The sequence below is a fragment of the Melozone crissalis genome, unplaced genomic scaffold (genome assembly GCF_028551555.1).
Source record: "Melozone crissalis strain CALT ecotype California unplaced genomic scaffold, PUWL_Pcris_2 ptg000195l_1, whole genome shotgun sequence".
NCBI lineage: Eukaryota > Metazoa > Chordata > Aves > Passeriformes > Passerellidae > Melozone > Melozone crissalis.
The window spans coordinates 267,063-821,518 of record NW_026535960.1 but is presented as its reverse complement, the minus strand read 5'-3'; the positions used below and the strand labels follow the sequence as shown (position 1 = coordinate 821,518).

Sequence of the window (554,456 nt, the reverse complement as noted above, 5' to 3'; positions counted from 1 at the left end):
GGGACGGACTGGGAGGGACTGGGATGGGACTGGGAGGGGCTGGGAGAGCCACGAGTTCAGCCATGAGTCCAGCCTGAACTGGGGAGGGACTGGGAGCACTGGGAGGGACTGGGGTGGGAGAGCCACAGGTTCCCCTGTGAGCGCAGCCTGAGCTGAGTGTGGAGCATGGAATGGGGTGGGATCACCTGGACTCACCTGGGGGAGTGGGAGCAGGACGGGCCTGGAGCAGGAGGAACCTTCAAACTCCAAACTCCACCAACCTGGCCTTGGGCACGGCCAGGGGTGGGGCAGCTGCAGCTTCTCTGGGAGTCCTTTCCATCCCTTCCCTCCTCCCAGGGCCAGGAATTGCTGATCCATATCCCCCCATCCTCCATATCCCCCCATTCCCAATCCTGCAAACAGCATTCCCTGTCCCTGGGGGTCACTCTGTGCCTGTGCCCATTCCCCTGGAGCCTCTTCAGGCACTGGAGGCTCCGTCCAACCTGGCCTTGGACACTTCCAGGAGCGAGGAATCCACAGCCTGTCTGGGCAGCGCAGTCCTGGGCCAGCCCCGTTCGTGTGTCCTCCATTCCTGGGCCAGCCCCATTCCTGTGTCCCCCGTTCCTGGGCCAGCCCCATTCCTGTGTCCTCCATTCCTGGGCCAGCCCCATTCGTGTGTCCCCCATTCCTGGGCCAGCCCCATTCCTGTGTCCCCCGTTCCTGGGCCAGCCCCATTCCTGTGTCCCCCATTCCTGGGCCAGCCCCATTCCTGTGTCCCCCGTTCCTGGGCCAGCCCCATTCGTGTGTCCTCCATTCCTGGGCCAGCCCCATTCCTGTGTCCCCTGTTCCTGGGCCAGCCCCATTCCTGTGTCCTCCATTCCTGGGCCAGCCCCATTTGCGTGTCCCCCATTCCTGGGCCAGCCCCATTCCTGTGTCCTCCATTCCTGGGCCAGCCCCATTCATGTGTCCCCTGTTCCTGGGCCAGCCCCATTCGTGTGTCCCCTGTTCCTGGGCCAGCCCCATTCGTGTGTCCCTCACTCCTGGGCCAGCCCCATTCCTGTGTCCCTCACTCCTGGGCCAGCCCCATTCCTGTGTCCCCCATTCCTGGGCCAGCCCCATTCGTGTGTCCTCCATTCCTGGGCCAGCCCCATTTGCGTGTCCCCCATTCCTGGGCCAGCCCCATTCCTGTGTCCTCCATTCCTGGGCCAACCCCATTCGTGTGTCCCCCACTCCTGGGCCAGCCCCATTCGTGTGTCCCTGGTTCCCGTGCCAGCCCCATTCCCATGTCCGTGGTCCCCCTTCCCAGGCCAGCCCCGTTCCCATTCCCATGTCCCTTGTCCCTATTCCCATTCCCGAACCGGCCCCATTCCTGTTCCCATGTTCCACATCCCTGTTCCCATGTCCCCCATCCCTGTTCCTGTGTCCCCGTCCCCATTCCTGTGTCCCCGTCCCCATTCCTGTGTCCCTTATTCCCGTTCTCGTGTCCCACGTCCCTGTTCCCATGTCCCTTGTCCCCCTTCCCATCTCTCATGTCCCTGTTCCCGTGTTCCGGTTCCTGTTTCCCACATCTCTGTTCCCATGTCCTCCATCCTGAGTCCCCCATCCCCATTCCACGTCCCTTGTCCCCGATCCCATGTCCTCCTTCCTCGTTCTGTGTCCCCTGTCCCCATTCCTGTGTCCCCCATCCCATGTTCTTTGTCCCCATTCCAGTGTCCCCCGTCCCTGTTCCGTGTTGCAGGTGGTGAATGCCGTGAACCGCAGCCTCTTCTCAGCCTTGTGTGCAGATTTTGTCCCCATTCCATGTCCCCTGTCCCCATTCCCATGTCCCCTGTCCCCATTCTGTGTCTGTGTCCCCAATCCCATGTCCCTTGTCCCCATTCTGTGTCACAGGGGGTGAATGCTGTGAACTGCAGCCTGTTCTCGGCCGTGCGCGAGGATTTCATCCCTGTTCCCATGTCCCCTGCCCCCAATCCCGTGTCCCCTGTCCCTAATCCCGTGTCCCACATCCCCAGTCTCATGTCCCCTGTCCCCATTCAGTGTCCCCTGTCCCCATTCCAGGTGGTGAGTGCTGTGAACTGCAGCCTGTTCTCAGCCGTGCGCGAGGATTTCATCCCTGTCGCGTGTCCCCTGTCCCCATTCAGTGTCCCTTGTCCCAGTTCTGTGTCACAGGTGGTGAATGCCGTGAACTGCAGCCTGTTCTCGGCCGTGCGCGAGGATTTCATCCCTGTCGCGTGTCCCCTGTCCCCATTCAGTGTCCCTTGTCCCCGTTCTGTGTCACAGGTGGTGAATGCCGTGAACTGCAGCCTGTTCTCGGCCGTGCGCGAGGATTTCAAGGCGCTGAAGCCGCTGCTGTGGGACGCGGTGGATGAGGAGATCTGCCTGGCCGAGTGTGACATCTACAGGTACGGGGGCACCTGGGGCTGGCCCTGCCCCATCCCGGGGGATCCCAGCCCTTCCTGATTCTGAGGGAATCCAGCCCTTCCTGATCTCAAGGGATCCCGGTCCTTCCTGATCCCAGGGGATCTCTCCCATTCCCAAGGGATCCTGGCCCCTCTTGAGGGATTCCAGCCCTCCCCAATCTCCAGAGATTCCAGCCCTGCCTTATTCTGAGGGATCCCAGCCCTTCCTCAGGGATCCCAGCTTTTCCTGAGGGATCCCAGCTCTGCCTGAGGGATCCCAGGGGATCCCAGCCCTTCCTGTGGGATCTTGCTGTTCCTGAGGGATCCTGGCCCTTCCTGAGGGATCTCAACCCTTCCTGTGGGATCCCAGAGGATCCTGGGCCTTCCTGATCCTCAGGGATTTCCGCCCTTCCTGAGGGAGCCCCGCTCTTCCTGTGGGATCCCAGAGGATCCTGGGCCTTCCTGATCCCAAGGGATCCTAGCTCTTCCCAATCTCCAGGGTTCCAAGCCCTGCACGATCGCAGGGATCCTGACCCTTCCTGAGGGATCTCAGCCCTTCCTGATCCCAGGGATCTCAGCCCTGCTGGAGGGATCCAGCCCTGTTCTCAATCCCTGGCCTTTCTCACTTTCCCCAATCCTGTGACATTCCCACTTTCCCAATCCCATGACATTCCCACTTCTCCTGTCCCCATCCCGTGACATTCCCACTTTTCTGGTTCCTGTGACATTCCCACTTTTCCCAATCCCCGCTTTTCCTGTTCCCGTGACATTCCCACTTTTCCCAATCCCATGACATTCCCACTTTTCCCAATCCGTGACATTCCCACTTTTCCCAATTCCATGGCATTCCCACTTTTCCCAATCCCGTGACATTCCCGCTTTTCCCAATCCCGTGGCATTCCCACTTTTCCCGTTCCCCAATCCTGTGACATTCCCACTTTTCCCAATCCCATGCCATTCCCACTTTTCCTGTCCCTACTCCCGTGACATTCCTGCTTTTCCCAATGCCGTGACGTCCCCGCTTTTCCCGTTCCTGTGACATTCCCACTTTTCCGGTTCCCAGCTACAACCCGGACCTGGACTCGGATCCCTTCGGGGAGGACGGCAGCCTCTGGTCCTTCAATTACTTCTTCTACAACAAGAGGCTGAAGAGGATCGTCTTCTTCACCTGCCGCTCCATCAGGTCAGGGCGGCATTCCCGAAATCCCAGGGGCCATTCCCCAGGGGATTCCCTCAAATTCCAGAGAGCATTCCCTGGGGGATTCCCTGAAATTCTGGGGGCCGTTCCCTGGGGGATTCCCTGAAATTCCGGGGGCATTCCCCAGAGGATTCCCCAAATTCTGGAGAGCATTTCCCAGGGGATTCCCCGAAATTCCAGAGGACCTTCCCCAGGTAATTCCTCCAATTCCATGAGGCATTCATTCCCCAGGGGATTCCCTGAATTCCAGAGGGGCATTCCCCTGGGGATTCCCTGAAATTCCAGGGGGCATTCCTGAGGAGATTCCCAGAAATTCTGTGGGGCATTCCTGAGGGGATTCCAGGGGCCCTTCCCAAGGGGGTTCCCAGAATTCCATGGGATGATCCCCAGGGGTTTCTCTGGAATTCCTGGGGTCATTCCTGAGGGAATTCCCTGGAATTCTGAGGGCCATTCCCGGGGAGATTCCAGGGTCCGTTCCCATGGGGATTCCCCACAGTTCCCTGTAGAGGGTTCCCCAGAATTTCAGGAGCCATTGCCAAGGGGGTTCCTGTAATTCCAGAGGGCATTCCCAAGGGGATTTCCCACAGTTCTTTGGTGGATTCCCGAGGGAGTTCCCTGGAATTCCAGGGGTCCTTCCTGAGGGGATTACCCAGAATGTTCCCGGGGGGATTCTCCGAAATTCCAGGAGCAGTTCCCATCGGTATTCCTCAGAATTCCAGGAACTGTTCCCAAGGAGATTCCTCAGAATTCCAGGAGCCATTCCCAAGGGTATTCCTCAGAATTCTGGGGGCCATTCCCAAGGGAGTTCCTGGAATTCCAGGAGCCATTCCCAGGGGGATTCTCTAGAATTCCAGGGGACATTCCAAGGGGCATTCCTGGAATTCCAGGAGCCATTCCCAGGGGGATTCCCCAGAATTCCAGGAGCCATTCCCAAGGGGATTCCTGGAATTCGAGGGATCATTCCCGAGAGGTTCCCTGGAATTCCAGAAGCCATTCGCCAGGGAATTCCCTGAAATTCCAGGGAGCCTTCCCCAGGGCATTCCTGGAATTCCGGGAGGCATTCCCCAGGGGATTCCTGAATTCCGGGGGGCATTCCTGAGGAGATTCCAGGGGGCCCTTCCTGAGGGGATTTCCCAGAATTCCAGGGGTCATTCCCAAGAGGATTTCCAGAATTCCAGGAGATGTTCCCCAGGGGGTTCTGTGGAATTCCTGGGGTCATTCCCGAGGGAATTCCGTGGAATTCTGAGGGTCATTCCCATGGGGATTCCACACAGTTCTCTGTAGAGGGTTCCCCAGAATTCCAGGAGCCATTCCCAAGGGCATTCCTCAGAATTCCAGGAACCGTTCCCAAGGGGATTCCCTGGAATTACAGAGGCCATTCCCAAGGGTGTTCCCCAGAATTCCAGGAGCCATTCCCGAGGGGATTCCCCAGAATTTCAGGGGCCATTGCTGAGAGGATTCCCTGGAATTCTGGCCCTTCCCTCCCACAGTGGCTACGCCTACACCCGGCCGGACACCGGCACCGAGCTGGACATGGACCTGGGCGAGGGGGACACCGAGAAGGGCGACAGTGGCGACCCCGAGGGCGGCGCCATCGAGGAGGACAGGTGGGCGGGGCAGGGCGGGGCAGGGGCGTGGCTGCAGGTGAGGTAGGGCAGGGCAGCAGGCGTGGCCGCAGGTGGGTGGGGCAGGGTGGGGCAGGGGGTGTGGCCACAGGTGGGTGGGGCAGGGGGTGTGGCCCCAGGTGAGGCAGGTGACCCTCCCTTTTCCCTGTGCTCGTTGCAGGCTGCAGGTGATGTGCATGTGAGATTCCCGGCGGGATCCGAGACACCGGGAACGGAACCGGCAACGGGAACGGAACCAGCAATGGGACTGGAAATGGACTGGGAACCAAACCAGCACCAGGAACGGGACTGGGAACGGAACTGGGAACGGAACTGGGACTGGGAATGGGACTGGGAATGGAACCGGGACTGGAAACGGAACCGGGACTGGGAATGGAACCGGGAATGGGCCTGGGACTGGGAACAGAACCAGGAATGGAAGTGGGAACGGAACCAGCACTGAGAATGGAACCAGGACTGGAACCGGGACTGGGAACAGAGCCAGGACCGGAACCGGGACTGGGAATGGAACCGGACCTGGGAATGGAACCAGGGCTGGGAAAGGAACTGGGAACGGAACCAGGAATGGAACCAGCACTGGGAGTGGCACCAGGAAAGAAACCAGGAACGGAACCAGAACCAGGAATGGAACCAGCAGCAGAACTGGCACCAGGAAAGGAACCAGGAACAGAACCAGGAATGGAACCAGAAGCAGGAACGGAACCAGAACCGGCACCGGGAAAGGAACCAGGAACGGAACCAGGACTGGCAACCAGACCAGCATTGGCACCGGGAACGGAGCCAGGAACAGAACCGGGAAAGGACCCGGCCCTGTCCCGGCGCCGCTGGTCCTTCCTGAGCCGTGTCCCCCCTGTCCCGGTGTCACGGTGTCCCCACGTCCCCCCCTGGACACTGGAGCCCCCCAGGAATCCCGGAGCCCCCGAAGCTTCGCTGCACTTTATGGCTCCTGCCCTCGGCTGCACTGATCCCCGTCCCACCTGCCCAGGCTCCTGACGGGCTCCATCCGTCCATGCCAGCCCTGCCCGGGGCAAAACCCCAAATCCCACCCCAGGAACTGCCCCCCTGCCCCCCCTCCCGAGTCCGTGTGTTTCAAGAGTTTGGCTTTGCTCTGTGTCCGCTCCAGCTCTGCTTTTCCTGCTGGGAGCTCACCTGGGTGAGATCCAGGTGAGCCCCGGGCCTGAGGCTGGCCGGGCCCAGCTGCGCCTCCCTGGGATCTGGGATCTGGACTGGTGGATCTGGGGTATGGATTGGGGATCCCATATGCACCTCCCTTGGGATCTGGGTCTGGATCAGGGGGATCTGGATCTGGGATCTGGATTGGGGGGATCTGGATCTGGGTGGGGATCCCACCTGCACCTCTCTGGGGATCTGGAACTGGGGAGGGTCCCACCTGCACCTCCCTTGGGATCTGGGTCTGGATCAGGGGGATCTGGATCTGGAATATGGATTGGGGATCCCACCTGCACCTCCCCCTGGGATCCAAAGCTGGATTCTCACCTGGGCCAGGTGAGCCCCGTGCCTGAGGCTGGTGGGGCCCAGCTGCGCCTCCCTTGGGATCGGGGATCTGGATCTGGGATCTGGACTGGGGATCCCACCTGCACCTCCCTGGGGATCTGGGTCTGGATCAGGGATATCTGGATCTGAGATACGGATCTTGGGATCCCACCTGCGCCTCCCTTGGAATCTGGGTCTGGATCAGGGGGATCTGGATCTGGAATATGGATTGGGGATCCCATCTGCACCTCCCCTGGGACCTGGGATACGGATCAGGGGGTCTCACCTGCACCTCCCTTGTGATCCAGAGCAGGGGGGTCCAACCTGCACCTCCCTTGGGATCTGGATCAGGGGGTCCCACCTGCACCTTCCCTGGCATCTGGATCTGGGGGTCCCACCTGAGTCCTCTGTGGGAAGCGAATTGTGGTGGAATTCTAGGGTAGAGGGGTCCCACCTCCCTTGGGATCTGGGATCTGGATCAGGGGATCCCTCCTGCGCCCTCCATGCGAAACAAATTCCAGTGGAGTTCTAGAATAGGGGGGTCCCATCTCCTTTGGGATCTGGAACATGGAGGGGTCCTACCTGCACCTTCCTTGGGGTCTGGGATCTAGAGTGAGGAGTCCCATCTGCAGCCTCCATGGGAATTGAATTCCAATGGAATTTGGGAACAGGGGAGTTCCATTCTCATCCTGAAGGGTATCTGGATCAGGAGAGTCCCTGACCCCCCCCCCCCCCCCCGACCTCTCCAGGTGCAGATTTCAGGGTCTGATTCTGGCCCTGTTCCCTCTCCAGGTCCAGGGTCCAGCTGGCCACGCACAAGGAGGGGCCACTGAGCCCCCCCAAAGCCCCTCCTGCCCCCCAGTTGGGGGCAGTTCTCTGGGGATCCTGTTGTTGTCACCAGCAGCTCTCCCAGCCCCATGGGAGTCAGTTTGTGCTCCCCCAAATTCCCCGGGGGGATTGTCCCAGTTCCTTCATTCCCCCTAAACTCCCCCTGGAAATTTGGAATTCTACACTTTTGCAGTGTCCTGCCAATAAAAGATTTCTGGGATTTTCCCCAATTCCTGGGGGGTTTCCCTGGGATGTCGCTGTTACCACGAGGAGGGTCCTGGCCCAGAATGGGGTTGGGGACCTCATGGGTTGGGGTCCAAGGGGTGCTTCAGCCCCGCTTTATCCTCTACTTAATTCCTTTATATGTTTTAACATCAGTTTTCTCCTCTTAACACTTTACTTCCCATTTTCACGGAATTCCAGGGTGGTTTGGGTTTGGAGGGACATTAAGAATCATGTTGTTCATCAGCCGATGGGCAGGGCCACCTTCCACTATCCCAGGCTGCTCCAAGCCCTGTCCAACCTGGCCTTGGGCACTCCCAGGCATGGGGCAGCCTCAGCAGGAGGAATTCCCTCCCAAGATCCCGTCCATCCCTGCCCTCTGGCAGTGGGAAGCCGTTCTGCCTTGTGCTGTCACTCCTGGTCCTTGTTTGAAGTCACCAGAACAGGATCAGGTGGGGGAAAATGAGAGTGAAACTCCTGGGTTTGGCTAAATCTGGTTTAATAATTTAACAATTGTAGACCCTTCACCTCCGCTGGAGGAGAATACCAATTCCAGGTTTTTACTCTCACTACTGGATGTGGACATTGGAATTTCAGGCTCTAAAGTGACAACTGAGAGTCAGAGCCCGGGCAGTTCCTGTGGATTTTGGAGAGTAACAGTGGGTGCCAGGGCTGGAGGAGCCAAGGGGGTCTTGCTGGACTTTGTGGGGTGTCATTGAAAGATAAAATGTCTGCCAAGCCTCGCTATAGCGCCTGACACGGTGCAAAGCACCAAGACTCCATCAGAAGGGTGCACAAGAGAGATTCATTACAACAACATACTGCCTTTTCAGTTTTTCTAGATATTTACATTTAATTAGCAGACACATTCACTGCCCATTGGTCATAAGAAAGAAGCAAAGTTCTCAGTGGGTGATCAAGGAGCCGCATCATTGTGTGAGCCAGCTAAAGTCGGTATCTTTGAACTTCCTCTCCTTCATCATGTGGCCATGGTGACAACCTTGGTGTCTTCCTTGAAAGAGACGCGGGGCTTTCCTTATCTTCAGGAAGCCTTTGCTGGCTCACAAGAACAGCGCAGAATGTCTTTCCTACAATCCCCCTTTTTGCATTTGACCCACAAACACAACTGCTAAGGACTTCTGCAGGGCCCTTGCAAAAATCCAAGCAGATGGAGGATCTATTCTTCATTCATTTACAGACAACCAGCTTCTACCAACTCCACAACACACACCCTTACAATCTTAAGGTTCATATACAAACGAAACACATAAAGACAGATCTTCAAATACCGTTACAGACCTCGCAATTTTCGGATGACACATTTGCAGCAGAATGACAGCTTCACCTCTAATCAAATAACTTTCCCCCACACAGAATCAGAGACCAAGTCATCTGCCTACTCACCACTTAGAACCAAGTAGCATCCACTTAACTTTACAACTGGTTGTTGCCATCATAATGGGCAACCAACCTAGTTGCTCAAGGTGTGCAGTTCAGCTACTAATTCAACCCCTCTGCAAAGGCAACACTTCTCCCTTAGGTACATCAAGTTCCCCTATTTTGGGACTGTCTGTACCCTGCAAAAGGAAATGGTACAAGACACACTTCTCAGTACTACCAAGCTCTTTGTAAGAGAATTCAAGGAAAAGAAGCAAAAGTAACACCCACTAACTTAAATTTTGGATTTTCAGTGTAAGCCTATGACTCCCTTTGCTCTGTCCCAAATTACCATCTTTACCACACATTCTTTGAGGGGCCGTGCTTCCATCCACCTAATAACCGATGCAATTACCTACTCATTTTGCTCTCACTGTAGAACCACCCATGCTGTCTTTTTCTGTGTGCTCCCAATAAGGTTTACCACAATGGGCAGAGATCCAACGAGGTCCATTTTCTGTTAAAACACATGCGTATCCTCTTCCCCATGTTCTAATTCTGCTGGGCCAATCCACTTCCCTGTGATTTTATCTTTTACCCATACCTTAATACCTTCCTGAAAGTTTGGTTGTTTTGAATTCAAAGATGAAAAATGGTAGAATGTAGGAGACAATGGTAAGTCATATAAAGGATGCAGAAAGTTTAACACATAAACGACTTTGTCTAATCTCACTTGAGGTGACTCCCTCTGCATTCCCCCTTTTTGTTTTTGTACTTGATGCTTCAACACACCATGAGCACGTTCAATAATTGCTTTGCCTGTCAAAGCATGAGGGATACCAGTAGAATGATCAACACCCCAGGCATGAAAAACACACTTGCAATTTCTTTGAAACATGCCTGGACGTTATCCATGTTTACATGTGATGGAACGCCTAAGATGGAAAAGGTGAGGCAAAAATGACGAATAACATCCCGAGCTGTTTCACCTGCCAGCACTGAGGCAACCATGGCATGAGAAAAGATACCAATTGTAACATGAACGTACTTCAAATGGCCAAGTTCAGGCACCTTTGTAACATCTGTTTGCCAGTCTTGCAAAGGGAGTAAGCCTCTAGGATTAGTGCCGTAATATTGCGGAATATGAGACATATGACAATCAGGGCAAGAAGAAATAATTGCCTTTGCTTCGCTATGTGATAATTTAAATTGCTACCGTAGTGCCTGAGCACCCTGATGAAAAAATTGGTGAGATAGAGCAGCTTGCTGTAACACATTAGGCACAGTGTTTACTGCTGAGGCAGCCACAAGGGAATCCACATAGGCGTTACCTTCAACAAAGAATCTAAGTAGTGATGTATGGCTACGAATATGCATAATAAAATAAGAATGCTTTCGATTAGGAATAGCAGTCCACAATTTCAACAACATAACAAATAATGGTTTCTCCTTCACATTATACAACACAGCTTTGTCCAACTGTCCAACTAAATTAGCAACATAGAATAAGTAACTATATTTACGGAACTAGGAAATAAGGTAAAGGCCAAGAGTACGGCACAAAGTTCAATTAACTGAGGAGACCTTTATTGAATCATTACTTCATGTTCCCAGCAGTCATCCTTCCAGGCTGCAGCAGCTTTTCCAGTTCTTCCTGATCCGTCTGTGAAAACCGTCGCACCTCCACTGGCACAGAAGAGCAAAGTTGTTTCCCCTGAAAGGGAATCTCCTTAGTGAAATTGAAAATAGGATGAGAAGATAAATGATATGCTATTTGACCTGTAAAGGAAGAGAAAGCAGATTGCAGCTCATGATTGTTTTGAAAACACTCAAAATATCATTGTTGTACCGGCATGACAATAGTTACAGGATCACAGCCTAAATCTCATGGCAGCGTCTGTGACCTTTGATAATGATGTCTGCAAAAAGTTCATACAAGCCTGGAGCTGTTTTTCAGGACCTGAAAGACAAAAATATCCAGTCCAAAATATGCAATTTGTCTTCCCATTTATCATTCCATTGACACAACAATCTGCATGATATTTCATCATCTCTCAAAATAAATAATTTCACACCAACAAAAACATCTATCCTGGTAACAAATTTGGATGACAAGGCCAATTCAACTTCTAGAGTCTTTTTTGTTGCAGCGGTCAAATGTCTCTAATCGGTAGAGGAAGTTATCCCTGATAGTAAGTCAAACAAGGGTTGCAGTTGGTGATTGGTTATCCCCTAAGCCAACCTATTGCACCAACCATTTTCTGTACGTCAACAGCGGTTTTAATTTCAATGTCCAATTCTACAGGTTGAGGCACAATTTGTGTTTTGGTGATTATCAACCCCAAATATTTCCAAGGCATCTGTCTTTGAACTTTCTCCGGGGTGATGACCAAAGTAACTAGAGTGTACACATCGTCCAGCAGTTTGAGGGCATTGGGTCTTCACAAGCAGAACATCTGGGTGAGGACTTCATGACTGTTGCCAAAGCAGCCATTTAATGCTCAACTGAACCAACCTTTGAGCGAGCAACTACAATATCAGACAGTGAGGGATCTCCCAGTAAGGAATTAGTAATTCTCCTACAATCATCATTCGCATTTCCCTGTGCTAGCTGTCTGCATAGAATTTACCTCAATTTATCATCTTCTACTTGCTTCTCAAGGGCTGCAGCAACCCTCTGCACAAACTGCAGAGAAGGTTCCTTTACCCCTTGCTGGATGGTAATATACCTCGGTTTAGGAGCTGCCATCTCCATTGTTTTAAGCAAGGAACTCATACCCAGCTGCTGGGCCTGTGCCAGAACCAGGGGATCCCATCTTGCTTGCAAATCCGGGTTAGAGAATGGTCCATTGCCCAGCACGGCATCAACTCCCATAGCGTGATATGGATCGTGGTGAGGTAGCTGCATATTGTCCAATGCTACTCTTTCAACCATGTATTTCCAGGTAGTATGAAACACACCATACTGCGCTGGCTGAAACAGAATTGTGGCAAGGTGAGCAATATCATAAGGTGCAAATACATCAGCATTTAAAACACGAATCACTTGCATCACCTGCGAAGAGTTAACACCATACTGGTCTACTTTGGACTGAAAGTCCTGTACAACCCTCCATGCAAAAACCTGATGTCTGTCTTATTGTCCTGAATTAGGAGCAGCTTTAAAAGGAAAAGCCACACGCCCACCAGAAACAGCAGCCACCTCCATCCTTTTAGGCGGACCTATTTTCTCTAACAAATTCCAATCTCTCACTTCAGCTGCTTTCATTCTCACATGCTCCCAAAATTGCAAAGAGTGTCAAGGAGCCACAGCCACCTGGCAGGGAGGCAGAGTCCAAGAACCAGCAGGCCTGGATCTGCTACGAGGTCTAACAGGAAGAGATTTCTGTGTCTTTTTAGATGTACTTATAACTGGCATTTCATTGTCAGAGCTATCACTAGACATGGCAGGACACAATGTTAAAAATTGCGTTTGTTCAACTAGTTCAGGAGGGTGGAGGGCAGACGGCTCAACTGGGAGTGGAGCGGAGGCAGACGACTCGAAGGAGGGCAGAGGAGGGGCAGACGGCTCAAGGGAAAGTGGGGGGGAGCAGCCGACCCATGGGAGGGTGAGCGAGGAGCAAGCAACCCAGGAAGAGACAGAAGGGCTGATGACCCAGCCTGTTTTTCACTTCACTTCTTCTGTAACTTCAGTTTTGCTAATTGCTGGGCAGGCGTAAGGTACTTCGGTTTAACACTCAGTTCAGCTAACTGCTGAGAAGGCGAAGTATACAAAGGTTTAGCATGGTCTTTTGGAGATAAATACCAAGAAAGAGTCTTACCCTGCCGTTTGATTCTCACGATAGCAAACCCTGAGGGAACCTCCACAGCAGCTGCAGCAGCAGACTCCTCGGGAGGGGATTCATTGACAAGCTCAACCTCATCTTCCTCCAGTTCCTCTCCTTCAGTTTCTTGCTCCAATTCCTGTTCCTCCAATTCCTCCCCTCTATCTTGTTCTGCTTTCCATTCCATCAATGCCTCATACAACGGTCTCCAGGTAGTAGCCAAATTGACAACCATCTTATCCCCCTTAGATATCACTTCCCATAGTCTCTTCCCAACCTTTTTCCATGCCCAGACACTGAAGGCAGGGTCGGCATCAGCTTCAAAGTCCTGTGAGTTACACCATATCAGTAAGATGTGAAGAGCATAATCAGAAGCTTGAACATTCTTCCTTTTCAATAAAGTTTTCCATGTGGACAAAACAGTCTTTTCCTCATTTGATAAATTATTTCTCATTATTTTTCCCAATTGCTCACCTTTAATCAGATGTCTGAATTAGGTCCGGACCTCCGCAGCATCCTTGCTGCCTTCACTCATTTTTTAGGGTACCCTTCAACTTTTTTTTCCCTCTTTTTTCTCTTTCCTTTTTTACAGCCCAGTTGCAATCACTGCGAATGGCCACCAGATGTCGCTACAGAGCGACACACAGCGCAAAGCACCAAGACTCCATCAGAAAGGTGCATAAGAAAGATTTATTCTAGCAACATGTTGCTTTTATAGTTTTCCAAGATATTTGCATTTACTTAACAGACACATTCACTGCCCATTGGTCGTAAGAAAGAAGCAAAGTTCTCAATAGGTGAACAAGGAGCCACGCCATTCTGTGAGCCAGCTAAAGTCTGTACCTTTTTACTTTCCTTCCATCACGTGGTCACAGGGATAGCCTTGGTGCCTTCCTTGAGAGAGATACGGGGCTTTCCTTATCTTCAGGAAGCCTTTGCTGGCTCACAAGAACAGCACAGAATGTCTTTCCTACATAGCCACGATCGTCTGCTGGCTAGACTGGGCTGAGCTGGGCCACACTGTGACACTTGATGAGGTTTCTATTACTCAATTCACAAATGGATCACCTGAGAACTGTTCTTCTCTTTCCACCCTTTCCTCTTAAGCCTCGTATTGGGCCCCAAGAAGTGTCTTCATGTAAGCGACAAATGCCCAGGAAAGCAGGAACCTTCCTGGAGTGGGAAGAGAAGATCCCTCTCTCCAAATCAGTGTAACTCCAAAAATTACGTGGCTTTCAGGCAAAAAGGTAGGAAAAGGGATAACGATTTTTTACTAGAAAAAATTTAAAACCCAGAAGAGAACAAACAACACCACACAAGCAGGCGTTTCCCACCAGCTCAGCACTGGTTTCTGTTCAGGTGGGGTTGGGACCATGGCCAGCTGGGGGCGCTGCAGTGACACACAGCCAGCAGGAGGCACTGTGGTGATGGACTTGTGGCCAGGAGGAGGCCCTGTAGTAACACACCCGTAGCCAGCAGGAGGTGCTGAGGTGAATGACTTGTGACCAGCAGGAGTTGCTATAGTGACACACCCATGGCCAGCAGGGGGCACTGAGGTGACAGATCTGTAGCCAGCAGAGGGCGCTGTGCTGACAGACCCGTGGCCAGCAGGGGGCGCAGTTGAATGACCCGTGGCCAGCAGGGGGCGCAGTTGAATGACCCTTGGCCAGCAGGGGCGCTGCGGTGATGGACTCGTGGCCAGCAGGGGGCACAGTGGTGAATGACCCACGGCCAGCAGGAGGCACTGCAGTGAAGGACCCACAGCCAGCAGGAGGCGCTGAGGTGAACAACTCGTGACCAGCAGGAGGCGCTGTAGTGACACGCTCGCGGTCAGCAGGAGGTGCTGTAGTGATACACCCACAGTCAGCAGGGGGCGTTGTGTTGACAGATCAGGGGCCAGCAGAGGGCACTGTGGTGACAGACTCATGACCAGCAGAGGGTGCTGAGGTGATGGACTCTCAGCCAGCACAGGGTGCTGTGGGGATGGACCCATAGCCAGCAGGGGCCGCTGCAATGATGGACCTGTGGTCAGGAGGAGGCGCTGTGGTGACAGATCCACGGCCAGTGGGGGGCACTGCGGTAACGAATACATGGCCAGCAGGGGGCGCAGTGGTGAATGACCTGTGGCCAGCAGGAGGCGCTGTAGTGACACACTCACAGTCAGCAGGGGGCACTGTGGAGAAAGACCCATGGCCAGCAGGGGACATTCTGGTGGCAGACCTGCTGCCAGCAGGGGATGCTGGGGTGACTCTGCTGAGGGGACAGAATGGGTGTGGCAATCACCATAATGTGTGTGGTGATCCCCACAGTGGGTGTGACGATCCTCACAGTGGGTGTGGTGATCCCCATGGTGGGTGTGGCAATCCCCATAATGGGTGTGACAATCCTCATGGTGGGTGTGGTGATCCCTGTGGTGGGTGTGGCGATTCCCAGGGCTGATGCCAGGAAGGGAGGAAGGAAATTGCTCCTTTTGTGAAGCTCATGGGCAGCGTTTGATGTCAGAATGATGCCTTGGAGTGGCTGCCTAGAACAGAAGCAAGACAAGAGGCAGGAGCATAAAGTGGGTACTTATCAAAGGCCTTCAATAGATACACTCTGGGCTGCCCAAAGCCTCGCAGAGGCTACACCCAAGATGGACAATGGTCACGAGTTTTTCAGACAGATGAAAGTTTTGTCTGTTTGCATATCAGGGGTTAATTCTCCAATCATCACTTCAGGTAATGAGGTCATATTCCCTCAGTTTGCTCCCCCTGCCCTGATTCATTTTTTTTATACTTTCTGGAGCCTGAGGCAGAGGGTGTTCTTGGTTCTCAGGCCTGGAAGGATTGCTTTGTCTGACCAAAACATGAAGTGAGCTTACTAACACTTTACATGGAGTTCAGAGTTATACACTAATGCAGTACAAGATCTGAAAAATACAAAAGCTGAAAGCTTAAGGTATCCAGCACTACCAAACAGTGGGCAGTAGAAGCAGGAAAAGCAGGCAGATTCCATCAGAGTGCCAAATGGCAGTGTACCAAAGGTCCCAGACCAGTAATGTACAACTCCTGCAGTGTGCAACTGCTGTCCTCGGTCCTACAAACAGCAGGAAGGAAACCAGCCCCCACTGCCCAGCCAAGTCTCTGGTGTTGCCCAGGGCTGCAACACCTCTCCTGTCAATCCTACACCACAATTCCCAAATATTCTCCAGCAGGGGAGCTCACCCCCCAGGTGGGACTCCCAAGCACCAAAATGACTTCATGGGAATGCCAGAGCCAGTCAGCCACATTCCTTTGTGTCTTAATAGCTGTCTGTTCATCTATAAATCCATCCCCACACCCCAGCATCTTTCCAACGAAAATTGGAAGAAATTCACTTGAGAAATGTAACCACCAGCAGAGAAAGTACCCGGGGGGACTCAAGGATGACACTTGGGGTTCTGGAACCAGGGCTACAGAAGCTCTGAAGCCAACTTCACCCCAACAGAGGAGTAAATCCTGGTGGCCTGTGACGGAGTCCAAGATGCCTCAGAGGCGACTGGGACAGACACACAACTCCTCCTGGCACCCCGACTACCAGTGCTGGGGTGGATGTTCAAAGGCAAGGTTCCTTCAACCCACCATGCCTTCAACCCCTCCAGTGCTACATGGAGCAAGTGGATTGCTCTTATCACCCAGCGTGCCCGTATAGGTAAACTGAATTGCCCTGGGATTTTGGAGGTAATTACAAATTGGCCCAAAGGTGAGAATTTTCGTGTCACAGATGGAGAACAGGAACCACTGACATGGGCTGAAGAGGCTCCTCCATAAAACCAACTGCCCCCAGAGGAAACACGCTACGCTCTTTTCACTGATGGTTCCTGTCGCATTGTAGGGATGAACCGGAAGTGGAAAGCAGCTGTATGGAGCCCCACACGGCAGGATAAGCTACCAAAGGACGAGGTGGATAAAATCAACTTGCTGAACTCAAAGCTGTTCAACTGGCCCTGGACATTGCTGAGAGAGAGAAGTGGCCAAAACTCTACCTCTACACTGATTCATGGATGGTAGCCAATGCTCTGTGGGGATGGCTGGAGAGGTGGAAACAGGCCAACTGGCAGCATAAGGGAAAACTGATCTGGGCCGCTGATGAGTGGAAAGACATTGCCACTCGGGTGGAGAAGCTACCTGGGAAAGTCTGGCATGTCCCCAAGAGTTGGGCTAATGAGGAACACTGAAACAACAAACAGGTACATCAGGCAGCAAAGATAGGGGTGTCCAAGATAGACTTAGATTGGAAACATAAGGGAGAGTTGTTTCTTGATGGGCCCATGATGCCTCAGGCCATCAGGGCAGGGATGCCACCTATAAGTGGGCACAAGACCGAGGAGTGAATCTAACCATGGACAGTATTGCTCAGGTTATCCATGACTGTGAGACGTGTGCTGTCATCAAGCAGGCCAAGCGAGTGAAGCCCCTGTGGTATGGTGGGTGGTGGTCCAAGTACAAGTATGGGGAGGCCTGGCAGATTGACTACATCACACTGCTCCAGACACGCCAGGGCAAGTGCTACGTGCTGACCATGGTGGAAGCCACCACTGGATGGTTGGAAACCTACCCTGTGTCTCATGCTACTGTCCTGGGCCTGGAAAAGCAAATCCTGTGGAGACATGGAACACCTGAGAGAACTGAGTTGGACAATGTGACCCATTTCAAGAATGGCCTTATCAACACCTGGGCCAGGGAACATGGTATTGAATGGATATATTATATTCCCTATCATGCACCAGCTGCCAGGAAAGTTGAACAGTGCAATGGAGTACTTAAGACTACCTTGAAGGCACTTGGAGGGGGAATTTTTAGAAATTGAAAAATTACCTTAGCAAAAGCCGCCTGGATGGTCAACATCTGAGGGTCCATCAATCGAGCTGATCCTGCCCAGTCTGAACCCTTGCACACAGTGGATGGAGATAAAGTCCCTGTTGTACACATGAAAGGTATTTTAGGAGAGACTGTTTGGATTACTCCCACCTCAGGCAAAGACAAACCCATCTGTGGGATTGTATTTGCTCAAGGACCTGGTTACAATTGGTGGGTAATGCAGAAAGATGGAGAAACCCATTATGTACCACAGGAAAACGTAGTCTTAAGTGAGAACTGTGTGTAAGGTTTCTTTGTGATGCAGATGGAAATAGAATAGGGGTTGGAAATGTCCTGGATTGCCAAGCAAATTGTATTCCATTTGCCATCTATATGGCAGTTGTCTTCTGTTAAGTGGGCAGTTTTCCTTATCTCTTCCACAACTGCGGGGACATCTGCTGATAACAGCTATTGAATGTCACTGCATGACTGATAAGCGCTACAGCATCCCATTGTGAGATGCTCCGCCCAGAGGGAGGAGCCAAGCATTCCTACCCGGATATAATCTGAAGATTCTGGAACACCAGCACTGCTTCTGCACTGGTTTTTCCCAGAGGAACAGCAGCTGCCTCTTCCACTGGATCTTCAGAGAAAAAACTACACCCTTCTACAAGATCCCTGCTCCAAAAGAACCACACCTGACACTCCAGGAGGGCTGCAGCCACAATTCCAATCAGACTGCTACAACTCCCTGACCCACAGGGTCTCAGGTTGTGTTCTGACTGTCAGTGTTAGTTTAGTTTACTGCATTGTTTATTTTATTTTTTTTATTTTCTTCCCTATTAAAGAACGGTTATTTCCTGCTCCCATATTTTTTGCCTGAGAGCCCTTTAATTTCAAATTTATAGCAATTCAGAGAAGGGAGGAGGAGATTTACAATTTCCATTTGAAGAGAGGCTCCTGCCTTCCTTAGCAGATACCTGTCTTTCCGAACCAAAAGTGTAGCTTAGGGAGTTATTCTAGCCAAGGGTTAACACACAGACTATCGTTCTATTTGTCCTTACTTTCTACTTCTCATATATTTTTCTGCTGACAAATCTTATTGCTACTGCTTAGCTCTAACCGCAGTTCTGCTGTCTCTGAGGCCTGCCTCTTGCAGCTTTCCCAAAACCCTCTGATTTTAAGGATTCCCACACCCTCCCACTGCCAAAACCAATAAATCAGTTTTAAATGTCTGCTGTAAAGGTGACATTTTTGGAGTCACAGCCAGCTGCAATTCTTCACCGACACCCATTTGGTCTGTGAGCCATGAAATACACACCCCAGCTGTGCAGGACCAGTCCTTGTGCTGTTCCCAACACTGGCTGACAGACTGAGGGCTCTGTGCTGCTTTAAAGGTGAACTGGGGAGAAATGGAGCCCACAGAATAAAACTTGGCCCCCTTTTTGTCAGGGTGATGGTCACTCTAAGTGAGCACCTGGGAGTGCGACTGGGGGGCACTGGGGGGACGTGGGACCATGGGACCATGGGATTGGGGTTCTGGGGGGTGAGAAATAAGAGAGAGAATCGAAAGTTTCAGTTCTTCTGAAGATACTGGATAGGGCTTAAAGATGAACTAGCAGAAGTCCACAGAAGGATGTAAAAGTGTGGATGCAGCAGGGCAAACATGGCTGGAACCCGTGAAGGAACAGAAAAGGGGAACTCCAGTGAGGGGTTTTTGACAAGTTCTGGACCACAGAAGGGGCAGTGCCTGCCCAAAACGAAAGTTTGAAGGGAGGTTATCTGGCAGATTGGGGCACTCAGTGAAAACAACACTGAGAAACCTCATATTTAGGACTCTCCAACACCATAAAAGAATTTCATAAAGAGGCGGACGCATGTAACTCTTTTCTAGGAAAAGTGAAGATTCTGTACTTGGTAAGGGACACATTTTCATGAATATTTATAATTAGGTTGGATAAATACCCCATGGCAAAGTCCCCTGTGACCTGCAGGACCAGGAGAGATCCACTGTGAGTCTGAGCTGATAAAGAATTCCAGTTTTCTGATACCTGCAGTTCCATCAGGGAGTTCACTCCAGCTGATTTCAGTACTGGGGCTGGAGGGACCCCTGGGGACTCTTGGGGGAGGCACGGGACTGAGGGATTGGGATTGCAAACATGGGGGGACACTGGGGGAGTCACAGGACTGGGATTGGGGTAATGGGGGGCTCTGGGGAAAAAGGAGGGGGGACATGGGATGGTGGGGCTGGGATTGGGGCGATGGGGGGGGCTGAGAGACACTGTGGGGGCAGAGAGTGATGCCTGGATTTGGGTTGATGTCCTGGGGTGACACGAAAGAAATTGGGGACTGGGAGTGGGATTCGGGTCTGGAGATGGGCTGATGGGGACACTGGGGGTCTCGGAGTGACCCCAGGATTTGGATCGGGATCCTGCTGGGGCTGAGAGGACTTGTAGTCATGGGAGTAGGATTGGGCTTCTAGGGGGCAGGAGGACACAGTACTGTGGGATTGGGATTGGGGTCCCAAGGAGCCTGGGCGACTTTGGGGAAGCATAAGTAACCCCAGAATTTGGGATCAGGGACCCCAGACATGCCTAGGGATCTGCTGGCCAGGAGTGCCTCCCTTCCCTGGGCTGACCCCACTTCCCTCCCCAGTCCCTCACTGATGAACCCTTTCTGTGTCTCCCCCATGTCCCCTCTGTGTCCTCCAGTGTCCCACACTGGTCATTGTGGCCTCTCCTCACCATGGCCCTCCTGTCTCATACCCTGGCACTGCTGGCAATGGCCATGGCTACCACGGCTGTTGATGTGATCCCTCTGGACATGGCCCCGGACTCCTTCGATGATCAGTACCAGGGCTGTGGCACTAAAATGATTGCGGAATTGCCGGCCCTCAACAACTCCGAGTTCCAGCAGAATCCTCTTTTTGCCCAGGCCTGGCTTAATGCCACAGCCGAGTGGCGAGGTCAGAAGCCCCGTGTGCCCTCTCTGTCATCTCCAGCCCAGGCCATTGCCCTCATGGCCTACACGATGGATGAGCTGTACAGAGAGTTCAATGCAGCCGTGCGTACAGCCGGGCGCTCCAGCCAGGAATACCGGGACAACTTCCACTTCAAAACACTGCATTTCCTGCTGACCCAGGCCCTGGTGACATTGAGGCAGGCTCAGAACGGGCAGTGTCACAACGTGTACCGGGGGGTGCGCATGTACAGGTTCAAGGCAAAGCCCGGTGACATCGTCCGGTTTGGTCAATTCTCTTCGGCATCACAGAGTGAAAAAACTGCCAAGCGCTTTGGGAGTGCCACGGTGTTTGAGGTGTACACGTGCCACGGTGCAGCAATCTGGAATTTCTCCAAGTATCCTAAGGAGAGGGAGGTGCTGATCCCACCATATGAGACCTTCGAGGTCATCAAAGTCAGCCAGGAAGGAGAAAGGGCAAGGATCCAGCTCCGGTCCAATGGGACCTTCAGCAACTACACCTGCGAGTGGCTGCAAGGTGACACCACAGGTGATCCTGGGGGGATGGGGACACCCACTGTGGCCATGGGGACACCAACAGTGGACAGGGCACACCCATGACAGGGCACAGAGGGTGGGGACACTCACTTAGAGTTTGGGGACAGGGACAGGCCATGCTGGGGACACCAATCCTGAGAACACCCATGTGGGCACGGAGACAGGGCACATGGATGCCCCCCATCCATGTGCCCTGTCTCCATCCCAGATGGAGACCCCCACTTCTGGGAGGGAAAAGGGAAAGGAACACCCATGCCAGGGGACAAGAGGGACAGGGACAGAGACATGGGCTCCCGACCCCGTTTTGACCCTGTTACTCCCCACCAAAGGCAGTGCTGTGGGGATGGGCCCTGTGTGCTGGACGTTGGTGGGCTGGGACCCCTCATGGCACATCCTGAACCTCTGTCACCACCTTTCACCCACCATGGCACCTCCTGACTCCACCTGACCCCTGTCACCCCTAAGCCCACCATTACACCCCTGACCTCCCTGGCCCCTGTAACCCTCCGTGCCTCCCACAACACTCTCTCACCTGTCAACTCATGGTCCCCATCCCTCCTGTCACCTCTAACCCTCCAATATGCATGTCCCCAACTCTCTCACTCCCCACATGGTCCCCTCTGACCCCTCTCTCTGTCCCCCAGGTGGGAGCATCCCCAGTGCCCCCTTCCACCTTGGAGGAGTCCTCCTGGCCACCACAACCTTGGCAGTGGCAACAGGGATCCTCTGAGTCATGAGGCCACCAATGTCACTGAGGTCACTGTGGTCACTGTGGCCACCGTGATCACCAAAACCTCCAGGACCCTCAGAGAAATGAGACCACCAAGGCTACCATGGCCATCACTGCCACTCTGGCCACCTTGGCAACTATTGCCACCATGAGGTCACTGCGGCCATCAGAGGCACTCTGGACAACATGGTCTGTATGACCACCAAGGCCACTGTCAACACCAAGACTCCCTGACCCACCAGAGCCACTCTGACCACTGTGCACATCAGGGCAATTGTGCAAAGCAATCCTATTAAAAATTTCTATCAAAACAACTTCATTGAATAATCCTGTCCAAGCCAGCAAATCGAGACAATTCCTAAACAGGGCTCAATGTCTTTCCCCACACCAACAATCATGGGAATGTCTCTTTCTCTCCGGCTCAAGGAGAATCCCTGGGGAGCATTCCCTTCCCAAGGGAGGATTCTCACACACATTTCCTTCCAAGCAGAATAAGGGAGAGGAATCTCTGTCTCAGAGGGGGCCTCAATGTTCCCAGTGTCAGCTGATGGATGGCCAGGCCAAGCTCCGATGCTTCATCCTCACTTGTCAATTCAGCGTTGGTGATTTGGGCTGGTTTTAGCCCAATTCAGCACCAAAATCAGCAGAAGACCGCTCTCAGTGCAGCCTTGATGGCCACAAATGTGGCATTGTCCCTTGGGCACATTCCAGGCAGATCATCCTGCCACATCCTGCACTTCAGGGGGACCTTAAAGGCTGGGATTTGGGAGGTTCAACAGGGAAAGGGCAGGTCCTGTCCCTGGGGAGGGACAGTTCCCAGTGCCTGTCCTGGATGGTTGGTCTGCTGGAGCAGATCTGGAGAAGGATCTGTGGTGCTGGTGGGTAACCAGTGGAGCTGGCTGTGTGGCCTGGGGCCAGGAGAGACCCAGGGGATGTTGGAAAGAGTGGGGTCAATACGCCAGGGTCCCTCCATCCTAAAACATTGCAGAGCCCCTGGGGCCGGGATGGGGCGGATGGGCGCTCAGCAGCGCCAGCAGCTCGTGCTGCCGCCTGCTGTTGGCTCCCAGAACTGCAGCTGGGGGCAGCGCATGCGCAGTGCTGCTGATTTCCCGCGCTCCCTGCTGCCCTCCGGTGGACAATTCCCAAGCCACAACTCCAGGAGATGAGCGGGTAAAGTTGGAAAATTCCCTGCTTTGAAAGAAAAAAGATTTTCCTGAATGAAACATCAGGGGGTTTTTCCTTCAATAAATGGGTGGTGCTGCCTCTGGTCCCATGTCTCTATTTTATTTTTTATCCTTCTTCATTCTGTTTGTTTTTCTTTTTTTCCTCCCAATGCTTCTTCTGAAGTATTTCCTCAAATCAGGAACTTTGGAACTGGCCCCAAACTAATTGTTCATCCTTTTAAAATTGCACTCAACAGCTCCCTCAGCCCTTCCTGGTTCTCCAAACTCTTCCACTTTTCCATCTCTTCCCTGGACAAGCTCCGGCCCCTCCAGGTCCTTTCTGAGGGTCTGCAGTGAAAAAGGGAAACATATCCCTCTTCAGGAAAAAGGGAGGAATATTTCTCCATCACCTGTTTGAAGATCAAGCTTTGAAAAATAAAGCTTTCAGTGGTCTCTAAAGAAAACTCCAGGAACTGCTTTATTTTAGGAAATGAGGCACTCTGCAGGAAAGGCATTAAAGGAGCTGTAGGGGATGCATCAGGTGAGCCAGCAGCAAATTTTGGTAAACTTTTGATACACCCGGCGATCAAGGATCATGGTTTTATTCATTTCTTATACAGCAAGTGAGCAAGCAAGAATTTATTGCTACACCAGGCAAGGCAGCCAAGGAGCGCTAGGAGGTGGCCATGACATTGCCACTCCCCAACCCCTCTGTCAGGAAGTGCCCAAGTGGCCCCAGGTGCTGGCCAATCTCTGCTGTCCATGCTGTCCTGTGCTGTCCTGGCAGCTCCAGCGCCCTCGTGCTGGTCCTGCTGGCCTGGCATCATTCCCTCACTGGGCACCTCTTGGAGGGGCTTTTCTAGGATGGATACCTTGGTACAGTGACCATGGTGGCCACAGTGGCTGTGGTGGCCACGGTGAACTTGGTCGCCTTGGTAGTCATGGTGTCAATGGTGGTCTCAGTAGTTGCAGTGAACACAGTAGTCACAGTGTGCATGGTGACATCACAGGTCACCGTGGGCACATTGGCCATGCAGATGATTGTGATTCCAATGCCCAGAGTGGCCACAGTGGTTGTAGAGACCAAAGTGGCCACAGAGGCCGAAGTGGCAATAACGGCCACAGTGGTCACTGTGGGAAAAAGGGACCATAGTGGTCATAATGTCCTCCGTAGATTTGGTGGCTTCATTCTCTGGGGGTCCTGGTGGCCTTCGTCCTGGTGGCCTTCCACAGTGGCATCCAAGACCACCGTGACCTTGGTGGCCTTGTGGCTTAGAGGGTTCCAATGGCCACTGCCATGGCCACGGTGGCCAGGTGAACCCCCCAAAGATGGGGGGAGTTCCTGGGGAGGCTCCCACCTGTGGGGACAAAGAGAGGGGTCAGGGGGATCCTGGGGTGGGAGGATCAGGGATGCATCAGGATGGCTGTGGCAGGAGGGACAGAGGTGGTGGGGGGCCCTGAGGATGTGGGGTCAGAGAGGGCCATAACAAGGCCCATTTCACCACTACCCAGCCATGTACCATGTACCTTGTCCCTCCAACCCCAGCACTGGATGTCCCTGTGTCCCTCACCTGGCACTGGGTGTCCCCAACCCCTGTGCCCAAGCAATGCTGTCCCTGACCTTGTCTCCAGCTCTGGGTGTCCTGCCGCCCACCCACAGTGTGTGTCCCTGTCCCCTCTGGGCCATGGGTGTCCCCATCACCGTGTGTCCTTGTCCCCAACCCTCACTGAGGATCCCAATCCCCCCAGGTTGTTCCCAAGATGTCACCTCGCAGCCACTCGCAGTTGTAGTTGCTGGAGTTCCCAGTGGAGCGAAGCACAATGTTCAACAGGGTTCCTTCTGTGTTGACATCAGTGACCTCAAAGGTCTCGAAGGGTGGGATCGGCAGCATCTCATGTTGTGTGATGGAGAATTTCTGGATGACAGAAATTTGTGGATTGAAAAATCTGTGTCAGAAATAGACTTGCAATAAATCTGCATGAGATATTCCACCACAAAGCACCCTGGCGTTAATTTCGGAGAAAGGAATTTCAGCCCCAGAGGTGAGGCCTGGATAGAGTTGTGAAGATTGAGAATTGTCTGCTTATCTAAATGCACACAATAAAGAGGGAGACTGGGTGGGTCGGTGGTGAGAGCTAACTCCCAATAACCAGGTCAGGCTCTCCTCAACTGATGCTGCAATTTGTAATGGAGAGAAGCACCAGCAAAGCTCTAGGGAATCGATGTGATGGGAACTGGTCTGTGGCCTCAGATCCTCAGCGACCTTAGGACAAATCTGTCAGGTCTGTTACAGAGCAATGCTCAATGTGTTTTCAAAAGAACACTTGGAATTCAAAACCATTGCCTCCAGGAATCACTGAAAGTGGAAACACTCCAAATGATAACTGGCAAATGTATTTTCTGAGCTACCACGCCAACATGGGCTCAGGTATCTCCTGGTGTTGGTGGATCCCCTCTTGGAGGTCCAGAACTTCTCGTGCCACACCAACAAGGCCAGGGAAGTCACCCAGACACTCCCCCAAGAGATCATCTCCAGGCTCAAGGTGCCGGCAGGGATGTCATCTGATAGGGGACCCCAATTGGTATCTGGGATAAGGCATCAACTCAGTGAGCAGTTGGAAGTGGGACTGGATGGAACTGAGGGGACATGGGACCATGGGATTGGGTTCCTGGGGGGTGAGCAATAAGAGAGAGAAGAGAAAGTTTCAGATCCCTTAATGGTGCTGGATAGCACTTAAAGAAGAACTAACAGAAAACCAATAAAAGGATGTAAATGTGTGTCCACAGAAGAACAAAGGGGCTGGAACGTGTGGAGAAAGAGATAAAGGGAACTCCAGTGAGGGGTGTTTGGCAAATTCTGTAACACAGAACAAGCAGTGTCTGTCAAAAGTGAAAGCTCAAGCTGAGGTCATCTGGCATACTGAGGCATGCACTGAAAACCACACTGAGAAAACTCATTTTTAGGACTCCCCAGTACCATAAAAGAATTTTCAGAAAGAGGTGGAGCCATGCAAATTATTGCTAGGAAAGGTGAAGTTTCTGTACTAGGTGAGGGACACATTTTAATGAATATTTATAATTAGGATGGATAAATACCCCTTGGCAAAGTCCCCCCTGAAGTGCAGGAGCAGGAGAGATCTGTTGTGTATCTGAGCTGATAAAGAATTCTGGCTTTCTCATACTTGCGATTCCATCAGGGAGTTCACTCCAGCTGATTTTGGTATCAGGGCTGGGGGGACTCCAGGGGGACTCTTGTGGGGGAGGCACGGGACTGAGGGATTGGGATTGCTGACATGGGGGAACACTGGGGAGTCACCGGTCTGGGATTGGGGTCATGGGGGGCTCTGGGGGAAAATGAGGGGGGACGCGGGATGGTGAGAGTTGGACTGGTGTCATGGTGGGGGCTGTCCGACTCTTTGGGGGCAGGGGGTGATGCATGGATTTTGGTTGAGGTCCTGGGATGACAGCAAAGAAATTGGGGACTGGTAGTGGGATTGTGGCCTGGGGCTGGGCTGAGGGGGACACTGAGGGGCGCAAAGGGTGACCCCAGGATTTGGATTGGGATCCTGCTGGGGCTGAGGGGACTTGTAGTCATGGGAGTAGGATTGGGCTTCTGGGGGCCTTGGTATTGTGGGATTGGGATCCCTGGGGCTGGGGCACATTGGGGAGGCATAAGTAACTACGGGGTTGGGGATCAGGGACCCCAGACTTGCCCTGGGGTCTGCTGGCCACGAATGCCTCTCCTTCCCCTGGGCTGCCCCCACTCCCCTGCCCAGTCCCTCTCTGAGGAACCCTCCCTCTGTCTCCTCTGTGTCCCCCAGTGTCCACACTTGCTCGCTGTGGCCTCTCCTCTTCATGGCCCCTCTGGCACAGACCCTGGCACTGCTGGCAATGGCCATGGCTACTGTGGCCGATGAGATGAAGCCCCTGGACATGGCCCTGAACTCCTTCGATGACCAGTACCGGGGCTGTGGCCCTGACATGATTGCTGCATTGCCGGTCCTCAACCGCTCCGAGTCTGAGCAGAACAAGAAGTTTGCTGAGGTCTGGGCAAAGGCTACAGCTGAGTGGCAGAGGCAGGGACCCCCTGAGTCCCCTCTGTCCCCAGACCGGGTCATGGCCACCATGGCCTTCACAATGGATGGCCTCCACAGCGTGTTCAATGATGCCGTGCGCGTGGCCGGGCGTTCCCACCAGGAATACCGGGACAACTTCCACTTCAAAACGCTGCATTTCCTGCTGACGCAGGCCCTGGCAGCAACGAGAGTCAGTCTTCAAGGGCAGTGTTATGACATGGTCCAGCACGTGTGTGGGATCTGGTTCAAAGCACATCATGGTGCTATAGTCCGGTTTGGTCACTTCACGCCAATATGGATGGGAGATGAGCCTGCACAGTGCTCTGGGAAGGAGACGGAGTTCCAGGTGCACACATGCGAGGGCGCGAGTGTCGGCATAAAAATCGTAGATTCCCCAATTCAGTTCATTCGGATCCCACCGTTTGAGACCTTTGAGGTCATCCAAGTCACCCAGATAGGGGACAAGGCAAAAATCCAGCTCCGCTCCACCGGGACGTACAGCAAATACAACTGCGAGTGGCTGCAAGGTGATGGCACAGGGGACAGCCTGGGGTGATGGGGACACTCACTGTGGCCATGGGGACACCCATGATAAGGCACAGGGCACCAGGAAATTCACTGGGGATAGTGCAGGGACACCCAATGTGTGGGGGAAGACAAGGACGCCCTGTGCTGGGGACCCCAAATCTGGGGACACCCACTGTAGGGACAGGAATGCCCATGAGAGGGCACAGGGATGGGGATCCCCACTTCTGGGAGGGAAAATGGACAGGGACACCCGTGTCATGGGACAACAGGGACAGGGAAAGAGATGGGGCTCTGTACCTACCCTGTCCCGCGCCGCCAAAGGCCATGCTGTGGGGATGGGCCCTGTGTGCTGGATATGGGTGGGTCACGGACACTCCCTGGCACTCCCTGAACCCCTGCCTCCCCCTCAAGGCACCTCTGACTCCTCCTGACCCCTGTCACTCCTAAGGCCACCGTGACCCCCAACCCCCCTGGCCTTTGTACCCCCCATGCCCCCCCCCAACACCCTGTCACCTGTCAACTCATGGGCCCCGTCTCTCCTGTAACATCGAAGCCTCCATTATTGCCATCCCTGACCCCTTCACTCGCCTCATGGTCCCCCTGATCCTCATCTTTTTCCCTCAGGTGGGAGTGTCCCCAGTGCCCCCTTCCATGGTGGAGGACTCCTCCTGGCCACCGCAGCCCTGACACTGGCCACTGGAATCCTCTGAGCCATGAGGCCACCGAGGTAACTGTGGTGACTCTGGCAACCAAGATCACTGTTGTCATTGTGGCCACCACGATCACCAAGACCTCCAGGACTCCCAGAGAAACAACACCACCAGGGCTACCAAGGCCACCACTGCCACTAGGGACACCCTGGCAGCTATTGCCACCATGAGGTGACTGGGGCCACCACTGTCACTGTTGCCACTGCAGCAACCACAGCCTCTCTGGCCACGATGGTCACAATCACCATTAAGGCCACTTTGGCCACCATGATCACCAAGACTCCTTGAGCCATGAGGATACCACAGACACTGTGACCACTGTGGCCACCAAAGCCATTGTGCAAACAGTTCTATAAAATAATTCAGTCAAAAGGATTCCATTAATTAAATCTGTAACAGCCAGCCAAAAGTGACAATTCTTAAGCAAGGCTCAATGTCAATCCCCACACCAACACTTGTGGGAACGTCTCTTTCTCCCAGCCTCGAGGAGGATCCTTGAGGAGCATCCCCTTCCCAAGAGAAGAACCTCCCACACATTTCATTCCAAGCAGGAATAGGGGAGAGGAATCTCTGTCTCAGAGGGGACTGGACATTCCCAGGGTCAGCTGATGGATGGCCAGGCCCAGCTCTGGTGATTTACCCTCAGTTGTCAATTCAGAGTTGGTTTTAGCCCAATTCAGCACCAAAATCAGCACAAGATCTCTCTCAGTGCAGCCTCAAAAGCCACAAATGGGGCATTGTCCTTTGGGCACATTTCAGGTAAAGCATCCTGACATATCCTGCACTTCAGGGGGACCCTAATGGCTAGAAATTGTGAGATTCAAGAGGGCTGGGGCAGGTTTGGTCACTGGGGAGGAACAGTCCCCAGTGCCATCCCTGGCTGGGGGCACCTGTTGGAGCAGCTCTGGAGAAGGACCTGGGAGTGCTGGTGGGTGACCAGTGGAGCTGGCTCTGTGGTCTGGGACCAGGAGGGATGCAGGGGGCATTGAGAAGAGCAGAGCCAGGAAGTCAGGGAGTATTCGGGACCCTCTGCCCTGCCCAGGGAGGCACTTCAGGAGTGCTGTGCCCAGCTCTTCACAGTGCCGTGTCCTGTCCTGGGCTGCTCTGGACTCAATCCTGGGCTCAGGGATCAGGCTGCCTGAGCTGGGAGGTTGGGCCAGGGGCCCACTCTGGGTCCTTCCAGCCTCACCCATTCTGGGATTTGGGGATTCTGGCAGTTGTGGTCCACGTATTGTCCACTGGAGAGCAGCAGCAGCCAGAGCGGGCAATCAGCGGCACTGCGCATGCGCTGCTCCCAGCTGCAGTTCCGGGTGCCAACAGCAGGCGGCAGCACGAGCTGCTGGCACTGCCGAGCGCCCACCCCGCCCCATCCCGGCCCCGGGGGCTCTGCAATGGTTTGGGATGGAGTGACCTTACAGCCTGTCCGGTGCCAGCCCTGCCATGGGCAGGGACTTCTTCCCCTGGATTGGGCTGTTCTTGGCACTGCCCAACCTGGCCTTGAACTGTTCCAGGAGTGGGGCAGCCACAGCTTTGTTATAGATGGCTAATATGATGATTGACTCTCAAAATTAAGGGATGAATATTGTGTTTATATTAAGCGAAATTTTGTTGATGTATGGTTATGTTATTTAGTTTGTGGTTTTGACACTCTGTGTTCTCCACATTGCCCCCTTTCCCCCACCTGTATTGTTGTACAGGACAGCTGTGGTTGTCAGGATTGTCAGGGACATATACGTGTGCCCCTTGCATGGGGTGGTTGGGAATGGGGAAAGCCTGTTGCTGCGGGGACGCGTGGCATGGCAACATCTCACCTCCTACCACACTGCAGGAAGGTCTCCACCAATGGACAGCATGGAACAGTTAACTGGCAGACGGTGGGAGGGCCAGGGATTAAGAAGGAAAATGTGTGAATATGTATGACTGCTTATGAATATGTATTTGGCTGATGCAACACCAGGGGTATAAAGGACAGAGCCGACATTTTGTGGATGAGACTCTGACTGCAGCTGAGCATATCGCTTAGGATTCAAGTGGAACATTTGTGCTATCTACCTTTTGAGCAGAAAAATTCACCTTGCCAGAGATTTACTTGCAGAAAGGAGACAGAAGTGCCCTGTAATTTTATTCAGGATCAAAGGAAGAGGCCATGGGAATTTCCCAATGGGGTGTCTCAAGTTGCTGGATGATGCAGCCTCCTTTGTATCCCAATTTCCCAGCCATACCACCCGCTGTCTTTCCCCATTGGTGGAGGTACTTGGAAGGTGCAGAGTTCCCAATCCACCTACTGAATGTCCCCTTTGCTATGCACCATACCCTTCTTTAACACAGACACAACACCATTAAAATGAGAGTCAACTCCACCCTGGGTGGGGAAATTAATATTCATAAGCCTGTTAAATCTTTGTTCTTCTTCTTTAAATTCAGGAATTTGGCAGGGCCTTGTCTGAGCAGCAGTCTGTGTCAATGAAGAATATTTTCTGAAACTGATAGTTTCTCCTGTCACTTCCTTATCTACAAGTTCCAGGCCCTATCTACCACCAGATTCACACAATCTATTTGTAGAGACACATTCCTCTTATTCCTTTCTAGGTTGAATTAATTGGGATGCGGAAATTGAGTTTGCTTGGGTTTAAATCCTGAATATGTGGGAATTCACAGAATTTGGCCAAGAACGAAAAGAAATGAATTTTCAAAGAAGTAAAGGGCAGTTAACGAAATGTTGTGGGTGGGGAGTAGGTAGAATTTTCTTTTTCTCTTCTCTTCCTCTTTTTTCCCTTTTTTCTGCCCAGGGAAAATGGCATTGGTGGCCTTGGTAGCCTTGGTTGCCTCTTTTCTCTGGCGGTCATGGTGGCTTTGGTGATTGTGGAGACCACGGTGACCTTCATTACCTCGTGGCTCAGACAATCCTGGTGGCCACTGCCAGGGCTGTAGTGGCCAGGAGGAACCCTCTGAGGTGGTAGGGGGCCCAGGGGATGCTCCCACCTGGGGGGAAAAAGAGGAGGATGAGTGGTTCATGGAGTTGAACAGGTTGAGGCAGGTCAGAGAGGGGTCAGGGATTTCAGGGGTACAAGGAGGGGCATGAGGGGAGTTCAGGTGGGATGGAATACCATGGGGGTGGGGATCAGGGTAGTCAGGAGGGCCACGGGGGCTGTCTGGGGTTCAGAGGGGGCCATAACATGAGGTGAGTAAAGATGGGTGCCACAGGCAGTGGGAAGGTTGTTGGTGACCAGTGGCTGGTGTGCAGGAGGGAGGTTTGTGGTCAAGGGGCCATGGGGGCTTTAGGGATGATGGGGTGTCAGAGGGGCAGTGGGGTAATACAGGGAGCAAGGGGTTTCAGGGGGACCATGATGGTCTTTGGGGCTGACAGGTGTTGGGGGAGGTAGGGGGTGCCATGAGGGGTGTCAGGGCGGGTGGGAGAGGTTCAGGGGAGGTCAGGATGGTCCTGGCCCACCAATGACCATCTCACAGGGCTGGTCCCCAGAGAGCTGGTCTGCAGAGCGGAGGGACAGAGACAGCAGAGGAGGGCTCCTATCTCTGTCCCTTTCTCTGTCCCTGTATCTGACATTCCCTGGAAGGGGTGTCCATGTCCCCTCCCTGCACCCTGTCATGTGTGTCTCTGTCCCTGTCCCCCATCACCTGTGGGTGTCATTTTCCCCTGTGCTTTTCTCATGGGTGTCCCCATACCCGCAGTGGGTATCCCTGTCTTCCAGGTCTTCCCCATGATGTCACATCGCAGCCACTCGCATTTGTATCTGCTGAAGGTCCCACTGGAGCGGAGCTGGATCAATGCCCTGTCTCCTTCCTGGGTGACACTGGTGACCTCAAAGTCTCGAAGGGTGGGATCAACACCTCCTCCTCCTCACTAGGATTGGAGGAGAATTCTCGGATATCCTTGCCAAAACACGTCTGCACCTGGAACATCGTGTCTGTCCCAAATTGCTGAGCAATCTGTTTATGCAGTGATGTTGACGTGAATTGACCAAACCAGATGGTGTTACCACACCGCCTCGAACAAGACCCTGCGCGTCCCCTGGAACACTTGGTGACATCGTGGTCCCCGAATGTCCCTCAGTGTCACCAGAGCATCAGTCAGCAGGAAATGCAGCGTTTTGAAGTTGAAGTTGTCCCCCTATTCTTGGTGGGAGCGCCTGGCCACATACATGGTGGCGTTGAACTCCTTGTGCACATCCTTCATTGTGTAGGTCATGAGGGCAATGGCCTGGGCTGGGGACAGAGGGGTCACAGGGGGCCCCCGCCTCCACCACTCGGCTGCAGCCTTCACCCACGTCTGGGCAAACAGAGGGTTCTGCTGGAACTCAAAGTGGTTGAGGGCTGGTAACAACTCAGTCATGGTGTGTCGACAGCCTGGGTACTGGTCATCAAAGGAGTTCCAGGCCATGTCCAGGGGGACAACTGAGAAGCCTGTGTTGGCCATGGTCATTGCCGGCAGTGCCAGGGTCCTAACCAGGGAGTCCAGAGAAGGGAGAGGCCACCATGAACAGTGTGAAACACTGGGGGACACTGGGAAAGTGAGGGGACACTGTGGGACACAGGGAACACTGAGGAACACGACAGGACACCAATGGGACAATGAGAGGATGCTGAGGGGACGTGGGGGGACCATGGGACACAGAGAAGATCTATCCATCAGGGGCTGGGGAAGGAGGATGGAGTCAGCTCGAGGAGAGGGAGGGCAGCCTTGGCCAAGCGACGTTTGTACACATCCTGAGAGCCTGATCCCAAATCATGGGGTTACTCCTGGGTGACCCAGTGTCCTCCAGTCTCCCCAGGGGCCCAAATCCCACACCCGCATTCTTGGTGTAATGTCCCCAATGTCCTTTCACACTCTCCAGAACCCCAAACCTAATCTGGGGTCACCCCCTAACATTCCCAGTATCGCTCTTGCCCCACCTCCTTGCCCCAGTCCCACTCCCAGTCTGGTGTTCCCTTTGGAGTTGTTGGAAATGATACACCCCAGGACCGCAAACCAAATGCAGGCATCACCCCCTGCCCCCTGCAGTGTCCCCCAGCTCTCCCATGGAGATGAGCGGGTAAAGAGGGAAAATCCCTGATTTGAAAGAAAAAAAGAGTTTCCTGAGCCAAACATCAGGGTTTTTCATCAAAAAATAGGTGGTGCAGCCTCTGTCCTTTTTTCTCCACTTTAGTTTTCTTCCTTTCTCATTCTGTTTGTTTTTCTTTCTTTCCTCCCAGTGCTTCTTCTGTTGCATTGCCTCAAATCAGGAAAAATTGCCTCAAATCAGGAACAAGCCCCAGACTGACCATTCATCCTTTTAAAATTGTACTGAGCAGCCCCCCACCAGCTCCCTCAGCCCTTCCTCCTGCCCCAGACCCTTCCACAGTTCCATCCCTTCCCTGGACATGCTCCAGTCCCTCCTGGTCATTTCTAAGGGTCTGCAGTGAATGAGGAAAAATGGAGGAACATTTCTCCAGCACGTCTTTGTAGATCGAAGTTTGAAAAGTGAAACTTTGATTTGCCTCTAACAAAAATTCCCGGAAAAGCTTTACTTTAGGAAATGTGGTGATCTCCAGGAGAGGAATTAAAAGAGCTGGACATGACCCCTGAACATGTCCTGGAATCTGATCTCAAATCCTGGAGTCACTCCTGGATGCCCCAATGTCCCCCAAACACCCCAACTCCCAATCCCACCCCCACAGTCCTATAACCCCCTCAATGTGTTTTGTCAGCCTGCCTGCAGGACCCTTACTCAAATCCAGGGGTCACTTCCTGACCCCCCGCAGTAGCCCCAGTGACCCCCAGAATCTCAATTCCACTCCCACCGTTCTGCGTCCCTGCCTACCGGTGTTTCCCAGTGTCTCCATTACCCCAATCCCTTGTACCCCTCCCAGTGACCCATGTCCCCCAGGACCCTGACCCAAGGTTTAGAGTCCCCAATGGGTCCCACTTGTCCCTGTCCCCTGCCCCCCTTACCCGAATCCCACTCTCAGTCCCATGACCTCCCTGGTGACCCCTAGACCCCGATCCAGTCCGACGTGCCCCCCAGGAGTCCCCCAGTACCCCACTGCCACTCCCAAGGTCCTGGGTCTCCCATTGCTGGCCCCCGGACTACACCAGGACCCCTGTCCCTGTCCTGTGACACCCCAGTGCCCCCCCAGACCCCAATCCCACAGTCCCAAGTTCCCCCCCAAGGGTCCCCAGTCCCTGATACTGAAATTGGCTGGAGTGAACTCCCTGATGGAACTGGAGGTATCAGAAAGCCAGAATTCTTGATCAGCTCGGACTCACAGCAGATCTCTCCTGGCCCTGTAGGTCAGGGGGGACTTTGCCATTGGGTATTTATGCATCATAATTATAAATATGCATTAAATTGTGTCCTTTATCTAATACGGAAACCAGCACTTTTCCCGTGAATAATCTGCATGGCTCTGTCTCTTTTAGGAAATAATTTTTATTGTGCTGGAGAGTCCTAAAAAAGAATTTTCTCAATGTGGTTTTCACTGAGTACCCCAATATCCCAGATGACCTTGCCTCAAAATTTCGCTTTGGGCAGGCGCTGCTCCTTCTGTGTTACAGAACTTGCCGAAAACCCTTTACAGCAGTTTCCTTTATCTGTTTCTCCACAGATTACAACCACCTTTGTCCTGCTATGTCCACACTTTTACATCCTTTTATTGTTTTTTGCCTGTTCATCTTTAAATTGTACCAAGCACCATTAAGGGATCTAAAACTTTCTATTCTCTCTCTTATAGCTTACCCTCCAGGACCCCAATCCCACCATCCCATGTCCCCCCAGTTGCCCCCAGTCCCACTCCCCACTGCTCACTGAGTTGCACTCACACCTCAGATACCACTTGGGGTCCCCTTATCAGATGACATCTGCAGAGAATCAGCAATGGGGCATCACACCATGATCAATATGATCAAGTGAAGTCAAATTTATTACAAGAACAAAATGTATTTGTTCTTTGTTCTGCTGTTCACTCACCTCAAGCTACTACATGATTGGTTTAGCCTATCTATGCACATGTCTCAAGCCTTCAGCTGATTGGTTAGTCTTCTTTCTTCATGCGTATCATTGTGGTTTATTGTTTTGCCTTCATGCACTCTGCTGTGGTTTTTTGCTCCGTCTTCTTAGTGTGCCTCACATCCTGGACTTGTTTTTCTCCCGAGTAGGCTCTTCCTGTTTTTGAGCTATCGGGGACAATGTGAAATTCTACTCAGACCCCATAAAGGCTGGCTTGGGCACTGTGTCCATTTTCCCACAAAAATCCCTCAACAGACATCCCTGCAAGCACCTTGAGCCTGAGGATGATCTCTTGGGGCAGTGCCTGGGTGACTGAGTTGAGTGGAGCTGCCCAAAGAAGTGGCTGTACTACAATATGGGGCACACCAGCTTGGGGATTGACAAATCCCTGTGGGAAATAGACTTGCATTAAAACTGCATGAGAGGTTCCTTTGAATTCAAAATCACCACCACCAGGCGTCACTGAAACAGGAAACACTCCTGGGGATAACGGGCAAATGGATTTTCTGAGCTACCACGCCAACATGGACTCAGGTATCTCCTGGTATTGGTGGATCCCCTCTTGAAGGTCCAGAACTTCTCCTGCCACACAGGGAAGTCACCCAGGTACTCCTCCAAGAGATCATCCCCAGGCTCAAGATGCCTGCAGTGATGTCATCTGATAGGGGACCCCAAGTGGTATCTGAGGTGTGACAGCAACTCAGTGAGCCATGGGGAGTGGGACTGGGTGGAACTGGGGGGACATGGGACTGTGGGATTGGGGTCATGGAGCCTGAACAATAAGAGAGAGAACAGAACATTTCAGATCCCTTAAAGGTGATGGATAGGCCTTAAAGAAGAACTAGCAAAAAACCGTAATAGAATGCAAAATGTGTGCACATGAGAGCAAAGAGAAAGAGATAAAGGGAAGTCATGTGAGGGGTTTTTGGCAAGTTCTGTAACACAGAAGGAGCAGCAGTGTCTGCCATATGTGAAAGTTCAAGCTGAGGTCTTCTGCGATATTGGGGCAATCAGTGAAAACCACACTGAGAAAACTCATTTTTAGGACTCTCCAGTACCATAAAAGGATTTCCAGAAAGAGGCCGAAGTATGCAAATTATTTTTCAGAAATGTGAAGTTTCTGTACTAGGTGAGGGACACATTGTAATGAATGTTTGAAATTGTGGTGGATAAAGACCCTGTGGCAAAGTCCCCCGTGACCTGCAGGACCAGGAGAGATCCACTGTGAGTCTGAGCTGATAAAGAATTCCGGCTTTCTGATACCTGCAGTTCCATCAGGGAGTTTGCTCCAGCTGATTTCAGTATTGGGGCTGGAGGGACCCCTGGGGACTCTTGCGGGAGGCACGGGACTGAGGGATTGGGATTGCAGTGCTGGGGGGACACTGGGGGAGTCACAGGTCTGGGATTGGGGTAATGGGTGGCTCTGGGGGAAAATGAGGGGGGACACGGGATGGTGAGAGTGGGATTGGGGTGATGGAGGCTGAGAGACGCTGTGGGGGAAGGGAGTGATGCCTGGATTTGGGTTGATGTCCTGGGGTGACACCGAAGAAATTGGAGACTGGGAGTGGGATTGGGGTCTGGGGATGGGCCGAGGGGGACACTGGGGGGCTCAGGGCGTGGCCCCCAGGATTTGGGTCAGGGACCCCAGACATGCCCAGGGGCCTGCTGGCAAGAAGTGCCTCTCTATTTCCCTGGACTGACCCCACTTCCCTCCCCAATCCCTCACTGAGGAATCCTCCCTGTGTCTCCTCTGTGTCCCCTCTGTGTCCTCCAGTGTTCCACCCTCATCCCTGTGGCTTCTCCACTCTATGGCCCCCCTGGCGCAGACCCTGGCACTGCTGGCAATGACCGTGGCCACCACAGCTGTCAAGGTGGTAACCCTGGACATGGCCCAGGACTCTTTCGATGACCAGTACTGGGAGTGTGGTCCTGTCATGACTGAGGCATTTTCAGCCCTCAACCGTTCCGAATTTGATCAGAACCCTCTCTTTGCCCAGGCCTGGACTAAGGCCAGAGCCAAGTGGCAGAGTCTGGGGTCCCCCGTGTCCCCTCTGTCATCCCCAGCCCAGGCTGTCGCCCTCATGGCCTACACGATGAATGATCTCTACAAGAAGTTCAACACAGCTGTGCGTGTGGCTGGGCGCTCCCGCCAGGAATACCAGGACAAGTTCCACTTCAAAACACTGCATTTCCTGCTGACCCAGGCCCTGAAGACACTGAGGGTCACTCAGGGACCACAGTGTCACAACGTGTACCGAGGGGTGCATGGGGTCAGGTTCAAGGCAGAGCCTGGTGACATCGTCCGATTTGGTCAATTCACGTCGGCGTCACAGAGTGAAGAAGCCTCCCAGCAATTCGGGATGGACACGAGGTTCCAGGTGCACACGTGCTACGGCGCAGAAATCCGGGAATTCTCCAACTATCCTGGTGAGAAGGAAGTGCTGATCCCACCCTTTGAGACCTTCAAGGTCGTCAAAGTTTGCCAGGAAGAGGACAGTGCATGGATCCAGCTCTGGTCCAACGGGACCTTCAGCAAATACAACTGCGAGTGGCTTCAAGGTGACACCACAGGTGATAGCCTGGGGCAATGGGAACACTCACTGTGGCCATGGGGACACCATGATAAGGCACAGGGACAATGACACCCCCTGGGGGTTGGGGGACAGCAACACTCGGTGGGGGGGAGACCCCGTATACACTGCGGACACTCTTGACAGGGCACAGAGGGTGGGGAAAATCACTGAGCATTTGGGAACAGGGACAGCCCATGCTGGGGACACCAAGTTTGGAGACACGAATGTGGGCATGGGGACAGGAATGCCCATGACAGGGAACAGGGATGGGGACTCCCAGTTCTGGGAGGGAACACAGACTGGGATACCCCTGCCATGGGACAACAGGGACAGGGAAAGAGATAAGGACCCCCTGTGCCTACCCAGTCCCACTCTGCCGCATCCCTGTGGGGATGGGCCCTGTGTGCTGGATGTGGGTGGGTCACGGACACTCCCTGGCACTCCCTGAACCTCTGTCCCCCCTATGGCACCTCTGACTCCTCCTGACCCCGGTCACTGCTAAGCCCACCATGACACCCCTGACCTCCCTGGCCTCCGTACCCCGCCATGCCCCCCACAACACCCTGTCACCTGTTAATTCATGGCCCCATCGCACCAGTCACCCCTAACACCCCATTATGTCCGTCCCCATCCCCCTCCCTCCCCACATGGTCCCCCTGACCCTGCTCTCTGTCCCCCAGGTGGAAGCATCCCCAGGGCCCCTTTCCATGTCAGCAGACTCCTCCTGGCCACCACAGCTCTTACAGTGGCAACAGGGATCCTCTGAGCCATGAGGCCACAAAGGTCACTGTGTTCACTGTGGTCACTGTGGCTACCAACGTCACTGTTGTCACTGTGGCTACCACAATCACCAAAGCCACCAGGATGACCAGAGAAACAAGACCACCAAGGCTACCAAGGCCACCATGGCCACCACTGCCACTATGGCCTTGGCCTTGGCAGCTACTGCCACCATGAGGTAACTCCAGCCATCACAGGCACTCTGGACACCATGGTCTGTATGACCATCAAGGCCGCTGTGAACACCAAGACTCCCTGACCCACCAGAGCCACTCTGACCACTGTGCACATCAGGGCCATTGTGCAAAGGAATTCTATTAAAAATTTCTATCAAAACAGCTTCATTAAATAATTCTGTCAAAGCCAGCAAAAAGAGACAATTCTTATGCAGGGCTCAATGTCAGTCCTCACACCAACACTCGTGGGAACACCTCTTTCTCTCAGCCTTGAGGAGGATCCCTGGCAAGCATCCTCTTCCCAAGGGAGGATCATCACATACATTTCATTTCAAGCAGGAACAGGGGAGAGGAATCCCTGTCTGAGAGGGGACTGGACATTCCCAGAGTCAGTTGATAGATGGCCAGGCCCTGCTTTGGTCTTTTAGCCTCAGTTGTCAATTCGGGGTTGGTGATTTGGGCTGGTTTTGGCCCAATTCAGAACCCAAATCAGCAGCAGACCTCTCTCAGTGCAGCCATGATGGCCACAAATGGGGCATTGTCCCTTGGGCACATTCCAGGCAGAGCATCCTGCCACATCCTGCACTTCTGGGGGACCTTAAAGGCTGGGATTTGGGAGGTTCAACAGGGCAAGGGCAGGTTCTGTCCCTGGGGAGGCACAGTCCCCATTGCCAGTCCAGGCTGGAGGGGGCCTGCTGGAGCAGTTCTGGAGAAGGACCTGGGGGTGCTGGTGGGTGACCAGTGGAGCTGGCTGTGTGGCCTGGGGCAAGAAGGGATTCAGGGGGTATCAGGAAGAGCAGGACCAGGAAGTCAGGGAGTGTTCATGCCCCTCTGCCTTGCCCAGGGAGGCACATCAGAAGTGCCATGTCCAACTCTGCCCAGTGCTGTGTCCAGGTCTGGGCTGCTCTGGACCCAATCCTGGTCTCAGGTATGATGCTGCCTGAGCTGGGAGGTTGGGCCAGGTGCCCACTGTGGGTCCTTCCTGCCTGACCCATTCTGGGATTTGGGGATTCTGGCAGTTGCAATTCAGGAATTGTCCACCGGAGGGCAGCAGCGAGCGTGGGAAACCAGCGGAAATCACCTCACCTCACCTTACCTCACCTCACCTCACCTCACCTCACCTCACCTCACCTCACTTCACTTCACTTCACCTCCAGTCAAGTTACAAGAAATTATCCACCAACACATGGCAAAGAAGGTTTGAATGGCAGACTTTGGGAAAGCCAGGTTTGGCTGATGCAACACTGGGGGTATAAAAGATGAAGCCACCATTTTGTGGATGAGCCACTGGCAGTCCCTTTGTTGTGTTGTTGAGGTCTAATAAACCTTTAAAATTTGAAAGTGAGCAGTTATTTCTCACAGTCACCATGGTCTCCACGATCACCATGGCCAGCATGACCCCCAGAAAAATGTGTCCTCCAAGGCCACCGCTGCCATTTTCCCTGGAGGAAAAAAAGGGAAAAAAGGGAGAAGAGTGAATGAAGAGAACAGGAAAACCAAAACTCTTCCCCACACTCTCTCTCCCCGAACATCTCCCTGACTGTCCTAACTTTTCTGGAAATTCATTCATTTGCATTCTTGCCCAAAATCTGAGTTTTCCCACATACTCAGGATTTAATCACAAGCAAATTCTATTTCGGCACCACAATTAATTCAGCTCTGAAAGGAATATGAGAAAAGTGTCATTACAAACAGATTGTGTAAATCTGGTGGTTGGCAGGGCCAAGGACTTGTAGATAAGGAAGTTACCAGAGAAACTATCAGTTTCAGAAAATGTTCTTCATTGACACGGACTGCTGCTCAGCCAAGGTCTTGTTGAATTCCTGAACTTCAGGAAGAACAAAGACTTAACAGGCTTATCAATTTTAGTCTCCCCATCCAGGGTGAAATTAAAGCTCATTTTAATTGTCATGTGTCTGTGTTAAAGAAAGGAGGGGTCTATAGAGAGGGGAACGTGCAGTGGCTGGGTTAGGAAGTCTACTCTTTCCAAATACCTCAGGCAATGGAGAAAGGGAGTAGAAGATATGGCCAGTAAATTGGGATAAAAAGGAGGCTGCATCATCCAGGAACTTGAGACACCCCATGGGGAAATTCCCCATGGCATATTCCTTTGCTCTTGAACAAAATTACAGGACTCTTCTGTCTCCTTTCTGAAAGGAAACCTCTGGCAAGGTGAATATTTCTACTTAAAAGGTAGATAGCAAGATGTTCTACCTGAATCCTAAGCGGTGTGCTTAGCTGCAGCCAGAGTCTCAGCCACAAAATGGCAGTTCTACCTTTTATGCCCCTGGTGTTGCATCAGCCAAATACATATCCATAAGTAGTCATATACATACAAAAAATTTCCTTCTATATCCCTAGCCCCTCCAGGGCCTGGTCTGCCAACTGACTCTCCCTTGCTGTCCATTGGTGGAGACCTTCCTGCAGTTTGATTGGAGGTGAGGTTTTGTCATGCCATGCCTCCAGAGCAACAGGCTTTGCCTTTCCCGACTGCCCCATGCAAGGGGCACAGGTAAACGTCCTCCCTCCACATTTTCCTAACAGCCCTGATAACCAGGGCCATCTGGTGGCAGCATTACAAAGTGGGAAAATGGACTATGGAGGGAACAGAGTGTGTCTGAAAAACAAACCACAATAACATAACTGTAAATTAACAAAATTTCCCTTAATGTATACACAATATTCATCCCTTAATTGTGAGAGCAAATCACCATGTTACCCATCTATACCAAAGTTGTGGCTGCCCCACTCCTGGAAGAGTCAAAGGTCAGACTGCACAGGTTGTAGAGCAACCTGGCCCAGGGCAAGATGTCCCTGCCCATGGAAGGGCTGGCACTGGATGGGCTGTAAGGTTGCTCCATTGCAAACCATTGCAGAGCCCCCGGGGCCGGGATGGAGCGGGGCGGGCGCTCGGTAGCACCAGCAGCTCGTCCTGCCACTTGCTGCTGGACCCTGGTACTGCACAGTGCCACTGATTTTGCCATGCTTGCTGCTGCCCTCCGGTGGACAATTCCCAAACCGCAACTGCCAGAATCCCCAAATCCCAGCATGAGTCAGGCTGGAAGGACCCAGAGTGGGCACCTGGCCCAACCACCCAGCCCAGGCAGCATCCTCCCTGAGACCAGAGTTTTGTCCAGAGCAGCCCAGAACTGGATGGAGCACTGGGCAGAGTTGTACATGGCACACCTGATGTGCCTCCCTGGGCAAGGCAGAGGGACACGAACACTCCCTGACCTCCCGACCCTGCTCTTTCTGGTGCCCCATGGATCCCTCCTGGTCCCAGGACAGTTGGCCAGTTATGCTGGTCACCCACCAGCACCCCCACGTCCTTCTCCAGAGCTGCTCCAGCTGATCATCCCCATCTGGGATTGACACTGGGGACTGTCTCTCCCCAGGGACAGGACCTGCTCTTGCCCTCTTGAACCTCCCAGTTTCCAGCCTTTAAGGTCCCCTTGAAGTGCAGGATATGGCAGGATGCTTTGCCTGGAATCTGGACAAGGGATAATTGGCCCATTTGTGGCCTCGGGACTGCAATGGGAGGGGTCTTGTACTGATATTGGTGTTGAATTTGGTGAAAATCAGCCCAAATCACCACCCTGACGTCACAACTAGGGTGAAGCACCAGAGCTTGGCCTGGCCATCCATTAACTGACCCTGGGAATGTCCAGTTGCATCTCAGACAGAGATCCCTCTCCCCTATTCCTGCTCGGAATGAAATGTATGAGAGGTTCCTTGTCTGGGAAGGGGATGCTCCCCAAGGATTCTCCTCTAGGTTGAGAGAAAGAGACATTCCCACAAGTGTTGTTGTGGTGAGTGACATCGAGCCCTTGCCACTTTTGGCTGGCCGTCACAGATTTATTTAATGGAATTGTTTTGATTGAATTATTTAATAGAATTGCTTTGCACAGTGGCCTTGGTGGCCGCACTGACCAGAGCAGCAATGGTATCCTTGTGGCTGAGGGTGTCTTGGTGATCAGGTGTTCACAGTGGCCTTCGTGGTTACAGTGAGCATGGTGGGCAGAGAGGCTGTGGTGGCCTTAGTAGCTTTGGGGGTCTTATTTCCATAGGATTCTTGGTGATGGTGCTGATAGAGGTGGCCACAGCAATGACAGTGACCTTGGCATCCATGGTGGCCATGGTTGCCACAGTCACCACAGTCACCACAGTGACCTCAGTGGCCTTGCCAGCCTTGTGACTCAGGGGATCCTGAAGGTAACTTCCAGATATGTGGGGTGAGGAGTTCTCTGAGGTGGAAGGAGGCTCTGGGGATGCTCCAGGACATGCTCCTGGGGATGCTTCTGGGGAAGAAAGAGGGGGGTCAGGGGGACCATGAAAGGAGTAAGGAGGTCAGGGACAGTCATAATGGTATGTCAGGGGTGACAAGATAGCTGGGGACCATGAGGCAACAGGTGACGAGGTTTTGGGGGCTGTGGGGTAGGGGGGCCAGGGGTGTAAGAGATTTCATGGTGGGCTTAGCAGTGACAGGGGTTAGGGGGACTCATGGAGTGCCATAGGGGTGGCAGGGGGTGACAGGGCTTCAGGGAATGCTATGGGGCTCCTGGCCCACACATGTACAGCACACAGGGCCCATCCCCACAGCACTGCATTTGGTATGGAGGGACAGGGTCAGTATGGGGATGTCCCTGTCGCTGTCTCTGTCTCTGTCTCTGTCTCTGTCTCTGTCTCTGTCTCTGTCTCTGTCCTTGTCCCTAGCCTTTCCTGGCAGGAATATCCCTGTCCCCTCCCAGCTGAGGGGTTCCCCTCCCAGTGTCCTGTCATGGGTGTTCCTGTCCCCATGCCCACAATGGGTGTTCCTAGACGTGGTGTCCCCATCATGGGGTGTCCCTCACCCCAAACTCTCAGTGTGTGCCCTATAGCTGGCAGTGAGTGTCCCCAAACCCTCTGTCCTGTCATGTGTGCCCCCAGCCAACAGTGGCTGTACCCAAGACTGGGTGTACCTGTCCCCACACAGTCAGTGGGCATTCCCTGCACTGGCTATCCCAGTGTTTCTCTCCAGCTCTGGGTGTCCTTGTCCACCCACACAGTGTGGGTGCCCCTGTACTCCTGTCCCTCATCCCCAGCGAGTGTCATGTTCCTCTGAGCCTTGTCATGGGGGTCGCCATGCCCACAGTGAGTGTCTGCATCCCCCCAGGGTGTCCCCGGTGCTGTCACCTCACAGCAATGCGCAGTTGTATTTGCTGAAGGTCCCGATGGAGCGGAGCCAGATCCATGTCCTCTTCCCATCCCAGATGACTTGGGTGACCTGAAAGGTTTCATATGGCGGGATCAGCACCTCTCGGTTGCTAGGATCATAGGAAAAAGCCTGAATGTCCGCACCATGACACGTGTGGAGCTGGAGAATTGTGTCGGTCCCGTAATGCTGGGCAACTTCTTTGCTCGGTGATGTCGATGTGAATTGACCAAACCGGACCATCTGGCCTTGCTGTGCCTGGAACTGGACATCACGCACACCCCGGTACACCTGGTGACACTGCCCGTTCTGAGCCTGCCTCAGTGTCACCAGAGCCTGGGTAAGCAGGAAATGCAGCATTTTGAAGTGGAAGTTGTTCTGGTATTCCTGGCGGGAGCGTCCGGCCACATGCACTGCCGCGTTGAACTCCTTGTACAGGTACTTCATTGTGTAGGCCATGACAGCAACGGCCTGGGCTGGAGAAGCCAGAGGGGACACATGGGAGCCCCTCTTGCGCCACTCAGCCTCGGCCTTCATCCAGGTCTTGGCAAAGAGAGGATTCTTCTGAAACTCAAATTTGTAGAGTGCTGGCAATGCCTTGGTCATGGCAGGGCCGCAGCCCCGGTACTGGTCATCGAAGGAGTCCCTGGCCATGTCCATGGGCACCACCTTGATGGCCACGGTGGCCACGGTCACTACCAGCAGTGCCAGGATGCGAGCCAGGAGGGCCATGGCGGTGAGAGGCCACTAGGAGTTGGGTGGGACACTGGGGGACAAAGAGGGACACACTGAGGGGACAATAAGAGCACACAGGGTTACATGGGAAGGGTTCTTCTATGAGAGGCTGAGGAAGGAAACTGGGGTAAGCCTAGAGCAGGGCTAGAGGGGGACTGCAGGTCAGAACACCTGTGGATGCATCCTGCAATGCTGATCCCAAATCCTGGGGTCATTCCAGAACTCCACAGTGTCCTTCAGACCTCCAGGATGACAATCCCACTCTCATGGTCCTATATCCCCAACCAGTGGTTTCCCCCTAATGACTGCCAGGATCTTAAACCACATTCAGAGGTAACTCCCTGTTCCCCCAGCAGTGACCTCCTGAATCCCATTTCCGTGACCCTTCCAGTGTCGTTTCTGTGCCAACTAGCCCAATAACCCTACTCCCAGCCCAGTATCCCTTACCCCCTTGTGTTACCCCAGACCCTCTGCAGTTCCCCAGCCCAAACCCTGGGAACAATCCCTGACATCCCCACGGTCCCCTCAGTGCTCCACCAACCCACAGTTCTAATCTCAGTCCTGTGTTTACCCTTCCAGTGTCACCCCAATGCTCCCCTGGAACTCATTCCTGATACCACAACTCTTTAGACCACTTGTGACCCCAGGGCCCTCAGGAACCTCATCCAAATTCCTAAAGCCACTCCCTCACACACCCCAGTGTGCCTCTCAGCCCTCTCCCACACACCAGTCAAGCTCCCAGTCCCATGACACTTTTGGTGTCACCCCAGGACCCCAACCCAAATCTGGGGATCAACCCCTGTCTCCAAAACCTCTGGCTGGAGCCCCCCAAGACCCCACTCTGTGATCCCAGTCATGTGTCCCTCCCTCATGTGTCCCCAGTGTCCCCCATCCCCTGATACCAAAATCGGCTGGAGTGAAATCCCTGATGGAGCTGGAGGTAGCAGAAAGCTGGAATTCTTGATCAGCTCGGACTCACAGCAGATCTCTCCTGGTCCTGCAGCTCAGGGGGGACATTGCCATGGGGTATTTATCCACCAGAACTATAAATATTCATTACAATCAGCTTCTTATCTCATACAGAAACAGCATTTTCTTAAGAAATAATTTGCATGCCTCCACCTTTCTCTGGAAGTTCTTTCATTGTACTGGAAGGCCATAAAAATGGGGTCTCTGGGGGCCATTTTCACTGAGTGCCCCAATATGCCAGATGACCTCACCTGGAATATTTGCTTTGAACAGGTGCTGATCCTCCTGTGTTGCCAAAAAATCCTCACTGCAGTTCCTTCATCTGTTCCACCATGGGCTCCAGCCACGTTCATCCTTCATCCTCCATCCATTTTCATCCTTTTCATGCTTTTGCCAGTCAGTCTTTAAACTCTATCCAGTGCCTTCAGGGAAATTGAAACTTTCTATTTTGTTTCTATCAACTGAGACTTCAGGTGACCTGTGTGGTGCTTTTCCAAACAACTCAATCAGACACGATTGGGCCAGGTCAATGTGGGCTGTAGCAGCAACTGTTCTCCTAATCCAAGAAATCTGGGAAATCCAATTTGGGACAAAACATTGTGGTACATACTCTGCTCACCGTAACTGCAAGAAGATGTGGAACAAGAGGAGGAACTCGATGTGTTACAAAAAGCTCCAGAATTCTCAATGAGAAAAAGAGCAAACATAGGAACTCACTTGCCATCTGCTTTGAGCATTGCTCATGCCCACGGAGCCATTTGGAAAGAAAAAAGTCAAATAACAACACATCGATCTCTGATTAAATATGAAGAACAAATATTGTCACTCCTTGATAACATTCAGCTGCCCAAAGGAGTGGCTGTACTACATTCCAGCGCACACCAGCTTGGGGATTGACAAATATCTGTGGGTAAATAGATTTGCAATAAAGTTATATGAGAGGTTCTGCGACAAAGCATCCTGGTGTTAATTCCTGAGAAAGGAATTTCAGCCCCAGAGGTGAGGCCTGGATAGAGTTTGACAGATTGAAAATTGGCTGCTTATCCAAAAGCCCACAATAAAGAAGGTGGTTGCTCCTAGTCGCCTCCACGTTCATGCTGCATATCCACACTTTTACATCCGTTTCTTGCTTTAGTCAGTCAGTCTTTAAACTCTACCCAGAGCCTTTAGGAGAACTGAAACTTCATTTTCTTTCTCCTCTTTTGCCTCCCCTGTGATGGTGATTGCAGGGGTCTTAGGATGAGGGAAGAGATGAGGATCTGACTCCATGTTTCAGAATGCTTGATTTATTATTTTATTATATATATTCTATTAAAATGATACTAAAAGAATAGATACTAAAAGGATTTCATCAGAAGGCTAGCTAAGAATAGAAAAAGAAGGAATGATAACAAAGGCTTGTGGCTTGGACAGAGAGTCTGAGCCAGCTGACTGTGATTGGCCATTAATTAGAAACAACCACATGAGACCAATCACAGATGCACCTGTTGCATTCCACAGCAGCAGAAAATCATTGTTTACATTTTCACAGAATCACAGAATCACAGAAATTCAAGGCTGGAAGAGACCTATAAGATCATCAAGTCCAACCCATGTTCTAACTATTCAACTAGATCATGGCAGCAAGTGCCACATCCAGTCTTTTTTTGAACTCCTCGAGGGATGATGACTCCACCACCTCACTGGGTAGATGATTCCAGTATCTGACCACTCTTTCTGTAAAATACTTCCTTCTTAATTCTAACTTGCATCTCCCTTGACGCAGCTTGAGACTGTGTCCTCTTGTTCTATCTGTTGTTGCCCGGAGAAAGAGACCGACCCCCAACTCACCACAGCCACCCTTCAGGAAGTTGTAGAGAGTGATGAGGTCGCCCCTTAGTCCCCTTTTCTCCAGGCTAAACAACCCCAGCTCCCTCAGTCGTTCTTCATATGGCTTGCGCTCCAAGCCCCTTACCAGCCTCGTTGCCCTCCTCTGGACACGCTCAAGCAACTCAACATCCCTCCTAAAGTGAGGGGCCCAGAACTGGATGCAATACTCCAGGTGAGGCCTCACCAGTGCCGAGTACAGGGGAGGAATGACCTCCCTGCTCCTGCTGGCCACACCATTCCTGATACTGGCCAGGATGCCATTGGCCTTCTTGGTCACCTGGGCACACTGCTGGCTCATGTTCAACCGACTGTCAACCAGCACCCCCAGGTCCCTTTCCATCTGAGCACTGTCCAGCCACACCGTCCCCAGCTTATATCGGTGCAGGGGGTTATTGTGGCCAAAGTGCAGGACTCGGCACTTGGACTTATTGAAGTTCATCCCGTTTGATTCTGCCCATGCATCCAACCATTCCAAATCTTTCTGCAGAGCCCTACGTCCCTCTAGCAGATCTACACACATTCCCAATTTAGTATCATCAGCAAATTTACTAATAAAAGACTCTAAGCCCTCATCCATGTCGTCAATAAAAATATTGAACAGAACTGGTCCCAACACAGACCCCTGAGGGACACCACTGGTGACTGGTCGCCAGCTGGATGCAGCACCATTCACCACCACTCTCTGGGCCCGGCCATCCAGCCAGTTCTGAATCCAGCAAAGGGTATTCCTGTCCAGACCACGGCCTGCGAGTTTGTCTAGGAGTAAGCTATGGGAGACAGTGTCTGAGGCCTCAGCTTCTCAGGAGAAAAAATTGTAAGGAAAGGATTTTACAGAAAATATCATGGCTACAACCCCCCCTCAACACTCCAATCCTGCTCCCATTCTCCCACTGTCCCACATGCCCCAAGTTCCCCCCAGTCCCTCTCCCAGCTGCTCACTGAGTTGCTGCCACACCTCAATTGGTGTCCCCTATCAAATGACATCCCTCTAGGCAACTTGAGCATGTAGGTGGTCTCTTGGAGGAGTGGTTGGGAAGTCACCTGGGTGACTTCCCCGGCCTTGTTGGTGTGACAGGAGAACTTCTGGACCCCCCAAGAAGGGATTCCCCAACACCAGGAGATACCTGAGCCCATGTTGGCATGGTAGCTCAGAAATTCCATTTGCCAGTTATCATTGCCACCATTTTAATGAAGAGATGGGACTACTCTTGGGCTAAGAAGGATTTATTGCTCAGATAACCATCAGTCTCAGAAGCCATGGGATTTTAGAGGAGCAGACAGTCAGCCATAACACAAAGTAGTCACAAGTTCTTTGTTGAAGACACTATATAACTTTCTAATCCAATGGACCGTTATTTTGCTTTTCTAACCTATCACCGTAACTCACTTCCAATGCACTGCAGATGTTTTTACCCAATTGGCTTCTAACTCATGTGCATGCCTTTACTTCTATTATAACTCATAAACTCTTCACTTACTGTATTCAATCACATTTCTGTACTATAGACCCTTCACCATCTTACACAATACAGTTTCTTACTTACTTAAGGCATATTCTTACTCACAACTTTAGAAACATAAATTTAGGATTTTTCTACCAAATGCCTGTGTACTTTATTCTTATATCAATTCAAGCTCCTGGGGGGCACTGGGGACACTTGAGGGAGGGACATGGGACTGGGATTGCAGACTGGGGCCACGGGGGGCTCCAGCATGACATTGTGGAGACAGGGGTTGATTCCCAGATTTGGGTTGTGGTCCAGGGGTTACTCCAAAAGTGTCACAGGACTGGGAGCTTGACTGGGGTTTAGGAGAGGTCTGAGGAGGAGTCTGGGATGGGTGAGAGAGTGACTTTGGGAATTTGGCTGAGGTTCCTGAAGGCCCTGGGGTCACAAGTGGTCTAAAGAGTTGTGGTAGCAGGAATGAGTTCCTGGGGAGCACTAGGGGGACATCAGAAGGCTGAACACAGGACTGGGATTTGGACTGGAGAGTGGTGGAGCACTGAGGGGACCGTGGGGATGTCAGGGATTGTTCCCAGGGTTTGGGCTGGGGAGCTGCAGAGGGGCTGGGGTGACACTAGGGGGGAAGGGACAAGGGACTGGGACTGTGGTTGTGGGGCTAGTGGGCAAAGGGATAACACTGGGGAGCACACAAAAGTCAGGTCAAGGGGGCGCAGTGTTGAAGTGGGATTGTGTTCATTGGAGACACTGCTGGGCCAGGCTCAGCTCTGCTGATTCACCCTCAGTTGTCAATTTGGGGTTGGGGATTTGAGCTGGTTTTAGCCCAATTCAGAAACAAAATCAGCACAAGACCTCTCTCAATGCTGCCCTGATGGCCACAAATAGGGCATTGTCCCTTGGTCACATCCAGGCAAAGCATTCTACCACATCCTGCACTTCAGGGTACCTTAAAGGCTGGAAACTGGGATGTTCAAGAGGGCAAGGGCAGGTCCTGTCCCTGGGGAGGGACAGTAACCAGTGCCATCCCTGGCTGGTGGCACCTGCTGTAGCAGTACTGGAGATGGACCTGGGAGTGCTGGTGGCTGACTAGTGAAGCTGACTGTGTGGCCTGGGGCCCGGAGGGATCCAGGGGGCATCAGGAAGAGCAGGGCCAGGAGGTCAGGGAGTGATTGTGCCCCTCTGCCCTGCCCAGGGAGGCACTTCAGGAGTGCTGTGTCCAGCTCTGCCCAGTGCCATGTCCTGTTCTGGACTGCTCTGGACTCAATCCTGTGCTCAGGGATGACGCTGCCTGAGCTGGGAGGTTGGGCCAGGTGCCCTCTCTTAGTACGTCCAGCCTGACCCATTCTGGGATTTGGGGATTCTGGCAGTTGTGGTTTGGGAATTTTCCACAGGAGGGCAGCAGCGAGCGGCAGGAAATCAGCAGCCTTGCGCATGTGCTGCCTCCAACTGCAGTTCCGTGTGCCAACAGCAGGCGGCAGCACGAGCTGCTGGTGCTGCCGAGCACGCGCCCCGCCCCATCCTTGCCCCGGGGGCTCTGCAATGGTTTGGGATGGAGCGACCTTAAAGCCCATCTGGTGCCAGCCCTGCCATGGGCAGGGACATCTTCTCTTGAGCTGGGCTGCTCCAGGCCCTGCCCAGCCTGGCCTTCAATGCTTCCAGGAGTGGGACAGCCACAGCTTTGGTATACATGGGTGACATGATGATTTGCTCTCACAATTAAGGGATGAATATTGTTTGTACCTTAAGAGAAGTTTTGTCGATTTATGGGTATGTTATGGTGGTTTGTTTTTCAGACACACTTTGTTCTCCCCATAGTTCCCTTTCCCCCTTCTCTATTGTTCCCACTATAGGGCCCTGGTTGTCCAGGTTGTCAGGGTCATGTGGAGGGAGGGTGTGTACCTGTGCCCCTTGCAAGGGGCAGTTGGGAAAGGGCCAAGCCTGTTGCTGGGGAGGCGTGGCATGACAACACCTCACCTCCAATCCGACTTAAGGAAGGTCTCCACCAATGGACAGCATGGAAGAGGCAACTGGCAGACTCTGGGAGGGGCGAGTGATATAGAAGGAAAATTTTTGTATATGTATCACTGCTTATGAATGTGTATTTGGCTGATGCAACACCAGGGTTATAAAAGCCAGAGCCACCATTTTGTGGATGAGACTCTGGCTGCAGCTAAGCACACTAGTTAGGATTCAAGTGGAACAACAATTTTGCTATCAAACATTTGAGCAGAAAAATTCACCTTGCCAGAGGTTTACTTGCACAAAGGAGACAGAAGTGTCCTGAATTTTTATTCATGAATAAAGGGAGAGGCCATGGGGAATTTTGTCATGAGGTCTCCCAAATGGCTGGACAATGCAGCCTCCTTTTTATCCCAATTTCCTGGCCATATCTCCCACTCCTCTTTCCCATTGGCAGAGGTATTTGGAAGGTTCAGACTTCCCAATCCACCTACTGAATGTCCCTCTACGCACCCTGCCCTTCTGTAAAACATACACGTGAACATTGAATTGAGCTTTAATTCCACCCTGGGTGGGGGAAAAAAATATTCATAAGCCTGTTAAGTCTTTTTTTTTCTTCTCAAAGTTCAGGAATTTGGCAGGACCTTGACTGAGCAGCAGTCCGTGTCAATGAGAATCATTTTCTGAAACTGATAGTTTCTCTGGTAACTTCCTTCTCTACAAGTCCCTGGCCCTATCTACCACCAGCTCCACACAATCTGTTTGTGAAGAAACATTCATCTTATTCCTTTCAGGGTTGAATTAATTGTGGTGCAGAAATAGAGTTTGGTTGTGTTTAAATCCTGAATATGTGGGAAAGCACAGAATTTGGTCAAGAATGCAAATGAATGAATTTCCAAAGAAGTAAAGGGCAGTCAGAGAGATGGGGGAGAAAGGGTGGGGAAGATTTTTGTTTTTCTTCTTCCCTTCCTCTACTCTTTTCCCTTTCTTCCCTTTTCCTCCAGGGAAAATAGCACTGGTGGCCTTGGTGAACACATTTTTCTGGGGGTCATGGTGGCCATGGTGATCATGGAGACCATGGTGATTGTGAGAAACAACTGCTCACTTTAAACTATTAAAGGTTTATTAAATACCAACAAACACAACAAAGGAACTGAATAAAGAAAAAAGGCAGCACTGGCTTCCAGACACTCATCCACAAAATGGCGTCTTCGCCTTTTAGATCCCCAGTGTTGTGTCAGCTAACCCTGGCTCTCCCAAAGTCTGCCATTTAACCCTTCTTCACTGTCATTTGGTGGAGACCTTCTGGCAACTCAACTGGAGGTGAGGTGAGGTGAGGTGAGGTGAGGTGAGGTGAGGTGAGGTGAGGCATGCCAGGCCTCGCCAGCAACAGTCTTTCCCCATTCCCAGCTTCCCCATGCAAGGGGCACAGGTACATGTCTGGCCTCCACATGTCCCTGACAACCCTGACAACCCCGTCATCGGTGGGAACAACACAGAGGGGGGAAAGGGGACAGTGGGGAGAAGAGAGGATGTCCAAACAACAAACTACAATAACATAGCCGTACAACAAGAAAACTTCTCTTAACATACAGACGAGATTCATCTCTTAATTAGAAGAGTCAATCATTATATTGCCAATCTATACCAAAACTATGGCATCCCCACTCCAGAAAGGGTTGAAGGCCAGGCTGGGGGGGCCCTGGAGAAGCCCAGCCCAGGGGAAGATGTCCCTGCCAGTGCCTGGGCCGGCACCAGATGGGCTTTAATGTTGCTCGATCCCAAACCATTGCAGAGCCCACGAGGCCGGGATGGGGCAGGGCAGGCACTGGGCAGCGCCAGCAGCTCGTGCTGCAGCCTGCTGTTGGCACCTGGAATTCCTGCTCTCACTGCTGTCCTCCTGTGGACAATTCCCAAACCACAATTGCCAGAATCCCCAAATCCCAGAATGGGTCAGGCTGGAAGGACCCAGAATGGGCACCTTTCCCAGAATGGCCCAACCTCCCAGCTCAGGTGACATTATCCTTGAGCATGGAATTGGGTCCAGAGCAGGACATAACAAGACATGGCAATGGGCGGAGCTGGACACAGCACTAGATGGAAATGGACACGGCACTGCTGATATGCCTCCCTGGGAAGGGCAGAGGGGCATGGTCACTCCCTCACCTCCTGGTCCTGCTCTTCCTGATGCCCCCTAGATCCCTCCTGGTCCCAGGACACCGAGCCAGCTCCATTGGTCACCCACCAGCACCCCCACGTCCTTCTCCAGAGCTGATCCAGCAGGTCCCCCCTGCCGGGACTGCTGACTGAGGTCTGTCCCTCCCCAGGGACAGGACCTGCCCTTGCCCTCCTGAACTTGCCAATTTTCAGCCTTTAAGGTTCCCCTGAACTGCAAGATGTGGCAGGATGCTCTGCTTGCAATGTGGCCAATGGACAATGCCCCATTTGTGGCCGTCAGGGCAGCATTGAGAGAGGTTTTGTGCTGATTTTGTTTCTGAATTGGGCTAAAACCAGCCAAGATCACCAACCTTGAATTGACAACTGAGGGTGAAGCAGCAGAGCTGGTCTTGGCCGTTCATCACCCGAACTTGGGAATGTCCAGTCCCTACTCAGGCAGGGATTCCTCTCCCATATTCCCCCTTGGAATGAAATGTGTGTGAGGTTCATGCCCTTGGATGGGGATGCTCCCCAAGAGAGAAGGTTGTCTGAAAGATACTTTCCCACAAGTGTTATTCTGGGGAGTGACCTCGAGCCCTGCTTAAGAATTGTGACATTTTGCTGGCTGTGACAGATTTATTGAATAGAATAATTTTGATAGAATTATTTAATAGAATGGCTTTTCACAATGGCCTTGATGGCCATCCTGGCCAGGCTGGCTGTGGTAGCCTTGTGGCTGAGGGACTCTTGATGATCATGGTGGCCATGGTTCCCACAGTGACCACAGTGAATTCGGTGGCCTTGGTGGTCTCGTGGTTCAGAGGATCCTGGTGGCCACTGCCAAGGCTGTGTTGGCCAGGAGGCATCCTCTGAAGTGAAAGGTGGCCATGTGGATGCTCCCACCTGGGAGAAAAAGAAGGACATCAGGGGGAACATGTGAGAAATCAGAGGATCAGGAACAGCCATAGTGGGGTGTTGGGTGTGGCAGGTTATATGGGAGCCCTGAGGTGGCAGGTGACACGGTGTCAAACAGATCATAGGGTTGTTAGGGGCCAGGGTTGTCCAAGGATCATGGTGGGCTTAGGGGTGACAGGGGTCAGGGGCTGCCATGGGGTTGACAGGGGCTGACAGGGGTTCAGAGAGGGAGTACCAGGGAGGATCCTGGCCCCACCTGCATTCAGCACACAGGGCCTGTCTCAACAGCACTGCCTTTGGTGTGGAGGGACGGGATCAGTACAGGGGGGTCCCTGTCTCTGTCCCTGTCCACCCCTGGCAGTGGTGTTCCTGTCCCTGTCTCTCCCCAGATGTGGGGATCTCCATCCCTGTGCCCTGTCATGGGCCTTCTTATCCACATGCCCGCAATCAGTGTCACCAGAATTGGTGTGCCCAGCATGGGGTGTCCTGATCCCCAAACTCTTAGTGAGTGTCCCCACTCCCTGTGCCCTTTCATGGGTGTCCCCTGTCCACAGTTGCTGTCCCCAGCACTGGGTGTCGCTGTGCCCCCACCTACGGTGAGTGTCCACAAGACTAGGTATCCCGGTCCTTGTCCCCAGCTGTGGATGTCCTTGTCCCCCCACTCACAGTGAATGGCCCTGTCCCCCATCCGTAGTGAATGTCATTGTCCCCTGTGCCTTATTATGGGTGTCTCCATCACCCCAGGCTGTCCCTTGTGCCATCACCTCACAGCAATGCGCAGTTGTATTTGCTGTAGGTCCCGGAGGATCGGAGAGTGATCCATGCTCTCTTCCCATTCTGGGTGACTTTGGTGACCTCAAAGGTTTCGTATGGAGGGATCAGCACCTCTCGGTTGCTCAGATAGAAGGAAAAAGCCTGGATGTCCACGCCGTGGCACGTTTGAACCTCAAATATGGTATCTGTTCCATACTTCTGGGCAACCTCTTTGCTCAGTGATGTCGATGTGAATTGACCAAACCGGACCTTCTGACCACGCCGTGCCTGGAACCGGACATCATGCACGCCCCGGAACACCTGGCGACACTGCCCATTCTGAGCCTGCCTCAGTTTCACCAGAGCCTGGGTAAGCAGGAAATGCAGCATTTTGAAGTGGAAGTTGTTCTGGTATTCCTGGAGGGAGTGTCCAGCCGTACGCACGGCTGCGTTGAAATCCTTGTAAATGTCCTTTGTTGAGTAGGCCATGACAGCAACGGCCTGGGCTGGAGATGCCAGAGGGGACACATGGGAGCCCCGCTTGCGCCACTCAGCCTCGGCCTTCACCCAGGTCTTGGCAAAGAGAGGATTCTTCTGAAACTCAAATTTGTAGAGTGCTGGTAATGCCTTGGTCATGGCAGGGCCGCAGCCCCGGTACTGGTCATCGAAGGAGTCCTGGGCCATGTCCATGGGCACCACCTTGATGGCCACGGTGGCCACGGCCATTGCCAGCAGTGCCAGGGTGTGAGCCAGGAGGGCCATGGCGGTGAGAGGCCACTAGGAGTTGGGTGGGACACTGGGGGACAAAGAGGGACACACTGAGGGGACAATAAGAGCACTCAGGGTTACATGGGAAGTGTTCCTCTATGAGGGGCTGAGGAGGGCAAATGGGGTCAGTCTGGAGCAGGGCTAGAGGGGCAGCTCAGGCCAGAAGACCTGAGGACACATCCTGGAATCCTGATCCCAAATTCTGGGGTCATTCCAGAAGTCCACAGTGTCCCTCAGAACCCCAGGACATCAATTCCACTCCCATGGTCCCATGTCCCCAACCACTGGTTTCCCCCTAATGACCCCCAGGAACTTGATCCAAATTCTGAAGTAACTCCCTGTTGCCCCAGTAGTGAATTCCTGAATCCCATTTCTGTGACCCTTCAAGTGTTGTCTCTGTGCCCACTAGCCCCACAACCCCACTCCCAGTCCCATTTCACTTCCCGCCTGGTGTCACTCCAGCTCTCTGCAGTTCCCCAGGTCAAATCCTGGGAACAATCCCTGACATCCCCAGGGTCACCTCAGTGCTTCACCAACTCCCAGTCTGAATCCCAGTCCTGTGTTTGGCCTTCTGATATCCCCCCAATGCTCCCCAGGAACTCATTCCTGCTACCATATCTCTTTAGACCACTTGTGACCCCAGGGCCCTCAGGAACCTCACCCAAATTCCCAAAGCCACCCCCTAACACACCCCAGCATCCCCCTCAGCCCTCTCCTAAACCTCAGTCACACTCCCTGTCTCATGACACTTTTGGTGTCACCCCAGGACCCCAAATCTGGGGATCAACCCTTGTTTCCACAATGTCATGCTGGAGCCCCCCATGGCCCAACTCTGCAACCCCAGTCCTGTGTCCTTCCCTCCTGCCTCCCCAGTGTCCCCCACCACCTGATACCGAAATCAGCCGCAGTGAGATCCCTGATGGAACTGGAAGTAGCAGAAAGCCGGAATTCGTGATCAGCTCGGACTCACAGCAGATCTCTCCTGGTCCTGCAGCTCAGGGGGGACATTGCCATGGGGTATTTATCCACCAGAACTATAAATATTCATTACAATCAGCTTCTTATCTCATACAGAAACAGCATTTTCTTAAGAAATAATTTGCATGCCTCCACCTTTCTCTGGAAGTTCTTTCATTGTACTGGAAGGCCATAAAAATGGGGTCTCTGGGGGCCATTTTCACTGAGTGCTCCAATATGCCAGATGACATCACCTGGAATATTTGCTTTGAACAGGTGCTGATCATTCTGTAACTTCGGCAAGTTACAGGACTTGCCAGAAAAATCCTCACTGGACTTCCCTTTACATATGGGTTTCTCTATGGGCTCCAGCCGTGTTCATCCTTCATCCTCCATCCATTTTCATCCTTTTCATGCTTTTGCCAGTCAGTCTTTAAACTCTATCCAGTGCCTTCAGGGAAACTGAAACTTTCTATTTTGTTTCTATCAACTGAGACTTCAGGTGACCTGTGTGGTGCTTTTCCAAACAACTCAATCAGACACGATTGGCCCAGGTCAATGTGGGCTGTAGCTGCAACTGCTCTCCTCATCCAAGAAATCCGGGAAATCCAATTTGGGACAAAAGTTTGTGGTATACACTCTGCTCATCGTAACTGCAAGAAGATGTGGAACAAGGGGCAGAGCTCGATATGTTACATAGAGCTCCAGAACTCTCAGTGAGAAAAAGAGCAAACATTGGAACTCAGTTGCCATCTGCTTAGAACATTGCTCATGCCCATGGAGCCATTTGGGAAGAAGGAAGTTGTTTATCAGCACACCAATCTCTGATTAAATATAAAGAACAAATATTGATCCTTCTTGATTCCATTCAGCTGCCCAGAGAAGTGGCCGCACTACATTCCAGGGTGCACCAGCTGGGGGGTTGACAAGTATCTGTGGGTAAATAGATTTGTAATAAAGCTGCACAAGAGGTTCTGCGACAAAGCATACTGGTGTTAATTCCTGAGAAAGGAATTTCAGCCCCAGAGGTGAGGCCTGGATAGAGTTGGGCAGATTGAAAATTGGCTGCTTATCTAAAAGCCCAGTATAAAGAGGGTGGTTACTCCACGTCACCTCCACATTTATTCTGCATATCCACACTTTTACATCCTTTTCTTGCTTTTGACAATCAGGCATTAAACTCTACCCAGCACCTTCAGGGGAACTGAAACTTTCTATTCTTTCTGTTATTTCTCACTGCCCCAGCACCCTAATCCTGCACCCACCATCCCACAAGCCCATGGCTGTCTCCTGTGCTGTCACCTCGCAGCAATGGCTCCGTGGGCATGAGCAATGCTCAAAGCAGATAGCAAGTGAGTTCCTATGCTTGTTAATTTTCTCACTTCCAATTCCAGAGCTCTTTGTAACATATCGAGCTCTGCCCCTTGTTCCACATCTTCTTGCAGTTACGATGAGCAGACTGTATACCACAAACTTTTGTCCCAAATTGGATTTCCCAGATTTCTTGGATTAGGAGAACAGTTGCTGCTACAGCCCACATTGACCTGGGCCAATCGTGGCTGATTGAGTTGTCTGGAAAAGCACCACACAGGTCACCTGAAGTCTCAGTTGATAGAAATAAAATAGAAGGTTTCAGTTTCCCCGAAGGCACTGCATAGAGCCTAAAGACTGACTGATAAAAGCATGGAAAGGATGAAAAGGATGAAAATGAAGGATGAACTTGGCTGGAGCCCATGGAAAAACAGGTAAAGGGAACTCCAGTGAGGGGTTTTTGGCAACAAAGAATGATCAGCACCTGTTCAAAGCAAATATTCCAGGTGATGTCATCTGGCATATTGGAGCACTCAGTGAAAATGGCCCCCAGAGACCCCATTTTTATGGCCTTCCAGTACAATGAAAGAACTTCCAGAGAAAGGTGGAGGCATGCAAATTATTTCTGGAGAAAGTGCTGTTTCTGTATGAGATAAGAAGCTGATTGCAATGAATATTTATAATTGTGGTGGATAAATACCCCATGGCAATGTCCCCCCTGAGCTGCAGGACCAGGAGAGATCTGCTGTGAGTCTGAGCTGATCACGAATTCCGGCTTTCTGCTACTTCCAGTTCCATCAGGGATTTCACTTCGGCTGATTTCGGCATCAGGTGGTGGGGGACACTGGGGAGGCAGGAGGGAGGGGCACAGGACTGGGGTTGCAGACTGGGGCCTTGGGGGGCTCCAGCATGACATTGTGGAGACAGGGGTTGATCCCCAGATTTGGGTTGGGGTCCTGGGGTGACACCAAAAGTGTCATGAGACAGGGAGTGTGACTGAGGTTTAGGAGAGGGCTGAGGGGGATGCTGGGGTGTGTTAGGGGGTGGCTTTGGGAATTTGGGTGAGGTTGCTGAGGGGCCTGGGTCACAAATGGTCTAAAGAGTTGTGGTAGCAGGAATGAGTTCCTGGGGAGCATTGGGGGGGCATCAGAAGGCTGAACAAAGCACTGAGATTCGGACTGGAGAGTGGTGGAGCACTGAGGGGACTGTGGGGATGTCAGGGATTGTTCCCAGGGTTTGGGCTGGGGAGCTGCAGAGGGGCTGGGGTGATACTACGGAGGAAGGGACACGGGACTGTGAGTGCGGTTGTCGGGTTTGTGGGCATAGGAATGACACTGGGGGGGGACACAAAATTCAGGTATAGGGGGTGCATTGTTGGAGTGGGACTGGGGTCTTGCAGGGACAATGCTGGGGGAACAGAAAGTTACGCCAGAATTTGGGTCAAGTTCCTGGGGGTCATTAGGAGAACACTAGTTGTAGGGGACATGGGACCTTGGCAGTGAGATTGATGTCCTGGGTTTCTGAGGGATACTGGGGATTCCAGGAATAATCTCAGGATTTGGGATCAGCATTGCAGGATGTGTCCTCAGGTCTTCTGGCCTGAGCTGCCTCTCAACCCTGCTCCAGGTGGACCCCAGTTCCCATCCACAGTCCCTCATAGAGGAACATTTCCCATGTACCCCAGTGCCACCTAAGTGTCTCCTTTGTGTGTCCATCTTTGTCTTCCAGTTTCCCACACTGGTCTTGGTGGACATTTGCTGCCATGGTCCCCCTGGCTCACATCTTGTCAATGCTGGCAATGACTGTGGCCGCCACAGCCATCAAGGTGGTGCCCCTGGACATGGCCCAGGACTCCTTCGATGACCAGTACCGGGGCTGTGGGCCTGCCATGACCAAGGCATTGCCAGCCCTCTACAAATTTGAGTTTCAGAAGAATCCTCTCTTTGCCAAGACCTGGGTGAAGGCCGAGGCTGAGTGGCGCAAGAGGGGCTCCCAAGTGTCCCCTCTGGCGTCTCCAGGCCAGGCCGTTGCTGTCATGGCCTACACAATGAAGGACATTTACAAGGACTTCAATGCAGCCGTACACGTGGCCGGACGCTCCTGCCAGGAATACCGGAACAACTTCCACTTCAAAATGCTGCATTTCCTGCTTACCCAGGCTCTGGTGAAACTGAGGCAGGCTCAGAATGGGCAGTGTCGCCAGGTGTTCCGGGGTGTGCGTGATGTCCGGTTCCAGGCGCGGCAAGGCCAGAGGGTCCGGTTTGGTCAATTCACATCGACGTCTCCACGTAAAGAGATTGCTCTGCACTTTGGGACAGACACGATATTCCAAGTGCAGACGTGCCATGGTGTGGACATCCGGCAGTTCTCCATGTATCCAACAGAGGAAGAGGTGCTGATCCCGCCATTTGAGACCTTTCAGGTCACCAAAGTCATCTGGGATGGGAAGAGGACATGGATCTGGCTCCGCTCCGTCGGGACCTTCAGCAAATACAACTGCGCATTGCTGTGAGGTGACAGCACCGGGGACACCCTGGGGGGATGCGGACACTCACTGTGGGCATGGGGACTCCCATGATAAGGCTCAGAGGAACATGACACTCACTGGGGATGGGGGACAGGAGTACAGGGGCACCCACACTGTGTGGGTGGACAAGGACACCCACAACTGGGGAGAAACACTGGGATACCCAGTGCTGGCGACGCCCACTGACAGTGTGGGGACAGGTACACCCAGTCCTGGGGACAGCCACTGTTGGCTGCGGACACGCATGACAGGACAGAGGGTTTGGGGACACTCACTGCCAGCTATGGGGCACACACTGAGAGTTTGGGGTCAGGGACATCCATGACGGGGACACCAAGTCTGGGAACACCCATTCTGGGCATGGGGAAAGGAACGCCCATGACAGGGCACTGGGAGGGGAACCCCTCAGCTGGGAGGGGACAGGGACAGGGATATTCCTGCCAGGAAAGGCCAGGGACAGAGACAGAGAAAGCGACAGAGACAGAGACAGAGACAGAGACAGAGACAGAGAAATCCCCATACTCACCCTGTCCCTCCATACCAGATGCAGTGCTGTGGGGATGGGCCCTGTGTGCTGTACATGGGTGGGCCAGGAGCCCCATAGCATTCCCTGAAGCCCTGTCACCCCCTGCCACCCCTATGGCACTCCATGAGTCCCCCTAACCCCTGTCACTGCTAAGCCCACCATGAAATCTCTTACACCCCTGGCCCCCCTACCCCACAGCCCCCAAAACCTCGTCACCTGTCGCCTCATGGTCCCCAGCTATCTTGTCACCCCTGACATACCATTATGACTGTCCCTGACCTTACTCCTTCCCTGGTCCCCCTGAGCACCCTCTTTTTTTCCCAGGAGCATCCCCTGGAGCATCCCCAGAGCCCCCTTCCACCTCAGAGATCTCCTCCTCACCCCACATCCCTGGAAGTTGCCACCAGGATCCTCTGAGCCACAAGGCTGGCAAGGCCACTGAGGTCACTGTGGTGACTGTGGTGACTGTGGCAACCATGGCCACCATGGATGCCAAGGTCACTGTCATTGTTGTGGCCACCACAATCAGCAAGGTCACCAAGACTCCCATGGAAATAAGACCCCCAAAGTTACTAAGGCCACCACAGCCACTCTGGCCCCCATGACCACTATAAACCACCAGGGCCACTGTGACCACCACGATCACTATAACCACCACAGCCACTCTGGCCACCATGCTCACTGTAAACACCAAGGACAGTGTGACCACCATGATCACCGAGACTCCCTGAGCCACAAGGATACCACAGCCACTGTGACCACTATGACCACCAAGGCCTTTGTTCAAAGGAATTCTATTAAATAATGCTATCAAAAACAATTCCATTAAATAAATCTGTCACAGCCAGCCAAAAGTGATTATTCTTAAGCAGGACTTGATGTCATTCCCCACAACAACACTCACGAGAATTTCTTTCTCTCAGCCTCAAGGAGGATCCTTGGGGAGCATCCCCTTCCTAAAAGAGGAACCTCAAAGACATTTCATTTCCAGCAAAAATAGGGGAGAGGAATCCCTGTCTGAGAGGGGACTGGACATTCCCCGGGTGAGCTGATGAATGGCCAGGCCCAGCTCTGGTGCTTCAGCATCAGTTGTCAATTCAGAGTTGGTGATTTGGGCTGGTTTTAGCCCAATTCAGCACCAAAATCAGCACCAGACTCCTCCCAATCCAGCCCTGATGGCAACAAATGGGGCATTGATTCTTGGTCACATTCCAGGAAGAGCATGCTACCACATCCTGGAGACCTTAAAGGCTGGAAATTGGAAGGCTGAAGAGGGCAAGGGCAGGTCCTGTCCCTGGGGAGGGACAGTCCCTAGTTCCAGTCCAGGCTGGGGGAGACATACTGGAGCATATCTGGAGAAGGACATGGGGTTGCTGGTGGGTGACCAGTGGAGCTGGCTGTGTGGCCTGGGGCCAAGAGGGATCTAGGGGACATCAGGAGGTGCGGGGCCAGGAGGTCAGGAAGTGATTGTGCCCCTCTGCCCTGCCCAGTGAGGCACATCAGGATCGCTGTGTCCAGCTCTGTCCAGTGCCATGTCCAGTTCTGGGCTGCTCTGGATCCAATCGTGGTCTCAGGGATAATGCTGGCTGAGCTGGGACGTTGGGCCAGGTGCACACTCTGTGTCCTTCGTGTCTCATCCTTTCTGGGATTTGGGGATTCTGGAAGTTGCAGTTCAGGAATTGTCCACCGGAGGACAGCAGTGAGCGTTGGAATTCAGTTGCACTGTGCAGTTCTGGGTGCCAACAGCAGGCGGCAGCATGAGCTGCTGGCGCTGCCAAGGGCCTGCCCTGCTCCGTGCTGGCCCCGGGGGCTCTGCAATAGTTTGGGATGGAGTGACCTTAAAGCCCGTCCAGTGCCAGCCCTGCCATGAGCAGGGACATCTTCCCCTGGGCCAGGCTGCTCCAGGCCCCACACAGCCTGGCCTTGGACATGGCCAGGGATGGGGCAGCTACGGCTTCTCTGGGCAGCCTCTGCCAGGGCATCACCACCATCACTGGGAAGGATTTTATAGCAAAGGTGGGTTGTGAAAAATGACTAGATGAATTGGATTCTTTTTTGGGAGAAATTGTTGTCAATGTCTTCAAAATGGATCTTGATGGCTCCACAAAAATGAAGTTTGTCACTGAACCCTGGTGCTTTGACCAGAAAGTTTCAACTCCAGAACTTGGAGAGAGAAACCCCACAGGGAATATGGCTGTGGAAACTCTGTCCCTTTATTTGAATTGAGTTTCAAGACTATTTTGTGAACACTTAGCTTTTCATAGTGTGGCTTTTCCCCACATGCTGAAGGTGCTGGTTAGAGCCTAAAGTCTGACTGGAAAAAATTATAAAAGGATGTAAAAGTATTTACACAGGACACTTAAAGTGGCTGGAAACAGTGTTCAAAGAGATAAAGGGAAGTCTGGCCCAGGGGAAGATGTCCCTGCCCATGGCAGGGCTGGCACAGGACGGGCTTTAAGGGTTCTCCATCCCAAACCATTGCAGAGCCCCCGGGGCCGAGATGGGGGGCGGGGGGGGGCAGGCACTCAGTAGCGCCAGCAGCTCGTGCTGCCGCCTGCTGTTGGCACCTGGAACTGCAGCTGGGGGCGGTGCATGCACAGTGCTGCTGATTTCCCACACTTGCTGCTGCCCTCCTGTGGACAATTCCTGAACCGCAACTGCCAGAATCCCCAAATCCCAGAATGGGTCAGGCTGGAAGGACCCAGAGTGGGCACCTGGCCCCACCTCCCAGCTCAGGCAGCGTCATTCCTGAGACTGGGATTGGAAATTAGAGCAGCCCATAACAGGACATGGCACTGGGCAGAGCTAGACACGGCACTCCCGATGTGCCTCCCTGGGCAGGGCAGAGGGGCACAATCACTCCCTGACCTCTTGGCCTCACACTTTCCAACACCCCCTGGTTCCCTCCTGGCCCTTATCCACATGGCCAGCTCTACTTGTTGCCCACCAGCACCCCCAGGTCCTTCTCCAGAGCTGCTCCAGCACATCCCCACCAGCCAGGACTGGCTCTGGGGACTGTTTTCCCCCAGGGACAGGACCTGCCCATGCCCTCTAGAACCTCCCAGTTTCCAGTCTTTCAGGTCCCCTGAAGTCCAGGATGTGGCAGGATGCTCTTCCTAGAATGTACCCAAGGGACAGTACTCTATTTTTGTGGCCATTGGGGCAACATTGAGAGGGGTCTTGATCTAATTTTGGTGCTGAATTGGGCTAAAACCAGCCCAAATCATGAACCTCAAATAGACAACTGAGGATGAAGTGCCAGAGCTGGACCTGGCCATCTATCATATGACCCTGGGAGTGTCCAGCCCACTCTCAGACAGAGATTCCTCTCCCCTATTCCTGTTTGGAATGAAATGTATGTGACATTCCTCCCTCGGGAAGGGGTTGTTCCCCAAGGATCTTCCTCGAGGCTGAGAGAAAGAGATGTTTCCATGAGTATTGTCCGGGGAGTGACATCGAGCCCTGCATAAGAATTGTCACTTTTGGCTGGCTGTGACAGACCTTTTTAATGGAATTGTTTTGATAAAAGTATTTATTAAAATGTGTTTGCCCAATGGCTTTAGTATGCACAGCGGTCAGTGTGGCTGTGGAAGCCTTGTATCTCAGGGAGTCTTGGTGATCATGATGGCCATGGCTTCCACAGTCACTACGGTGACCTCAGTGACCTTGGCAGCCTCATGGCTCAGAGGATCCTGGTGTCCACTGCCAGACCTGTGGCAGCTAGGAGGAGTCCTCTGAGGTGGAAAGGGGTGCTGGGGATGCTCCGACCTGAGGGACAAAGAGAGGGATCAGAGGGACCATGTGGGGAGTGAGGGGTTTGGGGATGGCCATAATGGGGAGAGAGGGGTTACAGGAGTGATGGGGACCATGAGATGATGCATTGCAGGATGTTGGTGAAGGCACAGGGGTCTATAGGGAGCCAGGGAGGTCAGGGATTCATGGTGGGCTTAGGGGTTACAGGGGGGAGCCATGGGGGTTCATGACCCACCCTCATCCAGCACACAGGGCCCGTCCTCACAGCACTGCCCAAGGTGGGGAGGGACAGGGTCAGAATGAGGAGATCCCAATCTCTGTCCCTGTCCCTGTTATCCCCTGGCAGGGGTTTCCCTGTTCGTGTTCCCACCCAGAAGTGCGGGCCCCCATCCCTGTGGCCTTTCATGCTTGTTCCTATCTCCATGCCCACAACAGGAGTCCCCAAACTTGCTGTCTCCAGCATGTTCCCCCACACACAGTGGGTGTCTCTGTCCCAGTCCCCATCCCCAGTGAGTGTCATTGTCTTCTGTGCCCTCTCATGGGTGTCCCCATGGCCACAGTGGGTTTCCCATCCCCCCAGGCCGTTCCTTAGTGCTCTCACCTCACACCACACGCAGTTGAATTCGCTGAAGGTCCCGGTGGAGAGGAGCTGGATCTGTGTCTTGTTTCCTTCCTGGGTGATTTGGGTGACATTGAAGGTCTCAAAGGGTGGGATCAGCACCACCTTCTCTTCTGGATGTTCGGTGAAAAACTGGATTTCCACGCCATGGCACGTGTGCAGCTCGAGCACCGTGTCATTGGAGCACTCGCCAGTTGGTTTGCTCAGGGACACCAACATGAATTCACCGAACCGGATGATATCACTATGCTGTGCCTCAAACCAGACCCCACAAACCCTCTGGAAAATGTCAAGACACTGCCCTTTCTGAGCATCCCGCAGCGTTGCCAGGGCATCAGTCAGCAGGAAATGCAGCGTTTTGAAGTGGAAGTTGTCCCGGTATTCCATGTCGGAATGCCCGGCCACACGCACAGCATCATTGAACATGCTGGACAGGCCATCCATTGTGAAGGCCATAATGGCAGTGGCCTGCTCTGGAGACAGAGGGGACTCAGGGGGCCCCCGTCTCTGCCACTCGGCTGCAGCCTTTACCCAAACCTCGGCAAACTTCTCGTTCTGCTCAAACTCGGAGTTGTTGAGGGCTGGCAATGCTGCCTCCATGGCAGGGCCACAGCCCTGGTACTGGTCATCGAAGGAGTATGGGGCCATGTCCAGGGTCACCACCTCGATGGCCGTGGTGGCCATGGCCATTGCCAGCAGTGTCAGTGTCTGAGCCAGGGGGGCCATGTCAGGGAGAGGCCACAGCGAGCTAGTGTGGGCACTGGGGGACACAGAGGGGACGTGGGGGAGACACGGGAAGGGTTCCTCAGAGAGGGACTGGGGAGGGGAGTGGGGTCAGCCCAGGGGGAATGGGGCACTCCTGGCCAGCAGACCCCTGGGCATGTCTGGAGCCCCTGATCCCAAATTCTGTGTTACTTAGGGCTTCCCAAGCTCCCCAGGGATGCCAATTCCAATTGCGCAGTACCTCAGCCCCCAAGAAGCCCAATTCTACTCACATGAATTCAAGTTCCCCCAGGCCCCCCATGGCACTGATCCAAATCCTGGAGTCACACCCTGAGCCCCCCAGTGTCCCTCTCACCCGTCCTGAGACCCCAATCCCACTCCCATTCCCCAGTTCTTTGGTGTCTCCCCAGAGACTCAACCCAAATCCAGGCATCACCCCCAGCCCCAAAAGTGTCTGCTAGCACCCCCATGACCCCAATCCCCTCTCAGCATTCCGTGTTCTCCCCTCACTTACCCCCAGAACATCCCATGACCCCAATACCAGTCCTGTGACTCCCCCAGTATCCCTCAAGCACCAGAATCCCAATCCCTCAGTCCCGTGTCCACCACTAAGTGTCTGCCTGGAGTCCCCCCCTGCCCTCGATACCGAAATCGGCCGGAGTGAACTCCCTGATGGAACTGGAAGAAGAAAGCCAGAATTCTCTGTCAGCTCGGACTCACAGCAGATCTCTCCTGGTCCGCAGATCAGTGAGGACTCAGCTATGGGGCATTTATTCACCATAATCATAAATATTCATTAAAATGTGCCACTTATCTAATACAGAAAATGTACTTTTCCCGTAAATCATTTGCATTGATCTCCCTCCTCCTACAAGTTCTTTTATTGCACTGGAGTGTTGTAAAAATGGGGCTTCTGGGTATCATTTTCACCAAAAACTTTGATATCAAAGGGACTTTCCCTGAAACAATTTCGTTGCACAGGTGCTGTTGGTTCCTGTTACAGAACTTGCCAAAACCCCACTGGAGTTCCCTTTATCTGTTTCTCCTCAGGTTCTATCCATGATTTTCATCCTGTGTGCACACCTCTCCCTCCTTTTATCATTTCTGCCATTTGTCTTCAGGCTCTGTCCAGCACCTTCAAGGGAAGGGAAGATATCCATTCTCTGTTATTTGTCACTTTGTGACAGAAATGCTCCAGTCCTGTCATCATCCATGCTGCCCTCCAGGATCTCCAGGTCTTTTCTGTTCTGAGGAGCCCAGAATGCTAAAGAGCACTGGGCAGAGCTGGACATGGCACTAGGCAGAACTGGACATGGCACTGGGCTGAACCGGACACAGCCCCAAGCCAAGCTGGACATGGCACTGGGCAGAGGTGACACAGACCATAGTAGAGATGGAAATGACTCTGAACAGAGTTGGGCACAGCGCTCCTGATGTGCCTCACTGGGCAGGGAGAGGGACACGATCACTCCCCGACTTTCTGGGCTTGCTCCTCTGAGTGTCCCCCAGATCCCTCCTGGCCCCAGGCCACATGGCCAGCTTCACTGGTCGCCTAGCAGCATCCCCAGGTCATTCCCCAGAGCTGCTCCAGCAGGTCCCCACCAGCCAGTCAGGGCACTGGTGCTAAATAGGGCTAAAACCAGCCCAAGTCACCAACCCTAAATTGACAATTGAAGGTAAATCACCAGGGCTGGGCCTGGCCCTCCATCACCTGGCAATGCCCAGTCCCCTCTCGGATAGAGATTCCTCTCCCCTATTCATACTTGGGATGAAATGTGTGTGAGGTTCCACCTTGGGGAAAGGGATGCTCCCCAACAGTCCTCCTCAAAGGTGGGAGAAAGAGACATTCCCACAAGTGTTTGTATAGGGAGTGACATTGAACCCTGCTTAGGAATTGTCACATTTGGCTCTCTCTGTCAGAATTACTTAATGGAATGGTTTTGGTAGAATTATTTAATTGAGTTGTTTTAATAGAATCATTTAATGGAATTGATTTGACAAAATAATTTAATAGAATGTGAATTGACCAAACCAGACCCCCTGGCCATTCCGTGCCTGGAACCAGACATCGCGCACACCCCAGAACACGGGGCGACACTGCCCATTCTAACTGTGCCTCAGTGTCACCAGAGCCTGGGTCAGAAGGAAATGAAGCATTTGGAAGTGGAAGTTGTTCCAGAATTCCTGATGGGAGCACCGGCTGCACACGGAGCCGCGTTGAAGCCCTTAGAAATGTTGTGAGGGTTCCTCAGGGTGAGAGAGATGGACGAGAGTCTTGCTTCATGATCAGAAGGCTGGATTTATTAATTTATGATATATACTACATTATGACTATACTAAAAGGAATAGAGAGACAAGGTGCAGAAGCTGCTAAGCTAAGAATAGAATAGGAATCTAAAAACAAGGGTCTGTGTCCAGGCAGAAAACAGGATAATCTCTCCTGTGAGTGGTCAGTAAATCCAGACACTCACAGAAGACCAATCACAGACGTACCTGTTACATTCCACAACAGCAGATAATAATTGTTTACATTTTTCTTCTGAGGCCTCAGCTTCCCAGAAAGGACAAATCCTAAAAGAAAGGATTTTTATGAAAAAATGTCTGTGACAAATGTCCTTTGTTGTGTAGGCCATGAGAGCAACGGCTTGGGCTGGAGTTGCCAGAGGGGACAAAGGGGACAGAGGGGAGCCCTGATTTGCCACTCAGCCTTGGCTTTCACCCAAGTCTGGGTGAAGAGAGGATTCACCTGGAACTCAGAGTGATTGAGGGCCAGCAGCCTCAGCAGCTCTGGTACTGGTCATCAGAGGAGACCTGGGCCATGTCCAGGGGCACCACCTTGATGGCTGCAGTGGTCACAGTCATTGTCAGCAGTGCCAGGGTATGAGCCAGGAGGGCCATGGCAAGGAATTTACAGGGAGCATTGTGGGACACTGGGGGACAAAGAGGAGCACACAATAAGGAGACACTGAGGACACATGAGGGTATATAGGAAGGGTTCCTCTGTGAGGGGCTCAGCATGGCCCCGAGCTCCAACTGCAGAAACTTTAGAACAGTGGCCATTTATTCTCATTTCCTAGGAGAGCTTGGACATTATCCTTTTGTTCTCCTATGCAGTGAATCTCTTTTTCAGGGACAGGGTTGCATTTGGTAAGTTATTCTTGATTGTGATCTGTACTCTATATATTTTATCTTGTATTTAGCAGACAACCAGTAACAGTCTTAATAAGATAATAGCCTTACAGGTGGGAACTGCTTTAACATAAGAGTACACAAACTCTTTGCATAAAGATCAGAGAAGGAGAAGATGTGGAAGACCAGACTGCTACAGAAGCTCAACTGTGGAGCATGGCAGACCTTGTGGCCTGGGTACAGTGAAGACTGTGGGAGAGAAAGACTCAAGGCAACAACAGAACTGAAGACATCACTTCTGATCACTCTGAACATCATGTCTGGACACTCCTGACTTTCACGCTCACTGCTCTTGACAGAGAAGTGATAACCAGGATGTAGCTGGTGAAAGAGATAACAAGGGAATTACTCAGGAAAGAAGGATAATTGAGAAGATTGTGTTTTTAAGGGGACTGGGGCAAAGAAGAACAAGTAGAAATTTTCGTATGAACATAGTGAGCTATAAATCCTGGTAAACTGGTGTAATAAATGGCTTTGCTTTGCTGGCATTGCAGAGTCCATGTCTCTCAATCCCCACACATCAACCGCCCAGTCCCAACCCCAAACCTCTGTTTACCCTTCCAGTGTCCCAGTGGTACTCCGCAGCATCTTGTTTCTACTCCCAGACCTTTGTAGCCCACTTGTGACCCCAGGCCACTCAGGAACCTCATCCAAATTCCTAAAGTCACCATTGCCCCCCCCCGCCATCAGCCTTGGCCCTCTCCCAGACCCCAGTCCCACTGTCCCACTTCCAGCCCTGATACCCATTTCATGTCACCCCAGGACCCCAACCCAAATTCAGGGACCAACCCCAGACCCTACAATGTCAGCCTGGAGCCCTCCATGACCACAGTCTACAATCCCAGTCACATGTCCCTCCACAAGTGTCCTATGGAATCCCCCCAGCCACCAATATCAAAACAGGCCAGAGTGAATTCCCTGATTGAACTGGAGGTAGCAGAAAGCCGGAATACTTTATCAGCTCAGACTCACAGCAGGTCTCTCCTGGTGCTGCACATGAGGGGGGACTTTGCCAGCAGAATCTATCCATCCTAATTGTATATATACATCAAAATGCACTTCTTAGCTAACACAAAACCAGCACATTTCCCGTAAATAATTGGCATGGCTCTGCCTCTTTTGGGAAATAATTTTTTTTTGTCCTAGAGGGTCATAGAAATGGGGTATCAGGATGTGGGTTTCACTAAGTGCCCCAATATCTCAGATGACCTTGCCTCAAACTTTCGTTTTGGGCTGGCACTGCTCTTTTTGTGTAACAGATCTTGCCACATACCCCTCATTGCAGTTCCCTTTATCTCTTTCTCCACAGGTTCCAGCAACCTTTGCTCTTCTGTGTGCACACTTTTGCATCCTTTTATTGCTTTTTGCTAGTTCGTTTTAAAGCACTATCCAGCATCTTCAGGGGATATGAAACTTTCTATTCTCTCTCTTATTGCTCAGTCCCCATAACCCCAATCCCACAGTCCCATGTTCCCCCAGTGCCACCCAGTCCCACTCCCCACTTCTTACTGAGTTGCTGCCTTATCTCAGATAACAATTGGGGTCCCCTATCAGATGACTTCCCTGTAGGCACCTTGAGCCTGGGGATGATCTCCTGGTGGAGTGCCTGCATGACTTCCCTGGCCTTGTTGGTGTGGCAGGAGAAGTTCTGGACCCCAAAAAGGGATCCACCAACACCAGGAGATAACCTGAGCCTATGTTGGTGTGGAAGCTCAGTAAATCCATTTGCCAGTTGTAGCCAGGAGTGATTCCACTTCCAGTGATGCCTGGAGGTGATGGTTTTGAATTCAAAGGGTTCTTTTAAAAACATATCAGGCATTGCTCTCTAACAGACCTGAGAATTTTGTCCTAAGGACACTGAGGATCTGAGACCGCAGACCGATCCCCATCACATTGATTCCCAGAGCTTTGCTGGTGCTTTTCTCCTTTATCAATTGCAGCATCAGCTGGGGAGGGCCTGAAACCTGGTTATTAGGAATTACCTTTCACCTACCCATCCAGCCATCCTCTTTACTGTGGGCTTTTAGATAAGCAGCCAATTTTCAATCTGCCCAACTCTATCCAGGCCTCACCTCTGGGGCTGCAATTCCTTTCTCAGGAATTAACACCAGGATGCTTTGTCACAGAACCTACCCTGTAGCTTTAATGCAAGTCTATTTCCCAAAGGGATTTTTCAACCCCCAACCTGGTGTGTCCTGGATTGTTGTACAGCCAATTCTTTGGGCAGCTGGGTGGAATTAAGGAGGGACAATAATTCTTGCTTATATTTAATCGGAGATCCCTGTGCTGTAATTGACTTCTTTCTTTCCATATGTCTCCATGGGCATGAGCAATGCTCAAAGCAGATGGCAAGTGAGTTCCTATGTTTGCCCTTTTCCTCACTGCCAATTCCAGAGCTCTTTGTAACACATTGAGCTCCTCCCCTTGTTCCACACCTCCTTGCAGTTACAGTGACCAGAGTATATACCAGAAACCTTTGTTGCAAATTGGATTTCTTGGCCACTTGGATGAGGAGAACAGTCATTTCTGTGGCCTACATTCATCTGTGCCAATCCTGGCTGATGTCGAGTTGTTTTGAAGAGCACCCCACAGGAGCCCTGAAGGCTCCCTCAAACATGAGGCCCCCGAATGACCTTGATTTGGACTCCTGAGGAAGGACAGGCATTCGGTAACTTAAAGATGCTCCTCAGGTCCGCATCTCCCGTGGGATTTCCTCTCCTTTGAGCTTTTTGTGCACCAATGAAAGCAGCAGTCCCTGTGTGTCCTGATTACCACCCAGCTGCCCAAAAAAGTGGCTGTACAACAATGCAGGGCACACCAGCTTGAGGACTGACAAATCCCTGTGGGAAATAAACTTACAATAAAGCTGCATGAGAGGTTCTGCAACAAAGCATCCCGGTGTTAATTCCTGAGAAAGGAATTGCAGCCCCAGAGGTGAGGCCTGGATAGAGTTGGGCAGATTGAAAATTGGCTGCTTATCTAAAAGCCCACAATAAAGAGGGTGGCTGGGTGAGTGGGTGAGAGGTAACTCCCTATAACCAGGTTTCAGGCCCTCCCCAGCTGATGCTGCAATTGGTAAAGGAGAAAAGCACCAGCAATGCTCTGGGACAGTGATGTGAAGGGCACTGGTCTGCGGCCTCATATCCTCAGTGTCCATAGGAGAAAATTCTCAGGTCTGTTACAGAGCAATGCCTGATATGTCTTCAAAAGAACCCTTTGGATTCAAAACCACCACCTCCAGGCATCACTGAAAGATGAAACACTCCTGGGAATTACTGGCAAATGGCTTTTCTGAGCTACCATGCCAACATGGGCTCGGGTATCTCCTGGTGTTGGTGGATCCCTTTTTGGGGGGTCCAGAAGTACTCCTGCCACACCAACAAGGCCAGGGAAGTCACCCAGGCACTCCCCCAAGAGATCCATACTCAGGCTTAAGGTGCCTACAGGGAAGTCATCTGATAGGGGACCCCAATTGTTATCTGATATAAGGCAGCAATACTGTGAGCAGTGGGGAGTGGGACTGGGGGGAACTGGGGGAACATGCGACTGTGGGATTGGGGTTATGGGGACTGAGCAATAAGAGAGAGAATAGAAAGTTTGAGTTCGCCTGCAGGTGCTGCATAGGGCTTTAAAAAGAATGAGTAAAAACAGTAAAAGGATGTAAAAATGTGTACACAGAGGGGCAAAGGTTGCTGGAACCTGTGGAGGAAGAGATAAAGGGCAATGCAGTGAGGGGTTTTTGGCAAGTTCTGTAACACAGAAAGAGCAGTCACTGCAAAAGCGAAAGTTTGAGAATAGGTCATCTGGCATACTGGGGCACTTAGTGAAACCCACCTCCTATCACCCCATTTTTATGACCCTCCAAGACAATAAAAATTATTTCCCAAAAGAGGCAGAGCCATGCCAATTATTTACGGGAAATGTGCTGGTTTTGTGTTAGCTAAGAAGCCCATTTTGATGAATATTTATAATTAGAATAGATAGATTCTCTTGACAAGGTCCCCCCCTGATGTGGACCAGGAGAGATCTGCGGTGAGTCCGAGCTGATAAAGAATTCAATTTTTCTGCTACCTCCAGTTCCATCAGGGAGTTCTCTCCTGCTGATTTCGATATTGGTGGCTGGGACTACTCCATGGGCATCTAGTGGAGGGACATGTGACTGGGATTGTAGAGTGGGGGCCTGGAGGGCTCCAGGCTGACATTGCAGGGTCAGGGGTTGGTCCCTGAATTTGGGTTGGGGTCCTGGGGTGACATGAAATGGGTAACAGGACTGTGAGCAGGACTGGCATCTGGGAGAGGACCAAGGCGAATGGTTGGGGGCAGATGACGGGGTGGCTTAAGGAATTTGAGTGAGGTTCCTGAGCAACCTGGGGTCACAAGAGGGCTACAAATATCTGGGAGTATAAATGAGATCCTGAGGAGTACAATGGGGACACTGGAAGAATAAAAAAAGGATTGGGATGGAGACTGGGCGGCTGGTGTGTGGGGATTGAGAGACATGGACTCTGCAATGCCAGCAAAGCAAAGCCATTTATTACACCAGTTTACCAGGATTTATAGCTCACTATGTTCATATGAAATTTTCTACTTGGACCCCTTTGCCCCAGTCCCCTTAAAAACACAATATTCTCGCTTATCCTTCTTTCACTAGTAATGTCCTTGTTTTCTGTTTCACCAGCAACATCCCTGTCATCTCTTCTTTACTCAGAGTGGTCAGTGTCAGAGGGTCTGAGTGACCAGAGATGATGTCTTCACTTCTGTTCTTTATTGAATTTTTCTCTCTCATGGTCTTCACTGTACCAGGGCTGCAAGGTCTGCCGTGCTCCCTATTTGAACTTCTGTAGTGGTCTGGGCTTCCACATCTCCCTCTTTTTTGGTTTTTAGTTAATGCATACATGTTAAAGCAGTTCCCATCTGTAAGGCTATTTTCTAATTAAGACTATTACTGGTTATCTGCTAAATACAGGATGAAATATATAGAGTACAGATCACAATTCATAAAAATTTGCCAAAGGCAATCATGGCACTGACAAAGAGATTCACTGCATAGGAGAACAAAAGGATAATGTCCAAGGCTTCCTAGGAAATGAGAAAAATGGCCACTGTTCTAAAGTTCATCTGGTTGGAGCTCGGTGGCCATGCTGAGCCCCTCACAGAGGAACCCTTCCCATGTACCCCCGTGTGTCCTCGGTGTCCCCTCAGTATGTGTACTACTTTGTCCCCGAGTTTCCCACACTGCTCCCAGTAACCTCCCTGCCATGGCTCTCGTGGCTCGCACCCTGGCACTGTTGGCAATGACTGTGACCACTGCAGCTATCAAGGTTGTGCCCCTGGACAGGACCCAGGACTCCTTCAATGACCATTACCGGGGCTGCGGCCCTGCCATTATCGCGGCCTTGCCAGCCCTCAGCCACTTTGAGTTCTAGGTGAATCCTCTCTTCTTCACCCAGAACTGGGTGAAGGCCGAGGCTCATTGGCAAAGTGGGGGTTCCCACTGTCCCCTCTGGCATTCCCAGCCCAGACCGTCGCTCTCACGGCCTACACAACAAAGGACATTTACAAGGACTTCAACGCAGCCATGTGTGCAACTGCATGCTCCTGCCAGGAATACCAGAACAACTTCTGCTTCAAAACACTGCATTTCCTGCTAACTGATGCACTGGTGACACTGAGGCATGCTCAGAAAGGGCAGTGTCACCACGTGTTCTGGGGTGTGCATGATGTCTGGTTCCAGGCACAGTGTGGCCAGAAGGTCCGGTTTAGTCAATTCACATTCTATTAATATATTGTGTCAAATCAAATCTATTAAATGATTCTATCAAGACAACTCCATTAAATAATTCTACCAAAATGATTCCATGAAGTAATTCCAACAGAGCCAGTCAAATGTGACAATTCCTAAGCAGGGCTCATTGTTACTCCCCAGACGAACACTTGTGGGAACGTCTCTTTCTCCCACCATTGAGGAGGACTGTTGGGGAGCATCCCCTTCCCAAGGGAGGAACCTCACACACAAGTATGAATAGGGGAGAGGAATTTCTCTCTGAGAGGGGACTGGGCATTGCCAGGGTTAGGTGATGGATGGCCAGGCCCAGGTCTAATACTTCAGCCTCAGTTGTCAATTTGGGGCTGGGGGTTCAGGCTGGTTTTTAGCTCAAATTAGCACCAGTGCCCTGCCTGGCCTGTGGGGACCTGCTGGAGCAGCTCTGGGGAATGACGTGGGGGTGCTGCTGGGTGACCAATGGAGCTGGCCATGTGGCCTGGGGCCAGGAGTGATTTGGAGGACAATCAGATGAGTGAGGCCAGGAAGTCAGGGAGTGATCGTGTCCCTATCCGGCCCAGTGAGGCACATCAGGAGTGCTGTGCCCAACTCTGTTCAGAGCCATTTCCAGCTGTTCTCAGGGCTGTGTCGACCTCTTCCCAGTGCTATGTCTAGTTCTGTCAAGCTCCATGTCCAGCTCTGCGCAGTGCCATGTCCAGTTCTGCCCGGTGCCGTGTCCAGTTCTGCCCAGTGTCATGTCCAGCTCTGCCCAGTGCTCTTTCCCATTCTGGGCTCCTCAGGACAGGGAAGACCTGGAGGTCCTGGATGGTACCATGTATGCTGACAGGACTGGAGCATTTCTGTCACCAAGTGACAAATACCAGAGAGAATGGATGTCTTCCCTTCCCCTGAAGGTGCTGGACAGAGCCTGAAGACAAACTGGCAGAAATGATAAAACGAGGGGGAGGTGAGCACTCGAGATGAAAATGACAGCTAGAACCCATGGAGAAACAGATACAGGGAACTCCAGTGGGGTTTTGACAAGTTCTGTAACAGGAACCAACAGCACCTGTGCAAAGAAATTGTTCCAGGAACATTGCATTTGGTATCACAGTATTTGGTAAAAAGAGCCCCAGAAGCCTGATTTTTATGACTCTCCAGGACAATAAAAGACCTGTAGGAGGAGGTGGAACAATGCAAACGATTTACAGGAAAAGTACAGTTTCTGTATTAGATAAGTAACACATTTTAATGAATATTTATAATTATGTTGGATAAATACCCCACGGCAAAGTCCCCCCTGATGTGCAGGACCAGGAGAGATCCGCTTTGAGTCTGAGCTGATCAAGAATTCTGGCTTTCTGCTATCTCCATTTCCATCAGGGAGTTCACTCCGGCTGATACTGGTATCACGGTGGGGGGACTCCAGGGGGACTCTTGTGGGGGATCACGGGACTGAGGGATTGGGATTGTAAACATGGGGAGGACACTGGGGGAGTCACAGGACTGGGATTGGGGTAATGGGGGGCTCTGGGAAAAATGAGGGGGGACATGGGATGGTGGGGGTGGGATTGGCGTGATGGGGGAGGACTGGGAGACACTGTGGGGGCAGGGAGCCATGCCTGGATTTGGATTGATGTCCTGGGGAGACACAAAAGAAATTGGGGACTGGGAGTGGGATTGGGGTCTGGAGATGGGCTGAGGGGGACACTGGGTGTCTCGGAGTGACCCCATGATTTCGGTTGAGATCCTGCTGGGGCTGAGAGGACTTGTTGTCATGGGAGTAGGATTGGGCTTCTGGGGGGCCAGGAGGACACAGTACTGTGGGATTGGGATTGGGGTCCCTGGGGGGCTGGGCGACTTTGGGGAGGCATAAGTAACCCCAGAATTTGGGATCAGGGACCCCAGACATGCCCTGGGGTCTGCTGGCCAGGAGTGCCTCCCTTCCCCCTGGGCTGATCCCACTTCCCTCCCCAGTCCCTCACTGATGAACCCTCCCTGTCTCTCCCCCATGTCTCCTCTGTGTCCCCCAGTGTCCCACACTGGTCATTGTGGCCTCTCCTCACCATGGCCCTCCTGTCTCATACCCTGGCACTGCTGGCAATGGCCATGGCTACCACGGCTGTTGATGTGATCCCTCTGGACATGGCCCCGGACTCCTTCGATGATCAGTACCAGGACTGTGGCACTAAAATGATGGCGGAATTGCCGGCCCTCAACCACTCCGAGTTCCAGCAGAATCCTCTTTTTGCCCAGGCCTGGCTTAAAGCCACAGCCGAGTGGCAGAGTCGGGGGTCCCCTATGTCCCCTCTGTCATCTCCAGCCCAGGCTATCGCCCTCATGGCCTACACGATGGATGAGCTGTACACAGAGTTCAACGCAGCCGTGCGTACAGCCGGGCACACCCGCCAGGAATACCGGGACAACTTCCACTTCAAAACTCTGCATTTCCTGCTGACCCAGGCCCTGGTGACATTGAGGCAGGCTCAGAAAGAGCAGTGTCACAACGTGTACCGGGGGGTGCGCAAGTACCAGTTCAAGGCAAAGCCTGGTGACATCGTCCGGTTTGGTCAATTCTCTTCGGCATCACAGAGTGAAGAAATTGCCAATCGCTTTGGGAGTGCCACGGTGTTTGAGGTGTACACGTGCCACGGTGCAGCAATCGGGAGTTTCTCCAAGTTTCCTAACGAGGAGGAGGTGCTGATCCCACCATATGAGACCTTCAAGGTCATCAAAGTCAGCCAAGAAGGAGAACAGGCAAGGATCGAGATCCGCTCCAAGGGGACCTACAGCAACTACACCTGCGAGTGGCTGCAAGGTGACACCACAGTGACAACCTGCGGGGATGGGGACACCCACAGTGGCCATGGGGACATCAACAGTGGACAGGGCACACCCATGAACAGGCACAGAGTGTGGGGACACTCACTCAGAGTTTGGGGACAGAGACAGGCCATACTGGGGACACCAAGCCTGAGGACACCCATGCAGGCATGGAGACATGGCACAGAGATGGAGACCCCCACTTCTGGGAGGGAAAAGGGAAAGGAACACCCATGCCATGGGACAAGGACGGGGACAGAGACATGGGTCCCCGACCCCGTTCCGACCCTGTTACTCCCCACCAAAGGCAGTGCTGTGGGGATGGGCCCTGTGTGCTGGACGTGGGTGGGCTGGGACCCCTCATGGCACATCCTGAACCTGTCACCCGCCATGGCACCTCCTGACTCTACCTGACCCCTGTCACCCCTAAGCCCACCATGACACCCCTGACCTCCATGGCCCCTCTACCCCTCCGTGCCTCCCCCAACATCCTCTCACCTGTCAACTCATGGTCCCCATCTCTCCTGTTTCCCCTAACCCTCCAATATGCATGTCCCCAACTCCCTCCCTCCTCACATGGTCCCCTCTGACCCCTTCTCTGTCCCCCAGGTGGGAGCATCCCCAGCACCCCCTTCCACCTCGGAGGACTCCTCCTGGCCACCACAACCTTGGCAGTGGCAACAGGGATCCTCTGAGCCAGCAGGCCACCAATGTCACTGAATTCACTGTGGTCACTGTGGCCACCACAATCACCAAAACCTCCAGGACCCTCAGAGAAACGAGACCACCAAGGCTACCATGGCCACCACTGCCACTCTGGCCACCTTGGCAGCTATTGCCACCATGAGGTCACTGCGGTCATCAGAGGCACTCTGGACACCATGGTCTGTATGACCACCAAGGCCGCTGTAAACACCAAGACTCCCTGACCCACCACAGCCACTCTGACCACTGTGCACATCAGGGCAATTGTGCAAAGCAATCCTATTAAAAATTTCAATCAAAACAATTTCATTGAATAATCCTGTCAAAGCCAGCAAATTGAGACAATTCCTAAACAGGGCTCAATGTCTTTCCCCACACCAACAATCATGGGAATGTCTCTTTCTCTCCGGCTCAAGGAGAATCCCTGGGGAGCATTCCCTTCCCAAGGGAGGATTCTCACACACATTTCATTCCATGCAGAATAAGGGAGAGGAATCTCTGTCTCAGAGGGGGCCTCAATGTTCCCAGTGTCAGCTGATGGATGGCCAGGCCAAGCTCCGATGCTTCATCCTCAGTTGTCAATTCAGGGTTGGTGATTTGGGCTGGTTTTACCCCAATTCAGCACCAATATCAGCAGAAGACCCCTCTCAGTGCAGTCTTGATGGCCACAAATGTGGCATTGTCCCTTGGGCACATTCCAGGCAGATCATCTTGCCACATCGTGCACTTCAGGGGGACCTTACAGGCTGGGATTTGGGAGGTTCAACAGGGAAAGGGCAGCTCCTGTCCCTGGGGAGGGACAAATCCCCAGTGCCTGTCCTGGGTGGTTGGCCTGCCGGAGCAGATCTGGAGAAGGATCTGTGGTGCTGGTGGGTGACCAGGCGAGCTGGCTTTGTGGCCTGGGGCCAGGAGGGACCTAGGGGATGTTAGAAAGAGTGGGGTCAATACGCCAGGGTTGGTCCATCCTAAAACATTGCAGAGCCCCTGGGGCCGGGATGGGGCGGGGTGGGCGCTCAGCAGGGCCAGCAGCTCGTGCTGCTGCCTGCTGTTGGCAGCCGGAACTGCAGCTGGGAGCGGCGCATGCACAGTGCCACTGATTTCCCACACTCGCTGCTGCCCTCGGGTGGACAATTCCCAAATCACAGCTACAGGAGATGAGGGGGTAAAGAGGGAAAATCCCTGATTTGAAACAAAAAAGGGTTTCCTGAATGAAACATCAGGAGTTTTCATCAATAAATGGGTGGTGCTGCCTCTGTCCCCTTTTCTCCATTTTGTTTTACATCCTTTCTCTTTCTGTTTGTTCTTTCTTTTTTTTCTTCCCAGTGCTTCTTCTGTTGCATTGCCTCAAATCAGGAAATTCTGAACAGGCCCCAGACTGATTGTTCATCCTTTTTTAATTGCACTGAGCAGCCCCCGCCAGCTCCCTCAGCCCTTCCTGGTTCTCCAAACCCTTCTACTTTTCCATCTCTTCCCTGGACATGCTCCAGCCCCTCCAGGTCCTTTCTGAGGGTCTCCAGTGAAAAAGGGAAACATTTCCCTCTTCAGGAAAAAGGGAGGAATATTTCTCCATCACCTGTTTGAAGATCAAGCTTTGAAAAATAAAGCTTTCAGTGGTCTCTAAAGAAAACTCCAGGAACTGCTTTATTTTAGGAAATGAGGCACTCTGCAGGAAGGGCGTTAAAGGAGCTGTAGGGGATACATCAGGTGAGCCAGCAGCAAATTTTGGTAAAGTTTTGATACACCCGGCGAGCAAGGATCAGGGTTTTATTCATTTCTTATGCAGCAAGTGAGCAGGCAGCAATTTATTGCTACACCAGGCAAGGCAGCCAAGGAGTGCTAGGAGGTGGCCGTGACATTGCCACTCCCCAACCCCTCTGTCCGGAAGTGCCCAAGTGGCCCCAGGTGCTGCCCAATCTCTGCTGTCCATGCTGTCCTGTGCTGTCATGGCAGCTCCAGGCCCCTCATGCTGGACATGCTGACCTGGCATCATTCCCTCACTGGGCACCTCTTGGAGGGGCTTTTCCAGGATGGACACCATGGTACAGTGACCATGGTGGCCACAGTGGCTGTGGTGGCCATGGTGACCTTGGTCGCCTTGGTAGCCATGGTGTCAATGGTGGTCTCAGAAGTTGCAGTGAACACAGTAGTCGCAGTGTGCACGGTGACATCATGGGTCACTGTGGGCACAATGACCATGCTGACGATGGTGGTTCCAATGCCCAGAGTGCCCAGAGTGGTCGTAGAGACCAAAGTGGCCACAGTGGCCATAGTAACAATAACGACCACAGTGGTCACAGTGGGAAAAAGGGACCATAGTGGTAATAATGCCCTCCGTAGCTTTGGTGGCTTCATTTTTCTGTGGGTCCTGGTGGCCTTCCACAGTGGCCTCTACAACCACCACAACCTTGGTGGCCTTGTGGCTTAGAGAGTTCCAATGGCCACTGCCATGGCCACGGTAGCAAGGAGAAGCCCCCCAAGATTGGGAGAGTTCCTGGGGAGGCTCCCACCTGTGGGGAGAAAGAGAGGGGTCAGGGGATCCTGGGGTGGGAGGGCCAGGGGGGCATGAGGAGGGCCATGGGGAGAGGGACAGAGGTGGTGGGGGGCCCTGAGGGTGTGTTGTCAGAGGGGGCCATAATGAGGTCCATGTCCCCTGTACCCAGCAATGTACCATGTACCTTGTCCCCCCAACCCCCGCACTGGATGTCCCTGTCCCCCTCACCTGGCACTGGGAGTCCCTATTTCCTGCACCCAAGCAATGCTGTCCCTGACCATGTCTCGACCTCTGGGTGTCTTGTCTCCCAGGCACAGTGTGTGTCCCTGTTCCCTCTGGGCCATGGGTGTCCTCAGCACCATGTCTTCTTGTCCCCAGTCCTCACTGAGTGTCCCCATCCCCCCAGGTTGTTCCCATGATGTCACCTCGCAGTCACTCGCAGTTGTAGTTGCTGAAGTTCCCAGTGGAGCGAAGCGCAATCTGCACCTTCTTCCCTTCCCTGGTGACTTTGGTGACCTCAAAGGTCTCAAAGGCTGGGATCAGCACTTCCTTCTCACTTTGATTGAAGGAGAATTTCTTGATATGCGCTCCGAGACACGTGCGCACCTCGAACGTTGTGTCTGTCCCATAATAATTGGCCACTGTTTTATTCAGTGACGACGAAGTGAATTGACTAAGGCGGACTTTATCACCATATTTCACAATGAACTGTGTCTTTTTCACTCCCCAGGACATGTCCAGACACTTATTATGGCATCTCAGCTTCTGGAGGGCCTGGGTCAGCAGGAAATGCAGCGTTTTGAAGTGGAAGTTGTACCGGTACTCCTGGCAGGAGCATCCAGCCGAACGCACGGCTTCATTGAACTCCCTAAACACGTCATTCATTGTGTAGACCATGAGGGCGATGGCCTGGTCTTTGGTCAGAAAGGATGAATAGGAGCCTCGTTTCTGCCACTCGGCTGTGGCCTTCTCCCAGGCCTGGGAAAACTTCTTGTTCTCCCGGAAGTTGGAGCGCATGAGGGCTGGCAAGGCCGCAGTCATGGCAGGGCCACAGTTCAAGTACTGGTCATCAAAGGAGTTGTGGGCCATGTCCAGGGGCACCATCGTGATGGCCGCAGTGGCCACGGTCATTGCCAGCAGTGCCAGGGTGTGAGCCAGGGGGGCCATGGAGAAGAGAGGCCACAGGGACCAGTGGGGGACACTGTGGGACATAGAGGGAACACAGAGGACAGACGGTGTGACACAGGGAGAACACTGGCGGATACCAGGGGATTCTAAGGGGACACTGATGGGACAGAGGGGATTCTGAGGGACATGGCGGGACATAGGGAGGCTTCCTTGGTGAGGGGCTGGGGAGTGACAGTGGGGTCAGCCTAGGGAGAGTGGGGACTGCCCTGGCCAGAAGACCCCTGGACATGTCCTGGAACCTGATCCCAAATCCTGTGATCATTCCAGGATGTCCCATTGTTCCCTAGACTCTCAATCCAACTCCCAGCTCTGTGACCCCCCTCCCGGTCTTTCCCAGTGCCTCCATTACCCCAATCCCTCTCCCAGTCCCTTGTACCCCTCCCAGTGACCCCATGTCCCCCAAGACCCTGACCTAAGGTTTGGGGTCCCCAATGGGTCCCACTTGTCTCTGTCCCCTCCCCACCTTACCCGAATCCCACTCTCAGTCCCATGACCTCCCTGGTGACCCCTGGACCCTGATCCAGTCCCATGTGCCCCCAAAGAGTCCCCCAGTACCCCACTGCCACTCCCATGGTCCTGGGTCTCCCATTGCTGGCCCCCGGAACACACCAGTACCCCTGTCCCTGTCCTGTGACACCCCAGTGCCCCCCCAGACCCCAATCCCACAGTCCCATGATCCTCCCCAAGGGTGCCCAATCCCTGATACCGAAATTGGCTGGAGTGAACTCCCTGATGGAACTGGAGGTATCAGAAAGCCAGAAATCTTTCTCAGCTCAGACTCACAGCAGATCTCTCCTGGTCCTGCACATCAGGGGGGACTTTGCCATTGGGTATTTATGCATCAGAATTATAAATATGCTATAAATTGTGTCCTTTATCTAATACAGAAACCAGCACTTTTCCCGTGAATAATCTGCATGGCTCTGTCTCTTTTAGGAAATAATTTTTATTGTGCTGGAGAATCCTAAAAAAGAATTTTCTCAATGTGGTTTTCACTGAGTACCCCAATATCCCAGATGACCTTGCCTCAAAATTTTGCTTTGGGCAGGCGCTGCCCCTTCTGTGTTACAGAACTTGCCGAAAACCCTTTACAGCAGATACCACTTGGGGTCCCCGCATCAGATGACATCTGCAGAGAATCAGCAATGGAGCATCACACCATGATCAATATGATCAAGTGAAGTCAAATTTATTACAAGAACAAAATGTATTTGTTCTTTGTTCTGCTGTTCACTCACCTCAAGCTACTCCATGATTGGTTTAGCCTATCTATGCACATGTCTCGAGCCTTCAGCTGATTGGTTAGTCTTCTTTCTTCATGCGTATCATTGTGGTTTATTGTTTTGTCTTCATGCACTCCGCTGTGGTTTTTTTGCTCCGTCTTCTTAGCGCGCCTCACATCCTGGACTTGTTTTTCTCCTGAGTAGGCTCTTCCTGTTTTTGAGCTATCGGGGGCAATGTGAAATTCTACTCAGACCCCATAAAGGCTGGCTTGGGCACAGTGTCCATTTTCCCACAAAAAATCCCTCAACAGACATCCCTGCAAGCACCTTGAGCCTGAGGATGATCTCTTGGGGCAGTGCCTGGGTGACTTGAGCTGAGTGGAGCGGCCCAAAGAAGTGGCTGTGCTACAATATGAGGCACACCAGCTTGGGGATTGACAAATCCCTGTGGGAAATAGACTTGCATTAAAACTGCATGAGAGGTTCCTTTGAATTCAAAATCACCACCACCAGGCATCACTGAAAGAGAAAACACTGCTGGGGATAACGGGCAAATGGATTTTCTGAGCTACCACGCCAACATGGGCTCAGGTATCTCCTGGTGTTGGTGGATCCCCTCTTGGAGGTCCAGAACTTCTCCTGCCACACAGGGAAGTCACCCAGGTACTCCTCCAAGAGATCATCCCCAGGCTCAAGATGCCTGCAGTGATGTCATCTGATAGGGGACCCCAAGTGGTATCTGAGGTGTGACAGCAACTCAGTGTGCCATGGGGAGTGGGACTGGGTGGAACTGGGGGGGACATGGGACTGTGGGATTGGGTTCGTGGGGCCTGAACAATAAGAGAGAGAACAGAAAGTTTCAGATCCCTTAAAGGTGCTGGATAGGCCTTAAAGAAGAACTAGCAAAAAACCGTAATGGAATGCAAAATGTGTGCACATGAGAGCAAAGAGACAGAGATAAAGGGAAGTCATGTGAGGGGTTTTTGGCAAGTTCTGTAACACAGAAGGAGCAGCAGTGTCTGCCATATGTGAAAGTTCAAGCTGAGGTCTTCTGCGATATTGGGGCAATCAGTGAAAACCACACTGAGAAAACTCATTTTTAGGACTCTCCAGTACCATAAATGGATTTCCAGAAAGAGGCCAAAGTATGCAAATTATTTTTCAGAAATGTGAAGTTTCTGTACTAGGTGAGGGACACATTGTAATGAATGTTTGAAATTGTGGTGGATAAAGACCCTGTGGCAAAGTCCCCCGTGACCTGCAGGACCAGGAGAGATCCACTGTGAGTCTGAGCTGATAAAGAATTCCGGCTTTCTGATACCTGCAGTTCCATCAGGGAGTTTGCTCCAGCTGATTTCAGTATTGGGGCTGGAGGGACCCCTGGGGACTCTTGGGGGAGGCACGGGACTGAGGGATTGGGATTGCGGTGCTGGGGGGACACTGGGGGAGTCACAGGTCTGGGATTGGGGTAATGGGTGGCTCTGGGGGAAAATGAGGGGGGACACAGGATGGTGAGAGTGGGATTGGGGTGATGGGGGCTGAGAGACGCTGTGGGGGCAGGGGGTGATGCCTGGATTTGGGTTGATGTCCTGGGGTGACACCGAAGAAATTGGAGACTGGGAGTGGGATTGGGGTCTGGGGATGGGCCGAGGGGGACACTGGGGGGCTCAGGGCGTGACCCCCAGGATTTGGGTCAGGGACCCCAGACATGCCCAGGGGTCTCCTTGCAAGAAATGCCTCTCTATTTCCCTGGGCTGACCCCACTTCCCTCCCCAATCCCTCACTGAGGAACCCTCCCTGTGTCTCCTCTGTGTCCCCTCTGTGTCCTCCAGTGTTCCACCCTCATCCCTGTGGCTTCTCCACTCTATGGCCCCCCTGGCGCAGACCCTGGCACTGCTGGCAATGACCGTGGCCACCACAGCTGTCAAGGTGGTAACCCTGGACATGGCCCAGGACTCTTTCGATGACCAGTACCGGGAGTGTGGTCCTGCCATGACTGAGGCATTGTCAGCCCTCAACCGTTCCGACTTTGATCAGAACCCTCTCTTTGCCCAGGCCTGCCCTAAGGCCAGAGCCAAGTGGCAAGGTCAGAAGTCCCCTGTGTCCTCTCTGTCATCTCCAGCCCAGGCCATTGCCCTCATGGCCTACACGATGGATGAGCTGTACAGAGAGTTCAACGCAGCCCTGCGTACAGCCGGGCGCTCCAGCCAGGAATACCGGGACAACTTCCACTTCAAAACTCTGCATTTCCTGCTGACCCAGGCCCTGGTGATGCTGAGGCAGGCTCAGAAAGAGCAGTGTCACAACGTGTACCGGAGGGTGCGCACGTCCAGGTTCAAGGCAAAGCCTGGTGACATCGTCCGGTTTGGTCAATTCTCTTCGGCATCACAGAGTGAAGAAATTGCCAATCGCTTTGGGAGTGCCACGGTGTTTGAGGTGTACACGTGCCACGGTGCAGCAATCTGGAATTTCTCCACGTATCCTAAGGAGAGGGAGGTGCTGATCCCACCATATGAGACCTTTGTTGTCATCAAAGTCAGCCAGGAAGGAGAAAGGGCAAGGATCCAGCTCCGCTCCAAGGGGACCTACAGCAACTACACCTGCGAGTGGCTGCAAGGTGACACCACAGGTGACAACCTGGGGGGATGGAGACACCCACTGTGGCCATGGGGACACCATGATAAGGCACAGGGACAATGACACTCCCTGGGGGTTGGGGGACAGCAACACTCGGTGGGGGGGAGACCCCGTATACACTGCGGACACTCTTGACAGGGCACAGAGGGTGGGGAAAATCACTGAGCATTTGGGAACAGGGACAGCCCATGCTGGGGACACCAAGTCTGGGGACACAAATGTGGGCATGGGGACAGGAATGCCCATGACAGGGAACAGGGATGGGGACTCCCACTTCTGGGAGGGAACACAGACTGGGACACCCCTGCCATGGGACAACAGGGACAGAGAAAGAGATAAGGACCCCCTGTGCCTACCGAGTTCCCCTCTGCCGCATCCCTGTGGGGATGGGCCCTGTGTGCTGGATGTGGGTGGGTCACGGACACTCCCTGGCACTCCCTGAACCTCTGTCCCCCCTATGGCACCTCTGACTCCTCCTGACCCCTGTCACTGCTAAGCCCACCATGACACCCCTGACCTCCCTGGCCTCCGTACCCCGCCATGCCCCCCACAACACCCTGTCACCTGTTAATTCATGGCCCCATCACACCAGTCACCCCTAACACCCCATTATGTCCGTCCCCATCCCCCTCACTCCCCACATGGTCCCCCTGACCCTGCTCTCTGTCCCCCAGGTGGAAGCATCCCCAGGGCCCCTTTCCATGTCAGCAGACTCCTCCTGGCCACCACAGCTCTTGCAGTGGCAACAGGGATCCTCTGAGCCATGAGGCCACAAAAGTCACTGTCTTCACTGTGGTCACTGTGGCTACCAACGTCACTGTTGTCACTGTGGCCACCACAATCACCAAAGCCACCAGGATGACCAGAGAAACAAGACCACCAAGGCTACCAAGGCCACCATGGCCACCACTGCCACTATGGCCTTGGCCTTGGCAGCTACTGCCACCATGAGGTAACTCCAGCCATCACAGGCACTCTGGACACCATGGTCTGTATGACCACCAAGGCCACTGTGAACTCCAAGACTCCCTGACCCACCAGAGCCACTCTGACCACTGTGCACATCAGGGCCATTGTGCAAAGGAATTCTATTAAAAATTTCTATCCAAACAGTTTCATTAAATAATTCTGTCAAAGCCAGCAAAAAGACACAATTCCTAAACAGGGCTCGATGTCATTCCCCACACCAAGAATCATGGGAATGTCTCTTTGTCTCAGCCTTGAGGAGGATCCCTGGCAAGTATCCTCCTCCCAAGGGAGGATCCTCACATACATTTCATTTCAAGCAGGAACAGGGGAAAGGAATCCCTGTATGAGAGGGGACTGGACATTCCCAGAGTCAGTTGATAGATGGCCAGACCCAGCTCTGGTCTTTTAGCCTCAGTTGTCAATTCAGTGTTGGTGATTTGGGCTGCTTTTAGCCCAATTCAGAACCCAAATGAGCAGCAGACCTCTTTCAGTGCAGCCATGATTGCCACAAATGTCCCTTGGCCACATTCCAGGCAAAGCATCCTGCCACATCCTGCAGTTCATGGGGACCTTAAAGGCTGGAAATTGGGAGGTTCAAGAGGGCAAGGGCAGGTTTTGTCCCTGGGGAGGCACAGTCCCCACTGCCAGTCCAGGCTGGAGGGGGCCTGCTGGAGCAGTTCTGGAGAAGGACATGGGGGTGCTGGTGGGTGACCAGGGGAGCTGGCTGTGTTGCCTGGGACAAGAAGGGATCCAGGGAGTATCAGGAAGACCAGGGCCAGGAAGTCAGGGAGTGATTGTGCCCCTCTGCCTTGCCCAAAGAGGCACATCAGAAGTGCTGTGTCCAACTCTGCCGAGTGCCGTGTCCAGGTCTGGGCTGCTCTGGATCCAATCCTGTGCTCAGGGATGACGCTGCCTGAGCTGAGAGGTTGGGCCAGGTGTCCACTCTGGGTCCTTCCTGCCTGACCCATTCTGGGATTTGGGGATTCTGGCAGTGCGGTTTGGGAATTGTGCACCGTAGGGCAGCAGCGAGCGTGGGAAATCAGCGGCACTGCACATGTGCCACTCCGGGCTGGAGTGACCTTAAAGCTGGTCCAGTGCCAGCCCTGCCATGGGCAGAGACCTCTTCCTCTGGGCCAGGCTGCTCCAGACCCTGCCCAGTCTGGCCTTGAATGCTTCCAGGTGTGGGGCAGCCACAGCTTGGTTATAGATTGGTAATATGATAATTCACTCTCACAATTAAAGGGTGAGTATTGTGTGTAGATTAAGAGAAATTTTGTTGACTTATGTTTATGTGATTGTAGCTTGGTTTTCGGACATTCTTTGCTGTCTCCACTGCCCCCTTTCCCCCCTCTGTATTGTTCATAGCAGATGGCCCTGGTTGTCAGAGTTGTCAGGGATATGTGGGGGCCGGACATGTACCTGTGCCTCTGGTATTGGGCATTTGGGAATGGAGAAAACCTGTTGCTGGGGAGGCGTGGCATGCCTCACGTCCCCTCACCTCACCCTACCTCACCTCACCTCACCTCACCTCACTTCACTTCACCTCCAGTCAAGTTACAAGAAATTATCCACCAACACATGGCAAAGAAAGTTTGAATGGCAGACTTTGGGAAAGCCAGATTTGGCTGATGCGACACTGGGGGTATAAAAGATGAAGCCACCATTTTGTGGATGATTCACTGGCAGTTCCTTTGTTGTGTTGTTGAGGTCTAATAAACCTTTAAAATTTGAAAGTGAGCAGTTATTTCTCACAGTCACCATGGTCTCCATGATCACCATGGCCAGCATGACCCCCAGAAAAATGTGTCCTCCAAGGCCACCGCTGCCATTTTCCCTGGAGGAAAAAAAGAGAAAAAAGGGAGAAGAGTAGAGGAAGAGGAAAACCAAAACTCTTCCCCACACTCTTTCTCCCCCAACATCTCCCTGACTGTCCTAACTTTTCTGGAAATTCATTCATTTGCATTCTTGCCCAAAATCTGAGTTTTCTCACATACTCAGGATTCAATCACAAGCAAATTCTATTTCGGCACCACAATTAATTCAGCTCTGAAAGGAATATGAGAAAAGTGTCATTACAAACAGATTGTGTAAATCTGGTGGTTGGTAGGGCCAAGGACTTGTAGATAAGGAAGTTACCAGAGAAACTATCAGTTTCAGAAAATGTTCTTCATTGACACGGACTGCTGCTCAGCCAAGGTCTTGTTGAATTCCTGAACTTCAGGAAGAACAAAGACTTAACAGGCTTATGAATTTTAGTCTCCCCCCCCAGGGTGAAATTAAAGCTCATTTTAATGGTCATGTGTCTGTGTTAAAGAAAGGAGGGGTCTGTAGAGAGGGGAACGTGCAGTGGCTGGGTTAGGAAGTCTACACCTTCCAAATACCTCAGGCAATGGAGAAAGGGAGTAGAAGATATGGCCAGTAAATTGGGATAAAAAGGGGGCTGCATCGTCCAGGAACTTGAGACACCCCATGGGGAAATTCCCCATGGCATATTCCTTTGCTCTTGAATAAAATTACAGGACTCTTCTGTCTCCTTTCTGAAAGGAAACCTCTGGCAAGGTGAATATTTCTGCTTAAAAGGTAGATAGCAAGATGTTCTACCTGAATCCTAAGCGGTGTGCTTAGCTGCAGCCAGAGTCTCAGCCACAAAATGGCAGTTCTACCTTTTATGCCCCTGGTGTTGCATCAGCCAAATACATATCCATAAGTAGTCATATACATACAAAAAATTTCCTTCTATATCCCTAGCCCCTCCAGGGCCTGGTCTGCCAACTGACTCTCCCTTGCTGTCCATTGGTGGAGACCTTCCTGCAGTCTGATTGGAGGTGAGGTTTTGTCATGCCATGTCTCCCGAGCAACAGGCTTTGCCTTTCCCGACTGCCCCATGCAAGGGGCACAGGTAAACGTCCTCCCTCCACATGTTCCTAACAGCCCTGATAACCAGGGCCATCTGGTGGCAGCATTACAAAGTGGGAAAATGGGACTATGGAGGGAACAGAGTGTGTCTGAAAAACAAACCACAATAACATAACTGTAAATTAACAAAATTTCCCTTAATGTATACACAATATTCATCCCTTAATTGTGAGAGCAAATCACCATGTTACCCATCTATACCAAAGTTGTGGCTGCCCCACTCCTGGAAGAGTCAAAGGTCAGACTGCACAGGTTGTGGAGCAACCTGGCCCAGGGCAAGATATCCCTGCCCATGGAAGGGCTGGCACTGGACGGGCTGTAAGGTTGCTCCATTGCAAACCATTGCAGAGCCCCTGGGGCCGGGATGGGGCGGGCGGGACGCTCGGCAGTGGCAGCAGCTCATGCTGCCACCTGCTGCTGGACCCTGGTACTGCACAGTGCCACTGATTTTGCCATGCTTGCTGCTGCCCTCCGGTGGACAATTCCCAAACCACAACTGCCAGAATCCCCAAATCCCAGCATGAGTCAGGCTGGAAGGACCCAGAGTGGGCACCTGGCCCAGCCACCCAGCCCAGGCGGCATCATCCCTGAGACCAGAGTTTGGTCCAGAGCAGCCCAGAACTGGATGGAGCACTGGGCAGAGTTGTACATGGCACACCTGATGTGCCTCCCTGGGCAAGGCAGAGGGACACGAAGACTCCCAGACCTCCTGGCCCGGCTCTTTCTGGTGCCCCCTGGATCCCTCCTGGTCCCAGGACAGTTGGCCAGTTATGCTGGTCACCCACCAGCACCCCCATGTCCTTCTCCAGAGCTGCTCCAGCTGTTCATCCCCATCTGGGATTGACACTGGGGACTGTCTCTCCCCAGGGACAGGACCTGCTCTTGCCCTCTTGAACCTCCCAGTTTCCAGCCTTTAAGGTCCCCTTGAAGTGCAGGATACGGCAGGATGCTTTGCCTGGAATCTGGAGAAGGGATAATTGGCCCATTTGTGGCCTCGGGACTGCAATGGGAGGGGTCTTGTACTGATATTGGTGCTGAATTTGGTGAAAACCAGCCCAAATCACCACCCTGACGTCACAACTAGGGTGAAGCACCAGAGCTTGGCCTGGCCATCCATTAACTGACCCTGGGAATGTCCAGTCGCATCTCAGACAGAGATCCCTCTCCCCTATTCCTGCTCGGAATGAAATGTATGAGAGGTTCCTCTTTTGGGAAGGGTATGCTCCCCATGGATTCTCCTCCAGGTTGAGAGAAGGAGACATTCCCGCAAGTGTTGTTGTGGTGAGTGACATCGAGCCCTTGCCACTTTTGGCTGGCTTTGACAGATTTATTTAATGGAATTGTTTTGATTGAATTATTTAATAGAATTGCTTTGCACAGTGGCCTTGGTGGCCACACTGACCAGAGCAGCTATGGTATCCTTGTGGCTGAGGGTGTCTTGGTGATCAGGTGGTCACAGTGGCCTTCGTGGTTACAGTGAGCATGGTGGGCAGAGTGGCTGTGGCGGCCTTAGTAGCTTTGGGGGTCTTATTTCCATGGGAGTCTTGGTGGTTTTGCTGATAGAGGTGGCCACAGCAATGACAGTGATCTTGGCATCCATGGTGGCCATGGTTGCCACAGTCACCACAGTCACCACAGTGACCTCGGTGGCCTTGCCAGCCTTGTGGCTCAGGGGATCCTGGAGGTAACTTCCAGATATGTGGGGTGAGGAGGAGTTTTCTGAGGTGGAAGGGGGCTCTGGGGATGCTCCAGGGGATGCTCCCAGGGATGCTTCTGGGGAAGAAAGAGGGGGGTCAGGGGGACCATGAAAGGAGTAAGGAGGTCAGGGACAGTCATAATGGTATGTCAGGGGTGACAAGATAGCTGGGGACCATGAGGGGACAGGTGACGTGGTTTTGGGGGCTGTGGGGTAGGGGGGCCAGGGGTGTAAGAGATTTCATGGTGGGCTTAGCAGTGACAGGGGTTAGGGGGACTCATGGAGTGCCATAGGGGTGGCAGGGGGTGACAGGGCTTCAGGGAATGCTATGGGGCTCCTGGCCCACCCATGTACAGCACACAGAGCCCATCCCCACAGCACTGCATTTGGTATGGAGACACAGGGTCAGTTTGGGGACGTCTCTGTCTCTGTCTCTGTCTCTGTCTCTGTCTCTGTCTCTGTCCTTGTCCCTAGCCTTTCCTGGCAGGAATATCCCTGTCCCTGTCCCCTCCCAGCTGAGGGGTTCCCCTCCCAGTGTCCTGTCATGGGTGTTCCTTTCCCCATGCCCACAATGGGTGTTCCCAGACTTGGTGTCCCCATCATGGGATGTCCCTCACCATAAATTCTCAGTGTGTGCCCCATAGCTGGCAGTGAGTGTCCCCAAACCCTCTGTCCTCTCATGCGTGTCCGCAGCCAACAGTGGCTGTACCCAAGACTGGGTTTACCTGTCCCCACACAGTCAGTGGGCGTTGCCAGCACTGGGTATCCTGTGTTTCTCCCCAGCTGTGGGTGTCCTAGTCCACCCACACAGTGTGGGTGCCCCTGTACTCCTGTCCCCCATCCCCAGTGAGTGTCATGTTCCTCTGAGCCTTGTCATGAGGGTCCCCATGCCCACAGTGAATGTCCGCATGCCCCCAGGGTGTCCCCGGTGCTGTCACCTCACAGCAATGCACAGTTGTATGTGCTGAAGGTCCCGACGGAGCGGAGCCAGATCCATGTCCTCTTCCCATCCCAGATGACTTGGGTGACCTGAAAGGTTTCATATGGCGGGATCAGCACCTCTCGGTTGCTAGGATCATAGGAAAAAGCCTGGATGTCCGCACCATGACACGTGTGCAGCTGGAGAATTGTGTCCGTCCCGTAATGCTGGGCAACTTCTTTGCTCGGTGATGTCGATGTGAATTGACCAAACCGGACCCTCTGGCCTTGCCGCGCCTGGAACTGGACATCACGCACACCCCGGAACACCTGGCGACACTGCCCGTTCTGAGCCTGCCTCAGTGTCAACAGGGCCTGGATCAGCAGGAAATGCAGCATTTTGAAGTGGAAGATGTTCCGGTATTCCTGGCAGGAGCGTCCGGCCACGTGTACGGCTGCATTGAAGTCCTTGTAAATGTCCTTCATTTGTCCTGTAAATGTCATGTGTAGGCCATGACAGCAACGGCCTGGGCTGGAGATGCCAGAGGGGACACATGGGAGCCCCTCTTGCGCCACTCAGCCTCGGCCTTCACCCAGGTCTTGGCAAAGAGAGGATTCTTCTGAAGCTCAAATTTGTAGAGGGCGAGCAATGCCTTGGTCATGGCAGGGCCGCAGCCCCGGTACTGGTCATCGAAGGAGTCCCTGGCCATGTCCAGGGGCAGCACCTTGATGGCTGTGGCGGCCACAGCCAATACCAGCATTGCCAGGGTGTGAGCCAGGGGGACCATGGCCGTGAGAGGCCACTAGGAGTCCGGTGGGACACTAGGGGAAAAAGAGGGACATACTGAGGGGACAATAAGAGCACACGGGGTTACATGGGAAGGGTTCTTCTATGAGAGGCTGAGGGAAACTGGGGTAAGCCTTGAGCATCGCTAGAGGGGGAGCGCAGGTCATAAAACTCTGGATACATCCTGCAATGCTGATCTTAAATCCTGGGGCCATTTCAGAACTCCACAGTGTCCTTCAGATCTCCAGGATGACAACCCCACTCCTATGGTCCCATATCCCCAACCAGTGTTTTCCCCCTAGTGACTGCCAGGATCTTAAACCAAATTCTGAGGTAACTCCCTGTTCCCCCAGCAGTGACCTCCTGAATCCCATTTCTGTGACCCTTCCAGTGTCGTTTCTCTGCCAACTAGCCCAATAACCCTACTCCCAGCCCAGTGTCCCTTACCCCCTAGTGTCACCCCAGACCCTCTGCAGTTCCCCAGCCCAAACCCTGGGAACAATCCCTGACATCCCCACAGTCACCTCAGTGCTCCACCAACCCACAGTTCTAATCTCAGTCCTATGTTTACCCTTCCAGTGTCACCCCAATGCTCCCCAGGAACTCATTCCTGCTCCCATATCTCTTTAGACCACTTGTGACACCAGGGCGCTCATGAAAGTCATCCAAATTCCCAAAGTCACTCCCTCACCCACCCCAGTGTACCTCTCAGCCCTGTCTCAAACCCCATTCAAGCTCCCAGTCCCGTGACACTTTTGGTGTCACCCCAGGACCCCAAATCAAATCTGGGGATCAACCCCTGTCTCCAAAACCTCCTGTTGGAGCCCCCCAAGGCCCCACTCTGTGACCCCAGTCCCGTGTCCCTCCCTCACGTGTCCCCAGTGTCCCCCATCCCCTGATACCAAAATCGGCCGGAGTGAAATCCCTGATGGAGCTGGAGGTATCAGAAAGCTGGAATTCTTGATCAGCTCCGAGTCACAGCAGATCTCTCCTGGTCCTGCAGCTGAGGGGGGACATTGCCATGGGGTATTTATCCACCACAATTATAAATATTCATTACAATCAGCTTCTTATCTCATACAGAAACAGCATTTTCTTCAGAAAGTTGCATGCCTCCACCTTTCTCTGGAAGTTGTTTCATTGTACTGGAAGGCCATAAAAATGGGGTCTCTGGGGGCCATTTTCACTGAGTGCTCCAATATGCCAGATGACCTCACCTGGAATATTTGCTTTGAGCAGGTGCTGATCCTCTGTGTTGCCAAAAAATCCTCACTGCAGTTCCTTTATCTGTTCCACCATGGGCTCCAGCCACGTTCATCCTTCATCCTCCATCCATTTTCATCCTTTTCATGCTTTTATCAGTCAGTCTTTAAACTCTATTCAATGCCTTCAGGGAAACTGAAACCTTCTATTTTATTTCTATCAACTGCGTCTTCAGGTGACCTGTGTGGTGCTTTTCCAAACAACTCAATCAGACAGGATTGGCCCAGGTCAATGTGGGCTGTAGCAGCAACTGCCTTCCTCATCCAAGAAATCTGGGAAATCCAATTTGGGACAAAAGTTTGTCGTACATACTCTGCTCACCGTAACTGCAAGAAGATGTGGAACAAGAGGAGGAACTCAATGTGTTACAAAGAATTCCAGAATTCTCAGTGAGAAAAAGAGCAAACATAGGAATTCACTTGCCATCTGCTTTGAGCATTGCTCATGCCCACGGAGCCATTTGGAAAGAAAAAAGTCAAATAACAGCACATCAATCTTCTATTAAATATGAAGAACAAATATTGTCACTCCTTGATAACACTCAACTGCCCAAAGTAGTGGCCGTACTACAATCCAGCACACACCAGCTTGGGGATTGACAAATATCTGTGGGTAAATAGATTTGCAATAAAGCTGCATGAGAGGTTCTGCAACAAAGCATCCTGGTGTTAATTCCTGAGAAAGGAATTTCAGCCCCAGAGGTGAGGCCTGGATAGAGTTGGGCAGATTGAAAATTGGCTGCTTATCTAAAAGCCCACAATAAAGAAGGTGGTTGCTCCTAGTCGCCTCCACGTTCACGCTACATATCCACACTTTTACATCCGTTTCTTGCTTTAGTCAGTCAGTCTTTAAACTCTACTCAGAGCCTTTAGGAGAACTGAAACTTCGTTTTCTTTCTCCTCTTTTTCCCCCTGTGATGGTGATTGCAGGGGTCTGAGGATGAAGGAAGAGACGAGGATCTGACTCCATGTTTCAGAAATCAGCTTGATTTATTATTTTATAATAATAAAATAATATATTATAATAATAAAATAATATATATATTTTATATATATTCTATTAAAATGGTACTGAAAGAATAGAAGAAAGGATTTCATCAGAAGGCTAGCTAAGAATAAAAAAAGAAGGAATGATAACAAAGGCTTGTGGCTTGGACAGAGAGTCTGATCCAGCTGACTGTGATTGGCCATTAATTAGAAACAACCACATGAGACCAATCACAGATGCACCTGTTGCATTCCACAGCAGCAGAAAATCATTGTTTACATTTTGTTCCTGAGGCCTCAGCTTCTCAGAAGAAAAAATCGTAAGGAAAGGATTTTACAGAAAATAGCATCGTTACAACCCCCCCTCAACACTCCAATCCTGCTCCCATTCTCCCACTGTCCCACATGCCCCAAGTTCCCCCCAGTCCCTCTCCCAGCTGCTCACTGAGTTGCTGCCACACCTCAATTGGTGTCCCCTATCAAATGACATCCCTCTAGGCAACTTGAGCATGTAGGTGATCTCTTGGAGGAGTGGTTGGGAAGTCACCTGGGTGACTTCCCCGGCCTTGTTGGTGTGACAGGAGAACTTCTGGACCCCCCAAGAAGGGATCCCCCAACACCAGGAGATACCTGAACCCATGTTGGCATGGAAGCTCAGAAATTCCTTTTGCCAGTTATCATTGCCACCACTTTTAATGAAGAGATGGAACTGCCATTGGGCTAAGAAAGATTTATTGCTCAGATAACCATCCATCTCAGAGGCCATGGGATTTTAGAGGAGCAGGCAGTCAGCCATAACACAAAATGGTCACAAGTTCTTTGTTGCAAGACACTATATAATTTTCTAATCCAATGGACCGTTATTTTCCTTTTCTAATCTATCGCCGTAACTCACTTCCATTGCACTGCAGATGTTTTTACCCAATGGGCTTCTAACTCACGTGCACACCTTTTCTTCTATTATAACTCATAAGCTCTTCACTTACTGTATTCAACCACAATTCTGTACTATAGACCCTTCACCATCTTACACAATACAGTTTCTTACTTTGGGCATATTCTTACTCACAACTTCAGAAACATAAATTTAGGATTTTTCTACTAAATGCCTGTGTACTTTATTCTTATATCAATTCAAGCTCCTGGGGGGCACTGGGGACACTCGAGGGAGGGACATGGGACTGGGATTACAGACTTGGGCCATGGGGGGCTCCAACATGACATTGTGGAGACAGGGGTTGATCCCCAGATTTGGTTTGGGGTCCTGGGGTGGCACCAAAATTGTCACAGGACTGGGAGCTTTACTGGGGTGTGGGAGAGGGCTGAGGGGGACGCTGGGGTGGGTGAGGGAGTGGCTTTGGGAATTTGGGTGAGGTTCCTGAGGGCCCTGGGGTCACAAGTAGTCTAAAGAGGTGTGGGAGCAGGAATGAGTTCCTGGGGAGCACTGGGGGGACATCAGAAGGCTAAACACAGGACTGGGATTCGGACTGGAGAGTGGTGGAGCACTGAGGGGACCGTGGGGATGTCAGGGATTGTTCCCAGGGTTTGGGCTGGGGAACTGCAGAGGGTTGGGATGACACTAGGGGGGAAGGGACATGGGACTGAGAGTGGGGTTGTGGGGTATGTGGGCATAGGAATGACAGTGGGGGGCACACAAAAGTCAGGTCAAGGGGGCGCAGTGTAGGAGTGGGGTTGTTGTCATTGGCAACACTGCTGGGAGAACAGGGAGTTACCTCAGAATTTGGATGAAGTTCCTGGGGGTCATTAGGGGGAAACCAGTTGTAGGGGACATGGGACCTTGGCAGTGGGATTGTCGTCCTGGGGTTCTGAGGGACACTGGAGATTCCGGGAATAATCCCAGGATTTGGGATCAGCAGTCCAGGTTGTGTCCACAGGTCTTCAGGCCTGAGCTGCCCCTCAGCCCTGCTCGGGACTGACCATCCACGATCCCTCATAGAGGAACACTTCCCATGTAACCCAGTGCCACCTAAGTGTCCCCTCAGTGTGTCCCTCTTTGTCCTCCAGTCGCCCACACTGGTCTTGGTGGCCATTTGCTGCCATGGTCCCCCTGGCTCACATCCTGGCATTGCTGGTATTGGCTGTGTCCGCCACAGCCATCAAGGTGGTGCCCCTGGACATAGCCCAGGACTCCTTTGATGACCAGTACCGGGGATGCAGCCCTGCCATGACCAAGGCATTGCTGGCCCTCTACAAATTTGAGTTTCAGAAGAATCCTCTCTTTGCCAAGACCTGGGTGAAGGCCGAGGCTGAGTGGTGCAAGAGGGGCTCCCATGTGTCCCCTCTGGTATCTCCAGGCCAGGCTGTTGCTGTCATCGCCTACACAATGAAAGACGTTTACAAGGACTTCAATGCAGCCATACACGTGGCTGGACACTCCCGCCAGGAATACCAGAACAACTTCCACTTCAAAATGCTGCATTTCCTACTGACCCAGGCCCTGGTGAAACTGAGGCAGGCTCAGAACGGGCAGTGTCGCCAGGTGTACCGGGGTGTGCGTGATGTCCGGTTCCAGGCGCGGCAAGTCCAGAGCGTTTGTTTTGGTCAATTCACATCAACGACTCTGAGCAAAAAGGTTGCTCTGCACTTTGGGACAGAAACAATTTTTGAGGTGCACACATGCCATGACGTGGACATCCATAAGTTCTCATGTATCCAACAGAGGAAGAGATGCTGATCCCACCATTCGAGACCTTTCAGGTCACCCAAGTCATCTGGGATGGGAAGAGGACATGGATCTGGCTCTGCTCTGCGGGGACCTTCGGCAAATACAACTGCGAGTGGCACTGAGGTGACCACAGGGGACACCCTGGGAGGATGCGGACACTCACTCTGGGCAAAGGGACACCCATGACAAGGCTCAGAGGACCATGACACTAACTGGGGATGGGTGCAGGGGTACAGAGGCACCCACAGTTGGGGACAAAGACAGGGATACCCAATGCTGAGGACACCCACTGACAGTGTGTGGATAGGTACACTCAGTCCTGGGGACAGCCACTCTTGGCTGGGGACTCACATGACAGGACTCATGGGGTTTGGGGACACTCCCTGCTAACTATGGGGGCACACACTGGGAGTTCTGGTTGGGGGACATCCCATGCTGGGGACACCCAGTCTGGGGCACCCATTTTGGCCATGGGGAAAGGAACACCCATGACACAGCACTGGGAGGGGAACCCCTCAGCTGGGAGAGGACAGGGACTGGGACATTCCTGCCAGGAAAGGCTAGGGACAAGGACAGAGACAGGGACAGGGACAGAACAGAGACAGAGACAGGGATGTCCTCGTGCAGACCCTGTCCCTCTCCCCCAAATGCAGTGCTGTGGGGATGGGCCATGTTGGCTGTACATGGGTGGGCTGGGACCCCCATAGCCTTCCCCTAACCCCTGTCACCCGTGGCTACCGCCATGGCACTCCCTGACTCACCCTAACCTCTGTCACCGCTAAGCCCACCATGAAATCTCTTACACCCCTGGCCCCAAACCCCGCACTCCCCCAACACCTTGTCACCTGTCATCTATGGCCCCCATCTATCTTGTCACCCCTAACACACCATTATGACTGTCTCTGACCTCTTGCTCCTTCCATGGTCCCCCTGACCTCCCTCTTTCTTCCCCAGGAGCATCCTCAGGAGCATCCCGAGGGACTACTCCCATGTCAGAGATCTCCTCCTCGCCCCACATCCCTGGAAGTTGCCACCAGGATCCTCTGAGCCACAAGGCGTCCACAGCCACCAAGGTCACTGTGGTCACTGTGGTGACTGTGGCAACCATGGCCACCAGGGAAATGCCAAGGTCACTGTCATTGCTTTGGCCACCTCTATCAGCAAAACCACCAAGACTCCCATGGAAATAAGACCCCCAAAGCTACCAAAGCCATCACAGCCACTCTGTCCCCCATGAGCATTTTAAACCACCAGGGCCACTGTGACCACCCTGGTCACTATAACCACCACAGCCACTCTTACCACCTTGATCACCAAGACTCCCTCAGCCACAAAGTTACAACAGCCACTGTAGCCACTGTGGCCACCAGTACCATTGCACAAAGCAATTCTATTAAACTGTTCTATCAAAACAATTCCATTAAATAAATCTGACAAAGCCAGAAAACAGTGACCATTCTTATGCAGGGCTCAATGGCACTCCCCAGAACATCTCTTTCTCCAAACCTCGAGGAGGATCCTTGGAAAGCATCCCCTTCCTGAGAGAGGATGCTCACCCACATTTCATTTTAAGCGGGAATAGGGGAAAGGAATCTCTATCTGAGAGGGGACTAGATGTTCCCAGGGTCAGATGATGGATGGCCAGGCTCAGCTCTGCTGCTTCACCCTCAGTTGTCAATTTGGGGTTGGTGATTTGGGCTGGTTTTAGCCCAATTCAGCACAAAAATCAGCACGGGACCTCTCTCAATGCTGCCCTGATGGCAACAAACGGGGCATTTTCCCTTGGCCACATTCCGGGCAAAGCATTCTGCCACATCCTGCAGTTCAGGGGAACCTTAAAGCCAGGAAATTGGGATGTTCAAGAGAGAAAGGGCAGATCTTGTCCTTTGGGAGGGACAGTAACCAGTGCCGTTTCTGGCTGGTGGCACATGCTGTAGCAGTACTGGACATGGACCTGGGAGTGCTGGTGGGTGACCAGTAGAGCTGGCTCTGTGGCCTGGGGCCAGGAGGGATCTAGGGGGTATCAGGAAGAGCAGGCCCAGGCAGTAAGGGAGTGATCGTGCACCTCTGTCCCGCCCAGGGAGGCATATCAGGAATTCTGTGTCCAGCTCTGCCCAGTACCGTGTCCTGTTCTGCCCTGCTCTGGACCAAATCCTGGTCATCAGGGATGATGCTGCCTGAGCTGGGGGGTTGGGCCAGGTGCCCATTCTGGGTCCTTCCTGCCTGACCCATGCTGGGATTTGGGGATTCTGGCAGTTGTGGTTTGGGAATTGTCCACCGGAGGGCAGCAGCGAGCGTGGAAATCAGCAGCAGTGCACATGTGCCACCCCCAGCTGCAGTTCCAGGTGCCAACAGCAGGCGGCAGCACAGTCTGCTGGCACTGCCGAGCGCCCGCCCCACCCCATCCTTGCCCCGAGGGCTCTGCAATGGTTTGGGATGGAGCGACATTAAAGCCCGTCCAGTGCCAGCCCTGCCGTGGGCAGGGACATCTTCTCTTGAGCCGGACTGCTCTAGGCCCTGCCCAGCCTGGCCTTCAATGCTTCCAGGAGTGGGACAGCCACGGCTTTGGTATAGTTGGGTAACATGATGATTGGCTCTCACAATTAAGGGATGAATATTGTTTGTACCTTAAGAGAAGTTTTGTCGATTTATGGGTATTTTATGGTGGTTTGATTTTCAGACACACTTTGCTCTCCCCATAGTTCCCTTTCCCCCTTCTCTATTGTTCCCACCATAGGGCTCTGGTTGTCCATGTTGTCAGGGTCATGTGGAGGGAGGGTGTGTATCTGTGCCCCTTGCATGGGGCAGTTGGGAAAGGGCCAAGCCTGTTGCTGGGGAGGCGTGGCATGACAACACCTCACCTCCAATCAGGCTTAAGGAAGGTCTCCACCAATGGACAGCATGGAAGAGGCAACTGGCAGAATCTGGGAGGGGCGAGTGATATAGAAGGAAAATTTTTGTATATGTATCACTACTTATGAATGTGTATTTGGCTGATGCAACACCAGGGGTATAAAAGGCAGAGCCACCATTTTGTGGATGAGACTCTGGCTGCAGCTAAGCACACTAGTTAGGATTCAAGTGGAACAACAATTTTGCTATTGAACATTTGAGCAGAAAAATTCACCTTGCCAGAGGTTTACTTGCACAAAGGAGACAGAAGTGTCCTGAAATTTTATTCATGAATAAAGGGAGAGGCCATGGGGAATTTCGTCATGAGGTCTACCAAATCACTGGAAAATGCAGCCTCCTTTTTATCCCAATTTGCTGGCCATATCTCCCACTCCTCTTTCCCATTGGCAGAGGTATTTGGAAGGTCCAGACTTCCCAATTCACCTACTGAATGTCCCTCTACGCACCCTGCCCTTCTGTAAAACATACACGTGAACATTGAATTGAGCTTCAACTCCACCCTGGGTGGGGAAAAAATATTCATAAGCCTGTTAAGTCTTTTTTCTTCTTCTTGAAGTTCAGGAATTTGGCAGGACCTTGACTGAGCAGCAGTCCGTGCCAATGAGAATCATTTTCTGAAACTGATAGTTTCTCTGGTAACTTCCTTCTCTACAAGTCCCTGGCCCTATCTATCACCAGCTCCACACAGTTTGTTTGTGTAGAAACATTCATCTTATTCCTTTCAGGGTTGAATTCATTGTGGTGCAGAAATAGAGTTTGGTTGTGTTTAAATCCTGAATATGTGGGAAAGCACAGAATTTGGTCAAGAATGCAAATGAATGAATTTCCAAAGAAGTAAAGGGCAGTCAGAGAGATGTTGGGGGAGAGAGGGCGGGGAAGATTTTTGTTTTTCTTCTTCCCTTCCTCTACTCTTTTCCCTTTCTTCCCTTTTCCTCCAGGGAAAATAGCACTGGTGGCCTTGGTGAACACATTTTTCTGGGGGTCATGGTGGCCATGGTGATCATGGAGACCATGGTGATTGTGAGAAACAACCACTCACTTTAAACTAATAAAGGTTTATTAAACACCAACAAACACAACAAAGGAACTGAATAAGGAAAATAGGCAGCACTGGGATCATGGCTGACTTCCAGACACTCATCCACAAAATGGCGTCTTCGCCTTTCATATCCCCAGTGTTGCGTCAGCTAACCCTGGCTCTTCCAAAGTCTGCCATTTAACCCTTCTTCACTGTCCTTTGGTGGAGACCTTCTGGCAACTCAACTGGAGGTGAGGTGAGGTGAGGTGAGGCATGCCATGCCTTGCCAACAACAGTCTTTCCCCATTCCCAACTGCCCCATGCAAGGGGTGCAGGTACATGTCTGGCCTCCACATGTCCCTGACAATCCCGACAACCAGGGCCATTGGTGGGAACAACACAGAGGGGGGAAAGGGGACGGTGGGGAGAACAGAGCATGTCCAAGAAACAAACTACAATAACATAGCCATGCAACAAGAAAACTTCTCTTAACATACAGACGAGATTCATCCCTTAATTAGAAGAGTCAATCATCGTATTGCCAATCTATACCAAAACTATGGCATCCCCACTCCAGGAAGGGTTGAAGGCCAGGCTGGGGGGGCCCTGGAGCAGCCCAGCCCAGGGGAAGATGTCCCTGCCAGTGCCTGGGCCGGCACCAGATGGGCTTTAATGTTGCTCGATCCCAAACCATTGCAGAGCCCACGAGGCCGGGATGGGGCAGGGCAGGCACTGGGCAGCGCCAGCAGCTCGTGCTGCCGCCTGCTGTTGGCACCTGGAACTGCACAGTGTCGCTGAATTCCTGCTCTCGCTGCTGCCCTCCTGTGGACAATTCCCAAACCACAATTGCCAGAATCCCCAAATCCCAGAATGGGTCAGGCTGGAAGGACCCAGAATTGACACCATTCCCAGAATGGCCCAACCTCCCAGCTCAGGTGACATTATCCTTGAGCATGGAATTGGGTCCGGAGCAGGATATAACAAGACATGGCAGTGGGCAGAGCTGGACACAGCACTAGATGGAAATGGACACGGCACTGCTGATATGCCTCCCTGGGAAGGGCAGAGGGGCATGGTCACTCCCTCACCTCCTGGTCCTGCTTTTCCTGATGCCCCCTAGATCCCTCCTGGTCCCAGGACACCGAGCCAGCTCCATTGGTCACCCACCAGCACCCACACATCCTTCTCCAGAGCTGATCCAGCAGGTCCCCCCTGCCGGGACTGCTGACTGAGGTCTGTCCCTCCCCAGGGACAGGACCTGCCCTTGCCCTCCTGAACCTGCCAATTTTCAGCCTTTAAGGTTCCCCTGAACTGCAGGATATGGTGGGATGCTCTGCTTGCAATGTGGCCAATGGACAATGCCCCATTTGTGGCCGTCAGGGCAGCATTGAGGGAGGTTTTGTGCTGATTTTGTTTCTGAATTGGGCTAAAACCAGCCAAAATCACCAACCTTGAATTGACAACTGAGGGTGAAGCAGCAGAGCTGGTCTTGGCCGTTCATCACCTGAACTTGGGAATGTCCAGTCCCTACTCAGGCAGAGATTCCTCTCCCATATTCCCCCTTGGAATGAAATGTGTGTGAGGTTCATGCCCTTGGATGGGGATGCTCCCCAAGAGAGAAGATTGTCCGAAAGATACTTTCCCACAAGTGTTACTCTGGGGAGTGACCTCGAGCCCTGCTTAAGGATTGTGACATTTTGCTGGCTGTGACAGATTTATTGAATAGAATAATTTTGATAGAATTATTTAATAGAATGGCTTTTCACAATGGCCTTGATGGCCATCCTGGCCAGGCTGGCTGTGGTAGCCTTGTGGCTGAGGGAGTCTTGATGATCATGGTGGCCATGGTTCCCACAGTCACCACAGTGAATTCGCTGGCCTTGATGGTCTCGTGGTTCAGAGGATCCTGGTGGCCACTGCTGTTACAGCGCCTGAGTGGGTCGCTGCTGGTGAGAGAGAGACGGTGAATCTTGTTTCTTGATCAGAAGGCTGGATTTATTGATATATGATATAAAATGCATTATAACTGTACTAAATAGAATAAAGAGAGAAGTTGCAGATGCTTGCTAAGCTAAGAATAGAATAGAAAGAATCTAAAACAAAGTTGTGCCCAGGGACTCGGTCCCCTGGCTTGCTCTTGTGATTGGCCCTCAATTATAAACATACAAACATGAGCCAATCAAGGTGTCCCTGTTACATTCCACAGCAGCTGATAACAACTGTTTACATTCATCTTCTGGGGCCTCTGGCCTCCCAGAAAATGCAGAAATCTGAAAGAAAGGATTTCTGTGAAAAATGTCTGCGACATCTCACCTTTCTAAATTGTATAAAATAAAAAAAATGCTGATGTGGAATGAACAGGAAATTTCTTCACCTGTAAAATATACAATACTAACAAATCACTAAAACAATCCTATAATATAAGAAAATGCAAAAAACAATGCAAAAAGAATTCAAGTCCATGCAGCTGAGTTTCAGGAACAGTCCATCAGCTGAAGTTGTTTCTTTTGGACATCTGAGAGTCCTTTTCGGTCCTGAAAACAAACTTGCTGCAAAAGGAATCCTATCAATAGTTATCAAAAAACCATTGACAGTCATAACACAATTTTAAACAGTTTGTGGAATGTCCTTTCTGGCCCTTCAATGCTTCAGAGCTGCTGCCCGCTATTTTCAATCTTTTTTATTTAATTTAAATTTTTTTTTTTTTTTTTTTTTTTTTTTTTTTTTTTGATTGAAGAGCAAAAGAGCAGAAGCCGAGCAGAGCAGTGCCAGAGAAGGAAAGGCCCTGGGGGCCCTGGCCCATGCTGGACCAGAAACCCCAAAACTGGCTCACAAAGGGGGACCAGGGCCTGTCGGATAGACCACAACCCCCAGAAACATCAGGAGGCCAAATGCTGGCCCTGGCCCAGAAACTTTCTCAGCCCAATGGCCCAGGCCAAACCCATGACAGAGGCTCTGCATTCCCGCAGGCCTGAACCCTGCTGCCAGCACAATGGCAGCACGGGTAGTGAGACGCTTCCTTTCCCCAAAACCACTGAGGCATGCCAGCAGTGAGGAAATAGAAGCCTTCCCCAGCAATCCCATCTGGGGTCTGGAGATGTTTGTTTCCCACAGCAAACCAGCTATGGTCTCCTCCAGCTGTGCCATCTTCCCCTGCACTGCATCGGGTTTGTCTCTCATCTGCCCCGTGGCATCACCATCCCCATCCCCTCCGGGCTGGGGATCAGAGGCAGGGCTCTCGGGATGCACCTGCCCCCCCATGCCACTAGGACGCAGGAGAGGCGGCAGCCTCCATGGGACAGCAACCAAAACACCACCCCCCAAACCACCGAGCTTGAAAGCCGGCAGCCGGGCTGCCGCAAGAGTCAGCTGGCGGGCAGCCCCCGCTCCACCGAAGGAGAGACCCCCGGCCGGGGCAGCTGCTGGGGCAGCCGGTCCGGGACGGTCCGGGCTCGAACCAGCCGCCGGTGCCATGGCAGTCTCTGACGCCGACACGGAGGACAGAGCCTCCGACAACGCCAGAGCCGCTGGAGCGGCCAGTCCGAGCGGCGAGGGGGGGGCCGGAACTGGGGAGGGAACCGCGCTGAGAGTGGGATCAGCCGCGGGCTGCTCGGAGGGTCCCGCAGGTTCAGCGCCGTTTTCAGCCCCATCCTGAACAGGAACTGTCTCGCCTTGAGGCGGCGGGGATGCGCGGGAACACGCTGTTGCTGCGTCCCTTGGCTCTGAAAGCGGCGGCAGGCACGGCACAGGCAGCAGCGGAGCCGGGAGAAGCGGCGGAGCATCGCTGTTGCTTAGCAACAGCTCAAGCACAGGAAGTGCTGTCTCTTCTGCCTTCTCCGACGCTGAGCCGGAAGCTGGAGACGCATCCTCGTCGTTGCCTAGCAACAGCTCAGGGGGCGGGGAGGCCGGTGAAACCGCGGGCGGGACAGCCTGGAGAGGCGGAGACGGGATCTCCTGGAGTGACGGCTCTGGCAGGACCGGAGAAACATCAGAGACCGGTGCCGCCCCCATGTCTGAAGGCGGAGTCTGAGAGGCCGGCGCTGGCTTGAGCGGCCACTCCCATCCCCCCGGAGAGAGAGAAGGGGGGGAAGGAGAAAACTCCATCTGAGCATGCTCCGGAGCAAGAGTGAAAAAAACTTCTTCGCCCAGCGAAGTTTCAGCCCCCCCCGCCGCGAAGCAGGGCGGGGGGAAAAGCCCAAAGTCATCACCCACCGGGTCTTCTGCCAAGGAGGGGGGAAACGGTGCCTGGCCATAACAATTAGAAATCCATTGGAAACAAGCTGCTCTGCGTTTCAGAAGTGGGAAAAGCTGTATAAATGCTGGGTAGATAGAAGGCAGGACACGTCCCTGGCTCCAGACGAACTGGAAAATGGAGTCCATGCACTCCCAGACAAAAGCATCTAAAGCGTACAGGACATCAGTAAAGAACCCAAAAAGCTTTGCCCATCTAAAAAATTTATAGAGATCTGTTTCTGACAAAAAGCAACCATCTTCTCTAGACCAATGGTTCCAGAGGGCTATAAGTTTCTCCTCTGAAGGGGAGAATTGAATCTCTTCTGGCAAGGCATGTGTCTGCCATACAAACAGCCACAAGCTACGAAGGGCTGGTTCATCAGGGATAGAAAAGCCCACAGTACCTTTTGAAAGAGTCCAGCTTGCTCTGGCCAGCTCCACAGGTCTGCTGCTCTTTTCCATCATCTTTCCTGAAGGTTTTCCAGAAGAAGGTTCTCTTTGTGGTCAGCCTTGGCTGTGAACTCTGTCCAAATCAGGATCTTGAGTTCTTCAGCTCCTGGCTTGAATCCACTTCTGTGGTCGCTTCAAAGCAACCATCACATGCTACACATACAGGATTTTTACCCAGTGCAGCAATTTTGCTCCTCTGGTCTTATCAAATTAATTTTTGCTCTGACACGAGGGGTCACCAGATGTTACAGCGCCTGAGTGGGTCGCTGCTGGTGAGAGAGAGACGGTGAATCTTGTTTCTTGATCAGAAGGCTGGATTTATTGATATATGATATAAAATGCATTATAACTGTACTAAATAGAATAAAGAGAGAAGTTGCAGATGCTTGCTAAGCTAAGAATAGAATAGAAAGAATCTAAAACAAAGTTGTGCCCAGGGACTCGGTCCCCTGGCTTGCTCTTGTGATTGGCCCTCAATTATAAACATACAAACATGAGCCAATCAAGGTGTCCCTGTTACATTCCACAGCAGCTGATAACAACTGTTTACATTCATCTTCTGGGGCCTCTGGCCTCCCAGAAAATGCAGAAATCTGAAAGAAAGGATTTCTGTGAAAAAATGTCTGCGACACACTGCCAAGGCTGCTTTGGCCAGGAGGTATCCTCTGAAGTGAAAGGTGGCCATGTGGATGCTCCCACCTGGGAGAAAAAGAAGGACATCAGGGGGAACATGTGAGAAATCAGAGGATCAGGAACAGCCATAGTGGGGTGTTGGGTGTGGCAGGTTATATGGGAGCCCTGAGGTGGCAGGTGACACGGTGTCAAACAGATCATAGGGTTGTTAGGGGCCAGGGTTGTCCAAGGATCATGGTGGGCTTAGGGGTGACAGGGGTCAGGGGCTACCATGGGGTTGACAGGGGCTGACAGGGGTTCAGAGAGGGAGTACCAGGGAGGATCCTGGCCCCACCTGCATTCAGCACACAGGGTCTGTCTCAACAGCACTGCCTTTGGTGTGGAGGGACAGGATCAGTACAGGGGAGTCCCTGTCTCTGTCCCTGTCCCTGTTCACCCCTGGCAGTGGTGTTCCTGTCCCTGTCTCCCCCCAGATGTGGGGATCTCCATCCCTGTGCCCTGTCATGGGCCTTCTTATCCACATGCCCGCAATCAGTGTCACCAGATTTGGTGTGCCCAGCATGGGGTGTCCTGATCCCCAAACTCTTAGTGAGTGTCCCCACTCCCTGTGCCCTGTCATGGGTCCCCTGTCCACAGTTGCTGTCCCCAGCACTGGGTGTCACTGTGCCCCCACCTACAGTGAGTGCCCACAAGACTAGGTATCCCGGTCCTTGTCCCCAGCTGTGGATGTCCTTGTCCCCCCACTCACAGTGAATGGCCCTGTCCCCCATCCGTAGTGAATGTCATTGTCCCCTGTGCCTTATTATGGGTGTCTCCATCACCCCAGGCTGTCCCTTGTGCCATCACCTCACAGCAATGCGCAGTTGTATTTGCTGTAGGTCCCGGAGGATCGGAGAGTGATCCATGCTCTCTTCCCATTCTGGGTGACTTTGGTGACCTCAAAGGTTTCGTATGGAGGGATCAGCACCTCACGGTTGCTCAGATAGAAGGAAAAAGCCTGGATGTCCACGCCGTGGCACGTTTGAACCTCAAATATGGTATCTGTTCCATACTTCTGGGCAACCTCTTTGCTCAGTGATGTCGATGTGAATTGACCAAACCGGACCTTCTGACCACGCCGTGCCTGGAAACGGACATCATGCACGCCCCGGAACACCAGGCGACACTGCCCGTTCTGAGCCTGCCTCAGTTTCACCAGAGCCTGGGTCAGCAGGAAATGCAGCATTTTGAAGTGGAAGTTGTTCCGGTATTCCTGGCGGGAGTGTCCAGCCGTACGCACGGCTGTGTTGAAATCCTTGTAAATGTCCTTTGTTGAGTAGGCCATGACAGCAACGGCCTGGGCTGGAGATGCCAGAGGGGACACATGGGAGCCCCTCTTGCGCCACTCAGCCTCGGCCTTCACCCAGGTCTTGGCAAAGAGAGGATTCTTCTGAAACTCAAATTTGTAGAGGGCTGGCAATGCCTTGGTCATGTCAGGGCCGCAGCCCTGGTACTGGTCATCGAAGGAGTCCTGGGCCATGTCCATGGGCACCACCTTGATGGCCACGGTGGCCATGGCCATTGACAGCATTGCCAGGGTGTGAGCCAGGAGGGCCATGGTGGTGAGAGGCCACTAGGAGTCGGGTGGGACACTGGGGGAAAAAGAGGGACACACTGAGGGGACAATAAGAGCACACAGGGTTACATGGGAAATGTTCCTCTATGAGGGGCTGAGGAGGGCAAATGGGGTCAGTCTGGAGCAGGGCTAGAGGGGCAGCTCAGGCCAGAAGACCTGAGGACACATCCTGGAATCCTGATCCCAAATTCTGGGGTCATTCCAGAAGTCCACAGTGTCCCTCAGAACCCCAGGACATCAATCCCACTCCCATGGTCCCATGTCCCCAACCACTGGTTCCCCCTAATGACCCCCAGGAACTTGATCCAAATTCTGAGGTAACTCCCTGTTCTCCCAGTAGTGAACTCCTGAATCCCATTTCTGTGACCCTTCAAGTGTTGTCTCTGTGCCCACTAGCCCCACAACCCCACTCCCAGTCCCATTTCACTTCCCGCCTGGTGTCACTCCAGCTCTCTGCAGTTCCCCAGGTCAAATCCTGGGAACAATCCCTGACATCCCCAGGGTCCCCTCAGTGCTTCACCAACTCCCTGTCTGAATCCCAGTCCTGTGTTTAGCCTTCTGATATCCCCCCAATGCTCCCCAGGAACTCATTCCTGCTACCATATCTCTTTAGACCACTTGTGACCCCAGGGCCCTCAGGAATCTCACCCAAATTCCCAAAGTCACCCCCTCACCCCCGCCCCCAGTATGCCCCTCATCCCTCTGCTGCAACACAGTCAAGCTCCCTGTCCCATGATCCTTTTGATGTCACCCCAGGACCCCAACCCAAATCTGGGGATCAACCCTTGTTTCCACAATGTCATGCTGGAGCTCCCCATGGCCCAGCTCTGCAACCCCAGTCCCGTGTCCCTCCCTCATGCCTCCCCAGTGTCCCCCACCACCTGATACAGAAATCAGCCGGAGTGAAATCCCTGATGGAGCTGGAGGTATCAGAAAGCCGGAATTCTTGATCAGCTCCGAGTCACAGCAGATCTCTCCTGGTCCTGCAGCTCAGGGGGGACATTGCCATGGGGTATTTATCCACCACAATTATAAATATTCATTACAATCAGCTTCTTATCTCATACAGAAACAGCACTTTCTCCAGAAATAATTTGCATGCCTCCACCTTTCTCTGGAAGTTGTTTCATTGTACTGGAAGGCCATAAAAATGGGGTCTCTGGGGGCCATTTTCACTGAGTGCCCCAGTATGCCAGATGACCTCACCTGGAATATTTGCTTTGAACAGGTGCTGCTCATTCTGCAACTTCGGCAAGATACAGGACTTGCCAGAAAAACCTCACTGGAGTTCCCTTTATATATGGGTTTCTCTATGGGCTCCAGTCGTGTTCATCCTTCATCCTCCATCCATTTTCTTACTTTTCATGCTTTTATCAGTCAGTCTTTAAGCTCTATGCAGTGCCTTCAGGGAAACTGAAACCTTCTATTTTATTTCTATCAACTGAGACTTCAGGTGACCTGTGCAGTGCTTTTCCAAACAACTCAATCAGATACGATTGGCCCAGGTCAATGTGGGCTGCAGCAGCAACTGTTCTCCTCATCCAAGAAATCCGGGAAATCCAATTTGGGACAAAAGATTGTGGTATACACTCTGCTCATCGTAACTGCAAGAAGATGTGGAACTAGGGGCAGAGCTCGATATGTTACATAGAGCTCCAGAACTCTCAGTGAGAAAAAGAGCAAACATTGGAGCTCACTTGCCATCTGCTTTGGGCATTGCTCGTGCCCATGGAGCTATATGGGAAGAAAGAAGTCAGTTATCAGCACACCAATCTTTGATTAAATATAAAGAACAAATATTGTTCCTTCTTGATTCCATTCAGCTGCCCAAAGGAGTGGCTGTACTACATTCCAGGGCGCACCAGCTGGGGGGTTGACAAGTATCTGTGGGTAAATAGATTTGTAATAAAGCTGCACAAGAGGTTCTGCAACAAAGCATCCTGGTGTTAATTCCTGGGAAATGAATTTCAGCTCCAGAGGTGAGGCCTGGATAGAGTTGGACAGATTGAAAATTGGCTGCTTATCTAAAAGCCCAGTATAAAAAGGGTGGTTACTCCCCGTCACCTCCACATTTATTCTGCATATCCGTGTGTTTACATCCTTTTCTTGCTTTTGCCAATCAGGCATTAAACTCTACCCAGCACCTTCAGGGGAACTGAAACTTTCTATTCTTTCTCTTATTTCTCACTGCCCCAGCACCTTAATCCTGCACCCACCATCCCACTAGCCCCTGGCCATCCCCTGTGCTGTCACCTCACAGGAATGGCTCCGTGGGCACGAGCAATGCTCTAAGCAGATAGCAAGGGAGTTCCAATGCTTGTTAATATTCTCACTTCCAATTCCAGAGCTCTTTGTACCATATCGAGCTCTGCCCCTTGTTCCACATGTTCTTGCAGTTACAATGAGCAGAGTGTATACCACAAATTTTTGTCCCTGATTGGATTTCCCGGATTTCTTGAATTTTATAGCAAAGGTGGGTTGTGAAAAATGACTAGATTAATTGGATTCTTTTTTGGGAGAAATTGTTGTCAATGTCTTCAAAATGGATCTTGATGGCTCCACAAAAATGAAGTTTGTCACTGAACCCTGGTGCTTTGACCAGAAAATTTCAACTCCAGAACTTGGAGAGATGGAATCATATAATAGATTTGATGTGACAGAATAATTAAACAGAATGTGAATTGACCAAACCGGACCTTCTGGACACACCATGCCTGGAACCGGACATCATGCACACCCCGGAACACTGGGTGACACTGCCCATTCTGAGTGTACCTCAGTGTCACCAGGGTGTCGGTCGCCAGGAAATGCAGCATTTTCAAGTGGAATTTGTTCTGGTATTCCTGGCGGGAGCACCTGGCTTCATGCATGGCGCGTTGAAGTTCTTGTAAATGTCCTTGGTTGTGTAGGCCATGAGAGCGATCGCCTGGGCTGGAGATGCCAGAGGGGACACAGGGGAGCCCCGTTTGTGCCACTCAGTCTCGGCCTTCACCCAAGTCTGGGTGAAGAGAGGATTCACCAGGAACTCAGAGTGGTTGAGGGCCGGAAACGTCATGGTCATAGCAGGGCCACCACGCTTGTACTGGTCATCAAAGGAGTCCTGGGCCATGTCCAGGGGCACCACCTTGATGGCTGCAGTGGTCATTGCCAGCAGTGCCAGGGTGTGAGCCAGGAGGGCCATGGCAGGGAGGATACTGGGAGCAGGGTGGGACCCTGGGGGCAAAGCAGGACACACTGAGGGGGCACAGAGGACACACGGGGGTACATGGGAAGGATTCCTCCATTAGGGGATCAGCATGGCCCCCGAGCACCAACCATAATGCCTTTAGAACGCAGCCATTTATTCTCATTTCCTGGGAGGCTTTTGACATTATCCTTAGTTCTTCTATGCAGTGAGTCTCTTTGTCAGTGACACGATTGCATCTGTTAAGTTTTTATTGATTGTGATCTGTACTCCATGTTTTGATCCTGTATTTAGTGGATAACCAGTAATAGTCTTAATAAGACATTAGCCTTACAGGTGTGAACTGCTTTAATTTTATGTTTTGCATAAAGAAAAAAAAAGAGGGAGATGTGGAAGACCAGACCACTACAGAAGCTGAACTTGGGATTTCTGCAGATCTTGTGGCCCTGGTACAGTGAAAACCATGAGATAGAAAAACTCAAGGTAAGATCAGAAGTGAAGACACCATGTCTGATCACTCTGGCCATCATGTCTGGACACTTCTGACATTCACGCTGACTGCTCTAACCAGAAAAGAGATGACAAGGATGCAGGAGGTTAAAAAGACAACAAGGACATTACTAGTGTAAGAAGGATAATAGAGAAGATTGTGTTTCTAAGGGGACTGGAGCAAAGAGGTCCAAGTGAAAAATTTCAAACAAACATAGTGAGCTATAAATCCTGGTAAGCTGGTGTAATAAATGGGTTTGCTTTGCTGGCATTGCAGAGTCCGTGTATCTCAATCCCCACACACCAGCTGCCCAGTCCCAATCCCAATCCTCTGTTTACCCTTCCAATGTCCCCCTGGTGCTCCCAGGATTTCATTTCTGCTCCCAGACTTTTGTTGCTCTTTTGTGACCCCAGGCCGCTCAGGAATCTCACCCAAATTCCTTAAGCCACTCCCCCACCCTCCACCCCCCTCACCTTAGCCCTCTTCCAGGCCCCAGGACTGTCACCCCAGGACTCCAATCCAAATTCAGGGACCAACCCCTGACCCTGCAATGTCAGCCTGGAGCCCTCCATACCCCCATGCTACAATCCCTGTCCCATGTCCCTCCACAAGTGCCCCCTGGTGTCCCCCCAGCCACTGATATCTAAATCGGCCAGAGTGAACTCCCTGTTGGAATTGGAGGTAGCAGAATTCTTTATCAGCTCAGACTCGCAGCACATCTCTCCTGGTCCTGCGCATCAGGGGGAATTTTGCCACACAGAATCCATCCATCCTAATTATACATATTTGTCAAAATGGGCTTCTTAGCTAATACAAAAGCAGCACATTTCCAGTAAATAATTGGCATGGCCCTGCCTCTTTTGGGAAATAATTTTTATTGTCCTGGAGGATCATAAAAATGGGGTGTTAGGATGTGGGTTTCACTAAGTGCCCCAATATCTCAGATGACCTTGCCTCCAACTTTGGCTTTTGTATTGACTGCTCCTTCTATGTTACAGAACTTGCCAAAACCCCTCACTGGAGTTCTGTTTATCTCTTTCTCCACAGGTTTCAGCAAACTGCTCTTCTGTGTGCACATTTTTACATCCTTTTATTGTTTTTTGTTTGTTCTTCTTAAAGCCCTATACAGCACCTTCAGGAGAATGCAAACTTTCTATTCCCTCTCTTATTGCTCAGCCTCTACGACCGAAATCCCACAGTCCCAAGTTCCCCCAGTTCCCCCCAGTCCCACTCCCCACTGCTCACTAAGTTGCTGCCACATCTCAGATACCACTTGGGGCCCCCTGTCAGATGACATCCTTGTAGGCACCTCGAGCCTGGGGATGCATCGCCTGGGGGAGTGCCTGAGTGACTTCCTAGGCCTTGTTGGTGTGGCAGGACAAGTTCTCGAGCCCCAAAAAAGGGATCCACCAACACCAGGAGATACCTGAGCCCATGTTGGCATCATAGCTCAGAAAATCCATTTGCCAGTAATCCCCAGGAGTGTTTCCACTTCCAATGATGCCTGAAGGTGATGGTTTTGAATTCAAAGAGTTCTTTTGAAAACATATCAGGCATTGCTCTGTAACAGACCTGATGGTTTTGTCCTACAGACACAGAGGATCTGATGCCACAGATCTCTCCCCATGGTATCGATTCCCCAGAGCTTTGCTGGTGCTTTTCTCTTTTACAAATTGCAGCATCAGTTCGGCAGGGCCTGACCTGGTTATTGGAATTTACCTCTCACTTACCCACCCACCCAGCGACCCTGTTTATTATGGGCTTTTAGTTAAGCAGCCAATTATTAATCTGCTCAATCCTATCCAGGCCTCACCTTTGGCAGTGAAATTCCTTTCTCAGGAATTAACACCAGAATGCTTTGTTGCAGAACCTCTCGTGCAGCTTTAAGGCAAGTCTATTACTCAGAGGGATTTGTCAATCCCCAAGCTGGTGTGCACTGGACTGTAGTACTGTCACTTCTTTGGGCAGCTGGGTGGTAGCCAGGACACCCAGGGCCTGCTGCTTTTGTTGGTACACAAAAAGCTCCAAGGAGAGGAAATCACATGAGAGATGTTGACCCTAGGGCCATCTTTGAGTTACCGAATGTGTGTCCTTCATCAGGAGTCCAAATCAAAGGTCATTCTGGGGCCTCCTGTGTGGGAGAGACCTCAGGCCATCTGTGGGGCGCTCTTCAAAACAACTCGACATCAGCCAGGATTGGCAGAGATGAATGTGGGCCACAGCATGACTGTTCTCCTCATCTAAGTGGCCCAGAAATCCAAGCTGGGACAAAGGTTTATAGTATATACTCTGCTTACTGTAACTGCAAGAAGGTGGGGAACAAAGGGAGGAGCTCGATGTGTTACAAAGAGCTCTGGAATTGGCAGTGAGAAAAAAAGCAAACATAGGAACTCACTTGCCATCTGCTTTGAGCATTGCTCATGCCCATGGTGACATATGGGAAGAAAGAAGTCAATTAACAGCACAGGGATCTCCAATTAAATATAAGCAAGAATTATTGTCCCTCCTGGATTTCACCCAGCAGCCCAGAGAAGTGGCTCCGTGTCCCTAGGACAAAATTTTCAGGTCTGTTACAGAGCAATGCCTGATAAGTTTTCCAAAGAATCCTTTGAATTCAAAACCATCACCTCCAGGCATCACTGAAAGAGGAAACACTCCTGGGGATTACTGGCAAAAGGCTTTTCTGAGCTAGAACGCCAGCATGGGATCAGGTGTTTCCTGGTGTTGGTGGATCCTTTCTTGGGGTTCCAGAGCTTCTCCTGCCATACCAACAAGGCCAGGGAAGTCACCCAGGATCTCCCCCATGCTCAAGGTGCCTACAGGGATGTCATCTGTTAGGGGACCTCAACTGGTATCTGAGGTGTGGCAGCAACTCAGTGAACAGTGGGGAGTGGGACTGGGAGGAACTGGAGGGACATGGGATAGTGGGATTGGGGTCGTGGGGAGTTAGCAATAAGAGAGGGAATAGAAAGTTTCAGATCCCTTAAAGGTGCTGGATAGGGGTTAAAGATGATTGAGCAAAAAACCGTAAAAGGATGTAAAAGTGTGTACACAACAGGGCAAAGATGGCTGGAACGTGTGGAGAAAGCAATAAAGGGCACTTCTGTGAGGGGTTTTTGGCAAGTTCTGCAACACAGAAGGGCAGCAGTACCTGCTGAAAGTGAAAGTTCAAGCTGAGGTCATCTGGCATATTGGGGCACTCAGTGAAAACCACACCAAGATCCCCTATTTTTAGGACTCTCCAGGATAATAATAGGACTTCCAGGAGGAGGCAGAGACATGCAAATTTTTTCTAGGAAATTGAAATTTCTGTACTAACTAAGGGACACATTTTAATGAATATGTATAATTATGATGCATAAATACCCTGTGGCAAAGTCCCCCCTGAGCTGCAGGACCAGGAGAGATCCACTGTGAGTCTGAGCTGATAAAGAATTCCAGCTTTCTGATACCTCCAATTCCATCAGGGAGTTCACTCCAGCTGATTTTGGTATTAGGTGCTGGGGGACACTAGGGACACATGGGGCAGGACACAGGGATTGCAGACATGGGGGGACACTGAGGGAATCACAGGGCTGGGATTGGGGTAATGGGTGTTCTGGGGGAAAGTGAGGGGGAAAAGGCTTGGTGGGGGTGGGAGTGGGGCGTGGGGGGACTGGGAGACACTGTGGGGACTGAGGGTGATGCCTGGATTTGGGTTGAGGTCCTGAAGTGACACTGAAGAAATTGTGGAATGAAAGTGGGATTGGGGTCTGGGGATGGGCTGAGGGGGACACTGGGGGACTGAGGGAGTAACCCCAGTTCTTGGGTCAGGGTCCTGGGGGTGTTGGGGGAGCTGTAATCATGGGAGTAGGATTGTGCTTCTGGGTGTGCCATGGTACTGTGGGATTGGGATTGGGGTTCCTGGGGGGCAGGGGGACTTTGGGGAGTGTCACTATTGAGTTTGGTACAACTGCATGCAAGTGGCATTGCACTCCAATTTACAGTGGGATAAAAGCAAGCTTTATTAGAAACTTGACATATTTATAGGCAGGATCATTCACCCAGAACCTGATTGGTTCTTACCAACACCTCTCACACCTCTGGTTAATTAGGAACAACACCTTCTGATAGAATATCTTTCTATAAACGTCACGTACAACATTCCACATGTTCACAAATACCAGGTGCACAGAGTGAGATAAGAATTGTTTGAAGTCCTTCTCTGGGTGTTCTCACAGCTTTCTCCAGGAGGATGCTTGGGCAAGCTGTTTCACTCTCTGACAAAGGTGTCGTATTCACAGGGGAGGCATAAGTAACCACAGGATTCAGGATCAGGGACTCCAGAGATTTCCAGGGGTCTCCTGGCCAGGAGTGCCTCCCTTCCCCTTGGGCTGACCCAAATCCCCTCCCCAGACCCTCACTTAGGAACCCTCTTCATGTCACCTTGGTGTACCCACACTGTCCTCCATTGACTCCTCTGTGTCCCCTCTGGGTCCCCAGTGTCCACACAGGTCTTGGTAGTCTCTCTCCGCCATGGCCCTCCTGACTTGGACCCTGATGCTGCTGGCAATGGCCATGGCCACTGCGGAAGTCAAGGAGGTGCCCCTGGACATGGCCCAAGACTCCTTCGACAACCAGTACCAGGGCTGTGGCCCTGCCATGAATGCAAAGCTGCCACACCTCAATGGCTCTGAGTTCCAGAAGAACCCTGTTTTTGCCCAGGCCTGGTCTAAGGCCACAGCTTAGTGGCAGAGTCGGGGGTCCCCTGTGTCCCCTCTGTCATCCCCCGCCCATGCCATCGCCCTCATGGCCTACACGATGGATGATCTGTACAAGAAGTTCAACCTGGCTGTGCGCACAGCCAGGCGCTCCACCCAGGAATATCGGGACAACTTCCACTTCAAAATGCTGCATTTTCTGCTGACCCAGGCCCTGGTGACACTGAGGGACACCCAGGGACCACAGTGTCACAACGTGTACTGGGGGGTGCATGGGCTCAGGTTCAAGGCAGAGCACGGTGACATCGTCTGGTTCGGTCAATTCACGTCAGCGTCACAGAGTGAAATAACTGCCGAGTACTTTGGGATAGACACATTGTTCCAGGTGTACACATGCCACGGCAATTCTCCAAGTATCCTGGTGAGAAGGAGGTGCTGATCCCACCCTTTGAGACCTTTGAGGTCATCAAAGTCAGCCAGGAAGGGGACAGTGCATGGATCCATCTCTGCTCCACTGGGACCTTCAGCAAATACAACTGCGAGTGGCTGCAAGGTGACACCACAGGGGACAGCCTGGGGCGATGGGGACACCCACTGTGGCCATGGGGACACCATGATAAGGCACAGGGAACAATGAAACTCACTGGGAATGGGGCAGGGAATGGGCACCTGGAAGAGCCAAAATGAGAGATGCGGGACTTTAGGCGGCTCTTCAAAATGCAGTTTATTACATCCATGATGTTACAACAGTCCAGGGTCATGGGTGACAGAGCCTGTGCCTACAGCTGTCAGCTCCAGCTGCAGGCAGGTCTGGAGACCCATTTCTTTTGGTTGGAATGCATTCTATACTTTTCTTTTGGTTACAATGCATTATATACTTTTCTTTGCTGAGCATCTTAATACAGTGGAACCAATCTATACCGAAACTTTTACCTATAGCCTATCATAAGTACTATAATTACCATATTCATGTTACTATTCTCCAATCACTAGAAGTTAGTACATTACAGTTTAAGCTAGAAGATGTTTTTCAGTTTTCTTGCAGTGGAAAGTTTTGTGATCTTTTCTCTACTTGCAACATTGGCAGGCTTGTTTGCCTGTGCTATTTTTCTCTTTGGTAAAAACATCTTCTTGTTTGAGGTGGGTTTATCCTTTGCTCTAAGCCATAAGAACCCCTTCTAACTAACATGCTGTTTGCCTCCTTAGTTATCCAGTAAGACTGGCTCAGCAATTCTTTTCTTCTATATCAAAACTTGTTTCCATCTCTATTCCTTCTTCAGAATCTACATTCAAAATCTTTTTGCTAAGTATCCATATCGGCGAGACTTTCTTGTCAAACTTTCATCCTTCCCAACAGGCACCCAATCTGGGTGTGAGGACAAGGACAACCAATGCTGGGGACAAGGACAGGGAAACCCAGTGCTGGAGACACTCACTGGACGTGGTGAGAAACAAAGTGCTGGGGACACCCACTGTGGCCGTGGGGACACCATGATAAGGCACAGGGGACAATGACACTCCCTGGGGGTGGGGTGACAGCAACACCCAGTGGTGGTGAGACCGTGTATAGACAGGGGACACTCATGACAGGGCACAGAGGGTGGGGAAACTCACTGAGCATTTGGGAACAGGGACAGCCCATGCTGGGGACACCAAGTCTGGGGACACTTGTTGTAGGCATGGGGACAGGAACACTCATGACAGGGCACAGGGATGGAGATCCCCACATCTGGGAGGGGACAGGGACACCCTGGCCAGGGGACAACAGGGACAGGGACACAGACAGGCCCCCACCCTGTTTTGCGGAGAAAAGAAGAAACCTCACAACTTTATAAAAGTTGTAAATCTTGGTATGTTTATTACGGAGCCGGACACATGCAGAGATTGCTCTCCTCAAAAAGGCATGCGTACCTCTGAGAACTTCAGATCTCCTTTTATCCCCCTCTCAAAAACATATGCATACAGTTTCACAATAGGTTCATACATATTCATTTTTATGGGTTTCGTGTGACTTTTACCACTAGTTCCTTTTTATCAGAAAGAATTCCGAGGTCAGGCTGACTTGCCCTTACAGCAGTCCCTGTCTCTCTCTATCATCTTCTGTCTCCTCCCCTTTATCTCTGTCCTTCACTGAAGTAACTTACTGAACTTAGGTCTTGCAGTCTGGCTAAATAACTACGATTTCTAACCACAGACTCAACTCAAAAATGTACATTTCACCTAAATTAAAATGGATTGTATCCTGGAAAACTTTCACTTTGCTTCATTCCCCTCTTTCCTAAAAGGAGGAAGTAAATTCTTTTACTTCATACAAATTCCTATGACAACAAGTGTACTTTAGTGCTTTACCATGTACGTTTGATAATGGATAATCCTGAACTTATTCTAACTAATATTAACAAAATTACAGTAGGATGACACAATTTATTAAAGATTCTATTTGTAGTTGGTGACCACCTAAAGACCACATCCCATCAGTGATGATCTGCATTTTGTTCTATTCTTTGCAGAATTCTAGTTATTTCTTTTGTATCATGTTGGACAGTAATTAAGGTTTTCTTTCCACTTTCTTGGATTTCCTTCAAGATTTCCAGTAGGTCTTGGTGCTTAATTAATTGTTTTACTAATGTAAAGTCCATCCCAATAAGGGTAGGTGATAATCTGTGTTACATTGTGTAATTGGTTTTAACCAGCTGGTGGGATGTCACTGGGGCTGAGTACAAAAAATCGCACCTGATAATCTTAACAAAATTACAAATACAGAAATTAGAATGATTTCTACTATACAAAATAACATCATTGCTATCAATTTTTACAGCAGCACAGGCAGTTCTCAGGCATACACACCTTTTTCCAGTATATACGAGCACAGTTTTCTGGTCAGTGACTGGATGAATTTCAAAGTGACAAATACTCTGTTCAGTGTCTAGACACACATCTTGGGCATTAATAGTATTGCTTTCACAAATGAATCCCATCTGCTCTCTAGTAATGCAGGATTCTAAGTTTACTGTTTGCCACTTTTCATTCATCTTTTGTGCCCACACTCTGTGTTCTGAAGGATAGAGTATTGTTTTTTTCATGGTTTAATCTTAGGGCAATGATGGGATGGATAACATAAACAGTGGCATTACATATGGTAAGCACAAAGGCAGTGGCCACATTAGAAGCAGGATCATAGGTGAAATTCACCATAGTCCACCAGGATTGAAACTTCCTTTCAAAATCAATGGCATTATCCCAAACAATTCTTTGAATTTCAGCTGGAAAATTACCTTCACCCCTTTCCCGTATGATCAGAGCTGCTGTTGTTTGCATCTATAACTGTGCTTGTATACAACTGAAAACTAAAGACACATTATCTTGAACTGTACTAAGTGCTTCTACTATTAACTTGTGGTCTTGGTCCCTGGCCTTTTCATACTTCCTTACTTTGGCAGTACTTTTGAAATCTGTCACTGTCTAGTTCCTAATGCCAATAGAGATGACTGTAAGGGCTGCTTCAATTTTGTTAGGCTACCTGCTGCAGTGGCCAGTTTATTCCCAGGGCAATTCCTTGCGTGGAAAAATAGAAAGAATGGTTTACTTACATTTGGAAGTTTCAAAGCTGGAGAAACATGAGGGCACTCTCTAGCTGGTGAAAGGCCTGTATGGCATCTTTTGTCCACTGGAGATCTCTGTTTCCATCAGCAATAAGAGCACAGAGGGGTCTGACGAGCAGTCCATAATTATAAACCCACAGCTGGCACTACCCTGCCATGCCTAAGAGGGTTCAGAGTTCATTCATTGTCTGAAGTTTCGGGGTTTGGCATACGGCTTCCCTGCCTTAAAGTCTGCTGCTCAGCACTCACTTCTTACCACAGGTAGATTACCTTCTGTTTCAATACCTGTGCCTTTTTCTTTGAGACTCTGCATCCTTGGAGTCCTAGGAAATTCAAAAGGCTTACCGTCAAGGCTTCTCTCGCTTCCCTCGTCCGAGTAGCTACTAGAAGATCGTCCACGTACTGCAACAGCCTCCTTTCCTCTTGTGGAGCTTCCCAGGACTCTGGGTCTTTGCAAGCTGTTCTCCAATTGGAGTGGGGAATTTTGGAGCCTTCAGGCACATGGACTATGTGAGCTTGTGTTTGAATGCAAAAATTTTCTGGCTGACTTCGTGGATAGGGAGGCAAAAGAAGGCATCTCTTAAGCCTAAAACAGTGAACCAGGTAAGCTCAGGTGTTAAACAAGTTAGTAAAGTATATGGATTTGCTACCACAGGGTATAAATTCTGTGTTATTTTATTGACAGCTCTTAATCCAGTACTATCAATTATTGGGCTGATTCCTTCCTTATCTTCCTTTTGAGGGTACTACTCAACTCTCACTGGTTGTGTTCTTTCCTTAAGCTTGATTACCATGGGGGGGCATTTTTCACTCTCCCTGGTACAGCAGAGGCCCATACCCTTGAAAACACTTGAAAACACTTATTTACTTATTTTAATATCTCCTTACTAATGTCTTTCTTAATTTCAGTGGCTGTTAATGTTAAGCCTAACATCTTTATATCATTTGCCTCCTTTCTCATTTGAGAATGTTTAGCAAATTGAGCAAATTGTACAAAAGCTTCTAAGTACACATAGTACACATGTTACTTTAAAGGTTTGCAGAAGTATGCCTTCTCAGACTGGCCAGTTGTTTAATTGTTCCCCACACTACAACATAAACATTCTCCACAGGTACTAAGGCTTTATTTAAAACTGAATATATGGCCCTTGTGACGACTAAAATTCTTCCCTTTTGGGGAGATCATCTTTATCCTTCCTCCCTTACCTTGGGAGGAGTCTTTAACGAATCATATGTACTCATTTTTCTAACTGTAATCGCTTTGCATTTCAGCATGATAATCTTTGCTTGACTTCATACATTGCGATCTTATGCGGTATGCTGAACAACACGTTTGATTTGTTTTCTCTTTGCCTTGTTTTCCTTTTCAAGGGCCAAGACCAGAGGGTGGTCTGATCTCATGGTCTCTTTGCCATTCTGGGTGATTTCTTAAAACAAAAAGACATATCAGCATACAAAAACCCTATCCCATTTATCTTCCCATTTTAAAACAGTATTAACTCCAATGAAGTGTTATAAATCTTTTTATTTTCTGAGCTGCTCTTACTGGCAACCTCTCCAGTGAGCCCCTCCTAAAAGGGGCTAATTTAGGAACCTCTTTGCTCTGGTCAGTTCTCATTACCTCTTTCTCCTTGCCCTATCTTGCTTCCACCCAAACTTCCCTTTACAAAGATTCAGAGTAGTTTCTCGGTCTTCCTCCTACACACACAGAGCTCCAGGTGGCATGTATCAGATGCGATTTCCACACACGAGCCTTAAGATCTTAGGTTCTGAATCAGCTTGATCAGAAACCTTTGATTTACACTCAGGGGCATGTGCCCTGACGCTTATTAGAACAGCAATACCAGCGTTTCTCACAAACACCGCACTGCAATAATACCTGCACATCCAGCTTTTGCCCACAGGGCCTTCCCTTGTTCCCTGGGGAGACAGGGCAGCCAGAGCTGTCCCTGTGCTCAGGGAACAACCACTGTCACCTCACGCAGCGTGCCAGCCTCTTGATGCACCAAAGGCTCTCCAAAATTGCCTGCAAAGGCAGGCTGTTCTGTTTGTTACAGAGAACTTTAAATCCCTACAGCAGGCTGTTCCCAGTCCAGACTTGCTATGGTAAACTAATTAATCTCTTCTATCTAAACTCTGTTTTACAAAATATCAGTCTTTTCTAGTTCTCTTCTTGCACAATCTAATTAAGCACTGTGTCTACTTACACTTGTTTTACTGCCTTGCAAAAAGGCTGTGCTTATCATAGCCGAAACTCTGATATGCCCACAGACACAGACACACATGCACCCCCCCCCCCCCTTATCTCAAATTCACTAGAGCCAAGGCTTGAATTGCTGTGAGGGGGAGAATTCTTGGAATTCCTTTAATTTGCTTTATCGTCCTTTACACAGAAGGACTATGGTATAGTGATTTATGCTAAATCACTATTAATAGTCCTATATTTATAAATATAAATTACTATACCATAGTCCTTCTGTGTAAAATGCTACTCTTGTTGCAAACAAAATCTGAAAATCTCCACAAACACTGCTATACAATCTGAGAATCAAATTGCCACAATGCAGTGGAAGAAAATCACCACACAAAATCACTGGGAAAGGGCATATCTCTCAGAGTGCCCACTCTTCTCAACACAACACAGCATACCATAATTCAGCATTTAGTCACATCAGTTTTTCCTGGACACAATCAAAATAACAGAACACAGTCTAGAGATCAAGTCCAAACATCCAGGGCAAAGGAACTCTCTGAGCTTGTACTCACGGTTAAAATGTACCAAATCTACACAAATCACTACATTTAAACACAATAAATACCGTCACTGACTTTCCTCCACTCGCTTCTCCGCGGGGCACTTCTCTCCCTGCCCCCACAGCCTGCTGCAGCTGGCGCCTCAGGCCTCACTCGACTGCTTCAAACATGGGTAGTACTCATGCCCCCGCACTGTAGAGCACTGTAGATCTACTCTCTTTTATACACCATACACTTATACGCTTGCACGATTACAAACACAGTGCACTGACCACACAATGCATTAACCATAAAGCAACACAGTGTCCGGACACCACACACACACACAAACAAAACACACGCGGGCTCAGCAGTTCTGCCCCATCCGAACAATGTACCCCCAATACACACATACATGGGTTCACCCGATCCACCCCTAGAGTCGCTAGCGGTCTGCCCTATCAGAACAATGAACCCCGTCTCTACTGTAGCTGCTCCATCAGCTGTACCCAGACGTCTCTGAGTGATTTACTCCCTAGCTTTCTTTTCCCCCCCGGGGGCCCTTCAGTACATACCATATCTCCCTCCAAAGCCAGCAGGTCCTTGTCTGTCCTCGCAGGAGGCAAGTCAAGACAAGCGGAGCCCCACCAGGAAAAAAAATCCTAGGGCGCGCCTTGGAGGTCTGTCTATCCCCTCTGCCCCTGTGGGGACAGAGAACTCCCGGCTTGGCTCACCATAATGTTTTGCAGAGAAAAGAAGAAACCTCACAACTTTCTAAAAGTTGTAAAGCTTGGTATGTTTCTTAAGGCGCCAGACACATGCCTTTTTGAGGAGAGCAGTCTCCGCATGTGTCCGGCGCCGTAATAAACATACCAAGCTTTACAACTTATAGAAAGTTGTGAGGTTTCTTCTTTTCTCCACAAAACACCCCTCCCCCTCCAATTTCAACCCTGTCCCCCCTCACCAAAGACAGTGCTGTGGGGACAGGCCCTGAGTGCTGGATGTGGGTAGGCCAGGAACTCCCTATGGAACTCCCTGAATCCCCTTAACCTTTGTCAAACTTAGGACCACCATAACCTCCCTGACCTCCCAGGCCCCTGTGCCCCCTGTGCCACTCCCAATACCCTGTCACCTGTCACCTCATGGCCCTCATCTCTCCTGTCATCCGTAACCCCCCCATTATGGCCGTCCCCAACCCTCTCACTCCCCACACGATCCCCCTGATGTCCGTCTCTCTGTTCCCCAGGTGGGAGTGTCCCCAGGGCCACCTTCCACCTTGGAGGACTCCTCCTGGCCACTACAGCCCTGGCAGTGGCCACTGGGATCTTCTGAGCCACAAGACCACCACAGCCTCCAAGGTCACTGTGGTCACTGTAGCAAGCATGGCCACCATGATCACCTCGGTCACCATCATCACTGTGGCCTCCCCGATCACCAAAAACACCAGGACCCCCAGAGAAACAAGGCCTCCAAGGCTATGAAGGCCACTACAGCCACTCTGGCCAGCATGGTCGCAATAACCACCAAGGTCACTGTGGCCACCATGGTCACCTAGAATCCTTCAGCCACAGACACCGTGGCTCCCCATACTATTTTGCAATGCAATTGTATTAAAAAAAATGAGTCAAAAGAATTCTAAGAAACAAATCTATCAAAACTAGCAAAAAGTGACCATTCTTAAGCAGGGCACGCTGTCACTCCCCACAGCAACACTCATGTCTCTTTCTCTCAACCTTGAGGAAAATCCTGAGGGAGCATCCCCATCCTGAGAGAGGAACCTCACACACATTTCATTCCAAGCAGGAATAGGGGAGAGGAACCCCTGTCAGAGAGGGGATTAGATGTTCCCAGGGTCAGATGATGGACAGCCATGCCCAGCTCTGGCATTCACCCTCAGTTGTCAATTCAGGGTTGGTGATTTGGGGTGGTTTTAGCCCAATTTAGCACCCAAATCAGCACAAAAGCCCTCTAAATGCAGCCCCAATGGCCACAAATGGGGCATTGTCCCTTGGCCACTTTCCTGGAAGAGCATTCTGCCACATTTTTCAGTTCAGGGGGACCTTAAAGGCTGGAAATTGTCAGGTTCAAGAGGGAAGGGCAGGTCCTGTCCCTTTTGGAGGGACAGTCCTCAGTCTCAGTCCAGGCTGGGTGGGACCTGCTGAAGCAGTTCTGTAGAAGAACCTGGGGGTGCTGGTGGACACAGCACTCTTGATGTGCCTCCCTGGGCAGGGCAGAGGGGCACAGGCACTCCCTGCTCTTCTCAATGCCCCCTGGACCCCTCCTGGCCCCAAGCCACACAACCAGCTCCACTGGTCATTCAACAGCACCCTCAGGCTCATTTCCAGAGCTGCTCCAGCAAGTTCCCACAAGCCTGAACCGACCCTGGGGACTGTCCTTCCCAAAGGGACAGGACCAGCCCTTCCCTTTTGAACCTCCCAGCTTCTAGGCTTTAAGGTCCCCTTGTGAAGTTCAGGATGTGGCAGGATGCTCTGCCTGGAATGAGACAAAGGGACAATGGCCCATTTGTTCCCTTCAGGGCAACATTGAGAGGGGTCTTGTGCTGATTTTGTTGCTAAATTGGGCTAAAACCAGCCTGTCACATGCTGTCCTCAAGGACGGGTTTTGTGATAGTTTGTGGCCTTTTCACATGTCTTGGTTTTGTGATGAAGAGGCTTCTTACATCTCAATCTGCCTGTCATGGCGGTTGCAAACGGGTGAGAGGGGTATTCTGTGGGGGACCACCCAAAACTCAGGAAAGGTTCTGCCAGGCTGAGAGGTGGGAACTCTTCCAAGGCTACTGTTGCAAAAAGGGCAAGGTGGCCCCTTCTTCTTTTCATTGGGTTCAGTGCAGCATATAGCAAACACACCTGTGAACAATAGCTTAGCAAGTCAGGAACTTATGCTCAGGTCTCAGAGTTCTCGGCAAGGGACTTTCTGCAACAGGGCCAGAAGTTTCAGGCGAGGGTCTTTTCTTCAGTGGTCCCCAATGACGATTGCGAGGCAGATGAGAGGAACTTTGGACAGAGTCTCACAATGTTTTATTTTAGGAAATGAGGTGCTCTGCAGGAAAGGCGTTAAAGGAGCTGTAGCAGATACACCAGGCGAGCCAGAAACAAATTTTGGTAAATTTTGATAGACCAGGTAAGAAAGGATCAAATTTCTGATTAACATTTGGTGCACCAGGCAAGCAAGGATCAAGTTTCTTATACATTTCTTATATGGCAGATGAACAAGCAGCACTTTACTACTACATCAGGCAAGGCAGCCAAGGAACATTAGCAGGTGGCTGTGACATTGCCACTCTCAAACCCCTCTATGGGGAAGAGCTCAAGTGGCCCCAGGTGATGCCCAGTTGCCTGGGGCTGCTTGGGCACTTCCCCATAGAGGGGTTTGGGAGTGTGCTGTCCTGCACTGTCCTGGCGGCTCCAGCCCCCCTCATGCAGGTCCTGCTGCCCTGGCATTGCTCTCTCACTGGGCAGCTCTAAGAGGGACTTCCCCTGGATGGACGCCTTGTTACAATGACTGTGGTGGCCCCCATGGCTGTGGTGGCCACGGTGACCTTGGTCACCTTGGGAACCACGGTGGCCATGGTGGCCTCAGCAGTTACAGTGACCACAGTAGTCACAGTGGGCCACGGTGATATATATGGGTCTCTGTGAGCCCAATGGCCATGCTGACCATGGTGATTTTAATGCCCAGAGTGGCCAGAGTGGTCATAGAGACCAAAGTGGCCAGAGTGGCTGTAGTGGCAATAACAGCCACAGTGGTCACAGTGGACAAAGGGGCCATAGTGGTCATAATGGCCTCGGTAGTCTTGGTGGCTTCATTTCTCTGGGGATCCTTGTGGCCTTCGTCCTGGTGGCCTTCCACAGTGGCCTCCAGGACCACCGTGACCTTGGTGGCCTCGTGGCTTAGAGAGTTCCAATGGCCACTGCCATGGCCACAGTAGCCAGGAGAACACCCCCAAGGTGGGGGGAGTTCCTGGGGAGGCTCCCACCTGTGGGGACAAAGAGAGGGGTCAGGAGGATCATGGGGCGAGAGAGTCAGGTGGGCATCAGGAGGGCCATGGGGAGAGGGACAGAGGTGGTTGGGGGCCCTGAGGGTGTGGGCTCAGAGGGGACCATATCAAGGTCTATTTCCTCTGTACCCAGCCATGTACCATGTACCTTGTGGCCCCAACCCCTGCACTGGATGTCCCTGTTCCACTCGCTTGGCACTGGTGTCCCCATCCCCTGTGCCCAAACAATGCTGTCCCCAACCTTGTCCCCAGCTCTGGGTGTCCTGCCTCCCAACCACAGTGTGTATCCCTGTCCCCTCTGGGCCATGGGTGTCCCCATCACTGTGCGTCCTTGTCCCCAACCCTCACTGAGTGTCTCCATCCCCCCAGGTTGTTCCCATGATGTCACCTCGCAGCCACTCGCAGTTGTAGTTGCTGGAGTTCCCAGTGGAGCGAAGACCAATGTTCATTGTGCTTCCCTCTGTGTTGACATCAGTGACCTCAAAGGTCTCAAAGGGTGGGATCAGCACCTCACGGTTTCTAGAACTGTAGGAAAAAGCCTGGATGTCCACGCCGTGACATGTGTACACCTCGAACATTGTGTCTGTCCCATAACCCTGGGCCACTGTTTTGTCCAGCGACGATGAAGCGAATTGACCAAAGCGGACTTTATCGCCAGTGTTCACCTTAAACTGGTACATTTTTATTCCCCGGAACACGTTCTGACACTCATTAGGGTGTCTTAGCTTCTGGAGGGCCTGGGTCAGCAGGAAATGCAGCGTTTTGAAGTGGAAGTTGTCCTGGTATTCCTGGCGGGACTTTCCAGCTGTGCGCACAGCTTCATTGAACTCCCTGTACACGTCCTTCATTGTGTAGGCCATGAGGGCGATGGCCTGCTCTTTGGTCAGAGGGGATGAAGAGGAGCCCCGCTTCTGCCACTCAGCCGTGGCCTTTACCCAGACCTGGGAAAACTTCTTGTTCTCCTGGAACTCGGAGCTGTTGAGGGCCGGCAATGCCGCAATCATGGCAGGGCCACAGTTGAGGTACTGGTCATCAAAGGAGTTCTGGGCCATGTCCAGGGGCACCATCGTGATGGCCACAGTGGCCACGGTCATTGCCAGCAGTGCCAGGGTGTGAGCCAGGGGGGCCATGGAGAAGAGAGGCCACAGGGATCAGTGTGAGACACTGTGGGACCTAGAGGGGACACAGAGGACAAACTGCGTGACATAGGGAAGACACTGGGGGACACCAGGGGATGCTGAGGGGACACTAGTTGGACAGAGGGGACTCTGAGGGACACGGCGGGACATGGGGAGGTTTCCTTGGGGTGGAGCTGGGGAGGAAGAGTGAGGTCAGCCCAGGGAGGAGGCAGACGTGGCCAGGAGACCCCTGGAACCTGATCCCAAATCCTGGGGTCACTCCTGGATGCCCCAGCGTCCCCCAGACTCTCAATCCCACTCCCATAATTCTGTGTCTCCCTTCCTGGATTTTCCCAGTGCCTCCATTACCCCAATCCCTCTCCCATTCCCTTGTACCCCTCTCAGTGACCCCATGATCCCCGGGACCCTGAAACAAGGCCTACAGTACCCCAGTGTCCCCCTTGTCCCCATCCCACACCCCAATCCCACTGCCAGTCTCATGATCACCCTGGTGACCCCTGGATGCGGATCCAGTCTTATGTGCCCCAAGTGTGCCCCAGTGTCCCCCAGTACCCAACTACCACTCCCATGGTGCTGTGTTCCCCATCTCTGCTCCAAACCACCCCAGGACCCCAGTTCCTCTACTGTGACACCCCCAGCGCCCCCCCAGACCCCAATCCCACAGTCCCATGTTCCCCCCACAAAGGTCCCCTAGTCCCTGATACCAAAATCAACTGGAGTGAGATCTCTGATGGAAGTGGAGATATCAGAAAGATGGAATTCTTTCTCAGCTCTGACTCACAGCAGCTCTCTCCTGGTCCTGTAGGCTGGGGGGACCTTGCCATGGGGTATTTATCCACCATAATTATAAATATTCATGAAAATGTGTCCCTTATCTAATAGAGAAACCAGCACTTTTCCCGTAAATGATCTGCATGGCTCTGCCTCTTTTAGGAAATAATTTTTATTGTGCTGGGGTGTCATAAAAATGGGGTGTCAGAGTGTGGTTTCCACTGAGTGTCCCAATATGCCAGATGACCTTGCCACAAACTTTCGCTTTTGGCAGGCGCTGCTCCTTCTGCGTTACAGAACTTGACAAAACCCCCTCACTGGAGTTCCCTTTATCTCTTTTTACACGTGTTCCAGCCACCTTTGCCCTGCTGTGTCCGCACTTTTACATCCTATTATTGTTTTTTGCCCATTCATCTTTAAGCTGTACTCAGCACCATTAAGGGATGTGAAACTTTCTATTTTCTTTCTTATTTCTCACCTCCCAGGACCCCAGTCCCACTCCTCAGTGCCTGTTCTTCTCATCCAAGAGGCCAGGAAATCCAATTTGGACAAATGTTTATGGTATATACTCTGCTCTCCATAGAGTCAAGGGGAGGTGGAACAAAGGGAGGAGCTCGCAGTGTTACAGAGAGCACTGGAATTGGCAGTGAGCAAAAGAGGAAATGTAGGAACTTTCTTGCCATCTGCTTTGAGCATTGGTCATGCTCATGGAGGCACAAGGGAAGAAAGCAGTCAATAACATCACAGGGATCTCCAATTAAATATAATCAAGAATTAATGTCCTTCCTTGATTCCTCCCAGCTGTCCAAAGAAGTGGTCGTACTACAGTCCAGGGCACAGCAGCTTGGGGATTGACAAATCCCTGTGGGAAATAGACTTGCATTAAAGCTGCACGAGAAGTTCCGCAACAAAGCATCCTGGTGTTAAATCCTGAGAAAGGAATTTCACTGCCAAAGGTGAGGCCTGGACAGAGTTTGGCAGATTGAAAATTGGCTGCTTATCTAAAAGCCCACAAGAAAGAGGGTGGCTGGGGGGCGGGTGAGGGGTAACTCCCAATAACCAGGTCAGACCCTCCCCAGCTGATGCTGCAATTTGTAAAGGAAAAAACACCAGCAAAGTTCTGGGGAATCAATGTGATGGGAACAGGTCTGCAGCCTCAGATCCTCAGTGTCTGTAGGACAAAATTGTCAGGTCTTTTACAGAGCAATGCAAATATATTTTCAAAAGAACTCTGAATTCAAAACCATCACCTCCAGGCATCACTGAAAGAGGAAACACTCCTGGGGATTACTGGCAAATGGCTTTTCTGAGCTACCACGCCGACATAAGCTCAGGCATCTCCTGGTGTTGGTGGATCCCTTTTTGGGGCTCCAGAACTTCTCCTGCCAAACCAACAAGGCCAGGGGAGTCACCCAGGCATTCCCCCAAGAGATCATCCCCAGGCTCAAGGTGCCTGCAGGGATGTCATCTGATAGGGGACCCCAAGTGGTATCTGAGGAGTGGCAGCAACCTAGTGAGCAGTGGGGAGTGGGACTGGGGAAATTGGCGAACATGGAACAGTGTGATTGGTGTCATAGGGGGTGAGAAATAAGAGAGAGAATAGAAAGTTTGAGTTCTCCTGAAGGTACTGGATAAGACTTAAAGGAGAATGAGCAAAAAACAATAAATATATGTAAAAGTGTGTGCAGATCAGATCAAATGTGGCTGGAACCTGTGGAGAAAGACATAAAGGGCACTCCAGTGAGGGGTTTTAGCAAGCTCTGTAACACAGGAGGAGCATTTTCGCAGCACAAAGCAAAAGTTTGAGACAAGGTCATCTGAGCTATGGGAACACTTAATGAAAATGACCCCAAGAAACCCCATTTTTATGACCCTCCAGGACAATAAAAAATATTTCCCAAAAGAGGCAGAGCCATGCAGATTATTTACTGGAAAATAACTGGTTTTGTATTAGCTAAGGAGCCCATTTTGATGAATACATACGTTTAGGACGAATAGATTCTGTTGCCAAGGTCCCCCCTGATGTCCAGGACCAGGAGAGATCTGCTGTGAGTTCGTGCTGATAAAGAAATCCGTCTTTCTGATACCTGATTTTGGTATTGGGGCTGGGGGCACCCCTGGGCGCTCTTGGTGGGGGGACACGGGACTGAGGGATTAGGATTGCGGACATGGGGGGACACTGGGGGAGTCCCAGGTCTGTGACTGGGTTAATGGGGGGCTCTGGGGGAAAATGAGGGGGGGGGCACGGGAGGGTGAGCGTGGGACTGGGGTCATGGGGAGGCTGGCAGACACTTTGGGGGCAGGGGGTGATGCCTGGATTTGGGTTGAGGTTGGGGGTGACACCAAAGAAACGGGTGACTGGGAGTGGGATTGGGGTCTGGGGGGAGGCCTAGGCAGACACTTGTGGGTTCAGGGGGTGACCCCCGGATTTGGGTCGGGGTCCTGGGGCGTCTGAGGGGACTTGTAGTCATAGGAGTAGGATTGGGTTTCTGGGGGCCATGGTACTGTGGGATTGGGGTCCCTGGGGTCTGGGGGAATATTGGGGAGGCATAAGTAACCCCAGGATTTGGGATCAGGGTACCCATATGTGTCCAGGGGTTGGCTGGCCAGGAGTGCCTCCCTTCCCCCTGACCCCACTCCCCTGCTGACCCCACTCCTCTGCCCAGTCCCTCATTGATGAACCCTCCCTGTGTCTCCCCCATGTCCCCTCTGTGTCCCTCCACATTGGTCCCTGTGGCCTCTCCTCACCATGACCCTCCTGGCCCAGACCCTGGCACTGCAGTTTTTCACCGAACATCCAGAAGAGAAGGTGGTGCTGATCCCACCCTTTGAGACCTTCAATGTCACCCAAATTACCCAGGAAGGAAACAAGACACAGATCCAGCTCTGCTCCACCAGGACCTTTAGCGAATACAACTGCAAGCGGTGTGAGGTGAGAGCACACAGGAACGGCCTGGGGGGATGGGAAACCCACTGTGGCCATGCGACATCCATGACAGGGCACAGGGGACAATGACACTCACTGGGGATGGGGACTGGGACAGAGACACCCACAGTGTGTGAGAAAACAAGGATAGCCCATGCTGGGGACACCCGTTGTGGACACGGGGATAGGAATGCGCATGAAAGGACACAGGGATGGGGGCTCACACTTCTGGGTGGGAACACGGACAGGGACACCCTGCCAGGGGACAACAGGGAGAGGGACAGAGACAGGGACAGCCCCATTCTGACCCTGTCCCTCCCTGCCATGGGCAGTGCTGCACACAGGACGGGCCCTGTGTGCTGGATGAGGATGGGTCAGGAACCCCCATGGCTCCCCCTCACCCCTGTCACCCTTAAGCCCACCATGAACCCCTGACCTCCCTGGCTCCCAAGAGATCACCGTGCCCCCACCAACATCCTGCAATGCATCACCGCATGGCCCCCATCACTCCTGTAACCCTTCACTCCCCATTATGGCCATCCCCAAACTCCTCCCTCCCCACATGGTCCTTCTGATCCCTCTCTTTGTCCCTCAGGTCGGAGCATCCCCAGCACCCCTTTCCACCTCAGAGGACTCCTCCTAGCTGCCACAGCTCTGGCAGTGGACACCAGGATCCTCTGAGCCATGAGGCTGCCAAGGTCACTGAGGTCACCGTAGTCACAGTGGAAGCCATGGCCACCGTGATCACCAAGACTCCCTGAGATACAAGGCTACCACAGCCACACTGACCACTGTGCATACTAAAGCCATTGGGCAAACACATTTTAATAAATAATTCTATCACAACAATTCCATTAAATAAGTCGGTCACAGCCAGCCAAAAGTGACAATTCTTATGCGGAGCTCGATGCCACTCCCCGGTCAACACTCCTGGCAACGTCTCTTTCTCTCAACCTCGACGAGGACCCTTGAAGAGCTTCCCCTTCCCAACAGAGGAATGTCACACACATTTCATTCCAAACAGGAATAGGGGAGAGGAATCTCTGATGGAAAGTGGGATGGACACTCCCAGGGTCAGTTGATAGATGGCCAGGTCCAGCTCTGGCACTTCATCCTCAGTTGTCTATTTGGGAATTGTGATTTGGGCTGGTTTTAGCCCAATTCAGCACCAAAATCAGATCAAGACCCCTCTCAATGTTGCCCCGATGGCGACAAAAATAGAGTACTGTCCCTTGCGCACATTCCAGGCAGAGCATCCTGCCACATCCTGCACTTCAGGGGACATTAAAGACTGGAAACTGGGAGGTTCAAGAGGGAAAGGGCAGGTCCTGTCCCTGGGGGAACAGTCCCCAGAGCCAGTCCCGGCTGGTGGGAACGTGTTGGAGCAGCTCTGGAGAATGACCTGGTGGTGCTGATGGGTGACCTGTGGAGCTGGCTGTGTGGCCTAGGGCCAGGAGGGAACCAGGGGGCATTGGAAATAGTGGGGACAAGAGGTCAGGGAGTGATCATGCCCCTTTGCCCTGCCAAGTGAGGCACATTGGGAGTGATGCGTCCAGATGCACCCAGTGCCATGTCCTGTTCTGGGCTGTGCTGGACCCAATCCAGTCCTCAGGGATGATGCTGCCTGAGCTGGGAGGTTGGGCCAGGTGCCCACTCTGGGTCCTTCCAGCCTGACCCATGCTGGGATTTGGGGATTCCGGCCGTGGTAGCTCAGGAATTGCCCACCGGAGGGCAGCAGCGAGCGCAGGAAATCAGTGGCCCTGCACATGCGCCGCCCCCCAGCTGCAGTTCAAGGTGCCAACAGCAGGCGGCAGCATGAGCTGCTGGCACTGCTGAGTGCCCGCCCCGGCCCTGGGGGCTCTGCAATGGTTTGGGATGGTGCAGCGTCAAAACCCGTCTGGTGCCAGCCCTGCCATGGGCAGGGACATCTTCCCCTGGGCCAGGCTGCTCCAGGCAGTGCCCAACCTGGCCTTGCACACAGCCAGGGATGGGGCAGCCACAGCTTCTCTGGGCAACCTGTGCCAGGGCATCACCACCATCACAGAGAAGGATTTTATAGGAAAGGTGGGTTGTGAAAAATGACTAGGTAGGTTGGGTTCTTTTTTGGGAGAAATTGTTGTCAATGTCTTCAAAATTGATCTTGATGAGTTCATAGACATGAAGTTGGTCACTGAACCCTGATGCTTTGACCAGAAAGTTTGAAATGCAGAACTTTTGGCTAATAAGAGAAATGGGTCCCCACAAATTCTATTCCATATTCCAGATAGCCTGAACTTCTGAACTTTGGGGGGAAATGTCAGCTTCAAGGGGGGTATGGGGTAGGTGATTTGGGAATGCTACACCTTCCTGGTACCTCAGTCAATGGGGAAAGGGAGAAGGCAACTTGTGGCTGGGAATTTGGGATAAAAGGAGTTTGTGCCCTCCGAAACCTGGAGAGAGAAACCGACAGGGTTATGGCTGTCCAAACTCTGTCCTTTATTTAAATCAAATTTCAACACTACTTTTTGAACACTTGGATTTTCATGGTGTGGCTTTTCCCCACATACTGAAGGTCCTGGGTAGAGCTTAAAGTCTGACTGGCAAAAAATGATAAAAGGATGTAAAAGTATTTACACAGGACAATAAAAGTGGCTGGAAGCAGTGGAGAAAGAGATAAAGGGAACTCCAGTGGTGTTTTTGACAAATTCTGAAACACAGAAGGAGTTGCACCTGCCCAAAGCGAAACTTTGAAACAAGGTCATCAGAGATATTGGAGCACTCAGTGAAAATGACTCCCAGAAACCCCAGTTTTATGACCCTCCAGGACAATAAAAATTATTTCGTACAAGAGGCAGAGCCATGCCAATTATTTATGGGAAATGTGCTGGTTTTGTATTAACTAAGAAGCCCATTTGAATGAATATGTATAATTTGCATGCATAGTTTCTGTGTGGCAAAGTGCCCCTGTTGTGCTGCACCAGGAGAGAATATGCCCCCTAGTGGCTCCTCCTGTACTCGTGTAATTCCTGACCCGTCTCTGACCCCCCTCAATGCCTTCACCTCCTTGAAGCACTCATCCCCCTTTTTTTCCTTCCAGGCTGGACCATCCCCAGGGCCCCCTCCCACCTCAGAGGGCTCCTCCTGGCCAGTACAGCCCTGGCAGTGGCCACCAGGATTTTCTGGGACATGAGGCAACAAAGGTCACTGTGGTCTCTATGATCACCAAGGCTACCATGACCCCCAGAGAAAGGAGGCAACCAAGTCAACCAAGGCCACCACTGCCACTTTCCCTGGGGGAAAAACAGAAGAGGAAAAGAAGATAAAAAGAAAATCCTGCCTACTCCCCACCCGCCAATATTTCATTCAATGCCCTTTACTTCTTTGGAGATTCGTTTATTTGCATTCTTGCCCAACTCCTGTGAATTCCCACATATTCAGGACTTAAACCAAACCAAACTCTATTTCTGCATCCCAATTAATTCAACCTAGAAAGGAATAAGAGGAATGTTTCTTTACAAATAGATTGTGTGAATCTGGTGGTGGATAAGGCATGGGACTTGTAGAGAAGGAAATGACTGGAGAAGTTATCAGTTTCAGAAAATGTTCTTCATTGACATGGACTACGGCTCAGACAAGGTCCTGTGAAATTCCTGAATTTCAAGAAGAGGAACAAAAAAATAACAGGCTTATGAATAATGATTTCCCTGCCCAGGGTGAAGTTAAAACTAGTTTTAATGGGCATGTGTTAATGGTACAGAAGTGTGGGATGCATTGCAAGGGGAACATTCAGTAGGTCAATTGGGAAGTCTGCACCTTCCGAATAACTCAGCCAATGGGGAAGGGGAGTGGGAGGTGTGGGTGGGAAATTGGGATAAAAAGGAGGCTGCATTGTCCAGCAACTTGAGACGCCTCATGAGGAAATTCTCCATGTCCTCTTTCTTTTTTCATGAAAAAAATTACTGAGCTCTTCTGTCTCCTTTGTGTAAATAAACCTCTGGAAAGGTGAATTTTTCTGTACGAAAGGTGGAGAGCAAAAATGTTCTACTTGAATCCTAAGCGGTGTGCTTAGCTGTAGCCAGAGTCTCATTCACAAAATGGTGTGTCTGCCTTTTACACCCCTGGTGCTGCATCAGCGAAATACACATTCATAAGTAGTCACACATAGACAAACATTTTCCTTCTGTATCCCTGGCCTCTCCCAAAGTCTGCTGATTTACGCTTCCATGCTGTCTATTGGTAGAGACCTTCCTGCAGTCTGATTGGAGGTGAGGTGTTGCCATGCCATGCCTGCTCAGCAACCCCCTTATTCCTTTCCCAGTTGCTCCGTGCAAGGGGCACAGGTCCACGCCCTCCCTCCACATGTCCCTGACAATCCTGAAAACCAATGCTATAGGGTAGAACATTATGGATGGGGGAAAGGGGACTATGGAGAGAACAGAGAGTGTCCAAACAAAATACTGCAATAACATAACCATACATCAACAAAACTTCTTTAACATACAAAAAATATTCATCCCTTAATTGTGAGAGTCAATCATCATATTGCCCATCTAAAACAAAGTTGTGGCTGCCCCACTTCTGGAAGGGTTCAAGGCCAGGTTGATAACAAAGCTGTGACTGCCCCACTCCTGGAAGGGCCTGGAGCAGCCTGGGCCAGGGGAAGGTGTCCCTGCCCATGGCAGGGCTGGCACCGGATGGGCTTTAAGGACGCTCCATCCCAAACCATGGACTCCCCCCAGGCTCCCCCCAGCCTGGACTGGTACTGGGGACTGTCCTTCCCCACGGACAGAACCTGCTCCTGCCCTCTTGAACTGCCCAGTTTCCAGCTGTTAAGGTCCCCCTAAAGTGCAGGACGTGGCAAGATGCTCTGCCTGGAATGTGGCCAAGGGACAATGCCCCAGTTGTGGCCATCGGGGCTGCACTGAGAGGGGTCTTGATCTAATTTGGGTTCTGAATTGGACTAAAACCAGCCCAAATCCCCAATCCTGAATTGACAAGTGAGGGTGGATCACCAGAACTTGGCCTGGCCACACATCTGCTGACCCTGGGAACATCCAGTCCCCTCTGAGACAGAGATTTCACTCCCCTATTCCTGCTTGCAATGAAATGTGTGTGATGTTCCTCCCTCAGGAACGGGATGCTGACCAAGGATCCTCCTTGAGGCAGAGGAAAAGAGACATTGCATTGAGGTTTGGTGTGGGGAGTGTCATCAAGCCCTGCTTTAGAATTTTCACTTTTGGCTGGCTGTGACAGATTTATTTAATGGAATTGTTTTGCTAAAATTATTTAATGGATTTGATTTAATAGAATTTTTCAAAAAGATTTCTTTCCACAATGGCTTTGGTAGGCACAGTGGTCACAGTCTCTGTGGTAGCCTTGTGGCCCACGGAGTCTTGATGCCCACAGTGACCACAGTGACTTCAGTGACCTTGGTGGTGCTGAGAATGCTGGTGGCCACTACCAGGGCTGTGGTGTCCAGGAGGAGTCCTCAAAATTGGAAGGAAGTCCTGGGGACGGTCCAAACCTGGGGGACAGAGGCATCAGGGGACCATGGGGGCAGTGAGGGGGTCTTGGACAGCCATAATGGATGGTTTGGGGTGACAGGAGAGATGGAGGCCATGAGGTGACAGGGTATCAATGGGAGCACAGGGAGGTACATGGGAGGGATCAGAGAGACCAAGGGGGTCAAGGTGTGCTTAGGAATGACAGGGTTGAGGGGTAGTCAGAGGGTGCCATGGGGGTGACAGGGGTTCAGGGATTGCCAGGGGGGTCTGGCGCACACACATCCAGCACACAGGGACCAGCCTCACAGCACTGTATTTGATGGGGAGGGACAGGGTCGGTACAGGCAGGGCCAAGTCTCTGTCCTTCCCTGGCAGGGGTGTTCCCTTCCCTGTCCCCTCCCAGATGTGGGGATCCCCCCTCCCTGTGCCCTGTCATGGACATTCTTGCTCCCATCCCCACAATTGGTGTCCCCAGACCTGGTCTCCCACCGCTGGATGTCCCTGAACCCAAACTCTCAGTGAGTGTCCCCACAGGTGGCAGGGAGTGTCCTCACCCCCTGTGCCCTATCACGTGGGTACCCCGTCCCCATATTGGGTCTCCACAGCCGTGGGTGTCCTTGTCATGCCTACACACAGTAAATGCCCCTGTCCCTGTCCCCAAACCCCCCCCCCGTGACATATCATGGGTGTCCCCAGGGCCACAGCAGGTGTCCCCATCGCCCCAGACTGTCCCCTGTGCTGTCACCTCAGTGCCACTCGCAGTTGTATTTGCTGAAAGTCCCAGCAGAACGGAGACTGATCCATGTCCTCTTCCCATTCTGGGTGACTTTGGTGACTTCGAAGATCTCAAAGGGTGGGATCAGCACCTCCTCCTCCCCTGGATATATGGAAAACTGCTGGATGTCCACGCCATGGCACGTGTGCACTTCGAAAATTGTGTCTGTCCCAAAGTGCAGAGCAATCTCTTTACATGGAGACGTCGATGTGAATTGACCAAACCGGACACTCTGGCCACGCTGTGCCTTGAAACGAACGTCACGTACACCCCGGAACACATGGTGACACTGCCTGTACTGAGCTTGCCTCAGTGTCACCAGGGCCTGGGTCAGTAGGAAATGCAGCGTTTTGAAGTGGAAGTTGTTCCTGTATTCCTGGCGGGAGCGCCCAGCCGTGAGCACAGCTGCATTGAAGTCCCTGTACACGTGCTGCTCACGTGTAGGCCATGAGAGCCACGGCCTGCCAGTGGGATGTCAGAGGGGACACAGGAGAGCCCTGCCTTCGCCACTCAGCATCTGCATGATACCAGCCCCGGGCAAAGGGAGGATTCTTCTGGGACTCAGAGTTGTAGAGGGACGGCAACTTTGCGTTCATGGCAGGGCCACAGCCCTCATACGGGTCATCGAAGGAGTCCCATGCCATGTCCAGGGGCACCACCTTGATGGCCATGGTGGCCATAGTCACTGCCAGCAGTGCCAAGGTGTGAGTCAGGAGGGCCATGGCAAGGAAGGGCCACCACGAGCAGTGTGGGACATTGGGGGACAAAAAGGGACACATTGAGGGAACACTTAGAAACAAAGTAACACATGGGAAAAGTTTGTCTGTGAGGGGCTGAGGAGGGGAACTGGGGCCAGCCATGGGGTGGAGAGGCAGCTTTCGCTACAAGACCCCTGGAAACATCCTGAGATGCTAAGCCCAGGACTCTGGGGTCATTTCTGGACTCCCATCAGAACACCACTCCTATCCCATGGTCCCATGTCCTCAACATTTAGTGTCCTCCTAGAACCCTAGGAACTTATTTCCAATTCTGGGGTCACTCCCTGTCCACCCAGCAGCGCCTCCCAGGACCCAAATCCCACTCCAAAAATGCCCCCCCTGGACCCCACTGCTTTGACCCCCTCCCAGTGTTGTACCTGTGCCCACTAGCTCCACAACTCTACTCCCAGTCCCTTGTCCTTTCCCCCCCTAGTGCCACCCCAGCCCAAACCCTGGGAACAGTCCCTGACCTCCCCAATTTTCCCTTCAGCGCCCCACCAGCTACTCTGTGCCAACCCAGACCCTGTATTTACCCTTCCATTGTCCCCCCACTGCTCCCCAGGAACTCAAGCCTGGCCACAATTCTCTGCAACTCTCTTGTGACCCCAGACCACTCTGGGATTTCACCCAAATTCCTAAAGCCACTCCCTCACCAGCTCCAGTGTCCCACAGGTCCATCTCCCAGACCCAAAACCTGCTCCCAGTCCCATTACCCATTTCATGTCACTCCAGGTCTCCAAACCAAATCTGGGGGTCATTCCCTACCTCCACAACATCTCCCTGCAGCCCGCTGTAGTCCCACTCCACAATCCCAGGCCCATGTCCCTTGCACAAGTGTCCCCAGTGTCCCCCAGCCCCTGATACCGAAATCGGTCATAGTGATCTCCCTGATGGAAATGGAGGTATCAGAAAGCCAGAATTCTTGATCAGCTCAGACTCACAACAGATCTCTCCTGGTCCTGCAGCTCAGGGGGGACTTTGCATTGGGGTAATTATCTACCACAATTATAAATATTCATTAAAGGGGCTTCTTAGCTAATGCAGTTACATCACTTTCTCTGGAAATAATTTGCATGCTTCTGTCTCTTTCTGGAAGTCCTTTTATGGTACTGGGGGGTGACCCAAAGGTGTTTCTAAGTGTGGTTTTCACTGAGTGCCCCAATATGCCAGATGACCTTTCCTGCAACTTCTGCTTTTTGCAGGCATTGCCCTTCTGTGCTCCAGAACTTGCAAAAGACCCTCACTGGAGTTCCTTTATCTGTTTCTCCATGGATTCATTCACGTTCATCCTGAGTATCCATACTTGTACCTCCTTTTCATGTTTTTGCCCATTCACCAATAAGCTCTCTCCCGCACCATTAAGGGATCTGACACTTTCTTTCTCTCTCTTATTACTCACAGCCCAGATCCCCAGTCCCACTCCCACAGTCCCATGCAAATGTAGGAGGTCACTTGCCATCTACTTTGAGCGTTGCTCATGCCCATGGAGCCCTATGCAAAGAAAAACATCAATTAACAGTAGAGGGATCTCCAATTAAATATAAACAAGAATTATGGTCCCTCCTTGATACTGCCCAGCTGCCCAAAGAAGTGGTCGTACTCCAGTCCGGGGCACACCAGCTTGGGGGTTGAAAAATCCCTGTGGGAAATAGACTTGCATTAAAGCTGCGTGAGAGGTTCTGCAACAAAGCATCCTGGTGTTAATTCCTGAGAAAGGAATTTCACCGCCAGAGGTGAGGCCAGGATAGAGTTGGGCAGATTGAAATTTGGCTGCTTATCTAAAAGCCCACAAGAAAGAGGGTGACTGGGTGGGTGGGTGAGAGGTAACTCCCAACAACCAGGTCAGGCCTTCCCCAACTGATGCTGCAATTTGTAAAGGAGAAAAGTGCCAGCAAATCTCTGGGGAATTGATGCCACGAGGACTGGTCTGCGGCCTCAGATCCTCAGTGTCTGTAGGACAAAATTGTCAGGTCTGTTACAGAGCAATGCCTGATATGTTTTGAAAAGAACTCTTTGAATTCAAAACCATCATCTCCAGGCATCACTGAACGAGGAAACACACCTGGGGATTATTGGCAAATGGCTTTTCTGAGCTACCATGCCAACAAGGGCTCAGATATCTCCTGGTGTTGGTGGATCCCGTCTTGGGCGGTCCAGAACTTCTCCACAAGGCAGGGAATTTACCCAGGCACCCCCTCAAGAGATCATTCCCAGGCTCAAGGTGCCTACAGGGATGTCATCTGATAGGGAGCCCCATTTGGTATCTGAGATGTGATTGCAACTCAGTGAATGGTGGGGACTGGGTGGAACTGGGGGGACATGGGACTGTGGGATTGGGGTCATATGGGTTGAGCAATAAGAGAGAGAATAGAAAGTTTCAGATCCCTTAAAGATGTAGGATTGAGCTTAAAATGAATGGGAAGAAGTGTGGATACGGAGGATGAACATGGATGGAGTCCATGGAGAAACAGATAAAGGAACTCCAGTGAGGGTCTTTTGCAAGTTGACCACAGAAGGAGCAGCGTTTGCAAAAAGCAGAAGTTGCAGGAAAGGTCATCTGGCATATTGGGACAATCAGTGAAAACCACACCCAGAAACACCTCTGGGTGACCCTCCAGTACCATAATAGGACTCCCAGAAAGAGGCAGAAGCATGCAAATTATTTCCCGAGAAAGTGATGCATCCACATTAGATAAGAAGCCCCTTCTAATGAATATTTATAATCGTGGTGGATAAATACCCCATGGCAAAGTCCCGCCTGAGCTGCAGGACCAGGAGAGGTCTGTTGTGAGCCTGAGCTGATCAAGAATTCTGGTTTCTGATATCTCCAGTTCCAACAGGGAGTTCACTCCAGGCCAATTTTTGTATCAGGGGCAGGGGGACAATGGGGTTGTACTTAGGGGGGGAGATGGGACTGGGATTGTGGAGTGGGGCCATGGGGGTTCCAGGGGGATGTTATGGGGGCAGGGAGTGACCTCTGGATTTGGGTAAGAGTACTGGGGTGACACCAACAGGGTCGAGGGACTGGGAGTGGAACTGGGGTCTGGGAGAGGGCAGAGGAGGACAGTGGGGGGTGTGGGACTGGTTTTAGGGATTTAGTTGGAGTTTGTAAATAACCCACTGTCACAAGAGGGTTGCAGAGGATTGGGAGCAGGATTGAGTTCTGGGGGGACACTGGGGGGGGACAATGGAAGGGTAAACACAGGACTGGTATTGTGAGGAGGGGCTGGTGGGGCACTGAGGGGACACTGGGAAGGTCAGGGATTGTCCCCAGGGTTTGGTTTGGGGAAATATAGAGGGACTGGTGTGGAGCTGTGGGGCTTGTGGGCATAAGGATTACATTGGGGGGACACAGCAGTGGGGTCCAGGAGGGACATTGTTGGAGTTGGACTGGGATCATGGGGCACACTGCTGGGGGGTCAGGGAGTGATCCCAGAATTTTAATCATGGTCCTTGGGAGCTTGGAGGCCACTAAGGGTTGAGGTTATGAGACCGTGGGAGTGAGATTATTGTCCTGGGGGTCTGAGGGACACTGGGGAGTCCTGGAATGACCCCAGGTTTTCCAATCAGCATTCCAGGTCTTCTAACCAGAGCTGCCCCCAGTCCCCTGGGCTGACGCCCCTGCCCCCCCACCACTCTCCACTCACTTCACAGAGGGAGTCTTCCTATGTACCCCTATGTGCCCTAACTGTCCCCTCAGTGTGTCCCCTTTTGTCCCCCAGTGTCCCACACCAGTCCCTTGGCTTTTCCTGGAGGCTCCTCCCCACCATGGCCCTCCTGGCTCGCACCCTGGCACTGCTGACAATGACCTTGGCCATCACGGCCATCAAGGTGGTTCCCCTGGACATGGCCAGGGACTCCTTCGATGACCAGTACAGGGGCTGTGGCCCTGCCGTGAAGGCTGTGTTGCCAGTCCTCTACAACTTTGAGTTCCAGGTGAATCCTCTCTTCACCCAAACCTGGGCGAAGGCTGAGGCTGAATGGCGCAAGCGGGGCTTCCATGTGTCCCCTCTGGCGTCCCCAGCCCAGGCCGTTGCTCTCATGGCCTACACGATCAAGGACATTTACAAGGATTTCAACACAGCCGTTCGTGTGGCCGGGCACTCCTGCCAGGAATACCGGAACAACTTCCACTTCAAAACTCTGCATTTCCTGCTGACCAAGGCCCTGGTGACACTGAGGCACGCCCAGAAAGCAAAGTGTCACCACCTGTTCCGGGGTGTGCATGATGTCCGGTTCCAGGCACAGCGTGGCCAGAGGGTCCGGTTTGGTCAATTCACATCAACGTCACTGAGCAAAGAGGTTGCCCAGAAGTATGGTACAGACACCATATTTGAGGTCCACACTTGCCACGGTGTGGACATCCAGGCTTTTTCCTTCTATCTGAGCAACTGAGAGGTGCTGATCCCGCCATACGAAACCTTTAAGGTGACCAAAATCACCCGGAATGGGAAGAAGGCATAGATCAGTCTCCGGTCCACCGGGACCTTCAGCAAAACACAACTGCCCGTGGCTGTGAGCTGATAGCACAGGGGACAGCCTGGGGTGATGGGGACATGCACTGTGGCCTTGGGGACACCCATGATATGATATGATATGATATGATACAGGGGGAATGGTGACACGGTCAACCACTGTGTGTGGGCAGGACAAGGAGACCCACAGTGAGGTACCAGGACAGAGACACCCAGTGCTGGGAGCATCCAACATGGGGACAGGGGACACACGCGATAGGACACAGGGGGTGAGAACACTCCCTGCCACCTGTGGGGACACTTACTGAGATTTTGGTGTCAGGGACATCCAGTGGTGGAAGACCAAGTCTGGGGACACCAATTGTGGGGATGGGAGCAAGAATGTCCATGACAGGGCAGAGGGAGGGGGGACCCCCACCTCTGGGAGGGGACAGGAACACCCTTGCCAGGGGATGACAGAGACTGGGCCCTGCCTATACCGAACCTGTCCTACTCCACCAAAACAGTTTTGTTGGGATGGGCCCCATGTGCTGGACATAGGTGGGCAATGACCCTCCTTGGTTCTCCCTGAACCCCTGTCACCCACTGTCACCCCTCATGGTACCCCCTGACTCCCCCTGACCCCTGTCATCCCTAAGCCCACCATGACCCCACTGACCTACCTAGCCCCTCTACCCTTCATACCACCCCCCACCCAAAACATCCTATCATCTGTTACCTCATGGCCCCCATGTCTCCTGCCACTCCTAACCATCCATTATGGCTGTTCCCAACCCCCTCACTCCTATATGGTCTTCCATAATGCCCCTTTTTTCCCCCAGGTGGCACCATCCACAGGGCCCCTTCCACTACAGAGGACTCCTCTTGGCCGCTACAGCCCTGGCAGGGGCCATCAGCATCCTCTGAGCCATGAGGCCACCAAGGCCACTGAGGTCACTGTGGTCACTGTGGTCGCTGTGGCAACCGTGGCCAACATGATCACCAAGACACCCTCAGCCACAAGGCTACCACAGCCACTGTGACCCCTGTGTCCACCAAAGCCATTGTGCAAAGCAATGCTATTAAATTAGTCTTTCAAAACAATTCCATTAAATAATTTGATCAAAACAATTCCATTACATAAAAGTGACAATTCTTAATCAGGGCTTGATGTCACTCCCCACACCAACACTCATGGGAGTGTCTCTTTCTCTCAAGGTCAAGGAGGATCCTTGGCGAGCATCCCCTTCCCGAGGGAGGAAACTCAGACACATTTCATTGGAAGCAGGAATAGGGGAGAGGAACCCTTGTCAGAGAGGGGATTAGATGTTCCCAGGGTCAGATGATAGATGGACAGGCTCAACTCTGAGGCCTCAGTTGTCAATTTGGAGTTGGTGATTTTGGCTGGCTTTAGCCCAATTCAGCACCAAAATCTGCACCAGACCCCTCTCAGTGCAGCCCTGATGGCCACAAATGGGGCATTGTCCCTAGGGCACATTCCAGGCAAAGCATCTTGCTCCATCCTGCAGTTCAGAGAGAACTTAAAGGCTGGAAATCGGGAGATTCAAGAGTGTAAGGGCAGGTCCTGTCCCTGGGGACAGACAGTCCCCAGTGTTAGTCCCAGATGGGGACAACCTACTGGAGCAGTACTGAAGAAGGACCTGGGAGTGCTGGTGGGTGACCAGGGGAATTGGCTTTGTGTCCAGGGGCCAGGAAGGATCTAGGGAGCATCAGAAGGTGTTGGGCAAGGAGGTCAGGAAGTGATCGTGCCCCTCTGCCCTGCCCAGGTGTTATGGTTTCGGCCCGGCACAGAACCAGTGCCCCCATGAGAATACCCTCTCCCTGGTGTCTGCTGTGAGATGTGACCAGGAATAAGCAAAGCAGGCTGCAGCTTAGAAATAAAGAAAACTTTATTAACTAAACTAAAAGAAAAGAAGAGGGGAAAAAACTATAAGGAAAAAAAAATGAAAACCTTACAAAAGCACCTTCCTCCTCCCCCCTCCCCAAATTTCCCAATGCAATACATTCCCCCAAATCACCAACTCTCAGTCTGGCACCACCCTTTAGAATACTCAATCTTCAGTTAATGAAGAGGATAGGAGTCCTTCTTGCACCATAGGCTTCCCCTGGAAACACACTGAAACCTCGTGTGCTTCCATGCCACTCAGCACCACCTGGAAAGTCCTTTTGCCATCGTGAAATCTTCCTTCCGTGCCCAGTGCTCTCACCACTGTGCATGGACCAGAGCTGCTTTTAAGGTTGTCTTTTAAGGATGCCTTGTCTCACTCCAAAAAAGTCACAGTCTCTGCTTTGGGACATCTGTCCCCCCCTTTTTTTTCCACCGCCTGGGGCCGAGGGGTCCCCACAATGAACCCTCCCGGTTCTGAGGCACTGCCTCCCCCTAAATGCAGTCTCTGTGACACAGGAAAAAAAACCTGGTTCAGTCTATGGCCACACAAGAAAAGTCCAGCCAGAAGGCCACTCCATCATCTCTCTCCCCACTCAGCCAGTCTTCTCCACTTCCCTCGGGCCTAGTCCTTGTTATCTCATCTCTTATCTGTCTTCTTATTCAGCTCCAGGAGGATCAGCATTTTGCAAGGTCCCAATCATGTAAGAAAAGGGTTAAATATTTCAGTCTCTGCCTGTCCCAGCGCTCCGGAACTCCCACGCTGCTGTGCAGGGCACCTTCTCGCCGCACCCCCCCTTTCTCCTCCTTGGCTGGCTGCTATCACATTCTGTCGCTGGCTCTCCCTCTCCCTCTCCTGGGGCGGAGGGGGGGTGGTGTGGCTGCCCAATGTCTATTGGTGCTCTTCCACCCTTCCATCCTCAAGGGCTTCCTCACCCCACCATCTCTGTCCAGCCCCAGGCCTACCACATGGCTGCCCCTCCCCCACCCAGCAGCAGCAGCTGGACGGGGCAGGGAGATCCAACCTCTTTGCCTCAAAGTCCCAAGAGAAAATCCAGGGACAAAGCTCTGGTTTTTAACCCCTGTGTGTTCTCAGAGGTGTGTCCAAACCCCACTGGTCACATCAGGTGCCCATGTCAAAATCTGAGCACCCATTGGTTTGACCACAGCATCCCAGAATTCCTACTTCCTGGTCAAACCAGCACACCAGGGAGGCACATCGGGAGTGCTGTGTCCAGATCTGGGCTGCTTTGGACCCAATCCTGTGCTCAGAGATGATGCTGCCTGAGCTGGGAGGTTGGGCCAGGTGCCCATTCTGGGTCCTTCCAGCCTCACCCATTGTGAAATTTGGTGATTCTGGCAGTTGTGGTTTGGGAATTGTCCACCAGAGAGCAGCAGCGAGCATGGGAAATCAGTGGCGCTGCACATGCGACGCCCCCAGCTGCAGTTCCGGGTGCCAACAGCAAGCGGCAGCACGAGCTGCTGGCGCTGCCGAGCGCCCGCTCAGCCCCATCATGGCCCCGGGGGCTCTGCAATGGTTTGGGATGGAGCAACCTTAAAGCCCGTCCGGTGCCAGCTCTGTTATAGTCAGAGACATCTTCCCCTGGGTTGGGCTGCTCCAGGCAGTGCCCACCCTGGCCTTGAACCCTTCCAGGAGTAGGGGAGGCACAGCTTTGTTATAGATGGATAGCATGATGATTGGCTCTCAAAATTAAGGGATGAATATTGTTTGTACATTCAGAAAAGTTTTGTTTTTTATAGTTACCTTATTGTGGTTTGTTTTTCGGACAACCTCTTTTCTTCCCTGAGTCTCCTTTCCCCCTTCTTTATTGTTGCCACCAGATGGCCCAGGTTATCAGGGATGTCAGGAACATCTGGATGGAGGACGTGTACCTGTGCCCCTTGCATACAGCCGTTGGGTAAGGGCAAAGCCTGTTACTGGGGAGGCAAGACGTGCATCACCTCACATCCAATCAAACTGCAGGAAGGTCTCCACCAATGAACAACAAGGAGGAGTCATCTGTCAGACTTTGAATGGGGCCAGGGATATAGAAGGAAAATATTTGAATATCTATGACTGCTTATGAATGTGCATTTGACTGATGCAACACCAGGGGTATAAAAGGCAGAGCCACCATTTTGTGGATGAGACTCTGGTTGCAGCTAAGCATATCGCTTAGGATTCAAGTGGAACAACATTTTTGCTATTGAACATTAGGTCAGAAACATTCACCTTGCCAGAGGTTTACTTGCATAAAGGAGACAGAAGTGCCATGTAATTTTATTCATGAAAAAAGGAAGAGGCCGTGAGGAATTCCCTCATGAGGTCTCTCAAATTGCTGGATGATGCAGCCTCCATTTTATCCCAATTTCCTGGCCATATCTCCCACTCCCTTTACCCATTGCCTGATGTATTCAGAATGTGCACGCTTCCCAATCCACCTACTGAATGTTCCCCTTGCTATGCACCCAGGCCTTCTGTAATGCAGACACATGACCATTAAAATGAGCTGTAAGCTTCACCCTGGGCAGGGAAATCATTATTCATAAGCCTGTTATTTTTTTGGTCTTCTTCTTGAAATTCAGGAATTTCACAGGACGTTGTCTGAGCCGTAGTCCATGTCAATGAAGAACATTTTCTGAAACTGATAACTTCTCCAGTCATTTCCTTCTCTACAAGTCCCAGGCCTTATCCACCACCAGATTCACACAATCTATTTGTAAAGAAACATTCCTCTTATTCCTTTCTAGGTTGAATTAATTGGGATGCAGAAATAGAGTTTGGTTTGGTTTAAGTCCTGAATATGTGGGAATTCACAGGAGTTGGGCAAGAATGCAAATAAACGAATCTCCAAAGAAGTAAAGGGCATTGAATGAAATATTGGCGGGTGGGGAGTAGGCAGGATTTTCTTTTTATCTTCTTTTCCTCTTCTGTTTTTCCCCCAGGGAAAGTGGCAGTGGTGGCCTTGGTTGACTTGGTTGCCTCCTTTCTCTGGGGGTCATGGTAGCCTTGGTGATCATAGAGACCACAGTGACCTTTGTTGCCTCATGTCCCAGAAAATCCTGGTGGCCACTGCCAGGGCTGTACTGGCCAGGAGGAGCCCTCTGAGGTGGGAGGGGGCCCTGGGGATGGTCCAGCCTGGAAGGAAAAAAAGGGGGATGAGTGCTTCAAGGAGGTGAAGGCATTGAGGGGGGTCAGAGAGCAGTCAGGGATTACAGGGGTACTCGAGGGACCGTGAGGGGCCATGATCTATCCTCATCCTTCACAACAGAGGGGATGTTGCCAAACAGAATCTATCTGTTCTAATTATACATATTCATTCAAATGAGCTTCTTAGCTAATACAAAACCAACATATTTCCCATAAATAATTGGCATGGCTCTGCCTCTTGTACGAAATAATTTTTATTGTCCTGGAGGGTCATAAAACTGGGGTTTCTGGGAGTCATTTTCACTGAGTGCTCCAATATCTCTGATGACCTTGTTTCAAAGTTTCGCTTTGGGCAGGTGCAACTCCTTCTGTGTTTCAGAATTTGTCAAAAACACCACTGGAGTTCCATTTATCTCTTTCTCTCCACTGCTTCCAGCCACTTCTATTTTCCTGTGTAAATACTTTTACATCCTTTTATCATTTTTTCCAGTCAGACTTTAAGCTCTACCCTGCACCTTCAGTATGTGGGGAAAAGCCACACCATGAAAATCCAAGTGTCCACAAAGCAGTTTTGAAACTTGATTTAAATAAAGTGACAGAGTTTCCACAGCCATATCCCTGTGGGGTTTCCCTCTCGAGGTTTTGGAGGGCGTCCTTTTATCCCAAACTCCTGGCTGCAAGTTGCTCTCTCCCTTTCCCCATTGGCTGAGGTACTGGGAAGGTGCAGCCGTCCCAAACTTCATACCCCATATCCCCCTTGAACCTGTAATTTTCTCCCAAAGTTCAGAAGTTCAGGCTATCTGGGATATGGAATAGACTTTGTGGGTAACCATTTCTCTTATTACCCAAAAGTTCAGGGCTTCAAACTTTCTGGTCAAGCCACCAGGGTTCTGTGACCAAATTTATGTCTGTAAAGACATCAGGAGCCATTTTGAAGACACTGACAAAAATTTCTTGTAAAAAGAACCCAAGTCACTCAGTGATTTTTCAAAGACATCACCACTCACCTTTCCTATGAAATCCTTCCCTGTGATGGTGGTGATTCCCGGCACAGGTTGCCCAGAGAAGCTGTGGCTACCCCATCTCTGGCTGCATCCATGGCCAGGCTGAGAGGGGATAGGAGCAGCCTGGATAGGGGAAACTGTCCCTGCCCATGGCAGGGCTGAAACCAGACGGGCTTTAAGGTCGCCCCACCCCAAACCATTGCAGAGCCCCCAGGACCGGGATGGGGCGGGGCGGGTGCTCAGCAGTGCCAGCAGCTCATGCTGCCACCTGCTGTTGGCACCTGGAACTGCAGTGTTGCTGAATTCCCATGCTCGCTGCTGCACTCTGGTGGACAATTCCCAAACTGCAACTGCCAGAATCCCCAAATGCCAGAATGGGTCAGGCTGGAAGGATCGAGAGTGGGCACATGGCCCAGCCTCACAGCTCAGGCAGCATTATCCCTGAGACCGGGATTGGAAACTAGAGCAGACCAGAACAGGACACAGCACTGGACAGAGTTCGACACAGCCCTCCCTGTGTCCCTCATTGTGCTATGCAGAGGGGCACGATCACTCCCTGACCTCCTCACCCTGCTCTTCCCAATGTCACCAACCAGGCCCCCCAGGTCCTTCTCCAGAGCTGCTCCAACAGGTCCACGCCAGCCAGGAGTGGCACCACAGACTTTTCCTCCCCATGGACAGGACCTGCCCTTGCCATCTTGAACTTCCCAGCCTTTAACATCCCCTGAACTGCAGAATATAGCAGGATGCTCTGCCTGGAATGTGGCCAATGGACTATGCCCCATTTGTGGCCATTGGGGCTGCATTGAGAGGGGTCTTGTGCTGGTTTGGGCTCTGAATTGGGCTAAAATCAGCCCAAATCACCAACCCCAAATTGACAACTGAGTGTAAAGCACCAGAGCTGGGACTGGCCATCCATCAGCTAACCCTGGGAATGTGCAGTCCCCTCTCAGACAGAGATTCCTCTCCCCTATTCCTGTTTGGAATGAAATGTGTGTGAGGTTGTTCCCTTGGGAAGGGGAAGCTCCCCAAGGATCCTCCTCAAAGTTGAGAGAAAGAGATGCTCCCACAAGTGTTGTCAGTGGCTGTGGTAGCCTTGTATCTCAGGGAGTCTTCGTGATCAAGGTGACCATGTCTTCCACGATGACCTCAGTGACCTTGGCAGCCTCATGGCTCAGAGCATCCTGGTGGCCACTGCCAGAGCTGTGGCAGCTAGGAGGAGTCCTCTGAGGTGGAAAGGGGTGCTGGGGATGCTCCGACCTGAGGGACAAAGAGAGGGATCAGAGGGATCATGTGGGGAGTGAGGGGTTTGGGGATGGCCATAATGGGGAGAGAGGGGTTACAGGAGTGATGGGGACCATGAGGTGATGCATTGCAGGAGGTCGGTGAGGGCACCCGGGTCTATAGGGAGCCAGGGAGGTCAGGGGTTCATGGTGGGCTTAGGGGTTACAGGGAGGAGCCATGGGGGTTCATGACCCACCCTCATCCAGCGCACAGGGCCCATCCTCACAGCATTACCCAAGGTGGGGAGGGACAGGGTCAGAACGGGGAGATCCAAATATCTGTCCCTGTCCCTGTTATCCCCTGGCAGGGGTGTCCCTGTCCGTGTTCCCATCCAGAAATGCAGGCCCCCATCCCTGTGCCATTTCATGGGTGTTCCTATCCCCATGCCCGCAACGGGAGTCCCCAAACTTGCTGTCTCCAGCATGTTCCCCCACACACAGTGGGTGTCTCTGTCCCAGTCCCCATCCCCAGTGAGTGTCATTGTGCTCTGTGCCCTCTCATGGGTGTCCCCATGGCCACAGTGGGTTTCCCATCCTCCCAGGCCGTTCCTTAGTGCTCTCACCTCACACCACACGCAGTTGAATTCGCTGAAGGTCCCGGTGGAGCAGAGCTGGATCTGTGTCTTGTTTCCTTCCTGGGTGATTTGGGTGACATTGAAGGTCTCAAAGGGTGGGATCAGCACCACCTTCTCTTCTGGATGTTTGGTGAACAACTGGATTTCCATGCCATGGCACGTGTGCAGCTCGAGCACCGTGTCATTGGAGCACTCGCCAGTTGGTTTGCTCAGGGATGCCAACATGAATTCACCGAACCGGATGATATCACCATGCTGTGCCTCAAACCAGACCCCACAAACCCTCTGGAAAATGTCAAGACACTGCCCTTTCTGAGCATCCCGCAGTGTTGCCAGGGCCTGGGTCAGCAGGAAATGCAGCGTTTTGAAGTGGAAGTTGTCCCGGTATTCCATGTCGGAATGCCCGGCCACACGCACAGCATCATTGAACATGCTGGACAGGCCATCCATTGTGAAGGCCATGATGGCAGTGGCCTGCTCTGGAGACAGAGGGGACTCAGGGGGCCCCCGTCTCTGCCACTCGGCTGCAGCCTTTACCCAAACCTCGGCAAACTTCTCATTCTGCTCAAACTCAGAGTTGTTGAGGGCTGGCAATGCTGCCTTCATGGCAGAGCCACAGCCCTGGTACTGGTCATCGAAGGAGTACGGGGCCATGTCCAGGGTCACCACCTTGACAGCCGTGGTGGCCATGGCCATTGCCAGCAGTGTCAGTGTCTGAGCCAGGGGGGCCATGAAGAGGAGAGGCCACAGCGACCAAGTGTGGACACTAGAGGACACAGAGGGGATGTGGGGGAGACACAGGGAGGGTTCATCAGTGAGGGACTGGGGAGGGGAGTGGGGTCAGCCCAGGGGGAAGGGAGGCACTCCTGGCCAGCAGACCCCTGGGCATGTCTGGAGTTGCTGATCCCAAATTCTGTGTTACTTAGGCCTCCCCAAGCTCCCCAGGGATGCCAATTCCAATTGCCCCCAAGAAGCCCCCAAGAAGCCCAATTCTACTCACATGAATTCAAGTTCCCCCAGGCCCCCCATGGCACTGATCCAAATCCTGGAGTCACACTCTGAGCCCCCCAGTGTCCCTCTCACCCGTCCTGAGACCCCAATCCCACTCCCATTCCCCAGTTCCTTTGGTGTCACCTCAGGACCTCAACCCAAATCCAGGCATTACCCTCAGCCCCAAAAGTGTCTGCTAGCACCCTCATGACCCCAATCCCCTCTCATCATCCTGTGTTCTCCCCTCACTTACCCCCAGAACATCCCATGACCCCAATACCAGTCCTGTGACTCCCCCAGCATCCCCCAAGCACCAGAATCCCAATTCCTCAGTCCCGTGTCCACCACTAAGTGTCGGCCTGGAGTCCCCCCCTGCCCTCAATACAGAAATCGGCTGGAGTGAACTCCCTGATGGAACTGGAAGAAGAAAGCCAGAATTCTTTATCAGCTTGGACTCACAGCAGATCTCTCCTGGTCTGCAGATCAGTGAGGACTCAGCTATGGGGTATTTATTCATCATAATCATAAATATTCACTATAATGTGCCACTTATCTAGTACAGAAAATGTACTATTCCCGTAAATCATTTGCATTGATCTCCCTTCTCCTACAACTTCTTTTATTGCACTGGAGTGTTGTAAAAATGGGGCTTCTGGGTATCATTTTCACCAAAAACTTTGATATCAAAGGGACTTTCCCTGAAACAATTTCTTTGAACAGGTGCTGTTGGTTCCTGTTACAGAACTTGCCCAAACCCCACTGGAGTTCCCTTTATCTGTTTCTTCATGGGTTCTAGCCATGATTTTCATCCTGTGTGCACACCTCTCCCTCTTTTTATCATTTCTGCCAGTTTGTCTTCAGGCTCTGTCCAGCACCTTCAGGGGAAGGGAAAATTTCCATTCTCTGTTATTTGTCACTTTGTGACAGAAATGCTCCTGTCCTGTCATCGTCCATGCTGCCCTCCAGGATCTCCAGGTCTTTCCTGTTCTGAGGAACCCAGAATGGGAAAGAGCACTGGGCAGAGCTGGACATGGCACTAGGCAGAACCAGACACAGCCCCAAGCCAAGCTGGACACAGCACAGGGCAGAGGTCTACAAGGCCCAGAGCAGTGATGGAAATGACTCTGAACAGAGTTGGGCACAGCACTCCTGATGTGCCTCACTGGGCAGGGAGAGGAGCCCTAACACTCCCTGACTTCCTGGCCTAGCTCCTCTGTGTGTCCCCCCCAGATCCCTCCTGGCCTCAGGACACACGGCCAGCTTCACTGGTCACCCAACAACAACCCCAGATCATTCCCCAGTGCTGCTCCAGCAGGTCCCCACCAGCCAGGCAGGGTATTGGTGCTAAATTGGGCTAAAACCAGCCTGAATCTCTAACCTCGAATTGACAGCTGAGGGTAAATCACCAGAGATAGGCCTGGCCCTCCATCAGCTGACCCTGGCAATGCCCAGTCACCCCCTCAGACAGAGATTCCTCTCCTCTATTCATACTTGGGATGAAATGTGTGTGAGGTTCCTCCCTCGTGAAGGGAATGTTCCCCAAGTATACTCCTCAAAGTTGAGAGAAAGAGACGTTCCCACAAGTGTTCGCATGGGGAGTGACATGGAACCCTGCTAAGGAATTGTCATATTTGGCTGGCTCTGTCAGAATTACTTCATGGAATAGTTTTGGTAGAATTATTAAATGAAGTTGTTTTGATAGAATCATGTAATAGATTTGATTTGACAGAATAATTTAATAGAATGTGAATTGACTAAACCGGACCCTCTGGCCACACTGTGCCTGGAACCAGACATCATGCACACCCCAGAACACGTGGTGGCACTGCCCATTCTGAGTGTGTCTCAGTGTCACCAGGGCCTGGGTCAGAAGGAAATGCAGCGTTTGGAAGTGGAAGTTGTTCCAGAATTCCTGGCGGGAGCCCTGGCTGCACACACAGCTGCATTGAAGTCCTTAAAAATGTCCTGTTTTGCGTAGGCCATGAGAGCAACAGCCTGGGCTGGGGATTCCAGAGGGGACAAAGGGGACACAGGAGAGCCCTGATTTGACACTCAGCCTCAGCCTTCACCCCGGTCTGGGTGAAGAGAGGATTCACCTGGAACTCAGAGTGGCTGAGGGCCAGCAGCCCCAGCAGCTCTAGTACTGGTCATCAGAGGAGTCCTGGGCCATGTCTAGGGCCACCACCTTGATGGCTGCAGTGGTCACAGTCATTGCCAGCAGTGCCAGGGGGCGAGCCAGGAGAGACATGGCAGGGAGATTTTTGGGAGGAGTGTGTGACACTGGGGGAACAAAGTGGGACACACACTGAGGGGACACTGAGGACACACGGGGGTACATGGGAAGGGTTCCTCTGTGAAGGGCTCAGCATGGCTCCGGAGTTCCAACCATAAGAACTTTACAGCAGTGGACATTTATCCTCATTTCCAAGGAGGCCTTGGATATTATGCTTTTGTTCTCCTATGCGGTAAGTCGCTTTGTCTGGGACAGGGTTGCGTTTGGCAAATTTTTCTTGATTGTGTTCTTTACTCTATATATTTTATCCTGTATTTAGCAGATAAGCAGTGATAGTATTAATAAGATAATAGCCTTAGATGTGGGAACTGTATTAACATCAAGGTACACGAACTCTTTGCATAAAGAACAGAGAAGGGAAAGATGTGGAAGACCAGACCACTAAAGAAGCTCCACTGGGGAGCATGGCAGACCCTGTGGCCCTGGAACAGTAAAAACCATGAGAGAGAAAAACTCAAGGCAAGAACAGAAGTGAAGACATCATGTCTGATCACTCTGACCATCATGTCTGGACACTTCTGACCTCCACGCTGATAGCTCTGGCCAGAGGAGAGATGACAGGGATGTTGCTGGTGAAAGAGATAACAAGGACATTACTAGTGAAAAAAGGATAATTGAGAAGATTGTGTTTCTAGGGGGACTGGGGCAAAGGGGTCCAAGTAGAAATTTTCATACAAATATAGTGAGCTATAAATCCTGGTAAAGTGGTGTAATAAATGGCTTTGCTTTGCAGGCATTGCAGAGTCCGTGTCTCTCAATCCCCATACCCCAGCTGCCCAGTCCCAATCCCAATTTTGTGTTTACCCTTCCAGTGTCCCCCTGGTGCTCCCCATGATCTCATTTCTGCTCCCAGACCTTTGTAGCCCTCTTGTGACACCAGGCCACTCAGGAACCTCGACCAAATTTCCAAAGCCACTCCCTCACACCCCCCCATCTACCTTGGCCCTCTCCCAGTCCCCAGTCCTGCTCCCAGTCCTGTTGCCCATTTCATGTCACCCCAGGACCACAACCCAATTTTGGGGACAACCCCTCACCCTGCAATGTCAGCCTGGAGCCCTCCAGGCCCCCACTCTGCAATCCCAGTCCCATGTCCCTCCACAAGTGTCCCATGGAGTCGCCCCAGCCACCATTATCAAAATCAGCAGGAGTGAACTCCCTGATTGAACTGGAGGCAGCGGAAAGATGGAATTCTTCATCAGCTCGGACTCACAGCACATCTCTCCTGGTGCTGCACATCAGGGGGGACCTTGTCAACAGAATCTATCTATCCTAATTATAAATATTCATCAAAATGCGCTTCGTAGCTAATACAAAACCAGCACGTTTCCCATAAATAATTGGCATGGCTCTGCCTCTTTTGGGAAATAATTTTTATTGTCCTGGAGGGTCATAAAAATGGGGTGTCAGGATGTGGGTTGCACTAAGTGCCCCAATATCTCAGATGACCTTGCCTTAAACTTTCGCTTTTGCAGGCACTGCTCCTTCTACTTTCTCCACAGGCTCCAACAATCTTTCCTCTTCTGTGTGCACATTTTTACATCCTTTTATTGTTTTTTCTCATTCTTCTTTCACCCCCAGAGGTGAGGCCTGCATAGAGTTGGGCAGATTGAAAATTGGCTGCTTATCTAAAAGCCCACTATAAACAGAGTGGCTGGGTGGGTGGGTAGGAGAGAGGTAACTCCCAATAACCGGGTCTGGCCCTCCCCAACTGATGCTGCAATTTGTAAAGGAGAAAAGCAACAGCAAATCTCTGGGGAATCAATGCCTTGGGGATCGGTCTGTGGCCTCAGATCCTCAGTGTCCTTAGGACAAAATTCTCAGGTCTGTTATAGAGCAATGCCTGATATATCTTCTAAAGAACCCTTTGAATTCAAAACCATCACCTCCAGGCATCCCTGGAAGTGGAACCACTCCTGGGGATTACTGGCAAATGGATTTTCTGAACCACCATACCAGACTGGACTCAGGTATCTCCCGGTGTTGGTGGATCCCATTTTTGGGGGTCTAGAACTTCTTCTGCCACACCAACAAGTCCAAGGAAGTCACTCAGGTACTGCCCCAAGAGATTATCCCCAGGCTAATGTGCCTGCAGGGATGTCATCTGATAGGGGACCCCAAGTGCTATCTGAGGAGTGGCAGCAACTCAGTGAGCAGGGGGGAGTGGAACTGAAGGAACTGCTGGAACATGGGACTGTGGGTTTGGGGTCATAGAGGCTGAGCAACAAGAGAGGGAATAGAAAGTTTGAGTTCTCCTGAAGGTGCTGCATACGGCTTTAAGAAGAACAAACAAAAAACAATAAAAGGATGTAAAAATGTGCACACAGAAGAGCAAAGTTTGCAGAAGCCTGTGGAGAAATAGATAAAGGGTACTCCTGTGAGGGTTTTTTTGCTAGTTCTGTAATACAGAAGGAGCAGCACCTGCAAAAGTGAAAGTTTGAGGCAAGGTCATCTGAGATATTGGGGCACTTAGTGCAACCCACATCCTGACACCCCATTTTTATGACCCTCCAGGACAATAAAAATTATTTCCCAAAAGAGGCAGAGCCATGCCAATTATTTATGGGAAACGTGCTGGTTTTGTATTAGCTACGAAGCGCATTTTGATGAATATTTATAATTAGGATAGATAGATTCTGTTGACAAGGTCCCCCCTGATGTGCAGCACCAGGAGAGATGTGCTGTGAGTCCGAGCTGATGAAGAATTCCATCTTTCCGCTGCCTCCAGTTCAATCAGGGAGTTCACTCCTGCTGATTTTGATAATGGTGGCTGGGGCGACTCCATGGGACACTTGTGGAGGGACATGGGACTGGGATTGCAGAGTGGGGGCCTGGAGGGCTCCAGGCTGACATTGCAGGGTGAGGGGTTGTCCCCAAAATTGGGTTGTGGTCCTGGGGTGACATGAAATGGGCAACAGGACTGGGAGCAGGACTGGGGACTGGGAGAGGGCCAAGGTAGATGGGGGGGTGTGAGGGAGTGGCTTTGGAAATTTGGTCGAGGTTCCTGAGTGGCCTGGTGTCACAAGAGGGCTACAAAGGTCTGGGAGCAGAAATGAGATCATGGGGAGCACCAGGGGGACACTGGAAGGGTAAACACAAAATTGGGATTGGGACTGGGCAGCTGGGGTATGGGGATTGAGAGACACGGACTCTGCAATGCCTGCAAAGCAAAGCCATTTATTACACCACTTTACCAGGATTTATAGCTCACTATATTTGTATGAAAATTTCTACTTGGACCCCTTTGCCCCAGTCCCCCTAGAAACACAATCTTCTCAATTATCCTTTTTTCACTAGTAATGTCCTTGTTATCTCTTTCACCAGCAACATCCCTGTCATCTCTCCTCTGGCCAGAGCTATCAGCGTGGAGGTCAGAAGTGTCCAGACATGATGGTCAGAGTGATCAGACATGATGTCTTCACTTCTGTTCTTGCCTTGAGTTTTTCTCTCTCATGGTTTTTACTGTTCCAGGGCCACAGGGTCTGCCATGCTCCCCAGTGGAGCTTCTTTAGTGGTCTGGTTTTCCACATCTTTCCCTTCTCTGTTCTTTATGCAAAGAGTTCATGTACCTTGATGCTAAAGCAGTTCCCATCTGTAAGACTATTCTTTTATTAAGACTATTACTGCTTATCTGCTAAATACAGGATAAAATATATAGAGTATAGAGGACAATCAATAAAAAGTTACCAAATACAATCATGCCACTGACAAAGAGACTCACTGCATAGAAGAACAAAAGGAAAATATCCAAGGCCTCCTTGGAATTGAGAATAAATGGCCTCAGTAATAAAGTCCATTTGATTGGAGCTTGGGGGCCATGCTGAGCCCCTCATGGAGGAACCCTTCCCATGTACCACATGTCGTGATCCATTCCATTGAATAGATAACGTGGTGATTTTTAAGGTGCAAAAATAACCAACAAAGGCACAGGGGATTTGCAGTACAGTAACAAATAATCAAAATGCAGTTTTATTGAAATAACCACAATTGAAATGCGTTGGTGAGGGGAACTGGGGAAGAAAGGGAGAAGATAAGGAAGGAGGGAGGAACGGAGGGCAGGGAGGTTATAGCTACCAAGACGTGATGCCGCTTTTGTCCTTCGGGGTCCAGCCATCAAAGCTCACTGGATCACGTCTGGGGAGATCTCGAAAAACACGGCTAACCAGGGCTCCAATTATATGATTTTTTGTTGGGGGAAGGGGAGCCAAAACTAAGGTCTCCAGGGAGGGGGAAAGAACAGAAAAGGGGTTACACAGAGTCCAAGCCAAGCAACAGGCAAAAACCATTGTTTTCATGGCCCAGTGCTCATAGGTGTGTTTATTCTGGGCAGCTTTTCCCCCCTTCGTGCACACCTCCCCAGAGTTGAGGGGGGTTCAGTCCCAGTCTCTGGAAGAATGTGAGAGGGGGGTTTTCTTGCACGGGGATTTCTTGTCTTGGTTCTTTGATGAAGAGGCTTGCATTTTGCTTGTCTGTCACGATGGTTGAGGGTGGATGAGAGGGGTCTTCTGTGGGCGACCACCCAGAGCTCAAGCCAGGCAGGCCAGGAGGTAGGGAGAGAGTCTGTTGTTCAGAAGGGGCAGAATGCCCCCTTAATGTTCAGCGTGGCATGTTATGCAAATAACCCCTGTGGAAACAAGCTGACAATTGCATGATTTTACCCTCCCCACTGACTCAATAGTTTCAATTTTTCGGTGGTCTTTTCTTCATGACAATTGTGAGGCAAAAATGAAGGATATTTCGGACAGCCTCTCACACACCTGTGTGTCCTCAGTGTATGTCCCACTTTGTCCCCCAGTGCCCCACACTGCTCCCAGTATCCTCCCTGCCATGGCCCTCCTGGCTCACCCCCTGGCAATGACTGTGACCACTGCAGCCAACAAAGTGGTGCCCCTAGACATGGATCAGGACTCCTTCGATTACCAGTGCTGGAGTTGTGGCCATACCATGACCACAGCGTTGCTGGCTCTCAGCCACTTTGTGTGCTGGCTCTGTACTAGCTAAGCAGCCCATTTTAATGAATATGTATAATTAGGATGGATAGATTCTGTTGACAAAGTGCCCCCTAAGTGCAAGACCAGGAGAGATCAACTGTGAGTCCAAGCTGATCAAGAATTCCGGCTTTCTACTACCTCCAGTTCCATCAGGGAGTTCACTCCAGCCAATTTCAATATGGGGGGCTGGGAGGACTCCAGGGGACAGTTGTAGAGGGACATGGGCCCAGGATGGCATATCCCTAGACCATTATGCATATCCATATAGCTCCATAAACTAGTTTCCAGATTCCAGGAACTATTTAACATGGCCCTTCCTTGGGTCTGCCTTTTTTAGAGCATGCCTGCTTCTTGGCTGCAGTTTTGGCTCGTTCTCTTTATTACTTCCAGTCTGCACCTTGGTCCATACTTTCTTCAGACAGCAGATGCTGATAGTTGCCATATCAACAGCAGGGTCCTCATGACATGTTCACTGGATGTTATTCCAACCAAACTGACAGTTCACTCCTAGCTATATCACCTACCACTACTACCATGTCTAAGATTTTCTTAATAGCAGAAATAAAAGCAAAGTTATTTGAACATCTACATGTAGCATTCATCTTAATGTTTTCAAAAAGCCAAGAGATTTGATTTGTCTTCCATTCTCTTTTCCTGTTTTTCTCTTTTCCTCCAGGGATAATGTCAGGGGTGACCATGGCACCTTGGTGACCTCATTTTTCTGGGGGTCATGGTGGCCTTGTTGATAATGGAAACCATAGTGACTGTGAGAAATGACTGCTCACTTAAATTTTTAAAGGTTTATTAAACCTCAACAACACTACAAAAGGACTGCATAAGGAAAATGAACAGCGCTGGGAGTGTGGCCAACTGCCACAAAATGGTGTCTCTGCCTTTTATACTCCTGGGGGGTTGTGTCAGCTAAATACATATTCATAAGCAGTCATGCATATTCAAACACTTTCCTTATAAATCCCTTGCCCCACCCAAAATCTGCCAGTTGACTCTTCCTTGCTGTCCATTGGTGGAGACCTTTCTGCAGTCTGATGGGAAGTGAGGTGTTTTCATGCCCTGCCTCCCCAGCAACAATTTCTCCCATTCCCAGCTACCCTATGCAAGGGGCACAGGTACACACCCTCCCTCCCTTCACATGTCCCTGACATCCCTTAAAAACAATGCTGTCAGGTAGAAACAATATGGGTTGGGGAAAGGGGGCTGTGGGTAGAACAGAGGGTGTCCAATCAACAAATTGCAATGACATAACCATATACCAACAAAACTTCTCTTAACACACAAACACAATATTCATCGCTTAATTGTGAGAGCCAATTATCATGTTACCCTTCTATACCAAACCTGTGGGTACCCCATGCCTGGAATGGTCCAAGGCCAGGTTGTGCAGGGCCATGAACAGCCCAGCCCAGGGGAAGATGTCCCTGCTCATGGCAGGGCTGGCACCGGACGGGCTTTAGGATTGCTCCATCCCAAACCATTGCAAAGTCACCGGGGCACGGATGGGGTAGGGCGGGTGCTCGGCGGCCCCAGCTGCTTGCGCTTCTGCCAGCTGTTGGCATCCGGAGCTGCAGCTGGGGGCGGCGCATGTGCAGTGCTGCTGAATTCCCACGCTCGCTGCCGCCCTCCGGTGGACAAATCCCAAACCACAACTGCCAACATCCCCAAAGTCCAGAATGGGTGGGGCTGGAAGGACCCAGAGTGGGCACCTGGCCCAACCTCCCAGCTCAGGCAGCATCATTCTTGAGCACAGGATTTGGTCCAGAGGAGCCCAGGATTGGACACGGCACTAGGCAGATCTGCATACATCACTCCTGATGTGCCTCCCAGGTCAGGGTAGATGGGCATGATCTCTCCCTGACCTCCTTGCCCTGCTCTTCTTGATGCCCCCTGGATCCCTCCTGACCCCAGGAAAGCTTCACTGGTCACCCCCTAGCACCCCCAGGTCATTTTCCAGAGCTGATCCAGCAGGTCCCCTCTGTCTGGAACTGACACTGGGAGGTGTTGCTCCCCAGGGAAAGGACCTTCCCTTGCCCTCTTGAACCTCCCAATTTCCAGCCTTTAAGGTCCCCTGAAGCACAGGATGGGGCAGGACGCTCTGCCTGGAATGTGCCTAAGGGACTATGCCCCTTTTATGGCCATCAGGGCAACATTGAGAGAGGTCTTGTGCTGATTTTGGCACTGAATAGAGCTAAAACCAGCCCAAATCACCAACCCCAAATTGGCAACTGAGACTGAAGCACCAGAGCTAGGCCTGGCCATCCATCCGCTGACCCTGGGAACATCCAGTCCTCTGTCAGACAGAGATTTCTCTCCTCTATTCTGCTTGGAATAAAATGTGTGTGAGGATCCTCCCTTGGGAAGGGGATGCTCCTTAGGGATCCTACTTGAGGTTGAGAGAAAGAGACGTTCCCAAGATTGCTGGTGTGGGGAGTCCTGTTTAGGAATTGTCTCTCTTTGCTGGCTTTGTCAGAATTATTTAATGGATTTTTTTGAAAGAATTTTTTATTAGAATTGCTTTGCACAATGGCCTTGGTGGCCACAGCTGACACAGTGACCACAGTGACCTTGGTGACCATGATGGCCTCATGGCTCAGAGGATCCTGGTGGACACTGCCAAGGCTGTGGTGGCCACGAGCAGTCCTCTGAGGTGGAAAGGAGCCCTGGGGACACTCTAACCTGGGGGAAAAAGAGGAGAATCAGTGGGGCCATGGGGGTAGTAAGGGGATCAGGGATAGCCATAATGGGAGGTTAAGGGTGACAGGAGAGATGGGGGCATGAGTGTGACAGGTGACAGGGTGTTGGGAGGGACACGGGGGGTACAGGGGCCAGCGAGGTCAGGTGACTCATGGTGGGCTTAGAGGTGACAGGGTCTCAGGGGTATTCAGGGATTGCCATGGGGGGTTACAGAATTTCAGGGAGTGGCAAGGGGAGGTCCTGGCCCACCTATGTTCTGCACACAGGGCCCATTCCCACAGCACTGCCTTTATCAGAGAGGGACAGGGTTGGTACCCTGGGAGGGTCCCTGTCTCTGTCCCTGTTCCTTGTCCCCGGGCACAGGTGTTCCTGTCCCTGTTCCCACGCAGAATCGGGGATCCCCATCCCTGTTCTCTGTCATGTGAGTTCCTGCCCCTGTGCCCGCAATGGGTGTCCCCAGAATTGGTGTCCCCAGAATTGGTGTCCCCAGCCTAGGGTATCCTTGTCCCCCCACACACTGTGGGTGTCCCTGTCTCCCATCCCCAGTCAGTGTCATTGTCCCCTATGATTTATCATGGCTGTCCCCATTCCCCCAGGTTGTCCCCTGCAGTGTCACCTCGCAGCCACTCGGAGTTGTATTTGCTGTAGGTCCCGGTGGACTGGAGCTGGATCTGTGTCTTGTCCCCATTTCGGGTCACTTCGGTGACCTTGAAGGTCTCAAAGGATGGGATCAGCACCACCTTCTCTTTGGGGTGTTCGGTGAAAAACTGGATTTCAATGCCATGGCATGTGTGCACCTCTAGCATTGTCTCATCAGGACACTCGCCAACTGGTTTGCTCAGGAACATTGGCACGAATAGACCGGACCAGACGGTGTCACCACGCTGTGCCTCGAACTGGACGTCACACACCTTCAGGAATGCGTCCCGACACTGCCCTTTCTGAGTGTCCCTCAGCATGGCCAGGGCATTGGTCAGCAGGAAATGCAGCGTTTTGAAGTGGAAGTTGTCCCGGTATTCCTGGCGGGAGCGCCCAGCCGTGCGCACGGCATCATTGAACATGCTGGTCAGGCCATCCATTGTGAAGGCCATGATGGCGGTGGCCTGCTCTTGGGATAGAGGGGACTCAGGGGGCCCAGACTCTGCCACTTGGCTGCAGCCTTTACCCAGACCTCAGCAAACTCCTTGTTCTGCTCAAACTCGGAGCCATTGAGGGCTGGCAGTGCTGCCTTCATGGCAGGGCCACAGCCCTGGTACTGGTCATCAAAGGAGTCTGGGGCCATGTCCAGAGGGTACACATTGACAGCCGTGGTGGCCATGGCCAATGCCAGCAGTGCCAGGGTCTGAGCCAAGGGGGCCATGGCAGGGAGAAGCCACACGGACTGGTGTGGACACTGGAGGACACAGACGGGACATGAGGGAGACATGGGGAGGGTTCATTTAGTGAGGGACTGGGCAAGGGAGTGGGGTCAGCTGGGGAGTGAGTCAGGGGGAAGGGAGACACTCCTGGCCAGCAGACCCCTGCACATGTCTGAGTTCCCTGATCCAAAATCCTGGGGTTACTTATGCCTCCCCAACATCCCCCGACTGCCCAGGGTCCCCAGTCCACAGTACCATCAACCCCAGAAGCCTAATCCTACTCCCATGAATACAAGTCCCCTCAGCCTCTGCAGAATCACGACCCAAATCCTGGGGTCACAATCTGAGCCCCTCAGTGTCCCTCTCGGTTTGTCCCCACACCCCACTCCTACTCCCATTCCCCAGTTCTTTGGTGTCACCCCAGAGACTCAACCCAAATCCAGGCATCACGCTCTGCACCCACAGTGTCTCCCAGCCTCCGCATCACCCCAATCCCACTCTCACCATCCCGTGTCCCCCCTTCATTTTCCCCCAGAGCCTCCCATTACCTCAATCTCATGCCTGTGACTCACCCAGTATCCCCCCATATCCGCAAACCCAATCCCTCAGACCCCCAAAGAGTCCTCCCAGAGTCCCCCCACCACGATACCAAAATCAGCTGGAGTGAACTCCCGGATGGATATGGAGATAGCAGAAAGCCAGAATTCTTTATCAGCTCAGACTTGCAGCAGATCTCTCCTGGTCCTGCACATCAGGGGGGACTTTGCCATGGGGTATTTATCCACCATAATTATAAATATTCATTAAAATGTGTCCCTTATCTAATACAGAAACTGTACTTTTCCTGTAAATCATTTGCATTGATCCACCTCCCCCTACAAGTCTTTTATTGTCCTGGAGAGTCCTAAAAACGGGCCTTCTGGGGCTCAGTTTCACCAAATACCTTGACACCAAAGGGACTGTTCCTGGAACAATTTCTTTGCACGTGTGCTGTTGTTTCCTGTTACAGAACTTGCCCAAACCCCACTGGAGTTCCCTTTATCTGTTTCTCCATGGGTTCTAGCCATGATTTTCATCCTGTGTGCACACCTCTCCATCCTTTTATCATTTCTGCCAGTTTGTCTTCAGGCTCTGTCCAGCACCTTCAGGAGAAGGGAAAATTTCCATTCTCTCTGGTATTTGTCACTTGGTGACAGAAATGCTCCAGTTCTGTCATCATCCATGGTACCATCCAGGATCTCCAGGTCTTTTCTGTCCTGAGGAACCCAGAATGAGAAAGAGCACTGGGCAGAGCTGCAGACAGCACTGGGAAGAACTGGACACAGGGCTGGACAGAGCTGGACACTGGGCAGAGGTGAGCACAGCCCTGAGCACAGCTGGAAATGGCTCTCCACAGAGTTGGGCACAGCACTCCTGATGTGCCTCACTGGGCAGGGAGAGGGACACGATCACTACCTGACTTTCTGGGCTTGCTCCTCTGAGTGTCCCCCAGATCCCTCCTGGCCCCAGGCCACATGGCCAGCTCCATTGGTCACCCAGCAGCACCCCCAGGTCATTCCCCAGAGTTGATCCAGCAGGTCTCCACCAGCCAGGCAGGGCACTGGTGCTAAACTGGGCTAAAACCAGCCCAAATCACCAATCCTGATTTGACAATTGAGGGTAAATCACCAGGGCTGGGCCTGGCTATCCATCGCCTGACCCTGGCAATGCTCAGTCCCCTCTCAGAGAGAAATTCCTCTCCCCAATTCATACTTGGGATGAACTGTGTGTGAGGTTCCTCCCTTAGAAAAGGGATTGCTCCCCAGCAGTCCTCCTCAAAACTGAGGGAAAGAGATGCTCCCACAAGTGTTCGTATGGGGAGTGACATTGAGCCCTGTTAAGGAATTGTCACTTTTGACTGGCTCTGTCAGAATTACTTCATGGAATGGCTTTGGTAGAATTATTTAATGGAGTTGTTTTGATAGAATCATGTAATAGATTTGATTTGACAGAATAATATAATAAAATGTGAATTGACTAAACCAGACCCCCTGGCCATTCCGTGCCTGGAACCAGACATCGCGCACACCCCAGAACACGGGGCGACTGCCCATTCTAAGTGTGTCTCAGTGTCACCAGGGCCTGGGTCAGAAGGAAATGCAGCGTTTGGAAGTGGAAGTTGTTCCAGAATTCCTGGTGGGAGCACCGGCTGCACACAGAGCTGCGTTGAAGCCCTTAGAAATGTTGTGAGGGTTCCTCAGGGTGAGAGAGATGGACAAGAGTCTTGCTTCATGATCAGAAGGCTGGATTTATTAATTTATGATATATACTACATTATGACTACACCAAAAGGAATAGAGAGACAAGGTGCAGAAGCTGCTAAACTAAGAATAAAATAGGAATCTAAAAACAAGGGTCTGTGTCCAGGCAGAAAACAGGATAATCTCTCCTGTGAGTGGTCAGTAAATCCAGACACTCACAGAAGACCAATCACAGATGTACCTGTTACATTCCACAACAGCAGATAATAATTGTTTACACTTTTCTTCTGAGGCCTCAGCTTCCCAGAAAGGACAAATCCTAAAAGAAAGGATTTTTATGAAAAAATGTCTGTGACAAATGTCCTTTGTTGTGTAGGCCATGAGAGCAACGGCCTGGGCTGGAGTTGCCAGAGGGGACAAAGGGGACAGAGGGGAGCCCTGATTTGCCACTCAGCCTTGGCCTTCACCCAGGTCTGGGTGAAGAGAGGATTCACCTGGAACTCAGAGTGATTGAGGGCCAGCAGCCTCAGCAGGTCTGGTACTGGTCATCAGAGGAGACCTGGGCCATGTCCAGGGCCACCACCTTGATGGCTGCAGTGGTCACAGTCATTGTCAGCAGTGCCAGGGTATGAGCCAGGAGGGCCATGGCAAGGAATTTACAGGGAGCATTGTGGGACACTGGGGAACAAAGAGGAGCACACACTAAGGAGACACTGAGGACACATGAGGGTATATAGGAAGGGTTCCTCTGTGAGGGGCTCAGCATGGCCCCGAGCTCCAACTGCAGGAACTTTAGAACAGTGGCCATTTATTCTCATTTCCTAGAAGAGCTTGGACATTATCCTTTTGTTCTCCTATGCAGTGAATCTCTTTGTCAGGGACAGGGTTGCATTTGGTAAGTTTTTCTTGATTGTGATCTGTACTCCATATATTTTATCTTGTATTTAGCAGACAACCAGTAACAGTCTTAATAAGATAATAGCCTTACAGGTGGGAACTGCTTTAACATAAGGGTACACAAACTCTTTGCATAAAGATCAGAGAAGGAGAAGATGTGGAAGACCAGACTGCTACAGAAGCTCAACTGTGGAGCATGGCAGACCTTGTGGCCTGGGTACAGTGAGGACTGTGGGAGGGAAAGACTCAAGGCAACAACAGAACTGAAGACATCACTTCTGATCACTCTGACCATCATGTCTGGACACTCCTGACTTTCACGCTCACTGCTCTTGACAGAGAATAGATAACCAGGATGTAGTTGGTGAAAGAGATAACAAGGGCATTACTAGTGAAAGGATAATTGAGAAGATTGTGTTTTTAAGGGGGCTGGGGCATAGAAGACCAAGTAGAAATTTTCGTATGAACATAGTGAGCTATAAATCCTGGTAAACTGGTGTAATAAATGCCTTTGCTTTGCTGGCATTGCAGAGTCCCTATCTCTCAATCCCCACACATCAACCGCCCAGTCCCAACCCCAAACCTCTGTTTACCCTTGCAGTGTCCCAGTGGTACTCCCCAGCGTCTTGCTTCTGCTCCCAGACCTTTGTAGCCCACTTGTGACCCCAGGCCACTCAGGAACCTCATCCAAATTCCTAAAGTCACCATTGCCCCCCCCCCGCCATCAGCCTTGGCCCTCTCCCAGACCCCAGTCCCACTGTCCCACTTCCAGCCCTGATACCCATTTCATGTCACCCCAGGACCCCAACCCAAATTCAGGGACCAACCCCAGACCCTACAATGTCAGCCTGGAGCCCTCCATGACCACAGTCTACAATCCCAGTCACATGTCCCTCCACAAGTGTCCTATGGAATCCCCCCAGCCACCAATATCAAAATCGGCCATAGTGAATTCCCTGATAGAACTGGAGGTAGCAGAAAGATGGAATTCTTTATCAGCTCGGACTCACAGCAGATCTCTCCTGGTGCTGCACATCAGGGGGGACTTTGCCAGCAGAATCTATCCATCCTAATTGTATATATACATCAAAATGCACTTCTTAGCTAATACAAAAGCAGCACATTTCCCGTAAATAATTGGCATTGCTCTGCCTCTTTTGGGAAATATTTTTTTTTTCTTCCTGGAGGGTCATAAAAATGGGGTGTCAGGATGTGGGTTTCACTAAGTGCCCCAATATCTCAGATGACCTTGCCTCAAACTTTCGTTTTGGGCTGGCACTGCTCTTTTTGTGTAACAGATCTTGCCACATACCCCTCATTGCAGTTCCCTTTATCTCTTTCTCCACAGGTTCCAGCAACCTTTGCTCTTCTGTGTGCACACTTTTACAGCCTTTTATTGTTTTTTGCTAGTTTTTTTGAAAACACTATCCAGCATCTTCAGGGGATCTGAAACTTTCTATTCTCTCTCTTATTGCTCAGTCCCCATAACCCCTATCCCACAGTCCCATGTTCCCCCAGTGCCACCCAGTTCCACTCCCCTCTTCTCACTGAGTTGCTGCCTTATCTCAGATAACAATTGGGGTCCCCTATCAGATGACTTCCCTGTAGGCACCTTGAGCCTGGGGATGATCTCCTGGTGGAGTGCCTGGGTGACTTCCCTGGCCTTGTTGGTGTGGCAGGAGACGTTCTGGACCCCAAAAAGGGATCCACCAACACCAGGAGATACCTGAGCCTATGTTGGTGTGGAAGCTCAGTAAATCCATTTGCCAGTTGTAGCCAGGAGTGATTCCACTTCCAGTGATGCCTAGAGGTGATAGTTTTGAATTCAAAGGGCTCTTTTAAAAATATATCAGGCATTGCTCTCTAACAGACCTGACAATTTTGTCCTAAGGACGCTGAGGATCTGAGGCCGCAGACCGATCCCAATCACATCGATTCCCCAGAGCATTGCTGGTGCTTTTCTCCTTTACAAATTGCAGCATCAGTTGGGGAGGGCCTGAAACCTGGTTATTGGGAGTTATCTCTCACCTACCCACCCAGCCATCCTTATTATGGTGGGCTTTTAGATAAGCAGCCAATTTTCAATCTGCCCAACTCTATCCAGGCCTCACCTCTGGGGCTGCAATTCCTTTCTCAGGAATTAACACCAGGATGCTTTGTCACAGAACCTACCCTGTAGCTTTAACGCAAGTCTATTTCCCACAGGGATTTTTCAACCCCCAACCTGGTGTGTCCTGGATTGTAGTACAGCCAATTCTTTGGGCAGCTGGGTGGAATCAAGGAGGGACAATAATTCTTGCTTATATTTAATTGGAGATCCCTGTGCTGTAATTGACTTCTTTCTTTCCATATGTCTCCATGGGCATGAGCAATGCTCAAAGCAGATGGCAAATGAGTTCTTATGTTTGCCCTTTTCCTCACTGCCAATTCCGGAGCTCTTTGTAACACATTGAGCTCCTCCCCTTGTTCCACACCTCCCTGCAGTTACAGTGACCAGAATATATACCAAAAACCTTTGTCGCAAATTGGATTTCTTGGCCACTTGGATGAGGAGAACAGTCATTGCTGTGGCCTACATTCATCTGTGCCAATCCTGGCTGATGTCGAGTTGTTTTGAAGAGCACCCCACAGGAGCCCTGAAGGCTCCCTCAAACATGAGGCCCCCGAATGACCTTGATTTGGACTCCTGAGGAAGGACAGGCATTCGGTAACTTAAAGATGCTCCTCAGGTCCGCATCTCCCGTGGGATTTCCTCTCCTTTGAGCTTTTTGTGCACCAATGAAAGCAGCAGTCCCTGTGTGTCCTGATTACCACCCAGCTGCCCAAAAAAGTGGCTGTACAACAATGCAGGGCACACCAGCTTGAGGACTGACAAATCCCTGTGGGAAATAAACTTACAATAAAGCTGCATGAGAGGTTATGCAACAAAGCATCCTGGTGTTAATTCCTGAGAAAGGAATTTCACCGCCAGAGGTGAGGCCTGGATAGAGTTGGGCAGATTGAAAATTGGCTGCTTATCTAGAAGCCCACAATAAAGAGGGTGGCTGGGTGAGTGGGTGAGAGGTAACTCCCAATAACCAGGTTTCAGGCCCTCCCCAACTGATGCTGCAATTGGTAAAGGAGAAAAGCACCAGCAATGCTCTGGGACAGTGATGTGAAGGGCACTGGTCTGCGGCCTCATATCCTCAGTGTCCATAGGAGAAAATTCTCAGGTCTGTTACAGAGCAATGCCTGATATGTCTTCAAAAGAACCCTTTGGATTCAAAACCATCACCTCCAGGCATCACTGAAAGATGAAACACTCCTGGGAATTACTGGCAAATGGCTTTTCTGAGCTACCATGCCAACATGGGCTCAGATATCTCCTGGTGTTGGTGGATCCCTTTTTGGGGGGTCCAGAAGTACTCCTGCCACACCAACAAGGCCAGGGAAGTCACCCAGGCACTCCCACAAGAGATCCATACTCAGGCTTAAGGTGCCTACAAGGATGTCATCTGAAAGGGGACCCCAATTGTTATCTGAGATAAGGCAGCAATACTGTGAGCAGTGGGGAGTGGGACTGGGGGGAACTGGGGGAACATGCGACTGTGGGATTGGGGTTATGGGGACTGAGCAATAAGAGAGAGAATAGAAAGTTTGAGTTAGCCTGCAGGTGCTGCATAGGGCTTTAAAAAGAACGAGCAAAAACAGTAAAAGGATGTAAAAATGTGTACACAGAGGGGCAAAGGTTGCTGGAGCCTGTGGAGGAAGAGATAAAGGGCAATGCAGTGAGGGGTTTTTGGCAAGTTCTGTAACACAGAAAGAGCAGTCACTGCAAAAGCGAAAGTTTGAGAATAGGTCATCTGGCATACTGGGGCACTTAGTGAAACCCACCTCCTATCACCCCATTTTTATGACCCTCCAGGACAATAAAAATGATTTCCCAAAAGAAGCAGAGCCATGCCAATTATTTACGGGAAATGTGCTGGTTTTGTGTTAGCTAAGAAGCCCATTTTGATGAATATTTATAATTAGGATAGATAGATTCTCTTGACAAGGTCCCCCCCTGATGTGGACCAGGAGAGATCTGCTGTGAGTCCAAGCTGATAAAGAATTCAATTTTTCTGCTACCTCCAGTTCCATCAGGGAGTTCTCTCCTGCTGATTTCGATATTGGTGGCTGGGACTACTCCATGGGCATCTAGTGGAGGGACATGGGACTGGGATTGTAGAGTGGGGGCCTGGAGGGCTCCAGGCCGACATCGCAGGGTCACGGGTTGGTCCCTGAATTTTTGTTGGGGTCCTGGGGTGACATGAAATGGGTAACAGGACTGTGAGCAGGACTGGCATCTGGGAGAGGACCAAGGCGAATGGTTGGGGGCAGATGACGGGGCAGCTTAAGGAATTTGAGTGAGGTTCCTGAGCAACCTGGGGTCACAAGAGGGCTACAAATGTCTGGGAGTATAAATGAGATCCTGGGGAGTACCAAGGGGACACTGGAAGAATAAAAAAAGGATTGGGATGGAGACTGGGCGGCTGGTGTGTGGGGATTGAGAGACATGGGCTCTGCAATGCCAGCAAAGCAAAGGCATTTATTACACCAGTTTACCAGGATTTATAGCTCACTATGTTCATATGAAATTTTCTACTTGGACCCCTTTGCCCCAGTCCCCTTAAAAACATAATATTCTCGATAATCCTTCTTTCACTAGTAATGTCCTTGTTTTCTGTTTCACCAGCAACATCCCTGTCATCTCTTTTTTACTCAGAGTGGTCAGCATCAGAGGGTCAGAGTGACCAGAGATGATGTCTTCACTTCTTTATTGAATTTTTCTCTCTCATGGTCTTCACTGTACCAGGGCTGCAAGGTCTGCCGTGCTCCCCATTTGAGCTTCTGTAGTGGTCTGGGCTTCCACATCTCCGTCTTTTTTTGTTTTTTATGTAATGCATATATGTTAAAGCAGTTCCCATCTGTAAGGCTATTATCTAATTAAGACTATTACTGGTTATCTGCTAAATACAGGATGAAATACATAGAGTACAGATCACAATCCATAAAATTTGCCAAAGGCAATCATGGCACTGACAAAGAGATTCACTGCATAGGAGAACAAAAGGATAATGTCCAAGGCCTCCTAGGAAATGAGGATAAATGGCCACTGTTCTAAAGTTCATCTGGTTAGAGATCGGTGGCTATGCTGAGCCCCTCACAGAGGAACCCTTCCCATGTAACCCTGTGTGTCCTCGGTGTCCCCTCAGTATGTGTACTACTTTGTCCCCGAGTTTCCCACACTGCTCCCAGTAACCTCCCTGCCATGGCTCTCGTGGCTCGCACCCTGGCACTGTTGGCAATGACTGTGACCACTGCAGCCATCAATGTTGTGCCCCTGGACAGGACCCAGGACTCCTTCAATGACGAGTACCGGGGCTGCGGCCCTGCCATTATCGCGGCCTTGCCAGCCCTCAGCCACTTTGAGTTCTAGGTGAATCCTCTCTTTTTCAACCCAAACCTGGGTGAAGGCCAAGGCTCATTGGCAAAGCAGGGGTTCCCACTGTCCCCTCTGGCATCTCCAGCCCAGACCGTCGCTCTCACGGCCTACACAACAAAGGACATTTACAAGGACTTCAACGCAGCCATGTGTGCGGCTGCATGCTCCTGCCAGGAATACCAGAACAACTTCTGCTTCAAAACACTGCGTTTTCTGCTAACTGATGCACTGGTGACACTGAGGCATGCTCAGAAAGGGCAGTGTCACCACGTGTTCTGGGGTGTGCATGATGTCCAATTCCAGGCACAGTGTGGCCAGAAGGTCTGGTTTAGTCAATTCACATTCTCTTAACATATTGTGTCAAATCAAATCTATTAAATGATTCTATCAAGACAACCCCATTAAATAATTCTACCAAAATTATTCCATGAAGTAATTCCGACAGAACCAGTCAAAAGTGACAATTCCTAAACAGGGCTCATTGTCACTCCCCATACCAACACTTGTGGGAACGTCTCTTTCTCCCACCATTGAGGAGGACTGTTGGGGAGCGTCCCCTTCCCAAGGGAGGAACCTCACACATATTTCATTCCAAGTATGAATAGGGGAGAGGAATTTCTGTCTGAGAGGGGACTGGGCATTGTCAGGGTTAGGTGATGGATGGCCATGCCCAAGTCTAATACTTCAGCCTCAGTTGTCAGTTTGGGGCTGGGGGTTCAGGCTGGTTTTAGCTCAATTTAGCTAAATTGAGCTAAAACCAGCTAAATTTAGCTGGTGGGGACCTGCTGGAGCAGCTCTGGGGAATGACCTGGGGGTGCTGCTGGGTGACCAATGGAGCTGGCCATGTGGCCTGGGGCCAGGAGTGATTTGGAGGACAGTCAGATGAGTGAGGCCAGGAAGTCAGGGAGTGATCATGTCCCTATCCCTGCCCAGTGAGGCACATCAGGACTGCTGTGCCCAATTCTGTCCAGAGCCATTTCCAGCTGTGCTCAGGGCTGTGTCAACCTCTTCCCAGGGCTATGTCTAATTCTGTTCAGCTCCATGTCCAGCTCTGCGCAGTGCCATGTCCAGCTCTGTGCAGTGCCATGTCCAGTTCTGCCCGGTGCCTTGTCCAGTTCTGCCCAGTGCCATGTCCAGTTCTGCTTAGTGTCATGTCCAGCTCTGCCCAGTGCTCTTTCCCATTCTGGGCTCCTCAGAACAGGAAAGACCTGGAGATCCTGGAGGGCAGCATGGATGATGACAGGACTGGAGCATTTCTGTCATCAAGTGACAAATACCAGAGAGAATGGATGTCTTCCCTTCCCCTGAAGGTGCTGGACAGAGCCTGAAGACAAACTGGCAGAAATGATAAAACGAGGGGGAGGTGAGCACACAAGATGAAAATGACAGCTAGAACCCATGGAGAAACAGATACAGGGAACTCCAGTGGGATTTTGGCAAGTTCTGTAACAGGAACCAACAGCACCTGTGCAAAGAAATTGTTCCAGGAACATTGCATTTGGTATCACAGTATTTGGTGAAAAAGAGCCCCAGAAGCCTGATTTTTATGACTCTCCAGGACAATAAAAGACCTGGAGGAGGAGGTGGAACAATGCAAACAATTTACGGGAAAAGTACAGTATCTGTATTAGATAAGTGACACATTTTAATGAATATTTATAATTATGGTGGATAAATACCCCATGGCAAAGTCCCCCCTGATGTGCAGGACCAGGAGAGATCCGCTTTGAGTCTGAGCTGATTAAGAATTCTGGTTTTCTGCTATCTCCATTTCCATCAGGGAGTTCACTCCGGCTGATATTGGTATCACGGTGGGGGGACTCCAGGGGGACTCTTTGGGGGATCACGGGACTGAGGGATTGGGATTGCGGACATGGGTGGACACTGGGGGAGTCACAGGTCTGGGATTAAGGTAATTGGGGGCTCTGGGGGAAAATGAGGGGAGACACGGGATGGTGAGAGTAGATTTGGGTCATGGGAAGTTTGGGAGACACAGTGGGGGCAGAGGGTGATGCCTGGATTTGGGTTGAGGTTCTGGGGCGACACCAATGGAATTGGGGAATGGGAGTGGGATTGGTGCCTGGGAACAGGCTGAGGGGGAAACTGGGGGGCTCAGGGAGTGACCCCAGGATTTGGGTTGGGATTCTGCTGGGGCTGAGGGGACTTGACGTCATGGGAGTAGGATTGTGCTTCTGAGGGCCATGGTACTGTGGGATTGGGGTCCGTGGGGCTGGGGGATCTTGGGGAGGCATAAGTAATCCCAGGATTTGGGATCAGGGAGCTCAGATATGTTCAGGGGTCAACTGGCCAGGAGTATCTCCCTTCCTCCTGACCCCAGTCCCCTGCTGACCCCACTTCCCTCCCCAGTCCCTCTGATGAATCCTCCCCGTGTCTCTCCCATGTCCCCTCTGTGTCCTCCAGTGTCCACATTGGTCCCTGTGGGCTCTCCTTGCAATGGCCCCCCTGGCTCAGACACTGACACTGCTGGCAATGGCCATGGCCACCACGGCTCTCGATGTGTATCGCCTGGACATGGTCCCGGACTCCTTCGATGACCAGTACCGGGGCTGTGGCCCTGCCATGAAGGCGGCATTGCCGGCCCTCAACGGCTCTGAGTTTGAGCAGAACAAGGAGTTTGCTGAGGTTTGGGTGAAGGCTGCAGCCAAGTGGCAGAGTTGGGGGCCCCCTGAGTCCCCTCTGTCCGCAGAGCAGGCCACCGCCATCATGGCCTTCTCAATGACTGATCCCAGAACATTCAATGATGTCCTGCGCGTGGTCGGGCATTCCCGACAGGAATACCGGGACAACTTCCACTTCAAAACACTGCATTTCCTGCTGACTGATGCCCTGGCCACGCTGAGGGATGCTCAGAAAGGGCAGTGTCGGGACGCGTTCCTGAAGGTGTGTGACACCCGGTTCGAGACACAGCCTGGTGAAACCATCCGTTTCGGTCTATTCATGCCGGTGTTCCCGAGCAAACAAATTGGCGAGTGCCCCGGTGAGACAATGCTCGAGCTGCACACATGCCATGGAGTGGAAATCACAGTTTTCAGCGAATATCCGGAACCTGAAATCGTGCTGATCCCACCCTTTGAGACCTTCAAGGTCACCCAATACACTCTGAAAGGGGACAAGACACAGATCCAGCTCCAGTCTACCGGGACCTACAGCAAATACAACTGCGAGTGGCTGCAAGGTAACACCACAGGGGACAATGTGGGGGAATGGGAACAGCCATGATAAGGAACAAGGGACAATGACACTGACTGGGGACACCCACAGTGTGTGGGGGAACAAGGATACCCTGGGCTGGGGACACCAAGTCTGTGGACACCCACTGTGGGCACAGGGACAGGAACACCCATGACAGGGAACAGGGACAGGGACCCCCACTTCCAGGAGGGAACAGGGACAGGAACACCCATGCCAGGGACCAAGAGACAGAGACAGGGGTCTCCCCAGGGTACCAACTCTGTCCCTCTGATAAAGGCAGTGCTGTGGGGAGGGGCCCTGTGTACAAAAAAGGGGTGGGCCAGGACCGCCTCGTGCCACTCTCTGAAACCCTGTAACCCCCTATAACCCCCATGGCAATCCCTGAAGACCCCTCACCCCTGTCACCTCTAAGCCCACCATGACTCCCCTGACCTCTCTGGCCACTGTACCCTCCTGTATCCCCCCCAACTCCCTGTCACCCTGTCACACTCATGCCCCCATCTCTACTGTCATGCTTAACCCCCCATTATGGCTATCCCTGACCCCTTACTACCCCCATGGCCCAACTGATTTCCCTCTTCTTCCCCCAGGTTAGTGTGTCTGCAGAGCTCCTTTCCACCTCGGAGAACTCCTGACCCTCACAGCCTTGGCAGTGGCCACCAGGATCCTCTGAGCCATGAGGCCATCAAGGTCACCAAAGGTCACTGTGGTCACTGCGGCAGCTGTGACCACCATGATCACCAAGACACCCTCAGCCACAAGGCTACCACAGGCACCCTGGCCAGTGTGGTCACCAAGACCATTCTGCAAATAAATTCTAATAAAAAAATCAATCAAAACAATTCTGGTAATTAATTCTGACAAAGCCAGCAAAGAGAGACAATTCCTAAACAGGGCTAAATGTCAGTCCCCACACCAACAATCATGCGAACATCTCTTTCTCTCAGCCTCAAGAAGCATCCCTGGGGAGTATCCCCTTCCCAAGGGAGGAACCTCACACACTTTCATTGCAAGCAGAATAGGGAAGAGGAATCTCTGTCTGACAGGACTGAATGTTCCCAGGGTCAGATGATGGATGGCCAGGCCCAGCTCTGGTCTTTTACCCTCAGTTGTGAATTTGAAGTTGGTGATTTGAGTTGGTTTTAGCCCCATTCAGCACCAAAATCAGCACAAGACCTCTCTCAATTTTGACCTGATGGCCACAAATGGGGCATTGTCCCTTGGCCACATTCTAGGCAGAGCATCCAGCCACATCCTGCAGTTCAGGGGACCTTAAAGGCTGGAAACTGGGAGGTTCAAGAGGGCAAGGGCAGGTCTTGCCCCTGGGAACAGACATCTCTGGCTGGGAAGGATTAGCTGGAGAAGCTGTGGAGATGAACCTGGGAGTGCTGGTGTGTGACCAGTGAAGCTGACTGTGTGGCCTGGGGCCAGCAGGGATCCAGGAGGTATCAGGAAGAGCAGGGCCAGGAAGTCAGGGAGTGTTCATGCCCCTCTGCCCTGCCATGGAGGGCAGATCCGGAATGCCGTATCCAGCTCTCCCCAGTGCCATGTCAAGTTCTGGGCTGCTCTGGACCCAAATCCTGGTCTCAGGTATGATGCTGCCTGAGCTGGGAGGTTTGGCCAGATGCTCACTGTTGGTCCGTCCAGCCTGACCCATTCTGAGATGTGGAGATTCTGGCAGTTGTGGTTTGGGAATTGTCCACCAGAGTGTTGCCCGATTGATAAATGACACAAAACTCGGATAAGTTTTGTGGGTGCTTTATTACTGGCCCAGGGTGCTGGGGGACTCACGTCCCAAAAACCCAAGCCCCCCCGATTTCACATATGGGTGCTTCCCTCTTATACATGCGATTCACAACAAAGTCTCCAAGAAACAGTTCCCTTGTGATACATTCCTTGGTTCACAGGCAAGATCATAAATCTTCTGCTTATCTTATTCTAAGAGCATTGTATGCTGCCTTCAGACAGGTTAGCATTCTTACTCTCCTGCACTAGTTTAATTATTTACTAAATTCCTAAGACTACCTGCTAAGTTACACACAAACCAAACACACACACTATCAACGGCTGCAAAACTGCAAAACTGCTTTTAACAAACCAATTCACACACAACTCATAACTAAACTATAATTACACATTTTGCTAAATTTCATTTCTTTTCCAACATTTCCCCCCTTTTGAGCATCCTTCAGTCCTACTGCAAGGATGCTCAATCAACAGTATTGACAGTAACATCTTCATAACGAGGTGGGGAGTGTTCTTCATTCTGCTGCCCGCAGGTCATCGCCTTCAGCAACCGGAGAGATCGCTTCTTTTCCTTTTCGATCACTCCTAAGAGGCATCTATATACAATCCATATAGTCACTAAAAGTACTAAAAACATTAGTGCATACTGTATAGCAGATGTAATCCAGCCAGACAGGTGAAGCCCCAAAGAATCAAATACTGCTCCTATCCAGTTATGCTGTGCTTCCTTTTCAATTTCCTTGGTTTTTGTTTCCACTTCTGCCAGTTGAGAAATATCTTTCTCAACTTCAAGTGTAACATTTGGAATGTGTACACAGCAATGATCTATTCTCCTACTCAGGTAACCACAAACTCCATGTTCTCTTAACAGTAGCAAATCCAATGCCATTCTGTTTTGTAGGGTCATTCTTGATGTAGCTTGCAATTGCAAATTTAGATCTTTAAATCCCTTCTTAGTAGCTGCTGCCAACTTTTCTGTCTGTCCTAACAAGTTGTTGAGCATTTCCCTATTTCGATATGTCGCTACCGGAGGGAATAATGATTCTAATATCCATCCAAAGTGTACTCCTGAGCCAGGTTCATGCCACTGCTCCTCTAGGGATTCTTCCCTCTTTCTGAGTCCTTTCCTTTGGATCAATCTATTCTGTTTCCAGTATGGACAGAATGTGGGGACCCCTAGGGTGATTTGTGTTACTGATCCATCTAGAGGTAAATGTGTGGTCCACTGTCCATGTCCCAACACCCAGACTAGATTTCCAGGGCTATGCACAGTAGTATATCTGCAATCTATAGGTCCATCCATGGACTCTCGGCTAACCGTGTGATCATACCCCCTACACTTGCATCCCCACTTTAATGCCATTTTCACCGGTACCAATCCAATTCGGTCTTCCGGTGTATCACATGTAAAAACCTCAGTACAATTCCAATCCTCTTTCTCAGGTCTGAACTCTCGGGAAGATGTAGATGTGATGAGGGCCCTATAATGTGACTGATTCTTTACTCCTGACCATTGGATGCACCATTGTACTTCCCCAAGGTAATTATAGTGTTCCAAAACACTAGGTCCCCATAATGTCTTCCAACTATTCCAGGTGTCAAAATTCTGTGTGACATTCTGACAACTCATCTCATTTCGGTGGGATTTCGTTCTTATTCGTACTGTATTGCATGGCTCATCTATTGGGGTTGCAATTAAACACCTCCTGGTATTTTGAATCCAACCATAATGATTGGGTTTCTTTTCACATTCCTGTCTAGTCATAGCCCGAATGGTCATACACAAATCCCTCCATACATCCACTGGTTTGGGAACTGACTGGCAGGACCATTTTGGTTACCGGTATTATTCCCCAGGGAATTGGTTCACCTGCAGCCTGTGGTAATGGTAGGCAAGCTGTTATTTTAGTCACCTTCTGCATGATCCCAAAATCTCTAATTAATCCTACCACTAAGTTTTCCTGCTCAGTATTCCGTTCTATTGTATCATTAGCCTCCCGTCTACCCCTTCTACCGTGTCTCTGTAAGGATAACATCATTCTGTCATGCCTCCACCATGCATTTCCTATTCTACGATTAGTGACATTCAACCACCCACAACCTTTGCCTTCCTTCTCCCACCAACTGGTCCTGTCCTCTATTCTGTCCCAGGTCAGTTCCCTATTTTGCCTCCACCTTTTGACCCATAGGTTCCTTTGATATCTTGATCTTACTAGGAAGGAACAATTTATTCTAAGGGGTGACCCATCCCACATGTCCGCTGCCATTGATACTGGATCAACCTTTATGTTTTCAGCACGATCCCCTGTCCATGGCAAAACCCTCATACTCACTCTTTTGTAATCAAAACTATCCCGTATCTTGACCAAACATGTATATTCTCCCGTATCGTTTGTGGTTACCTTAGTAAGATTCAGTACCGTGTTTCCTTGTTGTTTATCCTGATCCCAACCGACTCCGATCTTGCCTCGGCTTCTTTCAGCCCCCCGTTGCCATACTGCAATAACTTCACCGGCCTCAACTCTCTGGCTGTCAAATATAACACAAGTTAATTGAACATCCATCCCTTCCATGACTGTAACCTTTGTTTCTTCAACCTGTACTAGAGTAGACCCTTGAACGGGTAATAGTCTCATGATCACTAGCAGTAATATAATTAAGAAGGCGGCTTTGCACGGAAGATCATCTGGGTTGGAGACACTATCTGGGTTTCCCATTGGAACGGTGCCTTCTTTACCCTGGTGTAATGGATCCAAGCATCCATTCCCTGGACCTTCACCGCCGTGTAGGTCGTCATCATCACCTGGTGGGGTCCACTCCATGATTCCCGTAGCGGATCCGTGATCCACTTCTTGACGTATACCCGGTCCCCAGGCTGAATGTCGTAGACCGAATTCTCCAGCGTGAACGGTCTATTCCACTGTAAAGTATTTCTTAAAGAATTCAAGATCTTATTAAGTGACATAACATACTCTGCAATTGCCTGGTCCCCACTCACATGTACCTCCCCTTTTAATACAGTTGCATGATATGGTTTGCCATATAGTATCTCATATGGACTTACGCCTACCTTTTCCCTTGGCTTAATTCGAATCCTGAGTAGGGCCAAAGGCAAAGCTTGAGGCCAGTGCAGTTTAGCTTCCTGGCAAATCTTTTTAATTTGTACTTTCAGGGTTTGATTCATCCTTTCCACCTGCCCACTAGACTGAGGTCTCCAGGGGGTATGCAAATTCCATGTTATATCTAACAGTCGTGCTAATTCCTGGACTACCCTGGCTATAAAATGCGGACCCCTATCTGATGACAATCTTAAAGGTACTCCAAATCTTGGTATTATCTCTTTTAACAAGGTTTTTACCACCTCCTTAGCCTGATTAGTTCTACATGGAAAAGCTTCCGGCCACCCTGAGAACATACATACGTACACTAACAAGTATCTGTATCCCTGTGCCCTAGGCAATTCGGAAAAATCAACTTGCCAGTAATCTCCTGGTTGTGGCCCGACTTGCAGCTTTCCCATTTGTATTTGTCTCCTAACTACTGGATTATTTTTCAAACATACTGGGCACATTGCATTAACTCTTTTTGCCATTGTTAACATCTGATTAGAGATTATCTCATTTTTCAAAAATTTTACCAATACTTCTGCCCCCCAATGACATTTGTTATGTTCTGATTCCAAAATAAATTTCATTATGCGAGTAGGTACCACTATTTGTCCCATTGGTGTAACATACCACCCAAGTTGATTCCTCTGTGCCCCTAGCAAGTTTATTAGTTTTCCATCTTCTATTGAATATTTGGGCTCCTGATTCAGGTAAGGGGTAGCTGGATTCATTCTTACCGGTACCAATGCCATTTGAGTCCATATTTCCCGTGCCACTTGCCGTGGTGTAACATCAGCAAATCGGTTTCCTCTGTAAACGTCTCCTTCCGCAGTCTGATGTCCTCTAACATGCATAACTGCAACTGCTTTGGGACTATGTACTGCGTCCAGTAGCTGTAGCACTTCTTCCCGGTGCTTGATGTCGGTTCCCTGTGAATTCAAAAGCCGCCTTTCCTTCCATAACGCCCCATGTACATGAACCACACCAAAGGCATATTTAGAATCTGTCCAGATATTAACCCTTTTGTCCTTGCTCAAATACAGGGCTCTGGTGAGTCCAATCACCTCTGCCTTCTGGGCCGAAGTTCCAGGTAACAAAGCCTTTGCCTCTATTACCTGATCCAATGTTACCACTGCATACCCGGCATAGCGAGTCCCATTCTCGACAAAACTGGATCCATCAGTGTATAGTTCCCATTCAGGGTCTTCCAATGGTTCATCCTTTAAGTCGGGTCTGCTGGCATATACTTGTTCAATTACCTCTACGCAATCGTGCACCAGTCCTCCAGCCTCCTGGTCACTGCGTAAAAACTCTGCTGGATTAACATGATTAGTAGTCTTTATTTCAATATCATCCTGTTCTCTCAGGGTAGCCTGGTATTGCAACATTCGACTGGATGATAACCAGTGACCCCCCTTTTGCTCCAAAACAGCCATGACCATATGGGGAACAAACACTTTCATTTTTGCCCCCAAAGTCAATTTCCGGGCCTCTTGAATAAGAATTATTGTTGCCGCCACAGCTCGTAAACACGAGGGCCACCCGGAACTTACCGAATCCAGTTGTTTAGAGAAGTATCCCACTGGCCTCTTCCAGGATCCCACCTTCTGGGTGAGGACCCCCAATGCCAGTTTTTGCCTCTCATTCACGTACAACTGGAATTCCTTGGTCAGGTCAGGGAGTCCTAGGGCTGGGGCCTCCTTTAGTGCCTGCTTCAATTCCTGGAAGGCCTTCTTTTGCTGTGTTGTCCACTCCAGCCGATGCTGCTTCAAGGCCTCATACAGTGGCTTGGCTAGGAGACCGAAATTCATGATCCACAGTCGACACCATCCCACCATTCCTAGAAAAGATCTCAATTCCTGATGGTTACGAGGCAAAGGAATAGCACATATTGCCTCTATTCGGTTTACTCCCAAACGTCTCTGCCCTTGTGTGATCTCACAACCGAGATAAATAATGCTATTTTTGACCAGTTGAGCTTTTTCCTTAGAAACCCGATACCCTGCTTGGCCCAGCATGTTGAGTAATTTAATTGTTAATTCCACACACATTTCCCTTTCCTTAGTAGCCAGAAAGATGTCGTCCACGTACTGCAGGACTACATACAAGGATGGGGATATTGTTACCTGGGTTATCTTCCATTCCTCCAGCTCCTTGGCCAGTTGATTTCCAAAAATAGTGGGGGACCATTTAAATCCTTGTGGGATTCTGGTCCATGTAAGCTGCTTCTTTCTCCCAGAATCAGGACTCTCCCACTCGAAGGCAAAATATTTCCTACTCTCTACTGCCAGTGGGATGCAGAAGAAGGCATCTTTAAGGTCAATCACTGAGAACCATTTAAACTCCTCCGATACAGATGTTAACAAGGTGTAAGGATTAGCAACAACTGGATGTATGTCTTTCACTATTTCATTAATAGCCCTTAAGTCCTGTACCAAACGGTACTTACCATTAGGTTTCTTTACTGGAAAAATTGGAGTATTATACTCCGATTCACATTCCTGTAATATTCCTTGAGCCAAAAATTGTTTAATTAATGGGGCTACTCCCCTCCTTGCCTCAAGCTTCAAGGGGTATTGCTTTACCCTCACTGGTTGGGCCCCTTCCTTTAGTTCCACCTTTACTGGCTGTGCAGCTTTAGATTTTCCGGGAACCCCTGACTCCCATACCCAGGGTACTACAGCCTGTTCAATTTCTTCTGGAATAGGAGAGGCATTCACTTCCTTGATCACAAAAATGCCTGCTATTTGTTCCTCAGGTATTTCCAATTTCACCCTTCCCCCTTCAAATATTATTTTCACATTAAGTCGGGACAACAGGTCTCTGCCAAGAAGGGGTGTGGGGCAGTTTGGCATATACAAGAATTGGTGATCTAATTCCTTCCCCCCAAACCTAAGATTTAAAGGTTGTAAAAATGGTTGTTCCTCTAGCTTCCCTGTTGCCCCCACCACCTGTACTGTTGTGTCACTCAAAGGTCCCAATAGCCTATTAAGTACAGAATAGGTTGCTCCAGTGTCTACCATAAATTCTTGATCCTTTCCATCTATCTCTAAAACTACCCTAAGATCCTTTTCTAGTCAGCTTTGATTCTGATAGTTTTCCAAAACTAGTGCTTGAGCGACTTCTGCTGGTCCTCCTGTGAATCCTCCCACAGGAGCATTCCCCATTGGACCTGTCCTTAATCCTATGTTTCCCATGCCCATACCTCCTCTAACCGGGCATTCATTTTTCCAGTGTCCTAACTGTCGGCAAAACGCACACTGGTTTGGATCCAACCTCCCCGTGTTAGGTGCAAACCCAAATCCTCCCCGACCTCTTGCCAGCCCCCTTTGTCCGTGATTAGCTCCTCCCCGACCTCGACCCCTAATGGGTCTTCCTCCTACCCCTGTCTGTTGCATTACAGCCAGAATACTAGCTTGTTGTCTTTTTGCAGTTTCTTTTTCCCTGTTGTTGTATACCTTCCACGCTACCTCCAACATTTTATCCAAACTTCGAGTGTCCTCTCCTTCCAACTTTTGTAACTTTTTCCTAATATCCTCTTGTGATTGCCCCATAAACAACAATGCCAATTGAAGTTTTCCTGATTGATCCTCTACATCTAAATTAGTAAACTTCCGAGCCATGTCTTTTAATCGTTCTAAAAAGGCAGATGGTGACTCATTCTTGTCCTGCTTGACCGAATACAGCTTAGACCAGTTCATAGTCTTAGGTATTCCTGTCCTAATTCCTTCCACCAACAATTCCTGATATCGTTTTACAGCCCTTATTCCCCCCATAGAATTTGGGTCCCACCTTGGTTCCTCACTAGGTACCAATTCATCAACTGTCTCATTTAGTTGTCTCAACCGTATCTCCTCACGAGCCTTTTCTCTAGTGGCTTTAATAACCATTTCCTTTTCTGTGGAATCCATTATAGTATCTAATAATACCTGTAAATCATTCCAGTCTGGATTCTGAGTCTTTATTACCATTTTAACCACCCTTGCCACCCTTTCAGGATCCTCCCGATAACTCCCCGCTGATTGCTTCCATATTACCAAATCCCCGGGGGAGAAAGGCACCTTTATAAGTATCCTTTCTCCCTGTGGTCCCACAGCTTCCCTTAACGGCGCAATTAACTGTGGCCCCTTCTGCCCCTTCCTCCCCTTGCGAGTCCGCCCTGCTAACGGAGTTCTTTTAACACTCTCATTCTTTTCACCATCATCACCATCACTATCACTCTCACTAGATCCCGTTTTTATAGCTATATCCGCAGGGGGAGCAGGGGGCACATTAGGAGCAACCGGAGCCCTCGGAAGTGCTATACAGTAAGACAAATCTTCCTCAACTGAAGGATACAAATTACGCTCCTTTCTTTCTTTACATCCCACACACTCCCTTTCATCATTCACTTCTAAAACCAAAATACCGCACTCCTTTTGCCATTCATCTTTCCGGTACAAAACGAAAAACAAATCCAAATATGGTATTTCATCCCATTTCTCATTTCTCCTTAAAAATTGCATCAAAGATTCCATTATCTCCAATTCCAGTGTACCATTCACCGGCCATCCTGCTTGCCCAATCTCATATTCAGGCCAACAATGATTACAATAATCTATCATTTTACTTTTATCCAATTCTTGATAATACCCCTCACTTTTCCACCGTTTACAATATACAACCTAATGGCGTATTTCCAGGTATTTTACCATTGGCTTGCACTAAGGTTTTAAAAGTTTTAAAAGACATCATACTACAGCCTTTAATTCCACCTTTAGTTCCAGTAAACCAATACACCTTAAACCAATATACCTTCTCGCCGTCCTTCCCAAACAAAAACAGGAGGCGAGTTCCGGTCCTGCGTCCTTAGACGTCTTATGGCCGGAGCCTAGGCTTTTTACCAACCACCAAATCCAAATCCAATTATCACCTTTTTCCAATATAAAGCACCTTCGGGCTTACCCTGGCAGTTGTCCAACAGGCGCGGGGTCGGGTACGACCGATGTCTCCCCGAGAAGTGCTCGGTGCCGGCTTGGAGTGGATCGGGACGCGGAACCGCCCCAGCTGCCTTTGGAGTCCTGCCGCGGTCGCCAGAAAAACTGTTGCCCGATTGATAAATGACACAAAACTCGGATAAGTTTTGTGGGTGCTTTATTACTGGCCCGGGGTGCTGGGGGACTCACGTCCCAAAAACCCAAGCCCCCCCGATTTCACATATGGGTGCTTCCCTCTTATACATGCGATTCACAACAAAGTCTCCAAGAAACAGTTCCCTTGTGATACATTCCTTGGTTCACAGGCAAGATCATAAATCTTCTGCTTATCTTATTCTAAGAGCATTGTATGCTGCCTTCAGACAGGTTAGCATTCTTACTCTCCTGCACTAGTTTAATTATTTACTAAATTCCTAAGACTACCTGCTAAGTTACACACAAACCAAACACACACACTATCAACGGCTGCAAAACTGCAAAACTGCTTTTAACAAACCAATTCACACACAACTCATAACTAAACTATAATTACACATTTTGCTAAATTTCATTTCTTTTCCAACAAGAGGGCAGCAGCTAGCACGGGAAATCAGCGGCACTGCGCATGCGCCGCTCCCAGCTGCAGTTCCAGTTGCCAACAGCAGGCAGCAGCACAAGCTGCTGGCTCTGCTGAGCGCCCACCCCATCCCATCCTGGCCCCGAGGGCTCTGCAATGGTTTGGGATGCAGTGACCTTAACGCCCGTCCAGGGCCAGCCCTGCCATGGGCAGGGACATCTTCCCTTGGGCCAGGCTGCTCCAGGTCCTGCCCATCCTGGCCTTGGATACAGCCAGGAATGGGGCAGCCAGAGCTTCTCTGGGCAGCCTGTGCCAGGGCATCACCACCATCACAGGGAAGGATTTTATAGGAAAGATGGGTGGTGATGTCTTTGAAAAACTACTTGGAAGGTTGAGGATTTTTACGAGAAATTGTTGTCAGTGTCTTCAAAATGGGTCTTGATATCTCTACACCAGAACACATGTGGTTTGTCATAGAACCCTGGTGGCTTGACCAGAAAGTTTGAAGTCCTGAACATTCATCTAATAAGAGAAATTGTTCCCCACACAGTCTATTCCATAACCCACAGAGCCTGAATTTCTGAACTTTGGGAGAAAATGCCAGCTTCAAGGGGGATATGGTGTAGGTGGTTTGGGAATGCTGCATCTTCCCAATACCTCAGCTGATGGGAAAAGGGAGAGGGCAACATGCAGCCGGGAGTAGGGGATAAAAGGAGGCTGCGTTCTCCGAATCCTTGAGAGAGAAACCCCACAGGGAATATGGCTGTGGAAACTGTGTCCCTTTATTCCAATCAATTTTCAAGACTACTTTTTGAACACTTGGCTTTTCGTAGTGTGGCTTTTCCCCACATCCTGAAGGTGCTGGGTAGAGCTTAAAATCTGACTGGCAAAAATGAGAAAAGGCTGTAAAAGTATTTACACAGGACAATAAAAGTGGCTGGAAGCAGTGGAGAAAGAGATAAAGGCAATGCAGTGGGGTTTTTGACAAATTCTGAAACTCAGAAGGAGCTGCACCTGCCCAAAGCGAAAGTTTGAGGCAAGGTCATCTGGAGATGTTGGAGCACTCAATGAAATGGCCCCCAGAAACACCATTTTTATGACCCTCCAGGACAATAAAAATTATTTCCCAAAAGAGGCAGAGCCATGCAAATTATTAACAGTAAAATGCTGGTTTTGTATTAGCTAGGGAGCCCATTTGAATGAATATGTATAATTAGGGCTGATAGATTCTATGTGGCAAAGTCCCCTCTGTTGTGCAGCAGCAGGAGAGATCATAGCCGCTCATGGCCCCTCATGGCCCCCTCTGAACCCTTGTAATCCCTGACCCCTCTCTGACCAGCCTCAACCCCCACACCTTCATGAACCACTCACCCCCCTCTTTTTCCTCCCAGGTGGGAGCATCCCCAGGGCCCCCTACCACCTCAGAGGGCTCCTCCTGGCCACTACAGCCCTGGCAGTGGCCACCAGTATTGTCTGAGACTTGAGGTAAGGAAGGTCACTGTGGTCTCCACAATCACCAGAGCCACAGTGATGTCCAGAGAAAAGAGGCAACCAAAGCTACCAAGGCCACCACTGCCATTTTGCCTGGGTGGAATTAAGGAAAAAAAGAGGAAGAGAAGACAAAAAAAAAAATTCCTACCTACTCCCCACCCCCCAACATTTCATTAACTGCCCTTTACTTCTTTGCCAATTCATTAATTTGCATTCTCTCCCAAATCCTGTGAATTCCCATATATTCAGGACTTGAACCAAGCCAGACTCTATTGCTGCTTCCCAATTAATTCAACCTAGAAAGGAATAATAGGAATGTTTCTTTATAAATAGATTGTGTGGATCTGGTGGTGGATATGGCCAGGGACTTGTAGAGAAGGATGTGACCAGGGAAGTTATCAGTTTCAGAAAATGTTCTTCATTGAACTGGCCTGCTGCTCAGACAAGATCCAGCGAATTTCCTGAACTTTGAGAAGAACAGAGACTTAACAGGCCTATGAATTTGAATTTTCCTCCCCAGGGTGAAGCTTACAGCTCATTTTAATGGTCATGTGTCTGTTACAGAAGGGTGGGGTGTGTAGCAAGGGGACATTCAGTAGCTGGATTAGGAAGTCTGCCCCTTCCAAATACCTCTGCCAATGGAGAAAGGGAGAGGGTGATCTGGACAGGAAATTGGGATTAAGAGGGGTCTGCATGGTCCAGCAATTTGAGACATCCCCATGGGGAAAATGCCCACGGCCTCTCCCTTTGATCATTAATAAAATTACAGGGCTCTTCTGTCTCCTTTGTGCAATTAAACCTCTGGCAAGGCAAATTTTTCTGCTCAGAATGTAGATAGCGAAATGTTGTTCCACTTGAATTCTAAGTGGTGTGCTTCGATGCAGCCAGAGTCTCATCCACAAAATGGCGGCTCTGCCTTTTATACCCCTGGTGTTGCATCAGCCAAATACATATCCATAAGTAGTCATACATATACAGAAATATTCCTCCTATATCCCTGGCACCACCCAAAGTCTGCCAGTTTACACTTCCTTGCTGTCCATTGGTAGAGACCTTCCTTAAGTCCGATTGGAGGTGAGGTGTTGTCATGCCACGCCTCCCCAGCAACAGGCTTGGCCCTTTCCCAGCTGCCCCATGCAAGGGGCACAGGTACACACCCTCCCTCCACATATCCCTGAAAACCCTGAAAATCAGTGCTGTAGGGTAGGAACAATATGGGTGGGGGAAGGGGACTATGGAGAGAACAGAGGGTGTCCAAAGAAAATACTTCAATAACATAACCATACATCAAAACTTCTCTTAACATACAAAAATATTCATCCCTTTATTTTGAGAGTCAATCATCATATTGCCCATCTAAAACAAAGCTCTGGCTCCCCGACTCCTTGAAGGGTTCAAGGCCAGGTTGATTACAAAGCTGGGGCTGCCCCACTCCTGGAAGATGTTCCTGCCCATGGCAGGGCTGGCACTGGACGGGCTTTAAGGATGCTCCATCCCAAACCATTGCAGAGCCCCCAGGACCGGGATGGGGCGGGGTGGGTGCTCGGCAGCGCCAGCAGCTCGTGCTGCCGCCTGCTGTTGGCACCCGGAACTGCCCAGTGCCACTGAATTCTCACGCTCTCCCAAACTGCAACTGCCACAATCCCCAAATCCCAGAATGGGTCGGGTCAGAAGGACCCACAGTGGGCACCTGGCCCAACATGCCAGCTCAGGCAGCGTCATCCCTGAGCACAGGATTGGGTCCAGAGCAGCCCAGAACTGGACATGGCACTGGACACAGCTGGACATGGCCTGGACAGAGTTGGACACAGCATTCCTGATGTGCCTGACTGGGCAGGGTAGAGGGGCATGAACACTCCTTCACCTCCTGGGCCTGCACCTTCTGATACCCCCTGGATCCCTCGTGGTCCCAGGACACCCAACCAGTTCCACTGGTCACCCATCAGTATCTCCAGGTATTTCCCCACAGCTGCTCCAGCAGGTCCCCCCCGTCTCGGCCTGACACTGGTAACTGTTCCTCTCCAGGGACAGGACCTGCCCTTGCCCTCTTGAACCTCCCAGTTTCCAGCCTTTAAGATCCCACTAAAGCGCAGGATGTCGCAGGATGCTCTGTCTGGAATGTGGCCAAGGGACAATGCCCCATTTGTGGCCATCGGGGCTGCACTGAGAGAGGTCTTGATCTGATTTGTGTTCTGAATTGGACTAAAACCAGCCCAAATCCTCAATCCTGAATTGACAAGTGAGCGTGGAGCACCAGAGCTGGGCCTGGCCATCCATCATCTGACCCTGGGATCATCCAGTCCCCTCTAAGACAGGAATTTCTCTCCCCTACTCCTGCTTGCAATGAAATGTGTGTGATGTTCCTCCCTCCGGTAGGGGATGCTGACCAAGGATCCTCCTTGAGACAGCGGGAAAGAGATGTTCCCACGAGTGTTGGTGTGGGGAGTGTCATCAATCCTTGCTTTAGAATTTTCACTTTTGGCTGGCTGTGACAGATTTATTTAATGGAATTGTTTTGATCAAATTATTGAATGGAATTGATTTAATAGAATTTTTAAATAGGATTTCTTTGCACAATGGCTTTAGTGGGCACAGTGGTTACAGTTTCTGTGGTAGTCTTGTGGTTCAGGGAGTCTTGATGATCACAGTGACCACAGCTGCCACAGCGACCCTAGTGACTTCAGTGACCTTGGTGGCGCTGAGAATGCTGGTGGCCACTACCAGGGCTGTGGTGGCCAGGATGAGTCCTCCAAGTTGGAAGGAAGTCCTGGGGACGGTCCACACCTGGGGGACAAAGAGAGGCATCAGGGGACCATGGGGGGAGTGAGGGGGTTTGGACAGCCATAATGGATGGTTTGGGGTGACAGGAGAGATGGGGGCATGAGGTGAAAGGGTGTCAATGGGGGGACAGGGAGGTACATGGGAGGGATCAGAGAGACCAAGGGGGTCAAGGTGTGCTTATGGGTGACAGAGGTGAGGGGTAGTCAGAGGGTGCGATGGGGGTGACAGGGGTTCAGGGATTGCCATGGGGGTCCCGATGCACCCAAGTCCAGCACACAGGGCCTATCCTCACAGCACTGTTTTGGCAGAGAGGGACAGGGTCAGTACAGTCGGGGCCCAGTCTCTGTCCTTCCCTGGAAGGGGTGTTCCTGTCCCTGTCCTCTCCCAGATGTGGGGATCCCCCCTCCCTCTGCCCTGTCATGGACATTCTTGCCCCCATGCCCACAATTGGTGTCCCCAGACCTGGTCTCCCAGCACTGGATGTCCCTGAGCTCAAACTCTCAGTGAGTGTTCCCACAGGTGGCAGGGAGTGTCCTCACCCCCTGTGCCCTATCATGTGGGTACCCTGTCCCCATATTGGGTCTCCACAGGCGTGGGTGTCCTTGTCCTGCCTACACACAGTAAATGCCCCTGTCCCTGTCCCCATGCCCCCCCCATGACATATCATGGGTGTCCCCAAGTCCACAGTGAGTGTCCCTATTGCCCCAGACTGTCCCCTGTGCTGTCACCTCAGTGCCACTCACAGTTGTATTTGCTGAAAGTCCCAGCAGAACGGAGACTGATCCATGTCCTCTTCCCATTCCGGGTGACTTTGGTGACTTCGAAGATCTCAAAGGGTGGGATCAGCACCTCCTCCTCCCCTGGATACATGGAAAACTGCTGGATGTCCACGCCATGGCATGTGTGCACTTCGAAAATTGTGTCTGTCCCAAAGTGCAGAGCAATCTCTTTACGTGGAGACGTCGATGTGAATTGACCAAACCGGACACTCAGGCCACGCTGTGCCTTGAAACGAACGTCACGCACGCCCCGGAATACGTGATGACACTGCCCATTCTGAGCCTGCCTCAATGTCTCCAGGGCATCAGTCAGCAGGAAATGCAGCGTTTTGAAGTGGAAGTTGTTCCTGTATTCCTGGCGGGAGCGCCCAGCTGTGCGCACGGCTGCGTTGAAGTCCCTGTACACGTGTTGCGAGGTGTAGGCCATGAGAGCCACGGCCTGCCAGTGGGATGTCAGAGGGGACACAGGAGAGCCCCGCTTGCGCCACTCAGCATCAGCATGATACCAGCCCCAGGCAAAGTGAGGATTCTTCTGGGACTCAGAGTTGTAGAGGGACGGCAATTTTGCATTCATGGCAGGGCCACAGCCTTCATACCGGTCATCAAAGGAGTCCCATGCCATGTCCAGGGGCACCACCTTGATGGCCATGGTGGCCATGGTCACTGCCAACAGTGCCAAGGTATGAGTCAGGAGGGCCATGGCAAGGAAGGGCCACCACGAGCAGTGTGGGACACTGTGGGACAAAAAGGGACCCACTGAGGGAACGCTTAGGGAACAAAGTAACACATGGGAAAAGTTCCTCTATGAGGGGCTGAGGAGGGGAACTGAGGTCAGTTGTAGCATTGAGGGGCAGCTTTGGCTAGAAGACCGCTAGAAACACCCTGGGGTGCTAAGCCCAGGACCCTGGGGTCATTCCTGGACTCCCATCAGAACCCCACTCCCATCCCATGGTCCCATGTCCTCAACACTTAGTGTCCTCCTAGAACCCCAGGAACTTAATTCCAATTCTGAGGTCATTCCCTGTCCCCCCAGCAGTGCCTCCCAGGATCCAAATCCCACTCCAAAAGATGTCCCCCCTGGACCCGACTGCTTTGACCCCCCCCAGTGTCGTCCCTGTGCCCACCAGCCCCACAACCCTACTCCCAGTCCCTTGTCCTTTCCCCCCCTAGTGCCACCCCAGCCCAAACCCTGGGAACAATCCCTGACATCCCCAATTTTCCCTTCAGTGCCCCACCAGCCACCCTGTCCCAATCCAAGTCCTGTATTTACCCTTCCATTGTCCCCCCAGTGCTCCCCAGGAATTCAAGCCTGGTCACAATCCTCTTCAACTCTCTTGTGACCCCAGATCACTCTGGGACTTCACCCAAATTCCTAAAGCCACTCCCTTACCAGCTCCAGTGTCCCCCAGGTCCATCTCCCAGACCCAAAACCCGCTCCCAGTCCCATTACCCATTTCATGTCACTCCAGGTCCCCAACCCAAATCTGGGGGTCACCCCCTGCCCCCACATTGTCCCCTGCAGCCTGCCATGGTCACACTCTGCAATCCCAGTCCCATGTCCCTCCCACAAGTGTCCCCAGTGTCCCGCAGCCTCTCATACCAAAATTGGCCTGAGTGAACTCCCTGATGGAAATGGAGATATCAGAAAGACAGAATTCTTTATCAGCTCAAACTCACAGCAGATCTCTCTTTGCCCTGCAGATCAGGAGGGACTTTGCCATGGGGTATTTATCCACTACAATTATAAATATTCATTAAAAGGGGCTTCTTAACCAATGCAGATACGTCACTTTCACTGGAAATAATTTGCATGGTTGTGCCTCTTTCTGGAAGTCCTTTTATGGTACTGGAGGGTCATCCAAAGGCGTTTCTAAGTGTGGTTTTCACTGAGTGCCCCAATATGCCAGATGACCTTTCCTGCAACTTCTGCTTTTTGCAGGCAATGCCCTTCTGTGCTCCAGAATTTGCAAAAGACCCTCCCTGGAGTTCATTTATGTGTTTCTCCATGGATTCATTCACGTTCATCCTGAGTATCCAAACTTATACCTCCTTTTCATGTTTTTGCCCATTCATCAATAAGCTCTGTCCAGCAATATTGAGGGATCTGCAATTTTCTTTCTCTCTCTTATTACTCACAGCCCAGATCTGCAATCCCACTCCCACAGTCCCATGCAAATGGAGGAACTCACTTGCCATCTACTTTGAGCATTGCTCATGCCCGTGGAGCCATGTGCAAAGAAAAATGTCAATTACAGCACGGAGATCTCCAATTAAATATAAGCAAGAATTATTGTCCCTCCTTGATTCCTCCCAGCTGCCCAAAGAAGTGACCGCACTACAGTCCAGGACACACCAGCTTGGGGATTGACAAATCATTGTGGGAAATAGACTTACAATAAAGCTGCATGAGAGGTTCTGCAACAAAGCTTCCTGGTGTTAATTCCTGAGAAAGGAATTTCACCGCCAGAGGTGAGGCCTGAATAGAGTTGGGTGGATTGACAATTGGCTGCCTATCTAAAAGCCCACAGTAAACAGAGTGGCTGGGTGGTTGAGTGCTAACTCCTCATAACCAGATCAGACCCTCCCCAACTGATGCTGCAATTTGTAACGGAGAAAAGCACCAGCAAAGCTCTGGAGAATTGATGTGATGGGCACTGGTCTGTGGCCTCAGATTCTTAGTGTCCGTAGAACAAAATTGTCAGGTATGTTACAGAGCAATGCCTGATGTGCTTTAAAAAGAACCCTTTGAATTCAAGGCCATCACCTCCAGGCATCACTGAAAGATGAAACACTCCTGGAGGTTGCTGGCAAATGGCTTTTCTGAGCTACCATGCCAACATGGGCTCAGGTATCTCCTGGTATTGCTGCATCCGGTTTTGGGGGCCGAAAACTTCTCCTGCCCCACCAACAAGGCCAGGGAAGTCACCCAGGCACTCCCCCAAGGGATTCATCCCCTGGATCAAGGTTGCCTACAGGGATATCATGTGATATGAGACCCCAATTAGTCTCTGAGGTGTGGCAGCAACCCAGTGACTAGTGGGGTATGGGATTAGGAGACACTGGAGAGTCGTGGGACCATAGGATTTGAGCCCTGTAGGATGAGCAATAAGAGAGAAAATAGAAAGTTGCAGATCCCTTAAAGATGTAGGATTGAGCTTAAGGATGAATGGGCAAAAGCAGGGAAAGGATGTAGAAGTGTGGATACCCAGGATGAACATGGATGGAATCCATGGAGAAACAGATAAAGGAACTCCAGTGAGGCTCTTTTGCAAGTTCTGGAGCACAGAAGGAGCAGCGCCTGCAAAAAGCAGAAGTTGCAGGAAAGGTCATCTGGCATATTGGGGCACTCAGTGAAAACCACACTTAGAAATGCCTTTGGGTCACCCCCAGTACCATAAAAGGGCTTCCAGAAAGAGGCAGAAGCATGCAAATTATTTCCAGAGAAAGTGATGCATCTGCATTGGTTAAGAAGCCCCTTTTAATGAATATTTATGATTGTGGTGGATAAATACCCCATGGCAAAGTCCCCCCTGAGCTGCAGGACCAGGAGAGATCTGCTGTGAGTCCGAGCTGATCAAGAATTCCGGCTTTCTGATACCTCCATTTCCATCAGGGAGTTCACTCCTGACAATTTTGGTATGAGGGGCTGGGGGGACACTGGGGACACTTGTGGGAGGGACATGGGACTGGGATTGCAGAGTGTGACCATGGGGCACTCCAGGGGGATGTTGTGGGGGGCAAGGGATGAACCCTGCACTTGGTTTGGAGTCCTGCATTGACATGAACTGGGTAACAGGACTGGGAGCAGGTTTTGGGGTACACTGGGGGGGTGAGGGCATGGCTTTTGAAATTTGGGTGAAGTCCCAAAAGGGCCCTGGTTCACAAGTGGTCTAAAGAGATGTGGGAACAGGATTAAGCTCCTGGGGAGCTGTGGGGGGAACAATGGAAGGGTAAACATAAGACAGGGTTTGGGATGAGGGGCTGGTGGGGCACTGAGGGGACTCTGAGGATGTAAGGGATTGTTCCCAGGGTTTGGGCTGGAGTGACACTACTGGGGGAACTGATGCAGGACTGGGAATTGGGTTGTGGGGCTGGTGGGCAAAGAACGACACTTGGCACAAAGAAGTGGGATCCAGGGGGGCACTGCTGCAGGGACAGAGAGTTACCACAGAATTTGATATTAGGCTCTAGGAGGACACTAAGGGTTATGGACATGGGCCCAGGGGAGTGGGATTGTTCTCCTGGGGGTCTGAGGGTAGTCCAGGAATGACCCCAGGATTTGGAATCAGCATAGGAGCTTCAAGCCGAAACTGCCCCCCCAGCCCCAAAGCTGCCCTCAGTTCCCCTCCTCAGCCCCTCACAGAGAAATCCTTCCCATGTACCCCTGTGTGCCCTAATTTTCCCCTCAGTGTGTCCCTTTTGTCACCCAGTGTCCCACACTGCTCGTGGTGGCTTCGTTTCACCATGGCCCTCCTGGCTCGCACCCTGGCACTGCTGGCAATGACCATGGCCACCATGGCCATCAAGGTGGTGCCCCTGGACATGGCATGGGACTCCTTCGATGACCGGTATGAAGGCTGTGGCCCTGCCATGAAGACAAAGTTGCTGGACCTCTACAATTTTGAGTACCAGAAGAATCCTCACTTTGCCTGGGGCTGGTATTATGCTGATGCTGAGTGGCGCAAGCGGGGCTCTCCTGTGTCCCCTCTGACATCCCACTGGCAGGCCGTGGCTCTCATGGCCTACACCTCGCAACACGTGTACAGGGACTTCAACGCAGCCGTGCGCACAGCTGGGCGCTCCCGCCAGGAATACAGGAACAACTTCCACTTCAAAACGCTGCATTTCCTGCTGACTGATGCCCTGGAGACATTGAGGCAGGCTCAGAATGGGCAGTGTCATCACGTGTTCCGGGGCGTACGTGACGTTCGTTTCAAGGCACAGCGTGGCCAGAGTGTCCGGTTTGGTCAATTCACATCGACGTCTCCACGTAAAGAGATTGCTCTGCACTTTGGGACAGACACAATTTTCGAAGTGCACACGTGCCATGGCGCGGACATCCAGCAGTTTTCCATGTATCCAGGGGAGGAGGAGGTGCTGATTCCCCCATATGAGACCTTCGAAGTCACCAAAGTCACCCGGGATAGGAAGAGGACATGGATCTGGCTCCAATCCACTGGGGCCTCCAGCACATACAACTGCGAGTGGCAGTCAGGTGACCGCACAGGGGATAGCGCGGGGTGATGGGAACATCCACTGTGGCCCTGGGGTCACCCATGAAAAGGCACAGGGGACAATGACACTCACTGAGTGTGGGGGACAGGGGCACCCACTGTGTGTGTGGGAAAAGGACACCCAGTGCTGGTGACATCAAATTCGGGGGCATCTATTGTGGGCACAAGGGCAAGAACATCCATGACAGGGCACAAAGATGGGGATTCCCACTTCTGGGAGGGGACAGGGACAGGAACACCCCTTCCAGGGGAGGACAGATACTGTGCCCCGACTGTACTGACCCTGTCCCTCTCTGCCAAAACAGTGCTGTTGGGATGGGCCCTGTGTACTGGATATGGGTGGGCCACAACCCCCCACAGCACTCCCTGAACCCCTGTCACACCCTGTCAATCCCCATGGAACCCCCTGACTCCCTCTGATCCCTGTCATCCCTAGGCCCAGCATTATCCCGCATACCTACCTAGCCACTCTATCCCCTGTGCCCCCCACCTACGACATCCTGTCACCTGTCACCTCATGGCCCCCATCTCTCCTGCCACCCCTAACCCCCCATTTTAGCTGTTCCCAGCCACCTCACTCCCCACATGGCCTCCCATTACCCCTTTTTGTCCCTCAGGTGGGAACGTCCCCAGTGCCCCCTTCCAGGGCAATTGGAAGGAGAGAATCAGAAGACTCCTCTTGGCCACCAGAGCCCTGGCAGAGGCCATCAGGATCTGAGCCACGAGGCCACCAAGGTCACCGAGGTCACCGAGGTCACTGTGGCGACCCTGGCTGCCACGATTATCAAGACTCCCTGTAACAAGGCTTCCACAGCCACTGTGACTGCTGTACACACCAAGGTCATTGTGCAAAGCAATTCTAATAAATAATTAAATCATAACAATTCCATTAAATAAATCTGACAAAGCCAGCAAAAAGTGACAATTCCTAAGCAGGGCTCCATGTTGCTCCTCACACAAATATTTGTGGGCACATCTCTTTCTCTCAGTTTTAAGGAGGATCCTTGGGGAGTGCCCCGTTCCCGAGAGAGCAATGTCATTCACATTTCGTTGCAAGCAAAAATATGGGAGAGGAATCCCTGTCTGAGTGAGGATTGGACATTGCCAGAGTCAGCTGATGGATGGCTAGGCCCAGCTCTGGTGCTTCAGCATCAGTTGTTAATTCAGAGTTGGTGATTTGGGCTGGTTTTAGCCCAATTCAGCACCAAAATCAAGACCAGACTGCTCTCAATGCTGTCCCGATGGCCACAAATGGGGCACTGTCTCTTGGGCACATTTCAGGCAGAGCATCCTGCCACATACTGCACTTCAGGGGGACCTTAAAGGCTGGACGTTGGGAGGTTCAAAATGGAAGGGCAGGTCCTGTCCCTGGGGAAGTACAGTCCTCAGTGTCTGTCCAGGCTGGGAGAACCTGCTGGAGCAGCTGTGGAGAAAAATCTGTGGGTGCTGGTGGGTGGATATTGGAGATGGTGTGGCCTGGCACCAGGAGGAATCCAGGGGGCATCGGGAAGGGCAGGCCCAGGGAGTCAGGCAGTGTTTGTGCCCCTCTGCCCTTCCCAATGAGGCACATCAGGAGTGCCATGTCCAACTCTGTCCAGTGTCCAGTTTTAGGCTGCTCTGGACCCAATCCTGGTCTCAGGCATGATGCTGCCTGAGTTGGAAGGTTGGGCCAGGTGCCCACTCTGGGTCCTTCCTGCCTGACCCATTCTGGGATTTGGGGATTGTGGCAGTTGTGGTTCAGTAATTGTCCACAGGAGGGCAGCAGCGAGCGTGGAAAATCAGTAGCACTGTGCATGCGCCGCACCCAGCTGCAGTTCCGGGTGCCAACAGCAGGCGGCAGCACGAGCTGCTGGTGCTGCCGAGCACCCGCCCCGCCCCAACCTGGCCTCGAGGGCTCTGCAATGGTTTGGGATGGAGAGACCTTAAAGCCCGTCTGGTGCCAGCCCTGCCATGGGCAGGGACATCTTTGCCTGGGCCAGGCTGCTCCAGGCAGTGCCCAACCTGGCCTTGAACCCCTCCAGGACTGGGGCAGCCACAGCTTTTTTAACAATAGGTAATGGGATGATTTGGTCTAGCAATCAAGGGATGAATATCGTGTGCATTTTAAGTGAAGTTTTGTTGATTTGTGGTTATGGAATTGTGGTTTGTTGTTTGGACATGCTCTGTTATCCTCATAATCCCCTTTGTCCCTCCATAATGTTGCCCCAGACAACCCTAGTTGTCAGGGTGTCAGGGAGATGTGGAGGGAGGGTGTGTACCTGTGCCTCTTGCTTGGGGCAGTTGGGAAAGGGCCAAGCTTGTTGCTGGGGAGGCGTGGCATGACAACACCTCACCTCCAATCACATGCAGGAAGGTCTCCACCAATGGACAGCAAGGAAGAGTCAATTGGCAGACTTTGGGAGGGGCCAGGGATATATGAGGAAAATGTGTGAATATGTTTGACTGCTTATGAGTATGAATTTGTTGATGCAACATCAGGGGTATAAAAGGCTGAGCCACCATTTTGTGGCAGCTGACCACACTCCCAGTGCTGTCCCTTTTCCCTTATTCAATCCCTTTGTTGTGTTGTGGAGGTCTAATAAACATTTAAAAATTTAAAGTGAGCAGTCGTTTCTCAATTCGCCATGGTCCCCAATATCACCAAGACATCCATGAGCTCCAGAAAAGAGAGATCACCGAGGCACTAAGGCCACCCCTGACATTTTCCCTGGAGGAAAAGAGAAAAAGGGAAAAGAGAATGGGAGACAAATCAAATTTCTTGGTTTTTTGAAAATATTAAGATGAATGCTACATGTATATGTTCAAATAATTTTGCTTTTATTTCTGCTATTAACAAAATCTTAGACATGGTAGTACTGGTAGCTGATACAGGTACGAGTGAACTGTCTGTTTGGTTGGGATAACATCCAGTGCACATGTCATGAGGACCCTGCTGTTGATATGCCAACTTTCCACATCTGCTGTCTGAAGAAAGTATGGACCAAAGGCCAAACTGGAAGTGATAAAGAGAAGCAGTCAAAACCACAGCCAAGAAGCAGGCATGCTCTAAAAAAGGCAGACCCAAGGATGGGCCATGTAAAATAGTTCTTGGAATATGGAAGCTAGTTTATGGAAGTATATGGATATGCATAACAGTCTATGAATAGGCAATCCCAGTCCCATGTCACTCCACAAGTGTCCCCTGGAGTCTCCCCAGCTCCCGATATTGAAATCAGCCGGAGTTTACTCCCTGATGGAACTGGAGGTAGCCGAAACGTGGAATTCTTGATCAGCTCAGAGCAGATCTCTCCTGGTCCTGCACATCAGGGGGAACATTGCCAACAGAATCTATCCATCCTAATGATACATATTCATTAAAATGGGCTGCTTAACTAGTACAGAGCCAGCACTCAAAGTGGCTGAGGGCTGGCAATGTCATGGTCATGGTGTGGCCACAACTCCAGTACTGATCATCAAAAGAGTTCTGAGCCATGTCCAGGGGCACCACCTTGATTGCCAGCAGTGCCAGGGTGTGAGCCAGGAGGGCCATGGTGGGGAAGTTACTGGGAGCAGTGTGGGAAACTCAGGGACAAAGTAGGATCCACTGAGGGGACACTGAGGACAGATGGTAGTACATGGGAAGGGTTCCTCTGTTGAGGGGCTCAGCATGGCCCCCGAGCTCCAGTCATATGAACTTTAGATCAGTGGCCATTTATTCTCATTTCCAAGGAGGACTTGGACATTATCCTATTGTTCTTCTATGCAGTGAGTCTCTGTGTCAGTGACACGATTGCGTTTGGTAAGTTTTTATTGATTGTGATCTGTACTCCATATATTTTATCCTGTATTTAGCACATAACCAGTAAGAGTATTAATAGGATAATAGCCTTACAGATGGGAACTGCTTTAAAATCAAGGTACACGAACTCTTTGCATAAGAAAACAAAAAAAGACGGAGATGGGGGAGATCAGACCACTATAGAAGCTCCACTTGGGAGCTCTGCAGACCTTGTGGCCCTGGTACGGTGAAAACCATGAGAGAGAAAATCTCAAGGCAAGATCAGAAGTGAAGTCATCATGTCTGATCACTCTGACCATCATGTCTGGACAGTTCTGACCTTCACGTTGACTGCTCTAACCAGAGAAGAGATGACAGGGACGTTGCTGGTGAAAGAGATAACAAGGACATTAACAGTGTAAGAAGGATAATCGAGAAGATTATGTTTCTAGGGGGACTGGGGCAAAGGGGTCCAAGTAGAAAATTTTGTAAAAACATAGTGAGCTATAAATCCTGGTAAACTGGTGTATAAATAGCTTTGCTTTGCTGGCGTTGCAGAGTCCATGTCTCTCAATCCCCACACACCAGCCACCCAGTCCCAATCCCAATCCTCTGTTTATCCTTCCAATGTCCCCCTAGTGCTCGCCAGGATCTCATTTGTTCTCCCAGACCATTGTTCTCCCAGACCATAGCCCTCTTGTGACCTCAGGCCGCTCAGGAAAATCACTCAAATTCCTAAAGCCAGTCCCTCAACCCCCCCCCCCCTCCCCCGCCCCCATCAGCCTTGGCCCTCTCTCAGATCACAAAACTGCTCCCAGTCCTCTTACCAATTTCATGTCACCCCAGGACCCCAACCCAAATTCTGGGATCCAGCCCTGACCCTGCAATGTTGGCCTTGAGCCCTCCATGCCCCCACTCTACAATCCCAGTCCCATGTCCTTCCACGTGTCCCCTGAATTCCCCCCAGCCACCAATATTGAAATTGGTTGGACTGAACTCCCTGATGGAACTGGAGGTAGCAGAAAGCCGGAATTCTTTATCAGCTCAGACTCAGAGCAGATCTCTCCTGGTCCTGCACATCAGGGGGGACCTTGTCAACAGAATCTATGTATTCTAATTATACATATTCGTTAAATCGGGCTGCTTAGCTAGTACACACCCAGCACTCCTCCCGTAAGTAATGGGCATGGCTCTGCCTCTACCAGTAAACAATTTTTATTGTCACGGAGAGTCATAAAAATGGGATTTCTGGGTGTAGTTTTCTCTGAGTGCTCCAATATCTCAGATGACCTTGCCTCAAGCTTTTGCTTTTGCAGGCTCTGCTCCTTCTGTGTTGCAGAACTTGCCAAAACCCCCTCACTGCAGTTACCTCATCTGGTTCTCCACAGGTTCCAGCCACCTTTGGCCTGCTGTGTGCTCACTTTTACATCCTTTTATGGTTTTTTGCTCATTCACCTTTAAGCCCAACCCAGCACCTTCGGGAGAACTCAAACTTTCTATTCTTTCTCTTATTACTCACCCCCTATGACCCCAATCACACTGTTCCATGTTCCCCCAGTTCCTCCCAGTCCCACTCCCCACTGCTCACTAGGTTGCTGCCACACCTCAGATACCACTTGGTGTCCCCTATCAGCTGACATCCCTGTAGGCACCTTGAGCCTTGGGATGATCTCTTGGGGCAGTGCCTGCGTGACTTTCCTGGCCTTGTTGGTGTGGCAGGAACTGTTCTGGAGCCCCAAAAATGATCCACCAAAACCAGGAGATACCTGAGCCCATGTTGGCGTGGTGGCTCAGAAATTCCATTTGCCATTTATCATTGGGAGTGTTTCCACTTCCAGTGATGCCCGGAGTTGATGGTTTTGAATTCACAGGGTTCTTTTGAAAACAAATTGGCCATTGCTCATTAACTGATCTGACAGTTTTGTCCTACAGTCACTGAGGATCTGAGGCTTCAGACCAATGCCCATCACATTGATTCCCCAGAGCTTTGCTGGTGCTTTTCTCCTTTACAAATTGCAGCATCAGTTGGGGAGGGCCTGGCCTGGTTATTGGGAGTTACCTCGCACCCACTTACCCAGCCTCCCTCTTTATTGTGGGCTTCTAGATAAGCAGCCATTTTCAACCTGCCCAACTCTATCCAGGCCTCACCTTTGGGGCTGAATTCCTCTCTCAGGAATTAACACCAGGATGCTTTGTTGCAGAACCTCTCATGCAGCTTTATTGTAAGCCTATTTACCCACAGGGATTTGTCAATCCCCAAGCTGGTGTGCCCTGGATTGTAGTACGGCCACTTCTTTGGGCAGCTGGGTGGTATCGAGGAAGGACAATAATTCTTGTTTATATTGAATTGGAGATCCCTGTGCTGTTAATTGACTTCTTTCTCTGCATATGGCTCTATGGGCATGAGCAATGCTCAAAGCAGATGGCAAGTGAGTTCCTACATTTCCTCTTTTTGTCACTGGCAATTCCAGAGGTCTTTGTAACACGGTGAGCTCTTCCCTGTGTTGCACATCCCCTTCAGTCTATGGCGAGTATATACCATAAACTTTTGTCCCACACTGGATTTCTGGACCTCTTGGATGAGGAGAACAGTCTCTGAGGAGTGGGACTGGGCTTCAGGGGGGTGAGCAAGAAGAGAGAGAATACAAAATTTTAGATCCCTTAATGGTGCTGGGTACCGTTTAAAGAGGAATGAGCAAAAAACAATAAAAGGATGTAAAATGTGTACACAGAAGAGCAAAGGTTGCTGGAACCTGTGGAGAAAGAGATAAAGGGAATTGCACTGAGGGGTTTTTTACAAGTTCTGTAACACAGAAGGAGCAGCCTCTGCCCAATGCAAAAGTTCAAGATGAGGTCATCTGGGATGTGGGAAACTCAGTAAAACCCACATTCTGACATCTCATTTTTATGACTCTCCAGGACAATAAAAATTATTTCCTGGTAGAGGCAGAGTCATACAAATTGCTTCTAGGAATAGTGCTGGATTTGTATTGGCTAAGAAGCCCATTTTAATGGGTATCAGTATTTATACTACAATGGATAAATTCCCTGTGGCACAGTCCACCCTTACCTGCAGAACCAGGAGAGATCCACTCTGAGTGCAAGCGGATAAAGAATTCTGGCTTTCTAATACCTCCATCTGCATCAGTGAGTTCACTCCAGCCAATTTTGGTATCAGGGACTGGGAGACTCCAGGCAATACTTGGTTAGGACATGGGATTGGGATTGTGGTGCTGGGGGAACACTGGGGGAGTCACAGGACTGGGATTGTGTCGTGGGCTGCTCTGGGGGTAAGTGAGGGGGGACATGAGATGGTGGGAGTGGGATTGGCGTCATGGGGGGACTTGGAGTCACTGTAGGGGCAGGGGGTGATGTCCAGATTCGGTTGAGGTTCAGGGGTGAGACCAAAGAATTTGGGGACGGGAAGTGGGATTGGGGTGTGGGGACAGACAGAGGAGGACACTGGGGGGCTCAGGGAGTCACCCCAGGATTTGGGTTGGGATTCTGAGGGCACCTGTAGTCATGGAAGTAAGATTTGTCTTCTGGGGGGCCATGATACTGTGGGATTGGGATTGGTGTCCCGGGTGGTTGGGAGATGTTGGAGAGGCATAAGTAACCCCAGGATTTGGGATTAGGGACCATGGACAGGCACAGGGGTCTGCTGGCCAGGAGTGCCTTCCTTCCCTGTGGGCTGGTGCCACTCCCCTGCCCAGTCCCTCATTAAGGAACCCTCCCCATGTCTCCTCTGTGTCCCCTCTTTGTCCCCCAGTGTCCCAGCCTGGTCCCTGCAGCCTCTCCCTACCATGGCCCCCCTGGCTCAGATCCTGGCACTGCTGGCAATGGCCATGGCCACCACAGCTGTCAATGTGATCCCCCTGGACATGGTCCCAGACTCCTTTGATGACCAGTACCAGGGCTGTGGCCCTGCCATGAAGGCGGCATTGCCGGCCCTCAACCGCTCTGAGTTCCAGCAGAACAAGAAGTTTGCCAAGGCTTGGGTAAAGGCTGCAGCTGAGTGGCAGAGTCAGTGGCCCCCTGAATCCCCTCTGTCCCCAGACCAGGCCACTGCCATCATGGCCTTTGCAACATATGATCTGTCCAGTGTGTTCACTGAGGCCGTGCTTGTGGCTGGGCGTTCCAGCCAGGAGTACCGAGAAAACTTCCACTTCAAAACGCTGCATTTCCTGCTGACCGACGCCATGGCCACGCTGAGGGATGCTCAGAACGGGCAGTGTCGGGACGCGTTCCTGAAGGTGTGCGACACCTGGTTCGAGGCACAGCGTGGTGACACCGTCCGGTTTGGTGTATTCATGCCAATGTTCCCGAGCAAGCCAATTGTCGAGTGCACCAATTCCACAATGCTAGAGGTGCACACGTGCCATGGCGTGGAAATCCAGTTGTTCACCAAATGCCAGAACTTAAAATTGTGCTGATCCCACCCTTTGAGACCTTCAATGTCACCCAATACACCCGGTAAGGGGACAAGACACAGATCCAGCTCCACTCCAGCGGGACCTACAGCAAATACAACTGCGAGTGGCTGCGAGGTGACATTGCAGGGGACAGCCTGGGGGAATGGGTATGGCCATGATAAGGCACAGGGGACAATGATACTCACTGGGGATGGGGGACAGTGACTCCCACAGTATGTGGGGGGACAAGGATACCCTGGAGGAGACCAAGTCTGGGGACATCTATTGTAGGCACAGGGACAGGAACACCCATGCCAGGGGACAACAGGAAAAGGGACAGGGACAGAGACAGGGACAGGGACAGGGACAGAGACAGGAACAGGGACCCCCCAGGGTACCAACCCTGTCCCTCTCTGATAAAGGCAGTTCTTTGGGGATGGGCGCTGTGTACAGAACACAGGTGGGCCAGGATGCCCCCATGGCACTCCCTGAAACCCTGTAACCCCCTGTGGCAATCCCTGACTGATCCTGACCCCTGTCACTCCTAAGCCCACCAAGGCCCCCCTGACCTCCCTGGCCTCTGTTCCCCCATCATGCCTCCCCTGACACCCTGTCATCTGTCACCTCATGGCCCCCATCTCTCCTGTAACCCCTAAGCCTCCCTTTCTATCCCTGACCCCTTCAGTCCCCTCATGATCCCCTTACATCTCTCTCTTTGTCCCTCAGATGGGAGTGTCCCCAGTGCCCCCTTCCACGTTGGAGGACTCCTTCTGGCCACCACAGCCCTGGCAGTGGCCACTGGAATCCTCTGAGCCACGAGGACACTGAGGTCACTGTGGTCACTGCAGCAACTATGGCTACCATGACAACCAAGGTCACTGTTGTCACTGTGGCCACCACAATCACCAAGACCACCAGGACCCCCAGAGAAACAAGACCACCAAGGCTACCAAGGCCACCACAGCCACTCTGGCCACCATGAGCACTGTAACCACCAAGGCCACTGTGGCCACCTTGATCACCAAGATTACTTGAGCCACAAAGTTACAACAGCCCATGTAGCCACTGTGGCCACCAGCATCATTGTGCAAAGCTATTCTATTAAATAATTCTATCAAAACAATTCTATTAAGTATACCAGTCAAAACCAGCAAAAAGTGACAATTCTTAAGCAGGGCTCAATGTCACTCACCACACCAACACTCATGGGAATGTCTCCTTCTCTCAAACTAAAGGAGGATCCCTGGTCAGCATCCCCTTCCCGAGAGAGGAACATCACACACATTTCATTGCAAGCAGGAATAGGGGAGAGGAATCTCTGTCTCAGAGGGGACTGGATGTTCCCAGGGTCAGCTGAATCCCAGCTCTGGTACTTCATCCTCAGTTGTCAATTTGGGGTTGGTGATTTGGGCTGGTTTTAACCTCACTCAGCACCAAAAGCAGCACAAGAACCCTCTCAGTACAGCCCCGATGGCCACAAATGGGGCATTGTCCCTTGGCCACATTCCAGTTAAAACATCCTGACACATCCTGCAGTTCAGGGACACCTTAAAGCATGGAAATTGCAAAGTTCAAGAGGGCAAGGGCAGGTCCTGTCCCTGGGGACAGACAGTCCCCGCTTCTAAGTCCAGGCTGAGGTTGATCTGCAGAAGCAGCTCTGGAGAAGGACCAGGGGGTGCTGGTGGGTGATCCGTGGAACTGGCTTTGTGTCCTGGGGCCAGGAGGGATCTAGGGAGCATAAGAAGGGGTGGGACCAGGAGGTCAGGGTGTGTCCGTGCCCCTCTGCCCTTCCCAGTGAGGAACATCAGGAGTGCCGTGTCCAGCTGTGCCCACTGCTCTGTCCAGCTCTGCCCTGTGTCGTGTCCAGTTCTGGGCTGCTCCAGACCTAATCCTGTGCTCGGGTTGATGCTGTCTGAGCTGGAAGGTTGGGCCAGGTGCCCACTCTGGGTCCTTCCAGCCTGACCCATTCTGGGATTTGCAGATTCTGGCAGTTGCATTTCAGGAATTGTCCACCGGAGGGCAGCAGCAAGCATGGGAATTCAGTGGCACTGCGCTTGTGCCGCTCCTGGCTGGAGTGACCTTAAAGCCCATCCAGTGCCAGCCCTGCCATGGACAGAGACCTCTTCCCCTGGGCCAGGCTGCTCCAGGCCCTGCCCAGTCTGGCCATGAACGCTTCCAGGTGTGGGGCAGCCACAGTTTGGTTATAGATTGGTAATATGATAATTGACTCTCACAATTAAAGGGTGAGTATTGTGTGTATATTAAGAGAAATTTTGTTGACTTATGTTTATGTGATTGTAGCTTGGTTTTTGGACACCCTTTGCTCTCTCCACTGTCCCCTGTCTCCCCCTCTGTATTGTTCCCACTGGATGGCCCTGGTTTTCGGGGTGGTCAGGGACGTGTGGGGGCTGGACATGAACCTGTGCCCTAGGCATTGGGCAATTGGGAATGGAGAAAATCTATTCCTGATTAGGTATGGCACGCCTCACCTCACCTCACCTCACCTCCAGTCAAGTTACAAGAAGGTCTGTACCAACGGAGAGTGAATAAAGTTTGAATGGCAACCTTTGGGAGAGCCAGGTTTGGCTGATGCAACACTGGGGATATAAAAGGTGAAGACGCCATTTTGTGGATGAGCCACTGGCAGTCGACCACACCCCCAGTGCTGCCTGGTTTTCCCTATTCAGTCCCTTTATTGTGCTGTTGAGGTCTAATAAACCTTTAAATTTTTAAAGTGAGCAGTTATTTCTCACAGTCACCATGATCTCCATGATCACTATGGCCACCATGACCCCCAGAAAAATGTGGCCACCAAGGCCACCACTGCCATTTTCCCTGGAGGAAAAGGGAAAAAAGGGAAAAGAGTGGAGGAAGAGAAGAGGAAAACCAAAAATCTTCCCCACCCCCTCTCTCCCCCAACATCTCCCTGACTGTCCTTTACTTCTTTGGAAATTCATTCATTTGCATTCTTGACCAAATTCTGTGCTTTTCCACACAGTCAGGATTTAAACCCAGCATAACTCTATTTCTGCACCACAATTTATTCAGCCCTGAAAGGAATAAGAGGAATGTTTCTTTACAAACAGGTTGCGTGGATCTGGTGGTAGATAGGGCCAGGCACTTGTAGATAAGGAAGTGACTGGAGAAACTATCAGTTTCAGAAAATGTTCTTCACTGACATGGACTTCTGCTCAGACAAGGTCCTGCAAAATTACTGAACTTCAAGAAGAAGAAAAAAGACTTAACAGGCTTATGAATTTTTATTTCCACACCCAGGGTGGAGTTAAAGCTCATTTTAATGGTCACGTGTCTGTGTGATAGAAGAGTGGGGTGTGTAGCAAGGGAGATGTTTAGTAGGTAGATTTTGAATCACCTGCACCTGTACCTTCCGAATACCTCCATGAATGGGGAAGCGGAGTGCATGGAAATTGACATAAAAAGGAGGCTGCATTGTCCAGCAACTTGGTACACCCCGTGGGAAAATTGCCCATGGCGTCCGTCCTAGGTTACAATAAAAAGATGTATTCTATTCCCATCCTCAAGAGCTGTTGAAACCAGGAGGGACATTGTTTTTCTTTATCTGCTGTTAATGAGCCCATCAATGTCTTGCCACATGACACAGAGATAACTCCCTCTAGGAGCCATTTCTGTTTCAAGGACACACTGTATGACTCATTAGAATGATAACAGCCCATTGGGAGATGTTCTGCCCAGGAGGGAGGAGCTAAGAATCCCCACTAGGACATAATCTGGGTTTTGGGACAGAGCAGTCAGTCTTTCCAGTGTATTCCCAGAGAAACAGCCATCTTTTCCACTGGATCTTCAGAGGAAGACTACATCCATCTACAGGATAACTACTCCAACAGCACCACATCTGCCGCTCCAAGAGGACTGCAGCCACCAATCAAACTGGGCTGCTACCAACACACTGACAACAGGGTGTCAGGTCGTACTCTTTGTCTGTGGTTTCTATTTTGTATTATTGCATGTATTTTGGTTTTCCTTGTCCCTCTTCCCAATAAATTGTATTTCTGACTTGGAGTCTCTCACTGGTTTTGCTTTCAAACCAAAACAGCCTCTTCCTTTGATCATTAAAAAAATTACAGGGCTCCTCTATCTCCTTTGTGCAAGTAAACCTCTGGCAAGGTGAATTTTTCTGCTCAAAAGGTAAACAGCTAAAATGTTCCACCTGAATCCTAAGCGGTATGCTTAGCTGCACCCATGGTCTCATCCACAAAATAGCGGCTCTGCCTTTTATACCCCTGGTGTTGCATCAACCAAATACATATCCATAAGCAGTCATACTTATTCAAACATTTTTCTTCTAAATCCCTGGTCATTCCCAATGTCTGCCACTTGATTCTTCCTTGCTGTCCATTGGTGGAGACCTTCCTGCAGTGTGGTTGGAGGTGAGATGTTGCCATGCCACTCCTCCGCAGCAATAGCCATTCCCCATTCCCAAGTGCCCCATGCAAGGGGCACAGGTACATGTCTCTGACAATCCTGACAACCACAGCTGTCCTGTAGCAACAATATGGGTAGAGGTAAGGGGGCGATGGGGAGAACACAGGATGACCAAACAACAAACAAAAATAATATAACCATACATCAACAAAACTTCTCTTAACATAAACACAATATTCACCCCTTAATTTTGAGAGCCAATCATCATATTACCCATCTATACCAAAGGTGTGGCTGCCCCACTCCTGGAACAGTTCAAGGCCAGGATGGGCGGTGCTATGAACACCCTGGCCCAGGGGAAGATGTCCCTGCCCATGGCAGGGCTGGCGCCAGATGGGCTTTAAGGTCGCTCCATCCCAAACCATTGCAGAGCCCCCAGGGCTGGGATGGGGCGGTGCGGGCGCCGCTGCTATTGGCACCCGGAACTGCACAATGCCACTGAATTCCCATGCTTGCTGCTGCCCTCCGGTGGACAATTCCCAAACCGCAACTGCCAGAATCTGCAAATCCCAGAATGGGTCAGGCTGGAAGGACCCAGAGTGGGCACCTGGCCCAATCTCCCAGCACAGACAGCATCAACCTTGAGTACAGCACTGGGCCCACAGCAGTCCAGAACTGGACACGGCACTGAGCAGAATTGTACATGGCACTTGACACAGCTGGTCACGGCACTCCTGATGTTCCTGACTTGGAAGGGCAGAGGGGTACGAACATTCCCTCTTCTCCTGGTCTCTCCCCTCCTGATGCCCCCTGGATCCTTCCTGGCCCCAAGACACAAATCTGGTTTCACAGGTCACCCACCAGCACCCCCAGGTCTTTCTCCAGAGCTGCTTCTGCAGGTCAACGCCAACCTGGACTGGAAGCGGGGACTGTCTGTCCCCAGGGACAGGACCTGCCCTTGCCCTCTTGGACCTCACAATTACCAGTCTTTAATGTTCCCCTGAAGTGCAGGATGTGTCAGGATGTTTTACCTGGAATGTGGCCAAGGGACAATGCCCCATTTGTGGCCATTGGAGCAGCACTGAGAGGGGTCTTGTGCTGCTTTTGGTGCTGAGTGGGACAAAAACCAGCCCAAATCACCAACCATAAATTGACAACTGAGGATGAAGCACGAGGGCTGAGCCTGGCCATCCATCATCTGACCCTGGGAATGTCCAGTCCCTTTTCAGCTAGAGATTCCTCTCCCCTGTTCCTGCTTGGAATGAAATGTGTGTGAGGTTCCTCCCTCGGGAAGTGAATGCTCACCAAGCATCCTCCTTGAGTTTGAAAGAAAGAGACATTCCCATGAGTGTTGTGCGGAGTGCCATTGAGCCCTGCTTAAGAATTGTCACTTTTTGCTGGCTTTGACAGATATACTAATTAGAATTTTTTTGATAGAATTATTTAATAGAATAGCTTTGCACAATGATACTGGTGGCCACAGTGGCTACATTGGCTGTTGTAACCTTGTGGCTCAAGTAATCTTGGTGATCAAGGTGGTCGCAGTGGCCTTGGCGATTATAGTGCTCATGGTGGCCAGAGTGGCTGTGGTGCCCGCAGGACCACAGTGACAATGGTGGCTGCAGTTACCTCATGGTGGCAATAGCTGCCATGGTGCCATAGTGGCAGTGGTGGCCTTGGCAGCCTCAGTAGTCTTGTATCTCTGGGGGTCTTGGTTGCTTTGGTGATCATGGTGGCCACAGTGACCACAGTGACCTTTGTGGCCCCCTGGCTCAGAGGATTCCAGTGGCCACTGCCAGAGCCGTGGAGGCCAGCAGGAGTCCTCCAACGTGGAAGGGGGCACTCTGGACACTCCCACCTGAGGGACAAAGATGAGCATCAGGGGGACCATGAGGGGGGTGAAGGAGTCAGATTTGCCTTAATGGAGGCTTGGGATTACAGGAGAGATGGGGCCATGAGGTGACAGGGTGTCAGGGGGGGCATGGGGGGTTACAGAGGACAGGGAGGTCAGGGGTGTCTTGGTGGGCTTAGGAGTGACAGAGGTCAGGAGGAGTCAGGGATTGCCATGGGGGGTTACAGGGTTACAGGGTTTTAGGGAGTGCCATTGGGGATACTGGCCCACCTGTGTTCTGTACAAATCGTCCATCCCCACAGCACTGCCTTTATCAGAGAGGGATAGGGTTGGTACCCTGCGGAGTCCCTGTCTCTCTCCCTGTCCCCTGGCATGGGTGCTCCTGTCCCTGTTCCCTCTCAGATGTGGGGGTCCCTATCCCTATTCCCTGTCATGGGTGTTCCCGTCCCTGTGCCCACGAGTGTGCCCAGACTTGGTCTCCCCCAGGGTATCCTTGTCCCCCCACACACTGTGGGTGTCCCTGTCCCTCATCCCCAGTCAGTGTCATTGTCCCCTGTGCTTTATCATGGCTGTCCCCATTCAGCCAGGCTGTCACCTGTAGTGTCACCTCCTAGCCACTCGCAGTTGTATTTGCTGTAGGTCCCGCTGGAGTGGAGCTGGATCTGTGTCTTGTCCCCTTGATGGGTGTATTGGGTGACCTTGAAGGTCTCAAAGGGTGGGATCAGCACGATTTCAGGTTCCGGATGTTCACTGAAAAGCGTGATTTCCACACCATGACATGTGCGCAGCTCAAGCATTGTCTCACCGGGGCACTCGCCAATTTGTTTGCTCGGGAACACCGGCATGAAATGACCAAACCGGACAGTGTCGCCATGCTGTGCCTCAAACTGGGTGCCACACACCTTCAGGAACGCTTCCCGACACTGCCCTTTCTGAGCATCCCTCAGAGTGGCCAGGGCATCCGTCAGCAGGAAATGCAGTGTTTTGAAGTGGAAGTTGTCCCGGTATTCCTGTGGGGAATGCCCAACCACGCGCACGACATCATTGAATGTTCTGGGGTCAGTCATTGTGAAGGCCATGATGGCGATGGCCTGGTCTGGGGACAGAGGGGACTCAGGGGGCCCCCGACTCTGCCACGTGGCCATAGCCTTTCCCCAAACCTCAACAAACTCCTTGTTCTGCTCGAACTCAGACCAGCTTAGGGTCAGCAATGCTGCCTTCATGGCAGGGCCACAGCCTCGGTACTGGTCATCAAAGGAGTCTGGGGCCATGTCCAGGGGGATCACATCAAGAGCCGTGGTGGCCATGGCCAATGCCAGCAGTGCCAGGGTCTGAGCCAGGGGGGTCATGACAGGGAGAGGCCACAGGGACTGATGTGGACACTGGAGGACACAGAGGAGACACGGGGAGGGTTCATCACTGAGGGACTGGGGAGGGGAGTGGGGTTAGCAGAGGTGTGGGGTCAGGGAGAAGGGAGGCACTCCTGCCCAGCCAACCCCTGGATATGTCCAGGTTCCCTGATCCCAAATCCTGGGATTACTTATGCCTCCCCAACATCCCCCAACCCCAGGGACCCCAATCCCACAGTACCATGCTCCCCAGAAGTCCAATCCTACTCCCATGACTACAAGTCCCCTCAGCCCTGGCAGAATCCCAACCCAAATCCTGGGGTCACTCCCTGAGACCCCAGTGTCCCCCTCGGCCTGTCCCCAGACCCCAATCCCACTTCCATTCCCCAATTTCTTTGGTGTCACCCCAGGACCTCAACCCAAATCCAGGCATCACCCCCTGCCCCCACAGTGTCTCCCAGCCTCCCCAGGACCCCAATACCACTCCCACCATCCCGTGTCCTCCCTCATTTTCCCCCAAAACACTCTGTGACCCCAATCCCAGACCTGAGACTCCCTCAGTGTCCCCCCAGCACCGCTATCCCAATCCCACAGTCCTGTTTCCCCAACCAAGTGTCCCCAGAGGTCCCCCAACCCCTGATACCGAAATCAGCCAGAGTGAACTCCCAGATGGAAATGGAGGTATCAGATAGTCAGAATTCCTTCTCAGCTCAGACTCACAGAAGGTCTCCCCTGGTCCTGCAGGCCACGGGGGAATTTCCCACAGGAAATTTATCCAGCAAAATTATGAATATTCATTAAAATGGGCTGCTTAGGTAATACAAAACCAACACATTTCCTGTAAATAATCAGCATGGCTCTGCCTCCTTTAGGAAACAATTTTTATTGTGCCAGAGAGTCATAAAAATGGGGTTTCAAGGTGTGGTTTTCCCTGAGCACCCCAATATCTCAGATGACCTTGTCTCAGACTTTCGCTTTGGGCTGGCACTGCTCCTTCTCTGTTACAGAACTTGCCAAAAACCCCTCACTCCAGTTCCCTTATCGCTTTCTCCACAGGTTTCAGCAACTTTTGCTCTTCTGTGTACACACTTCTACATACTTTTATGGTTTTTTGCTCATTCATTTTTAAAGCTTATCCAGCACCTTCTGGGAATTGAAACTTTCTATTCTCTCTTTTTATGCTCACCCTCCAGGACCCCAATCCCACGGTCCCATGTTGCCTGGTTTCCCCCCAATCCCACTCCCCACTGCTCACTGCTCACTGAGTTACTGCCACACTTCAAATACAACTTGGGGTCCCCTATGACATCCCAGCAGGCACCTTGATCCTGGGGATCATCTCTTGGGGGAGTGCCTGGGTGACATCTGTGGCATTGTTGGTGTGGCAGGAGAACTTCTAGACCCCCATAAACTTTAGTCCCAAATTGGATTTCCTGGCCTCTTCCATGAGGGGAATAGTTACCTCTACAGCTTACAGGCATCTGTGTCTCTCCTGTCTGATATTGAATTGTTTGTAAAAGCACCGCACAGGTCTCCTGAAGTCTCCCCCACCTTCTGAGCCAAGACTCTGCTGTTGTTGGTGCACAAAAAAGCTCCAAGGGCTTTGTTGAATTCTGGAAATTCCACGGGAGATGTGGACCTCAGGGCCATCTTTGAGTTACTGAATGTGTGTCCTTCCTCAGGAGTCCAAATCAAAGGTCATTCTGGGGCCTCCTGTTTGAGGGAGCCTTCAGGAGACCTGTGGGGTGCTTTTCCAAACAACTCAACATCAGCCAGGATTGGCTCAGATGTCTGTGGGTCATAGCAGTGACTGTTCTCCTCATCCAAGAGGCCCAGAAATCCAATTTGAGACAAAAATTTATAATATATACTCTACTCACCGTAACTGCAAGGAGATGTGGAACAAAAGGAGGAGATCACAGTGTGACAAAGAGCTCTGGAATTGGCAGACATAGAGGAAATGTAGGCACTTACTTGCCCTCTGCTTTGAGCATGGAGCCATTTGGAAAGAAGGAAGTCAATTAACAGAACAGGGATCTCCAATTAAATATAAACATATAATATTCCCTCCTGGCTACCACCCCACTGCCCAAAGAAGTGGCCGTACTACAATCCAGGGTACACCAGCTTGGGGATTGACAAATCCCTGTGGGAAATAGACTTGCATTAAAGCTGCATGAGAGGTTCCACAACAAAGCATCCTGGTGTTAATTCCTGAGACAGGAATTTCAGCCACAGAGGTGAGGCCTGAATAGAGTTGGGCAGATTGAAAATTCACTGCTTATATAAAAGCCCACAACAAAGAGGGTGGCTGGGTGGTTAGGTGGGTGAGAGGTAAATCCCAATAACCAGGTCAGGCCCTCCCCAATTGATGCTGCAATTGGTAAAGGAGAAAAGCACCAGCAAAGCTCTGGGGAATTGATGCCATGGGGATCGGTCTGTGGCCTCAGATCCTCAATGACCATAGGAAAAAATTGTCAGGTCTGTTACAGAGCAATGCCAGATGTGTTTTCAAAAGAACCCTTTGAATTCAAAACCATCACCTCCAGGCATCCCTGGAAGAGGAAACACTCCTGGGGATTACTGGCAAATTTTCTGAGCTACCACGCCCACATGGACTCAGATATCTCCTGGTGTTGGTGAATCCCTTTTTGTGGGGTCCAGAACTACTCCTGCCACAGCAGCAAGGCCCAGGAAGTCATCCAGGCACTCCCCCAAGAGATCATCCCCAGGCTCGAGGTGCCTACAGGGATGTCATCTGATAGGAGGCCCGATTTGGTATCTGAGGTGTGGCAGCAATTTAGTGAGCAGTGGAGAGTGAGACTGGGTGGCACCGGGGAGACATGGGACTGTAGGATTGGGGTCATGGTGGCTGAGCAATTAGAGAGAGAATAGAAAGTTTGAGTAATCCTGAAGGTGCTGGAAAGGACTTTGTTTAGAATGAGCAAAAAATAATAAAAGGCTGTAAAAATGTGCACACAGAAGGGCAAAGGCTGTGGAACCTGTGGAGAAAGAGATAAAGGGCACTCCAGTGAGGGGTTTTTGGCAAGTTCTGTAACACAGAAGGAGCAGTCATTGCAAAAGTGAAAGTTTGAGGCAAGATCATCTGGCATATTGGGGCACTTAGTGAAACCCACATCCTTATACCCCATTTTTATGGCCCTCCAGGACAATAAAAATTATTTCCTAAATGAGGCGGAGCCATGCCCATTATTTATGGGAAATGTGTTGGTTTTGTATTAGCAAAGAAACGCATTTTGATAAATGTGTGTAATTAGGATGGATAGATTCTGTTGACAAGGTCCCCCCTGATGTGCAGGACCAGGAGAGATCTGCTCTGAGTCCGAGCTGATCAAGAATTCCATCTTTCTGCTACCTCCAGTTCCATCAGGGAGTTCACTCTGGCCTCTTTTGATATTGGTGGCTGGGGGGACTCCAGGGGACACTTGTGGAGGGACATGGGACTGGGATTGTAGAGTGGTGGCATGGAGGGCTCCAGGCTGACATTGCAGGGTCAGGGGTTGGTCTCTGAATTTGGGTTGGGGTCCTGGGGTGACATGAAATTGGTAACAGGACTGGGAGCAGGACTGGCATCTGGGAGAGGGTCAAGGTGGATGGGGGTGTTGGGGGGGTTTGAGGGAGTGGCTTAAGGAATTAGGGTGAGTTTCCTGAGCGGCCTGGGGTCACAAGAGGGCTACAAACGTCTGGGACCAGAAATGAGATCATGGGGAGCACCAGGGGGACATTGCAAGGATAAACAGAGGATTGGGATTGGGACTGGGTGGCTGGTGTGTGGGGATTGAGAGACATGGACTCTGCAATGCCAGCAAAGCAAAGGCATTTATTACACCACTTTACCAGGATTTGTAGCTCACTATGTTTTTACGAAATTTTCTACTTGGAACCCTTTGCCCCAGTCCCCCTAGAAACACAATCTTCTCTATTATCCTTCTTACAGTAGTAAAGTCCTTGTTATCTCTTTCACCAGCAACGTCCCTGTCATCTCTTCTCTGGTTAGAGCAGTCAACGTGAAGGTCAGAACTGTCCAGACATGATGGTCAGAATGATCAGACATGACGTCTTCACTTCTGATCTTGCCTTGAGTTTTTCTCTTTCATGGTTTTCACTGTACCAGGGGCACAAGGTCTGCCAAGCTCCCCAGTGGAGCTTCTGTTGTGGTCTGGTCTTATACATCTTCCCCTACTCTGTTTTTTATGCAGAGAGTTTGTGTACCTTGATGTTAAAGCAGTTCCCACCTGTAAGGGTATTATCTTATTAATACTATTACTGGTTATCTGGTAAATACAGGATAAAATATATGGAGTACAGATCACAATCAATAAAAACTTCTCAAATGCAACCCTGTCCCTGACAAAGAGACTCACTGCATAGAAGAACAATAGGATAATGTCCAAGGCCTCCTTGGAAATGAGAATAAATGGCCACTGTTCTAAAGTTCATATGACTGGAGCTCGGGGGCCATGCTGAGCCCTTCACAGAGGAACCCTTCCCATTTACCCCCGTGTGTCCTCTGTGTCCCCTTAGTGTGTGTCCCACTTTGTCCCTGAGTTTCCCACACTGCTCCCAGTCACCTCCCTGCCATGGCCCTCCTGGCTCACACCCTGGCACTGCTGGCAATCAAGGTGGTGCCCCTGGACATGGCTCAGAACTCTTTTGATGACCAGTACTGGAGTTGTGGCCACACCATGACCACGACATTGCCAGCCCTCAGCCACTTTGAGCACTGGCTCTGTACTAGCTAAGCAGCCCATTTTAATGAATATGTATCATTAGGATGGATAGATTCTGTTGGCAATGTCCCCCCTGATGTGCAGAGCCAGGAGAGATCTGCTCTGAGTCTGAGCTGATCAAGAATTCCATGTTTCGGCTACCTCCAGTTCCATCAGGGAGTTCGGTCTGGCTGATTTCAATATCCGCAGCTGGGGAGACTCCAGGGGACACTTGTGGAGGGACATGGGACTGGGATTGCCTATTCATAGACATATACTTCCATAAACTAGCTTACAAATTCCAGGAACTATTTAACATGGCCCATCCTTGGGTTTCCCTTTTTTAGAGCATGCCTGCTTCTTGGCTGTGGTTTTGGCTGCTTCTCTTTGTCACTTCCAGTTTGGACTTTGGTCCATACTTTCTTCAGACAGCAGATACGGAAAGTTGCCATATCAACAGCAAAATCCTCATGACATGTTCACTGGATGTTATCCCAACCAAAGAGACCGTTCACTCATAACTATGTCACCTACCACAACTACCATGTCTAAGATTTTATTAATAGCAGAAATAAAAGCAAAATTATTTGAACATATACATGTAGCATTCATCTTAATATTTTCAAAAAACCAAGAGATTTGATTTGTCTTCCATTCTCTTTTCCTGTTTTTCTCTTTTCCTCCAGGGAAAATGTCAGGGGTGGCCTTAGTGCCTCGGTGATCTCTCTTTTCTGGGGCTCATGGATGTCTTGGTGATATTGGGGACCATGGTGAATTGAGAAAAGACCGCTCATTTTAAATTTTTAAATGTTAATTAGACCTCAACAACACAACAAAGGGACTGAATAAGGAAAAAGACATAGCACTGGGAGTGTGGTCAGCTGCCACAAAATGGTGGCTCAGCCTTTTATACCCCTGGTGTTGCATTAACCAAATTCATGTTCATAAGCAGTCAAACATATTCACACATTTTCCTCATATATTCCTGGCCCCTCCCAAAGTCTGTCAGTTGACTCTTCCTTGCTGTCCATTGGTGGAGACCTTCCTGCGTGTGATTGGATGTGAGATGTTGTCATGCCACGCCTCCCCAGCAACAGGCTTGGCCCTTTCCCAACACTCCCATGCAAGGGGCAGAGGTGCACGCCCTCCCTCCACATGACCCTGGCGACCCTGACAATCAAAGCTGTCTGTTTGCAACAATATGGGAGGTGGGAGGGGATTATGGGGAGAACAGAGAGCGCCCAAACATCAAACTACAATAACATAAGCACAAATCAACAAAACTTCTCCTAACATACACACAATACTCACCCCTTAATTGTGAGAGTCAATCATCACATTACCCATCTAGACCAAAGCTGTGGCTGTCCCATCCCTGGCTGTATCCAAGGCTAGGCTGGGCAGGGCCTGGCGCAGCCTGGCCAAGGGAAAGATTTCCCTGCCCATGGCAGGGCTTGCACCGGACAGGCTTTAAGGTCGCTCCATCCCAAACCATTGCAGAGCCCCCAGGGCCTGGCTGGGGCGGGGCGGGCGCTCAGCAGCGCCAGCAGTTCGTGCTGCCGCCTACTGCTGGCAGCCAGAACGCCACAGTGCTGCTGATTTGCCATGCTCGCTGTTGCCCTCCTGTGGACAATTCCTGAACTGCAACTCCTACAATCCCCAAATCCCAGAATGGGTCAGGCTGGAAGGACCCAGAGTGGGCACCTGGCCCAAACTCCCAGCTCAGGCAGCATCATCCCTTAGCACAGGATGGGAAACCAGAGCAGCCCCTAACTGGACACAGCACTGGGCAGAGTTGGACATGGCATTACTGATGTACCTCCCTGGGCAGGGCAGAGGAGTACAAAACCTGCCTGACTTCCTGACCCAGCTCTTCCTGATCCCCCCTGCATCCCTCCTGGCCCCAAGCCACATGACCAGCTCCAATGGTCACCTACCAGCATCCCCAGGTTCTTCTCCAGAATTGCTCCAGCAGGTTCCTCCAGGCCTGGACTGCCACCGGGGACTGTCACTCCCCAGAGAGAAGATCTGCCCTTGCCCTCTTGAACCTCCCAGTTTCCAGCCTTTTAGGTCTCCCTGAACTGCAGGATGTGGCAGGATGCTCTGCCTGGAATGTGGCCAAGGGTCAATGCTTCATTTGTTGCCATTGGGGCTGCATTGAGAAGGATCTTGTGCTGATTTTGGCGCTGAATTGGGCTAAAATCAGCACAAATCAGCAACCCAAAACTGACAGCTGAGGGTAGACCACCAGACCTAAGCCTGGCCATCCGTCATGCGACCCCGGGAGCATCCAGTCCCCTCCGAGGCAGAGGTTTCTCTCCCCTATTCTGCTTGGAATGTAATGTGTGTGAGGTTCCTCCCTCAGGAAGGGGATTTTCCCAAGGGTCCTCCTCAAGGCTGAGAGAAAGAGATGTTCCCATGAGTGTTGTTGTGGCAAGTGACATTGAGCGCCTCTTAAGAATTGTCAATGTTTGATGGCTTTGACAGATTTATTTTATTGTTATGATTTAATTATTTAATGAAATTGTTTGCACAATGGCCTTGGTGTGCACAGTGGCTACAGTGGCTGTGGCAGCCTTGTGGCTAAGGGAGTCTTGGTGATCATGGTGGCTGTGGTCACTACAGTGACCACAGTGACCTCAGTGATCTTGGCGGCCTAGAGCTCAGAAGATCCCAGTGGCCCATGCCAGGTGTGTGATGGCCAGGAGGAATCCTCGGAGGTGACAAGGTGCTGTGGGGACCCTCCCACCTGGGGAACAAAGAGGGGTAAAATGGGAGATCATATGGGGAGTGAGGGGGTCAGGAATGGCCAAACTGGGGGGTTAAGGGTGGCAGGAGAGATGGGGGCCATGAGGTGACATGTGACAGGATGTCATGGGTGGGGGGGGGCAGGGGTACAAAGGGTAGATAGGTCAGTGGGGTCATGGTGGGCTTGGAGATGACAGGGGTCAGGGGTAGTCAAAGGGTGGAATGGGGGGTGACAGGGGGTGACAGGGGTTTAGGGAGTGCTGTGGGGGATCATTGCCCACCTACATCCATCACATGGGGCCCATCCCAACAAAAGTGTTTTGGTGGAGCAGGACAGGTTCAGTACAAGCGTGGCCCAGATTCTGCCCTCCCCTGGCAGGAGTGTTCCTGTCCCTGTCCCTCCCAGAAGTGTGAATCCCCATCCCTGTGCCCTGTCATGGATGTTCTTGTCCTCGTGCCAATAATGGGGGCCCCAAATTTGATGTCACCAACACTGGGTGTCCTTCTCCCCCAACACACAGTGGGTTGTCCCTCTCCCCCATGCCCAGTGAATGTCATTGTTCCCTGTGCCTTATCATGAGTGTCCCCATGCCCACAGTGGGTGTCTGCATCCCCCCAGGTTGTCCCCTGTGCTGTCACCTCACTGACCTCACAGTTGTATTTGCTGAAGATCCCGGCAGAGCGGAGCCAGATCCATGTCCTCCTCCCATCCCAGATGACTTGGGTGACTGTGAAGGTCTCATATGGTGGGATCAGCACCTCCTCCTCCTCTGGATACATGGAGAACTGACGGATGTTCGCACCATGGCATGTGTGCACTTCGAAAATTGTGTCTGCCCCAAATTCGAGAGCAATCCCTTTGCTCAGTGACGTTGATGTGAACTGACCGAACCGGACCCTCTTGCCTTGCTGTGCCTGAAAATGAATATCACGCACACCCCGGAACACGCGGCGACACTGCCAGTTCTGAGCCTGCCTCAGTGTCGCCAAGGCATCAGTCAGTAGGAAATGCAACATTTTGAAGTGGAAGTGCATCAAGTATTCCTGGCGGGAGTGCCCGCCTGTGCGCACGGCCGTGTTGAACTCCTTGTACACCTCTGGCGATGTGTAGGCCATGAGAGCAATGGCATGCCAGTTGGAAGGCAGAGGGGACACAAGAGAGCCCTGCTTGCGCCACTCAGCTTCAGCACGATACCAGCCCCAGGCAAAGAGATGATTCATCTGGTGCTCAAATCTGTAGAGGTCTGGCAACATTGCGTGCATGGCAGGGTCACAGCCCTCATACCAGTCATCAAACGAGTCCTGAGCCATGTCCAGGGGCACCACCTTGATGCCCATGGTGGCCACAGCCATTGCCAGCAGTGTCAGAGTTTGAGCCAGGAGGGCCATGGTGGGGACGGGCCACCACAAGCAGTGTGGGACACTGGAGGACAAAGAGGGACACACTGAGGGGACACTTAGGGCACAAAGTAACACATGGAAAAAGTTCATCTATGAGGTGCCGAGGAGGGGAACTGGGGTCAGCTGAGAAACAGGGGGTCAGCTTTGGCTAGAAGACCCCTGGAAACATTCTGGAATGCTGCTCACAAATCCTGGAGTCATTCCTGGACTCCCCTCAAGATAGAACCCCACTCCCACTCCCAAAGTCCCATGTCCTCAATCCTTAGTGTCCTTCTAAAACCCCAGGAACTTGATCCAAATTCTGGGGTCACTCCCTGTCCCCCTAGCAGCGCCCCCCAGGACCCCAATCCCACTCTGACAGTGCCCCCCCTGGACCCCATTGCTGTGTCCCCCACACTGTCCTCCCTGTGCTCACCAGACCCACAACCCTATTCTGTGTCCCATATCAGTTCCCTCCTTTGTGTCACTCTAGCCCAAACCCTGGGAACAATCCCCGACATCCCCAGTGTCCCCTCAGTGCCCCACCAGCCCCCCATCCCAAATCCAGTCTTGTGTTTATCCTTTCATTGTCTCCCCCAGTACTCTCCTGGACCTCAATCCTGTTCCCTCAGCTCTTTAGACCTCTTGTGAGCCAGGGCCCTTGCAGGACTTTGCCCAAATTCTGAAAGTCACTCATGCTTTCCCCTCCCCCCCTCCCCCCCAGGGTGTCCCCCAGGTCCCTCTCCCAGATCCACATCCCACTCCAAGTCCCGTTACCCATCTCACGTCACCCCAGTCATTCTTGAACTCCCCTTAGACCCACAGGACAACAATCCCACTGCCATAACCCAATGTCCTCCACCCATAGTGTCCTCCTAGAACCCCAGGAAATTGTATCAAATTCTGGGGTCACTCTCTGTCCTGCCAGCAGTGCTCCCCAGGATCCCAATCCCACTCCAACAATGCCCGCCCTGGACCCCACTGCTCTGTCCTCCTCAGTGTAGTTCATCTGCCCATCAGCCCCACAACCCTACACTCCATCTCGTCTCAGTTCACCCACACTGTCACCCAAGTCCAAACCCTGTGGAAAATCCCTGGCATCCTCAGTGTCCCCTTAGTGTCCCACCAACAGCCCTGTCCCAATCCAAGTCCTGTATTTACCCTTCCATTTTCCCTCCCAGTGCTCCCCAGGAACTCAAGCCTGCTTCCTGTCCTCTGCCACCTTCTTATGACCCCAGGCCACTCTGAGATTTCACCTAAATTCCTAAAGCCCCTCCCTCACTGGCCCCAGTGTCCCCCAGGTCCCTATCCCAGACCCAAAACCTACTCCCATTCCCATTACCCATTTCATGTCACTCCAGGACTCCAAACCAAATCTGGGGTTCACCTCCTATCCCCACAACATCCCCCTGCAGCCCGCCATGGTCCCACTCCACAATCCCAGTCCCATGTCCCTCCCACAAGTATCCCCAGTGTCCCCCCAGCCCCTGATACCAAAATTGGCCTGAGTGAACTCCCTGATGGAAATGGAGATATCAGAAAGCCGGAATTCTTTATCAGCTCGGACTCACAGCAGATTCCTCCTGGTCCTGCAGCTCAGGGGGGACTTTGCCATGGGGTATTTATCCATCCTAATTATAAATATTCATTAGAAGGGGCTTCTTAGCTAATGCAGATACATCACTTTCTCTGGAAATAATTTGCATGCTTCTGCCTCTTTCTGGAAGTCCTTTTATGGTACTGAAGGGTCACCCAAAGGGGTTTATGGGTGTGGTTTTCACTGAGTGCCCCAATATGCCAGATGACCTTTCCTGCAACTTCTGCTTTTTGCAGGCACTGCTCCTTCTTTGGTCCAGTACTTGAAAAAGATCCTCACTGGAGTTTCTTTATCTGTTGCTCCATGGATTCCATCCACGTTCATCCTCGGTATCCACATTTCAACCTCCTTTCAATGCTTTTGCCCATTCATCATTAAGCTCTATCTAGAACTATTAACGGATATAAGTTTCATTCCCTCTCTTATTACTCACAGCCCAGATCCCCAGTCCCATTCTCAAGGTCCCATGCAAATAGTAGGAACTTGCTTGCCATCTGCTTTGAGCATTGCCCATGCCCATGGAGCCATATGCAAGGAAAAATGTCAATTAACAATACAGGGATCTCCAGTTAAATATAAACAAGAATTATTATCCCTCCTTGATACCATCCAGCTGCCCAAAGAAATGGTTGTACTACAATCCAGGGTACACCAGCTTGGGGGTTGAAAAACCTCTGTGGGAAATAGACTTGCATTAAAGCTGCATGAGAGGTTCTGCAACAAAGCATCCTAGTGTTAATTCCTGAGAACGGAATTTCACTGCCAGAGGTGAGGCCTGGATAGAGTTGGGCAGATTGAAAATTGGCTGCTTATCCAAAAGCGCACAATGAAGATGGTGGCTGGTTGTGTAGGTGAGAGGTAACTCCCAATAAGCAGATCAGGCTCTCCCCAGCTGATGCTGCAATTTGTAAAGGAGAAAAGCGCCTGCAAATCTCTGGGGAATCAATGTCATGGGGATCAGTCTGTGGCCTCAGATCCTCAGTGTCTGTAGAAAAAAAATGGTCAGGTCTGTTACAGAGCAATGCCTGATATGGTTTCAAAAGAACCCTTTGAATTCAAAACCATCACCTCCAGGCATCACCAAAAGAGGAAACACTCCTGGGGATAACTGGCAAATGGCTTTTCTGAGCTACCATGCCAAGATGGGCACAGATATCTCCTGGTGTTGGTGGATCCTTTTTTTAGGGTTCACGACTTCTCTTGCCACACCAACAAGGCCAGGGAAGCCACCCACTCACACCTCCAAGAGATCATCCCCAGGCTTAAGATGCCTACAGGGATGTCATCTGATAGGGGGCCTCAAATGGTATCTGAGGTGTGGCAGCAACTCAGTGAGCGGTGGGGACTGGGTGGAACTGGAGGAACATGGGACTGTGGGATTAGGGTAATAGGGCGTGAGCAACAAAAGAATAGAAAGTTTCCTTTAAAGACGTGGCATTGAGCTTAAAATGAATGTGGAAAAGCAATGAAAGGCGGTAGAAGTGTGGATACAGAGGATGAACATGGATGGAATCCATGGAGCAACAGGTAAAGGAACTCCAGTGAGGGTCTTTTGCAAGTTCTTGACCACGGAAGGAGCAGTGCCTGCAAAAAGCAGAAGTTGCAGGAAAGGTCATCTGGCATATTGGGGCACTCAGTGAAAACCACACCCAGAAACCCCTTTGGGTGACCCTCCACTACCATAAAAGGACTTTCCAAAAAGAGGCAGAACCATGCAAATTATTTCCAGAGAAAGTGATGCATCTGCATTAGCTAAGATGGCCCTTCCAAGGAATATTTATAAAAGTGGTGGATAAATACCCTATGGCAAAGTCCCGCCTGATGTTCAGGACCAGGAGAGATCTGCTGTGAGTCCAAGTTGATCAAAAATTCTGGCTTTTTGATACCTCCAGTTCCATCAGGGAGTTCACTCCGGCCAATTTTGGATTCAGGGGCTTTAGGACAATCGGGTTGTATTGAGGGGGGGACATGGGACTGGGATTGCAGGGTGGGGCCATGGAAGTCTCCAGGGGGATGTTGTGGGGGCAGGGAGTGACCTCTGGATTTGGGTTGGGGTACTGGGGTGACACCAACAGGATCAAGGGACTGGGAGTGGAATGGGGTCTGGGAGGGAGCTGAAGAGGACAATGGGTACTGAGGGAGTGGCTTTAGGGATTTAGCTGGGGTTTGTAAATAGCCCACTGTCACAAGTGGGTTGCAGAGGATTGGGAGTAGGATTGAGGACCAGGGGAGCGCTGGGGGGACAATGGAAGGGTAAACACAGGACTGGGATTGGCGCAGTGGGGTGGTGGGGCACTGAGGGGACACTGGGGAGATCAGAGATTGTTCCCAGGATTTGGGCTCGGGAAGTGCAGAGGGGCTGGTGTGACACTAAGGGGGAAGGGACATGGGACTGGGAGTGGGGTTGTGGGGCTAGAGGGCACAGGAATGACACTGATGGGCTCACAGCAGTGGGGTCCAGAGGGGGCTTTCCTGGCCATATCTCCCACTCCCTTTCCCCATTGCCTGAGGCATTCGGAAGACACACTTCCCAATCCATCTAGTGAATGTTCCCCTTGCTACGCACTCCGCTCTTCTGTAACACTGACACATGACCATTAAAATGAGCTTTAACTTCACCCTGGGCAGGGAAATCATTATTCATAAGCCTTTTATTTCTTTGTTCTTCCTCTTGAAATTCAGGAATTTGGCAGGACCTAGTCTGAGCCGTAGTCCATGTCAATGAAGAACATTTTCTGAAACTGGTAACTTCTCCAGTCACTTCCTTCTCTACAAGTCCCAGGCCTTATCAACCACCAGATTCACACAATCTATTTGTAAAGAAACATTCCTCTTATTCCTTTCTAGGTTGAATTAATTAGGATGTGGAAATAGGGTTTGTTGGGTTTAAATCGTGAATATATGGGAATTCACAGGATTTGGGAGAGAATGCAAATTAATGAATAGGCAAAGAAGTATGGGGCAGTTATTGAAATGTTGGGGGGTGGGGAGTTGGTAGGAATTTTTTTTTTTGTCTTCTCTTCCTCTTTTTTTCTTTAATTCCACCCAGGCAAAATGGCAGTGGTGGCCTTGGTAGCTTTGGTTGCCTCTTTTCTCTGGACGTCATTGTGCCTTTGTGATTGTGGAGACCACAGTGACCTTCCTTACCTCAAGTCTCAGACAATACTGGTGGCCACTGCCAGGGCTGTAGTGGCCAGGAGGAGCCCTCTGAGGTGGTAGGGGGCCCTGGGGATGCTCCCACCTGGGAGGAAAAAGAGGGGGATGAGTGGTTCATGAAGGTGAGGGGGTTGAGGAGGGTCAGAGAGGAGTCAGGGATTACACTGGTATGAGGGGGCCATGAGGGGCCATGAAGGACCATGAATTCTCCTGGTGCTGCACAGCAGAGAGGACTTTGCCACACAGAATCTATCTGTTCTAATTATACATATTGATTCAAATGGGCTCCCTAGCTAATACAAAACCAGCATTTTACCGTTAATAATTGGCATGGCTCTGCCTCTTGTAGGAAATAATTTTCATTGTCCTGGAGGGTCATAACAATGGGGTTTCTGGGGGTCATTTCATTGAGTGTTCAAATATATCCAGATGACCTTGCCTCAGACTTTATCTTTGGGCAGGTTCAGCTCCTTATGTGTTTCAGAATTTGTCAAAAACCCCACTGCAATTACTTTTATCTCTTTCTCCACTGCTTCCAGCCACTTTTATTGTCCTGTGTAAATACTTTTACAGCCTTTTATCATTTTTGCCAATCAGATTTTAAGCTCTACCCAGCATCTTAGGTATGTGGAGGAAAGCCACACTATGAAAAGCCAAGTGTTCAAAAAGTAGTCTTGAAACTTGATTGGAATAAAGGGACAGAGTTTCCACAGCCATATTCCCTGTGGAGTTTCTCTCTCAAGGATTCGGAGAACGCAGCTTCCTTTTATCCTGTACTCCCGGCTGCATGTTGCCCTCTCCCTTTTCCCATTGGCTGAGGTACTGGGAAGATGCAGCATTCCCAAACCACCTACACCATATCCCCCTTGAAGCTGTCATTTTCTCCCAAAGTTCAGAAAATCAGGCTGTGTGGGTTATGGAATAGACTGTGTGGGGAACAATTTCTCTTATTAGACGAATGTTCAGGACTTCAAACTTTCTGGTCAAGCCACTAGGGTTCTATGGCCGACCACATGTGTTCTGGTGTAGAGATATCAAGACCCGTTTTGAAGACACTGACAACAATTTCTCCTAAAGATCCCCAACCCTCTGAGTCATTTTTCAAAGACATCACCACCCATCTTTCCTTCAAAATCCTTCCCTGTGAAGGTGATGACGCCCTGGCATAGGTTGCCCAGAGAAGCTGTGGCTGCCCCATCCCTGGCCGTGTCCAAGGCCCGGCTATGCAGGACCTGGAGCTGCCCAGCCCAGGGGAAGATGTCCCTGCTCATGGAAGGGCTGGCAACGGATGAGCTTTAAGGTGGCTCCATCCCAAACCATTGCAGAGACCCCGGGGCTCGGATGGAGCGGGGCGGGCACTCGGCAGCACCAGCAGCTTGTGCTGCTGCCTGCTGTTGGCACCTGGAACTGCAGGTGGGAATGGTGCAAGGGCAGTGCCGCTGATTTCCAGGCGCTCGCTGCTGCCCTCCGGTGGACAATTACTGAACCACAACTGCCAGAATCCCCAAATCCCAGAATGTGTCAGGCTGGGCAGACCCAGAGTGGGCACCTGGCCCAACCTCCCAGCTCAGTCAGCGTCATCCCTGAGCACAGGATTTCGTCCAGAGCAGCCCATAACAGGACACGGCACTGGGCAGAGCTGGACACAGCATTCCTTATGTGCCTCATTGGGCAGGGCAGAGGGGCACAAACACTGCCTGACTCCCTGGGCCGGGCCCTCCTGATGCCCCCTGGATCCCTTTTGACCCCAGGCCACACAGGCAGCTCCATTGGTCACCCACCAGCACCCCCACCTCCTTCTCCACAGCTGCTACAGCAGGTCCCCCCCCAGCCAGAGATGGCACTGGTTACTGTCCCTCCCCAGGGACAGGACCTGCCCTTTCCCTTTTGAACCTCCCAGTTTCCAGCCTTTAAGGTCCCCTGAAGTGCAGGATGTGTCAGGATGCTCTGCCTGGAATGTGGCCAAGGGACAATGCCCCATTTGTGGCCATCAGGGCTGCATTGAGAGTGGTTTGCTGCAGATTTTGTTGCTGAGTGGGGTGAAAACCAGCCCAAATCACCAACCTGGAATTGACAACTGAGGATGAAGCACCAGAGCTTGGCCTGGCTTTCCATCACGTGACCCTGGGAACATTGAGTCCCCTTTCAGACAGAGATTCCTCTCCCCTACTCTGCTTGCAATGAAATGTGTGTGAGGATCCTCCCTTGGAAGGGGATGCTCCCTAGGGATCCACCTTGAGGCTGAAAGACATTTTCCAAGATTGTTGTTGTGGGGAGTAACTCGAGCCCTGTTTAGTAATTGTCTCTTTTTGCTGGCTTTGTCAGAATGATATAATGGAATTGTTTTGACAAAAGTATTTATTAGAATTGCTTTGCACAATGGCCTTGGTGGCCACACTGGACACGGTGGCTGTGGTAGCCTTGTAGCTGAGGGAGTCTTGGTGATCATGGTGGCCACAGCTGCCACAACGACCACAGTGAGCTTGGTGACCTTGATGACCTCATGGCTCATTGTCCTGAAGTGTTGTAAAAATGGGGCTTCTGGGGCTCTTTTTCACCAAATACTGTGATACCAAAGGGACTGTTCCTGGAAAAAATTCTTTGCACGGGTGCTATTTTTTCCTGTTACAGAACTTGCCAAAACTCCACTGGAGTTCCCTTATTCTGTTTCTCCATGGGTTCTAGCTGTGATTTTCATCTTGTGTGCACACCTCTCCCTTGTTTTATCATTTCTGCCAGTTTGTCTTCAGGCTCTGTCCAGCACCTTCAGGGGAAGGGAAGATATCCATTCTCTCTGGTATTTGTCACTTGATGACAGAAATGCTCCAGTCCTGTCATCATCCATGCTGCCAACCAGGATCTCCAGGTCTTTCCTGTTCTGAGGAGCCAAGAATGGGAAAGAGCACTGCGCAGAGCTGGACATGGCACAGGACAGAACTAGAAATAGCCCTGGGAAGAGGTCAACACAGCCATGAGCACAGCTGGAAATGGCTCTGGACAGAGTTGGGCGCAGCACTCCTGATGTGCCTCACTGGGTAGGGATAGGGACACTATCTCTCCCTGACTTCCTGGCCTCACTTATCTGACTGTCCTCTAAATCCCACCTGGCCCCAGGCCACATGGCCAGTTCCATTGGTCACCCAGCAGCACCCCCAGGTCATTGCCCAGAGCTACTCCAGCAGGTCCCCACCAGGCAGGCAGGGCACTGGTGCTAATTTGAGCTAAAAACCAGTCTGAACCCCTAGCCCCAAATTGACAACTGAGGCTGAAGTATTAGACCTGGGACTGGCCATCCATCACCTGACTCTGGCAATGCCCAGTCCCCTCTCAGACAGAAATTCTTCTCCTCTATTCATACTTGGAATGAAATATGTGTGAAGTTCCTCCCTCAGGAAGGGGATGCTCCCCAACAGTCCTCCTCAAAGGTGGGAGAAAGAGACGTTCCCACAAGTGTTGGTATGGGGAGTGACAATGAGTCCTGCTTAGGAATAGTCACTGTCGACTGGCTCTGTAAGAATTACTTCATGGAATCATTTTGGTAGAATTATTTAATGGAGTTGCTTTGATAGAATCATTTAATGGATTCTATTTGACAGAATAATTTAATAGAATGTGAATTGACGAAAATGGAACTTCTGGCCACACTGTGCCTGGAACTGGACATCATGCACACCCCAGAACACGAGGTGACACTGCCCATTCTGAGCATGCCTCAGTGTCACCAGTGACTGGGTCAGCAGTAAATGCAGCATTTTGAAGTGGAAGTTTTTCCGGTATTCCTGGCTGGACCACCCGGCCACAAGCACGGCTGCGTGGAAGTGCTTGTAAATGTCCTTTGTTGTGGACATCATGAGAGCAATGGCCTGGGCTGGGGATGCCAGAGGGGACACAGGGGACACAGGAGAGCCCTGCTTGTGCCATTCAGCCTCAATCTTCACCCAGGTCTGGGTGAAGAGAGGATTCACCTGGAACCCAAAGTGGCTGAGGTCCGGCAATGCTGCGATAATGGCAGGGCCGCAGCCCCGATACTGGTCATTGAAGGAGTCCTGGGCCATGTCCTGGGATTGGGATTGGGTCCCCAGGGGGCTGGGAGATGTTGGAGAGGCATACATAACCCCAGGATTTGGGATCAGGGAACCTGGACATGTCCAGGGGTCTGCTGCCAGGAGTGTGTCCCTTCCCCCTGGGCTGACCCCACTCCCCTGCCCAGTCCCTCATTAAGGAACCCTCCCCATGTCTCCTCTGTGTCCCCTCTGTGTCCTCCAGTGTCCCAGCCTGGTCCCTGCAGCCTCTCCCTACCATGGCCCCCCTGGCTCAGATCCTGGCACTGCTGGCAATGGCCATGGCCACCACGGCTGTCAATGTGATCCCCCTGGACATTGCCCAAGACTCCTTTGATGACCAGTACCAGGGCTGCGGCCCTGCCATGAAGGTGGCATTGCCGGCCCTCAACGGCTCCGAGTTTGAGCAGAACAAGGAGTTTGCTGAGGTTTGGGTAAAGGCTGCAGCCAAGGTGCAGAATCAGGGCCCCCCTGAGTCCCCTCTGTCCCCAGACCAGGCCACTGCCATCATGGCCTTTGCAACATATGATCTGTCCAGCATGTTCACTGAGGTCGTGCTTGTGGCTGGACGTTTCAGTCAGGAGTACTGAGACAACTTCCACTTCAAAACACTGCATTTCCTGCTGACCGACGCCGTGGCCACACTGAGGGATGCTCAGAAAGGGCAGTGTTGGGACGCGTTCCTGAAGGTGTGCGACACCTGGTTCGAGGCACAGCGTGGTGTGTATTTTTTGCAATACACGGGCAAAAGCAAGAAAAGGAGTGAGAAGTGTGGATACCCAGGATGAACGTGGATGGAATTCCTTGAGAAAGAGATAAAGGAACTCCAGTGAGGGTCTTTCACAACTTCTGGACCAAAGAAGGAGCAGTGCCTGCAAAAAGCAGAAGTTGCAGGAAAGGTCATCTGGCATATTGGGGTACCCAGTGAAAACCACACCCAGAAACCCCTTTGGGTGACCACCCTGTACCAAAAAAGGACTTCCAGAAAGAGGCAGAACCATGCAAATTATTTCCAGAGAAAGTGATGTATCTGCATTAGCTAAGAAGCCCCTTCTAATGAATATTTGTAATTGTGGTGGATGAATACCCCTTGTCAAAGTCCCCCCTGAGCTGCAGGACCAGGAGAGTTCTTTAGTGAGTGCAAGCTGAGAAAGAATTCTGGCTTTCTGATACCTGCAATTCCTTCAGGGAGTTCGCTCTGGCTGATTTTGGTATCAGGGGCTGGGGGGTCTCCAGGGGACACTTGGAGGGAGGGAGAGGGGACATTGACATGGGGTCTGGGGCCCTGGGGGGTACTGGGGGGACCCTGGGGGAGAATGCGATGTGGGGTTTGGAATCCTGGCGGAAGCTGGGGGACACTGGGGGACATGGGACTGGGGTTCACAGGGCTCTGGGGTACAGCAGAGGAGAACTGGGGGTGTGACTGGGCCATGGGAGGGCTGGAGGACACTGCAGGGGGAAGGGGGTTATCCCTGAATTTGGGTTGGGGTCCTGGGGTGTATCGTTTCCAACACTCCCAAAAAGGACACCAGACTGGGAATGGGATTGGGGTCTGGGGGTGGACTGAGAGGGACAAATAGGGTGTCAGGGAGTGACCCCAGATTTGGGTTGGGGTCCTGGGGGGGCTGAGGGGACTCCAGGGGAATGGCTCAAAACTCTGGGAGTGGAATTAAGGTCTCTGGGACAACTGGAGGACACTGGAGCATCGAGGAGTGATCCCAGGATTTAGGATCAGGGTCCCAGGACATCTCCAGGGGTCTCCTGGCCAGGGCTGCCCTCGTCCCTGAGCTGACCCCCCTGTCCCTCTCCAGTCCCTCCCCAGGGAAGCCTCCCCAAGTTCCCCCCTGTCCCTCAGCATCCCCTGTGTCCCCCTGTGTCCACCTGTCCTCTGTATTCCCTCTGTGTCCCACAGTGTCTCACATTGCCCCCTGTGTTCTCTCTTCTCCATGGCCCCCTTGGCTCACACCCTGGCACTGCTGGCAATGACCGTGGCCACTGCGGCCATCAAGGTGGTGCCCCTGGACATGGCCCAGAACTCCTTTGATGACCAGTACCTCAACTGTGGCCCTGCCATGACTGAGGCCTTGCCGGCCCTCAATGGCTCTGAGTTCCAGGAGAACAAGGAGTTTTCCCAGGCCTGGGTGAAGGCCAGGGCCGAGTGGCAGAAGCGGGGCTCCTCTTCATCCCCTCTGTCCCCAGCCCAGGCCATCGCCCTCATGGCCTACACGATGGGGGACGTGCACAAGCAGCTCAACCCAGCCATGCGCAAGGCTGGGCGCTCCCGCCAGGAGTACCGGGACAACTTCCACTTCAAAACGCTGCATTTCCTGCTGACCCAGGCCCTCCAGAGACTGAGACGCCCTCACGAGTGTCCAGATGTGTTCCGTGGGGTGGGGACGGTCCAGTTCAATGTGACACCTGGCGATAAAGTCCGCTTTGGTCAATTTGCTTCATCGTTGCTGAACAAAACGGTGGCCCAGGGTTATGGGAACATCACAATGTTTGAGGTGCACACGTGCCACGGTGCCAACATCCAGAAATTTTCCTTCAATCAAAGCGAGAAGGAGGTGCTGATCCCACCCTTCGAGACCTTTGTGGTCACCAAAGTCACCAGGGAAGGGAAGAAGGTGCAGATTGAGCTTTGCTCCACCAGGAACTCCAGCAACTACAACTGCGAGTGGCTGCGAGGTGACATCATGGGAACAACCTGGGAGGATGGGGACACTCAGTGAGGGTTGGGGAGCTGGGACACCCAGTGCTGGGAAAAGGGACAGGTACAGGGACAGGGACAGTCACTGCTGGGCACAGGGGATGTGGACACTCAGTGCCAGGTGAGGGGGACAGGAACATCCACTGCTGGGGATACCCACAGGGGCGGGGAGGACAAGGCCACCCATTGTTGGGCACAGGGGAAAGGGACCGCATTATGGCCCACTCTGACATCCCATACTCTCAGAACCCCCTATTACCCCTGTACCTATCCCCTATGGCCCCCTGATCCCCCTGACCCCTTCACACCATTATCCTCCTGACCCCTCTCTTTGTCCCTACAGGTGGGAGCCTCCATAGGAACTCCCCCCACCTTGGGGGGCTTCTCCTGGATACCGTGGCCATGGCAGTGGCCATTGGAACCCTCTGAGCCACATGGCCAACAAGGTCACTGTGGTCTTGGAAGCCACTGTGGAAGGCCATTAGGACAAAGGCCACCCAGACCCCCAGAGAAATGAGGCCACCAAGGCTACTGAGGACATTAAGACCCCTATGGTCCCTTTGTCCACTGTGATCACTGTGGCTGTTATTGCCACTGTGGCCACCATGGCCACTTGGGCCTCTATGACCACTCTGGCCCCTCTGGGCATTGGAACCACCATGGTCAGCATGGCCACTGTGCCCACAGTGACCCATGATGTCACTGTGCCCACTGTGGCTACTATGGTCACTGTAACTACTGTGGCCACCATGGTCAGTGTAGTTACCAAGGTGACCAAGGTCACCGTGGCCACCACAGCCACTGTGGCCATCATGGTCACTGTAACAAGGTGTCCATCCTGGAAAAGCCCCTCTGAGAGCTGCCCAGTGAGGGAGCAATGCCAGGGCAGCAGGGCCAGTAAGGAGGGAGCTGGAGCAGCCAGGACAGTGCAGGAGAGCAGAGATTGGGCAGTGCCTGGGGCTGCTTGGGCACTTGGCAACAGGGGGGCTTGGGAGCGTCAATGTCACAGCCACCTCCTAAAGCTCCTTGGCTGTTTCACCTGATGTAGCAATAAATTGCTGCTTACTTGCCTGGTATATAAAACATGTACCAAAAACTTGATCATCGCTTGCCTGGTGTGTCAAATGTTTATCAGAAATTTGATCCTTGCTTGCCTGGTGTATCAAAATTTTACGAAAATTTGCTGCTGGCTCGCCTGATGTATCCACTACAGCTCCTTTAACACCTTTCCTGCAGGTAGCCTCATTCCCTAAAATAAAGCAGTTCGTAGAGTTTTTGTAAGAGGCAACTTAAAGCTTTATTTTTCAAATTTTGATCTACAAACAGGTGATGGAAAATTTTCATTCCTTTTTCCTCATTCACTGCAGCCCCTCAGAAAGGACCTGGAGGGGCCGGAGCATATCCAGGGAAGGGATGGACCTGGGGATGGGTCTGGAGAAGCAGGAAGGGCTGAGGGAGCTGGTGGGGGCTGCTCAGTGCAATTAAAAAAGCATGAACGATCAGTTTGGGATCAGTTCCAAAGTTCCTGATTTGTGGTAACACTTCAGAGGAAGCATTGGGAGGAAAAAAAAAAAAACCCCAGAATGAAGAAAGATGAAAAATAAAATGGAGAAATGGGGACAGAGGCAGCACCACCCATTTATTTATGAAAAACACTCATGTTTCACTCAGGAAACTCTTTTTCCTTTCAAATCAGGGATTTTCCCTCTTTACTCGCTCATCTCCTGGAGTTGTGGTTTGGGAATTGTCTACCGAAGGGCAACAGCGAGCGCGGGAAATCAGCGGCACTGCGCATGCACCGCCCCCAGCTGCAGTTCCAGTTGCCAACAGCAGGCAGCAGCACGAGCTGCTGGCGCTGCTGAGCGCCCGCCCCACCCCATCCTGGCCCTGGGGACTCTGCAATGGTTTGGGATGGAGCCACCTTAAAGCCCGTCCGGTGCCAGCCCTGCCATGGGCAGGGACATCTTCCCCTGGGCCAGCCTGCAGCAGGCAGTGCCCAACCCAGCCTGGCCTTGGACACAGCCAGGGATGGGGCAGCCAGAGCTTCTCTGGGCAGCCTGTGCCAGGGCATCACCACCACCACAGGGAAAGATTTTATAGGAAAGATGGGTAATGATGTCTTTGAAAAATGACTCAGAGAGTTGGAGATCTTTAGGAGAATTTGTTGTCAGTGTCTTCATAATGGTTCTTGACATCTCTGCATGAGAAGACATGAAGTTTATCACAGAACCCTTGTGGTTTGACCAGAAAGTTTGAAGTCCTGAACATTCGGGAAATAAAAGAAATGGGTCCCCACACGTCATCAGCTTGTTGCAAAAGTTCCCATACCTTCTTGGTGATTTGCCTCACAGCACTGACTCCTTCTTCACGGCACAGCCAACAAACTCCAGCTCTCTCTTCACCCAGCTAACCCACTCTTTTACAGCACTCATCCTTATTAGACACAGCTGTGGTCTCTTAAGGACACACCCATTCCTAATCTTTGATAATTAGTGCAGCTGCAACTCTTCAGGGGTGAGATTACCTTCTGCACTATCTTTATTTTCTTACATTCTATCCCTCCACACCCAAACAGTCTATTCCGCTCTGTCCGTTTATTTGAATAAAGTCTCAAGACTGCTTTTTGAACACTTGGCTTTTCATAGAGTGGCTTTTCCTCACATGGCGGATAGAGCATAAATTTTGACAGGAACAAATGGTAAAAGAATGTAAAAGTATTTACACAGGACAATAAATGTGGCTCAAAGCAGTGGAGAAAGAGATAAAGGGAACTCAAATGGGGTTTTTGACAAGTTCTGTAACACAGAAGGATCAGCACCTTGTGAAAGTGAAAGTCTGAGGCGAGGTCATGTGAGGTATTGGGGCAGTCAATGACAGCGACATCCTGATCACTTTTTAGAAACTCTCAAAGACAAGAGGAATTCTGAAGAGAGGTGGAGCCATGCAAATTATTTCTTGAGAAAGTGCTATTAGATAAGAAACCCATTTTAATGAATATTTATAATTTTGCTGGAGAAATTCCTTGTGGCAAAGTCCCCTAGAGCTCCAGGACCAGGAGAGATATACCGTGAGTCCCAAGCTGATAAAGAATTACGACTTTCTGACACCTCCAGTTCCACCAAGGAGTTCACTCCGTCTGATTTTGGTATCAGGGCTGGGGGGACTCCAGGGGACACATGGACGAGTGAGAGGGGACCATGGCATCAGGACTGGGAGGAACAGGGGATACTGTAGGGACCCTGGGGGAAAATGTGACGTGGGTTTGGAATCCTGCGGAAGCTGGGGAACATTGGGGGATATGGGAATGGGGTTATCTGAGCTCTGGGGGGCAACAGGAGGGAACTGGGGGTGTGACTGGGGCCATGGGAGGGCTGGTGGACACTGCAGGGGGCAGGGAGTGATCCTGGGATTTGGGTTGGTGTCCTGGGGTGTATCATTTCCAATAACTCAAAAGGGGACACCAGACAGGGAGTGGGATTGGGGTCTGGGGCAAGAGTGCCACTGGGGGTCAGGGAGTGACCCTAGATATGGATTGGGTCTCGGAGGGGCTGAGGGACCCCAGGGGAATGACACAAAACTGTGGAAGAGGGTTTGGGGTCCCTGGGGGGACTGGAGGAGGTTTGGGGTCCCTGGGGGGACTGGAGGACACTGGAGCATCCAAGAGTGACCCCAGGATTTGGGATCAGGGTCCCAGGACATCTCCAGGGGTCTCCTGGAAAAGCCTTCCTCCCCTTCCCAGGTTCCCCCCACTCTCTCTCCCCAGCCCCTCAGCAAGGAAACCTCCCCATATCCCCCTATGTCCCTCAGAGTTCCCTCTGTCCTATCAGTGTCCTCCCAGCATCCCCTGGTGTCCCCCAGTGTCCTCCTTGTGTCACACAGTCTGTCCTCTCTGTCCCCCTGTGTCCCACATTGTCTCACACTGGTCCCTGCGACCTCTCTTCTCCATGGCTCCCCTGGCTCACACCCTGGCACTGCTGGCAATGACCGTGGCCACTGCGGCCATCACGATGGTGCCCCTGGACATGGCCCAGAACTCCTTTGATGACCAGTACCTCAACTGTGGCCCTGCCATGACTGAGGCCTTGCTGGCCCTCAACATTTCCGAGTTCCAGGAGAACAAAGAGTTTTCCCAGGCCTGGGTGAAGGCCAGGGCCGAGTGGCAGAAGCGGGGCTCCTCTTCATCCCCTCTGTCCCCAGCCCAGGCCATCGCCCTCATGGCCTAGAAAATGAAGGATGTGTATAGGGAGTTCAATGAAGCCGTGTGCACAGCTGGACGCTCCTGCCAGGAGTACCGGTACAACTTCCACTTCAAAACACTGCATTTCCTCCTAACCCAGGCCCTCCAGAGGCTGAGATGCCCTAATAAATGTCTGGATGTGTTCCGTGGGGTGAGGACAGTCCAGTTCAATGTGAGACCTGGTGAGAAAGTTCACCTCAGTCAATTCACTTTTTCGTTGCTGGACAAAATGGTGGCCCAGCGTTATGGGACAGACCCAATGTTTGAGGTGCACACGTGCCACAGTGCCGACATCCAGAAATTTTCCTTCAATCAAAGCGAGAAGGAGGTGCTGATCCCGCCCTTCGAGACCTTTGTGGTCACCAAAGTCACCATGGAAGGGAAGAAGGTGCAGATTGAGCTGCGCTCCACTGGGAACTCCAGCAGCTACCACTGTGAGTGGCTGCGAGGTGACATCATGGGAACAACGTGGGAGGATGTGGACACTCAGTGAGGGTTGGGGACAAGGACACACGGTGATGGGGACACCCATGACCCAGTGGGGACAGGGACATACACTGTAGCTGGGAGACAGGACACCCAGAGCTGGGGACAAGGTCAGGGACAGTGTTGTTTGGGCACAGGGGTTGGGGACACCCAGTGCCAGGTGAGGGGGACAGGGATATCCAGTGCTGGGGATGGGGACAAGGTACATAGTACATGGCTGGGTAGTGGCAAAATGGGCCTTGTTATGACCCTCTCTGACCCCACACCCTCAGGGTCCCCCACCACCTCTGTCCCTCCCGCCATGGCCATCCTGATGCCCCCCTGACCCTCCCACCCCATGATCTCCCTGACCCCTCTCTTTGTCCCCACAGGTGGGAGCCTCCCCAGGAACTCCCCCCACCTTGGGGGTCTTCTCCTGGCCACCGTGGCCATGGCAGTGGCCATTGGAATCCTCTAAGCCACGAGGTCAGAAAGGTCACTGTGGTCTTGGGGGCCACTGTGGCCACCATGGTCACAAAGGCCACCAGGACCCCCAGAGAAATGAGGCCACCAAGGCTACAGAGGCCATTATGACCACTATGGTCACTTTGTCCACTGTGACCACTGTGGCAGTTATTGCCACTGTGGCCACCATGGTCACTCTAACAAGGCGTCCATCCAGGGGAAGACTCTCAGAGAGCTGCCCAGCGAGGGATCAATGCCAGGGCAACAGAACCAGCGTGAGGGGGGCTGCCTCTCCTGATGCATCAATAAATTGGTGCTTGCTCATCTGTGTAAGAAATGTATCAAAAACTTGATCCTTGCTTGCCGGTGTATCAAATGTTTATCAGAAACTTGATCCTTGCTTGCCTGGTGTATTAAAATTTTACGAAAATTTGCTGCTGGGTCGCCTGATGTATCTGCTCTGGCTCCTTTTAATCCCTTTCCTGCAGAGAGCCTCATTTCCTAAAATACAGCTGTTCCCAGAGTTTTTGTTAGAGGCAGCTCAAAGCTTTATTTTTCAAATTTTGATCTACGAAGAGGTGCTGGAGAAATGTTCCTCCCTTTTTTCTGAAATGGGAAATGTTTCGCTTTTTCACTGCAGATGCTCAGAATGGACCTGGAGGGTCTGGAGCATGTCCAAGGAAGGAATAGAGCACCAGGAAGGGTCTAGAGCACCAGGAAGGGCTGAGAAAGCTGGTGGGAGCTGCTCAGTGCAATTGAAAAAGGATGAATAATTATTTTGGAGCCTGTTCCAAAGTTTCTGATTTGTGATAACACTTCAGAAGAAGCATTGGGAGGAAACAAATAAAAACAAACTGAATGAAGAGGATGAAAAATAAAATAGAGAAACGGGGACAGAGGTAACACCATCCATTTATTGATGAAAAAAACCTGATGTTTCACTCAGGAAACTTTTTTCTTTCAAATCAGGGGTTTTCCGTTTTCCTTCTTTACTTGCTCATCTCCTGGAACTTGTCGTGCAGTTGTAGTTTGGAAAATATCCACCGGAGGGCAGCAGCAAGCCTGGAAAAATCAGCAACCCTGCTCCACTCCCAGCTGCAGTTCCAGGTGCCAACAGCAGGCGGCAGCACGAGCTGCTGTCACTGCCGAGCGCCCGCCCCGCCCCGTCCTGGCCCCAGGGGCTCTGCAATGGTTTGGGATGGAGGGACCCTGGTGTATTGACCCCACTCTTTCCAACATCCCCAGATCCCTCCTGGCCCCAGGCCACATGGCCGGCTCCACTGGTCACCCACCAGCATCCTCAGGTCCTTCTCCACAGGTGCTCCTGCAGGTCAACCCCAGCCTGGACTGGCACTCGGGACTGTCCCTACCCAGGGGCAGGATCTGCCCTTGCCTTCTTGAACCTCCCAATTTCCAGCCTTTAAGGCCCTCTGAACTGGAGGATGTGACAGGATGCTTCGCCTGGAATGTGGCCAAGGGACGATGCCCCATTTGTGGCCATCAGGGCTGCATTGAGAGAGGTCTGGTGCTGATTTTGGTGCTGAATTGGTCTAAAACCAGCCCAAATCACCAACCCAGAATTGATAACTAAGGCTGAAGCACCAGAGCTGGGCCTGGCCATCCATCAGCTGACTGTGGGAGTGTGCAGTCCCCTCTCAAACAGAGATTCCTCTCCCCTCTTTCTGCTTAAAATGAAATATGTGTGACATTCCTCCCTCGGGAAGGGGATGCTCCCAAAGGATCCTCCTCAAGGCAGAGAGAAAGAGACATTCCCATAAGTGCTGGTGTGGGGACTGACATTGAGGCTTGCCTAGGAATTGTCAGATTTTTGCTTGCTTTATCAGAATTCTTTAATGGCACTGTTTTGATTGAATATTTTAATAGAATTTCTTTGCAAAATGACATTGGTAGCCATGGTGGCTATGGTAGCCTTATGGCTGAGAGATTCTAGATGATCATGGTGTCCACAGTGGCCTTAGTGGTTATAGTGACCATGGAGGCCAGAGTGGCAGTGGTGGCCACAGTGCCACAGTGATAATGACCACAGTGACCTCATGGTGGCAATAGTGGTCAAGGTGGCCATAGTGGCAGTGGGGGCCTTGGCTTGGTGGCCTTGTTTCTCTAGGGGTCATGGTGGTCTTGGTGATCATGGTGGCCACAGTGTTGACAGTGATCTTGGTGATCATGGTGGCCACGGTTGCCGCAGTGACCACAGTGACCTTGGAGCCCATGGTGGTCTCGTGGCTCAGAGGATCCCAGTGGCTGCTGCCAGGGCTGTGGTGGCCAGGAGGAGTCCTCCAAGTTGGAAGGAAGCCCTAGGGATGCTCTCACACATCAAAATTATGATCAATAACTTATCGCCCTCTATCACAAATCCTATTCTGAACCCTAGTTGCTAACGTCCTCATCCTAACCTGAGTGGGCAGCCAACCAGTAAAACACCCATTCATCATTATCGGCCAACAGCCTCATTCACCTACTTCACAATCTTTCTAGTTTTATTCCCCCTTGTGGCCGCCCTAGAAAACAAACTACTCACACTCCAACTAACTCTAACAATTTATAAAAACATTGGTCTTGTAAGCCAAAGATTGAAGAATAAACCCCTTCCTAGAGTAACCCTAATGTTACCCCACTACTTCAGGAAGAAAGGTCTCAAACCTTCATCTCCAACTCCCAAAGCTGGCTTTTTAAGCCAAACTACATCCTGACCCCTCCGCTAAACAGCCCAATTGCCCCTCGAGATAACCCACACACAAGCTCCAGCACCACAAACAAAGTCAACAACAACCCTCACCCCCCAATTAAAAACAACCCCACCCCCTCTGAATAAACAGAGCCGCCTCACTAAAATCCAACCAAATACACAACAGACCCCCATTATTCACCGTCCCTTTGTCCACTAATTGTCCCAACACATCCCCAATAGCAAGCCCCACCACAACAACCAAACTTATCCAAAAACTGAAACCAACAACCCCACAACCAGCCCAAGCTTCAGGATAACAACACTGAATAAACAAACACAACCAACATCCCCCCTCAATAAACCATAACAAGCACCAAAGATACCAAAGAAACCCCCAAATTCACTAATTAACCCCACCCTGCAACAGCCGCTACAACCAACCCTAACACCCCATAATGAGGAGATGGATTAGACACAACCGCCAACCCCCCTAAAACAAACCATGGTGGCCAGAGTGTCTGTGGTGGCCTCAGTGCCACAGTGACAATGGTGGCCACAGTGACCTCATGGTGGCAATAGCTGCCAGAGTGGCAGTGGTGGCCTTGGTAGCCTTGGTGGTCTTGTTTCTCTAGGGGTCATGGTGGTCTTGGTGATCAAGGCGGCCACAGTGATCTTGGAGGCCGTGGTGGTCTCAAGGCTCAGAGGATCACAGTGGCCACTGCCAGGGCTGTGGTAGTCAGGACGAGTCCTCCAAAGTGGAAGGGAGCCCTGGGTGTGCTACCACCTGGGGGACAAAGAGAGGGACATCAGTGGGATCATGGGGGAGTGAGGGGTTGGGGGAGGACCATAATGGGGGATTAGGGGTGACAGGAGAGATGGGGGCATGAGGTGACAGGTGACAGGCTACAGGCACCAGGGAGGTCAGGGGAGTCATGGTGGGCTTAGGGATGACAGGGGTAGGGGAAGTCAGGGGATGCTGTGGCTGGTGACAGGGGGTGTCAGGGTGTTGTGGTGTGTTTTCTTTATCTGTCATGTTCACTGTTTAATTTCTGGTTTTGTAATCTCTCTATATTTTCCTCCCCCTGTCTTTAGAGTGACATAGACTTGTTTTTTCATCATTATTCAGTTCAGTTATGTACCTAGCAAAAACTAACAGTAAGTTTAGGACTGTCTTTTGTGCTTGGGTATGTGTGGCAGCTATCTGGACATCTTCATCCCCTTTGGTGGGGAGGCACAGGATCGGAATGGGGACATCCCTGTCTCTGTTTCTCTCCCTGTTGTCTCCTGGCTGGGGTTTCCCCATTCCCCCTCCTAGATGTGGGAATCCCCATCCTGGTGCCCTGTCATGGGTGTTCCTGTCCCTGTGTCCACAATGGGTGTCCCCAAATTTGGTGTCCCCAGCATGGGGTGTTCCTGTCCTCAAACTCGCAGTGAGTGTCCCCACCCCCTGTGCCCTGTCATGGGTGGCCCCTGTCCACAGCAGAACTCCCCAGCACTGGGTGTCACAGTCCCCCCACCCCCTGTGAGTGTCCCCAGCACTGGGTATTCCGGTCCTTGTTCCCAGCAGTGGGTGCTCCTATTCCCACAAACACAGTGTCCCTGTCCCCCATGCCCAGTGAGTGTCATTGTCCCTGTGCCTTCTCATGGGCCACAGTGGGTGTCCCCATCGCCCCAGGCTGTCACCTGTGGTGTCGCCATTCACCCACTCGCAGTTGTATTTGCTGGTGAGATTTTTGGTACGCAGATGAATCCTCATGCTGTCTACTTCCTGCCAGATTTCAGTGACCTCGAAGGTCTCAAAGGGTGAGATCAGCACCTTCTTCTCATCAGGATACTTGGAGAATTGCTTGATTCCCACCCCATTGCACGTGTGCACCTGGAACACCGTGGCATTCCCAAATATCTTGTCTGTTGTTTCACTCTCTGACTCCGACATGAATTGACCGAAACGGACGATGTCACCGGGCTTTCCCTTGAACTGGTACCCGCTCACTCCCCAGTATATTTTGTGACACTGTGGTCCTCGAATGACCCTCAGTATCGTCCAGGCCTGGGTCAGCAGGAAATGCAGCATTTTGAAGTGGAAGTTGTCCCGGTATTCCTGGCGGGAGCGCCCGGCCACACGCACGGCTGCGTTGAACTCTCTGTAGAGGTCATCCATTGTGAAGGCCATGATGGCGATGGCCTGGGCTGGAGATGACAGAGGGGACAGGGGGGACCCCCGACTCTGCCACTCGGCTGTGGCCTTAGTCCAGGCCTGGGCAAAGAGAGGGTTCTTCTGCAACTCGGAGCTGTTGAGGGCCGACAACTTTGCATTCATGGCAGGGACACAGTCCTTGTACTGGTCATCAAAGGAGTCCCAGGCCATGTCCAGGGTCACCACCTCAACAGCTGTGGTGGCCATGGCCATTGCCAGCAGTGCCAGGGTCTGAGCCAGGACAGCCATAGGGTGGAGATGCCACAGGGACCAGAGTGGCACACTGGAGGACACAGAGGGTACACAGAGGGGACATGAGGAGGGTTCATCAGTGAGGGACTGGGGAGGGAAGTGGGGTCAGCCCCAGGAGAAGGGAGGCATTCCTGGCCAGCAGACCCCTGGACATGTCTGGGGTCCTTGATCCCAATTCCTGGGGTTACTTATGCCTCCCCAATATCCCCCAGACCCAGGAACCCCAATCCCAATCCCACAGTACTGTGTCCTCTTGGCCCCCCAGAAGCCCAATCCTACTCCCATGACTACAAGTCCCCTCAGCCCCAGCAGGATCCTGACCCAAATCCTGGAGTCACTTCCTGAGACCCCCAGTGTCGCCCTCTGCCTTTCCCCAGACCCCAATCCCACTCCCATTTTCCAATTTCTTCAGTGTCACCCCAGAACATCAACCCAAATTCAGGCATCACCCTCTGCCCACACAGTGTCTTCCAGCTCCCCCCATGACCCCAATCCCACCATCCCATGTCCCCCTTCATTTTCTCCCAGAGCCCCCCATTACCCCAATCCCAGACCTGTGACTCCCTCAGTGTCCCCCCATGTGCACTATCCCAATCCCACAGTCCCATGTCCCCCCCAAGTGTTCTCAGGTGTCCCCCCAGCCCCAATACCAAAATCAGCCGGAGTGAACTCCCTGATGGTACTGCAGGTATCAAAAAGCTGGAATTCCTTATCAGCTCAGACTCACAGTGGATCTCTGCTGGTCCTGCAGGTCAAGGGGGATTTTGCCACAGGGTCTTCACCCACCATAATTGCAAATGTTCGTTATAATGTGTCCCTCATCGAATACAGAAACTTCACCTTTCCTAGCAATAATTTGCATGGCTCCACCTCTTTCTTGAATTCCTTTTATGGTGCTGGAGAGTCCTAAAAATGAGTTTTCTCAGTGTGGTTTTCACTGAGTGCACCAGTATGCCAGATGATCTCATCTTGATCTTTAACTTTCGGCAGGCACTGCTGCTCCTTCTGTGTTACAGAATTTGCCAAAAACCCTTCATTGTAGTGCCCTTTATCTCCACATTATAACATTCTCCACATTATAAGATGAGGTTCCTTTGCTCATCTGTGTACACACTTTTACATCCTTTTTTTTTTTTTTTTTTTTTTTGTTGCTACTTCTTCTTTAAGCCCTATGCAGCACTTTCAGGAGAACTGAAACTTTCTTTTCTCTCTCTTATTGCTCAGCCTCCATGACCCAAATCCCACAGTCCCATGTTCCTCCAGTTCTTCCCAGTCCCACTCCCCACCGCTCACTGAGTTGCTGTCACACCTCAGATACCAATTGGGGTTCCCTATCAGAGGACATCCCTGCAGACACCTTGAACTTGGGGATGATTTCTTGGGGCAGTGTCTGGGTGACTTTCCTGGCCTTGTTGTTGTGGCAGGAGAAGTTTTGGACCCCAAAAAAGGGATGCACCAACACCAGGAGATACCTGAGCCCATGTTGGCGTGGTAACTCAGAAAATCCATTTGCCAGTTATGCCCAGGAGTGTTTCCTCTTTCAATGATGCCTGGAGGTGATGGTTTGGAATTCAAAGGAACCTCTCATGCAGTTTTAATGCAAGTCTGTTTCCCACAGGGATTTGTTGATCCCCATGCTGGTGTGCCCTGGATTGTATTACAGCCACTTCTTTGGGCAGCTCAGCTCAGCTCAGTCACCCAGGCAGTGCCCCAAGGGATCATGCCCAGGCTCAAGGTGCCTACAGGGATGCCTGTTGAGGGATTGTTGTGGGAAAATGGACACTGTGCCCAAGCCAGCCTTTATGAGGTCTGAGTAGAATTTCACATTGTCCCCCACAGCTCAAACACAGCAAGAGCCTACTCAGGAGAAAAACAAGTCCAGGATGTGAGGCGCGCTAAGAAGACAGAGCAAAAAAACCACAGCAGAGTGCATGAAGGCAAAACAATAAACCACAGTGAGATGCATGAAGAAAGAAGACTAACCAATCCGCTGAAGGCTTGAGACGCATGCACAGCTAGGCTAAACCAATCATGTATTAGCTTGAAACATGTGAACAGCAAAACAAAGCATAAATACAGTGTGTTCTTGTAATAAATTTGACTTCACTTGATCATATTGATCATGATGTGATGTCCCATTGCTGATCCTCCGCAGATGTCATCTGATAAGGGGACCCCAAGTGGTATCTGAGGTGTGAGTGCAACTCAGTGAGCAGTGGGGAGTGGGACTGGGGGCAACTGGGGGGACATGGGATGGTGGGACTGGGGACCTGGGGGCTGAGCAATAAGAGAGAGAATAGAAAGTTTTACATCCCGTCATGGTGCTGGGTACAGCTTAAAGATGAACGGGCAAAAACCAAAAAAGGATGTAGAAGTGTGGACATAGCAAGGCAAAGGTTGCTGGAACCTGTGGAGAAACAGATAAAAGGAACTCCATTTAGGGTTTTTGGCAAGTTCTGTGACACAGAATGAGCAGCACCTGCCCAAAAGCGAAATTTTGAGGCAAGGTCATCTGTGATATTGGGGCACTCAGAGAAAACCATTTTGAGAAAATTCATTTTTATGACTCTCCAGCACAATAAAAATTCTTTCCTAAAAGAGGCAGAGCCATGCAGATTATTTACAGGAAAAATGCTGGTTTCTGTATTAGATAAAGGACACAATTTCATGTATATTTATAATTATGATGCATAAATACCCAATGACAAATTCCCCCGAGCTGCAGGACCAGGAGAGATCTGCTGTGAGTCTGAGCTGAGAAGGAATTCCATCTTTCTGGTACCTCCAGTTCCATTAGGGAGTTCACTCCGGCCGATTTCGGTATCAGGGACTGGAGACCCTTGTGGGGGAACATGGGACTGAGGGATTGGGGTCTGGGGGGGCATTTGGGGTGTCACAGGACAGGGACTGGGGTCCTGGGGTGGTCCAGGGACCAGCGATGAGAGACACAGGACCATGGGAGTGGCAGTGGGGTACTGGGAGACACTTGGGGGGCACATGGGACTGGATCAGGGTCCAGGGGTCACCAGGGAGGCCATGGGACTGAGCGTGGGATTTGGGTAAGGGGGGGACGGGACAGGGACAAGTGGGACCCACTGGGGACCCCAAACCTTGGGCCAGGGTCCTGGGGGACATGGAGTCACTGGGAGGGGTATAAGGGACTGGGAGAGGGATTGGGGTAATGGAGGCACTGGGAAACACCGGGGAGGGGGACACAGGACTGGGAGTGGAATTGGAAGCTGGAAGTTCGGGGAGTCGCTGGGGTTACTGGGGAGGGGGAGAGGAAGTGACCCCAGGATTTGAGTCAGAGTCCTGCAGGGGGGCTGACAAGACACCTTGAGGGGGGATACAGGACTCTGGGAAAGGGATTGGGAGTCGTCGGGTCTGGGGGACACTGGGGCATCCAGGAGTGACCTCAGAATTTGGGATCAGATTCCAGGACATGTCCAGGGGTCATGTCGAGCTCCTTTAATGCCTCTCCTGCACGGCGCCTAAAATAAAACAGTTCCTGGAGTTTTTGTTAGAGGCAAATCAAGGTTTTATTTCTCAAACTTCAATCTACAAAGAGGTACTGGAGAAATGTTCCTCCCTTTTTCCTCATTCACTGCAGCCCCTCAGTGTTGGGGAAGATGAAACAAGAAAGCCTTATTAATATGATTGCCTGGCAAAAGATTTTGAGAATATGGAAACTATAAGCGAGATTGAAATGAGAGCCAGCTTTGAGATCCCTTAGTTACTGAACTACTGGAAAACAATGGTGTGGCCAGCTGAAGGTGATCCCCTTTTGATGAAACAAGACCCTCTGCTTGCAGGCAGGTCCAAGGGTCCAGCAGACCCTGCCAGCTTGGCAGAAGGGGCCCAAAGAGGAGTTTTTAGGGTTTAAAATGTAGCACAGTATGGTAATATAGTGATTCTTATAGGTTGTATGGAAATGCAAGAGGATTTGTATGTTGTACTAGATTGGTGAGTGACAATCAGAATATTCAACACAGAAGATTATTTCTTGTATTGTAATGGGAACTTTGCTCACTTCTTCTTCTTCTCCTTCCACTTCTTCTTCCTCTTACTTACTTTCCATACTCTTACTCTTGCCTCTTGCCCCTTTTACTCTGTTATGCTTTTACGCTCTTATCCCCTCATCCTCTCTACCCCTCTCTTCTCTCGGGCCTGCTCCGAGCTGCAGCTGGTAGCTTCCAGCAAGGCCCTGCACCCACGCCCTTTGTAATAAACTGCAAGTTCCACGACCTGGCTTCAGAGGTCTCCGTCTGTCCCGACTGTGCTGACCCCCCGTCACTCCTACACCTCAGAAAGGACCTTGAGGGCCTGGAGCATGTCCAGGGAAGGGATGGATGTGTGGAAGAGTCTGGAGCACCAGGAAGGGCTGAGGGAGCTGGCGGGAGCTGCTCAGTGCAATTTAAAAAGGATGAACGATCAGTTCAGGGCCTGTTCCAAAGTTCCTGATTTGAGGTAATACTTCAGAAGAAGCATTGGGAGGAAAAAAAGAAAAACAGAAAGAGAAAGAACAAAAATAAAATGGAGAAAAGGGGAGAGAGGCACCACCCATTTCTTGATGAAAAACCCTGATGTTTCCCTCAGGAAACTCTTTTTCCTTTCAAATCAGGGATTTTCCCTCTTTACCCGCTCATCTCCTGGAGTTGTAGTTCAGGAATTGTCCACAGGAGGGCAGCAGCGAGTGCCGGGAAATCGGTGGCACTGCGCATGCACCGCCCCCAGCTGCAGTTCCAGGTGCCAACAGCAGGCGGCAGCACGAGCTGCTGGCACTGCCGAGCGCCCGCCCCGCCCCATGCCGGCCCCGGGGGCTCTGCAATGGTTTGGGATGGAGCGACCTTAAAGCCCGTCCGGTGCCAGCCCTGCCATGGGCAGGGACTTCTTCCCCTGGGCCAGGCTGCACCAGGCCCCACCCAGCCTGGCCTGGGACATGGCCAGGGATGGGGCAGCCAGAGCTTCTCTGGGCAGCCTGTGCCAGGGCATCACCACTGCCACAGGGATGGATTCCTTCCCAATATCCCATCTAACTCTGCCCTGTGGCACTGGGGAGCCATTCTCCCTTGCCCTGTCCCTCCATGCCCTTGTCCAAAGTCTGTCCCCAGCTCTCCTGGAGCTCCTTTAGCCAGTGGAAGGGGCTTTGGTGTCTTCATGGATCCTTCTCCAGGCTGAACATCCCCAGCTGTCTCCACAGACAGAAGCAGAGGGGCTTCACCCCTTGAAGCACCTCCGTGGCCTCCTCTGAGCTCACTTCAGCAGCTCCACATCTCCTCTGTGCTGCTGCCCAGAGGTGGCAGAGTGATCCGAGTGGGAATCTCTCAAGGGCTCAATGCCTGCCCCACTCCCACCCCAGAACCAACACCCCGCAGGGAGCACCCGAAGGGCTCTTGGACTCTGGACTTGGCCTCTGGCAGCGTCACTGGCCCAGCAGCTGCTCCTGCTCCTGGCTGCAGCCCCAGTTCCTCCCCTGGCACCGTGGGCACGGGGCCAGCCAGGGCAGGAGGCAGCCCTGGGGCCAGTGGGACACAGAGCCAGTCAGGACAGGGGACACCGGAACACGGGGACAGTCAGGACAGCCCCGGGGACAGCAGGACATGGGGCCAGCCAGGGCAGCCCCAGGCCAGTGGGACACAGGGCCAGTCAGGTCAGGGGACACCGGAACACGGGGACAGCGAGGACAGCCCCGGGCCTATGGGACACGGGGACAGTCAGGACAGGAAGCAGCCCTGGGGCCTGTGGGACACAGAGCCAGTCAGGACAGGGAACACCGGAACACGGGGACAGCCAGGGCAGCCCCGGGGCTGTGGGACACAGGGACAGCAAGGACAGCCCCGGGGACAGCAGGACATGGGGACAGCCAGGACAGGAGGCAGCCCTGGGGCCTGTGGGACATGGGGGCAACCAGGGCAGCCCCGGGGACAGCAGGACATGGGGACAGCCAGGGCAGGAGGCACACCCAGGGTTGTGGGACACGGGGACAGCAGGACATGGGGACAGCCAGGGCAGGAGGCACACCCAGGGTTGTGGGACACGGGGACAGCCAGGACAGCCCCGGGGACAGCAGGACACAGGGACAGCCAGGGCAGCCCTGGGGCTGTGGGACAGGGGGACACAGGGACAGGAGGCACATCCAGGGTTATGGGACATGGGGACAGCCCTGGGGATCCTGTGTGTGACACTCACATGGCCTCGGGGGTGGGACAGGGACAGCAGCAGCACGACAGGTGCTGGGGAGGGGCTTCCAGAAATAAACAAACCGCAGGGTGGATCCGGAGGGCAGCAGAGAGGAGAAGCTGCCAGGGCAGCTCTGCTCCGTCAGGGGCGGCCCGGAGCCAGCAAATCAGGCAGGCTCTGCTCTGGAAATCAGGGACAGGGGACAGAGAGGGACAGGGAATGGAGAGGGAGCCCTGGGACAGGGGACAGAGAGGGAGCCCTGGGACAGGGACAGGGGACAGAGAGGGACAGGGGACAGAGAGGGAGACCTGGGACAGGGACAGGGGACAAAGAGGCAGCCCCCAGAAAGGGACAGAGGACAGAGAGGGAGCTGGGGAGCACCGGGAGAGGGACAGGGGACAGAGAGGGAGCCCCGAGAAGGGGACAGGGGACAGAGAGGGACAGGGGACAAAGAGGGAGCCGGGGAGAGGGAAAGAGAACAGAGAGGGACAGGGGACAGAGAGGGACCAGGGAGAAGGACAGGGAATGGAGAGGGACAACAGACAGAGAGGGACGGGACAGAGAGGGATAGGGGACAGGGAGGGAGCTGGGCAGTCCTGGGAGAGGAACAGGGGACAGACAGGCAGCCCTGGGACAGGAAAGGCTTGATCTGGACCCCCAGGAACAGAGGATGTGGAGCCCCAGGAACAGACAGGTGGGAGATGGATCTGGGGTGCTGCACCCCACACACTGCTCTGTGAGCTCAGAAATGCCATCAGTCCCCAACGAGCAGCACCCGTGTGCCAAGCTCCTCCCGAGCTTATCAGGAGCACAGTCTGCTCCCAGGAATTCCTGCTGCATGGATAACAAGCTCCTCCTTTAACAAATGGCCTTGGGAACTTATTTTTCTTGCCTGAACAACAACCCAAGTGGAACATTTTCTGTGTAGAACTTTCAGAGATCTCCCAGCCTGAATCGCAGCCAAGATGGAAAACGGCCATGGCCAAAGTCCACCCTCTCTCCTGTGACCTCCAAACGCTTCCTGGGAGCCTTGGAGCTCTCCTGCCCCTGGGCTGTGCCTGGCATTCCCTGGGAGAGGCCTCACCTTCGCTGTGCTCGGAGCCTGGGCTGCTCTCCCGGCCCTCGGGGCTCAGCCCTGCACAGGAGCAGAGGCACCGACCCTTCCCCGTGCCCTTCCCTGAGCCCTTCCCGAGCTCCCGGGGCACTTCTCACAGGTGTAACCTTGTTCCTGCCCCTATGCATCCCCTGTGCCTTTCCCAAGCTCCCAGGGCATTTCTCACAGGTGTAACCTTGTCCCTGAGCCCTTCCCGAGCTCCCAGGGCATTTCCCACAGTGTACCCCTGTCCCTGTGCCCTTCCCTGAGCTCCCAGGGCATTTCTCACAGGTGTAACCCTGTCCCTGTGCCCTTCCCCGAGCTCCCAGGGCATTTCCCACAGTGTAACCCTGTCCCTGTGCATCCCCCGTGCCCTCCTGTACACGCAGCACCTGCCCCTGCCTGCTGCCTGCTCCTCAGCTCTCTGTTTGGGCTGTGACTTCTGGGATGTTCCCCTGCAATCCTTCACCCTTTAGACCAGGGCTGAGTCAGACCAGGGTGATTTTAGCTTTAGGTTGACCAGTGTTAGATTTTTGTCTCTGTGTGCCTTAACCACTGAGTGAGCTTTGCTCACAAACCTTGTCATGTTTTTGCTTTTATTTAAAACCTCCTTTTGCTGGTGCCACCTTAAAACCCTTAAAAGCTGCTCTTAAAACTCTTAAGCAGGAGAGGCCTGGGAGCAGCAGAGGAAGAGCAGGGAATGTTTCCCGAGGGAGAATGTGCAGACAGAAATATTGGCCAGGGCTGGAGCTGCCAAGGAGAGTGCCAGGACCTGCCAGGATAGACTGGGCATCAAGGAACCATGGAATGGTTGGGTTGGATGGAAAAGCCTCTGAGCCCAGCGGGTCCAGCACTGCTCATGGCACTGCCAAGGCCACCCCAGACCATGTGCCCAAATGCCACATACACACATTGTTAAATCCCCCCAGGGATGGGGACTCCAGCCCTGCCTGGGGCAGCAGTGCCAGGGCTGCACAGCCCCTTCCAGGAAGGAATTTCCCCATTATCCACCCTAAACCTCCCCTCAGCCTCAGGAAAGAGGACCAACCTCACCTGGCTGCCTCCTCTGGTCCTGGTGGGGTTGACCCTGAGCCTTCTTGTCCCCAGGCTGTCCTCAGCCCTGGTGGCACCCGACCCCAGCTGGAACGTGGTGGGGACAGCAGGACACCCTGGGATGGAGCCAGAGCCGTGGGAGATGAACAAGACAATTTATTAACAGCAGGACCAGGATGGGGCCTCGGCCACGCGGGGAGGGCAGGGGGGTCTGGGGGTGCCACAAGAGGGGCTGTGGCACGGGGGTGGGGACAGGCAGGTGGCAATGGGCAGGGCTGGTGGTTTGGGGGGTCTCAGAGTGTCTCCACATGAGGACAGTGGCTCAGAGCAGGAGGGTGCCACAGGCTCAGGGGTCTGGGGACAGACAGGGACAGTGGCTCGAGGGGTTCTGGTGGTACACCCACGTGGGAACGGTGCCTCGGGGATGGCTGGAGGTGCCACAGGAATGTGGCACGGGGGGCCTGGGGTGGGGACAGGCAGGGACAGTGGCCCGGGGGGATCTGCAGTGCTGCTGGCACTGCCCCTGCCTGCGCAGCTGGAGTGGTGACAGGGAGGGGACAGCGTGGTGGGGACAGGACAGGACAGAGGGGGGTCCAAAGTGCTTCCAGTCCGCGTTCAACGCAACGGGGTGGGGTAGGGGAGGAAAATCGTATTCACAGCGGGGAGGAGCAGGGGGCCGGGGGGGCCGTGGCAGCCCCGCACCAGCGAGCCCCCGCAGGGCAGGAACCGCCGGGGAACGCGATGAGAACGGCGACAAAACCGGCTATGGGGAGGGGATCCCGACCGGGGTGGGGCCGCGGCGAGCGGCGGGGCTGGGCGGGGGCGGCGGCTACTCCTTGGCCCGGCCGATGATGGCGAGGATGTAGAGGAAGATGTTGATGATGTCGGTGTAGAGGTTGAGCGCGGCGAAGATGTACTCCTCGGGGCTCAGTGCCAGCTGCTTGTTGCCCAGGATCAGCTGCGTGTCCACCGCCAGGAACTGCGGGATGGGGCACAACAGGTCCCATAAATCCCCCAATCCCAAACCAGCCAGGCACATCCTGCACCCTCCACCCTGCGTGTCCACCATCAGGAACTGTGGGACGGAGCAGTGTCAGGGGAGGGAGGAACCAGCAGGTCCCATAAATCCCCCAATCCCAAACCAGTCAATCACACCCTGCATGTCCACCTCAGTGAACTGTGGGATGGGGTAGTGTGGGGGGCAGGAGGAATCAGCAGGTACCATAAATCCCCCAATCCCAAACCAGCCAGACACCCCAAGCACACCCTGCATGTCCACCACAAGGAACTGCAGGACGGGGCAGTGTCAGGGGAGGGAGGAACCAGCAGGTCCCATAAATCCCTCCCACCCCAAACCAGCCAGGCACACCCTGCACCATCCACCCCAAGGACACCCTGCGTGTCCACCTCCAGGAACAGCAGGATGGGGCAGTGTGGGGGCAGGAGGAACCAGCAGGTCTCACAAATTCCCCAATCCCAAACCAGCCAGACACCCCAAGCACACCCTGTGTGTCCACCACCAGGAACTGCGGGACAGGGCAGTGTCAGGGGTGGGAGGAACCAACGGGTCCCATAAATACCCCAACCCTAAACCAGCCAAGCACACCCTGCACGCTTCACCCTGAGCACACCCTGTGTGTCCACCACCAGGAACTGTGGAACAGAGCACTGTGGGGAGCAAGAGGAACCACCAGGTCCTATAAATCCCTCCCACCACAAACCAGCCAAGCACACCCTGCTTGTCCACCTCCAGGAACTGCAGAATGGGGCAGTGTCAGGGGCAGGAGGAACCAACAGGTCCCATAAATCCCCTAATCCCAAATCAACCAGGCACCCCAAGGCACACCCTGTGTGTCCCTATGGAGCTGGAGCACCCAGGGGTGCTGGTGGCACTGTCCCCCCCGCAGCAGCCGGGGGTCCCAGCCCCCCGACTCACGCAGGTGAAGAGCAGGGCTCCCAGCGAGGCGTAGACGATGTCCACAATGCGGTTCCGGATGAAGATGCAGAGGATGGAGAAGAGCACGAGCACCACCAGGCAGATGATGAGCACGCCCCGGCACGAGGTGAAGTCGTACTTGGTCTGTGGGGAGGGGGATTGGTGGGGTCAGAGCCCGGGTGGAGCCCCCAGAGCCAGCAGGGAGCTCAGAGGGAGGGCTCAGCACCCTGCTCAGATCCCACAGACCCAGCAGGGAGCTGGGGAGGGCTGTACACCCCATCTGGGGTCCAAAGGCCCATGAGAGGAGATCCCACAGCCCCCCAGGAGCCCAGAGGGAGTCACTGGGATGTTGTACCCCCAGTCTGGAGCCCCCCAGGCAGGAGCAGGGGCAGCCCTGGCGCTGACCTGCAGGGAGAAGATGACCACGGTGAAGCAGACGACGACGGTGATGCCGACAGCCATGATGACAGCCTCGGTGTCATAGAAGCTGGCAATCATCCCCACCATGTAGGACAGGCTGACAGTCAGGATGGACTGGCAAGGCAAAGGGGTAACCCATCAGGCCTGTGTGCCCAGCCTGGCACCCACAAACATGCCATGTGCCCCCAACCCAGCACCCTAAATCCTCCATATGCCCCTGGTTCTGCACCCCCAAACCTGCCCTGTCACCCCACCCAGCTCCAAACCTGCCCCAAAACCTCCGTGGCGCAGCACCCCAAATCTGCCCCCTCAGCCTGGCACCTCCAAACCCTCTGTGTGCCCCTGGCTTGGCATCCCCAAACCTTCCATGTGACCCCAAGCCCAGCACCCTTAAACCTTCTGTGTGCCACTGGCTCAGCACCCCCAAACCCACCCCACGGTGGCACCCCCAAACCTTCCGTGGACCCCCAGCCCAGCACCCTTAAACCCTCTGTGTGCTCCTGGCTCGGCACCCCCAAACCTGCCCTGTCACCCCACCAGCTCCAAACCTGCCCCAAAACCTCCGTGGTGCAGCACCCCAGATCTGCCCCCTCAGCCTGGCACCTCCAAACCTGCCGTGTGCTCCCTGGCCTAGCACTCCCAAACCCACCCTACCAAGTGCCCCCACCATGGCACCCCCAAACCTTCCACGTGCCCCCTGACTCAGCGTCTCCCAACCCTTTGTGTGCCCCTGGCTCAGCACCCCTATACCCACCCCCACCATAGCACCCCAAACCTTCCATGGACCTCCAATCCCAGCATCCTTAAACCCTCTGTGTGTTCCTAGATCAGCACCCCCAAACCTGCCCCACCAAGTGCCCCCACTGTGGCACCCCTAAACCTTCCATGGACCCCCCAAACCAGCACCCTTAAACCCTCTGTGTGCCCCTGGCTCAGCATCCCCAAACCCACTATGGCACCCCCAAACCCTCCATGCGCCTCCAGCCCAGCACCCTTAACCCCTGCCATGCCATGCCCCTGGCCCAGGATGCCCCAACTCCCCAGCCCTTGCCATGCCGTGCCCCTAGCCCAGGATGCCCCCACTCCCCACACCCATCCAGCCGTGCCCCCAGCCCACCAGGGACACGAGGTTCCAGGGGTGCTTGCGGCGGAAGTCGCCGCAGCAGCTGAGGACGATGAGGGAGATGAAGAACACGGCGTAGGACACGTAGTACGTCCACACGTTGCGCTGCACGAAGCCCCGCACGCCTTTGACGAAGGTGAAGACGGTCACGAAGGCGAAGGTGACGGTCAGCTGCAGCGTGAGCACCAGGAACACCTGGGGACGGGGGGCAGGGTCACAGGGGGGTCCCCCAATGCCCCGTACCCCGCCCCGAGGCCCCCGTGTCCCACCTTGCGGATGAAGGCCTGCCGGATGCTCTTGTCGTCCCAGTGCGCCGACGGGAAGTCCTGGTTGTCATAGTAGGAGGGGGGCCCGTCCTCGTGGTAGGTGCTGTGCAGGGGGGCTGTGGGGAGGGGGCACACTGCTTGGGAGGGTCCCAGGAGCCATGGGGAGTGTCCCCCAAAGCCAAGTATCACAGCTGGCATGGCTCGGGGCAGTGTCACCCCTCCCGGGGTCACAGCCAGTGCCATTCCCAGTGGGCATGGTCCCCCAGAATGTGTGGGACAGCAGCCAGGAGCCATGGGGAGTGCCCCACAAAGCCAGGTGTCACAGCTGGCATGGCTCTGGGCAGTGTCCCCCCTCCCAGGGTCACAGCCAGTGCTGTCCCCAGTGGGCACAGTTCCCCAGGATCTGTTGGGAAGGAGCCACGGGGAGTGGAGCTCTGTGTCCCCCAAAGCCAACTGTCACAGCTGGCACGGCTCTGGGCATGCCAGCACCATCCCTGGTGGGCATGGTCCCCCAGGACATGTGGGACTGCAGCCAGGAGCCATGGGAAGTGCTCCACAAAGCCAGGTGTCACAGCTGGCACGGCTCAGGGCAGTGTCCCCCCTCCCAGGGTCACAGCCAGTGCCATTCCCGGTGGGCGTGGTCCCACAGGATGTGTGGGGCAGGAGCCATGGGGAGTGGAGCTCTGTGCCCACCAAAGCCAGGTGTCAGAGCTGGCATGGCTCGGGGCAGTGTCCCCCCTCCCAGGGTCACAGGCACTGCCATTCCCCGTGGGCACAGACCTCCAGCTGCCCCCCAGGACATGTGGAGCAGGAGCTATGGGGAGTGGTGCTCTGCGTCCCCCAAAGCCAGGTGTCACAGCTGGCATGGCTCGGGGTAGTGTCCCCTCCCAGGGTCACAGGCACTGCCATCCCCCATGGGCAGAGACCTCCAGCTGCCCCCCAGGACATGTGGGACAGCAGCCAGGAGCTACAGGGAGTGCCCCACAAAGCCATGGGTCACAGCTGGCATGGCTCTGGGCAGTGTCACCCCCATCCCAGGGTCCATCCCCAGTGGGCACAGTCCCCCACATTCTGTGGGACAGCAGCCAGGAGCCACGGGGAGTGGAGCTCTGTGCCCACCAAAGCCAGGTGTCACAGCTGGCACGGCTCTGAGCAGTGTCACCCCTCTCCCAGGGTCACAGCCAGCACCATCCCCAGTGGGCACAGTCCCCCAGTGGGCACAGTCCGTCCCCCCCCCCCCCCAGTCACACAGATGTGTGGGACAGGAGCCACAAGGAGTGGAGCTCTGTGTCCCCCAAAGCCATGTATCACAGCTGGCACGGCTCTGGGCAGTGTCATCCCTCACAGGGTCATAGCCAACACCATCCTCAGTGGGCATGGTCCCCCAGCTGCCCCCCAGGACATGTGGGACAGCAGCCAGGAGCCATAGAGGGGTCCCTGCTGCCCCACTTGAGCCCCCTGATCTGCCAGACCCCCCGCTGTCTGTGCTGCTCCCCCTTCAAGAGAGCCCCCCAGGGATTCCCTCAGTGCCCAAACCCAGGGGCTGCCCCACACACCTGAACCTCCCCCCAGCCTCAGACAGGAGCCCAGGTGTGTCACACACCCCCATGTGACAGCCAGGAGGGTCCCCCAGCCCATTTGCAGCCCTCCACCCCCCTTTTCCCGGTACTTACAGTCCTGGTCTCCGGGGACCATGGGCTGGGGCTGGGCATAGGGCGGCTGCCCATAGGGGCCCTGGGGGTAGGGCCCGGGCGGGGGGTACGGCCCGGGGGGGTACGGCCCGGCGGGGGGGTACGGCCCCGGCGGCGGGTACGGCCCCGGCCCCGGCGTGAAGCCCGGCTGCGGGTAGGGCGTGGGGCCAAACTGGGGCTGGGGGTACGGGGCCACGGGGTACGGGGGCTGTGGGTACGCTGGAGGGGCCGTGGGCGGCTGCTGGCCCCCGAAACCGTCGTTCGTCACCAGGAAACTCTTCTCGTGGGACATGGTGGCGCGCAGGCTGCGGCCGCCTTGGTGCTGTGGGGGGAGACAGGGGGTTAGAGATGGTGGCGTCGTCCTCCATGGCTGTCACCCACGTCCTCATCACCCCTCATAGCTTTCATCCCCCTCGTCTTCATCCCCCCCAGTACAGCCATCAGACCCTCATGGCTGTCCCCCCACAGCTATCACTCTGTCCTCAGTAGCCACACGTGGCCTCCTTCCTCATCACCCCCCCATGGCCATCATCGGCCCCCCATGGCCATCACCCTCCAGTGGCCATCACCTTCCCACTGCTATCACCCCCTTCCTCATCACCCCCAAGGCCATCATCCCCCCATGGCCATCACCTTCCCACAACTGTCACCCCCATCCTCATCACCCCCCCATGGCCATCATCGGCCCCCCATGGCCATCAAACCCCCCATGGCCATCATCCTCCCACTGCTGTCACCCCCATCCTCATCACCCCCACGGCCATCAGCCCCTCATGGCCATCATCAGCCCCCCATGGCCATCACAACCACCCCGGGGGTCCTGACTGGGAGATACCCCAGGATGGGGGTCCCTCACTCAGGGATGCCCCAGGGTGGGGGTCCCTCACTCGGTAATGCTCTGGGATGGGGGTCCCTTGCTCAGGAGATGCTCTGGGATGGGGGTCACTCACTCGGGGGATGCCCATGATGGGGGTCCCTCACTTAGGGGATGCCCCAGGATGGGGGTCCCTCACTCAGGGGATGCCTCGGGATGGGGGTCCCACACTTGGGGGATGCCCGGGATGGAGGTCTCTCCTTCGGGGAATGCCCTGGAATGGGGGTCTCTCCTTCGGGGAATGCCCGGGATGGGGGTCCCTCACTCGGGGATGCACCAGAAAGGGGGTCCCTCACTCAGGGGATGCCCCAGGATGGGAGTCCCACACTCGGGGGATGCCCCAGGATGGGAGTCTCTCACTCGGGAATGGCCAGGATGGAGGTCCATCACTCCGGGGACACCCAGGAGAGGGGTCCACACACGGGAAAGCCCTGGGATGGGGGTCCCTCACTCAGGGGTGCCCCAAAATGGGGGTCCCTTACTTGGGAACGCCCCAGGATGGGGGTCCCTCACTTGGGGGATGCACCATGATGGGGGTCCCTCACTCGGAGAATGCCCCAGGATGGGGGTCCCTCACTCGGGGGATGCACCATGATGGGGGTCCCTCATTCGGAGACACCCGGGATGGGGGTCTCTCACTTAGGGCATGCCCGGGGATGGGGGTCCCTCATTCGGAGACACCCGGGATGGGGGTCTCTCACTTAGGGCATGCCCGGTATGGGGGTCCCTCAGTCGGGAGATGCCCAGGATGGGGGTCCCTCACTCAGGGAATGCTCCGGTATGGGGGTCTCCACTCGAGGGATGCCCGGGATGGGGGTCCCTCACTTGGGGATGCCCAGGATGGGGGTCCTTCACTCGGGGGATGCACTGGGATGGGGGGTCCTCACTCAGGGGATGCCTGGGATGGGCGTTCCTCAGTCGGGGGATGCCCAGGACAGGGGTCCCTCACTCAGGGAATGCTCCGGTATGGGGGTCTCCACTCGAGGGATGCCCCAGGATGGGGGTCTCTCACTCGAGAGATGCCCAGGATGGGGGTCCCTCACTTAGGGCATGCCCGGCATGGGGGTCCCTCAGTCGGGGGATGCCCAGCATGGGGGTCCCTCACTCAGGGAATGCTCCGGTATGGGGGTCCCCACTCGAGGGATGCCCGGGATGGGGGTCCCTCACTCGGGGATGCCCAGGATGGGGGTCCCTCACTCGGGGGATGCACCGGGATGGGGGCTCCTCACTCAGGGGATGCCTGGGATGGGGATCCCGCACTTGGGGATGATCTAGGATGGGGGTCCCTCACTCAGGAATGCTCCTGGGATGGGGGTCCCGCACTCGGGGATGCACCAGGATGGGAGTCCTGCACTCGGGGGATGCCCAGGATGGGGGTCCCTCACTCGCGGGATGCCCCAGGATGGGGGTCCCTCACTCGGGGGATGCCTGATATAGGGGTCCCTCACTCTGGGATTGCCCGGGATGAGGGTCCCTCACTCGGGGATGCCTCGGGATGGGGGTCCCTGCCATGAGGGGGTCCCATCCCGCTCCCTCCGTGCCCGCACAAGATGGCGGCGGTGAGGCCGTTGCCATGGCAACAGCCCCGGGGCTGGGATCGCTGTGCGGGACCGGGTGCGGGTCGGGGGCCGCGGGTCGGAGTGCGGGGCTGAGATCGCCGTGCGGGACCGGTTCCGGCCGCGATTACCGGCAGCGGTGCGGGGGAGCCCCGGCGCTGCTTCACTGCCCCCTTGGGCCGTCACCGCGAGCGGCGGCGTCCTGCCAGGCCCGTGCCCAGGCCGCGGCCCCACCGCATCGAGCCGGGCGGGCTCCACCGCAGCCCCGGGGCCGCCCCCGCTCCCGGAGCCCGGTTACAAAACCGGGCGGTGCGGGAGGGGCGGCTGCGCCCTAGGCGGGGATCGCGCACTCGGCGGTGCGGTACCGGCACCGGTACCCGTGCGGGCTCGCTGCCGGTGCCGCAGCCTGGCAGGCGGCGGTGCCCAAGCGGTTCCGCCGCTGTTCCGGTGCCGCAGCGGCCCCGGCCCGGCCAACGGGCAGCGCCGGCCGGTGGCGCAACCACGGCGGCCGCGTGACGGCCCCGCGCCCCGGGCGGGCGGGCGGCGGGACGGGGGGGGCCCGGCCCTGCGGCGCCGCGGGGGCGGCACCGACACCGACACCGGGCGGGGGGCGCATTTCGGGCCTCGGCATTCCTGGGGTGTGTGGGGCACCGGAGACTCCCTGAACGGGGTCAGGGGCCGCGGCGCGCACCCCACATGGAGGCACGGGGGGCACCCCGAGCAGGGCCATGGGGTGCGGGCGCTGTGGGCTCGCAGGGTGCGGGGGGTGAACGCACCCGGATTGCGGGGATGCGGGGGGGCCGCATCACGGGGTGCGGGGGTGCCCGCAGCACCGCGTGCGGGGGGCGCGGGGGAGCCGGCAGTGCGGCGTGCGGGGGGCGCAGGGATGCCCACAGCCCAGCGGGCGGGCTTGCGGGGGTGCAGGTGCTCCCGCATCACGGGTTGCGGGGGTGCCGCCGCCCCCCCGGTTCTCTCCGAGTCCCGTAAGCCGCTTTGCCCTGACGCTCGGTAAAGCCCCGGCGCGGCCTATTTACGGCAGCAGCGAGCCTAATCCCCGAGCGCTGCCGCGGGGGGAGCGGCCCGGAGACCCCCGCCGTGCCCGCGGCCGCGGGGTCCCGCTCGGCCCCGCTACCCTCGCCCCGCTACCCCCCCCGCCTCGCACCGAACCCGTGCGCTGCGGACTGCGGCAGCGGGAAGCGGCGGAGGGAACCGTGCTCGGGGGCTCCTCCGGAGCCTCCGCACCCTCCGCTCGCCGCCGGTACCCCTCACCCGAGCCCCGGACCCCCCGATCCCCCCGCGCCCCCCGCTCACCGGCCGGGCCGAGCTGCGCGGGGTCCGCTCGCTGCGCGCCGGGCGGGGCGGGGCCTGGACGGGGCGGGACTTTGTAGGGGGCGGGGACTGGGCGGGGCCCGGCCCGCTAATGCAGCGTAGGCCACAGGAGCTGATGAGGGGCTGGGCCTATTTGGGGGCGGGGCCAAGGGGGCCGTGCAGCAGAGCGCCCCCTGCTGGCGGCAGCGCGCACTCGTGGCGGGCGGCCCCGGCCCCGCCGCGTCACGCGTGGGGACGGTCACGCGCCCGCGGTGACGCGCAGGGGATGGACACGTGTCACTCTGTCACCCCTGGGGATGGCCCGTGCACCTATATCATTCTTGTGTACCTCTGTGGGGCTTATTCCGTGTCCCCTTATCACTTCTGGGATCAGTCCCGTGTCCCCCGGTCACCCGTGGGGACGGTCACGCGCCCGCAGTGACACGCGAGGGGCGGCCACGTGTCCCCGTGTCACTCCTGGGGATGGCCCGTACGCCTACGTCATTCTCATGTACTTCTGTGGGGCTTTTCTGGTGTCCCCTTGTCATGTCTGGGGTCAGTTCTGTGTCCCCTGGTCACTCCTGGGGCTTATCTCATGTCCCCTTCTCATATCTGGGGTCAGTTCTGTGCCCCCTGGTCACTCCTGGGGACGGTCACGCGCCTGCGGTGACACGCGAGGGACAGCCACATGTCCCCCTGTCACCCCTGGGGATGGCCCGTGCGCCTATGCCATTCTCGTGTACCTCTATGGGGCTTATTCCGTGTCCCTTTGTTGCATCTGGGGTCAGTTCCGTGTCCCGTGGTCACTCGTGGCGACGGTCACGGGTCCCTCGCTCACACACATGGGACAGCCACATGTCCCCCTGTCACCCCTGGTCACTCAGGATGGCCAGTCACTTGTCCCCCTGTCACCCCTGGGGATGGCCCGTGCGCCTATGTCATTCTTGTGTAACTCTGTGGGGGCTTATTCCGTGTCCCTTTGTTGCATCTGGGGTCAGTTCCGTGTCCCCTGGTCACTCGTGGGGACGGTCACGGATCCCTCGGTCAGGCATGAGGGACAGCCACATGTCCCCCTGTCACCCCTGGGGATGACCCATGCGCCTACGTCATTCTCGTGTACCTCTGTGGGGCTTTTGCCGTGTTACCTTGTCACCTCTGGGGTCAGTTCCGTGTCCTCTGGTCACTCGTGGGGCCGGTCACGCACAAGGGACAGTCACTTGTCCCCCTGTCACCCGTGGTGCTGCTCCCGTGTCCCGCGTGTGGCCGGTCCTGCAGTCCCCGGTCCCCCTCTGCAGGACGGCCCCGCGTCCCCGTGTCCTGCGTGGGGGCTGTCCCGTGTCCCCACCCCGGTCCCGCCCCCCGCCCTTCCCCTTCCCGTTTTGGTCCCGTTTCGGTTTCTGTTCTCGGCCGGGGCGGAGCCTCGCAGCGTCCGGTGCGTGGGGGCCCCTGCCCCGCGGGGTGTGGGGGGACCCTGCCGGGGGGTGTGGGACCTCCATGGGGCTGGGGGGTCCCGGGCGATCGGAGGGTCCCGGTCCGGGATGTGGGGACACCCTTCCGGAGAGTGTGGAACCTCTATGGGGCTGGGGGGATCCGGGGCGATCGGGGGGTCCCGATCCGGTGCGGGGTGGGGGGCTCTGTCGGGAGGTGTGGGACCCCCACGGAGCTGGGGGTTCCGGGGCCATCGGGGGGTCCCGGTCCGGTGCGGGGTGGGGGGGCTCTGCCGGGGGGTGTGGAATCCCCACGGGGCTGGGGAGGTGCGGGGCGATCGAGGGGTCCCGCCCTGGGGCGGGGGTCCCGGGGCTAAAGGGGGGTCCCCCCCGGGGACGCGGGGCCGAGGGGACCCTCGGTCCGGGGAGGGGCACGAACGGGGAGTTTGGGGAGGGGGCTTGGGGTCACGGGGCGTCCCAGAGGGTTGGGGAGGGAGGGGGCGTAAAGGAACCCAGCCCCATACGTGTGTGTGTCCCAGGATGGCCGGAGGGGTGCTGGAGGTGCGGGGGGTGCCCCCCGACGCCCCCGAGGAGCTGCTGGTGCTGTACTTCGAGAGCCGGCGGCGCTCGGGCGGGGGGCCCGTGCAGAGCTGCCAGCGCCTCGGGCCCCTCCTCTTCCTCACCTTCGAAGACCCCCAGGGTAAGCGTGGGCAGGGGGGCGTGTCCCGGTTCAGCTGGGAGCTCTGGGGTGGGATTTGGGGGTCACGGTCCCAAATGGGAGCACTGGGGTGGGATTTGGAGGTCTCAGTTGCAATGGAAGCACTGGGGTGGGATTTGGGGATCTCGGTCCTACTGAGATCGCGGGGATGGGGTGTGTGACCATCCCAGTCGCACTGGGAGCGCTGGGATGGGGTGTGGGGGATCCCAGTCCCAGCTGGGAGCACTGGGATTATGTTTGGAGCTCCCAGCCCCACTGGGAGCACTGGGATAGGGTGTGGGGGACCCAGTCCCTATTAGGAGCACTGGGATAGGGTCAGGGGGTTCCCAGCCCCACTGGGAGCGCTGGGATAGGGTGTGGGGGATCCCAGTCCCAGCTGGGAGCGCTGGGATGGGGTGTGGGGGTTCCCAGTCCCACTGGGATGGGCTGAGGGGTTCCCAGCCCTACTGGGAGCACTGGGTTGGGGTGTGGGGGTTCCCAGCCCCACTGGGAGCACTGGTGAGCGGTGCTGTGCCCCCGGGGGTCGCAGGGTGCTGGGTGAGTCCCCAGTGACCCTGCCTTCCCTCCCCAGATGCACAGAACGTGTTGGCCCACGGCAGCCACAGGCTCGGGGGGGCCGAGCTGGGGGTGCGTCCGGCCCCCCCCTGGGACCCCTCCCACCTGCTACTGCGGGGTCTGGAGCCCGGGACCCCCCCCGAGCACCTGGGGACCCTGCTGGGGGTGTCCCCTGGCACTGTCACCCTGTGCCAGGGCTCGGTGCCCGGCTGGAGCCTGCTGCGCCTGCAGGAGCCTCTGAGCCCCCCAGGTGGGACTGGGGACACTGGGGGGCACCAGGGTGGCATTTTGGGGTGCAGGTTCTGCCGGGTGCCCTGGTGCCAGGGGTGGGAGTATTGGGGGGCTTGAATGCTAATGGGCTGGGGGGTCTGGGGGACACACCAGGGTGGCATTTTGGGGCATGGGTTCTGCTGGGCACCCTGGTACCAGGGATGGGAGTATTGGGGGGCAGGGGGCTGATGGGCTGGGGGGTCTGGCGGTGACACCGGGGTGGTGTTTTGGGGTATGGGATCTGCCAGGTGCCCTGGTGCCGGGGGTGGGAGAGTTGAGTGGGTTGATGATCTTGGGGGGACACCAGGATGGCATTTTGGGACGCGGGTTCTGCCAGGTGCCCAGCCCTGGGCATGACAGCACCATGGGGGCGGTGGCCCGGCCATGGTGGCGGGAGTGGCACAGCCATGGTGGGGGTGGTGACACGGCCATGGTGGGGGCAGTGACATGGCCATGGTGGGGGCAGTAGCCCAGCAATGGTGATGGCAGTGGCAGGGCCATATTGGGGGCGGTGGCACAGCCATGGTGGGGGCAGTGACATGGCCATAGGGGGGGCGGTGGCACGGCCATGGTGGGGGCGATGGCATGGCCATGGTGGGGGCGGTGGCACGGCCACGGTGAGGGCAGTGGCACGGCCATGGTGGGGACGGTGGCAGGGCCATGGTGGGGGCGATGGCATGGCCTTGGTGGGGGCGGTGGCATGGCCACGGTGAGGGCGGTGGCACGGCCATGGTGGGGATGGTGGCAGGGCCATGGTGCAAGTGGTGGCACGGCCGTAGTGGAGGTGGTGGCGCAGCCATGGTGGGAGCAGTGACATGGCCACGGTGGAGGCAGTGACATGGCCATGGGGACGCGGTGGCACAGCCATGCTGGGGGCGATGGCATGGCCAGGGTGGGGGCAGTGGCACGGCCATGGTGGAGGTGGTGACATGGCCATGGGGACACGGTGGCAGGGCCATGGTGGGAGCAGTGGCAGGGCCGTGGTGGGGGCACGGTGTCACGGCCATGGAGACGCGGTGGCACGGCCATGGGGACGCGGTGCCAGCGCTGCCCGTGCCCCAGAGTTGGCATCGGCGGAGCAGCAGGCACGGCGGCGGGGACTGGCATTGCTGCGGGTACCACGGAGCCCCGCAGTGCGGGTGAGGGCACTGGGGACGGCGCTGGGCCGGGACCTGCTCGAGCTCTACTTTGAGAACCGGCGCAGTGGCGGCGGCCATGTCATCGACGTGCGGGTGCTGCCAGGGGGGCACGGGGCCATCGTCACCTTCCAGGAGCCAGCAGGTGAGGGCATGGTGCCAGGGTGCCAGGGCCGATTGCTCAGGGACAGGGTGATCATGGGCGCATGGGAATGGGGTGCCAAGGTGCCTTTGGTGCGGGAACAGGGTGGTGAGGTGGGCACACTGGCACACTGCACAGGAACAGGGTGATAATGGGTGCATGGGAATGAGGTGCCAAGATGGGCACAGTGCCCTCAGTATGGAATGGGATGGTGAGGTTAGCACAGTGCCATTTGCGCAGGATTGGGGTGATCATGGGGGCATGGGAATGGGGTGGTGAGGTGGGCATGGTGCCCTTGGTGTGGGAACAGGGTAGTGAGGTGGGCATGGTGCCATTTGCCCAGGAACAGGCTGATCATGTGTGCATGAGAATGGGGTGCCAAGGTAGGCACGATGCCCTTGGTGTGGAAAGAGATGGTGAGGTGGGCACAGTGCCCTTGGTGCAGGAATGGGGTGCCAAGGTGGGCATGGTGCCATTTGCACAGGAACAGGTGATCATGGGTGCATGCGAATGGGGTGCCAAGGTGGGCACGGTGCCCTTGGTGCGGGACTAGGGTGGTGGGGTGGTCACAGTGCCATTTGCAAAGGAACAGGGTGATCATGGGTGGATGGGAATGGGATGCCAAGGTGGGCACAGTGCCCTTGGTGTGGAGTGGGGTGCCAAGCAGGGCTTGGTGCCATTTGCACAGGATTGGGGTGATCATGGGTGCATGGGAATGGGGTGCCAAGGTGGGCACGGTGCTCTTGGTGGGGGAACAGAGTGGTGAGGTGGGCACGGTGCCATTTGCACAGGAACAGGTTGATCGTGGGAGCATGGGAATGGGGTGCCAAGGTGGACACGATGTCCTCAGTATGTAATGGGGTGGTGAGGTGGGCACAGTGCCATTTGCACAGAGACTAGTGGTCATGGGTGGATGGGAAGGGGGTGCCAAAGTGGGCACAGTGCCATTGGTGTGGAAAGGGGTGGTGAGATGGGCACAGTGCCATTTGCAGAGGAACAGGGTGATCATGGGGACATGGGAAGGGGGTGCCGAGGTGGGCACAGTGCCATTTGTACAGGAACAGGGTGATCATGGGGACATGGGAAGGGGGTGCCAAGGTGGGCATGGTGCCATTTGCAGAGGAACGGGGTGATCACAGGAGCACAGGGAGCCGCTCTGTGCCACCAGCTGCCCATCCTTGTGTCCCCACAGCCGCGGAGCGGGTGCTGCAGAGGCCACACCGGCTGCAGGACACGGTGCTGGAGCTCACCCCCCACTTTCCCTTCCTGGAGCTGCTGGAGGAGAACACGGACGTGCCCCCGGATGCTGTCCCTGCTCCGGACAGAGCCTCTCCTCCTGACACGGAGCCCCTGCTGGTCAGGGAGCCCTTGCTGGACACAGATTGCCCGCCGGACTCAGTGCCAACCTCAGACCCTGCTGTGGCACACACGAACCCCACACCGGACACGGCGCCAGCGCCAGCAGTGCCAACATCACACCCGGGGCCCGGGCAGCCCCCAAACACCTTCCCCAGCAGGGACACGGACAAAGAGGGGCTCAGGGCCATGCCCAGCCAGGCCAAGCCCCCCAGGCCCGTGTCGGTGGTGGTGCCAGAGCCGGTGTCAGCAGTGTCGGTGCAGGACGAGGCGCTGGTGCCAGTGGAGCCGGGAGCCGTGCGCTACCTGCAGCAGCACTACCAGGACGTGCTCAGCAGCGTCCCCGAAGTGTCCCTGCTGCCACTGGAGGGGGGGGACATCTCTGGCTTCCGGGTGAGCTGCAGGCAGGGGTAGAAGTGACAGAGTTCATAGAATGACTAGGTTGGAAGAGACCTTAAAGAGCATCGAGTGCAGGGGTGTGGGCAGGTAAAGGCAGGTGTGGGCAGGTGCAAGCAGGTGTGGGCAGGTACAGGCAGGTGCAGACAGGTGTGGGCAGATGCAGACAGGAGTGGGCAGGTACAGGCAGGTGTGGGCAGGTGCAGAAAGGTGCAGGGAGATGTGGGCAGGTGCAGGCAGCAGTGCAGGGAGGTGCAGGTAGGTGTAGGCAGGATTGTGGGCAGGTATAGGCAGCAATGGAGGGAGATGCGAGTAGGTGTGGACAGGTTCAGACAGGTGTGGGCAGATACAGACAGGTGCAAACATGTCTGGGCAGGTACAGGCAGCAGTGCAGGAAGGTACAGGTAGGTGTGGGCAGGTGCAAGCAGGGGTGTCGGCAGGTACAGACAGGTGTAGGCAGCGGTACTGGCAGGTGCAGGCAGGTGTGAGCAATTGTAGGTAGGGGTGTGGGCAGGTATAGGTAGGTGTGGGCAGGTGCAGGCAGGTGTAGGCAGGGGTGTGAGCACGTGCAAGCAGGTGCAGGCAGCAGAGCAGGGAGGTACAGGTAGGTACAGGCAGATATAGACAGGTGCAGGTAGGTGTGGGCAGATGCAGGCAGGTGTGGGCAGGTGCAGACAGGTGCAGGCAGGTGCAGACAGCAGTGCAGGCAGGTGTGGGCAGGGGTCTCTGCTGCACCCCCACCTCCTCATGCTCACAGCACATCCTCGTGCCAGGGGCTGCCAACCCCGTGGTGCTGCCCACGCTGCCTGCAGGTGAGTGGGGAGCTGGGCAGGCACTGGTGCCCAGGTGCCAACCCTTTGCCCCTCTGCTGACAGGTGAGCGGGGAGCTTGGCCGGTGCCAGGCCATGGCGGATTTCCTGCAGAGCCTGCTGGACTCTGTGGCCTCGCACTCCACCACCCTGCACTTCCCGGGTGTTGCCCGCTTCCTGCGGGACCTGGCTGGGCAGAGCCTCCTGCAGCAGCTGGAGAGCCGCTTCCAGTGCGTCATCCAGCTGGAGGGTGAACCCTGGAGCCCTCCAGATACCCAGGTGCAGCCTCGTGGGGAGGGAGGGGTCTGGCAAGTGGGTGCCATTGTGCTGGTCCCTGCTGTGCCACAGCAGCGTTGGTGATGCCACCCTTTGTCCCCACAGCTGGAGTTGGAGGAACTGCTGCCCCCAAGCAGGGAGCCCCGGCCACGCTCCTGGCACCAGGACCTGCCTGAGGGCCACAATGCCGCTGCTGATGGCGATGGGGATGGTGGTGACCACGGCTTCCATTCCAGTGCAGGTGAGGGGCGAGGGTGACACTTTGGTGCCCGCTCTGTGGGTGCTGCGGTGGGATGAGGAGGCCACAGGTGCTGGTCCTCCCCAGGACATGGTGGTGGGGCCTCATGGCTGACACCCCACTGCTCCCACAGAGGAGATCAAGGAGTTGCTGGCAGCGCTGCGCCCGAGCGACGCCGACAGCCGTGGCAGCCCCGACCCGTGGCCTTACACCCTCCCTGGTGACGAGTGGGACCCCAACGCCGCGTTCATCTGTGCAGCCGGTGGCGATGGTGCCAAGGAGCTGCTGTCAGACACTGGGGTGGAGGAGGAGGAGGAGGAGGTGCAGATGGCCCTGGCCATCCAGTACTCCATGGACCACGCGAGGCACGAGCAGGAGGAGCTGGCGCGCGCCACCGCTCTGTCCCTGAGCTCCTACAGCCGTGAGCAGGAGCAGGAGCAGGCCCAGGAGGATGCCAGGCTGCTGGCCGCACGGGAGGCCTCGCTGGAGGAGGCGCTGCTGGCAGCGGACACGGCACGGGTGACGGTGTTCTGCTCCTCCGAGCGGGACGCCTCAGCGGCAGCGCGGGAGCTGGAGCGGGCGCTGGCGGGGCGGCTGCGGGCGCAGGACGTGGTGAGCGAGCGGCTGCGGGCACTGCCAGCTGCCAGGCGCTGCGCGCTGGTGCTGCTGCGGTGCCGGCACACTGTGCAGCTCAGTCTGCGCGGTGACACCGCCACGCTGCGCGGTTTCGCCGACTACACGGCCCTGGCTGCCCAAGAGCTCGCCTTGCTGCTCCACCGCCTGCCACCGCCGGGGCATGGTGCCACCGCTGCCACTGCTGCCACCGCTGACCCCACTGCCACCGCTGCCACTGCTACCACCGCTGCCACCGCGCACTGGGTGCGCTGGGACCCCTCTGGCACTGCTGTCCCCTATGCCCCCGAGGCAGCGGCGCTGCTGGAGCAGGCCTGGTCGCGTCAGGAGCGCCGGCTGGATCTGGTGCTGGATGGGCGGCCCTTCACCGTGGATTTGGAGCGCATGGAGGAGTTCGACTTCGGCAGCGCCAGCGCCGTGCCCGTCTGCCGCAGCCAGCCCCCGCTGGACAGCGCCTTCTTCCTGCTCGGTGCGTGTGGGTGCCATGGGGCCAGCCGTGCCTCTCGCTGTGCCCACGCTCACCAGGGCTTTATCCGTGTCTGGCAGGGCCAGAGGTGGCTGGGCTGGAGGAGGAGGTGCGGCTGATGGCGCTGGCTGAGGACTCGGAGGAGTTCGCTGACACGGTGCGCCACTTCTGCAGCACTCTGGAGGAGCTGCACAGCCAGATCAGCATCGTGCAGGTGGGGCTGGGCACAGGGGACCCCCAGGGTGTCCCCGTGGCGCAGCAGTGACACGGCGGTGCCCAACAGGTGCAGAAGCTGATTCATCCAGTGCTGTACAAGCAGTACCAGCTGAAGAAGGGCAGCGTGAAGCGGGCCTGTGCCGCCGGCACCGCCGTGGAGCGCGTCCTCTTCCATGGCACCACCAAGGCCTCCAGCTGCGAGATCTGCCTGCACGGCTTCAACCGCAGCTTCTGCGGGAAGAACGGTGAGCACTGGGCGCATGGGGGGGTGACCAGGGATGCCCTTGGTGCGGGCATGAGCACCACGGGGGGCACGGTGCCATCAGCATGGGAACAGGGCACCAAAGGAAGGCATGATGCCATCAGCATGAGAACAGGGCACCAAGGGGGGGCACGCTGCCATCAGCATGGGAACAGGACACCAAGGAGGGACATGCTATCACTGGCATGGGAACAGGGCACCAAGGCAGGGCATGGTGCCATCAGCATGGGAACAGGGCACCAAGGGGGGACATGGTGTCATTGGCATGGGAACAGGGCACCAAGGGGGGCATGGTGTCATTGGCATGGGTACAGGGTGTTCATGTTGGCATGATGCTGACAGCACCATGAGAACAGGGCACTGGGTGCCATTGGCATGGGAATGGGGTGCCAAGGTGGGCATGGTGCCATTGGTGTAGGAGCAGGGTGAAGAGGTGGGCACAGTGCCATTTGCACAAGAACAGGGTGATAATGGGTGCATGGGAAGGGGCTGGTGGCCAAGGTGGTGGTGCCAAGGTGGGCATGGTGCCATTTGCACAGGAACAGGGTGCTCATGGGTACATGGGAATGGGATGCCAAGGTATGCACAGTGCCATTGGTGTAGGAATGGGATGGTGAGGTGGGCACATTTGCACAGGAACAGGGTGATCATGGGTGCATGGGAATAGGGTGCCAAGGTGGGTATGGTACCCTCAGTGTGGAATGGGTGGTGAGATGGGCACAGTGCCATTTGCATAGTAACAGGGTGATCATGGGTGTGTGGGAATGGGGTGCCAAGTTGGGCACGGTGCCCTCAGTGTGGAATGGAGTGGTGAGGTGGGCACAGTGCCCTTGGTGTGGAACGGGGTGGTGGGGTGAGCACAGTTCCATTTGCACAGGAACAAGGTGATCATGAGTGCATGGGAAGGGGGTGCCAAGGTGGGCACGGTGCCATTGGTGTAGGAATGGGATGGTGAAGTGGGCACATTTGCACAGGAACAGGGTGATCACAGGTGCGTGGGAATGGGGTGCCAAGGTGGGCACGGTGCCCTCAGTGTGGAATTGGGTGCCAGTGTGGCCCCGGGGTGCCAATGTGCTCCCGGTGCCGCTGGCACACCCCCCGTGCCCCAGCTGATGCCCGTCCTGCAGCCACGCTCTACGGCCGCGGCGTTTACTTCGCGGTGCGCGCGGCGATCTCGGCGCGGGACCGCTACTCCCCCCCCAGCGCCGACGGGACCAAGTTCATCTTCATGGCCAAGGTGCTGACCGGGGAGTTCACGGCCGGGCGGCGGGGGCTGCGGGCACCCCCTCCGCGCGAGGGCTCCGGGGCGCCCCAGCGCTACCACAGCGTGGTGGATGACCCGCGGCAGCCCGACATCTTCGTCATCTTCAACGACACCCAGGCCTACCCGCAGTACCTCATCACCTGCCGCAGCCGCCACGGGGGCCCCCTCTGAGCCCCCCGGCAGGGGCTCTGCTGCAAGGACCCCTTTTTATCCTCTCAGCATCCCCTGGCACTGGTGCCAAAGTGGGGATTACGGTGTCCGGGGGCTCAAGGCGTGCAGGGATGTTCCTGCCCTGCCCGGGAGCTCACAGTGGGGGGATCCTCACTTGGGGACGCTCCTGGGCACCCTCGTGCCAGGGCAGGAGGTGGGCAGGAGGACTTTGGGTCACCTGTGTGACACCAGTGAAATTTAGAATGAAACTGAAAATAAAATTTGGAAATTTTAATCAATTGGAGTATTTTGCATGGCTGGGATTGAGGGGGGACTGGGAGAGGGGAGGGGAAGTTCCAGACCCAACTGGGAGCATTGGAATAGGGGGAATGTCTCAGTCCCAACTGGGAGCACTGGCATTGGGATGGATGGGGTCCCAGACCCAACTGGGAGCACTGGCATTGGGGTGGATGGGGTCCCAGACCCAACTGGGAGCACTGGCATTGGGGTGGATGGGGTCCCAGACCCAACTGGGGTCACTGGCATTGGGGTGGATGGGGTCCCAGACCCAACTGGGAGCGCTGGGAGTGGGGTCAGGCAGGAACCTGGCTGTGTGTGGGTGCTGTGTCCCCCAGTGAGGTGGCTGTGTGGGGTGGTGGCTCTGGGCCACCAGAGGGCTGAACCTGGCCACTCCTGCACCTCTGCCTGTTTCCTGCACCCTTCTTTCTCCTCACCTGCTCCCTGCCTGCACCTACCTGTATCCTGCTCCCCACCTGCACCTCTGCCTGTTCCCTGCATCCTTCCTGCTCCTCACCTGTTCCCTGCCTGCACCCTACCTGCATCCTGCTCCTCACTTGCTCCCTGCCTCCTCCCTACCTGTATCCTGCTCCCTTCCTGCTCCTCACCTGCTCCCTGCCTGCTCCCTGCTTCCTCCCTCCTCCCTGCCTCTTTCCTACCTGCACCCTGCTCCTCACCTGCACCTCTGCCTGTTCCCTGCACCCTTCCTGCTTCCCACCTGCACCCTGCCCCCTCCCTACCTGCTCCCCACCTTTCTTACCTCCTCTCTACCTGCATCGTGCTCCCTGTTTCCTCCCTGCTCCCCACCTGCTTCCTCCCTGCACCCTACCTGCATCCATCCTGCTCCTCACCCGCTCTCTCCCTGCTCCCTGCCTGTTCCTCTGTCCCCCTGCACCCCAAGCTGTGCTGGGGGGACCCCGGTGCCCACCCTGTGGATGTGGGCAGAGCCCCCGCCGTGGGCAGTGCTGCCAGCACTGCTGCCCACCGGGTGAGACCCTCCAGCAGACAGCAGCAGGGTGAGGCGGGGTGCGCAGTGTGCCCTGTTGCCCGCTGAGATGCCCCGGGTGCGTAAGGGCAGGGCTGGGGGTCTCGGTGACCCCCGCGCCCCTTTGGGGACCCCACACGGGGTGGGCACAAGGGTGACACCAGCGGCACAAGGAAGTGGGCACAAGGGTGGCACCAGCGGCCCCGGCCTCGCGGGCACGGGCAGCTCCCGGGCAGGGTGCGGTGGCACCGCGCCGGCGTGTGCCAGCCCCGCTGACGTGTGCCAGCGCTGGGATCCCGGCGGGCACCGTGCCAGCCGTGCCAGCCCCACGCACGTGGCGCCAGCCCCGCTCCCCGCGGAGCGCCGGCGGGTGGAGGTGAGAGCCCGGAGGGTCGGGGGTGCGAGAGGGGTCCTGGCCGCACGCCCACCCCCTCTGCAGAGTCCGGTGCCCCGCGCCCCGCGGGTGCCCCGGGCGGGGAGTGCCCGGCGCTGCCGGTGCCAAGCGTGCCGGACCTTTGTCCCCTGACGCCGAGGGGCCCGCGGGGCCCAGCGCGGCTGAAAAAGGCCCTTTGTCCGGCTCTGGCCGGGGGATTCGCTCCCTGCGCCCGTGCCGGCACCGGCACATGACCGCGGAAGGAGCGGCTGCGCCAGCACCGGATCCGGACGGACGGAGCGAGCGGCAGCCCCGGTACGGCCGCAGCGGGAGCGGGCGGGGGTCTGAGCCTTGTCCCCCTCACGGCAGGTACCACGGAGGGGACAGAGGGACCGGGACAGGATCCCGACCTCGGCGCTGCCCCGGTGTCGGATCCCGGGGGTCCTCACGCCTCCCCGCTCCGGGGTGCTGGGGGGTCTCTGACCCCGCGGGGTGGGTGCGGTGGTGCTGGGGTTGTCGGGGTCAGTTCGGCACGCGATGGCCCCGATGAGGCTGGGGGTCGGGGGGCTGTGCCACGCCAGCAGCTGGATGTGGCAGGGGGCTCCGGGGCTCTCTGTAGCCCCCGAGGCCCCCCTAGTGCATATGTGTGTGTGTGTTTGTGCACAGGTGTGTTCTCTGTGCACACTGCGGTGCTTGAACCAGGGCGTGACTGCAGCCGCCGGGGCTGGACACACCCGTGTCCACCCGTGTCCACCACACCCAGGTGTGCTCACGCACTGGGGGGCTGCACACACGCCTGCTCTCCGCTCCAGCTCCCTTTCCCGGTACCGGCTCCGGTTCCTGGCACCAGCTCTGGTTCCAGCTCCTGCTCCTGGTTCCAGCTCCAGCCCCTGGTTCCAGCTCCTTTTTCTGCTTCCAGCGCCTTTTTCTGGTACCAGCTCCTGTTCCTGGTTCCAGCTCCAGCTCTCGGCACCAGCTCCGGGACCTGGCAACAGCTCTGGCTCCCAGCACCAGCTCTGGATCAAGGCACCGGTTCCCAGCCCCGGTTCCCAGCGCTGATCCCCGTCCCTAATCCCATCTCCCCACAGAGGATCCGCGGCTCCTCAGCCTCCCCAGCCATCCTGCTGCAGCGCTGGAGGCTGGAGCCGTGCTCTGTTCTCCGGCCAGAAGAGAGGCTGCTGGCCGGCAGGGTGTGAGCACCGTGCCAGGGCCGTGCCAGAACCGTGCCAGGGCCGTGCCAAGGCTCCCGTCTCTGCCCTCCGGCACCGCGCTCCCCTGGGCTCTGAATGCGGCAGCCGGCCGCCGTCAGACGTGCCGCTGATGGGCCAGCGCTGTGCCGGGGATGCGGCCGCGTTGTGCCAGTGCTGGGCCGGTGCTGGGCCGGTGTTGAGCCGGTGCTGGGCCGGTGCTGAGCCGGTGCTGGGCCGGTGCTGGGCCGGTTCTGGGCCGGTGCTGGGCCGGTTCTGGGCCGGTGCTGGGCAGGAGCTGGGCCGGTTCTGGGCCCACAATTGAGCGCCCAGCGGGGCGGGCGGTGCCGAGCGGCTGCGGGACTTCCCTGCGGGAGCGCGGGGCGGGACCGGCTCCGCCGGGAGCGCTGGGCGGGGTTCGCCCTCTCCACACTGGTTGCAGCGGGGAGGGTTAACCCTCTCCGCGGTTGGTGTGTTGGTCACAGCCACCCTCTCCGGACTGGGTGTACTGGTCAGTTAACCCCTGCCTGCCCGGTGTACTGGGAGCGCTGGTCAGGGTTAACCCTCTCCATACTGGATGTACTGGGGAGAGTTAATCCTCTGCGGATTGGGTGTGCAGGGGAGGGTTAACCTGCTCCGTACGGAGTGTACTGGGTGCGCTGGTCACAGTTAACCCGTGCCGTGCTGATGAAACTGGGTGCGCTGGTCACAGTCAACCCGTGCCGTGCTGGCCGCTGTACTGGGTGCGCTGGTCACAGTTAACCCGTGCCGTGCTGATGAAACTGGGTGCGCTGGTCACAGTTAACCCGTGCCGTGCTGGCTGTACTGGGAGCACTGGCCGGAGTTGGCCCCCCATTCTGGCTGTACTGGGAGCACTGGTCGGGGTTAGCCCCTGATTCTGGCTGTACTGGGAGCACTGGTCAGGGTTACCCCCTGGTTCTGGCTGTACTGGGGGCACTGGTCAGGGTTACCCCCTGATTCTGGCTGTACTGGCAGCACTGGTCAGGGTTGGCCCCTGGTTCTGGCTGTACTGGGGGCACTGGTCAGGGTTACCCCCTGGTTCTGGCTGTACTGGGAGCACTGGTGAGAGTTGCCCCCTGGTTCTGGCTGTACTGGGAGCACTGGCCGGTGCTGTCCCCTGGTTCTGGCTGTACTAGGAGCGCTGGTCGGCATTGGCCCCCCATTCTGGCTGTACTGGGAGCGCTGGTCGGCGTTAATCCTTCCCGCGCCGGGTGCCGGGGGTGCCTCCCCCGCGGGGTGCGCGGCTGTGGAGGGTGGGGCGCTGCCATAAGGCGCCCCCCGCTGCCCGCCCCCCGCCCCGCCCCTGCCGCGAAGCCAGAGCCAGAGCCGGAGCCGGTGCCGGTGCGGGCGGAGCCCCCGGGGTCATTTTCCCCCGGAGCCCCCGCGCTACCGGTGCCGGTGCTCCCCGCCGGTGCCGCATCCCCTCCGGAGCCCTCCCGGTGCCGGCGCCGTTCTCCCCCCCGGTCATGCCCCCCCGGCGCGTCTTGGCGGAGATCGTGGCGCTCGGTGAGTCCCCGCGCGTGGGACCCCTCTCGCCCACTCCCCCGTGGGGTCGGGAGCGGCGGGGGTGAGGGGGATTGGAGGATGCTGCGGGGCTGCCGCAGGGCTGGGCGCGGAGGGGGGGCTGCGGCGTGGAGGGTGGTGCGGGAGGGCTGTGCTGGGGGCTCGAGGGGTGTTTGGGTGCTCAGACCCGAGTCTGGGGGCGCGGGGGTCCCTGCGATCCCCCTGCGGTGCGGGGAGGCGGCGCCAGGCCTGGGGCGGAGGGGCTGCTCGGGGGACGTGGGCGATGGAGCCGCTGACTCAGGCTTGGCACCGCGCTGTGCCCCACGCCCGCCCCCGCCTGCTCCCCCTCACTTTGCCCCCTACGCCCGCCCCCCAGCTCTTCCCCACGCCCACCCCACTGCCGGGGGTCCCGGTGATGCCCGTGGGTCTGGGGGTGCCGGTGATGCCGGTGAGTCTGGGGTGCCGGTGATGCCCGTGGGTCTGGGGGTGCCGGTGATGCCCGTGAGTCTGGGGGTGCCGGTGATGCCCGATGGGTCTGGGGGCGCCGGTGATGCCCGTGGGTCTGGGGGTGCCGCTGATGCCCGTGGGTCTGGGGGTGCCGGTGATGCCGAGGGTCTGGGGGTGCCGATGATGTCCGTGGGTCTGAGGGTGCCGCTGATGCCGAGGGTCTGGGGGTGCTGGTGATGCCCTGGGTCTGGCGGTGCTAGGGATGCCGTGGGTCTGGGGGCGCCGGTGATGTCGGTCACTCCGGGGTCCCAGGGCGCCGGGAGGGCCGAGCGCTGTGGTGTCGGTGATGTCGGTGGGTCCCGGTGCTGGGCCCGGTGGTGCCGGGCCCGGTGACTTTCCGGGGTTCGGAGCTTCTGCAAATGGCGCCTGGGCCGCGGCAAACGCCCGGTGCTGCCGGCTCCCCGGGGAACGAGCCCGAGCCGGTGCCGGGGCTGCGGTGGCGCCGGGGCTGCGGTGGGATGGCGGAGGCGCCGGGATCGCGGAGGTGTCGGGATGCTGGGGGCAGGATCACGGAGATGCCGGCGTAGCGGAGGCAGCGGGATGGCGGAGGTGCCGGGATGGCGGGGGCGGGATCACGGAGGTGCCGGGATGATGGAGGCGGGATGGCGGAGGTGCCGGCATGGAGGGGGCAGGATCACGGAGGTGCCGGCATCACGGAGTCATCGCTGCCGGCAGCCTCCGTCCGCTCTCCTGGGAGCGCTCCCAGCACCGAGGGGCTGCAGCCGGCACCGACCCCGCGGGCCGCCCGAACCGCGGCCGAGCCCCGGCCGAACCCCGCAGCCGCTGCGAGACACGGAGCCGGCCTGGCCCGGTGCACCGGTGCGGTCTCGTCTGCCACGCTTTCGGTCCGGCTGCTCCACCCGTGTGCGCCCCGGCTGCGGCGGCACCGCGGGCGAGTTCCCGGTGCCGGACCAGCCATTGCCGCCACTCCCTGGCCATCCCTTCGCCGCGGTGGCCCCGTGGGGACCGTGTCCCTAGCGACAGCGCCGCGCACGGCCCGGCTCGGCACGGACCCCGCTTTCCCGGGGCTGTCCCGAGGCGTTCCAGTGATTCCGCCGGGCGCTGCACCGGGAGCCGCCGGTGCTGCGGTCCCGGTGTCCCTAGCACCGCCTCTCTGCCGCAGGAGCCGGGGTCGGCGGTACCGGGGGTCCCTGAAGCGAGAGAGAAGGAGGTGGCAATGCCGGGGGTCTCTGGTGCTCTGGTACTGGGGGTGTCTGAAGCCAGAGAGGGGGCGGTAGCGATGCCAGGGGTCTCCGGTGACCCGGTGCCAGGGGTCCCTAAAGCGAGAAGGAAGGAGGTGGCAATGCCGGGGGTCTCTGGTGCCCGGTACCGAGGGACCCTGAAGGGAGAGGAGGGGCAGCGGTTGTGCTGGGGGTCTCTGGTGCCCAGCGTCGGGGGTCCCTGAAGCGAGAAGGAAGGAGGTGGCGGTGCCGGGGGTCTCTGATGCCCCGGTACCGGGAGTCCCTGGAGCGAGGGGGGGGGCGGTGGTGGTGCCAGGGGTCTCTGGTGCCCGGTACCGGAGGTCCCCGAAGCCAGAGGGGGAGCGGTAGCGATGCCGGGGGTCCCCGGTGCCCGGTGCTGGGGCTCCCTGCAGCAAGAGAGAGGGCAGTGGTGATGTCGGGGGTCTCTGGTGTCAGGTACCGGGGGTCCCTGAAAGGAGAGGGGAGTGGTGGCGATGCCAGGGATCCCTGGTGCTCTGGTGCCGAGGGTCCCTGAAACGAGAGGGGAGCAGTGGCGGTACCGGGGGTCTCTGGTCCTCTGGTACCGGGGGTCCCTGAAGCGAGGGAGGGCAGTGGCTGTGTGGGGGCCCCTGGTGCCCGGTGCCCGGGGGTCCCTGAAAGGAGAAGAAGGAGGTGGAGGTTCCGAGCGTCCCTGGTGCCCGGTACCGGGGGTCCCTGAAGGGAGAAGGGGGGGTAGTGGTGACGCCGGGGGTCCCTGAAGCGAGAGGGAAAGAGGTGGCTGTGCCGGAGGTCTCTGGTGCTCTGGTAGCAGGGGTCCCTGAAGGGAGAGGGGAGCGGTGGCGATGCCGGGGGTCCCTGGTGCCCGGTGCCGAGGGATCCCGGAGGGGAGAGGGGAGCGGTGGCGATGCCAGGGGTCCCTGGTGCCCGGTGCCCGGGGGTCCCTGAAGCAAGAAGTAAGGAAGTGGCAATGCCCGGGGTCCCTGGTGCCCCGGTACCGGGGGTCCCTGGAGCGAGAGGGGAAGATATGACAGTGCCAGAGGTCCCTGGTGCCCTGGTACCGGGGGTCCCTAGCGTAAGAAGGTGATGGTGCCGGCGGTCCCTAGGGTTTGAAGGCGGTGGTTCCGGTACTGGGGGTCCCTGAAGCGAGAGGGCAGGGGCGATGCCAGGGGTCCCTGGTGCCCAGTGCTGGGGGTCCCCAGCATACGAAGGTGGCCGTCCCGGTACCGGGGCTCCCTAGCGTTCGAAGGCGGGGGTCCCGCTACCAGGGTTCCCTGGTGCCCGGTGCCGGGGGTCCCTAGCATACGAATGCGGTGGTCTCGGTGCCTGGGTGCCCGGTGCCGGGGGTCCGTAGCGTACGAACGCCGTGGTCCCGGTACCGGGGGTCCCTGACGCCGTCCCTCTGTCGCAGGAGCCGGGGTCGGCGGCGATGGCGGAGGAGAGCTCGAGCGGCAGCAGCGGCTCGCCTGGCGCCGGGGACACGCTGCCCTGGAACCTGGGCAAGCACCAGCGCTCCCAGCGCGCCAAGGCGGCCGCGGGCAACGGGACGGTGCTGGACCCCGCCGAGAGAGCCGTCATCCGCATCGCAGGTACGGCCCGGGGGCGGGAGCGCGTCCGGGGGGCCGGGGCGTGTCCAGGGGGTCGGGCCGTGTCGGGGGGGCTTGGAATGAGCCTCTGTGGGGTGGTGGGGGTCGGGACGTGTCCGGGGCTCTGGTACGTGACCCGGTGCTCGGGGGGATGGAGGGGTCGGCGGTGTCTGGAGGCCCGTGGAGCGATGCCGTGGGGGTCCCACGGGGGCCGGGACATGGAGGGGGGACACAGCGCTGGGAGCTGTGCTGAGGTCGGGGCAGTGAAGCCGCGATGGGGGATGCCGTGCCGAGCTGTGCCGTGCTGTGCTGTGCCGAGCCGTCCCCGTACAGCTGCCAGCGCATCCCCATAAAATGCTCAGCGTTTCCCCCCCATAGATCGCTCAGCCCCCGCCGCGGCACAGAGCCCTCCCCCCCGGCTATTTCCGTTCCACCTCCCTGTCCTTCCCCGCCTCCCTCCCTCCCCGCCCCCCCTCACCCCCCCGCGCTGTCCCCGCTCGAGTTTCGGGGCATTAATGTCTATTTTTAGGGATGACGATGCCCCGTCCCATGGGGCCGGTGTGTCTCTCCCCCCCGCCCCTCAGCTCGCCCACGGCCGGGATTGAGCTCCGAGGGGGGGGGTGTTGGGGGTCGCGGTGGGGCCGTGCCCCTCAGGTGGCACTGGGCACGGAGCTTTGAAAATCCCTCGGTTTTTAAAAATCCGGGGGCTGTGATGTCCCTGTCCCCAGCCGGAGGGGACGCGGGGGTCTCTGAGAGGGGCTGAGCATTCACCAGGGGAGGGGGCGCCGGGTCTGCCCCACGAGCGAGGGGAGGGAGGTCGGGGTGCGAATCGAGGGGGTCCCTGAGCTGGCTGTGGGGTGCACCGGGTACCCCCAGCCCATCCTTCACCACCTGTGATCCCAGACCCACACTGTTCCCTAACACCTGCGACCCCAGCCCCACACTGTCCCCTGTCCCTTATCACCTGCCACCCCTGTCCCTTATCACCCACCCCTCGCGCTCCTCTGGGCACCCGTGGATGCCCCACGGACGGGGTCAGCACTATCGGGGTTCGGGCAGTGCCACATCCCCAGCACCGAGTGACCCTTTTGGGGCGCTTGGGGGACTTTCCTTGCCCCGTGCCCCGTGGGGTGCCCTGGCCCGTGGGGTGCCGTGCCCCACGGTGCCGTGTCCGTGGGTCGGTGCCGTGCCCGTGGGTCGGTGCCGTGTACGTGGGCGCCGTTTCCGCGCTGCGGGGCGGTGTCCGGCGGTTCCTTTAAAGGGCTGGGCGGGGGCACGCCCCGTCCCCAGTCCCGTCCCCAGTCCCGTCCCCTGTCCCGTGCCCCTGCCCAGCCGCGGGGTGCGGGGCCGCCGAGCCGCCGGACACGCCGGACACCCCGGGCCCTCCAGACCCCGGCCCCGGACCCCGCCCTCGCCCCCCCAAATCCGCCCCCCGCCGCCATGGCCGCCGCCGGGCCCCCTCCCGAGCCCGAGGAGCAGGACTTCATCCAGGCCTACGAGGACGTGCGGGAGCGCTACAAGGGTACGGGACCCCCGCCCCAGTCGGGCCGGCCGGGGGGCGCCGTGGGGCGCCGGCCGCGGGGGGGGGGCCCGGGGCAGCGCGGCCGCTCATTCCCATAATTGGGCACGGCGGGCACCGCCAGCCCCGGCACGGCCGGGGGGGCCGGCCCGGGGGAGCTGGGGGACACGGCCCGGCAGCGCCGACCCCGCGGGGACCCCCCCGGTCACTGCCCTCGGGGGGCTGGGGGGGCTCGGGGGGCTGGGGGGGCTCTGCCCGCGACCCCCGGAGCGACCGGAGGGGTCGGGGGCGGCGTGGTGGGGCGGGGGTGTCCCTCCGAGTGTCCTGGGGACAGAGGGGCTGCCGGGGGGCTGGGGGGGCGCGGAGGGGGCACTCAGGGTGGTCGGGGTGCGGTGGAGCGCCGGTGATCAGTGGTGGCTCTGGTGGCATCGGTGACATCGGTGGCATCGGTGGCATCGGTGGCATCGGTGGCATCGGTGGCATCTCGGGGTGCGAGCCCCGCGCCGTGAGGTGGCTCCGGCCCCGGCCGTGCCCCCGGTGCCTGGCGGTGGCCGAGGGCGCCCCGGTGTCGCGGCGTGGGGCGGCAGCGGCCGCGGCCATGCCCTTACATGGGAGCGGTGCTGCGTGCGGGGGGAGCCCCCCCGGGCCGAGCCGGGGGTCCCAGCTGTCCCCGCTGCGGGGTCCCGGCCGTCGGGGAGTCTGGCTGCTCCCCCAGAGGGGCACCGCGATGTTGGGGTGCTGGGAACGGCCTGCAGTCCCTGCCTGTGTCACCAACAGCTGTGGCACTGTCCCGTGTCCCCCGGCTGAGGGACCCTGGGGCACTTGGTGCTGTTAGGAGCGGCTCGGCGCGTCTGAGCCTGGCAGATCTCAGCACGGCCCGGGTGCCACCGGCAGGGGTGGCACAGGGTCTGGCAGCTGCTGGCAGGGGTTTACTGTCACCATGCAGTCCCACCTCCCTGGGCAGGTGTTCACTGTCACCGTGCTGTCCCATAGTGCCAGGTGCTGGCAGGTGTTCACTGTCACCGTGATGTGCCACCTCTCCAGGTGCTGGCAGGTGTTCATTGTCACTGTGCTGTCCCATCTCTCCAGGTGCTGGCAGGTGTTCATTGTCACCGTGCTGTGCCACCTCTCCAGGTGCTGGCAGGTGTTCATTGTCACTGTGCTGTCCCATCTCTCCAGGTGCTGGCAGGTGTTCATTGTCGCTGTGCTGTCCCATCTCTCCAGGTGCTGGCAGGTGTTCATTGTCACCGTGCTGTGCCACCTCTCCAGGTGCTGGCAGGTGTTCATTGTCACTGTGCTGTCCCATCTCTCCAGGTGCTGGCAGGTGTTCATTGTCGCTGTGCTGTGCCACCTCTCCAGGTGCTGGCAGGTGTTCATTGTCACCGTCCTGTGCCACCTCACTGGGTGCTGGCAGGTTCAGTGCTGTAGGTCCTGGGCCAGGTGTTTGCTGTCACTGTGTCACCTCACCTTGCCAGGTGCTGGTGCGTTTGGTGTCACTGTGTGACCCCACCTTGCTTGGTGCCAGGGTTTGGTGCTGTTGGACACGAGCTGTGCTCGGTGTCACTCCTCAGAGAGTGCCAGAGGGTTTGGCGTCACCACACAGATGGTTTGGTGTCACTACACAGTGCCACCTCACTAGGAACCAGCAGGGCACCTAGATTGGGGGTCCCTGTGCCCCCTTGCCAGGTGCTGGTGGGTTTGGTGTCACTGTCTGACCCCACCTTGCTTGGTGCTGGGGTTTGGTGCTGTTGGACACAAACTGGGCTCGGTGTCCCCATGCAGTCACTCCTCAGAGAGTGCCAGAGGGTTTGGTGTCACTGCACAGTCCCACCTCACTGGGTGCCAGCAGGGGACCGAGATTGGGGGTCCCTGTCCCACCTTGCCAGCTGCTGGTAGGTTTGGTGTCACTGTGTGACCCCACCTTGCTTGGTGCCAGCAGGGCACCTAGATTGGGGGTCCCTGTCCCACCTTGCCAGCTGCTGGCAGGTTTGGCGTCACTGTGTGACCCCACCTTGCTTGGTGCTGGGCTTTTGGACACGGACTGGGCTTGGTGTCACCATGCAGTCACTCCTCAGAGAGTGGCAGAGGGTTTGGTGTCACCGTGTGACCCCACGTTGCTTGGTGCCAGGGTTTGGTGCTGTTGGACACAGACTGTGCTCGATGTCACTCCTCAGAGAGTGCCAGAGGGTTTGGTGTCCCTGCACAGAGGTTTGGTGTCACTACACAGTGCCACCTCACTAGGAACCAGCAGGGCACCTAGATTGGGGGTCCCTGTGCCCCCTTGCCAGGTGCTGGCAGGTCTGTTGCCCTGGCCAGGGCTGGCTGTGGATGCCCGGTGGCTCAGTGGCCCGAGGGCAGTTTGTCTGCAGGGCTGGTGATGTCAGGGCTGAGCCAGCACAGCCGGGCAGGGTGACACAGCGGCAGTGACACAGCGGGGTGGGCACGGAGCCCATCGGGGCTGCTGATCCCTGCCAGCGGCTGGCACGTGCCATCCCTGAGGCCCAGAGCCCAGGGGACCCAACAGCCGCGCTGCCAGGGACTCTGCCACGCGTGGGGCAGGGCTGGAGGAGCTGTGGTGGCCCTGGCGTGGGGCTGGTGGGGGCCCTGGTGTGGGGCTGGGGACACCGAGGGTGCTGGGATCCCAAAGTGAAATGGGTGCAAAGCACCTCGTGCCCCTTTGTTGGAGCCATTAATGTGGCACAGGGCCTGGTGGGCGCCGAAGCCAGGCTGGAGGACACTGTCTCCACTGCCATCATCACCAGTGTCATTGTCACATTGTCACGTTGTCACATTGTCACCAGGCCTGGCACGGTGTTCATGCTCTGTCACCTGTGAGGGACAGCTGGGCCCTGGGACACCCCGGCCCTTCACCAGGGTTTGGGGTGGGGACTGTGCCAGGGTCCTGCCACGGTCCCTGAGATGGCTGGGGGTCACAGGGGCCATGCCACAATGCAGTGGCTGTGCCACAGTCCTTCCCAGTGTCCCTGGAGATGGCTGGGGGTCACAGTGGCCACAGTCCTTCCCAGTGTCCCTGGGGGTGGACAGTGGCCCAGTGGCTGCACTATGGTGACCATGCCACAGTCCTTCCTGGTGTCCCTGGGGCTTGGGGGCTGGCTGGTGTCCCTCCTGGTGTCCCTCCTGATGTCCCTGGGGCTTGGATGCTTGCCACTGTCCTCAGTGTAATGGCTACAGTGTGGTGGCCATGCCACAGCCCCTCCAGGTGTCCCCAGGGCTGGCTGGTGGCCACGGTGTGGTGCCCATGCCACAATCCTTGGTGTCCCCAGGGCTGGCTGGTGACCACAGTGTGATGGCTGTTCCGCAGTCTCTCCTCAGAGACTGGGTGGTGGCTGCAGTGGTCGGGGTGTGGTGGCAGTGTCAGGGTCCTGCTCAGTGTCCCCAGGGCTCGGGGGTGGCTGTGCTGTGGTGACCAGGGGCTGTGCTGGGTCCCTCCTGGTGTCCCTGGGGCTCAGGGCTTGGCCCGTGGCTGTGGTGGAGGGGCTGTGCTGAGTCCCTCCCCATGTTCCCAGGGTTGGCCAGTGGTGACAGCACGGTGGCCATGCCGCAGTCCTTGGTGTCCCCAGGCCTGGCTGGTGGTCACAATGTGGTGCCAGTGCCACAGCCCCTTTTGATGTCCCCAGGGCTGGCTGGTGGCCACAGTGTGGTGGCCATACCACAGTCCTTGGTGTCCCCAGGGCTGGCTGGTGACCGCAATGTGGTGGCCATGACACAATTCTTGGTGTCCCCAGGGCTGGCTGGTGTCCCCAGTGCAGTGGCCATTCCTGGCTGGCTTTGGGGCTGGTGTGGCCATGCAGAGCTGAGGCCGAGGCCTGGCTGGCCCTGGACGGTGGTGCCAGTGCCAGATGGGGAGGTCCCCTGCCCCCTCAGGGACAGACCCCCACCCAGCACTGCTGGTTGGGCTGGACTGAGACCCCCCCACACCTCGGGGATGGCCCCACTGGGGGGGGAACTGGGGGGGCTGCACTGGAATGGGGGAGAGGCTGGCCATGGGGGGCACTGTGTGTGTGCTGGGTGGGAGGGGGTCTGGGCTGGAATAGGGGGGTCTGGGAGGTGGGAACACACTGGTGTGGAGGGGGGTTTGTGCTGGGGGGGTCTGGGAGGTCGGAGCACACTGGTGGGGAGGGGTCTGTGCTGCGCTGGGGGGGGGGTCTGTGCCGTGCTTTTGGGGGTCAGGGGGCTGTGCTGGGGGGGCTGTGCTGATGAGAGGGGGATCTCTACTGTGCTGAGGGGGGGGGGTCAGGGGTCTGTGCTGGGGGTGGTCTGTGCTGTTATTGACTGGGGGGTCTCTGCCGTGCCGTGCCGGGGGGGCCGCGCTGCCGGGACTCCGTGCCGTGCCGTGCCGTGCCGTACCGTGCCGTACCGTGCCGTGCCGCGCCGCGCCCGGGGGGCTGCGGGGCCGGTCCCATCCGCCGGAGGGGGGGCGGTGTCGGTGCCGCAGGGGCGGGGGGCTGCGGCGGCGGGGCGGGGCGGGGCGGGGCCGCGGCCGGGGGGGCGGGACGGACCCGCCCCGAGGCTGCGGGACCGGCCGGCAGCGTGCGGGAGTGCGGGCGGCCATGGAGGGGGCGCGGGGCATCCACCACGAGATCGCCTCCCTCAAAGGTACCGGCAAAGGGGGCACCGGGAGCGCTCCCGGGCCGCGCTCGCGGGCACCGGCGGCGATTCCGCGTCCCGGGGAGGGCTCCGCGTCCCGCGGGGGTGGGGGCCGCGTCCCGGGGAGCTCCGCATCCCTCCTGTGCCAATGGCGCAGCGCGGGCAGGAGGGCGGGGGTCGGCGGGGACGCCCCGGCATCGCCGGCACCGCTCGGAGTTGCTCGGTGCCGCCGGAGCCCTGGCCGAGTTACCGAGTTACTGCAGAGCCGGAGCGCTGGGCCGTGAGTAACGGGCACCGGCGGGTGCCGGTCACGGGGCTGCTGCGGCCACCGGGCCTGTGGCACCGCAGCAGCGGGCACGGAGCCACCGCAGCCAGGCATCGAACGGAGCCCGGCCAGGGTGGGCATGGACCCGGCCAGAGATGGGATGGAGGCCGGGAAAGTCGCCATGGAGCCCGGCAGCCTCAGGGTGAAGTCGGGGAAGGTCGGACGCCGGCGGGGGTCGTGATCGATCCCGGGTGGGTGGGGTTGGGATGGACCTCGGGCGGGTGGGGACGATCCCGGCAAGGTTCGGGATGGACCCCGGCGGGCTCAGGGCGCTCAGCCGCTGTGGCGATGCCGCAGGCCCCAGAGAAGGGATCCCGGGTCGTGTCCCCTCCGGCAGAGCCCGGGCTGCGGCCAGGCTGATTTACGGTGGGAAGCGTCCCAGGGATCCCCGCTGGCGCCGGGACCCCCGCCGGCACCGGCCTCATTATGAGCCGGCCGCTGGCCGCCCTGCCCTCCGCAAACAGCCGCGGCTTTGTTCCGCTGGGCACGGGGAGCCCGGCGGCCCCGCCAGACCCCGGCACTGGCACCGGCACCGCCGCTGGCACCGGCACCGGGACGGCAGCGCCGGGCCCGTGGCCAGAAGCCGCTGCCGCAAGCGCTGCCCGCCCCACATTTGGGGAACTGCCCGAGCCTTCCATGGGGTAGGGGTGAGGAGCGCATGGGGCGCACAGGAGCGGGACTGTGGGGTGCCCCAGCCCCCCGTGCTGACCCCGAGCTGCGAGGCGGCGAGCGCAGCTGCGGGGCCGATGCGGGACGGCTCCTCCCGGTGGGTGCGGGGTTTGGCGCGCCCTGCCCGGCGCGGGGACAGCGGCGGGACGCTGGCGGCGGCCCCGCTGTCACATCGCGTTGGATCACGGCGGGCGGCGGGCGCTGACGCGGCACTTCCCGGAGGGAGGCAGGCAGGGAGCCGCCGGCGCGGCCGTGACCCCGCTGCGGGCCGGGGGTGCGGGGCCGCGCCTGGGGGGGGACACGCTCCTGCTGTCCCCGTCCCTTCCCTAGAGATGCCCCCAGTGCTTCCTGCATCGCAGGTGCCAGCACTCCCCCATTGCTGCTCCCCATTTCTCATCTCTGCCCCCTCATCCCCATCCCTGTCTCCATCACTTCCCTAGAGATGCCCCCAGTGCTTCCTGCATCTCAGGTGCCAGCACTCCTCCATTGCTGCTCCCCGTAATTTCTCATCTCTGCCCCCTTTATCCCCATCCCTGCCCCCATCACTCCCCTAAGATGCCCTCCATCGCAGGCACCACCACTCCCCCATTGCTGCCCCCTGTAATTTCTCATCTCTGCCCCCTCATCCCCATCCTTGTCCCCTGTCACTTCCCTAGAGATGCCCCCAGTGCTTCCTCCATCACAGGCATCACCACTCTCCCATTGCTGCTCCCCGTAATTTCTCATCTCTGCCCCCCCTTATCCCCCCCACCCCTGCTCCCATCACTTCCCTAGAGATGCACCCAGTGCTTCCTTCATCGCAGACACCATCACTCCCCCATTGCTGCTCTCCATTTCTCATCTCTGCCCCCCTTTATCCCCATCCCTGCCCCCACTACTCCCCCATTTCTGCTCCCCATTTCTCACCTCTGCCCCCCTTTATCCCCACCCCTGCTCCCATCACTTCCCTAGAGATGCCTTCCATTGCAGGCACCATCGCTCCTCATTGCTGCTCCCCGTAATTTCTCATCTTTGCCCCCTTTATCCCCATTCCTGCCCCCAGCACTCCCCCATTTCTGCTCCCCATTTCTCGTCTCTGCCCCCCTTTATCCCCATCCTTGCCCCCCGTCACTTCCCTAGAGATGCCCTCCATCGCAGGCACCATCACTCCTCATTGCTGCTCCCCATTTCTCCTCTCTGCCCCCCTTTATACCTATCCCTGTCTCCATCACTTCCCTAGAGATGCCCCCAGTGCTTCCTCCATCACAGGCACCACCACTCCCCCATTGCTGCCCCCCGTAATTTCTCATCTCTGCCCCTCTTTATCCCCATCTCTGCCCCCTTTTACTCCCATCCCTGCCCCTGTCACTTCCCTAGAGATGCCCTCCATCGCAGGCACCATCACTCTTCATTGCTGCTTTCCGTAATTTCTCATCTCTGCCCCCTTTATCCCCATCCCTATCCCCCATCACTTCCCTAGAGATGCCCCCAGTGCTTCCTCCATTGCAGGCACGACCACTCCCCCATTGCTGCCCCCCGTCATTTCTCATCTCTGCCCCCCTTTATCCCCATCCCTGCCCCCCATTATTCCCCCTCCCTCCATCCCCAGCCGCTGCCCCCCTCGCTCCTGCCATGTCTCCCACCCCGCTGGGATTCTGGGGTGCTGTGGGGCTCAGACAGCCCACTGATGCTCTCCCAAGGGGTTCCCTTTGAGGGGCTCTGGGCACCCCAGTGCTCCCAGTGCTCCCAGTGCCGCTGCACCAGCTGTGCTGGGGCCCCGGTGATGGGGGCTCTCGCAATGCCCGACTCCACCACCCGGCTCTGCCCTCGGCGATGGGGAAGTTGTGCAAGTCCTGGTGGGGCCCCTGGAGATGCCAGTGAGTGCTCATCAGCCCAGCGGGTTTGGGATCCCCGGGGCAGCTCTGGGGCGGGCACCCCGCAGGCAGCAGCCCCCCATGCCTGGGTCGCTGCTCCCCACCAGTGAATCCCAGTAAATCCCAGTGAATCCCATCGGCAGGGACAGGGGTGCCATGGGGGTGTCCCTCCATCCCCCCGAGGCTGCCGGGGGCTCCTGCTGCAGCCTCGCAGCATCATCCCTGTGCCCCAACCTCACTGTGCCTGTCCAGGGGTGCTGAGGGATCCCTTGGGGGGTTCCTCCCCTTTTGGGGTCTGTGAGCCTGGGACCTCCCGGCGTGGGGGACAGCTTGGCACCCCAGTTCCTCCTGCTCTGCGATGGGGGTGCCACCGCACACCCCCTCACACAGAACCCGGAGAGGAGGGGTCGCCTGTGCCCTCCCACCCCCACGGCGGCGCTGGGGGTCCCGCTGCCGTGCCGGGGGCCATGCTGGGGGTCCCGCTGCCGTGCCGGGGGCCGTGCTGTGTCCCCGCCGTGCCGGTGCGGGTTGTCGGGCGGCGCTCGGTGCCGGGGGGCTCGGGGGAGTGGCAGCTGCCTCTCGTTCGTCCCCACCTGCCAGCCGGAGGGCGTGGCGCGGCGCAGCTGTGCCACCGCCGGGGCTGTGCCACTGCTGGGGCTGTGCCACCGCCGGGGGGTCCCCCTGGGGACGCCGGGACAAACAGGGGCAGGAGCAGGAGCAGAGCAAATATTGACGTGGCAGGATGTGGCTGCAGAGCCCTGCCCGTGCCCGCACCCCTGCCCGCACCCCACCCGTGCCCGTGCACCTGCTCGTCCCCCTGCAGCCCGCGGCTCTGCCCGCAGCCCGTGGCTCTGCCCGCAGCCCGGGATGCTCGGCGAGCCGGGAGGGGCCGTGCCCGGCCCGGAGCCTCCCCCCTCTCAGGGACCCCGGGCTCACGGTCCTCTCCGAGTCCAGGCTCAGGGTCCCTTCCCCGGCTCAGGGAGCCCCTCCCAAGCTCAGAGACCCCCTCCCCGCAGCTCGGTGAGACCCCCGCAGCTCTGTGTCCCCCTCCCGGCTCAGGGACATCCCTCCGGTTCAGGGTCCCCCCGGGCACTCCCCGGAGCCGGTCCCGGGGCGGGGGCGGGGCGGGACTCGCGGGGGTTCCCACGCAGGAACCGGCCCGGTGGGTCGGGGCGGGGGGGGGAAAGGGGGAGGCGGCTCCGGCCGTGCCCCCCCCGGGCGGGAGCCGGGGCCGGGGAGGGGCCGCTGGTGAGTCAGGGCTGGGCCTGGGGCCCCCCCGACCCCCCCGGCCGGGGGTGGAGCCGCAGCCGCTCCCGCCGTGCCGGCAGCCAGCGCCGCTCCGTGTCGGATCGCGCCGGGACGTGCCGGGCCATACGGGGCTGTACCGGACCGCGCTGGGCTGTGCCGGGCCGTACCGGGCCGAACCGGACCGCGCCGGGCTGGGCTGGAGCACCTGAGCCGTGTGGGACCGTGCTGGGCCGTACCGGACCGTAGTGAGCTGGGCCGTGCCGGGCCGTACTGGGCTGTGCCGGGCCGTACCGGGCTGTGCCTGGGGCAGCCTGGGCCGTGCCATACGGAGCGGTGCTGAGCCGTGACCGAGCCCTGCGGGCCGTGCCCCGCGCCGCGCTGCCCGGCCATGGTGGCGGGGATGCTGATGCCGCTGGAGCGGCTCCGCTCCATCCTGGAGCTGCTGTTTCGCGAGGGTGTCCTGGTCGGGGAGCGGGACGGCTGCCCCCGGCGCACCCACCCGCAGCTGCCCGGCGTGGCCAACGTGGAGGTGCGGCGCGCCATGGCCTCGCTGCGCTCCCGCGGCCTCGTGCGACAGACGGCGGCCTGGCGACACCTCTACTGGTACCTGACGGACGCCGGGGTCGCCCACCTGCGCCAGTACCTGCGGCTGCCGCCGGACGTGGTGCCGCGCTCGCTGCAGCGCGTTCCGCGCCCCGCCGCGCCCCGGCCCGAGCCCCGGCGCGCCGCTGCCCCGGCCGGCGCTGGCACCCCCCGGGCGCGTCCCGCCGCCGGTGACCGCCTCTACCGCAGGAAGGACGAGGCCCAGGGGCACGTGGAAGCCGCCGCCGTCACCGCGGGGCAGGGGCTGTGCCAGCCGCCCCCCCAGCCCGGCCCGGCCGCAGGTACCAATCAGAGCCCCGGGATGCGCTCGTGGGTGGGGGGCACTCGAGCCCCGCTGCTGCCAGGGGGGTTTGGGACAAGGACAAGTCCTTAAGGTCCCCTAAACCCCCCCAGTTCCGAGCCGAGGATGGGGTGGGGGGTATCTGCAGGCCCCTGCCCTGTCTGGGGAGGGAGGAGGGCGCTGGGGGCTCCTCACCGTGCCCCCCTGACCCCACGGGGATGCTGTGGGCAGGAGTGGTCGCTGTGGGATCACGGCGGGCTGGGGTGCAGTGAGGTGGCTTCCCGGGGTCCCCAGCGGCCGGTGGGGTGACAGGACCCGGAGTGCTGCAGGGGTGGCATTGCTGCCGCCCGGGGTGCTGCAGGGGTGGCATTGCTGCCGCCCTCCCGGGCTTCACCACGGTGGGGAGGCCGCTGTGCCGAGGGGGGCTGTGCTGGTGTTGGGGTCCGTGCCGTGGGATGTCCGTGCCGCGGGGAGCAGCGCTTCAGGGAGGCCATGGCGAGGGGGAGACATTCCGTGGGGATTTTGCTCCCCGAGGTCCCCACGGGGCCTGGGGTGGGTCGGACAGACGGCGGCAGCTGGGGCGGGCAGTGCTGCTGGGGAGGGGGCTGCCACTGCCGGGGGGGGTCCCCAACCCCGCCTCCTTGGCGACACGCGATCCCGACACACGATCGGCGGCAGCTGGACCGGCGGGGGTGCGGGGCGTCCGGCGTCCCACCCCCCCGGGCGGGGCAGCTGCGGTGTCGCTCCGAGGCGGCGGCGAGGGGCCCCCCCGATCCCCCCGGGCTGTGAGTCAGCCCGTGGCCGTGGGCAGCCGCCTCCGGTCCAAGTTTCCAGCCTGGAGGCGCCGAGCCCGGGCCCTGCCAGCGCCGTGAGTCACCGGCCGGCGGGGGGGCCGGGCCCGGGCGCTGCTGCCCCGTGGGCGCGGGTCCTGCGCGGGCGGCACCCACGGCCCGTGGGCACGGGAGGGGTTCCCCGGAGCTCTGCCCAGGGGCGGGGTCGCACCTCGCGCTGGGCTCGGGGGCTGCGGTATCCCCCGACCCTCGCGTGGGACGCGATCGCGGCGCCCCGCCCGTCCCGTCCAGTCCCGCCGTGCCAGCGGATCCGGCTCCGGGCTTTGCCTCCGCCCCAGGAGCCGCTGCCGGAAAACCCGGCCTGGAGTCCCGGCTTGCGGGGACGGGGTCGCGCCGGCGGCCGGGATTGCGGGGTCCCCGCGGGGCGGAGGGGCCCCAGGACCCCCCATATTCCCCATTTTCCCCCCTACCCGGGGGAGCGGCGGGATCGTACCGGAGCTCTTAGTCTTGATGCCACAGCGACCCCCGAGGTGACGGTCCCCACCCGCCCCGCTGCCGGGGGGTCCGGGGGTCCTGGGGCGCCGCCGCGGTCGCCCCGTCCCGCCCCCGCCCGTGTCATGTTCTAACTCGGGCTCGGTGACGGGCCCCGGTTATTTATATCGACACCCGCGCCCTGCCCGCCCCCCCCCAGCCCCCGCCGCCACCGGCGGAGCCGCGCTGCGCCCTCGCTCACGCTCCGCACCTGTCCGCACCCTGCCCGCACCTGCCCGCACCCTGCCTGCCCATGAAGGTCGTACCGGGTGGGTGAGACCGGTGGGGCTGCGGAAAGGACGGGAACGGGAGGGGGCTGGCGCCGCCGGGGCGCCTTGTCCCGGGATATAAAAAGCCGGGAAGAAGGGGACACTTCGCGGGGGGGGGCGAAGACGCGGAACGAGGGGGATACGGGGGGGCCCTGCCGGTGCGGCGGGCAGGAGGCGTCTCCAGGCGCGGTTCGGGAGGGGTTAAGGCGGAGAGGGCGCTGCCCCGTGGGGGCGGGCGCTGGTTCGTCCCTGACCCGCCGAGCCCGGCCGGTGCCGAGCCGCGCCGTGCCCCTCATGGAGGACAGCGGGTCCCTGTTCCCATCGCTGGTGGCGGCGGGGCACGCGGCATCCCTCGCCCTGGTCTGGTACTGGCGGCGGCAGCGGGACGAGCCGGGGGGCACCGGTGAGTTGGGCCCCGCTCGGCCCCCCCGCGCCGCGCTCGGCTCGGCCCCTCGCCCCGCCCACCGGCCCGGGCGCGGGCACGAGCACGGGGGGAGCCACACGACACCGGCACCCCGCCGGGTCCCGGGTGGGTGGGGGGTCCTGCGGGGATCCGGGGGGTTCGCACCCACGGTGAGGTGGGGGACAAGGGGAGCGACGCGCTGCCCTGGGCTCTGGGGGGCGTCGCCTGCCGTGGGGCAGCATCCCGGGGGGAGTGGTACCCAGGCGGGGGGGTGATGGTACCCAGGGATGACTCAGCACGGGCAGAGTGTGCTCCCCCCGGTGCCACGGCCCGTGCCCACCCCTGTGCACTCTGGCGCTTTTTGTGGTGGGAGCTTCCCGGCGCTGGTCTGGCTGCCCAAACCCTCTCGCAGCATCCCCATCCCGAGACACGGAGGTGCCAAATGCTGTTGGGGGCAGATATCCGGTGACAGAGGGGTCCGAGAGAGGGCCGGTGTCTGGGGGTCCTGTGAGACCCCCCCTCACCCCCACAGCCACCTGCACCCGAGCTGCCGGGGCTCTGCCGGGGCCCCGGCCCTCCCTCCTCCCTGGCACTTTCCAGGGCGTTGGCCGCGGCTTCCGTCGGTCTGTGTGTGGCACCGGGCACCGTCACGCGGCCGCCGCCGCTCCGGGATGGCTCCGCTCCCGCGGCCGCCGCGCTGGGAACGCGCCGAGCCCGCGGCCGGTGCGAGCCGCGGCCGCCGCTGCCGGTGCCGGTGCCGGTGCCAGATAAGGCGGGCAGGGCACCTTGGGCGGCCGAAGCTCCCGCCGGGGGGGACACCGGGGCCGGGCCGCTGTCCCTGGCGCGGCGCCAGCCCGAAGGACACCCCCAAGGTCGCACCTGCCGGGGCCCATCACTGCGAGCGGCGAGGTCCCGGGGGGCTCCGACAGCATCGGCTGCGCTGGGCGGTGCTGAGGGCGCAGCTCTGCCGTCCCGCGGGGCTCAGGGGGTGCTCCCGGTGGTGCTCTGTACCCCCGGAGGTGCCCTGTGCCCCCGGTGGTGCCCTGTGCCTCCGGTGGTGCCTGGTGCTCCCCATGGTGCCCACGCCCCGCAGTGCCATGCTGGGGCAGGGGGTTTAGTTTAGAGCGCTGATCGTGAAACCCTCGTGGGGAGAAGGGGCGCTGCCCGGTGCCCACAAGGGGCTGCCCGATGCCCAAATAGGGGCTTCCCGGTGTCCGTGGTGGGTTTCTCGGTGCCCAAAAAGGGCTGCCCGGTGCCAACAAAGGGGTGCCGATGCCCACAAGGGGCTGCCCGGTGTTCGTGGTGGGTTTCTTGGTGCCCACGAAGGGGCTGCTCCGTGCCCAGAAGGGGCTGCCCAGTGCCCGCTGTGGGGTTCCCGGTGCCCGCTGGGGGCTACCCGGTACCAACAAGGGGCTTCCCGGTCTTCGTGGTGGGTTTCTCGGTGCCCACGAAGGGGCTGCTCCGTGCCAACAAGGGATTTCCCGGTGCCCACAAGGGGCCGCCCGGTGCCCAAAAAGGAACTTCTCGGAACCAACAAGGGGCTTCCCGGTGCCCATGAAGAGGCTCCCGGCTGCCCACGAAAGGGCTGCCCGCAGGGGAGCTTCACGGTGCCCAAAAAGGGGCTGCCCGGTACCAACAAGGGGCTACCCGGTGCCCGCAAAGGGGCTTCCCGGTGCCCACGAGGGGCTGTACCAGCTGCGCTCGGTGTCACTCCTGGCACAGTGCCAAGGCAGGTGTTTTCGGGGAACCGAAAAGCTCAGCCGGAACTCCCGCCCGGGTCCGCATGGCCATGCCCGCGGGGCTGCGAGGCAGAGCGCTGCAGGGCAGAGCGCTGAGGCAGCTCGGGCGGGCGAGGCAGAGCTCGGCAGCCTGGCGGCGGCGCCGGCTGCTTTTGGCAGCAGGATGCCGCTGTTTGTTTGGCTCCGCTCCGGTTTCCAAGGCTGCCAGAGACGTGGCGGCAGCGGGCGTGTGGGGGCCCCAGAGGTTTGGGAACCCCCCCCGTGTCCCCCTTTCCGCTCCACTCAGCTTTTCCACCGCGCTGGCGGCTCTGGCTGTGCCAGGCCGGGAGCGCTGCTGGATGTTGCTTCTGGCCGCAGCGGTGACTCACCGGCCTCGAGGGGCCGTGGCTGGCAACCACCGGCATCCCCATCTCGGCCCCCCCGGCGCGGCCTCCGCCCCCCGGCGCTGCCTCTGGCGGCCATGGGGAAGCTCTTCCCGCCGCTGTCCCACGTCCTGCGCGGTGCCGCCGTGGGAAGCGTCCCGGAGCCGTGGGAAGCGTCCCGGAGCCGTGGGAAGCGTGGCGGGGCCCTGGCAGCGTGCGGGGAGCGTGGCGGGCGTGGCGGGCGCATCCCGCGGGACGCGTGTCCCGTTCCAGGCGGCGTTCCCCGTTCGCAGGCTGCTATCGGCCCGGTTCGGCCCCCCCGCCACCCCCCCGGCTCCTTATCTCCGCAGCACAGATGCGGCGCTGCCGCTGCCGTGGGGCTGAGCCGTGCCTCGGCACCGTGCCATGCCGTGCCGTGCCGTGCCCAGCCCCCACTGCCGGGCCTTGCTGCTGGCCTGGTTCGTCCTGCCTGGCTTGTGCCATGTTGGGGTTTAACGCTAGACCCCCCTCAAGCCACCTGAGACCCCCTGAGACCCCCGTGCTCCCCACAGCAGGGATGTGCCTTGGTCCTGCAGCCCCCTCAGTGCCCAGGGGGCTGGCACGGGCTGCAGCCACCTCAAACCACTCCAGCGCCTCCCTGACCGGGGGTCCTGTGCCATGCCGTGCCGTGCCATGCCATGCCATGCAATGCCATGCCTATGCCCATGCCTGTGCCCATGCCTGGTGGTTGCAGCCCCTCCAGCTGTGTGCCAGCTGCCCGCTGCGCTCTGCCCACAGCCCTGCGGGGCCGGGGGGTCCCAGCAGAGCGGCCGGGGCTGGGCTGCGCTGCCCGGGAGCAGGAGGAGCCGGGCTGGCGGGGGCCGTGGGCTGTGTGAGTCACCGGCCGCGCTCTGGCCGCGCTCCGGGCGCGGATTCCGCTGCGCTCCCACCAGACGCGGCCGGACGCCGAGCGGGGCGGGGGGCGCCGGGTCGGGCCGCGCCATGGGCTTCTCGCTCTGCTGCTGCTGCTGCTGCGGGCCTGCAGAAGGTGACCTGCGGGGGCCGGGGGGTTGCGGGACATCGGGATGCTGCGGCATCCCCAAGGACCCCCGTCCCCGCAGCAAACCCCTTCCCAGCACAAGCAGGTCCGGCCCTGCGGTGCTGCCGCGCTCGTCCGACCGCTGGGCGGGGGCACAGGGGGTCCCGGCAGCTTGGGGGGCGCAGGTGGGGAAAAGCCCCCCCGGAAAACGCGCTGAGGGCTGCCCTTGGCACAGGGACCCCCGTGGGGAGAGGAAGACGGGAGGAATGACAGGAATGGGAGGAGTGGGTGCTGGAATCAGCGGTTTGTGCTAGGGGGCACAGGCTGCCCCCACCCCGGAGCTCTGTGTGTGTGGAGGGGCCGGGACGCGGGGCTGGAGGTGTCGGGGGGCCCCGGTACCGGGTGGTCCTGGGGGCTCCGTGCGGGGGGAAGGGGAGTGCAGGGTGCCGGGTGTGTGTGTGGGGTGCAGGGTCCCGGCACGGGGGTCCCGAGTGCGGGAGGGGAGGTCCCGTCCGGACCTCGCCCCGGGGGTGGGATGGAGCTTCCCCCGCGCTGCAGGGACGGGGTGTTCCCCCGGATCCCTCCGGTTTCCCCGGGTGCCGCGGGCGGTGGCGCAGCCGGGGCCGCTGAGGGGAGGGCGGGGCGGAGCGGGGCGGGTCCCTCCCGTTTCCCCCCCCCGCCCGTCCCGTCCCGTCCGCCCGGTGCCGCTGGTCGGTCCCGGCCGTGGGTCCGTCCGTCCGTCGGTCGGTCTTTGGATGGTGGGTCCCGTCCGGCGGAGCCATGTCGGGTCCCGGGGGGGACTGGCTGAGCGGCGGCTCCGGGCCCGAGCGGCGGCGGTACCTGAGCGCCCGGCTCTGCTGCACCGGTGACCGAGGGGAGCGGGGCCGGGGGGCGCGGGGCGGCGAGCGGGGGGGTCCCGGGGCGGGAGAGGAGCGCGGGGGGGTCCCGGGGCGGGGGTGCGGGAGCGGCGGGACGGGGGGGAGACCCGGGAGCGGCGGGAGGGCGGGGGGACATCGGGAAGGGCGGGGTGAGCGCGGATCTCCCCCCCCCGGGAGCAACGCCCCCTCTGTGACCCCGCCCTGAGGCCAGGCTGGGCTGCGCTGGGTTTGGGGCGGGCTCTGCCAGGAAAGGGTGATTGTGTAAATGTGTGTTTGTGCGTGTTTTTGTGTGTGTTTGTATGTGTCTCTGTGTGTTTGTGTGTGCCTCTGTGTGTTTATGTGTGTCTCTGTGTGTTTATGTGTGTCTCTGTGCATGTGTGCATGCTGTGTATGTGCATGTCTGTGTGCACATGTCTGCGTGTGCATGTCTGTGTGTGTGTGCACACGCATGTCTGTGCCCATGCACATGTGTGTGAGAGCATGTGCACACCTGTGCGGGCCGGTGCAGGTGTGTCTCAGTGTGCACGTGTGTGTGTGTGTGTGTGTGTGAACAGGTGTCCTGGTGTGTGTGTGTACAAATGTGTCACACGCAGTTCCACACAGATATATGTGTGTGTGTGTGTGTGTGTGTGTGTGTGTGTGTGTGTACAAATGTGTCACACGCAGTGGCCCACCCGTGTATTCTGTGTGTGTGTCTGTGTGCACACGGGTGTCCTGATATGTGTGTGTACAAATGTGTTACACACAGTGGCACACAGATGTTATTTATTCTCTGTGTGTGTGTCCCTGCACACCTGCATGTATGTGTGTGTCTGCACACGTGTGTGCGCACCCTGTGTGTGTGCCGGTGTGTGTCTGTGTGTCTGTGTGTCCGTGTGGCTGTGTGGCTGTGTGTCTGTATGTCTGTGTGTTTGTTGGTGTGTGTCCATGTGTATGTGTGTATGTGTCTCTGTGTGTGCATGCCATGTGTCCATGTGTCCGTGTGTCTGTGTGTCTGTGTGTCTGTGTGTGTGTGGCATATGTCTGTGTGTCTGTGTCTCTGTGTGTCTGTGTGTCCATGTGTCAGTGTGTTTGTCCATGTGTCCGTGTGTCTGTATGTGCACACCGTGTGTCTGTGTGTCCCTGTGTGCATGCTGTGTGTCTGTGTGTCTGGGTGTGTGTCTGTGTGTCCGTGTGTCTGTGTGTCTTTGTGTGCACGCCGTGTGTCTGCATGTCTGTGTGTCTGTGTGTCCATGTGTCCCGGTGTGCTGGCCGTGTGTCTGTGTGTGCACACCCTGTGTCTGTGTGTCCCTGTGTGCAGGCCGTGTGTCTGTGTCCCTGTGTGCACACCGTGTGTCTGTGTGTCCTTGTGTGCATGCTGTGTGTCTGTGTGTCTGGGTGTGTGTCTGTGTGTGCACAGCGTGTGTATGTGTCTGTGTCCGTGTGTAAGTCCCTGTGTGCACGCTGTGTGTCTGTGTGTCTTTGTGTCTGTGTGTCCACGTGTGCATGCTGTGTGTCTGTGTGTCCATGTGTCCACGCCGTGTGTCTGTGTGTCTGTCTGTCTGTGTGTCCCTGTGTGCAGGCCATGTGTCTGTCCCAGCTCATCTCCCCGTTCTCACCCACCCTGCTGTGCTCCCACACCTTGGGGAGCTGCTGCCCTCAGTGCCCCGTGTGCCCATCCTGCCTTGCCAGGTCCCCCAGGTCCCCCTGCCGTGTCACCATGGGGTCCCCCTGGCACTGACCCCCTACCAGTGTTGTCCCCTGGGCCCTGACACCCCCTGGTGCCAATCCCCACTCGCAGCTGACACCCTCAGACCCTGGCACCTCCTGGCACTCCCTGGCCTGGGGCCCAAGGTCTCCCCCAGGCCCGGTGCTTCACTGACGCATTGTCCCAGCCTGGTGCGTGGCGGTGTCACCCTGGTGTCACCACGGTGCTGGCACAGCCCTGGTGTTGGCAGCGCCTGTTCCGTGCCTGGTGTGGGTGCCCGGCTCGGTGTCGAGGTGGGGGCGGCTCGGCGGCTCCCGGGGGGCTCCCCCAGAGCCCCGAGGGTGGGAGACGCCGTGGGAGGGAGCCGGGCCGGCCCGGTGGCGTCGGCACCCGCGGGCGAGACTGGGGCGCTCCTGCCCGGCCGGCCCGGCTGGCCCGGGAGCCGCCGGAGCCGGGAGCTGCCAGGGCCGGGAGCCGGGCGCCGCCTGCCCCGGGAGCCGCCGGGGACGGTGCCAGGAGCCGCCCCGGCAGGTCTTCAAAGCGCCCGCCCTGACGCCGCCGTGTCCTCCCGGCCGGTACCTGCGGGAGCCGGGGGGTGCTGGTGCCGGAGGTGCCGGTCCTGGGGGTGTCGGTGCTGGGAGTGCCAGTTCTGGGGGTGCCGTGCTGGGGTGCCGGTTCTCGAGGTGCCGGTTCTGGGGGTGCCGGTGATGGGGATGCCAATGCTGGGGGTGCCGGTTCTGGAGGCGCCGGTGCTGATGGTGCCGGTTCTGGGGGTGCCGTTCCGCCCGTCACCCCGCAGCGATCCTGTCGGAACCCAGGACATTCCCCTGGCTGCCCTGAAGGTCTCTGAACCCCTTGTCAGGGTCCCGACTCCTCCAGGGCAGCCAGAGGAATTTCCTGGGTTCCGACATGATCCCAGACTCTCGGTCCAGGCTCAAAACCCTCCGGGCCCGGTGCCGAGGTTCGGCCCGTGTGAGCGCGGTGCCGGAGCGCAGCGCTGCCAGCCCTGTGACCGCCCTGGCGGTGTCACCGCCGTGTCCCTCCCTCCCTCTCGGCTCCGGTGGCACCTTCGGCCGTGTCGCGGTAGCCGCGGCTCCGGGGTGTCCCTGCCTCCCCCGACGTGCGTCAGCAGGGCTCCCACCGCGCTCCGGGCGCCAGATGCGCCTGTGCCAGATGTGCCCGTGCCAGATGCGCCTGTGCCAGATGCGCTCTCGGCGGAAAAATGTGCGTGCCGGGGCCGGGGCCGGGCCGGTGCCGCCCGCATTCCGCGGCGGCCGCGCTGGCTCCGTCCCAGCGGGCATCGGCCCGGCCGCGACTGCCGCTCCCCGACGGGCCCCCGCACCCACAGCGTGTCACGGGTGGGTGTCGGGCCGCGTGTCACGGGTGGGCGGCGGCCGGCGGGGCTCCCGGGGCGCCGCCGGTGCGCGGTTGGACCGTGAGTCACGGCAGGACGAGGCCGCGGCCCCGCGTCCTTTGGACTCCGCACCGGGGACGGGCAGCGCCCGCCGCTGCACAACGGGGCTGCAGACATGGATATTGGGGTGCAGACATGGTTGTTGGGGTGCAGACATGGATGTTGGGGTGCAGGCATGGGTTTGGGGCGCAGACATGGATATTGTGGTGTAGACATGGATGTTGGGGTGCAGACACGGGTGTTGGGGTGGAGACATGGATATTGTGGTGTAGACATGGATATTGGTGTGCAGACACGGATATTGGGGTGCAGGCACGGATATTGGGGTGCAGACATGGTTGTTGGGGTGCAGACATGGATGTTGGGGTGGAGACACGAATATTGGGGTGCAGACATTGGTGTTGTGGTGCAGACATGGGTATTGGGGTGCACACACGGACATTGGGGTGCAGACATGGATATTGGGGTGCAGACACGGATGTTGGGGTGCAGAGATGGATATTGGGGTTCAGACAAGGGTATTGTGGTGCAGACATGGGTATTTGGGTGCAAACATGGATATTGGGGTGCAGACATGGATATTGGAGTACAGAAATGGATATTGGGGTGCAGAGATGGATACTTGGGTGCAGACATGGGTATTGGGGTGCAGGATGTGGGCCTTAGTGCCCTGATGTGTGTGTTGTGGTGCAGGCATGGGTATTGTGCAAACATGGCTGTTGCGGTGCAGATATGGGTATTGTGGTGCAGACATGGATATTGGGATGCAGACATGGCTTTTGGGGTGCAGACATGGGTATTGTGGTGCAGACATGGCTTTTGGGGCGCAGACATGGATATTGGGGTGCAGACACGGATTTTGGGGTGCAGACATGGGTGTTGGGGTGCAGACATGGATATTGGGGTGCAGACATGGATATTGTGGTACAGACATGGTTGTTGGGGTGCAGACATGGAGGTTGATGCACAGACATGGATATTGGGGTGCAGACATGGACGCTGGGGTGCAGGAAGTGGGCCTTAGGGCCCTGACACGTGTGTTGGGGTGCAGACATGGATACTGTGGTGCAGACACAGATATTGGGGTGCAGACCTAGGCATTGGGGTGTTGGCTATGCCAGGCTGGCAGCGCCCAGGGCACCCACGGCTGCCCTTTCCCCAGCAGCTGCCACCACCCCTGCCGTGGATGACGTGGGTGACGTTGGTGACGTTGGTGACACGGGTGCTGCCCTGGGCAGGGCTGGCAGCTCTGTGTCACCCCAAGGGCTGGGGGTTCTCAGCCACCCTGGGGGTCCCCGGGCAGAGACATCCCGGGGGGATGCAGCCCCCAGAGGGGCACAAACCCTGGATTTACCCCGTGGTCCCCTCAGCTGATGTTGTCACCCATTGTGGGAGGGCGGTGGGCGATGAACCCATGGGGAGAGGGGGTTCCTACCCTGCTGGCAATGCCCCCACCCTATATGAGAGCCCGTGGGTGCTGTGGGGCACAGGGCAGGGTGTGGGGTGCTGTCCTGGGGTGCTGCTGGGAGGGGAGCTGCTGCTCGGGCTATTGTATGCATGGGGGCACCCGGGGGAGTCTGTGGGGCTCAGTCCCCCATCCTGGGGATCCTGGGGCGCTGGGGTTGTGACCCTGAACCCCTTAAGAGGGGCTCCAGGGATCTGAGCCCCTAAAATATGAGACTAGGGACTGGAGCTGGTGAACCTGGGAGCCTGAGCCCCAGGTAGGGGGAGCAGGGGTCCTAAAGCACCAGGGCCTGTGCTGGGGGTTCTGGGGTGGTCCCTGGGCTGTGGGACCGGGCGGTGCCAAAACCCCCACAGGGAATGAAGGTCCCATCTGGGGCCTGAGGTGCTGGGGAGCTCCTGACCATGAGGCCAGAGGGGTTCTGGGACCCTCTGTGAGGGGCAAGGAGGGTCTTGACCTGGAAACCTGGGGGACCTGAGTCTCCAGAGTCTGGAAACCTGGTGGTGCTGAGGTGTAGTGACTGGGGCTCCAAAAGCCCCAGGCTGTGGGTCCCGCCCCCACAGATGTGTGCTCCTGAGGGTTTCAATGCCCCGAGGTGTGGGACGGGGGGTCTGGCCGCCGTGGGTGAGGGCCGAGGGGTTTCTGAGCACCCCGATCTTCAGGAAGAGGGTCCCACTCCTCGCGCTTGCAGATCCGGGGTTCTCAGGCCCCGTGTGTGGGGCTGGGGGGTGCCGGTTCCCCGTGGCTGCTCCGTGGGTCCCATCCCGCCTGCAGGCGCAGCGAGGGAAGGGTTAAAGCTCAGGAGTTTCCTGTGGGCAGGGTCGGGGCGTGGGGCGTGGGGCGGGGGGAGAGAGCCCCGTCTCCTCCCCGGGCCGCCCCACTCGCGGCGGGACGGGCGGCGGAGCGGGAGGGCAGAGCAGCAGTGTCGGGCTCAGCCGTGTCGGGCTCAGCCGTGTCGGGGCTCACTCAGCATGTCCCGCCCGCGCCGCACCTCGGACGAGGCTCCGGCCCGAACGGGCTCCGAGGACAACCTGTACCTGGCCGTGCTGCGGGCGGCCGAGGGCCGCAAAGGTACCGAGCCTGGAGGGGCTAGGGGGGCCGCCCGCCTTCGCATCCCCACCCGGGGTGATGCCTGCGGGGCAGAGCCCCACGCCGGGCCGGGGTCCCTGGGGGGACCCCCACACCGGGCCGGAGTCCCTGGGGACACCCCCATGCTGGGTCCTTGTTCCCGGGGCTGTGGGTCCCCAGGCAGGCCGTGAGGCTACCCCACACCGGAGCGGTGTCCCTGGGGCGGAGGCAACACCGGAGCGGCGTCCCGCGTACTGGGGCGGTGTCCCAGGTTGGTGTACCCAGGGCGGGCTGTGAGTCAGACCCCCACACCGGGCGATATCTCCGGCCGGGTTGTGGGGCAGACCCTCACGCCGGGGCTATGGGGCCGAGCGCTGCAGACCCCCCAGCCGCCGCCCAGCTCCATCCCGGTGCCCTCGTTCGCTTCCTGCCACGCCCTGCTCGGCCGCCCCGGCCTGGCCGCGCTGTCCTTGCGCCGCCGCCGGGGGGTGGGCGCCGCTCCGGGGACCCCTCGGGTGTCAGCGCTGTGCGCGCGGGTGCCGGAGATGGTGTCGGTGCCCCCCGCTCGGCGCGCACTGCGCCCCACGTTTCCTTCCTTCCTTCCTTCCTTCCTCTCTCTCGTATACCGTGGCCGCTCCTGGCCCGGCACGCCCTGGCCGTGCCGCTGAGCGCCCGCGGGGCTCCTGGGGCTGTGCAGCATCCCGGGGCGCTCCGCCGGCGGGGAGCGCTGCCTCTGGGCGCTGGGTGCCGCGTGGGCAGATCCCGGCACGCTGCGGCTGGGCAAGACCCGGCACGCAGCGCCCGGCTCGCCACGGCAGGGCAGGGGGGCGGCGCGGCTGCCGAGGCTCCGGTGGCATCGCCCCGTGTGTGAATGGGGGGGCACTTGTGCCCTCCGAACCCCTCTGGGGCAGCGGGCTGGGTGCGGCACTGGTGGTGACACTGGGGATGCAGGGGACAGGAGAGCGGGTGCTGGCAGTGGGGTATGGGGGGTTAGCGGGTGCTGTGGGGTGGGTCCTGTGGAATCCCGTGTTCCCATCCCATGCGTCAGCGTTCCCATGCCATCCCCTAATGACAGGGCAGCGGGCAGGGAGCGCCGTGACTCACTGCTGCCCTGCTTGGCCCTGTGCCCACACAGAAGGGTATCCTGGGGGTGTGGGGATGTCCTGGGGTGTCCCAGGGCTCTGGCAGTGCAGACACTGCGTGGGCTCACCTTGATCCCATGCGTGCCCCACCAGGGCTCTGCCTGTGGGGCTGGGGCTGTGCCAGGACAAGCACCCCATGGCCTCGTGTCCGTGCCATGCCCAAACTGCTCAGTCAGTGCCCACCAAGCCCAGGGCAGGGTTGGGGCTGTGCCAGGACAAGCACACCATGGCCTCGTGTCTGTGCCATACCCAAACCGCTCAGTCAGTGCCCACTGAGCCCAGAGCAGGGCTGGGGCTCCTCACAGCAGTGCAGAGGGCTCGGGGTTGGGTAGGCACCTCCTGTGGTCACAGGGACACAGAATACCCTGAGTTGAAAGGAGCTCCACAAGGATCACCAAGTCCAATCCTTAATTTACCCGTACTGAGGTTGAACCTGCACCCTCGGCGTTATTAGCACCGCGCTCTGGCCAACTGATCTAATCTCAGTGTTGAGGTGCTGGTGGGTGCTGGCATAGTGCTGGCACGCCGGGGCTGGTCCCCGTTAGCTGTTTCCTCTCCCCACACCCCCGTGAGTCACCGTGCTTCCCCACAGCAGTTGGCTCATCGCTTCCTGCGCCAGCCGTGCCCTGCGGTGCCACCGCCGGGGCCTGGTTTTGCTGTGCCAGGACCCTGCTGCCACCGGCTTACCCGTGCCTCTCCTCTCTTGCAGATGAGCGAGATCGTGTCCAGAAGAAAACCTTCACCAAATGGGTCAACAAGCACCTTATCAAGGTATGGGCACTGCCAGTCCAGCGGGCACCACTGCCCCAGTGTCCCCTGCCCCAAATCACCCCCAGCCACAACCCCATGTGCTGCTATGGCCGAAGGTGTGCCCGTGGAGGGTCCCTGGTGCTGGTGCTCCTGTGCCACACCTCTGGCCAAGGCCTCTCAGCTGCCCTCCAGCTGGGATCTGCCCTCCAGCTGGGATCTGCCCTCCTGCTGCCCTCCCCGTATGCCAGGAGGGAACGGTGCCCCTGGCACCTGGGGATGTGCCCTGTGCTCTGGCACCCTCAGTCCTGTCCCACCCGTCCAGCCCCCATTCCCTGCCACAGGCAGAGCCCCACCTTGGCGCCTGGCACGCCCTGGGACACGGCCCAGCCCCCCAATGTGTCTCCACACGTCCCTGACCCTGCAGTGCCATCGTGGTGCCACCACTCTCTGCCCATGCTGGGTCCCCTCTCAGCTCTCTCCTAACTGCTCTCTTCTCTCTGCCCTGCGCAGCACTGGCGACCAGAGGTAGGTCCTTCCTCTCTTTTTCTGTCTGTCTGTCCCACTGCGCTCTTCCTCTTTGCACACCCTGGGGCTGCCACTGTGGTAGGCAGTGGGTCTGAGCCCTTCACGGTGGGTCTCTGCATGCCAGAGTGATGCCAGAGTGATGCCAGAGGGATGCCAGATCCATCCTGGCACAGGGGGAGCTGCTGTGTGTGTTTTTGGGGATCGTGGCACTGGGGGCACCAGCTGCACTTGGGGCTGTGTGTGAGCACCCGCTGCACTGGGGGGGTCACCGGGCACCCACCCGGGTGTTGGCTGGGTGGGGGGGATGTTCAGCTGTCCCCAGCCCCCCTGACACGCCCCTGTCACTGTCCCCACAGGCGCAGCGCCATGTCAACGACCTGTACGAGGACCTGCGGGACGGGCACAACCTCATCTCGCTGCTGGAGGTGCTGTCGGGTGACACCCTGGTAGGTGCCACTCTGCCCTGCCCCGCGCTGTCCCCACCTCGTGCTGGCACCCCTCCGCCGGCCGTCCTCGTCCTCCCCCTCGCTGCCTGCCTCTGTTCCCTCTCTTCCTGCTTGGCCGTCGGTCCGTCCGTCCCGGTGCCCGCGGAGTGCCCGCGCCCCCCGCCTCTAACCTCTCTTTGCTTTGGTGCCCTCTCTGCTTCCTGGCGCCGGCCCACCGCCGCCTTTGCCTCCTCCTCCTCCTTCTTCCTCTCTCTGCTCCTCTCCGCTCGGCTCGGCCGGGGCAGCCCCGGGAGCGCGACGTCCTGCGGACCTTGCGGTTGGTGAGTGGTTCAGCTCTCGGCACGGCCCCGCACGGCACGGAGCTGTGACAGCGGTGCCCAGCATGTCCCAGGACGGTCTGCATGCCCGTGCCCTGTGCCATGCCCGTTGCGGTGCCGCCCCAGGGCTCTGCTGCATGCTCTGCCTGTCCTGGTGCCCCCCCCCCGATGCCCAGAGCTGTTGGGGTGGGTTTCCCTGGGCCACAACTCAGCAGCAGCAGCAAGAGGGAAAAGTCATCTTCCACCAGCAGCATCCCTGGGAGCGATCCCACCCTGCTGGAGCTGACTCTGGCTCCTGGCACCGCAGCTGGATGTGCTGCTGGCTCTGTGGGGTGGCTGCCAAGGGGGTGGCACAGGGCCACCAGCTCCTGGGGTCTCACCCTAGGGCTGGCCCTGGCCGTGAGTGGCTCTGGGTCCATGGTGGCCCCTTTCTGTGGGACCAGAGTGACCCTGCTCCATTGCAGAGTGGGGTCCATGGTGGCCCCTTTCTGTGGGGCAGGAGTGACCCTGCTCCGTGGCTGAGTGGCACCAGGGGGTTCATGGAGTCCCCAGTTCTCCCTGCAGCCAAAGCTGGGCTCAGCTGGTGGAATTTGGCATTGCCGTGGGGCAGGAACATGTGGGGCAGCACCCAGGGGGCCCTCAGGACCCACAAATTTGGGGTCTCACCCCCCTTGGCAGCTCCTGGTCCTCTTGGGGGGACACTGGAGCGTGCTGGGGAGCTGCATGGCGAGGCACCACGGTTGCCATGGGGCACCAGCGCTGTCAGGGCCGTGGTGCGCTGGCATTGAGGCCACTCCCGCCCGGGCAGTGCCTGCCGTGCCACTGGGACACTCAGCTCCCCCCGGGACGGCTCCGCTGGCCCCGGTGCCGCCGGGCGGGGCGTGGGAACAGCCGGTGCCGCCGGGTCCGCGGGGGGAGCACGGGGAGCGTCCCCCCCGCAAGGGGCAAAGTGCGAGGGCGGTGCCGTGGGTGGGTGGGTGCCATCGGCATGTGCGGCGCTGCTGGGACGGGCCGGGTGGCGCCGGGCTGAGGGCAGGACGCGATGGCAGGACGAGGTGGTGGCACCGTGTCGTGGTGTCACGGGGGGGCCACGGTGGCAAGACACAGCAGGGCTGTGTGGCTGCACTCACCGCCCCCCTCTCCCTCTCCCTCCCCTCCTCAGCCCCGGGAGAAGGGCCGGATGCGCTTCCACAAGCTGCAGAATGTCCAGATTGCCCTCAACTACCTGAAGCACCGGCAGGTGAGGATGGGGAGGGACCCCCGGGATGCCCACAGCCCCCGGGGCTGTGCCATGCCAGGCTGTCCCGTGCCTGACCTGCGTGTGCCCTGTGCTGCAGGTGAAGCTGGTGAACATCCGCAACGATGACATCGCCGACGGCAACCCCAAACTGACGCTGGGGCTCATCTGGACCATCATCCTGCACTTCCAGGTGAGCCTGGCGGGGTGGGGATGGGACAGCGGGACCGAGGGCCAGGATTTGTGGGGCTGGGGGCCTCCCTGGTCCCCACTGGGGCAGGAGTGGTGTCACTGTGGCCATGCAGCGGGTGTCACCGTGCCAGTTCCCAGACTAACAGCTGTGTCCTGGCAGATCTCAGACATCCAGGTGACCGGGCAGTCGGAGGACATGACAGCCAAGGAGAAGCTGCTGCTGTGGTCCCAGCGGATGGTGGAGGATTACCAGGGCCTGCGCTGCGACAACTTCACCACCAGCTGGCGGGACGGGCGCCTCTTCAACGCCATCATCCACCGGCACAGGTGGGTGCCGTGGTGGTGCCTGAGATCCGTGTGTGTGACCCACACCACGGGCAGGCGTGGGCTCATGGGGCAGCCATGACAGCTGCTTATGGGGCAGCTGTGCTGCCTGTGATCCATGTGTGTGACCCACACCATGGGCTGGCCTGTGCTCATGGGGCAGCCGTGCCTGTGCTCATGGGGTGGCCCTGCCTGTGCTTATGGGGTGGCTCTGCCAGTCCTGTGCTCATGGGGCAGCCGTGCCTGTGCTCATGGGGTGGCTGTGCTGATCCGAAGTTCATGGGGCAGCCATACCTGTGCTTATGGGGCAGCCGTGCTGATCCGGTACTTATGGGGCAGCTCTGCCAATCCCATGCTCATGGGGCAGCTGTGCTGACCCTGTGCTTATGGGGTGGCTCTGCCAATCCCATGCTCATGGGGCAGCCCTGTTGATCCCATGTTCATGGGGCAGCCCTGCTGATCCTGTGCTCATGGGGCAGCTGTGCTGATCCAATTTGGGGCAATATGAGCACGTGCTCCTGACGAGTCCCAGCCCATCGGCCGTGCTGGTAGTGCCGTGCCTGCTGTTGGCGTGCTGGGGCGGTGGCAGGCAGGTCCCCACGGGTCCTGCTGGGACCTCTGCGTGCTTTTGGGGAGTGCAAATATGTGCAGGGCTGTGCCAGATGGGGGGAGGCCCCTGCACTGTGCCAGGTGCCAGCTGTGCTATGTGCCAGGTGTGCCATGAGCCAGCTGTGCCGTGCTCTGCACCACGGCACTGCCACATTGAGCTTGGCCCCACCATGGAGCCCGAAGGGGAGCCCAAGGTGCCAGCCCCACATGGCATTGGGGTGCCAGCCCCACACGGGACTGGGGTGTCAGCCCCACATGGCATTGGGGTGTCAGCCCCACACGGAATTGGGGTGTCAGCCCTATAGGGGATTGGGGTGTCAGCCCCACATGGAATTGGGGTGCCAGCCCCATGCAGGGCTGGGGTGCCCAGTTCCCAGGACATGGGGGCTCTGACTGTACTGGGGTCCCCACTGGGGGCTGTGTGTATCCCCAGCCCCCCCGTCCCTGTGCTGGCTCTGGGGGTTTCCCCTGCCGCTGGTGCCCCTGGTGTGGGGTGTGGGATGGTCGGGCAGGAGTACAGGCAGAGGAGGCAGCCCCAGAAAAGGCGGGACCTGCCCTCCTCGGGGTTTTGGGGTGCCCAGAGCCCCAGTGACCCCCGCTGCCCCCCACCCACAGGCCAATGCTGATCGACATGAGCCGGGTGTACCGCCAGAACAACCTGGAGAACCTGGACCAGGCCTTCACCGTGGCCGAGCGGGAACTGGGGGTGACGCGGCTGCTGGACCCCGAAGGTACGGGCTGGGGTGAGGGGTCTTGGGGGACAGGGGGTGGCTCCCGAGGGGATGATGATCCTGAAGGGTTGGGGAGCTCTGGGTGGGTCCCAAGGGGATGACGGTCCCAGTGTGCCAGGGGTCCCAGGGTGTCAGGGGTCTCGGGGATGTGAGGATGTGTCCCAAGGCGATGATGGTCCCAGGGTTCCGGGGGTCTTGGGGGATATGGGGTGGGTCCCAAGGGGATGGTGATCCTGCAGTGTTGGGGGGCTCTGGGTGGGTCCCAAGAGGATGATGGTCCCAGGGGCTGTGGGTCCCAAGGGGATGACAGTCCCAAGGTGCCGGGGGTCCCAGAGTCGCAGGGGTCTTGGGGGATATGGGGTCGATCCTGAGAGGATGATGGTCCCAGTGCTGTGGGTCCTGGGGTGTCAAAGCCCCTTCCCTCCCCTCACCTGACCCCTCTCTCCCCACAGACGTGGACGTGGCGCAGCCCGACGAGAAGTCCATCATCACCTACGTGTCCTCGCTGTACGACGCCATGCCGCGCGTGCCCGAGGTGCAGGACGGCGTCAAGGCCAACGTGAGTTTGGGGTGCCGGGGGTGTCACCCCTCTGCTGCCACCCCCTGGCGTGTCACAGCCGGCCCCACACATGTCCCCCTGCGCAGGAGCTGCAGCTGCGCTGGCAGGAGTACTACGAGGTGGTGACGGGGCTGCTGCAGTGGAGCCGGCAGCACTCGGCGCTCTTCGAGGAGCGGCGCCTCCCTGCCAGCTACGAGGAGATCGAGGTGAGGCCATGGGGGCAGGAGCAGGGCTGCTGGCCTGGCATGGGCACGGGGATGGGCACAGAGACAGGGACAGGGACAGTGCTGCTGGCCTGGCATGGTCATGGGGATGGAGACAGGGACAGGGACAGTGCTGCTGGCCTGGCATGGGCATGGGGATGGGGACAGAGACAGTGCTGCTGGCCTGGCATGGGCACAGGGATGGGCACAGGGACAGGGACAGGGATGGTGCTGCTGGTCTGGCATGGGCACAGGGATGGGCACAGAGACAGGGATGGGCACAGGGACAGGGATGGTGCTGCTGGCCTGGCATGAGCATGAGGATGGGCACAGAGACAGGGACGGTGCTGCTGGCCTGGCATGGGCACAGGGACAGGGACGATACTGCTGGCCTGGCATGGGCACGAGGATGGGCACAGAGACAGGGACAGTGCTGCTGGCCCGACATGGGGATGGGGATGGGGACAGAGACAGGGACAGTGCTGCTGGCCTGGCATGGGCACAGGGATGGGCACAGGGACAGGGATAGGGATGGTGCTGCTGGCCTGGCATGGGCACGGGGATGGGCACAGGGACAGTGCTGCTGGCCTGGCATGGGCACGGGGATGGGCACAGGGACAGGGACGGTGCTGCTGGCCTGGCATGGGCACAGGGATGGGCACAGGGACAGGGACGATGCTGCTGGCCTGGCATGGGCACGGGGATGGGCACAGAGACAGGGACGGTGCTGCTGGTCCCGGGAGCTACTGGTATTTGGGGCAGTGGGTGGCAGAATCCTACAGTGGCCCCGCCGTGGGTGGCTCATGCCCAGTGAGGGGTGCCAGCTGACCACAGCCCCACCATGAGTGGTTCATGCCCAGTGAGGGGTGCCAGCTGACCACAGCCCCACCATGAGTGGCTCATGTCCAGTTTGGCAGCTCCCACGGCAGCACAAGGCCAGCTGTGCCATGCCATGAGTCACCACGATGTGACCTGGGTGTGGCTGTGGCACGGAGCCCCCTCTGGTGCCAGCCTGGGGGTCTGCAGGGTTTGGGGATCCGAGCCCGGACAGAGCCGGGTGCCCCATGAAGGGGGGAGCCCTGTGACTCACCCTGCCTGGCTGTGCCGTGAGTCACCGCTGGCAAAGCCCAGCACGGCCACTTCCTTCCCGCGGCTCTGCACACATGGAAAATTGCAGCTGGGCAGGGCGGATGCTCGGGGAGGGGGCAGCAGCTGGGGCTGGGGGTCCCCGCTCAGCTGTGCCCCCCACCCCATCCCCGGCAGATCCTCTGGCGCCAGTTCCTCAAGTTCAAGGAGACGGAGCTGCCGGCTCGGGAGGCCGACAAGAACCGCTCCAAAGCCATCTTCCAGGCGCTGGAGGTACGGCCAAGGGCTGCGGCGGGTCTTGAGGGGGCTCTGGGGAGGCGGTCCTGGGTGCCCAGGGTCCCAAGGGGTGGGGGGCCTGAGGGGGACACCCTGGGGATCTCGGGTCCTGAGGGGTGGGGGTCCCAGTAGCTAGGGGTCTCCAGAAGCTGGGAATGTGGAGTCCAAAGGGAATGGTGGTCCTGAAGGTTTGGGGGGCTCTGGGTGGGTCCCAAGGGGATGACAGTCCCAGATTTCCAGGGGTCCCGGGATGTCAGGGGTCTTGGGATTTATGGGGTGGGTCCCAAGGGGATGACAGTCTCGGGGTCCTGGTGGTCCCAAGGTGTCAGGGGTCTTGGGGAATGTGGGGTGGGTCCCAAGGGGATGACAGTCCCGGGATGTCAGGGGTCTCGGGGTGGGTCCCAAGGGGATGACAGTCTCGGGGTCCCGGGGTGTCAGGGGTCTCGGGGGCTCTGGGTGTGTCCCAAGGGGTCACAGTCCCGGGGTTCCGGGGGTCCCCGGCAGTGCCCGGGCCGTGTGTGACACTCGGGCCGTGCAGGGCGCAGTGCAGTCGGGCCAGCTGAAGGTGCCCCCCGGGTACCACCCCCTGGACGTGGAGAAGGAGTGGGGGCGGCTGCACGTGGCCGTGCTGGAGCGGGAGAAGCTGCTGCGGGCTGAGTTTGAGAGGCGAGTTCGGGGGGGCCGGGGGGCCGGGCAGGGCCGCGCTGGCATCCACAACCCCCTGCCGCTGCCAAACCGCGGGGCTGGGCCCGGGTGGGGTGTCCCGGCCCCCCCGAGGGGGAACCGCAGGGCTGTGAGTCACCGTTCCTGCTGGGAAACCTCTGCGGCCGGCCTGGAGCGCGGCTCGGCACGGCACGGCACGGCAGCGGAGGGATGGGGGCAGCAGCGGGGACAGAGGGGATGGGGCTGAGGGGGATTGGGGTGGGATGGGATGGGATGGGATGGGATGGGATGGGGGGCAGGATGGGGGATTGAAATGAGATGGGATGAGGGGGATTGGTACTGAAGTTGGAAGTGGGATGGGAATAGGGATGGGAAAAGGAAGATGGGAATGTGGGGCATTGGGGTTGAGGTTGGAAGTGGGATGGGAATGGGGATGGGAAAAGGAAGATGGGGATGGGGGGGATTAGGGTTGAGGTTGGAAGTGGAATGGGGATGGGAAGATGGGGATATGGGGGGATTGGGAGCGGGATGGGGAGCAGGATAGCAAGATGCAGCATGGACCCATGCCATGCACAGCCAGCACAGCTGCCCCTGGGCAGGACTCGATCCGTGCTGACCGTGTCCCTCTGTGCGTCCCCGCAGGCTGGAGCGGCTGCAGCGCGTGGTCACCAAGCTGCAGATGGAGTCGGGGCTCTGTGAGGAGCAGCTGAACCAGGCGGATGCTCTGCTGCAGGCGGTGAGTGCCGGCGGCCCCGGGGCGGGGGGACAGCCCCGGCCGTGCCCTCCCCGTGGTGGCCTCACGGTCCCTGCCCCTCCCGCAGGACGTGCGGCTGCTGGCGGCCGGGAAGGCGCCGCAGAAGGCGGCAGAGGTGGAGAGGGACCTGGACAAGGCGGATGCCATGATCCGGCTGCTCTTCAACGACGTGCAGACCCTCAAGGACGGGCGGCACCCGCAGGGCGAGCAGATGTACCGTCGGTACGGGCTCGTCCCCGTGGCCCTGTGACCCCGCAGCCCTCCTTGTCCTTCCTGCCCCACAAAGCCTTTCGTGTCTCCTGTGTCCCCCATGTCCCCTGTGTCCTCCATGCCACCCATGCCCCCCATGTGTTCCATACTCCTTGCACCCCAGCCACACCTATGACCCCAAACACCCTGCATAGCTTCCTGTGACCCCCATGCCCCCCATGATCCCTGCACCCCCAGCCACCCCTGTGACCCCCAAAACCCTGCAAAGCTATCTGTGACCCCCCTGACCACCATGTCCCCCATGTCCCCTGTACCCTTCAAAGCCCCCCATACTCTCTCCAAAAGCCCCCTGTGACCCCTGTGCACCCCAAAGCCTCTCGTACTGCCTATGTTCCCTGTACCCCTTACAACCCCTGTGCACCCTAAAACTCCTCATGCCCCCAAACTCCTCATGTTTGCTGCACCCCCTTAAAATCCCTGTGCACCCCAAGGCTCCTCATGCCCCCAAAGCCTCTCGTGTCCCCAAACTCTTCATGTTCCCTCTACCCCCTTACAACCCCTGTGCACCCCAAATCTGCCCATGCCCCCAAAGCCTCTCATGTCCTCAAACTCCCCATGTTTGCTGTACACCCCTTAAAACTCCTGTGTACCCCAAAGCTCCCCATGCTCTAAAACTCCTCATGTTTGCTGTACCCCCCTGCAATCCCAGTGCACCTCAAATTCCTCATGTTCCCTGCACCCCCTTACAACCCCTGTGCACCCCAAACCCTTTTGTGTCCCTAAACTCCCCATGTTTGCTGCACCCCTTTACAACCCCTGTGCACCCCAAATCTCCTCATGCCCCCAAATCCTCTCATATCCCCAAACTCCCCATGTTCCCTGCACCCCCCTGCAGCCCCTGTGCACCCTAAAACTCCTCATGCCCCCAAACTTCCCACGTTTGCTGTACCCCCTTAAAATTCCTGTGCACCCCAAGGCTCCTCATGCCCCAAACCCTCTTGTGTCCCCAAATTCCCCATGTCCCCTGTACCCCTCAAAGCCCCCCATACTCTCTGCTACCCTTGCACCCCCAAAACCGTCTCATATCCCCAAACTCCCTGTGTACACTGCACCCCCTTTACAACCCCTGTGCACCGTAAAGCCTTTTGTGTCCCCAAACTCCCCATGCTCCCTGCACCCCCTTAAAACCCCCTTACACCCCAAAGCTCCTCATCCCCCCAAAGCCTCTGATATCCCCAAACTCCCCATGTTCCCTGTACCCCCTTACAACCCCTGTGCACCCCAAAGCTCCTCATGCCCCTGACCTCCTCATGTTTGCTGCACCCCATTCCAACCCCTGTGCACCCCAAACTCCCCATGTTCACTGCACCCCCTCAACACCCCCGTGCACCCCAATCTCCCCCTGCCCCCCGAGGCCCCCACGGCCCCCATGCCCCACCAACGCCTCCCTCCCCCCAGCGTGTACCGCCTGCACGAGCGCCTGGTGTCCATCCGCACCGAGTACAACCTGCGGCTCAAGTCGGGGGCGCCGGTGACAGCGGTGACATCCGTGGCGGTGACGGCGGCGCAGCAGCAGCGGCGGCCGGAGCCCGACGATGCTCCCCTGCGATACCTGCAGGAGCTGCTGGCCTGGGTGGAGGAGAACCAGCGGCGGGTGGCCACGGCCGAGTGGGGCGCCGACCTGCCCACTGTGGAGACGCACCTGGGCGCCCACCGCGGGCTGCACCGCGCCATCGAGGAGTTCCGCGCCAAGGTGGAGCGGGCACGGGCTGATGAGGTGAGACCCGGGGTGCTGGGGGACCTGGGGGTGACAGGGTGAGACCCCTGGGTGCTGGGGGGGGACAGGGTGAGACCCTGCAGGGTGCTGGGGACCTGGGAGTGACAGGGTGAGACCTCTGGGTGCTGGGGGCCTCCTAGTCCTGGGGGTGACAGGGTGAGACCCTGCAGGGTGCTGGGGACACCCTGCTGTTGGGGGTGACAGTGTGAGACCCCTGGGTGCTGGGGACCTCCTAGTCCTGGGGGTGACAGTGTGAGACCCTGCAGGGTGCTGGGGACACCCTGGTTTTGGGGGTGACAGGGTGAGACCCCTGGGTGCTGGGGACACCCTGGTTCTGGAGGTGACAGGGTGAGACCCCTGGGTGCTGGGGACACCCTGGTTTTGGGGGTGACAGGGTGAGACCCCCGGATGCTGGGGACCCCCTGGTTTTGGGGGTGACAGGGTGAAACCCTGCAGGTTGTTGGGGATCTCCAGGTCCTGGGGGTCCTCTGGGGCTGTCCTCGCTCTGCCTCACGGGGTCCCCCCAGTGCTGTTGTCCCCTCCCCTGCTCCTGAGCATTTCCTGGGGCTGCCTTTGCTCTGTGCCTCGGGGTCCCTGAAGCTCTGGAACCCCCCAGGGCCCGGGGTACCCCAGGAGTGTGGTGGGCACCATGCCCAAGGGCATCCCCCAGCCCCTGCACCCCTGGTGCCCTGCCCTCCCCTCGAGTCCCCTCTGTCACTCCCCTTTGTGGGGTGCAGGGGGTGTCTGGGGTGGGGGTCCTGAGCTGATGGTGTCCCCTGCAGAGCCAGCTGTCCCCCGGCCCCAGCAGCGCCTACCGGGAGTGCCTGGGCAAGCTGGAGCTGCAGTACGCCAAGCTGCTGGTGAGCCCCGAGGGGTGCAGGGGCATGGGGGCGTGTGGGGCCTGGGGGGTCATGGGGGTGTGTGACATGAGGGGACAATGCTGGGGACATGTGGCGGGGAGGGTCATGGAGGGTGTGTGACATGGGGGGACAATGCTGGGGGCTCAGGGGGGTATGTGACATGGGGGAACAATGCTGGGGATGTGTGGCCCGGGGGGTCATGGGGGTATGTGACATGAGGGGACAATGCTGGAGGATCAGGGGGGTGTGTGACATGGGGGGACCTGCTGGGGACGTGTGGCCTGGGGGGGTCATGGGGGGTGTGTGACATGAGAGGACCTGCTGGGGGATCAGGGGGTGTGTGTGACATAGGGGATCAGGGGGGTGTGTGGCCTGGGGGGTCATGGGCGAGTGTATGGCCTGGGGGGTTAGGGGGTGGTGGCAGATATGGGAGGACCTGCTGGGGAGGGGATGTGAGCCATGAGGGAGTGACAAGGTGAGACCCCTGGCCCTGCTGGTGGGGTGTGAGATGGAGGGGGGACCTGGCAGGGGAGTGTGACCTGATGGAGGAGAGTGTGACAGGAGGGGGGACAATGGTGGGGGTGTTGTGCTGGGCATGATTGTGGAGAGGAAGATGCAGGACATGGGAGGAAGTCGGGAGGAGGATGAGGGAAGACAGAGGGTGAGCAGGGGGCAGCCCTGTGGGGTGAGGCCATGCAGGGTGAGGATGCAGCTGCAAACCTCCCCCTGTGCCCCCCAGAACTCCTCCAAGTCGCGGCTGCGGCACCTGGAGAGCCTCCACGGCTTCGTCAGCGCCGCCACCAAGGAGCTGCTGTGGCTGAGCGAGCGCGAGGAGGAGGAGGTGGCCTTCGACTGGAGCCACAACAACCCTGCCATGGCGGCCAAGAAGGAGAGTTACTCGGTACGGGCACGGCGGGTGACAGCTGGGCATGGGCATGGGGATGGGCGCTGACACAGGGATGGGCATGGACACAAACATGGGTACAGGCATGGGCATGGACATGGGCACAGGGATGGGCACAGACATGGACATTGGCATGGACACAACGTGGACATGGGAATGGGCACAGACAAAAACATGGGCACAGTGATGGGCACAGACACAGGCAAGGACACAGAGATGGACATGGAGAGGACATGGGCACAGAGATGGGCACGGACACAACATGGGGATGGGCATGGACACCAGGATGGACATAGGGATAGGCACGGATATGGGTATGGACACAGGGATGGACAAGGACATGGACATGGGGATAGGCATGGACACAGACACAGGGATGGGCATGGACACGGACATGGGCATGGACACAGGGATGGACATGAGGATGGGCACAGGCACAGGGATTGGCATGGGCATGGGCATGGACAGAGACATGGGGATGGGCGTGGACACAGGCGCAGGAATGGACACAGACATGGGGATGGGCATGGACACTACATGGGTACAGGGATGGGCACGGACACGGGGATGAGCATGGACATGACATGGACACGGACATGACATGGGCACAGGGATGGGCTTGGACACGGATGCAGGGATGGGCATGGACACAACATGGACATGCATGTGGGCAGACAAGCATGGAGGGCACAGCTGCTCCACGTGGACACACCCATGGACACACACACACACACACACGTGTGCCATCCCCACACACAGACACGCACATGGCTGTGTCCCGTGGTCCCCTCCCTGCTCTGCAGCACTGAGCCCCTGTGTGCCCCCCACACCCAGAACCCCCAGAACCCTCTGAGCGCCCCCAGAGCCCCCCTTGCACACACAGCCCCAGCTGTAACCATACACACAGAGCTGTGCACACGTGTGTGAGCCCTGCCCCCATGGCCCCCTGCCCCCCAGCCCTGCACACAAGTACCAGCCCTGACCCAACCCCTGGCCGTGCACACGAGTGTGAGCCCTGACCCAACCCCCTGGCTGTGCACACGTGTGTGAGCCCTGCCCTCCGGCTGTGCACACGTGTGTGAGCCCTGCCCCCTGGCCGTGCAAACGAGAGTGACCCTGTCCCCGCCGCAGGCGCTGATGCGGGAGCTGGAGCTGCGGGAGCGGCGGATCCAGGAGCTGCGGACCTCGGGGGAGCGGCTGCTGCGGGAGGAGCACCCTGGGGCACAGACCCTGGAGGTGGGCGTGGGGCTGGGGGCGAATGGGGGCGCTGAGGGGCAGTAGGGGCTGAGGGCAAATGCGGGGCGTGAGAGGGGCTGGGGGCAAATGGGGGGTGTGAGAGGGGCTGGGGGTGAATGCTGGGCATGAGAGGGGCTGGGAGCAAATGGTGGGGCATGAGAGGGGCTGGGGGGCGTGGGGCTGGGGGCAAATGGTGGGGTACAGTGGTCACTGGGGGTCAGCAGTGTGGGGTGCAGTGGTGACTGGGAGTCCCTGGTGTGGGGTGCAACAGGTACTGGGGGTCGCTGGTGTGGGTTGCAGTGGTCACTCAGGGTCACTGGTGTGGCTGCCTGTAGCAGTGCGGGTGCAAGTGTGGCTGCGGGTCAAGTGTGGGTGCAGGTGTGGGTGCAGTTCAGGTGAGGCTACAGCTGTGGATGCAGGTCAGGTGTGGGTGCAGGTGTGGCTGCAGGTCAGGTGAGGGTGCCAGCCCCCCGTAGCGGTGCAGGTGCCCTCGGTGCCAGCCCCGGTGTCCCCCCTGCTCCCCCCAGGCGTTCCTGGCGGCGCTGCAGACCCAGTGGAGCTGGATGCTCCAGCTCTGCTGCTGCATCGAGACCCACCTGAAGGAGAACACCAACTACTTCCAGGTACCGGGGATGCCAGGGCGGGGCTGGGAGTGGGAGGGAAGGCGTGACCCCCAATTCTGACCCCTGGCCCCCCCAGTTCTTCGCCGAGGTGCGGGAGGCTGAGGAGCTGCTGCGCAAGACGGAGGAGACGATGCGGCGCAAGTTCAGCTGCGACCGCGGCACCACGGCCACGCGCCTCGAGGACCTGCTGCAGGACCTGGCGGTGAGGGCACCCCCGAGGTCCCGGGGGACCCCCAGACTCCGGCGAGACCCCCATAGAGACCCCCAGACCCGGGGGGGACCCCAAGGATGACCCTCCCCAGATCTGCAGGGTGACCCTGCTGCATGACCTGTATTGAGGGCAGGTGGGAGCCCAGGGGGCTACCGAAGTGGAGCCCCCCAAGATCCTCAGGGTGACAGCCCCAGGGTGACCCCAGCCCCATGGCAGCCCCAGGCTGACCCCACGTGCAGGGTGACCCCAGCCCCTGGCGACTCTGAGGTGGCAGCCCCCAAAATCAGAGCCCCCAGCAGCCCCTGGGGTGTCCAGCTGCAGAGTGCTGGGGTGTGACCGTATTCACAGGGGTCTGAGGGTGAGGGAAGAGATGAGGATCTGACTCCATGTTTCAGAAGGCTGATTTATTATTTTATGATATGTATTACATTAAAACTATACTAAAAGAATAGAAGAAAGGATTTCCTCAGAAGGCTAGCTAAGAATAGAATAGGAAAGAATGATAGCAAAGGTTTGTGGCTTGACTCTCTGTCCAAGCCGGCTCACCGTGATTGGCCATTAATTAGAACCAACCAACAAGGGCCAATGAAAGATCTACCTGCTGCATTCCACAGCAGCAGATAATCATTGTTTACATTTTGTTCCTGAGGCCTCTTAGCTTCTCAGGAGGAAAAATCCTAAGAAAAGGATTTTTCATAAAAGTTGTCTGTGACACTGGGGTGCCCACCCCACTGCAGCCCCTGGGGTGACCCCAACACATCCATTGCTGCAACAGACTGGGGTGACCCCCCCCGCCTCATATTTTTAACCCCTCCCCAAACTCCCAGAACACCCCCAAAATCCCAAGAGCTCCCAGAACCTTTGGGACCTCCTGATATTTCTGAGCTCTCTCAAAAAAACTGGTACCTCCCTAAAGTTCTGATGCCCCTCCACACCATGGGGCACCCCAAATCCTGAGGTGTCCCAAACGTGCCCCACAGGAGCAGAAGGAGCAGCTGGCGGAGCTGGGGGCGCAGCTGGGGGCTCTGTCCCGCCGTGCCAGGACCATCGTGCAGCTGAAGCCACGCAGCCCCTCGACGCCTCTGCAGGGCCGGCCCCCCATCCAGGCCGTGTGCGACTACAAGCAAATGGAGGTGAGGGGGACACGGGGCTGGGACTGGGGTTGGTCCCCCTGGGGAGGATGTGGGGCAATGGGGGGGGTGTGGTGGGTCCAGCACCCTGCTCTGATGCTGCCCCAGCCCCATGGGGGGGACACAGGAGAACCCTCCTGTCTGGTCTGAGGGGGACCCTGGGGGGACAAGGGAACACACTGGGGACCTGCCACCCTTCTCTCACACTGCCCCAGCCCCATGGGGGGACACAGGAGGACCCCCCAGTCTGGTCTGACACCACCCTGAGGGACAAGGGGACACATAGAGGACCTTCCACCCTTCTCTCATGCTGCCCCAGCCCCATGAGGGGACACAATGGGGAACACAAGGGGCCCCCCACCCAGACTGAGACCACACCAGGCCCATGGGGGAATGTAGGGGGACACTGGGGAATATCGGGGGGACACTGGGGAATATGGGGGTGCACTGGGGAATATGGGGGGACACTGGGGAATATGGGGGTGCACTGGGGAATATCAAGGGGTACACTGGGGAATATGGGGGGACACTGGGGAATATCAGGGGGCACACTGGGGAATATGGGGGGACACTGGGGAAAATGGGGAGGGGACACTGGGGAATATCAGAGGGACATTGGGGAATGTGAGGGGACACTGGGGAATATGGGGGGACACTAGGGAATATCAGAGGACACTGGGGAATATGGGGGGACACTGGGGAATATGGGGGCGCACTGGGGAATATCAGGGGGCACACTGGGGAATATGGGGCGACACTGGGGAATATTGGGAGGACATTGGGGAATATGGGGGCACACTGCAGAATATGGGGGCACGCTGGGGACTATGGGAGAGGCACAGATGGACACAAGGGCCGCACCCCACCCTGTCCCCCTGCCCCGCAGGTGACCGTGCACAAGAACGACACCTGTGCCCTGGTGAACCACGCGCAGCCGCAGCAGTGGCGGGTGCTGAGCGCCGCTGGCAGCGAGGCCGTGGTCCCCTCGGTCTGCTTCCTCCTGCCACCCCCCAACAAGGAGGCTCTGGACGCCGTGCACAGGTGGGGACGGTGACCCTGCACCCCCCCAGGTGTCCCCGCTGTGTGCCCCTCTCTAACTCCACATCCCCACAGGCTGGAGGCCACCCACCAGCAGCTGCTGGGGCTGTGGCAGCAGCTGCACCAGGACCTGCGCAGCCTCCGCGCCTGGCAGTACCTGATGCGGGACATCCAGCAGATCCACTCCTGGACGCAGGTCACGGTGAGTTCCCGGGGGTCTCGGAGCCCCACGGGGGTCCCGGGGGTCCCAGCAGGGGCTGAGGTGGCCGTGTCCCCCCCAGTTCCGTACGCTGCCGGCTGAGGAGGTGCGCCAGGTGCTGTCCAGCCTGGAGAGGCACTACCAGGAGTTCCTGCGGGACAGCCAGGACTCGCAGAGCTTCCAGCCCGACGACCGGCTGCAGGTGGAGCGCGACTACAACGCCTGCACGCACAAGTACGAGCTGCTGCTGCGGAGCCAGGAGAAAGGTGGGTGTGCCCTCTCTGCCCCTCTGAACAATGGGGGTGCCCAGGGTTTCCCCGGCTCCTTGGGGTGACCTGCAGGTCCTTGTGGTGTCCCTGGGGTGACCTGCAGGTCCTTGTGGTGTCCCTGGGGTATTGCCATGGTGCTGAGCTGTCCCAGTCTCCCCCGTCCTCACGTTGTCTGTGGGGTGTCCCCAGGGTGCTGAGCCATCCCTGCGTCTTCCCTTCCCTCCATGGGTCCCCAGGGTGTCCCCACAGTCGGAGCCATCCGTGTGTCCCCTCTCCCTGCTGTGGGTCCCCAGAGTGTCCCCAGGGTGCTCAGCCGTCCCTCCATCCCCCCTTCCTACCATAGGTCCCCATGTTGTCCCCTCAGTCTGAGCCATCCCCAAGTCTCCTCTCCCTACCATGGGTCCCCAGGGTGTCCCCATGTGCTGAGCCATCCTGGTGTCACTGCAGGTCCCCGCGGTGTCCCCATGGTGTCCCAGGGCACTGAGCCATCCCTGTGTCACTGTCGGTCCCCGCGGTGTCCCCGCGGTGTCCCAGGTCACTGAACCATCCCCACTGTCCCCACAGGAGAGCAGGACGAGTCTCTGTGCAAGAGCTACATCTCGCAGCTGAAGGACATCCGGCTGCAGCTGGAGAGCTGCGAGAGCCGCACTGTGCACCGCCTGCGCCTGCCCCTCAAGGCCGACCCCCTGCGCGAGTGCGCCCAGCGCCAGGCGGAGCAGCAGGTGTGGGACACGTGTGGGACATGTGTGGGAACCTGGGGAACTGCCCCAGTGCATCCCCCACGTGTGGGAGCCCAGGGGGAACTGCCCCAGTGCATCCCCCACGTGTGGGAGCCCAGGGGGAACTGCCCCAGTGCATCCCCCACATGTGGGAACCCAGGGGAACTGCCCCAGTGCATCCTCCACATGTGGGAGCCCAGGAACTGCCCCAGTGCATGCCCCACATGTGGGTGCCCAGGAGCTGCCCCAGTGCATCCCCCACGTGTGGGAGCCTGGGGAATTGCCCCAGTGCATCCCCAATGTTTGGGAACCAGGGGGAACTGCCCCAGTGCATCCCCAATGTGTGGGAGCCCAGGGGGAACTGCCCCAGTGCATCCCCCACGTGTGGGAGCCTCTGGAACTGCCCCAGTGCATCCCCCTAAGATCCTCAGGCTGACACCTCCAGGGTGACCCCAGGGTGACCCCAGCCCTGTGTCACACAAGTGATGCACGTAGTGTGCACAGATGGGGACCAAGATGGCCATAAGGGAATGGTTTGGGTTGGAAAAGCCCTCAGAGCCCATTGAGTCCACCCAAGGCCACCCGTGAGCATGTCCCCAAGTGATCCACATGGCTGTAAAGTCTCCCCAGCGGTGGGACTCCAGCCCTGCCCTGGGCAGCTGTGGCAGGGCTGGAGAGCCCCTCCAGGAGGAGTTTTCCCCATATCCCTCTCCTGTCACCTGCACCAATGGTCTGCAGACCCTTCCCCTGCTGTGCTCCTCCTGGGATCCAAGAGGACGGGAGCATTCAGTCAGGGTTGGGACTGAGGGACTCTTTCTCTGCAGCAAACACACCTGGAGCTGGAGGGCATCCAGAAGAACCTGGCCAAGGTCAGCGAGAAGACGGAGCAGGTGCTGGCACAGCCGGAGCAGGCGGGCTCGGCCCCCGTGCTGCGCTCCGAGCTGGAGGTCACACTGCGCAAGATGGAGCAGGTCTACAGCCTGTCCAGCATCTACCTGGAGAAGTGAGTCAGCCCTGGCACCTGGAAACGAGCCTGGGCACCTGGGAGGCCGTGGGGAGTCTGGGGAGAGCCAGCATGCTTTTCCCTTTCTTTTCCTTCCCTCTCCTCTTCTTCCTTTTGCCTTTTTTTCTCTTGTTTCTCTTTTGCCTTTTTTCTCTTTTCCTTTTTTTCCCTTTTCCCCCTTTTTCCTTTTTTTTCTTTTTTCCCTTTTTTTTCCTTTTTCCTTTTTTTTTCTTTTTTCCCTTTTCCCCTATTTTTCCCTTTGCTGCTTTTTTCCCTTTCCCCCTTTTTTCCTGCTCTCTTTTATTTTCTTTTCCCCTTTTCTTCCAATTTCCCCTTTTCCCCTTTTTCCCTTTTTTCCTTTTCCCTTTTCTTTCCTTTTCCTCTTTTTTTTTCCTCCTTTTCCCCGTTTTCCCCTTTTTCCCCTTTTTTTGTTTTCCCCTTTTTTTTCCTTTTTCCTTTTTTCCCTTTCCCCCTTTTCCCCCTTTTCCCCCTTTTCCCCCTTTTCCCCTTTTTCCCCTTTTTTCCATTTTTCCCCTTTTCCCCTTTTTCCCTTTTATTCTTTTCCCCCTTTTTCCCCTTTCCCCCATTTTTTTCATTTTCCCCTTTTGCCCCCTTTTGCCCCCTTTTCCTTTTCTCCTTTTATGGTTTCCCCTTTTTTCTTTTCCTCTTTTTTTTCCTTTTCCCCACTTCCCCTTTTCCCCCCTTTCTCACTTTTTTCCCTTTTCCCTTTTTCCCCCTTTTTTTCCTTTTCCCCTTTTTCTTCTTTCCCCCTTTTTTCCTTTTCCCCTTTTCCTTCCCTCCTGGGTCTGCAGTGCTGCTCTTCCTGGGCTGCCCGCTCCCATCCTGATCCCAGCTGATCCATCCCACTCCCATCCTGCTCCTGGCTGATCCCAATCTCGCTCCTGGCTGCTCCCACTGATTCCACCCCTATGCCGCAGGCTGAAGACCATCGGGCTGGTGATCCGGAGCACGCAGGGAGCTGAGGAGCTGCTCCGCAAGTATGAGGAGCAGCTGAAGGACGTGCAGGCAGTGCCGGCCGACCTGGCTGAGCTGGAGGCCAGCAAGGCTGAGCTTAAGGTACCAAGGACTCTGAGGGTGCCGAGGGGACCCGGGGGGTGCCTTGGGGACACCGCAGCCGGCCCTGACCACTGCCCATCTGCCACAGCGGCTGCGGGCACAGGCCGAGGGGCACCAGCCCTTCTTCAGCACGCTGGAGACCGACCTGGGCAAGGCCAAGGACGTCAACGAGCGCATGGTGCGCGGGCACAGCGAGCGCGACGTGGACCTGGAGCGGTACCGGGAGCGGGTGCAGCAGCTGCTGGAGCGCTGGCAGGCCGTGCTGGGCCAGGCCGACCTGCGGCAGCGCGAGCTGGACCAGCTGGGCCGCCAGCTGGGCTACTACCGGCAGAGCTGCGACGCGCTGCGCCAGTGGATCCGCGACGCCCGGCAGCGCCAGGAGGCCATCCAGGCCGTGCCCATCACTGACAGCCAGGCCGTGCGCGAGCAGCTGCTGCAAGAGAAGGTAGGGCTGCCCATGGGGTAAGGTTGGGCTGGCCTAGGGGGCAAGGTAGGGCTGGCCATGGGGCAGGATAGGGCTGGCCATGGGGCAAGGCAGGCCTGGCCATGGGGCAAGGTAGGGCTGGTCATGGGGGAAGGTAGGGCTGGCCATGGGGGCAAGGTAGGGCTGGCTGTGGGGCAAAGTAAGGCTGGTTGTGGGGTAAGGTGGGGCTGGCCATGGGGCAAGGGGTGCTTCTGGGCATTCCCAATGGGGAGAGGAGTGTGCCTAGCCATCCCCAGTGGTGCAAGGGGTACTCCTGGGCATCCCCAGCAGGTTGAGGGGTGTGCCTGGCCATCCCCAGCAGGGTGAGGCGTGCTCCTGGCCATCCCTAGAAGGGTGATGGGTGTTCCTGGCCATCCCCAGCAGGGTGAGGGGTGTGCCGGGCCATCCCCAGCAGGGTGAGGGGTGTGCCAGGCCATCCCTAATGGGGCAAGGGGTGCCCCTGGCCATCCCTAATGGGGCAAGGGGTGCCCCTGGCCATTCCCAATGGAGCAAGGGGTGCTCCTGGCCATCCCCAGCAGGGTGAGGGGTGTGCCTGGCCATCCCCAGCAGGATGAGGGTTGTGCCTGGCCATCCTCAATGGGGCGAGGGGTGCTCCTGGGCATTCCTCAGCAGGATGAGGTGATCTCAGCTATCCCTGGCCGTGGTGTTGCAAGGGATTCCCCTGGCCTTCCCCCGCAGAGTGCAGATCTGCCTATCTCTCTCTGTGGCACAGGAGGGGAGTGCCTGGCTGTCTTCAGCTATGGCACTTTGAGTGTTGCTCTTGGGTGGATGCAGCATGAGGGGAACCATCCCTGGCCATGGCACATGGTGGGTGCTCTCAGCCATCCCCAGTAGGATGGGGGTTGCTCCTGACCCTTTTGGCTGCAGCAGGGTGAGGGATGCTCCTGACGATTCCCAGCCATGGCAGGGCAAGGGGTGCTCTTGGCCATCCCTGGCCATGGTGGGGTGAGGTGTGCTTTTGTGTGGCCACGGGGTGCCCGGGCTCACCCCCACATGTCTCCCCAGAAACTGCTGGAGGAGTGTGAACAGCACAAGGAGAAGGTGGAGGAGTGCCAGCGCTATGCCAAGCAGTACATTGACGCCATCAAGGTGGGCCTGGGGAGGCAGCACCGTGTCCTGCAGGGGGTGGGCTCAGGGCTGGCAGAGCTTTGATCACTCTCTCCTCATCAGGACTACGAGCTGCAGCTGGTGAGCTTCAAGGCACAGGTGGAGCCAGTGGCATCGCCGGCCAAGAAGCCCAAAGTGCAGTCGGCATCTGACAGCATCATCCAGGAGGTGAGGAGGGGTCTCACTGCCACTGGCTGGGGGTGCCCTGCAGCTCCTGGGGCGTGGCTGCTCACTGAAGGGGTGGATTTGGGACTGTGGCACGTGGTCGTGCAGCCCCATCATTGCTGGGGTACTGGTGGGTAAGCTCCCCTCTCTCGTGCTGACCCCCTGTCTCCACAGTACGTGGACCTGCGGACGCAGTACAGTGAGCTGACCACGCTCACCACCCAGTACATCAAGTTCATCACCGAGACACTGCGGCGGCTGGAGGACGAGGAGGTAGGGAGTGGTGCAGGGCAGCATGGCCAGCTGTGTGACCAAAAGGAGCGCAGTTCACAGGGTCCCTGGCCCCATCACTAACACCAGCCCACGGCCATGACTCCAGCCCTTTCACTGGTGGTAGCTCATGTCCATGACTCTGGCCCCACCACTAATGCCAGCCCATGGCTGTGACTCCAGCCCCATCACTAACACTGGCCCATGGCTGTGATTCCAGCCCTGGCCCCATCACTAACAGCAGCCCATGGCTGTGACTCCAGCCCTGGCCCCATCACTAATATTGGCCCATTGCTGTGTTCCAGCCCTCACCCCACCACTAATGCCAGCCTATGGCCGTGACTCCAGCCCCAGCCCCATCACTAACAGCGGCCCATGGCTGTGGCTCCAGACCCATGACTAACACTGGCCCATGGCCATGACTCCGGCCCTATCACTAACACTGGCCCATGGCCATGACTCCGGCCCTATCACTAATACTGGCCCAAGGCCTCTAACTCCTGCTCCCTGCTGGGCTCCTGGGAGCAAGGCTGCTGGCTCTGCGTACAGGGGGTCTCCGAGCCAAGCTGGCTCTGGGCACTGGGGGCTCTGGTGTGACTGGTGGTAGGAGGCACTTCCCAGATACACGTAGTGCAGTCAGCACCTGCCTGCGCATGCTGCTGTGCTGGGCGCTGGCCCGCGGGGTCTGGCGCGGGGTAACCTCTCTAACTCTTGGTTTCTGCCCTTGGAGCCGCTTTGCCAGTGCTTTTTCTTGGGGAATATTTGTGTTGGTGGGGATCTAATGGAGGGTAAAAAACCAGGATGACTCTGGCAGCCGTGCACCAGGTACTCACTCTGCGCATGCCCTCTCCCCGCGGCACCCTCCACCTGCCCCATGGCTCACCCTCTCCTCCTCGCCCTCCTCTACGTCTGTGCTGCTCTGGGACCAGGGGCCTGGTGTGGGGTCTGGCTCCCCTGCATGTGTTGCCTGTGCCTGGGCCCTGCGGAGCGTGCGGCTGCCTCACTCACGGTGCATGTGGTGCGCCAGCTGCGTTGGCCCTTTGGCAGACCCTGCTCCTAGTTGCCTGGAGAGGGCTGGGAGGGATTTGAACCAGCTGAACCACTCTCTCCTGTTGAGGCTTTCCCGGCAGGGAAGGCTCTGCTGGCACGGCCCTCGCAGCACTCTCCTCTCTTCTGCTCCCGGTGTTCCGGCCGTCTCTCTCCTTTCCCCACAGCAGGGGCTGTCTGTGCCAGCCCCCTCGCAGGGGGAGCCAGGGTGATGATGTGCACGCTGCTCGCATCGTCTTCATCGCTTGGGCTCCGCTCGCTCTCTATCCCTTCTCTCTGGAGCGTGGCTTCCTGCGCTGCTGTCTGGCTCCTGTTGCCTGTCTGCCTGTGCTGTCATGTGTCCCCTGTCGTGCCACACATCTTCTGGAAGCTGGCGTCACCGGCTCGTGCGGTGGCCCAGGGGCCGAAGCCATTCCACGCGCATCTGCCACCCCTCCGCTGTCTCGGCAGTGTGCGGCTGGGCCAGCATCGATTCCACGGCGCGATCGCATCCCTTGTGATTTGTCTCTCTCTCCCTTCTCTGTCCCCTGCACCCTCTTTCCCCTCCAGAAAGCCGCCGAGAAGCTGAAAGAGGAGGAGAGGAAGCGGCTGGCGGAGGTGGAGGCGCAGCTGGAGAAGCAGCGGCAGCTGGCCGAGGCCCACGCCAAAGCCAAGGCACAGGCGGAGGCGGAGGCACGGGAGCTGCAGCTCCGCATGCAGGAGGAGGTCACCCGGCGGGAGGTGGTGGCCGTGGATGCCGAGCAGCAGAAGCAGAACATCCAGCAGGAGCTGATGCAGCTGCGGCAGAACTCGGACCACCAGATCAAGTCCAAGGTGAAGCTGATCGAGGAGGCTGAATACAACCGCAAGAAGGTGGAGGAGGAGATCCGCCTCATCCGCCTGCAGCTGGAGAGCACCGAGAAGCAGCGGGAGAGCGCAGAGACAGAGCTGCAGGAGCTGCGGGCACGTGCTGAAGATGCCGAGCGGCAGAAGCGGCAGGCGCAGGAGGAGGCCGAGCGCCTGCGCCGGCAGGTGAAGGAGGAGAGCCAGAAGAAGCGCGAGGCGGAGGAGGAGCTGAAGCGCAAGGTGCAGGCTGAGCGCGAAGCGGCCCGGGAGAAGCAGAAGGCAGTGGCAGACCTGGAGCAGCTGCGGCTGCAGGCGGAGGAGGCTGAGCGACGCATGCGGCAGGCAGAGGCCGAGAAGGACCGGCAGATCCAGGTGGCCCAGGAGGTGGCCCAGCGCAGCGCTGAGGCTGAGCTGCAGAGCAAGAGGCTCTCTTTCGCCGAGAAGACAGCGCAGCTGGAGCTGTCGCTGCAGCAGGAGCACGATGTGGTGGCCCAGCTGCAGGAGGAGGCCGAGCGGCTGAAGAAGCAGCAGCTGGAGGCCGAGCGCTCGCGGGAGGAGGCTGAGAAGGAGCTGGAGCGCTGGCGGCAGAAGGCCAACGAGGCGCTGCGCCTGCGGCTGCAGGCCGAAGAGGTGGCCCACAAGAAGTCACTGGCACAAGAAGAGGCCGAGAAGCAGAAGGAGGATGCAGAGCGCGAGGCCCGCAAGCGCGCCAAAGCAGAGGAGGTGGCCGTGCGGCAGAAGGAGCTGGCGGAGGAAGAGCTGGAAAAGCAGCGGGAGCTGGCAGAGGGCACAGCCCAGCAGAAGCTGGCGGCGGAGCAGGAGCTGATCCGGCTGAAGGCGGAGATGGATAACGGGGAGCAGCAGCGCCTGCTCCTGGAGGAAGAGCTCTCGCGGTTGAAGGGCGAGGTGAACGAGGCCATCCAGAGGAGGAAAGAGCTGGAGGAGGAGCTGGCCAAGCTACGGGCAGAGATGGAAGTCCTGCTGGAGAGCAAGGCCAAGACAGAGGAGGAGTCGCGCTCCAGCAGCGAGAAGTCCAAGCAGCGGCTGGAGGCGGAGGCCAACAAGCTGCGGGAGCTGGCCGAGGAGGCCGCCCGCCTGCGCGCCCTCTCTGAAGAGGCCAAGCGGCAGCGGCAGCTGGCAGAGGACGAGGCCACCCGGCAGCGGGCCGAGGCCGAGCGCATCCTGAAGGAGAAGCTGGCGGCCATCAACGAGGCCTCACGGCTGAAGGCGGAGGCGGAGATTGCGCTGAAGGAGAAGGAGGCGGAGAACGAGCGGCTGCGGCGGCTGGCGGAGGATGAGGCCTACCAGCGCAAGCTGCTGGAGGAGCAGGCGGCCCAACACAAGCAGGACATCGAGGAGAAGATTGCCCTGCTGAAGCGCTCCTCAGAGAGCGAGCTGGAGAGGCAGAAGGGGCTCGTGGAGGATACGCTGCGGCAGCGGCGGCAGGTGGAGGAGGAGATCCGCGCCCTCAAGGCCAGCTTCGAGAGGGCCTCAGCTGGCAAGAGCGAGCTGGAGCGGGAGCTGAACCGCATCCGTGGGGAGGCAGAGGAGGTGCAGCGCAGCCGGGAGCAGGCGGAGCGGGAGGCCGAGCGGCAGCGGGCCCTGGCGCTGGAGGAGGAGGGCCGCCGGCGCGAGGCCGAAGAGAAGGTGCAGGCCATCCTGGCGGCTGAGGAGGAGGCCGGGCGGCAGCGGCGGCTGGCCCTGGAGGAAGTGGAGCGGCTGCGGGCCATGGTGGAGGAGGCGCGGCGGCAGAAGGAACTGGCAGAGAAGGAGTCAGAGCGGCAGATCCAGCTGGCACGGGAAGCAGCGCAGAAGCGGATTGAGGCCGAGGAGAAGGCGCACCTGGCTGCTGTGCAGCAGAAGGAGCAGGAGCTGCTGCAGACGCGCCAGCAGGAGCAGAGCCTCCTGGACCGGCTGCGCGAGGAGGCTGACCGGGCCCGACGGGCGGCCGAGGAGGCCGAGTTTGCCCGTGGCAAGGCCGAGCAGGACGCCAGCTTGTCCCGGCAGCGCGTGGAGGAGGCTGAGCGGCTGAAGCAGCGGGCAGAGGAGGAGGCGCAGGCCAAGGCACAGGCGCAGGCGGATGCAGAGAAGCTGCGGAAGGAGGCTGAGCTGGAGGCAGCGAAACGGGCGCAGGCAGAGCAGGCGGCCCTGAGGCAGAAGCAGCTGGCCGATGCCGAGATGGAGAAGCACAAGAAGTTTGCCGAGCAGACACTGCGGCAGAAGGCGCAGGTGGAGCAGGAGCTGACCAAGGTGAAGTTGCAGCTGGATGAGACAGACCACCAGAAGGGCATCCTGGATGAGGAGCTGCAGCGGCTGAAGGAGGAGGTGACAGACGCTGTCCGGCAGAAGGCCCAGGTGGAGGAGGAACTCTTCAAGGTCCGGGTGCAGATGGAGGAGCTGGCCAAGCTGAAGAGCCGCATTGAGGAGGAGAACAAGGCACTGATCCTCAAGGACAAGGACAACACGCAGAAGTTCCTGGCGGAGGAGGCAGAGAAGATGAAGCAGGTGGCAGAGGAGGTGGCCCGGCTGAGTGTGGAGGCGCAGGAGGCCGCCCGCATGCGGCAGCTGGCTGAGGATGACCTGGCGCAGCAGCGGGCGCTGGCAGAGAAGATGCTGAAGGAGAAGATGCAGGCAGTGCAGGAGGCCACGCGGCTGCGGGCCGAGGCTGAAATGCTGCAGAAGCAGAAGGACTTGGCGCAGGAACACGCCAAGAAGCTGCAGGAGGACAAGGAGCAGATGCAGCAGCGCCTGGCTGAGGAGACCGAGGGCTTCCAGAAGACGCTGGAGGCTGAGCGCCGGCGGCAGCTGGACATCACGGCTGAGGCCGAGCGCCTCAAGCTGCAGGTGGCAGAGATGAGCATGGCCCAGGCCAAGGCTGAGGGGGAAGCCAAGCGGTTCAAAAAGCAGGCAGAGGAGATCAGTGAGAGGCTGCATGAGACTGAGCTGGCCACACAGGAGAAGATGACGATGGTGCACACCCTGGAGATCCAGAGACACCAGAGCGATGAGGATGCCGAAAAGCTGCGGAAAGCCATTGCTGACTTGGAGAAGGAGAAGGAGAAGCTGAAACAGGAGGCAGCGCTGCTGCAGCAGAAGGCAGAGGAGGTACTGGGCTGCGGGTCCCCCTTAGTGGTGGTGGTACACAGGGAGGCTGTCCCTCTTCCCAGCCAGCCTACATCATCCCTGGGCTGGTCCCCAGGGACCATCACTGGGGATGGTGGGGCTGGACCCCCTGTGCAGGTCAGGGATGTGCACAGAGTTGTAGGTGGTGGAGCAAACCCCTCAGGCACCGTTGGAGCAGCACCTCGAACCCTTGGAGCCATAGAGGTGGGATCCCCACCGCCTGGGCTTGCTCTTCCACCCCGTGGCACGTCCTGCTGTGTTCCTCTCTGTGCCCAGCTCCCAGCCTGAGTGCTGGGGGTTCCCTTTTGTCCTTCCCCTGGTCATCCTGCCTCATGTTGTGTTTGGCTCCCTAACCCCGGCTCTGCTCCTTAGATCTTACATGTTGTAGAGAGTGTGTGGGTGACTCTGTGCCTCCGTGCCACCCCTGCTGCCTGTCCCCCTGCCTCAGCCCACCCTCAGTGCCCCACTGCCCTCCTGGGTGTCTGACTGCACTGTTCTCTCTCCCACCCCAGATGCAGGTGGCCCAGCAGGCTCAGCTCCGTCAGGAGACGCAGCTCCTGCAGCAGAGCTTCCTGACGGAGAAAGATGCCCTGCTGCAGAAGGAGAAGTTCATTGAGGAGGAGAAATCGAAGCTGGAGAAGCTCTTCAAGGATGAGGTGAACAAAGCCCAGAACCTGAAGGCAGAGCAGGAGCGGCAGCAGCAGGAGATGGAGCAGGAGAAGCAGCAGTTGAAAGCTATGTTGGACGAAGCCAAGAAGCATCAGAAGGAAGCTGAGGAAAACGTCCGGCACAAGCAGGAGGAGCTACAGCAGCTGGAGAAGCAGCGACAGCAGCAGGAGAAACTTCTGGAAGAAGAGAACCAGAAGCTGAGGGAGAGGCTCGAGCAGATGCAGGAGGAGTACAAGGCTGCCCTGGCCCAGAGGCGGGAGATCATGATCCAGACAGATGACCTGCCTGGGGAGGCGGTTACAGCAACACAGCTGCTGGACGTCAAGGCTGTGCCCAATGGCCGGGATGCAATGGACGGCTTAGCCCAGAATGGGGAGCCGGAGTTCGCCTTTGACGGCATCCGGCAGAAGGTGTCAGCAGAGAAGCTGGCTGATGCCGGCATTCTGAGCAGAGAGAACTTGGACAAGTTGGCAAAAGGTGTTGTGAGTGTGGACGAGCTCTCTCAGAGGGAGGATGTCAAGAAGTACCTGCAGGGCAAGAGCAGCATTGCCGGTTTGCTGATCAAACCCTCCAACCAGAAGATGAGCATCTACGAAGCCATGAAGAAGAAGCTGCTCAGCCCAGGCACAGCGCTGGTGCTCCTGGAGGCACAGGCTGCTTCTGGCTTCATCATTGACCCTGTGAGGAACGCAAGGCTCTCAGTGAACGAGGCGGTGCGAGAGGGAGTGATCGGGCCTGAGCTGCACAACAAGATGCTGTCGGCCGAGCGGGCTGTCACTGGCTATAAGGATCCATACACAGGTGATAAGATCTCCCTGTTCCAGGCCATGCAGAAGGATCTCATCGTCAGGGACCATGGCATCCGCCTGCTCGAGGCCCAGATCGCCACCGGTGGCATCATCGATCCTGTCAACAGCCACCGCCTGCCTGTGGAAGCCGCCTACAAGCGTGGCTACTTCGATGAGGAGATGAATCGGGTCCTGTCTGACCCCACTGATGACACCAAGGGCTTCTTCGACCCCAACACTCAGGAGAACCTCACCTACCTGCAGCTCATGGAGCGGTGCGTGACTGACCCGGACACAGGGCTGTGCCTCCTGCCGCTCACTGACCAAGCAACCAAGGCCAGAGAGCTGGTCTACACTGACAAGGAGGCCAAGGACGTCTTCAAGAAGGCCACAGTGACAGCTCCCTTTGGCAAGTTCCAAGGGAAGACGATGACCATCTGGGAGCTCATCAACTCTGAATACTTCACTGAGGACCAAAGGCGGGACCTGATCCAGCAGTACAGGACTGGCAAGATCACAGTGGAGAAGATCATCAAGATTGTCATCACGGTTGTGGAGGAAAGTGAGAAGAAGAGCCAGATGTGCTTTGAGGGCCTGCGGGGCCCTGTGCCTGCTGCCGAGCTGCTGGAGAGCAAGATCATCAACAAGGACCTCTACAACCAGCTGCACCAGGGCAAGAAGTCCGTAAAGGATGTGGCAGAGATGGAGTCCGTACGGCAGTACCTGAAGGGCACAGATGCCATTGCTGGTGTCCTGGTGGAATCTACGGGCCAGAAGCTCACCTTCTACGAGGCCCTGAAGAGAAACCTGCTGAGGCCAGAGGTTGCCCTGTCCCTGCTGGAGGCACAAGCTGCCACCGGCTACATCATTGACCCTGTGGGCAACAAGCTCTTCTCCGTGGACGAGGCAGTGAAGGCCGAGGTGGTGGGGCCAGAGTTCCACGAGAAGCTGCTGTCGGCGGAGAAGGCGGTGACTGGCTACAAGGATCCCTACACAGGTCAGACGGTTTCCCTCTACCAAGCACTCCAGAAGGGCCTCATCCCCAGCGACACTGGGCTCCGGCTGCTGGACGTCCAGCTTGCCACTGGTGGCATCATCGACCCCGTCAACAGCCACCGGCTCCCGCTTGAGGTCGCCTACAAGCGCGGCTACTTCGACCCAGAGATAAACAAGGCTCTGACTGAGTTCCAAGATGACGCCAAGGCTTTCTACTGTCCCAACACCCAGGAACAGCTCACCTACGCCCAGCTGCAGAAGAGCTGCCACCGCGACAAGCAGACTGGCCTGTGCCTGCTGCCCCTGTCTGACAAGGCAATCCAGTCACAGCAGGAGGAGATCTACACTGACAGCCAGGCCAAGGAGTGCTTTGACAAAGCTACCATCGAGGTCCCGGTGGGCAGCATGAAGGGCCAGACAATGACCATCTGGGAGCTGATCCACTCTGAATACTTCACAGAGGAGCACAGACGGGAGCTGCTCCGACAGTACAAGACCGGCAAAGTGACAATCGAGAAGATCATCAAGATTGTGATCACCATCATCGAGGAGGCAGAGACCAAAAAGCAGGAGAAACTGACATTCAGTGGTCTGCGGGCTCCGGTGCCAGCCAGCGAGCTGCTGGAGTCCTGCATCATCAGCAAAACCCAGTATGAGCAGCTGAAGGAAGGCAAGAAATCAGTGAAGGACCTCTCGGAGACAGATGCAGTGAGGAGATTTCTGCATGGCAGCGACTGCATCTCCGGTGTCTATGTGGAGGCCACCAAGGAGAAGCTGAACATCTATGAGGCCATGAGGAGGAACCTGCTGAGACCCAGCACTGCCGTGGTCCTCCTGGAGGCCCAGGCAGCCACTGGGTTCTTGATCGACCCTGTGAAGAACCGTAAACTGTACGTCAATGAGGCCGTGAAGGCTGGCATTGTCGGGCCTGAGCTGCACGAGAAGCTGCTGTCGGCTGAGAAGGCTGTCACGGGCTACAAGGATCCCTACTCAGGCGATACCATCTCCCTGTTCCAGGCCATGAAGAAGGGGCTGATTGTCAAGGAGCACGGCATCCGCCTGCTGGAGGCCCAGATCGCCACCGGCGGCATCATCGACCCTGTGCACAGCCATCGCCTGCCCGTGGAGGTGGCCTACAAGCGTGGCTACTTCGACGAGGAGATGAACCGGACCCTCTCCGACCCCACTGATGACACCAAGGGCTTCTTCGACCCCAACACTCAGGAGAACCTCACCTACGTGCAGCTGAAGGAGAGGTGCATCGAGGATCCTGAGACGGGCCTGTACCTGCTGCCTCTGCGGGAGCCTGAGAAGCCAAAAGTGGTGGAAACCACTCACGTGTACACAGAAGCAGAGACACGGAAGGTGTTTGAGGAGACACAGGTGGACATCCCTGTGGGCAGCCGGGCAGGCTCCACCATGTCACTGTGGGATGTCATGCACTCAGACCTGCTGCCCGAGGAGCAGCGTAAACATCTCATGGAGGAGTTCCAGTCGGGCCGCGTGTCCAAGGAGCGCATGATCATCATTATCATCGAGATCATCGAGAAGACTGAGATCATCCGTCAGCAGAATCTCACGTCCTATGACTACGTCCGGCGCCGCATCACAGCTGAGGACCTCTACGAGGCCAAGATCATCACACAGGACATCTACAATCTGCTGAAACAGGGCTCCAAAACCTTCCGGGAGCTCCTGGATGTGGAGACTGTCTGGAAGTACCTTTACGGGTCGGGCTGTGTGGCTGGCATCTACATCCCCTCCTCCAAGCAGACTCTCAGTGTGTACCAGGCGCTGAAGAAGGGCCTGATCAATTCTGAAGTGGCCCGCTCCCTCCTGGAGGCCCAGGCAGCCACTGGCTTCATGATCGACCCCACAAAGAACGAAATGCTGACTGTTGATGAGGCAGTCAGGAAGGGCGTGGTGGGGCCAGAGATCCACGACCGGCTCCTGTCGGCAGAGAGGGCTGTGACTGGCTACAGAGACCCCTACAGTGAACAGAAGATTTCCCTCTTCCAGGCCATGAAGAAGGATCTCATTCCCAGCGAAGAGGCCCTCAAGCTCCTAGATGCCCAGATCGCCACCGGCGGCATCATTGACCCACACTTGGGCTTCCACCTGCCCTTGGAGGTGGCTCTCCAGCGGGGCTTCATCAACAAGGAGACGTACGACATGCTGTCGGAGCCCAGCGAGGTGCGCAGCTACGTGGACCCCTCCACAGATGAGAAGCTCAGCTACACGCAGCTGCTGAAGCGGTGCCGCAAGGACGAGAACTCCCGGCTCCTCCTGCTCCCGCTCTGTGACACACGGAAGCTCACCTTCCGGGGCCTGAGGAAGCAGATCACGGTGGAGGAGCTGGTCCTTTCGAAGGTGATGGATGAAGCCACAGCCCAGCGCCTCCAGGAGGGTCTCACCTCTGTCGAGGAGGTCTCTAAGAACTTGAAGAAGTTCCTGGAAGGCACCAGCTGCATCGCTGGCGTATTTGTGGACTCCACAAAGGAGCGTCTATCCATCTACCAGGCCATGAAGAAGGGGATCATCCGGCCCGGCACCGCCTTCGAGCTCCTGGAGGCACAGGCAGCCACAGGCTACGTGATTGACCCCATCAAGGGCCTCAAGCTGACAGTGGAGGAAGCTGTGCGCATGGGCATTGTGGGCCCTGAGTTCAAGGACAAGCTGCTCTCTGCCGAGCGGGCCGTCACCGGCTACCGGGACCCCTACACTGGAAAGCTCATCTCCCTCTTCCAGGCTATGAAGAAGGGTCTGATCCTGAAGGACCATGGGATCCGCCTGCTGGAGGCACAGATCGCCACGGGAGGCATCATTGACCCCGAGGAGAGCCACCGCCTGCCTGTGGAGGTGGCCTACAAGAGGGGCCTCTTTGACGAGGAGATGAATGAGATCCTGCTGGACCCTAGTGATGACACCAAGGGCTTCTTCGACCCCAACACAGAGGAGAACCTCACCTACCTGCAGCTCATGGAGCGGTGCATCACGGACCCAGAGACCGGCCTCTGCCTCCTGCCTCTGAAGGAGAAGAAGCGGGAGAGGAAGACGTCCTCCAAGTCCTCCGTCCGCAAGCGCCGGGTGGTGATTGTTGACCCAGAGACAGGCAAGGAGATGTCCGTGTACGAAGCCTATCGCAAAGGCCTCATTGACCACCAGACTTACCTGGAGCTGTCAGAGCAGGAGTGCGAGTGGGAGGAGATCACCACCTCCTCCTCCGATGGCGTGGTGAAGTCAATGATCATTGACAGGCGCTCGGGGCGCCAGTATGACATCGATGATGCCATTGGCAAGGGTCTGATTGACCAGTCAGCCCTGGACCAGTACCGCTCGGGCACCCTCTCCATCACCGAGTTTGCCGACATGCTCTCTGGCAACATGGGTGGCTTCCGGTCGCGGTCGTCCTCGGTTGGATCCTCCTCCTCCTACACCGCCAGCCCAGCCCTGTCACGGACCCAGATCTCCATGTGGACTGACCCAACCGAAGAGACTGGGCCAGTGGCAGGCATCCTGGACACGGACACTCTGGAGAAGGTGTCCATCACGGAGGCGATGCGCCGCAACCTGGTGGACAACATCACAGGGCAGCGGCTGCTGGAAGCCCAGGCCTGCACCGGGGGCATCATCGACCCCAACACCGGTGACAAATGCACCGTTGCCGATGCGGTCGCCAAGGGCCTGGTTGACAAGATCATGGTGGACCGCATCAACCTGGCGCAGAAGGCCTTCTACGGCTTTGAGGACCCGCGGACCAAGACGAAGATGTCGGCGGCACAGGCCCTGAAGAAGGGCTGGCTCTACTACGAGGCTGGACAGCGGTTCCTGGAGGTGCAGTACTTGACAGGGGGCCTGATCGAGCCCGATGCCCCAGGCCGTGTCTCCCTGGATGACGCGCTGCAGAAGGGCACTATTGATGCGCGGACTGCCCAGAAGCTGCGGGATGTCAACACCTACTCCAAGTACCTCACCTGCCCCAAGACCAAGCTCAAGATCTCCTACAAGGACGCCATGGACCGGAGCATGATCGAGGATGGGACCGGCCTGCGGCTGCTGGAGGCCTCCTCCCAATCCAGCAAGGGCTACTATAGCCCCTACAACATCAGCAGTGCCGGCTCCACCTCTGGATCGCGCTCGGGCTCTCGCACCGGCTCCCGCTCAGGCTCCCGGCGCGGCAGTTTTGACGCCACTGGCTCCAGCTTCTCCATGACCTTCTCTTCCTCCTCCTACTCCTCCTCGAGTTTCGGGCGCAGATACACGGGGGTTACCCAGGGCACCGTGGAGGAGGCTGCCCTTGCCCTCGCCCTGGCCGCATCCAGAAGCTGTGGGTGGGAGGCGAGCAGGGAGTGCCCCGGGGTGTCTGTGCCCCTGCTCCACATGGCCTGAGACCTGCCAGCCCCCCGAGGTGCCGCCTCACCTGCTCCGCATGTGGCAACGCTGCTGGCTAATCACTAGTATTTTTTTTAATTTTGAACCTCCACTCTTCTCCCAAAGCAGTGCCTCAAGTTTAACCAAAAAGACAAGACTAATAAATTAATATATGCGAATGTGCTGACAGTGTTTGTATATTAAGAGACAAGAGAGAATACACACTACCCTCCCCACCCTATGCCCCGGGAGCTGGACACTGTTCCTGCTCCTGGCCGCGCCAATCCCGCCGCTGCTCGCACACGGCGCGGCCAAGCCGGACACCAAGAAAACAGTTCCCCGTTTGGATCTAACCACTTAGCACTCTTTTGTAATTAACCTGCCGGCTTCAGCCCCTGCATCCCAAAGGAGGAGACTGCCTTGGCCCTGTGGTGCACCCCACTGCAACCAATGTGCCAGAGGAGGACATCACCAGCTCCTTGGCACTGGACAGCCAGACACACCACACCAGCCCTGAAGCTGCTGCCTGGACCCCTTCCACGTGCCCCCAGTGCAGCGAGGAGGGGGCTCGGCACCCCAGCCCCCTGAGCTGCCCCACCTCCCTGCCTCAGCCTCCTGGCACGTCCCCACCACCACGTTGCAGAGCTGGTGCCCTGACCGTAAGTGCCGCGCTGGCGCTGCCCGGTGCTTCCGCGCCCTGCGGGGGGACCTGCCTCCGCTCACCACTTCGCCCGCCGAGGGGCTTTGCTGCGTGCCTGCCTCCGCCAGCCCACCCGCTCACCCGTCCTCCGGGACGCGCCCGCCGCGGTCGGCCGGTCTGTCTGTCAGTCTCTCCGTGTATCTGGGAAGTGCTTCTGCTCGAGGTTGATTTCCTCACACTCATGTGGCTCCCTGACCCATTGGCAGGTGTCTGCCAGAGCCCGCGCCCTAGCCTGGGTCTGCGCAGCTCCTGCCCCCAGAACCCCCCAGAGCCGTGGGAGTTTTCCTGACCCTCACTAAGGGTATGAGGGCCATGGGACCCCTGCAGCACAGGGTGGGCCGTGGGATGCTGTAGCAGCCTGGCACACACTCATGTTAGAATAGGCAGATTTCTGTGAAAACAGCCTCCTTTTCCGTCTTCGCGGTAATTCCATCCCCCCGGTTCATCCCCATGCCGGCGCTAATGCACTCTCTCTCTGGCAGACGTCTTTTTCCAGTCCCAACAAAGACCTCCCAGTGCCACTGGGTGAGCTCCTGAGCTGGGTCTCCGACATCAGCAGGTCGTGGACGGGCTCGAGGGGAGCCCTGGAGGCGGCAGCTGCTCAGCCGTGCCCACCTCCGCAGGTAACACCAACCTCCCTGGTCTGTCCCGGTCCCACAGCAGGTGCGTGGCGCTGATGGCCGGGCTTGGTGGCTTCATTTCATGGATTGTTCTCCCTGTCTCATCCCATCTTTTCTGTTCGCTTTGTTGTAGTGTGGCTGGATGTCCATACCACTTCCCCTCATCGCCGCCATGGAGCCCGTCCCCCACCCTGAGGCCGGTGGGACCGCATCTGAGGACATGGGGATGTTCTCCCTCACCCTTTGCACTTGCCAGAGTCCCCTGCCTGAGACTGGGGCCACGGTGCCCAAGCAGCCAATGGCCCAAGAAGCACCCGCATGGTCACCCGGCCCCACTTGCCCCACACACTCCCTCCTCTCTGGGGATGGCCTCCTGGTGTGGTGTCGGGCTCACTGCGGATCTCCAAAACATCTCCTCCTCCCCACCCGCTCTCATCTGCCACCTGTAAATTCTGTCATGTTACCCTCTGCCTCTGGTGTCATTATTGCTCTCATGACCCCCTTTGGCTTTGCATGAGGTGCCCCTGCACGCAGCTCCAGGACAGTCCCCGCTCCCGGGGCCCCCCAGACCCTGGCCATCACTCATGGGGACACTGGGGGTCCATGGATATCCCAAACACATCTCTTTTTGGGGGCAAAACACTAAACTTGTACATACCACTAAGTGTCTGTAAAAGGAGCAGTGCAGGCCCAGGGCTCCCCTGCAAGGGCAGTAAAGGAGAATCCTCTGAAACCAGCTGGCAGCTCTGCGTGATCTGTTCACCCCCTGGCCATGCCACTGTGGCCGTGGGCTCCCATTGCCTCCTGCAGCTTCGTGCCATGGGCTGTATGGGCTGCTGCAGGTCATGGTGAAGTATGTCAAGGTGCCGAGGGTCTGACCAGCTCCTGAGCCTGGGTGTACCCATGGTGCTGCCAGGCACAGAGCAGGGCCACGGGGTCGTCCCCAGACCTGATGGCACAGCTGACACTGCTGGGAGGTCAATGTGGGTGCAGCATTCGACCCCTGGTTTTGGGGAGTCGGTGCTGCTGGCGCTGTGGGGGCTTCTGAGCATTGCTTGTATGAGGACAGACCTACCCCTTCATCAGTGGGGCTCTGGGCTGGGCAGGGGCACTGTCCTTCATGGCACTGTTCCCATGATTGCTGCTACCACTGCCGGTGCCATGGTCTCTGCCCGGTGTGGGCTGTGCTGTGGGCACTCTCTTTGGGCGGTGGGGGCTGCTGGGGGTGGATGGCAGTGGTCAGCTGTGGGGCTGAGGGGCTTTAGGGGGTTCAGGATGTGATGGCCTGGCACCCACCGGTAGGACAGCAGCATTCAGAAGGGAAAGCCTGGCAAACCTGGAGACGTCAGTGCAGCCATGGCACAGGTGGTTCGAGGGGTCTGTCCAGCCCAGTGAGGCAGGTGCAGCCCAGGCTGGGACTCCCCAAGCACAAGGGTCATCCCACAGCAGTGCCAGGAGCCCCAGGCACTGTGCCAGGAGTGCCAGAGCTGTCAGGACCTTGCAGGACCCCTGCAATGTCCAGGGGTCTCAACTGTGCCAGGACCAGCCAAGCATGTCAGCAGCCCCGGGTGGGGCTGGCCGGGACAGATGGCGGTGGCTGGGCAGGACGTTAATTGCATTGTCCATCAGCAATTAACCGCAGCGTCCGTCTGTCCCCACCAGCAGTGGGATGAGGCCGTTAGGCACAACTGGGCCGGGGGGACTCAGGGAGGCTGCAGGCTGCTGCAGCCATTGGGGGGGTCAGGAGAGGCCCCAGAACAGCAAGACATTCCCACAAGCTGCTCGGGGCCCTGCCCCACGTCACTGCCCCCCCAGATATTTCCTTCTGTCCCCCAGATGTTCCCTGCTCCCCCAGATATTTCCTTGTGTCTCCCAGATGTTCCCTGCTCCCCCAGATATTCCTTGCTTACCCCTCAACTTCCTGACTCTCCCCCAGGGTGAGTAACCTCTCCTAAAGCTCATGAGACCACCAAGAGCCCCCTGACCCATGGCCCAGTCCCATGTCGTGGCCTTGAAGCCCCTCACACCCCCCCACCCCCAACACTGGCAGGATCTAGCTCAGTTTCCTGGTGAGAAATGTCCCTGCTCCCAGACCCAGCCTTGGGACTCACATCCATGTGCCAGGGGGGAAACCTTTCCCCCAGACCCCTTCGACCCCATGCCAGGGACCCTCCCTGGTGTCCCTGGGGCAGTGGGATCCCCCGCAGTGGCTGGCAAAGGAGGGTGAGGAGGGTGGAATGCACTGAGATCCACGCTGATTGCTCCTGGGGTGAGCCAGCCTCTTGCCCCACACAGCACGCTGTCCCCTGCCCACGGACACTCCTCATCATCTCGTGTTGCTCCATGTCACCCTCCTGCCCCACCAATTCCCCCTGTCCCTCCCACAGTCCCTTCAGCACCGAGCGCCGGCAGTGACCCGGCCAAACTCGTCACCATGGAGAACTCCACGATTTTCCCCATTTTAATGCCCTGCATGTCACCCTGCCCTGCTGCTGTGGAGGCTGGAGAGAACCCTCCCCGCCTCCCCGAGTTAAACCATCCCTCAGAACCGCGGTGGCACAGGAGACACCGAGCGCCTCCTCGGCCGTGCAGGGGTCCCTCGCCCCCCGCCCGCGTTCACCCACCGCCCTTCGGGGTGTGAGTGGCAGCACCGCCCTGTCCTGGCTGGGACCCGTGGCCGCTGTCCCAAGCGTGGCCGTGGCCACCGGCTCGGCCCTGCTGGCACGGAGCGGCTGCCAGCTCGCTGTGCCCACCGCCCCGGGCGCTGCTGGCTCGGCCCCCGCCGCGCCGGGAACGCTCTGTTCAGCTCCTCCACAAAGCCCGGCCGTCCTCTCCCACGCCCCCCCCGAGCAGGGGCGCTGAACCTCCCCATGGCCAGGGACCCCCGGACCCCCCCGGCCGCGCTGCTGAGGCTCGGAGCCCGGGCGAGCCGGCCAAGGGCGGCTGTGCCCCGTGTGAAGCGCTGCGGCTCCGTGCGCTGAGCCGGGGCCGCAGTTGGCTGGAGCGGTGAATCCCCCCGAGCCCGGTGCGTGCGGGGATGGTGCTGCCCCACGGCTGCAGCCGCCACGTCCTGCCAGGCACCGGGCAGCCCCCAGGGCCAGCCGGACGCGGTGGTGCGGTGCGGGCACGTCCTGCCGGGCACCGGGCAGCCCCCAGGGCCAGCCGGACGCGGTGGTGCGGTGCGGGCACGTCCTGCCGGGCACCGGGCAGCCCCCAGGGCCAGCCGGACGCGGTGGCGCGGTGCGGGCAGCGCTGTGCGGGACCGGGAGCAGCTCTCAGGCAGCTCCAGAGCTGTTTGCTCCGGCTGTCACGGGCAGCCCGCGGTGTCCGGTGCCCGAGCCGGGGCAGGGGGCAGCTCTGGGACACTCACAGGGACCCAGCGGGTCCCAGCACCAGTTTGGGGTTTGCTACTCCTCGCGGTCCTGTGTCTCTTGGCACGTCCCGACTGGAGCAGCCGGTGCAGCCGTGTCTGGGGCCACGATCTGGCAGCGATCATCGGAGGAGCTCCAGCCTCAGCCCCAGCCCCAGCCCCAGCAGCCCTGACCTTGGGCTGGAACAGCTTTTGCCAATGCACACACTGTTATCCTCTGCCCACCTGTGGCAGCATCCTCCACCTGCCCGATTGCCTGTGCCCAACCCCGGGCAGCAGGGCTGGCATTGTCACACTGCAGTCCTGCCCTGGGATGGGGGCACACAGGATCAGAGACCACCGGCGTGGGGCAGGAGGGCTGTGGGACCCCAGGAGAACTGCCATGACCCCAGAGGATGTCCCTGGCCCTGGCTGTGCCATCCTGCTCCCTCCCTGCACACTGACCTGGCCCTGGCAGGGGAAGTGGGGCACTGCTGTGGCATTCCCAGCTGGTGGGTGGCACTGGTGCCTGTGCTGGGGCAGGTGCCACACTGTGGGTGCGTGGGTTGGTTCGGGCCCTGCTGATGGCATTGTGACAGCAATGAGCTGTGAGTACACATCCCCAGAGCATCCCCAATGGGACTGAGCCCTGCTGGTGCTCCAACCACGAGGAGCTACTGTGGCACCAGCACCCAGCACCTGCCTGGTGCCTCTTCCCCTCATCCAGGGAATTCTGGTGGTGCTCCTGACCAGACCCTGGCTGAGGTTCCTCCTGCAGCAGACACATCCCAGCCCCTTTCAGCCCCCAGTGCTGCAGCTCCTGCTCAGCTGCTGTGTGTCACCTTCCCTGGGTCCTTCCATGGCAGCAGTGCCACGTCCCTCCTGCACCACGGGGGTTTTATCTCCATTTATCCAGCCCACTCTCCCTGGCTGTTTCCCCTGGTACAATATTTTGGAGATGAGGTGTTGGGCCCATCACCATCTTCGTGGCATCACTGTGGCTGTGCCCCGTTTCCCTCACAGCGCTGTCTCCCCCTCCTTGTGCTCAGCCAGGTGACCTGGCTTAATTAATCAGGGTTAACGACCAGTTAATTACAGCACTGTGGGAGCAGCATCACCCTCAGCCTCTGGGTGCAGGCTTGGTGTGATCCCTCCTGCCAGTCCCTCTCTCCACTGGGGCATGAAGGAACTGCTGCCTGTTCATGACCCGTGTCCGTGCCAGGGCATTGCTGGTTTGTGGATCTCAGTGTTTGCCTGGCATCTTCTCCCGTGTGTTGTGGCAAAGTGGCGTCACTGGCAGCACCTGAGGAGCATCTGCTCTGAGACACCGCTGCTCCACGCCTGAGCAGGGGGTTTTCCATGGGCCAGTTGGTAATTTTTTGCTGAGAGTCAGTTGGATGGGGGTCAGTCTGGGCTCAGCCAGCAGCTCTGCAGTGCACAGAGCAGGTGAAGGGACACTGGGGAGCAGATGTACCCCCAGAGGCAGCAGGGTGAGATCTGGGAGTGACCAAGCTGAAAACTGTTTGGAAATTGAGGTGTACCACAGGAATGCAGAGGAGCTGGAGCCAAGCCAAACCTGCAGGTACTGGTATAGGACAGACAGGGGGATCCTGGCCAGGGGAGCTCTGTCCCAGCTGGTGGGGACGGGCTGTCCCTGGGGAGACACAGAAATGCTCCAAGTCTCTTCACTGTGGAGCTTTGTCCCTCTGCCAGGACCTGGTGTGCCGTGCCCACTGTTCCTCTGCTCTCCCCGCAGGTGCACCGTGCAGTGGGGGACACCGGAGATGGTGTGGAGGGCTTGCCGTGGGACAGGGAGGAGCTGGAGAGGTACGGGCACCACTGGGCGCTGCCAGGGGCACCGCTGGGCACTGCCAGATGGGCGGTGCCAGCCATGCCCAGGTGTCCACACCCTGACAGGAGAGCTGCTGAACCCTTCACGGGGCTCTGGGGCAGGGAGGGTGTGGGGTGGCCGTGCTGGGGCCAGCAGGGTGGGAGAGAGCTCAGGTGTTGTCCTGGTTCAGAGCAAATTTGGGAGAGGATCCCCAAAGGCGTTCCTGTAGGAAAACAGATTCAATCGGCCCCTCCTCCCAACCGGTCCGGGAGAAAATACCTCCTTGGAGAAAAGGGGAAAAAACTGTTTATTAAACAAGAAAACCTAAACTATATTAAACAATAAAACCCCTTGCTGCTCCAAAAGAGATGACAAACTGACAAAACCACGTCCCCGGGTTGCCGTTCAGCTCAGTCAGTCTCTGATCAGTCCCCCCGGTGCTGGAAATGCCATGGCCCAGGCCCGGCCAGGTGCATGGCCACAGATGCAGCTGCCGGTGCTCCCCTGGGTGTGCAGTCCAGAACAGTTTCAAGAGGTCCAAAGAAAAAAGAAAAAACTGGTCCAGGGAACTTCTTTGCCTCAGCTAGCTGAAACTAACTAAAAGCAAAGGAGAGCTCTGTCCCGCTGTCTGTGCATCCACAGACAGCACAGTACAGGAGCAGGAATGTGGAGGAGTGAGTGCAGTGTCTGAAAACAAACTGCACGCTTCTTCTCTCCCCCCCTTCACTCTCTGGAACAAGTCTTAAAGGTGTAAAACTTATTATTCAGCATAAACAGAACGGGACGATTGGGGATAAAAGCATCATACAGTCAACCCAGGACAGGTGTGGCTGTGGCCAGCAGGGTATGAGCGAGCGCAGGTGTGGCTGTGGCACACCTGGTGCAGGTGGGCAGCGAGCCCAGAGTTCAGGGCAGTGCAGGGACAGGGGACAGCGACCGTGTCCCCACAGCCCCGTGTGTCTGTGCTCTCTCCCCAGAGCCTGCCTGCGCTCCGAGCAGAGGCTGGAGGTGCAGGAGCAGCTGCTCGCCCTGCGGCACTGGCTGGACGCCGTGGAGAAGCGGCTGCTGGCGCTGCCAGAGCCCGGCACGGCCCTGCAGGTAACGCCTGGCCCCGGGTGGTGCAGAGCCGGGCAGGACCAGCCCACGTCTGCACCGAGGCTGCTGAGGTCTTGGTCCTCACAAGGGAGGAAGGCACCTGGCCACAGCTGGCTGGGAGAGCCTGCAGCACAGCCCTGCAGCCATCCAGGGTCGGGTCTCCTGTGTCCGGCTCCCTGTCCCCAGCCCAAGGGTGCTGGTGGCCTGGAGGGAGCCCCATGGCCCTGGTAGTGCTCAGGGTACCATGGCCTTGGAGGCCTGCTGGCCACAGGGCCACCTCCTGCACTGGTGGCACTGTCACAGCTCGTGGCACTGTCACATGGGCATGGAAGAGTGGCTGAACACCAGGGGTGTGAGGCTGGGCACAGGGGGTGTGTGAGTGTGTGAGGGGTGTACAGCTGGGAACAGGGGGTGTGAGGCAGTGTGAGGGGCGGACATCCATGCACAGGGGGTGTAAGGCTGTGTGAGGGATGTACAGCTGGGCACAGGGGATGGGAGGCTGGGCACAGGAGGTGTGTAGCTTTGTGAGGGCGTACAGCCGGGTGGAGGAGGTGTGCCCTTGTCATATCATGTCAGATGTGTGCCCCCACACTGCCCGCGCAGCCTGTGCTGCCGTGCCCCTGCCCTGGCACAGGAGGTGTGGGGCTGTGTGAGGGGTGTACAGCCGGGCACAGGAGGTGTGCCCCTGTCAGATCAGCTTGGATGTGTGCCCAGCACTGCCTGCACAGCCTGTGCTGCTGTGCCCCTGCCCTGGCACAGGAGGTGTGAGGCTGTGTGAGGGGTGTACAGCCGGGCACAGGAGGTGTGGGGCTGTGTGAGGGGTGTACAGCCGGGCACAGGAGGTGTGCCCCTGTCAGGTCAGCTCGGATGTGTGCCCAGCACTGCCTGCACAGCCTGTGCTGCTGTGCCCCTGCCCAGGCGCGGAGCCGCAGCGGCAGCAGCAGCGCAGTGGGGGCTGCCGGCCGCCCCCTCCTCGCCGCCCCTCGCCGGCTCCTTTTGTTGGAGGCCTGGCCGGCACACGGGCTCCCTCGGCACACATGACGGCACAAACTGAAAGGGCCATTCATCGCGGCCCCGGCGCAGACAAAGCCGAGGCCGCACAGAAACCCACCCGGCTCCCGGGATCTGAGGCTGTGCATTCCAGCCGCCCGCTCCCGCCCGGTGCCCCGCGCCGGGCTCCGCTGCCCGGGGCGCCCGTGCCACCCCGAGCCCGGTACCTGGGGCTGCGGAGCGTGCCGGGCGAGCTGCCGGCGGCCGCGGGGGACGGGGGTGGCGAGAGGCTCGGAGCTGCATCCTCACCCCCTGCCCAGCTTCTGCCTGGCAGGTCCCGGCCGGGCTCTGTGAGTGCTGTGGGGTGCCCGCAGTACCGTGGGGTCAGACCCCGCTGGGTGCCCAGCCCCCCGGTGCCAGCAGCACAAGGCTCCAGAGCCGTGCGGGGAGGAAGAGGATGCCGAGCTGCTGCAGGACGCTGCGGAGCCGCCGAGGCCCCGGCAGATGCTAATTCCCGGCAGCGTCTCTGGCAGCAGACAAAGCCCCCGGCCCCGCCGCCCGCCGCTCCCAGGAGACCCCAGGGAGCCCCATCCATCAGCGTGGCCGACGCGCCGGCAGCGGCCCCCCGGCTCCCGGGGCCCAGCGAGGGGCACCGTGCGGCTCTGGGGGGCAGCATCCAGTCCTGGGGGACTCTCAGGGCAGGATGGGGATGGGGCTCACACCACGGGCAGGAGCAGCCTGGGCTGGGCACCTCCGGCTGCCCCCTGCTCCCTCCAGCACCCAGGGTGGCAGCGAGGGGTTCTGGAGAGCCAGGCCCGCAGCACTCTGGCTCTCAGGGTGAGATTCAGTTTAGCATCTTGTCAGCCCGGCCTGACCCCCCTCAAACACAGCCCTGCTCCACTGAGCCCCCTGGGCCTCTGGCTGAGGGGTCCATGCACCCAAAGAGCCCCAGGGAGTGGGGCCAAGCCCCTCAGGGAGTGCAGCAGCCATTGCCTGGGGGCCAGAGCCAGGGTGGGGGCTGCAGCCCCAGAGCGGGAGTGGCTGTGGGGCTGTGTGACCATGGGGCCGTGACACTGGGGCGGTGGCACCGTGGGGCCATGACACCGTGGGCTGTGCTGTCCTGGGGCTCATGGTGAGGCAGCACAGCCTGGGCTGGTTCTGGTGCAGGTGCCGGTGTGGTTACCGGTACCAGAGCAGTTGCTGGTGCCAGTGAGAGCACAGTGCCAGAGCAGCTGCCGCTGTTAGCGCTGGTGCCGGTGTCGGTACAGATGCCGGTGAGAGCACAGCGCCGGTGTTAGTGCCAGTGCCGGTGTTAGTGCTGGTGCTGGTGCCAGTGCTGGTGTCGGTACAGGTGCTGGAGCAGGCACCGGTGTTAGTGCCGGTGCCGGTGCCGGTACAGGTGCTGAGGCAGGTGCAGGGGCAGCAGCAGCAGCAGGTGTTAGTGCCTATGCCGGTGCTGGTGTCGGAGCAGGTGCCGGTGTCGGTACAGGTGCCGGTGTTAGTGCCGGTGGGAGCACGGTGCCAGAGCAGGTGCTGGTGCCGGTGCTGATGCTAGTGTCGGTACAGGTGCCAGTACAGGTGCCGGGGCAGGTGCCGGTGTTGTGCCGGTGTCGGTGCAGGTGCCAGTGAGAGCACGGTGCCGGAGCAGGTTTCGGTGTCGGTGCAGGTGCCGGGGCAGCCCGGGGCGCGGGCTCTCGCCCCCCCGGGCGGCGCGGGGCGGGCGGAGGGCCGGCACCGCCCCTCCCCCGCGGGATGGCTGCGGGGCCCCGGGGGTTTCCCCGGTAACGGCGGCGATCGGCTCCCGGAGGGTTAACGGGGGCGGTGTGCTGTGTCCGGGGTCAGACCAGCCCCGCCGAGCCCGGCGCTGCCGGTGCCAGGGTCTCCGCCCGGTGCCCCCGCGCTCCCCCCGCGCCGCGGGCGCGGCGCACAAAGGCGGCGGGGCCGGGGCGGCGGTAACGGGGACCGAGACTCCCCCCGCCGCCTCCGCCCCGCTCCCCCGCGCGGGCCGGGCCCCCCCGGAGTGGTAACGGCGGCGGCGGCGCCCCCGGCCCGGCCCCATGGACGCCCGAAGCCGCCGAGGGGTGAGTGCGGGGCGGGGGCTCCGGGGCCGCGGCGTGCGCGGGGCCGGGCGGGGTCGGTGTCCCGAGGCTCGGGGTCTCCCCGGGTCACCCCGCGCACCCGCGCAGCCCCCGGACGCGCGGGGGTTGCGGTGGAGTGGGAGTGCGGTGACCCGCGGGGCTGCACCCACCGGGACCGTGCCGTGGGTGTGGGTGCGTGTGCCGTGACCGCGCCGTGGGTGTGTGTGTGTGTGCCGTGACCGCGCACGGGGGTCGCGCCCGTGGCGTGGGTGTGTTTGTGTGTGTGCCGTGACTGCGCACGGGGGTCGCGCCCGTGGCGTGCCCCACGGCGGGTTGGGCCGAGCGGGGGGCTCAGGGTACCCCGGCACCCACGGCAGGAGCACGGCCAGGGTGGGTGCGTGTGCGCACCGTGTGCTCCCCAAGCGTGTACGGGGCTGCCGCAGGTGTGTTTCATGTCACGGCTGACGCAGGAGTGGGGGTCCCATCGCTGAACTCCCCCCGACCCCGAGCAGGGGTGCGAGCGTGGGGTCTGCCTGCCGGGGAGTGCGTGCACACGGGTTGGAGTGTGTGTGGTGAGTGTGTGCGTGTGCTTACATACGTGTGTGGTGTGTGTGTTTCTTTGCACACGTGTGTGTTATGTGCGTGTGTTTGCACACGCTTGTGGTGAGTGTGCGTGTGTTTGCACACGCGTGTTTGTGTGTACACACGTGTGTTTGTGTGTACACACGTGCGCAGGGGCGTGTGCCCGGGGCCGGGGGCAGCAGCACTGCGGCTGCGGCGGGGGGGCTGCCGGGGGAGGGTCCTGCCGGGTCACGCCGGGGATTTATGGCTGCGGCAGGGCTCGCAGGCTGGGGAGGCCACCTGCCCGTCCCCGCTCGGTGCCCCCAGCCCCCGTTCCCTGGGCAGATGCTCCTCTCTGGCTGCTCCTCGTTAATCCAATGGCGCGGGGCGATGCCGGGCGGGAGCATCTGCCTGTCCCCTGCTGCCACTGCCGCGTCCCCTGCCCAGACGCGTGGGACGGGCACGCTGGGCGCCGCCTCGGGGTCCCTTCCCTCCAGCCGTGTCCCCTCTGCCTGTCCCGGTACGCTGGCTCTTGACAGCCCTTTGCTGGGGGACCCTCAAGACCGGAGGGTGAGGTCAGGCAGCGCCGTGGAGTGAGGGGTCGAGCCGAGCGCAGCCCGGCGTCACCTGGGGGTCCCGCGGTGGTCCCGGTAACGCGCACCCCTGGCTCGTTGCAGGCCGGGATTTGAGGCGGGGGCCCGGCGCCCGCGCCATGGGGAACTCGGTGAGCCGGCCCAGCTGCCTGGGCGAGAAGAGCCGGCGACCGGAGGAGCTCCTGCGGGAGCCGGGGCTGGACGCGGGGCAGCCACCCGCAGGAGGCGTCGCGGAGGCCTGGCCGGTGCTGCTGGAGAAGGCGGCGCTGCCGGTGGAGAATGGCTGGAGCCCGGGGCCCGGTGTCGCCCGGAGCCGGCCGGGCAGCCCGGTGCTGAGGCGCAGCCAGTCCGAGGTGGCCGTGCAGAACGGGGGTGCGGCTGCAGTGCGGGGACAGGTGGGGGGCGCGACCTGGACCCCCCCCCGGGCCGGCGCTCCCCGCAGCACCTGGTCCTGGAAGCCCGTCACCACCCGGGAGGTGACCGAGGTGACGGAGGTGACCGAGACCATCGTGACGGAGATCGTGGAGGTGACCGAGTACCCGGCGGGTGACAAGGGTGGCGAGCCCGTGGTCACCCGCACGGTCACCGTGCTGACAGAGTGCGTGGGGGAGCTCGCTGCTGCTGCTGGACACACGGATGGCACCGAGGTGACCGACGGACAGAGAGCCTTGCTGGGAGGACGCTGTGCCAGGCTCTGTGCCACAGCGCTGCCCTCCAGCGGGGTTTTCTCCTGGCCTTGGGCTCGTGTGGACTTGCTGTCTGTGCCCTGGTGTAGGCAGGGCTGGTGGCACCGCTCATGCTGGGCACCCAGCCTGGTGCTGGAGGACAGGGACCTCCCTTCCCTCATCTCTGGCTGGAGGGGCCATGCATCTGGAGGGTTCCAAACGGCACCAGGCGTGCAGCTCCTGCTTTGGGGAGTCCTGTGAGGGATGTCAGGGAGGACCCCATGGGCTGGACAGAGTCCTGGTGTCATCTTGGGAAGAGGGCATGGTGTGAGGGTGCTGCCCAGCCCCATGGCTGCCCTCCACGTGCCCACATGGGCAGCTCAGCCACCTCTCCCCACAGGTGTCCTCACGGGCTGGACAGGGTCCCAGTGTCACCGGTGCCACCTCGGGAAGAGGGCACCGTGTGAGGACTGCTGCCCAGCCCCATGGCTACCCTGCACCTGCCCACACGGGCAGCTCAGCCACCTCTCCCCACAGGTGTCCTCACGGGCTGTGCCCGTCCCAGAGGAGGCAGCAGAGAGGGGCCAGGAGACGCTGGAGCGGCTGCTGGCCTGGGTGGCAGACATGGAGGAGCTGGTGAGCAACCAGAAGCCGCCGTCGGCGGAGGCCAAGGTGGTGAAGGCGCAGCTGGAGGAGCAGAAGGTCAGCCGGCGTGTCCCGCCCATGCGTGTCCGTGTGGGGATTAGGGGGCCAGAGCTCCAGGCCATGGCTGTGCCGGGGTGGGAGGGGTGCACAGGAGTCCCCAGCGCGGTGTCCCCCGTCCCTGCAGCTCCCTGGGTTCCAGCCTAGGGCTGTGCTGGGGTTCGAGGGGTGCACAGGAGTCCCCAGCACGGTGTCCCCCATCCCTGCAGCTCCCTGGGTTCCAGCCTAGGGCTGTGCTGGGGTTTGAGGGGTGCACAGGAGTCCCCAGCACGGTGTCCCCCATCCCTGCAGCTCCCTGGGTTCCAGCCCAGGGGTTCGAGGGGTGCACAGGAGTCCCCAGCGCGGTGTCCCCCGTCCCTGCAGCTCCCTGGGTTCCAGCCTAGGGCTGTGCTGGGGTTCGAGGGGTGCACAGGAGTCCCCAGCGTGGTGTCCCCCATCCCTGCAGCTCCCTGGGTTCCAGCCTAGGACTGTGCCAGGGTTTGAGGGGTGCACAGGAGTCCCCAGCACGGTGTCCCCCGTCCCTACAGCTCCTGAAGCGCCTGCTGGAGGAGCGGAGGCCACGTGTGGAGCTTGTCCTGCAGGACAGACTGACGGCACCCGAGGGCAGTGCCAGCCTCTTCAGCCTCGGGGAGAGGTGGGACAAGCTGATGCAGGAGGCTGAAGCCAGGTGGGTCAGGGGCCAGGTCCTCATCACTGGGCTGGCATCCCCATCCTGCTGGCACAGGCTCTGCCCTCTGGTGCCCCCCACACGGAGTCTCTGTGACACCCTGCTGTCCCTGTGCTCTGCCCCGCTGGCACTGGGGCCACCATGATGGAGGGACAGTCCCCATCACATGTGCTGGGGCTGCACCGGAGTAGCGGCTCCAGGGCTGCATGGACAGTTTGTCACACAGCCCTTCCCCCTGGTCCCTCTGTGGGACACTGTTCCCCTCTGTGGGGACAACTGGCGTTGCTGTGTCCCTCACTTCAGGGCACCACAGGGCATGGACATGCTGGTGATGGGGAGAGGGGGCTTTGCTGGCCCGGACACTGTCACTGCCCACCTCACCAGCCCTCCTGGTGCAGGTACGGCTGCCTGGAGCGGATCCTGCCGGCAGCCCAGGGCTTCCAGGAGGCCGTGGATGCCTTCCAGGAGTGGCTCGGCACCACAGAGAGGCAGCTGGCCCAGCTCTGGCGTGCTGATGGCTGTGTGGGCCGCGTGCAGGACGCCCACCAGCAGACCCAGGTGGGCACAGGTCGGGCGTGGGGTGGGCACAGGGTGGGCACGGGCACCTGTGTCATCGCTGGTCACTGCTACAGGCCCTCTGTGAGGAGATCCGCGGGCGGCTGAGTGAGCTGGATCGGGCCCTGGAGAGCGGGCAGCGCGTCCTGGAGCTGGTGACAGGCGAGTGGCAATGGCTGGGAGGGGTGGCCACAGGGACTTGGGATGGGATGAGCACAGACAGAGGCCAGGCCAGCAAGGGGGTCCTGGGCACTGGGGGTCTTTGGGGTGTGCTGATCACCACCAGAAGCTGTGCTATGGTGTGAGGGGGCAATAGCACCTCGGGGATGCAGAGGGGACAGGGTAGAGCCCGCGGGTCAGAGCTGGGGTGGGACAGGGTTCAGTGTCGAGGTGGGACAGGGTTCAGTGGTGAGGTGGGTCTTGCTGGCAGAGAGATGAGAGGCCAGAGCTGGATGTGGGAGCAGGAAGAGCAGGGGTAGGAGAGGGAAAAGGTCAGGACAGAGTGATTGCCACGTGGCTGGAAGCTGTCGCTGTGGCCAGTTCCATGTCCAGGGATGCCAGTGTGGTGGCACTGATGCCAGTGTCACAGTGGCACTGATGGCGGTGTTGCGGTGCCACAGGGGAGGAGGCCCAGCTGACGCAGGAGAAGATGGAGTCACTGAGGATGCGCTACCTCATCGTGGGCCAGAGCAGCGCTGACACCGCTCACCGGCTGGGGCAGACCCTGGAGGCCTCGTCTCGCCTGGGCACGGCCCCTGAGGACCTGGCACTGTGGCTGAGCCGCATGGAGAAGGAGCTGGGCGAGCAGGAGAGCCAGCAGGATGGACAGGAGCCCTCGGTCACTGCCAGTGACAGGGAGAAGGTTTGGCACACTGGGCTCCCCGAGCCCCTCACCATTCCCAGTGTCTGTCCCAGTGCATTCACACCCTCCCTGGCTGACGTCTGCCCCTCCGCTGCAGTTTGAGCAGGTCCTGGAGTCCCAGCTCAGCCGCGTGGCCGGGCTGGGTGAGCGGCTGGAGGAGATCGGTCACGTGCAGCTGGATGCTGAGGCTCTCCGCTTGCAGCTCTCCGAGCAGAAGGTGGGTCTGCAGCAGTGCCCAGGGGTACAGGGGGCACTGGGCTTGGCATCCCCATCCCTGCCAGGACCTGGCGCCCACCTGTGGCTCCATTCCAGCTGCTCTCTGCTGAGATCCTGCACTGCCGGGGCCTGGTTGAGCGTCTGCTGGGCTTCTCGGAGCCGCTGCTGCGCTGTTGCCCTGAGCCCCTGAGGCAGCGCCTTCAGGTGAGCTGCGAGGGTGCTAGGGGACATTACCAGCACCCAGGGATGGCTGTGCCCTGTGTGGTGACTCTCTGTCTCCGCAGCCGTCGGTGCAGGCGCTGCGGGAGCGCACGGAGCAGCTGTCCCTGCGCAGCGGCGCCTGTGCCGTGCAGCTGGAGCACGCCCAGTCCCTGCTCACCCAGTTCTCTGAGGCCCTCGAGGAGCTGCTGCCCTGGCTGGAGGAGACGCAGGCCCTGGGGGTGCAGCTGTCGCCCAACGCCATCAGCTACGAGGCCTTCAAGGAGCAGCAGGCGCTGCTGCAGGTGTGGGCAGGGCAGGGGCAAAAGGGACAGGCTCGGCCACCCTGCAGGTGGGAGCGGTGATGGGATGGGGGTGGCACCGCCATGGGCACCATTGGACTGGGACACCCAGTGAGCAGGAGCCCTCTGGGAGCAGCACCGGGTGCAGCAGCACATCCCTGTGGGGTGAATCCCACAGGGTGCATCCCACCCCAATGCGCCCCCACGGCTCTTCCCTGCTGCCAGAGCCTGCGGGAGGCCATCGCCGAGCACCGGCCGCTGGTGGGGAAGCTGCAGCGTGTGTCGGCACAGCTGCTGGAGCTGAGCCCCGAGCAGGGAACCCCATTCCAGCGGCGCTGGCAGGAGCTGGAGGAGCAGTACGGCCACATCCGCGAGCGCGTGCGCCAGGCGGCGGCTCTGCTGGAGGATGCCCTGCCACGATACAGCCAGGTATGCCCACCGCTGCCCTGGTGGGGCGCATCCCCGGGGCCATACCCTCGAGTCACTGGGCTGGTCCGCAGCTGTCAGAGCGCATGGACCTGCTGCTGGAGTGCCTGGAGCGGCTGCAGAGCCGGCTGCAGAGCCAGCCCCCTGTCCGTGGCGACGCGGCCCATCTGAGGGAGCAGATCCGGGAGAACAGCCTGGCCCTGGGCGAGCTGGAGAAGCTCGGGGTGGCCCTGGAGGGGATCCGAGCACAGGGAGAGGAGCTGCTGGCCACCGTGCAGGCAGTCAGCTCCGACGCCGCGGACAGAGGTACCGGCACGGAGGGGTGGGCACGGCATGGCTGGCAGGAGATCCGTGTCCCTGTCAGGGCCTGTGTGGGTGCTGGGGCCCTCGTGGCACCCCGATCCCTGACCCGCTGTGCCCTGTAGGGATCCAGGAGCGCAGCGAGCAGCTGCTGTCACTGTGGGGCTGCCTGCACGGCCGCTGCCAGGAGCGGGAGCGGTGGCTTCGGGAGCTGCTGGCACTGGCCGAGCGCTTCTGGCATGGCCTGTCTGAGCTGGCCGTGGCACTCAGTGACACCCAGCAGCTGGTGCTGGGCCTGGAGGAGGCTGGCAGCGAGCCTGAGGCCATCCGCACGCGGCTGCGCACTATGCAGGTATGGCTGGGTGGGGGCTTGCTGGGCAGCGCCATGACATGGCCAGCCCCTGGTGTGGGCAGTGCCCTGGTGTGGGCAGCCCTGAGCCCCGTGCCCTGCGCAGGCTCTGCGGGAGGACATCGACGCGCTGCAGGGTGAGCTGGACACGCTGGGCAGCTTGGGCGTGGAGCTGATGGCGTCCTGTGGGGACCCTGACAAACCTGATGTCACCAAGAGCCTGGACGATGTGAGTGTCCTTGGGGCTGGGTTCAGGGAGGGACATCCTGGGGGTGTGAGGATGCTGCTTGTGGGGATGGCGTGTCCCCGATGCCCAGCAGTGCCACTGACCCCACGGTGCTCCCCACTGACCCCCAACACAGCTCCTGTGCCCCGGCACTCTTGTGGTGTCTCCAGACCTAGATGTCCATGTGGTGCCACCCCTGTGCCGCCCCTGTGCCCCTGGCCCTTGTGACGCCTACACCCTGTCCCCCTGAGACACTGCTGACCCCTGTGCCCTGTCCACCTTGTCCTCCACATCCCCCTGCACTCTGGCCCTGCTGTGGCACCTCTGACCCCCCTGCCCTGTCCACCCTGTGCACCCTGTCTCCCTGCACCCTGGCTCCACTGTGGCACCACTGACCCTTGTGCCCTGTCCACCCTGTCCCCCATGCCCTGGCCCTGCTGTGCCCCCACTGACCCCTGTGCCCTGTCCATGCTGTCCCCCACATCCTGTCTCCCTGTGCCCTGGCCAAGCTGTGGCACCACTGACCCCCATGCCCTGTCCACCCTGTGCCCCCGTGCTCTGGCCCTGCTGTGCCCCCACTGACCCCTGTCCCCTGTCCACCCTGTCTCCCACGTCCCTGTGGTCCGGCCGTCCCCCTGTGCTCCGGCCCCGCTGTGGTACCACTGACCTCCGTGCCCTGTCCCTGGGTTGGCACCACTGACCCCTCTGCCCTGTCCACCCTGTGCCCCCTGTGCCCCAGCCCCACTGTGGCACCACTGACCCCTGTGCCCTGTCCACACTGTCTCCCCGTGCCCGGCCCCGCTGTGCCTGCACTGACCCCCGTGCCCGGCGCAGCTCTACTCCTCCTGGCACAGCCTGAGCCGGGTGTGGACGGAGCGGAACGGGCGCCTCGAGGAGCAGCTCCAGGCCGCCCTCAGCTACCAGGACACCATGCAGGTGGGTTTGGGGGCAGATCCTCCATGGAGGATCACCCTGTGTCACCCTCCTGTCCCCGCTCAGGGGTCTGAGGGACCGTGGGGCCACCACGGGTCCCCAACCCCGCGTGTTCCCTGTCCCCAGCGGCTCCTGGAGTGGCTGGACGCGGCCGAGCTGCGCATCGCCGAGGAGTTCCTGGTGGGCGGTGACCTGGACATGGTGCAGCAGCAGCTGGCCGAGCTCAAGGTGCCGAGATGTTCCGTGCCGGGCTGGGCTGGGCTGTGCCAAACTGTGCTGTGCCACACTGGGCTGTGCTGTGCTGTACCAAACAGTGCCATGCCAAACTGCTGTGCCATTCCAGGCTGTGCTGTGCCATGCCAAACCGTGCTGTGCCAAGCTTGGCCGTGCTGTGCCATGCCAGGCCATGCTGTGCCATGCTAAACTGTGCCGCACCACACTGGGCCATGCCGTGCCATGCCAAACTGTGCTGTGCTGCGCTGGGCCATGCTGTGCTGCACTAAACTGTGCTGAGCCACACCGGGTCGCACTGTGCCATTCCGAACCATGCTGTGCCACACTGAACTGTGCTGTGCCACGCCAAACCATGCTGGGCCATGCTGTGCCATGCCGTGCCACATCATGCCCTGATCCCTGGGGGCTGGCAGAGGCAGGGAGGGCAGCGGGTGCTCCAGGCAGATGTTGGATGGATTGGGATGGCACCTTGGACAGTGCCCTTGCCCCAGGGCACTGGGTGGCCAAGTCCTGCCTGGGGTGGCCCCCACGAGTCTCTGAGGTGCTTGGGCACCCCCAGAGGAGCAGCTCAGGGCCAGTGCCTGTGCTGTGCCATGTGTGTGGTGCCCTGGAGTCGGGCTGACCCTGTCACCAACCGGTGCCACCTGCCAGGAGTTCAAGCGGGAGCTGTACCAGTGCAAGGTGGACGTGGAGAGCCTGCGGCACCAGGGGGGCACGGGGCAGGGGGAGCCCCCGGCCACGCTCTGCGACTTCCGTCAGCGCTGGGACCACCTGGAGGAGGAGATTGTCAGCAGACAGGTGGGCAGGGGGCACAGGGCAGGGCTGGCAGGTAGGCAGGGGGCACAGGGGGCACAGGGCAGGACTGGCAGGACAGGGGGGTGCTGTGAATGTGCTGGGTGGGCACATCCTGTGGGTACTGGGGGGCCAATGGGATTGGGTCAGCGTGGGGGGCTGCAAGTGGGCACTGGGTGGGTGCCCATGGCTGGGTGGGCACTGGGTGGATGCCCAGGGCCAAGTGGGCACTGATTGAGCACTGTGTGGGCACTGGGTGTGTGCCCAGGGCTGTGTGGGCACTGGTTGGGCACTGGGTGGCTGCCCAGGGCTGTGTGGGCACTGGGTGGGTGCCCAGGGATGAGTGGGCACTGGTTGGGCACTAGGTGGGCACTGGTTGGTTGCCCAGGGTCGTGTGGGTGCTCTGTGGGCACCAGGTGAGCACTGGATGGGTGCCAGGTGCTGTGTGGGCGCTGTGTGGGCACTGGGTGGCTCTCCAGGGCCATATGGGCACTGGGTGTGTGCCGGATACTGGGTGGGCACTCAGTGGGTGTTCAGGGCTGTATGGGCACTGGATGGGTGCCCAGGACCATGTGGGCAGTGGGTGGGCACTGGGTGGGTGCTCAGAGCCAGGTGGGCACTGGATGTGTGCGGGGTGCTCTGTGGGCACTGGTTGGGCACTGGGTGGGTGCCCAGGGCCAGGTGGGCACTGGGTGTGTGCCAGGTGTTCTGTGGGTGCCCAGGGCCATGTGGACACTGGGTGAGCACTAGGGGTGTGCCAGGTGTTCTGTGGGCACTGGGTGGGTGCTCAGAGCCAGGTGGGCACTGGTTGGGCATTGGGTGACTCTCTAGGGCTATATGGGCACTGTGTGTGTTCTCAGGGCCAGGTGGGCACTGTGTGGGCACTGGGTGTGTGCCAGGAGCTCTGTGGGCACCCAGGGCCATGTAGCCTGCCCTTCCCTCCCCTGACCCCACGTTTCCCTCCCGCAGCACCAGCTGGAGGCAGCACTGCTGGGGCTGGGGCAGTTCCACACGCAGCTGGCCGAGCTGCTGCAGTGGCTGAGCCGCACCGGGGAGCAGCTGCGCGGCCCCGCGCCCCTGCGGCCCGACCTGCAGAGCTGCGAGATCGAGCTGGCCAAGCACAAGGTGAGCCTGCACCGGGGCTGGGGGACACACGGGCACAGCCATGGTCACACTGCTGGGGTGGGTGTCATGGGGGTCCTGGATGTGGTGGTACCCCCAGGGTGGGTGTCCTGGGGGTCCTGGTCATGGTAACACATCAGGGTGTGTGCCCTGGCCATGGTGGCACCGGCAGGGGGGGTGTCCTGGTCAGGATGGGTGTCCTGTCTGTGGTTGTACCCCAGGGTGGGTGTCCTGGTCAGAGTGAGTGTCCTGGTCATGGTGGCACCCCCTGGGTGTGTGTCCTGGCTGTGGTGGCACCCCAGGGTGGGTGTCCTGGTCAAGATGGGTGTCCTGGCTGTGCTGGCACCACCAGGTGGACTGTCCTGGCCATGGTGGCACCCCAGGGTGGGTGTCCTGGTCAGGGTGGGTGTCCTGACCCTGGTGACACCCCAGGCTGGATGTCCTGGCTGTAATGGCACCCCAGGCTGGGTGTCCTGGCCCCAGGGCGCTGCCTGGCCTCCCCATCGGATGCAGCAGCAGCAGCAGCAGCTGGGCCGGGCAGGCTGCAGCACAGGACGCGTCCCCTCCCTCGGTGACAGCACGGGAGGAATGAGCTGTCCCAGGGCTGGCCCTGTGCCACAGCCCTGTGCCCGGACATGCTCCTGACGTGCCTGACACAGGCGAGGCTGCGAGGGCCGGGCTGTCCCTGCTCCAGGGAGGCCGTGAAAGGGGTACCTGTCCCCTTTGCCCCTGTCCTCTCTGCCCCTGTCCCCTCTGCCCCTGTCCTTCTGCCCCTATCCCTGCCACTCTGCTGCCACGAATTGGCAAATCCTGTGCCTCGGCCCTGCCTCTCACCCTGGCACCAGCCTGGAGGCACCCATGGGTGCCATCCCTGCCCAGCGTAGCACTGTCACTCCCCAGGGCTGTGGTGGCAGCAGTGCTGCAGGCAGCAGAGCTGTCTCAGGGCGAGGGGCTTTAGGAATTCAGGTGTGAGTGTCTCTGCCAGGTTTAGGGGCTTTAGGAATGGGGGTGCGGGTGCCCCTGTCTCCCTGTCCCAGCTGTGACCCCGCCGCTCCCTCCACAGTGGCAGCGGTGCTGGGGGCAGCAGAGGTGTCTCGGGGCCGGGGGCTTTAGGAATGCGGGTGTGGGTGTCCCTGTCCCAGCCGTCACTCTGCCACTCCCTCCCCAGTGGTGCTGGGGGCAGCAGAGGTGTGTCAGGGGCTTTAGGAATGCAGGGTGTGGGTGCCCCGTCCCAGCGTCCCAGCCGTAACCCCGCCGCTCCCTCCCCAGATGCTGGGGGCAGCAGAGGTGTTTTGGGGTGAGGAGCTTTAGGAATGGGGGTGTGCCCGGCCCCAGCCATAACCCTGCTGCTCCCCGCCCAGTGGCAGCGGTGCTGGGGCAGCAGAGGTGTCTCAGGGGCTTTAGAAATGGGGGTGTGGGTGCCCCTGTCCCAGCCATAATCCTGCTGCTCCCTCCCCAGTGGCAGCGGTGCTGGGGACAGCAGAGCTGTCTCAGGGCCAGGGGCTTTAGGAATGTGGGGTGTGGGTGTCCATGCCGGGTTTAGGGGCTTTAGAAATGGGGCTGTCCCTGCCCGGCCCCAGCTGTGACCCCGCCGCTCCCTCCCCAGCAGGGCTTGGGGCAGCAGTTTCAGACCGAGGGGCTTTAGGAATGGGGGTGCGGGTGCCCCTGTCCAGCCCCAGCCGTGACCCCGCCGCTTCCTCCCCAGCAGTGCCGGGGGGCAGCAGAGGTGACTTGGGGCCAGAGGCTTTAGGAATGCAGGGTGTGGGTGGCCCTGTTGGGTTTAGGGGTTTTAGGGGCTTTAGGAATGCGGGTGTGGGTTCCCTGCCCCTGTCCCAGCCTTGACCTCACCGCTCCCACCGCAGTGGCAGCGGTGCTGGGGCAGCAGAGCTGTCTTGGGGGCTTTAGGAATGGAGTTGTGGGTGCCCCCACCATGATCCCAGCCGTGACCCTGCCGCTCCCGCCCCAATGGCAGCGATGCTGGGGGCAGCAGAGCTGTTTGGGGGCCAGGGGCTTTAGAAATGGGGGTGTCCCTACCCAGTCCCAGCCGTGACCCCGCCATCTCCTCCCCAGTGGTGCTGGGGGCAGCAGATCTGTTCTGGGGCCAAGGGCTTTAGAAATGGAGTGTCCCTACCGCTGCCCCACACCGTGACCCCCCCGGTCCCTCCCCAGGTGCTGCGCACCGACGTGATGTCGCACGCCCGCACGGTGCAGTCGGTGACCGAGGCCGGGCAGGGGCTGCTGCTCTCCAGCCTGGGTGAGAGCGTGGAGGGGCTGCAGCGCAGCCTGCAGCAGCTGGAGCAGCACTGGGAGCTGGTGCGCAGCGAGACCGAGAGCCGGCAGCTGGAGCTGGAGAACAACCTCAGCCAGGTACAGCCGCTGTGCCCCACATTGGGTGCCAATATATTGGGATTAAATACCAATATAGCCAGATGGAACGGGCCTGGGCTGGTCTGGCCCTTGCTGCTGGACCAGAGGTGGCAGCTGTGGTGGTTTCACCTCAGAGACACCTTTGGCTAAGCTGGATGCTGCAGCTGGGTGCTAGAGACAAGTCCAGGCTTGCAGGAGCTCAGTTTTACCTCTGGCGGAAAGGCTTTAGGTGAGGTGAAGGAAAAGGAGTCAGTTCTGCTGCAGGGTTTCGATCCAGGGCTTTATTCCTAGCACTCAGGCCTCTGAATGCAGCAACAACTCCAACAAAACCAACAAACCCTGTGGTTGCTGTGTCTTTTAACCCCAGGGAGAGGGGGAGGGAAGGGGTAGGGATCCCACCAACCAGGTAAGGGGAGGAAGTCTCAGGGGACAAATGACACCCAATGTCCCCAGGGCTGAGAGGCATCTTTTGAACTCTGCCAATCACAAAACGCCCTTTCTGGAATGCCAGGATTGATGGACAGCACTCAGCAGGGGCAAGGGAGGGGAAGGGAGAGGGTATTGGCACACCTGGGGAAAGAACCGGGGTGACTGAAACAGGCTGCAACCTGAGCCCCGCCTTGCCCCCAGGTGCAGGACATCACGCTGGAGATCACAGAGCTGCTGCAGTGGCTGGAGCAGGTGGAGCTGCAGCTCTTCTGCTCCAAGCCGGCCTGGGGCCACCCTGATGCCACCAAAGAGAAGCTGAACGCACACCTGGTGAGAGCCAGAGCCAGCCTGGGCCCTGATGGAGGACCGGCCCCTGTGGTCTGTTGGTCTTGTGGGGGGATGTGTGACCCAGGTCCACCCTTCTCCACATTGCTGGGCCAGGATCCTTCTCTGCTGCCTCCTTCCTCCAGCCAGGCAGAGCCTGGTGCCCCTCCCTCAGCAGCTCCAGCTCAGAGCAGGAGCCATCCTTGTCTTTGTCCCTTGCCCTGAGCCTGTTCCTGTCCCTGTCCACATCCCTGTCTTCATCCCCTCTCCCTGTTCACTGTGGCTGTCTCCCTTGTCCCCATCCTCTGTTCCCATCCCTGTCCGCTGTCTGCTTTACCTGACCCCTCCACATCCCCATGCCTGTTCCCATCCCTGTTCCTATGCCTCTTCCCATCCCCATCTCCATTCCCATCCCTGTTCCCATCCTCATCCCTGTTCCCAGCCCCATTCCCATCCCCATCCTTGTGCCCCCTTTCATCCCCATCCCTGTTTCCATCCCCAGCCTCATTCCCATTCCCATCTCCATCCCTGTACCTGTCACCCTGCCTGCCCCATCCACATCCCCATTCCCGTTTTCATCCCTGTCCCCATCCCCATTCCCATCCCCATTCCCGTTCCCAACACCATCCCCATTACCATCTCCTGTTCCCAGCTCCATCCCTGTACCTATCACCCTACCTGCCCCATTCTCATCCCCACCCCTGTTCCCTTTCCCATCCCTGTCCCCATCCCTATCCCCACCCCTGTCCCCATCCCTGTTCCCAGCCCTGTTCCCTTTCCCATCCCTGTCCCCATCCCTGTTCCTATCCCTGTTGTCATCCCTGTTTCCATCCCCATCCCTGTTTCCAGCCCCATTCCCATCCACATCCCTGTACCCGTCACCCTGCCTGCCCCATCCACATCCCCATCCCTGTCCCCATTCCCATTCCTGTTCCTGTTTCTATTCCCATCCCCTGTTCCCATCCCTATCCCCATCCCTGTCCCCATCCCCATTCCCATCCCTGCTCCCAGCCCCATCCCTGTACCCATCACCCTGCCTGCCCCATTCTCATCCCCACCCCTGTTTCCATTCCCATCTCTGTTCCCAACCCCACCCCCTGTCCCCAGCCCTGTTCCCATCCCTGTTCCCAGCCCCACTCTCATTCCCATCCCTGTCCCCAACCCCATTCCCATTTCTGTTCCCGTTCCCATCGCCATCCCGATCCCTATCCCCGTTCTCATCCCTATTCCCAGCCCCGTTCCCATCCCTGTTTCCAGCCCCATTCCCATCCCCATCCTTGTTCCCTGTCTGCTTTACCTGATCCCTCCCCGTTCCCATCCCCATCTCTGTCCCGTCACCCTGCCTGCCCCATCCACATCCACATCGCCATCCCCATCCCACTCCCCGTCCCTTCCTCCCCCTGCCCGCTGTCCTGCTGCTGACGCCACTCCCGCACTATCCCACTGTCCCTCTGTTGACACCGCTGTCCCGCTGTCCTGGTGCTGACACCACTGTCCCGGCAGGAGCTGTGCCGGGAGCTGGAGGTGCGGGCCGGTTCCTACCGGGGGCTGCGGGAGCGGCTGCAGCGGCTGCTGGACTCGTGCCGCGCCGGCCGGCCCTGCAGCACCGAGCACAGCCTGCGCCTGCTGGAGCAGAAGTGGGACAGCGTCCAGGCCGAGGCCCAGGAGAGGAAGGTGTGCGGGGGGCTGTGGGGGGCTCTGACCCGCGGGGGGCTCCCCCTGAGCAGACCGGGTCAGGAGAGGAAGGGGTGTGGGGCTCTGGGGGGCTCTGACCCGCGGGGGGCTCCCCCTGAGCAGACCGGGTCAGGAGCAGGGCAGCCGGTGCTCACCGGTGCCCACCAGTGCCTGCCGTGCCCACCGGTGCCCACCATGCCCGCAGGAGCGCCTGGCCGAGGGGCTGACGGTCAGCACCGAGTTCCACGGCTCGGCGCAGGAGCTGCTGCGCTGGGTGGCCCACGCCGAGGAGCTGCTGGGGTCCCCCGCGCCCCCCAGCTTCGTCCTGGACACCGTCACCGCGCAGATCCAGGAGCACAAGGCAAGAGCAGTGCCCACAGAGCTGGTTGGTGGGGTGGGGGTCTGCCTCAGGGGTGCCCAGGGCAAGTGGCATGTGTGTCCCTGTGGCACCACGACCCAGGAGCACAAGGCAAGAGCGGTGCCCTCAGGGCCAGTTTGTGGGGCTGGGGTGTGCCCCAGGGGTGCCCTGGGTAAGTGGCACCTGCGGGGTGTCCGGGGCGAGTGGCACGCGTGTCCCTGTGGCGCTATGATCCAGGAGCAAAAGGCAAGAGTGGTGCCCTCAGGGTCGGTTTTTGGGGCTGGGGTCTGCCCCAGGGGTGCCCAGGGCGAGTGGCACGTGTGTCCCTGTGGCAATACGGTTCATGGTGCAGGGGTCTGCCCCAAGAGTGCGGTGTGGGACCTGTGGGGTGCCTGGAGGAGTGGCACGTGTCCCTGTGGCAATACGATCCAGGAACACAAGGCAAGAGAGACACCCTCGGGGTCAGTTCATGAGGCTGGGGTTTGCCCCAGGGGGGCCCGGGGCGAGTGGCACGTGTGTCCCTGCCACCATATGGCACAAAATGAATGATGCTCACAGACTGAGATGTCCGAGGCAAAAAAGGGTGTGTTTACTTCCGCACCTTGATATTTATAGAATTCCAAAAGTCACCAAGGACTGGAGGATGGAATTGCCACCTCTCCAATCGCACTGGTCCAACCAACAGCCCGTCAATTCTCTCCTCCTCCAGAACGGGATGCAAAACAATCATTATTTACATGAAAAGCACATGAGAAACAAAAATGTAAACATCAGAATACTTAGAAGAACTTTAGAAGAACAAGGCACCATGTCCCCCACCACAGCAGAGCGAGCAAGCTCTGTTACTGGAATTTACCAGTATTGCAGATGGGACATGCCTTGGCCCCTTGATGCTGAACCTAATGGGGGCAACTGTGGTGTTTCACCCCACAGACACCTTTGGCTGGCTGGGTGTGTGGTGTTTCACCCCACAGACACTTTGGGCTGGCTGCGTGTGTGGTGTTTCACCCCACAGACACTTTGGGCTGGCTGGGTGTGTGGTGTTTCACCCCATTTTTGGCTGGCTGGCTGTGTGGCGTTTCACCCCACAGACACTTTGGGCTGACTGGGTGCTGCAGCTGGGCCCGTGGGGACAAGTCCAGGCCTGTAGGAGCTCTGGTGGTGCTGGGATGGAGCTTCCCCCCATAACAGGGGCTGCTCCTCAGGCTTCCCTCTGTGGAGAAGCTTTAAGGCCATGGTGAAGGAAAGGAGTTGGTTCTGATGGAGGGTTCGGATCCAGAGCTTTATTCTGGCCCACAGGCCTCTGAATGCAGCACCAGCTCCAACAGAACTCCCTGAGCCTGTGGTTGCTGTCCCTTTGAACCCCGGGGAGAGGGGCAGGGAAGGGGTCGGGTGCCACCAACCAGGGACAGGAGAGGAGGGACAAAGGGACAAAGGACACCTGGATGGCCCAATGCCCCCCAGGGGTAGAGGGCATCCTTTGAATCTGCCAATCACTCAATTCTGGAATTCCAGGATGGACAGAGAGTGCTGGGAGGGGGAAGGAGAGGTGACTGACACACCTGGCAGGGAATTATCAGTGAAGGGACCCAAGTTCTGGGGCAAACCCTGAAATCACACTGCAATACTCTGTGCCCCATCCCAGTCCGTGCCTGGTACTCCGTGTCCCCTCCTGGCACGGGCTGTGTCCGGGGGCTCCTCACCCGCCCCAGGACCCCCACCCTGAGCTGCCCCCTCCCCGCAGGCCCTGGTGAAGGAGGCGAACGCACACGGAGAGAAGCTGGGCGGCCTGGAGGCCGTGGCCGCGCGCCTCAAGGATTTCAGTCGGAAGCAGGACGGGGCCGTCATCCAGAACCTGGTGCTGGCAGCCCGGGAGAGGCTGGGCAAGGTCCTGCAGCGGGCAGCAGAGAGGGGAGCTGTACTGGAGGAGGCCCGGAAACGCAGCAAGCAGGTGCTGGGACACAGCCCGGGCTGGGGAGGGGGCTCTGCACCTTGGCTGCCTTGGGACATGCACCTGGAGGGACAGGACAAGGTGCCAGAGGGCACCTTCCCAGTGCCAGAGGGCAGGGATGGATGGGATATGGGGAAGAAGTTCTTCCCTTGAGGGGAGTTTCCAGGAGAAGTTGTGTCTGCCCCATCCTCAGAAGTGTCCAAGGCCAGATTGGATGGGGCTTGGAGCAACCTGGGCTAGTGGAAGGTGTGGCAAGGGGCTGGAACTGGATGGGCTTTGAGGTCCTTCCAACCCAAACCATGCCAGGAATGTTGATTCCATGACATGGGTCCTCCTGGGAACTGTGTCAGGAGGAGAACCTGTGGCTCTGGTGCTGTCACTGTGCTCTGCTGGCCCAGGAAGGGACCCCACGGCTCTGGTGCTGTCACTGTGCTGTTCCGGCCCATGAATTTCTTCCCATGATCTTGGGAAGAAATTCTTCCCTGTGAGGGGGGTTTCCTGGAGAAGCTGTGTCTGCCCCATCCTCAGAAGTGTCCAAGGCCAGGTTGGACAGGGTTTGGAGCAGCCTGGGACAGTGAAAGGTGTCCCTGCCCATGGCAAGGGGGTGGAACTGGATGGGTTTGAGTTCCTTCCAGCCCAGGACTGTTGATTCCATGTCATGGGTCCTGTTGGGAGCTGGCCCAGGAGGGGACCTGATGGCTCTGGTGCTGTCACTGTGCCGTTCTGGCCCAGGAAGGGACCCCATAGCTCTGGTGCTGTCACTGTGCTGTCCTGGTCCATGGTTTGCTCCGTGGTGGTGGCCAGGCCCTGTCACACCCTTGTGTGGCTCCATGGCTCCCGTTTGGGCTGCGCCAGATCTGCTTTGCCTCTGGGTTCCCCCCTGAGCTCCCTGAGCCCCCTGCAGCCCCCTGAGCCCTGCCCTGCCCTGCAGTTCAGCGAGTCCCGGCGGCTGCTCCTGGACTGGATGGACGAGGTGGAGCAGAGCCTGGAGGAGCCTCAGGACGCAGCCACCAGCCAGGAGGAGATCAAGTGCCAGCTGGCTGAGCACAAGGTGGGGCTGCCCCTCGTGCTCCTCGGCACGGGGGGCGCAGAACGGGGCTGCTGGGGGGGTCCCCAGCTCCCAGGGGGTTGGACAGCACCCCAGGGTCTAGGGTTGTTGTTGTTAATTGCTGCCCCGAGATGTGCAGGATGTCTCTGCTTCAGCCCGCGCGGCTGAAGAACGAGTCTGGACTCTTCACTTTTTGGTCTTGGGGTTGTTTATTAATTCTTATCTATAAAATTTTCTTTCTGCCCAGCCGAGGTCTGCTCAGCAGGGCAGCCACAGGCACTCTGACCGCCCCTGAGGCGGTGTTGTCCTTTTATACTACAAACTACGTATAACATATTTACACTTAATGCCCAATACCCATTACCTATGTTAGACAGTGCACTTCTATTCTAAATATAACATATTTACACTTAATTCCCAATACCCATCACCTATGTTAGACAGTGAGCTTCTACTCTAAACCAGTCCCAAAGTGCCAACATCACAGCAAAAAATGGAGAACAAGAAGGAGAAAGGCTAGACACGCCCACATTCCTCCATCTTGTCCCCATAACCCACATACCAAAAATCCTAAAATCTACATTTTCACGCTGTGATCATTTTGTTATAACACCATGCAAACCTGTGTGACTTTCGGGTCCTCATACAAAGCTGGTAACTTACTCCAAGGGTCATAATCAAATCCCCAGGTGTTCTGGGCTGTGTGCCAGGGTCTCTGAGCAACTCTGGGTCCTCGGCAACTCTGGACACCCAGAGGGACGTGCTGAGCTCTGACACCAGGGCCATCCTGCAGTGCTGGGAGACCTTGGGGGAGTGCTGGGCTGAGGGGTGTTGGGCATTTAGGGCATCCCAACCACCCCACAGCCCTTGGGGGAGCAGGGAGTGTCCTTCTCCAGCTGGGGGACTCAGCACCCAGGGGGAACACCCAGCACCAGGGGGTTTGGACAGCACCCCAGGGCCATCCTGCAGTGCTGGGAGACATTGGGGGAGTGCTGGGCTGAGAGGTGTTGGGTTTTTAGGGCATCCCAACCACCCCAGAGCCCTTGGGGGAGCAGGGAGTGTCCCCCCACACATCTGGGGGAGTCCTGGGCCAAGGGATGTTGGGCATTTAGGGCATCCCAACCACCCCACAGCCCTTGGGGGAGCAGGGAGTGTCCTTCTCCAGCTGGGGCACCCAGCACCCAGGGGGAACACCCAGCACCAGGGGGTTTGGACAACCCCCCAGGGCCATCCTGCATTGTTGGGAGACCTTGGGGGAGTGCTGGGCTGAGGGATGTTGGGCATTTAGGGCATCCCAACCAACCCAGGGCCCTTGGGGGAGCAGGGAGTGTTCCCCCACATCTGGGGGACCCAGCAGTGACCTGTGAGGTGTGCGGGGTGCCCCTGCAGGCGTTCCAGAAGGTGCTGCGGGCCAAGCGCCCGGTGTACGAGGCCACGCTGCGGAGCGGGCGGGCGCTGCGGGAGGGGGCGCGGCTGCCCCAGGACCTGCAGCCGCTGGAGGAGCTGCTGGGGGAGCTGAAGGAGCGCTGGGACGCGCTGTGCAGCCATGCAGCGGAGAGGTGGGAGCGGCGCCGGAGGGGTGGGGTGGGATGGAGTGGGGTGGGGTGGGGATGGGGTGGGGGTGAGGTGTGGGTGGGGTGGGATGGGTTGGGATGGAGATGGAACGGAGAAGGGGTTGGGATGCAGGTGGTATGGGGATGGGACAGGGAAGGGGTTGGGGTGGGGATGGGACAGGGAAGGGGTTGGGATGGGGATGGGACAGAGAAGAGGTTGGGATGGGGGTGGGACAGGGAAGGGGTTGGGATGCAGGTGGGATGGGGATGGGACAGGGAAGGGGTTGGGATGGGGATAGGATGGGATGGAAATAGGGATGGAAATGGTGCCCACAGCATTTCTGTGAGGGTTTGGGGTGCAGAGGAACCCTGTGAAGGTTTGGGTTTCCCAGGAACCCTCTGCCCACTGCTGTGAGGGTTTGGGGTGCACAAGAACCCCGTGCCCACTGCGAGGGACTGTTGGTTTCTTTGATGTGGCCTTTCTGTGATTGTTCATGGACCAGTTTTGAGGGAATTCAGTTTCTTTTTGTCCAGGGGCCATTGACTCACGCAGACAGGATTGTTGGTTTTCCATGACAGCTTCAGGGTGACCAGTGCCAAAATCATGACCCCTTTCCAAAATGCACTTCCACCTGTGGCACGATCTGTTCTCTGCTCGCTCTGAGGGTCCCAGGCGGGCACATGGAACTGCCCTTCCTCCCTGAGCATCCTCCTCTGGGACCCCATTCCCAGCATTGCTGGGCTCTGCCCTTGGGCTGCAGCTGGGCCCCATCCCTGTCCATAATGACACCACCAGGACCTGTTCTGGTCCATAATGGCACTGCCAGGACCTGTCCCTGTCTATAATGGCACTGCCAGGACCTGTTCCAGTCCATAATGGCATTGCCAGGACCTGTCCCTGTCCTTAATGACACCACCAGGACCTCTTCCAGTCCATAATGGCATTGCCAGGACCTGTCCCTGTCCTTAATGGCACTGCAAGGACCCATCCATGCCCATTATGGCATGGCCAGGACCCATCCGTGTCCATAAGGACACAGCCACGACCTGTTCCTGTCCATAATAGTGCTGCCAGGAGCGGTTCTTGTCCATAACAGCCCTGCCAGGACCTGTTCCAGTCTATAACAGCACAGCCAGGACCTGTCCCTCTCCATAATTGCACCACCAGGGCCCATCCCTGTCCATAATGGCACTGCCAGGACCTGTCTCTGTCCTTAATGACACCACCAGGACCTGTTCCTGTCCATAATGGGGCCACCAGGGCCTGTCTCTGTCCATTATGGTGCTGCCAGGACTCATCCCAGTCCATAGCAGTCCCACCAGCACCTGTCCCAGTCCATAATGGCACTGCCAGTTCCCTGTGGCACCCTGGGGTTCCTCTTTGGGGTGCCCTCGGGTTCTGAGCGTGCCCTGTGCTCGCAGGTAGCACAAGCTGGAGGAGAACCTGCTCAGGACCCATCCCAGTCCATTAACGGCCCTGTGAGGACCCATCCCAGTCCATAATGGCACTGCCAGTTCCCTGTGGCACCCTGGGGTTCCTCTTTGGGGTGCCCTCGGGTTCTGAGTGTGCCCTGTGCTCGCAGGTAGCACAAGCTGGAGGAGAACCTGCTCAGGACCCATCCCAGTCCATTAACGGCCCTGTGAGGACCCATCCCAGTCCATAATGGCACCGCCAGGATCCATCCCAGTCCATAACAGCCCTGCCAGCTCTCTCTGGTGGCTCTGGGGTGTCCCCAGGGGTGCCCCCAGGTGCCCACACTGCCCTGTGCCCCTGGCAGGCAGTGCAAGCTGGAGGAGAACCTGCTCAGGATCCAGCCCAGTCCCTAAGAGTGCCACCAGGACCCATCCCAGTCCCTAATGGTGCCACCAGGATCCATCCCTGTCCATGATTACACCACCATGACCCATCCCAGTTCACAACGACCCTGCCAGCTCCCTGTGGTGGCTCTGGGGTTCCTCTTTGGGGTTCTGAGCTTGCCCTGTGCCCGCAGGCAGCACAAGCTGGAGGAGAACCTGCTCAGGACCCATCCCAGCCCATAATGACAATGCCAGCACCCTGTGGTGGCTCTGGGGTTCCTCTTTGGGGTGCCCCCAGGTTCTGAGTGTGCTCTGTGCCCTGGCAGGCAGCACAAGTTGGAGGAGAACCTGCTCGGGACCCATCTCAGTCCATTAACGGCCCTGTGAGGACCCATCCCAGTCCATAATGGCACCGCCAGGATCCATCCCAATCCATAACAGCCCTGCCAGTTCTCTCTGGTGGCTCTGGGGTGTCCCCATGGGTGCCCCCAGGTGCCCACACTGCCCTGTGCCCCTGGCAGGCAGCGCAAGCTGGAGGAGAACCTGCTCAGGATCCAGCCCAGTCCCTAAAAGTGCCACCAGGATCCATCCCAGTCCCTAATGGTGCCACCAGGATCCATCCCAACCCATAAGGGCTCTGCCAGCTCCCTGTGGTGGCTCTGGGGTGTCCCCAGGGGTGCCCCCAGGTGCCCACACAGCCCTGTGCCCCTGGCAGGAAGCAGAAGCTGGAGGAGACCCAGCTCAGGACCCATCCCAGTCCATAATGGCACTGCCAGGATCCATCCCTGCCCATAACAGCCCTGCCAGCTCTCTGTGGCAGCTCTGGGGTTCCTCTTTGGGGTTCTGAGCGTTCCCTGTGCCCCACAGGCAGCACAAGCTGGAGGAGAACCTGCTCTTCTCGGGCAAGTTCACGGACGCGCTGCAGGCGCTCATGGACTGGCTGTACCGCGCCGAGCCGCAGCTCAGCGAGGACGCGCCCGTCGGGGGTGACCGCGACCTGGTCGGGGACCTCATGGACAAGCACAAGGTGGGTGGCCCTGGGGAGGGGCTGCAGGGACCCCCGGGCTGTGCCCACCCTTGCTGTGGGGCAGGAAGGGGCATTGCCTGCTGGGGAGACCCTGGTGTGACCCCGGTTTGGGGTGCCCTCGACCTGGTACTGGGGGCACTGTGTGCCCCAGAGATGGGAAGGGGTTGGGGGGCAGGGAAACCCTGTGAGGGTTTGGGGTGCACAGGAACTGTGAGGGTTTGGGGTGCACAGGAACCCTGTGAGGGTTTGGGGTGCAGAGGAGCCCTGTGAAGGTTCGGGGTGCACAAGAACCCTGAGCTCACTGCTGTGAGGGTTTGGGGTGCACTGGAACCCTGTGCCCTGTTCTGTGAGGATTTGGGGTGCAGGGGAGTCCTGTGAGGGTTTGGGGTGCAGGAAAACTCTGTGAGGGTTTGAGGTGCCCAGGAACCCTATTCCCACTTCTGTGAGGATTGGGGTGCACGGGAGCCCTGTCAGGGTTTGGGGTGCTGGGGAACTCTGTGAGGGTTTGGGATGTAGGGGAACCCTGTGAGGGTTTGGGGTGCAGGAAAACCCTGTGCCCACTGCTGTGAGGGTTTGGGATGCAGGAGAACTCTGTGCCCTTTTCTGTTAGGGTTTGGGGTGCCCAGAAACCCTATGCCCATTTTTGTGATGTTTGGGGGTGCACAGGAACCCTGTGCTCACTTCTATGAAGGTTTGGGGTGCAGGGTAACTCTGTGGGGGTTTGGGGTGCAGGAAAACCCTGTCACCACTGCAGTGAGGGTTTGGAGTGCACAGGAACCCTGTTCTCACTGCTGTGAGGTTTTGGGGTGCACTGAAACCCTGTGCCTACTGGTGTGAGGGTTTAGGGTGCAGAGTAACCCTGTTCCCACTGCAGTGAGGGTTTGGGGTGCACAGGAGCCCTGTGCCCGCTTCTGTGAGGGTTTGGGGTGCAGGAGAGCCCCATTCCCATTGCTGAGAGGGTTTGGACTGCACAGGAACCCTATGCTCACTGCTGCAGAGGTTTTGGGGTGCACAGCAGCCCCGCACCCATTGCTGCAAGGTTTTGGGGTGCAAGGGAACCCCGTACCCACTGCACTGAGGTTTTGGAGTGCAAGACAACTCTGTGCTCACTGCTGTGAGGTTTTGGGGTGCACAGCAGCCCCGCACCCACTGCTGCGAGACTTTGGGGTGCAGAGGAACCCCATGGCCACTGCTGCAAGGTTTGGGGTGCAGGGCACCCCTGCCCAGCAGCGGGGTCCCCGTCCCACGGTCCCGCCGCCGCCCAGGTGTTCCAGAAGGAGCTGGGCAAGCGCGCCAGCTGCATCAAGACGCTGAAGCGCTCGGTGCGGGACCTGACGCGGGGCAGCAGCAGCGTGGACTCGCAGTGGCTGCAGCGGCAGGTGGAGGAGCTCAGCACCCGCTGGGACCTAGTCTGCAAACTCTCCCTGGCCAAGCAGGCCCGGCTGGAGGCGGCGCTGCGGCAGGTGAGGGCTGGGGGGCAGCGGGGGAGAGCCCGGGGTTGAGGGGCAGTGCGGGAACCCCTGGGACTGGGGGGCAATGGGGGAGGCCAGGGGATTGGGGGGCAGAGGGGGAACCCCTGGGGTGGGGGGCAGCGGGGGAGCCCAAGGTGTTGGGGGACAGCAGGGGAGCCCCATGGGGTTGGGGGCAGCAGGGGAACCCCTGGGGTGGGGGGCAGCGGAGGAACCCCGGGATTGGGGGGCCACGGGGGAGCCCAGGGGATTGGGGGGCAGAGGGGGAACCCCTGGGGTGGGGGGCAGAGGGGGAACCCCTGGGGTGGGGGGCAGCAGGGGAGCCCCATGGGGTTGGGGGGCAGCAGGGGAACCTCAGGGTTGGGGCCTGTAGTGGAGGAACCTCTGGGGTTGGGGTCGGCAGTGGGGAAACCCACGGGGTTGGGGGGCAGTGGGGGGACCCAGGGATTGGGGGGAACAGTAGGGGAACCCACGGGGTGGGATCTGTAGTGGGGGAACCCCCAGGATGGGGGGCAGTGGGGGAACCCCAGGGTTGGGGTCTGCAGCTGGAGCACCCGTGTGGGGAGGCTGAGATGGACGTGGGAGTGTGGGGTGCTCGGTTTGGGGCTGGCTGTGCTTTGGGAGGAGTTTGGGTGGTGGGTGGCTGTGTTTTGGGGGGTCTCTGTGGGGTGGTGTGTGGCCATGGGGGTGTGGGGTGTTTGGGTGGTGGATGGCTGTGTTTTGGGGGGTGCTTGGCTGGTGGGTGGCCGTGTTTTGGGGGGTGCTCTGTGGGGTGCTCAGGTGGTGCGTGGCCATATTTTGGGGGTGTTTGGGTGGTGTGTGGCCGTGTTTTGTGAGGTGTTTGAGTGGTGGGTGGCCGTGTTTTGGGGGGTTCTCTGTGGGGTGCTTGGCTGGTGGGTGGCTGCAGTTCCAGGGTGCTCCATGGGGTGCCCAGCCGTGGTGGGTGGCTGCACATTTTGGGGGTGCTCTGTGGCGTTCTCAGCTGGTGGGTGGCTGCACATCTGAGGGAGTGCTTTGTGGGGTGGTGGGTGGCCATGCTTTGGGGGGTGCTCAGGTGGTAGGTAGTCGTGTTTTGGGGGATGCTGTGTGGAGTGCTCGGGAAGTGGGTGGCCATGCTTTGGGGGCAGTTTGGGCGGTGGGTGGCTGTGTTTTGGGAGGTTCTCCATGGGGTGCTTGGCTGGTGGGTGGCTGCAATTCCAGGGTGCCCCATGGGGTGCCCAAGTGGAGGGTTGCTGCACATTTGAGGGTGTTTTTTGCGATGCCCAGGCACGGTGGGTGGCTGCACATCTCGGGAGGTCTCCCAGGCTGCCTGGGTGGTGTTGGGGCTGTGCCTTTGGGGCTCTCTGTGGGGTGCACCGCTCAGGGCGTGGTGCTGCGTGGGGCTCTGAGGTTCTGTCGCAAGGTCCGTGGCCAGGTGCCAGGCCAGGTGCCTCTTACAGGTGTGAATGTGTGCACAGTGCCTGGGGCAGGCAGCTGGGTGGCGCAGAGTGGCACAGGGAGGCTCAGAGGAAATTGTGTCCCACTCTAGAGCTTGCTGTGGGGTCTCCCCTCGATCCCACTGTGGGGCTGGAGCGGGGCTGGCAGCAGCTCTCCCTGGGCACAGCATGCACCCGTTGCCTGTGCCAGGGGCTGGTCCATGCCCAGCAGGGCTCAGGGGCTGGCCAGCAGGTTCAGGGGGCTCAGGGGCTGCAGGGTGGGTGCTAAGCGGGTCCCCACTGTGGTGGCAGGCGGAGGAGTTCCACACCCTGGTGCACTCCTTCCTGGGGCGCCTGACGGAGTCGGAGAAGACGCTCAAGTACGGAGTGTTCCCCGAGGAGGAGGCGGCCGTGCATGAGTGCCAGGCCCAGCTGCAGGTGGGTGCCGGCCCCCATTGGCCCTCATTGGCCCCCATTGGCCTCCATTGGCCCCCACTGGCGTCCACTGGCCCCCACTGGCCCCCACTGGCCCCCATTGGCCCTCATTGGCCCCCATTGGCCCCCATTGGCCCCCATTGGCCTGCATTGGCCCCATTGGCCCCCATTGGCCTCCATTGGCCCCCACTGGCGTCCACTGGCTTCCATTGGCCCCCATTGGCCTCCATTGGCCCCCATTGGCCTCCACTGGCCCCCATTGGCCCCCAGCAACCCCAGCTTTGCCCCAGGAGCTCCGTCACTGGGTCAGCCAGCCCAGCTGGGCTGTGGGATCCCCACAGGGATTTTGGGTGCCTGTCACTATAGGACACGAAAGAACATGAGCACACATCCCTGTTCTCAAGGTGAAGAGAAAAGGGAAGTTTAGTTTCTGACTCCAACATTTATAGTTTTTCCAAAAGTGACAGCGGATTGGAGGGTGACAGTGCCACCTCTCCAATGACACTGGACAAACCAACAGTCCATCAACTCTCTCCTCCTCCATAAAGGAACGCAAATCAATGAGTTATTTACAGAAAGTGTGTGAGAAAGTTCTCTACAAGAGTGTCAACACCAGAAGGCTTAGAAAATCTTAAAAAACCAGGGTGACAGGTGCCACCACTGAGAGATTTGGGATGTTGAGTCCCAGCACACCAAAACCATGGGGTTTGGGGCCCCAAATGCCCTGAGGTGGGGAGGTTTGGGTACCCCCGCCCCAATCCCCCAATCCTGGTGGTGTCTGGAGGGCTGAGGCCTCACAGTGCCGTGTCCCTGTGCCCCCAGGAGCTGATGCAGTCCCTGCAGTGCCAGCAGCTGGAGCTGGAGTGCATCACCTCGCTGGGGGAGGAGATCCTCAGCACCTGCCACCCCGACTCCGTCATCACCATCAAATCCTGGGTCACGGTCGCCAAGAGCCGCTTCCAGGAGGTGAGACGGGGGCCCCATCCCTGCCCGGGGGGGCAGAGTGGTGCCCACACCTGGGGAAAGCACGGCCCCACACCTGGGGAAAGCATGGCCCCATACCTATCCCACTGCCCCGCACCCACCCCACTGCCCCACACCTGGGGAAAGCACGGCCCCACACCTGGGGAAAGCATGGCCCCACACCTGTCCCACACCTGGGAAAGCACGGCCCCACATCTGTCCCAGTGCCCCACATCTGTCCCAGTGCCCCACACCTGTCCCACCGCCCCACACCTATCCCAGTGCTCCACACCTGGGGAAAGCACGGCCCCACACCTGTCTCATGGCCCCACACCTGTTCCAGTGCCCCACACCTGGGGAAAGCACAGCCCCACACCTGTCCCAGTGCCCCACACCTGTCCCACAGCCCCACACCTGTCCCCCTGCCCCACACCTCTCCCAGCACCAGGGACTATCAGGTGCAGCCCCCCCAACCAGAGCACTGCAGGATCTGGGGGTGCTCAGCCCTTGGGGGCCTTGGCCTTGCCAGTGTCACCCCATGGTCCCCCACCCTGTGGCCTCACAGGGTCACCTGGGGCCCCCACAGCCCCCTAGGAGGGTGGTGACTCATTCCTGTGCAATGTGGCTGCCATAGAGCTGAGGCAGGGAAAGGTGGGAGCAGTGTCCTGGGACCCCCACCCCAGACCTGGCTCCACAGTGGCCCAGAGCCGCCCTGGGCTGCTCTGGATTTGCAGGTGAGAGGCTCTGGCGCTCCTGGGACTGGTCTGGCCAGTTCAGCCAATCCCACACAAAGCCTTTATTGAGCACAGAGCTGCAGGATCTGCTCTGGATCTGCCGTGGGGCTGCCCCCCTCACCCCGCGCACCCCAAAATGGGAGAGCAGCCGGCATGGCCACACAGCACAGACCTGGGGACCCTTGGAATGTGGGGGGCAGCACCCCCGGGCCTGACCCTGCTGCCCAGCAGGAGCCTGGTGCTGCCCCATGTCCCTGCCCAGTGTCCCTGCCCTATGTCCCTGCTCCCATGTCCCTTTCCCATATCCCAGACCCATGTCCCTGCCCCGTGTCCCAGGTGGGGGACCTTGGGGTGCGCATCCTTGCCCAGTGTGCCTGCCCAGTGTCTCTGTCCCAAATCCCTGCTCCATATCCCTGTCCCATGTCCCAGCCCCATATCCCTGCCCCCGTGATGCAGACCCGTGTGCCTGCCCAGTGTCCCTGCCCCTTGTCCCTGCCCCATATCCCTACCCCATGTTGCAGCCCCATATCTCTGTCCCTGCCCCATGTCCTTGTCCCATATCCCTGCCCCGTGTTCCAGCCCCATGTCCCTGCCCCATGTCCCAGCCCCATATCCCTGCCCCTGTGATGCAGACCCATGTACCTGCCCAGTGTCCCTGCCCAGTGTCCCTGCCCCGTGTCCTTGCCTCTTGTCCCTGCCCCATATCTCAGCCCCATGTTCCAGCCCCATATCTGTGTCCCTGCCCCATGTCCTTGCCCCATATCCCTGCCCCATGTCCCTGCTCCATGTCCCTGCCATATATCCCCGTCCAGTGTCCCTGCCCCATGCCTCTGCCCCATATCCCAGCCCTATATCCCAGCCAGGGGATGTTGGGGTGCGCAGTAGGTGCCCTCCCCGTGTCCGGTGTCCCATGGGGCGGACCTTGGGACGCACACTGGGGTGCCCTCCCCGTGTCCCTGCCCTATATCCCAGCCCCATGGCCCAGCCCGAGGACCCTGGGGGGCACACTGGGGTGCCCTCCCCATGTTCCCATGTCCCAGCCCCATATCCCTGCCCCGGGTCCCAGCCCCATGTCCCTGCCCCATATCCCAGTCCCATATCCCAGCCGGGGGACCTCAGGGTGCGCAGTGGGGTGCCCTCCCAGTGTCCCCATATCCCTGCCCCATATCCCAGCCCTATATCCCAGTTGGGGTCCTTGGGGTACACAGTGGGTGCCCTCCCCGTGTCCCCCGTGTCCCTGCCCCATATCCCAGCCCCATATCCCAGCCCTATATCCCAGCCCAGGGACCTCGGGGTGCACACTGGGGTGCCCTCCCCGTGTCCCTGCCCCGTATCCCAGCCCTGTCTCCCAGCCCGGGGACTCTGGGGCGCACACTGGGTGCCCTCCCCGTGTCCCCCGTGTCGCTGCCCCATATCCCAGCCCTATATCCCATCTGGGTGACCTCCGGGCGCACACTAGTGTGCCCTCCCCGTGCCCCGCTCGCCCCACCGCCCCGGCCGCCCCGCAGGTGCTGAGCTGGGCGCAGCAGCAGGGCGAGCGGCTGCGGGCGCAGGCGGCGGCGCTGGCGGCCGAGCGGGAGGACGCGGAGCAGCTGCTGGAGTGGATCACGGCGGCCGAGGAGGCGCTGGGGCTGCGCGACCAGGAGCCGCTGCCCGAGGAGGCCGAGCCGCTGGAGGAGCTCAGCGCGCAGCACGCGGTGAGGGACCCCGCAACCAGCTGGGCATGGGGACAGGGGGACCCCGAAACCGGCTGGCATTGGGGACAGCGGGACCCTGACACTGGCTGGCACTGGGGACAGGGAGACCCCCCCCCGGCTGGGCATGAGGACAGGGGGACCCCGAAACCGGCTGGGCATGGGGACAGGGGGACCCCGAAACCGGCTGGCATTGGGGACAGCGGGACCCTGACACTGGCTGGGCATGGGGACAGTGGGACCCCTCTGACACACCCCGGCTGGCCATGGGGACAGCGGGACCCTGAAACCTGCTGGGCATGTGGACAGCAGGACACCAAAACCGGCTGGGCATGGGGACAGTGGGACCCCGAAAACTGGCTGGTATTGGGGACAGGGGGACCCCGACACCAGCTGACATTGGGGACAGTGGGACCCCGAAGCCAGCTGGCATTAGGGACAGCGGGACCCCGACAACGGCTGATATTGGGGACAGGGGGACCCTGACACTGGCTGGGCATGGGGACAGGGGGACCCTGACCCTGGCTGGGCATGGACAGGGTTAGTCAGGTTAGGGTTAGGGTTAGGGTTAGGGTTAGGGTTAGGGTTAGGACAGGGGGACCCTGAAACCGGCGGGGCATGGGGACAGTGGGACCCCAAACCGGCTGGGCATTGGGGGCAATGGGACCCCGAAACTGGCTGGCCTTGGGGACAGGGTGACCCGTTACCGGCTGGGCATTGGGGACAGCGGGACCCTGAAACTGGCTGGCATTGGGGACAGGGTTGCCTGAAACCTGCTGGGCATGGGGACAGTGGGACCTACCTGGCTGGCCTTGGGGACAGCAGGACCCCACAGCACACCCCAACCAACCCTGGGCCAGCAGAAGACCTGACCGAGGGGTTTGGGGGGCACGGGAACCCCCTGGGTGATGCTTCTTTGGCACAGGGGGCTGTGGATTATAGGGGGCTGTGGAGTATGGGGGGCTGGGGGGCATGGGCAGGGCTGTGGAATATGGGGGGCCTGTGGAGAAAAGGGGGCTGGGAGGCTGGGGGACTCTGGAATATGGGGGGGCTGTGGAGCACAAGGGACTGTGGAATATGGGGGGCTCTGGAGAACGGGGGGGGCTGTGGAATATGGGGGCCCAGGGAGCACGGGGGCCTGTGGAACACAAGGAACTGGGAGGCTGTGGAGCACAGGGGGCTGTGGAGAACAGGGGGTGTTGTGGAGCTTGGAGGTGTAGAATATGGGGGGGCTGTGGAATCTGGAGGGCTGGGGAGCACTGAGGGGGCTGGGCAATATGGGGGCTGTGGAATATTGAGGGGGCTGGGGAGTATGGGGGGCTGTGGAAAATAGGGGGCTGGGGAATATGGGGAACTGGGGAGCACGGGTGGCTCGGGAGCATGGGGGGCTGTGAAATATGGGGGGCTGTGGAGCACTGCGGGGCTGTGGAGAACGGAGGACTGCAGAGCCCGGGGGGCTCTGAAGTAGAGGGGGCTGTGGACCACAGGGAACTGGGGGGCTCTGGAGCACAGGGGGCTGTTGAACACAGGAGGCTGGGGGGCTCTCGAGCACAGGGTAATGGGGTCTCTGGAGCATGGGGGGCTCTGGAGCACAGGGAACTGGGGGGCTGTGGAGCATGGGGGGCTGTGAAACAAGGAGTTAGGGGGCTCTGGAGCACAGGAGGCTGTGCCAGCCCGTGCTCAGCGCCAGCCCTTCTCCGCAGGTGTTCATGGAGGAGCTGAACCGCAAGCAGCCTGACGTAGAGAAGGTGACCAAGAGCTGCAAGCGGAAGCTGGCGGTGGACCTGGGCCCCCCGGCCACCCGCCGGCTGGCCACACGTAAGGAGCCCCATCATCGCCCCCCTCCCACGGCCCGGGACCCCCGGCTGCCCCCTGACCCGCTGTCCGCAGGTCGCCGCAGCGGCGGGAAGGCGCAGGGCACGGCGGCGGCGCCGCTCGGGGCGCTGGAGCCCCAGACGCCGCTGATGGCGCAGCTCCTGCACCGCTGGCAGCAGCTCTGGCTGCTGGCCCTGGACCGGCAGTACCGGCTGGAGACGGCCCTGCAGCGCCTGCGGGAGGTACGGCTGGCACCGGGGGTGTCCCTGTGCTCTGGGGGGTCCTGAGCAGCTCCTCTCATCTTCTGACCATGGCCCCCCCCCGGCCAGGTCATGGGGAAGGGGTCAGCAGCCCCAGAGCCTGTCCCTGCAGGGCTCTGTCCCCTGTCCCTGTCCCTCGCTCCCCTGTCCTGTGCCCTGTCCCCTGTCCCTGTCCCTCCCATGGGTGCACCCTGATATCCCAGAGTGGCTGCTGGAGCCCCCTGCACCACAGAGTGGGGGGTCCTGGGCAGAGACCCCACCCTTGCAGCCGTAGCAGGGCCAGGGCTGGGAGCAGCCAGGCTGTGGAGCTGAGGCTGCCCGTGGGCACAGCATCGTGAATCAGGCTGGGGCAAGGGGCATGAGGGGGGCATGAGAGGGGCGTGAGGGGGTCCTGCTCATCCCCTCTGTGCCCCTCCCAGCTGGAGGAGTTCGCGCACTTTGACTTTGGGGTCTGGAGGAAGCGCTACATGCAGTGGATCAGCCAGATGAAGTCTGTCCCTGCAGGGCCCTGTCCCCTGTCCCTGTCCCTCCCATGGGTGCACCCTGATGACCCAGAGGGGCTGCTGGAGCCCCCTGCACCACAGAGTGGGGGTCCTGGGCAGAGACCCCCCTTGCAGCTGTAGCAGGGCCAGGGCTGGGAGCAGCCAGGCTGGGGAGCTGGGGCACAGCGTGATGAACCGGGGGGCATGAGGGCGTCCTGCTCATCCCCTCCGTGCCCCTCCCAGCTGGAGGAGTTCGCGCACTTTGACTTTGGGGTGTGGAGGAAGCGCTACATGCAGTGGATCAGCCAGATGAAGTCACGCGTCCTGGACGTGTTCCGCGGCATCGACAGGGACCAGGACGGGCGCATCAGCCAGCGCGAGTTCATCGAGAGTGTCCTGGCCTCCAGTGCGTGCCTTGGAGGGGCTGGAGGGGGATGAGGGGCTGGAACTGGGGGCTGATGGTCTCTGTCCCCCCCCAGAGTTCCCCACCAACGTGCTGGAGATGAATGCTGTGGCTACCATCTTCGACATGAATGGCGACGGCTTCATCGACTACTACGAGTTCGTCAGCGCCCTGCACCCCAACCGGGACCCACTGCGCCGCTCTGCTGATGCTGACCAGATCCAGGACGAGGTGTGGGGCCGGGCAGCGGGGCTGGGGGGCGCCTGGAAGGGTGGGGACCCCGCCTGGGGCTGAGCTGAGCGTGCCCCCACAGGTGAACCGGCAAGTGGCCCAGTGCAACTGCGCCAAGCGCTTCCAGGTGGAGCAGATCAGCGCCAACAGGTACCGGGTAAGTGCCAAGCTGGGCTCTGACACCTGTACCAGCCCCGTGCCCTGTGCAGTGCCCGTGTGCCAGGACAGGGAGGGGCCACATCCCCGTGCCCATGCAGGGGTCCTGCAGTGCCCATGTGCCAGGGCAGGGAGGGGGCACATCCCCATACAGGGGTCCCGCAGTGCCCGAGTGCCAGGGCAGGGAGGGGGCACATCTCCGTGCCCATACAGGGGTCCTGCAGTGCCCGTGTGCCAGGGCAGGGAGGGGGCACATCCCCATACAGGGGTCCCGCAGTGCCCGAGTGCCAGGGCAGGGAGGGGGCACATCTCCGTGCCCATACAGGGGTCCTGCAGTGCCCGTGTGCCAGGGCAGGGAGGGGCCACATCCCCGTGCCAATACAGGGGTCCTGCAGTGCCCGTGTGCCAGGACAGGGAGGGGCCACATCCCCTCGCCAATACAGGGGTCCTGCAGTGCCCGTGTGCTGGGACATGGAGGGGGCACATCCCCATACAGGGGTCCTGCAGTGCCCGTGTGCCCAGGCAGGGAGGGGGCACATCCCTGTGCCAATACAGGGGTCCTGCAGTGCCCGTGTGCCCAGGCAGGGAGGGGGCACATCCCTGTGCCAATACAGGGGTCCTGCAGTGCCCGTGTGCCAGGGCAGGGAGGGGGCACATCCCCGTGCCAATACAGGGGTCCTGCAGTGCCCGTGTGCCAGGACAGGGAGGGGCCACATCCCCATACAGGGGTCCTGCAGTGCCCGTGTGCCCAGGCAGGGAGGGGGCACATCCCTGTGCCAATACAGGGGTCCTGCAGTGCCCGTGTGCCAGGGTGGGCAGGGGGCACATCCCTGTGCCCATACAGGGGTCCTGCAGTGCCCGTGTGCCAGGGTGAGCAGGGGGCACATGCCCCTGCCCTGAGGAGCCCTGGCCCCTATGGAAGGGTGTAGAATTTTCAGACAACTCCAACAAGGGAAGAGACGAGGATCTGACTCCATGTTTCAGAAGGCTGATTTATTATTTTATGATATATATTATATTAAAAGAAAATTAAATACTAAAACTATACTAAAAAAGAGAAAGGAGACATCGGAAGGCTAAAAAAGAATGGAATGAATAAAAAAATCTTGTGACTGCTCACGGCCTCGACACAGGTGCCTGTCATTGGTCATCAAGTAAAAACAATTTTACATCCTGGGTAAACAATTCTGCAAATCACATCCCAAACCAGCAAAACATGAAGAAGCTGAAGCTTCTCAGCTTCTCAGGAGAAAAGATCCTAACGAAAGGATTTTCCTTAAAAATATGTCGGTGACAGGAGGCAGTGCCAGTGGGGCTGGAGGGGTAGCAGGGAGGGGCAGGTCTGGGTGCTGCCCCCTGCTCTGGCGCCCCTTCCCCACACCCAGCCCTGCCCCAGCGTCCCTCTCCCCGCAGTTTGGGGAGTCCCAGCAGCTGCGGATGGTGCGGATCCTGCGCAGCACCCTCATGGTGCGGGTGGGCGGCGGCTGGATTGCCCTCGACGAGTTCCTGGTGAAGAACGACCCCTGCAGAGGTGGGTGCAGGGGTCCCACTCCGGGCATTTCTCTGGTGGGGTCCCACGGTGTGTGCGGGGCCATGGGGGGGCCATGGGGGGTGTGTTCACAGGGGTTCTGGGATGAGGTAAGAGACGAGGATCTGACTCTGCGTTTCAGAACGCTGATTTATTATTTTATTATATATATTACATTAAAACTATACTAAAAGAATAGAAAAGGTTCTCATCAGAAGGCTAACTAAGAATAGGATCAGAAAGAATGATAACAAAAGCTTGTCTTGGACAGAGAGTCCAAGCTAACTGGCTGTGATTGGCCATTAACTAGAAACAAGCACATGAAACCAATCACAGATGCACCTGTTGCATTCCACAGCAGCAGACAATCAATGTTTACATTTTGCTCCTGAGGCCTCTCGGCTTCTCAGGAGGAAAAATCCTAACGAAAGGGTTTTTCGTGAAAGATGTCTGTGACAGGGGGGCACAGCACTCCCCACGGTCTCACACTCCTGGCACTCCACTCACCCCCTCCGTTGTCCCCAGTGAAGGGAAGGACCAACCTGAAGATCAACGAGAAGTACCTGTCCTCAGACGTGTTCGGAGCCGCCGCCAGGTGCGCCGGGACCCAGTCGGCCGCCTCCTCCAAAGTGCTGTCCCCGAGCCGCTCCAACTCCAGCCTCAGCCTCTACAGCAGCGCCTCGGCCCCCAGCAGCCCCCTGGCCAGGAAGGTACGAACCACGGAGCGCCCCCTGCAGTCCCGAGTCCCCCAACCCGCCCTCCGCGGGCTCTGACCCTCAATCTCACCCTCATCCTCACCGTCCCCAGTCGGTGCTGCGGAGGACGCGCTCCGGGGACCGCTGTCCGCGCTCCCGGGGCTCGGGGCTGCCCGACGGAGCCGAGCTGCAGTTCAGCGCGGCTGAGGAGAGCCTGCCTGTGGCACCGCCAGGTTAGTGCCGTGGGGCTGGGGGGCACAGGGGAGCCGGGCTGTGGCGCTCCCAGGCTGGGGGGAGCCGGGGAGCCGGGCTGGGTGCGCTCTGTGCTCACGGCGGCGGGGCTGGGGGGCACCGGGAACCGGGCTGTGCCACCTCGAGGTGAGCTCCGTGGGGATGGGGGTCACCGGGGAGCCGGGCTGTGGCGCTCCCAGGCTGGGGGGAGCCGGGGAGCCGGGCGGGGTGCGCTCTGTGCTCAGGGCGGCGGGGTTGGGGCGCACCGGGGACCGGGCTGGGTGCGCGCTGTGCCGCAGGGCAGCGGGGCTGTCCCCCGTCCCTCGCAGCGCTGGAGCCGGGGCCGGCCGAGCTCCGCGCTCCATCCATCCCCTCCGTGCCCCCGCAGAGCCGCCCGAAGGGTCCCCTCCGGAGCGCTGCAGCCCCTGCCGCTGAGCCCCGCGCCCGCCCTGCGCCCAGCACCCTCGGCCGGCCCCACTCAGGACCCTCCTGCACGGGGCCGCGCCCCCCGCGGGTCTCCGGCCCGGCGCTGCAGCCCCCCGAGCGGGGCTGAGCTGGACGGCCGGCACCGACCGCGGCGCCGGGGCCCGTTCCAGAGGATATGCAAGCATCGCCTCCCGACGCCCAGCGAGCCCCCGGGCTCCGCTCCGAGCGCCCGGGGCTGCGGGACCGGCCGGGCACCCCCCGCCCTCCTCCCGTGCCGCCGGTACCCCCGGCACCGGGCATTGCTCACGGGGGTGCCCACGGTGCCTCCCCCGCCCCGGCCCGGGAGGCGGCCGGGCTCGGTACCCGGCACCGGGAGCCCCCATTCTGGTGCTAACCCTCACCCCTCGGCCTTGGGGGTGCTCCGGCCGCCCCCTGCCCCGGGGTCCCGTCCCGTCCCGTCCCGTCCTGCCGGCGGCACCGGGGGCAGCGGGACCCCCGCCCCTCCGCCGCATGCCCGCGCCACCCCCACTAACCGGAGAGCAGTAGAGCTGAATGTAACCCCGGCCGGGCGCGCCCGCCGCCACAATAAACTGTAGTGAGGTTCCTTTTTCTACCGGCGCCCCGTCTGTCCGTCCGTCCGTCCGTCTGCGTGGGGAGGGGCTCCGCGCCGTGCCTCGGCCGAAGGAGGGGTTAGTCGGTCTCTCTGTCCGTCTGCTAGGGGCGGGAGGCTGCAGTGTGTCTGGTTTGTGTGCTCACCCCACTGTCAGGATGGGGAGGTGCAGTCTGTCCATCTATCCATCTGGCCAGGACAAGGGGCTGCAGTCCATCAGTCTGTCTGCCTGTCTGTCTGTCTGGACAAGGAGCTGCATTCTGTGAGTCTGTCTGTGTGCCCAGGACAAGGGGCTGCAGTCCGTCAGTCTGTCCATCTGACCAGGACAAGGAGCTACAGTCCATCAGTCTATCTGCCTGTCTGTCTGTCTGGACAAGGAGCTGCATTCTGTCAGTCTGTCTGTGCGCTTGGGACAAGGTGCTGCAGTCTGTCAGTCTGTCCATCTGACCAGGACAAGGGGCTGCAGTCTGTCAGTCTGTCCACCCCTCACTCTGCTGTCATGGCAAGGGGTGTCCCCTCACCACAGCAGGTGCCACCAGCGTGGTGTCACCCGGTGGCCGGGCAGGGCTGGGTGTGCCCCAGCCAGTGGCACAGGAGCCCCAGGCGCTGCAGCGGTGCCAGCACCGCATCCCCTCCTTTCCACGGAAGGCATTGCTGCCATTCCTGGTGGCATTCCAGCTGGCACCAGCACCCATCGTGGGCAGTGCGGAGAGAGGGAAGATCCTGTCCCGGGTGCTGGCGGCTCTCTGGGCACCCACAGCCCTGATGGCACCGGGAATGTCCCCATCCAGCACGGTCCTGGCAGCTGTGCATCCATCCCCTGTGTGTCCCCATGTCCAGCAGGGTCCTGGCAGCTGTGCATCCATCCCCTGTGTGTCCCCATGTCCAGCACGGTCCTGGCAGCTGTGCATCCATCCCCTATGTGTCCCCATCCAGCAGGGTCCTGGCAGCTGTGCATCCATCCCCTGTGTGTCCCCATGTCCAGCAGGGTCCTGGCAGCTGTGCATCCATCCCCTGTGTGTCCCCATCCAGCAGGGTCCTGGCAGCTGTGCATCCATCCCCTGTGTGTCCCCATGTCCAGCAGGGTCCTGGCAGCTGTGCATCCATCCCCTGTGTGTCCCCATGTCCAGCAGGGTCCTAGCAGCTGTGCATCCATCCCCTGTGTGTCCTGTCCCCTTTGGGATGGGCCCAGCTGCCTGTTGGGGTGGGATGGGGTGTCTGGAGGCTCTGGTTGTGTCCCCATTCTGAGATGTGGGGGACACTTTGAGCATGGGGACTGTCCTCAGGCATTGCAGCACCACGACCCTGGCCTGGCATCTCCCCAATTTACGGGAGTCTCAGACCCCACACACTCTTTGATCCCCCACCAGCACTGCCTGGCTCTCCCTTCCCAATCCCCTTGGTCACCTGGCCATGCCCTCATGGCTTCCAGCTCTGTTTTTGCACTGTTTCACCCTAAAATCCTGTCTCCACTATTTATTTTCTGAATAAGCACAGAGCCAAAGTGTCCAGGAGTGGAACTGTGCCTGTGCTGGGCATGGAGAAACCCCAGGCATGGGTCAGGACCCTTTGCCACAGCTCCCCAAGAGCAGGGCTTAGCCCAGGGCTCTTGGTGCCACATCTGCCAACACATCCTCGGCTGCAACTCCCAACACAAATTGAGTTGCACATTCCTGTGCCATGGAAATCTCACCCGCATTCCTGTGCCCGTGGAAATCTCACCCACATTTCTGTGCCCATGGAAATCTCACCCACATTCCTGTGCCCATGGAAATGTCACTCACATTCCTGTGCCCGTGAAAATCTCACCCACATTCCTGTGCCCGTGGAAATCTCAGCCACATTCCTGTGCCATGGAAATCTCAGCCACCACTCCCAGCTGGGGCTGGTCCCTGGCACCACTGGCATTACCGGCCCCACGGCCGGTGCCAGGCGCATCCCCAGCCCCAGGCAGCGGCGCTGGCTCGGCAAGCACGGGCAGCAGGCGCGGCATGGCGGGGCCCACACCGAACTGCTCGGTGTTTTCACTGTGGCACAGCCCCAGGCAGGAGACACGGGCTGCTGTCAGCTGGCAGCGAGGCTGGCAGGGATTCCATGGACGGGCACACCCACACGGAGCACGGGAATGGGCACACGGGAACTTCACGGGAACTGCTTGGAAATTCAGTGTGCTCAGGGAGAGGGGTGGGGAGAGGGGATGTCCTGGGAGAGCCTCTGTGGCTCTCTGGGGTTGGTGCCAAGTTTGAGGGATTGCACTGCCAGGACAGCAGGTGAGCGGGTGGGGAGTTCAGGTGGCACCATCAGTCCCATGGTGACGCCATCAGCCCCATGGTAGCACCATCAGCCTCAGATAGAACCATCAGCCCCATGGTGGGACCACCAGCCACAGGTGGGACCATCAGCCCCAGACAGGACAATCATCACCATGGTTGGACCATCAGACGCAGATAGAACCATCAGCCCCAGGTGGGACCATCAGTCCCAGGTGGGACCATCAGCCCCATGGTGGGACCATTAGCTCCAGATTGAAGCATCAGCCCCATGGTGAGACCATCAGCCCTGTGGTGGGACTGTCAGCCCCATGTGGGGCCATCAACCCCACAGTGGGACCATCAGCCCCATGTGGGGCCATCAGACCCAGTTGAGACCATCTGATGCAGACAAGACCATCCTGCCCTGCCCCATGGAAACCATTGTCCTGCCCCATGGAAACCCCATCCTGCCCCATGGAAGGCACCATCCTGCCTCACAGCAGAAACCACCATCCTGCCCCATGGAAACCCCATCCTGCACCACAGAAATCACCATCCTGCCCCACGGATACCCCATCCTGCCCCACGGAAACCCCATCCTGCCTCACAGAAACCCCATCCTGCCCCATGGAAACCACCATCCTGCCCCATGGAAACCACCATCCTGCCCCACAGAAACCACCATCCTGCCCCATGAAAATCCCATCCTGCCCTGCCCCACAGAAACCCCATCCTGCCCCATGGAAACCACCATCCTGCCCTGCTCCACAGAAATCCCATCGTGCCCCATGGAGACCGCATCCTGCCCCAAGGAAACCCCATCCTGCCCCATGGAAACCAGATCCTGCCCCACGGAAACCCCACTATGCCCCATAGAAACCCCATCCTGCCCCACGGAAGCCCCATCCTGCCCCCCATTCTCAGTTCACTTGGAGAAAGAACAGAGATAATCTCTCCCATTGGAGACAATAATTTTGAATCAAAGAAAGCGCAGAGATAATCTCTCCCATTGGAGAGAATAATTCAGAGTCAAAGAAAGAGCAGAGATAATTTCTCCCATTGGAGACAATAATTTCGAGTCGAAAGAACAGAGATAATCTCTCCCACTGGATGGATTGGGGTGAGCCTGGGAACCTTAGAGAAGAAGACTTCAAACAATAGAGAAGAAGACTTCAAACAATTATTATCTCTCGTTGTGTACCCATTGTTTATATTTATGGCTCTCCACAGTGTGTTATTCACAGTCAATGTGAAATGTTCCTCCTTTGAGACCAATGGAGTCTCACCTCAGCGAGTCACACCATAAAAAGTTCCGCTACTCTCATTAAAAGCTTTCGCCTTCTGATCCACCTGGAGCCTTTCTTTGCATCCCTGACTCAGCAGCGTCAGCCCCGAGGGGTGGGGAGGGTGGGGAGGGTGGCTGTGCACACCTGACCTGGCCTGGCCCCCAGCGCTGCCACCCAAGCCCCCCAGAGCCCCCCAGAAATGGGGTCTGTGCACTCTGCTACTTGTCCTTGGTCTGGCCGTGAGCCTGGACTGATCGCACTGCGACAGACGGACACAGCACAGGAGGTGGCGGTGTTTGAGGATGGGGGAATAGATGAGAATCTTGACTCTGTGTTTCAGAAGGCTGATACTATATATTACATTACATTACATTACATTACATTATATTATATTATATTATATTGTATTATATTATATTATACTATACTATATATATTATATTATATTATATTACATTACATAATATTGTATAATGTAATATAATGTAATATATTGTAATGTAATATATTGTAATGTAATATATTGTAATACAATGTAATTATATTATATTATATTGTAATATAATGTAATGTATTACACTATATTACAATGTAATGTAATATAATGTAATATTATATGTACATAATATTATATGTAATATAATGTAATATTTAGTATAGCATATTCCATCACATATGCTATACTAAAACTATACTAAAGAAAAAAGAAAATATTTCATCAGAAGGCTGGAAAAGAGTGATAACGAAATCTCGTAGCAGACTCAAGAGAGTCCAACACATCTGGCTGTGATTGGCCATTAATTAAAGACAATTCTCATGCAACCAATCAAAGATGCACCTGTTGGTAAAACACCTCCAGACCACATTCCATCAGATAGTTATTGTTTACATTTATTTTCTGAGGCTTCTCAGCTCCTCAGGAGAAAAATCCTAGTGAAAGGGTTTTTAAATAATAAAATATTTATTATTTAAATAAATAATAAGTGACACCAGGGGGCTTGTGCTGCCTGCTGGGCAGTGAGGGTCTGCACTGGGGGCACTGGGAAAAATCCCAGTGAAAGGGTTTTTAAATAATAAAATATGTCAGTGACACCAGGGGCTTGTCCTGCCTGCTGGGCACCCACCCTGGCATGTGGCATGGCACCCACACTGGCATGGCACCCACCCTGGCATGGCACCCACCTTGGCATGGCAACTGTGCCAGTGAGCCCATGGCACCCACACTGGCATGGCACCCACCTTGGCATGGCAACTGTGCCAGTGAGCCCATGGCACCCACACTGGCATGGCACCCACCCTTGGCATGGCACCCACCCTGGCATGGCAGCTCTGCCAGGGAGCCCATGGCACCCACCCTGGCATGGCACTCACCCTTGGCATGGCACTCACCCTTGGCATGGCATCCACCCTGACATGGCACCCATCCCACCCAGGCAGGGTTCCTGCTGCAGGACAGCTCCTCTAGCACAGCGTGACCCCATCCCAGACCCTCTGGGCTCCCCTTTCCCCCCAGCCCCACAGCTGTGGCCCCACAGCTTGGCTGGCATGGCACAGGTGCCACTGAGGCCCCGCAGCTTGGCTGGCATGGCACAGCATGGGTGCCACAGAGGGTGTCACCGAGCTCTGGCAGCCACAGCCAGGGGAGAAGTGCCCAGGCTGGTCACTCCCCATCCTTGCCAGCAGCCCAGGAGCTTTGATGAAGCCACCCGTGCTTGGGTTGGATTTGCCTGAATGGCAGCTGCTCATTAATTACGGGTAATTAACGCCACAGCCCCTTGGTGGCCCGCGGGCAGCAGCAGCAGCCGCCCTGCTCTGGCGAGGGGAGCGTGGCAGGCTCAGCGCGGCCCAGTATGGCCCAGAACAACCCAGTATGGCCCAGAACAGCCCAGTGTGGCCCAGAACAACCCAGTATGGCCCAGAACAGCCCAGTATGGCCCAGAACAGCTCAGCACGGCCTGGTACAGCCCTGAACAGCTCAGTATGGCCCAGAACAGTTCAGCACGGCCTGGTACGGCCCTGAACAGCCCAGTATGGCCTGGTACGGCCCAGAACAGCCCAGTATGGCCTGGTACGGCCCAGAACAGCCCAGTATGGCCTGGTATGGCCCAGAACAGCCCCATATGGCCTGGTATGGCCCTGAACAACCCAGTATGGCCTGGTACGGCCCAGAACAACCCAGTATGGTCCAGAACAACCCAGTATGGCCTGGTACGGCCCAGAACAACCCAGTATGACCCAGAACAACCCAGCACGGCCTGGTACGGCCCAGAACAGACCAGTATGGCCCGGAACAGCCCAGTATGGCCCAGTATGGCCCAGAACAACCCAGCATGGCCCGGTACAGCACAGAACAACTCCGACACCAGCGCACTCCCAACACCTACTCTTGGAGATGGAGGCAAGTTTAAGCAGACTCATCTTTGCACAGTGAAGAGAAGGGAATCATCCAAACCAGCTTCGCAGTGTGTGGCTGGACTTGTGCAAAGGAGCCACAGCCAGGATGAACAATTTGGCCTCACTTTGGAAGTTGAGTAACGGGGAAGTACGTGTGTGCCTGGTGGTCCAGTTTATAGGAGCCAACACATGAAAAATCCCTAGCCCCTTCCCTCTCTTCAGTCCTCGGTTCACGAGCAGAACCCTGCAGGTTCAGAGAGACTTCAAATGATTGAATCCCTTACAAACTCACATTCAGTTGCCTTTCCCTCCCCAAGAGGCAGCTCACTGCTCAGCCTTTCCTTTTAGGAAGGTGCAGGGTTGTCCTGCACCACAGCTTCTTCACTCAGGTGCCTGCAAGCTGGAGAGGGGAGGTACAGAGCCTCCCAAGTGAGGAGCTGTACTCAGCCAGCAGCTGCTGAACTTCCCTAGCAGGAGCTGACACGTACAGACATAAAACATTGAACCCAGCTTCACCTGAAGTCTTAAAAATGCTTTACAAAGCTGTAGGCATATTACTCGGCCCAGCGCAGTGCACTGGGTGCTGTGTGCCCTGACAGGGAGCTGGGATCCCCTCACGCCTGTCCCTACAGCCTGGCAGGGTGGCTGTGCCCACACTGTGCCATCTGCCTGGTCATCGGTCATGCCCACACCGTGTCCATCTGCCTGGTCATCGGCCGTGCCCCCATCAGCCGTGCCCATCTGCCCGGTGCCCGCCACCACGTCCATGCCTGGTGCCAGTGCAGCCCCGGGGCTGTCTGAACGCCCAGCATGGGTCACAGGGCCCCGAGGTGCAGCAGGAAGCTCTGTGGGGCTGGCATCGCCCAGCTCTCATCCCTGTTTGCCCATGGATTAAGGCTCTCAGCACCTCCCGTGAGTGACACCTCGGCCCACACCCGGGCACAGAAAGTTGTGCTGGTTTGTGGGGCACGGCTGCCATCCCTGCAGGATGGGGATGGGGTCTGCAGCCACCACCCTGGCAGGGAATGCAGCCCCTGGCCCTCTCACTGCCCCACTGGGGCTGCCCCTGCTCAGGCATCGCCCCACGAGTCCCCAGGGCATCGTGCCAGCCAGTGCCTCTGCTGAATCTGCAGCTCTGGGTGACACTGCCCAGGTTCTTCTCTCAGATCTGCAGATCCAGGCGACTCTGCCCAGGTTCCTCTCTCAGATCTCAGGGTGCTCTGGGTGACCCTGCCCAGGTTCCCCTCTCAGATCTGAACCTCTGGGTGCTCCAGGTGACCCTGCCCAGGTTCCTCTCTCAGATCTGTGCCTTTGGGTGACCCTGCCCTGGTTCCTCTCTCAGATCTGCACCTCTGGGTGACCTTGCCCAAGTTCCTCTGCCCTTCTGGACCACCAGCGTGGCACTGTCCCAGCAGCAGGCACAGGGTGCCCACCCTGCCCAGATGTTCAGTGCCACTCTGCCCAGATGTTCAGTGCCCACCCTGCCCAGGTGTTCAGTGCCCACCCTATCCAGGTGTTCAGCACCACCCTACCCGGGTGTTCAGTGCCACCCTGCCCAGCTGTTCAGTCCCACCCTGCCCAGGTGTTCAGTGCTATCCTGCCCAGCTGTTCAGTGCCATTCCGATGGGAAGGGATGGCACCACAGCTGCCAGGGCTGCCCGCACCCAGTGCAGGCTCCAGGGCTCCGTGCCCGTGGGCTCAGCCAGCCCGCCCGTGCCTGGATACCGGCAGCTCTCCAGACAACACACTCCCACGCCCCATAAACACCTTGCCCAAGCGCTGCATCCTCCCCGCAGCGCCTCGCCCCGAGGGTGTTGTGGCACAGCCCCCCTGCCCCAGTGGCCCCAAAGCCTCTTTGCCCCTCCCTGTGGTACCTGCTGCTCTTACAGCACCCACCGAGCCGCTGGGGCTCAGGGAGAGGGCTGGGGGTGCTCAGGGGGCAGCAGCAGCAGCTGTGGGGCTGGTGCAGGGTCTGGAGAGAGGGTGTGGAGCTGCTGATGGAGGCAGGGCAGGGATGTTTGGGTGACTCAAGCAGCAACAGGATGGTTTGGGCATGTTTTGGGCAATTCAGGCTTTCTGCACATCCAGGGGCGTGGGCAAGCCGGGGGGAGCAGGGAAGGGTCCCCCTCTCCACCCCAGGTGCCAAGGTTAGTCCTACACTGAGGTTTTATCAGCCCTGCACCTGCAGCCCAGGTCCAGCCACTGCCACGGGGCACAGGGGCACTGCTGGCAGCAGTGAGGGTTTGGAGGGTGATGGAGACAAGGATGAGGAGCTGCTGGGGATGAAGGCAGCGCTGTCCCTGGGGTGGGAGGTCTCTGCCCTTCACTCTCAGCTCCTCTGTGGAGGGCACAGCCCACCGGGATGGGGCCACCCCCTGCCCCGCAGCCCTTTTGGGAACCGCTCAAGAAGGGACCCCAGCTCCGAAAGGGAGCAGTGGGGAGGGCAGGCCCGCGAGTTTCTGCAAGGGCTGGGCCGCTGTGTCATCCCCAGGGGCGGGGAAGGGCCGGGGTTTAAACGCGCTCCGCTCCCGGGCAGGAAGCAGAGCGGTGAACGCCGGGCACCTGCCAGGGCAGCCCCAGGTGTGAGCACCGTGCGCAGGTAGGAGACCTGGGCGGGCGGGCGGGCAGAGCCCTGCCTGGGCACCGCGGGCAGTGCCAGGGGCTGCGGGGCACAGAGAGCTCTGGCCATGCCCGGAATGGAATGGCAGGAATGCGGCAGCGCTCCTGGGCCGGGGTGGGACCGCGGGCACAGGGCAGCGGTGCACGGGGCTGGGGCACTCTGGGCACCGCCCGGGGCACAGCGCAGGGACTGGGGCACCCTGGGCACTGCCGGGACACAGCGCAGGGGCTGGGGCACTCTGGGCACTGCCGGGGCACAGCGCAGGGGCTGGGGCACCCTGGGCACTACCAGGGGCACAGCGGGGAGGATGGCAGTCACAGCACGTCTCAGGAGCAGGGCAGGATGATGCCCGGACAGGATGGCTCCGGGAAAAGCCTCGAGGCTCCGATGACACTGACGCTGAGGAGGGCTTGGGTAGTGGGACAGGGCAGGCGGAGGACTGGCAGCCCCCTCCCACGGAACTCGGTGAGGTAGGGATGTCCTGAGGACAAGGTGCGAGTTCATCCTAGAGCAGCCCCCTTCCGGCACCGGGCAGGACCCTGGTACTGCGGACCCTGCTCTGGGGCGGCCCGGGGGGCAGCACTGCCTGGGGAGGGGTCCAGAGCTGCCTCCAGCCAGCTCAGAGCAGGGACCTCCGGCTGCCCTCCCTGTTCCCATCACCCTCCGTCCCTGCCCCAGAAAATTCCCTGCTACTCTCCCTGCCCCGAAACACCCCCGGCCCCAGCCTGCCCCACGGACACCACCCTGCAGCGCTCCCGCCCCCGGCCCCAGCCTCTCCCAGCGCTCTGCAGTCCCTGTCCCAGCAAACAACTCCCCCGCCACCCTCTCCCGACACCGCGTCCCGCACTCTGCCAGTAAAACCTGTCCCTGCTCCCGGTCCCTCCCCGGGGCCCTCCTCCCCCGCCGGTGTCCTGCGGGTGCAGAGGTGCGGGATGTCCCACGAGGCTCCCGTGGGTGGCGGTGGGTGTTCGATGGCTCCCGTGGGTGCTCAGGGGCTCCCGTGGGTGTTCACACCGGTGCCAGCGCGTTCCCTGACGCAGCCGGGAGGGAAAGCCGCGGAGCAGCGGCTGCGGCTGCCAGGGAGCGCTGCCCGCGTCGGGGAGAGATCGTGGCCCCAGGGAGGGAGGCAGGTGCCAACACCTCTGCCAGGAATCTCCCTGCCTCCGTCGGCACAGTCGGTTACTCAAAGTTTCCGATGACGAAAGGGAGCGGAGCCCTTCCCTTGCTGCGCGCCCACCGCCTCCCCTGCCCGGGGAGCAGCGCCTTTGCTTCCCCAGCCGCTTTCACCCTTCCCCAGGTGTGGGGTGGCAGTGCCCACATTCCCTCTGCCCTGCGGTGCCGGTGTCACGTTCGGTTCTGGGAACGTGCGGGGACCTGCCTGGGACTCTCCGGATGCTGGAACCACTCCGGTGCCGGTGTCCGCCGCCGCCCCAGCTCCGGGACCTGCAGGGACCTGCCCGGGGCTCTCCAGACACCGGAGCCACCCCGGCGCTGCTGTGCCCGCGTCACGGCAGGGCTGAGCTCAGCTCCTTCCGAGGGCAGTGCAGCCGGTGCCATCCAGCTCGGCTTGGCCCTGCCAGGATGGGGCTGCGGGGCCAGCCACACTTCCCGGGATCAGCCACAGCCTTCCCGGGGCCGGCCGCAGCCTTCCCGGGCCGGGAGCGGGCTGCACAGCCCCTGGGAGGTGCTGCGGGCCCCGCAGGTGTTTTGCATGAGCCTGGCACCGGGATCCCCGCGGGGGCGTGGGCATTGGGGTGAGCCCGTGGGGCAGAGGGGAGAGCGCTGCGAGCCGGGGAACAGCCCCTGGCTGGCAGCACGCAGCGCTGTACCGGCTCTCAGCCCGCAGCTGCACCCCTCGCCCTCCCCTGGCCCCCAGGCAGGGACCCCCGAGCCCTCCTGCCCTTCCCGGGGGCCGGGGCAGCCCCGGGGCCGTCCGCAGCTCCGAGCGCCGGGGCCGGGCGCGATCGCGATCCTGATCCTGCAAACACAAACACAAACAGCGCTGCCTGGGCAGGTCCGAGCCGCGCTGACATCACCGGGCGGAGGGAGCCGGCTCCTGCCGGGACCTCTCCCCGGGCCGGGCAGCGAGCCCGGAGCGCGGCTGGGGCACAGCAGCACGCGTAGGGAGAAGGTGCTGGAGTGTGACTATGTTCACAGGGGTCTGAGGATGAGGGGAGAGACGAGGATCTGACTCCATGTTTCAGAACGCTGATTTATTATTTTATTATATATATATATTAAAACTATACTAAAAGAATAGAAGAAAGGATTTCATCAGAAGGCTGGCTAAGAATAGAAAAAGAAAGAATGATAACAAAGGTTTGTGGCTCAGACTCTCTGTCTGAGCCAGCTGACTGTGATTGGCCATTAATTAGAAACAACCACATGAGTCCAATCACAGATGCACCTGTTGCATTCCACAGCAGCAGATAATCAATGTTTGCATTTTTTTCCTGAGGCCTCTCAGCTTCTCAGGAGGAACAATCCTAAGGAAAGGATTTTTCATGAAAGATGTCTGCGATGCTGGTGTGCCCGAGGGGCACAGAGGGAGCTGGGGGACCTGTGGGGACAAAGCTGGGTGCATGGAGCCCCTTTGGGAGGCTGCTCCTGGGCTGGACACAGCACCTTCAGCACCTTCAGGGTGCTTTTCACTCCCAGCTCTTGTTTGCACGGGTGGAGCCGGGAGGAGATGGGTCTGCGAGCTCCAGGCAAAGGGGCAGAGCTGTTCCGCGCTGTCCCCACTCGATGTGGCCTCTGCGGGAGGCACAGAACCCTGGTGTTCTGTGTGGGGACACCTCAGGGCAGCCCTGCCCTGGATGTGTCCTTGCAGACATCCTGGTGACCCCGGTCACTGGGCAGCACCGTGACCCCTGCCCGGCTGCAGGAGCCGCTCCTTGGTGCCCGCAGCACTCGGTGCTCGGCCCGTGGGACCAGTCCAGCCCTGACAGACCCCGCTGGGCACCGGGGGATGGAGTTCCGGGGGGAATCATCCATCCCACCTGCGCTCCCGCTCCTCCAGCCCGCTCCAGCCCCGCTGGCCGTGCTCCCGCCGGCTGCTGGCACAGGGAATGCGGGCAGGGAGGCTCCCGAGCCGCCGAGTGACCGCAGGGGCCGGGGCTGACCGCAGCTCCCAGCGCTCGGCACGCCCCAGCTCCGCTCCTACCTCCCGGTGCTCCCGGCGCCGCGGCTGGGGCAGATCCAGCGGTCAGGATCCAGTTATTGAGGTTATTAGGAATGCCTCTGCACGAATTCAGGTGCAAACGAATCCCTGTGCCAAAGTCAATAGCATGGGTTTTATCTGACTGTAAACATGTGAGAGAGAGAGGGGAGAAAGAAATGGAAAATAGAAAAGAGAGTGGCAGAGGTGGAACAAAGAAAAATAAAGAAAATATAGAATGAAATATAAAATAAAGAAAATAGAGAATCAAATACAGAATAAAGAAAATATAGAATAAAATATTTTATATTTAGAATAAAAAAGAAAAAGATATTTTCTTAAAAAAGAAAATATCACCATCCCTGGAGCCCCCTGATGCTCTGCTGATCCCCTGTCCAGCTGGTTTGGTGGTGAAGGTCCCCCTGGAAAGCTCAGGTGGGTTAATACAGGCCAGGTAGGAACCCCCCTGGGGGTGCCATTGTCCCTTACAACACTCCGAGTGTGTCACCTGTGCTGCAAGGCTTCAGGAGTGACTCTGGGGGCACCTGGGGGTCTCTGATAGATGAAGGCGCCCCTCAGTTGCCTCTGGGCTCACTGCCCCGAGCAGAGGTGACAACACACCGAAACACCCTGCCCCAGCACAGGGCTCTGTGGGGCTGAATCTGTGCAAAACTGATCCCATCACAGGCAGCCTCACCCACCCCAAAGTCAGCCAGAGATGATTCTCAGCATGGCTGCTGGGCTTGGCTCGCATTCTTTTCCCTGTTTACTTGTTTACTTCTCCCCTGGGGAATGGGTTTCCCTTTATCTAATCTCGGCAGTTTGGCTTTCAGTCCGAAGTTCCAGCCAGGCATTCCTGAGGGAGGGGTGGGCTTCGTGAGCGAAACTTTACAGCAGCACGAACTGCTCCAGTCTCTGATACAGGGCCATCCCACAGCTTTGTCAGCTCTTGAGGGATTTGGATTGGGTGCAATCTCACCCTGAGGCAGCCCTGGAGGCAGCCCTAGTGGCCCCTGCTCGCTGAGACGGAGCCTCTGCCTTCCTGGCATTGCTTGGGCAGGGTGAGAAGGGGGGGACAGTGGAAGGATGGGGAGGCTCGTACAGCAGCCCTGTGGGAGCCCATGGAACTGCATGCCAGCACCCCCATGAGTCACAGAATCATGGAGGGGTTTGGGTGGAGAGGGACCTCAGAGCCCATCCAGTCCCACCCTGTCCCGTGAGCAGGGACACCTCCCATGGGATCAGGCTGCTCCAAGCCTTGTCCAGCCCGGCCTGGAAAACTTCCAGGGATCCAGGGGCAGCCACAGCTGCTCTGGGCTCTCTGTGCCAGGGCCAAACCACCCTCACAGGGAAGGATTTCTTCCCAAAATCCCCTATCCCATCCAGCCCTGCCTTCTGGCAGTGGGGAGACATTCCCCTTGTCCTGTCCCTCTGGCCTCTTGTCCCATATCCTTTCCCAGCTCACTTGGAGTCCCTTTAGGCCTTAGAAGGGGCTCTGAGCTCTCCCTGGAGCCTTCTCTTCTCCAGGTGAGCACTCCCAGCTCTGCCAGCCTGGCTCCAGCCCTGCAGCAGCTCCGTAGCTCCTCTGGGCTCTCCCCAGCAGCTCCAGGTGCTGCTGCTGTGTCCCCAGGGCTGGGGCAGCTCTGCAGGTGAGGTCTCACCTGGGCACAGGGGCAGAGGGGCAGAATCCCCCCTCTCCTTTCCTGCTGCCCAGGGGTTTTGGGGTTCCAGTGCACGTGGCAGGGGCATGCGGAGTTCTCACCCACTGACTCCCTGAGTTTTGCCGCATCCCTCAGGGTGGCACACCAGGTTTGGACATGCCCAGCCTTTGGCTGTCACTTCCTCCTGCCTGAGGGTGTTTATGTTTCCGATTTCCCGGTATTTAACATGCAAACCATGAAGAAGTTTGTCACAGACATCTTTTATGAAAAATCCTTTTCTTAGGATTTTTCCTCCTGAGAAGCTGAGAGGCTTCAAGGACAAAATGTAAACATTGATTATCTGCTGCTGTGGAATGTAACAAGTAGATCTTTGATTAGCCCATGTTGGGTTGTTTCTAATTAATGGCCAATCACAGTCAGCTGGCTCGGACTCTCTGTCCGAGCCACAAGCCTTTGTTATCATTCTTCTTTCCCTATTCTTAGCTGGCCTTCTGATGAAATCCTTTCTTCTATTCTTTTAGTTTAGTTTTAATATAATATATATCATAAAATAATAAATCAGCCTTCTGAAACACAGAGTCAGATCCTCATCACTTCCCTCCTCCTTAGACCCCTGTAAACACAGTCACAGAAGTTGATTTCTCACCAAGCTTTCCCTCTCTCTGCAGAGTCCTGGGAGCTGCGGGAGGCGTGCAGCAGCAGCAGGATGGAGAGCAAGCCAGCAGTGAATGGCCGGGCTGTCCCTGGTGAAGTTGTGTCAGGGACAAACCACTTGTGCCAGGACGTGATGCCGCGCAAGCAGCAAAAGGCAGCTGGCAGGGACGTGGGGCCGGATGCTCCTGGGGACCCCTCGGAGACAGCTGGCAGCATTGCAGGCGTGTATGTAGAGGCTTCAAAGAGGATAATGAGCTTCTATGAGGCCACCAGAGAGCATCTGCTGAGCCTGGATTCGGCCCTGAGCCTCCTGGAGGCGCAGGCAGCCACGGGCTGCATCTCCGACCCGCTGAGGAGCCGCCGTGTGCCCGTGGCAGAGGCCGTGAGGGCGGGGCTGGTGGGGCTGGAGCTGAAGGAGAGGCTGCTCTCGGCTGACAGGGCTGCTACTGGCTTCCTGGACCCCTACACAGAGGAGAAAATCTCGCTCTACCAGGCCATGCAGAAGGAGCTGGTGGGGAGGGAGCAGGGCATCCGCCTGCTCCAGGCCCAGGTGGCGACCGGAGGCGTCATTGACCCGGCCACCGGCGCCCGGCTCCCGGCCCATGTGGCCTGTGAGAGGGGGCACCTGGATGAGGAGATGAGCCAGCTCGCCTCTGACCCCGGCACTGAGGACAGCAGGGTGTTCCTTGACCCCAGCACCATGGAGAAGGTCACTTACTCAGAGCTGAGGAAGAGGTGCATCGTGGATCCGGCCTCAGGCTTCCTGCTCCTGCCGCTGCAGATCACATTCCCGGGGATGGGAGGGAGGGTGAGCAGCAGGGACCTGATGGACTCTGGCATCATCAGCCCTGACGTGTTCCGAGGCCTCGAGGAGGGAGGAATCTCTCCCCAGGAGGTGGCAGAGAATGAGATTGTCCAGCACTTCCTGCGTGGGACCAGGAGCGTGGCTGGGGTTGTCCTGCCTTCTGGGGAGCAGAAGAGCCTTTACCAGGCACTGAGGGAGCATCTCCTGGTGCCTGGGGCTGCTCTCATGCTCCTGCAAGTCCAGGCCTCCACCGGCAGCCTGACAGACCCCCTGAAGAACAAAAACTACTCTGTGGACGAGGCTGTCAGGGTTGGTCTCATTGGCCCAGAGCTTTACGAGAAGCTGTCCTCAGCTGAGAAAGCCATCACTGGGTACAGGGACCCGTCCACCGGGGAAATGCTCTCCCTGTTCCAAGCCATCAGGAAGGGCTTTGTTCCCAGGGACCATGGCCTCTGCCTCCTGGAGGCTCAGCTGGCCACAGGGGGTGTCATCGCCCCGGGCAGGCACCTGCGTGTCCCCATGGAGACAGCCCACGAGTGGGGGTACCTGGATGAGGCCACCAGGCAGCTCCTGTCCAGCCCTCCTGATGACACGAAGGGGTTCTTTGACCCCAGCTCTAAGGAAAAGCTGAGTTATGCAGAGCTGCTCCAACGCTGCGTCACCGACCCCAGCACGGGGCTCCTGCTGCTGCCACTCCCTGGGGACAGCAGCGAAGGGTCCCAGGGGACACTCGGCTTCTTTGACCACAGGACCCAGACAGCTCTGGAAAACACACAGGTGCCTGTGGCTGTGGGGAAATTCAAGGGCAAGCCGGTGTCCCTGTGGAAACTGCTCTTCTCTGACTACATCCAGGGCGAGCAAAGAGCTGCGCTGGCTCAGCAGTTCCTGGCAGGAGTGCTCTCCCTGCAAGGCTTGGGAGACGCCGTCAGAGCCGCTGTTGAGGAAAATGCTGCCACTGCCAACGTCACCTTCAAGGGCCTGAGGGAGCAGGTGACAGCTGACCAGCTCCTGAGCTCAGAAATCATCAACAAAGACTTGTTCAAGAAACTCAAGGAGGGAGAAACGTCAGCTAAAGAGGTGGTGGGCATGGACACTGTCAGGAAGTACCTGCAGGGCACGGGCAGCATCGGGGGGCTGCTGCTCCCCGACTCCCAGGAGAAGATCAGCATCTACCAGGCGAAGCGCAAGGGGCTCCTCAGGCCAGGCACGTCTCTGATCCTCCTGGAGGCCCAGGCTGCCACGGGGTTCGTCATTGACCCCGCTGCCAACAAGAGGTACTCCGTGGACGAGGCTTTGCGAGCCAACGTCATCGGCCCGGATGTGTACGACAAGCTGCTGGCTGCGGAGAAATCTGTCACTGGCTACCGAGATCCTTACTCGGGGGACAAGATCTCCCTGTTCCAGGCCATGCAGAAGGAGCTGATCGTCAGGGACCACGGCATCCGCCTGCTGGAGGCCCAGATCGCCACCGGCGGCATCATTGACCCTGTCAACAGCCACCGTATCCCCGTGGAGGTGGCCTACAAGCGTGGCTACTTCGACAAGAAGATGAATTTAATCCTCTCTGACCCCAGCGACGACACCAAGGGCTTCTTCGACCCCAACACGCATGAGAACCTGACGTACCTGCAGCTGAAGGAGAAATGCATCACCGAGCCCTCTACGGGGCTCTGCCTCCTCCCTCTGAACAGCAAGAAGAGGCAGTTCGTGGACGAGGCCACCAGGCAGGTGTTCAGGAGCTCCTGGCTGCCCGTCAGGTTTGGGCGCCTGCGGGGGGAGAAGGTCTCAGTGTGGGACCTGCTGAACTCCGAGTACTTCAGCGAGGGGAGGCGCCGGGAGATTTTCAACCACTTCCACCTGAGGAAGCTCAGCCTGGAGCAAATCCGGCTCATGCTGGAGGAGGAGATGAAGAAATGGGCCCCCATCAAGTTCCCAGCCATGAGAGGCAACGTCAGCGCTTACCACCTGATGGAAACCGGAGTCATCGACAGGGCCCTGTTTGAGCAGGTGCTGGAGGGCTCCGTCACCCCAGAACAAGTCCTGCACATGGACTCTGTCAGGAAGTACCTCTACGGCTCAGGCAGCATCGGGGGGATCGTGCTCCAGCCATCCAACCAGAGAATGAGCATTTATGAGGCCATGAAGCAGAACATCGTGGTGCCAGGAGTGGCCCTGCCCCTGCTGGAGGCCCAAGCTGCCACGGGCTTCATTATTGACCCCGTGAACAACCAGAAGCTCTGCGTGGATGAGGCCGTCAAGGAGGGAGTCATTGGGCCAGATGTCCACGAGAAGCTGCAGCAGGCGGAAGGGGCCGTGACGGGCTATAAAGATCCTTTCACGGGCAAGAAGATCCCCCTTTTCCAGGCCATGAAGAAGGGCCTGATCGCAGACAAGCAGGCCATGCAGCTGATGGAGGTGCAGATGGCCACAGGAGGCATCATCGACCCAACGTGCGGCCACCACATCCCCCTGGAGTCGGCCCAGCAGCGAGGCTGCCTGGATGAGGACACCAGCAAGGCCCTCTCCAAGCCCAGCGATGACCACAGAGTGTTCTGCCTGCCAGACAGCAAAGAGAGCGTGACCTACGCCGAGCTGATCCAGCACTGCCAGAAGGACGACGTCTCCGGCTTCCACTTGCTGCCTCTGGCACAGGCAGCTGCTCCTGCCTACACTGACGAGCAAATCCAACGGATCTTCAAGGAAACCATGGTGAAGGAGAAAGGAGTGTCCCTCTGGGAGCTCATGCACTCGGGGTATTTCACCAAGGAGCAGAGGAGCGACTTCGTGGAGAAGTTCCGGTCAGAGGAGCTGTCGCTGGAGCAGCTGGTGGCTCTGGTGCTCAGGCTGGTGGGAGAGATGGAGATGAAAGCCAGGACACAGATCTCCCTGGAAGGCCTGAGGGGCAGTGTCCCTGTGGTCTGGCTGCTGGACACGGGCATCATTTCCCAGAAGACATTTGAAGAACTGGCTCAGGGTGTAAGAACTCCTGAGGAAGTGGCTGAAATGGAGAGTGTAAAGAGGTACTTGAAGGGCACAGGCAGCATTGCTGGGGTCTTCATAGAGGCATCCAAACAGAAGATGAGCTTCTATGACGCCATGAAAAACAACCTCCTCCTCCCTGGGGCTGCTCTGAGGCTGCTTGAGGCTCAGGCAGCCACAGGGTACCTGACTGACCCTGCCACGAACCGGAGGCTCAGCGTGAGGGACGCCGTGAGAGCAGCCGTTGTTGGAGAGGAGCTGTCTGAGAAACTCCTTCAGGCTGAGAGGGCTGTGACGGGCTACACAGACCCCTACACCGGGAGCTCCATCTCCCTGTGCCAGGCGCTCAGGAAGGAGCTCATCCCCCTGGCAGAGGCTGTGCCCCTGCTGGAGGCCCAGCTGGCCACAGGAGGGGTGGTTGATCCCACCCACCACCTCCACCTGCCGCTCCAGGCTGCCTACAAGTACGGCTTCTATGACGAGGAGCTGAACCAAACCCTCTCTCAGCTGGATGACAGCACCAAGAGCTTTTTTGACCCAAACAAAAAGGAGAACGTGACCTACCAGCAGCTGAAGGACCGGTGCATTCGTGATGCCGAGTCGGGTCTGTGGCTCCTCCCTCTGTCAGAAAATGCCATGTTCTGCGTGGATGAACAGACCATGAAGGTGCTGAAATCTGTGACTGTTTGTGTCAACGTGGGGCGGTTCAAAGGACAGACCGTGTCTGTCTGGGACCTCCTCAACTCTGAATACTTCTCAGACAGCCAGAGAAGAGAGCTGGTGCAAAAGTACAAGGATGAGAAGGCTGAGGTGCTGCAGGAAATCACCACAATTATCACCACAATCATCCAAGAGACTGAGGCACAGGGAAAGAAGTTCGCATTCAAGGGCCTGAGGAAAAGAGTTTCTGCCAGCGACCTCTTCCAGTCCCAGCTGATTGACAAAAAAACCCTTGACGAGCTCAACCAGGGGAAGAAAACAGTCAAAGAAGTGACTGAAATGGAGTCTGTCCGCAGGTACCTGGAGGGCACTAATTTCATAGCAGGGGTCCTTATCCAGCCAAGCAATGAGAAGATGAGCATCTACCAGGCCATGTGGAAGGGCATCCTGAGGCCAGGGACCGCCCTGGTGCTGCTGGAGGCACAGGCAGCCACCGGCTACATCATCGACCCTGAGAAAAACAAGAAGTTTTCAGTAGAGGAAGCGTTAGAGGTGGGTCTGATTGGAGGGGAGATTTTTGAAAAGCTACTCTGTGCTGAGAGAGCCGTGACAGGCTACACGGACCCCTACACCAAAGCCCCCATGTCCCTGTTTGAAGCCATGAACCAAGGGCTGATTGTGAAGAGCCACGGCATCCGCCTGCTGGAGGCCCAGATCGCCACTGGTGGCATCATCGACCCCGTGCACAGCCACCGTGTCCCTGTGGAGGTGGCCTACAAGCGTGGCTACTTCAACCAGGAGATGAACCAGATCCTATCCGACCCCAGTGATGACACCAAGGGCTTCTTTGACCCCAACACCCACGAGAACCTCACATATATGCAGCTCCTGGAGAGATGCGTCCAAGACCTGGACACGGGCCTGTACATGCTGCAGGTTGTAAAGGAGGGAGGAAAGTATTTCTACATTGATGAGTCCACAAAGCAGGCTTTGCGCTCAAAGCCCCTTCAGGTGAAAGTTGGAAAGTTTAAGGACCAAACCGTTTCTGTCTGGGAAGTCCTCTGCTCTCACTACTTCTCAGAGCAGAAGAGGAAAGAGCTGGTGATGCAGTACAAAAGCAAAAACCTAGCGTTGGAAGAGCTGATATCCCTCATCTTAAAAATCATCGAGGACACAGAGCGAAGAGGAGAAGCCCTCAAGGTTAAAGGACTGCGGGGCGAGGTGTCAGTGTCCGAGTTGTTCAACTCTGAGATAATTGACAAGAAAACTCTGGATCAGCTGCAGGACGGGAGTCTCACCCTTGCCAGCCTCACAAAGAGGGACACCATCCAAAGGTACCTGGACGGCACTGGGTGCATCGCTGGGGTTCTCCTCCCGCTGAGGAAAGAGGTGATGAGCATCTACCAGGCGCTGAAGAAAGGACTCCTCACAGAGCAGTGTGCCTTGGGGCTGCTGGAGGCACAAGCAGCCACCGGCTTCCTGGTGGACCCTCGGAGCCACCAGAAGCTCTCTGTGGACGAGGCCGTGTCCTCTGGGCTGGTGGGCAGCGAGCTGTGCGAGCAGCTGCTTTTGGCAGAGAAAGCCGTGACAGGATACACGGACCCTCAAACAGGGAATAAAATATCTCTGTTCCAGGCTGTGAGGCAGAAGGTAATAGTCAGGGATCAGGGCATCCGCCTGCTGGAGGCCCAGATCGCCACTGGTGGCATCATTGACCCCTGGTATGGCCACCGCCTGCCCCTGGAGGTGGCCTACAAGCGTGGGCACCTGGATGAGGACATGTTCCTCCTGCTTTCAGACCCAGACCATGGCAGCAAAGGCTTCATAGATCCCAACACTCACGAGAAGATCAGTTACAGCCAGCTCCTGCAGAGGTGTGCCAAAGACAGGGAGAGTGGTTTGTACCTGCTGCAGGTCCTGGAAAAGGAAGGCGACTATTTCTACATTGATGAGCAAACCAAAAATGCCCTGTTGTGCACCAAGGTCCAGGTGCCCGTGGGAAAATACAAGGGACAGGTGTTGTCGCTGTGGGAGCTCCTCTGCTCTGAGTACATCACAGAGGAGAAGAGAAAAGAGCTGGTGAAAAAGTACAAAGCAGAATCCCAACACATTGTGCAAGGAATCATAGAGACAATACTGAAGATCATCAGGGAAAAAGAAGAGGACAGAAATGATGTGTGGTTCCAGGGAATCCGACAGCAAATCACAGCATCAGAACTGCTCAGTGCACAAATAATTACAGAGGAAACAATAGAAAAACTCCAGAAAGGCAAAGAGACGGCTCAAGAAATAGCAAAAATGGAGAGTGTGAGGAGGTACCTTGAGGGAACTGGAAGCATTGCCGGCGTGCTGGTGCCCTCCAAGGCCAAGCTGGGTAAGATGGAGAAGATGAGCATCTACCAGGCCATGTGGAAGGGTATCCTGAGGCAGGGCACAGCGCTGGTACTGCTGGAAGCCCAGGCGGCCACTGGTTTCATCGTTGATCCAGTGAAGAATCAGAAGCTCTCAGTGGACGAGGCTGTGTCCTCTGGGCTGGTGGGCAGTGAACTGAAAAACAAACTTCTAAGTGCCGAGAGAGCCGTGACGGGCTACACCCACCCCTACACGGGACAAAAAATGAGCCTGTTCCAGGCCATGAAACAGGATCTCATTGTCAGGGACCACGGCATCCGCCTGCTGGAGGCCCAGATCGCCACTGGTGGCATCATCGACCCCGTGCACAGCCACCGCCTGCCCGTGGAGGTGGCCTACAAGCGTGGCTACTTCGACCAGGAGATGAGCCAGATCCTCTCTGACCCCGGCGACGACACCAAGGGCTTTTTTGACCCCAACACCCACGAGAACCTGACCTACCTGCAGCTGCTGCGCCGCTGCGTGCCCGACCCGGACACGGGGCTGCTGATGCTGCAGCTGATGGACAAGGGCTCCGTGCTCTACCAGCTGAGCGAGGATGCCCGCAGAGCCCTGCAGGCCGCCCGCACCACGCTGGCTGTGGGGCTCTTCCAGGGCCAGAGCGTCACCGTCTGGGAGCTCCTCTTCTCCCGCTACGTCCCCGAGCACCGGCGCCAGGAGCTCCTGCGCCAGTACAAGGCGGGGAAAGTCACCATTGCACAGATGATCGACATCCTCGTGCAAATCATCACCACGGCTGAGGGCCACGGTGAAAATGGAGTCCCCAAGGCCACAGAAAAGGAGATCCTGCCTGAACACAAACAGAATGGTAGCGCCTCAAAGTCCCAGAAGGAACAGAAACAGGAACAGGAGCAGGAGGAGGAGCTGGAGCGGTCCCTCAAGTCCCACACGGTCGAGGTCTCAGCAGGCGGCTTCCACAGCAGGAAGGTGTCCCTGTGGGAGCTGCTCTTCTCCAAGTTCGTGTCCGAGGCCAAGCGCCAGGAGCTGCTGGGATGTCTGCGGGCCGGGAGCCTGGCGCTGGCCGAGCTGGCCACGCTGCTCACCCTGCTGGTGGAGGAGGCGGCACAGCGTGGCAGCAGCGTGAAATTCACGGGCCTCAGGAGGCAGGTGAGCGCCTCGGACCTGCTGGACTCGGGCATCATCGACACGGGCACGCTGGCCGAGCTGGTGCAGGGCGCCAGGACGGTGCAGGAGGTGACGCAGATGGCCTCGGTCAAGCGCTACCTGGATGGCACGGGCGTCATCGCCGGTGTGCTGGCGCCCTCCAAGGCTGACCCAAACAAGATGGAGAAGATGAGCATCTACCAGGCCATGTGGAAGGGCATCCTGAGGCAGGGAACGGCCCTGGTGCTGCTGGAGGCCCAGGCGGCCACCGGCTTCCTGGTGGACCCGGTCAAGAACCAGAAGCTCTCTGTGGACGAGGCCGTGTCCTCTGGGCTGGTGGGCAGCGAGCTGCACGAGAAGCTGTTGTCTGCGGAGCGAGCCGTGACGGGCTACTCTGACCCCTACACGGGGGACAAGATCTCCCTGTTCCAGGCCATGAAGAAAGAACTGATCGTCAGGGACCATGGCATCCGCCTGCTGGAGGCCCAGATCGCCACCGGCGGCATCATCGACCCCGTGCACAGCCACCGCCTGCCCGTGGAGGTGGCCTACAAGCGTGGCTACTTCGACCAGGAGATGAGCCAGATCCTCTCTGACCCCGGCGATGACACCAAGGGCTTCTTCGACCCCAACACCCATGAGAACCTGACCTACCTGCAGCTGCTGCGCCGCTGCGTGCCCGACCCGGACACGGGGCTGCTGATGCTGCAGCTGATGGACAAGGGCTCCGTGCTCTACCAGCTGAGCGAGGATGCCCGCAGAGCCCTGCAGGCCGCCCGCACCACGCTGGCTGTGGGGCTCTTCCAGGGCCAGAGTGTCACCGTCTGGGAGCTCCTCTTCTCCCGCTACGTCCCCGAGCACCGGCGCCAGGAGCTCCTGCGCCAGTACAAGGCGGGGAAAGTCACCATTGCACAGATGATCGACATCCTCGTGCAAATCATCACCACGGCTGAGGGCCACGGTGAAAATGGAGTCCCCAAGGCCACAGAAAAGGAGATCCTGCCTGAACACAAACAGAATGATAGCGCCTCAAAGTCCCAGAAGGAACAGAAACAGGAACAGGAGCAGGAGGAGGAGCTGGAGCGGTCCCTCAAGTCCCACACGGTCGAGATCTCAGCAGGCGGCTTCCACAGCAGGAAGGTGTCCCTGTGGGAGCTGCTCTTCTCCAAGTTCGTGTCCGAGGCCAAGCGCCAGGAGCTGCTGGGATGTCTGCGGGCCGGGAGCCTGGCGCTGGCCGAGCTGGCCACGCTGCTCACCCTGCTGGTGGAGGAGGCGGCACAGCGTGGCAGCAGCTTGAAATTCACGGGCCTCAGGAGGCAGGTGAGCGCCTCGGACCTGCTGGACTCGGGCATCATCGACACGGGCACGCTGGCCGAGCTGGTGCAGGGCGCCAGGACGGTGCAGGAGGTGACGCAGATGGCCTCGGTCAAGCGCTACCTGGATGGCACGGGCGTCATCGCCGGTGTGCTGGTGCCCTCCAAGGCTGACCCAAACAAGATGGAGAAGATGAGCATCTACCAGGCCATGTGGAAGGGCATCCTGAGGCAGGGAACGGCCCTGGTGCTGCTGGAGGCCCAGGCGGCCACCGGCTTCCTGGTGGACCCGGTCAAGAACCAGAAGCTCTCTGTGGACGAGGCCGTGTCCTCTGGGCTGGTGGGCAGCGAGCTGCACGAGAAGCTGTTGTCTGCGGAGCGAGCCGTGACGGGCTACTCTGACCCCTACACGGGGGACAAGATCTCCCTGTTCCAGGCCATGAAGAAAGAACTGATCGTCAGGGACCATGGCATCCGCCTGCTGGAGGCCCAGATCGCCACCGGCGGCATCATCGACCCCGTGCACAGCCACCGCCTGCCCGTGGAGGTGGCCTACAAGCGTGGCTACTTCGACCAGGAGATGAGCCAGATCCTCTCTGACCCCGGCGACGACACCAAGGGCTTCTTCGACCCCAACACCCACGAGAACCTGACCTACCTGCAGCTCCTTCGCCGCTGCGTGCCCGACCCGGACACGGGGCTTTACTTCCTCAATATTGTTAGAAAATAATTGCAAAACCTTTTTATTTTTTTCCTTGTTTTTGCCTTGGGGAAGAATGTTGCTATTGTATAGTTCTTTTGATTCTGGTGTTTGTCTTTCTTTTTCTAAATATTTTTTTACCATTTATGAACCCAGTGAGGGAATTTCCTTCGTGATCTCTTTTCTTTGCCACCACCCACCCACATCAGGTGCAGCTTTGAAGTGCCTCCCCCTGAGCAGTGTTGCTGCACTGCATTGTTCATCCTTCCTTGGTTGCCTTTGAGGAACAGAGGAGGCAGGCTGGGTTATGTCAGGACATTTTGGTGATTTGTGTCATCCTCATTTTCCTCACACAGGTTTAACTGCAGGTCTTTGTTCCGTTTGGGTGCTGCCGTGAGTGGTATTTTTTTATTCTCTGCCTCTCTTTTCCTGCATATGCCAGCTATTTTACCCAGAAGCTCTGCAGGATTACATTCAGGTGCAAGTTTTTAAGCCAGGACAGTGTGCAGAGCAGATTCCTGCGTGGGCAGGATGCCAGGCTTGCATTGGGTGTCACTGGCATGGGACACATCATGTGTTTGCTCTCCGTGCCCCAGCCTGTCCTGCCTTTCCAGGGCTGTCTGGAGCACAAACCGCCTCAGCCCAGCGTAGTTTGCTCTCTCACTGTGCTTTCCCTCCCTCTGTGAAGCCTCCATGGGGATGGATCCTCAACGGAGCTGGAGTGGATCTGGCTGTGCTGTACTTTCTGTCTGTCCATCCATCGTGGAGCCTCCTTTCCCTCCTGCTCCTTTTGCCCTCCTGTGTCCTGAGCTGACTCAGCCACATGCCGGAGCACAGGAACAGCCCTGGAGCCACTCTCCCGTGCAGTTCAGGGATGAATAATTCTACTGCTGTTTAATGGGAGGAAACTTACCCTGCTTAAATGTGCTGCCTTGGGGTGTTTGCCTTAATTAACCTGTTAATGTCCTGGAAAATGGACTTTTGGCCACAGGCTTGTGCGGCTGATACTTGGGAACAAGGTAGAGGAGCTGTGGGGCCCAGAGAATTTCAGGGGCTCAGAAAATGAGGCAATAAATTAATGGGAGAGAAGTCACAGAAGCATGGAATGGTTTGGGTGGGAAGGAGTCTCCTCATGCCACCCCCTGCCATGGGCAGGGACACTTTCCACTGTCCCAGGCTGCTCCAAGCCCTGTCCGACCTGGCCTTGGGCACTGCCAGGGATCCAGGGGCAGCCCCAGCTGCTCTGGGCACCTGTGCCAGGGCCTGCCCACCCTCACAGGGAACAATTCCTTCCAATATCTAACCCACATCTATGTTCTTCCAATTTGAAGCCATTCCCTGATGTTGTTCAGCCAGGGATGGAAAGAAAGGCTCCAGGCTTCAGGTAGATCAGAAGGCTCAAGAAAAATCTTTGTTAGCAAGAAGCAGTGAGTTTAATAGACTCACTCACTAACTGGGACCGGATTGGTGTCAAAGTAGAAAAATTCTCACCTTATTGGTGGCGATGAATAGCACACTGTGAGGAACCATAACCATAAACAATAGTTACAGAAAGAGAGATAATAATTGTTTGAATTCTTTCATCTAAGATTCCCAGGCTCAGCCTGGGAGAAATTGTTTCTGTTCTTTTTTTGACTGAACTGAGAATCTCCACAATTCCCCCATGTCCTGGCACTGCAGGCCTTCATCCCTCTCCAGCTGCCTTACAGCCCCCTTTAGCTGCTGGAAACCCACAATAACATCTCCCAGGAGTTTTCTCATCCTGGAAATCCAATTCTCCCTTCCACGGAGGCAAACAGGAACAGGGAGAGCTGAGTCCTTGGGGTGTGTCTGTAACATCCCACTGTGCTGGTGCCAGCGTGGTGTCCCCACAGTTGCTGCACTGGGACACGGTTTGGGACAAGGGCAGGGCCAGCACAGTGTCCCTATGGCTGCTGCACTGGGACACGGTTTGGGACACTCTGAAGGGCAATGCCAGCATGGTGTCCCCATGGCTGCTGCACTGGGACACGGTTTGGGACAAGGGCAGGGCCAGTGTGGTGTCCCTATGGCTGCTGCACTGACTTGTGGTTCCTGGGAAAAAGGGATGGGCCAGGCTTTTCCTGGTGCTCAGGGCACCTGGCCTGAGGCATGGTGTGGGAGGGAGAGAATCGGGGGGGGGTTGGGGTGGTGCCAGGGCTGCAGGGATGGTGCCAGGGTCACTGTGGCTGCTGCACTGGGACACGGTTTAGGACACTCTCAGGGTAGGGCCAGCATGGTGTTCCCATGGCTGCTGCACCATCCCTGCAGCCCTGGCACCACCCAAATGACCCTGGCACCACCCAAATGACCCTGGCACCATCCCTGCAGCTCTGGCACCACCACAGTGACCCTGGCACCATCCCTGCAGCTCTGACACCACCGCAGTGACCCTGGCACCATCCCTGCAGCTCTGGCACCACCACAGTGACCCTGGGACCTCCCTAGTGACCCTGGCACCATCCCTGCAGCTCTGGCACCACCACAGTGACCCTGGCACCTCCCTAGTGACCCTGGCACCATCCCTGCAGCCCTGGCACCACCACAGTGACCCTGGCACCATCCCTGCAGCCCTGGCACCATCCCTGCAGCTCTGGCACCACCACAGTGACCCTGGCACCTCCCTAGTGACCCTGGCACCATCCCTGCAGCTCTGGCACCACCGCAGTGACCCTGGCACCATCCCTGCAGCTCTGGCACCACCACAGTGACCCTGGGACTTCCCCAGTGACCCTGGCACCATCCCTACATGCCTGGTGCCACCACAGTGACCCTGGCACCATCCCTGCAGCCCTGGCACCACCACAGTGACCCTGGCACCATCCCTGCAGCCCTGGCACCATCTCTGCAGCTCTGGCACCACCACAGTGACCCTGGGACCTCCCTAGTGACCCTGGCACCATCCCTGCAGCTCTGGCACCACCGCAGTGACCCTGGCACCATCCCTGCCCCCCAGATTCTCTCGCTCCCAGGCCCTGTCACAGACCAGGTGTCCTGAGCACCAGGAAAAAGCCTGGCCCATCCCTTTTTCCCAGGAACCACGAGTCAGGCACAGGATACCTGATAACACCTTTCCCACAGAGATCAGGGTTGTGCAATATCTCCCAGCCACAATAAAGAGCATTTTTGTCCGAGCCCGTGTCTGCTCGTGCCCGTCCTCTGGGCGCGGGGATGGGCCGGCTCCAAGTGGTTCTTCAAAGGGAACTTTGTTATTTTTGTTATTCTTTCCTGCGCGAGGCGCTGGTGCGGGCGGGCAGGGAGAGGCGGAGCAGGGGCGGTGGCCGCCGGTACCTGCCGGGCAGGTGACATCAGTGCCTCGGTACCTGCCGAGCAGGGGACAGAAATGCCACCGGTACCTGCCCGGCAGGTGACACAAACACCGCCGGTACCTGCCCGGCAGGTGACAGCAGTGCCTCGGTTCTCGGGAGTTTAGCTGTTAATCACAGCCCCGAGATTTTTGAAAAGTCTCTGTTTTGGGTGAAAAGTCTCTGTTTAGGCCCACACATTCACAGAACAAGTCAGAGTTCTTCAGTTCTCAGTCTCAGAGTTGTTTATTTTATCTTATCTATAAAATTTTTCTCCTGTCCAGCTGAGGTCCGCTCAACAGGACAGACAGAGGCACTCTGCCTGAGCTCGGGGCGGTGTTATCTCTTTATACCACAAACTACATGTACAATGTTTACAATTACTTTCCAATACCTATCACCTATGTTAGATAGTGAATTTCTATTCTAAACCAATCCCAAAGTGCCAACATCGCAGCAGAAGATGGAGGTAGAGAAGAAGAAGAAAGGCTGGACACACCCAAGTCCCTCCATCTTGTCCCCAAACCCCCCATTCTAAAAACACCAAAATCTACTTATTCACCTAGTGATAATTTTATAATTACACTACTTAAACTTCTTTCAGGTCTTCATACAAAGCTGGCAATTTGCTCCAGGGGTCATAATCAAACCCACAGGTGCTCTGGGCTGTGTGCCAGGGTTTCTGAGCCCCCTGGCAGGGGTCCCAGCAAATCTGGACACCCAGAGGGATGTGCTGAGTTCTGACATCTGGTACCTGCCGAGCAGGTGACACAAACACCGCCGGTACCTGCCCAGCAGGAGATAGCAGCGCCCTGGTACCTGCCAGGCAGGTGACAGCAGTGACACCGGTACCTGGCCGGCAGGTGACACAAACACCGCCGGTACCTGCCCAGAAGGTGACAGAAACACCGCTGGTACCTGCCAAGCAGGCAACAGCAGCGCCGCCTGGGGTCCGGCCCTGCCGAGGGTCAAACACTACCGAGGGGCCGTTTGCCTGGGGTCCAGACATCTTTTCTTTTCTTTTCTTTTTTCTTTTCTTTTCTTTTCTTTTCTTTTCTTTTCTTTTCTTTTCTTTTCTTTTCTTTTCTTTTCTTTTCTTTTCTCTTTTCTTTTCTTTTCTTTTCTTTTCTTTTTTCTCACTTTCTCACTTTGTCATTTTCTTTCTTTCTTTCTTTCTTTCTTTCTTTCTTTCTTTCTTTCTTTCTTTCTTTCTTTCTTTCTTTCTTTCTTTCTTTCTTCCTTCCTTCCTTTCCTTCCTTTCCTTCCTTCCTTCCTTCCTTCCTTTCCTTCCTTTCCTTTCCTTCCTTCCTTTCCTTCCTTTCCTTCCTTCCTTTCCTTCCTTTCCTTTCCTTCCTTCCTTTCCTTCCTTTCCTTCCTTCCTTTCCTTCCTTTCCTTTCCTTCCTTTCCTTCCTTTCCTTCTTTCTTTTCTCCTTATATATTTTCTTAAGCAATATGGACTTCTATATTTTTATAGACAATAACAGAGACAGTCACATCCTTCCTTTGCACTTAAATTTAATTTTATTTTAAGGAATTAAAACAATCACATTGTTTTAAAACCACCCTGTTCATATACCCAGGGGTCATTCACTGTCGTTTCTCTCTGGCAAACCCCGAGGGTGGATTAACCAGAGCTCTGCCATGCTCTGCCTGTGCTCAGGTATTTCCAGGGGCAGGAGCTGCCACCCCCAGGGCAGGCAGGGCTCTGTGCATCCCCCTCCTCATTAAAATGTCTCAGCAGCCACAGGGGCTCAGGGACCTGTGCTCCAGTGATGCCTTGTGAAGGCTGGCCTAGAACAGAAACCAGACACAGCTGAATAATAAAGTTGGGATTTATTAAGAGGCCTCAGTGGATCCATCATGGGCAAAGCTGAAGAATAAAGCTGGGATTTTTTAAGGGGCCACAATGGATACACCTTGGGCAGCACAACCCAAAATGGCCACAAAAATGGACAACAGCTCATGGGGGTCTCACATTTTATAAGTTCTGCTCCATTAGCATATTGGAGCTATTTGTCCAATTACGGCTTTAGCACATGCAGTCCCATCCGTCTTGTTTTTCTCTCTCCAGCCCATGTTGTTTGTGCTCTTGGGGTGTCACAGACATCTTTTCATTAAAATCCTTTCTTAGGATTTTTTCCTGCTGAAGCTGAGAAGTTTCAGCAACAAAGTGTAAACAATGGTTATCTGCTGCTGTGGAATGCAACAGGTGGATCCATGATTGGTCTCCTGTGAATGTTTGGATTTACTGACCACTCACGGTAGGGCTGGGTCTTGCTCTCTGCCAAGAGATAGATCTTTGTTATTCATTGCTTTTCTATTCTATTCTTAGTTTAGCTAGCCGTCTGAGAACTTTTCCTTTCTATTCCTTTTAGTATAGTTATAATGTAGAATATATATCATAAAATAATAAATCAAGCCTTCTAAACATAAGGTCAACATTCTCACCCTGAAAACCCTTGTGACCACTGTCACACTTGGGGCTGAGATTTGGATCCAAAATAGCTACAAAAATGGACAACAGCTCATGGGGTCTCACACTTATCATAAGTTTTGGTCCATTTGCATATTGGAGCTAATTGTCCAATTACAGCTTTAGCCCATGAAATCCCATCCTTCTTGTTTTTCTCTCTTCAGCCCACGGTGTTTGTGCTCTTGGACCTGAGATTTGGATCATTTGTCCTTGGTGCCCAGCTAGAGAAGGAATTGTTTTGTCTCCCTGCTCTGTGCAGAGAGCTCACCATACCCTAATATGGAGCCCAGACCCACACACTAAAGCAGCACAGAATGTGAAAAATAGAAAAGCCAAAACCTGAGGGATTCCCAGCACCAGCTGGAAGGGAGCTGGGAGCAGTGTCAGCACCTGAGCTCCGCCCCTGGAGGTTTCCCAAATCAATCACTGCAGGAAAACCCTCCTCAAACGCCCCAGTGCTGAACCATCCCTGGGAAAGGCATCTCCCAGCCTCTGATGTGGCTCCGAGATGCTCCAGCCACGACTCCCACACCTTCCGGCAGGTGAGGCCGCAGGGCTGGCTGTACCTGGGCCCAGGTGTGTCTGTGCCAGGCTCCCGGGCAGCTGCAGGTGAGCCAGGGAGCCCGGGGGCATCCCAGGGGTAAAAAAATGTGAATTTTATTATTGTCTTTTGGGAAATATTCAAATTAATATTATATGTGCTATGTTAGAAAGTAATGCTGTATTAATTTTCTTAAGTAGTGTGTTAAATACAGTTTTAGGTTATAACAAAATCTTAAAATAAAAACTATGCTGTGTAAGATACTTTTTTTAAAGAAAGGACTCACACCAGATAGCAGCCACAGGACACCTGAACCTTTCAGAGAAAAAGAATTTATTGCTCCAGTATCAGAACAAACTAACTTCTTTCTGCCTCGCTCAGCCCTGAAGATGCCGTCAGGATTCAGAGGAAGCAGCTGACACTGCCCAGACAGAATCCTGTATTTGAATGGAATTTACACATCATGGATGAGGTGTATGAATATGCAACAGGCTGTTGCTTTTAAGGGTTAATCCTCTGTATACGTGGGTCATTTTTCGGGCTTATTTTGCCCAGAAAGAGCTACCCCGGATATCCGTAACTCTTTGTTTCTATTGTCTTGTGTTTTCCTAATCCTAATTGTCCAATTTTTTATTACTCTAGTTATATTAATATTTTTATAACCATTTAATTACTATTAAACTTTAAAAATTTTAAAAACGAGTGATTGGCATTTTCCACACCAGGGCTCTGTGCCCTCTCTGTGGCCTCTACAAGAAGTATCCCAGTATCCCCAAATCCTCAAATATATTCCCAATATCCAAATATAATCCAAAAGTGTGAAATAGATCATAGAGAGCAGTGTAGGTGTATCACTTGGTGAGAAATTGAGGTTTTGGGATTTTTAGTGTGCTGATGGAAGCAAAATGGAGGGCACAGGGTGCTGTCCTGGGTTTCTTCCTCATGGGTTTGGGTGGTATTTTGTAATTGGACAGAAAAGTCCGTCTTGTGGGCTCTGAGATAAATTATTGGGTTAAAAGGGAAAATAATCCAGGTGTCAGTTCTTAATTGGATAGTTTAGTCTTAAAAGCCCTTGTACCAAGAGATTGTTGGCCATCCTGTGCCTTCTAATGAAAAGCTGCTCAACTCACAGCAGTGAGACTATTTTACTGGTAAGAAATAATAAACACTTGAGTCTGAACATGGATTACTGCCTCAGGTGCCTTCAACCCAGACCCAGAGAAACCCACAACTGGGACCCCCAAAACTGGGACCCCTACAACTGGGATCCCCACAACTGGTGCCCCATGTGAGGAACCTCAGGAGTCCAAGCCCCATCCAACCTGGCCTTGGTCACTTCCAGGGACGGGGCAGCCACAGCTGCTTTGGGCAATTTCTGCCAGGGCCTGCCCACCCTCACAGGGAAGGACTTTTTCCCAATATCTCCTGTAAATAAATCCCCTTTTTCAGTTAAAAACTTCCCTGCCCCTTGTCCTGTCGCTCTCTGCCCATGACAAGAGAAATGAAATCAGTGAAGTTCCAGTTATGCTGCAATTATGGCTACAAAAGATTTAAGAAACCTCTTTGTTTTCTGACCAAGAGGTGCTGTTTTCTGACCAAGAGGTGTGTTTAATTAACACAAAAGATATATCCCTTCCATTTACATTTCTTCTTTTAATTGTAAAAATATGTGGTGGAATAATTTTTTTCCTAGCTCAGAGTAAAAACGGTTGGCAAACATTTCACCTAGAACTCAGTTACGTTGTTTATATATGAAGATCTAACCATTTAAATTTTATTTAGCAGAAAAATCCAAATAAATTCTTTTATGAAAATGAATACAAAAAGCTATATCACTTCCATTTACATTTCTTCTCTTGATTGTAAAAATATGTAGTGGAAATAGTTCTTCCTAGCTCCAAGTAAAAAGGGTTGGCAAATATTTCACCTAGAACTCAGTTTGTCAAGTTTATATATGAAGATCTAACCATTTAAATTTTATTTAGCAGAAAAACCCAAATAAGTTCTTTGATGAAAATGCTTCAGCTTCTTCTGAGTGAAACATTTAAAATTTTGCCCAGAAACACACTCATTCTTAACATTTTCCTGAAGATCTAACAATTTAAATTTCATTTAGCGGTAAAACCCAAAGAAGGAAAATGCTTCAGCTCCTTCTGAGTGAAACATCTAAAATTTTGCTCAGAAACATTTTTCTGAGGAAATTTCCTGAGCTGAGAGCAGGGACGAGCTCCAGAGCGGGGACCGAAGCCTCAGGAGCAGGTCCTGGAGCCATCACCCCATGGGGACAGGGTACCTGGGCCAGGTGTGCTCCCCGCAGGGTCCTGGAGCCATCACTCCCCCAGGACAGCACAGGTACCTGGGCCAGGTGTGCTCCCTGCAGGGTCCTGGAGCCATCACTCCCCCAGGACAGGACGGGGTACCTGGGCCAGGTGTGCTCCCCGCAGGGTCCTGGAGCCATCACTCCCCCAGGACAGCACAGGTACCTGGGCCAGGTGTGCTCCCTGCAGGGTCCTGGAGCCATCACTCCCCCAGGACAGCACAGGGGGCCAGGTGCACTCCCCACAGGGTCCTGGAGCCATCACTCCCCCAGGACAGGTACCTGGGCCAGGTGCCCTCCCCACAGGGTCCTGGAGCCATCATCCCCCCAGGACAGCACAGGGTACCTGGGCCAGGTGCGCTCCCCGCAGGGTCCTGGAGCCACCTCCCCTCAGGACAGGACAGGGTACCTGGGCCAGGTGCGCTCCCCGCAGCCGAGCCCCCTCCCGGTGAGTCAGAGGGAGAAGCTCTCGGGAGCCGCTCAGCCGGTCTGGGGAGCGCCCACGCCGGCAGGAACGCGCTCGGGAGCAGGACAGACGGACAGGCAGGGCCGGGGCACGCAGCCCCTCCTGCCACCGAGGCAGGCATCGAGCCATGAGCCATGCAGGACATGGGCACACCTGGGTGAGGGCAGCTTTCCATGTGTCACCTGTGTCCCCCAGGGCAGGCACTGAGCCACGCGGGACACGGGCACACCTGGCTGAGGGCAGCTTTCCGTGTGTCACCTGTGTCCCCACGCACGGGGAGCCACCCATGACTCACACAGGCATTGTCCTTTGTGTCCAGGCTCACGGGACGGTCACAGGAGAGTCACCTGCATGGAGAGTCACAGCAGGGACCTGCACAAGGTCACACAGTGACACACAGGGTCACACGGTCACACACGAGGTCACATTGTCACAGCAGGGACCTGCACAGGGTCACACCACAGCCACAGTCACACACAGGGTCACACAGGACCCTATTCCAGGTGCGTGGAATCACACAGGACCCCACAGGGGCCGTCACACATAGCGAGGCACAGACACCTGTTGTTGAGGTTGACAGGACTTTTGCTTTATGTTTACAGCTAATGATTGGAGAGAAGGCGATCCTCCAAAGCGCAATGTTACTCCCCGTTATTTTGCCTGCAGAAATTCAAGTTTTTGGTGTAATTACTCAAACAGCTGGGATGTGCTTTCTGAGGCTGACCACGACAATTGCCAAAGGGACATTGGTTCATTTGTGGAGACAGGGCTTCCAGGGCATCCCACCACACCCTGAAGGTGGCCCGTGTGGCATGGGAACGCTCACTGTGACAGCACCTGCAGCTAAAGCAGGCATGGAGAGGAGCTGGGGGAGCTCCATGGCCGGTCCAGGTCAGTTTTCCAGCTCTGCTCCCGTGTGCCAGCCCAGGGCAGGGCCACCCAGCACGGGGCAGGGCTCCCTGCCGTCCCCAGGGGCAGGGAAGGGCAGGATTTAAATCGGGCACCTGCGCCTCCGCTCACCTGGCTGGGAGCCGGCGGGAGGAGGAGGAGGAGGAGGATCAGGATCAGGATCATCATCATCGGAGCCTGCCGGCGGTCCAGCTGCTCTAGATTCACGGCCAGGAGGTAGGACAGAGGACAGAGCCCACCTGGGGTCACCGAGGGGACCTGCGCAGGGAGCGGGGACCTCGCCCCAATCCCAAACTCCGGGCAGAGCTGCTGAAACTGCTGGGATCGGTGAGCGGGAGATCTCCGGGCAGAAACTGGTCCTTTTCGGGAAGGGACAAAGTGACCGAATGGCACCAGGGCTGGTGGAAGCTGCTGCTCTGGTGACGCGTTTTGTGTCGCCGGTGCTTCAGCAGAGCTGGGGTGCGGGAGGGAAACAGAGGGAGCTGCGGGACCGACCCGGGGCTGCGGCTGGAATGGTGGAGATCGCTGGGATCCGGGGCTGGAGCAGTGGGAATGGCTGGATCCAGGGCTGGAGCAGTGGGGCTTGGCTAGGAGCCCGGAGAGAAGGCAGTGGGCAGGAGCTGGGCTGTACTGGGGGCACTGGTGTGATTTCTGTCCCCAGGGTGGGTGCATGACTGGGGGCACAGGTGTGTTTTCCCTCCCAGTGTCAGTGCTGTACTGGGGGCACTGGTGTGATTTCCTTCCTCAGTGCTGTACTGGGGGCACTGGTGTGATTTCCCTCCCGGACCCCGGGCAGGACTGGGGACCCCCTTGTTTTGGGGCCACCCCGGCTGGCCCCGGCTATGAAACCACTCCCACCGGAGCCTTCTGGCCGAGCCAGCCCCGGGAGCTGCGAGTGCAGTCCAGCCCCGGCCCCGGAGGCTGATTAGAGAGCTGCTAATGACAGGCTGCGGTTGGGAAACGGGCTGGCGGTGCAGGGTGTTCACACGAACGCCGTGTCCTACAGAGGTGTCACTGAATCCAGGGGGAATCACTGGATCCAGGGTTTGGAGCAGTGGGAATCACTGGAGCAGTGGGAATCGCTGGATCCAGGGTTGGAGCAGTGGGAATCGCTGGATCCAGGGCTGGAGCAGTGGGAATCACTGGGCTCCAGGGCTGGAGCAGTGGGAATCACTGGATCCAGGGTTGGAGCAGTGGGAATCACTGGATCCAGGGCTGGAGCAGTGGGAATGGAGCAGTGGGAATCACTGGAGCAGTGGGAATCGCTGGATCCAGGGTCAGAGCAGTGGGAATCGCTGGATCCAGGGTTGGAGCAGTGGGAATCACTGGATCCAGGGTTGGAGCAGTGGGAATGGAGCAGTGGGAATCACTGGAGCAGTGGGAATCGCTGGATCCAGGGTTTGGAGCAGAGGGAATCACTGGATCCAGGGTTGGAGCAGTGGGAATCGCTGGATCCAGGGTCAGAGCAGTGGGAATCGCTGGATCCAGGGTTTGGAGCAGTGGGAATCACTGGGCTCCAGGGCTGGAGCAGTGGGAATCACTGGATCCAGGGTTGGAGCAGTGGGAATCACTGGATCCAGGGCTGGAGCAGTGGGGATGGAGCAGTGGGAATCACTGAAGCAGTGGGAATCGCTGGATCCAGGGTTTGGAGCAGAGGGAATCACTGGATCCAGGGTTTGGAGCAGTGGGAATCACTGGATCCAGGGTTGGAGCAGTGGGAATCACTGGATCCAGGGCTGGAGCAGTGGGGCTGGAGCAGTGGGAATCATGGATCGCTGACACCACGCTCCAGCGTGCAGTGCCACCCCGGCAGGCAGCACAGCCATCCCATCACCTCCCTCTGCACCAGGGGATGACATCGCTCTCCAGGACCCAGTGCCACCCTGGCAGGTGGCACAGCCAGCACATCACCTCCCCTGCACCATCGGAGCCGGGCAGGGATGGACAGGAGTGGGACAGAGCCACGGGGAGGGTCCCTGGATGTTGCAGTGTGATGTAATAGCCTGTCTCAGTATCCCGGTTCTTTCCCCAGGTGTGCCAATACTCTCTCCCTTCCCCTCCCTTGCCCCTGCTGAGCGCTGTCCATCAATCTTGGCATTCCAGCAAGGACACCGTGTGATTGGCAGAGTTCAAAAGATTCCTCTCAGCCCTGGGGACATTGAGCCATCCAGGTGTCATTTGTCCCCTGAGACTTCTCCCTCCTTACCTGGTTGGTAAATCGGTTCCTCTGCTTCAGGCGGGTCACTGTTTTCCACTGAGGCTTCCATGTCATCCATTGGAGCACTGAGGGCTTCCAAATGGTAGACCTCAGGAGGGGGAGATGAGCTTGAAATTAACTTAAGAACCATGCTTTTGATTAGCCCGAAAACAATGCTAACAACAACAATAACAACAACTAGAATAAACAATATTAAAATCACAGTTTTCAGAACAGATCCCAACCAGCCCGAGTCCCCAGCCTTTGAACAGTCCTCTCAGCCAGCTGTCAGTTTCTCTCTTGATGTCATTCACCATGGTTTTCATCTTGTCTGCGGAGAGACAGATGTGAGCTTGTCCAAGGGCTTTGGCCAAGGTAGTCCATAGGTTGCTTTGGGCTGAGGGACTATCCAGGAGATCGCTGGTGGAATGATGGTGAGTAGGACGGCCCGGACAGCAGGGCTGGGCTGGGGCTGTGGGTGAATCTCAGCCCCACCGCGGTGCCTCCGCCCCAGCATCAATCCAGGATTTCAATGGATCAAAGCAGTGACTCAGAGACATCCCCAGCGCTCAGTAAACAGCCAGGGACATGGAACTGTGACCCTGATAACGAGTCAGACGTGTCATTAGTGTCACTCAGAGGAGTTTACAGGCCATGGGTGTTCCCCAGGAGATCCTCTGGGTTTCGATTCTGCTGCTTTTACGAGGCTGTGGCCTCATCGCTGCTGCACCGTGCTGGAGATGCTGGGAGTGTGTTTACAGGGGACCAGGTGACAACGTGAGACATCCTGGGAGTGGGTGGCATCCCTGCCTGTGGCAGGGGCTGGGACCAGATGGGTTTTAAGGCCTCTTCCCACCCAGATTATCCTGGGATTCCATGATGCATCTGTGATTTCTTCATTAAATAACATAGCCTGGTTTTGTAGGACAGGAGGATGACAGGAGGGTGTTTGGGGTCTGTGCTGGTGTTCACAGGGGTTCTTGGATGAGGGAAGAGATGAGGATCTGACTCCATGTTTCAGAAGGCTTGATTTATTATTTCATTATATATATTATATTAAAACTATACTAAAATAATAGAAGAAAGGATTTCATCAGAAGGCCAGCTAAGAATTGAATAGGAAGGAATGATAACAAAGGTTAGTGGCTCGGCTCTCTGTCTGAGCCAGCTGGGCTGTGATTGGTCATTAATTACAAACATCTAACATGGGCCAATCAAAGATTTACCTGTTGCATTCCACATCAGCAGATAATCAATGTTTACATCGTGTTCCTGAGGCCTCTCAGCTTCTCAGGAGGAAAAAATCCTAAAGAAAGTATTTTCCATAAAAGATGTCTGTGACAGGGCTCTCTGCCTGCCCAGTGGCCTTGGAAAAAGCAGAGACCCAGAGAACCCAGAGATAGAACCCAGAGCCAGGGGAAAGCTCTCCCTCAGCTCCTGCTGCTGTCCCTGGCTCTGAACAGCCACTCATCCTTCCCTAAGACCATTCCCGTGCCCTGTGGAGTGCCAGGATGGTGTGGGATCACACAGCCCCCAGGAGCATCCACACACACACCCGGGCTGTGCCCTGTGTCCCACCATCCCCAGGACAGAGGCCAGACCGGGTTAAATAAAGCAGGTATTTATTAAAGGGCCTTCAAAGGACACACCTTGGGCAGTGCCAGAGCCCAGCCGTGGCTACACCTCAGATGGATAATGGGTCATGACTTTTCACTCTTTTATAAGTTTGGGTTCGTTTGCATATCGGGGCTAATTGTCTAATTACAGCTCCAATTACAGGTTATGCAGCCATATCCTCCCAGCTTGCTCTCCTCAATTCGCTTTTGTTTGCACTTTTTGGGCCTGAGGCTGTGAGGGTGTCCTTGGTTGTGGGGCTGGAAAAGGATTGTTGTGTGTGACTGAGCTGTGAGGGGAACTTGCTGACACTTTATGTGGAGCTCAGAGTTACTAACACAGCAGAGAGTGTGGAAAATAGGGAAGTTAAAACTCAACTCTAGGAAAATATGAAAGTTAAAACCCAAGGCAAGGTCCTGAATCATGCTGGCACCAGCCCAAAGGCAAGTGGTGGTTGTGTGTGTGACAGTGTTCACAGGGGTTTTCAGGTTGGGGAAGAGACCAGGATCTGACTCCATGTTTTCAGAAGGTTTGATTTATTATTTTATGATATATATTATATTAAGACTATACTAAAAGAACAGAAGAAAGGATTTCATCAGAAGGCCAGCTAAGAATAGAAAAAGAAAGAATAATAACAAAGGCTTGTGACTGACCAGAGAGTCCGAGCCAGCTGACTGTGATTGGCCATTAATTAGAAACAACCCCATGAGACCAATCACAGATGCACCTGTTGCATTCCACAGCAGCAGAAAATCATTGTTTACATTTTGTTCCTGAGGCCTCTCAGGAGGAAAAATCCCAAGGAAAGCATTTTTCATAAAAGATGTCTGTGACAGTTGTGACCCCCAGGAACAGGAGAGGAGAGGGGCTGAGGGCACAGGCTTGGGGCTCTGGGGGAGCATGGGGGTGCCTGGGGGGCTGCAGGGTGCCCCTGCTGCTGAGATGGTGATTCCCTGTGTGCTGTGTCTGTCACCAACCCCTGCCCTGCCCTCAGAGCTCTCTGCCCACTCCAGCTGCACCCTGGCCTGCTCTGAGGGAGCAGCAAAGGCCCCGATGCCCCTCCCTGCTTCTCCTGGGCTCCCTCCAGGGAGGGGCTTTCCCCACCCTGAGCACCCCCAGAGCTGCCTCAATAAACACTGCTGTGCTCCCGTGTTCCAATTTAGGGAGGGGGCAATGGGAATTTGGGGGTCCCAGCAAAGCCAGAGTGACCCCCACATCCCCCAAGGGTCTCTCTGGCCCTCCTGGGGATCCCAAAATCTCTCCCAAGCCCTTCCCCACCCACAATAAATGCTGCTGGTCCCCAAATAGTCAGCGGTTCAGATTTGGGGAGGGGGACACAGGAAATTTGGGGATCCCCAGCAGAGGGACCCTCGCATTCCCCAAGATCCACTCTTGGCTGTGGGGACCCCACTGTGAAACCCACACAGGGATTTGTGACTTACCAGGGGCTCTGTCTGTTCCTCCTGATGTATTAAAATTATGGATATTGATCCAGTACGGATATCCAAAACCTCTCTGACAGTTTAGAGTTAGAAAGTGTGTGTTTATTGTGGGATAGCTCCCAAATATACATTGCAATTTACAGGTGATTACAGAGTCCTTTTATCTATACAGGTATTAATTTACAGGTGATTAAAGAGTCCTTTTATCTATACAAGTATTGAATACCCAAAATACAAATGCATATTCATGACTTTGGTACATCCCATTCCCAGTATGGATATTGATCTATGGATTTTGATATCCAAAAACTCTCTGAAAGCTTATAGTTAGAAAGTGTTTGTTTATTGTGGGATAGCTCCCAAATCACACTGCAATTTACAGATGATTACAGAGCCCTTTTATCTATACAAGTACTGAATACCCAAAATACAAATGCATATTCCTGACTTTGATACATCCCATTCCCCACTTCGTATGGTAATTAGTTCAAAAACTATTAAGCATGGTAATTAGTTCAAAAGCTATTAAGCATGCGCAGTGTGTTCCTTGAAATGGGTCGGTAGTCCCTTTCATGGGGAGGGGTCCCGAAATGAGGAAGTAAATGAAGTCTTCCTTGTTCTGGCCTTTCTACATTTTCAGTGCAAATATGACAAATGAACCCTTGGTAGAACTCTCATTCCCCATCTTCAACTGGTTTCAGAGCAGAGGAGGCCACAATTGTCTTATGTTCCTAAAAGCTATTTATCAGTTTCTATATTCTACATTATAAACCCTGCTAACCACACATTGTGTTGACAAGCAATAATTATTAGCTAACTACTAACTCTTAACTTCACCAAGGCCTACCCATTTATTTTAGTTAACTCCAATAAAGCTTATCTTTAACTAAAATCTTAGCTCCTCTAAAATCTATAAATTCCTTAAAGTTTATGTCTCACTCCCTCCCCAGACACGCCCAGCATGCCACAGGAGCAGGATTCCTCCCCAGAGACAATGAGGAAGATGAGTGGATGCTCCATAAACAACAAGCAGAGCAGCCCAGGTGAGCACAAGGAGATGGACGGGGACGGCGGCGGCAGCTTCATCGCCGGAGTCTTCCTCCAGGCCAAGAGGAAGAGGCTGAGCATCCACGAGGCCATGGTGAGGGGCATGCTGAGCCCGGGCACGGCGCTGGTGCTGCTGGAGGCGCAGGCGGCCTCGGGCCTGCTCACGGACCCGGGCAGCCCCGCGCGGCTCTCGGTGATGGAGGCGCTGGCTCGGGGGCTCATTGGCCACGACTTCTACGAGAAGCTGCTGTCGGCCGAGGGAGCCGTGACCGGGTACACAGAGCCCTACACGGGCCGCAGGATCTCCCTGTTTCAGGCCATGCAGAAGGGGCTGATCGTCAGGGACCACGGCGTCCGCCTGCTGCAGGCCCAGATCGCCACCGGCGGCATCATCGACCCCACAAGCGGCCACCGTGTACCCGTGGAGGTGGCCTACAAGCATGGCTTCTTCGATGAAGAGATGAGCCAGATCCTTTCCAACCCCGAGAATCAAACAAGGACTTGCTTCGACCCCAACACCCACGAGAACCTGACCTACCTGCAGCTGCTGCGCCGCTGCGTGCCCGACCCGGACACGGGGCTGCTGATGCTGCAGCTGATGGACAAGGGCTCCGTGCTCTACCAGCTGAGCGAGGATGCCCGCCGAGCCCTGCAGGCCGCCCGCACCACGCTGGCTGTGGGGCTCTTCCAGGGCCAGAGCGTCACCGTCTGGGAGCTCCTCTTCTCCCGCTACGTCCCTGAGCACCAGAGAGAGGAGCTGCTCAGGAGATACAAGGCGGGGGCAGTGAGCATTGCACAGATGATCGAGGTCCTCACTGCCACCATCACAGCGGCAGAAAGGGACAGCGGGGTTCTGGGCTCACCCACAGCCAAGCCCAACAATGAGGCGAGGGCGTCACCCCCAGCTCAGGACACGCAGGCCCAGGAGCAGCAGCTGAGGAAGTCCCTCAAGTCCATGACGGTCCGTGTTACTGCTGGGGAGTTCCAGGGGCAAAACGTGTCTGTGCTGGACCTGCTCTTCTCCAGATACGTCCCCCAGGACAAGCGTCAGGAGCTGCTGGAGCTGTACAGGGCAGGGATACTGAGCACGGAGCAGGTGGGCGCCGTGGTCACCACCATGGTGAACCGGACAGAGGCCACGAACGCTGCGCGGGTGGTGAACACCAGGGGCACACACAGGGCAGTGCCAGCGGCTGGGGAGGGTGCAAAGGATTGTTCAGAACACCTGGATGAGACCCTGAGGTGCACCACCATCAGTGTGCCGGCTGGGGAGCTGCAGGGACAGCAGGTGTCCCTGTGGGACCTGATCTTCTCCGATTACAACCCCGAGGAGAAGAGGGAGGAGCTGCTGGACCTGTACCATGAGAGGTTATTAACTCTGGAGCAGATGACAACTGTTGTCAGCACTCTGATTAGGAAAAAAGAATCTGCAGGCAGGAAATTGCACATCACAGTCAAGAGTTCCAGCAAGGACCCCATGACAGCAGCAGGAGAGGAGGGTGATGACAAACCTCCCAGAGAGGAAGCCTGGAAAACAACCCTGAAAACCACAATGGTCCACGTGGAGGCTCCAGAGTTCCAGGGCAGGGAGGTGTCCCTGTGGGACCTGCTGCACTCCCGCTACATCCCCCAGGAGAACAGGAGGGAGCTGCTGGAGCTCTATGAGGCAGGAGAGCTGAGCCTGGAGCAGGTGAGGACCGTTGTCACCACCATTGTCACCAGGACAGCAGCTGCAGAGAGAGCAGAGTCTGTGAGTGGTGCCAGGGCAGAGCCGGTGGCCACAGAGGCTGAACCCACGGCCCTGGATGGGGATGGGGCCTGGGAGGAGACCCTGAAGGCCACCAGAGCCGAGGTGGCAGTGGGGGAGTTCCAGGATGGACAGACTTCCTTGTGGGACCTGCTCTTCTCTGATTACATCCCCGAGGAGAAGCGTCAGGAGCTGCTGGAGCTGTACCGTGGGGGAACACTGCCCTTGGAGCAGTTAATCCTTGTGGTCACCACTCTCATCAAGAAAAATGAATCTGCAGGCAGGAAATTCCAAATTTCAGTCAAGAGTTCCAACAGGGATCCTGTGACAGCAGCAGGAGAGGAGAGAGACCACCATCCCAAAGAGGAAGCCTGGAAAACAACCCTGAAAACCACAATGGTCCACGTGGAGGCTCCAGAGTTCCAGGGCAGGGAGGTGTCCCTGTGGGACCTGCTGCACTCCCGCTACATCCCCCAGGAGAACAGGAGGGAGCTGCTGGAGCTCTATGAGGCAGGAGAGCTGAGCCTGGAGCAGGTGAGGACCGTTGTCACCACCATTGTCACCAGGACAGCAGCTGCAGAGAGAGCAGAGTCTGTGAGTGGTGCCAGGGCAGAGCCGGTGGCCACAGAGGCTGAACCCACGGCCCTGGATGGGGATGGGGCCTGGGAGGAGACCCTGAAGGCCACCAGAGCCGAGGTGGCAGTGGGGGAGTTCCAGGGCACACAGACATCCCTGTGGGACCTGCTCTTCTCTGAGCATATCCCCGAGGAGAAGCGTCAGGAGCTCCTGGAGCTGTACCGTGGGGGGACCCTCCCCATCCAGGAGCTGCTCAGCACCACCAGCAGCCTGGCCAGCCAGAGCCTGGAGCAGCACCTGAGGGCCCTCCCCGCGCACACCATGGACCTGCTGCGCTCCGAGGGCTCCTACATCACCTGTGACCCGGCCCAGGAGCGCCGGGTGTCCGTGTGGGAGCTGCTCTCCTCCAAGCAGGTGTCCGAGTACAAACGGGAGGCGTGTCTGGACACCTACCCTTCGGGAGGGCTGACGGTGAACAGGATCACCATCACCACCACCATCACCACTGGGCCCCGGCTGGAGCAGAGCCGGCCCCGGCACCACTGACCGAGATCCCGGCACAGCAGGGTCCTCTTGGGTCCCTCCGTGTATCCCAACACTGACCAAGATCCCAGCACAGCAGGGTCCTGGTATCCACTGGGACTTTGTTCCTCATGTCCTTCTGTGTGTCCTACCACTGACCGAGATCCCAGCACAGCAGGGTCCTAAGATCCAGTGGGACTTTGTTCCTCATGTCCCTCTGTGTGTCCCACCACTGATTATGATCCAGACACAGCAGGGTCCTGGGCACCCGTGGGACTTTGCTCTTCATGTCCCACTGTGTGTCCCACCACTGACTGAGACCCCAGCGCAGCAGGGTCCTGAGATCAGTGGGACTTTGCTCCTCGTGTCCCTCTGTGTGTCCCACCACTGACCGTGATCCCGGCACAGCAGGGTCCTGGGTACTCGTGGGGCTTTGCTCCTCGGGTCCCTCCGTGTGTCCCTGTGGTAACAAACCCATGTGTGGGGCGGGGTGGGGCTCGGATAAACTCCTGCTGTCTCACCTGGCTGTGCTGGATGTGGGATGTGCTGGATGTGGGATGTGCTGGATGTGGGATGTGCTGGATGTGGGGCTGGGATAAACTCCTGTTGTCCCACCCCTGGATGTGCTGATGTGGGATGTGCTGATGTGGGATGTGCTGATATGGAGCTCGGATAAACTCCTGCTGTCTCATCTCTGGCTGTGCTGAGATTTCTTTTGCCCGGCAGAGCTTTCCCAGAGGGGACTGGGGGGTGTCCAGGAGCCTTGACCCCCATGTCACTGCCCAGAGGGTGGCACAGATGGTGGCACTGCAGCCTCTATGTCACTGCCCCAAGGGTGGCACTGCAGCCCCCGTGTCACTGCCCCAAGGGTGGCACTGCAGCCACTGTGTCACTGCTCTGAGGGCAGCACAGATGGAGACACTGCGGTCCCTGTGTCACTGCCCTGAGGGTGGCACTGCGGTCCTCATGTCACCGCTCCGAGAGTGGCACAGATGGTGGCACTGCAGCCCCCGTGTCACTGCCCTGAGGATGGCACAGATAGTGACACTGCAGCCACTGTGTCGCTGTTCCAAGGGTGACACTGTGGCCCTCGTGTCACTGCCCTGAGGGTGGCACTGTGGTCCCCGTGTCGCTGCCCCCAGGGTGACACAGACGGTGACATTGTGGCCCCCGTGTGACCGCTCTGAGGGTGTCACTGCAGCCCCCGTGTCACCGCTCCTGGCACGGACAGGGCGCTGCGGGCTCCAGGACACGCGGGGGGCTGCGGGATGGGGACAGGGGGCTCAAAACCAGGGCGGGGAGGGATCTGCAGGGACCCGGTGCCACTGCAGCCTGTCCGGGGCTGGCAGGGTTCCGGAGACTAGGTGCCACCTGAGGGAGGCTGGTAGAGCTCCAGATGGCTCCGGGGACTCGGTGCCGCTCCTGCACGGGGCTGGCACAGCTCCGGATGGCTCTGCAGGGACCCGGTGCCACCCGAGGTTGGCAGGGCTCCGGATGGCTCTGCAGGGACCCGGTGCCACTCCTGCCCGAGGCTGGCACAGCTCCGGACGGCTCCGGATGGCTCCGGATGGCTCCGGGGACTCGGGCTGCCCTCCCACAGGAAGCGCCGCATTTCCAAAAAAAGCGGCTGAAAGAAAACAGGAGGTTTTGAGAGCCGAGAGTTGAAAGCAAACAGGAGGTTTTGAGAGCCGGGAGCTGAAAGCAAACAGGAGGTTGTGCGAGCCGGGAGCGGAATACATTTGCATAGTTACGAGCTCGTTGCATAACGGGAGGGATGGAGCGGCTCCGAACGCTCCGGGGCACAGGGAGGTTGGACAGGGACCCCATCCCTGCGGGAATGTGGCACCGACCCCATCCCATGGGAATGCGGCACCGACCCCATCCCTGCGGGAATGTGGCAGTGCAGGGGCCCCATCCCATGGGAATGCGGCACCGACCCCATCCCTGCGGGAATGTGGCAGTGCAGGGACCCCATCCCTGCGGGAATGTGGCACCGACCCCATCCCTGCGGGAATGTGGCAGTGCAGGGACCCCATCCCATGGGAATGTGGCACCGACCCCATCCCATGGGAATGCGGCACCGACCCCATCCCTGCGGGAATGCGGCACTGACCCCATCCCTGCGGAAATGTGGCATTGCAGGGACCCCATCCCTGCCGGAATGTGGCACCAGAAAACGCCTTGGCTCCGTGGTACAGGAGTGGGGTGACAGAGAAAGCTCCGGGACGGGACCTGAGCTGCTGGAAAAGGAACGGGAAAGCAGCAAATCCCAAACCGTGCCCACGGGCATGGTGGGACAGCAGAGGGAGTGCCCACAGCGGCTCTGCCTGCGGAATGATCAGAGTCATGGAGCCATGGAAGAGTTTGGCAGGGCCGGCAGGGCCCTGCCAGACCAGCAGGGCACTCCTGGGGCCACCAAGACGCTCCCAGAGCCACCAGGGCACTCCCAGGCCAGCCCTGCCCTCCTTTTCCTGCAGCCCTCAACGTTCCCGTGTGTCCCAGCCCATTTTCTCACGTGCCAACCCCTCCATCAGCCCGAGCAGAGCCACTCCTGGTCCCTGATAAGGCTGCCCTGGGCGGTTTTATCTCCCTGCACATCTGTCCTGAGCAGCTGCTCCTGCTCAGCTCCTCCCTCAGATCTGCCTCTGCCCCTGCTGCACGCCTGGGGCACACAGAGCCCTGCCTGGCACCCTCTGCCCCTCTGGAAATGCCTCCAGGGGCAGGAGAGCAGCCAGGTGTTGGGGAAGATGAAACAGGAAAGCCTTATAAATATGATTGTCTGGCAAAAGATTTTGAGAATATGGAAACCATCAGTGAGATTGAAATGAAAACAAGCTCTGAGATACCTCAGTTGTTGAACAAGTGGAAAACAATGGCATGGCCAGCTGAAGGTGGTCCGCTTTTGATGGAACAACACCCTCTGCTTGCAGACAGGCCCAAGGGTCAGAGCAGACCCTACAGCTTGGCAGAAGGGGCCCAAAGAGGAGTTTTTAGGGTTTAAAATGTAATACAGTGCAGTAATGTAATGATTCTTATAGGCTGTATGGAAATGCTATAGGATTTGTATCTTGTACGAGATTGGTGAGTGAGAATCAGAATATTCAACACAGAAGAAGATTTATTGTATTGTAACAGGAACCTCGCTCACTTAGCTCTTGCCTTTTACTCTCTTACCCCTTTTACTCTCTCACCCTCTCATCCTCTCTCCCCCTCTCCTCTCTCAGGCCTGCTCTGGGCTGTGGCTGCAGCTCCCAGCAGGGCCCTGCACCCAGGCCCTCTGCAATAAACCCCAAATCCCAGCAGGGCCCCGCACCCAGGCCCTTTGCAATAAACCCCAAATCCCAGCAGGGCCCTGCACCCAGGCCCTTTGCAATAAACCCCAAATCCCAGCAGGGCCCCGCACCCAGGCCCATTGCAATAAACCCCAATCCCAGCAGGGCCCTGCACCCAGGCCCTTTGCAATAAACCCCAAATCCCAGCAGGGCCCCACACCCAGGCCCTTTGCAATAAACCCCAAATCCCAAAAGGTCCCTGCACCCAGGCCCTTTGCAATAAACCCCAAATCCCAGCAGGGCCCTGCACCCAGGCCCATTGCTATAAACCCCAAATCCCAGCAGGGCCCTGCACCCAGGCCCATTGCAATAAACCCCAATCCCAGCAGGGCCCTGCACCCAGGCCCTGTGCAATAAACCCCAAATCCCAGCAGGGCCCTGCACCCAGGCCCTTTGCAATAAACCCAAAATCCCAGCAGGACCCTGCACCCAGGCCCTTTGCAATAAACCCCAAATCCCAGCAGGGCCCTGCACCCAGGCCCTGTGCAATAAACCCCAAATCCCAGCAGGGCCCTGCACCCAGGCCCTGTGCAATAAACCCCAAATCCCAGCAGGGCCCTGCACCCAGGCCCATTGCAATAAACCCCAAATCCCAGCAGGGCCCTGCACCCAGGCCCATTGCAATAAACCCCAATCCCAGCAGGGCCCTGCACCCAGGCCCTGTGCAATAAACCCCAAATCCCAGCAGGGCCCTGCACCCAGGCCCTCTGCAATAAACCCAAAATCCCAGCAGGGCCCTGCACCCAGGCCCATTGCAATAAACCCCAAATCCCAGCAGGGCCCTGCACCCAGGCCCTTTGCAATAAACCCAAAATCCCAGCAGGGCCCTGCACCCAGGCCCTTTGCAATAAACCCCAAGTTCCACGACCTGGCTGCAGAGATCTTTCATCTCCGTCTGTCCTGACCGTCCTACCCCCCGTGAATCCTACAGCCAGGACCCCGTTCCCCTGATGCCACATCCCCCTGGGGCTGCTAAGCCCACCCACCCTGTCCCTCCTGGTCACCCCCATGCCACGGGCTCCGTGCTCAGCTGTTTGTCCAGGGGCTGTGTGTGCAAACCCAGGGCACACAGGGAATATTTCTGTGTCTGTTTTGGGGCGTCCTAACCCCCAGGGCAGCACTGACTTTTGTTGGGAAGGGTGAAAGTTTGACAGGAAAGTCTCTCAGACATGTATGCTTAGCAGAAAGATTTTTAAATGTTGAGTCTGATGAAGGAATAGAGATGGAAGCAAGTTTTGATATAGAAGAAAAGAATTGTTGAGCCAGTCTTACTGGATAACCAAGGAGGCAAAGGGTGTGTTAGTTAGAAGGGGTTTTTATGCCTTAGAACAAAGGATAAACCCACCTCAAACAAGATGTTTTCACCAAGCAGAAAGAACACAGGCAAACAAGTCAGCAAAGTTGCAAGTAGAAAAAAGGTCTCAGAATTTTCCACTGCAAGAAAACTGAAAAACAGCTTCTAGCTTAAACTATAATGTACTAACTTTTAGTGATTGGAGAACAGTAACATGAATATAGTAATTACAGTAGTTATGATAGGCTGTAGATAAAAGTTAAGGTATAGATTGGTTCTACTGTATTAAGATGCTCAGCAAAGAAAAGTCTATAATGCATTGTATCCAAAAGAAAAGTATCTAATACATTATAACCAAAACCAAAGGGTCTCCAGGCCTGCCTGCAGCTGGAGCTGACAGCTGTGGGCACAGCTCTGTCACTCACGACCCTGGACTGCTCTAACAGCTTGGATGGAATAAACTGCATTTTGTATACCATAAACTGCATTTTGTACACAATAAACTGCATTTTGTATGCAATAAACTGCATTTTGGAGAGCTGCCTGGAGTCTCGCATCTCTCATTTCAACTCTTACAGACTTTCACCCTCATTCCTGGAGAAAGTTTCCTTGGTCTCAAGACAGACTGGAATCCACAAAAGTGTGAAATAGATTATAGAGAGCAGTGTAGGTATATCACTTGCTGAGAAATTGAGGTTTTGGGATTTTTAGTGTGTTGTGGATGGAAGCAAGGTGGAGGGCACAGGGTGCTGTCCTGGGTTTCCTCTTCATGCTTCTTCTTCCTTCTTCATGGGTTTGGGTGGCATTTTGTAATTGGGCAGAAAAGTCCCCGTTGTGGGCTCTGTGGGATCAGTTATTGGGTTATAAGGGAAAATAATCCAGGTGTCAGTTCTTAATTGGATAGTTTAGTCTTAAAAGCCCTTATAACAAGAGATTGGCCATTCTGTGCCTTCTAATGAAAGGCTGCATAACACAGCAATGAGACTGTTTTACTGATGATAAATAATAAACACCTGAGTCTGAACATGGATTACTGTCTCAGGCCTTCAATCCAGCCCCAGAGAAAACACAGCTGGTACTGGCACAGCTGAGGGCATGACTGTGCATTTGGGCTGCCCCTGATGGTGCCGTGACTTCCTGCAGCCTCAATGTCACCCGGGCCAGCCCTCGGCTCCCCTGCTATTTATTGACAGAGCTGTTAATAAAATATTCCATTTGTTTGGCTCTGAGAGCCCACGTGCTCCCTTGGAGCTCCCCTTCCAGCCAGGGGAACAGAAATTTCCTTTTTGGCTTTGCTGCTGCTGCTGCTGGCATCTGGTTGTCCCAAATTGTCCTGGTTTGTCCCAGCAGCACATAGAGAGGGCTGAGCAGCACCTTTTCCCCAGCTCCAGAGGTCACACCTGCCTCCAGCTCTGTCTGCTGCACCTCTCTCCATGAAAGGTTTAACCTGGAACAAAGATAAAAAGGAACAAACCAGGCCAGGTTATGAGGAACCTTTGTCCGGTTTTCCACTGAGCTGGTTCCACGTCTTCATTTTAATCAGAGCTCAGGAAGGTGTTAAAGGTTGTTGGGACAGGAATTGCTGGGATGTGAGAGCCCAGAGTCCTCCCTGTGTGACAGCCAGGAGAGGCTCCTGCAGCCCAGAGCCCTCAGGCTGGGGGTCCCGGTGTCCTTCCTGCTCATCCTCCATGGGTGGGAGAGGTTCTGACAAAGGGGTGGCAGGGATTGTCCCCTCCTCAGCTCCCCAGAGCTGCCCATCCCATCCCATTATCCCATCATCCCATCCCATCCCATCAGCCCATCCCATGGATCCCATCCAATCCCGTTATCCCATCATCCCATCCCATCCCATCCCATCCCATCCCATCAGCCCATCCCATGGATCCCATCCAATCCCGTTATCCCATCATCCCATCCCATCCCATCCCGTCCCATCCCATTATCCCATCATCCCGTCCCATCCCATCCCATCCCATCCCATCCCATCCCATCCCATCCCATCCTATTCCATCCCATTATCCCATCCCTTCCCATCCCTTCCCATCCCATCCCATGGATCTCATCCCATTATCCCATCCCATCCCATCCCATCCCATCCCATCCCATCCCATCCCATCCCATGGATCTCATCCCATTATCCCATCCATCAGGGCCTGAGGAGCACAGGGAATGCTCCCAGGAGCTGCAGAGGGCCAGCGGTGGCAGCAGGGGCTGACACAAACCAGGTGTCCTTTGTGTGTGACAGCCACAGGCAACGGGCACAGTCCGACAGCCGTGCACAAAATGCAGGCATTCTGTTCCAAATTCCAACCAGCTGTGCCCAAAACCCAGCCAGTCTGCCCCAAAATCCAGACAGTCTCCTCCAAAGCCCAGCCAGCCTGCTCCAAATTCCAACAGCTGTGCCCAAACCCAGCCATTCTGCCCCAAAATCCAACCAGCTGTTCCACAGCACAACCAGCTGTGCCCAAAACCCAGCCAGTCTGCCCCAAATTCCAGCTGGCTGTGCCCAAAACCCAGCCAGCCTGCTCCAGAATCCAACCAGCTGTCCTGTAATGATGGTCCCCCTGCTGTCCCTCAGCCTGTGGTGACGATCCCCAGGTGTCCCTCAGCCCATGGTGGTGGTCCCCTGGTGTCCCTCAGTGGTGTCCTCTCCCATGGTCTGTCCATGTCCTGTCCATGCCCCTGAAGCGATTTTGGCCACCCTATTTCAGCCACCTCCAGCCTGTGAAAAACGCCAATCACTTGTTTTTAAAATTTTAAAAGTTTAATAGTAATAAAGTGTTAATAAAAATAGCAATATAATTAGAGTAATTATAAGTTGGACAATTTGGATTAGGACAATATGAGACAATAAAAACAGAGAGTTACAGACAGTCCAGGTACTTCTTTCTGGGCAAAATAAGCCCCTAAAAGGACCCATGTTAGCAGAGGATTAACCCTTAAAAACAACAGCCTGTTGCATATTCATACTCCTCATCCATGATGCATAAATTCCATTCAAACACAGGATTCTGTCTGGGCAGTGTCAGCTTCTTCCTCTGAATCCTGATGGCTCCTCAGGGCTGAGTGAGGCAGGAAGAAGTTCATTTCTTCTGATAATGGAGCAATAAATTCCCTTTCTCTGAAAGGTTCAGGTGTCCTGTGGCTGCTATCTCAGTGCGAGTCCTGTCTTAAAAAATGTATCTGACATAGCATAGTTTCTATTTTAACGTTTTTTAATACATTTTTATAATTTTTATTTTTTTATAACCTACAGCTATATTTAACACACTACTTAATAGAATTAACACAGCACAACTTTCTAACACAGCACATATAACATTCATTTCAATATTTGCGAAAAGCCAGTGATAAAATCCGCATTTTTCCGCAGTCCGCTGTCCCCATCCCTCGGCTCCCAGCCTCACCCCCGGCACACCTGGCTGCGGTCCCGCGGCTCGCAGCGCTCCGGGAGGAGCTGCGGACGCCTTTCCTGCCCCGGGCAGGGCTGGACGGACAGACGGACCGCTCCGAGCGCTGCAGCCCCTGCCCGGCCCGGGGGATGAGCTCTGTGGCACCGGGAAAGGGCTCTGCCCCTCTGCCAGGATGGCTCTCTGAAAAATGCGTATTAAATGATTGGTTTTTTGCAAATATTCAAATTATTATCGTATGTGTTATCTTAGAAAGTGATGCTGTGTTAATTCTCTTAAGTAGTGTATTAAATAAAGTTTTATGTTATAACAAAATGTTAAAATAGAAACTATGCTGTGTAAGATACGGTTTTTTTAAAGAGAGGACTCTCTCACTGAGATAGCAGCTGCAGGATACCTAAATATTTCAGAGAAAGAGAATTTATTGCTCCCTTTTTGAGTTCTTCCTGCCTCGCTCAGCCGTGAGGAGCCAACAGGATTCAGAGGAAGCAGCTGACACTGCCCAGACAGAATCCTGTGTTGGAATGGAATTTATGCATCATGTATGAGGCGTATGAATATGCAACAGGCTGTTGCTTTTAAGGGTTAATCCTCTGTATACGTGGGTCCTTTTTTGGGCTTATTTTGCCCAGAAAGAGGCACCAGGATGTCCGTACCTCTTTGTTTTTATTGCCTCGTATTTTCCTAATCCAAACTGTCCACATTTTTATTACTCCAATTATATTCCTATTTTTACACACGTTTTATTGCCATTAAACTTTTAACATTTTAAAAACAAGTGATTGGCGTTTTTCCCAGCTCTGATCCCGGTGCTGGGTTCCCGCTGACCTGCACCTCCAAATCCGCACACCTGAGTCACCTGCTTACAGGAATGTGCCCCTTGGTGACGGAGTGGCAAAATTATCTTTTGTCTCCTTAAAAAGGAAATACACCCAGAAGTTTCTCTCCTCAATCAGGTGAAAAAGGAATCTCTTTTGTCCCCTTAAAAAGGAAATACACCCAGATGTTTCTCTTCATTAGGTGAAAAGGCATCTCATAGGCCTGAGGGACTTCACCTCGAGCTCAAGAACAGCCAATTGGGCAGGAGCCAAAAGGTCCCGCCTGGGCAATTTCCTAGAAAAGTAATAGAACAAAGAAAATAATCACTTTTGTGAAGTGTTTTACCAGGGGCAAGGAACTCTTGTGTGACCGTGTTCAGAAGGGTCGCAGGATGAGGGAAGAGACGAGGATCTGACTCCATGTTTCAGAAGGCTGATTTATTATTGTATGATATATATTATATTAAAACTATACTAAAAGAATAGAAGAAAGGATTTCATCAGAAAGCCAGCTAAGAATAGAAAAAGAAAGAATGATAACAAAGGCTTGTGGCTCGGACAGAGAGTCCGAGCCAGCTGACTGTGATTGGCCATTAATTAGAAACAACCCCATGAGACCAATCCCAGATGCACCTGTTGCATTCCACAGCAGCAGATAACCACTGTTTGCATTTTGTTCCTGAGGCCTCTTGGCTTCTCAGGAGGAAAAATCCTAAGGAAAGGATTTTCCATAAAACACGTCTGTGACACACTTCCATCCGGCTCGGTTTTTCTGTTTGTTATGTTGCCTTTTATTAAAACATTTTTGTTTCCAGCACTGCCGCAGAAGCCATCCTGCCGATTTTATACCTCCAAAAATCCTGCTGATTTTCTGCCTCCAAAGGTAGCTGAGCTATCTCAGGTGAGAAATAGATCTCCAAAAGCTTGTGAGACCTGGCTGGAGGAGGCTCCTGTTTCACCTGGTAGCACCTGCGGGCTCCAGGAGAGGCTGCAGGTAAGGAGCTGCGGGCAGGACAATCACAGCCCAGGGAGCTCAGCCACACAAATCAATCCCTCAAGAAATAAACAAGGCAGGAGACTTTTTCTCCTTTTAATGCCTTTATTAAAAGTCATCAGCTCAAGGTTGGGAAGGTCGATGGGTCCGCAGTTTCTCTGTCGACCCCAGGGAGACTCGGAGGAGGAGGAATGTGCAGCTTTGTCCACTAATGGGCAGAGCTGGGGGTCCCATCCCCACAAGAGCAGCAGCAATATACCCCATGTTACCACTGTTGGCTTTTGCAGTCTCGTGGTCTTGGTTCCAGCTGAGGTCTCTGCTCAGGGCAAGGGGCAACACAGGTTCTCAGCATCTCTGCAGGGTCGGTACTTTGTTCCTCACGTCCAGACATCACTCTGATCTCTTAATTCTGTGTTGGTTCATTGTTTTGGGGTCTTTTCGGTAAGTTTGGTGGGGTGGCTTCCCATGGCATGCTGGTCCTGAGGTTATTTTGCGTGCCCTCTGATGCCCCCCCACCTTGTCCCCTCTGTCCCAGGAGAAGGGCTATCAACTTAGCTTTAGGCAGGGCCTTACTGATAAAAAATGAGCAGTAACCAAAAATGACCAGCGATTACAATAACAAACAGGTAGAATTCCACCTTGGCAGCAACTGGTTTAACTGGTTCGCTCTGCAACCTTTTTACAAAAAAAATGGGTAGCCTTTTTTTACTCATAACGCCTCAGAGTGCCCGGACAGACAGACAGAGCAGCAGCAGGACGCTTGCCATGTCCACAGAGCCGCTTTGGCACCCGAACCTGGCACCTCGGCACAGAGCGGGCTGTGCAGCAGCAGCTGCAGCACATGACAGCCCTGCAGCCCGGCCCCATCATCAAACGCGGATAAAAATAGGCACGAACCGAGAGGGGCCCCGGGCAGCGAGAGGGGAACGGAGGCACGGGAGATTCCCCCTGGGCCGGCTGCTCCTGGCCCCACGGAGCCAGCTCAGGAAAGGGCTGGGGGCTCCTGGTGATCCTGGAACGGTGGGACCACCGGGCTGGGCTCTTGGGGGCTCCTGCTGCTTCTGGAGTGCTGGGACCACCGTGCCAGGGGCTTCTGATTCTCCTGGAGCAGTGAGACCAGCGTGCCAGCTGGGGCTGGGGGCTCTTGCTGCTCCCAGAGGGGTGGGACCACTGTCCTGGGGCTCCTGATTCTCCTGGAGTGCTGGGACCACGGTGCCACGGGCTCCTGATTCTCCTGGAATAGTGGGACCACCATGCCACGGGCTCCTGCTGCTCCTGGAGTGCTGGGACCACGGTGCCAGGGGCTCCTGCTGCTCCTGGAGTGGTGGGACCACCGTGCCAGGGGCTCCTGCTGCTCCTGGAGCGATGATCCCACCCTGCCGGGCTCTTGGGGCAGGGCTGGGGGCTCCTGCTGCTCCTGGAGTGATGGTCCTGTTACGAGCAGAAAAGTTGTCCATTTTTTAAAGGTTGCAGAGTTCACAAGCTAAGCCAATTGCTGCCAAGTTGGAGTTCTATTTGTTGTCAATAATTTCATGTTGTGATCCCCTGTTGCTGACGGTTTTCCTTTCATTACCTGTTCTCGATGGTTGGAAATTCCCCTTTGTGGGGTATCCGCCTGCTGCTTCCTGGAAGGTGGCGCCCGGGGCTGTGAGGAGGAGGTGACATCGGGGTGCAAATGAGGAAACCCCTCACCAAATCTAGCAGGAAAAACCCCTAAAACAATGAGCCACCGTGGAATTAAGAGATCTAAGTGGTGTCTAGAGGTGAGGAACGGAATCCAGTGTCTGCTAAGACCCTTTTTACCCCTCACCCTAACCTAAAAGATGTCGGCTGGACAGAGCACTTTGAATGTCAAACCAAAAAATTAGGAATCTCCTGGTGCTCTCGTGAGGATGGAAGCCCCAGCTCTGCCTGCAGACCGGCGGACAAAGCTGCACTTTTCCTCCTCCTCTGTGCCGTTCCTGGGAGCAGCAGTGGTGTGAGCGCGACCCGTCGGTTCTCCACACTCAAGCTGATTTTTAATAAAGGCATCAAAAGGAGAAAGATCTCCTGCCCTGTTTATTTCAGGACCACCGTGCCAGGCAGGGCTGGGGGGGTCCCACCGTGCCGGGCTGTTCTCTCGACCCCAGGGTCTGCAGAGGTGCCAGGAGGGGTAAAACAAAGTGACCTGAGAGGGGCTGGGGAGGGGCCACGGGCTGTGCCAGCTCAGGGCACGTTCAGGGGGATCCCCAGCTGGGACCTCTGTTAAATAGTGAGGAGTTATTATAACCCCCGTTAAATAGTGAGGAGTTATTATAACCCTCATTAAATAATGCCAGGAGTTATTATAACCCTCATTAAATAACAAGGAGTTATTATAACCCTCATTAAATAACGCCAGGAATTATTACAACCCCCGTTAAATAACAGCAGGAGCTGCAGGGTGGCTGCCCAGCCCTGTGGGGTCACCCCTGCTCACCCCAGTTGTGGGGTCACCCCTGCTCACCCCAGTTGTGGGGTCATCCTGCACAGCCCAGTTGTGGGGTCATCCTGCACAGCCCAGGTATGGGGTTTTGGAGCCCCTGCACAGCCCAGGTGTGGGGTCACCTGTGGGGTCACTCCTGCTCACCCCAGGTGTGGGGTTTTGGAGCCCCTGCACCTTCCAGCCCTGCAGGGTCGGCAGCACCGGGAGCTCCAGGGGTCCCCAGCCCTGGAGGGATCCGTGCCCAGGGCACCTGGGGACAGGGGGACAGAGGGACAGGGAGACAGGGAGACAGGGTGACAGGAACCCCAGCTCCACTCTCCGAGGGGTGACAAGGGGACAGGGTGACAGGAGCCACAGCTCCACCCTCCGAGGGGTGACAAGGGGACAGGGTGACGGGGTGACAGACATGACAGGGTGGTGAGAGTGACAGATGTGACAGGAGTGACAGGAGCCCTGGCTCCACCCTCCGAGTGCCCCCTGCCCCTGCCCTGCAGACAGAACTCGCCCCCACCAGCAAATCCCAAATCCCAAATCCCAAATCCTGCCCGGCCTCCCACGCGCCCCAGCCCTGGATGGAAACCAAAACCTGGAACTTTAAACCCATAATCCCCGTGCTGAGATCCCCCAGCTCCTCAGGCAGGAGCTCCAGCCTGCTCCTGTGCTCGGGGCAGCCAGGCAGGAGCTGGCTGTGAAAAATGTGGATTTTATTATTGGCTTTTTCAAACACTAAAATGAATGTCATATGTGTTATGTTAGAAAGTTATACTGTGTTAATTTCTGTAAGTAGTGTGTTAAATATAGTTTTATATTTAAAAACTGCTGGAGCCCTGACCCAGAGGCATCCCTGACTGGGAACTGTGGTGGCAGAAGGTGACACTGGGCAGGGGGACAGCCCGAGAGGGGCTGGCAGGGGCACAGGGACAAAGTCTGGCACTAAAGGTGCCCCTAACCTGGGGATTCCCAATGGAAATGGCCTGAGAGGGGCTGGTGAAATGTCACGGACACGTTTTATGAAAAATATCATATTTTATGAAAAAAATCTTCTCGCTAGGATTTTTTCTCCTGAGAAGCCGAGAGGCCTCAGAAACGAAATGTAAACAATAATTAACATTATAATAGTTAGTAAAACAATGGTTATCTGCTGCTGTGGAATGCAACAGGTGCATCTGTGATTGGTCTCATGTGGTTGTTTTTAATTAATGGCCAATCACAGTCAGCTGGCTCTGACTCTCTGAGAGTCACAAGATTTTATTACCATTCCATTCCTTTCTATTCCTTGCAAGTCTTCTGATGAAATCCTTCTCTCTATTCTTTAGCATAGTTTTAATAGGTAATTTTCTTTTAATATGATATATATCATAAAATATGATATAAATATGTATTAAAAATAGTATATCATAAAATATATAATAAAATCATAAATCAGCCTTCTGAAACATGGAGTCAAGATTCTCATCTCTTCCCTTGTCCTGAGACCCCTGTGACCACCACCACATTGGTGAGCCCAAGTGAAGAAGAATTCCACATTTGGTAACCCCGAGTGGAGAATTCCAGATTTGGTGGCCCTGATTGAGGCAAAATTCCACACTTGGTGACCCTGAGTGAAGAAGAATTACACATTTGATGACCTTGAGTGAAGAAGAATTCCACATTTGATGGTCCCAAGTGAAGAATTCCAGATTTGGTGAACCTGAGTGAAGGAAAATTCCACATTTGATGACTCCGAGTGAAGCAGAATTTCACAATTGATGACGCAAACGTTCCTCTTCTTTGAGGAAGAATTCCACATTTGGTGACCCCGAGTGAGGAAGAATTCCATATTTTGTGACCCTGAGTGAGGAAGAATTCCACATTTGGAGTCCTTGAGTGAAGAATTCCACATTTGGTGACCCCCAGTGAGGAAGAATTCCACATTTGGTGACCGTGAGTGAAGATTTCCACATTTGGTGACCCCGAGTGAGGAACACTGCCACACTGAAGGAAATGCAGCACCTCCAGGGCACAGGAGCCGTGGAATGGCTTGGGCTGGACAATCCCCTGAGCCCATCGTGCCAAGCTGTCCCCAAGCCACCCCTGACGCTGTCCCCACGTGCCACATCCGCAGGGCTGGTAAATCCGCCCAGGAATGGGCACTGCCCCCTGCCCCGGGCGGCTGTGCCAGGGCTGTTCAGCCCTTTCCAGCAAGGAATTTTCTCAAAATCCCTCCCAAGCCTGGCCCAGCCTGAGGCCGTTCCCTCATTCCTGTCCCTGTTCCCTGGAGCACAGCCCGACCCCCAGCTGTCCCCTCCTGTCAGGGGGTTTGGGGGTGAGGAGGTCTCTCCTTCCCCCGCTGTGAAAAATGCGCATTTTATCATTGGCTTTTGGCAAATATTCAAGTGAATATTCTATGTGTTGTGTTAGAAAGTAATGCTGTATTAATTCTCTTAAATACTGTGTTAAATATGGTTTTAGGTTATAACAAAATGTTAAAATAGAAACTATGCTGTATAAGGTACTTCTTTTTAAAGAAAGGATTCACAGCAAAACAGCAGGCACAGGACACCTGAACCTTTCAGAGAAAGGGAATTTATTGCTCTCGTATCAGATTAAACAAACTTCTTCCCACCTCTAAGGCGCTGTCAGGATTCAGAGGAGGAAGCTGACACTGCCCAGACAGAATCCTGTGTTCGAATGGAATTTATGCATCATGGATGAGGTGTATGAATGTGCAACAGGCTGCTGCTTTTAAGGGTTAGTCCTCTGTTAACTTGGGTCCCTTTTCATACCCTAACCCTAGCCTTAACCCTTATTTTGCCCAGAAAGAGGTGCCCAGACCGTCCATAACTCTTTTTCTTATTGTCTCATCCAATTGTCCAAATTTTTATTACTCTAATTATATTACTGCTTTTATAACCATTTCATTACTATTATTAAACTTTTAAAATTTTAAAAACAAGTTATTGGAGTTTTTCAAAACACTGCCCAGACAGAATCCCGTGTTTGAATGGAATTTATGCATCATGGATGAGGTGTATGAATATGCAACAGGCTGTTGCTTTTAAGGGTTAATCCTCTGTTAACGTGGGTCCTTTTTCGGGCTTATTTTGCCCAGAAATGATACCCGGACTGTCTGTAACTCTTTGTTTTTATTGTCTTGTATTGTCCTAATCCAAATTGTCCAAATTTTTATTACTCTAATTGTATTCCTATTTTTATAACCATTTTATTACTATTTAACTTTTAAAACTTTAAAACCCAGCTCCTCTCCTGCCCCTGGAGCTGCTCCAGCCCTTCCGTGCCCTTCTCCTCAGGAGGGAGAGGCACAAACCTGTCCCGGGGCTGGAGGTGCCTCAGCAGGGCCAGCACAGCGGGTTATTGCACTGTGCATGGGACAAGGCAGGGGCTGCGGCACACGTGGGCACACCTGGGCACACCTGAGCACACCTGGACACACCTGGGCTCCCCTGGGCACACCTGGGCACACCTGAGCACACCTGGACACACCTGGGCTCCCCTGGGCACACCTGGGCACACCTGAGCACACCTGGGCACACCTGAGCCACATCTGGGCACACCTGGGCACACCTGAGCATACCTGGGCTCACCTGGACACACCTGGGCACACCTGAGCACCCCGGGGCACACCTGGGCTCACCTGGGCACACCTCGGTGCACCTGGGCTCACCTGGGCACACCTGAGCACACCTGGGTGCACCTGAGCACACCTGGGCATACCTGGGCACTCTGGCAGGGCTGTTGCGGAGATTCCAGCTCCAGGCAGAGCTGGGGGCTCAGGGTGTGGCTGTGGAACCCTATGTGTGCCCTGGCCCTGGAACAGCAACCAAGGGCAGGGCTCGAGCCCACCCTGCCCGCCCTGCCTGGGCCCTGCTCCCTCTCAGCGACAGTAAAATAATTTAAAATCACAAAATCCGGAGATCTAGAAGGAAAGTCAGGCTTATCAGGCCCTGGGAAATGTTAAAGGTGGGCCCTGGGGAATGAGAGACCTTTGCTGGGTCATGTGAAGCTGCACCTGTGAAGCCAGTAAATGATAAATGAGATAATTGTAAGGTGTGATTAGACATAGTTATTGCTTAAAGAATCACGAGAAACTGTGTCAGGGGTTTGAAGGGGATCACGAGAAACCCGTGCTTGGATGAAATCAACGTATGCAACAGAACAGTGCAAGTTTAATAATTAATATGTAATTATATAATGATAAGGGTATAAAAACGTGTTCATCCCAAACCCATGGCGGGTCAGATTTGGGTCTGTGCACCCCTGACACCCAGAGCTCTCCAATAAAATATCCATAAAGTATTAATTTACAGGTGATCACAGAGCCCTTTTATCTACACAAGTACTGAATACCCAAAATACAAGTACATATTGATAACCTTGGTACATTCCCAATATGGATATTGATCTATGGATTTTGATATCCAAAAACGCTCTTACAGTTTAAAGTTAGAAAGTGTTTGTTTATTGTGGGATAGCTCCCAAATACACACCATGATTTACAGGTGATTACAGATTTTATCTGTACAAGTATTGAATACCCAAAACTCAAATACATATTCATGACTTTGGTACATCCCATTCCCAATATGGATATTGATCTGGTACCAATATCCAACTGTGCCAGTTTAAAGTTAGAAAGTGTTTGTTTATTATGGGATAGCTCCGAAATACACACTGCAATTTACAGGTGATTACAGAGCCTTTTTATCTATACAAGTACTGAATACCCAAAATACAAATAGATATTCATAATCTCATTCCCAATATGGATATTGATCCAGTACTGATATCCAACTGTGAGGGACAAGAACTCTCTGACAGTTTAAAGTTAGAAAGTTTATTATGTTTATTGTGGGATAGCTCCCAAATACACACATCTCAATTTACAGGTGATTACAGAGCCCTTTTATCTATACAAGTACTGAATACACAAAACACAAATACATAGTCATGACTTTGGTACATCCCATTCCCCCGCTTCCCATGGTAATTAGTCCAAAAGCTATTAAGCATGGTAATTAGTTCAAAAGCCATTAAGCATGTTCCTTGAAATGAGTCGGTAGTCCCTTTCATGGGGAGGGGACCCAAAGTGAGAAAGTAAATGAAGTCTTCCTCGTTCTGAACTTTCTACCTTTTCAATGCAAATATGACAAATGAACCCATTGGTAGAACTCCCATTCCCCATCTTCAATTGTTGTCGGAACAGAGGAGGCCACAATTGTCTTACGTTCCTGTGAAAAATGCGTATTTTATGATTGGCTTTTCGCAAATATTAAAATGAATATTATATGTGTTGTGTTAGAAAGTAACGCTGTATTAATTCTCTTAAGTAGTGTGTTAAATATAGTTTTAGGTTATAAAAATTGTTAAAATAGAAACGGTGCTATGTAAGATACTTTGTTTAAAAGAAAGGACTAGCAGCGAGATAGCAGCCACAAGATACCCAAATCTTTCAGAGAAAAAGAATTTATTGCTCCATTATCAGAAGAAACGAACTTCTTCCCGCCTCGAAGGCGCTGTCAGGATTCAGAGGAAGAAGCTGACACTGCCCAGACAGAATCCTGTGTTCGAATGGAATTTATGCATCATGGATGAGGAGTATGAATATGCAACAGGCTGTTGCTTTTAAGGGTTAATCCTTTGCTAACGTGGGTCCTTTTTCGAGCTCGTGCTGCCCAGAAAAGGTACCCGAATTGTCCTTAAATCTTTGACTCTATTGTCTCATATGGTCCTAATTCAAATTGTCCAAAATTATTATTACTGTAATTGTATAACTATTTTCATAACCATTTTATTATTATTAAACATTTCAAAAATTTTAAAAACAAGTGATCGGCGTTTGTCGCAGGAGCAGCACAAGGAGCCGAGCAGGGAACAGGCTGTGCTCCAGCTCCAGGCAATGCACGGCGAGGAGCCTCAGGAGCCAGAGGCTGCATCCGTGTCTCCGCTTAATGGCCCTCAATCAATTTCCCTGCCGCAAATTTGCCTAATGGCTTTTTAAAATGCCTTTAAAATCAGCTGCGAGCGCCCTGTGGCAACGAATTCCGCTGCTATCACACGGAGCACCCACCCCAGGGAACAGCCAGAGATTTCCCTGCTCCCAGCGCTCACCTGCAGGCACAGCCAGAGATTTCCCTGCTCCCAGCACTCACCTGCAGGCACAGCCAGAGATTTCCCTGCTCCCAGCACTCACCTGCAGCCACAGCCAGAGATTTCCCTGCTGTGAGCACTCACCTGCAGGCACAGCCAGAGATTTCCCTGTTGTGAGCACTCACCTGCAGCCACAGCCAGAGATTTCCCTGCTCCCAGCACTCACCTGCAGGCACAGCCAGAGATTTCCCTGCTCCCAGCACTCACCTGCAGGCACAGCCAGAGATTTCCCTGCTGTGAGCACTCACCTGCAGCCACAGCCAGAGATTTCCCTGCTGTGAGCACTCACCTGCAGCCACAGCCAGAGATTTCCCTGCTCCCAGCACTCACCTGCAGGCACAGCCAGAGATTTCCCTGCTGTGAGCACTCACCTGCAGCCACAGCCAGAGATTTCCCTGCTCCCAGCACTCACCTGCAGGAACAGCCAGAGATTTCCCTGCTCCCAGCGCTCACCTGCAGGCACAGCCAGAGATTTCCCTGCTCCCAGCACTCACCTGCAGGCACAGCCAGAGATTTCCCTGCTCCCAGCGCTCACCTGCAGGCACAGCCAGAGATTTCCCTGCTCCCAGCACTCACCTGCAGGAACAGCCAGAGATTTCCCTGCTGTGAGCACTCACCTGCAGGCACAGCCAGAGATTTCCCTGCTCCCTCTGCTCCACAGCTCCATGGGGCTCCCAGCTGCCTCCCTGTGTGCAGTGACACACCTGGAGGGGGCAGGTAGGACAGGTGAGCTCACCTGTGCTGCCCAGCGAGCGAGGAGGAAGCTGGAGAGGGGAGGTGTGGGACAGCCAGGAGCCTCTCCCTGTGCCTTCCCTGTGCCCTCCCCGTGTGCAGTGACGCACCTGGGAGCACAGGCAGGACAGGTGAGCTCACCTGCTCTGCCCAGCGAGTTAGGAGGGAGCTGCAAAGGGGAGGACAGGTGTGGGACACTGAGGAGCCTCTCCCTGTACCCTCCCCGTGCCCTCTCTGTGCCCTCCCTGTGTGGAGTGACACACCTGAGAGCACAGGCAGCACAGGTGAGCTCTGCTGACCACTGCCCACTAAGCAAGGAGGGAGCTGCAGAGGGGAGGACAGGTGTGGGACACTGAGGAGCCTCTCCCTGTACCCTCCCCGTGCCCTCCCCGTGCCCTCCCCGAGCTCCAGCCCTGCCCGGCCCCAGCCCAGGTGCTGTCCCAGCTCGGGAACTGGTTTCACCTGTCCACACCTGTACCACCCCTCCCTGTGCCACCAGAGCCAGCACTGCAGCCCAACCACCCAGAAACTTTAGTGGATCAGCAAACCCTGCCAAGGCATTGCTTATCTGCTCATCCCTTTTGGGGGTGCTGGAGGTGGTGAAAGGCAGGTCCAGGAGTTGCTCACAGGGGTGGCACCATTGGGAGCTGGACTCAGCCATGGCCAGGAGATGGTCACAGGGCTGCCATAGAGGCCAGGAGAGGGTCACAGGGCTGCCATCGGGGCTGGGAGGTGGCCCCGGGGGTGCCATCAGGAGCTAGCAGAGGCCAGGAGGTGGCCCCAGGGTGCTGCAGGGGCTCTGGGGATGGGGACGGTGCCTGGGCGTGGAGCTCGGTTTGTGTTTGGTGACAACATTTCCATCCCTGGTCCTTGAACTCATTCCCAGAGTCTGCCGTGATAACAGCCAGGGGCTGGCACCCCTTCCAGCCCTGCCTGGCACGCAGGGGACAAGGAGACCAACCCTGGGAGCCCCACCTGGCACACAGGGGACAAGGTGACCCAGGGACAGCCCCTGGCACACAGGGGACAAGGTGACCCACCCTGGCACACAGGGGTCATGGTGACCAACCCTGGCACACAGGGGACAAGGTGACCCACTCTGGCAGCTCCTGCCACCGGGTTGGAACAGGGGCTGGGGGGCACAGAAGGATCTGGTGGTGGCCCAGAGGGACCTCGTGGTGACCCAGGGGGACCTGGTGGTGGCCAGCAGGACCTGGTGGTGGCCCAGAGGGACCTGGTGGTGGCCCCCACCAGGACACACCTCCTGCTCCCTGGTCCCGTGCCAGCCCGGGATGCTGTGGCCGTACCTGGCGTGCCCTTCCCGCCCCCGGCCCCGCGGTCCCCTCGGTCACCCGGAGCAGCCGCAGCCCGCAGGGGGAGGACGAGCCCGAGCCCGCCAGGCGCCAGCGCCGCGCGGAAAAAGGGTGGGACGAGGGCTAAAAGTAACTTGAGACGGCCAGAAAAAGAAAAAAAAAACTCCCCAAAAAAAAATCTAACGAGCCAGAGAGTTGCCGGTGGAACGAAAACATCTCCTGGGCTCCGGGTGGGGGCTGGTCTGGACTTTTTGGGGTGCCCGGGGCCCGGCCAGGGGGTCCCGCAGAGACCCCGGTACCGGAGCGGGGGCTCCGAGGGAAGGCGGCCCTGGCACGGCCCGGGGGGAGCGGGCACGGGGGGACCCCCGAGATGAGGGCAAGGCAGCCCCAGGGGCACGGGACGGGCCCGGGAACGGGGCTGCGAGGGGGGAACGGGAACGGGAACGGGGCTCCGAGGGGAGGGACGGGAACGGGGCTCCGAGGGTGGGACGGGAACGGGGCTCCGAGGGGGGAACGGGAACGGGGCTGCGAGGGTGGGATGGGAACGGGAACGGGGCTGCGAGGGGAGAGACGGGAGCGGGGCTCCGAGGGGAGAGACGGGAACGGGGCTCCGAGGGTGGGATGAGTCCCGGGGCCCCGGAGGGGGGAACCGGCGGCCGCTTGTGGGGCAGGACACGGACACGCACCGGACGACCCGGAGCGGGTCGAGCCCGGTGCGGGAGCCCCACCGGGAGTGCGGGAGCTGCCGGCGATGCGGGAGCCCCTCCCGGCGGGGCGGAGCGTGCGCGGCCGCACGTCCGGAGCGGGGCGGGACGAGCCCGGGCCGGCCCCGCACGGCACCGGCAGAGCGCGGCGGGGCTCGGGGCGCTGCGGTGCTGCTCGGCTCGGCTCGGCTCGGCTCGGCTCCGGTTCGCCCCCTTCGGCTTGGTTCCGTTCGGTTCGCTTCGGTTCGGCGCGCATCAGCTCGGCTCGAGGTGGTTCAGAGTGGATCGGTTCGGTTCGGGTCGGATTGGATCGGATCTAAGCGGATCGGGTCGGTTCGGATCTAAGCGGGTCGGGTCGGACTAGAGCCCGGCACAGCTCGGCACAGCCCGCAGGGCGCGGATCGCGGCGGGGATGGCGGTGCCCGAGCCGGACGCGCGGCTGGCGCAGGAGAAGGAGGAGGAGAGCGAGGAGGAGAGCGAGGTGCTGGAGGAGAGTCCCTGCGGCCGCTGGCAGAAGCGCCGCGAGCAGGTGGGAGCGCGGAACGCCGGGCGGGGGGAGGCCGGGGCGGGGACGGGGGTGCCGGGGATGGGGACGGGGATCCCGGGGATGGGGATGGGGACGGGGCCACCGGGCTGTGCGGGACACGGCGAGGGCCGCGGCCGGAGGGCGATGCGGGGAGCGAGTCCCCGGGGACAGCCGGAGGAGCGGGGAGCCGAGCTCGGTCATGCCCGGCTCGGGCTGTGCCGGTGAGGAAAGCCGAGCTCGCCATGCCACAGCGATTCGTGTCTCGGTATGAGGAGCCGAGCCCGCCGTGTCTCGGTGTGGAAAGCGGAGCCCGCCGTGTCTGGGTGCGGGCTGTACCGGTTTTGGAAGCCGATTCCGCCGTGTCTCGGTGTTGGAAGCCGATCCCGCCGTGTCTTGGTGTGGAAAGCCGAGCCCGCTGTGTGTCGGTGTTGGAAGCCGAGCCCGCCGTGTCTCGGTGTGTTGGAAGCCGATTCCGCCGTGTCTTGGTGTGGAAAGCCGAGCCCGCCGTGTGTCGGTGTTGGAAGCCGAGCCCGCCGTGTCTCGGTGCGGGTTGTGCCGGTGCGGGGAGCCGCTCTCACGGTGCCCAGATGTGCAGGGAGCCGATCCCCCGTGCCCCGGTGCGGCTGCTGGTGCGGCTGCAAGGGCTCACGTTTCACCCTGCCCTGCTCTGGGGTGTCTGGGGCAGGAGCCGGGCTCGCCGTGTCCCGGTACCGGAGGCCGAGATGGGCTCGCCGTGTCCCGGTGCCGGGTTCCGGATGCCGGGCTCGCTGTGTGAGGCCCCGGAGCTGGGCTCGCCGTGCCCCGGCGTGGAGAGCCCCGGGTCAGTCCAGGCCCGTCCCGCGGCCCCGGTTCCGGTGGGACCGGCCGTGCTGGGCAGCCGGTGACCGCCCTGCGGGGCCGCTGGAGGCTCCCGGAGGGTTCTGCTGGTCTGGGTCCCGGAGCTGTGCGCGGTGCCAGCCCCGCAGGTGGCAGCACCGTGACCCCGGAGCTCCTGCGGGAGCGGGGACGTGCCGGTCACCGGTGCGGGGTCGGGGCTGCCCTCAGAGCCCAGCCCGGGGCTGGAGAGCGCCGTTCCTCCTCTCCAGAGAACGGCTCAGCTCATCTTCCTGCGCCAGGCTGCACCATCAGGAGTGACTCCCAAAAATGGGGCTGGAGCACACCCTGTGCCTGTCAGGGCCCCCAAAACAGGCAGCAGAGCCGGGGGTGAATCCTGGCCCCGGGCTGGGGCTGGGAGACGGACACGGGGCTGGGGGATGGACAGACCGCAGGCACTGCCGGTGTCCGGAGGGGAAAGGCCCATCCAAGGCCAAACCCTTGATCTGCCCCTTATCTCCCCTGTCTCCAAGGCCAGACCCTTTATCTGCCCCTTATCTCCCCTGTCCCGGAGGCCAGACCTTTAATCTGCCCCTTATCTCCACTGTCTCCAAGGCCGGACCCTTTATCTGCCCCTTATCTCTCCTGTCCCGGGAGAGCACTGGCCCCGGCGCTCAGCCCAGGGCTGCATCTCCCGGCCTGAATTCCCAGGCTGGGCTTTGCTGAGCTACTGATCCCTGTTCCTGGCTGATATCTCCACTCCTCCTGGCTGATCCCTGCTCCCGATCCCTGCTGCTGGGGCTGATCCCTGCTGTTCCTGGCTGATCCCTGCTCCCGATCCCTGCTGCTAGGGCTGATCCCTGCTGTTCCTGGCTGATCCCTGCTCCTGGGGGTGATCCCTGGGGCTGATCCCTGCCCCTGGGGCTGATCCCTGAGGCTGATCCCTGCTCCTGCGGCTGATCCCTGCTCCTGGGGCTGATCCCTGGGGCTGGTCCCTGGGGCTGATCCCCGCTCCTGGGGCTGGTCCCTGGGGCTGGTCCCTGGGGCTGATCCCCGCTCCTGGGGCTGGTCCCTGCTCCTGGGGCTGGTCCCTGAGGCTGATCCCTGCTCCTGGGGCTGATCCCTGCTGCTGGGGCTGATCCCTGCTCCTGGGGCTGATCCCTGGGGCTGATCCCTGCCCCTGGGGCTGATCCCTGAGGCTGATCCCTGCTCCTGGGGCTGATCCCTGCTCCTGGGGCTGATCCCTGGGGCCAATCTCTGCTCCTGGGACTGATCGCTGCCTCTGGGGCTGATCCCTGCTCCTGGGGCTGATCCCTGGGGCCAATCTCTGCTCCTGGGACTGATCGCTGCCTCTGGGGCTGATCCCTGCTCCTGGGGCTGATCCCTGCTCCTGATCCCTGCTCCTGGGGCTGATCCCTGCTGCTCCTGGGGCTGATCCCTGCTCCTGGGGCCAATCCCTGCTCCAGGCCGATCACTCCTGGTTGATAACTCCTCCTGGCTGATCACTCCTGGCTGATCCCTGCTCCTGGCTGATCACTCCTGGTTGATAACTCCTCCTGGCTGATCACTCCTGGCTGATCCCTGCTCCTGGCTGATCACTCCTGGTTGATAACTCCTCCTGGCTGATCACTCCTGGCTGATCCCTGCTCCTGGCTGATCACTCCTGGTTGATAACTCCTCCTGGCTGATCAGCTGCTCTATCCCTCTGCACTGCCAGGTGCTTCCACACCCCCTTCCCTGTTCCTGCTCCCTCCTCCTCTCTGTAAAACGCCTTCCCCACACCGAGGGCTTGACCCTGACCCTCCTGAAATGGAGAATATCGAGGAGCTGGAGAGAGTTCAGGGGCAGGAATGGAGCTGGGAAGGTCTGGAGGAGCTGGGCAGGGGCTCTGCCTGGAGCAAAGGAGGCTCAGGGGGGATCTTGTGGCTCTGCACAGCTCCTGACAGGAGGGGACAGCCGGGGGGATTTGGGACCTGATACCGGGGAACAGGGACAGGAGGAGAGGGAACGGCCTCAGGCTGGGCCGGGGGAGGTTTAGCAGGGATATTGTGGAAATTTCTTCTGTCTGTTCTGGCCAAACAGCGATGGGTAAAGGTGAGGATTTCAATCCTGAACATCGACATTTAATGGTGTGGATTTCAGTGCCAGGGATGTTTAATGGTGAGAGTTTCAGTGCCAAACAGTGACATTTATTGGTGAGGATTTCAATGCCAAACAGGGATGTTTAATGGTGAGGATTTCAAAGTCAGTGGTGTTTCATGGTGAGGATTTCAGTGCCAAACAGTGATATTTATTGGTGAGGATTTCAATGTTTCATGGTGACGATTTCAATGCCAGTGGTGCTTCATGGTGAGGATTCCAATGCCAAACAGGGATGTTTAATGGTGAGGATTTCAATGCCAAACAAACAGGGATGTTTAGTGGTGAGGATTTCAATGCCAGTGATGTTTAATGGTGAGGATTTCAATGCCAGTGATGTTTCATGGTGCGGATTTCAATGCCAAACAGTGACATTTATTGGTGAGGATTTCACTGCAAGCCGTGTTTAATGCTGAGGATTTCAATGCCAAACAAACAACGATGTTTCATGGTGCGGATTTCAATGCCAGACAGGCATGTTTATTGGTGAGGATTTCAATGCCAAACAGGCATGTTTATTGGTGAGGATTTCAATTCCAATGGTGTTTAATGGTGAGGATTTCATTGCCAAACAGTGACATTTATTGGTGAGGATTTCAATGCCAGTGGTGTTTCATGGTGAGAGTTTCAGTGCCAGGGATGTTTAATGGTGAGGATTTCAATGCCAAACAGACATGTTTATTGGTGAGGATTTCAATGTCAGTGGTGTTTAATGGTGAAGATTTCAATGCCGGTGGTGTTTTATGGTGAGAGTTTCAGTGCCAGGGATGTTTAATGGTGAGGATTTCAATGCCAAACAGACATGTTTATTGGTGAGGATTTCAATGTCAGTGGTGTTTAATGGTGAAGATTTCAATGCCGGTGGTGTTTTATGGTGAGAGTTTCAGTGCCAGGGATGTTTAATGGTGAGGATTTCAATGCCAAACAGTGATCTTTCATGGTGAGGATTTCAATAGCAGTGATGTTTTATGCTGAGGATTTGAGTACCAAAACAAATAGTGATATTTAATGGTGAAGATTTCAATGCCAAAGTGATGTTTAATGGTGAGGATCTCAATGCCAAGCAAACAGTTTGGCATTTATTGGTGAGGATTTCAAGGCCAGTGATGTTTAATGAGGATTTCAATGCCATACAAACAGTGGTGTTTAATGGTGAGGATTTCAGTGCCATGATGTTTAATGGTGAGGATTTCAATGCCAGCCGTGTTTCATGATGAGAATTTCAATGCCAGTGATGTTTAATGAGGATTTCAATGCCAAACAAACAGTGACATTTGTTGGTGAGGATTTCAGTGCCAAACAGTGATGTTCAATGTTGATGTTTATTGAGGATTTCCGTACTGAATTATGCAGGACCTTTCTGGAGCGGTGCTGCCATGCCCAGACCTGGCCCAGGGAGGGTTCATCCTTCTGTGCAGGTGTGGCACAGGTGGGAACCCCCAGAGCCATCTCCACAAACTGCTTTGGGTTCCGGTGCTCTCCATCCCCGGGGATTTTCCAGCTGGAGCAGGAAAAGGTGGGATGTCCTCCCGAGGGGTGGGAAGGGTGGGCTGGCATTCCCTGGGCAGCACGGCTGCTGCAGGAGAGCCAGAGCAGCAGGAATGCTCCTGATTGCCGCCTGGAGGAAGTTTGTGCTGGTGTTTGTGCAGGTTCCCAGATGTTTGTGCAGGAGCTATGCAGGTTCACAGGTGTTTGTGCAGATTCCCAGATGTTTGTTTGTGCAGGTTCCCAGGTGTTTGTGCAAATTCCCAGGTGTTTGATTGTGCAGATTCCCAGCTGTTTGTGTGATTCCCAGGTGTTTGTGCAGGTTCCCAGGTGTTTAATTGTGCAGATTCCCAGGTGTGTGTTTGTGCAGGTTCCCAGCTGCTTGTGCAGATTCCAGGTGTTTGATTGTGCAGATTCCCAGGTGTTTGTGCAGGTTCTCAGGTGTTTGTGCAGATTCACAGATATTTGATTGTACAGATTGCCAGGTGTTTGTGCAGATGCCCAGGTGTTTGTTTGTGCAGATTTCCAGATGTTTGATTGTGCAGACTCCCAGGTGTTTGATTGTGCAGATTCCCAGGTGTTTGTGCAGATTCCCAGATGTTTGTGACCTTCAGGAAGGAGCCGGACGCTGCAGATCTCCTCTGCTCTCCCTGCCCTCGGCTCTGCTGGGCTTTGTCCCCACAGGGAGCTCCTGCTGGAGCCCCACTGCCATTATTTATTTCCCCTATCAGTTTTCAGAGGGGTCCAGCCCTGTGTGGGACCCTCAGAGCTGGGGTTTGGAGGGCAGGGCCATCGGGGTTACCGGTGGGCAGAGCTTGGGGTTCTGGTGGAGTGTCACAGACAACTTTTATGAAAAATCCTTTCCTTAGGGTTTTTTCTCCTGAGAATCTGAGAGGTCTCAGGAACAAAATGTAAACAATGGTTATCTGCTGCTGTGGAATGCAACAGGTGCATCTGTGATTGGCCTCATGTGGTTGTTTCTAATTAATGGCCAATCACAGTCAGCTGGCTCAGACTCTCTCTCTCTGAGCCACAAGCCTTTTTTATCATTATTTAATATTCTATTCTTAGCTGGCCTTCTGATGCAACCTTTCCTTCTATTCTTTTAGTATAGTTTAATATAATATATACCACAAAATAATAAATCAGCCTTCTGAAACATGGAGTCAGATCCGCGTCCCTTTCCTCGTCCTGGGACCCCTGTGAACACCCATGACAGAGGAGCAGCCCCGTGTCCCTGGCAGTGTCCCAGCCCTGCCCTGGCCCTGTCAGAGCTCTGCTGCTGGTTGGGAACTGCTGCTGGCACACCATTTCCCACCTGGGAGCACCGGGGCTCCCTCAGCCTTGCCTCCGTGACCTCCTTTGCTTTTCCCACCCACCCTGGAGATTCTGAGCAGAAGGGAGAATAAATTTGGCTTTCTGCTTTTTCTGGGAGGTTTTGTGCCTCTGTTGGTGTGGGCAGGGCTGTGGTGAGCCTGGTTTATCAGTCTGGTTTATCCCTGCTGCTTTGGGGTCCCAAACCCCCAGTTTGCCCGGGAAAGGGGGCTGTGACCAGCAGGAGTTTGCTGCTCCCATCACATCTGTCTGTCTGTCCCATTTCCTGGGCTCAGGCTGTGATTTCCACCCCCTCCCCATCCCCACCTGTCAGTTCTGCCCCTCTGGGGCTGCTCTGGACAGGTCTGGGCTCCTGCAGCCCTTCCCTGGGGTGGGAGTGCTCAGATGGGGCTCATGGATGGAAATTTAAAATTGTTCCTGTGATTTATTCCTCTGAGTCAGCCTGGAACTGGCCCCTGCTCGTGGTTCTGCTGCTGCTTCAGTGTGGGATTTGCTTTGGAATTTTAGGGTTAACATCCAAGAATTTAGGGTTAATATCCAAGAATTCAGGATGATATCCAAAAATTTAGGGTTAATGCAAAGAATTCAAGATGACATCTAAGAATTTGGGGTTAATATTCAAGAATTCAGGATGATATCTGAGAAATTAGGGTTAATATCCGAGAATTTAGATTATATCCGAAAATTTAGGTTTAATATCCAAGAATTCAGGATGATATCAAAAAATTTAGGGTAATAGGGTTAAACAGGCTTGGGATAGAGTGAGGGAAGGGATGGGGCCCCCAGAGGGACCGGAATGGGATGGGCTTCTGATTTTCAGCACCAAATCCTGTGGGGTGCAGATCTGGGGGGTTCAAGGGAAAAACTGAGCTCTGGGGAGATCCTGGAGCCCTTACAGGGCCTGAAAGCCTCCAGGAGAGCTGGAGACGGACTGGGGACAGGAGGGAGAGGACACGGGAATGGCTCCCAGGAGGGAGAGGACACAAGGAATGGCTCCCAGTGCCAGAGGGCAGGGCTGGATGGGAGATTGAGAATGAGGAATTGTTCCCTGGCAGGGTGGGCAGGGGCTGGGATGGGATTCCCAGAGCAGCTGAGGCTGCCCCTGGATCCCTGCAGGTTTTCCAGGCCAGGCTGGACGCTGGGGTTTGGAGGAACCTGGGAGAGTGGGAGGCGTCCCTGTTCCCATGGAAGGTGTCCCTGGCACTATGGAAGGTGTCCCTGCCCCCATGGAAGGTGTCCCTGCCCCCATGGAAGGTGTCCCTGGTCCCATGGAAGGTGTCCCTGCCCATGGAGGGTGTCCCTGGCACTATGGAAGGTGTCCCTGGTCCCATAGAAGGTGACTGTGGCTGTCCCTGGTCCCATGGAAGGTGTCCCTGCCCATGGAAGGTGTCCCTTGCCCATGGAAGGTGTCCCTGGTCCCATAGAAGGTGACTGTGGCTGTCCCTGGTCCCATGGAAGGTGTCCCTGCCCATGGAAGGTGTCCCTTGCCCATGGAAGGTGTCCCTGGTCCCATAGAAGGTGACTGTGGCTGTCCCTGGTCCCATGGAAGGTGTCCCTGCCCATGGAAGGTGTCCCCACCCATGGAAGGTGTCCCTGGTCCCATGGAAGGTGTCCCCACCCATGGAAGGTGTCCCTGGTCCCATGGAAGGTGTCCCTGCCCATGGAAGGTGTCCCTGGCACTATAGAAGGTGTCCCTGGTCCATGGAAGGTGTCTCTGGTCCTGTGGAAGGTGTTCCTGCCCATGGAAGGTTTCCCTGGTCCCATAGAAGGTGACTGTGGCTGTTCCTGGTCCCAAGGAAGGTGTCCCTGCCCATGGAAGGTGTCCCTGGGCCCATGGAAGGTGTCCCTGCTCCCACGGAAGGTGTCCCTGCCCATGGAAGGTGTCCCTGGTGCCATGGAAGGTGTCCCTGCCCATGGAAGGTGTCCCTGGCACTATGGAAGGTGTCCCTGGTCCCATAGAAGGTGACTGTGGCTGTCCCTGGTCCCAAGGAAGGTGTCCCTGCCCATGGAAGGTGTCCCTGGGCCCATGGAAGGTGTCCCTGCTCCCACGGAAGGTGTCCCTGCCCATGGAAGGTGTCCCTGGTGCCATGGAAGGTGTCCCTGCCCATGGAAGGTGTCCCTGGCACTATGGAAGGTGTCCCTGGTCCCATAGAAGGTGACTGTGGCTGTCCCTGGTCCCATGGAAGGTGTCCCTGCCCATGGAAGGTGTCCCTTGCCCATGGAAGGTGTCCCTGGTCCCATAGAAGGTGACTGTGGCTGTCCCTGGTCCCATGGAAGGTGTCCCTGCCCATGGAAGGTGTCCCTTGCCCATGGAAGGTGTCCCTGGTCCCATAGAAGGTGACTGTGGCTGTCCCTGGTCCCATGGAAGGTGTCCCTGCCCATGGAAGGTGTCCCCACCCATGGAAGGTGTCCCTGGTCCCATGGAAGGTGTCCCCACCCATGGAAGGTGTCCCTGGTCCCATGGAAGGTGTCCCTGCCCATGGAAGGTGTCCCTGGCACTATAGAAGGTGTCCCTGGTCCATGGAAGGTGTCTCTGGTCCTGTGGAAGGTGTTCCTGCCCATGGAAGGTTTCCCTGGTCCCATAGAAGGTGACTGTGGCTGTCCCTGGTCCCAAGGAAGGTGTCCCTGCCCATGGAAGGTGTCCCTGGGCCCATGGAAGGTGTCCCTGCTCCCACGGAAGGTGTCCCTGCCCATGGAACGTGTCCCTGGTGCCATGGAAGGTGTCCCTGCCCATGGAAGGTGTCCCTGCTGCCATGGAAGGTGTCCCTGGCACTATGGAAGGTGTCCCTGGTCCCAAGGAAGGTGTCCCTGGCACTATGGAAGGTGTCCCTGCCCATGGAAGGTGTCCCTGGCACTATGGAAGGTGTCCCTGCCCATGGAAGGTGTCCCTGGTGCCATGAAAGGTGTCCCTGCCCATGGAAGGTGTCCCTGGTCCCATAGAAGGTGTCCCTGGCACTATGGAAGGTGTCCCTGCCCATGGAACGTGTCCCTGCTGCCATGGAAGGTGTCCCTGGCACTATGGAAGGTGTCCCTGCTCCCACGGAAGGTGTCCCTGCCCATGGAACGTGTCCCTGCCATGGCACAGGGTGGCACTGGGGGTGTTGCAGATCCCTCCCCACCCAAACCATCCTGGGGCTTCCCAGCTCTGAGCTCTGACTCCTCCAGGAGGGGGAAAGGAGGGAAAATGGGGAATCAGCAGCAGAAACGCAGGGCAGAAATGCTGAGGCAGCGTTTAATGAACATAAAGCGGTGTTAAAAAGCAGCCAGAGGCAGGGGGGAGGTTCGGGGTGGGAAAAGGAAAACAAAGCATGGAAAAGCAGCGCTGGGAGGGAGGGAGGCAGGGCTGGAATCCCGGCAGTGCGGGGGTTCCCATTTTTAGGCATGGATGAGGTTGCACTTGGCAGCAGATCCCGGCTCCACGCTGGGGAAGGCTTTGGGAAGGCTCCAGCCCTGCAATTCCTGCCACGGGGTTATTTTTAAAAGCTGCTCTGCTGCCAGCGGTCCCCCGGGAGCCGTGAGGAGCCGTGAGGAGCTGAGAGGAGCTGTGAGGAGCTATAAGGAGCCTTTCCAGCACAGGGGAATCAGCTGCAGGGCTTGGTTCCTTCCCCTCCTGCCATCCCTGCCTCCTTCCTCTGCTGCCATTCCTGCCTCCTCCTCCCATCCCTGGTTTCTGTTTGCCCCGGGGGAACCTTGCAGGGAGAGTTTGGGGTGACCCTGCCCAGCTCAGCTCATCTCGCAAGGGAGCTGCCAAGAGTTTTGGGTTAATAGCCGAGAATTCAGGGTGATATCCATGAATTTAGGGGTAATATCCATGAATTTAGGGTTAATAGCCAAGAAATTAGGATGATATTCAAGAATTTAGGGGTGATATCCAAGAATTTAGGGGTGATATCCAAGAATTTAGGATAGTATCTAAGAATTTAGGGTTAATATCCAAGAATTTAGGATGGTATCTGAGAATTTAGGGGTAATATCCAAGAATTCATATACATTAATTTAGGGTCAATATCAAAGAATTCAGGATTAATATTAGGATATTAGGATGATATCCAAAAATTTAGGGTTAATATCCAAGAGTTTAGGGTGATATTCAAGAATTTAGGCCTAATAGCCAATAATTTAGGGTTAATATCCAAGAATTTAGGCCTAATAGCCAATAATTTAGGGTTAATAGCCAGGAGTTTGGGCTAATATCCAAGAATTTTGGCTAATATCCAGGACTTTAGGGTTAATAGCCAAGAATTTAGGGTGATATCCATGAATTTAGAGTTAATAGCCAATAATTTAGGATACTTTCTAAGAATTTAGGGCTAATAGGGTTTAGGACTTTAGGGTTAATAGCCAAGACTTTAGGGTTAATATCCAAGAATTTCAGCTAATATTCAGGACTTTAGGGTTAATATCCAAGATTTTAGGGTTAATAGCCATATCCAGGACTTTAGGGTTAGTAGCCAAGAATCTAGGGTTAATATCCAGGAGTTTAGGGTTAATAGCCAAGACTTTAGTGTTTATATCCAAGAATTTAGGACATCTAAGGGTTATGGGCTAATATCCAAGAATTTGGGCTAATATGCAGGACTTTAGGGTTAATATCTAAGAATTATGGCTAATACCCAGGACTTTAGGGTTAATAGCCAAGAATTTAGGGTTAATATCCAACACTTTAGGACAGTGAAGGTTTCACCCTGGCTGTGCCATGAACGGGGGTTCTGGGATACCCCAGTTGAGGGTGAGCCAGAAGGAAATTGAATTCCAGAGCTCACCAGTGGATAAATGTTACTGGGAGCAGCTGGCACAGCTCTGTCCCCAGCACGGGTCTGGCACGGATCAATCCTGGGCTGTGCCGGGTTTGGAGCACGGATCGTGCCCGGGCTGTGCTGGGTTTGGAGTCCTCCCCATCACCTTCCGTGGGCGAAGCGGGGATGGACGGATGGATGAGGGATGGATGGATGGATGGACGGATGGATGAGGGATGGATGGATGGATGGATGGATGGATGATGGATGGATGGATGGATGGATGGATGGATGGACGGATGGGTGGATGATGGATGGATGATGGATGGATGGACGGATGGGTGGATGGTGGATGGATGATGAATGGACGGATGGATGAGGGATGGATGGATGGATGATGGATGATGGATGATGGATGGATGGATGGATGGATGGCAGGATGGATGATGGATGGATGGATGGTTGGATGGATGGATGGATGGATGGCAGGATGGATGGATGGATGGATGGACGGACGGACAGATGGCAGGATGGATGGATGATGGATGGAGCCCTGGGGCCGCTCTCGCCGTGCCGTGCTCTGCATTTCACCGAGCCTTTAATCCTCGGGGAGCTCTCCCGGGCCGAAACAATCCTGAGCCTTGTTCTGGCTGCTGGGGAGGGGCTGACGTCAGCCTGCCGAGAGGATTCAGAGCAGGAATTGTGGTTTTTTCATGCAGGAACACGCTCCTCAAACCCCGTCCGTGCTCTGAAAGGAGTGCCTGGCTGCAGCTCCTTAATCCTGTTCATTTTCTCCATGGGAATTCCAGGCTGCAGCTCCTCAATCCTGTACGTATTCCAGGCTGCAGCTCCTTTATCCCATCCCTGTTTTTCACAGAAATTCCAGGCTGCAGCTCCTTTATCCTGTTCCTATCCTGCAAGGAATTCCACACTGCAGCTCCTTTATCCCATCCCTGTTTTTCACAGGAATTCCAGGCTGCAGCTCCTTTATCCCATCCCTGTTTTTACAGGAATTCCAGGCTCCAGCTCCTTTATCCCATCCCTGTTTTGTACAGCAATTCCAGGCTGCAGCTCCTTTATCCCTGTTTTCCACAGCAATTCCAGGCTGCAGCTCCTTTACCCCCAGCTCTCAGCCCGTCCCCTCTGTTCTCCCCCCTCCCACCGCGTTACAATTCCTGCCATTTTCCCTGTTTTTTTCCCTTTCCTGCCTTTATCCACGCTAGTTTTTGGCCCTTTCCCTCTGTTTCCCAGGGGGATGGGTTTGTTTGAGCTGCAGCCGGCTCCAGCCCCCTCCGTGCCCCTTCCTGCGTTTTCTGTGCTGTAACCCGAGCCCTCGGCTGTCCCTGGGGTTTGGTTCGTGTTCCGTGCCGGGCTGGGCTGTCCCGGGCTGGGTGAAGCTCCTGGAATGCGGCTCAGCTCTGCCCTGAGCCTTTGTCTTGGTTTGAACATACAGGTGTGTGCTAAGGAAGGGCAGGAGCCTCCCGTGAAATGGAGAATGTAAAACCTCCCCCCTCTGAATTGTTATAATTTTCAATTTTAGGAGCTCTTGGGCAAAAAATATGGGAGCAGGACTAACAGTTCTTTAATAGGGAAGAAAACAAAAATATAAACAATGCAATAAACTAAAACAACACTGACAGAGTCAGAACCCAACCTGACACCCTTAGGTTAGGGTGTTGGTGGCAGTCCCATTGGAATTGTGGCTGCAGCCCTCCTGCAGTGGCAGGTGTGATTCTGTTGGATCAGGGATCCTGTAGAAATCCGATTGGAATTGTGGCTGCTGGAGTGTCAGGTGTGGTTCCGTTGGATCAGGAATCTGTAGAAGTTCAATTGGAGATCTGGCTGCAGTTTTTTGGAGTGCCAGGTGTGGTTCTGCTGGAGCAAGGATCCTATAGAAGTCCCATTGGAACTGTGGCTGCAGTTGTTTTGGAGTGTCAAATGTGGTTCTGCTGGATCCGGGATCCTGTAAAAGTCCAATTGGAATTGTGGCTGCTGGAGTGTCAGGGGTGGTTCTGCTGGAGCAGGGATCCTATAGAAATCCCATTGGAATTGTGTCTGCAGTTTTTTTGGAGTGTCAGGGATAGTTCTGCTGGAGTAGGGATCCTGAAGAAGTTCAGTTGGAAATCTGGCTGCAGTGTTGGTGTTGTGCTGGTGTTCCAGAATCTCCACATTATATCCAGTTGGGAATGCTCGGCTCTCCCCTCTGGGCTCACATCACCCAATGGGATGCTGCAGTTCTTATCAGCCATGCAGTGACATTCAATGGCTGTTATCAGCAGATGTCTCCCAGGTTGTGCGGGAGATAAGGAAAACTGCCCACTGAACAGAAGACAACTGCCATACAGAGGGCAAATACAGTTTGCTTGGCAATCCAGGCTGCATGGCAAGCCTGGCTGAGCTCCTGCAGGGTTGGCCCTGCTCACCGAGGGGTTCTGAGGGGTTCCTGCCTCTCCTGGAGCTGCTCTGCTCAGGGCTCAGCTACTCAGTGGGGCAAGAACACGGAAATCTGCCCGAGTTCCTCCCAGCTGGGCTGGTTCCTGCTGGCCACTGCTCCTCCCTCAGAGCCTGCCAGGCTGGGATGCCCTTCCAGCAGGGATGTGTGTCCTGGAGCTCTGCAGGGCTGCTCTCCCAGCAGGGATGTGTGTCCTGGAGCTCTCCCTGGGCTGCTCTTCCCGCAGGGATGTGTGTCCTGGAGCTCTGCAGGGCTGCTCTTCCAGCAGGGATGTGTGTCCTGGACCTCTCCCTGGGCTGCTCTTCCCGCAGGGATGTGTGTCCTGGAGCTCTGCAGGGCTGCTCTTCCAGCAGGGATGTGTGTCCTGGAGCTCTGCAGGATTCCCTGGGCTGCTCTTGTCCATGAGCCCAGGCTCGTGTCGCCTCCCAGGGCTGCCATGGGGTGACCCCAGAGTGGTGTCACCTCCCAGGGCAGTGCTGGCATGACCCCAGGCTCGTGTCACCTCCCCAGGCTGGGCTGAGGTGTCACCACGCTCATGTCTCCTCTGGGGCCAAGCAGGGCCAGGGGGCAAAGCAAACATCGCTGCCGGCTGCGGCTGCAGGCGAGGGCAGGGAGCCGGGAAATAAACACCGACCCTGCTGTCCCTGCTGCCCCTGTCCCTGCTGGCCCTGCAGGGGCTGCCCTGGCATGGGCAGGGAGCCGGGAAGTAAAGACCGACCCTGCTGTCCCTGCTGCCCCTGCAGAAGCTGCCTTGGTGTGGGCAGGGAGCCGGGAAATAAACACCGACCCTGCTGTCCCTGCTGCTGCTGCTGCTGCCCCTGTCCCTGCTGGCCCTGCAGGAGCTGCCTTGGTGAGGGCAGGGAGTCAAGAAATAAACACCGACCCTGCTGCTGCTGCTGCTGCTCCTGCAGGAGCTGTCCTGGCTCTGCTCGGGCCAGTGGAAAAATACTCGGGTGTCCCCTTGCCGGAGAACAGGGACGAGAACAGGCAGGGCAGTGTTTGCTGGGCAGCAGGGAAGGGCAGCCGTGGGCACGCAGGGAAGCAGAGGCTGCCAGCCCTCCCACGGGGAGCAGTGCTGGGTATGGGATGGGATTTGGGAAGGAATTCCTGCCTGTCAGGCTGGTGGGGTGTTGGAATGGGAGCAGTGCTTGATATGGGATGGATGGGATTTTGGAAAGGAATTCCTGCCTGTCAGGGTGGTGGGGTTGCAATGGGAGCAGTGTTAGATTTGGGAATGGGATTTTGGGAAGGAATTCCTGCCTGTGAGGGTGATGAGGTGCTGCAGTGGGAGCAGTGTTATATTTGGGATGGGATTTGGGAAGGAATTCCTGCCTGTGAGAGTGGTGGGGCATTGCAATGGGAACAGTGTGAGATAGTGGGATGGGATTTTGGGATGGGATTTTGAGAAGGAATTCCTCCCTGTCAGGGTGGTGAGATGTTGCAGTGGGAGCAGTGTTAGATACTGTCATGGGATTTGGGAAGGAATTCCTCCGCATGAGGATGGTGAGGTGTTGCAATGGGAGCAGTGATACATATTGGGAGGGATGGGATTTTGGGAAGGAATTCTTCCCTCTGAGAGTGGTGCAATGGGAGCAGTGCTGGATATGGGATGGGATTTTGGGATGGGATTTTGGGAAGGAATTCCTGCCCATGAGGATGGTGAGGTGTTGCAATGGGAGCAGTGATACATATTGGGATGGATGGGGTTTTGGAAAGGAATTCTTCCCCATGAGGATGTTAGGGTGTTGCAATGGAATTCCCAGAGCAGCTGTGGCTGCCCCTGGATCCCTGGACATGCCCAAGGCCAGGCTGAACGGGGCTTGGGGTGACCTGGGCTGGTGGGAGGTGTCCCTGACAGGACAGGGTGAAACGAGGTGACCTCTGAGGTCCCTTCCCACCCACAGCACCCTGGACTTTGATGGTTCTGTCACAGGGAGGGTTCCTGGAGAAGGGCTGGGTGCTGTGGGTGCCCCTCCTGCCCTGGTGGGGCAGCTCTGGCACTGCCCACCCCGCTGGGCTGTCCTTGACTCAGTTTCCCTGCCTGCTCTCCAGGCCCGGGCACAGCCACGCACTGGGGTGTGATTTGTGGAAACAAACAAACTCCACAACTTTTGTGCAGTTGTAAAGCTGGTATGTTTATTACAGCCCTGGACGCGTGTGGGAATCATATTTTAAAATGACATGCGTGCTTCTGGGGACTTCAGATTATTTTAAATCTCTCTCTCAAATATATATGTATGCAATTTCACAGTAGGTTCATGCATATTCATTCTACTGATTTTGAGTGACATTTGCTGCTAATTCTTCTTTATCAGAAAGAACTCTTGAGTCAGGTTGCTTTGCTTTGGCTGCTCCTTCCCCCCCCACCCCTTATCTCTTGTCCTTCACCTGAAGCAGTTTCTCTGAGCACAGGTTTTCTGTGAGACCAGGCAGTCAGACTAAACAGCAAGCTACAGATTTAACTCAAATATGTGCATTTCACCTAGATTAAAATAGATTTCTACTCTGGAAAATTTCTACTTTGCTTCAGGTGCTTCTCCTGGGTGACTGGGCAGCCCTGCTGCTCTCTGCCTCAGCTCTGCTGGTTCCCCATGGCCCAGGATGGACCTGGCCAGCAGTGCGTGTGAGGAGCTCACGGCTGTGCCCCCCTGTACCCCCTGTGCCTGGCTGGGTTCATGCTGAGCTCACGGCTTGGTGGCAGACGGGATCAAATGCTTCACTGGAATCCAAATATTTTCCGTCCGCTGCCTTGCCCTCACCTGCTGGTTGTGTAACAGGATGGCAGGGACAGAACAGGTTTGTCTGGCACCACGGATCCCTTGGCACCGCCGCGGGGCTGAGCTGTGCCCAGCCCTGGGCACGGCTACTGACAGTGAGGGATGGCATCTGTGCTGGCCTGGGGCTGCTGCCGCTGCTGCCGGTGCCCTCGCTGGGCACAGAGGGGTGCAGGTGCCACTCTGGGGTTGGATGGGGTCTGGAGCAGGAGCTGGAGCCTGGAGCAGGAGCTGGGATCCTGGGACAGGGGATGTGACAGCCCCTTCCCTTGGGCACAGTGTTGGATGGAGCCCTTGGAGCAGGAACTGGAGCTTGGAGCGTGCTCCCAGCCTGAGACAGGGGTGTGACAGCCCCTTCCCAGGCATTGTGCTGGATGGGCCGCAGGAGCTGGAGCCTGGGACAGAGGGTGTGACAGCCCCTTCCCTCAGGCACAGTGTTAGATAGAGCCCTTGCATGGAGCAGGACCTGGGAGCCTGGTGTGAGCTCCCAGCCTGGGACAGGGGTGTGACAGCCCCTTCCCTCGGGTGCTGGATGGGCCCCTGGAGCAAGAGCTGGAGCCTGGATTGAGCTCCCAGCCTGAGACAGGGCATGTGACAGCCGCTTTCCTCAGGCACAGTGTTGGATAGAGCCCTTGGATCAGGATCTGGGAGCCTGGAGCAGGAGCTGGAGCCTGGGACAGGGGATGCGACAGCCCCTTACCTGGGCCCGGTCTTGGATGGAGCCCTTGGAGCAGGAGCTGGAGCCTGGAGTGTGCTCTCACCTGGGACAGGGGTGTGACAGCCCCTTACCAGGCATTGTGATGGATGGGCCCCTGGAGCAGGAGCTGGAGCCTGGAGCAGGAACTCAGGGCCTGGAGCAGGAGCTGGAGCCTGGAGCAGGAACTCAGGGCCTGGAGCAGGAGCTGGAGCCTGGAGCAGGGGCTCAGAGCCTGGGACAGGGGTGTGACAGCCCCTTCCCTTGGGCACAGTGATGGATGGGGCCCTGGAGCAGGAACTGGAGCCTGGAGCAGGGGCTCGGAGCCTGGGACAGGGGGTGTGACAACCCCTTCCTGGGCACGGTGTTGGATGGGGCCCTGGAGCAGGATCTGGAGCCTGGAGCGTGCTGTCACCTGGGACAGGGGTGTGACAGCCCCTTCCCTCGGGCAGTGTCGTTTTCGAGGCAGTCACAACACAAAGTAGAGACTACAAGCAGTTTCAGTTGGCAACTCTTTATTATTGAATATGGCTGGCTTTTATACACTTTCTAATTGTTGATGCTTTTTCTACTCTTAACTATTGGCTACAATAAGTCAACATAATAGTATTGGTGAAAAGTTACAGTGACTTTAACGAACTTTCTAAAACTACTTCATCTAGCTGCAAGGCTCTCTTATCTTTCTTCTCTCCTTGGTTGCAGCTTTGGAGAGAGCTCTTTATCAGCTTCTTCTTACTCTTTTAGCTAACAGGCCTGCTGTTAGCCCCTTCTACAGGGCAGGGCACAGGGGGTTGGTGACCCCCCATCTCCGGGGCCCGCGGGCTCTGCCCGTGCTGCTACTCCCCGTCCCTGACCCTTGGGGACGTGCAGGACACAGCTCAGGTGTCCCTGACCCTTGGGGACGTGCAGGAACAGGCTCAGGTGTCCCTGCCTGGGGCCTCAGCACTCCCAGCTCGGTGTTTTTGCTTTCCCGTGTTTTCTGAAGCGGTTTCTGTGTTGCAACAGCCGCGCCTGTCCTGCCTGGGGCCACAGACGGGGACAACCTCAGTCAGGGCAGGGGATGTGGGGCTTGGGGGACAGGGGTGGCCCAGGGGACATGGGATTTAGGGGCACAGCTGGCCCAGGGCCTGCACCCTCTGTGGGGGCTCCCCCTGTCCCTGCTGCCTGTGGGGTGTCCCTGTGTCCCACCAGGAGCCAGACACAGTCCAGGGTGTCCCACCAGGAGCAGGACACACTCCCAGGTGTCCCCCTGTCCCACCAGGAGCAGGACACACTCCCGGGTGTTCCCCTGTCCCACCAGGAGCGGGAGACACTCCCGGGTGTCCCTGTGTCCCACCAGGAGTTGGACACACTCCCGGGTGCCTCCATGTCCCACTGGGAGCGGGACACACTCCTGGTGTCCCTGTGTCCTGGGATAGCAGGGTGGACAGGGGGCTGGCATTTCCTGCACAGGGTTTTTCCAGGCACGCCACGTTCACCCTTTGGCCCTGTGCTCCCCCAAAATCCCAAATGCCATGGGGGATCAAAGGGCTGGGACAATCGCTGCACACCGTGAGGGGAAAACCATGGAGTGGTTCAGGTGGGAAGGGACCTCGCAGCCCCCCCGCCATGGGAGCAAAACCTCCTCTCCTCGTTATTCCTGGCCCCATCCCCTGGCTGCTGCCCCATCCCCCGGCTGCTCCCCCATCCCTGAGCCCATTCCCGGGCCTGGCTCAGCCCCATCCCCCGGCTGCTCCCCCAGCCCCGGAGCTCCAGCCCCGAGTCCGTTCCCGGGCCTGGCTCAGCCCCAGTTCCAGCTGCTCCCCCAGCCCTGAGCCCGTTCCCGGGCCTGGCTCAGGCTCAGCCCCATCCCCATCCCCCAGCTGCTCCCCCGGCCCCAGAGCTCCATCCCTGAGCCCGTTCCCGGGCCTGGCTCAGCCCCATCCCCATCCCCCAGCTGCTCCCCCGGCCCCAGAGCTCCATCCCTGAGCCTGTTCCCGGGCCTGGCTCAGCGCTCGCTGACGAGAAAGGCTCAGGAGGGAGCGATTGCTTGGAAGCTGCAACCCGATCTTTGCTGAACCGGCCCTGCCCCGTCCCCAGCGGCTGCTCCGGGCGCCGACCGAGCGCTCCCGGAATGGCGCCGAGCAGCGCACGGAGCTGCCGGGAGCGGGATAAACCACGGGGGATAAACCATGGGGATGAACCACTGGGGATCGACCACAGGGATAAACCACGGGGGATGTACCACAGGGATAAACCATGGGGATAAACCGCAGTGGATAAACCACGGGGGTTAAACCCCGGGGGATAAACCACGGGGATAAACCATGAGGGATAAAGCACGGGGATGAACCACAGGGATAAACCACGGGGATGAACAACGGGAGATAAACCACGGGGATAAACCACAGGGAATAGACCACAGGGGATAAACCACGGGGGATGAACCATGGGGATAAACCAGGGGGATAAACCATGGGGATAAACCATGGGGAATGAACCATGGGGGATGAACCACAGGGGATAAACCATGGGGGATAAACCATGGGGATAAAGCACTGGGAATTGATCACAGGGATAAATCACAGGGAATACACCACAGGGATAAGCCATGGGGATAAACTGCGGCGGATAAACCACGGGGGATGTACCACAGGGATAAACCACGGGGATAAACCATGAGGGATAAAGCACGGGGATGAACCACAGGGATAAACCACGGGGATGAACAACGGGAGATAAACCACAGGGATAAACCACAGGGAATAGACCACAGGGGATAAACCATGGGGGATGAACCATGGGGATAAACCAGGGGGATAAACCATGGGGATAAACCATGGGGAATGAACCATGGGGGATGAACCACAGGGGATAAACCATGGGGGATAAACCATGGGAGATAGACCATGGGGATAAACCATGGGGATAAAGCACTGGGAATTGATCACGGGGATAAATCACAGGGAATACACCACAGGGATAAGCCATGGGGATAAACCGCGGCGGATAAACCATGGGGGATGAACCACGGGGAATAAACCATGGGGATAAACCATGGGGAGTAAATTATGGGGATAAACCATGGGGAATAAACCATGGGGGATGAACCACAGGGGATAAACCACGGGGGATGAACCATGGGGAATAAACCCCAGGGATAAACCACAGGGAATAAACCACAGGGCATAAACCCTGGAGACCTGCGTCGCCGCCTTTCGTCCCCGTCAGGCTGTGTGGAAAATGCCGCGTTTGTTTATTTATTTATGGAGGCCAGGCCGAGCTCAGAGCGGGAGCAGCTGGTGATGATCACCAGCTCTGTTCTCACTCGGCACAAGGCGGAGCACGTTCGTGTCCGCACGCAGCTGGGAAGGGTCTGGCCTGACCCGTTCCAGAGCTTCCTGAATCCCGGCAGGTCCTGGCACTGGTCCCACTGCTGGGACTCATCCCACTCAGGGAGTTCATCCTACTGAGATCCCAGATCTTGGCAGATCCTGGCACTGATCCCACTGCTGGGGCTCATCCCACTCAGGGAGTTCATCCTACTGAGATCCCAGATCCTGGCAGATCCTGGCACTGATCCCACTGCTGGGACTCATCCCACTGCTGGGGTTGAGATCCCGGATCCTGGCAGGTCCTAGCACTGGTCCCACTGCTGGGGCTCATCCCACTGCTGGGGCTCATCCCACTGAGATCCCGGATCCCAGCAGATCCTGGCATGGTCCCACTGCTAGGGCTCCTCCCACTGCCTAGGTTTGGGGCTCACTCCCCTGCTGGGGCTCGTCCCATTCCTGGAGTTCATCCCACTCCTGGAGCTCATTCCACTGCTCGGGTTGAGATCTCGGCAGATGGCAGCACTGGTCCCGCTGCTCAGGTTGAGATCCTGGATCCCGGCATATCCCGGATCCCAGCAGATCCTGGCACTGGTCCCATCCCGGGTCTGGGATCCTGGATCCTGGCATTGGTCCCACTCTGGGGCTGAGATCCCGGATCCCAGCAAATCCTGGCACTGATCCCACTGCTTGAGCTGAGATCCCGGATCCCAGCAGATCCCCTGCCCCAGCCCTGAGCGCTGGGATGCCCCTCGGGCCCGGAAAGAGCTTGTTTGGAGCTGGGAGGGACCAGGACCAGATGGGCTTTAAGGTCCCCCCAACCCAAAACTGTGATTCCAAGACAATTCTGCGGTTCCCACTCTGGCTGTGCACTGGGATCACTGGGGTCACTGGAGTCACTGGGAGCACTGGGATCACTGGGAAGGCTGTGCCCGTGTCTCTCCCGTCCCTGCTGGGCTCTGAGCGGAGCTTGTGCCGGGCGGGAGGAGGAACAGAGGTGGAGGAGGAACAGAGGTGCTTTGTGTGGCTGCAACATGAACCGTGCACTGCCTGGGCGTGCCCTGCTAACGAGCCGGGGGTGCTGGGCGCCATGGCTGCCCCGAGCCCCGCGGGGCCCAGCCCTGGCTGCAGGGTCAGCCCCGAACCCAGGCAGGAGATGAACCCCAAACCTGGCCGGTGGATGAACCCCAAATCCTGCCAGTGGGATGAACCCCAAACCTGGCCGGTGGATGAACCCCAAACCCTGCCAGTGGGATGAACCCCAAACCTGGCCGGTGGCATGAACCCCCGCAGTGGGGTCAGCCCTGGCTGCAGGACCAGCCCTGAACCCAGGCAGTATGATGAACCTCAGCAGTGGCATGAACCCTAAACCCAGCCAGTGGGATGAACCCCAAACCTCGCCAGTGGGATAAACCTCAGCAGTGGGATGAATCCCAAACCCGGGCAGTGGGATGAACCCTAAACCTGGCCAATGGGATGAACCCCAAACCTGGCCAATGGGATGAACCCCAGTGGCAGAAGGAGCCCCCTGGCACTGGAATCAGTCCTAGGGTGCACAGACCCCCCCTGGAGTGCCCCCAGCCCCACAGGAAGGGCAGGAGTGGGTGGGGGCTGCAGTCCCAATCCCACTGGGATGCTTTGGGGTCACTGGGATGCTTTGAGGGCACCTCTGCTTCTACCATGAGCCTGTTGTGGGCTGGGGTTTGAGCCAGGTGCCTCAGGGGTTTTACCTGGACTGGAGATGGGTCCTGGTGGCTGTGGCTGGTCTGGGGAGCAGAAGGGTCCATGCAGGATGTCACCTGTGGAGGTGACACCTGTGAAGGTGACACCTGAGGAAGTGACACCTGCAGAGGTGACACCTGCGGAGTTCACACCTGCAGAGGTCACATCTGCAGAGGTCACACTTTCAGAGGTCACACTTGCGGAGGTGACACCTATGGAGGTCACACCTGAGGAGGTCACACCTGCAGAGCTGCCCCCACGGGGTCCTGTGGTGGGGATCTGTGGCCCCTGGGGATGGAAGCTCCTGGACAGGTGCTGGGGCTCCTCAGGACGCTCACAGGTGATGTGGTGGCTTTGCTTTGCCCACACCTGATTTTCTTTGGCTTTCCCACACCTGATTTTCTCTGGTTTGCCCACACCTGAATTTCTTTGGGTTTCCCACACATGATTTTCTTGGCTTTGCCCACACCTGATTTTCCTTGCTTTGCCCAGCTCTGATGTTCCCTGGGCAGTGCAGGTGTGGGTGGCTCTGGGACAGGTGTGCAGGGCTGGGGACAGGACTGTCACAATCCCTGCCTCACCCCTGAGGAGCCGCAGGGCCAGCTCAGCACCAGCTCCAGGTTATTTCCTCTTTTTTAATACATTTGCTTCCTTTGACTTGTTGAGACTTTTTGATGGCACACTGACTGCCCTCAGGGCGCTGTTATCTTTTTTTACTAAAAACCACATGTACTTTATTAACAATAATTTTCTAATACGTATTACTTATGTTAGACAGTCTGTCTCTACACTAAACCAATCCAAAAATGCCACCATCACAGCAGGAGATGGAGGCTAAGAAGAAGGAGAAAGACAGAACATGCTTAGATTCTTTTAAGATGTTTTTTGAACTTTTTCTAAAATCTTTTAAAATTCTACTTTTCCTCCCTGTGATAAATTCACTAACGTTCTGCTTGAACCCTCGTGGCTTGTAAATCCTCACACAAAGTTGGTAATTGTTTCCATGGGTTAAAATCAAAGGCCCAGGTGGTTTTGACTGGGTGCCAAGGTCTCTGAGCCCCCTGCCAGGGTCTCAGGGCAGTCAGAGGAATTTCCTGGGTTCCAACACTTCAGAGGAAATTCCTGAGTTCTGACACTGAGTTCCTGACACTTCTGCTGCTGCCTCCTGGCCCAGAGCACCAGCTGGAGATCAGCTCCAGCTCCAGTTCCCAGCCAGAGCCTCTCCAGGGACCTTCACCCCAAAAAGGCTGCATTTCTAAATCAGTGGCTGTGGCAGGGAGTGCTGTAAGAGCATGGGGTTCCTGCTGTTCCTGGGCAGGAATCATGTTCAGGCTGGCTCATTGATTATTTTTGTGCATTCATTTGTGCATTTGCTGTGGGAGGTGTTAGTGTCAGTGACTGTGGGAGCACTCAGTGCTCTGTCAGTGACACGGAGGTGATTGCAGTGAGCTCTGCTCACAGTGCACCTCCCAGAGCAGAGGCTCCTGTTCCTGCCAGTTCATTTATTGTTTTTTGTGTATTTATTTGTGTATTTGCTGTGGGAAGTGATTGTGGGAGCACTCAGTGCTCTGCCAGTGACACAGGGGGCTCCTGTTCCTGCTGGTTCATTTATCATTTTTTGTGTATTTATTTATGTATTTATTTGTGCATTTGCTGTGCACAGAGGTGACTGCAGTGAGCTCTGCTCACAGTGCACCTCCCAAACCAGGGGGCTTCCTGCTGGATCATTTATTATTTTTGATGTAATTATTTTTGTATTTTTTTGTGCATTCACTGTCAGTGACTGTGGGAGTGCTCAGTGCTGTGCCAGTGCCATGGAGGTGATTGCAGGGGGTTCCTGCAGGTTCATTTATTAATTTTTTGTGTATTTATTTATGTATTTATTTGTGCATTTGCTGTGCACAGAGGTGACTGCAGTGAGCTCTGCTCACAGTGCACCTCCCAAACCATGGGGCTCCTGCTGTTCTTTTATTACTTTTGATATAATTATTTGTGTATTTATTTGTGTATTTGCTGTGGGAGGTGTCGGTGTCAGTGACTGTGGGAGCACTCAGTGCTGTGCCAGTGCCATGGAGGTGATTGCAGGGGGTTCCTGCAGGTTCATTTATTAATTTTTATGTATTTATTTATGTGTTTATTTGTGCATTTGCTGTGGGAGGTCTTGGCGTCAGTGATTGTGGGAGCACTCACAGTGACACAGAGGTGACTGCAGTGAGCTCTGCTCACAGTGCACCTCCCAAACCACGGGGTTCCTGTTTCTTCCAATTCATTTATTATTTTTTGTGCATTTATTTACATATTTATTTATGTTTTATTTGTGCATTTGCTGTGGGAAGCATTGGTGTCAGTGACTGTGGAAACACAGTGACACAGAGGTGATTGCAGTGAGCTCTGCTCACAGTGCACCTCCCAGAGCAGGGGCTCCTGTTCCTGCTGGTTCATTTATTATTTTTATGTGTTTATTTATGTTTTTTGTATTTATTTGTGCATTTGCTGTGGGAGGTGTCTGTGTCAGTGGTTGTGGGAGCACTCACAGTGACACAGAGGTGACTGCAATGAGCTCTGCTCACAGTGCACCTCCTGCTGGTTCATTTATTATTTTTTGTGTATTTATTTGTGTTTTTATGTATTTGTGCATTTGCTGTGCAGGGTGGGGACTGCAATGAGCTCACACCTCCCAAACCAGGGGGTTCCTGTTCCTACCAGTCCATTTATCACTTTTAATGTATTTATTTATTTGTGTATTTGCTGTGCACAGAGGTAACTGCAGTGAGCTCTGCTCACAGTGCACCTCCCAAACCAGGGGGCTCCTGCTGGATCATTTATTATTTTTGATGTAATTATTTTTGTATTTATTTGCGCATTCACTGTCAGTGACTGTGGGAGCACTCAGTGCTGTGCCAGTGCCATGGAGGTGATTGCAGGGGGGTCCTGCTGGTCCATTTAGTATTTTTGTGTATTTATTTATGTTTTTATGTATTTATTTGTGCATTTGCTGTGGGAAGTGTCGTTGTCAGTGACTGTGGGAGCGCTCAGTGCTCTGCCAGTGACACAGAGGTGATTGCAGAAATTTGGTATTTTGGGGGCCTGTTCCTGATCAGGCCATTCCTGAACAGAAATTTGGTATTTTTGGGGTGCCTGTTCCTGAACAAAAATTTGGTATTTTTGGGGTCTGTCCCTGATCAGGGCATGCCTGAACAGAAATTGGGTATTTTTGAGAGCCTGCTCTTGATCAGGCCGTTCCTGAACAGAAATTTGGTATTTCTGGGGGTGCCCGCACAGCAGGCGGTGCCAGCCTGCCCTGACCCCCCCTGTGCCCCCAGGTGAACCAGGGGAACATGCCTGGCATCCAGAGCACCTTCCTGGCCATGGACACTGAGGAGGGCGTGGAGGTGGTGTGGAACGAGCTGCTCTTCACCGACAGGAAGGCCTTCAAAGCGCACGAGGTGAGGGCACGGCCTGGCACGGCCTGGCACAGCCTGGAATGGCCTGGAACAGCCTGGAACAGCGTGGCATGGCCTGGAATGGCCTGGCATGGCCTGGAACAGCCTGGCAGGACTCTGCCCCCTGGCACAGCCTGGTACAGCCTGGTATGGCCTGGCACAGCCTGGAACGGCCTGGCACAACCTGGCTCAGCCTGCTATGGCCTGGCACGGCTTGGCACAGCTCTGTCCCCTAGCACAGCCTGGCATGGCTTGGCACAGCCTGGCAGGATCCATGGTTGCTTCCAGAGAGCCCAGACCAGGCCCTGGGGCATCCCCAGAGCTTGGGGTGCCCTGCCCATGCCAGGAGCTCCCCCCTCACCTGTGCTGCCCATGCCAGCCCCTCACCTGTGCCCTGTGCGCCCAGGAGCTCCCACCTCACCTGCCCTGCCCATGCCAGGAGCTTCTGTGTGTCAGGAGCTCCCCCCTCATCTGTGCTGCCCATGCCAGCCCCTCACCTGTGCCCTGTGCCCCCCTCACCTGTGCCCCCCTCACCCATGCCCCCCCTCACCTGTGCCCTGTGCCCCTCACCTGTGCCCCCAGGAGAAGATCCAGACCATGTTTGAGCAGCTGGTGCTGGTGGATCACCCCAACATTGTCAAACTGCACAAGTACTGGCTGGACGTCAGGGACAGCAAGGCCCGGGTACGGCTGGAGGGGCTCTGGGGGTCTGGGGAGTCTGGGGTCCTGTAGGGGGCACTGAGCGGCTCTGGGGGACTCTGGGGGGTCTGGGGAGCCACGGGTGGGATCTGAGGGGGCACTGGGGGGTCTGGGGGGCTCTGGAGGCAGCTGACCTCCCCCTATGCCCCCCCAGGTGATTTTCATCACAGAGTACGTGTCCTCGGGGAGCCTCAAGCAGTTCCTGAAGAAAACCAAGAAGAACCACAAGGCCATGAACGCCCGGGTGAGCCCCGGGGACACCACGGTCCCTCTGGGGAGGGGGCTCTGAGTGTCCCTGGCCCTGGGAGGGGCTGGCAGGGCACAGGGCGCTGTCCCTGTCCCCACTGACACAGCCATGTCCCCCTGTCCCCTCCCCAGGCCTGGAAGCGCTGGTGTACCCAAATCCTCTCGGCTCTCAGGTGAGGCTCCTGCAGCTCCTGCAGCTCCAAACCCTGCCCTGAGGGCTGCGCGGCTGCGGGCAGAGCTCAGCACACTCTGTGTCCCCCGTGTGTGCCCCTGTGTGCCCCCTGTACCACGTGTGCCCCCTGTGTGCCTCCCCTGTGCCCCCCCATGCCCCCCGGTGCCTCCCCAGTTTCCTGCACTCCTGTGACCCCCCTGTGACCCCCCGTGTACCCCCCTCTGCCCCTGTGCCCCCTCTGCCCCCCGTGACCCCGCTGTGCCCCCCCATGTGCCCTGTGCCCCCCATGCCCCCCATGCCCTCTGTGACCCCCCCATGCCTGCTGTGCCCCCCAGTTTCCTGCACTCCTGTGACCCCCCCATCATCCACGGGAACCTGACCAGTGACACCGTGTTCATCCAGCACAACGGGCTCGTCAAGATCGGCTCCGGTGCGCCTGAGGGGGGCACGGGGGTCTGGAGGGGTCTAGGGGGGTCAGGGGAGGGCTGGAGGGGCTGGGGGGGCTGGGGGGGCATGGAGGGCTGGGGGGGTCACAGGGGTCAGAGAGGTTAGGGGGGTCTGGGGACGTCACAGGGGTTGGGGGATCTGAGGCTCACAGGGGTCTCGGGGGGTCAGAGGGGTGTGGGGGTGTGGGGGGGCACAGGGGGCTGGAGGGACTGGGGCCTGGGGGTTTGGGTGTGGACAGGGTTTTGAGGGGGTCTGAGGGGTTCCATGGGTTCCCAGGGCGTCCATGGCTGTGTGAGGGGTCCAAGGGGGTCTGAGAGGGTCGGAGGGGGTTGGCAGGAGGAAGGGGGCAGGGGTCCCATGGGGTATGGAGGGGTCACAGGAGTCTGGGGGGGTCACAGGGATCTGGGGGGGTCCTGGGCAGCAGGGGCCCCGAGAATCGCGGGGTCCCTTTTCGGGGTGCCAACCTCGCTGTCCTCTTTTCTTCCCCTCCTGATGCCCCCCTGGCAGTTTGGCACCGGGTGTTTGCCAATGGTGAGTGACCCCCCTCAGCCACCCCCTGCCCTGGGGGCAACCCTGCAGCCCCCAGACCCTCTGGGGCACCAGGGATGGGCTCTGTGGGGAGGGGGTACCGGGCATGGGGTACGGCCTCTGGGGAGGGGGCCCTCCATCCCACCAGGAACAGTCACTGTGGGTGGGAGTAGAGGGGGCTCCTGCCACGGGGATGGGCAGGGGCACAGATCCCCCCTGAGACCCCAAGGGTGGGCACACACGGAGACCCCCAGGGGTGGGCACATTCTCGGGTGGGCACTCATCATAGACCCCCACAAATGAGTACTCTCACAGGTGGGCACTCCCTGACCCCACAGGTGGGCACGCACAGATCCCCCCTCATCCCCTCGGACCCCCCTAGGTAGCCACTCACTGACTCCACGGGTGGGCATACTCAGGGTGGGCACACTCAGGGTGGGCACTGTCCCAGGTGGGCACTCACAGGTGGGCACTCACACATGGGCACATTCAGGTGGGCACTGCAGGGTGGGCGCTGTCCCGGGTGGGCACTCTTAGGGTGGGCACTCTCAGCCCCCTCAGCTGGGCACTGTCCCAGGTGGGCACACTCAGGGTGGGCACTGTCCCAGGTGGGCACTCTCAGGGTGGGCACTCTTAGCCCCCTCAGCTGGGCACTGTCAGGGTGGGCACTCTCAGCCCCTCAGCCCGTGCCCCTCTCTCTCTCTCCCCAGCGCTCCCGGACGATCTGCGCAGCCCCATGAGGATCGAGCGCGAGGAGCAGCGGAACCTGCACTTCTTCCCTCCGGAATATGGCCGTGAGTGGGGAATGGGGAAGTGGGAATGGGGAGATGGGAACAGGGGAAATGGGAATGGGGAAATGGGAATGGGAATGGGAACAGGGGAATGGGGAATGGGAGAAGCGGAACCTGCATTTCTTCCCACCGGAATATGGCCGTGAGTGGGGAATGGGGAAATGGGAATGGGGAAATGGGAACAGGGGAATGGGGAATGGGAGAAGCAGAACCTGCACTTCTTCCCTCCAGAATATGGCCGTGAGTGGGGAATGGGGAAATGGGAATGGGGAAATGGGAACGGGAATGGGAACAGGGGAATGGGGAATGGGAGAAGCGGAACCTGCACTTCTTCCCTCCGGAATACGGCTGTGAGTGGGGAATGGGAGTGAATGGGACACAGGGATGGGGATGGGGAACAGGGAATGGGAATGGGGAATGGGGATGGAAATGGGGAATGGGAATGGGGATGGGAATGGGAATGGGAATGGGAATGGGAATGGGGAATGGGGATGGGAATGGGGAATGGGGAACAGGAACGGGGATGGGAATGGGAGTAGGGATGGGAATGGGGAACGGGAACAGGAACAGGAACGGGGAATGGGAACAGTAATGGGAACGGGACCGGGAACCGGGAGCAGCAACGGCAACAGAGAATGGGAACAGGAACGGGAACAGGGAATGGCCATGGGAACAGGTATGGGAACGGGAACAGGAATGAGCACAGGAACGGGAATGGGGAACGGGGAACAGGAACAGGGGCTGGCAACAGGAACAGGCACAGGAACGGGACCAGGAACGGGAATGGGCACAGGAAATGGGGACGGGAACGGGGAATGGGGAATGGGAACAGGAACAGGAATGGGAACGGGAACAGGAATGGGAACAGGAACAGGAACAGGAACAGGAACAGGAATGGAACGGGAAAGGGCACGGGCACAGGAACAGAGAACTGGAATGGGAATGGGAACAGGGAATGGGCACAGGAACGGGCACAGGGAACGGGAAACGGGAACACGAAATGGGAACAGGAACAGGGAATGGGGAACGGGGCACTGGGAGGCTGCATGGGGAACAGGCACAGGGAATGGGAACAGGAATGGGCACGGGGGCTGCACAGCCAAGGATGGCAGGGGAGGGGACACAGGTGGGAACAGGTGAGGGCAGGGGAGAACAGGTGGGAACAGGTGAGGGCAGTAGTGTCTGCCCACGGGGATGGGATGTCCCAAGGGTATCCAAGTGGGGATGGGTTGAGGGTATCCAGGTGGGGATGGGGTGAGGGTGCCCAGATGCGGTGCCCAGGTGCACTCCAGCCCTGAGCTCTGCCCCGTGTCCCTGTCCTCCCCAGAGAAGGCAGACGGGACGGCCGTGGACATCTTCTCCTTCGGGATGTGTGCGCTGGAGGTGCGGGAAGGGGCCTGGGAACCCTGGGAGCCTGTCAGGAGGTGTCACCGGCTGGGCATGTCCTCTGTCCCTGTGCTGTCCCTGTCCTCTGGAGCCCCCCTGCCCTGTCCCTGTCCCCTGTCCCTGTCCACTGGAGCTCCCCCAGATGTCCCTGTCCCTGCCGGGTCCTGTCCCCATCCCCTGTCCCTGGAGCCCCCCCAGGACTGTCCCCTGTCCCTGTCTCCTGTCAGATGGCGATGTCCCTGTAACCCCCCAGCCAATCCCTGTCCCTGGAGCCCCCCAGACTCCCATGTCCCTGTCCCTGTCAGATGTCCCTATCCCTGTCCCTGTAACCTCCCAGCCTGTCCCTGTCCCTGTCAGCTGGCCATGTCCCCTGTCCCTGTCCCTGTAACCCCCCGTCCCTGTCCCTGTCAGATGGCCATGTCCCTGTCCCTGTTCCTGTTCCTGTCCCTGTCCCTGTAACCCCCCGTTCCTGTCCCTGTCCCTGTCCCTGTCAGATGGCCATGTCCCTGTCCCTGTTCCTGTTCCTGTTCCTGTCCCTGTCCCTGTAACCCCCCGTTCCTGTCCCTGTCCCTGTCCCTGTCAGATGGCCATGTCCCCGTTCCTGTCCCTGTCCCCGTTCCTGTCCCTGTCCCTGTCCCTGTCCCTGTAACCCCCCGTTCCTGTCCCTGTCCCTGTCAGATGGCCGTGCTGGAGATCCAGACCAACGGGGACACGCGGGTGTCAGAGGAGGCGATCGCGCGGGCCCGGCACTCCCTGGATGACCCCAACATGAGGGTGAGGGGGCTTGGGGACCTGAGGGGACAGACTCTGTCCTGTGTGACCCCTGGGGACAATCCCTGTCCTGGGTCACTTCTGGGGACAAATCTGTGTCCTCTGTCATTGCTGGGGACAGTCCCTGTCCTGAGTCACTGCTGGGGCTGAATCCCTGTCCTGTGTCACTCCTGGGTGCAAATCCCCTCCTGCCAGCTCCCAGTGGGTGCAGGTGGGCTCTGCCCTGTCCCTGCTGTCCCTGCCCCTGTCCCTGAGTGTCCTGGGGCTCCTGCTCCCTTTGGGTGCATCTCCTGGGGAATGGGGTCCAAGCCAGTCCCAGGGCAGTGCCCCCTGTGCTGGCCCTGCTGGGGCACCTCCAGTCCTGGGGCAGGTCTGGGGTGCCCAGGTGGGGACATGGAGGGGCTGGAATGTGCCCAGGGGAGGGAACAAGGCTGGGGAAGGGTCTGGGGGAGCTGGGGAGGGGCTCAGGGTGGAGAAAAGGGGGATCAGGGGGGCCCTTGTGGCTCTGCAGAGCTCCTGCCAGGAGAGGACTGTGGTGGTGTTCACAGGGCTCTCAGGGTGAGGGAAGAGACGAGGATCTGACTCCATGTTTCAGAACGCTGATTTATTATTTTATGATATATATTACATTAAAACTATACTAAAAGAATAGAAGAAAGGATTTCCTCAGAAGGCTAACTAAGAATAGAATAAGAAGGAATGATAACAAAGGCTTGTGGCTCTGACTCTCTGTCTGAGCCAGCTGGGCTGTGATTGGCCATTAATTAGAAACAACCACATGACACCAATCACAGATGCACCTGTTGCATTCCACAGCAGCAGATAACCAATGTTTATATTTTGTTCCTGAGGCCTCTCAGCTTCTCAGGAGGGAAAATCCTAAGAAAAGGATTTTTCTTAAAAGATGTCTGCGACAGGGGACAGTCAGGGGGGATCTGGGATTTATCCCAGGGAACGGGGACAGGAGGAGAGGGAATGGCCAGGGGAGCTCAAGGGGGACACAGCAGGAATTTCCCCATGGAAAGGGGGTCAGGAGCTGCCCAGGGAGGGTTGGAGAGTCCAAGGGGTGAATGGGCACTGAGAGCTGGGCACAGGGCAGGGATGGGGCACGGGGGCAGCTCTGTGAGCTCTGTTCCAGTGATCCCAGGATCCCTGTGTGACAGCAGGGCACTGCCCAGCCCTGCTGACCCCCCGGCCCTGCTGTGCCCCAGGAGTTCATCCTGTCCTGCCTGACCCTGAACCCCGACCGGCGCCCCAGCGCCAACAGCCTCCTGTTCCACCGCGTGCTCTTCGAGGTGCACTCGCTGAAGCTGCTGGCAGCTCACTGCTTCATCAACCACCAGTGTGAGTGCTGGGGGGGAGCCTGGGCCCTGGGAGCTGGGGAGGGCTGGGAACGGTCAGGATGGAGGGGAGAGACAGGGGGAGAGCTGGGAATGGTCAGGGTGGAGCAGAGAGCCAGGGGGAGAGCTGGGAATGGTCAGAATGGGGAACAGAGATGGGAATGGTAGGATGGAGAGCTGGGAATGGTCCGGATGGAGAACTGGGAATGGTCAGGATGGGGAACAGAGCTGGGAATGGTCAGGGTGGGGAACAGAGATGGGAATGGAGAGCTGGGAATGGTCAGGATGGAGAACAGAGCCAGGCTGGGAGAGCTGGGAATGGTCAGGATGGAGAACAGAGCTGGGAATGGTCAGGATGGAGAGCTGGGAATGGTCAGGATTTAGCACAGAGCTGGGAATGGTCAGGATGGAGAGCTGGGAATGGTCAGGATTTAGCACAGAGCTGGGAATGGTCAGGATGGAGAGCTGGGAATGGTCAGGATGGGGAACAGAGCTGGCAATGGTCAGGATTTAGCACAGAGCTGGGAATGGTCAGGATGGAGAGCTGGGAATGGTCAGGATGGAGAACTGGGAATGGTCAGGATGGAGCAGGGCCTGCAGTACCCACACCCTTCCCCGTGCCTATGCCCCAGATCTGATGCCCGAGAACGTGGTGGAGGAGAAGATCAAGGAGCTGGATCTGAACATGGTCATGGCCGAGATCCGCAGGGAGGGGCGGCCCGGGGTGCAGTGGAGGTGAGGAGGGGGGACCCAGAGCCTGGGGAGCCCCCCAGAGCCTTGAGACCCCCCCAGAGCCCCAGAGCCTGGAGACCCCCCCAGAACCTGGAGACCCTGAGCTCTGAGATCCCCCTGAGCGCTGAGACCCCCCCCAACCCTGGAGTCCCCAGATCCTGGAAACCCCCAAGCCTGGAGACCCCCCAGCTTTGAGACCCCCCCCAGAGCTTGGAGACCCCCCCAGTCTGGAGACCCCAGCCCAGAGACCCCCCCCAGAGCCTGGAGACCCCCCCTGCCATGGGCAGCAGCCCCCTGGACCCCCCTGGACCTGCCCTGACCCTCCTGGACCCCTCCGCACCCCCCTGATCCCCTGACTCCCCATACCTGTTCCCTGCCCAGGTACTCTGAGGTGTCCTTCCTGGAGCTGGACAAGTTCTTGGAAGACGTCAGGTGGGTGTGAGAGCCCCCCCCCGGCTGTGGGGCTGGGATGGGGACATGGGGGTGTCCCTGCTGCCCCCTGGTGTCCCCAGCCCTGCCAGGGGATGTCATCCTCCCCGTGTCCCCTCCGTGTCTCCCCAGGAACGGGATTTACCCCCTGATGAACTTCGCCGCCTCCCGGCCCCACGCGCTGCCCCGAGCCCTGTCCCAGCCCCCGGAGGACCCACAGAAAGCCAAAACCCCCACGCCAGAGCCCTTCGACGTGGAGACCAGGAAGGTGAGAAAAAGGAAAAAGGAAAGGGAAAGGAAAAGGAAAAGGAAAAGGGAAAGGGAAAGGGAAAGGGAAAGGAAAAGGAAAAGGGAAAGGAAAAGGAAAGGAGGAAAGGGGAAAATGGAAAAAGGAAAGCGAAAAGGAAAGGAAAAAGGAAACAGAAAAGGAAAAAGGAAACAGGAAAGGAAAAAGGAAAGGAAAAGGAATGATAATAAAATCTTGTGACTGACCAGAGTCCAAGCCAGCTGACTGTGATTGGCCATTAATCAGAAACGACCCCATGAGACCAATCACAGATGCACCTGTTGCATTCCACAGCAGCAGATAACCATTGTTTGCATTTTGTTCCAGAGGCCTCTCAGCTTCTCAGGAGGAAAAATCCTAAGGAAAGGATTTTCAATAAAACACAAAGGATTTTTCATAAAACACGTCTGTGACAGTGAGGGAGCTCCAGGGCAGCTGCAGGTGGGGACAGGCCTGCCCTGCTGCCACCCCTGCCACAGGGACACCTCTCCTGTCAGCCCAGGGAGAGCTGGGACAGGAATTTGGGGTTCCTGTAGGAATTTGGGGTTCCTGTAGGAATTCCAAAAGGCTGCCCACAGGCAGAGAGAGCCAGGACAGGAATTTGGGGTTGCTGTAGGAATTTGGGGCTCCTGTAGGAATTCCAGAGGGCTGCCAGGGGCACAGGGGCCGTGCCCAGGCTGATCCCAGCTGGGCTCTTGCAGGTGGTGCAGATGCAGTGCAACATGGAGCTGAACGAGGACAAGAGCCAGTGGCACGTGAGTGACTGCTCATCCCACTGGGAATGGGGTTGGGAATGGGAATGGGAAATGGCACTGGAAAATCTGCCAGTGGCACGTGAGTGCCTGGGTCCTGCCCTGATCCCTGCTCATCCTGCTGGGAATGGGACTGGGAATGGGAAATGGGAATAGAAATGGGATTGGGAGTGGGAAATGGGACAGGGAAATCTGCCAGTGGCACATGAGTGCCTGGGTCCTGCTCATCCTACTGGGAACGGGAAAATGGGATTGGGAAATGGGACTGGGAATGGGAAATGGGATTGGGAATGGGACTGGGAATGGGAAATGGGATTGGGAATGGGACTGGGAATCTGCCAGTGGCAAGTGAGTGACTGGGTCCTGCCCTGATCCCTGCTCATCCTGCTGGGAATGGGGCTGGGAATGGGAAATGGGGAATGGGAATGGGAAATGGGATTGGGAATGGCCCTGGGAAATGGGAAAGGGAATGGGAAATGGGGCTGGAAATGGGAAATCTGCCAGTGGCACGTGAGTGTCTGGGTCTTGCTCATCCCACTGGGAATGGGAAATGGGATTGGGAAATGGGAATGGGACTGGGGATGGGGAATGGGAAATGGGATTAGGAAATGGGAATGGGAAATGGGAAAGGGAATGGGACAGGGAAATCTGCCAGTGGCACATGAGTGCCAGGGTCCTGCCCATCCCCCTGGGAATGGGAAATGGGAATGGAACTGGGGATGGGAATGGGAAATGGGACTGAGAAATGGCACTGGGAATGGAAATGGCACTGGGAATTGGAAATGACACTGGGAATGGGAAATGGGACTGGGGAATCTGCCAGTGGCACGTGAATGGCTGGATCCTGCCCCTCTCCCTGCTCATCCTGCTGGTAATGGGACTGGGAATGGGAAATGGGACTGGGAAATGGGAAGTGGGAATTTGGACTGGGAATGGAACTGGGAATGGGAAATAGGACTAGGAATGGGAAATGAGGCTGGGAATGGGAAATGGGAAAGGGAATGGGGCTGGGAATGGGAAATGGGACTGGCAATAGGAAATGGGACTGGGAATTGGGAATGGGACTGGCTGGGGAAGTCCTCAGCCAGTTTCTGTGGTACCCAAAGAGCTCACTGCTGTCCTGTGCAATGAAAGAATTCCCAAAGAAGCCACAAATTCCCCCAGAGCTCTCAGTTCCCCCAGACCTCCCATTCCAGCAGTGCCCAGCTGTCCCAGTTCCTGCCCACCCTCCCAGTTCATGCCCAGCCCTCCCAGTGCCCCCAGTCCCTCAGGGCTGCCTGAGCACTCTCTGGTGTCCCTGCAGCTCACGCTCCTGCTGATCCTGGAGGACAAGCTGCACCGCCAGCTCAGCTACGACCTGCTGCCCAGTACGTGTGCAGGGAGGGCGGGTGGGCACCCTCCTCTGGGGGGCTGGGGGAGCCCCTGGTGGGCATGGAACGTGCCAGCTTCCAGACAGCTTCCTTCCCTTTCCTTTCCTTTTTCCTTTTTCCTTTTTCCTTTTTCCTTTCCTGGAACTTTCCTTTCCTCAGAGAGCTGGGGAGTGGAGCCTGGGAGCTGCTCCTGCCCCAGGCTCTGTCCTGCTCAGCCACACCAAGCCTTTCCCTATGGCACATTGTCTGGAGCTGTGTTTTGGGACCTTGCTCCCCATTTCCTGGTGCCACATTGTCCAAATCTGTGTCTTGGAGCTCTCAGGAGCCTCGTTCCCCCTCCCTGCCCCATTTCCAGCTCTCCCTGGTTCGGGAGCTCCCCGAGCTGAATCCATGCTCCTGTTCTCCTGTTCTCCTGTTCTCCTGTTCTCCTTGTCTCTGCAGCTGACAACTCCAAGGATTTGGCCACAGAGCTGGTGCATTACGGGTTCATCCACGAGGTGAGTTCCCCAGAGCTCCTGCAGCCCCTCAGGATTTCTGGGATTTCTGGGATCTCTGCTCCAGGAGCTGTTCCAGGGGGAGCTGCCCGCTGTGGCACGAGCTAATTAGCTGGAGCTTAAATAATTCTGAGTGGGAGCACCAGGCCAGCTCCCAGGGGAGGGAGACTGATTCCTCACTTGAGGAATCTCAGAACCATCCATTTGGGAAAAGACCTCCAAGATTAACGAGTCCATCCCCTCCCCAACTCCCTCAGCCCCTCCTGGGGCTCCAATCCCAGCATGTGAATTGTTTTTAATTAATGGCTGTGGTGGTGTTCACAGGGGTCCCAGGATGAGGGAAGAGATGAGAATCTTGGCTCCATGTTTCAGAGGGCTGATCTATTATTTTATGATATTATATTGGGAGCTGGCTGATTTATTAAGATATTATATTATATTATATTATATTATATTATATTATATTATATTATATTATTACACTAAAACTATACTAAAGAAAGAGAAAGGAGACATCAGAAGTCTAGAAAATAATGAATAATGAAATGTTGTGGCTGCTCACAGCCTTGACACAACTGGCTGCCATTGGCCATTTGTAGTTATGGTATTTTATGAAAAATCCCTTTGCCAGGATTTTTCTCTGGAGAAGCTGAGAGGCCTCAGGAACAAAATGTAAACATTGGTTATCTGCTGCTGTGGAATGCAACAGGTGCATCTGTGATTGGTCTCATGTGGTTGTTTCTAATTAATGGCCAATCACAGTCAGCTGGCTTGGATTGTCTGGTCAGTCACAAGATTTTATCATCATTCCATTCCTTTGCCTTGCAAGACTTCTGATTAAATCCTTTCTTCTATTCTTTTAGTATAGCTTTAATATATAATTTTCTTTTAATAGAATATATAGCATAAAATAATATATCATAAAATATTATATATAGATTAAAATAATATAAAATATATAATAAAATAATAAATCAGCCTTCTGAAACATGGAATCAGATCTTTGTCTCTTCCCTTGTCCTGGGACCCCTGTGAACACGGTCACAGCCATTAATTAAAAACAATTCACATGCTGGGTAAACAATTCTCCCAATCACATCCCAAAGCAGCAAAACACGGAGAAGCTGAAGCTTCCCAGCTTCTCAGGAGAAAAGATCCTCCTGGCCAAAGGGTGTGACGGTGATCACAGGGGTCCCAGGATGAGGGAAGAGATGAGGATCTGACTCCATGTTTCAGAAGGCTAATTTGTTATTTTATTATATATTATTTTTAATACATATTTTTGTCATATTCTACAATGTATTATTTTATGGTATATATTATATTAAAATAAAATTATGTATTAAAACTGTACTAAAGAATAGAAGAAAAGGATTTCATCAGAAGGCTAGCAAGGAATTGAAAGGAAAAGTGAAGAATTATTATTATTATTATTATTATTATTGTTATTATTATTATTATTATTAATAATAATAATAATAATAATAATATAATAATAATAATGATGATGATGAATAAATGAATAAATGAATAATAATAAATAAATGACCAGCGAGTCCGAGCCAGCTGACTGTGATTGGCCATTAATTAGATACAACCACATGAGACCAATCCCAGATGCACCTGTTGCATTCCACAGCAGCAGATAACCATGGTTTACATTTTGTTCCTGAGGCCTTTCAGCTTCTCAGGAGGAAAAATCCTAAGGAAAGGATTTTCCATAAAAGACATCTGTGACCAAAGGGTTTTCAGCCCATTTCTCTGTGACTAAAGGGATTTTCAGCCCATGTTTCTGTGACCAAAGGGTTTTCAGCCCATTTCTCTGTGACTAATGGGATTTTCAGCCCATGTTTCTGTGACCAAAGGGTTTTCAGCCCATTTTTCTGTGACCAAAGGGGATTTTCAGCCCATGTTTCTGTGACCAAAGGGTTTTCAGCCCATTTTTCTGTGACCAAAGGGTTTTTCAGCCCATTTCTCTGTGACCAAAGGGTTTCCAGCCCATTTCTCTGTGCTTGCAGGACGACTGTGAGAAGCTGGCCGCGTTCCTGGAGAGCGCCTTCCACAAGCACCGCTCCCAAGCCCTGTGAGCCCAGCCCAGGGGACTGAGGCACCCCGGGAGGACCCCAAAGGGCTCCCCGGCCCCAGCCAGCCCAGCAGGACCCACCGGGCCCACGGGACTCGGCCAGGCCGTGCTCAGGGCTCGGCCAAGCCCAGGAGTTCATCCTGGGCCCTGCTCCGGTCCCTGCTCCGAGGGGAGCGCCCTCGACAGGGCCTTGCCCGGGGGTTTGGGAGCTGCTGCAGGAGCCCCCAGCCGGATCCACGTCCCTCTGGGGAGGACCAGCCCCTCTCCTGCAGCTCCCACAGCTGATTCCTGCCCCTTTGCCATCTGGAGCGCTCCTTGCTGAGGGAAGGGAGGGGAGGAGCAGGCTCGGAGAGCCCCGTGGAGATTCCCATGTGCCACATTCCGCTCTGGAGCCCGGAATTCTCCAGGTCTGGGGTCTGCAGGGTGCTGCCTGTGCTCAGAGCCCTCCCCGTGAGCTGGACGTGAGAAGGAATCCCTGACCCACCACCAGGAATGTCACTGATGCTCCACAGAACCCTTGGCATGGCCCAGCTCCCCCTGCAGCCTTCCACAATCTCTCAGAGAGAGCCCTGGAGCCGTTCCTGCCCGGCCTGGAGATGGGGCACTGCCCCTGGCACCGCCCCAGGGCTGCCCTTTGCCAGGGACACACAGGGAGAGAACTGCAGACAGAAATGTCCCTGTGCAAGGGCCGTGTGGGACTGCTCCAGCTGTGCCAGGGAGAGCTGGCCCTGAAATCCTGCTCTGAAATCCTGCTGTGCCAGTGCTGCTCCTGCTGCTCCTGCTGTGCCAGGCAGAGCTGGCCCTGAAATCCTGCTGCTGCTGTGCCAGGAAAGCTGCTTTGAAATCCTGCACTGTGCTGGTGCTGCTCCTGCTGTGCCATAGGAAACTGGCTCTGAAATCCTGCTCTGAGCTGTGCCAGTGCTGCTCCTGCTGTGCCAGAGAGAGCTGGCCCTGAAATCCTGCTCTGTGCTGTGCTGCTGTGCCAGGAAAGCTGCTCTGAAATCCTGCTCTGTGCTGTGCTGCTGTGCCAGGAAAGCTGCTCTGAAATCCTGCTCTGTGCTGGTGCTGCTGTGCCAGGAAAGCTGCTCTGAAATCCTGCTCTGTGCTGTGCTGCTGAGCCAGGGAAAACGTGCTCTCAAATCCTGCTCTGTGCTGTGCCAATGCTGCTCCTGCTGCTGCAGGGAAAGCTGCTCTGAAATCCTGCCCTGTGCTGGTGCTGCTGCTGCTGTGCCAGGGAAAACCACCTCTGGCATCTATGCTGGTGCTGCTCCTGCTGTGCCATCAGAAACAGGCTCTGGAATCCTGCTCTGTGCTGTGCCAGTGTTGCTCCTGCTGTGCCATAGGAAACTGGCTCTGACACCCTGGTCTGCGCTGTTCTGTGCCAGGGTTTGTGCCAGTGCTGCTCCTACCAGGGAAATCTGCCCCTGGTACCCTGCTCTGTTCTGTGCTGGTGCTGCTCCTGCTGCTCCTGCTGTGCTGGGAATATCCAGCTCTGGCGCTGTCCTGGTGATCTGCACCATGCTGGTGTTCCATGCCAGTGCTGCTCCTGCTGCTCCTGCTGTGCCAGGGAAATCTGCCCTTGGCATCCTGCTCTGTGCTGCCCTGTGCCAGTGCTGCTCCTGCTCTGCCAGAGGAATCCAGCTCTGGCATCCTGTGCTGTGCCAGTGCTCTGTGCTGCTCCTGCTGTGCAGGGGAAACTGCCCCTGGCACCCTGCTGGTGTTCTGTGCCAGTGCTGCTCCTGCTGTGCCAATGGAATCCGGCTCTGGCATCCTGTGCTGTGCCGGTGCTCTGTGCTGCCCCTGCTCTGCCAGGGAAATCTGCCCCTGGCACCCTGTGCTGTGCCAGTGCTCTGTGCTGCCCCTGCTCTGCCAGGGAAAGCTGCCCCTGGCACCCTGTGCTGTGCCAGTGTTGCTCCTGCTGTGCCAGGGAAATCTGCCCCTGGCAGCCTGCTCTGTGCTGTGCTGTGTCAGTGCTCTGTGCTGCCCATACTGTGCCAGGGAAATCTGCCCCTGGCACCCTGTGCTGTGCTGGTGCTGCTCCTGCTCTGCCAGAAAAGTCCGGCCCTGGCGTCCCATGCTGTGCCAGTGCTCTGTGATGCTCCTGTTTTGCCAAAGGAATCCACCTCTGGCCTCCTGCTTTGTGCTGGTGCTGCTCCTGCTGTGCCAGAGGAATCCAGCTGTGGCATCCTGTGCTGTGCCAGTGCTCTGTGCTGTCCTGGTGATCTGCACCACGCTGGTGTTCCATGCCAGTGCTCTGTGCTGGTGCTGCTGCTGTGCCAGGGAAATCTGTCCCTGGCACTCTGCTCTGCGCTGCTCCGTGCCGGTGCTGCTCCTGCTGTGCCAGGGAAAGCTGCTCTGAAATCCTGCTCTGTGCTGTGCCAGTGCTGCTGCTGCTGCTCCCCTGTGCCATGGGAAGCTGCCCCTGGCCTCCTGCTCCCCGCAGGAGCTCCATGTGCCACCACCTGCCCTGCGCTGCTCCTGCTCCAGCTGCATCCCACCGGGATTTCACCCACGCTCAGCCAGCTTGGGATGCACTCCTGGACTGGGCTGCACTCCTGGCTCGGGCTGCAGCCCCAGCAGTGCTGCATTCCCAGCAGTGCTGTATTCCCAGCAGTGCTGCATCCCCAGCAGTGCTGTATCCCCAGCCCTGCTCCATTCCCAGCAGTGCTGCATGCCCAGCAGTGCTGCATCCCCAGCAGTGCTGCATTCCCAGCAGTGCTCCATCCCCAGCAGTGCTGCATTCCCAGCAGTGCTGCATCCCCAGCAGTGCTGCATCCCCAGCAGTGCTCCATCCCCAGCAGTGCTGCATCCCCAGCAGTGCTGCATCCCCAGCAGTGCTGCATCCCCAGCAGGGCTGCATCCCCAGCAGGGCTGCATCCCCAGCAGTGCTGCATTCCCAGCCCTGCTCCATTCCCAGCAGTGCTGCATCCCCAGCAGTGCTGCATCCCCAGCAGTGCTGCATTCCCAGCCCTGCTCCATTCCCAGCAGTGCTCCATCCCCAGCCCTGCTCCATTCCCAGCAGTGCTGCATTCCCAGCAGTGCTCCATCCCCAGCAGTGCTGCATCCCCAGCAGTGCTGCATTCCCAGCAGTGCTGCATTCCCAGCAGGGCTGCATTCCCAGCAGTGCTGCATCCCCAGCAGTGCTGCATTCCCAGCAGTGCTGCATCCCCAGCAGTGCTCCATTCCCAGCCCTGCTCCATCCCCAGCAGTGCTGCATTCCCAGCCCTGCTCCATCCCCAGCAGTGCTCCATCCCCAGCAGTGCTGCATTCCCAGCCCTGCTCCATCCCCAGCAGTGCTGCATTCCCAGCAGTGCTGCAGCAGTGCTCCATCCCGAGCAGTGCCAATGTCCCACCTGACAAATCAATAAACCCATCCCCACAAATCAATAAACCATTCTCACTGTTCCAGCCTGCTTGTGATTCCTGACTCCCAAGGGGAGGGATGCAGGGACCCCTCACAGCGGCCCATTCCCATTCCCCCTGAGGGCTCTGCTCCAGCCTGCTCCTGATTCCCACTCCCAGGAAACCAAAGGGAGGGATGCAGGGACTCCTCCAGTTGCCCATTCCCCCTGGGGTCTCTGTTCCATCCTGCTCCTGATTCCCACTCCCAGGAAACCAAAGGGAGGGATGCAGGGACTCCTCCAGTTGCCCATTCCCCCTGGGGTCTCTGTTCCATCCTGCTCCTGATTCCCACTCCCAGGAAACCAAAGGGAGGGATGCAGGGACTCCTCCAGTTGCCCATTCCCCCTGGAGGGCTCTGCTTGTGATTCCTGGCTCCCAAAGGGGTGGGATGCAGGGACACCTCACAGCTGCCCATTCCCATTCCCACTGAGGGCTCTGTTCCATCCTGCTCCTGATTCCCAACTCCCAAAGAGGAGGGATGCAGGGAACCTCCAGCTGCCCATTTCCAGTCCCTCCAGAGCAGCCCTCCTGGGCCCCTGACATTCCAGAACATTCCAGACCCTCCTGGGCCCCTCCTGGCACAGCCGTCCCCTGAATCCATGGGTTTAACAGGGTCCAACTCAGCCCTAAATCTATGGATGTAACGGGGTCCAACTCAGCCCTAAATCCATGGATTTCATGGGGTCCAACTCAGCCCTAAATCCATGGATGTAACGGGATCCAACTCAGCCCTAAATCCATGGATTTCATGGGGTCCAACTCAGCCCTAAATCCATGGATGTAACGGGATCCAACACAGCCCTAAATCCATGGATGTAACGGGGTCCAACACAGCCCTAAATCCATGGATGTAACGGGGTCCAACTCAGCCCTAAATCCATGGATTTCATGGGGTCCAACTCAGCCCTAAATCCATGGATGTAACGGGGTCCAACACAGCCCTAAATCCATGGATTTCATGTGGTCCAACACAGCCTTAAATCCATGGATTTCATGTGGTCCAACTCAGCCCTAAATCCATGGATGTAACGGGGTCCAACTCAGCCCTAAATCCATGGATTTCATGGAGTCCAACACAGCCCTAAATCCATGGATGTAACGGGGTCCAACACAGCCCTAAATCCATGGATTTCAGGGGTCCCAGGTTGCTCCCATCCTGCTCTTGACACTGCCAGGAACAATTCCCACTTCCCACAATCCCATTTATTCCTGGGTCCTGTTCCTCCCCTCCCCAGCTCTCCTGGAGCCCCTGGAATGGCTCTGAGGTGTCTCTGGATTGTTCTGGAACATTCTGCTCCCCACATGAACATTCCCAGCTCCATTCCCTGTGCCCTTGGCCCTGCGCTGGAATTCAGGCACCAGGGGCAGAGCCAAGGTGTGAAAAACGTTATTGACTTTTTATTAAAATTTTAGAGGTTTAATAGTAATGAAAATAGTGATAAATATTAGAATAATAAGAGATAAAAATTATAATAAATAAATAAATAAAAATATAAATATAATAATGGAAAATATATACTATATAAATATAAATAAATAAAAATATAAAGTTAAATAAATATAAATATTAACAAATAAATAAACTCAAATAAATAAAAATAAAAATAAAGAAAAATAAAGAAAAAAATACAATTAAAATAAATAAAATAAATAAAATAACAAATAAACAATGAATAAGAAAAAATCAATAAATATAAACAAAAATAATAAAATTAAATAAATATAATAAAAATAAATAAAAATAAATAAAATTAAAATAAAATAAAAATAAATAAGACAAAAATGAATAAATAAATAAAAATAAAAAATAAAATAAATAAAAATAAAAAAAATTAATTTAAAAGGTAAAAAATAAAGTTAAGTAAAATAAATACAATAAAATGACAGTAAATAAATAAAAAATAAATAAAATAAACAATAAATAAGATTAAAAAATAAATACAAATAAAAAGTGAAGAATTGTGGAATTTGGGTGCCTGGCACTCTGCCACAAGGCACACCTTTCCAACAGAGGATTAACCCTTAAAAGCAGGAGCCTGTTGCATATTCATAGATCTCATACATTATTCATTGACTGTTTCTGTTTAATTTTAGCTCACCCCCCTCTTGTAACTCAATTTCCTTGGCTCCTCAAACTCTGGGTTTCCCCAATAAGGAGGCAATAACTCTTCTCTTGGGATCTTGGTGTCTATTATTTCTATATTTCTATTTCTGTGCTGTTATTCCTATCCAGATAGAATAATGAGAAGAATTTCTTTATTATCTTTTCCATTCCTTGGGCTAGTTACAAAAAGTATCTTACACCACAGAGTTTCTATTTTATTATTATGCTACAGCCTAAAAACGACATTTACCACACTACTTAAAAGAGATTAATACAGCACTAATTAAAAGAGATAAATACAACATAACTTTCCAACACAACACATATTGCATTCATTTCAATATTTGTGTGAAAAACACCAATCACTTGGTTTTTAAAATTTTAAAAGTTTAAGAGTAATAAAGTGGTTATAAAAATAGCAATATAATTAGAGTAATAAAAATTTGGACAATTAAGATTAGGACAATACTATCTGGCTGCTATCTGGTGTGAGTCCTCTCTTTTAAAAAAGTATATTACAGAGCATAGTTTCTATTTTAACATTATGTTATAACCTAAAACTATATATAACACACTACTTAAAAAATTTAATACAGCATAACTTTCTAACATAATTGTGAAAAATGCCAATCACTTGTTTTTAGAATTTCAAAAGTTTAATAGAAATAAAATGGTTATAAAATAGCAATATAACTAGAGAAATAATAATTTGGACAATTGGGATTTAGGACAATATGAGACAATAAAGACAAAGAGTTACAGACAGTCCAGGTACCTTTTCTGGGCAAAATAAGCCCAAAAAAGGACCGACGTTAACAGAGGATTAACCCTTAAAAGCAACAGCCTGTTGCATATTCATACTCCTCATCCATGATGCATAAATTCCATTCAAACACAGGATTCTGTGTGGGCAGTGTCAGCTGCTTCCTCTGAATCCTGACGGCTCTTCAGGGCTGAGCGAGGTGGGAAGAAGTTCATCTCTTCTGATAAAGGAGCAATAAATTCTTTTGCTCTGAAAGATTTAGGTGTCCTGTGGCTGCTATCTGGTGCGAGTCCTTTCTTTAAATAATTATCTTACATAGCATAGTTTCTATTTTAGCATTCTTTTATAACCTAAAACTACATTTAACACACTACTTAAGAGAACTAACACAGGATAACTTTCTAACATAACACATATAATAATAATTTTAATATTTTCGAAAAGTCAATCATAAAACACGCATTTTTCACACCTGCAATTTATAATTTATTAATCCGGTCCGCCCCCGTGACCCACCTGGCACCTCCCAGTGCCCACAAACCGGTACCGGGGGGGTTCCGCGGCTCCTCACCCCGGCTGCGACTAAAGGCCGCCCGGTGTCAGTCGGATTTAGCACGTTTTATCCCGTTTTAGCTAGGTTTACCCGGGTTTAACGCATTTTAGCTCGTTTGAGCCCGTTTTACTCGGGGCCCGGCCAGCCACAGCCCTGCCCGCGGCACCGGCAGCTTTGGACCGTCCCGAGGCACCGGGCACTGCCAGGCCACCACCGATCCAGCGGCGCTGAGGCCGCAGCAGCCGCGCTGGAGCCACGTTCCCCTGGAATTACACCATATTTTATTTTGTTTTATTTTGTCTCGTCTCGTCTCCCCTCTCCGGCAGCGGCTGGGCGGCGCCATATTGGCAGCCGCTGGGGTCACATGACACCCCCCCAGCTCTCGCGAGACTTCTCCTCGCGAGGGCCTCCAGCGCCGTTTCCCGCGCGCGCGCGCCCCGCGGAGCTCTCGCGAGAGCCGCGTGCTGCAGACGGGAAGGACAAGATGGCGGCGACAACGACGATGGCGCTGGTGAGGGGGCGGCGGGACCGGGACCGAGCCGGGCTGGGCTGGGCCGGGCCGGGCTGGGATGAGATGAGTCGGGCCGGCTCCTCGGGGCGGGATACAGCGCGGCCGCCGGGCGGATCCGCCCGGGCCGGGCCTTCTCCGGTCCCGCGGCTATGAGGGGTCGGCGCCGCTTCCCGTCTCTTGTGGCCTCCCGTGGCGGCCTTCTCCGTGTGGGGAAGGTGTCGGTGTCCCCCCGCGCCGTCCTGAGCTGCCGCCCCGCCGTGGCTGTCCCAGCATTGAGGGGAGCGGGCTCGGCCGTCGCGTGCTGGGTGCCGTGCAGGCAGGCCGCGGTTCTGGGCTGCTGCTGCCAAATGCATCGCTTTAAACGCTTCTTTGGGTTCCTATTTCCAAATGCATCGCTTTAAACGCTTCTTTGGGCTCTCAAATCCATCGCTTTAAACGCTTCTTTGGGTTCCCAAATCCATCGCTTTAAACGCTTCTTTGGGCTCCCGTTCCCAAATCCATCGCTTTAAACGCTTCCTTGGGCTCCCAAATGCAGCGCTTTAAACGCTTCTTTGGGCTCCCAAATGCATAATTTTAAACGCTTCTTTGGGTTCCTGTTCCCAGATCCATCGCTTTAAACGCTGCTCTTTGGGCTCCCGTTCCCAAATTCTCCCCTTTAAATGCTCGGTGTTGTGATAGGCTTCCCAAATCTTAAATGCTGCTTTTGGGCTCCCGTTCCCAAATTCACCTGTTTAAATGCACGGTGTGTGGCTGGGTTTCCCAAATCTACCTGTTTAAATGCTGGTTTTGGGCCCCCATTGCCAAATCTACTTCTTTAAACGCTTTTCTTTGGGCCCTCATTCGCAAATTCCTCTGTTTAAATGCATGGTGTTGAGTTGGGTTTCCCAAATCCACTTGTTTAAGTGCTGGTTCTGGACTCCTATTCCCAGATTCACCTGTGCTAGGTGCTGTGCCAAGTTTCCCAAATCTGCTTGTTTAAATTGTGGTTTTGGGTCCCCATTCCCAAATCCACCTGGATAAAACCGGAACTCCCTGATTTCATGGGAGTCTTTGTGAGTTCTGGGGCATTTCTTGCTCTTTGATGGGTGGCTGCAGGTGTGAGAGAGCAGGAATTTGAGGGGGGCTGTTGGTTTTTGTGAAAAACGCCAGTCACTTGTTCTTAAACTTTTAAAAGTTTAATACAAACAAAATGGTTATAAAAATAGTGTGGAAAACGCCAATCACTTGCTTTTAGGTTTTTAAACGTTTAATAGTAATAAAATGGTTATAAAAATAGTAATATAATTAGAGTAATAAAAAATTGGACAATTGGAATTTAGGACAATACGAGACAATGAAAACAAAGAGTTGTGGACACTCAGGGTACCTTGGTGTGCTGTGGGGCACAGCAGGGCCAGGGCATGTGTGTGGGATTCTCAGGGATTCCAGGATGGCCCTTGGTGTGCTGTGTGGGATTGTCAGGGAATGCAGGATCCTGGCCCTTGGTGTGCTGTGTGGGATTGTCAGGGAATGCAGGATCCTGGCCCTTGGTGTGCTGTGTGGGATTGTCAGGGAATGCAGGATGGCCCTTGGTGTGCTGTGTGGGATTGTCAGGGAATGCAGGATGGCCCTTGGTGTGCTGTGTGGGATTGTCAGGAAATGCAGGATGGCCCTTGGTGTGCTTTGTGGGATTGTCAGGGAATGCAGGATGGATCCTTGGTGTGCTTTGTGGGATTGTCAGGGAATGCAGGATGGCCTTGGTGTGCTGTGTGGGATTCTCAGGGAATGCAGGATCCTGTCCCTTGATGTGCTGTGTGGGCAGGTGGAGATGGCATTTGGGGACATGGTCACTGCTGGCCTGGGCAGTGCTGGGGACAGTTGGGCTCGGTGGGCTGTGAGGGCTTTTCCAGTCTCAACAATTCCATGATTCCACACCACTTGGTCTGGTTTTCAGCTTGGCTGTGGCTCTGTGCACTGCAGTTTGCAGCTCCAGCCACCTCTGCTCCTGTGTCCCTGTTGGTGCCCTGGTGTTGCCATCGTCCTTGTGTTCCTGGTGTCCCACTCCAGCCATGGGGAGCACCTGCAGCTCTGGGTGCTGTCCAGACACCTAGAGAGCTGGATTTTGTCCTGGGAGGGTTTGTTTTCTGCTCCATGTTCACAAACCTGGAGGCTGCACAAAACCAGGAGTCTCATTCTTGCTGCAAAATAGGAGTCAGAATATTGGGGATATATCCTGGAATCCTGGAATGGCTGGGCTGGGAAGGGAAGCTGTGGCTGCCTCATCCCTGGCAGTGTCCACAGCCAGGTTGGAGCAGCCTGGGATAGTGGAAGGGGTCCCTGCCATGGCAGGGGTAGAATGGGATGAGCTTTAGAGTCCCTCCAGCCCAAACAATTCCGTTATTCAGGGCAATCCAGGAGAAGCTTTGATTTTGGTCTTGGCTCGATCCTTTTACTAAGGCAAAGACTTCCCACAGGAACATGTCCAGGACCACAGGCTGGGGTTGTCCCCGCTGGTTTTTGGGTGGTTGGTGGGAAATGTGGAGCAGAGAGAAGGAACCAGCTCTGTTTTGGTGGATGGTGCCACCAGAACCCCTGTGAGCACCAAAGGCAGGGCCAGGTCCTGCTGCGGGGGCTGAGCTGGGGGTGCCAGCACTGGATCAGGCTGGGATTGGGGTCCCAGCGCTGGATCAGGCTGGGATTGGGGTCCCAGCAGGGGCAGCACCGGGCTGCTGGATTTCTGGAGTCACTCATGGTTCCAGGAGTGGGATCATTATCCTGGAGTCAGTCATGGTCCCAGCAGTGCGTTCACCAAGCTGGATCCGTGGTTCCAGCAGTGGGATTGCTGTTCTGTAGTCAGTCATGGTTCCAGCCAGTGGGATTGTTGTGCTGGAGTCAGTCATGGTCCCAGCAGTGGGATCACCAAGCTGGATCCGTGGTTCCAGCAGTGGGATTGCTGTGCTGGAGTCAGTCATGGTTCCAGCAGTGGGATCCATGGTCCCAGCAGTGCATTCACCAAGCTGGATCCATGGTCCCAGCAGTGGGATTGCTGTGCTGGAGTCAGTCATGGTTCCAGCAGTAGGATCACCAAGCTGGATCCATGGTCCCAGCCAGTGGGATTGCTGTTCTGTAGTCAGTCATGGTCCCAGCAGTGGGATCACCAAGCTGGATCCATGGTCCCAGCCAGTGGGATTGCTGTTCTGTAGTCAGTCATGGTTCCAGCCAGTGGGATTGTTGTGCTGGAGTCAGTCATGGTCCCAGCAGTGGGATCACCAAGCTGGATCCGTGGTTCCAGCAGTGGGATTGCTGTGCTGGAGTCAGTCATGGTTCCAGCAGTGGGATCCATGGTCCCAGCAGTGCATTCACCAAGCTGGATCCATGGTCCCAGCAGTGGGATTGCTGTTCTGTAGTCAGTCATGGTCCCAGCAGTGGGATCCATGGTCTGAGCAGTAGGATCACCATGCTGGAGTTGTGGTCCCAGCTGTGGGATCCATGGTCCCAGCAGTGGGATTGCTGTTCTATAGTCAGTCATGGTTCCAGCAGTGCATTCACCAAACTGGATCCATGGTCTCAGCAGTGGGATTGCTGTGCTGGAGTCAGTCATGGTTCCAGCAGTAGGATCACCAAGCTGGATCCGTGGTTCCAGCAGTGGGATTGCTGTTCTGTAGTCAGTCATGGTCCCAGCAGTGGGATCCATGGTCTGAGCAGTAGGATCACCATGCTGGAGTTGTGGTCCCAGCAGTGGGATTGCTGTGCTGCAATCCTAGCTCCAGAGAGCTAGAGAGGGACTTTAGACAAGGGCTTGGATTGGTAGGACAGAGGGGAATGGCTTCCCACTGCCAGAGAGCAGGCTCATTTGGGGTATTGGGAATAAATCCTTCCCTGTGAGGGTGGTGAGGCCCTGGCAGTGGTTGCCAGAGAAGCTGTGGCTGCCCCATCCCTGGAAGTGTTCCAGGCCAGGTTGGACAGGCTTGGAGCAGCCTGGGATGGTGGAAGGTGTCCCTGCCGTGGCAGGGGGTGGGACTGTGTGAGCTTTAGAGTCCCTCCAAAGCATTCCATGATTCTGTGATTTGGGAAGGTTTCAGAGAAGGTTTTAAACTGAGAACTTGAGAAAGCTGGGTCAGCTGGGAGGGAGAGGGGAGGAGAGCATTGATGGGGAACACTAGACAGTGGGTCTGTTGAGGGGGATGGAGATGGTGTGAGCAAGGACTGGGGATTATCTGATGGTCAGTTCACAGCAAACCTGGCTGGAGAACTCTAAGTGTCCAGCAATCTCTTGGCTTGGACAGTTGCTGGGATGGCTCTTCCCACAGGGAATGGTGGGAGTATGAACTGGTTTTCCTGACATACAGCTGGCTTTGGGAAGGGTTCTTAGCCAGCTCTCATGTTCTGACATGAAGCTTTGGTTTTCTTGGAGGGAAGACAGGTCACTCCTGTGAGAGCAGATTTCCCTGAGAATCTCCTGTTTCCTCAGGGCACGGAGTCCATTAAGATGGAGAACGGGCAAAGCACGGCAGCCAAGCTGGGGCTGCCCCCTCTCACCCCAGAGCAGCAGGAAGCTCTCCAGAAAGTGAGTAAAACTGGTGGGAGTTTGCTCTTTGGGGATGGGGGTGTGCTTTAGTGAGCCTCTGGCACTGGTGGGGCCAGAGGGAACTCACCACCGGGTCTGTGGGGTCGTGGCCGTGCTGGAGGGTCCCACAGTCACATTTGGGGCCAGGAACTGCTTGGTTTGGTTTGGAGTTCATGGACACCTCTGGGAGCATGATGGGAATTGCTGCTGGGGTGGGTGAGAGTGGGTTTCATTTAAAAAGTCAGTCAGTTCAGAAAAATGGCATCCTGAGTCAGATGGGAATTCTGAGCTGGGGTGTGGGTGCCACTGAGGAGCTCCAGGAGGGCTGAAATTGGGATCAGCTGCGCCTGGCCTGTCGGTGACCGGGGCACAGAGCTGTGTCCCCTGTCCTCGGGGTGGCAGGGACACAGAGCCATGTCCCCCATCCTCGGGGTGGCAGGGGCACAGAGCCGTGTCCCCTGTCCTCGGGGTGGCAGGGACACAGAGCTGTGTCCCTCTGTGTCCTTGGGGTGGCAGGGACACAGAGCCATGTCCCCTGTCCTCGGGTGACAGGGGCACAGAGCTGTGTCCCCTGTCCTTGGGGTGGCAGGGACACAGAGCCATGTCCCCCGTCCTCGGGGTGGCAGGGGCACAGAGCCGTGTCCCCTGTCCTCGGGGTGGCAGGGACACAGAGCCATGTCCCCCGTTCTCGGGGTGGCAGGGGCACAGAGCCATGTCCCCTGTCCTCGGGATGGCAGGGGCACAGAGCTCTGTCCCCGCTGTGTCCCCTGTCCTTGGGGTGGCAGGGACACAGAGCTGTGTCCCCCATCCTCGGGTGGCAGGGGCACAGAGCCGTGTCCCCTGTCCTCAGGAGGCTCCGTGTGGCTGTGCCTGGGCTGTCCCAGCTGTGCCTCTGTGTGAGCTGGCTGCCTCCCAGCCTTGTTCCCTCTGGCTTCTCTGGAGCTGACAGATCCAAGCCCCCCTGTCCATTTCCAGTTCCCAAAGCACAGCCCTCAAACCCCTGGGTTAGATCCTGCTGTTCCCTGGCAGCTCCCAAGCACAGCCAGGGACACCAGGTGCCAGGGGGTGGCTGTGTGTGTGTCCTGGGGGGTGCCTTGGCACTGAGCTCTGTGCTGGCACCCTGGAATCTCTGGCTTTGCCAGGTTTGGGGAGGACTGAGAGAAACCCCAAGGGAGCCTGGTGTGAATAGGGAGAGCCAGAGGTGAGCTCTGGGGCGTTTAGGGAGCAGAGGGAACAGCTGGGGCATTAAAGGAGCAGAGCCAGAGGTGAGCTGGGGCATTTAGGAGCAGAGGGAAGAGCTGGTGTGTTTTAGGAGCAGATCCAGACGTGAGCTGGGGTATTTGGGGAGCAGAGAAAAGAGCTGCTGTGTTTTGGGAGCAGAGCCAGAGGTGAGCTGGGATGTGGTGGTATTTGAGGTTCCCCAGGACGAGGGAAGAGATGAGAATCTTGACTCCATGTTCCAGAAGGCTGATTTATTATATATCTATTATATTAAAAGAAAATGATATTGTAAAACTACACTAAAGAAGACATCAGAAGCCTAGAAAGGAATGAACAATGAAATCTTGTGACAGGCTCAGAGTCTGACACAGCTGGCTGTGGTTGGCCATTAGTTAAAAACAATTCACATGCTGGGTAAACAGTTCTCCAAATCACATTCCAGAGCAGCAAAACATGGAGAAGGTGAAGCTTCCCAGCTTCTCAGGAGAAAAATCCTGGCAAAGGGATTTTTCAAAAAATATGTCAGTGACACTGGGGCATTTAGGGATCGGAGGGAAGAGCTGGTATGTTTTGAGAGCAGATCCAGAGGTGAACTGGGGCATTTAGGGAGCAGATCCAGCGGGGAGCTGGGGCATTTAGGGAGCAGAGCCAGAGGTGAGCTGGGGCGTTTAGGGAGCAGAGCCAGGGAAGAGCTGGCATGTTTTGGGAGCAGAGCCAGGGAAGTGCTGGCGTGTTTTGGGACCAGATCCAGAGGTGAGCTGGGGCACTTAGGGAGCAGAGCCAGGGCAGAGCTTGCGTGTTTTAGGAGCAGAGCCAGAGGTGAGCAGAGCCAGGGAAGAGCTGGCGTGTTTTGGGAGCAGATCCAGGGAAGAGCTGGTGTGTTTTGGGAGCAGATCCAGAGGTGAGCTGGGGCATTTAGGGAGCAGAGCCAGAGGTGAGCTGGGGCACTTAGGGAGCAGATCCAGGGAAGAGCCGGTGTGTTTTGGGAGCAGAGCTAGGGAAGAGCTGGCATGTTTTGGGAGCAGATCCAGAGCAGGCCGGGCGTGCTGAGGGGGCAGACCCCAGCGCAGGGGTGGCCATGGGGGAGAGGAGCAGGGAGCTGGAGCCCCTTCCCTCCTGTAGCAGCTGTCTGTGCAGAGGCTCTCAGAGCAGAGGACAGGACTGGAGGAGGCCGTGCCCGCCCGGCCCTGCAGGTAAGGGGCTGCGGGGGGCTGTGGGGATGGAAAAGGGGAACGCTGAGCTCCTGGTGCATGCTGCTTCCCTGGGCTGCCCCTCACCACATCCTCTGTGTCCCAGGGCCCTGGGGAGCTGGGGGCAGTGCCCTGGTGCTTAGGCATGGAGAGCAGAAGGTTCTGGGAGCTGTGGAGGCCTCCTTCCCTGCCCCGCCGTGCCATGCTGCCCCTACAGCCCCTGTTTTCCTTGCAGGCCAAGAAGTACGCGATGGAGCAGAGCATCAAGAGCGTGCTGGTGAAACAAACCATCGCCCACCAGCAGCAGCAGCTCACCAACCTCCAGGTGAGAGCCCCCTGCGAGCCGCTCCCCGTGCCTCGTGCTCCCCCCGACACGGTGGAGTTCTCAGGGCCCTCGGAACCAGAGCACAGCCCTGAGCCTGCAGCTCCCCCAGGCACCCCGACTAACCTCACAAATTGCCCGCAGATCTCTCTTGTTCCCAGAGGAAATGGTTAAAAGTTCCTGTCCTGTTGGACGTCCCTTCTTGAGATACGAGAAGCCAAAGACTTTGCCGTGGGCTTTGCTTCTGAGCCATGTTTGAGGTGGTGAAGGCAGAAGGGATCCTGGGAACGGTGTCCTGTCACCATCTCCTCTGCCTGAGGGAGGGTCCCTGTGTCCCCGTGTGCCAGTGCTGCCCCATTTCCCTCCCCTGCACCCGGGTGCTCTCAATTCTGGAGAAGTTCTCTTGGCTGTTCCTGCTTGCACTGGAATGCCCATACCGGGAGAGCCCTTAACTGGGGTTTCACCTCCCCTCCTTCAGAGGTTTCTGGAACATATCTCAGCGCCTCTTCTCAAAGTCAGGAAGCCCAAAACGAAGGCTTTGCCTGAGGAACCCCTGCGGATGTGCTCTCCCTGCCCGGCAGCCGAGGCCGTTTGGGGCTGTGCCTGGTTCTGAGGGTCTGCTCTAGTTGAGGGGCTCCTTTTAAATGCTGGGGGTGAACCAAGGACAGTGGTCGCAGAGGTTGCTATTGCCTTGAGTCCCCCCTGGGATCCCACCCTGCTTCCCGAGGCAGCGGCAGCAGCACAAGCCCACCCTGGCCTGGTGGGACCGGGCTCGGCAGGGTCCTGGCGCCGGACGCTCCTGGGGACCAGGCAGTGAGGGCCGAGGAAGGAGAGGCCTCTCGCAGGTGCCCCTGCGCCGCCGCTCTGCTTGAGTTTGTACAAACAGCCGTAGTATGCTCAGCTCCAACAGACTGAACTCTGTCTTTACTGTCTTTCAGATGGCAGCAGTGACAATGGGCTTTGGAGATCCTCTCTCACCTTTACAATCGGTCAATAGACATATTCACTTCTTCTGGGGCACTTGTCTTAGTCAGGGCCTAGCGTGGGGACGTTCGTAGTGGTGCCAATGCTCTTGTCCGCGCCCAGCGCAGCCCTCCCACATCCCCACGTGTACTGGACACGCCCAGGAGCAGAGCGAGGTGTCACTGCCCCGAGAAGACCCCAGGCTGTGCAGTCTGCGGGGACACTGCCACTCGGGGGCACAGACAGCTTTAGATTTCCACCAGTTCTGAACACACCCGTGAAATTGTGGGAGCTGCATTTCTAGGGATGCTACAGTTCTGAGGTCCCGACCTAAAACTAACGGCCAAGGTAACTCACCAAGGGGCGACTTGTTGTGGAACGACCTCCTAGCAGCCAGAGCCGGCCGCTGCTGGGGAGGGCCGGGGTGCCGGAGGTTGGCAGAGCATGGTGCAGCCCAGGCTCAGACTCTCTTTACTGTGCACGCTCCAGACCAGGGCAGTATGGCACGTTCTGAGTGCAGCCAAAGCAGGATGGGAGGGACAGAACTGCAGGGCTGATCACAGAGCTCCTGTGAGCCTTTGTGCCCCTTCTAATCAGAGGCCACAAAGAGCTGAATGACCTGGCACGAGCCATCCTCTCCTTTTTCTGGGCAGAGTGTCCTGTGGCTCCTCTGTGCACCCAAAGGTTCATTTGTAAATACCTCTGTGGCTTGCTGGACTATGAGATTTGTGCCTGGTGTAAAACAGGGGCAGAGATTGAATCCCAAGGAAAAGGGCACTGAGGTGAAATGCCCAGTCTCCCTCCTGTGGCAGTGGGTGGTGTGTCAATGGGCAGCCAGAATGGCTGTTCTGGGGCAGGGTAAGTTTGGAGCAGCCTTCTTGGTGTGGATTTGGCAGAGATGGCATTGGAGCCCTCATGCCCAGGAACTCCCCCATCCCTGGAGCTGCTGCCTGGCAGTGGAACTGCAGCATATTGGCCTAGATTGTTTCTGGCTCATTCTCCCAGCTGGGCACAGCTGAGTTGGTGGCACAGGAAAGTTTTAATGGCTTGTGACCCCTTTTCCTCAGCCATTCCTCCCTGGGCAGTGACAGGTGGACACAGCCCAGGAGCAGGAGCAGGTACAGTTCAGAGCAGTCAGGATATCCCTTTCTTGGCAGGTGCTTCATCCCAGAGCTCCCTCAGGATGCACAAAGTGCAAACAGGACCCTGTCCAGCCCTTCTCCTGTGGCCAGGGTTCCCCAATTCCTTTGTGGAGGCAGCACAGCCTGAACTGAACTCCCTGAGCTCTGGGTCTCAGGGCCTGAGTGACAGCTTCCCATGGGCTCAGTCCTCAGTGTCACAGTGTGAGATTCCCACATCCCTTCACCATCCCCTGTGTCATGGCTGGTGCTTGTGGTGAGGGCTGTGCATCGCCTGCTTTGGTTACAAGAGCACCCCAAGGTGGGGTTTTGGCCTGTCCTTGAAATAACCTCCAGTCCCTTTAGAGCAGCATTGCACAGCTGCAGGTGGGGGCTGCTGCCTGGCTGAGGCTTCAGGTGCTTTTCCATGTGACAGGAGGAGAAGGAGGCACAGGGAGCAGTGAGATCAGCCTGGGGCTGCTGAGAGCACTGAGATGTCCAGGCAGGAGGCCCTGACACCGACCTGTGCTGAGCTCAGGGGCCCAGGGCACGTCCCCCACCCAGATGCACCTGTTGGTGACCCACAGACACAGAGTCAGCACAGCCCGTCTCAGCTCTGCCTTCTGCAAGCCCAGAATCCCGGGGTCATTGAGGCTGGAAAAGACCTCCAAGGTCATCGAGTCCAAGCTGTGCCTGATCCCCACCCTGTCACCAGCCCAGGTGTTCCCTGGACACCTCCAGGGATGGGGACTCCACACCTCCCTGGGCAGCCTCTTCCAGTGCCTGACCACCCTTTGCAGGAAGGAATTCTGCTGGCTGAAAATCCCGAGTCCTCCTCACTCCCCCAGCTCTCCTTTAGAGTCCTGTGGCAGGGCAAGGTGGGCATTTCCTCCTGCAGAGGCGCCTCCGGAGTGACACTGGTGGTGGCTCTGAGCCCCTCAGCAGATGGGCTGCACACTGAGGGGCTTTCCAAAGCTAGGGATGTGCTGGAGCACCTGGCAGAGCAGCCAGCCTCTGTGTGCTGCATGTGCACGTGCCATAGTCCTGCTGGTCACAGCCTGCAGAGTAAAGAGAGCCGTGGCCCAGCCGTGCTGGGAAATCCTTAGCCAGGCAGGGGGCAACTGGATGTCACCCCAGGAGCAGCAGCTGGGGCTGGATGTCACCTCAGGAGCAGCAGCTGGGGTTTAATGGCACCTCAGGAGCAGCAATTGGGGTTTAATGTCACCTCAGGAGCAGCAGCAGGGGCTGGATGTCACCACAGGAGCAACAATTGGGGTTGAATGTCACCTCAGGAGCAGCAATTGGGGTTGAATGTCACCTCAGGAGCAACAATTGGGGTTTAATGTCACCTCAGGAGCAGCAGCTGGGGCTGGATGTCACCTCAGGAGCAGCAGTTGGGGTTTAATGTCATCTCAGGAGCAGCAGCTGGGGCTGGATGTCACCACAGGAGCAATATTTGAGGCTTGATGTCACCTCAGGAGCAGCAATTGGGGTTTAATGTCACCTCAGGAGCAACAGTTGGGGTTTAATGTCACCTCAGGAGCAGCACTTGGAGCTGGATGTCACCACAGGAGCAACATTTGAGGCTTGATGTCACCTCAGGGGCAGAGTCTGGGGCTTGATGTCACCTCAGGGGCAGAGTCTGGGGCTTGATATCACCTCAGGAGCAACAATTGGGGCTGGATGTCCCCTCAGGAGCGACATTTGAGGCTTGATGTCACCTCAGAAGCAGCAGTTGGGGCTGGATGTCACCTCAGGCACAGAGTCCGGGGTTTGATTTCACCCCAGGAGCAGCAGTTGGGGTCTGATGTCACCTCAGGGACAGTCTGGGTTGAGACCTGTCCCTGTTTGCAGTGTCCTGTGTGGAATGGCAGGAGTCAGACCCTCCCAGGCTGTTTGCAGTGGCAGTCCTGGACAGGAGCAGGAATCTCTCTGGTACAGGCTGTGTCCCTGCCGCTGTGCCTGTCACAGACGAGCTCTCCCTTCCTTTTGGGCTGCAGCATCCCCAGGCACAGCTCCTGCTTGTTGGGGCACCTCAGAAATCAGCGTTGAGGAGGCCCTGAGTGCTTTCCCTCTGCCCCAGGGGTCCTGTGCTCATTGGGACACCCCAGAAATCAGCCTTGAGGAGGCCCTGAGTGCTTTCCCTCTGCCCCAGGGGTCCCCAGGCATGGCAGAGCTCCTGTGCTCCTTAGGGCACCCCAGAAATCATCTCCTGAAGGCCCTGGGTGCAGCCCCTCTGTCCTGGGGGTGCTAGGGAGGGAAGGGGGGGCTCAGAGCTCCCTCTGTGCTGCAGGGCAGGGCCAGAGGCATCACCTGCTGCTGCTGCACGTGCTCTGCACCAGCCTCTTGGTGCCCCAGGTGTGTCCCACCTGCCCCAGAGCCGTCCCCTGACCTGCAGGCAGTGACTCCTCCAGAGCCCCGAGGTGTGGCCGCATCTCCAGGGCCCCGTCCCTCAGCAGCTCTAGAGCTGCTCGGGGGGTGACAGCACGAAGGACAGACACACTGCTCTGCTTTTGGGATCCCTCCCTTGAGGAATGGCTGGATTTGTCTGAGAGCAGGTTCCAGGCAGATGCAGGGCACCGCAGCAGGAACCCTGCGTGCAGTGCCCGCGCGGCGGGGCTGCCCCAGCACAGCCAGTGCCGCCAGGCAGGGATGAGTACTGGCACCACACGCTTCCCAGGAGTCCCGCTGGGCCACGGGAGTGCCTGGCTCTGCTCTTGAGCTGTGGCAGGGGTGGTGCCCAGTACTGGATCTCGCACTGCCGGGGGCGGGGGGAGGCTCTGGTGCCGGAGGGAGCGGGGGGAGGTTCCCAGGTTCCAAATCCAGGCCCTGTGCTGCCGGGGAGGGGGCGGGAGTGCGATGGATCTGTGCTGCTGGGGGGAGCGGGAGGGGTTCTCCCAGTGCCCCGAGCTGAGCCCCTGGCTGCCTGGAGGGGAAGCTGCCCTAGAGCGAAGGGATTCCCTCCTCCTGCAGGTGAGGCTGGAGGCGAGACCCGGCCGGAGGGGCCGAGCCGTGCGTGCCCCGGGCTTTATCCGGGACCGAGGCGGGCGGATCCGCTCCAGCGGCCCGTGCAGCGAGCAGGGAACTCCTTCTGGTCCAGGCTGTGGCTGGCTCCGGGAGGGAAGCAGCAGGGGGAGGAGGCCCCGCGGCCGTGGCCAGCCCGGCACTGACCGGCCAGTCCTTGTCTCGCTACAGATGGCGGCCCAGAGGCAGCGCGCACTCGCCATCATGTGCCGGGTCTACGTGGGCTCCATCTACTACGAACTGGGCGAGGACACCATCCGCCAGGCCTTCGCCCCCTTCGGGCCCATCAAGAGCATCGACATGTCCTGGGACTCCGTCACCATGAAGCACAAGGTGGGACGGGGTTAGGGTTCCCTGGGAGGTTCCCTGCCTGTGACAAGGGGTGCAACCAGAGGAGCTTTATGGTGCTGTCCCACCAAAACCCTTGTGGGATTGCCTGGGTCTGGCAAAGAGGAGGTGAACTGTCTTGAATTCCTTGGGGGCAGCAAGAGCTGGTGGTGCTGATGCCCAGTGATGAGGGGTTTTGGGGTCTTCTGCAAGGACATTTCTTTCAGCCATGTGTCCTAAACACAAAATGAGCAACTTTGCAGAAATTTGGAAGGAATTTTTCCCTGTAAGGGTGGGCAGGCCCTGGCACAGGCTCTCCAGAGAAGCTGTGGCTGCCCCATCCCTGGAAGTGTCCAAGGTCAGGCTGGATGGGGTTTGGAGTAACCTGGTCTAGTGGAAGGTGTGGAACTGTATGGGCTCTAAGGTCCCTACAACCCAAACCTTTCCATGGTTCCCAGCCCTCAAGGAGCATCCTCCTCTCTTCAAGGCTTTCCAGATGCAGCCAGGAGAGGAAAGGGCCTCTATCCCTGTGAAGAACAGGCTCTTTTTAGCACGGGGGGTGAACATTTGCAGCTGCCTGATCTGCTTAGGGCAGGATTGTGGTGGGAGCTGGGGGTGTGTGGGGTGAAGTGCATGGAGTCAGAATCGTTGAGGTTGGAAAAGAGCTCCCAGAGCACTGAGTGCCACACTCAGTCATTCCTTGGACATCTCCAGGGATGGGGACTCCCCAGCTCCTTGGACAGCCCCTTCCAATGCCTGACCACCCTTTCAGTGAAGAAATTCCTCCTGCTGTCCAGCCTGAAGCTCTGGAAGTGCTGACAAGGCAGCAGCCCTTAGTTAGGTGGCGTTTTGCTGCAGAGCCTCAGAGTCTGAGAGGCTGCCTTGTCAGCCTCCTTTCCTCCAGGCTGAGCCCCTTCCCAGCTCCCTCAGGAATTCTCCATCCAGAGTCAGATGTCCTTGGGGGAACCTCTGCAGGCATCTTCTGCCACATTAAAATGCTTTTCTAAGGGATCTCCTTGGGCCACGAGCAGGAATCAGTGAGGTGGGAATCAATCCCACCTGTAGGTCCATGGGGAAGCTTGGCACAGCTGGAGTGACTGACAGGTGTCTCCTCCCATCCCAGGGCTTTGCCTTTGTGGAATACGAGGTTCCTGAGGCTGCCCAGCTGGCCCTGGAGCAGATGAACTCTGTCATGCTGGGGGGAAGGAACATCAAGGTGAGTAACACTCCTGCTCTGCAAATTCCTGCTGTTCTTTTCCTGGAAATGCTCCCCACAGCCCTGTGGTGGGGGAAGGAACCTAAAGACTGTTCCCTGATGGACCTTGATGTCCAACATGGGGCACATGGTGGCTCTGGGTCCCTTCTCCTGGGGAGAAACCTGCAAGTTCCACCTGAGACTGGCCCCAGGCACTGCACTCAGGTTTTCCCACCCACACATGGAATTCTTTTGAAGACAAAGCAAAGGGGATTCTTTATATCTTTTATGGTGTCTCTAACACACCCTGAGTGTGTGCAGGGTGCCATGGCCCAGGGGGTTTAGGAGAGAGGGAGGAATGCTGTGGTTTCCCGGCAGAATGCTTCTCAGTCCCTGGAAGTTTGTGTTTGGCAGGTCAGGGAAGGTAAATGGGTACAGGGAGGAGGGAGCAGAGCCCAGAACCCCGTCAGTGCAGGCTGTTCTGGACCTGTTCCCTCTGAGCTGTGCTGTGCTTTGCACAGGCTGGGGCCAGGTGCTCCATGGGCTGTCCATACCACACAATAATGGAGCAGTTCTGGGCGTGTTCCCTCTGAGCTGTGCTGTGCTTTGCACAGGCAGGTGCCAGATGCTGCCCTGCTCCGTGGGCTGTCCATACCACAGAATAATGGAGCTGTTCTGGGCCTGTTTCCTCTGAGCTGTGCTGTGCTTTGCACAGGCAGGGGCTAAGTGCTACCCTGCTCCATGGGCTGTCCATACCATACCACACCACAGAATAGTGGAGCTGTTCTGGGCCTGTTCCCTCTGAGCTGTGCTGTGCTTTGCACAGGCAGGCAGGGGCCAGGGGCTGCCCTGCTCCATGGGCTGTCCATACCACAGAATAATGGAACTGTTCACATGGTAAATCACTCCCAGCCCATCTAGTCCAGTCTGTCACCTATCCCCACCTTGTCACCCAGCCCAGAGCACTGAGTGCCACATCCAGCCATTCCTTTGATGTCTCCTGTGATGGGGATTCCAGCACCTCCTGGGCAGCCCCTTCCAATGCCTGAATGCCTTTCCTTGAAGAGATTCCTCCTGATGTCCACCCTGAGCCTCCCCTGGCCCAGCCTGAGGCCGTTCCCTCTGCTCCTGTCCCTGTTCCCTGGAGCACAGCCCGACCCCCGCAGCTGTCCCCTCCTGGCAGGAGCTGTGCAGAGCCACAAGGGCCCCTGAGCCTCCTTTCCTCCAGGCTGAGCCCCTTCCCAGCTCCCTCAGGAATTTTCCAGCCCCTTCCCAGCTCTCTCAGGTACTCCAGGCCCTTCCCAGCTCCATTTCCACCTGTCCCTGCAGGTGGGGAGGCCCAGCAACATCGGGCAGGCTCAGCCCATCATTGACCAGCTGGCAGAGGAGGCCCGAGCCTTCAACCGCATCTACGTGGCCTCGGTGCACCAGGACCTGTCCGATGACGACATCAAGAGCGTGTTCGAGGCCTTTGGCAAGATCAAATCCTGCACCCTGGCCAGGGACCCCACCACAGGGAAGCACAAAGGCTACGGCTTCATTGGTACAGCTGGGTGCACCTGGGGCAGGGCAGGGGGGTGTCCTCTGCTCCTGGGGCTGGGGCAGGGCAGGGAGTTGTCCTCTGGGCTGCTCTCGGGGCTGGGATTTTCCTTAATGGGTGGGAATAAATTTGGAGCAGGTCAGGGCTGGATTTAGAAATGTAATTTATGGTGGCTGTGACGGGGTGAGGTGCTGACAGAGGGTGCCCAGAGAAGCTGTGGCTGCCCCAGCCCTGGCAGTGCCAAGGGCAGGTTGGACAGGCTTGGAGCAGCCTGGGACAGTGGAAGGTGTCTGTGGCAGGGAGTGGGGCTGGAAGGAGTTTGAGGCCCCTTCCCACCCAAACCGTTCCCTAATTCCGTGATTGAACAAGCTTGGAGCAGCCTGGGACAGTGGGAGGTGGTCCTGCCCAGGGCAGGGGAAAAGGAGTGGGGCTGGAAGGAGTTTGAGGTCCCTTCCCACCCAAACCATTCTATAATTCTGTGGTTGAACAGGCTTGGAGCAGCCTGGGACAGTGGAAGGTGTGTCTATGGCAGGGAGTGGGGCTGGAAGGTGTTTGAGGTCCCTTCCCACCCAAACCATTCCATAATTCCGTGACTGAACAAGGGAAGGCTCACTAGTGAATGATCTCCTCCTGCAGAGTACGAGAAAGCCCAGTCCTCCCAGGACGCCGTGTCCTCCATGAACCTGTTTGACCTGGGGGGTCAGTACCTGCGTGTGGGCAAGGCTGTGACACCCCCAATGCCACTGCTGACCCCTGCCACACCTGGGGGGCTGCCCCCTGCAGCTGCTGTCGCTGCTGCCGCTGCCACCGCCAAGATCACAGCACAGGTGAGGCACGGGCTGGGACAGGGGATGGACAGGTGAGACACAGAGGTGGAACAGGGGAGGAGTAGGTGAGACACAGGGATGGAACAGGGACAGCACAGAGCACCGCACAGGGTGTCCAGAGAAGCTGCCCCAACTCTGGAAGTGTTCCAGGCCAGGTTGGGCAGAGCTTGGAGCAGCCTGGGACAGTGAAAGGTGTCCCTGCTCGTGGCAGGTGTGTGACTGGATGAGCTTTAAGGTCCCTTCCAGCACAAGCCATTCCAGGGTGCCATGATTGCAGATCATACTCTGTCCCAGGATTTCACACGTGGAGGCTTGTCCCTGGCAGTGGGCAATCTGAGACACCAGATTGTGGAATCATCTGGCACAGCTGATGAGAGCTTCATTCCAAGAACTGGTGGGGAAGGGTGGAGGGAATTCCTAGTCTGGAAACCAAGCCAGCAGTGAGGGAAAAATGTTTGCAGGAGAGGCTGAAAGAAAGCAGGAGAGGACATGGAAGGGATGAGGGCTGGGGGCAGGAGCAGCACTCTGGCTGCAGGTCACACCTGTAGCAGGGTGGAACAGGCCTGGGATGGCTTTAAGCTGCTAAAAACAGGGAAAGGCAGAGATGGGGTGGATTGGATATTGGTACAGAGCTTGAGTTCTCTGATTTTGTTTTCCTGAAGTACCAGGAGCTCCCGGGTGGGACAGATTCCCAAGGCTGTGCCCCCCTCCCAGCCTTGGGCAGCAGGATCCCCCCATGGCACTGCAGCCCATGGAGCAGGACAATTCCAGCACTGATTGCATTGTGGGGTTTGCTTGGGCAGGAATTGCTGGGCAGAGCAGCCCCTGGTGGTGTTGCAGCGTGGCTGAGGCTCCAAAAGGCTTTTTGGGACTGTTTCCCTGAAGGGGAAGGTGGAGGCAGGAATGGGAGGAGCTGCCCCTCATGTGGAACTCACAGGTCCCAGGAGAGATTCCAGAGGGCTGGAAAGCTCTGCAGTCAGGGCAGGGAGGAAGCTGAGACATGGCTGGAATTACTTGGATCAGAATCACTTGGGAAGGGAGAATGGACTCTGCTTAATGATGCAGATGTGGTACAGACACATGTAAATCCTGCTGTTCTGTCAGGAAACTGCAGGATCTGTTCCTGCCAGGAGGAACATGGCACTAGAGAGAGAGGAGCAGGGGTCACCCCTGTCTGCCTGAGGTGGGAAAAGTCAGACTGGCAGGGAAGTGAAGGAACCAGAAGTATTGGGAGAAGTTTTTTAGCCATTTCCAGTGGAGCCAGAAATTCCAGTGGGTTTGTTCCAGCACTTTCTCATTCCCCTTCAACAGGAGCTTCATCTGCAGTGGAAATAGGAGTGGCCTTGTGGGCACTGGGGGCAGAGCCCTGATGGGATGGGTTGGATCCCAGGGCTTGGGCATTTATGTAGGGGAGAGTTAGGATATCACAGCAGTCACAGATCCACTGACATCTGGGATGGAAGGACAGAACCTTGGCATCTTCTGCTCTGCCACACCAGGGATTACAGGAACCCCGAGAACACAAGGGAGAGGAGGATGGGACTTTTTAAACCAGGACTACAATGGCCTGGAAAGTAGCAACAACCAGAAAACATGGGGATCCTGGGCTGTGTTTTAGGCACATTATTTCAGTACTTCCATGGAAGTGCTTGTTGTTTAGCTGCATGTTCCTCCTGGATGCTGTTGGTGTTCTCAGTGTCTGGAGTCAGGGTGTTCCTTGGGATTGGAGTTCAGGAGGAGCTTTTTCTTCCTTGGGATTGCAGTTCCAGGAAGAGGTTTTTCTTCTTGGGATTGGAGTTCCAGGAGGTTTTTCTTCATTGGGATTGGGGCTCCAGGAGGAGGTTTTCCTCCCAGGGTTTCATTCAGAGTTTCTGTGTCCCTGCTGGGCTGGGTGACACCTTTGCCTTCCCTCACAGCCCTGGGAGTTCCTGGGGATGGAGTGTTGGGATTTCCAGGTGCAGGGAGCTGAGCCTGGCTGGCTGCTCTGTTCCTGGGGATGGAGTGTTGGGATTTCCAGGTGCAGGGAGCTGAGCCTGGCTGGCTGCTCTGCAGGGACAGTCCCTGGGGCAGGGCTAACCCCAGGTTTTCCCTGTGTCCCCAGGAAGCCGTGGCAGGAGCTGCAGTGCTGGGCACGCTGGCCACCCCGGGGCTCGTGTCCCCTGCCCTGACCCTGGCCCAGCCCCTGGGGGCTCTGCCCCAGGCTGTGATGGCTGCACAGGCCCCTGGTGTCATCACAGGTGGGTCCCCTCCTCCTGGTATGTGTGTCCCCTGTCTGCTGGCACCTGTGTGTGTCCCCTTCTGTCACCTGTGTCTGTCCCTTCTTCCTGGCACCGGTGTCCCCTGTCTGCAGGCACTTCTGTGCATTCCCTTCTGTCACCTGTGTGTGTCCTCTTCTGTCACCTGTGTCTGTCCCCTCTTCCTAGAACCTGTGTGTGTCCCTTCTTCCAGGCCCCTGTGTCCCCTTCCTCCTGGCATTTGTGTGTCATCTTCTATCTGTCATGTGCATGTGCTCTTGTCACCTTTGTGCTTCCTCCTCCTGTCACCTGCACATGTCTATCCCCTCCTCCTGCCACGTGTGTGCTGTGCCTCTTGTCACCTCTGTGTGCCCCTCCTCCTGTCACTTGTGTGTGCCATGCCTCTTGTCACCTCTGTGTGCCCCTCCTCCTGTCACCTGTGTGTGCCGTGCCTCCTGTCACCTCTGTGTGCCCCTCCTCCTGTCACCCGTGTGTGCTGTGCCTCCTGTCACCTCTGTGTGCCCCTCCTCCTGTCACCCATGTGTGCTGTGCCTCCTGTCACCTCTGTGTGCCCCCTCCTCCTGTCACCCGTGTGTGCTCTCCCCCTGTCACCTGTGTCCCTTTTCCACAGATGCCACTCTGTGCCACACGTGAAGCTGGACTCCTGCTCCTGGCCCTGCCTGGGCTGGAGCTGGGAAGTTTTATGGATTCATTTTGTGTCCAATAGATGGGACAGGCCATGGTTCCCAGCAGGAACACCTGGCATGGGGGGAAAAGCTGGGAAATTGGCACTGGGTGTCACTGACCATTGTCCAGGTGTCACTGAGCATGGCCTGGGTGTCACTGACCATTTTCTGGGTGTCACTGACCATCACCCAGGTGTCAGTGGCCATCACCCAGCTGTCACTGACCACTGCCCAGCTGTCACTGTCCAGCTGTCCCTGACCACTGCCCAGGTGTCAGTGACCATCACCCAGCTGTCACTGACCGCTGCCCAGCTGTCACTGTCCAGCTGTCACTGACCACTGCCCAGGTGTCAGTGACCATCACCTAGCTGTCACTGCCCATCGCCCAGGTGTCAGTGACCATCACCCAGCTGTCACTGACCACTGCCCAAGTGTCACTGACTGCTGCCCAGCTGTCCCTGACCACTGCCCAAGTGTCACTGACCATGGCCCAGCTGTCAGTGACCATCACCCAGCTGTCCCTGACCATCACCCAGCTGTCACTGACCACTGCCCAAGTGTCACTGACCATGGCTCAGCTGTCACTGTCCAGCTGTCCCTGACCATCACCCAGCTGTCACTGACCACCCTCCTGTCCCTGCCCTCTCCCAGGTGTGACCCCTGCCCGGCCGCCCATCCCGGTGACCATCCCGCAGGTGGGCGTTGTGAACCCCATCCTGGCCAGCCCCCCAGCGCTGGGGCTGGTGGAGGTGAAGAAGGAGAATAAGGAGGAGGAGGAGGTGTTCCAGGAGTCGGAGCGGCCGGAGATGCTGAGCGAGCAGGAGCACATGAGCATCTCGGGCAGCAGCGCCCGCCACATGGTCATGCAGAAGCTGCTGCGCAAGCAGGAGGTGGGTGTGCCAGGGGACAGCTGCCACCTGGGTGCCAGGCTGGGCTCTGCAGGGCAGGGGGGCTCGGGAGCACCCACAGCACCTCTGAGCTCAGCGACAGCACCTCTGAGCTCAGCAATAGCAGTTCAGGGCACCCACAGCACCTTTGAGCTCTCCCACAGCACCTCTGAGCTCAGGGGCATGAGACAGTGTTCACAGGGGTCCCAGGATGAGGGAAGAGATGAGGATCTGACTCCATGTTTCAGAAGGCTTGATTTATTATATTATGATATCTATTACATTAAAATTATACTAAAAGAATAGAAGAAAGGCTTTCATCAGAAGGCCAGCTAAGAATAGAAAAAGGAATGATAACAAAGGTTTGTGGCTCCGACAGAGAGTCCGATCCAGCTGACTGTGATTGGCCATTAATTACAACCAACCACATGAGACCAATCACAGATGCACCTGTTGCATTCCACAGCAGCAGATAACCAGTGTTTACATTTTGTTCCTGAGGCCTCTCAGCTTCTCAGGAGGAGAAATCCTAAGGAAAGGATTTTTCATAAAAGATGTCTGTGACAGTGGCACCCACAGAACCTCTGAGCTCAGCAACACCCACAGCACCTCTGAGGGGCACCCACAGGGCTGTGAGGAGCAGCCACAGGAAATGTGGAGCCTGCAATGGGATGGGGCAGAGCCTGGAATGCCCCAGGGGTGCCAAGGCCAGGTGCACAGAGCAGCCTGCCCAGGGAGGGGGGGTGGAATTCCTGTCCTTGAAGGTGTCCAGAGGCCACCTGGATGTGGCCCTGAAGCTCAAGCCAGGTGATCTGAGAGCCCAAGGGGCTCAGTCATGGAAGGGCTAGGTGCAGATGTGTCACCCACCTGTGTGGCCTGTTGGGAGCACCCAGAGCACCTGGGGAAGCCTTTACTGGGAGGGCAGGAAAGGAACACAAAGAGAATTGTGACAGAACTGGGGAACTGTTGAGGAAAAGCGAGAAATACCTGTGTGGTATTTTTGGGGTCCCCTGTGAAAGGTGAGGAAAATGATGAATCTGACTCCATATTCTTAGAAGGCTAATTTATTATTTTACGATATTATATTATTAAAGAATACTAAACTAAACTATACTAAAGAATACAGAAAGGATACCGACAGAAAACTAGAAAGACACCAATGAAATCTTGTGACTCTCCCCAGAGTCTTGACACAGTTTGACCATGATTGGCCATTAAGTATAAACAGTTCACATGAAACCAATGAAGCAATCTCCTACCACATTCCAAAGCAGCAAAACACAGGAGAAGTAAATCAGATAAATTATTGCTTACATTTTTCTGTGAGGCTTCTCAGCTTCCCAGGAGAGAAATCCTGGCAAAGGGATTTTTCCAGGAAATATGAGAGTGACATACCTGGATGGCAGCAGCACAGGGAAGATGGGAGTGGCGCCCAAGGCTCTTTGTGCTTCCAGGGCGTGTCCCAGGAAATGGCACACAGCATTCTCAGCCAGGGCAATTCTGATCCAGGGGCCAGCAGCACACAGGCCTGGAAACTTGCTGCCACATTTCTCTTCACAGAGAAAAGCAAGGCACAACTGTTCCCAAGAATATTTCTGAGTTTCACATTCTCTGAACATCAGAGAAAGGAAAAACAATTCTTATCATTTGCTGTGCCTGTGTTGTGCCAAAGTGCAATGCAATATGGAGATTGTTTACCCAGAGTGATGGTGTTTTGTTTCGTTGGCCTGTCAGGGCCAGGTGTGTGTGTGTGTTTGTGTCCTGGATTGTCTGGACAGTCATGAGAGAGTCAGGAGATGAGTGCAGAGAGAGCAGTTGTGTGCAGAGTGAGTGCTTGGCAGATTCACTTTAGGTGTATTGTAACATAGTATAATAAAGTAATTAATTATTATTGAAGTAATTATTAATAATTTTATTATTTTAATTAATTAAAATTAAACATTGAGTAAAATTCATTAAAAATTAAAAATATTTTTATTAATTTTAATTATTAACGCAATTATTTATTATTAAAGTAATTAGCCTTCTAATAAGATGAAGTCCTCCTCATCGTTCCTCCTTTGTCAGGTTGCCAGGCAGCAATAGAAGCTCAGTGATTATCCCTGAGAGCCTGAGCCTGCAGCCCAAGGACGGTGCCTGTGTAGTCTGTTCACAGGGGTCCCAGGATGAGGGAAGAGATGAGAATGTTGACTCTATGTTTCAGAAGGCTGGTTTATTATTTTATTATATATATTATATTAAAACTATACTAAAAGAATAGAAAAAAGAATTTCATCAGAAGGTTGGAAAGGAAGAGGAAAGGAATGATGATAAAATCTTGTGACTGACCAGACAGTCTGAGACACCTGGACTGTGATTGGCCATTAATGAAAAACAACCACATGAGACCAATCACACATGCACCTGTTGCATTCCACAGCAGCAGATAATTCTTGTTTGCATTTCATTTCTAAAGCCTCTCAGCTTCTCAGGAGAAAAAATCCTAGCAAAAGGATTTTACATAAAATATCATGGCTGCAGTGCCTGCAGTGGGTTTGGGGTTTGGGTGCTGGGCTGTGCCCCGTGCGTGTCTCCAGCCTTCACCCCCTCCTCTCCTCCCTCCCTGCAGTCCACGGTGATGGTGCTGCGGAACATGGTGGATCCCAAGGACATCGACGACGACCTGGAGGGAGAGGTGACGGAGGAGTGCGGCAAGTTCGGGGCCGTCAACAGGGTCATCATCTACCAGGAGAAGCAGGGCGAGGAGGAGGATGCCGAGATCATCGTCAAGATCTTTGTGGAGTTCTCCATGGCCTCAGAGACTCACAAGGCCATCCAGGCGCTCAATGGGCGCTGGTTCGCGGGCAGGAAGGTGGTGGCCGAGGTCTATGATCAGGAGAGGTTCGACAACAGCGACCTCTCGGCATGAACTGCGCCCCGGGGCAGGGGCTGGGCCTGGAGATGGGCCTGGACCTGATCCTGGGGATGGATCTGACCCTGGGGCTGGGATTTGGATTGGGCCTGGATCTGATCCTGGGGCTGGGCCTGGACCTGACTGATCCTGGGGCTGGGGATGGGCCTGGACCTTATCCTGGGCCTGGATGTGACCCTGGGGCTGGGATGGGCCTGGGCCTGGATCTGATCTGGGGCTGGGACTGGGCCTGGGCCTGGATTTGACCCTAGGCCTGGGGATGGGCCTAGACGTGATCCTGGGCCTGGGGATGGGCCTAGACCGGATCCTGGGCCTGGGCTGGGATTGGGCCTGGATCTGATCCTGGACCCTGGGGATGCTCCTGGGGCTGGGCCTGGATCTGATCCTGGGGCTAGGGATGGGCCCAACTCTGATCCCGGATCCTTGATCCAGGAAATGGGCCCAACTCTGATCCTAGGGCTGGGTTGGGCTTGGATCTGGGGATGGGCCCAGCTGTGATCCCAGGGCTTGGCCAGGCTCAGATCCAGGGAATCGGCCCGGCTCTGTCCCAGGAATTGGCCAGGCCCGGATCCAGGGACTCAGCCCAGCTCTGTCCCAGGAATTGGCCAAGCTTGGATCCAGGGAATCAGCCCAACTCTGTCCCAGGAATTGGCCAAGCTCTGCTCTGGGGCCGGCCCTGCCACCTCTGCCTCCCGGGGTTTTTGTAGCCGTGTGTAAAGGACATTCCAGGACATTCCAGGGTGGGCAGGGATCTGGTATCTGGGGACTTGAGATAAAAACGCAGAGAAAGCCGGTGTCACTTGTGTGTGTGTGTGACAGGGCTGGCACCACCTCGGCCCGGGCTGGCACTGCACTGGCACTTCCTCGGCCCAGGCTGGCACAGGGCTGGCACCTCCTCGGCCCAGTTTGGCACCTCCTCGGCCCGGGCTGGCACCCTGAGGAGCAGGGCCGGCCCCGGGAGATGCTGTGGGTGCCCCTGCCCAGCCCCAGCTCCCTAATGCACACTGGGGTCAGTTCCCTGGGGGCAGGAGTGGCCCTTTCCCTCCAGGCTGGGCTCCAGGGGTTGGGAGGGAGCCAAGGGGGAACCTGGGGAGGGGGAGTCACCCCTGAGGGCTCCTGTCCTGGGAGGAGGAGTCACCCCTGGGGGCTCCTGTCCAACCTAGCTGAGCCTGTGCTCAGGAATCCCACAGGACTGGGACCCAGCTGGAGGAAATGATCCTGTTACTGAAGAAATGCAGATCTAAGGAGGATGATCCCCAGGGAACTGCAGCCAGGAATTCCAGGAATCCCGGGAATTCCAAGCCCAGCCTCCCTCTGGGGTTGCTGCCAGGCCTGGGGGTGTCCTGCAGCTGAGCCTGGGACACTCACCCGGGGCTGGAATGGCTCAGCCTGGAGCGCAGCCAGCAGCTGTTTCTGGGGATGTTGGAATGCTGGGATGCCGTGTCTTAAACAGCTGGGGTTTTGGGATGCAGGGATTTGGGGATGCTGTGCCTGCAGCACCTGCGGTTTGGGATATAGGGATTTTGGGATGCTGTGCCTGCAGCAGTTGGGATTTTGGAAATAGGGATTTTGGGATGCTGTGTCTACAACAGCTGGGATTTTGGGATGCAGGGATTTGGGGATGCTGTATCTACAGCAGCTGGGATTTTGGGATGTAGGGATTTCAGAATGCTGTGCTACAGCAGCTGGGATTTGGGGATTCCATGTCTACAGCAGCTGGGGTTTGGGATGCTGGGATGCCGTGTCTAGAGCAGCTGGGGTTTTGGGACGCAGGGATTTGGGGTTGCCGAGTCTGCAGTAACTGGGGTTTTGGGATATAGGGATTTGGAGGTGCTGTGCTACAGCAGCTGGGATTTGGGATGCAGGGATATGGAGATGGTAGGGCTTTGGAGATGGTGGGATTTTGGGATGTGGGGATTTTGATGTTAAGGGAAGACATCCCAAAAATGCAGGGTTTAAGCACGGGAGAACCTGTGCGCCCAGCGGGCAGCCGGGACAGCCTGCCCTGCTCGTTCGTCAGGGTGGGGAACTGACCCAAATGCACCTGTCCAGGACCTGTAGGAACCGAGCAGGGAAGCAACCAAATCCTTCTGGCAGTGGAAGCACTGAGAGCTTGGAGCTCTTGTCACACTGATCCATCAAATACATTTATGGACGAGATCCATACCAACATTCTCCTCCTGTCCCAGGGAAGAGGTGGCTGCCCTATCCCTGGCCGTGTCCCAGGCCAGACTGGGCAGGTCCTGGTGCAGCCTGGCCCAGGGGAAGAAGTCCCTGCCCATGGCAGGGCTGGCACCGGACGGGCTTTAAGGTCGCTCCATCCCAAACCATTGCAGAGCCCCCGGGGCCGGCATGGGGCGGGGCGGGCGCTCGGCAGTGCCAGCAGCTCGTGCTGCCGCCTGCTGTTGGCACCTGGAACTGCAGCTGGGGGCGGGCATGTGCAGTGCTGCTGATTTCCCGGCACTCGCTGCTGCCCTCCTGCGGACAATTCCTGAACTACAACTCCAGGAGATGAGCGGGTAAAGAGGGAAAATCCTTCTTTGATTTGAAAGAAAAAAGAGTTTCCTGAGCAAAACACCCCAGTTTTTTCCATAAATAAATGGGCAGTGCTGCCTCTGTCCCCATTTCTCTGTTTTATTTCTCACCCTTCTTTATTCTGTTTGCCTCCCAGCGCTTCTTCTGTAGTGTTACCTCAAATCAGAAAGTTTGGAACTGGCCCCGAACTGATTATTCATCCTTTTTTAATTGCACTGAACAGCCCCCACCAGCTCCCTCAGCCCTTCCTTGTGCTTCAGACCCTTCCCCAGCTCCATCCCCTCCCTGGACATGCTCCAGCCCCTTCAGGTCCTTTCTGAGAGGCTGCAGTGTACGAGGAAAAAGGGAGGAACATTTCTCCAGCACTTCTTTGAAGATCCAACTTTGAAAAATAAAGCTTTGAGTTCCCTCTAACAAAAACTCCAGGAAAGGTTTTATTTCAGGAAATGAGGCGCCCTGCAGGAGAGACATTATAGAAGCTGTAGCAGGTTCATCAGGTGAGCCAGCAGCAAATTTTGGTAAACTATTGATACACCAGACAAGCAAGGATCAAATTTCTGATAAACATTTGATACACCAGGAGAGCAAGGATCAAGTTTTTGATACATTTCTTATACGGCATGTGAGCAAGCAGCAATTTATTGATGCAACAGGCGAGGCAGCCAAGGAGCGCTAGGAGGTGGCCGTGGCATTGCCACTCCCAAACCCCTCTATTGGGAAGTGCCCAAGTGGCCCCAGGCACTGGCCAATCTCTGCTGTCCTGTGCTGTCCTGGCTGCTCCAGCCCCCCTGTGCTGGCCCTGCTGCCCTGGCATTGCTCCCTCACTGGGCAGCTCTCAGAGGGGCTTCCCCTGGATGGACACCTTGTTACAGTGACCATGGTGACCACAGTGGCTGTGGTGGCCACGGTGACCTTGGTCACCTTGGAAACCACACTGGCCACGGTGGCCTCAGTAGTTACAGTGACCACAGTAGCCACAGTGGGCACAGTGACATCATGGGTCACTGTGGGCACAATGGCCATGCTGACCATGGTGGTTCCAATGTCCAGAGTGGCCAGATTGGTCATAGAAGCCAAAGTGGCCACAGTGGCCATAGTGGTAATAATGGCCACAGTGGTCACACGGGACAAAGGGACCATAGTGGTCATAATGGCCTCGGTAACCTTGGTGGCCTAAGTTCCCTGGAGGTCCTTGTGGCCTTCATGCTCATGTTGGCCACAGTGGCCCCCAGGACCACAGTGACTTTGGTGGCCTTGTGGCTTAGAGGGTTCCAATGGCCACTGCCATGGCCATGGTGGCCAGGAGAAGCCCCCCAAGGTGGGGAGAGTTCCTGGGGAGGCTCCCACCTGTGGGGACAAAGAGAGTGGTCAGGGGGATCATGGGATGGGAGGGTCAGTTGGGTCAGGAGGGCCATGGGGAAAGGGACAGGAGTAAGGGGGGACCCTGAGGTTGTGAGATCAGAGGGGGCCATAATGAGCCCTTTCCTCTGCGCCCAACCATTGGCTGACCTTGTTGTCCCAACTCAAATAGGTGTTCCCAGCACTGGATGTCCCTGTTCCCCTCACCTGGCACTGGGTGTCCCCATCTCCTGTGCCCAAACAATGCTGTCTCTGACCTTGTCCCCAGCTCTGGGTGTCCTGTCTCCCAGCCACAGTGGGTGTCCCTGTCCCCTCTGGGCCATGGGTGTCCCCATCACCATGTGTCCTTGTCCCCAACCCTCACTGAGTGTCCCCATCCCCCCAGGTTGTTCCCATGATGTCACCTCGCAGCCATTCGCAGTTGTAGTTGCTGGAGTTCCCGGTGGAGCGAAGCACAATCTGCACCTTCTTCCCTTCCCTGGTGACTTTGGTGACCTCAAAGGTCTCAAAGGGTGGGATCAGCACCTCCTTCTCGCTTTGATTGAAGGAGAACTTCTGGATGTCTGCTCCATGGCAAGTGTGCACCTCAAACATTGTGACATTCCCATAACCCTGGGCCACCGTTTTGTCCAGCGACGATGAAGCAAATTGACCAAAGCGGACTTTATCGCCAGGTGTCACATTGAACTGGACCGTCCCCACCCCACGGAACACATCTGGACACTCATGAGGGCGTCTCAGTCTCTGGAGGGCCTGGGTCAGCAGGAAATGCAGCGTTTTGAAGTGGAAGTTGTCCCGGTATTCCTGGCGGGAGCGCCCAGCCTTGCGCATGGCTGGGTTGAGCTGCTTGTGCACGTCCCCCATCGTGTAGGCCATGAGGGCGATGGCCTGGGCTGGGGACAGAGGGGATGAAGAGGAGCCTCGCTTCTGCCACTCGGCCCTGGCCTTCACCCAGGCCTGGGAAAACTCCTTGTTCTCCTGGAACTCGGAAACATTGAGGGCCGGCAAGGCCTCAGTCATGGCAGGGCCACAGTTGAGGTACTGGTCATCAAAGGAGTTCTGGGCCATGTCCAGGGGCACCACCTTGATGGCCGCAGTGGCCACGGTCATTGCCAGCAGTGCCAGGGTGTGAGCCAGGGGGGCCATGGCAAGAGAGGCCACAGGGACCAGTGTGAGACACTGGGGGACACAGAGGGGACACAGAGGACAGAGTGTGTGACACAGGGAAGACATTGGGGGATACCAGGGGATGCTGGGAGGACACTGCTGGGCACCAGGAGACACTGATGGGACAGAGGGGGATGCTGAGGGACATGGTGGGACATGGGGAGGCTTCCTTGGGGAGGGGCTGGAGAGGGAGAGTGGGGTCAGCCTAGGGAGGGGGTCACCCTAGCCAGGAGATCCCAGGATGTTTCCTGAGACCCTGATCCTGCGGTCACTCCTGGGGGCCCTGGTGTCCTCCAGTCCCCCCAGGGACCCCAATCCCACTCCCACATTTCTGGGTCATTCCCCTGGGGTCCCCTCAGCCCCCTCAAGACCCCAATCCAAATCTGGGGTCACTCTCTGAACGCCCAGTATCCCTCTAAGCCCATCCCCAGACCCCATTCCCATTCCCAGTCTGGTGTCCCCTTTTGGAGTTATTGGAAATGATACACCCCAGGACCCCATCCCAAATCCCAGGATCACCCTCTGCCCCCTGCAGTGTCCACCAGCCCTCCCATGGCCACAGTCACACTCCCAGAGCCTCCCTGCTGCCCCCCAGAGCCCTGTGAACCCCAGTCCCATGTCCCCCAGCATTCTCCAGCTTCCTGAAGGACTCCAACCCCACATTGCATTCTCCCCCAGGGTCCCCCCAGTGTCCCCAAGGACTCCAACCCCACATCACATTCTCCCCCAGGGTCCCTCCAGTGTCCCCAAGGACTCCAACCCCACATCACATTCTCCCCCAGGGTCCCCCCAGTGTCCCCAAGGACTCCAACCCCACATCACATTCTCCCCCAGGGTCCCTCCAGTGTCCCCCAGCACCCCAGTACCGATGTCACGTTTTCCTCTCCCCCCCTCCCTGTGTGCCCTGGCGTGCCCCAAGCCCCTGATACCAAAATCAGCTGGAGTGAACTCCCTGATGGAACTGGAGGTATCAAAAAGCTGGAATTCTTGATCAGCTCAGACTCACTGCAGATCTGTCCTGGCCCTGCAGCTCAGTGGGACTTTGCTGCTTCTATCCACTGTACTTATAAATATTTATTAAAATAGGCTTCTTAGCTAATACAAAACCTGCACATTTCCTGTAAATAAGTGTCATGGCTCCGCCTCTTCTTTTATTTTTCTGGAGAATTCCTAAGAAGTCATCTGGAGGTCATTTTCACTTATTGTCACAGTATTCCAGATGTCATCACCCAAACTTCCGCTTTTGGCAGGCGCCCTTCCTTCTGTGTCACCGAACTTGTGAAAAACCCCTCTGTAGTTCCCCATTTTTTCTTTCTCCACTGCTTTGAGCCATGTTTATTGTGCTCTGTAAATACTTTTAAAGCCCTTCATCATTTTTGCCAGTCAGACTTTAGGCTCTACCCAGCACCTTCAGTATATGGGGAAAAGCCACACTGTGAAAAGCCAAGGGTCCTCAAAGCAGTTTTGAAACTTGATTCAAATACAGGGACAGAGTTTCCACAGCCATATCCCTGTGGGGTTTCTCTCTCGAGGATTCAGAGAGCAAAGCCTCCTTTTATCCCAAACTCCCGTCCGCATGTTGCCTTCATCCTTTCCACATTGGCTGACGTAGCAGGAAGGTGCAGCTGTCCAAAACCACCTACCCCATATCCCCCTTGAAGCTGTCATTTTCTCCCAAAGTTCAGAAGATCAGGCTGTCAGGGTTATGGAATTGACTTTGTGAAGACCCATTTCTCTTATTATGTGAATGGTCAGGACTACCAACCTTTCTGGTCAAACCACCACGGTTCTGTGACAAACTTCATGTCTGCTCATGCAGAGAGGTCAAGAGCCATTTTGAAGACACTGACAACAATTTCTCCTAAAGATTCCCAACCCTCTGAGTCCTTTTTCAAAGACATCACCACCCATCTGTCCTATAAAATCCTTCCCTGTGATGGTGGTGATGCCCTGGCACAGGCTGCCCAGAGAAGCTCTGGCTGCCCCATCCCTGGCTGTGTCCAAGGCCAGGCTGGGCAGTTCCTGGAGCAGCCTGGCCCAGGGGAAGATGTCCCTGCCCATGGCAGGGCTGGCACCGGATGAACTTTAAGGTCTTTCCATCCCAAACTATTGGAGAGCCCCCGAGGCCGGCATGGGGCGGGGCGGGCGCTCGGCAGTGCCAGCAGCTCATGCTGCCGCCTGCTGTTGGCACCCGGAACTGCAGCTGACGGCAGTGCATGCACAGTGTCGCTGATTTCCTACACTCGCTGCTGCCCTCCTGTGGACAATTCCTGAACCAAAACTGCCAGAATCCCCAAATGCCAGAATGGGTCAGGCTGGAATGGCCCAGAGTGGGCACCTGGCCCAACCTCCCAGCTCAGGCAGCATCATCCCTGAGCACAGGATTGGGTCCAGAGCAGGACAGCACAGGACACGGTGGCAGAGCTGGACTCGGCACTCCTGATGTGCCTCACTGGGCATGACAGAGGGGCAGAAACACTCCCTGACCTCCTCACCCCATTCTTCCTGATGCCCCCTGGATCCCTCCTGGTCCCAGGACACATGGCCAGCTCCGCTGGCCACCCACCAGCATCCCCAGATCCTTCTCCAGAGCTGCCCCAGCAGGTCCCCACCAACCAGAATTGGCACTGGGGACAATCCCTCCCCAGGGACACGACCTGCCCTTCCCTCTTGAACCTCCCAGTTTCCAGCTTTTAACATCCCCCTGAAGTAGAGGACATGGCAGGATGCTCTGCCTGGAATGGGGCCAAGGAACAATGTCACATTTCTGGCCATCAGGGCTGCATTGAGAGGGGTCTGCTGTTGATTTTGGTGCTGAATTGGGCCAAAACCAGCCCAAATCACCAACCCCGAACTGGCAAGTGAGGGTGGATCACCAGTGGTGGACCAGGCCATCCATCATCTGACCCGGGCAATGTCCAGTACCCTTTCACACAGAGATACCCCTCCCCTATTCCTGCTTGGAATGAAATGTGAGTGAGGTTCCTCCTTTAGGATGTGGATACTGCCCAGGGTTCTTCCTCAAGGTTGCAAAAAAGAAACATTGCCACAAGTGTTGGTGTGGAGTGTGACATCGAGGCCTGCTTAGGAATTGTCACTTTTTCCTGGCTTTGTCAGATTTATTTAATGGAATAGTTTTGATTGAATTTTTTTAATACAATTGCATTGCAAAATAGCATTGCTAGCCACAGTGGCTGTGGTAGCCTTGTGACTGAGGGAGTCTAGGTGATCATGGTGGCCACAGTGACCTTGGTTATTGTGACCATGATGGCCAGAGTGGCTGTGGGGCCTTGGTAGCCTTGGTGGCCTCGTTTCTTTGCAGGTCCTGGTGGTCTTGGTGATCAGGGTGCCCACAGAGGCCACAGTGACCTTGCAGGCCATGGTGGTCTTGTGGCTCAGAGGATCCCAGTGGCCACTGCGAGGGCTGTGGTGGCCAGGAGGAGTCCTCTGAGGTTGAAGGTGGCCCTGGGGACACTCCCACCTGGGGGACAAAGAGAGGGACATCAGGGGGACCGTGTGGGGAGTGAGTGGGTTAGTAACATGCATATTGGAGGGTTAGGGGTGACAGGAGAGATGGAGGCCATGAGTTGACAGGTGACAGGGTGTTGGGGGGGGGTACAGGAGGGCACAGGGCCCAGGGATTTCAGGGGGGTCATGGTGGGCTTAGAGGCGACAGAGGTCAGGGTGAGTCAGGGGGTGCCATGGCAGGTGACAGAGGGTGACAGGGGTTCAGGAGGAGACATGAGGGAGCCCAGCCCACCCACATCCAGCACACGGGGCCCATGCCCACAGCACTGCCTTTGGTGGGGAGGGACAGGATCGGAATGGGGACGTCCCTGTCTCTGTCCCTGTTGTCCCCTGGCAGGGCTGTCCCTGTCGTCAAACTCTCAGTCAGTGTCCTCACCCCCTGTGCCCTGTCCTGAGCGTCCCCTGTCCACAGTTGGTGTCCCCAGAACTGGGTGTTTCTATCCCCTCACCCCCACTGCGTGTCCCCAGCACTGGGTATCCCTGTCATTGTTCCCAGCCATGGGTGTCCTTGTCCCACCTACACAGTGGGTGCCCATGTCCTGTCCCACATGCCCAGTGAGTGCCATTTTCCCTGTGCCTTCTCATGGGTGTCCCCAAGGCCACAGTGGGTGTCTCCATCCCCCAGGGTTGTGGTGTCACCTTGCAGCCACTCGCAGTTGTAGTTGCTGGAGGTCCCGTTGGAGCGGAGCTGAATCTTCCTCCCCTTTCCTATATTGCTGACGTTGACGACCTTAAAGGTCTCAAAGGGTGGGATCAGAACCTCACCAGGATAGTGGGAGAATAGCTGGATCTCTGTGCCATGGCACGTGTACACATGGAAAACTGTGTCATTCCCAGAGTACCAGTGAATTCTTTCCATCCGTGATGCTGACATGAATTGACCGAACCGGACAAAGTCACTGGGCTCTGCCTTGAATTGGACACCTTCCACGTGGCAGTACATGATGTGACACTGCGGTCCCCGGGTGTCCCTCAGCATCAACAGGGCTTGGGTCAGCAGGAAAAACAGTGTTTTGAAGTGGAAGTTGTCCTGGTATTCCTGGCTAGAGCGCCCGGCCACACGCACAGCATCATTGAACACGCTGCGGAGGCCATCCATTGTGAAGGCCATGATGGCAGTGGCCTGGTCTGGGGTCAGAGGGGACTCAGGGGGCCCCCGACTCTGCCACTCAGCTGCAGCCTTTACCCAAACCTGGGCAAACTTCTCATTCTGTTCGAACTCGGAGCGGTTGAGGGCTGGCAATGCCGCGGTCATGGCAGGGCCACAGCCCCAGTACTGGTCATCAAAGGAGTCCGGGGCCATGTCCAGGGGGATCACATCGACAGCCGTGGTGGCCATGGCCATTGCCAGCAGTGCCAGGGTCTGCGCCAGGGGGGGCATAGAGTGGAGAGGCCACAGCGACCAAGTGTGGGCACTGGGGGACACAGAGGGGACACAGAGGAGACACAGGGAGGGTTCATCAGTGAGGGACTGGGGAGGGAAGTGGGGTCAGCCCAGGGGGAAAGGAGGCACTCCTGGCCAGCAGACCCCTGGGCATGTCTGGGGTCCCTAAACCCAAATCCTCGGGTTATTTATGCGTCTCCGATGTCTCCATGCCCCCGGGATTCCAATTGCAATCCCACAGTACCATGTCTTCCTGCCCCTAGAAGCCCAATCCTACTGCCATGACTCCATGATCCCCAGCAGGATCCCAACCCAAATCCTGGGGTCATTCCCTGAGCCCCTCAGTCTCCCCCTTGGCTCATGCCCATACCCGACTCCCACTCCTCTTCCCCAATTTCTTCGGTGTCACCCCAACACCTCAACCCAAATCCAGGCATCACCCTCTCCCCCACAGTGTCTTTTAGCCCCCCCCTCATGACCCCAATCCCACTCCCACCATCCCATGTCCCCCTGCATTTTCCCCCAGAGCCCCCCATTACCCCAATCCCAGACCTGTGACACCCCCGTCTCCCCCCATGTCTGCTATCCCAATTGCTCAGTCCCATGTCCCCACCAAGTGTCCTCAGGTGTCCCCCCAGCCGCGATACCAAAATCAGCCGGAGTGAACTCCCTGATGGATCTGCAGATATCAGAAAGCCAGAATTCTTTATCAGCTCAGACTCACAGCGGATCTCTCCTGGTCCTGCAGGTCACGGGGGAGTTTGCCACAGGGTCTTCATCCACCACAATTGCAAATGTTCGTTATAATGTGTCCCTCATCTAGCACAGAAACAGCACTTTTCCTAGCAATAATTTGCATGGCTCCACCTCTTTCTTGAAATCCTTTTATGGTCCTGGAGAGTTCTAATAATGAGTTTTCTCAGTGTGCCCCAATATGCCAGAAGACCTCAGCTTGAACTTTCACTTTTGGCAGACATTGCTGCTCCTTCTGTTTTAAAGAATTTGCCAAAAAACGCCTCACAGGAGTGCCCTTTATCTCTTTCTCCACAGGTTCCAGACACCTTTGCCCAGCTCTGCTCACACTTCTACATCCATTCATTGTTTTTTGCTCATTCTTCTTCAAGCTCTATGCAGCACCTTCAGGACAACTCAAACTTTCTATTCTCTCTCCTATTGCTCATCCCCCAGGACCCAAATCTCACCATCCCATGTTCCCCCACTTTGCCCCAGTCCCACTCCCCACTGCTCACTGAGTTACTGTCACACCTCAGATACCAACTGGGGTTCATTATCAGATGACATCCCTGTAGGCACCTTGAGCCTGGGGATGATCTCTTGAAGGAGTACCTGGGTTATTTCCCTGGCCTTGTTGGTGTGGCAGGAGAAGTTCTGGGCCCCAAAAAAGGGATCCACCAAAACCACGAGATACCTGAGCCCATGTTGCCATGGTAGCTCAGAAAAGCCATTTGCCATTTATCCCCAGGAGTGTTTTGTCTTTCAGTGATGCCTGGAGGTGATGGTTTTGAATTCAAAGGGTTCTTTTGAAAACACATCTGACATTGCTCTCTAACAGACCTGACTGTTTTGTCCTAATGACACTGAGGATCTGAGGCCACAGACCAGTCCCCATTGCATCAACTCCCCAGAGCTTTGCTGGTGCTTTTCTCCTTTACAAATTGCAGCATCAGTTGGGGAGGGCCGGACCCGGCTGTTGGGAGTTAGCTCTCACCTACCCACCCATCCACCCTCTTTACTGTGGGCTTTTAGATAAGCAGCCAATTTTTAATCTGCCCAACTCTATCCAGGCCTCCCATCTGGCAGTGAAATTTCTTTCTCAGGATGCTTTGTTGCAGAACCTCTCATGCAGCTTTAATGCAAGTTTATTTCCCACAGGGATTTTTCAATCCCCAAGCTGGTGTGCCCTGGATTGTAGTACAGCCACATTTTGGGCAGCTGGGAAGAATCAAGGAGGGATGATAATTCTTGTTTACATTTAATTGGAGATCCTTGTGCTGTTAATTGGCTTCTTTCTTTGCGTATGGCTCCATGGACATGAGCAATGCTCAAAGCAGATGGCAAGTGAGTTCCTATGTTTGCCCTTTTTCTCACTGCCAATTCCAGAGCTCTTTGTAATACATTGAGTTCCACTCCTTGTTCCACATCTCCTTGCAGTTACAGCGCACAGAGTATATATCATAAAGTTTTGTCTCAAATCGGATTTCCTGGCCTCTTGGATGAGGAGAACAGTTACTGCTATGGCCCAAAGACATCTAAGCCAATCCTGGCTGATGTCAAGTTTTTTGGAAAAACACCCTACAGGTCACCCAGAATGATCTTTGATTTGGACTCCTGAGAAAGGACATGGGTTCTGTAACTCAGAGATGGCCCTGATGTCCACATCTCCCATGGGATTTCTTCTCCTTTCAGCTTTTTATGTATCAATGACTGCAGCAGGCCTTGGGTATCCTAGCAACTATCCAGGTGCCCAAAGAAGTGAGCGTGATACAGTCCAGGGCACATCAGCTTGGGGATTGAAAAATCCCTGTGGGAAATAAACTTGCATTAAAGCTGCATGAGAGGTTCTGCAACAAAGCATCCTGAGAAAGAAATTTCACTGCCAGATGGGAGGCCTGGATAGAGTTGGGCAGATTAAAAATTGGCTGCTTATCTAAAAGCCCACAGTAAAGAGGGTGGATGGGTGGGTAGGTGAGAGCTAACTCCCAACAGCCGGGTCCGGCCCTCCCCAACTGATGCTGCAATTTGTAAAGGAGAAAAGCACCAGCAAAGCTCTGGGGAGTTGATGCAATGGGGACTGGTCTGTGGCCTCAGATCCTCAGTGTCATTAGGACAAAACAGTCAGGTCTGTTAGAGAGCAATGTCAGATGTGTTTTCAAAAGAACCCTTTGAATTCAAAACCATCATCTCCAGGCATCACTGAAAGACAAAACACTCCTGGGGATAAATGGCAAATGGCTTTTCTGAGCTGCCATGCCAACATAGGCTCAGGTATCTCCTGGTGTTAGTGGATTCCTTTTTTTGGGGTTCCAGAACTACTTCTGTTATACCAACAAGGCCAGGGAAGTCACTCAGACACTTCCCCAGGAGATCATCCCCAGGCTCAAGGTGCCTACAGGGATGTCTGTTGAGGGATTTTTGTGGGAAAATGGACGCTGTCCCCAAGCCAGCCTTTATGGGCTCTGAGTAGAATTTCACATTGTCCCCCATAGCTTGAAAATAGGAACAGCCTCCTCAGGAGACAAACATGTCCAGGATGTGGGGCGCGCTAAGAAGACGGAGCAAAAAACCACAGCAGAGTGCATGAAGGCAAAATAGCAACCCACAGAGAGATGCATGAAGAAAGAAGACTAACCCATCAGCTGAAGGCTTGAAACACATGCACAGATAGGCTGAACCAATAATTCATTAGCTTGAGGGGCGAACAGTAGAACAAAGCATAAATACAGTTTGTTCTTGTAATAAATTTGACTTCACTTGATCATATTGATCATGGCATGATGTCCCATTGCTGATCCTTCGCAGATGTCATCTGATAGGGGAATAGGGGACCCCAAGTGGTATCTGAGGTGTGACTGCAATTCAGTGAGCAGTGGGGAGTGGGACTGGGGGGAACTGGGGGGATATAGGATGGTGGGATTGGGGACCTGGAGGGTAAGCTATAAGAGAGAGAATAGAAAGTTTGAGATCCCTGTCATAGTTTGACGCTGGGACAATACCAGTGTCCCAATGAAAAGATATTCTCCCTAGTGTCTACTCTGAGATGTGACCAGAAATAGTGCAAAGCAGGCTCCAGCTTAGGAATAAAGGAAAAAAAAATCTTTATTAACTTACAATATGTAAAAGAAACACAGAACTCAGAATGAAAACCTTCCAAAAATATTCCTCCACCTCCCCACAGTTTCCAACACATCACAGTAAGACAAAGCCTTGGGCTCTCAATTCAGTTAGCACCCCTCAGGTAATCAACTCTCAGTCTCTCACCACCCTTCAGATAATAAATTCTCAGTTCATCATGAAGAGAGGATGCCCTCTTGTGCCATAGGCTTCCCCTGGAAACACAGTTGAAACCTCTTGTGTTTCCACGTCACTTGTGGCACCGCCTGGAGATCATTTGCCCTCGTGACATCTTCCTTCCATGCCCAGTGCTCTCACCACTGCACATGGACCAGAGCTGCTTCTAGGGTTCTCTTTTTAAGGATCCTTTGCCCAGTTCCAAAAAAGCAACAGTCTCCCATTTTTGGGACACCATTCCCCCTCCAGATTCAACCCCTGGGGCCGAGGGGTGTTGAGAACAGAGATCATCTTCTTCCCTGAAGACAGAGGGCACCACCACCACCATCCTCACAGGTCATCTCTGTTCACACACTCCTTCACATAACATCACTGCACTCTCTTGGCTCCAAGCCATTGCCTCCCCCTAGATGCCATCTCTGTGTCACAGGAAAAAATGGTTCTGTCCATGGCTATACAAGAGAAGTCCAGCCAAAGGCCACTCCATCACCTCCTCTCACCCAAGATTCTTCTCAACTTCTCTCGTGGCCCATTTTCTCTGATCTCATCTCTATCTCCCTTCTCATCCAACTTCAGGAGGATCAGCATTTGTAAGGTTTCCATCATCCAAGAAAAGGGTTAAAAATCTCAGGCTCTGCCTGTCTGGAACTCCCATGCTGCCCTGCTGGGCACCTTCTCACTGCACCCCACCCTTCTCCTTCTCGGCCGGCTGTGCTATCAAATTTCATGGTGGCACAGGCACAGGCACCAGCTTGTTCTCTCTCTCTCCTCCAGGGATGGTGAGGATGGGGGGGTTGGGGACCGATGACTCTTGATGCTCCTCCACCCTTCCATCAGCAAGGCCCTGGCTCACCTCACCCGACCGCATGGCTTCCCCTCCCCCGCCCAGCCCACAGCAGCTGGGCAAGGGAGGTCTGAACCTTTCACTGATGGGAACCAAGAGAAAGTTTTCCTGGAAGATCACTGCTTTTAACCCCCTGTGTTATCAGAGGCATATCCATGTCCTCAGTGGCCACACCAGGTGCCAATATTCAAACCTGAGCACGTATTGGTTTAACCACAGCATCACACAAAAGTCATTTCATCTCAAACCAGGACACTGAGGTACCAGGAAGGTGCAGCTGTCCCAAACCCCCTAACCCACATACCTATTGAAGCTATCATTGTCTCCCAAAGTTCAGAAGTTCAGGCTGTCTGGGTTATGGAATTGACTGTGTGGGCACCCTTTTCTCCTATTAGCTGAAAGTTCAGGACTTCAAACTTTCTGGTAAAACCACCACGGTTCTGTGGCAAACTTCATGTCTTCTCATGCAGAGATATCAAGAGCCATTTTGAAGACACTGACAACAATTTCTCCTAAAGACCCCCAAACATTTGAGTCATTTTTCAAAAACATCACCACCCATCTGTCCTATAAAATCCTTCCCTGTGATGGTGGTGATGCCCTGGCACAGGCTGCCCAGAGAAGCTCTGGCTGCCCCATCCCTGGCTGCGTCCAAGGCCAGGCTGGGCCAGGCCTGGAGCAGCCTGGCCCAGGGGAAGATGTCCCTGCCCATGGCAGGGCTGGCACCAGACGGGCTTTAAGGTGACTCCATCCCAAACCATTGCAGAGCCCCCGGGGCCGGCATGGGGCCGGGATGGGGCACTTGGCAGCACCAGCAGCTCATGCTGCCGCCTGCTGTTGGCACCCGGAACTGCAGCTGACGGCAGCGCATGCACAGTGCTGCTGATTTCCTGCGCTTGCTGCTGCCCTCAGGTGGACAATTCCCAAACCGCAACTGCCAGAATCCCCAAATCCCAGAATGGGTCAGGCTGGAAGGACCCAGAGTGGGCACCAACCTCCCAGCTCAGGCAGCATTATCCCTGAGACCACGATTGGATCCAGAGCAGCCCAGACCTGGACACGGCACTGGACAGAGCTGGACACAGCACTCCTGATGTGCCTCACTGGGCGGGACAGAGGGGCATGATCAATGTCTGACTTCCTCACCCCATTCTTCCTGATGCCCCCTGGATCCCTCCTGGCCCCAGGACACATGGCCCCCTACATTGGTCACCCACCAGCATCCCCAGATTCTTCCCCAGCAGGTCCTCACCAGCCAGGATGGGCACTGGGGACAATCCCTCCCCAGGGACATGACCTGCCCTTCCCTCTTGAACCTCCCAATTTCCAGCTTTTAAGGTGCACCTGAAGTACAGGATGAGCTGGATGCTCTGCCTGGAATGGGGCCAAAGGATAATGTCACATTTCTGGCCATCAGGGCTGCATTGAGTGGGGTCTGCTGTTGATTTTGGTGCTGAATTGGGCCAAAACCAGCCCAAATCACCAACCCTGAACTGGCAAGTGAGGGTGGATCACCAGAGCTGGGCCTGGCCATCCATCAGCTGACCATGGGAATGTCCATTCCCCTCTCTGACAGAGATTCCCCTCCCCTATTCCTGCTTGGAATGAAATGTGTATGACGTTCCTCCTTTAGGATGTGGATGCTCACCAAGGTTCTTCCTCAAGGCTGCGAAAAAGAGACATTCCCACAAGTTTTGATTTGGAGAGTGACATCGAGGCCTGCTTAGGAATTGTCACTTTTTCCTGGCTTTGTCAGATTTATTTAATGGAATAGTTTTGATTGAATTTTTTTAATACAATTGCATTGCAAAATGGTATTGGTAGCTACAGTGGCTGTGGTAGCCTTGTGGCTGAAGGATTCTACGTGATCATAGTGGCCACAGTGACCTTGGTGGTTATGGTGACCATGGTGGCCTGAGTGGCTGTGGTGGCCACAGTAGCCTTGGTGGCCTCGTTTCTTTGAGGGTCCTGGTGGTCTTGGTGATCGGGGAGGCCACAGTGGCCACAGTGACCTTGGAGGCCATGGTGGTCTCGAGGCTCAGAGGACCCCAGTGGCCATTGCCAGAGCTGTGGTGGCCAGGAGGAGTCCTCCAAGGTGAAAGGTGGCCCTGGGGATGCTCCCACCTGGGGGACAAAGAGGGGCATCAGGGGGACCATCAACGTGAATTCACCAGACCGGACAGTGTCGCCACACTGTGCCTTGTACCAGGCGTCACACACATTTAGGAACATGTTCCAACACTGCCCTTTCTGATCATCCCTCAGCGTGACCAGGGCATCGGTCAGCAGGAAATGCAGTGTTTTGAAGTGGAAGTTGTCCCGATATTCCTGGTGGGAGCGCCCGGCCACACACAGGGCATCATTGAATGTTCTGAGGTCAGTCATTCTGAGGTCAGTCATTGTGAAGGCCATGATGGCAGTGGCCTGGTCTGTGGACACAGGAGACACAGGGGGCCCCCAACTCTGCACCTTGGCTGCAGCCTTTACCCAAAACTCAGCAAACTCCTTGTTCTGCTGGAACTCAGAGTTGTAGAGGCCTGGCAATGCCGCCTTCATGGCAGGGCCACAGCCCTGATACTGGTCATCAAAGGAGTCCAGGGCCATGTCCAGGGGAATCCCTTTGACAACAGTGGTGGCCATGGCCATTGCCAGCAGTGCCAGGGTCTGAGCCAGGGGTGTCATGGAGGGGAGAGGCCACAGGGACCAGGGTGGGACACTGGGGGACACAGAGGGGACATGGGGGAGACAGGGGGAAGGTTCCTCAGTGAGGGACTGGGCAGGGGTGTGGGGTCAGCCCAGGGGGAAGGGAGGCACTCCTGGCCAGCAGACCCCTAGACATGTCCGGGGTCCCTGATCCTGAATCCTGGGGTTACTTATGCCTTTCCAATGTCCCCCAGCCCCAGGGACCCCAATTCCAATCCCACAGCACCATGGACCCCCAGAAGCCCAATCCTACTCCCATGACTAAAAGTCTCTCACCCACCAAAGGACCCCAACTCAAATCCTGGGGTCACTCCCTGAGCCCCGCAGTGTCCTCCTAGGCCCATCCCCAGCCCCCAATCTCACTCCCCTTCCCCAATTTTTGGTGTCACCCCAAGACCTCAGCACAAATCCAGGCATAGCCCTCTGCCCCCACAGTGTTTCCCAGCCCCCCTATCACTCCAGTCCTACTCCCACCATCCCATGTCCCCCTTCATTTTCCTCCAGAGCCACCCATTACCCCAATTCCAGACCTGTGACTCCCCCAGTTTCCCCCCAGCACCGCAATCCCAATCCCTCAGTCCCGTGGCCACCCCCAAGAGTGACCAGGGGTCCCCCCAGCCCCGATACCAAAATCAGCCAGAGAGAACTCCCTGATGGAACTGCAGGTATCAGAAAGCCAGAAATCTTTATCAGCTCAGACTCACAGCAGATCTCTCCTGGTCCTGCACGTCACGGGGGACTTTGCCATGGGGTATTATCGACCACAATTATGAATATTCATTACACTTTGCCTCACCTGGTACAGAAACTTCACCTTTCCTAGAAATAATTTGCATGGTTCTGCCTCTTTCTGGAAATCCTTTTATGGTCCTGGAGAGTTCTAAAAATGAATTTTCTCAATGTGTTCTCTCAATAGGGTCCTGGGAGGTGAGAAATGAGACAGAAAACAGAAAGTTTCAGATCCCTCGATGGTGCTGGATAGGGCTTAAAGAAGAACTAGTGAAAAACAATAAAAAGATGTAAAAGTGTGGACACAACAGACCAAAGGTTGCTGCAACCTATGGAGTAACAAATGAAGCAAAAGTGAGGGCTTTTTGGCAAGTTCTGTAACACTGGAGGAGCAGTGCTCACCCAAAATGAAAGTTCAGCGTGAGGTCATCTGGCATATTGGGGCACTCAGTGAAAACCACATCCTGACACCAAATTTTTATGACCCTCCAGGATAATAGAATTTTTTTCTTAAATGTGGCAGAACCATGCAGATTATTTATGGAGAAAATGCTAGTTTTGTATTAGCTAAGAACCTCATTGTAATGAATATTTATAATTCCAATGGATAAAGACCCTGTGGCAAAGTCCCTCCCTGACTTGCAGGACCAGGAGAGATCTGCTGTGAGTCTGAGCGGAGAAAGAATTCCCGTATTTTGATACCTCCAGTTCCATCAGGGAGTTCACTCCAGCTGATTTCGTATCAGGAATGGTGAACACTGGAGACACTCAAGGGGGGGAACACAGGCCTGGGATTGCAGAGTGGGGCATGGAGGGCTCCACAGCGACATTGTGGGGGCAGGAGGTGACCCCTAGATTTGGGTTGGGGTCCTGGAGTGACATGAAATGGGTAATGCGACTGGGAGTAGGACTTGGATCTGGGAGAGAGACCGGAGGGGCACTGGAGCCAGTGAGGAAGTGGCTTTAGGAATTTGGGTGAAATCCCAGAGGGGCCTGGGGTCACAAGAGGCTTGTAGAAGATTTGGAGCAGGATTGAGGTCCCAGGGAGCACTGGGGGGACATTAGAAGAGTAAACACAGGACTGGGATTGCAATTGCACTGCTGAAGGGACACTGGGGGAATCACAGGACTGAGATTGGAGTCATGGGGGAGCTGGGAAACACTGTCGGGGCAGGGGGTGATGCTGGATTTGTGCTGAGGTCCTGAGGTGACAGCAAAGAAATTGGGGACTGGAAGTGTGATTGCCCTCTGGGGACGGGCTGAGGGGAAGAATGGGGGGATGCTCAGGAAGTCACCCCAAGATTTGGGTTGGGATCCTGCTCAGGGACTTGTAGTGATGGGAGTAGGATTGTGCTTCTGGGGGCCATGGTACTGTGGGATTGGGGTCTCTGGGGCTGGGAGATGCTGCAGAGGGATAAGTAAACCCAGGATATGGGATCAGGGACCCTGGACATGCCCAGGGGTCTGCTGGCCAGGAGTACCTCACTTCCCCCTGGGCTGACCCCACTCCCCTCCCCAGTCCCTCACTGAGGAACCCTCCCTTTGTCTCCTCTGTGTCTCCTCTGTGTTCCCCAGTGTCCCACACTGTTCCCTGTGGCCTCTCCACTCTATGCCCCCCCTGGCGCAGACCCTGGCACTGCTGGCAATGGCCATGGCCACTGTGATCAAGGAGGTGGTGCCCCTGGATGTGGCCAGGGACTCTTTTCAGCCCAGTATCAGGGCTGTCACCCTGCCATCACCGCAACATTGCCGGCCCTCGACTGCTCTGAGTTCTACCAGAATTGTGTCTTTGCCCAGATCTGGGCGAAGGCTGTGGCCAAGTGGCAGATATGAGGATCCCCTGTGACCCCTCTGTCCCCAGGCCAGGCCACGGCCATCAGGGCACAGACAGTGGATGGCCTGTCCAACATCTTCAATGAGGCCGTGCGTGTGGCCGGACGTTCCCGCCAGGAATACCGGGACAACTTCCACTTCAAAACACTGCATTGCCTGCTGATCTATCCCCTGGCCACGCTGTGGGACCCTCTGAAAGGGCAGCGTCTGGACGTGTTCAGTGGGTGTGTGGGGTCTGGTTCGACAGACAGCGTGGCAACACCATCCAATTTGGTGAATTCACATCAACATGGCTGTGCAAACCAAATTGTCAGTGCTTTGGGAAGGAGACAGTGTTCGAGGTGCACACGTGCCACCGTGTGGACATCACTTCTTCTCTGAAAATCCAGGAGTCGGGGGGTGCTGACCAACCCTTCAAGACCTTTGAGGTCACCAAAGTCACCCAGTACAGGGAGAGGACGTATATCCATCTCCACTCCACCGCGAACTTCAGCAAATACAACTGTGAGTGGTTGTGAGGTGATTGCACAGGGGACAGCCTGGGGCCACGGAGATACACCCAGCGTAGCCATGGAGAAACCCATGGGATCAGGCACAGGGGACAATGACACTAACTGGGGATGGGGGACAGAGAAAACTACTGTGTGGGGGACACGGACATTCCATGCTGGGGACACCAAGTCTGAGCACACCCATTGTGGACACGGGGACAGGAACACCCATGACAGGGCACAGGCATGGAGATCCCCACATCCAGGAGGGGACAGGGATGCCCCTGCCAGGGAAGGACAGGCACAAGGACCTCTCCATTCTGACCCTGTTCTACCCCACCAGAGGCAGTGCTGTGGGGACAGTCCACGTGAGATGGATGCGGGTGGGCCAGGACTCCCCCCAAGAGCCACTCCATAACAGTCCCTGACCACTGTCAGCCCCACTCACCCCTATGGCACCCCCTGTGTCCCCCTGACCTCTATTACCCCTAAGCCCACCCTGACACTCCTGAACTCCCTGGTCCCCTGTACCCACCCTTGCACCCTCCTCACACACTGGACATCCTCACTTCCCCCAGGACACCATGACACCCCTCTTTCCTGGGGGGAAAGCGTCCCCAGAGCCACCTGCCACCTTGGAGGACTTCTCCTGGCCACCGCAGCCATGGGAGTACCCACTGGGATCGTCTGATCCATGAGGCCAAACAAGTCACCAAGGTGGCTGTGGTCACTGTGGCAACCATGGCCCCCATGATCACCAAGACCTCCTGGACCCCCAGAGAAATGAGGCCATCTAGGCTACCAAGGCCACCACTGCCACAATGAACACCTTGGCAAATATTGCCACCATGAGGACACCAGGACAACCACTGTCACTGTGGTCACAGCGGCCACCACAGGCAGTCTGGCCACCATGGTCACTATAAGCAGCAAGCCCACTATGACCACCTTGATAACCAAGACTCCTTCACCCACAAGGCTACCACAGCCACTCTGGCCACCAAGCACACCAATGCCATTGTGCAAAGCAAATCTATTAAATAATAATACAAACAATTGCATTAAATAATTCTAACAAAGCCAGCAAAAATGGACCATTCTTAAGCAGGGCTTCATGTCACTCCCCAGAAAACACACGTGGGAACGTTCCTTTCTCTCAGCCTCAAGGAGGAACCCTGGGGAGCATCTCCTTCCTGAAAGAGGAACCTCACGCACATTTCATTTCAAGCAGGAACGGGGAGAGGAATCTCTGTCTGAGTGGGGACTGGACATTCCGAGGGCCACCTGATAGACAGCCAGGCCCACCACTGGTGATCCACCATCACTTGTCGATTTGAGGTTGGGTATTTGGGCTGCTTTTGGCTCAATTCAGCACCAAAATCAGCAGCAGACCCCTCTCAATTCAACCCTGATGGCCACAAATGGTGCATTGTCCCTTGGCCCCATTCCAGGCAGAGCATCCTGACACATCCAGCACTTCAGGAGGACATTATAGGCTGGGATTTGGGGAAGTTCAAGAGGGCAAGTGCAGGTTCAATCCCCAGTGCCAGGGCAGGCTGAGGGGGGCATGCTTAAGCAGCTCTGGAGAAGGACATGAGGTTGCTGATGGGTGAACAGTGGAGCTGGTCGGGCAGCCATTGGGTGAAGAGGGATCCAGAGAGCATCAGGAGGAGCAGAGCCAGGCGGTCAGGGAGTGATCATGCTCCTCAGCCCTGCCCAGTGAGGCACATCAGGAGTGCCAGGTCCAGCTCTGTCCTATGCTGCGTCCAGATCTGTGTCCAGTGCCGTATCCAGTTCTGAGCTGCTCTGGATCCAATCCTGTGCTCAGGGATGACACTGCCTGAGCTGGTAGGTTGGGTCTGGTGCCCATTCTGGGTCCTTCCAGCCTGACCCATTCTGGGATTTGGGGATTCTGGCAGTTTTGGTTCAGGAATTGTCCACAGGATTCAGTAGCAAGCGCCAGGAAATCAGCGGCACTCTGCATGCGCTGCCCCCAACTGCAGTCCTGGCTGCTAACAGCAGACGGCAGCACAAGCCGCTGGTGCTGCCGAGCGCCCGCCCCACCCCATCCCAGCCCTGGGGGCTCTGCAATGGTTTGGGATGGAGCGACCTTAAAGCCCATCCTGTGCCAGCCCTGCCATGGGCAGAGACATCTTCCCCTTGGCTGGGCTGCTCCACGCCCTGCCCCACACGACCTCGACCCTTCCAGCATGGGTCAGCCACATCTTTGTTATAGATGGGTAATGTGATGATTGTCTCACAATTAAGGGAATGGATATTGTGTATGTTAAGAAAAGTTTTGTTGATGAATGGTTATGTTATTGTAGTTTGCTGTTTGGGCACCTTCTGTTCTCCCCACAGTCTCCTTTCCCCCTCTCTGTATTGTTGTCACCAGATGGCCCTGGTTGTCAGGGTTGTCAGGGTCATGTGGAGGGAGGGCATGTACCTCTGCCCCTTGCATGGGGCAGTCAGGAAAGGGCAAAGCCTGTTGCTGGGGAGACATGGCATGACAACACCTCACCTCCAATCAGACTTAAGGAAGGTCTTCACCAATAGACAGCAAGGAAGAGTCACCTGGAAGACTTTGGAAGGGGCCAGGCATTTATATAGAAAGTTTTTGAGTATTTATGACTGCTTACAAATTTGTATTTGCCTGATGCAAAACCAGGGGTATAAAAGGCAGAGCCGCCATTTTGTTAGACGAGTCTCTGGCAGTTGGCCATGCTCCCAGTGTTGTCTTTTTTTTCCTTATTCAGTCCCTTTGTTGTGTTGTTTGGTTTAATAGACATTTAACATTTTTAAATGAGCTCTCCTTTGTCACAGGTTTCTTTTTTTTGTTCCTTTTTACTTACAGAATTTTTTCCCATAAGTTGCTAGGAAACACTAATGACTGGGTACTTAAGAAAAGCAAAAGAAATGGCCAAGCTCAGGGAAGGAGGGTATCTGGTTGCATTTATCTTACCTGGGAGTCTCTCTCTGAGGGGCAGAGATACTGTGAGAATTGGCCAGGTCAATGATGCAGCTAGGGCAACTGCTGGCTCTCTCTCTCTCTCTCTCTCTCTCTCAGCTTTGGAGAAGGATGGTCAGAGCTGCTGCTTGGGGAAGGGAAATCACTGCTGCTGCCACAGCCCAGCCCAGAGCTGCTTCTTCTGCCATGGGGTGAGCCTCTGCTTGTGAGATGTGAGAAACACGTTCACTCTCCTGTGAAAATTTAGAAAGTTTAATAAAGGAGAACAGGAGACTAAGACAGTAAAAGAAATATTACGGCTGGGTGCATCACAGCACTCAGCCAAGAGCATGCCATCATCTTCAGGGAAACCCCTTGAATACCTTTTCCATTACATCAGCCCATTGCATACTCATAGATCGTTATGCATATCCATATCTTGGCATAAACTAGTAACATATTCCAGGAACTATTTTACATGGCTCATCCTTGGATCTGCCTTTTTAGAGCATGCCTGTTTCTTGGCTGTGGTTTTGGCTCCTTCTCTTTATCACTTCCAGTCTGGGCCTTGGTCTATATTTTCTTCAGATGGCAGATGCTGATGGTTGCCATATCAAAAGCAGGGTCCACATGACATGTGCACTGGATGTTACCCCGACTAAACAGACACTTCACGTGTACCTACATCAGCTACCACTACTACCATGTCTAAGATTTTGTTAATAGCAGAAATAAAAGCAAAGTGATTTTAAAATACACATACAGCATTCATCTTAATATTTGCAAAAACCCAAGAGATTTGATTTTTCTCCCATTCTCTTTTCCCTTTTTTCTCATTTCGTCCAGGGAAAATGGTAGGGGTGGCTTTGGGACCTTGATGACCTCATTTTTCTGGGAGCCATGGTTGCCTTGGTAGCGCCTGTGAGAAAAGACCGCTCACTTTAAATTTCTAAAGGTTTATTAAACCTCAACAACACAATAAAGGGACTGAATAAGGAAAAAGGGACAACGCTGAGACTGTGACTAACTGCCACAAAATGGCAGCTCTGCATTTTATACTCCTTGTCTTGCATCAGGTAAATACAAATTCATAAGGAGTGGTACATATTCAAACATTTTCATTATAAATGCCTGGCCACTCCAAAAATCTGCCAGTTGACTCTTCCTTGCTGTCCATTGGTGGACACCTTCCTGCAGTCTGACTGGAGGTGAGGTGTTGTGATGCCATGCCTCCCTCGCAACAGCTTCTCCCATTCCCAGCTGCCACATGCACGGGGCACAGGTACACGCCGTCCCTCCACATGACCCTGACAACCCTGACAACCAGGGCCATCTGGTGGCAACAATACAGAGAGGGGGAAAGGAGACTGTGGGGAGAACAGAGGGTGCCCAAACAAACTACAATAACATAACCATTCATCAACAAAACTTCTCTTAGCATGCACACTATCCATTCTCTTAATTGTGAGAGCCGGTCATCACATTACCAATTGATAACAAAGCTGTGGCTACCACACACCTGGAAGGGTTCAAAGCCAGGTTGGGCAGGGCTGGAGCAGCCTGGCCCAGAGGAAGATTTCCCTGGCCATGGCAGGGCTGGCACCGGACAGGCTTTAAGGTCGCTCCATCCCAAACCATTGCAGAGCCCCCGGGGCCGGGATGGGGCAGGGCAGGTGCTCGGCAGCGCCAGCAGCTCGTGCTGCCGCTTCTGTTGGCACCCGGAACTGCAGCTGACGGCGGCGCATGCAGAGTGCTGCTGAATTCCCACGCTCGCTGCTGCCCTCCTGTGGACAATTCCTGAACTGCAACTGCCAGAATCCCCAAATCCCAGAATGGGTCAGACTGGAAGGACCCAGAGTGGGCACCTGGCCCAACCTCCCAGCTCAGGCAGCATCATCCCTGAGACCAGGATTGGATCCAGAGCAGCCCAGGAGAAGACATGGCACTGGTCAGAGCTGGACACAGCACAGGACAGAGCTGGACATGGCACTCCTGATGTGCCTCACTGGGCAGGGCAGAAGGGCATGATCAATCCCTGACCTCCTGGTTCTGCTCCTCCCGATGTCCCCTGGATCCCTCCTGCCCCAAGGGCCACATGGCCAGCTCCACTGTTCACCCATCAGCAACCTCATGTCCTTCTCCAGAGCTGCTTAAGCATGTCCCCCCCCAGCCTGCCCTGGCACTGGGGACTGTCCCTCCCCAGGGACATGACCTGCCCTTGCCCTCTTGAACCTCCCTATTTCCAGCCTTTAATGTCCCCCTGAAGTGCTGGATGTGGCAGGATGCTCTGCCTGGAATGGGGCCAAGGGACAATACACCATTTGTGGGCACCAGGGCAGAATTGAGAGGGGTCTGCTGCTGATTTTGGTGCTCAATTGGCCCAAAACCAGCCCAAATCACCAACCCAAAATTTACAAGTGATGGTGGATCACCAGTGGTGGGCCTGGCTGTCTATCGCCTGACTCTGGGAATGTCCAGTCCCCACTCAGACAGAGATTCCTCTCCCTGTTCCTGCTTGAAATGAAATGTGCATGAGGTTCCCCTTTCGAGAAGGAGATGCTTCCCAGGGTTCCTCCTTGAGGCTGAGAGAAAGAGACATTCCCACGAGTGTTTTCTGGGGAGTGACATGGAGCCCCGCTTAAGAATGGTCCATTTTTGCTGGCTTTGTCAGAATTATTTAATGAAATTGTTTTGATAGAATTATTTAATAGAATTGCTTTGCACAATGGCCCTGGCTGCTCGGTGGCCAGAGTGGCTGTGGTAGCCTTTTGGGTGGGGGAGTCTTGGTGATCAAGGTGGTCATAGTGGCCATGGTGGCCAGAGTCCCAGGGGTGGCTACAGCAACCATAGTGACAGTGGTGGCAACAGTGGCCTCATGGTGGCCTTGGTAGCCTAGGTGACCTCATTTCTCTGGGGATCATAGTCCTTGGTAATTGCAGAGACCATGGTGGCCTTGGTGGCCTCGGGGATCAGACAATCCTGATGGCCACTGCCAGGGCAGCAGTGCCCAGGAGGAGCCCTCTGAGGTGGGAGGGGGCCCTGGGGATGATCCTACCTGGGGGAAAAAGAGGATGGTGAGGGATCCGTGGGGGTGAGGTGGTTAAGGGCAATCAGAGAAGGGTCAGGGGTTACAGGGGGGGCATTTGAGGGTTTCAGGTGGAATGGAGGATGATGGGGATCAGGGGGTCAGGAGGGCCATGGGGCGTGTGAGGGGTTCAGCGGGGGGTTGGTATGACATGAGATGAGGAGTGACAGGAGAGACTGGGTCAATGGGCAGGGTTGGGGATGACCAGTGGCTGGGGTGCAGGAGGGAGATTGGTGGTCAGGGGGCCACGGGAGCTTTAGGGATGATGGGGTGTCAGGGGGGCAGTGGGGTAATACAGGGAGCAAGGGGTTTCAGGGGGTCATGGTGGGCTTCAGGGATGGCAGTAGTCAGGGCTATATAGGGGGTGCACTCCTGTGCCATGAGGGGTGTCAGGGGGTTCAAGAGGTTCAGAGGGGATCAGGCTGGTCCTGATCCAGGCCCACCCATGTCCAGCACACCTAGCCGGTCCCTACAGAGCTGGTCTGCAGAGGGGAGGGACAGAGACAGCAGAGGAGGGTTTCTATCTCTGTCCATTTCCCTGTCCTTGTACCTGACATTCCCTGGAAGGGGTGTCGCTGTCCCCTCCCAGATGTGGGGGTTCCCATCCCTGTGCCATGTCATGGGTGTCTCTGTCCCTGTCCCCCATCACCTGTGGGTGTCATTTTCCCCTGTGCCTTTCTCATGGGTGTCCCCATACCCGCAGTGGGTATCCCTGTCTTCCAGGTCTTCCCCATGATGTCACGTCGCAGCCACTCGCAGCTGTATCTGCTGAAGGTCCCGCTGGAGCGGAGCTGGATCAATGCCCTGTCTCCTTCCTGGGTGACACTGGTGACCTCAAAGTCTCGAAGGGTGGGATCAACACCTCCTCCTCCTCACTAGGATTGGAGGAGAATTCTCGGATATCCTTGCCAAAACACGTCTGCACCTGGAACATTGTGTCTGTCCCAAATTGCTGAGCAATCTGTTTATGCAGCGATGTTGACGTGAATCGACCAAACCGGATGGTGTCACCACACCGTGCTTTGAACCGGACACCACGCACCCCCCGAAACACATGGTGACATCGTGGTCCCCGAATGTCCCTCAGTGTTGCCAGAGCATCGGTCAGCAGGAAATGCAGTGTTCTGAAGTGGAAGTTGTCCCAGTATTCCTGCCGGGAGCGCCCAGCCACATGCACGGCAGCATTGAACTCCTTGTACATGTCCTTCATTGTGTAGGTCATGAGGGCAATGGCCTGGGCTGGGGACAGAGGGGTCACAGGGGGCCCCCGCCTCCACCACTGGTCTGCAGCCTTCACCCACGTCTGGGCAAACAGAGGGTTCTGCTGGAACTCAAAGTGGTTGAGGGCTGGCAACAACTCGGTCATGGTGTGTCGACAGCCTGGGTACTGGTCATCAAAGGAGTTCCGGGCCATGTCCAGGGGCACAACCATGAAGGCTGTGTTGGCCATGGTCATTGCCAGCAGTGCCAGGGTCCAAAACAGGGGATCCAGACAGGGGAGATGCCACCAGGAGCAGTGTGGGACACTGGGGGACACTGGAAAACTTGGAGGACACTGTGGGACATGGGAAACACTAAGGAACACAGCAGAACACTGATGGAACACTGAGAGGATGCTGAGGAGATATGGGGGAACACAGAGGGACATGGAGGGACACCAGGGAACACAGGGAAGGTCCCTCAGTCAGGGGCTGGGGAAGGAGGGCGGTGTCAGCCTGGGGAGGGGGGCAACCTCGGCCAGGAGACCCCTGTGCACATCCTGGGAGCCTGATCCCAAATCCTGAGGTGATTCCTGGATGTCCCAGTGTCCTCCAGACCCCCCATGGACCCCTATCCCACTCCCACAATCCTGTGTCATTCCCCAGGGATCCCCTCCGCCCCCCCAGGATGCCAGCCCAAAGATGAGGATCACCTCCTGCCCCCTGCAGTGTCTTCCAGCCTTCTCATGGCCCCAGTCACACTCCCAGTCTCTCCTTGCTGCCCCCCAGAGCCCTGTGAACCCCAGTCCCATGTCCCCCAGCGTCCCCCAGCTTCCCTCTGGACTCCAATCCCACATCACATTCTCCCCAGGGTCCCACCAGTGTCCCCCAGGGCCCCAGTCCTGATGCCATGATCCCCTCCCCCCGCCTTCCCCAATGTGTCCCCTGGAATCCCCCCAGCCCCTGATACCGAAATTGGCTGCAGTGACCTCCCTGATGGAAGTGGATGTAGCCGAAAGCCGGAATTCTTTATCAGCTCAGATTCACAGCAGATCTCTCCTGGTCCTGTAAGCTGGGGAAACTTTGCCACAGGGAATTTATCCACCGTAATTAAAAATAGTCATAAAAATCGGCCTCCTAGCCAATACAGAAACAGCACTTTTCCTGTAATCAATTTTCATAGCTCTGTCTCCCTCTGGAAATTCTCTTGTTGTCCTGGAGAGTTCCTATAAAGTGATCAGGAAGTCATTTTCATTGACTCCCCCAACATCTCAGATGACCTCGCCTCAAACTTCTGCTTTTGGCAGGCGCTGCTCCTTCTGTGTTATAGAATTTGTCAAAAACTCCACTGGAGTTCCCTTTATCTCTTTCTCCACTGCATCAAGGCACTTTTATTGTCCTGTGTAAATTCTTTTCAATTGTTTTATCATTTTTGAGAATCAGACTTTAAGCTCTACCCAGCACCTTCAGTATGTGAGGAAAAGCCACACTATGAAAAGCCAAGTGTACGAAAAGCAGTCTTGAAACTTGATTGAAATAAAGGGACAGAGTTTCCGCAGCCAAATCCCTGTGAGGTTTCTCTCTCCAGGTTTCAGAGGGCGCAACCTCCTTTTATCCCAAACTCCTGGCTGCAAGTTGCTCTCTCCCTTTCCCCATTGGCTGAGGTACCAGGGAGGTGCAGCTCTCCCAAACCACCTACCCCACATCCCCCTTGAAGCTGACATTTTCTCCCAAAGTTCAGAAGTTCAGGCTGTCAGGGTTATGGAATAGACCGTGTGGGGACCAATTTCTCTTATTACCCGAATGTTCAGGACTTCAAACTTTCTGGTCAAACCACAAGGGTTTTGTGATAAACTTCATGTCTTCTCTTGCAGAGATGTCAAGAGCCATTTTGAAGACAACTGACAACAATTTCTCCTAAGGACCCCCAACTCAGTGAGTCCTTTTTCCAAGACGTCACAGCCCATCTTTCCTATAAAATACTTCCCTGTGGCAGTGGTGATGCCCTGGCACAGGCTGCCCAGAGAAGCTCTGGCTGCCCCATCCCTGGCTGTGTCCAAGGCCAGACTGGGCACTGCCTGGAGCAGCCTGGCCCAGGGGTGTTATAGTGTGTTCAATCTGACACAGGATCAGGCCAAGGCGATAGTGGCCACATGTCCCCGGTGCCAAAAAGATTAGATGCCCGCCATTGCCTCAGGGGCTAATCCCCAAGGTCTGGCGAGCTGTGAGGTGTGGCAGATGGACGTAACACATATCCCGTCTTTTGGTCGATTGTGTTACGTCCATGTCTCAGTGGACACCTTCTCCGGGGCTATTTATGCTTCTGCCCACACAGGGGAAAAGGCAGCGGATGTCCAGAAGCATCTGCTTCAGGCATTCGCTGTCCTGGGCATCCCTAGGGCCTTAAAAACAGATAATGGCCCAGCGTACACATCCAAGGAGCTGCGGAGCTTCCTGCAGCAATGGGGAATAGTGCATAAGACCAGCATCCCCTATTCCCCGACAGGCCAAGCCATGGTGGAGAGGGCTCACCAGAGCCTTAAGAAGATTCTATCCCGTCAGCAAGCGGCAGTGAAGGTGGAGACCCCCCACGTCCGGTTGTCGAGAGCACTGTATACACTCAACTTCTTAAACTGCTCTTTCGACAACCAAAATCCTCCAGTGGTCCGGCATTTTGGCAGCCACCAGCAGCTGCAGCCTAAAGCCAGGCCTCCGGTTCTTGTCAAGGATCCGGAGACCTGGTGGACGGAGGGGCCCTTTGACCTGGTGACCTGGGGGAGGGGATATGCTTGTGTGTCCACTCCCTCAGGCCCCAGGTGGATACCATCAAAATGGGTCAGGCCCTCCGTCCCGAAACAGAGGACACAAAAAGAGGCAGTACTACAGATCCGGCAAGCGTGTTGGCGGCAGCGGCGGAGGAAACCCTTCTACTGAACACCATCTTTCTCTCCGGAACTCCCTGCAGTGTCTGAGGAGCCCTCTCCTCCTTCTTCCCCTCCACCCCTTGACCTTTTATGGCACGTTCAGTCCTATTCCTCCACTCCAGCTCTCTCTCCACTAATGTCAAATTTAAGTTGGTTGTTTGAGGCAGAACCATTTGTGTGAATTCTTTATACTTTTACTGCTTTCTTTTGTTTCAGTTGCACCTCCCCGATGGCCCCCGCACTGTCATCGCTGGCTCCCAACCCTGGCTTGCTACTCATGATATTAACGACCTACGGACTCCTCCTGCCATCCTTGGAGCTGTGGGTCATCCCCCAGCCGAAGGTCAACGTCTGGCGTGCCTTGGCTCAGTCGTTGGGACAGGATCACATTTGCCTTGACACCGGCGCGGCAGAGGACCCGATGTCGTCTTGCCTTGTGGGGATCCCTTTCTCTCCAGGCAAGTTTCCCTCCGCCTTCCAGTCTGCCCTTTCTCCTATTTTGGCCCGGAGCCTCACTATCCTCCCCAGTTTTGATTCCTCCAATGCCTGGAGAGACAGAGTGGTCAGGCTGGATCCTGTACCCTCCGAGCCCACTGAGCTACACCTTCTCGGTTCGGCCAATTCTTCCATTTGTTTTCAGTTCGATTATACCATTACCCCCATAGAGAGGGGCAGTGAGGTGGTCCAGCAGTCCAAAAAAGAATACCAAGCTAACCAGTGGTGTCGAGCGGTGTTGAAGATCAGTGGCCCCACCACTACTGGACGGACCCCTTACGACCTTCCTAGGGGAGTGTTTTTGATTTGTGGCGACCGAGCGTGGGCAGGCATCCCCTCTGGTCTGGTCGGAGGGCCATGTACCTTCGGCCGGCTGACGCTGTTTACCCCCAACATCACCCAAATTATCAATTGGAAGAGAACAAACATCACATCCGAATTGGCTAGATCTAAAAGAGATCTTAAAGATCTCACTGAGGATTGTGATGACAAAATTATCCATTGGTCACACTCAAAATCCATCGCTTTTACCATTTTATTGCCGTGGGTATCAGTGGTGAAGTCTCTAGGTGAATTGGGCCGCCTGGAGTGTTGGGTGGCTAAGCAAGCCAATTTTACTTCAGCCACGCTATACGACCTCCTTACGGACGAGGAAATAACAAGGAAGGCGACGCTCCAAAACAGGCCAGCAATAGATTTTCTATTGCTGCTTCACCATCATCACTGTGAGGAGTTTGAGGGCCTCTGCTGCATGAACCTGTCCTCTCGAGCCGAGGACGTCAGACACTCCATCAAGCGGCTGCAAGACCTCTTACACCAGGTCAAACAAGAGACCTCGGACTGGCTGGGGGACATTTTTAAGGGTTGGGGCCTTAGCAGGTGGGCCAGCTCAGTTGTAGAATCTGTTTGTAAAGTTGTTCTAAGCTTCATTATACTTTTAGTTTTTGTTGCTTTGATCCGCGGCTTGGTCAAAAGACTGATGGCCAAAACAGCCTTGCCCAAAGTGAACCATGCCGCCGTTCTGCCTGACAAGCCCATCAAGCTGGAGGACCTCTCCTCGGAGGCCGGAGAAGCTGCAGATGAGGAGGGGTCGACCGCGCCACCCCTCGACCATCTATGGGCGGGCGGACTCCAGCTTGAGGAAGGCGAGGCCTGGCCGGACCTACCGCGAGTCCCTGTGTTTTAAGTTTATATGGACTTTCCCGTTCTTTTAATTTTATTTGTTAAGAAACGGGGAGATGTTGTAGTGTGTTCTTAAGTTTCTTGTTTTGCTCCCCCATTTTATGTATTGTTCCCCCCTTTTTCTATGTAAAATGGTTCTGCCCTGCCCAGTTTTCCCACCACAGCCCTTTTGACAGTTACGTTTCTATGGTTACCCCTGCCCCTTGCTTTGTCAGTCAAGTAAGTTATGTAATTTCCCCTCCCTTATTTCTCCTTATAAGTAAACCTTTTCTCCTCCCTGGGCCCAGTCAATCACCCTCCACTCCTCCTAGTTTTCGAGAACCTTCTTCTCTCTGGGGGTTGTGGTTGGCTGTGGTCCCAGGGCCCCTCCTTTACTTTGTATTTATTGGATACCTTTGTATGTCAGTTATGTTAAGTTCCTCCCTATGCCTTTCCCTATTGGTTAGCTGGGCATCCCTCCCTTATCCACCCCCCACCTTTAAAACCTTGTTACTGCCACTGCTTGTGGCCATTTGCTGGTCGGTGCCTTCCCTCGGTTGATGCCCCCAGACCATCAATAAACCGACCTTCATCCCCAGCAAGTGTCCGACTCCTTCCTCTCGTCCCGCCAGCGTTGCAAGTCCAGTCCGCGATCCAGCCCAGCCCGAGGCCAAGACGCCAAAGGGGGCTAGCATTCCATGCAGCTGAGGCGTCGGCCTTTATCCATCAGCTAGCCGGACTTTGGCCATATACGCCTCGCTGCACAGGGGAAGATGTCCCTGCCCATGGCAGGGCTGGCACCGGACAGGCTTTAAGGTCACTCCATCCCAAACCATTGCAGAGCCCCCGGGGCCGGGATGGGGCAGGGTGGGCGCTCGGCAGTGCCAGCAGCTCGTGCTGCCGCCTGCTGTTGGCAACTGGAACTGCAGATGGGAGTGGCACATGCGCACTGCTGCTGATTTCCCACGCTCGCTGCTGCCCTCCCGTGGACAATTCCTGAACCGCAACTCCAGGAGATGAGAGGGTGAAGAGGGAAAATCCCTGGTTTGAAAGGAAAAAGAGTTTCCTGAGACAAACATGAGGGGTTTTCATCAATAAATGGGTGGTGCTGCCTCTCTTCCCCAGCCTCAGTCTGCTTTATAATCTCAGAAATGCCATCAGTCCCCAATGAGCAGCACCTGTTCTGAGCTCCTCCAAGCTTATCAGGGGTACAGTTTCCTCCCAGGAATTCCTGCTGCATGGATAACAAGTTCCTCCTTTAACATACAGCCCTGTGAACTCGTTTTTCTTGCCTGAAGAACAACTCAAAAGGAACCTTTTCTCTATGGAACTTTCAGAGAGAGCTCCTGGCCTGAATTGCAGCTGGGATGGAAAATGACCATGGCCAAAGTCCACCCTCTCTCCTGTGACCTGTAAACGCCTCCTGGAGCCTTTTCACAGTGATGGACACATTTTTATACCTTTATCGTTATATAACTACATATTGATTATCCCACTTCTATTTTTCTATTGTATACATTGATTTCATCCAAGCATTTTTTTTTAAACTTCCATCAAACCCCCCGACATCGTTTCTCATGATTCTTGTTACGATTAAACAATAATTATATACAATTGCCAAACAATCATCACATCTATCAGTCATATAATTTATCATAGTCATTAAATGATTATACAGGTGCAGCCGAACATTTTCCCAGGCCTATCCTTCCTTTCTAACTCCACTGAATATTCCAATTTTAGAAACATGTTATCCCTATTCTATCACTGCCAGCTCCTCAGCTCTCCGTCTGGGGTGTGACTGCGTGCAGCAAACACACCAGGGGTGTTTCCCTGGGATCCTTCACTGTGAAAAATGTGTATTTTGTGACTGGCTTTTTGCAAATATTCAAATGAATATTATATGTGTTAGAAAGTTATGCTGTGTTAATTTTCTTAAGTAGTGTGTTAAATATAGTTTTAGGTTACAACATAATGTTAAAATAGAAACTATGCTGTGTGAGATACTTTTTTTTAAAGAAAGGACTCGCATTGAGTTAGCAGCCACAGGACACCTCAATCTTTCAGAGAAAGAGAATTTATTGCTCCTTTATCAGAAGAAATGAACTCCTTCCCACCTCACTCAGCCATTGAGATGCCGTCAGGATCAAGAGGAAGAAACTGACACTGCCCAGACAGAATCCTGTGTTCGAATGGAATTTATGCATTATGGATGAGGTGTATGAATATGCAACAGGCTGCTGCTTTTAAGGATTAATCCTCTGTTGACATGGGTCCTTTTTCAGGCATATTTTGCCTAGAAAAGGTACCCAGACTGTCAGTAACTCTTTGTTTCTATTGTCTCATATTGTCCTTATCCAAATTGTCCAAATTATTATTGCTCTAATTATTTTGCTATTTTTTTATAACCATTTTATTATTATGAAACCTTTAAAATTTTAAAAACAAGTGATTGGCGTTTTTCACATTCACCCTTTAGATCTGGGGTGAGTTAGGCTGCGGTGATTTTAGCTTTAGATTGACCAGTGTTAGATTTTTGTCTCTGTGTGCTTTAACCACTGAGCAAGCAGCAGAGTGAACTTTGCCCATGAACCTCGTTGTGCTTTTGCTTTTATTTCAAACCTCCTTTTGCTGATGCTTTGCTGGTGGTTCTTCAGGTGACCTCAAGCCTCACACGTGCCACAAAATGTTAAATGGCAATATAAAACCACTAAACTTCTGGTGGCAGTGCCAGCGGTTCACATCTGGGAATACATCACCACATGCTGGAAAATTGAATTGTTTTTGTAAATTGTCTCTTTTCATTATTGGAGGGTTAAAAATTTCAGCCATAAGGGAATTCCTGAGTTATTGCAGAGCTAAAATGACATTTCTGTGAGTTGCGGATGCAGCTGATCCTGGCCCTCAGCAGGGCAGGGAGCTCTGTGTGAGACCAAGCAATAGTGAGAGGGAAATGTTTAGAATTTGCCTTATTTACTGCAGATTTTAAAATCTGTGTGTGTTTTTTGTGAAGCGTGAGAAGGATTCCTTAGCTGTGCTGCTGAGCTTTAGTTCTTCTGGGAATTTAAGTTTGCAAACTTAAAAAACTTTAAACCTTAAACTCTAAGTTTTCCACCATGTAATATTACATGCTTCTATTCAGATTACACATCTTCTATTCAAATTCTTCTACTCAAATTACACACATTACAGCTGGGGTAACCCCAGGAGTTGTGGAATCACCGTGTCTGTATTTTTAAAATGTTTTTAATTACTGGGATTTAAATATTTTAAGCTACTGGAAGCTTTGTCAGCTGGCAGGGCCTGGTTTTCCATGAAAAACTCTTGGCAGAGATGTTATTTCAGTGAAGGAATTTTGAGCCAAACACAGTTCTGGGGTTTTCCATCACAGCACGTGAAATATTCCAACCTGATGATTCCAGCTTGTGCCCCTGGCAGGATGGATGAGGGATTTGGGGATGCTGTGTCTGCAGCAGCTGGGGTTTGGGAGGCTGGGATTGGGGATGGTGGGATTTGGGGATGCTGTGTCTGCAGCAGCTGGGGTTTGGGAGGCTGGGATTGGGGATGCTGGGATTTGGGGATGCTGGGATTTTGGGATTTGGGGATGCTGGGATTTGGGGATGCTGGGATTTTATAATCCTGAGACTTGGGGATTCTGTGCCTACAGCAGCTGGGTTTTGGGATGCTGGGGTTTCGGGATGCTGGGATTTAGGGATGCAGGGATTTTGGGATGCTGGGATTTGGGGATGCCGTGGCTGTAGCAGCTGAGGTTTGGGATGCAGGGATTTTGGGATGCTGTGTCTGCAGCAGCTGGGGTTTGGGACGCTGGGATTTTGGGATGCTGTGTCTGCAGCACCTGGGATTTAGGGATTTTGGGATTTGGGGATGATGGGGTTTTGGGATGCTGTGTCTACAGCACCTGGGATTATAGGATGCAGGGATTTTGGGATGCAGGGATTTTGGGATGCTGGGATTTGGGGATGCCGTGTCTGCAGCAGCTGGGGATTGGGATGCTGGGATTTTGGGATTCAGGGATTTGGAGTGCAGGGATTTGGGGTTGTAGGGATTTTAGAATGCTGGGATTTTGTGATGCAGAGATTTTATGATCCTGAGATTTGGGGATGCTGTGCCTACAGCAGGTGGGTTTTAGGATGCTGGGGTTTCGGGGTGCTGGGATTTTGGGATGCTGGGATTTGAGGATGCCATGCTCCAGAGTCCTTCACCTGCATCCAAACCTGGGGATGGCTGAAATCACCTCAGTTTACAGCCATGGGTGTTGCTTTAGGGATTTTTCTGTGTGAGCTGATTCCCAGGCTTTTCCCTGGTAGTTGTGTGGTGAGTGAGCAGGGAAGCCTTTGTTGGTCCGACAATTCCGACCTGGAGCTCAGCCAGAGCCTGGAGCAGAGCTCCATCTCCATCCCACCTGTTCCCAATGGCATCAGAGCTCCCGGGGAGGGTCCCTGGGACCTCCGTCCTGCAGAGCCCAACAGGTGGGCTCCCACAGGAGCCATTTGCACTGAGAACCATCATTTCATGGAATTCTGGAAAATCTCACCCCACTGCCATGAGCAGGGACACCTCCCACCAGACCAGGCTGCTCCAAACCCCATCCAACCCTGGCCTTGAGCCCTTCCAGGGCCGGGGCAGCCACCTCCTCCCTGGGACTGAAGGAGAACATCAATATGGATCTGTGTCCAAGCCTGGCCTTGAGCCCTTCCAGGGCCACCTCTTCCCTGGGACAGAAGGAGAACCACAGTATGGATCTGCGTCAGTATGGATTTATGGTCCATAAATGTATTTGATGGACCCTTGTGCCAAGAGCTCCAAGCCCTCAGTGCTCAGAAAGGTTTGGCTGCTTCCCTGCTTGGCTCCTGCAGGCCAGGGCCAGGTGGTTTGGGGTGGTTTGGGGTGGTTTGGGGTGTTTGGGGTGGTTTGGGCTCAGTGGCTGGCCCTGGCTGGCAAGGAGGGCAGGCTGTCCCTACGGCGCCGCACTGGCGCAAGCTGGAGGCACAAGTTCTCCCGGAGCAGCTCCTCCTTCTGGTCCTGCAGCCGGACCCTGGTGTCCCTGAGCAGCTGGCAGTGCTGCAGGAGCCCCATCAGCTCGTGGCGCAGGAGCCTGTTCTCAGCCTTCACCTCCTCCACGTGCTGGATCAGGGCCTTCATGGCCACCTCCTGCGCGCCCCAGGTGAGCTGCTGCATCCTGCGTTGGAACTGCTGCTCGCACTCGGCCTTGTCCTGCAGGAACCTGCTCCTCACGGCGTGCGTCTCCTCGGCGCAGCGGATCCTGGTCACCCGCAGCTCCCTCTCCAGCGCCTTCAGCCTCTGCTCCGCCTCCACCTTCTGCTGCTTGTAGGGCTCCAGCTGCTGCAGCTCCGTGTCCATGCGCGAGGCCTCAGCCTCCGTTTCCTCCAGGACGCTCCGCACCTCCTGCTCCTTGCCGGCGTAGCGCGGCACCAGCTCCTCCTTGTGCGCCTGGATTCGGGCCAGCTCTTGGCGGTGGTGGTCGCTCAGGGTGATGATCATGCCCGGGGGGTCCTGGCTGAGCTTTTCTCCGCAGCTCAGGTAGGACTGGCTCTGCTCCTCGGTGTGCTGCGCTTCCTTCTCCTGCTCTTTGGAGGCCTGCAGGACCTGCTCCGCCCGTGCCATGTAGGTGTCCAGGTGTTGTGAGATGATCCTGCATTCCCCCTGCAGGTACAGCTTCCTCTCCCGGATGGGGTCCTCCGTGTCGCTGCTTTCCTGGGGTGGCTCTTCATCCTTGCTCTTCTTTGTTTTGGATGCCATATTTCATCAAATGGTGAAAAACTGAAATAGAGGGAAAAAAACACCACCTCAGAGTTTTTGTCCCAGTCCTGCCCCTGAGTTTCCAACTTGTTCCTCCAGCAGCTCAAATGTTTGACCCAAAACTGTTTGTTGCCATTCCTGGATTTGCACTTCCCATCCTGTTTTTCTCCAATTGCCTCAGGAGAGAAACAAAAAATGCACATTTTTAAAGATTTCCCTTTTTTTGCCATGTAGTGTTGGGATATTCCTGCAGTTTGGAGGAAGAAGTGCAGTTCTGCTCCATTCCCATCAAACTGTGAAAAACTGAAACAGAAGGAAAAAAAACACTGCCTCAGAGTTTTTGCCCCAGTCCTGCCCCTGAGTTCCCAACAGGTTCCTCCACCAGCTCAAATATTGGACCCAAAACTGTTTGGTGCCATTCCTGGATTTGCACTTCCCATCGCGATTTGCCTCAGGAGAGAAACAAAAAATGCACATTTTTAAAGATTTCCCTTTTTTTGCCATGTAGTGTTGGG

At 56.0% G+C, this 554,456-nt stretch overlaps 35 protein-coding genes and 6 pseudogenes across 36 annotated transcripts in view; 20 read left to right on the top strand and 21 right to left on the bottom strand.

Moving 5' to 3' along the window:
• Nucleotides 1-5,450, top strand: part of MAF1 (MAF1 homolog, negative regulator of RNA polymerase III) — a 13,845-nt gene extending 8,395 nt beyond the window's left edge. The window contains exons 5-8 of the mRNA XM_054293899.1: nt 2,260-2,381; nt 3,442-3,561; nt 5,067-5,183; nt 5,362-5,450. Coding sequence (XP_054149874.1) covers nt 2,260-2,381; nt 3,442-3,561; nt 5,067-5,183; nt 5,362-5,383 — 381 coding nt within the window. The 3' untranslated portion in view covers nt 5,384-5,450. The remainder of the gene's footprint in view (nt 1-2,259; nt 2,382-3,441; nt 3,562-5,066; nt 5,184-5,361) is intronic.
• A 15,058-nt stretch (nt 5,451-20,508) lies between these two features.
• On the top strand, nt 20,509-22,009 carry LOC128949083 (erythroblast NAD(P)(+)--arginine ADP-ribosyltransferase-like). Its single transcript, XM_054293884.1, has 2 exons — nt 20,509-21,259; nt 21,924-22,009. The coding sequence occupies exons 1-2, from the start codon at nt 20,509-20,511 to the stop codon at nt 22,007-22,009; spliced, it is 837 nt and encodes a 278-aa protein (XP_054149859.1).
• A 5,061-nt stretch (nt 22,010-27,070) lies between these two features.
• LOC128949082 (erythroblast NAD(P)(+)--arginine ADP-ribosyltransferase-like) lies at nt 27,071-27,805 on the top strand. The gene has a single exon (XM_054293883.1). The coding sequence runs from the start codon at nt 27,071-27,073 to the stop codon at nt 27,803-27,805; it is 735 nt and encodes a 244-aa protein (XP_054149858.1).
• A 3,578-nt stretch (nt 27,806-31,383) lies between these two features.
• Nucleotides 31,384-32,928, bottom strand: LOC128949081 (NAD(P)(+)--arginine ADP-ribosyltransferase 2-like; annotated as a pseudogene).
• Nucleotides 32,929-37,299: 4,371 nt separating this feature from the next.
• Nucleotides 37,300-44,206, top strand: LOC128949079 (erythroblast NAD(P)(+)--arginine ADP-ribosyltransferase-like; the record flags this gene model as incomplete). Its single annotated transcript, XM_054293882.1, has 3 exons — nt 37,300-38,050; nt 40,363-40,417; nt 44,176-44,206. Coding segments are annotated over exons 1-3 (837 nt in total), but the record flags the coding sequence as incomplete, so codon positions are not given.
• A 2-nt stretch (nt 44,207-44,208) lies between these two features.
• On the bottom strand, nt 44,209-44,943 carry LOC128949078 (erythroblast NAD(P)(+)--arginine ADP-ribosyltransferase-like; the record flags this gene model as incomplete). Its single annotated transcript, XM_054293881.1, has 1 exon — nt 44,209-44,943. A coding segment is annotated over exon 1 (735 nt), but the record flags the coding sequence as incomplete, so codon positions are not given.
• A 10,097-nt stretch (nt 44,944-55,040) lies between these two features.
• Nucleotides 55,041-55,790, bottom strand: LOC128949077 (NAD(P)(+)--arginine ADP-ribosyltransferase 2-like). Its single transcript, XM_054293880.1, has one exon. It carries the CDS (start codon nt 55,788-55,790, stop codon nt 55,041-55,043), a length of 750 nt encoding a protein of 249 aa, XP_054149855.1.
• A 4,036-nt stretch (nt 55,791-59,826) lies between these two features.
• Nucleotides 59,827-60,576, top strand: LOC128949076 (NAD(P)(+)--arginine ADP-ribosyltransferase 2-like). The gene has a single exon (XM_054293879.1). It carries the CDS (start codon nt 59,827-59,829, stop codon nt 60,574-60,576), a length of 750 nt encoding a protein of 249 aa, XP_054149854.1.
• A 4,143-nt stretch (nt 60,577-64,719) lies between these two features.
• Nucleotides 64,720-66,215, bottom strand: LOC128949075 (erythroblast NAD(P)(+)--arginine ADP-ribosyltransferase-like). The gene is made up of 3 exons (XM_054293878.1): nt 65,477-66,215; nt 64,969-65,026; nt 64,720-64,885 (listed from the first exon to the last, which is right to left on the bottom strand). The coding sequence occupies exons 1-3, from the start codon at nt 66,213-66,215 to the stop codon at nt 64,720-64,722; spliced, it is 963 nt and encodes a 320-aa protein (XP_054149853.1).
• Nucleotides 66,216-77,229: 11,014 nt separating this feature from the next.
• LOC128949074 (erythroblast NAD(P)(+)--arginine ADP-ribosyltransferase-like) lies at nt 77,230-78,680 on the top strand. Its single transcript, XM_054293877.1, has 2 exons — nt 77,230-77,980; nt 78,595-78,680. Exons 1-2 carry the CDS (start codon nt 77,230-77,232, stop codon nt 78,678-78,680), a joined length of 837 nt encoding a protein of 278 aa, XP_054149852.1.
• A 2,933-nt stretch (nt 78,681-81,613) lies between these two features.
• Nucleotides 81,614-82,312, bottom strand: LOC128949073 (NAD(P)(+)--arginine ADP-ribosyltransferase 2-like). The gene has a single exon (XM_054293876.1). The coding sequence runs from the start codon at nt 82,310-82,312 to the stop codon at nt 81,614-81,616; it is 699 nt and encodes a 232-aa protein (XP_054149851.1).
• A 3,146-nt stretch (nt 82,313-85,458) lies between these two features.
• Nucleotides 85,459-86,989, top strand: LOC128949072 (erythroblast NAD(P)(+)--arginine ADP-ribosyltransferase-like). The gene is made up of 2 exons (XM_054293874.1): nt 85,459-86,209; nt 86,904-86,989. Exons 1-2 carry the CDS (start codon nt 85,459-85,461, stop codon nt 86,987-86,989), a joined length of 837 nt encoding a protein of 278 aa, XP_054149849.1.
• A 5,760-nt stretch (nt 86,990-92,749) lies between these two features.
• On the bottom strand, nt 92,750-93,516 carry LOC128949071 (NAD(P)(+)--arginine ADP-ribosyltransferase 2-like; annotated as a pseudogene).
• A 4,307-nt stretch (nt 93,517-97,823) lies between these two features.
• On the top strand, nt 97,824-98,572 carry LOC128949070 (NAD(P)(+)--arginine ADP-ribosyltransferase 2-like; annotated as a pseudogene).
• A 9,972-nt stretch (nt 98,573-108,544) lies between these two features.
• On the bottom strand, nt 108,545-109,300 carry LOC128949068 (NAD(P)(+)--arginine ADP-ribosyltransferase 2-like). The gene has a single exon (XM_054293873.1). It carries the CDS (start codon nt 109,292-109,294, stop codon nt 108,545-108,547), a length of 750 nt encoding a protein of 249 aa, XP_054149848.1. The 5' UTR covers nt 109,295-109,300.
• Nucleotides 109,301-117,501: 8,201 nt separating this feature from the next.
• LOC128949067 (erythroblast NAD(P)(+)--arginine ADP-ribosyltransferase-like) lies at nt 117,502-125,502 on the top strand (annotated as a pseudogene).
• A 2,430-nt stretch (nt 125,503-127,932) lies between these two features.
• On the bottom strand, nt 127,933-129,169 carry LOC128949066 (NAD(P)(+)--arginine ADP-ribosyltransferase 2-like). The gene is made up of 2 exons (XM_054293872.1): nt 128,428-129,169; nt 127,933-128,018 (listed from the first exon to the last, which is right to left on the bottom strand). The coding sequence occupies exons 1-2, from the start codon at nt 129,167-129,169 to the stop codon at nt 127,933-127,935; spliced, it is 828 nt and encodes a 275-aa protein (XP_054149847.1).
• Nucleotides 129,170-139,104: 9,935 nt separating this feature from the next.
• LOC128949065 (erythroblast NAD(P)(+)--arginine ADP-ribosyltransferase-like) lies at nt 139,105-139,855 on the bottom strand. Its single transcript, XM_054293871.1, is given in 2 exon segments — nt 139,105-139,570; nt 139,572-139,855. Coding segments are annotated over 2 exon segments (750 nt in total).
• A 3,804-nt stretch (nt 139,856-143,659) lies between these two features.
• On the top strand, nt 143,660-144,286 carry LOC128949096 (NAD(P)(+)--arginine ADP-ribosyltransferase 2-like). The gene has a single exon (XM_054293900.1). It carries the CDS (start codon nt 143,660-143,662, stop codon nt 144,284-144,286), a length of 627 nt encoding a protein of 208 aa, XP_054149875.1.
• Nucleotides 144,287-151,509: 7,223 nt separating this feature from the next.
• Nucleotides 151,510-152,996, bottom strand: LOC128949064 (erythroblast NAD(P)(+)--arginine ADP-ribosyltransferase-like). The gene is made up of 3 exons (XM_054293870.1): nt 152,258-152,996; nt 151,750-151,807; nt 151,510-151,666 (listed from the first exon to the last, which is right to left on the bottom strand). The coding sequence occupies exons 1-3, from the start codon at nt 152,994-152,996 to the stop codon at nt 151,510-151,512; spliced, it is 954 nt and encodes a 317-aa protein (XP_054149845.1).
• Nucleotides 152,997-155,391: 2,395 nt separating this feature from the next.
• Nucleotides 155,392-165,189, bottom strand: LOC128949063 (erythroblast NAD(P)(+)--arginine ADP-ribosyltransferase-like). The gene is given in 4 exon segments (XM_054293869.1): nt 155,392-155,534; nt 163,861-164,382; nt 164,385-164,637; nt 165,175-165,189. Coding segments are annotated over 4 exon segments (933 nt in total).
• Nucleotides 165,190-175,660: 10,471 nt separating this feature from the next.
• On the top strand, nt 175,661-188,281 carry LOC128949062 (erythroblast NAD(P)(+)--arginine ADP-ribosyltransferase-like). The gene is made up of 2 exons (XM_054293868.1): nt 175,661-176,402; nt 188,196-188,281. Exons 1-2 carry the CDS (start codon nt 175,661-175,663, stop codon nt 188,279-188,281), a joined length of 828 nt encoding a protein of 275 aa, XP_054149843.1.
• Nucleotides 188,282-190,920: 2,639 nt separating this feature from the next.
• LOC128949061 (erythroblast NAD(P)(+)--arginine ADP-ribosyltransferase-like) lies at nt 190,921-192,555 on the bottom strand. Its single transcript, XM_054293866.1, has 3 exons — nt 191,812-192,555; nt 191,352-191,384; nt 190,921-191,079 (listed from the first exon to the last, which is right to left on the bottom strand). Exons 1-3 carry the CDS (start codon nt 192,553-192,555, stop codon nt 190,921-190,923), a joined length of 936 nt encoding a protein of 311 aa, XP_054149841.1.
• A 3,764-nt stretch (nt 192,556-196,319) lies between these two features.
• LOC128949060 (erythroblast NAD(P)(+)--arginine ADP-ribosyltransferase-like) lies at nt 196,320-197,807 on the top strand. Its single transcript, XM_054293865.1, has 2 exons — nt 196,320-197,070; nt 197,707-197,807. The coding sequence occupies exons 1-2, from the start codon at nt 196,320-196,322 to the stop codon at nt 197,805-197,807; spliced, it is 852 nt and encodes a 283-aa protein (XP_054149840.1).
• A 6,373-nt stretch (nt 197,808-204,180) lies between these two features.
• On the top strand, nt 204,181-206,070 carry LOC128949059 (erythroblast NAD(P)(+)--arginine ADP-ribosyltransferase-like; annotated as a pseudogene).
• Nucleotides 206,071-211,434: 5,364 nt separating this feature from the next.
• On the bottom strand, nt 211,435-214,857 carry LOC128949058 (erythroblast NAD(P)(+)--arginine ADP-ribosyltransferase-like). Its single transcript, XM_054293864.1, has 5 exons — nt 214,838-214,857; nt 214,744-214,748; nt 214,415-214,476; nt 212,110-212,896; nt 211,435-211,520 (listed from the first exon to the last, which is right to left on the bottom strand). Exons 1-5 carry the CDS (start codon nt 214,855-214,857, stop codon nt 211,435-211,437), a joined length of 960 nt encoding a protein of 319 aa, XP_054149839.1.
• Nucleotides 214,858-220,249: 5,392 nt separating this feature from the next.
• Nucleotides 220,250-221,730, bottom strand: LOC128949057 (NAD(P)(+)--arginine ADP-ribosyltransferase 2-like). The gene is made up of 2 exons (XM_054293863.1): nt 220,990-221,730; nt 220,250-220,342 (listed from the first exon to the last, which is right to left on the bottom strand). Exons 1-2 carry the CDS (start codon nt 221,728-221,730, stop codon nt 220,250-220,252), a joined length of 834 nt encoding a protein of 277 aa, XP_054149838.1.
• Nucleotides 221,731-232,481: 10,751 nt separating this feature from the next.
• On the top strand, nt 232,482-234,293 carry LOC128949056 (GPI-linked NAD(P)(+)--arginine ADP-ribosyltransferase 1-like). Its single transcript, XM_054293862.1, has 2 exons — nt 232,482-233,218; nt 234,164-234,293. The coding sequence occupies exons 1-2, from the start codon at nt 232,482-232,484 to the stop codon at nt 234,291-234,293; spliced, it is 867 nt and encodes a 288-aa protein (XP_054149837.1).
• A 2,932-nt stretch (nt 234,294-237,225) lies between these two features.
• LOC128949055 (NAD(P)(+)--arginine ADP-ribosyltransferase 2-like) lies at nt 237,226-238,425 on the top strand (annotated as a pseudogene).
• A 3,374-nt stretch (nt 238,426-241,799) lies between these two features.
• Nucleotides 241,800-243,547, bottom strand: LOC128949054 (erythroblast NAD(P)(+)--arginine ADP-ribosyltransferase-like). The gene is made up of 2 exons (XM_054293860.1): nt 242,785-243,547; nt 241,800-241,885 (listed from the first exon to the last, which is right to left on the bottom strand). Exons 1-2 carry the CDS (start codon nt 243,545-243,547, stop codon nt 241,800-241,802), a joined length of 849 nt encoding a protein of 282 aa, XP_054149835.1.
• Nucleotides 243,548-252,007: 8,460 nt separating this feature from the next.
• Nucleotides 252,008-261,100, bottom strand: GRINA (glutamate ionotropic receptor NMDA type subunit associated protein 1). The gene is made up of 7 exons (XM_054293898.1): nt 261,054-261,100; nt 257,295-257,634; nt 255,625-255,737; nt 255,350-255,550; nt 254,218-254,346; nt 253,813-253,956; nt 252,008-252,855 (listed from the first exon to the last, which is right to left on the bottom strand). The coding sequence occupies exons 2-7, from the start codon at nt 257,602-257,604 to the stop codon at nt 252,706-252,708; spliced, it is 1,047 nt and encodes a 348-aa protein (XP_054149873.1). The 5' UTR covers nt 257,605-257,634; nt 261,054-261,100; the 3' UTR covers nt 252,008-252,705.
• On the top strand, nt 258,873-271,411 carry PARP10 (poly(ADP-ribose) polymerase family member 10). The gene is made up of 15 exons (XM_054293859.1): nt 258,873-258,901; nt 259,770-260,499; nt 260,573-261,000; nt 261,445-261,569; nt 262,326-262,482; nt 263,017-263,177; nt 263,767-264,000; nt 265,083-265,301; nt 266,491-267,047; nt 267,926-268,138; nt 268,241-268,376; nt 268,507-269,475; nt 269,553-269,686; nt 269,756-269,933; nt 271,078-271,411. Exons 1-15 carry the CDS (start codon nt 258,873-258,875, stop codon nt 271,383-271,385), a joined length of 4,578 nt encoding a protein of 1,525 aa, XP_054149834.1. The 3' UTR covers nt 271,386-271,411.
• Nucleotides 271,412-272,508: 1,097 nt separating this feature from the next.
• Nucleotides 272,509-276,858, bottom strand: LOC128949052 (collagen alpha-1(III) chain-like). Its single transcript, XM_054293858.1, has 5 exons — nt 276,814-276,858; nt 276,082-276,732; nt 275,402-275,993; nt 274,286-274,574; nt 272,509-273,652 (listed from the first exon to the last, which is right to left on the bottom strand). Exons 1-5 carry the CDS (start codon nt 276,856-276,858, stop codon nt 272,509-272,511), a joined length of 2,721 nt encoding a protein of 906 aa, XP_054149833.1.
• PLEC (plectin) lies at nt 275,552-382,578 on the top strand. Its single transcript, XM_054293857.1, has 86 exons — nt 275,552-275,733; nt 278,827-279,004; nt 303,580-303,641; nt 304,131-304,145; nt 304,502-304,591; nt 304,876-304,911; nt 306,071-306,148; nt 306,246-306,338; nt 306,498-306,664; nt 307,886-308,001; nt 308,454-308,560; nt 308,647-308,766; nt 310,027-310,122; nt 310,664-310,878; nt 311,431-311,524; nt 311,610-311,764; nt 313,211-313,529; nt 314,312-314,389; nt 315,129-315,290; nt 316,425-316,529; nt 317,057-317,152; nt 317,229-317,354; nt 318,344-318,496; nt 319,380-319,534; nt 319,607-319,733; nt 319,813-319,996; nt 320,564-320,721; nt 321,543-321,721; nt 322,660-322,798; nt 322,887-323,243; nt 324,288-324,371; nt 324,453-324,557; nt 324,729-324,827; nt 326,421-329,801; nt 330,332-336,655; nt 337,036-337,302; nt 337,826-337,966; nt 338,097-338,163; nt 338,774-338,826; nt 339,840-339,900; nt 340,351-340,598; nt 343,069-343,139; nt 344,121-344,241; nt 344,327-344,390; nt 345,157-345,882; nt 346,497-346,754; nt 346,848-347,009; nt 347,076-347,498; nt 348,545-349,107; nt 349,663-349,827; nt 350,355-350,494; nt 350,893-351,052; nt 351,127-351,211; nt 351,670-351,911; nt 352,009-352,128; nt 352,224-352,331; nt 352,412-352,630; nt 352,853-353,056; nt 353,128-353,359; nt 353,479-353,705; nt 353,809-353,931; nt 354,763-354,864; nt 354,988-355,089; nt 355,747-355,893; nt 356,857-357,012; nt 359,179-359,376; nt 360,007-360,135; nt 361,633-361,803; nt 362,009-362,164; nt 363,906-364,112; nt 365,044-365,163; nt 366,550-366,719; nt 369,378-369,537; nt 370,803-371,000; nt 372,734-372,859; nt 373,679-373,822; nt 376,062-376,250; nt 377,951-378,065; nt 378,138-378,304; nt 379,048-379,210; nt 379,284-379,438; nt 379,521-379,595; nt 381,008-381,125; nt 381,648-381,832; nt 381,930-382,050; nt 382,437-382,578. The coding sequence occupies exons 2-86, from the start codon at nt 278,845-278,847 to the stop codon at nt 382,481-382,483; spliced, it is 22,806 nt and encodes a 7,601-aa protein (XP_054149832.1). The 5' UTR covers nt 275,552-275,733; nt 278,827-278,844; the 3' UTR covers nt 382,484-382,578.
• A 14,663-nt stretch (nt 382,579-397,241) lies between these two features.
• On the top strand, nt 397,242-426,283 carry EPPK1 (epiplakin 1). Its single transcript, XM_054293856.1, has 5 exons — nt 397,242-407,099; nt 416,068-416,359; nt 423,318-425,064; nt 425,137-425,955; nt 426,016-426,283. The coding sequence occupies exons 1-5, from the start codon at nt 397,242-397,244 to the stop codon at nt 426,281-426,283; spliced, it is 12,984 nt and encodes a 4,327-aa protein (XP_054149831.1).
• A 21,513-nt stretch (nt 426,284-447,796) lies between these two features.
• Nucleotides 447,797-486,032, top strand: NRBP2 (nuclear receptor binding protein 2). Its single transcript, XM_054293850.1, has 18 exons — nt 447,797-447,996; nt 472,778-472,900; nt 473,480-473,581; nt 473,751-473,840; nt 473,975-474,015; nt 474,350-474,444; nt 474,969-474,992; nt 475,700-475,783; nt 477,108-477,163; nt 477,845-477,940; nt 479,149-479,281; nt 479,910-480,012; nt 480,391-480,441; nt 480,571-480,706; nt 481,426-481,479; nt 482,780-482,843; nt 483,288-483,343; nt 485,359-486,032. The coding sequence occupies exons 1-18, from the start codon at nt 447,880-447,882 to the stop codon at nt 485,425-485,427; spliced, it is 1,494 nt and encodes a 497-aa protein (XP_054149825.1). The 5' UTR covers nt 447,797-447,879; the 3' UTR covers nt 485,428-486,032.
• Nucleotides 486,033-492,675: 6,643 nt separating this feature from the next.
• Nucleotides 492,676-516,036, top strand: PUF60 (poly(U) binding splicing factor 60). 2 transcript variants are annotated; one of them, XM_054293893.1, is made up of 11 exons: nt 492,676-492,756; nt 497,207-497,302; nt 499,949-500,038; nt 500,974-501,024; nt 505,312-505,473; nt 506,591-506,683; nt 507,992-508,205; nt 508,839-509,029; nt 511,131-511,266; nt 512,601-512,839; nt 515,445-516,036. In XM_054293893.1, the coding sequence occupies exons 1-11, from the start codon at nt 492,730-492,732 to the stop codon at nt 515,742-515,744; spliced, it is 1,599 nt and encodes a 532-aa protein (XP_054149868.1). In that variant the 5' UTR covers nt 492,676-492,729; the 3' UTR covers nt 515,745-516,036. The 2 variants fall into 2 exon arrangements, with proteins under 2 accessions (XP_054149868.1, XP_054149869.1); XM_054293894.1 differs by lacking the exon at nt 500,974-501,024.
• Nucleotides 516,037-519,543: 3,507 nt separating this feature from the next.
• On the bottom strand, nt 519,544-520,787 carry LOC128949049 (NAD(P)(+)--arginine ADP-ribosyltransferase 2-like). Its single transcript, XM_054293855.1, has 2 exons — nt 520,046-520,787; nt 519,544-519,629 (listed from the first exon to the last, which is right to left on the bottom strand). Exons 1-2 carry the CDS (start codon nt 520,785-520,787, stop codon nt 519,544-519,546), a joined length of 828 nt encoding a protein of 275 aa, XP_054149830.1.
• A 3,416-nt stretch (nt 520,788-524,203) lies between these two features.
• LOC128949048 (erythroblast NAD(P)(+)--arginine ADP-ribosyltransferase-like) lies at nt 524,204-525,717 on the bottom strand. The gene is made up of 2 exons (XM_054293853.1): nt 524,976-525,717; nt 524,204-524,289 (listed from the first exon to the last, which is right to left on the bottom strand). The coding sequence occupies exons 1-2, from the start codon at nt 525,715-525,717 to the stop codon at nt 524,204-524,206; spliced, it is 828 nt and encodes a 275-aa protein (XP_054149828.1).
• Nucleotides 525,718-542,798: 17,081 nt separating this feature from the next.
• Nucleotides 542,799-548,855, bottom strand: LOC128949047 (erythroblast NAD(P)(+)--arginine ADP-ribosyltransferase-like). Its single transcript, XM_054293852.1, is given in 4 exon segments — nt 542,799-542,863; nt 543,079-543,222; nt 543,225-543,936; nt 548,748-548,855. Coding segments are annotated over 4 exon segments (1,029 nt in total).
• A 4,207-nt stretch (nt 548,856-553,062) lies between these two features.
• CCDC166 (coiled-coil domain containing 166) overlaps nt 553,063-554,456 on the bottom strand; it is a 2,287-nt gene continuing 893 nt past the window's right edge. The window contains exon 2 of the mRNA XM_054293896.1: nt 553,063-553,962. Coding sequence (XP_054149871.1) covers nt 553,099-553,941 — 843 coding nt within the window. The 5' untranslated portion in view covers nt 553,942-553,962 and the 3' untranslated portion in view covers nt 553,063-553,098. The remainder of the gene's footprint in view (nt 553,963-554,456) is intronic.

Excerpts from the sequence above, each read along its gene's own strand:
- LOC128949076 (XM_054293879.1), top strand. The coding sequence starts at position 59,827 with ATGGTCCCCCTGGCTCACATCTTGTCAATGCTGGCAATGACTGTGGCC.
- LOC128949056 (XM_054293862.1), top strand. The coding sequence starts at position 232,482 with ATGGCCCCCTTGGCTCACACCCTGGCACTGCTGGCAATGACCGTGGCC. Across the intron at positions 233,219-234,163 it reads AACTACAACTGCGAGTGGCT|CCAGGACAGTGCAGGAGAGC; the intron begins GCGAGGTGACAT and ends GAGCTGGAGCAG.
- LOC128949082 (XM_054293883.1), top strand. The coding sequence starts at position 27,071 with ATGGCTACTGTGGCCGATGAGATGAAGCCCCTGGACATGGCCCTGAAC.
- LOC128949096 (XM_054293900.1), top strand. The coding sequence starts at position 143,660 with ATGGCCCTCCTGGCTCGCACCCTGGCACTGCTGACAATGACCTTGGCC.
- LOC128949054 (XM_054293860.1), bottom strand. The coding sequence starts at position 243,547 with ATGGCTGTCCTGGCTCAGACCCTGGCACTGCTGGCAATGGCCATGGCC. Across the intron at positions 241,886-242,784 it reads GGTGAATGGCGACACCACAG|GTGGTAGCACACCCAGGGCT; the intron begins GTGACAGCCTGG and ends TTTGTCCCCCAG.
- LOC128949048 (XM_054293853.1), bottom strand. The coding sequence starts at position 525,717 with ATGCCCCCCCTGGCGCAGACCCTGGCACTGCTGGCAATGGCCATGGCC. Across the intron at positions 524,290-524,975 it reads CAACTGCGAGTGGCTGCAAG|GTGGGAGTGTCCCCAGGGCC; the intron begins GTGACACCACAA and ends TTTGTCCCCCAG.
- EPPK1 (XM_054293856.1), top strand. The coding sequence starts at position 397,242 with ATGCCGCGCAAGCAGCAAAAGGCAGCTGGCAGGGACGTGGGGCCGGAT. Across the intron at positions 407,100-416,067 it reads GGCTTTACTTCCTCAATATT|GACAGCACAGGGTACCTGGG; the intron begins GTTAGAAAATAA and ends TCATCCCCCCAG. Across the intron at positions 416,360-423,317 it reads CAGGACATGGGCACACCTGG|ACACGCCCAGCATGCCACAG; the intron begins GTGAGGGCAGCT and ends CTCCCTCCCCAG.
- LOC128949057 (XM_054293863.1), bottom strand. The coding sequence starts at position 221,730 with ATGGCCCTCCTGGCTCAAACTCTGACACTGCTGGCAATGGCTGTGGCC. Across the intron at positions 220,343-220,989 it reads TCAGCAAATACAACTGTGAG|GTGGGAGGGTCCCCACAGCA; the intron begins GTCAGTGAGGTG and ends TTTGTTCCCCAG.
- LOC128949060 (XM_054293865.1), top strand. The coding sequence starts at position 196,320 with ATGGCCCTCCTGGCTCGCACCCTGGCACTGCTGGCAATGACCATGGCC. Across the intron at positions 197,071-197,706 it reads CAACTGCGAGTGGCAGTCAG|GTGGGAACGTCCCCAGTGCC; the intron begins GTGACCGCACAG and ends TTTGTCCCTCAG.
- LOC128949058 (XM_054293864.1), bottom strand. The coding sequence starts at position 214,857 with ATGCTCAAAGCAGAGGGCAA. Across the intron at positions 212,897-214,414 it reads GCAGAGTCTTGGCTCAGAAG|TGTCCACATCAGTCCCTGTG; the intron begins GTGGGGGAGACT and ends TGTGTCCTCCAG. Across the intron at positions 211,521-212,109 it reads GCTAGGAGGTGACACTACAG|GTGGGAGTGTCCAGAGTGCC; the intron begins GTGACAGCCTGG and ends TTTGTCCCTCAG.
- LOC128949049 (XM_054293855.1), bottom strand. The coding sequence starts at position 520,787 with ATGGCCCCCCTGGCTCACACCCTGGCACTGCTGGCAATGACCGTGGCC. Across the intron at positions 519,630-520,045 it reads CAACTGCGAATGGCTGCGAG|GTGGGAGCCTCCCCAGGAAC; the intron begins GTGACATCATGG and ends TTGTCCCCACAG.
- GRINA (XM_054293898.1), bottom strand. The coding sequence starts at position 257,604 with ATGTCCCACGAGAAGAGTTTCCTGGTGACGAACGACGGTTTCGGGGGC. Across the intron at positions 255,551-255,624 it reads GGCAGGCCTTCATCCGCAAG|GTGTTCCTGGTGCTCACGCT; the intron begins GTGGGACACGGG and ends CCCCGTCCCCAG. Across the intron at positions 252,856-253,812 it reads GAGCCCTGCTCTTCACCTGC|TTCCTGGCGGTGGACACGCA; the intron begins GTGAGTCGGGGG and ends CCCATCCCGCAG.
- LOC128949062 (XM_054293868.1), top strand. The coding sequence starts at position 175,661 with ATGGCCCCCCTGGCTCAGACACTGACACTGCTGGCAATGGCCATGGCC. Across the intron at positions 176,403-188,195 it reads CAACTGCGAGTGGCTGCAAG|GTGGGAGCATCCCCAGGGCC; the intron begins GTAACACCACAG and ends TTTTCCTCCCAG.
- LOC128949072 (XM_054293874.1), top strand. The coding sequence starts at position 85,459 with ATGGCCCCCCTGGCGCAGACCCTGGCACTGCTGGCAATGACCGTGGCC. Across the intron at positions 86,210-86,903 it reads CACCTGCGAGTGGCTGCAAG|GTGGAAGCATCCCCAGGGCC; the intron begins GTGACACCACAG and ends TCTGTCCCCCAG.
- LOC128949061 (XM_054293866.1), bottom strand. The coding sequence starts at position 192,555 with ATGGCCCTCCTGACTCATACCTTGGCACTGTTGGCAGTGACCATGGCC. Across the intron at positions 191,385-191,811 it reads GCAAATACAACTGTGAGTGG|CTGCCAAAACAGTGCTGTGA; the intron begins CACTGAGGTGAC and ends CCCTGTCCCTCT. Across the intron at positions 191,080-191,351 it reads GCTGTGAGGATAGGCCCTGT|GTGTGGACCGTCCCCAGGAC; the intron begins GTGCTGGACTTG and ends TTTGTCCCCCAG.
- LOC128949066 (XM_054293872.1), bottom strand. The coding sequence starts at position 129,169 with ATGGCCCCCCTGGCTCACACCCTGGCACTGCTGGCAATGACCGTGGCC. Across the intron at positions 128,019-128,427 it reads CAACTGCGAGTGGCTGCGAG|GTGGGAGCCTCCCCAGGAAC; the intron begins GTGACATCATGG and ends TTGTCCCCACAG.
- LOC128949064 (XM_054293870.1), bottom strand. The coding sequence starts at position 152,996 with ATGGCCCCCCTGGCTCAGACACTGACACTGCTGGCAATGGCCATGGCC. Across the intron at positions 151,808-152,257 it reads CGAATTCAACTGCGTGTGGT|ACCCGGGTGCCCTCACCGAC; the intron begins GTGAGGTGAGAG and ends GGCTCCCTATAG. Across the intron at positions 151,667-151,749 it reads TCATGGTCCCCATCACTCCT|GTCGGAGCATCCCCAGCACC; the intron begins GTAACCCCTCTC and ends TTTGTCCCTCAG.
- LOC128949075 (XM_054293878.1), bottom strand. The coding sequence starts at position 66,215 with ATGGCCCCCCTGGCTCAGACACTGACACTGCTGGCAATGGCCATGGCC. Across the intron at positions 65,027-65,476 it reads CGAATTCAACTGCGTGTGGT|ACCCCTGTGCCTTCACCAAC; the intron begins GTGAGGTGAGAG and ends GGCTCCCTATAG. Across the intron at positions 64,886-64,968 it reads TCATGGTCCCCATCACTCCT|GTCGGAGCATCCCCAGCACC; the intron begins GTAACCCCTCTC and ends TTTGTCCCTCAG.
- LOC128949083 (XM_054293884.1), top strand. The coding sequence starts at position 20,509 with ATGGCCCTCCTGTCTCATACCCTGGCACTGCTGGCAATGGCCATGGCT. Across the intron at positions 21,260-21,923 it reads CACCTGCGAGTGGCTGCAAG|GTGGGAGCATCCCCAGTGCC; the intron begins GTGACACCACAG and ends TCTGTCCCCCAG.
- PLEC (XM_054293857.1), top strand. The coding sequence starts at position 278,845 with ATGGCGGAGGAGAGCTCGAGCGGCAGCAGCGGCTCGCCTGGCGCCGGG. Across the intron at positions 308,561-308,646 it reads AGGACGGCGTCAAGGCCAAC|GAGCTGCAGCTGCGCTGGCA; the intron begins GTGAGTTTGGGG and ends CCCCCTGCGCAG. Across the intron at positions 355,090-355,746 it reads AGCAGCTGGCCGAGCTCAAG|GAGTTCAAGCGGGAGCTGTA; the intron begins GTGCCGAGATGT and ends GCCACCTGCCAG.
- LOC128949052 (XM_054293858.1), bottom strand. The coding sequence starts at position 276,858 with ATGCCGGCACCTCCGCCATCCCGCCTCCATCATCCCGGCACCTCC. Across the intron at positions 276,733-276,813 it reads TCCATCATCCCGGCACCTCC|CATCCCGACACCTCCGCGAT; the intron begins GTGATCCCGCCC and ends TCCTGCCCCCAG. Across the intron at positions 273,653-274,285 it reads TCAGAGCCCAGGGGAGCGCG|GGGGGCCTCGGGGGCTACAG; the intron begins GTGCCGGAGGGC and ends CATATGCACTAG.
- PUF60 (XM_054293893.1), top strand. The coding sequence starts at position 492,730 with ATGGCGGCGACAACGACGATGGCGCTG. Across the intron at positions 511,267-512,600 it reads GGCCCCTGGTGTCATCACAG|GTGTGACCCCTGCCCGGCCG; the intron begins GTGGGTCCCCTC and ends GCCCTCTCCCAG. Across the intron at positions 512,840-515,444 it reads AGCTGCTGCGCAAGCAGGAG|TCCACGGTGATGGTGCTGCG; the intron begins GTGGGTGTGCCA and ends CCCTCCCTGCAG.
- LOC128949074 (XM_054293877.1), top strand. The coding sequence starts at position 77,230 with ATGGCCCTCCTGTCTCATACCCTGGCACTGCTGGCAATGGCCATGGCT. Across the intron at positions 77,981-78,594 it reads CACCTGCGAGTGGCTGCAAG|GTGGGAGCATCCCCAGCACC; the intron begins GTGACACCACAG and ends TCTGTCCCCCAG.
- NRBP2 (XM_054293850.1), top strand. The coding sequence starts at position 447,880 with ATGGCGGTGCCCGAGCCGGACGCGCGGCTGGCGCAGGAGAAGGAGGAG. Across the intron at positions 477,941-479,148 it reads TGGATGACCCCAACATGAGG|GAGTTCATCCTGTCCTGCCT; the intron begins GTGAGGGGGCTT and ends GCTGTGCCCCAG. Across the intron at positions 483,344-485,358 it reads ATTACGGGTTCATCCACGAG|GACGACTGTGAGAAGCTGGC; the intron begins GTGAGTTCCCCA and ends CTGTGCTTGCAG.
- LOC128949068 (XM_054293873.1), bottom strand. The coding sequence starts at position 109,294 with ATGGCCCTCCTGGCTCACACCCTGGCAATGCTGTCAATGGCCATGGCC.
- PARP10 (XM_054293859.1), top strand. The coding sequence starts at position 258,873 with ATGGGGGTCTCTCACTTAGGGCATGCCCG. Across the intron at positions 261,570-262,325 it reads CGTCATTCTCATGTACTTCT|TCCCCGGTCCCCCTCTGCAG; the intron begins GTGGGGCTTTTC and ends CCGGTCCTGCAG. Across the intron at positions 264,001-265,082 it reads GGAGCCTCTGAGCCCCCCAG|AGTTGGCATCGGCGGAGCAG; the intron begins GTGGGACTGGGG and ends CCCGTGCCCCAG.
- LOC128949077 (XM_054293880.1), bottom strand. The coding sequence starts at position 55,790 with ATGGCCCTCCTGGCTCACACCCTGGCACTGCTGGCAATGGCCGTGGCC.
- LOC128949073 (XM_054293876.1), bottom strand. The coding sequence starts at position 82,312 with ATGACCGTGGCCACTGCGGCCATCACGATGGTGCCCCTGGACATGGCC.